This window comes from Peromyscus maniculatus, chromosome 9 (genome assembly GCF_049852395.1).
Source record: "Peromyscus maniculatus bairdii isolate BWxNUB_F1_BW_parent chromosome 9, HU_Pman_BW_mat_3.1, whole genome shotgun sequence".
Lineage (NCBI taxonomy): Eukaryota > Metazoa > Chordata > Mammalia > Rodentia > Cricetidae > Peromyscus > Peromyscus maniculatus.
Window position 1 is genome coordinate 99,232,819 of NC_134860.1, and position 576,716 is coordinate 99,809,534.

General features: G+C 40.4%; 5 protein-coding genes and 1 long non-coding RNA gene across 31 annotated transcripts in view; 2 read left to right on the forward strand and 4 right to left on the reverse strand.

The window, feature by feature from the left end:
* Positions 1–6,272, reverse strand: part of Commd6 (COMM domain containing 6) — an 11,406-nt gene extending 5,134 nt beyond the window's left edge. Inside the window, exons 1-3 of one of the 3 annotated variants that reach the window (XM_006978000.4) lie at positions 5,974–6,272; positions 5,869–5,880; positions 2,055–2,207 (exon numbers count right to left, since the gene is read on the reverse strand). In XM_006978000.4, coding sequence (XP_006978062.1) covers positions 2,055–2,207; positions 5,869–5,880; positions 5,974–6,021 — 213 coding nt within the window. In that variant the 5' untranslated portion in view covers positions 6,022–6,272. The other 2 variants (XM_015996731.3, XM_076545457.1) reach the window with 2 other exon arrangements.
* Positions 6,273–14,073: 7,801 nt separating this feature from the next.
* On the reverse strand, positions 14,074–15,297 carry LOC143267449 (uncharacterized). Its single transcript, XM_076545458.1, has one exon. It carries the CDS (start codon positions 15,280–15,282, stop codon positions 14,074–14,076), a length of 1,209 nt encoding a protein of 402 aa, XP_076401573.1. The 5' UTR covers positions 15,283–15,297.
* An 11,733-nt stretch (positions 15,298–27,030) lies between these two features.
* Positions 27,031–75,849, forward strand: Uchl3 (ubiquitin C-terminal hydrolase L3). 3 transcript variants are annotated; one of them, XM_076545461.1, is made up of 10 exons: positions 27,031–27,157; positions 27,267–27,278; positions 40,215–40,343; positions 44,270–44,426; positions 44,743–44,828; positions 46,340–46,387; positions 65,757–65,948; positions 70,504–70,579; positions 74,634–74,692; positions 75,632–75,849. In XM_076545461.1, the coding sequence occupies exons 1-10, from the start codon at positions 27,116–27,118 to the stop codon at positions 75,713–75,715; spliced, it is 885 nt and encodes a 294-aa protein (XP_076401576.1). In that variant the 5' UTR covers positions 27,031–27,115; the 3' UTR covers positions 75,716–75,849. The 3 variants fall into 3 exon arrangements, with proteins under 3 accessions (XP_076401576.1, XP_076401574.1, XP_076401575.1); XM_076545459.1 differs by lacking the exon at positions 65,757–65,948; XM_076545460.1 differs by lacking the exons at positions 27,267–27,278; positions 65,757–65,948 and having other exon boundaries at positions 27,031–27,166.
* A 25,940-nt stretch (positions 75,850–101,789) lies between these two features.
* On the forward strand, positions 101,790–311,806 carry Lmo7 (LIM domain 7). Of its 21 annotated transcripts, none has more exons than XM_015996718.3 (31): positions 101,790–102,241; positions 172,232–172,302; positions 186,703–186,772; positions 213,604–213,710; positions 251,591–251,621; positions 253,006–253,119; positions 257,399–257,597; positions 260,483–260,735; positions 261,625–261,906; positions 263,500–264,219; positions 265,140–265,169; positions 272,768–272,885; positions 274,852–274,994; positions 276,203–276,797; positions 278,956–279,261; positions 287,386–287,500; positions 288,612–288,773; positions 289,813–289,919; positions 290,841–290,901; positions 292,646–292,702; positions 294,732–294,757; positions 295,022–295,126; positions 295,698–295,790; positions 296,214–296,671; positions 297,508–297,573; positions 300,248–300,300; positions 302,777–302,990; positions 306,172–306,465; positions 308,390–308,498; positions 309,695–309,803; positions 311,052–311,806. In XM_015996718.3, the coding sequence occupies exons 1-31, from the start codon at positions 102,173–102,175 to the stop codon at positions 311,072–311,074; spliced, it is 5,160 nt and encodes a 1,719-aa protein (XP_015852204.1). In that variant the 5' UTR covers positions 101,790–102,172; the 3' UTR covers positions 311,075–311,806. The 21 variants fall into 21 exon arrangements, with proteins under 21 accessions (XP_015852204.1, XP_076401578.1, XP_076401585.1 ...); XM_076545463.1 differs by lacking the exon at positions 311,052–311,806 and adding an exon at positions 262,439–262,639 and having other exon boundaries at positions 289,732–289,919; positions 309,695–310,352; XM_042285289.1 differs by lacking the exon at positions 101,790–102,241 and adding an exon at positions 262,439–262,639 and having other exon boundaries at positions 289,732–289,919.
* A 14,431-nt stretch (positions 311,807–326,237) lies between these two features.
* LOC102921234 (large ribosomal subunit protein eL39-like) lies at positions 326,238–326,447 on the reverse strand. Its single transcript, XM_042285302.2, has one exon. The coding sequence runs from the start codon at positions 326,408–326,410 to the stop codon at positions 326,255–326,257; it is 156 nt and encodes a 51-aa protein (XP_042141236.1). The 5' UTR covers positions 326,411–326,447; the 3' UTR covers positions 326,238–326,254.
* A 10,986-nt stretch (positions 326,448–337,433) lies between these two features.
* On the reverse strand, positions 337,434–352,230 carry LOC121832401 (uncharacterized). 2 transcript variants are annotated; one of them, XR_013042578.1, is made up of 3 exons: positions 352,169–352,228; positions 350,033–350,157; positions 337,434–337,914 (listed from the first exon to the last, which is right to left on the reverse strand). It is a non-coding gene; the product is annotated as an uncharacterized LOC121832401 (long non-coding RNA). The 2 variants fall into 2 exon arrangements; XR_006076061.2 differs by lacking the exon at positions 337,434–337,914 and adding an exon at positions 342,853–344,408 and having other exon boundaries at positions 352,169–352,230.
* Positions 352,231–576,716: the final 224,486 nt, after the last annotated feature.

Genomic DNA, 576,716 nt, shown 5'->3' on the forward strand with positions numbered 1-576,716 from the left:
GTGCTCTTAACTGCTGAGCCATCTCTCTAGCCCCATATGACCTCACTTATATTAAGAATGTTGGACTCACAGATATAGGAACTCAAAGGTGGTGTCAGGTGCTGGAGGTGGGGAAAAAGTAAAGATGTTGGCTAAAGCGTACTAACTTAGCTACACAAGTTCTGAGGATCTAATGTATAGAATGCAGAGTATGTGAGAATATGAGAGTAGATTTTAAATGTTCTCAGTGCACATACATTTATATACACTGTATGGTAATGCACATGATAATTACCTTCATGGACAGTCACTGCACAACATATATTTTTACCAAATCACACTGTGCACACTGAAAACATGTAATTTTCATCTATCACTTACACCTCAACAATGCTTCAGGGGAAAGGTGATCTGTTTACTAATTTATTTATTTATTCCCAAAGGAAAAAACCTATAGAAGTGTACCGCACAGAAGGAAGGGCCTGCACCTGTGCATGACTGAAATGCCTGAGGCGAATCTGGTTTTTCACATTCAGTCAATGACTACACACTACACTTCCTTTCCCCACACCTCATTCCTTCAAACCCTCATCAACATTAATAAGAAGAAATGTGTGTAGTCTTGTCTATCAAGAGCCTCTTAAAATACACTTTTTATATAAAGAGGAACTCAAAGGTCATACAGTGGTGTATGAAAGACTTTCCAGAAGCCCAGGATGGGGAGGGACAGCCTTGGCTTAGAGGTAGAGCACCTACCTCGCATGAGCAAGGCGTACGTGTGATCCCCACCCACATCATACACAAATAAAAAAGGAAGCGCAGGGCTGAAGAGATGGCTCCACTCTGCTCTTCCAGAGAGCCTGGGTTAGACTGCCAGCATCACCTGGCCATTTACAACAGTCTGAAACTCCAGTCCCATGGGATCTGATGCCCTCTTCTGGCCTCAATGCATATTGCATGCATGTGGTAGGCACACAGATACACAAGCAGACAAAACACCCATGCACCCCAAATGAAACAAATAACAATAAAGGAAGCCCAGAACCAATGCATTTTTAATCTTTTTCAAAAGATTAACTTTTCTTTCCATTTCATCCACTATGATTGCTTTTCTAGAGTGCTCAACTTTGAGATATGCTTCAGCTACTGAAGGGGTCATAGAAAACCAAACCAAAACAGTACATGCTAGTTAAATCAGCTAATGATAGGCATCTCCCATAATATCCATTCGAAAGGAAATTGGACTTAGCGTTCATTCCCTGTGGTGGTTTGAAAGAAAATGGTCCTCAAAGGGGGTGGCACTATTAGGAGGTGTGGCCTTATTGGAGGAAGTATGTGTCACTGTAGGGCAGGCTTTTTTTAGGTCTCTTTTTGCTTAAGCTTCTCTCAATGTGACAGTAACTTCCTGTTGCCTGTAAGCCAAGATGTAGCTACCACGTCTGCCTGCTCCCCATCATGATGACAACTGACTGAATCTCAAACTGTAAGCAAGCCACCCCAATTAAATGTTTTCTTTTTAATAGTTGCCATGGTCATGGTGTCTCCTCAGAGTGATGAAAAGCCTAAATAAGACACTTCTGTTTTCTTCCTTGAACAGAAGGTAAGTAAAATAATAATATGAATGCCTAAATTTAAGCATAAACTACTGAGTTACTTAAATCTCTAGCTAGTAAGACCTATCAATACCTATTAGCTCTGAACTGCACCCTGTAAACAGTCTAAAAACCCTATGTCAATGTTATCCCCCAAAAAGATAACTTTTGCTTAAAATTATTATTAAACCTAAAGAAAAATAATAAGAGGTTGATTACAGAGTAAATATCTCATAGAGAAGATGAAATATTCCTAAATATATTCATCGAAAACTGTTATGGTAATTAAAGGGCACTCTACACAAATCTTACTGAAAAAAATTTAACAAACTCCCAGAGAAAATAACTTTATAGAAAATTTTTTAGTATGATGGAAAGACAATCAATCTGCAAGTAAATACACATTTTCCTTTGAGAAAGAGTGTAATACAGACAGCTTTTGAAACAGTAGTGATACTAACTTCGGTGAGTTCAACTACCAACCTGAAACTGTGGGATTGTCATTTCGATGGCCTTGCTCTTCACTTGGCCAGAATGATCGGCTACTTTCAGCATCACTGCCACATACGGATACTTGAGGGATCTGCAGCTGTCAGAGCTCACAGCCATGCCCAGTTTCCACTGAAAATCTATAAGCTTTAACACAACAGCACAAATATCCCGTGAGAAACCACTGCCTTGAACAAATACCCAATTTCTGTCTTCAGTCTTCTATTTGTTTCAGTATCGGTCACAGTACAAGGAAAAGGCTTCATTTCTGTTGGTAGGCAAAAACTGGCCAAATGGCAGTGAAGAAAACAAAGGGGATAAACAGAATCAGGAAACAAGCGGAGTAAAGCAAAATGTCAAACAAAGGAATCTAAACGTCCACCAGATGTACAATAGAAGATGTGGAGAGTGGCTTTTTGTAACAGGCTTAATTTCTTCTCCACTTCCAGGCACCCTAAATGCTTTGGAGCATTTTTAACCTTTCTTGCTCCATACCCAAGTCCTAAAACAGAAGATGGGTGACATGGTCCTCACCGTTGCCTGAGGCATGTGGAACCCATCCCAGTTGTTACTGTCCAGCTCAAACCTACTATTAGAATGAGTGGTGATGATGAGCCTTTGGATTTCATCAGTCCTCGTGACGGACACATGACAGGTGACATGCCAGGCCGGGTACGTACCTGTTCAGTGCCTCACTGAATCACCACAGTTTTATAAGTTATTATTTCCATTTTGCAGAAGACAAAAGCCAGTTTCAGAGAGCTTAGGTAATAGACTCAAGGTCACACATTTCAGAACCCAGAACAGAAACCGATGTCTGTCTACTGTAAAGAGGAAAAGCTTAACGACTACTGTGTTTTTAATGGTTCCTGCTGCTGCTTCTTCGGGGTTGCCAGGGCATCAAACAGAACTGGATAAACGCAGCTCTTGATATTGGCACTAAGAATTTGTCTATCTTCCTTCCAAACATGAGAGAGTGGCTGGCAATCAAAATATACTTGCTGACTGACTGATTTTCTTTTGCAGCGAAACTAATGTATGCCTAGTGATATACTTCTCTGACAGACACAAGAAGAGCTGCTGACTTTTCAGTTTCTAATTACTTAGGACCAAGTAATAACTTCTTAGGTCCCTACATGCTAGACCCCCTGTTTTTCACAATTAATTTTTTTTTTTTACTTGTATTTACTCGGGCACGTGGAGGTCGAAGGACAACTTGAAATAAGTTTGTCTTCTGCTTCACCACGTGTTCCAGGGATTTTACTCAGGTCATTAAGCTCGGCAGCAAGCTCCTTCACCCAGGGATCCACCTAGATAGTCCTGTCATTTTCCTCATAAAGGCGTGAAACAGCTCATTAGAAGTGTTTTGTGTTTGTTTGTTTTTCCTGTTGTTATTTGTTTTCTTTTTTTTTGGGGGGGGGGGACGAGTAAGAGACAAATTTTTCTGCAAAGCCCAGACTGGCTTCACAATTGTGGTGACCTTCCTGCTTCGGTCACCCAGGTGCTGAAACAGGCATACAAACCTAGCTTGGTAGGTTTATTTGCAACATACTATATAATTTTTTTTTCAAGTTTTGAAACTTGTTTAAAGCTATATTTTTCAGCTCTGTGTCTGAACATGCAAAAAAAAAAAAAATCCACAAATACCCAAAACTGAATCATATTCCCAAGTTCATTACTAATTCTAATAGTCTTGTAAATTATTTTGGTTTTTTTAATATACATAATCATATGACCAATCACTGATGAGTCACTGTGTGGAAGGGATTACACTGGTCACTCAGATACAACCATGTCCTAATCACAGGGGCTTTCTCCATGTGAGAAAGCAGACATTAAAGGTGTAACAAAATTAAGATCTTGGGCTGCATTGTCCTGGATGTGATCTCAATGTAATGATTCTTTGTAGAAGGAAGGCAAGAGGGTCTGAGTCAGAAGAAGCAGGGGTTGGGATCATGCACAGGCCCCAAACCAAGAAAGGAGGCAGCTAAGGACAGGAAAAGACCAACAGGAGACCCTCCCCTCCAGCCATACCCAAACCCTCCTTCACCTTGGGAAGACTGGGTTTATCCTTCTGACCTCCAGAAGTGGAAGGGCTAGACTTGTGTTGCTTTACGGTAGAAAATTTCCATAAAATAAATAAGTAAAAAACTATAGCCCAGTAGAGTTCAGTATCAGGGCATCTTTAACAGAACACATAATGTAAAGAGAATGAAAAAAATAATTCATGAGACTGAATAATAATAATAATAATAATACCAACTGAATTAACTCTGGTTAAAGAGATGTCTTGGTGGTTAAAAACACTTGCTGCTCTTGCATAGAACCCAGGCTCTGTTTCCAGCACCTACACAGCAGCTCACAACCATCTATAATTCCAATTCCAGAGACTCCAAGGCCTCTTCTGGCCTCTGGGGACCCATGTGTTGTATAGACAAATAAAATAAAGATAAATTTTAAACAAAAACAAAACGACTAAGCGCCAATAACTCCTATAATGTTATGCAAAGATAAGTAGGTTTCTCGGTATCACCGAGTTTATTCCTCTCCCAAGAGTCTTCAAAAGCAACAGCGAGATAAGCCATCGAGTGCCAGGCATGTAAATCTAGGTACTTGGGGGATGCTGGAGTTAGACAATCACAAGTTTGAAGCCAGTGTGGACCACAAGCTGAGTTTAAAGTCAGCCTCAACAGTTTAGGGAGAGCCTAACTCAACTTAAAAAGAAAAAAAAATCATTTGGAGACAAGTAACAGTCAATACACACTTTTCTTGGCCCCTTCATTCTTACAATGTTTTCACTGCACCACTTTCTCACATTTTATGTGAGCTTCGGAAACTCCTGGTCTAAAACTCCAGTTTTCTGACTTTCTTGGAGAAATGTTATTAACTTAGAAAGCCAACTTTTTCTTCCTAATGTAAAATATAAAAGGTTAGAAAAATTATCTTTCAACTTCAAAACAACTTCCTTAAAGAAATGGCTGGGTGGGGCTGGAAAGATGGCTTAGCGGTTAAGAGCACTGAATACTCTTCCAGAGGACCCAGGTTCAATTCCCAGCATCCACATGGCAGCTCACAACTGTCTGTAACTCCAAGATCTGACACCCTCACATGGAGATACATGCACACAAAACACCAATGCACATAAAATAAAAATAAATTTATTTTTAAAAAAATAGGCTGGAGAGATGACTCAGTGGTCAACAGCACTGGCTGCTCTTCCAGAGGACCGGGGTTCAATTCCCAGCAAACACATGGTAGCTCACAACTGTCTGTAACTCCAGTTTCAGAGGACCTGACATCCTCACACAGACACACATGCAGACAAAACACCAATATTAAAAGAAAAAAGAAAGAAAGAAATGGCTGGGCTTGGTGGCACACGCCTTTAATCCCAGCACTTCTGAGGCAGAGGCAGGTGGATCTCTGAGAGGCCAAGGCCAATCTGGTCTTCCTAGAAAAGTTCCTGGCTAGCCACGGCTACTCAGCGAGACCCTGTCTCAACAAAAAGCAAAATAATCAGAAAGTTAAAAGAAGAAGAGAAGAGGAAAGGAGCTATCTCTGCAAGCATTAGTAGTTGCTCACGTAACCCTCACGTTTTAAAACACCATATTCCTACCTTGGCATAAAGGCTGACTAATTAAGACGGAACAAGGCTTAGGTCTGCATTCTGTGGGCAGAGCAGCCTAAATCACACCGTCAGCGGCTATCCCCTCAGGCCCAAGGGGAACATGCAACCCTGGGGAAGGACCCACGAAGAGGGGCGGGGACGGCATGCCGACAGCTGCGACAGCGAGGGGCGGTCACTCACCTGGCAGGTGACCTGGAACAGAAGCAGAAACACAAGTCAGAGAAAAGCCTTCCCGGCGCCACCGTCCGCCCCAGCCCCTCCCAGGCCCTCCCAGGCCGCATTTACCTCTGATTTGGCGTCCAGCACCGGTTCCCTGATCGGAGCCTCCTCCATAGCTAGAGCGGAACCCGCAGACACTGGCCAGCACTTCCGCTTCCGGCCCACGGCCCAGCCCACTCACGGAGTGGGGTGGAGGGGGGAAGATCAATGTTCATACAATTCTGGATTTGTCTCAATTAAACATTAGTTGTATGATACATTGGGGTGAGGGAAAGCTCGGCGGAGAGGAAGGCCAAGGACGCGGAGGAAGCCTAGTGGAGGACTAATGACCTTCAGGACGTCGCCTCCCCCACTGCAGGGGGAGGAGTGGGCTCGTCTCTGCGCAAGCGCAAAGTGCCTGGGCCCCGGCGGGAGCGAGCCCAACCAAATCGGCTTGCAGAGCTGCGGCCACACCCCCGGCCTGGATTGTGTTGTGTGTGTAACCCTAACTGCAATTGTCCGGCAATTTCTCATCCCTAGGACTGAGTTCGCTGGCCCAACCTGACCTTAGGAGGGTGGAGCGGAATGTCTTTAAAAAAAAAAAAAAATCTCTGCTGTCTTTATTACTCCAAATTTCAACCCGACTTCAGCAGCTCCTTCTCATCCCTTCTTCTCTCCTGTTTACTCCAGATGCATTCTGCATAGAATGCCCACGCTGATTTTTTTTTTATTCCCCTGCCAACGTTTTATTTAGAAAAACTTGAAACTATTTTGAGGCAAGTTGTAAATAATAAAATTCGTACGGTGTCATCCACATTTACCAACGGTCATTGCTTCACTTTACACGTTTGCTTTAACGCTGACTACATACGTAATGGATGTATTTCATCTTTAAATACTTGAGCACTTACCTCCTAAGAACACTCTAACCACAAGTCAGGAAACTTAATACTGATGGAAACAATGTCTGTTTGTTGACAAGTAGACCAATGTACCCTTTCCTAGATGTTTTTGAAATATGGACTCCTTCTGTAATCCATTCATTATGCAGCCCATGCTGGCTTCTATCGCTCAGCAGTCCTGCCTCCACCAGAATTCTGGGGTGACAGATACTATACCCATCTTGCTCCAACAATATTCTAACATTGATTACCTACCCCACCCACAACCAGAATACAACCAAGCGCTCCAATTCTCTTTAGTCCCTAATCTAAAGCTCCACAGGTAAGGCTCCCTCAGGGGCCTGGGGCAGAATCTGCTTCTAAACTCATTCAAGTTGTTGGTAGAATTCAGTTTCATGCAGTTTCTACATTCTGCTGGTTTCTAGGGATTCTCTGCTTTTAAAGACTAGTCACACCCATTGTTTTGTGTCCTTACCTCCAAATAGTAGAAAATACCTCCCTAATGTTTGGTAATCTAACTAACCAGTTTCTCCTCTGCTTTCTTTTACCTACATTTTTATTTTTAAGAGCTCAAATGGTTAAATGAGACATAATCAAATAATCTAGACTAATTCCCCTAGGCTTTAAGGTATATGGCTGAAATTACATCTTCTGAGTAGTGCCTGGATTACAGCTTTGCTAAATGGAGATGAGAATCTTTGCATGATGAACATCTTTAGAGTTCTACCTATCACGAAACAGCTCTCACAGGATTGTTGAAAGGTGCTAGGTACTGTAAATACAACAAACATGTAGAGCTGTGCCCTGCATGCTGTCATCGAAATCTAAGTCTCTGGCCAGTTCTTACTGGTGAAAGACCCCCAGGGGAGATCTTCCCTCAGGGAGAGACCCCAGACCCGGGAAACACACCGAAACCACAGATCAGATGCAAACAGCAAGAGGCTTTATTAGATGCACAGGTACCTGGGGCCAAGTCTCTCGGAGGACTTGCGCGCCTACCGAGGGCAAAGGGGACTTTTTATGGGATTTCAGGGGCAGAGGCGCGGTTACAGAAGCGAGAAGCATAGTTACAGGGTCCCTATTGGCTGTTTTACAGAGGGCCAGGGTGAACTTGGGGTCGCGTTCTTTAATTATCAGAAGTTTGATGTGTGGCTGACTTGGCCTTGCCCAGGCCAGCTGCTTATTCTTCAAGGTCAGGGGCCCGCCATAAAATATCAACTGTCTTACTCCCAAGGCCGCTGACCCAATTATCCCCTATCTTAGGCCCGATGGCTGGCCATAGTTATCTTTTTCTTCCAAGGCCGGCTGGCTAGTTAGTCACAGCTGTGAACTCCTGTTTTTCTGATTCCTGCAGAATGGCGTTTCTAAGGCCAAGTTATTGGGGGGGCATAACATCGGCCCAACGCCCCATATCCTCATAATGGAGTGGGGTCCTTCATTCCCCCATTTTCTTTTCTCAGGGAATGGAATCTTCCATTCATGGGGAAGAATAGGGATGTGGCTCCATTTCCACCTGGCTGAGTTGTTGGTATTGCTGGGTCAATACCAAGGTCTGAACAATAGAGACACGTTCCCTGATAAATTGGACAAGTCTGTTTAGGATGCAGGGCCCAAGTGTCAGAAGGAGCAATAAAATCAGAAGGGGCCCCATAAGGGTGGAGACGAGGGTGGTGAGCCAGGGGGACCTTTCGAACCATCCTTCAAACCATCCCTGCTGTTCTTTAAAAAGTTTTTGTCTTTGTTCTAATCTCTTTCTTAATTTGGCCATGCTATCTCTTACCATCCCAGTATGATCCGCATAGAAGCAACATTCTTCTCTGAGGGCAGCACATAACCCCCCTTCCTGCAGGAAGAGGAGATCTAATCCCCTCCGGTTCTGCAGAACTACCTCAGACAGGGAGGTGAGTGACTTTTCCAAGGCACTCACGGATTCCTCCAGTGCCTGGATATCAGTATGCATGGCAACCTGGAGTTGTCGGAACTGGTTGGTTTCCATGAGGGCAGTGGTACCTGTGCCTATCCCGGTGGCGATTCCTCCCACAGTTAATCCACCTAGTATTAGGGCCAGGGTTAGCGAGACTGTCTCTCTTTTTATACGGGGGACCCCTGTTTCATATCGAGCATAGATATCTTCAGGTGTATGGTAGATTATCCTGGGGTACAATTCTATTAGTACACAATAATCGGCCATGTTAGCTAGTATTGAGGGAGAGAGGCATGGTGTAAGTCCAGTGCTACAGGCCCAGTAAGTTCCGCTGGGAGCCACGAGATAATGGGGTCCTGGAACAAGTACCTGGGTGCGATTACACAGGTGTTGATGAGTGTAGGGTACTGTCCCCAGACATAGTCCTTGTCCTGACACCTCGGAGATTGTGAGCTTATGCTGAGGTGTCGAGGCACATCCTGGTGGGGGTGAAGAAGAGTTGGTGAAGCTTCCGACTACGGCCACCCCCTCATAATAGGGAGGTGCGGAAACTAGGCATAACCAGCACTCCTGAGTCCGATTTGGGTTGGTAACATTGAGGGCTGAGTAAGCGCCCTCTATAAGATTCAATAGCCGGTCTCCCGTACCTGGTCTGGGTGGCTGGAGGATGGCTGGGGTTACAGCGACATTCGGAGCCGTGCTTGGGCGAATAGCGGGGAAAGAGGGACGCTTTTGGTCAGAGAGAACCTGGTTGGGACCTATAAAGGTGGAGAGCTCCGTGATTTTAAGCTTAATCGTAAACACAACTCCCTGGTCCCGTCTTATCATGTAAAGTCTAAGTCCCCATGTTTTACCTTTAATCCAGTCTTGTGTGATCTCCCTTCCCTTCTGAGTGAAAGATATATTCAGGGGGTTGCATGTGAAATTTACACAGGGACCCTCCCCCTTCCAGTAAGTGTTATCTCTTCCTGACGCGACAGTTCCCCGACAATGTCCTTGGGTAAGGGGACGCCACGAGTGGCTTTTTTCTTGGGTAGCCCTTTTTACCCTAATGAGGTCCCAAGTGGATGAAGGTTTCCAGTAGGTATTCCCAGTTGTTTCACATCCCCATGTTTTACAGAAGTAACTTTCGTAACCCCCACATTGGCTAATCATCTTTTTGTCCCTACCATCCCGGGGGCAGACGTAGAAGGGTAGTTGTGACAGGGCTGCCCTGGCTTCAGGGTGACCACATCCGTATTTCCCGTCATTACATTTGCAAGTTCCCTTACCGTCCTGACAGACGTCTGGTGCTCTGGGGTTCATAGGGTCAGTGGTAGGGATGTCCCAGTCCTCTGACCCTGCTGCTAATTGGCAGAGATCTGGATGCAAGTTAGGCCACCATGTAAAGGGGGTGTGAAGGGCGGTCGTTTGCCAGACCGTCTCCCCAGTTTGTGAGATGACCTGCCAGGTAATTTTCTTAACCAGGTGGGGGCTCTCTGGTGATGCCCCTCCTAATGTCAGGAGGAGGACTATTAGGGGGATCAAGGGGACCCCCGAGTGAGTCTTATCTTGAGTGGGTTCGAAGAGCGTTGAACTTTCCATGTTGATGTCTCGGTGTTCTCAGCTTCGTCGGGTTCCTTGGCAGCCTTCACATGTGACGCGTGGACCCAAGCCGCTATCCCGTCAACCTTGAGTGCGGTGGGAGTAGTTAACAGGACGGTGTAGGGTCCTTTCCACCTCGGCTCTAGGTTCTTGGATTGATGGCGTCGGACCCAGACAGAGTCCCCAATCTTGAATGGATGAGGCACCACCAGGCGATTCAGTTGCTCCCGGTAGGCATCCGCCAGGGGTTTCCACACCGTCTTTTGCACCAGCTGGAGGGCTTGGAGGTGTGCCTCTAGGGTAGGGCTAGTGGCAAAAGAGGAGATGTCAGGGTGAAGGAAATTTACAATTGGTGGGGGAGCTCCATACATAATCTCGAACGGGGTTAGGCCATGAGGCCCAGGAGTATTCCGGGCTCGGTAAAGGGCTAGGGGGAGTAGGAGCACCCAATCTCTAGTGCCAGTTGCAAGCGTTAATTTGGTTAAAGTCTCCTTAATGGTTCTATTTGCACGTTCTACCTGCCCTGAGCTCTGGGGGCGGTATGCACAATGAAGTTTCCAATCAATCCCCAGTAGCCTGGCCACCTTCTGACTTACCTGGGAGACAAAGGCGGGCCCATTGTCTGACCCCAATATCTGGGGCATTCCATACCTGGGAAAAATTTCTTCTAGGAGCTTCTTGGTTACCACGTTAGCGGTCTCCTTCTTGGTAGGGAAGATCTCCATCCACCCTGAAAATGTGTCTACAAAAATCAGAAGGTATTTATATCCATATAGTCCGGGTTTTACCTCGGTGAAGTCAAGTTCCCAATGGACTCCTGGGTGGTGACCTCGCAGGCGGCTCCCTCTGCTCAGATGGGCTTTTCCTGGATTAACTTGGGCACAGGCAGGGCAGCTGGAAGTCACCTGTTGGAGGACCTGTTCCTGATTCAATAATACAGTGCCCGAAGTCTCATCAGCCAGAAGGGCCCTCATCTTGTTTTTGCTCAGATGGGTTAACGCGTGGAGGAACTTGAGCATGTATTTGGTATGGGAGGTTGGCATAACTAATTTGTTATCCATTATATAAGCTTGTCGCTCGGGGCTCCATTTCGCCCCCATTTTCTTCGCTAATTCCTGGTCCTCCAGGCTGTAAGACATGGGGTCTCTACTTGGCTGTTGGTCCTGCAAGACCAACAGCTGGTCGCCCCTTGGGGATTGTAAGGCGACTGTCCAGGCTGTTAGATCAGCCAGCCGATTTCCCCGTGCTACGACAGAGTCATCTTTTTGGTGCCCCGGACAATGTATGATGCTGAGCTGATGCGGGAGGAACAATGCCTTTAAGAGTTCTAAAATTTCTTTTTTGTTTTTAATTTCCTTACCCTCCGAGGTCAAGAGGCCTCTTCTTCTGTAGATTTCTCCATGTACATGAGCAGTGGCGAAGGCATATCTGCTGTCAGTATAAACCATGAGTCTCTTACCTTCCGCCATCCGGAGGGCCTGGGTCAGGGCGATCAGCTCTGCTCTTTGGGCCGATGTTCCAGGCGGCAGCGGTGAGGCCCAAACTACCTCTGATTCGGTGGTAACAGCTGCTCCGGCCCTCCGTTCTCCTTATTGGTAGAAGCTGCTCCCATCCGTGAACCAGATAAAATCTGGTTTCGACAGCGGTTGATCTGTTAGGTCAGAGCGGGTGCCATGGACCTCCGCCAGAATCTGGAGGCAATCGTGCTCCTCGGATGGGTCTGGCAAGGGCAGCAGGGTTGCGGGGTTGAGGGAGACAACTGGTCCGAACACCACTCGGTCTGTGTCTAGCAACAGAGCCTGGTAGTGGGTCATCCTGGAATTTGAGAGCCACCTGTCTGGGGGCTGCCGGACCAGAGCTTCCACCGCATGAGAGGATAACACAGTTAATGGCTGTCCCAAAGTCAGTTTCCCTGCATCCTTGAGCAAAACAGCAATGGCGGCTACCATGCGCAGACAAGGGGGCCATCCTGCAGCTACCGAGTCTAATTTCTTGGATAAATAAGCTACAGGTCTCTTCCATGGCCCCAATCTCTGTACCAGTACCCCTTTTGCAAAGCCTGAGTTCTCGTCCACGAACAGTTCAAAAGGCTTGGTCAGATCTGGCAGGCCAAGGGCTGGTGACTCAAGTAAGATGTTCTTAATTCGTTGAAAGGCCTGTTGCTGCTCCTCTCCCCAGTGGAACATGGTCCCAGGCTTGGTGAGAGGATACAGGGGGGCAGCCATCTCAGCAAAACCCGGGATCCAGAGGCGGCAGTAGCCGGCTGTACCTAGGAACTCCCGCACCTGGCGGGGGTTCCTTGGAGGGGGTATGGAGAGTATGGCCTCTTTCCGTGCTCTCGTGAGCCATCTCTGTCCTCCCTCTAGGGCATAACCCAAGTAAATGACTTTGCTTTGGCAAATCTGAGCCTTCTTAGCCGAAGCCCGATAGCCCTTCTGTCCCAGTTTAGCCAAAAGGGCCCGAGTGCCCCTCTGACATTCAGCCTGGGTTCTGGCTGCTAGGAGGAGGTCGTCCACATATTGGAGCAAGATTAAGGCCGGGTGTTCAACCCGGAATTCGGCTAAGTCTGAGTGTAAGGCTTCATCAAAGAGAGTCGGGCTGTTTTTAAACCCCTGGGGGAGCCGAGTCCAGGTCAACTGTCCTGAAAGTCCCATCTCTGGGTCTCTCCATTCAAAAGCGAATAGCAGTTGGCTCTGGGGGTGCAATCTCAAACAGAAGAAGGCATCCTTCAAGTCCAGTATCGTATACCAAACGTGGGTTGGCGGAAGAGTGCTGAGGAGGTTGTAAGGGTTTGGCACCGTGGGGTGTATATCTTCAATCCGTTTATTAACCTCCCTCAGGTCTTGAACCGGTCTATAATCCCCTGTCCCAGGTTTCTTTACAGGCAGGAGGGGGGTATTCCAAGGTGATCGACAGGGCACAAGTACTCCCTGGTCCAAAAGCCTCCGGATGTGCGGTTTAATGCCCTCGTGGGCTTCCCGGGACATAGGATACTGTTTGATTGAAACCGGAGTGGCGGAAGCTTTCAACTGAATAACAAGTGGGGGTTGGTCGCGAGCCAGCCCCAAGCCGCCAGTCTCTGCCCATGCTGAGGGAAATTCCCTCAACCAGTCCTGCATTTCTTGTGGTGGCCCCTTAGAGGGCTCAGATTCAAACAGGCGGTATTCCTCTTCCAGTTTTAGGGTTAGGACTTGTAGGGGGGTCCCTTTGGGTCCTGTAACAGTCGACCCCTTATCATCAAAATAGATCTGAGCCTTGAGCTTAGTCAACAGGTCTCGGCCCAATAATGGGTGAGGGCAGTCAGGTATATGCAAAAAAAGAGTGGGTTACCTGTCCAGATGCCAGCTGAACCTTTCTCTCGGTGGTCCATCGATATCTCCTGCTACCTGTGGCCCCCTGGACCAAAGCTGTGCGGTCACTGAGAGAGCCTCCGGTGTGGGTCAGGACTGAATGTTGAGCCCCGGTGTCCACCAGGAAGGTCACTGGCTGCCCCCCAATCTTGAGAGTTATCCTAGGCTCAGGGGGGGGCTCCTGGCCTTGACCTCCCTAATCCTCCAGATTGAGGAGGTCCGTGGCCCTTGACTTAGGCCTCCGAGACTCTTGAGGCTTCTTTGGGCAGTCACGAGCCCAATGTCCTCTCTCTCTACAGTAAGCACACTGGTCTTTGTCAAGTGGTGGCCTTCTCCGATCTCTCGTCCTAACTCCCTCGCTGACCTGTCCCTGAGATACTACAGTGGCCAGGACTTTAGTTATTTCCCTATGACGCTTTTTATCTCTCTATTCCTGCCTCTGCCATAATCTCTCTTCCCGCTCTTCAGGAGTTTCTCTCTTATTAAACACTTTTTCTGCCTCTCTCAATAAATCTGACAAACTGAGTGAATGCAATCCTTCTAGTCTCTGTAACTTGGCCCTTATATCTGGACTTGACTGATAGATGAAAGACAGTATGACACCCGGCGCCTGTCCTGGATCTTCTGGATCGTACGGGGTATACATTCTGTATGCCTCTCTAAGTCTTTCTAAGAACGCTGCCGGCGTTTCCTCCTTTCCCTGGGTTACATTTCTAACCTGGGCCAGATTGGTAGGGCGTCTAGCCGCCCCTCGGAGACCCGCCAAGAGCAACTGGCGATAGAGACGTAGGTGCTCCCTACCTTCCGGGGTCTCGAAGTCCCAGTTCGGGCGGGTGAGGGGAAAGGCTGCGTCAATGATATTAGACAATTGGGTGGGTCTTCCATCGTCTCCTGGAACCCGCTTCCGAGCCTCCAGGAAGACCCGCTGCTTTTCCTCTACCGTCAGGAGGGTCTGCAGTAACTGCTGACAATCTTCCCAAGTGGGCTTGTGGGTCACTAAAATGGACTCAGTCAGGTTAGTCAAGGCAACAGGGTCCTTAGAGAAAGGGGGGTTATGTTGTTTCCAGTTGTAGAGATCAGAGGCTGAGAACGGCCAGTATTGGAGCTGGTGGTTAGGACCTTCCCTAAGGGGAAAGGCTCTGGACTCCTTGGCTGGCTTGTCGCACTTTCCTCGTAGGCGACCGGCAATTGGGGAGGGAGCCGGAATCTCATCTTCCCTCTCTCTCCTTGGAGGCTGTTCAGGCGCCTCCGGGGGGGCCGTCGGTCCCTCCGGTGCCATTGCAGGGGCCACCGGTCCCTCCGGTGCCCGATTCCCTGGGTATGGTGGTGGGTCCTCTGTGAGGAGGTCAATAAGAGGTGAATTGGGGTCCGGGGGGAGGACGGGAGCCTTAGGGGAATCCTTTCGTGGGAGAACAGGGTAAAGGGAGGAGGAAGGAGAGGCGGGAGGGAGCAGTGGTTTGGCGCTCATGAGTGGCGCCGTCCCTCCTGAGCCCCCTTCCCCAAATCGGGGCTCCCCAGTCGTCCCAGAGCCGGTCGGGGAGCAGTCTCCCGCCGATCCCATCCCCGGCCCCGCCTGAGCGCCGGCACCATAACCTGCGGCCGCCTGCGCTCCCGCCTGCACGTTCCCACATCCCATAGTCGCCTGCGCACCCGCCTGCGCGTTCCCATCTCCCGCACCTGCCTGCGCACCTGCCCGCGCGCTCACCGGAGCAGCGGCCTACGGGGAGAGGAAAAGACTTGTTGGTGTGGGGTTAGGGAGGAACAGGGAGTGGGAGGGATCCGCCGATCTGGCTTCCTCGGCCCCGGGATTCGGCGAGCGCTGCTGCTGCTGGGGGGCCGAGGGGAAGAGAAATGGCTTAACCCACGGGGGAGGTTCTGTTGTCAGGAGTCTCCACATGGCAATGTATGGGACCTGGTCCGGGTGGCCATGGGGACTGGAAGCAAAAACTTTTCCCTCCACCTGTGAAATAAGACTGAGGTTAAAGGTTCCCTGACGAGGCCATCCTACATTCATTTTAACCCAATCGGCCTCGCAAAGAGTGATCCATTTTTTCTTCTTGATTACGACTCCTTCGTTGTTGGCTCGTATCTTTACGTCTGACCAGTGTTTAAGCGTGAGGCTCAAGGGGGTGGTGACAGTCTGTCCCATGGTTGTTTCTAGGAGGAGAACGGTTAAACAGAAAACAAGGAACAACAAACCAATACAAATAACACTAACACGCGCTGCGCGGCTTCGGTTCCAAACCGAAAGCAAAACCTCAGAAGGAGACTGCGAGGGTCCAACCCCCTCTTCTCCAACCAGCACAATGTATCCCTCAGATACGTGAGTGGCCCCAAAAAACCGTGCCCCAGAGGGCACTACAGATTCCCGTGGAACGTCTTCCAGGGTTCCAGATTCCCCTGGGACGTCTCCCAGGGTTCAGTGGCGAAGTCCAGGCCCGTCGGCCCCCTCTTTCAGATCCACTGACACAGACAGATTATCAGGCGCAGGCGCAGAGACAAACAAACAACATTCAACACTCAGGCAAACAGACAACACTCAGACTGGACAGGGATGACATAAACCAAGGCCGGCCGGCTTACCTCCTGATGGTGGGTCGGTGGTCCCAGGGAGGGGTCTCAATCCCCGTACGGGCCACCAAATGAAAGACCCCCAGGGGAGATCTTCCCTCAGGGAGAGACCCCAGACCCGGGAAACACACCGAAACCACAGATCAGATGCAAACAGCAAGAGGCTTTATTAGATGCACAGGTACCTGGGGCCAAGTCTCTCGGAGGACTTGCGCGCCTACCGAGGGCAAAGGGGACTTTTTATGGGATTTCAGGGGCAGAGGCGCGGTTACAGAAGCGAGAAGCATAGTTACAGGGTCCCTATTGGCTGTTTTACAGAGGGCCAGGGTGAACTTGGGGTCGCGTTCTTTAATTATCAGAAGTTTGATGTGTGGCTGACTTGGCCTTGCCCAGGCCAGCTGCTTATTCTTCAAGGTCAGGGGCCCGCCATAAAATATCAACTGTCTTACTCCCAAGGCCGCTGACCCAATTATCCCCTATCTTAGGCCCGATGGCTGGCCATAGTTATCTTTTTCTTCCAAGGCCAGCTGGCTAGTTAGTCACAGCTGTGAACTCCTGTTTTTCTGATTCCTGCAGAATGGCGTTTCTAAGGCCAAGTTATTGGGGGGGCATAACATCGGCCCAACGCCCCATATCCTCATAATGGAGTGGGGTCCTTCACTGGGTCTACTTAAATGTTCTAATTGGCTTGGGAAGAGAGTCCCTGGGTGAACGAAAGCACCGCCCACCCCACAAGGAAGTAGGAGAAAAAGATAGAACACTATTGTACATCCAGTTGACCAATACATTTGTTCTAATTATCTCACTACAGAACCCTGGCTTGCCTGGGACTATGTAGCCCAAGCTGGTCTTTAACTCACAGAGATCTGCCTGCCTCTGCCTCTGCCTCTGCCTCTGCCTCTGCCTCTGCCTCTGCCTCTGCCTCTGCCTCTGCCTCTGCCTCTGCCTCTGCCTCTGCCTCTGCCTCTGCCTCTGCCTCTGCCTCTCTGCCTCTCTGCCTCTCTGCCTCTCTGCCTCTCTGCCTCTCTGCCTCTGCCTCTGCCTCTGCCTCTTGGGTGCTGGAGCTGAAGGTGTGTACACACTCTGATAATTTTCTTTTTCTCTTCAGCTCCTGACTGCTGGGAATGGAGAGAAAATAGATACACATATACCCCAACCTGAATTTTACAAAAATATTCCCAAAAGGAGAAAAGACAAACATATTAAAGTTAACTTTTGTTAGTTTGCTATATTTTGCATGAATTCCTTTAATTTGATCTTAATTTTTTGAGGCAAGGTCTCACTTTATGAGCCTGACTGTCCTATAACTCACTTTGTAGACCAGGTTGCCTCATACACCACCACACATGGCCTATGAATTTCTGATGATTGTTATTCTGTGAATGAAACTCTTTTTTTTAATCTCCATGTATTTTTTAAAGATTTATTTATTTATTATGTATACAATGTTCTGCCTGCATGTATGCCCACGGGTCAGAAGAGGGCACCAGACCTCATTAAGGATGGTTGTGAGCCACCATGGGGTTGCTGAGAATTGAACTCAGGACCTCTGGAGGAGCAGCCAGTGCTCCTAACCACTGAGCCATCTCTTCAGCCCAAATGAAACTTTTGAAAAGCAGTCGTGTCTTCAGAAAGTGGTTGGCTGATTAGAATTTCAGTACTGTGGAGAAATTGGATGCTGCTGGTCCAGAGGCTAATAAACTTATCGTGGACTAGTTCTAGCCTCACCAAACAGCCGTTTCTTGCCCACTTCTGAGTCAGAACTAAAAACTTGTGACTTAATAGATAGAAACCTTTTGGAATCTATTAACTTAGCAGACTACTAGATTCCACTAACCCAAAAGCTAAGAATGTTCTCAGATAGTATCTTAGGCCTTCAGAAAAGCTTCTCCCATCTCTATGTACCTGCCTCTCTGATGTACCCGTGAATGTATTTACTTTATTATTTTTATTTATTTATTTACTTATTTACTTATTTTGGTTTTTCAGGACAGGGTTTCTCCCTGGCTGTCCTGGAACTCGCTTTGGAGACCAGGCTGGCCTTGAACTCACGGAGATCTTCTGCCTCTGCCTCTCGAGTGCTGAGAATAATGGAATGAACCACCATTGCCCGGTCTATCAGTGTATTTTAAACTTGCTTTGATTTATGTCTTTGTTTTGTAACACTATAAAAACTTCATGAAACTGCTTTCTTGTTGGAACATGGAATTTGGGTTAAGCTAAGTCTGTGTTCCTGAATATGGTGGCTCAAAATGGCTCCAGAATAAACTATCTCTTATTCCCTTTAAAATGAGAGCTGTGTTTTTTTGTGTCGACATTAAGAAATACTCTGTCGATCCAGAAATACTGTTACATCACAGACCCTCCTCTACCTTGCTCTCTCACTGTTTTTGGGAAATCAGGCCACATGTCCCTACAGGCTCTCTGCTGGCACATAGACCTGATAAAAAAAAAATTATCCTGTTTGGCCTTGAGGTTCTCTTCCTCCCCTTGCAGCTGTGTGCAAGCTTAAGACAACCTTGAATTACAAGTTTACTTTATCTGTTGCCCTTCTGCCTTGTGACTCCTGGTACAAAGGCTGGGCCAGGCTTGGTCACATGGTTTGCAGTTTATACTCCCTCTGCCCCTTCCCTCCCACACCCTGTTCCTGAAAACCTGTAGGACTGAGACATGCTCTTTGTCCTACTGGAAATGAAGGCTCTTCCTTCAAGCCCCTGTGATGCCTATGGTATGATGACATGCATGTGAATGCTTTCCTACTTCAGGACCTCATCGCGCCTGGCTGTGATGAACCTGTAACTCTCCTGACACAGTCCTTCTGAAGGTCTCCTTTCTACAGATCCACTTTCTTTTGTAAGTTATAATAAACGCATGGCAAATTGCTATTTTCCAGGCCTACCTCTTGAAGAGAATAGAATTTACATAAGACTCCCACTTATAAAACACAGATTTGGGCCCGTGACATGACTCAGTTGGTAAAAGAGCTTGCCACTGAGCCTGTCAACTTGACTTGGATCTTCGGCACCCACGTAGAGGAAGAAGAGGACCAACTGTCACAAGTTGTCCTCTGACCTCCACAAGCACTCATGGCACTAGTTCACGTACACACAAACACACACACACAATCATAAATTTAAAATGTACAAATAAGAGATTTTTATGAAGTTATGAGAATTGCCAAAATTATATACATTTTGTTATAACTTTTTTTTGGTTTTTCGAGACAGGGTTTCTTTCTGTGTAGCTTTGCACCTTTCCTGGATCTCGCTCTGTAGATCCGTCTGCCTCTGCCTCACGAGTGCTGGGATTAAAGGCGTGCACCACCACTGCCCGGCTTGTTATAACTTTTAAAAACGTATTTTAACCCAGCAACATCTGAGTAGGATATATAAGTCAGAAATTACTTTGGGAGCATTTTCAACAAACCTCGTCAGTCTCAAATAAAAGGAAGTCTACAGTGCTATATATCATGAACTTTTGGTGTCATGAAGGTTACATTGGAATGGAGAAAAAAGATATTTCTTTCTATTTAAGCATTTATTTTTAGTTTTTTAAATGCCCAGCAATACAAATCTGAATTAAATTAGCCTAAGCAAAATAGCAGCAACTATTATCTCCCAGCTGTGGCCTCTGAAGCACAGGGTGGAAAACACGCCAAGAGAACTGTGAGACTTGCATAGCAAAAGAGCCCAGTCTCTTGGTTCTCCATGTTAGGAATTGAATGTGGCGGGACCCTCAGATGCAGGGGCGGGCTGGAGGGTGTCCAGTCCGTGTGGGCATGGTGGCAGGGCGGCAGGTGGAGATACCCAACCCAGACGCTGCATCTGAGTGGAAATGGTTTATTATAGAGAGATGAAGAGCCAGAGAGACAGAAAGAGGGAGACAGAGAGAGAGGGTTGGGGGGAGAGAGGGGGGGTGAGGGGTTCAAGAGGTGCTCACCTCATGGGAGGAAAGCTGAAGGGGAAAACAGGGGCAGGGGTGGAGTTTTCCCTTAAAAATAGGCTTCTATGTCAGGGTATAGGGTGGTGCCAAGGGGTCCGATCAGAATATTCACGTTCGACCCTGGTTTGGCCTCCTCATTCCTTGGCTCCATTTCCTTTGTCTTTCCCACTTGTTCCTGGGGGAGGAGGATGCACATGTAGACATGGATGACACTGCCTTCAGAGTCACAGCCATATGGTTAATATTCCAAGGGGAAAGAGGAAGCTGGTCTTGAATCCCAATTCTGATGAACCTACTGGGTCACATACCCACTCCTTGGACCCATACTAGGTGAAGATGCGTTACTTTTTGTCTTCTCTGCGGGCCCGTTGTGTCTATAAAGGGTATAGTTATGTGATTGGTAAAGTCACTAGTGTACCAGAGATGAAAGATAACACCAGCAGGAGAGATAAAGACAATTCAACCCAACTCAGATTGAAAGATGCTAGGGAAACAAACAAACAAACAAGAAAACTAGAGGTCCACTAAACATATTGTATCATACTGTACTATCCTGCACTATCAGTGTATGCAGTCAAAATCCTCCAAGATGTCTATTTCCTAATCCACAGTCTGTGAACAAGTTACCTGACATCACACCTGGGAATTCAAACAGCACATCAGCTGCTGCTAACCAGATGTTACTCAGGTCAGAGCAATGTGATGATGAGTGTCTTTTGTTGGGGAACATGGAGGTGATGAGCTATAGTCACAGGCCACTTGTCAGAGTAAAACAATGTGAGACTCACCTCCTATGCTGGCTTTGTACACAGAAAAGGGGCTAAGAGGCAAAGAATGCTGGTAACTTCCAGAAGCCAGAATAGGGAAGAAAATGGGTTCTCCCACATAGAGTCCATGAAATCAGCCCTCTGGACACCTTGCAGTCCAGTAATATCTAGTTCAGAATTTTGGCCTTCAGACTGAAGAATAATAAATTCTTGCCGTTTAAACCACTGAAGTTATGGGTGTAAGGATTCGGTCCTTAATTATGTCATCAGCCTTCCACGGAGTCCCAGCCTAAAAAGCGGGTGGACCCTCTGTGCGCTCTCTGTTCTCTCTTCTTTCCACCCCTTCCTCCCGTTGGCTGTCGCCCCCCCCTCCCTCTCACCCCCCCCCCCCGTCTTTCCCTCCCCCCTCTGTCTCTCCGTCTGTCTTCCCCCCCCCAATAAAGCTCTAAAAAGGTAACCATAGCTATGATTCTTTTAATCAGCACACTCCTCCAGCCATGAGGAGCAGCGCCACAGCGTAACCAACAATGGGCTGAAATGATGGCTCAATTGGTAAAGCTGATCCGAGTTTGGATCCCCACTACCTATGTAAGATACGCAGGCACCATAGTGTTGCTGGATCCTATGAGCTCCCTCGGGGGAGGGGATGAGGGTTGGGAGGGGTGAGAAGGTGCAGTGTCAACAGCACAGACCCCAAGGGTCCCTTGAAGGCAAACAGCAAACTCCTTTATTCAATAACGGGGAAGGCCTTATACAGCCTCCTCCCAGCACCCAGGCTGTGTCCCAATCTGGTGGCATTGCGTGGTCATCCCTCATTGACTGGGCATGATCAGGAACTCTGACAGTGCCTGTTGCTAGGCCCTCAGGCAGACTCCAGGTTGGCTCATAAGGAAGTCCATATGCGCATGCCTTGGCAACTGGTTTGAGCCAATTTCCTGGGCCCTATGGGCCTGTCCTACTACACCATACGATACAGCTGTAATTCCAGCACTGGGAGGCAGAGACCAGAGGTTTGAGGAGCATACTGCCCTCTGAGCCAGTCTACTCGAATCTCTGAGGGCTGGGCTCAGTGAGAGATGCTGTCTCAAAAAATAGAGAAAGAACTGAGGCAGATAACTGATGATCACCTCCAGTTGACCTCTGACCTTTACAACACATGCACAGGGTTGTACACAAACACACATATTTTTAAAAAGCCACTCTAAAGCTACAAACATTGGTTACAACACAGTAGAAAATCAGTACAGTGTGATGCATTATTGACATGCTGGGTCTTCACAGCTGCTTAAACCCAAACTCAGGTCCCTTTTCCATCATTCTGCTGGGTGACTTGTCAGATTTTCTGAGTGTTAGCTTTTCTGTCTGTAAAGAGAGTTACCTCCCAATGTTTTTATTCAAGTGTGTAAATGAGATCCTGTATGTAAGCACATAGCAAAGTTCCTCCATGACTCAGTACTAAATAAGCACTAGAGGTTCTTACCACCAAGATACTCAAACTTCCAAAGTCTGTCAGATGTCTAAAACATACATCCTCTTCATTTTAAAACACAAGGAAACTTAAGTCTTGGTGTGTTAAACAGTTAGCTCCCAAGTAAAACTTCCAGTAGTGTGGCTTAATTTACAGTTGACACTCTAATCTCAGAGGCCTCCAGAGAGATTCCAAACTCCCAGAGAGCCTCGTAGAATCCTCCAGTGCTTCCTGTGGATTGAATGTTAGGCTTCAGGCTATGCAGGACTATAAGTACATATTGTGTAATCAGTGGGTAACATAAACAAACATGGACACCTTTGACCGAACCCAATTAGTATTCCCAGCATCATAAGGGTTTCTGTAGCTTAAAGAAAGGCTTACAATTCTTAGCTTTTGAGCCAAATCTGACCAACCCACATATTAAAACAGCAGCGAAGAACACAAAATGAACTATATTATAAACACAGAAATTTCACCTGGCAAGTTCAACTATTTACCTGAAGATGGTAACGTCCAATCGCCATCATTTCACCTCTGCTGCTGTGGTAAATATGCACACAAAAGCACTGTAGGGTTTACTTTAGTTCACAGTTCCAAGTCGCACTGGAGTAGGGTAGTGTCCAGAGACCAAAACAGCTGCTCACATTGCACCCACAGCCAAGCAGCAGAGAGTGAATTCATGCATGCATGCTAGTCCAGAAACCCCTGCCTAGCAAAAGATGGCCCCCATAGTGGATGGGTCTTCCTGCCTTAATTAAGGTAATTAAGATAATCTCCCCCAGACTTAGCAAGAGGTCTGTCTCCCAGGTGAGGCTAAATTTTTGTCAAGTTGACAATTAAAACTAATCATCACAATTGTTAACCTTTGGGTAAGGGAACTTACAGTTCGTTTCTTTGTTTTGGGTTTGTTATGTGCTTGGTATGAGTGTGTGTGTGTGTGTGTGTGTGTGTGTGTGTGTGTGTGTGTGTGTGTGTAGGCTAGAGGTCATTGTTGAGTATCTTTCTCCATTGCTCTCCACTGGATTTTTTTTGAGACAGGGTCTCTCACTGAACATGAACCTCACTGATTGGAGAGACGAGCTGGCCAGCAAGCTCGAAGGACTGTCCGATGTCTGCCTCCCCAGCACACCACCACAACCTGTTTTGTTTTTTGTTTTCTTTTGTTTTGAGACAAGGTCTCACTACATAGCCCAGGCTAACCTGGAACTGGATATGCAGACCAGGCTGGCCTGTTCATCTTAGGTGCTAGAATTAAAGGTGTGACCCACCACATCAGACCCACACCATTTTTTTTTTTTAATAAACTTGAGTGCTGGGCATTTGAATTCTGGTCCTCAGGCTTGCACAGCAGCACTGTACCCACTTAGCTATTTTCCTAGTTTCCTAGCTAGAGTTTCTTTGAAAAGTGTGATATACAGAGGTGAATTGCCTGGCTTATGGAAACACAGCTATATTATTGTGGTCATGATCTCTGATGAGTGCTGAGAATTATTACTTCATATTGAGCACAGGTGTTCTCAGATTGTGTAACACTGGCATGCTTTTACTTGCAAGGCTGTGTTTAAATTGACAGTTTGGCAGGGCACCCCAGGATTAAGTCAGATGACAGGGTACTACTACACGTGCATCAGAATGACAACTGAGACTCTTTCTTATTAAGAAAAATAATATAAGATAATAAATAATCAAAGTGGCATGCCATGAATGGGCTGTAGTTCAATGTAGTTAAATGGAGATGCTGATCCCCTTGGGACAATTGAGTAAGACTTGAATCTGGGCTGATTACAACTGTTATGCTGAACTTACATGAGGTGTTGAAAAAGTGCTGACTTTCATTCATTCTTTTTTTGTCTTCCAAGGCAGAATGAATCTTGCATGTTGTTCAGCTGGGTTATAGGTGCATGCCACTGTGCCCAGATATATTAAATCAATTATTAAAAGTTTTTAATTCCACATTTAAAATCTCAAAAACATTGTTCCTGCTCACCACAAATTCTGCTGACAGTTACCTACGTGGCCCCGTGACTCAGGTGTTTTTGCAGAAGCAAGCATGAACTTGCTCATAGTTCTTCAACATTATTTGAGTGACGAGAATCACAGACTCTGTAGGTATTATATTTAATTGCCACTTAAAGTGTCTTTTAAAAGATTATATTGTGACTTGGCATAACACAGAATTGTTGGTGGTGGAAAAAAGTATGTAGAGTGGGTTTTGGGGTAATATAGATTACTAGGAAAATGAACCCCTCTCCTTACTCCCTGTCTTTTCTTCCCTTCTCACCTCTCTCTCTCTTCGACCTTTCTTTTTTTCCCTGTTTCTCACTTCTCTCTCTCTCTCTCTCTTTGACTGTGTCTCATACACAGCCAAGACTAACTTGGAACTCACGAAGGCGCCCAAGTTCACAGCCTTTACCACGGTTCTCCTATTTTGACTCCTCAAGTGCTAAGGTTGCCGGCATGCACCACCATGTACACGTGGGAACTCGTTTCAGGGGGAGGGGGGGTCTGTGCATGTCGATGAGTGACTGCAAAAATCCTGCAAATGTCAATGTTGTGTTTGCAAATAAGTCTTAGGGAGAAGAAAAAAAAAATCAAAACCTGGAATCAATAAATACGACATGTGAACAGAACTTTGTCCTCTAGGAGAAAATATTCCAAAGCCATATGGCAAAGGATGTAAATAACGAGAAGTTCAAATATTGGGGGCAATGGTACTAAATCTTGGGGCCCATTTTTATACTTAGTGAATCAAAATCTGTGCTTCAAATTCAGATATCCATATGTTTGGTCAAGTCTGAGGACTAAGGCTCTTCAAACCTGGAGGTACATCCATGCCAATGCTGGAAGTTAGCCTGATGAACTCGACGTTAAGAAATTAGAAGCCCGATATGTTTGGAAGACTTTTTGGGGTCTGCAGTTCTATGGGGTGCCAGGACAACTTCTCTAAGGTGAAAGACATTGTTGCCACCATCCATACTTGGTGAAGACTTTCCAGTGTGGGTGCTTTGGGGTCACTATGCTCCTGCCTATAATTCCTCCTCTCTGCTCTGTGGCTAAGCCCAGCCATCTCATTGGTTTCCAAGGTAAACTTTGGTGGGATTGTATTTGGTTTGCTGTTGGGATCTCATCAGGAGGCCAACATGGTTCATGTTTACCCAGGAAGAAATTCTCACGGCAGGTGGATAAGGGTGTTGCGTGGAGCATTAGCCAAGCAGTAAAAGGAGCGACACAGTGTAGAATTTCAGGAGTCTGGGGCAAGGCAAGTTGTCAGGAAATTGCCCTGGCATGCCAACCATCCCCAGCAGAGACTGAGAATGTAGCAAGCACCACAAGAGATCATACAACTGTAACTGCCGATCATGAGCCAGGCATTGCCAGATTTACCAAGTCACGATGTTGGGCAGATACTCCAGCAAGTCATTGGAAAGAGAGGAAGGAGTCAAGGGATTGGAAAAGCCGTCGAGGTATAAAAATAATAGCCGGAACATGTGTGGGAGAGTTGGAAATTCCCCAAGAAAGGCAATCTTAGCGTAATAACATTGCCCCCACTTCTTAACTAATCTCTCCCTGAATTCCCTCTCTTGAATACAAAGTAGCAATATGTCAGGTCAAAATTCTGGAGTCATGATTTTCGACTCCTACATATCAAAAAGAATTGCTCCTTGTAATAATATCTTTGTAATCTGCATCTGCTTCTCTGTCGCCATGAATACTACCTTAATACTTTCTTCTGCATTTCCCACATAAGTGATAAATGATATTTCCGCGTACACGATCATGCTATTCCCCTACCTTTTGTGATACTGAGATGGAACCCAGGGCTTCGTGCACGATAGAGAAGTGCTCTACCATTCAGCTACCTCTCCAACATCATTCCTCAAATAGTCTTTGCAAATCTACTATGCACTGGCCATTGAGTTAAACCCTAAAAATGTGAAGAAAGTGAAATTCTTATTACATCTTGCATCCTGACATTTAGTGTAATGGAGAAGGGACATTCAAAATCCTGCTTAAGTCCTTCCGTTTGTACCAACACTTAGTACATTGTCTGACTCATCTTTCATACTGGCTCTGTATTGTTTCTCAAGCAGAACTGAGTACCTATCTACCTATCACCTATATCGATCACCTGCCTATTACCTGTATCTCCGTCAGTGCGATAGCAGATAAGGCCAACAGATCATCTCAGTATCCTCACAAAGAAGCAAGAGGACCATGATTCCAAGGAGTCAACCTCTGGCTTGGCTGCCTTCTTCAGGCTAGCAAACCCCGTCCCACTCTCACAGTGGGAATCCGTGGCGCGCCCCCTAGAGTTTCTGGTTAGCATTGCACGAAGGCGAGCGCCTGCAAGCACGCGGCCCAGGCCGGCCTGGGGCGCATGCGTAAAACTCGGGGGCTCGCTCGGGTAGGGAGAGTCCAAGTGTGAGGGGAGCGCTCCCTGTTGATTCCGGCTTTGTTTCTCTCGTGAAATAGGAAACAGACCATATTGCTCCCGTTCAATCGATCTGTTCAATTGAAGCAGTCGTCACCGAATTGCGCCTCCGTTGGGCGAGGCTAAGATCCCCGGGGGTCGTGGAACTCTTTTCGCTGAGCTCCCCCCGCGGGGCGGCGCGTGGGTGGTGCCGGCCGGAGCGCGCGGGGGCGGAAGCGGCGGCGGCGGCGGCGGCGGCGGCAGCAGCGGCTGTCAGAGCTGGAGAGCGGCCGGCGGCGGAGCAGCCATGGAGGGTCAGCGCTGGCTGCCACTGGAGGCCAACCCCGAGGTGAGCGCGGCCTGGGGGGAGCCGCAGCCCGGGGCCGAGCGAGTCGGGAGGCCGGCCGGCGCCGGGTCGCGCGCGCGCGTCTCTAAAACCCTCTTCTGTCTCGTTTCAGGTCACCAACCAGGTGAGTGCGGTGTCTGTCACCCCGGACGGACCCCGGAGTCCTTTTCTGCCTTCCCCGCCAGCCTCCTCGCTGCTGGCCTTCACCTCTGCACCCCCGAGGATTCGGGGATCTCATCCCGGGAGGGTCCCCTCCCTCCATCCCCGCCGGCCTGTGGCCGTGGGCGGCTCCGCCCCTTTCAGGCCACCACCTGGCTCCTGGAGATGGCCGTGAACCTCTGTCCCCCACCGCGCGGGACCCCAGGTCACCAACGCCGCCTGGGGCCTTGGGGTCTGAGGTTTGGTGAACTCTCCCATGGTATACCCCGGCTCCTCTTCCCTCTTCGTTTGTCTCCTTGATGTCGCGTTCCTGCATGTTCCCTGCCCCTGTCCATTCTAGGTGACTAATTTGCCAACACTTCCCGACTCCCGGCCTCGTAAACTTGCCCACCCAGTTTTCTGGCTAATTCCATCTAACAACCTGTACAATGAAATCACCCTCCAGTCATCTCTTGCACCATCAAGTTGCTTCTCTTCCCCGCCACGCCCCCTTTCTCTTCCAGTCTTTAAAAACCATGTCGTTGCCTTTTGTACCATACAGAGCCCGGTTTAATCGTTGTCATGCAGTTCTTGGCCACCTGCTACTCTTAAAAGAAACTTGGTTTTGGATACTGAAGATTGGGGCAGGGAATGGCAAGTGGGGATGCCTATCAGCTCCCAAATTAGAAAAAAAAAGCTATTAGTTTAATTTTTTTATTTGCACAGGTATGTATTGTCTTAGGTATAATATACTTTTTTTTCTGCTTTCAACATTTAGTTCACCTTTGACCATGCTCTTAGTTTGTTACGTAATTTTCCTCCCCCCCCATCTTTCTCATCACCAAAGGATAAAGATTTATCATCTACTTAAAAAAATTTTTTTTGAGGCCAAACATCGTGGCCCATGCCTGTAGTATCAACATGTGGGAGGCTGAGGTAGGAGAATTTTGAGTTCCAGCCTGGACTGAGACTGGGTCTCCAGCCTGCTCCTCGCCTCCAGTTGTTGGTTTGGTTGTATTTTTAAATGGATTTTGGTTTTCAAAGCTTTTAAGCACATTCCTTATATAAAGCATGCAGGCTTTATGTTCGAGGTGACATCCTTTGTCTTTTTTCAAAACATTTTTATTACATTTATGTATTTTGTGTGTGGATGGGTGATGTGCATGTGGAGGTTCAGAGGCCAATAGTTCACCCCTTCCCTCAGGTGGGGCCTTGGGATGAAACACAGGTCCTCATGCTCGATGCTGGTAAGGGCCTTTACTCATTGGCCCAATTCCCTTTATCTTGTTTGAGCTTATTGTATGTTCTTGTTACTGTCTAGTTCTTACCTCCTTAGTAAGGTGATTGAAACGCAGCACTTACCATTCGTATTACTGCTTAAAGTACCTTTTCCTGAGAATGTCAACATTCTTTGCTTCTCACCCTTTTGAGATTTGCTCATCTCTTTTCCCAACACGTTTTATTTTCTTTGTCAAGAGAAAAATCGTTAAGTCTGAAGAAATCAGAATTTGCAACTTCTGTGCCTAGAAAGAGATGTTTATTTCAGTCGTAATCCAGACTCATTTTTACACTTTACTGATAGGTAAATATCTTTGTTCCATTGGCCCGTCTTTTTACCACTACCATCCTAATTATTGTAGCTTTCTAAGTCCTCAAACAGTGTGAATCCAACATTGTCCCTTTTCAGAATTGTTTAGGCTTTTCTATTTACTTTACCTCTCAGATAAATTTTAGAAGCCTTGTCAGTTTCTACAGAAGTTGATGGTGAGTGTGTCAAGTGGATAGATACGTTTCAAGGAATGTATCTTTATTGCCTTGGATCTTGTAGTCTCTGAAGGAAGTGTGTCTATCTCATTACTTAGGCTTTTGATTTCTTATGTCAGTGTTTGATTGTTTGAACATGTGGAAAAATTTTGTTATATGCCTACAGATTTGATGGTCTTGGGGTGTTCTTGTAAATAGTATTACCTTAAAGTTTTATTTTTGAGTTCTTTGCTATGTATAGAAATCTAATTTAAAAATGTGCCCATATCCTCTACCTTGCTAAATCCATGTATTAGTTGCGATGTGTCTCTCTCTTTTTTGTAGGTTCTTTGAGGATTTCCAGACATTTGTGTTCTCTGAAGTCAGCTGCTTATTCCCATTCTAAACAGCTTTATTCCTTTTCTTGTCTTGTTGCACTTGGAAATGCCTTACACATGGATCTGAGGCAGCTTGTTTCTCATCTTAGCTGGTGAAGCATTTACTCTTTCACTCTAATCGTGGCAGCTCTAGGTATTTTGTAGTGGCTCTTCCTCAGGCCAAAGAAGTTCCCACTCTTTCCTCATTTGGAAAGCTTTTTATTATGAATTAATGTTTAATTTCCCCAAGTGATTTTTGCATTTCTTCAGCTGATCATGGAAAGAAGTAAGACTAATTTTATATAAAAAGATAAAGGGGCAGCGATATGGCCAGTATTACTCTGGTGCCCAAACCATGAGAATAGAAACTGTGAACTTATATGTCTTGTGAATATGGCTCTAAAAGCCTTCAACAATAGCTATAGAAAAGCATAAGCATATAACCAAGAGCAGCTTTTTCTTATATTGAAGAGTGATTTACCATTCAAAATCAATCAGTGTGATTAGCCTTATCAATTGATTAAAAAACCTTTAAAATGATACTATTTATTGTTTTAAGCAACCAATAAACAAGTTTATATAACTGGACACTTAAAGCCTATGATTCAGCTGGTATAGAACCGCCTTCCTAGATGACTTTGATAAATTATAAAATGCATTTACTCATATTAATTAAACAATATTTTGAGATTACCTTTCGCATGACCGGTTAGTTGTCTGAACAGGTGCTAGTTATGCTTTGGTGATTAAAATATTCTTGTTTTTCTATCCAATGGCAGGACAGAAAGTAAAACAAAATAAATCTTTAGCAGTTGTTATAAGTGCAATGAAAAAAATTAATAGCCTTTAATCCTAGCACTTGGAAAGCAGAGGCAGGCGGATCTCTGTGAGTTCGAGGCCAGCCTAGTCCACAGAGCTAGTTCCAGGACAGGCACCAAAACTACACAGAGAAACCCGTCTCAAAAAACCTAAAAAAGAAAAAAAAAATTAACAAGGTGTTGGGGTTGGAGCTTAGGTTGGCTAGTGACCGGAGGCCCTTTTGAACTGACTTAACCAGAGATATAACTGCATGCCGTATTTGCTGTGCTTTGGTTTAAATTTTTTTAAGCCACATATGGTGGCTTGCAGGTATAATGCTAGCACCAGGGAGACTGAGGCAGGAGAATCAAATGTTTGAGACAACCTGGTTTACAGAGTGAGACTGTCTCAATTTTTTTTTTTTTCATTATTGGATAATGTGTTTGTATCTTAGTTAGCTTTAACCAGAATTTTTGTGTTTCATTAGTGTCCATGTTTTGCACAGGACTGAGGATGGAAAATGAGTAGAAATTTGGTTAACTGACTAGTGATTTGGAGATTTATCCCAGCAGGCCTTGAATTCATGGTCCCGCCTTTGCCCGCCTCGTGTAGGTTACAAGCACCACACCTTGCTCAGCCCTCCCTGGTTTTTCTTATTTCTTTAGCCTAATGGGATCACAAGAGGAGCCTAATCTTGATTTCACTGTGTTAACCATCTGGCAGTTACAGGCCTTATTAACTCTTAGTTTGAGCAAGTACTGTTTTATTCTGTGATGATGCCTGGTGCTACATTAGGATACTCATTGTATGTCTACAGCATGAAGGTTAGTGTTAACTGCTAGGTGTCATCTGGTGTCCCTCTGTCTAGCAGGTCTGGCAGACAGTGATTCTTTCTTTCTTTTTTTTTAGTATCCTGTCAATTCCTTTAAAGTTATTTTGCCATGCTACAGATTGGACTTAAAATAAAATCATTTAAAAAAAGAATTTAAGCTCTACCTTATTTACATATATAAATTTAAATAGGTAAAAGTAGCTGGTGGAAAGTTGCAGATAACTGAGCATTAAGAATTACAACTTTTTAAAGAATAAAATAAAGATCCAAAGGCAACAGGAAGTATAGTTGATATCCTGGGTAACCATTATACTAGACTTGACATGTATTTTTTTTTTTTTTGTGATTCGAGTATGGTCTGTCTGTCTGTCTGTCTATCATCTATGTAGCTATCCATCCATCCATGTCTGCCTATCTGTCTGTCTATCCATCTAAGTTGTAATTTAGAAAAATTGCGATTTTTTTTTTAAAAATAGGGAACCTCCCTAGAATTATTCTTCGTTGTGATGTTATTGAGGAAGTAACATTTTCTTGTTTCATATCTAAAGGAAACTTAAGCATACTTTGACATAGTTTTGCTATTTAATGTAAATGCTCAAAGGTAGAAACAGAGTTGGAGGTCATCTCCTAGATGATTACCAAGCAGTAATAGAGTAGTTCTCTTGTAAGTAGATCCCACTTTTGGGAAACAGGCTTTGATACCCTGTCTCCCGCGGCTTCTGCCTCCCTTCTGTTTCCTGCTTTGTCACTTCCCCAAGGCATCACCTGTCCCTGCTGGAGCCACCACCTCACCTCTGTCCTGTCTTCACTCTTGTCTAACTCGCTTCCATCCCCATCATTTCCTAGTGCCTCAGTTAGGGTTTCTGTGGAGACACCATGACCACAACAACTTTTAGGAGGAAATCATTTAATTGAGGTGGCTCACTCTCAGTTCGGAGGTTCAGTCCATTTTCGTCATGGTGGAAAGCAAGGAAGCATGCAGGCAGACATGGAGCTGGAGCTGAGAGGCCTTACATCTAGATCCAAAGGCAACAGGAAATAAACTGTGTCAACAGGCATGATATGAGCATATATGAGACCTCAGAACCTGTCTCCACAGTGACACGGTTCTTCCAACAAGTGACATGTCCTAATAGTGCCACTCCCTTTGGGGCCATTTTCTTTCAAACCACCACACATAGTAACTTCTTTTGTCAGTTTACTAGTGATCACACTTCTGACGTACCCATGGGCTGCTTTTCTGTTATTGTGTCTCATGGCCTTTTAGTGGCATTGGAAGAATAACCTGTTCTATCCTTCTTGAAACATCATGCTTCCATTTTGACTTTTCTGATAATTGTGGTTTTTCTAAATCTCTAGTTATGTCTTGGTCATCTCCCTTCATCTCCCTTCTACCTTCTATGGAGTTCCTCAGGAATTGCTCCGTGAGGTTAACCTTGATTGTCAACTTGATGTGTCTATCTGTAATGAGGACTTTTTAGGTTTACTTGAGAGGTGGGAAGACCCACCCAAAATGTGGGTATCATTTCATGGTCTAGAGTCTAGGACTGAATGAGACCGAAAAAGAGGTGGGTGAGGTGGCTGGGCAGGTAGAGGCGCTTGCTCCCAAGCATGATGACCTGAGACCGATCTGTGCCACCCACATGACAGAAAGAGCACCAACTCTGGGAAGTTATCCTCCAGAGGTGCTGTGGCATGTTTTCAAGTACAAGAGGAGGAGCTGACAGCAGCAGTCTTCCCTCTGCTCCCTGACGAGTCACAGTGACAGCTGCTTCATGTCCCTGCTGCCATGCGTCCCCACCACGATGGACCGTAACCTCTAACTGTGAGCCAGCCAGCCCGTCCTTCTGTAAGTCGTTGTCAGGTGTGTGGTCACAGCATCAAGAGAAGGAACTAATACGGTTCCTCTAGGTGAGCAGTCTTGGCCATGCGCAGTCTTCCCCTAGTGATGCTTCCTGTTACGTTGTTTTTATACTCCTTGTCACCATATAGACGGCCCAGCGTCCCTCTCAGCTCTTGTGTATTTAATTACTTCTTTGATATTCCCATCTCATGCTTATAACACCTCAAACTTAATAGAACTGAAAAATGTGAATTTCCATCCTCATACTTCTCTAAACTGGTTTCCTCCTCTGTCTTCCAAAGGCATCGCCAGCTATCCTTTGCTCAGGCCAATGTTAGTGACTCTTCTGCCTGACCATGCCGTTTGGAATATGCCATACTGTGTGGCTTTGATTCTTTAGTTAACGTCTCTTCTACATGTGTGTGAGACCATGGCTGTCTAAGCCTTTTGTAGTCTTCTGATCTTGAAGATGGTCTTCACAGTGCAAGCCGCCATCCTTGACTTTGTCGACTGCTGTGGCTGTCTTAAGTACTTGGGCTTATATTTCTTCCCTAAGATCTGTTCTTCGTGTGCTATCATCTCCACTTTGGGTTGGTCTTAGAAGAATGCACACTCCCCCTTGTGATCTGCTTCAGACGCTAGTGGCCCTCACTGCTTGTTGTTAGAATACCATGCAAGCGCCTCCCTGAGGCCACATAAGGAGGTGCTGCCCATCTCTGCCCAGGCTGCACTTCAGTGTTTAAATGCCGAGGCTCCTCCCACTTGGAATCTTCCTTTGTTTATCCTATCCTTGAGTTGTTTGACTTGAGATATTTTATGGCAGCTTTTTTTTTTTTTTTTGTTTTTTTTTTTTGTTTGTTTTGGTCATTTATGGCTCCATTTCAAGATGAACCAGTTTTTCTTTGGTGACATACTTGTTTTCCTTTCCTCCTTCTCCACCCCTTCTTTTCTCATTGCTGTTTTTCTTTTTATATAGGGTTTTGTGATGTAGCTGAGGCTGGCTTTGACCTCTTAGTCTTCTTGCTTCAGCTAAGATTGTAAGCATGAGCTGCCATATCCAATTAATTTCTTTAAAATTTTTACTATGTGAAATTATCTTACTCGTTTATTTTCTTTCCTCTTTGTTTTTTGGGTTTTTTTGTTTTGTTTTTTTTTGAGACAGAGTCTCTCTGTGTAATTCTAGCTGTCCTGGAGCTCGTTTTGTAGACCAGGCTGGCCTCGAACTCGGAGATCTTCCTGCTTATGCCCCCTGAGTGCTGGGATTAAAGGCGTGTGCCACCATGTCCAGCTATGTGTTTATTTTCTTTGCCACTAAAATGTAAGTTCCTTGAGAGGAGAGAGATGGCTGAAATGCTGTGAGTGTCTCATGGCCTCAAGGAGCTGTCAGCACATAGTTATCAGAGAGTGGGTAGCCCTTAGAAAGCTGCTTTCCTGCTCAGGAAAACTGTTCTCGGAATTTAGTGTGCTGATGGATCCTTTCCTGATATTTCAGTGAGCAGAATTCTCTCTTCTAAGGTGCTTTATTTTATTTTTTATGATAGCAGTGAGAATAACATTTCATTAGTAAAGTGATATTTATTTTTACTAGAACAAATTTGCTTTCTTACAACTTTTAATTGTTCATCAGTCCTTTCATTCAGAACATCTAGAACAAATGTACTTGTTCTTTCTTGATGTCACTAAAACTGAGGCCAAGGTTCAGTAATTTAAGTCTTAGCTGAACATGCTCATATGTATTACTTTTCTGTTGCTGTGATAAAACGGCTTGACCAAGACAACTTGAAGAGTTACAGTCCCAGAGGGAGAAGAGTCCATGGCTGTGGGGAGCATTAGCTGCAGATGCCAGGCATGAGGGCAGAACAGCAAGCTGAGAGCTCACATCTTGAACCTCCAGCACAAAGCAGAGCAGACAGTAGGGTAAGACTGTAAACGGTCAAAGCCCACTTCCAGTGGTTTATTTCCTAGAGCAAGACCGCACCTCCTACATCTCCCCAACCACCACCACCAACTGTGGCCAGGTGTTCAGATGCGTGAGCCCGTGGGGACATTCTCGGTGAAACCATCACACCATATTTTCTACTTGCACATTTCTCCAAATCCTCGGGTCTCTGTTCGTAGTCTTTGGGGTCCTCCTCTTATCATTAGCCTTTATGAAAGAGAATGCTCTTCAGGGCTCTTCCATAATCCATGCTGCATCATCTTGGCTTGGTACAGAGGACTGTTGCTTTATTGTCCTGAATAAACCAACATTGAGGAAACCAGCATTGTGTCTCCCTTTGATAATTTTCACTTAGGCCATATTGAGCATGCAGTGAAAAAAATCTCTTTTTTCTTTTAACTTTCACATAAAATATTTCCAGTGATTCCCTATTCTTGGGTTGAGGAAATTTGATCTTGTTTTATTTTTAGTCAGTCTGTTAAAATTCATTTTGGGAGTTCCTGAGCTGCGATTTCTTATTTAACTTATTTCCCTAGCTCCATGCATAACAATCACTGCTAGTCTTTGGTTACTGGTGGTGATATGAAGCAGTTGCTAGACAAGTGTAATTATGTCATAATTCCACTCATTAATCAACTAGTAACAAGCAGGGGCAAAGGCTGTCCCAAGTAGATCTCTGCAGCAGAGACAGCGTGGTTGTCGCTGCACACTTCAAAAGCTGAGGCCCTCCCTGTGCTGTCTTCAGCTCCACTGTCCCTAGGTCAGGGGCGGGGGTTGAAGGGGGTGGGGGTTGTGGGGTGGGCGAGGACTCGTGGGGATGGGACTTGAGAAAGCAGTTTTAGGACAAAGTTGAAAGGAAACCGATTCTTCTCCGTGGATTTTTACTTTGTTTTTGTTTTTTAAGGGAAAACTTATTTATTTATTTATTTGAGACTGCGTCAGTCTGTATAGGTCAGCTGGCCCTGCATTGTTGATCTCCTGTCTCAGCCTCCTGAGTGCTGGGACTATAGTTGTGTGCTCAGTGCCTGGATAACTATTCCTTATCTGGTGACAAATTTGTGATAGAGCATAAAGAATGTTAACTAAAAGTTATTTTTAGGACTACTAATTTATTGTCATATCATAACAATAGTAGTATACTTAAATAGTATCAACACTGCCTAGATTTCTTATATAGCATCTCCTTTTACCAGCAGGTAGTCTTTTAAAACTAAAAATTGTTTTATTCCAGCATATTGTAATTTATAAATTATGTTTCTCAATTTGATCAAAATTTTAGAGTTGTGAAATTTCAGTGAGCTGATCAGTTAGAATTTTGTTGTTGTTGTTGTTGTTACTTTATTGTCCAGTATTTAAACTAGAAAAGACAGAAGACTGTTTGATATTAGAAGTTATAAACATCCGATTCCTGCTCGATTCAAACAGTAACAGTTCTACAAATGCACATACAGGCAATTTCTTATGTCGTTACTTTGTGAAAACGTTTCATGGGCACAGTTAATTTTTGTCTTACTCCTTTTCCTTTTTTTAACCTGGAGCTCACTAATTTGGTTACACTGGCCAGCAAGGCCCAGGCATTCACCTGTCTTAGCCTGTCCTGTTGTTGGTGTGGAGGCGTTCAAGAGTGTTCACCATGCCCAGCTTTTCGTGGATTCTGAAGGCTGGAACTCAAGTCCTCAAATGACAGGGAAGCAACCACTTTTCCTCCTGAGCTCCCCCTAGTCCTGAGTTTCTTTCTTAAGACTATTATTTTGAGTTTCCTCTTAGTTTTGGAGATTTAAGTTAAAATATGTTCTAGTCCTATAGATTTTGTAACTTACTGATTACATTTGACTATTGTAAATTAACACATTAAAAAAAAGAGACAATAAAAGCAAAAGTCTGTGTACACTGTTCAACTAATTGTACTTGACCTTTTAGAAAATTTATCTTTTTGAAATTTTCATATGTTATTTTAAATACAACTTTGGTGTTCGTTTTGTATAGAAACAGGACATTTTCATAATTGCTTTGTTGCTGTTTTTTAAGACAGGGTCGCATTGTGTATCCATGGCTTCTTGAAACTCACTGTGTAGAATAGCTTGGCCTTGAACTCAGAGATCTGCCTGCCTCTGCCTCCCAAGCGCTGGCATGACAGCTGTCTGCCACCATGCCCAGCTGTAGTGCTTTTAAACTGTTTATTCCTTGTGTTGTGTGATGGTTTCCAGTGAGTGACTCCTGGCATCCTGGAGCCAGAGGATGGATATATATATATATATATATATATATATATATATATATATATATATAATCTACTTAATAGGTAGTAATTGAAGTGAGTTTCTTTATGTTATATTATTTAGTGACAGGAGTAAAGAGAAGGTAAATTGTCACTCTTGTTAAGATTTAATAATTTTTATGATTTAGGCTAGTGTGCTATTTAATCTTCGTTGTGTTCGTAGCTTGTTCCTGATCAGTCTGATTACTACAGTTGCTGCCTTTGGATGTTGAGTCTTGCTTGGCGCTGTTTTTGTTGGCTTTGGCTGACATAAAGATTATATTGAAGTCTCTTTACAGTAACTGAGCAGTTTTGTCCAGGTTGCTTTCTTGTTACAATGTTTTTTTATTTTGTACTACACACATGGAATTACTGGGTCATGTGTGTCATGTTGTGTAACTTTATATTAGTATGGTTTTATGAGCATCAAAATTAACAAATTTAAGCCTCTTTAGGTCTTACAATTAGATGTTACAAGTTGGGGGACAGCCTGGTTTTTCCAGATTCTTGGCATCTTCTTCAAAGCACTGAAATAAGTGCACAAGGACTTACAAAGACAGCAGGAATACTTTTATTTAAAATAAAACGATGGGATAGGTGAGGTACACTGTTGAGGTAACAGCAGGCCATATGAGTAAGTCCTTCCAGAGTCCCAATTGTTTGTGAATTCCTTTTATAAGCTCAGGAGAAGGGGAAGTTTAATTACTAGGGATGTAGTTTGGGTGGTTCTCTATTTTAATTGACAGATTTTAAGTTATGATCATTTCTGCACTATATACATCCTTTCCCTAATGCATCTGATTTTAATAATATGCATGCCCAGTTACGCATGGACATAAAAGAGTAAATAGAGGAATCTCCCTAAAAGTTCACTTTAAGTACACAGTTTGCTTTACTGCACATGTACCCAAAAGCAGTTCAGACTGGATTGTCCTTTCCTTTCTTTGGAGTGAGCTGTGCATGCTAACAGGCTGCTAGGTACATTGTTCAGAGAAAGTGGTATTTGGTTGTTTTTTTTTTTTATGATTTATTTATTTTTATGTGCATTGGTGTTTTGCCTGCATGTATGGCTGTGTGAGGGTGTCAGATCCCCTGGAATTGTAGTTATAGGCAGTTGTGAGCTGCCATGTGGGTGCTGGGAATTGAACCCAGGTCCTCTAGAAGAGCAGCCAGTTCTCTTAACCGCTGAGCCATCTCTCCAGCCTGAAAGGGGTATTTGTATAGTACACAAATGGCTGTCAAGTTTGTTATCAGAAGAGAGGTGGATGGATAGCCCACACCAAGTAGAGTCCCAGGTTTGCTGAACTCCCCATGCCTGCCTGCTTCACAGATGTGAGTCCTGTCAGGGTAATATGCAAAGTTGATTTAATGAACATCACATTGTAGATAAGGAGCTAAATGTCCCAGTCTTCTTTAACTGGCAGAAAAAGGAGTATACATTGAATGTTCTGTATAGATGAATTTCTAAACGGTCTTATTAAATAAGAAACACAGAGCCAAATATAGGAGTGAAAGCTGTAGAGATCAGGGAAATAATGAGAGACACCAGCCAACCTTAACTCACTACGCCTCTGTAGCTTCCCAAGAGAGCTACTTCCTGTCTACCCAGGCTTTTATTGACTTGCTGTTCTGCCCTCTCATTGGCTCTTAGCCCAGCTACCTCACTTCCTTGTCACTGCCTGTCTGTACAGGCCTCTAGTTCTCTACAGTTGGTACTGGGATTAAAGGCGTGTGTCACCATGCTTGGTTGTTCCCTAGTGTGTCCTTGAACACACAGAGACTCTGCTTGCCATGTGATCGGATTAAGGGCATGTGCTACCACTACCTGACTTTTGTTTATGGCTGGCTGTATCCTCTGATCTCCAGGCAAAGTTTATTTATTTATTTATTTATTTATTTATTTATTTATTTATTTATTTATTTATTTTGATTTTTCGAGACAGGGTTTCTCTGCGTAGCTTTGCGCCTTTCCTGGAGCTCACTTGGTAGCCCAGGCTGGCCTCGAACTCACAGAGATCCGCCTGGCTCTGCCTCCCGAGTGCTGGGATTAAAGGCGTGCGCCACCACCGCCCGGCTGCAAAGTTTATTTATTAACATACAAATAAAATATCACCACAGTTCAGCATGAACAAGCTTAAGTAGCATGCAATCATACAGATGGCAAAGTTATCTATTAAAGTGTATTCATTTCAGTTCAAGCAATACCTGGTTTGGCCAGGTATGCGTCCTTAGCAATGAGAAAAGATAACACTGAGGCTTTTTTTAAATCTTTTGTTTGTTTGTTTCTAGGTAGGGTTGAATATTAAGAATGGCCTAGAACAGAGGAAATGAAGAAGGGAAAGGGAAATATTTTCAAGTATGCCTGTGAACGTTACTAACCCTGAAATTACTAGTAATGTGGTGAATAATGGACATAGTAGAGAGACCCTTGCTTTCTCTGTAGTTCTAGACCTTGCAGCTTGATGGAGAGGTGATGTAATAAATGCCATGTACTTTTTTCCTAGAGAGATTCTTATCTGTATTTCTATTTATTTATTTATATATTTATCTATCTATTTATTTATTTATTTTGCCTGCATGTGTGTCTGTGTGCCATGTTACTTTTTGCTTGTTGATAAAATACTTAGCTCTTTGTCATTAAACTCCAGGAGTTATTTTTGGATATCAGGGTAAACTGTTGATGCACTAAAATAATTCATTATTTAATTGATGCAAAATAAAGGCTGGAAATAAGTTCTTAAGGTGACTTGTATGTACTTTGTGAAGTCCTGGCTAACATACTCAATACCAAAGTAATAGATTTTGAGAACAGATTTGTTTAATATGTTATGAGTTTTAACTATTATGTGATATAAATTGCTCTTGTCCTACCCTATTCATTGTAGACTTGCTTTCCTGTGTTTTTTTCACCTCTCAGACTGTGGTGTACCTGACAATAAGGATTATGTGTCTTTATGGTGTGCATGCTGTGTTTTGACAGTGCCATCTTCATTCTTATTGAACATCAGTAATATTTGATCACAGTCCTTTCTATATGCTTTCTATAGATGCTGCACGTACTTGTCATCATTTCCTGTTAACATTCTGCAGGGTTTCCTTTACCACTTAACTTCTGCTGCCTTCCTTTTCCTAGTTCCTCAAACAGTTAGGCCTGCATCCTAACTGGCAGTTTGTTGATGTGTACGGGATGGAGCCTGAACTTCTCAGCATGGTACCAAGACCAGTGTGTGCAGTGTTACTCCTCTTCCCTATCACAGAAAAGGTAATTGTAAAGCAGATACACAGTTTCTGATAAATGCAGATTGTTGATACTGAGTTAAAAAATAGTCTTTAAAAACAAATAATGCCTTTTTTTGTATATAATCAGCAAACTAAGAAGTAAGGAAATCTTAAGGTCTTATTAAAATAGAAAGATTTAGATAAATGAAGATTTAAATAAAATAAAAGATTTAAATTAAAGATTGACAATAAAGCTCTGTGTTGGTATTTTACCTTCAGCTTTTTTTGCCTTGGCTTTGGTTTAATGTAGCATTTAATAACATTCTCATGAATATTCTTTGTTTGTTTTTGTTTTTGTTTTGTTTTGTTGCTTTTTTGAGACAGGGTTTCTCTGTGTAACAGTTCTAGCTGTCCTGAAACTCCCTTTGTCAACCAGGCTGGCCTGGAACTAACGAAGATCCTCTCACCTCTGCCTCCCAAGTGCTGGGGTTAAAGGCATGCCCCACCACTGCCTGGCCTATTCTTTGAAATTTTAAGTTGTTATTTATTATAAAACATGAATAAAGAATATTCAGGTTTTCAACTTATAAAGCATATAAGCTATTTTGATTATGTTTATAAAAAACAGACCTCCTTTGTTTATTTTAAGGAAGTAGGGGGAACTGATGATGTGGATCCTGTTATTTTCAATACACACTTAATTTGAGGAACATTGCTAAGCTTAGATACAGTTTAATTGACAGAATATACTGAGCATGAAAAATAGCTGCCTTAGGTCTGTTTTGAAATACTAGTCTCTACATTTCAGTGTGCATGGAGTAGAGTTGGAACGTTAAGTGCAGTTTAGAACATCCTTGTAGTCTGACTTTAACCTTGGAACACTAAGATGAACTTGGGCCTTGTGAAAATGGAGACGTGCTTGTGGCAGTGTGGGAAAACTGAGATGTGGATGAATTGACAGGTGCACGCTCAAGTCATGCTGCTCTGAGGACAGATCTGCCTAGGTCACCGAAATGCAGTGAGTTGCTGCTTGGTGACACAAATCCATAGTTGCCCTGAGGATAAATAACACTGAAAGTCTTCTGCCTCCTCTGTGAGGGCTCTACAAAACAAATTACTCAATAAACTGTTTTCTCCATACTTGTAACAGTCATAGAAATTTAGTCAGGATTTTTCTTTCTTTTTCTTTTTTCTTCTGCTTTTTGAAACAGGGTCTCACTATGTAGTCCTAGCTGACTTAGAATTCACTTAGAACAGACTGACCTTGAGCTCACAGATTCCCTGCTTCTGCCTCCAGAGTGGTGGGATTAAGGTGTGCACCGCATACATGGTCTCTGTAGGAGTTTCTTAAATTACTAGTTTTAGATCAAACAAATTTAGTGATGGGTTTTGCTTGATCTGAAACTGGTGGGAGAGTTAAGACAAAACCTCACTGCATTAGCCCAGTGTTGTCATCTTTTTTGATTACTAAATAAGCAGTAGAGATCGATCCTCAGACTCCAGGAGTAATGAGCCATTAAAAAAAAAAAAAGTCACTTGTTTATAGCTGCGGCTTCTTATATTTTTAGGGTTTTTGTTGTTGTTATTTTCAAACGGGATCCCAGTATGTAGTCCCGGGTTAGCCTCTATTTTGTAATCCTGCCTTGGCTTCTTGATGCTAGAATTCTATCTGGGGTCTTTTAATGCCCTGATATAGTGCTGTGGTGCATGACACAAAAGGCTGACATTATAGGCGTGTGTCAGCATGCTTGAAATAGTTGGGCTTTCTTAGGCGATGCTATGTGAGGTCAGAATGCACTGACCTCGTGTGGGGGCAGAATGAGCTGTTGTTTGAATCGGAATTTCTGAAACTAGTGATTTTTATGATCTACTTTTTTGGCAAAAATGAGTTAGCTCCTGTCTTCTTCCTTTAGTGAGTCATCTGCATTTAAAAAGCATGCAGTCCTAATCAACACCAGTGACTTATTACTAGCAAGAACACAGTTTTCATTGCCAGCACCACCAAAATGAAAACGGGAAAAGGAAGAAAAAACAGGCAGCAAATAAAAACCCCTTCCACACACAGTTTTAAAGTGTTTGTACTTATAAAAGTAGGTAATTTATATCAATATGGATGTGTACTTATATAAGAGGCATTTACCACTTTTTGGTGTCTCTCCTAATTTGGTAGATCACGTTTCTTATCAAAAGTGACAAATTACAAACACTGAGAGGTTGTCTAGTACAGAGTCATGTTTGGGAAATACAAAGTATTTCAGTCTGTGACTCTGAATTTGGAAATTTAATATGGAGTTGAAAATACTTATTCAAACACCAGTGGAACTGTCCTGGGTACTTTAGTACATTTCTATAAAGTCAGGAATGGTGTTTCAAGTGTGTTCTTATTCTCACTCACCAGCCAGGGGATTATAGGTAAAGAGGTTATATGTTTAATATATATGATATTTGTGTCTTTGTACTTGGTTGTTAGTGTTTTTCCCCTTTCCTTGGTGATTTTTGTTGCTCTTCTACCTTATGTCATTTTAGGCTTTCCCCCTTAATATTAAATCTTTAGAAGTTACCAGTCCTTATTTTGCTTTGTCAGCATTAGCATTAAATAGCAAACTAAATGGTAGAACTACATAAACACTTCAACATTGAGACCCTGATATACTCAGCTTTTTTAAAAAACCAGTTTAAATGAGTGAATTAATCTTGGCACCCGAAGATATTGCTTAAAACTTTGATTTAGAAATACATTCATAAATTATTTTTAAGCATAGATACATTTGTTCTCAGAAGTACTTACTATTTTTTAGATTATTTTTATTTTATGTGTGTTAAGTATTTTGCCTGTATGCATGCATGTGCAGTGCCCAAGGAAGCCAGAAGAGGGCATTCGAACTTCTGGAACTGGAGTTACAGCCACTTAGGAGCCCCCTTATGGGCTCTCTGAATTAAACCCAGAACTCTGGAAGAACAGGAAGTGCTCTTAACTTCAGAGCCATCTCTCCAGATGGCCCCAGAATCACTTTTAAACTCTGGGTTTCTGTAGATATCATTTGTATCCTTTATTATGCAGATCAGAAAAAGACTCTGTGAAAGACTTCTGTAAAAGACCGAATGATAACAATTTTGGCTTTACTGTAGGCATCGAAGTCTCTAACTTCTCAACTATAGACAGATAGCCATATCAGTACATTAATAAAATTTTACTTCAGGAAAACGGGAGTGGGCAGGTTTAGCTGTGTGCTCTGCACTTTGCTAACCTCTGCTCTCTTGGCCTCTCAAAATTGTAGACCCTCAGTTAACAGAAGCAGTCATCTTTCTGCTTTCCTTTCTCCTTCTCACTCAGTTTTTAAAATAAAATATGTAGATATACTTGTTTGTTTTATTCAGTGTGTGTGTCTGTGTGTCTCTGTCCGTGTTGCTGGGGATTGAACCTGTGGCTTCATGCATGCTAGGCCAGCACTACCGTGGACTTACACTCCCATTGCTGGTTGTACATTTGAAGATTATTTTTTAAACCAAGCTATTGCAAAGGTAATTGTTTGTTAGATGGTGTGCACATTGAAAGTGTTAATGCAGATTCCTATGTGCCTTCTACTATGGTTGTACCAATGACTACTTTTAACAATGGCATATGATGCTAAGTGTCATCGAACATGCCTGCAGCCCATGCTTGAAAGGCTGAGGCAGGAGAATCATTTGAGCTCAGAAGTTCCAGACCAACCTGGACAACACAGGGAAACCCTTGTCTGGAAGTAAGCAACGAGCAAAGTAAATAATTCAAGACTGTCCTTTTTCTCATGTCTTTATTGACACAGTTTCCATTGTCTTTTGTCAATCTGGTAGGTGATAATGTTATGATCTTACCTTAAAGCTTTTCTTATTTAATCTAAATCTCATCATTTCATATCCTTTACAAACTCGAGTGTTCTTTTTAGTGTGTGGTTTTTGCATGTGGACTATTGACTTTTCCCCCAATAGTATGAAGTGTTCAGGACAGAAGAGGAAGAAAAAATAAAATCTCGAGGACAAGATGTTACATCATCAGTGTATTTCATGAAGCAAACCATCAGCAATGCCTGTGGGACGATTGGACTAATCCACGCCATTGCAAACAACAAAGACAAGATGCACTTTGGTAAGTCATTCTCCGTCCGCTTTTCCCTTCAGATGTGTTAACTTGATTGAACAGTAGGGGGTGCTCTAACTCTCTCAAACTATAAAGCAATGCATCTCTTCTTTTGTTATGGGAATATACATGAAGCCAGGAGAAGAGGATATTAATCCTTCCCATTTTCTCATATTGTTGATGAACAGGCTCAGCCAAAGAACATTTGACTTTATTATTTATCCCAAGAGTCTTAGATTTTTACCTAAGAAAATACTGTACTACTTCTTATTGTTAGTTTTTTCTGTAATTAAACTTAAAATTTTAATCATTTTGACATTCTCAGAATCTGGATCAACATTGAAAAAATTCCTAGAGGAGTCTGTGTCAATGAGTCCTGAAGAAAGAGCCAAATACCTGGAGAACTATGATGTCAGTACCTTCTTTCTGTCTTGACCTCATCCCTGGGCAGCGTTACAGGATTGTAGGTTCTCTTAGTGGTTTGTCTTAAAACTATAGTTGGGGGAAAAATCATATCCATTACAAGGGCTTTTGTTTTTTTCAGGTAACTATACATGAAATATATATGTATATGTTGTTCAGTTGACAGTTCTGTGTCCAGGGCAGAATGAGCAAATATATATAGTTTGCAAATTAATAACTGTACTCTTACTCTCTAATCCAGTTTGAAATGATTGTTCTAAGCATTTATTAGTTTTGAAATTATTTTTTTCCGAAGGATTTTTGTCTTTTAGTACTATCAATAGATGATGTTCTTTGAAATTAGAAAAGCAATATGATATACATTTATTATAGTGTTTAGTGTTCCAAAATACTTTAGTTGCTTTAAGTTTTAAAAACCTGGAAATTTCATAAGAAATCCTTATTTTGCATAAAAGTAAAATAACATGACAGTTGCCAATAATTCCACCAGTGAAAGGTAGCTATCATTGATATTTTTATAGGGAACATGTATGTATATACACAATATTTTTTAAAAATTTGATCACACTGTAATACTGTTTTATAACTTGCTTTTTTCACTTATCACAAACGTATTAACACCAGTAAGTATATATTTAACATTATTATTCTAATGGCTGAGTAGCTTTCCATTGTATAGTATATTTAACCAGTAAAATGATGTTTGGAATCTAAGAGTTTTCTCTCTCTTTTTCACCACTTAAAATTATTGAAAATGTATATTACTGTGTCTGAGGTTTTAGAACCATCCTTAATTTCATATAATCACATACATTAAATGTATCAACATAGTTATCCTAGAAGAGAAATTGCTGATCAGTTTGCATGTCTTTATGGCTTTAATACTTATCACCAAATTGCTATATATAACAGTTATACTTTCACCCCAGGTTTTCTAGTGTGTCCATTTCTCTGCATCTTTAATAATAGTGGGTATGATTAGAGCATTAAGTTCAGATAACTGAATTCCCTAGCTTCTCATAAACGCATGCCTTTTGCACCACATTTTTAAATTGCCGACTGAAATGCATGAGTAAGCATAAATTCAGCCAGAGCTGCAGGAGCATGCACCTTGGAGAGACAGATGAGATAAGCTTCTTCAGTTTCTGTCTGTGAGCTGCTCACTTTATTCCAGGTCTCAAGGGAATAAAGTGTTAAGTGTGGCCTCTAACAGTTAAGGAAGCTATTTGACCCTTTCCTTGCACTTTGCAAATTAGAAACTGTGAGCTAGTCAGTTTCCTAACGCTTAAGAGATTTGTGGGTAGAAAGGACAGTGGCTCATTTGCCTATCCAGATATAATTCTGAAAGGTTTAGTGCTAAACTGCTCCTAAAGTTCTTCCAGTTTCCCGCCTCATTACAGGATTTTAGGTGGTAAAAATTGAGCTTTGTTACTATTTTCATTTAAAAGGTAGATATAGCTGTTTTATTTTTTTGTAAATAGTTTATATTCTTATTACAGGCTATTCGAGTTACTCATGAGACCAGTGCACATGAAGGTCAGACTGAGGTATTTCACATTTCTTTTAAAAAAATGTTGCTGTGTGTAAATTTGACCTTATACTGTGGCTTTGGAAAAGTATTTGACTACTTTGGTTTTCTTTTTCTTTTTCCTTGGAATTTGCTTATGAAACAGCAGCAGTCAGAGTGATAGCAGAAGAAATGTTTGTCCAGGCTGCTAACACGCTACATGAATGACTGATTTACTTTGCCGGATCCTTTCACAGGTTGCAGAGTGTGTATTCTTTGCTTTGTTTAACAGGTGGTCTGTTTCTTCCCTCTCAGATTCCTGTGACTTCCACATACATCCAGTTGTTAGCCTGTATGGTCTTTGGGCACCAGTATCATGCCTAGTTTCCAGGGGGAAAAAAAAAAAGGTGTTGCTCAGGGACTGTTCTGGGGTGACTTCCACATACATCCAGTTTTTAGCCTGTATGGTCTTTGGGCACCAGTATCATGCCTAGTTTCCAGGGGGAAAAAAAAAAAGGTGTTGCTCAGGGACTGTTCTGGGCGACTATGATGATCTCCAAGTTTATGCTGCAGTGAGTTCTGCTGGGTCACTTCTGATCCTTCTCTTGCCTCTCTGTTTACTTTATTCATTTCTCTCATCCATCCCTTCTCTCTACTCTTCTCAAGCCCTTACTCTCGAAGGAACTTTGTCAGAAAATATCAGTCAGAATGAATAGACTTTGATTAATTCAGCTGGTATATTTACAGCACCAGGAAACTGGACATTTCTTCCCATGTGACTTAAAATCACAACTGTCAGAGGCCGATTATTTTGGGAGAAGAAGGGAACCGGTGGAAGGGGGAAGGTGTCGGGCAAAAGAGGGCAATGAGGGAGAATGTGATAGAGTATGCTATATGAAGTGCTGTTAGGAAAGTGTCGTAACGAAACTCATGTTCTGTACAGCTAATGTATATTAATAAAAACGGGGAAAGTCACACTTTCACATATAGGATGATATTGCTTATTGGCTTTTAAAATACTTGGAAAAATGACATAATTAAGAAATTGATTTTAGCCGGGCGGTGGTGGCACACGCCGTTAATCCCAGCACTTGGGAGGCAGAGCCAGGTGGATGGATTTCTGTGAGTTCGAGGCCAGCCTGGGCTACAGAGTGAGTTCCAGGAGAGGCTCCAAAGTTACACAGAGAAACCCTGTCTCGAAAACCCAAAAAAAAAAAAAAGAAAGAAATTGATTTTAGATTATTATTAAACCCTTTTTTAAGTGAAAATACTTTGATACTATGATATAGCTGTAATTATTCTTCTTTCAAACTGTATGACTGTGGGTGTTTGACTAATTGAAACACTAAGTGTCCTTGTAATTGTCTCTTCAAAGCTGCTCATTCTCTTTCCAAGTTGTAGACTTGATTTTTACTCCGTTTACAGTAGATGCACATAGTAGGCAGCTGTGAAATTCGTTCAGTGCTCTTGCTGTATGCATGCTTGTTGTGGTCTAAGGAACTTTGGGTTGCAGTGTTGTTATTTCACTAAAACTGGTGATGAGGGCTGGAGAGATGGCTCAGAGGTTAAGAGCATTGGCTGCTCTTCCAGAGGTCTTGAGTTCAATTCCCAGCAACCACATGGTGGCTCACAACCATCTGTAATGAGATCTAGTGCCCCCTTCTGGCCTGCAGGCATACATGCAGGCAGAACTCTGTATTCATATTAAATAAGTCTTTAAAAAAAAAAAAACTAGTGATGAGGCAGATCAATATGTTTATTTCAACTTCAGAAAATTGCCTTTGTGGTACGTTCTTTCATGTCCATTCTGGATCTCCATCCACGTTATGGCTTTACTACCTGAATGATAGTCACATCTCTTTTTGTTCAGACTGCAACTTCGTCATCCTTGGTGATTGTGGATGCCAGTTGGCTGTCACGGGAATGACCTACTGACATTTTAGAATGCACTGTCCTTGCTTGAGGTTATTATCTGTGCCTTCTCTTCTGCCCTTCATCTTCCTATAGTTTTAACTCCATTACGTTTCTTGATTTGTAATTCAGTCAGTGACTCAGACTTTTGTTTTCCCACTGCAGTGATTCTCAAAGGTGGAGTGGAAGGAATGTACCATTTTTTAGAAGGCTTTTTCAGGTCCTACTCCCAGTAGAGTTAATCTCTTTTACCACGATCTCACAGTTGAGAATCATTGTTAGAGCCATATCATTTATGTCCATTATGACTCTTAAGACACATTGAGTTGAAATAAATAGTTTGGGGGCCATTCCTCAAGTTTCTGTGTCAATTTCAGCCTCTTTACAGCTTCTCTTAATCCTGACTACTCTGGCTATTTTTCTGAAAATATTTCTCTCTACCAATATCTTATTTTATTGCTATTTTTTCTTATAATTTCTCTTTATGAAAATATTCCTTCTCTCGGCATCTGCATTTCTGATTTCTACTTAGCTTTCAAATTAGCTTCAATGTGACACTCTATAAAGTACTTCTTATAACCTGTATATATTTGATCTATTCTATGCACTCTTTCATGTGACTTCAATGTTCTGCATTTATTTATTTTCATATTCTTTCTTAGCTATTTAACATGTATTTTTTTTTTCAAGCAAAATGTGGTGATATAAGCTTACATTTTAGCACTGAGACGGCTGAGGCAGGAGAATCAGCAATTTGAGATAACCTGTTGTGCACATTCAGTTCCAGGCTCACCTAGGCTGCATAGTGAGACCCTGTCTAAACAAACAAACTGGTATACATTTCCCTACATTTTAATAATTCTAGAATTAAGACCTGTTTGAACTGTTGTCACAATTTACTTGCTATTATTTCTCCCTTAGTGGTATATAAAATGCCTCCTATAAATAGATACCTTAGCTTATGAGGTAGGGAATTTTATCTTTTGTTGTGGTTCTTAGCTCTAGGACTGATGTTTGGTTTATTTGTACATTTTAAATTATCCAGAAGTGTTCTTTGCACATTTGCTCACTGCATATTTACTATTTCCAGTATTAGATTAGAAATGTCTTTAGTGGTATAAAAACTTAAAAAAAAAAGTCTCATGGGCTAGGGTATGGCTCAGTAGTTAAGAGCACTTACTGTTCTTCCACAACAGTTCTTCCCGCTGCTTGTTACTATAGTTACAGGTTATCCAATGCCCTCTGTTGGTACCTACATGCTTATGGTGCCGTACATACAATCAGACGCACACCTTTAATCTCAGCACGTAGGGGAGGCAGAATCTGGAGAATCTCTGAGAGTTCTAACACAGCCAGATCTGTATAGCAAGCTCCAGATTAACTAGGGATACACAATGAAACAAAACCCAAAAGACAAAAATCTTAGTTTTTTGGAGTTCTATAGTAAATATTTTCACTAGAGCACAGTTAACATTTTATATGAATTTAGTTCCTTGTTTTGTGAGGTTGATTTGTATATTACAAGATGATCTTACTAGTAGCACCTAGTAATTATATGTTAATGACCTCTTGCCACTGAAGAAAACAATCTGACACTGTATATTCTTAAATCCATTTCACAACAAGTTTCGACCTCTGCCAGGAGCAGTTTGCTTTCTTTGTCTTATTTCAGAATTACTTGCCCCTTGCTGCCTGTGGGCTTCAGAGTCTTAAAACATTCTCTCTATTCCAACTGTTCTGTCAGTTCCTACACAAGACCTAGGTCTTTCCCACCCAAGTCAGTTTGCCTGGGTTGCCCCCAAAATATAATTGGCTTAAACAACAGAAACGTTTTCCCTCACAGTTTTGGATGCTAGAAGTCTAAGATAAAGGTGCTGTCAGGCATTTCTCCCTGGCTTCCTGAAAACTTCTGTGTGCATTTTGGGAGTGGGAGATTTGAAGGATGTGGGGAGGAGAGAGCAAGAAAGATTGAGAATGAAGACGAATGTATTTGGTGTCTCTTTTCTTCTAAGGATTCTAGTTAGATCATCCTATGACCTGTTTGTTTTAATTTACTTTCCATTGCTATGATAAAGACACTGAACAAAAACAACTTGTGATGAAAGGGTTTATTTTACCCTTACAGCTTGCAGTTGATCATGAAGATAAGTCAGAGTAGGAAATGGGAATCCGGAGGTGGGGACTAACACAGAGATTGTAATACTGCTTACTAGTTTGCTTCCCATGGCTTGCTCAGTCTGCTTTCTTATACAACCCAGGACCACCTTCCCAGTGATAGCACCACCCACAGTGGACTGGGCCCTCACACGTTAATCATTAGTGAAGAACATGATGTACAGACTTGATTAACTACAAACCCAGCAGTTAGAGGCATTTTCTCAATTGAAGTTCCTCTTCCCAATTCGTAATTCTAGCTGTGGCAACTTGACAAAAACAAAACAAAACAAAACAAACAAACAACCCCAGAAAAAATAAACCAACCAAAACCTAATCAGGGCACTATCAAATAATAGAGATTTGGTAATAGAACTTTGGTTTTAGTATGATGATCAGCCTAATGCCATTTGGACTTTTCATAACCTAGTAAACACAAGAGTTATCTGGGCTACCTCTTCTTGTTACAGAGATGGTGTGGCCCCTTTCTCATCTTGCAGATTTCAGTCATTTTTTCTCAGGGAGGCCTTCTTTCACCGTCTACCTGTCTTTCTATTATAATATGCTATTTTCTTCCTGGTCTTTTAAAATAGTCTATAATGAGTTGCTTCTCCCTTTCATTTATCTCTTCATTCTGCTCATTGACTAAAATGTGGGTCCCATGACAGCGCACACCTTGTTTGCCATGGATGCTGGAAAATAGAATTCAGTAAAAAATAATGTAGTATCAAGGTTAAAACATAGGATGTAGGTTTTTATACTGACTCCTCTGCTTATTTGTGTGGGCAAGATATTTTCCTTGTGTAAACTACTGATAATATTGCCCACCTTATGAGGTTGCTATGAAGATTAGTGAGTTGATCTCAAAAGCTGTTTTAAAATAGTGCCTTGCATTTAATGGGCAGTCAGTAAATATAGATGGTGATGCTCTTTTATTAGGCATTGAGAAAAACTAATTTGAATGGTCACGAGAATGAAGCCAGGTAAAAGGAAACTTGGACTTCTTGGGCATTTTAGAGCTACCATAGATGCTATGTGTAGTGTTTATCAAATTGTGTTTATGAATTGGGTTCATATCATGAAATTTATTTACTTCATAGTGTAATGTAGTGTTTTTGACCTGTGAAAGGCATTGAGCTTATGCCTAGAAGTCTAAAGGTCATGGCAGATATCTTTAGTCTTTTATGTTTGGGCAGAAGCTTATGAGCTCTCGGGGGAGAATAACCATGGGGCAAAAAGAAATTCCAGGGTTACTTAGGTATTAAAAGGAGTGGACAGAGGAAGAGGAGCCAGTAGTTAATAGTGTACCCTGCAGTTGATCACAGATGGCGATGGCATCATTTCTACACTCTGAACATTTTGATGGGAATGGAGGGGCAGGAAGATTATTGCATTCTGAGATTTACAAACTAAATGAGAAGTCTGTTAAGTTGAACCACTAGTGTTCAGTGGTCTTTTCAGAAGATTGGCTGTGGCCACAGTGGAGTTGTTACTTGGATGTTTTTCACTACCTCACCATTACTGTCTGTCAGATATTGGCTAATCCAGAAGTTTGGACAGTGGGCCCACTTCACTTAGTTTTGTTTACTTACTGAAAGATAGTTTTTGTTTTGTTTTGTTGTTTTTAATTAAACTTAAAAAATAAACAGGAGAGTGGCTATGAGTAGTTTTCAATGGAGGAGTCGCTTTATCCTGTGATTTCTTTTAATTTGCTACTTCACCATTTTGTATTGGATTCTAGATAGTAAGAATAAAAGTGTTGTTAGGTTAGTTTCCCCTTAACAGTGCAATGGAAGCGGTTCAGAGTATGTGCTGTTTCCTTCAGAGGAGCTTTAGGATTACAGGTATTATCTCCCTTACAGATGAAGCAGCTGCGGCACAGTGAGGTTCAGCTACTGTCCCCAAGGCTTAGCCAGAACTCGAACTCGGGCAGTCTCGCTTCGTGGTCCTCTTCTAGTCCTGCCAGCCAAGTGCTGGGATTGCAGGTGTGTGCCCCCCTGCCAGGCCACACAGCACAATAAAACATCAGTAGGCGGATTGTGCAGCCACTTTATGATTTGATTAAAGTGATGATCATTCTACCTTGGATGGAATGGACTGAGTGAGAAACAATAAGTTGATTGTCTTTAGTTGTACTTGAATTTCATTTCTCCAGTGATTTTGTGATTTTTTTTCTTTAAAGTGCCATGTTAAAAAAAAATTAGTGAGATTGTATTAAGCTAAGTTTCCATTGACAAAAATGTTATTCTACATGTATACTGCAGTAATATGTAGCCCAATGCTAAATGCAGTTAAATATTTTAATGGTTACTGATTTGAAATGACTATAATTAGGCATAAGCATATTTACTTAATTTAAAGAGGACTCTAAATATCCAATCTAAGTCCTTTTAGAATGTTTAGAACCTGCAGGTGGTTCCAAGTTGATATGGTCTGGGTATCTACTACGTAGATTAAAAGGTTCTGTTCAGACATGATGATTTGGGTAGCGTGAGTATTTTTAATTGTTAATGAACAGTCCACAGTGCAATAATGGAAAAAGTCTGCAAATCATCCATGAAGGCAAGAAAGAAAAACCCCGGTATACTTCGCCTTCAAACTCTACTTTCACGTCGTTAGCATAATCTAAACAGCTGAGGAAAAGGAGATTTTCTTAATATTTTAATATGAATATTTTATTTTTCAAAACTTTCTCAAAACTAGTTCTTTGCATACTTTCAGGTAAGTAAATCAGAATTTACTTTCCATTTCCTTAATTTGATACTTATATTTTTAGTTTTTCAACTTAAAAATAGACTTTATTAAATATCATTCTTTACCCAAGTGTTCATTGCAGATTCTTCCAAAGAGGTTTCTTCTAGGTGTGACTAAAAGGATAGACATTCTTAAGGTTTTCAGTAGGTAGCGTAAATTGTTTTTCCTTCACTTGGCAAACTAAGCCGGTGACTCTGTGTCAGAGGCTGTGCATGATGAATATGAATAAGAAATAGTTTTTGTCTTCAGAAGTCTTTTTTGCTTTGACAGAGGGAAATAAGGTTTCATTTCTAATGACCCTTCAAGGATCTTTAGTAAATTTGTGAAATGACTTTAAGTCACAAAATGAAATTTAATACTTAATGAAATTACAATGTAATTGGGCCAGGTTAGTGTTGCTGACTTTTAAAATCAGGTCTGTTTAATCATTGGGTAAGGTTTTGATTCCAAGTATGTAGTGACAGATAGGTATATATAATAAAGGATATACCACACACAGTTGTGTCTCTCCGTATTTCTAGTGGACAGATTGGCTCCAGGAACACTCATAGATAACAGATTCCTTGTGTAAAATGTTTATTTAACTTTTATTCATTATTCATTTTATATGTCCTTTGAGTGGAATGGTTTAGTATTTGCATATAATCTATGCATATCCTCTTGTGTTCTTAAAATCATCTGTAGGTTACTTATTAATAGATATTAGATGTTAGAGACTACTAAGAAAAGAATATATAATAGAATTTTCAATTGTTGATTGGTTAAATCAACAGATGGCAGCCAGGCGGTGGTTGCGCACGCCTTTAATCCCAGAACTTGGGAGGTAGAGGCAGACAGATCTCTGTGAGTTCGAGGCCAGCCTGGGCTACAGAGTGAGTTCCAGGAAAGGCACAGAGAAACCCTGTCTCGAAAAACCAAAAAAATTAAAAAAACAGATGGCGAGTTTATAGCAATATAGCTCTGTGTGTGTGTGTGTGTGTGTGTGTGTGTGTGTGTGTGTGTGTGTGTGAGAGAGAGAGAGAGAGAGAGAGAGAGAGAGAGAGAGAGAGAGAGAGAGAGAGAGAAACAGACAGACAGACAGACAGATCCAACCAATTAGAATCTAGGTGACTTTTGACTTAGCCAGTGCATATTGTCAATGTAGGAGACAAGTTTAAAGTTGTATCTTTATTGTGTAGATATAGTATATGGCTTCATTGCAAACTGAAGTGAAGATGTTTATGGTTTTAAAATATCTCATTACCTTTATTTTGTGTACTCCTGCATGCATGTGAGTAAATACCATGTCGTGTATGGAGGTCAGAGGCCAGCTTTCTGCAGTCGATTTTCCTTCCACCCTGGAGGACCCAGGAGTCAGACTTGGGTCATTAGGCTTGGTGGCAGGAGCCTTTGCCTCTTGAGCCATCTCACCTGCCCTGAAGCATAGCAGAAGTCCTTCCATTCAGCCACAACCACGTCTGCATGCCTAAGGTTAAGTGCTCACTCTCATTTGAGGATGTTTTTGTCTTTTTCCTTCGCTATGAAAGAAAAGGCTGTTAGGAAGAGCTTAGTTTCTATATAGAGTTTAAATTCCTGATCCTCTTGGAAGAGACAAATGGAAACAGCGAAATGTAGCTAAAGTATGTAAGTCCAATTTTATCAACAAGATTGAGGTTATAAAGACTAGGGACATGGTTCAGCATCTGAGCTTGGTTCCTAGCACCCATGTCAGGTGGCTTATGATCCCAGGCAACTCCAGCTGCAGCATACCTAAAACCCTCTGCTGGCCTGTGTACACATCCCTACACGGACATACACATGCTAAAAACAAAATAAGTTCTTTTTAAAGTTTGACACTAATTTCCTGCTCATTTTTAGTTTTTTCTTTACTTTCCACAACCTGTTTTCCTTATTTTGACATGACTTGGAGTCAGGTTTTGGGAGGCAGTCCAATTTCATTGGTTCTCCACACTGGGAAGCCCAGCCTCCCAGCCTGAGTCCTCATGCTACCCTCCTGCGTCCTCATGCTATCCTCCTGTGTGCTCATGCTATCCTCCTGTGTGCTCATGCTGTCCTCCTGTGTCCTCATGCTATCCTCCTGCGTCCTCATGCTATCCTCCTGTGTCCTCATGCTATCCTCCTGTGTCCTCATGCTATCCTCCTGTGTGCTCATGCTATCCTCCTGTGTGCTCATGCTATCCTCCTGCTCTCTCTTCTCCACTGCTGCTTCTCTGCTGCGGTACTGAGTGCAGGCCTTACGCTCCTCCTACCTCCTCCCTCTCTCTCCTTCTGTTCTCGTCTGAGAAATGGGAGCACTAAGCTGTTCTTTGAGGGAAACATCTAGACAGACCTCAGCAGTTCCTCCTTTCATATCTAACTAGGTGTGCTGCTTCCATCTGAAACTGCCTTAGGTATAAAAACAGACTGGCATGCATGGAGATGAGAAGGTTTTTCTCCTTGTATTCTGACTCTACAGTGCACAGGGCACTGTTAGGATGGAAGAATTTGCATTTAATGAGAAGTGTATTTGAGGCTACTCTCAAATTATATGAATGGAATTCCTGAACCTTAGCTTAGGTAGCTTGACAACAGTAAGTTCAAATTTCATTGAACATTAAAACTTACAGTGTGGTAGTATTGTGTTCCCCAAAATATTGTGCACTCTAATAAACTTATCTGGGGTCAGAGAACAGAACAGCCACAATATTAAACATAGAGGTTAGGCAGTGGTAGCACACGCCTTTAATCCTAGCATTCCAGAGACAGAGATCTGCCTGGATCTCTGTGAGTTCAAGGCCACACTGGAGACAGCCAAGCATGGTGACTCACACCTTTAATCCCAGGAAATAATGGCAGGAGGCAGAAAGGTATTTAAGGTGTGAGGACGAGGAACTATGGCCCGGTTAAGCTTTCAGGCTTTCAAGAAGCAGTTCAGCTGAGATCCATTTGGATGAGGACTCAGAGGCTTCCAGTCTGAGGAAACAGGATCAGTCGAGGAATTGGCAAGATGAGGTAGCTGTGGCTTGTTCTGCTTCTCTGGTCATTCAATGTTCACCCTAATACCTGGCTCAGGTTTGATTTTATTAATAAGACCTTCTAACAATTTGTGTTACATCTGGGCTCTAGGTTTATTTTTATTAATAAGAACTTTTAAGATTCGTGCTACATTACAGACTGAAGTGCAAGCACAGTTGTTAGATTTGCAGTGGGGTGTGTGTCAGGAAAGAGTATCTGGAGGCTGTGGGCATCTGCTGCATATGGTGAAGAAAGGTGCTCTGGTGCACATTGCCTGTGGAGTCTGTCGTGCTAGTTTATGTATTTTGATTCTAGTTTGTGCTTGATTTTGACAGCTTTGCCAGTTGAACAGGGATAAGTTTTTTATCTTTTGCATGGATCTGACCTTTTTACTTTTCTATTTTAAATTCAACTTTAAATTTCCTCTAAACCTTAAAATCAAAATTATAATTTAATTCTAAATGAATTTCTGCAGATTTTAGGCTAGATTTCAGCATATGTGTACTTGGTACCTGTAGAGGTCAGAAAAGGGCATTGGATCCCCTGGAACTGGAGTTATGGATGGTTACATGCTGCCATGTGAGTATTGGGAATCACACCCAAGTCCTTTGCAGGAGCAAATGCTCAGCACACAGGAGACTGAGACAGGAAGAGTTTGAGGCCAGCCTAAGAATGTAGTGAGGCCCGATCTCAAACTTTGCTCCACCTTCCCCCCAATTTCCCATGAAATCTTAACCATAGTCCTCTGGTAGTCATGTTATATATGTTTTGGAAAATAGTGTTTAAGTATCTTTCATGTTCAGGAAATTACATGTTATAATGTAATTATAGACATAATGACAAATTTAAATGAAAATGCTTTGGCTGTAAGCCAAAATATACTTATTTTTGTAGCATAGATGTCACCTACCAGACATTTGGTTTTTAACAGGGAAGTACTTTTAGGAAGGTCCTCTGGCCCCCTTTTTAAAGTTCTGGGTAATTTCATTTTGGCTTTTATAGCAATTCTAATTGCTTGGTGTTAAACTATTGGAAGAATACATTTTTAAAAAAATGTATAGAGTATGTGCATATGATCTGTGAAAGGAAATTTTCCCTTTAAGGACCTGGGATTTATGCTTTTATTTACCTCCTTTCTGCAAATAGTTATAAATTTGACAGTCAGAAAGGAAATTAGAATTACATGTGGGAAATGCAGGTAGAAATGATAGGTGCATCTATGAGTCAGTTAAATTATTGACATTGATGGAGTGAGGTAGCTCTCCATATTATGGAAAACACTGATATTGAAGCCAGGTGTTAACAAATCCCATTTTGGGATTAAAGAGCCCTAGTTATATGGTTTCTGCCTCCAGATAAATCATTGATCTTAGATTACCCAGAATTAGAGTAATTATAGTCACTATTACCCTCCTCCTCTTCTTTTTCCCCCTCTAATTTTGAGTTTAAATAAGAATCAGAATGTTTAGTTTTTTTATTTAAAACATTTTAAAATCCGTGTCTTTAATGCCATTCTGTTGGAAAAGTAGAACATTTTATTTTTATAATGTCTTTGGATTCCTAGAAAGTATCTGTGTGAAGAACTAGAATTAAGATACAGGTTTACAGATTATACCTTGTTTTGTTTCTCTCCCATTACTGTTTTTTTTTTTTTTTTAACTAATTGAAGGTTTCAGCATCATTTCTCAACAGTTCAGATCATAGTTAGCATTTTCACCATAAAATGTTTTAATTAGGATCTGTATATGATACTTTTAGACATAATGCTTTTGTATACTTAATAGACTGTAGCTAGTAAAAACATGACTTTACATGTACTGAACAATAAAAAATTGTGTGACTTTCTATTTTCATTTTATTACAGTAATCTGGAATCATACTATAATCTTGAATTATACACTATCCTTGCATAGTCTATGTAGAGTGGTGTAGGTAAAGTCTCATTACACCATCAAGATACCAATGTAGTCTGCCAGTGGGACATAGAGTTCTGTTAATGTCTTGGCAAACATTGGTACTGTTAGTACTTTTAATTTGATAATTGTTAATGACTTTGGATTCCATTATGAGAGAGTGATTATCATTATGAGCTATAAGCAACTATAAATAGGGTGAAAATTTAAGAGTTACTGCTTCAGTATTAAAATTTCAAATATTTACTTATTAGCCAAGCATGATAATGCATACTTTTAATCCCAGCACTTTGGAGGCAGAGACAGGGTTCCTGAGTTCAAGGCCTGCCTGGTCTACATAGCAAGTTCCAGGACAGTTGAGACTACACAGAGAAACTCTATCTCAAAAAAGAAAAAAAAAAAAAGAAAACAGAAAATTTACTTATTAAACCCTTAAGGCTGGCATAGAAGCAATAATACCCGGAATAATAGCTTCACTGTGTAGGAGTCATTTAAATACACATTGAATATCCCTAATCCAAGTTCAGAATCTGAAATGGGGTGCTAACCAGGTACAGTTTCAATTCCAAAAGCTCTGAAATTGGAAACACTTTTGGATAAGGGCCATTTAACCTGTTGTTACATTATGGGAAACAAGGCAGTATAATAATATATTATACAAATTTTAATACTGTAGAACATTGGTTACACATACAAACAAAATTCTTGATGTTTGAAACATACTGAGCTGGCATTATGACCCCGCCCCCAATCTTTCCTCTGCCACATATGCTTACACTGAAAAATATGATATACAGAAATAGAGCTAAAATCACACATAAATATTATGACAATGTTTGGGCAAAAACCTCTATCTTCATGTTTAGAAATGATCGTAATTTCTATCTTGAGAGATTGTTGTGGGACTCCATAGCCTTAGTATCTTAGGATACCTGGTATGTGGTATTGTTATCAGTGTATAGGGAGATTTGTGTGAGTATGTTCATTAGGACATTGTTTATAGTTGTAGAAAACTAAGGACATTCTAAAAGTGCAATGTCTTCCAGGTGCATCATCTCTGTGATAAGCTCTTTCAAGATTAATATTTTGCATTGAAGAATGTTGTGGAGATACTGAGGTAGATAGGTAGGCATCTAAAATATGACTGATGAAAAAGGAAACAGAGCTTTATCTACCTTTTGTAAAAACAAAAGAGCTATACATTTTAGCAAATTGTGACAGGCAAACTTTTGCAGGCTGTCAGGAGACTATAGAGTCCCTGGGAGCAGCCCCAAAGGGAGGATTCACACCCACTTTCCACAGATCTCACTGAGTACAAAGGAGTTTGACTGCAGGCCAACAAGGCAGGAAAGAGCCTCAGGTGAAGGTGTGGAGGAGGGGAACAATGGCCACTGTGGAAGGCACTTACCTGGGCTCTTCTTTTCTGGAGAACAAAGTTTAAAAACCCCCAAACACAAAAAAATCTCCTTTTGGGATCTCTATGAGAGATCCTCTACTACTCAGGGAATCCTTGGTAAAGCCCTGTGCTTGGTGTACAGAAACTAAGGAACTACCAGTGACAGATATTGAACAAGAACAAAGAAAGACTTTATTTACGTCACCACTGTTAGTCAAGAAAGCACCCTATGTACTGAGGTGAGGGTGAGTGTGTAACATGAAGAAAGACCTCAGGCACAGGCTCTGGGCAAAGGCCTAAAGCTTTTCAAGGAGCAAGAACTGAAAACGAAAGACTTCAGTCACCCAGTACTCAGTCTCAGCACGGTGGGAATGCTGAATTTTCACCCACTGTTGTACTGAGGGTAACTCTAGCAAAAACAAAACAAGACAGCTCGACCTCTGGATGGATTAGAAGAGTCATTCCTCTGCACTGACTGACATCTTGATGGGGCATGCCCATTCCTAAATGTAGATGCTATTTATCTCTGTCTCTGTCATGCTATATAAGGTGTCTGACTTTTAATCAAAAATAGCAAGAAGGAGACAAAGCAGTCAACAGAATGAAGCTTAGATAAAATGTCGATGTTGGAACGAACTATCAAAGAATGTGTAATAATGGCACTGAAGGTTCAAGTGGACAAGATGGGCAACATGTATCAACGGGGGAGATAGCTAGCAGAGTTGAAAATTCTAAGAAAGAATTAAATGGACACACGAGGCTCAAAAATCAGGACCAGAGGTGAAGAATGCCTTTAATAGCTTTCCAGTAGAGTCAGAAAAACTGAGAAAAAAAACAAAAAACAAAAAAAAACACCTCATTGTATTTGGGCTGGGGAGATAGTTCAGTGTTTGCTCTGCAAGCCTGAGCTCTGCATCATGAGTGTCTATAAACCCCGGACTCCTATGGTGAGATGGGAGGCAGACACAGGAGAACCTCCGGAAGCTCCTAGCCTGGTGTATGGAACAGAAAAATAATAAAAGAGACTGCCTCAAGCAAGGTGAGAGATGTGGACCAGTGACCAAGGTTGTCTTCCATCCTCCATGTGCGCATGTGTGTAAATTCACACACATTTAAAAAAGGTTTAGTGAATTTTACAACAAAGCAAGTAAAGGTAATTAAAAAGAAATAAAAAGTCTATTGGACAAGAAAAGACAGAGGAATATCTCGGCGCTGTGGGCAGTCTCAAATGGTTAGTATACAGAAGTGGAATCCTGGAAAAAGAGGCAGAGAGGGTAAGAGGGGGAATAGGGAGATGGGGGCCTTTGGATATAAAACATCAGAAGAATCAATGGTTAACTGTTTTTTCAAAAATAATTGGCCACATCTTCAAGAACCTCAGAAACACTGTAGAATAAATATTCCTGTCATCAGACACCCTCCCAGATAATCAAGTACTTAGAAAAACAAAAGATAAGTAAAAAATGTTCAAGCTACTCAGAAGACCCAGAAAAAACAGGTATATTAGATACTGATAATAAAGAATTATGGCAAGATTTCTGATCAGAAGTTATGCAAAGTAGAGCACAATAAGATACTATTTTTAAAGTACTGAAAGAATTCAGTAGAAAAAGTTTTTTGAAATGGAGAGCTAGAACCTGTATCACAAAAATGAAGAAAACTCATTCCCACTTTGTTTCCACTATAAGAAATATAAAAGAATTTCTCCATGCAGAAACATTGTGATAACAGGAAGAAATTTGGACCCATGCAGAAATTGGGGTCCTGGAGATGGGACAAGTAAAGGTAACTAAAAACACATTTTAAAAGATTTATTTGTATTTTCAACTCTGGGTATGTGTGCGCACATGTGAGTACCTACAGAAGCCAGGGCATCGGGTCCCACTAGAGCTAGAATTGCCGGTGGTTGTGAGCTGTCTGATGTGGGTGCTGGGAATCGAACAAGAGCAAGTAGGTATTAACACCTGAGCCATCTTGCCAGCCACATTTTTTCTTACTTTTAATTGCACTAAAAGATAATTGTGTAGCTGGGCACAGTGGCACTCATCTGTATCCCAGTACTATGGATGCTGAGTGAGACAGGAGGATGTCAAGTGGGAAGCCAACTTGGGCTTCATAGACCTTATCTCCAAAACCAAAAATGGAGCCTGAATTGTCTAAGTAAACAGTTACCACATATTGGAAGTTTATACCATATGTAAAAATATTTGATGATAGTATAAAGAATGGGAGGAAATATTTTGATAATTCTGCTGTGAGGTTCTAATACCATGTATCAAGTTGTGTGCTATTATTTGAAGAGCACAGCAGCTGGGTGGTGGTGGCACACGCCTTTAATCCCAGTACTCAGGAGGCAGAGGCAGGTGAATCTCTGAGGTAGAGGCCAGCCTGGTCTACAGAGCAAGTTTTAGGATAGCCAGGACTACACAGAGAAACCCTATCTTGAAAAACCAAACAACAACAACAACAGCAAAAAGAATACCAGGACTAAAGAAACTTAACTATAAATCCTAAGACAGTTGTTAAAATAGATTTTTTTTAAAGTATAAACATACCTATAGTAAAGATAAGTAGAATCACAAAAATACCTTTTTAAAGACACAATGGAACAAAGAATGGAGAAAACAAAATTAACAATATAGATTATAATCCAACCATAGGAAAAAAATGACATGCAATTAATACAATGTAAGACATTTAAATGTAGATATGTAAGTTGGAAGAAAAATTATCAACTTAGTTGTAAAACATGCCTCCACTATGATATCTACAAGAGAGCATTTTAAATAAAATTCACAGAAAGATGACAATTAAAATATAGGAAAGGGGGGCTGGAGAAATGATGGCCCCGTGGTCAAGCACTTATTGTTCTTTTAAAATACTCAAGTCTGATTCTTAGTACCCACCTCTGACTCCTGCTCCAGGTATTCAACATCTGGTAGCTCTGGGAAATTGCACACATGCCATGTACACTCACATACAGATACACATAATTTAAAATTACAACATATTTTTAGACAATGTTAACATGTAAAGACAAAGACTACTGGAAATGTTCCAGATTAAATGATTTTTAAAGAACCAGGCTAAATGATGAAGTCTATGTTAGTCCCTGATATGTTCCTTTCCTTACTCTCCTTAGAGAAGCTGGCGGCACTCTACTGTAGGGAAGTCACCATAGTGATCCCAAATTTAGTGTGAATATCCTATCAGCGTAGCAGACTAACTCCCAGAGCTTCTGAACTCAAGTGATCCTCCTGCATCAGCCTCCTTTACTGTAACTACAGGTGTGTGCCACTGTGTGCAGCCTCCTACAGACCTTGGAAGACAATTGTGCATAGACCATGACTGGATGAACCGACTAAATTAACATATAGGTTGGAGATTAGACAATCTAGATATTGTGCTAGTATAAAAACATAGGTGATAATTGCACTACTGTTACTATGAGAGATTTCCTTGATTTATACTTAGTTGACCTTCTATATTCATCATATTTGCATCTGTAGAGTCAACCAACCGTGGGTCAAAAATATTCTTTAAAAATGTGTCTCAGGGCTGAAGAGATGGTTCAGGGGTTAAGAGCGTGTACTGCTCCTCCAGAGGACCCAGGTTTGGTCTCCAGAACCCATTTCAGGTATTTTACAACCAAGTATAACTCCAGTTCCAGGGGATCTGATGCCTCCTTCTGGCCTCCAAAGGTACCTGCACTCTTGTGCATGAGCTTGTGCACACACACAATTAATACATACATATATATATATATATATATATATATATATATATATATATATATATATATATATATATATATAGTGTGCCTGTTGCCAGGTGATGGTGGTACATGCCTTTAATCCCAGCACTTGGGAGGCAGAGGCAGGTGGATCTCTGAGTTTAAGACCAGCCTGGTCTACAGAGTGAGCTCCAGGACAGCCAAGGCTATACAGTGAAACCCTGTCTTGAAAAACCAAAAAAAAAAAAAAAAAAGAAAAAAATTGCCTGTACTAAAAATCTACAGACATTTTTGTCATTATTTTCTAAATGATATAGTACATTAACTTTTCATGGGTTGATACTGTATTGGATGTTGTAAGAATTAATTGAGGTGACTGAGTATATGGGAAGATGCATGTATGGAAATACTATTACAAGATTTTATATAAGAGATTTGAGTATACCCGCATTTTTGGAGCTTTCTCTCATGGATATAAAGGGACATTTGTGCTTTTGGGTGAAAATATTGGATACCTTACCAATAGTGGGTTTTGTTTACCCTCAGATAGTCTCAGGAAGAAAAGTTATGAGGGAAGACAGTGTAAGTACAAATGATCAAACATAGGGGGCATCAAGGACATATCTGGATATTTCCTGTACCATTTGTGGTTTCTGTAACTTCGTAAATTTGAAGTTACTAAAACAAAAGTTTTAAAACTTGCTTTACAAAACCCAAGAATGAGACCATAAATACTTAGATGTGTGCATTTAGTAAGCAACTTAAAGGAATGAGCGTGTCGGCCTCCAGGACAGTGCCTGTTTGCCTACTGCCTGCTGTAAACCACTGGCCTCCTCCAACTTAACAGCCTCTCCTGACACGCAGTCTCCTGCATGTGCAGCAACATCCTTGTGTGCCTGCACATAGACCGTCAATCCTCCTTGTGCTATGAATAGTAAAATTATATCTAACCTAATCTCACGGCTTTGCCAGCACCCATGGAAAAGAACACGTGTTTCTCCACTACTCTTTAGTCTCTACCCCTATCTCACTCTGCTCCATTTTCCCTCTTTCATTCATTCATCTTTTCTCTTCTTCCCTTTGCCTCTCATTTGAGTGAACTCTGATTGAATGCACCAGTCTGTGAGAGCAAACACTGTTATATTCACCTTTATTCCCAAATGGAGTCAAGGGTAGGATTTCTTTGTATGTTTCTGGTGGATGATTAATATTATGAATGCTGGCTAACACGCTGAACTTAAACCTCCAAGGGGGAAAATGACAGTTCTGTTTTAGGCTAGTGTTTAACTTACACAGATCAAGAGTGCCAATAAGGATCATAGACTTTTAAAGGTCTGAAGAATTTTGGAGATCATTTCAAGCTAAAGTCACTTTCCTAATATTATAGCTAGTGAAATGTACTATCACCAAGGAACTGACGACTAGTCTTTTTATTTCTTCTCACTGTAGTTATACTGGTAGTGGCCTTGTTGGGCTAGAAATAAATCTCATATACTGTTGCTGTCTGTTGAAAGTGACAGTCATAAGATGACTGGATTACCACTGATAAGTTAGTTTTACATCCTGTATATTTTGTGGAACCACAGCATTTGGGAAGTCATCCCCCAGTATCTATCCTTAAGACAATTACACTTGGCTCTCTCTGTCTTATAATAGAAGACAAGTATAACCTAGTATAATAAAAGCTGTCACCAGAACCTTTCTCTTGGCCACACAGGCTCTGTGCTGGTGACTAGGACCATTTAGCTCCAGAACCTCATCTCTTGGGTTTATCTGCAGTCCTCTGATGTGCTGCCAACATGACCTAGGTTCTGTCACTTCACCCATTTGTGCTCTGCTTCCTCTGATTTGTAAAATGTGAATATAGTTGTAACGATCCCACCAGTTACTGGGAGATTAATGAACTGATAGATATGTAGCACTTCAGAGAGTACCTGATGTAAGTGGTACACATTTTGTATAATGTTACTATTTACTCAAAAGATGGACAAGAGGCTATAATACTTTCCTTGTAACTTGTCAGCCAATAACAAGGATCATTAGTTGATTCAGGTCATCACCTTCAGAGGGGTTAGTTTTGCTCTTATTTGTAATTTTAAGGGTATACTCCCTTTCAGAGTTTATACTATCTAATTGTTTTTACCAATGCCTATTATGATTCGGTTTTCTTTCCACTTTTGTTCTTTATGTGACTTGTCTGTGTTATGTGGATTTTGTGTGTTACATTTTTAAAGCCAGATATATATATATATAGAGAGAGAGATACTATTTTAGTGGCTTTTAAATCTTTAGTTTCATGAGTCTGTGCAATGGAAATGAGGATATGTAAATTTTGAGATGTGCACTTAAAAAGTTATGTAACATAACCTTGTGCTTGATTATAAATTCCCACTTTACCCATTTTAAGCAACATTCATATGTGATCTTTTACTAGAATACAATTATTAAAAGTACTTGACCATATGAATGCAAGTATGACCATACGTTGCTTTAAGGATAAATGATCACCCAGTAACGTGGTCTAAGTAAAATATTCTCTCTTTTAATTATGTAGTCCTCCTCGCCATCCTCATCACAGCCTCATTCTAGCCACTGCAGAACGAAGGCCTCATCATTGTGTCACCATGCATCCCTGCCCTGGGTCAAACGTAACCATGTAGGCCCTGCAAAGGCTACCAGTCCATCTCTCCGTCTTCGTCGCTGGCGACCCTTCTTACGCCTGCCATCTTTGGGTCTCCATTCTGTTGTAAGTGTAGTCAACCTTCCATCTCTTCTCCCAGTGACAAGGGCAGTCTTTTTGTTTGTGTGTTTGTTTTCCTTAAATGCCTCCAGTCTTTAAAGTGCTTTTCTCTTGGTTCACTCAACCATTAGCTTTTTCTACCCCAATAAGATTGCAAGCATACATCCATGCTCTGCAGTCTAGCTTGACTTTTGCCCGTGCCTTGGTGAACATCCATCTTTCCACTCCATATCCTGTGAATGTAAGGAGATGTGCCTGTTGATGAATACTGATTGGCATTTGTGATAACACTAACTTCCTATGAATTGTTAAAGTGAGTGTGTGTTTCCTTACCCTTCAGCTTTCTGATTTCACTTAGATAACTTAGGTCAACAAATGCTATGTACCCTGAGTTCTTTGCCATCTATTCCTTTATTATTATTTTTTTCATATTTCTGAGCATGACTAGTCTCTTGCCATGCTCTGGGTCATTTTACTTACTCTGTCCTCAATCTAAATCCTTCATGGTGTAGTGTATTGCATCTAAGCTATTTTATTCCTTGATGTGGCTCAGGGACTTGGTTTAATCTTGATCCAATCTTTACTGCCAATTCAGTTTCTAACGATCTTTTCCAAGTAGGAGGCGGAGAGTTGCTCCTTGTGTATTAATATAGGCGTCCTACAAATTTTATTTCTCTTGTAAGCTAAAAGTATCAGCCAACTATTATAATATGCATATACATATGGCCTGAAATAGCCAAGTTGATAGAATTCCAGTAGTTCTCATACATTAAAATAAACTGCAGAATTAAGCAACCATGCTCTTGTCTTTGTGATGTTCTAAGCCACTGAAGGCAATGACTGTGGTTTGACAGAGCCCATCTAGAAAAGCAGTAACTGAAAGCTTTGGTGTGTGCCATACATCCATAGGAACCTGTTATTTCTATAAATCATTACAGAGCTTGAAGCGAGAAGTCTAAATATGCGTACATTTTAACATTTAAAAGCAGTTAAATGTCAAATATCCTCTCTTCCCCCTCATTTACCCTTTTAAAGCTGTCTTCAAACTATCAAGTCCACAGTTGCCTTTAAGCATTTGCTTCCACCAAGTATCAGTATGGTTATCACACAGTTTCCATTTGTGCTGAATATCAACAGACTGCTTATTAGTCTCTCTCTCTCCTTTCTCTCCTTCTCTCTCTCCTCTCACCAGATTACAGCATTTATTTGTCATTTTTAATCATCCATCCATTTGATATTTGTGCTTCTCTGCTGTGCTATGTACTATTTGACACAGTGAGAAATAAAGGTGAATTAGAAGAACAGAGTGCAATCTAATACATTCTGATCAAGGGACAATTCATTTAATTCTAAGCATGAATAATTTCTTCTGTATTTTAAAATTCTAAACATAAATAAGCATGTTATTTGGCATTTCCAGTTTTATGTTTTTGTGTATTGTTGTTTGTTGCTGCATATTAGTTCCATTGCCTTATCACTTTGTAAACATTTCCATAGCCTAGTGCTTAAGAACATGGACTGGAGCTGCACTGCATGAGTTGTAGTCCCCAGGCCATCACTTGTTAGTCATCACATGTGTTACTTGACACCTTCCTACTCTGTATTCTTAAGTGTAAGATGCAAATGAGCATATAAAGCTACCTGACTGGGTTTATGTGATCAACTGGCCAATACAAATACAGCATTCCATCCGTGCCTGGTATAGATTAAGTGCCTTATAATTACACCTTAAACCTTTTTCTAATGTGAAATTTATATGTAGTAATAATGAATGCATTGATAATTTATTTATATCACTTTTTAGTTCTTTGGGATTAATGAGAAGCCTTCTAAATTGAGGATTCAAAAGATAGAAAACTGTAGGCAGAACTTACCGGTCTCTAGCTTCTGTTTTTCATATGTGTGGTAGCTGTTTGCTGACTCTTTTTGGACAGGAAGACATGCTGGAACTTGTTGCTTGCTTACTCTTGGATTTCCTGGAATACTTGTTGGGCAGTTGAATGATTGCAGACGTTAGACTCTCAGACTAATGGAGTTAGTTGGTCAAAGGATAAAGCTGACCAGAAATAATGAAGTTTTGAAGAAAGTTGAAACATTTACCTTTTATGACAAGTCAGAAGGCTTTTCATACTGCTTTTTGTTTTGAGACAGTCTCTCTGTGCAGCTCAGGCTAGCCTCAAAGTCTTTATCACCCAGCCTTAGCTTGTCAAGTGCTGCGATTACAGTCAAATACACCTGGCTTGAGATTTGTATTTTAATGTTCACTTTTACTTAAAAGGGACATTGGTGCATAATTTTGATACATTAGATTTGATACTTGCTTTTGTTTGTGATGATGTATTAATATTATAACAATATATAAGGTTTATGTAGTGCTTAACAGTTGACAGATATTTTCACAATCTCATTTAAACTTCAAGGGGGTGGGGCTGGAGAAATGGCTCACTGGTTAAAAACACAGGTTGCTCTTTCAAAGGACCAGGGTTCAATTCCCAGTACCCACATGGTGGTTTACAACCTTCTGTAAATCCAGCTGGGGGATCAGACACTCCCTTCTGGCCTCTGCAGGCACTGTGTGCACGTGGTACACAGACATGCATGCAGGAAAAACATGCAGACATGTGAAAGAAAAATAAAGTCAAAAAATGAAAATAAATAAATAAAACTCCTGATGCAGTTGACTACAGTTATAAGCTTAATATTCATTTAAACCTCAAAACAGATAGGAAACTCAAAGCTCCCAGGGATTGGGTTCCACATTCAAGTCCCCAACTCCAGTTGAAGTTTTTTTAACCTCTAGCGACCTTGCACTTTACTGGCAAATATGAAAAATGGAAGCTATATGATGTTTAGTTCTTAAGGGAAATTGTTCAGGTAAATCATTTATGAAAACAATAACTCAAAGGCTTCAGATACTTGATATTCTTTAAAAATTGTCTTACTGTCAGTATAATAAGATTCTCAGTTAAGGAATTCCTTGCAGCATTTCTGTTTTGTAATGAATTTATAATGATTTGCCTTGGCTCAGCCTTGATAAGACCAGATTCTCTTCTAGTCACTGATAAAATGATACAAGATTGAATAATCACCAGTATTTTTTTGACAGGGAAGTAAAGAAATCCATTATCATTGCCTTTAAATATGTGAAGAACTATTAGATTTAAGAAAGACTAGGCTTTTGTTCAGCATAATGGAAAACATGAGGCATATTTTAGCCTCAATAAGAGACATGACTCTACAAAACTGTCAAATTAGTGGAATAGATTGTCTCAAAGCTTCCTGGAAGTTCCTTGTCATTAGAGGGGCCTGTAGTAAAGAGGGGTACAGTAACAGAGTGATGAAAACTATGTAACTTTGATTCGTACCAACTGTGGAATTCTTTAGTTCTAGGCTAAAATGAATGAGAGTTAGTTTGCGTATCAGTTTGTGAAGACTTTCTTTCACTCATAATTCAACGGAAATAATTCCAGAAGAATAAGATTAAATAAATCATTATGTCAGTAAACATTTAGAGACATTCTGTATGCCTTACAAAATACAGTAGTAGTGAATAAAAAGTAATGGTTATTCTGTAACTTTAATTTTTGTATCAAAACGTTCACATTTAACTATTTAAAAATATATAATTATTTGAAGGTGAAACCTTTTGAGTTCTAAGATAACTGTGTTACTTAAAATATATTAGGTAATAAAAAGCATAATTTGATTTCAGCTACTTGGAAATTTTTGCTTCATACAATTGAAGTTCCGTATGTATTTAGCTGTGATTGCACTTCATTTCAGTTTATTTAGAATTGGTAACTAGCTAACACATTTAATATATATCATAAAATGCCAATTTGTGTATTAACTTTACCTAAGTGATTCAGATGTCTAAGAAATGTGAATATTGCTTCTCTAAATTGAGTTTGATAAGCTTAGGAAAATGGAGGCATAGTTTAAATAGTAAATTGTTCTTTAAAAGTGAAAGAAAAGAAAGAAATACAGGTCACAGCTTATTGTATTTATTTTTTTCTTTTCTCTAGTTGTAATCATTAGGACTATTTCCTTGTATCTATTCATTTATGAGCTGTTTGAATCTAGAATGATTGTTTATACTGCATTGTTCAAAACATGAGATTTTTAAGTTCAAGCAATAGCCCACTCTGGTGTCCTAAAATTTAACTTCAAAAGAGTTCCTAATGTCAAGAATTAAAATGTCTTAACATTCATATTTTGAAGTTTTAAATCAGTTCAGTCATTCATTTCACTAAACGGTGTACATTGTGCATATGCTGTGCACACGTACAGCATCTTATGCTGGACAGTGAGGTTTCCAAGTTAAGCGAAATGTTCAGTTTCCAGATTAGGCGAGACTGAAAGATGTGTTTTCCTTGTTGATGGTGAACATGGTGTCACAAACATACACATGGTCACTGTGCATCATATCAGTAATTGGCTTTGAACAATATTGGATAAATGTTGTCTTCTGTCAGTTGATATTATTTATGTACACTTATTTGTACTTGATTGATTTGTTTAGCTACTAATGTACATAATATATTTTTTCCTCCTATTCTAGGCACCAAGTATAGATGAAAAAGTAGATCTTCATTTTATTGCGTTAGTTCATGTAGATGGGCATCTCTATGAATTAGGTAAGAACTATTTTAATTTATCCTGGGGAGAAAAATGACCAGGCTTTATTTGTTGTAGATGGGACTGTTCCCACTTTGTTTACTGAAACTGATAGAGAAACAGTAAATGTACTGTATAATCAGAGATTTTAAAAGTGATGTTGTCATTGAAAGTGAGAGAATTGATAGAGAAGACAGTAAGTAACATCTAAGATGTTTGGAAAACAACAGTGAGAAAGAAAGAGTTGTAGTAAAAACTCAATGGGGATGGGGAGTGCTGGAGAGAAGCTTCAGCAGTCAAGAGCGCTGGCTGCTTTCTAGAGCTCCCAGGTCCAATTTCCATCACTACATGGTGGCTCAAAGGGGTCTGTAGCTCCAATTCCAAGGGATCAGACACGACACCCTCTTCTGGCTTCTGCAGGCACCAGGCATGCATATGGTGCACAGACATATATGTAGGCAAAAGACTCACATATAAAACAAAGTAATAATCAAAACAAAATCCCTCACTGAGCAGTGGTGGTGCACGCCTTTAATCCCAGCACTCAGGAGGCAGAGGCAGGTGGGCAGATCTCTGTGAGTTCAAGGCCAGCCTGGGCTACAGAGTGAGTTCCAGGACAGGCTCCAAAGGTACACAGAGAAACCTTGTCTCAAAAAACCAAAATTAAAAAACAAAAACAAAACCCCTCAATTTGGTTGGTCAGATTAATCTCTGAGCCTAAAGGCTAATGGGGAAGGTAGAAGGAAAGATATACATCAAAGGTAAGCTTAGACTGGAGGTGGATCAGAGGTTAAGAGGACATACTGTTCTGGCTTAAAACCTAAGTTCAGGTCCCCGGCACCTATATCAGGCAACTCACAACCTCCTATGACTCCAGCTCCAAGGGATATTGTACCCTCCATCAGTCTCTATATGCTCATGTTCATGCACAGGTGTGTACGCATACACACACACACACACACACACACACACACACACACACACACACATTTTAAAAATATATAGAACTATATGTATTAGAGACTGTTGAGATTAGAGTTTTTCAAGTGAGTTTAAAGAAATCAAGAAATGTAAAGAAAGCCATAGTCTTAGAAGCATTGTAGAGAATTGAGGTGGGTGCAAAACAAATAAATATGCACAGTTGATGATTCCTTCAGCAGAAATTGACATTACCCCAATATGAATGACATTAATGGTCCCAATAAGTTCAAAAAGAATGTTGAGCAAGCTGAATAATTCATACTGAATTTGTGAATAAGAATACAAGTTTTAAGAAAACAGTTATTTAAAATCACTATTGGTTCTTGGGATTGTACCTAGGACCTCATATATGCGAGGCAAGCAGTCTGCCACTGTGCTCTCCATCCTGTGTAATCTTGTTTTTAAGACCATCTGATGCAGGTGATTCCTGCAGGACAGTTGCTTGGCAATGTTACTTACTTACTCTTCACTAAGTTGTGAGGTTAACTGATGAAAAGGACCAAGTTCTTTCTGTTTTTTAATAATCATTTTTTTTTTCCTTGAGGCCTCAGTAAGTTCCTAGCATATTTAAAAACGAATCACTCCTTCTGGATAAATTAGCAGATTGGAGTTCAGTGGTGAATTCCAAGTAGACAAAATAAGCAGACTTAAAATATTTTAACTGATGTATTACTGCCTTTTAAAAGTAACTTGAAAAATTGTATTTTGGAATAATTTTGGATATTTATGGAAATTAGAAGTATAGTATATAGAGCTTCCATTTACCTTTCTCCTAGGTTTGTCAGATCCTGTTAGTGTTTCTGAAACATTGGAAAATGTGTTATAGACATGATTGATGCTGTAGTATCCTTTAATAGCTCTTTATGTATTTCCTTAAAGAGGTGGATACTTTTCTGTATGACTGCCATATGAAATCAACATTGATGCATTCGTGCCTAAAGATCTGGTTATGTGTTAATCACAGTAATGCCGTTTAGAGGTTCTGAAGTCAACCCAGGACTATGGCCCTGTTCTGTGTCTTTGTCTCCCTGAATCCCAAAAGTTCTTCAACCTTTTATTGTCTTTCGTGTCACTGACATTTATTTAAGACGATAGGACAGGTCCTTTTAGGTTTTCCTTCAGTCTGGGTTGTCTGCTCTGCCCTCATGATTTATGCGTTTTGGGGCATGAGTATAACAAGAGTGACGCTGCACTCTGCCTAGTGTATTGGGTCAGAAGGCCATTTGCCCGTTTCTGTCATTTTTGATGATGTTAACTTTTGTCACTTGGTTTAGTTAATATCTAGCTGGTTTTTCTACTACAATGCTAATTAGTAATTATTCTATGTTTTGTTATCCCTCTCTTCTTTTTAGATAGGGTGTAACTATATAGCCCTGGCTATCTTTAAAATCACAGAGATGTGCCTGCCTCTACCTCCCAAGTTTTGAGTTTAAAGGTGTGTGTCACTGTGCCTGGCCAGTGGTTACCATTCTTAACAAATATATAAAAATAGTCCAGGCCTGGTGGTGCATGCCTGAGATCCTAGTGCTAGGGAGGCTGAGGCAGGACAATCGTAAGTTCAAGTCTTACCTGGGTTACAGAGTGAACTCAAGGCCAGCCTGGTCAATGTAGTGAGTTTCTACCTCGAATTAACAAGGATCAAGGATAGAGCTCAGAGAGTGTTTTCTAACATATTTGGTGCACTTGGGTCAGTCCCCTACCTCACAACATCAGTAGCAAAATTCAACTGAAGGTTGGCTGTCCATCCCTGCATTATCTTTGCTCTAAACTGATGTTAGAATGAAATAGTATATAGTTTTGTTGTGCTCATTTTCTTTGACATCTCAAGATCAATTATTTGATATTTACTCTTAATAGGTTGATTGAAATTCTACATTATTTTAAACTTCTGCCTGTGAATAAAAATTATTCAGGAAAGTTTATTGCTTCACTCGAGTCTAATAAGATATCAGAATATAAATGATACAACCCTGGGAAATATACACATTATTTATTACTGTTATGGAGGGGAAACCTGCATTGTTTTGCTTTTACATAAAAATTAAAAGGTGAACAATACAGTTGTGGGGTAGACTATAATGCATATAATCTGTTCTTCCAGCAGTAGGACAGAGGGGCTATTGAGGAATGAGCAGCTGTCATAAGACTATTTCATTATTGTGTTTATTTGTTTTTGAAACAGGATCTCTCCATATTGGAAGTTATAGATTTGGATATAGATCAGTTCACTTAATTAGCATTGGCTTTTGTCATTGTGGACTTTTTTATAATGTTGAAAAGTACTAGCTTATTGAAGATGATTGTGAATTTGCATAAATAGTCCTAGGTTGATGGAATTGTTGCTTTGTGTTATTTTCATTGATAGTATTCAATTAAGCCCCAGTTGTATGTCTTTTTCATTGATAAAATTATGCCATTCTTACATAAAATCTTCTGATTTAGCTTTTTAAAGGTAAAAAAGTGCTTGTATTTTTAGGAGTAAAAATGATTGCTGGGCAGTGGAGGCACATGCCTTTAATCCCAGCACTCAGGAGGCAGAGGCAGACATATCACTGAGTTTAAGGATGGCCAATGCTACATAGAAAAAATGTCTTGAAAAATCAAAAAAAAAAAAATTTTTTTTTTTTTTTAAATTGTGGGCCAATTGGGCATTCTCTTCTGTAGGGACCAATACATAAAGCCGGAATTGTTATTTGAAGATAGACATGCCTAGTTAAAATGTGCACTGTAAATACGGGGACCATCCAGCAGTAATCCAGAGAAGCCTACCCCCTCCCCCAGTGCGTTAAGGAAAGAAAGTGCAGCAGTGTAAAGTGCTTATTTGAAATGAAGAAATCAGAAACAGAAGCTTCTGCTTGGGGTTGGTGTTAATCCAAACTCATATTTTTAAGTGTAAATAGTATAAGTATACTAATTGTGATATTTGGGGGAAGCTTAAAGCCATAGGTTACATATTTGAAAGTCCTTGTTTTAAGATATATTGCTTAAACTACTTAACTCTCCTTGACTCACTGTAAGAGAGGAAATGGAAGGTAAGATACACTTTCTGGTTAAAAACAAGGAACAATTTACCTATTTGTCTGTTTTCCACAGATGGACGGAAACCATTTCCAATTAACCATGGGAAAACTAGTGATGAGACATTGTTAGAGGTAACAGTAAAAGAACTGGCCCATTTTAACCTTCATGACCTTCTTATTCTCTTTAAACTTCTTGAAAGATGACTGGGTACTTTTTCTTTTGTGGATGCTTCTGGGTCCTTGATCTTTTTAGAAAATCCCCAACCAAAATTTTGAATTAGTCTTAAAACTATGCAAGCAAGAGACTTACAGAACTCTGTGTGAACAAGCTTAAGTTTGAAAAAGATAAAAATGAGTTGCTCATTTTCAGGTCATATTCCATTCAGTCCAAGATACCATTAGTTGTGACTTGATCCTAATTTTAGAGATCTTTTAATGGGAACAAGTGTGGTTTATTATCAAGGGATTATGTAATTTTCAGGTTAAAAGTTGTTTTATAAATTTTGTTAGTTCTCAGACAAAGTCTTGTTATGTAAACAGCACTAGCTGGCCTGGAAACTGGCTGTGTGGACGAGGCTGGCCTCGAATTTGAAGAATTCTACCTACTGAGGGTTGAAATTAAAGGCTGTATTGCCACGCCTCATGGGTTAAAAGGTTTTGAAAACCCCCTCAAGGAAGAGTATTCATCAGCTGGGTTTCATAGCAGAGATTAATAACCACAGCTACTTGGAAAAATTAGAAAAGAGAATGGGAGTTGACCTGCCTGACTACAGAGTGAGTTTAAGATCAGCCTGAACAACTTGGTGAGACTCTGAAGATGGAACAGGCACAGGCTTGAGTAAAGTGCTTGCCAAGACTCTAGATTTGATCCCCGGTCCTAGAAGCAGGCAGGCGAAGGTGGTGGCAGTCTTTGCTGTACTTGATGCTAAGCAAATTAGTTTGCCACCTGTTTATTCTTTGACATTTTTCATTTTCATTTCATGTTGAAAAAGAAGTCTTCAGTATAAAATTAGTATGAGTTAGAAGAACACAGACTTTATCAACTGAAAACATATACTTTCCCTCCCATAGGATGCCATAGAAGTTTGCAAGAAGTTCATGGAGCGTGACCCCGATGAGTTAAGATTTAATGCCATTGCTCTCTCGGCAGCATAGCTTCTCCACAGAAATACCAACTACTGTATTATCTGCAACAAAAGTTACATTTATGCTGCCATAACTAACTCAAAATTTTTGATATTTTCATTAACTTGACGGATTAAACTTTATGTGAATAAACTTTGACATTACCCGTGTTTCTTGTTGTTTTTGCTGCAAATTAAAGGTCAATTCTTTGTTTCCTTTTCCCCTGTAATAGATTTATCTTGTTGCAGTACTGGCAATAGCCTTCTTACTCCTTTGATATTTCAAGAAGATCGTGTATTAGGCAGCAGGCACACTTCCCACCCCTAGTGTGAACGTACATTATATTTTATATGTATCCTTATTTGTGTAGAAAAACCATTGTTGAGCATTTACTTGTAACAAGATGGTAACTGTTTTAGGCACAGGACTTAGCAGCTGTGTATGCTGTTGACTGATGCCATGTCACGAAGATAATGTTCTTGTGGTCAGAGGTGGGTAGCAAGCACACAAAGGACAGGCCAAGCAGTTAGAGTAGGGTTTGTGCTGGAGAATAACTGAATGCTCTTTAGGTCCTCTTGATCAGGGGCCTCTATGAAAAGTTGACCAAAGCTGAGACCTGAGTGACAGAAAATTATAAAGTGTGGGTGGGCAGGAACAGGAAGTAATCATCGCAGCATCTTAAAATTGTGATAGGACCTGCTAGAAGGGTTTGATGACCTTCACATAGGAAGTGAGGAAAGTAGCAAACAATGGGGTCAGAGAAGGCAGGACTTGGTGCTGCAGGAAAGGGCATTTGGATTTATCGCCATTGTGATGTCAAGTCATGGGGGGTTTTGAGTGGAAGAGGGTGAGCTGATTTGATTTATAACTTTGGAAGATCATTCTGATAACTATAGATGAATATTTGGGACAGAGCGGCTTCAAAATAGAGACAGAAGGACTTGTAAGAAACTCACAGTGGTAGTTCAGTGAGAGGTGTACGAGTGTATTTGGGGTGTGCTTAAGGAAGGAATAGCTCCAGGAAGTTTTCAAAGACAAGTATAAGGCTCTGAAAAGGTGGAAGAGTGTTTACAGAGTTGGATTAAGGCCTCGGGTTACTGAGATGAAATAGTTTAGATGTTTGCAGGGGAGGGGCCACTTGGATGTGTGCATTTACCAAAGCTCATTGAATTCCACACTTCAAATTTATATTTCACAGTATGTACATTTCATCTCAGATACGAGACAACCAAAACAGATTTGGACTGGAATATAATTGGAGAAGGGCCAGCCTGTCCTGAAATTCTGGATCAGTGACCAAATTTGTAGAGGATTCACTGAATTAGTATGGATTCCTGAGGCAGTTATGTGGCAGAAGTGTCTTTTAGCAAATGTAGTGTGGTGGTGGCTTGCAGAATGAATTGGATCTTTGTAGTTTAATGTCTTAGTTGCATCAGTACCTGGGAACTTATAAATGATGAGTTTCAGAATCTGCCCCACAACCTGCATTTTAAACTAGGTCCCCAAGTGACTCATGAATATTTGGGGAATCTCTAGAATAGGAAACAATACGGTCTAATTGGGAAGGCCACTTTGCAGGATTTAAGTTTCCTAGGTTTTCATCATTGCAAAGAGGGTCTAGATAAGTGCATGACAATTGGGATGGACTAATCTGAAATCCATTTTATACTGTGGCTCCCTACGTGCATGATGTCTTTGCTGTACCAGTAAGGAGCCGAGTGCTCTGTTCTTGTGACATCATGTGTGTGTTCACACACATGTCATGCCTCACTGCATTTCCCCCACTATGCGTAACTGAGTTCTAAAGTAATGGCACAGTATTACTCTTCAGGATTACTCTTCCTCCAAGTTTACTATGAAGAACACTAGGGAAAAAACGAATTGGTTGGCATGTTTCTTTCCTTTTTAATGTGTAAGGGCCAAAAATAGAGGGTATGTGCTTACTGTGTTTCACTGGAACCTTTAGTTTTCAGGGGAAACACATCTGTCTGAGGGTCTATTTGCTCTGTTTGATCTATTTGTCCCTGTTTGATTATGTGACATTTGGTGTAAGTGACTTCATTTTTAGCATGGTCTTTTCGGGCTTAGGGCAGGAGGAGCTCAGTCTAAAAGGCCTCCTATGTTCAACAATCCCTTATGAGCCAACTTGAAATTGTTCCCTTGCTTCCTTTTTCTAAGTACTGGCCACATCTTGTGCTCTGTGCCTTTCAGTACTGTGCTCAGTCACGTTCTTAAGACTTGGCACCTGTAGGACAGATGAATAGTTTTCTGTAGAAATCTGTAGAGACAAAGGCCAAGAAACGTGTGGCCCTTTTCTGTATAATGTGAATCACCATGATAAATCTAGAGGGCATGTTCCTAACATAGGGAATAAATATTTTCATTAAGGGCTTTCAGAGTTGACTAATAATCTTATTAGGAGTATTTGTTTGCTTTGAACTCCTAACACTGCTAGGTCTTCCTGGTGATCTGGAGATTTCTTGAAGAGTGTATATAGATATGAACCTGCTGTGTTACTTTTGGTTGTGGATGTCGTGGAGTTTGGTGTCAGGTGGTGTTGGAATGGAGGCCAGGACCAGTCCACAGAGAAGGATGCTTGCATGCCCTCACCTTCATACATGTTCACACTTGGAAAAGTCCAGTAACTTATGTCTAGATTCTCTGTATTAAATAAATCCTTGACTGATGCTAAGGAAAAGCACTTGAAAAGTGTTTAATCATTGTAAGATGTTTTGAGAGCTAGTGTGGTAGTTTGAATGTAATTGGCCCCCATAAGCTCATAGGGAGTGGCATTTTTAAGAGATCTGGTTTTGTTGGAATAGGTATGGCCTTGGAGGAAGTGTTTCACTGTGGGGGTGGTCTTTGAGGTCTCATAATAGGCTCAAGTCAGGCCCAGTGTCTCAGTTCACTTCCTGTTGCCTTTGGATCAAGATACTGAATTCTCAGCTCCTTCTCCAGCACCATGTGGCACCATGATAATGATAATGGACTAAACCTCTGAAACTGTAAGCCATTCCATTAAATGTTATCTTTTATAAGAGTTGTCATGGTATCTCTTCACAGCAGTAGAAACCCTAAGACAGTTTAGAGGGCCTTTTCTACACATAAAGTTTGATGTTTTTATCTTTTAAGATTTTCTGGTAAGATTGTATTCCTGGTACTTCCATAAAATTATTACCAGAACCCAAGTATGGAATATGCTGTGTTCAAATAGCAGAAAACGGATCACTGTTTCCTTTATTTTGATACAAAAATTTAACCTTCAATTAAATACTGTGATATCAAAAATTGAATACTGTTAAGGCATGGGGGAGGGCTGTGCCAGTGGGTCATAACTATTTTGACTTCATTTCTTATATATTCTTACTTGCTTTTTCTTTTAAATAAAAGTTACTTTAAATCTGTGTCTTTTGGTAATTCTAAACCTGTTATTTATGTTAGATGAAGGTCCTCAGTGTGACATTTCCACAGTTCACAACTACATGCTCTAAAGGAGCCCACCAAGAGAGTGAAGGCAGGCCATTGTCCATTGTTCCGGATACTGTAGTTGGGAACCCCTCACTGCATACAACCTATATTGGAAACTTATAAAATGAATTAAAATTACCTAGAAAATTATAATAAAGATTTTTAGATACACAAAATACATGTGGTTTGAATGTGAAATTTCCCTCATGAACTTAGGTCCCCAGGTGATGCCATCATTTTGGAAGGTTGTGGAACCTTTAGAATTGGAGGCTTGCTGGGATGAGTCAATGGGGCTGGGCCTTGAGGTTTGATAACCTAGACCCACATCCTGTCCTTCCTGTCATTAGTGGCTTCTTCACTAGGGATACGTTGTGACCAGCTGCCTTAAGACACCAGTGACCATGCCTTCCCAACCATAGTGAGCTCTATCCCTTTCAACTAACTGTAAGCCAAATTAAGCCCTTCACTGATTACAGTGGCTTCTAGTCAGGTGACAGTATGAGAAAAGTCCTCCAGTAGGGATGATGTATAAATTATTTTAAGTTGTCAAAAACAAGTCCCCAGTGTTACAATTCACCTAAGAGGTGAAAAGAAATTTTTTGAAGATACTTGTATCTTGAATATGAAGGATTTGAAGTACACAGGAATGTTGTAAAAATCAGCCCTTTTTGGCGGTTTTATTTCTGTTTTGTTTTTAATGTAGTAAGACTGATGAAATTTTGCTTACTGAGGATTTGTGTGGTGACATACAATGGCATGTCAATTTTGCTTTAGGACAAAGCTGTAGGAAGTAGTTTTCTAGGAGGGATCCTTCTCGGTGTCCTTGAACACTTGAGTGTTTAGGGAGGAAGCTTCTACCTGGTCTCCCACCACTGCGCTCTTCTTGTACACACTGGTCACAGTGTGCACAGTGAACATGAATGCTGTGCTCTCCGGTTTTGCTTTAGTGTGTTTTTTTGTTTGTTTATTAACCGTCAAGAGCAAACGTGGTATTTTGTGATTTTGGGTATAATTTAAAAGACGCCTTTTGAGAAATTGGCTTATCTTCCCAACTAAGAAGCAAACCACCTTCAGTTCGCCTTCATTGAGGATGAAGAGAATGTTTCCTGCCAGCTGTTGTCAGTATGGCTTGATAACGGAGCACAGTCTGAAGGTTTCAAGGTAAGTGTTGATTTAGTTTTAAGAACTTTTGAAGACATGGCTTGTGAGCAAAACGAATGTGAAACGCCTAGTCAGCTATTCACCTCACTGAGTGTGACCTGTACCCCAACGCTGCTTTCAGAATGGAGCGCGTGTTCCGGGTACCACAAAAATCCCAGGGAAGGCTTTCTCTTTCACCGGACTAATGGCCGCCCCCGTGGTCTTAGCCTGGAATGCCTGGGAAATGCGACTAGAGCTAAAGTAATGGGACACAGTGCTCCGGACAACTATGATATCTGTTTGCTTTTCTTCTCCCTCTCTCTCCTTTCCACTCTCCCTCTCCCTAGCCCTCTCTCCTCCCCCTCTGTTTCCTGCCCCCTCCCTCCTTTTCTCCCTCTCTCCTGCTCAACCCTTTCTCCCTCTACTTCTCTCTCCCTCTTTCCCTTTTTCTACTCTCCTTGCCTCTCTCCTTTCCACCTTCTCTCCTATCACTTTCTCCTCTCTCCCTCACCTTTCTCCCATCTGCCTCTCCTCTCCCTCCCTCTCTCTCTCTCTCTCTCTCTCTCTCTCTCTCTCTCTCTCTCCCTCCCTCCCCCTCCCTCCCTCCCTCCCTCCCTCCCTCTCTCCCTCCCCCCTCCTCCCCTCTCTCCCTCCCTCTGTAGCTAGAGTTTTCCTGCCTTGCCCACAGTCAGGACAAATCTTTGTCACCCACCAGTCCCACAGCCACTCAGACCCAACCAAGTAAACACAGAGACTTATATTGCTTACAAACTGTATGGCCGTGGCAGGCTTCTTGCTAACTGTGCTTATAGCTTAAATTAATCCATTTCCATAAATCTATACCTTGCCACGTGGCTGGTGGCTTACCGGCATCTTCACATGCTGCTGGTCATGGCGGCGGCTGCAGTGTCTCTCCGCCTCAGCCTTCCGCTTCCCAGAATTCTCCTCTCTCCTTGTCCCACCTACTTCCTGCCTGGCCACTGGCCAACCAGTGTTTTATTTATTGACCAATCAGAGCAATTTGACATACAGACCGTCCCACAGCACTTCCCCTTTCTTTTTTTTAAAAGGAAGGTTTTAACTTTTACGCATCTCCAAAGTCAGCTTGGTATATTTGGGAATTTGGGTGTAGCTTCTCTTACTACTTCCTGCTGGAGGGGGGCGCTGTATCTTATGGGGACACAAAGAAAATTTTAGGATCATGGAGTAGTCCATGAGACCGTATTGTCTGAGCCAGTTGCCTTGAAACGATTCTGGATGTTGGATCATCTGGGCCATGGTGTCATCAGAGACCTTTCAGGTGGTCTTGGCTGGTCAAACCTGATGTATCTTAATCTGGAACAAATCCATAGCCTCTGGCTTTCTGTAGAAACAAAAACAGAGCCTCCTTTCCAAAGCAACATATCCTTATATCCAAATTTTGAAGTCAAGGTACCTTTAAAATACACATTTTTGCATAACTCAACAGCTTTTGCAATCAAATGTTTTTCTTCAGTTACAAATATCAAAGAGAACATAATCCAGATTCTCTGTGTGGTAGCCATCTTTACATGGCTTATTTTTTATATTACCTTGAGCCTATTGCTTAAACTGCAGCCTTTTAAGCCTGAAACGGCGCTGTGGCTGCTGGCTCCGCCCACTTCAGCTTCCCAACATGGCAGTGGTACGTTTTCCGCCAGCTCTGGGAGCCATCAACTCTCGGAAATAGTGGGTCTATGCTTCTTATCAAAGCAGCGTGTAGCCCAGAAACCTCTTTTTGTTTTGTACTAGCAAAAGCTAAATCCACCATGCAGCTTAATGTGCCACTTGCAAAGGCCTCATTCCCGCCATACTGCAGATCGAGCTCACACGCCAGGAACCCGCCAGGAACTCAAACCGGCAGCTGCTGCTCATTTGAGAGAGACAATTAGGAAGCTGTTTTTAGCTCCATTTTAGAATCTTTTCTCAGGTTTTAGGTAGAAACTCTTGCCAACACGTTGGGCGCCATTTGTAGCTAGAGTTTTCCGCCTTGCCCACAGTCAGGACAAATCTCTGTCACTGGCCAGTCCCACAGCCGCTCAGACCCAACCAAGTAAACACAGAGACTTATATAGCTTACAAACTGTATGGCCGTGGCAGGCTTCTTGCTAACTGTGCTTATAGCTTAAATTAATCCATTTCCATAAATCTATACCTTGCCACGTGGCTGGTGGCTTACCGGCATCTTCACATGGTGCTGGTCATGGCGGCGGCTGCAGTGTCTCTCTGCCTCAGCCTTCCGCTTCCCAGAATTCTCCTCTCTCCTTGTCCCACCTACTTCCTGCCTGGCCACTGGCCAACCAGTGTTTTATTTATTGACCAATCAGAGCAATTTGACATACAGACCGTCCCACAGCATCCCTCCTTCTCTCTCTCCCTCCCTTTCTCCTCCCCTCCCTCCCCCCTCTCCCTCCCTCTCTCTCCCTCCCTCCCCCTCCCCCTCCCCCCTCTCTCCCCCCCCTACCCCCCTCTCTTCCCGCTCCCTCCCCCTCTCTGTCCAGGCTAGTTTCACCTCACTTGACAAAAGCTAAAGGAGAGGGAGGGCCTCGACTGAGAAAACACCTCCGGAAGAGTCTGCAGGAAAGCTTGTTGAGCATTTTCTTCATTAGTGATTGGTGGGGAGGTGGGGTGTGGGCCACCCCTGGATTTTGTATGAAAGCAGCTGAGTAAGCCACGGGGAGCAAGCCAAAAACCAGCACCCCTCCGTGGCCTGTCTGTCATCTCCTGCCTCCAGGTTCCAGCCCTGCTTGAGTTCCTGTCCTGATTTCCTTTAATGATGAACAGTGATGTGGAAGTTTAATACAAACAAATCCTGTTGCCCCCAAGTTGCTTTGGTCATGCTGTTTTATCACAGCAATAGTAACCCTATACACAGTGCTCTCGCTCTCCTCTCCTCTCCTCCCAGCTCCCTCCCTCCTCTCTCCTCCCCTCCCTCCCCATCTTTCCCTGAGATTAAAGGCTCACTCCCTGAGATTAAAGGCGTGAGTCACCATGCCTGGCTGTTTCCAGTGTGGCCTTGAACTCACAGAGATCCCAGATGGATTTCTGCCTCTGGAATGCTAGGATTAAAGGCGTGTGCTACCACTGCCTATCCTAAGTATCTAGTGGCTGTTCTGTTCTCTGAAGCCAGATAAGTTTATTATGGTGCACAATATTTTGGGGAACACAATACCACCACAGCAAATATGTGTGGTGTGGGTGTGGGTTGTTTCAGTAGTCCCTGATGCTGTTAAAAATTATCAAGGGGGGCCAAATAGCTGTTGATCTGTATATATCAGAGTTGAAAAAGATTTTAAAAATATTAACTTATTAAAAATTATTCAAAGGTTATCACTGTAAGACACTGCTGCTGGCGAGGCTGTGGGCAGAGGCTGGAGGCCTGGGCACAGTGAGCAGCTAGGCAGGACTACACAGCTAGAGGGGGGCAAGTGCTGCTTCTGCCAGGGCAAGGAGCAGGACCCCCGGGCCCGGGCTGCACACAGCCACTAGGCTGTCCCAGTCAGGGCCAGGTCAGCTGGCAGCAGCCACCAGAGCAGGCAGAGCCCCGCCATCCCAAGCATGGTGGCCATCAGCAACTCAGCACAGCTACCTCGGGCTTACTGCACATGCCCGCCCGGGAGGGACAGGAACTATTTATGATCAAAAGTTTCTGTCGGGTCATAGCAATTCTCCCATGGCACAGACCCCACTTTGCCATCTGCCCAATATCCCTGGAGTCACCAGCCCTGGCACCTTAATTGAAGACGCCAGAGTAGAAGAAGCCCAAAGAGGAAAACAGTCTCTGTGAAGTCCATAGAGGAAACCACTTGGTTTCTGTTTTCTGCAATGTATTGTGAGTATCTCAGAGTGCAACCCTCTGTGACGGTCCCTGTCTCAGGAGTAAACTGGGTCTCCAGTGTTTGGGGATTCTTGGAACCTCCAAGTTGATAATCAGAAGAGTGTTACTTCTCTGTTAAATGTGTCTATTATGTTTTTAATTAAATGCCAAATTTCATTTCATGGGGTTTTGGAAAAACTTGAGTTGTGCTGCCATTGCCATAAGGAGCTTGCTCAGGGCCTTTGTACCCTGGAGCTTCATTCTTTGGGAGCAAGACTCAGGGTTCTTCACACACTGGTGGTGGCACCCTGTGGACTCTGAGTCCAGCGAGCGAGGAGGCATGAGTGTGCAGAACATCCACTTCCTCATTGAACTGCTGTCTGAAGCAGAGTGCCTTCCTTCTGGACCCACAACTGGGAAAGGATTTGAGACATGGGAGTTGAGTAGGATCAAGAAACTTGTTTCCCTTTTCTTGTCAGTCTGCAGGTGCCCCCCCCCAATCTAAGGTCATGTTTTAAGTATTCCCTGGAGTGTCACCTGTATGGTGCAGGAGCTTTCTGTCCTGGTGTCCTCTTTGAAGGCCACCATTACCCATTCTCTGACCTATATAACTGAGCCCGTTTCTAGTAAGGAGAATCCAGTGGGAGTTCACCTCTGGGTGTTCAGAAAGTCTCACAGCCAGAGCCTTAAATGGAGAATGTGTGATGTCCTCATCTGCCAGTCTCCCACCTGAGTGAGACAGTTGTTAAAGTCTTAGTGACCGTCTATGTTGTTCTTATGAAGGACCATGTTTCTGCTCTTGTGGGGACAATCAACTTTGATGAGGAAGAGCTTGTCGGCAGCCTCCTCGGCAGGACACCCAGGCAGCCATGCTTTCCTTCCTCAGCTCCCAGCCCTCCTGCTCTGCTGAAATGGGTGTGATCTTCTCCATGGCACAGGCGTGAGGGAGCTGGCTTCTAGGCAACAGTTCTCTCCATCTGGGACAATTGAATAAAGACCTTGAAAACTGTAAGATACAGTCTCAGTTTGTAGTCCTAGCTGGCCTAGACACTCCCAGTGTAGCCCAGGATGACCTCAGACTCCCAGAGATCCATCTGTCTCTGCCTCCCAAGTGCTGGGATTAAAGGTATCTGCCACCACACATGGCTTTATCAATACCATTCAATACTTCAACAAGGCCATACTTCCCAATCCTTCTAAAACAGTGCCATACCCTGGTAACTAAGCATTCAAATCTATGAGCCCATGGAGCCCATTCTTATTCAACCTCCCACTCCTTTTTATATAAAAATGTTTTTCTTTTGCAAGAGTGACATTATTTTCTATTTATGCAACATCTTTATTACCTCACTTAAAGATGGCAACTATATTCATCTATTTGATAATGAAATATATTGGACTTGGGAATTAGGAATATCATCATCAGTCTCCGAGAGACCAGTTTCAGTAGTCATCATCTGAGGACAGGAACCACACAACTTCATCTTCAGAGTTTGGTGTTGTGCTTAACCTGTGGTCACAGCCAGATCCTCCTCTCTGCAAGAGGTGGAGAGGTGAACAGAAGAAGACTAGCTTCAGGGAGTACGGAGACATTTCAAGCATAACAGTTGAGGAAGGAAGAAAATGAAGTCATAGCTGGGGTGATCACCAGAAGGACTGGACGGTGCTTTGGGAAAGAGAGATAACAGAGGCCCAGGGTATGCAGGGACATTATCCACCTGAGCATTTTAAGCATCAGTGAGCATATGAAATCCTAGATCTTGTTAAAAATGCAAATTCTAACTCAGCTGGTAGGGGCTGGAGACTATGCTATTTTAGTCAGAACTCTGATGATTACAAGGCTGTAGGTCTCAGGACCACACTTGGAGTAGAGGTTTTTCTGGAGCCCAGTTGAAGACTTGAACCTTAACCAGCAAGAAGGGCTTTTTCTTCCATAGACTTTGGAGATCCTAGTTGATGGACTTTTAAAGAGAGAAAACAAGTTTTTCTAATACCCAATAAGGACTATTTCTCACTGTAATAATCTGCCTTATATTGTCAATAACATATTACCATGGTCTGCTTAAACTTTGAGGAAAGAGATTTTTCTTTCAGTTCATGGCTCTGGAGTGCAAGGTTAAGTAATTGGTGATGGCCTTCTTGCTGGCAGAGTCTTTAGGCAGTGTAGAGAATGACATGGTGTCAGGGTTCTCTAGAGTGGTAGACCTTATAGAATGAATCTCTCTCTCTCTCTCTCTCTCTCTATATATATATATATATATATATATATATATATATATATGTATATAGATGTAAACTACTGTATATATTCTATTTCTATAAGATATAATAGATTCTACTCTATATAATACATATATACATATATATATAGTATTCTAAAAAATCTCATATATAGAGAATCACTTACAGGTGATAGTCCATGTAATCCAACAGTGGTGGGCTATGAACAGAAAGCTCAAGAATCCTGAAGTTAGACCAGTCCACAAGGCTGGATGTCTTCAATGGGTGCTGGAATTCCAAAAAAGTAGGCTCTAATGCCAGTGAAGGAATGGACTTGCTAGAATGCTAAGATCAAGCAAGAAAAGAGTAAAAGTTTCCTTCTTCCATGTCCTTCCGTGTTACTGCAGCAGATGTGGCCCAGATTAAAAGTGTGTTTTCTAGTTTCAAGATCCAGATCAAAGGTATGTGTCTTTCTACTTCAAAGGTCAGAACTAGAAGTGGATTCACCTAAGCAAAAATAATCCCTTACAGGTGTGCCCTCTGTTTCTGGATTATAGTTCATTCCAGATGTAGTCAAGTTGGCAACCAAGAATAGCCATCACACATGGCAAGCAACACTGAGTGAGAGTGTCTAGTGTCTCCTCTTCTCTTTCTTGCTTATACAGATACCAGGATCCAGTCATGGGGACAGCACACTAAGGATTTTAATTCTAGTCACCTCCTAAAGGCTGCACATCTGGACAGGATATTCAGATTTACATTTCACAATGGAGTTAAATTTCAACACATGAAGCTTCAGGGGCAGGCCACAGCACTGAAACGCTATCCAAACCACAGTGCCCCCTAAGCATTTTGGGAACTTCTTCACTCTAAAACTCTGCCCTTCGTCAACAGAATTTTAGTGTTCTCAGTGCTAAACTGAAGTTATAGTGCAAAGTGTGAGTCTATGAAAAGAGTTTTAGCATCTTCAACAATGATCTAAAACCTCCCTATCATAAACAGAACTCACGCTTTCTCTCCTTTTCCTTTCTCTCCCCCAGGTGCGGTGAGGGGCACACGTGTACCAAAGGTCGGAAGACAATGTGTGGAAATCTGTTGTCTCTTTTAACCATGTGTGTAACACGAATTGCTAAATGATCTTATTAATAACAAAACAAAACCTGGAGCCAGATATTGGGGTGAAAGCTGAAAGATCAGAGAAACAGAACAAGCCAGCCACGTTCTTACCTGTGTGAAATCCTCAGCCTCAAGAGAGAGACTTCCTGTTTACTCACGCCTTATATACCTTTCTGTGTCCTGCCATCTTCCTTCCTTCCTTCCTTCCTTCCTTCCTTCCTTCCTTCCTTCCTTCCTTCCTTCCTTCCTCCCTTCCTTCCTTCCTTCCTTCCTTCCTTCCTAGTGCTGGGATTAAAGGCGTGTGCCACCATGCCTGGCTCTGTTCCTGGTGTGGCCTTGAACTCACAGAGATCCGGATGGGTCTCTGCCTCCCGAATGCTAGGATTAAAGGCATGTGCTACCACTGCCTGACCTCTACGTTTAATATAGTTTAATATAGTGGCTGGCTTTGTTCTCTGATCCCCAGGCAACCTTTATTGGGGTACACCACACATGTGGGCCACAGGGACTAAAGGCTTGGGAACTTTTACCCACTGAACCATCTCACCAGCCCAGAGCTCAGATTTTCAGTGAAAGACCTTGTCTCATTTTTGGCACTAACTGAGTACTCTAGGTATAATTCAATATCTTAAGCAAAAGTACTTTCATGCAGGTTATGTAAGAGAAATATAAATGAAGTACATAAAGGCTGGCATTTATCTGGCATTTATTATTATTCCTCTCACACATGCTACAATAGACTACATTGAAAGGAGTTTCAAAGTTTATCTCCTGAATCATCAGATTTACCTTTTAAAAGAGAATTTAATAAGGAGATGGAATGAATAGATCACCTTTCATTCCCATGCACAAAGGAGGCCTGCACATTTCTTTTGGTTTTTAGAAATGGTTTAACTAAAAAAAAAAAAAAAACCCAAACAGCTGAAGGCAGCAGACATGCAATTTAGCAAGGATGATTGGAATTTTGATCTTTCCTGTAATAATACTATACCTAAGCATACTGCTCATTAGGAAAGAATTTTTATCTCAATCTTTTACTTTTATAGGCCAAGAATGTTTTTTCTTCCTTTTTGGTAGCTACATTTATAGCATTGGAATCACCCTGAACCAGTTTTTTAAACTTCTTTTTATTTATTCTTTATGTCTTTCACATCAGGCATCTTCATTCCATTAATTTCCCTATCCCTTTGTATCTGCCCTCTGCCCTTGCAATGCCCCCAAAATAAAATAAAATAAAATTTAAGAGAAGAAAAAAAAATGAAAAGGAAAAAAATCAACCTCTCCATGAAAACTGTAGTGTAATTTAGTGAGCCACACAGTAAACCCTTTTATTCATGTATCTTTACTTGCAAGTGTTCATTGCGGAGTCATTGGTCTGGTTCCAGGCCTCTGGTTTCTGCTACACTATCATCAATCCTGTCCCCTCACTGGGACTCCTCTTGGATATCCTGTTGTTGCCCTGTGTTGTGGAGATCCTGCAGCTTTGGATCTACAGGACTGGTCCCTTCATGTGATCTGGCAGATCACAGATGGAGTGGATATTGGAGTGGGCCAACTCATAACCCTGGTTCTGGACCTGGGTAGTTGCAGGGTCGGTCAGACCACCAGCTCTCCTGTGTCCTCACCACCAGGGGGAGCTCTCCTGCATTGCCCTGGCTAGTTTACCCCTTGCAGCAATGAGCAAGGGGCGGGGCCAGTTCTCCTACTTTCTCAATCCTCAGGGTCTGTTCTCCCACACCTACACCTTCAAGGTCAGCTCTACTGTGTTGCCCAGGCATGGTGTAGGGTACACTCTCCTGAGTGCTGCAGCTGATGAGGGGCAGGGACAGCTCTCCCACTTTTATGACCCCAGGACCAGCTCTCTCACCTGCCACAGGCATTGATGGCCACGGGGTGTTGCGGGTGGCAGATGAGTAATACAGACAGCTCTCCCATGTTCACAACTTTGGGGTTGACTCAACCACACCTCCACCAACAAGACTGGCTCTATTGTGCTGCCCAGGTGAGGTGCAGGGCCTGCTCTCCTGAGGGTTGCAGCTGGTGGGGGACAGGGGCAGCTGAGCCATTATTTTAACATTTCAACTTATTGTTACTATTTATACTTCCTTTATGGATATTTAAATTTGGGTGGATTTCATACAGTGTTAGAGGAGCAGGACAAGATCAAGTTAGTCAATATATGGGCGTGGGGTAAACCTATTTTAACTTTTATTATGAGTGCTTCGAAGACAAATACAATATGTGATAGTCCTGCTTTTTTCAGTTGCACTTCTTATACTGTGAGCCCTGGAAAGTTGGAAGCCACTGACCAAGGTCTGTGTCTCTGTAGATTGCCTATATCTCCATAACAGAGAAACTAAGACTAGTTCTTTGCATACACTGTTGTTTTGAAAGAATGAAGGGAGTGTAACTCTATTTATTTGGCTTTTCTTTAGGAGCTCATGTAGATAGAAAAGAAGTTACCAGGACAGCAGGAACTAAATTCGGCAACCCAAATAAAACAAGCCAACTTTGCAGACATCCTCAACCTGAATTTTGATTGTCAGTAAGTAACCACAAGACCAAAGTTTGAGTCTTCTGTTACCAGTTTGTAATCACTCTTTGTCCCTGGCACTGGTAGATGAAAGCACAAGGCAAGCTGCAGTTCCTTGGGTGCTTTCCAGCTCCTGGTAGGAGGACCTGCACAAATGCCCTTGGGTGACCAAGCCACTAGAAGCCATGGGAGCCTAGGTTTGTGTACCATTTAGTGTGCGGATCCTGCTGGATTTTCCTTTGAAAACTTTTTCTCTCATTCTTTCTCTAAATCTTATAATTGTCTGTAAACATACTTTCAAATTAAAATGCTCCTAACTCTAATCATGCTTTTTTAAGAGCCCCTAAGAAGTATAAGCCTCAAGCTCCTTTCAAGGGATCAAACAAGAAATGACACTTAGGGCAAGATCACACTGATTTACAACCACTGTCCTAACCTGGTATTAAGTCTTTTTAATAGATACAGCAGTAACTAGAATCCCGATATCTGACTGAGTGATTTGTCTATGCATTTGAAGAGTCTTTTCCTTCCATCCCATTCCCTGAATATGCTTTTAAAACTTAGCACCTCCCAAGTGTCCTTCTGGGTACTAGTGCTTTATGGTTAAACTGTTTCTTTGCTATATAATTTTGGTGGCACGAGCTATTACTATAAATTATTTTTCTGAAAGCTGGGTGTGCTAGCTCATGCTCTCAGGCACCCTTACTTAAAAGGTTGACATAGAAGGACCAAATAATGAGTTCCTAGCCAGCCCGGATGCACAAACTTGATCAAAGAAAAACAGAAAGGCACAATGATGATACTGTTTGAAGAAATTTATATCACTTAAAAAAGAAAAACTGTAATATGAAGGATTGGGAAATGACTTCCCATGTATGCATGAGGACTTGATTTGACGCCCCCCCCTTCCCATATAAAAATCTGGGCATGGTGGTGCATGCCTGGTGGAGACAGAAGGTTCCCTAGGTTTTGCTGGTCAGTCAGGTTAACTAAATCATTTGGCTCCAGGTTCAGTGGTTCAGTGAGAGACCCTGTCTCAACAATGAGGTAGAGAATGATAGAGGAGGATGCCTGATGTTGACCTTTGACCCTCCACAAATACCTGCACACAGGAACACAGGCACACCCCAGTGCTAACATACATACAAAACCCAAAAGAAAAAACAAAACTTCTACTATGAAATTAGTATTTCACTATGATGTTTACAACAGGTTAATTATTCTTCCTCATTCTCCTTCCTTCCTTCCCTGCCTCTCTCATTTCCCCTTAGATATCTTACATGTAGTTTAGGTTTGACTCAAACTCAGCCCTTCCCTGACCTCCCAAGTGCTGTGCTGGGATATAAAATGTACTACCACCTGCCCTTTTCTAATTGACCACCCCAGTCTTCCCACAGCATCTCTAAGCATTCTCAAGAGCATATGTCTCCATTTAGTTTCTCAGTTTGGGCTTACGTCTCCCCCCCACCCTGTCTGTGACAGGCAGCGACCCTTTCTAGTGGGACTTGGTCTCATGCTGGGTGTTAGTCACTCCTCAATGTACCACTACCAAAGAGCTAATATATATTCCTTACAGAAAGTTTCCACAACCGAGAAGGAATTAGAATATATCAGTGCCTTCTCCTATATCAGTCCGACATGTTGAACATAGCCATTGTCAAAATATAAAGCCAAAAAGCTAGATGGTGCAGTTATGTGGCTTCCCAGTCCCACCTTCTACCCTGAGATTTACCTTGTTGGATTTTACTTTGTTTTTTCACATAAAAAATTTCATAAATGTTTCAGAGGACCTAGTTCTTTAATTGGAAAATATTCTACTTGCTACCTACAGGAGTTGTTTTTGCTCTGGGACTCATTAGCTGCACTTAGAAGACTTTATATAGGAGTACAGACTTCAGAGTTTGAGCTTGGTGGAAGTGGTGGAGATGGTGGTGAGTATCCACAGCTGCAGAATGAAATGGTTGTTGACATTCCAAGTGCAATCTATGTTGAAGTTTCTGGACCAGTGTGAAGTAAATAGGACCTTTTCTATCCTTCCTGACTTCTTTTGTCTTTTTTTTTTTTGAGTATCTTTTTTTAATAAAACACACCACACAAGATCTCCCATGATTATTGCTAAGGATTGTCATTCCATGTTAGAGAGAGGAAACATTTCTCTAAAACCAACATATCTAGCAAAGAATTTTTTCTGTTCATGATAAAAGCAACATAGTTTCAAGCTTTGCCTCTTGCATTCTTCTGATTGTATAGAACATGCTCAGAACAACTCATGTTGTAAAGCTCTAGCATAAGATCATGTATACGTGTGTGTGTGTGTGTGTGTGTGTGTGTGTGTGTGTGTGTGTGTGTGTGTGTGTGTGTTCACGAGCGCACTCGAAACTGTGATCCATATCAAAGTCTTAGACAGGGATTCCTCCCCAGTTAATTGTTTCACTAACAGAAATAAAGCAGTAGATGTCTTCTTTATTCACAGGAAGCCCAAGTTTCATGGATTTTTTTCTTTTAAACTTCAGTTACAATGGACTGACTAGTTTGGTCTGACTGGTGTTTTTTGTCAATAGGAACTAAGGAGGTCCATAGTTGAGCTATAAGGCAAGCTTGTTCTACCTTTGGAGAGGGAGGACCAGATCTGTTTCCCTAGAGACAAGTCTCCAGGTCACAATGGAACACCGAACCAAGAGCCAGGAAGTCCCACTCAAGATGTGTGCAAAGGTTCTTCTCACTGTGCAGAGGTGATGGCTTACTTGATATCACTGTGATCGGGTGGTAAACACAGGGTACAATCTGAGCCCCTTGTTTTGAGGACCAGTCAGTTTAATTTAATAAATTAATAAAATTTAATGTTTTAATTATATCTTTTTCATTTTTTTCTTAGTTTTGATCTTTTGAGCCAGGGTTTTACCACATAGCCCAGGCTGTCCTCAAGCCTGTAATCCTCCTGCCTCAGTCTCCTGAACAACTGAAATTACAGGTGTCTACCCAAATGTTTGTCAGCTATATAATACTTAATCTTTTCCTAGTCTTTTTGGAAAAACAAACTGAAGCAATTTCTCCTATTGAATGCAGTTAGGGGGAGAATACGTAGAAATTCTCTGCCCAAACAAAAAGACACAAAGAAAAAAAATATGTTGTAGGAAAAGTGAGACTTGGTTATTTTCAGCTTTGATTATCCTTACTAAAAATATCTTTCTAGGGAAATGGAGACTTTATTTCATTCATTTCACTGAGCTTCAGGAAGAGTTTAGTAAACACATGCTCATTCCTTCTTTCCCAGGAGTCCCAATAGTTTATTTTAAAGCTAATTCTAGGGTAAGTCCTTTTGATCTCACTGCTCTCACGTAAAGAATTATAATATGGATGTCTAATTCTGGCTGTAACAAGAGACCCTGAGAGAAAAAAAAAAGGCCTTAAATTTATGTTAATAATTTGAGTTTGATGGTGGAAAACTGTTCTTTATATTAAAAAAGAAAAAGAAAGAGAGAGAGAGACTCAGAAACATCTTAAGATCTTTACTGTTGGCAGAAAAGAACCGAGTGCTCTCTAAATTACTGGTTTGGCCCCCTGTTTTGAAAGTTACCATCTCAGTTGATCTCTTAATGACATGTCTGCACATCCAGGGGGGAGCTCGATAAGAAACAAGAGCTTCTCATCTTGTCTCTCCCTTCTTGTCTGGTTAACCATTCAACAGAATCAGAAGATAAATTGCGGAACCCCGCCCTAGTCCTCCTCGGGCTGTCCGGAGAACTCTCTGTTGGTGAGTGATGATGCATGGAATGTCTCTTGTGAAGTTCTTCATGTGTTTCCTGGCACACCAACACTTCCGCCATTATGTTCATTTCGTAATCATCATCTATAACATTCTGGCTTCTTTCCCCACCATCTCTAGTTTTCATGTGCAAATACAGAATTGAGCCTTCCTGTCTGAATCCCATTATGTGAGTACTGTCAACATCACAATCCCCTCATCACTAACCCTGAAGGATGCATTTTTATGGGTTGACATGGAATAATTAGAGTTGGGATAATTATAATTATTGTTATGTATATTATAATCTTTACCTACCTTCTAGAAATGATTCTTCTTGTTAATTATGCTGCTAGAAAGCACAAGAAGTGTTTATGTAATCCAGATGTTAGTTACAAAGACAGATTTTCATGAGCAATGAGCAAGTTCGGTGAAATTTTGAATGATTTTATTAGAATAATTCCCACTGTATCTGCCTCTTTCAACTCTGCCCAGTACCAGGTCCCTCTTTCCTTTGCCCCACACCCCACACACCTTCACAAGTTTTTCTATCCAATTCACTTGAAGTCCATTCAACCATACTCAATTCATTTGCTGCAAGAAACATGGATCTAAGATTCACTTTTGATGTATCAGAGCATTTCCTAACAAAGCCAATCTGCCTCTGAAGACCCAAAATAACAGTCTTTGAATATGGGTGATTTTCCCTGAGGGAAATTAAGCAACAAATGTCTGAAGACTTTCGATTGGTGCATCTACAGGGAGAGTACTGGGATCAATTAGGTATAGGAAAGGGAGACTACTAAATAACCTGCAGCACATGATACTGTCACTCCTAAGAAAGAATTATCCAGTTCAAATTGTTAGTACTTCTACTGAGAACTTCCACTGTAAAGTAGTTCTTGTATTGGTTGCAATAATAATAATCAGTAGTTTTATTTCTTTCCTTTCCTTTCTTTTCTTTTTTTTAAAGCAGGGTCTATGGTAGCCCAGGCTCATCTTGAATTTACTACATACCCAAGGATAAGTTTGAAATTCTGACCTTCTTGCCTCTACCTCCTAAATGCTAGGATCACAGGTATGCACCTGGATAATCAGTGATGTTTTTTATTCTTACACTAGCAACACTTTATTCTATATATTGAGTTATAAGTAGGGAACCGATCCAGATGCCTGGTTTAATGAGGAAATCAATAACATGAAGTTTTTGGAAAGGAGTTGTGCTAATATAATGAAGATAGATCCAACTTAGCCAGGATTTGTCAAGATGTTTTGAAGGTTTCTGCAAGGGAATAAAGAAAGAACATGCTGGAAAAAGGTGGCCAGGTAAGGAGGCACATTTCAAGAAAAGGGAGAAGCATGATGTGCTGGTTTGAATGACAACATCCCCCATGGGCTCATATGTTTGAATACTTGGTCTCCAGTTGGTGGAACTGTATGGGAAGGGTTAGGAGGTGTGGCCTTGTTGAAATAGGTGTGTCACTCAGGGCCAGCTTTGAGATTTCAAAGGCCGGAGCTATTCCTATTGTGCTCTCTGCCTTCTGCTTACCATTTGACATGTGAGCTCTCAGCTGTTCCTCCTGCCATACCTTTGCTCTGCCTTCATGAACTTAGCCCTCTGAAACTATAAGCCCAATTAAATGCTTTCTTGTATAAGTTGTACTGTACTGGTCATGGTGCTTTATTGCACCAGTAGAAAAGTAACTAATATAGAAGTTGGAATCAGGAGTGGGTATTTCTGTGACAGACATTGACCAGGAGTGGTTTTTTTGTTTTTAAGTGGAAGACTTGGAATTTTAGACTAGAAAAGCAGTTGAATGCTAGAAACAGGGCTTGATGGACCATCCTAGTAAGAGCCTAGAGGACAGTGCTGAGAGTTATGTAGACTGTGGAGGTCCAGCTCAAGAGGCTTTAGTGGGAAGCAAAGGTTTTAACAGCCCAATTAGGCTAGTGGCTAACCATGTGATATTTGCAAAAAATGTGTCTGCTTTTTGCCCTCATCCTAAGAATGTGTCCAAGGCTAAATTAAAACGTAATGGACTAATTTCTTTGGCCAAGGAGATTTCAAGACAGCCTAATATTGACTGTTGTGTGATTATTAGTAATCACTCTTACACAGGTCTACAATGAAAAAGAGAAAGTGGAGCAAAAAGAAACACAGAAAGTACAGTTTAAAGAGAAAAACATTTTTTTGAAGATTTAATCAATGGTGATGGTAGGCAAGGTTGGAACCGTATAAAACCTACATTTTAGCAAAGTCATGCTATTTCTGAAATCTAGCAGAATGTGGAGCACCTGCACTGAAGAAGTAGCAATGGTGAAAAGAACGAAGTCCATTGGAAAAATAAGGAAAAGAGAATGAATGGAGCTTGGAATGGGATAGACTTGGAGGTAAGAGATGAAGTCCAGCATGATCCCCAAATTTACCAAATGATACCATTTACCATCATAGGGAAGGAAAGAGGAAAGTAAAGCTTGTGGCATGAGATGCAAGTCAAGTCTGGACATACCTTTGTGTCATGCAAGTTTTTCATTTATAAAAGAAATACAAGGGGGAGGAAAAAAAGCTGGGTATGGTGGTACATGCCTTTAATCCTAGAACTTGGGAGGCAGAGGCAGAAGCAGTCAGATCTCTGAGTTTGAGGCTATCCTGGTATACAAAGTAAGTTCCAGGACAGCTAGGGCTACACAGAGAAACCCCATCTAGAACCCCTCCACACGCTAAAAAAAATAGATAAATAAAATTAACTTTAAAAAGAAATATACATCTTTTGCAACAAAACAAAATGAAACATTTTGAAAAGAAAGATGTTTAAATTCTAGGCATGGTGGCACATGGTAGCTTTAATCCCAGAGCTCAGCCAGCAAAAGCAGATACAAAGTGAGTTCTAGGATAGCCAGGGCTACACAGAGAAACACTGTCTCAAAAACAAACCCAAACCAAAACCCAAACCAAAAAAGGATGTTAACATTTTTTTTTTCATTTAGTAACAGCCATTGTTAAAATTTCTCAATTTGTACTACAGGGCAAATTCATATATTTTAAAAATATTAGCTGAGTTAGCTGGGCATTGTGGTACATGATGATTGTAACCCTGCAACTTGAGAAACTAAGACAAAATCAGGAGTTCAAGTCCAGCCTTGGCTACACAGCAAGTTTAAGGCTAGCCTGGGGTATATGAGACCCTGTCTCAAAAAAATGTATCTCTGATTTAAGGTGCTGTATACAATATTTTTTCCACTTGGAAATATATTTAATCAATTTATGTATTTGTAATAGGGTCTTACTACTTTGTCCAGACTGGCCTGGAATTTCTGGGCTTCAGTAATCCTCCTGCTCTACTCCGTCAAGTAGGTGAATCTCCGGGGCATGCCACCATATCTGACTTTTTTTTTTTTTCAGTCTATTTTAAGTCCCTTTCTGCATCATTGACTATCCTTTTACATTTTTTAATGATGGCTGGGTATCTCACTCCAGGGAGGAACTTCTACTCATTCTATCTTCTCTGTTGTGAGAGCCTTTGGTTTCTTTGGGATTCTGATTTTGTCACCAATCACACTGAGGCTCTCAGAAGCTTGAGTCATCCAGAGGGCAGAGCAACTGGTGGTTTTTATGGTGCAAGACAGGAATAGGGATGAGACCTGTGAAGGGAAGAGTGAGGGTGTGTGGAACGGGCGGAGAGGGGAAGCTAAATAGACGTGTCAACCAACACCAGCATCGGCCGGAGAACGCCAGCTAGCCTCGCTTCTCACGAGATAGAAACGAACAGCTGAGGCTTTCCATCTCAAGTCATTTAGTTGTGATAGAAGGCAGATGCTCTGAGAGGGTTTGGCCTTAGATGAGGCTGCCTTCTGCCTCGGAGGCCAACCTGGGAGGTGTGACAGCTGTGAGTGTCTGCTGACCTCACTCCAGTGCTTGGCTGACTGTGTTCCTAAAAAGGAAGGCTTGGGTGGGGTGTCTGCATCCGCTGCAGATGTTCGTTCAGTCTCTATTTCTATCTTTGCTCCTATCTTTAGGAGAAATTCCCAGGAATAGAATTGCTGGAACAGACCACGAGCATTTTAGCAACATTTGATATTTATCATCAAATGAGTTTCCAGAAAGATTGTGGCCTGTAGTTGGATTTTTCTTTTGGCCACCAGCCCCCAAATAACAATATGAAGGCTTATTAATTATGAAAGCTTGGTCTTAGCTTAGGCTTGTCCCACTAGCTCTTATAACTGTAATTAATCCATATATATATATATATATTTATTAATCTATGTTCTACCACATAGCTCTTACCTCTCACTCATTCTGTGTGTACAACTCTTCTGCATCTCCATGGCATCCTTCAAGAGTCTAGATTCATCTCTTACCTCCTCTCTCTCTGCCTGGAAGTCCTGCCTATACCTCCTGCCCAGCTACTGCCCATTCAACTCTTTTTTTTTTAAACCAATCACAACAATATGTCTTCACACAGCGTACAAATATCCCACAACAATGGCCCCTTCCCCACCAATGAAATGAACACTGTTTCATTGCCAATGCATAGAAAACATGATAACTTTATTGCTTGTTTTCTTATTTAATTTTTCTTTCCCCAAGACAGGAACTTACTCTGTAGCCCAGGTTGGCTGTGACCTGCCTATCCCCCTACAACAGCCTCCTGAGTGCCAGGACTACAGGCATGGGATACATGACCTTTTCTATGTTTTCTAAATATTGAAAAGTATCCTAACTTCTCTTAGACAATAAATGATTTTGATGCCTAATTTTAAAAAAATATTTAAACATTTATTTTGGATATACATATATATGTGTGTGTGTGTGTGTGTGTGTGTGTGCCTAAGTTTATGTATGTGTGCTATATGCATGCAGCATGCTTAAATTTTTTATTATGTCTATTTGTGTATGTGTGTATACATGTGTACTTGTTGGACAGCACAGATGTGAAGGTCAGAGGACCACTAATGGGAATCTGTTTTCTCCTTGTACCTTGTGGCCTCCAGGATCGAACTCAGGCAGTCAGGCTTGGAGACAAGCATCTTTATCTGCTGAGCCACCACACTGGCTGCAGATATTTAATTGTTGTGAATTTCATCTTAAACTCCTAAGGTTAGTATTTTTCTCTATAAATCTGTATGCATCTTCCATAAAGACAATATAGCTTAATATCTGAAAAAATGAAGCAAAGAATTATGCTTATGTGTTCTGAGTTGCGAACCTGCAACCTTAAGGAGGCTGAGCCATGGCTGGAGGCTGAGCCATGGCTGGAGGCTGAGTTGACTTTAATCGGAGTTTCCAACATTTTACAGCCCTGCCATATGCACATTTGAAGAAATAAGTGGCCATCTCCTTTCAGTAGGATAATTCTATATGTGAAAGACACACACACACACACACACACACACACACACACACACACACACACACGGAGGGAGAGCGAGCAACCATAATTCACAGAGTGCCTCCTCTGTGGTAAGTATACTCTTGAGCTTTTACATTCACCATCATATTTAATTATTATAAAACAGTTCTTTTGAGACGTTACTGTCCTGCACTTTTTGGATGGGGAAACCAAAACTTTGGTAACTGGTAACATATGTTGCTCAGGTTCCCAGGCTTGTCATGTCACATCCTCGGCAGCTGTCTCTGAGGAACAGTGTCAGGCTACACAGCATGTGTTAGCCAATTTTTCTTCTTTTTGCTGTGAGAAAACACCATGACTAAAACAATGATGGAAATTTATTTTGCCTTACAGGTCCAGGACATTGGAGTCCATAATGGCTGGGGAGGAATGGCAGTGAGTATCTGGAGCAGGTAGCTGAGAGAGCACATCTTCAACCACACCCAGAACAGCTCGTGAGTGAGCTGGAGTGAGGTGAAGCTCTAAACACTCAGAGCCAGCTCCTAGGGACACACTTCTCCAGCAAGGCTGTGCCTCCTAAAGGTTCTGCAATTGCCCCAGACAGCTGGGGACCGAGTGTTCAAATACCTGACTCGATGGCGTGCATTGCTCATTCAAACCAACACCATGGCAGAGGCTTCTGATAGGATGTGCTTATATAGTAACTGTAAGAGCCCTCTGTCCACTGCACTGCTAATATAGATGCTCTGGTGTCGCTAAGTGTTTAAGTATTATAGTTAGTGTTTTTCTCAGTGTGTTAGCACACACCTGTAATTTCAGCACTGAAGTGGCCAAGGCAGGAGGATTGCCATGAATTTGAGACTGTTCTAGGCTACCTAGTGAGGGCTTGTCTCAAAACAACAATCTCGGCCTGGCGGCGGCGGCGGCGGCGGCGGCGGCGGCGGCGGCGCACGCCTTTAATCCCAGCACTCGGGAGGCAGAGGCAGGTTGATCTCTGTGAGTTCGAGGCCAGCCTGGGCTACCAAGTGAGTCCCAGGAAAGGTGCAAAGCTACACAGAGAAACCCTGTCTCGAAAAATCAAAACAAACAAACAAAAAAACCAACAATCCCAGATAGCATCCCATTAAGCATCACATGAAGTATTTGCTTCATGTTTACTAAATACAGAGCACTTCTGGGATAGAGAGAAGCAGAGAAATATCTTCCTTTTTTCTTGAATCGTTCCATCCTCTTCTTGGGTTTGGCCTAATAAGAGTGTAGGCGGCACACAGAGATGGTCTAGTCAGTGGTCTCCCACCACAGCAGGAACAATTGTATCCCTGAAGCTTGTCAGCTCTTCTGAACAGACCCACTGATTACAGCGGGTGCCAATAAAAAAAAAAAAAAGGATTGAACCAAAATAAACCTGCGGAATAAACAGAAACCGTCAGTCACCCCAATCCAGATGGTCTTCATTCATAAGAGCAAATGGGTTCCCATCCAGCCTTTAGATCTAACTTCCAGGAGGCAGGAAATACTGAGAAAGAAATATGTTGAGGACACCACAAAAAAGCCATAAGACAAATCCAGAAGGCAGCCTGCTTTTTTCAACACACAATGCCATTCCAAAAAAGGAAGAAGGGGGGAGAAGGAGGCCCTTCTAGGGTAAAAATTCTGCAATCAAATGGAATGCAATTTCCCTGATTGCCTCTTGGTCTAGGTAAGTCAGCTGCAGAAGATGTTTTGGGATCAGATAGGGAAACCCGAGCCTGGGCTGGTTATGAAATAGCAGTTTTATTGGCTTTATTTAGTTATATGTGAAGTGATATTTTGACAATGCAGGGGAATGTTCTTTAAAGACGAGATGTATAGTGGAATATTTAGGGGTGAAATGTATCTGACTTTTAAGACTCTCTGTAGCAGAGAAAATGAAGCGAGATAAGGCCAGGTGCTAACCATCCTTAGGCTCAGAAGCTAGGCTGTTTCCTGAGACTAGTTTCTCTGCCATATGTTTAGCTTTTTTAAATTGCCCTAAAATCAACAGCCCCTCGGGAAAATAAGAATGAAAGGGCCAATCTCATCTTTTCTCAAAGGTGAAGTCCTAGGTGGCCTGGTTGGGGCTCCTGGAGCCGGGAGGGAAGCCCCAGGGCCCACAGGCTTTGGACCACCTGTGCATCTCGCCGGTCTGGCCTAGCTCACCTACTCAGGCCCTCTGCTCAAACGGAATAAGCTGTCACCGTGACACTCCAGGGAGGGTCAGAGTTTGGACTAAACTCCGGGTAAAGGCGGTCCAAGGTCCAGAACTGAGCCAAGCGGGGCAGGGGTGGTGTCAAGGCGGGTGAAAAGCCAAGTTCTTTCTGTTCACTGAACCTCTTGTGGCGGGAGGGGAAAATGAAGCGGCAGGTCTCTTCCTCCGGACCCACCTGTCACCCGCTCCACCCAGGCTAGGGGACCGGCCGGCCGCAAGTGCCCAAGCCGTTACCCTCACCTGCGGCCGGAAGCCCGGGAGGTCGCCGGCACTGCGAAGCATCTGGGACCGGTCAGCGGGCTCCGTGGAGCCGGAGGACAGTGGCAGCGAGGCCAGGCGTCCCCACGTCCCCGCGGGGGAAGTTTCTTGGCCCGGAAAGGTGCAATTGTGTGCAGCTATTCCTGGTATGTCAGGCCGCAGGCTGTAGGGGCACCGCCTCCTGAGGGCCTGGGACAGGGAAGGCTGGCGGAGGCGGGAAGGATGCGGGCTGGGGCGCATCTCTTCCCGCCCCACCGACTGTGGCATCTCCCCGCCCAGATAGTCTGACCAGAGAGCTGGCAGCAAGGACCCCCGCGAGGAGCACGGACGGAAGTTGGTACCGGCCCGTAGGGGGTGGGCTGGGGCGGGGCCATGGCTGAGGGCGGCGACAGAGCTTGCGACTTTTGAAGTTCCCAGGAGTCCCGGCTCCCGCTGCGCACCGCTTCCAGTCAGCTTCTTCACCTCCCTCCTCTGCTCCAGTCCCGCTGGATCTGAGCCCATTTCAGGAGTTTCGAGAAAGCAACGCCTGCAAGTTCTGCTAGGTTCCTGAACTTAAAACTGCACGTCGCAGTTTCTCCCTCTCTTGCCCTAGTCATGGAAGGGATGGAGGACGCCGAGGCCGATTGCTCCGTTGCATTCGCAGAGGCTCAGAGATGGGTGGAGGTGAGTGTCTTTTACAGCTCTTTGCAGACGAATTAGCGCTCTCCGGGATGGGCTGGGGTTTTAGTAGACCGGGTTCCCAGGCCATCTGAGTTTAAGTCCGGTGACCTAGCCTGAGTAAAGAGGAGGCAGTTTGGGGGGCCGTGCAAATTTTCCCTTTCCAATTCCCTGATGCCCAGCCTTTCTTGGACTTTCTTGCAGATCTCCTAGCGCCTGCCCACTAGGTTTTGGTACCGCGCATCCCATAGGACCAGTCCAGGTCCAGCTTCCTCAGATGTCTCTGTGAGGGCACTTCCCAGAAAGCTGGACACAGAGCTAGGCTGGGGTCCTGGAGTGCATTTCTTTGGGATGCTGATGCCTGAAGGGCACCTGGATAGCCAGTGTAGTCTGTGTGAGTTTAGGGAGGTGGGAGATGCCACCCTTTCCTCTACCCTTCATCCTCTCTGGAGTGGAAAAACTAAAATACCCTAGGCTCATTTACAGATGGCTTGTTATTCCAGCCGTGCCTCACAGTCAAGGTCTTCTGTTTCTTTTATTCCTGTGAAGGAGAGATAGTCCCTACATGTTGCCTTCGGACAAGGCTATTCTGGGGTTGACAAGTTGGGGGTTGGTGGTGGTGTGCATTCCTATGTTAGTGATTGAACTCCTTACCTGTGCTCTAGCGCTGAGTTACAACCCCCCACTCTGAGATGTCTTCTAGGATGGGTCAAAAGAGTCCTTCCAAACGTGGGCACCACAATAACTTGTTATGAAATTGTTTCTTACAACAGCATTGAAATCATTTTGGAGTTATTGGTGTCACATGCTGGTGTATCCAATAGCTAGGAATTTAATTCAGAATTTAATTTAATTAATCCTTGACAAGAGCTCTACTCCTTAATCACACCCCAGCCCCTCAATATATTTAAGAATTCAAATTCTGCTTAAAGATTTTCTGAGAAAAGCAGTACTACCAAGAATGTCAGAGAAATAGTACATATATGTAATTTTATTTTCTTTAAAGAAACCCATGTAGGGCTGGGGATATTGCTCACTAGGTCTCACTAGCTTGAGAATCCGAGTTTGGATAACTAGCGTGCGTGCACGCGCGCACACACACACACACACACACACACACACACACACATACTCATACACACACACACACACACAGAGAGAGAGAGGGAGAGAGAGAGAGAGAGAGAGAGAGAGAGAGAGAGAGAGAGAGAGAGAGAGAGAGAGAGAGGCAATAAAAACAGCATGTATTTATCAGGAAAAAGTAAAAATAATAAATGTTAAATGTTACATTTCTACTTTTCAGCAAAAGGACATGAGATGTGAGTAACATTGCTTTCTAGATGGCAAGGATGTCTCAGAAATTAGCTTTTGGTGCCTTTATGGGCTGAAACTTTGAGCTGTCTCAAGGTGACTTGGAAAGATGTGAAGGGGGGGCATGGGAGGCTGAGAGAAGTTATAAACACCGTTCAGAATTGAAATGAGAGTGGAAAAATCCCAGCAATGTAGTTAAGAGAAATAACTTTGCTCATTCACAAACCTGGAGAAGTCAAGGCTTCACCTGTAACTTTCCATTAGTGGTATTTGCTCTGCATGATTTCAGAAAGCAGGGTAAACTCACCATTCTCTTTTTTCATTTGAGTGTGGAGGATGGAGGGAGGGGGATGGGAGGGATGCTGGGGTGTTCTAACTCATACATGGCTCCTGGGTGGCACATCGGCACTTTTGGGTCATTCACAACTCCCAGGTGGTGTCTGTCTTTGCATGCCTTATACTTGTTTCTAGAACTGTGGATCATTTCACACCGATGGTTAGTTTCTAGATCTTAGGAAAGTCAGTATTACTTGGTTGTCCTGGCATGCTTACAATTGTGTAAGAGTTCTGTGGAAAATTTGCATACTGTGAACTCCTGGCAAGTGTTATTGTACAATAGGTAATCATTGTGTGTGCTTGCTCATCTTCCCCTCCATCCCAGTCTACGGAAAGGCTTAGCAGCAGGAATTTGGCAGCTTGGTACATTCTTGAAGAGTGCAATATTCCTAAAGCTACTGTCAGATCCTTTTAGTATAGTTAGGGAAATTAAAATTGAATGCTTTTTCCTTGCACACCAGTTGAGCTACTGTTAAATGTTTGTTGAGAATATTTAAATATTTTATATATGTATATGAGACCAGGTTTCATGATGTAGCTGTAGATGGCCTGGAACTCACTATGTAGACCAGGGGCTGGCTTTGAGCTCATGCAGATCATCTATTCTGGCTCCAAAGTGCTGGGACTAAAGGCATGCACCATTATGCCTGTCCTCATATTCCTACATTAAAATTTTTTTTTTTTTTTTTGTTTTCTGAGACAGGGTTTCTCTGTGTAACCCTGGCTGTCCTGGAATTTGCTTTGTAGACCAGGCTGGCCTCAAACTCACAGAGATCCTTTCCTCTGCCTCCCGAGTGCTAGGATCAAAGGTGTGCACCATCACCACCCCAACGCTACTTACAATGTCTATTCTTTAGGAGTGTGCTGGGCATTTGAAGTGATGCTGGTTGTTCTCTTGTTAGTGTTTTCTTTACAATTAAAGCATGTGTTTAAAATAGTCTTTTGCCCAAAGACACACAAGGTCTGACTCTCATTGCTATAACCTGTTGCTTTCAAGAAACCTTAGTCTGAAGATAAAGTATTTCTAAATCATTTTGGAACATGAGTGGGATACTGGAGTAAAGTTCCTGTTTGTTAATATTCTTGCTCTGTTTTGTTCTTTCTGTTGGTTTTCTCTGCATAAACTTCTGATTCATACATGTCGTGTATGCATGTATGTGCATGTGCTATAACGTGTAATATTGTCTGGAGTCTAGCCTGCCGTCTTTATCTTCCCCTAAAGTTTTATACGTACCTGTACTTTCTGCCATGCTGGTGCTGGGGAGTGAGCCTAGCTGCCTCACCTTTTCACTGAACTACCCACCCTGTCAGCTGCAGTTTTGACTGTCTCAGGGCCAAGAGAGTCCAATCACCTTGTAAAACTTTAAATGACGACTGGACTCCATGTCAGCATTGACTTTCTGTTTCCATTTTCTATCTGGGAGTACAAATACATACTGTGTTATTCTTACAACCAAGATGGAAATGATTAAAATTCATTTTGGGACCAGTTATGGAGCAAGTGAGATGTGAGGGCTGTTGTGATGTTATTGATTTCTCTTTTGCTTCATTTTAAATTATATTTAGATTCTTAAGAAAAAATATGAGTATACTTAAACAAACAGGTCTGTCCACTCGGGGATTAATTTTGCAGCAAAAACAAATGTAGGACTGGTGCCCTTTAAGATAATGTGACAGAATGATATCAGATGGATTATCTAAGTGGAAATGTTGTTTGGAATATTAATAATGTAGCAGGGCTAGTTTATGATTAAACATTGGTTAAAAACTGAGTTAGGCAATGGTTTGCAGTCAGTGCTCTCCTAGCAAGGTCATAGAGTGGGTGATGAAGTGGTGGAAAACACAGCCCAGACTCGCTAATTTTAGTTTGCTTCTGCTGTACCTTTTAATTTCCTATAACTAATAGTTGCCTCTGTCTGCTTAGGGACAAACCCTTAACTTAAGCAGCTAGAACCCTGATGAGGTTAAAACCCAGGGGTGCTGTTCACTGCCTTGCTTGATCACTGGTTTCCAGTCTGAGAGTTCTCGTCGCTATCGAGGTGTAAGGAGGAAACACTGCTGTGTCTGTGGCTGGCACAGGACAGGTTCACTTGAGTCACTCCCCTCCTGCTCGCCTGCCCTTCTTCTTATCTCTGGGTTGGAGTCCCTCAGTATCACTGTCATCCTGTAAAAGGACCAAAGGGTGCCAGCTTGAGCACCTTTTGCCAAGTCTGGCACTAGAACAAGAGTCCTGGATCGTGGTTCACTTCCCACTGGTCTCTGCCACCTGCCCCATGGTTTACCCCTCAAAGACATTCTGTCACTCTACTCCCGTTGTTCTGTTTGTCTCTTGCTAAAGAATTTTAAGAGCTTAAAGACTTCCTTGGCTTAAAAAAAATTGTACTGTCTGGGTCCACCATTGGTATAAGCAAAATTCTACCGCTCTTTCTCTCTAAACTGTGTCTTTTCTAACCATGGCTGTCCACCTCAGGTCTGTAAGAAACTGCATGCTCACCACACACCAGTGCTGTCTATAGGCCAAGTGAAAGTCTCACAAATGTGTACTATTGCTTTTCAAATGCAGATAGTATGACAAATATTCCTTTGAAACTCTTTCTAGATTTGGAGAAGCATATTTGGTAATACATACAATTTCCTTCCTTCCTTCCTTCCTTCCTTCCTTCCTTCCTTCCTTCCTTCCTTCCTTCCTTCCTTCCTTCCTTCCTTCCTTCCTCCCTCCCTCCCTCCCTCCCTCCCTCCCTCCCTCCCTCCTTCCCTCCCTTCCTCCCTCCTTCCCTCCCTCCCTCCCTTCCTTCTTTTCCTTTTCTTTTCTTATTTTGAGACAAGGTTTCTCTGTGTTCTGGAACTCACTCTGTAGACCAGACTGGCCTTGAACTTAGAGATCTGCCTGCTCCTGCCTCCTGAGTGCTGGGATTAAAGGTGTATATTACCACCTCCCATGGCAATATATGTAATTTCAATTGCTGAGCTGAATTGTAAAGTTTCTTGGTATAGTGAAATTGAGGTGATATACAAACAGTATAACATATACTTGTAACAAATAGCAATGTGCCAGTCTGTCACAAGCAACCTGCTGTTCAAGTCATGCTCAAATAAGACCAATAACAGGTGTAACCAAAGGGCTCTAACTGTACCTCACTTCATTTTTTTATGGTATTTCCTTTTCTGCCCGTGGTGGGGTGGAGCAGTCTCCACTTCTTTTGGTCTATATGGCTACTATAAAAACCACTTAGTCACAGTCCTTCATTTGTCATTGCCCTTGCAGAGGACGTGAGTTTAGGTCCCAGCTTACAACCACCTATGGCTCTAGCTAGCTCTAGGGGATCCGACACCCTCTTCTGGCCTCTGTGGGCATCTGTGTGACAACGGGCATCTCTCTCCTCTCTCTCTCACACATGCACACACACACACACACACACACACACACACACACACACACACACACATGTTAAAAGAATAGAAAGTCATATAGGCGGTTCTTATACCAACTATTGTATAGAAACTTTCTCCAAGTATAAGCCTGATCTTGTTGGTTCCTTATGTTTTGAGAAGTCATATGAAAATTATTTATTTTCGTTTTTGTAAATGTCTTTAATGAAAAACTTTGAAGTCCATAATCCCTAACATGTCATTCATTGCCCTTTGTAATCTGGTCCCACCCTATTTATTTATCTTATGTTTTTGGTCTCTTTCTTCATAACTGCCTGTGTAGTTTTCTCCTGTCAAGCCCACATTATTTGTGCAGTTTCAGGAGATGTTGACTGAAGAGTGTTTGTGCTCCCTAAGAACTGCTTATTTTTCTCTGTGCATACAGTACAGTTTTCTCCCCTCCATGTTGGTAGGTATGGAGGACCACCCCGTTAATCCGGAATTCTTTGCTTTTTCATACTTAGGCTAAATCACCCTTATGTGAAGTCTACCCTGGACTCTTAGACCTCCACTTCTGCCATGTCTTCCTTTCTTTCATAAAGATCACCTATTTCCTTACTGTCCAGCACAAACTTATCTCTCCATCAGAGACAAGGAGTCGCGTTCCTCCCTTGAGTATTCGGCACGGTATCTGACAGTGTTTGCTCAGCACAGGTGTGATCTTAAGGCTACAACTCTAACAGACTTAAAACGTAGCACTCTGAGGATCAGAACACATTTCTTCTTCCAGCTGAGAGTTGTACAGAATCTGTTGCCATCATTTGGCGAGGACTCCAACATCACCATTTGGTGAACTGGCAGCACCTTCAGATCACTGCTGTAAAGGCGACTCTGTGTAGTATGTGATGGCACCGAGGGACAGCCCAAGTAGGCTTGCCTACGGAGTCGGACAGGGCAGCCTTTGAGACACTAACATACTTGTCTATTGGGCTGGGACGTGGCAGCTTTCAAGCACACGAGCTTTGCCTACAACATTACTTCAAGGAGTGTCCGATAGCAGTGAGGTCTTACTGAGAGAATGCCTTATATGCAGAGAAACACAGAGATTTTTGAGGGCACACCTGTTGGAACTCTGTGTACTCAATCTGCAGTATATCCAGTCAAGGGATAGACTGTTTCTCACTCAAGAAAGTTCCCATCCAGAAGTGCCGGGGGGGGGGGGGGGGTTTCCACCTCTTCTGTAAATAAGTTGTTATTCTGACTTTTAGCTGCATAGATCTCTCACGTGTTTGGATAGCCAAGAAATGTCCTAATTGTATTCCCCCCCCCACCTCCTTTGTTATATGATGTTTCACTCTTTCTTCAACAAAGTGCCTGCTTGGCAAATAAAAAAGGCTCCTAGGAAAGGGAGGGGTGGTGAGAGGCCAGGGAATTCCTAAAATCCTTTGGGAAGGAACAGATTCTCACAAATAGGAACCAGTGCAGCGGTGCTACCAGAATAGCCTGGTTCCAGGAAGCCTAAACAGCCGACTTAGAGAGTTTCCTGAGGAACTGGGAGGATCCAGTACATTTGTCATGGATTCTCCTACTGGTGACTAAAATCTAGAAATGGATGTGTTCATAAAGTAATGGAAAGGACTACTTACACCTTCAATGCAACAATATCCTTGGGTCAGCTGGAGAGTGGACCCTCTAGGTCAAAGGTGACAGCTTGAAGTGAATTTGCTATGCAGAGCAAGGATTCTGATATTTTGGCTAAGGTTAGAAATCAGTGTTGGCCTCTTCCCCTTCAATGGGTGATGAGTGATGGCTCTTGTACTTTTTCTCAGAGTATTGATTGTCTTGACCGTTTATGTCATAGATGACTCCTTGGGTTTTCACCAGTGAGAACGGTGAATTTAAGATGAAGAGGGTTGCCTTATTTCAGTGAAGTCACCGAAGGCTAACCTGAGTCACAGCTGGTGGTGTTTCTTCAGTAACTGGCAAGCACAGATGTCCTTGAGTCTGCTCCTAAGCCAAGTCAGGCATTGTTCTTTCCAGTGTGTGTGAGACAGGGAGGGTGTGGATTGACTCTGTGAGCTTTGATACTTCTTGTGTTCCCTCTTCCCTGGATAGGTACCAAGTGCATGTTTAGACCTGAGATGTCAGTGTTGTTGTCCTGCCCTACAAGTTCTGGACAGACAGATCTCAAATGTTTGATGAATGAATGTGTGTGTCCAGTCAGAAGGCTGGCTTATTTAATTGTTGTTTTTAGATCTTAAGCCTGTTACCTATCAAGAGTGTGTCAGAGCCCAAAGAAATGATAAATTATACATAGCTGTGCTTACTCTTCAGTTTCCAAAGGTAATTATTGGGTGTGTTTCTTTAAAAACATGTTTGATGTCCTGAAAGCTTAATAAGGATAATAGCTGTCATATCTGCACAACACTGGACCGGAATTACTTAGCCAATCAGCTCCTTTGCTAAAGAGATGAGGCTAATAGGAAGCCTAGATATGAATCACAGCAGCCCAGACCAACAGCCTTTTCAAAGATTATACAACACCATAGACAGCACTCTAGAAGACTGCTTCTCATCCCTGGAGCACAGTGTGTTCAGCCCAGGGCTTAGGTGTCTCTTGATGATGGTACATAGTGCCAGGACATTATCTCCATCTTCAAGCTTCATAGGGAAGAAGGGCATGCAGAAGAGAGTTTAGAAAAGCTCTGTCTAGGATTAATGGTAAGAATTTATGAGTTTGTTGGTCACAGTGAGGGCCATCATAACATGCAGTGCTAATGGGTACTGGCAGGAATCCCTCCACATACATTAGAGACTAGTATGTGTTATGAACTGAAGTGTTCTTACTATACAGAGGAAGTTTTCTGCTCTGACGGAAACATAACAGTTACAGAAAAGAAAAGATTTTTAATAGCTTCCTACCATCATTTCTTAGCATGTTAAGTACCAAATTAACATAGCTTTGAATTTTATTGTAATGGGATGTTTGATTTCAATAATTGCAGTTTGCATCACTGACTTGAATTTCATAAAACAACAATAACAAAAATCATTAAATGAACTTTGGCTTGTGATTAGAACATAATTTCTAAGAATTCCTGGGTCAGCCCAATACATGCTTCTGCTTTTTTGTGCTCCATAGTTATGTGAAACAGTATTCAATGCATTGACAATCCTAAAATCAAAATATCAACTAGTCAGCTCACATTTAATTCTTTATATAAAAAAGCACACCTACTTATTTAGTGTGTAAATTAGTTTTCTGTAATAAATGATAGATTCTATGTATATCGAAGAAGTATTTTAACATAAATTTATGTATGCTTTATTACCAGTAATTGTTTGACTTTTATACCTATTTTATGTGTGTATATACATAGAGGAGCATAAAAACCTCTAGGATGGGAAGGGGTCGTGAGTGTGAATTACACCAGAATGAGCTGACTTAAATGATTAGTGATGGTTTTGCCAAGAAGTGTGAATAACGATATTAAACCAGCTAGTAATTTTGAGTTTCTATGTCATGTAAGACACCTGGTAAGTGCACTGCCCCACCTCTCCTTATACTGAGGGACTGTTATTGCCCAAGCATGTTTTTCTCAGACAAGGAAGGAAAGGAGTGAGAGGTAAAATACTCATTTAAGAAAGCCCTGGAACTAATATGTGGTGGCTGGAACTGGAGAGAAGGCAGTTGGACTTCCTTGACTTGTCCTCTTTGGCTCCGGAGAGTGGCACTGGCCAGTTATGACGGTGAAGAGTAGAAGGAGTGGGCTCTAACTCATCATGGCAGTGGACACTGCTAGCTCATTTATTGTTTATTGCAAACCCCGTTCCCAGCATGTGTTCTGTCTGGTGATGTTAGTGCCTGGAAAGCATGTGACCATCAAGTATCACATCTTACAGAATTGCCCATAGACACTCAAGTAATTGCTGCCTTTACTTTTACATAGTCAAATATATTTAAGTGAACTATTTAATGATCAATAAACCATAGAAAGTATTATAAATGGGAACCTTTAATGGCTGATTTTACTTTTAATAATGTGTGTGTGTGTGTGTGTGTGTGTGTGTGTGAGCTGTGCACATAAATGTGGATGATAGTGGAGGCCAGAAGAGGGTACAAGGTCTGGAGTCTCAGGGAGCTGTGAGCAGACCACATGGATGAACTGGATCCTTTGGAAGAGTGGTACTCACTTTTAACCTCAGAACCATCTCTCCAGCCCAAAAGAGGAGCATTGAACAAATCATTTATTTATTATTCTTGACAGTTTCATACATGGGTGTAATGACTTTTGGTCATTTGTACCCCTCCTTACCCTTTCATCCTTTTCCTGCCGCTGACGTGCTCCTTCCCAGCAAGTACCCATCTATTTTAATATTTTAATGTCTTCTATAAAAACAAACAAACAAGCAAACATTGATTGATTGATTGATTGATTGATTGATTGTGTATATGTGTGTGTGCAGGGGCCATGGTCTTCATGTGGAGGCCAGACAACAGCTTTCAGGAGTCAGTTCTCTTCTTTGACAGGGTGAGTCCTAGGGACTGAGCTCAGGTTGTCAGGCTTAGTGGCAGGCAGCTCTACCTGTTGAGAATCTTTTTTGTCTTTATGTGTGTGCATTTGTGTGTGTGTGTGTGTGTGTGTGTGTGTGTGCATTTGTGTGTGTGTGTGAGAGAGAGAGAGTGTGTGTGTATGTATGTATGTATGTGTGTGTGAGTGTGTGTGTGTGTGTGTGTGTGTGTGTGTGTGTGTGTGTGAGAGAGAGAGAGAGAGAGAGAGAGAGAGAGAGAGAGAGAGAGAGAGAGAGAGAGAGAGAGAGGACAGAGAGAGACAGAGACAGAAAGACAGAGAGATCCACTGAATTTAATTATGGTTTCTTGAACAAGCACGGTGGGAGATTATTTACTGGTGCACAGGCAATTTAGCAGTGGCCACAACACTGAAGAAAGCAACGTTTCCTTTCCTATCAACCACTAACTGCCAATAGTCCTTCATGGGGCCTCATGAGCCTTTATGAGGAACATTTAAACATTGTGTATGCATGTGTGTCTGTGTGTGGGTTTGTGCATCTGCATGTGTGGTACCCGAGGAGGTCAGAAGAGGTTGGCAGATCTTTTAGACTGTAGTTACAGGTGTTTTTGACCTTCGTAATGTGGGTGCTGGGAACTGAACTTGGGTCCTCTGGAGAGCAGGAAATAGTCTTAATGGCTAAGTTATCTCTTTAGTCCTGGGAATACTTTTCTATGGTCACATTGAGTTCTCCTTTGAGCTAAGGTATAATATAAGTCATAATTTTGATAAGACATCTCAGGAAAGTGTTGATATGTAGCCTACATTTATGTATCCTATGTCAGTAGTTGATCATGCTTCAAATTATACAGTTGTTACCAACCTCATAATAAACTTTGGCTTTGTAATTCTTTCTCATGAGAGCTTAAACTTTTATCCCATAAAAACAAAAGAGTTAAGTCTGCTGTCTTTACCTTTTGACTAGTATTTGGTCAATTTCTTTTTCTTTCTTTTTTTTTTGTATTTTTTTTCCCTTTTATTTTATTTTACTATACCATTCAGTTCTATATATCAGCCACGGGTTCCCCTGTTCTCTTCCCTCCCACTCCATCCCCTTACCCCCAGCCCACCCCCCATTCCCACCTCCTCCAGGGCAAAGCCTTCCCCGGGGACTGCGATCAACCTGGTTCAATTTCTTAATGGGGAGAAACTTGTCAATCCATGAAAAGCATCAGGCTTCATTCCTGCCGGGCAAGCATCCTACCTACTGTGCTTGCTACAGTCTACCTCTGAATCCCAGATTTGAAACCACAGGCTAGAGGGCCCACATGATCTATTCTCCTCTTCCTGTCTCATTTCTTACAACCTCCTCCATAGTCACTTCCTACTCTTATTTACATGCGCAAAGAAGGTCTTTATTTTAGGGTCTGTTTCTTCTGGAGAATACCCCCTCTCTTGTTGAATGTGATGTCCTCATACCTCTCCTTCGCTCTAAGTTCGGGACACTCACCATCACTTGTTTTTGTACTTTATTTGTGTTTGTCTGTTAATCTCACTAGAACCTTAGTATCTGGAGTAAGGACTCATTTCATTTTCAAGCTCTGACTCGTGCTGATTATTTAAGATGTACTCAATAAGTATTTTTTCTGGGCAAGCAAATAGATTAAAGAGTGCATGTCTTTTAATGTTTAATGCTTGCAATCTTTTGAGCCTATGATGTAACTAACTGACTTTTCCTGGCTCAGCTTCACTCAACACGAGAAGTTAATTTTGTCATGTTCGGATTTAGTTTTTTTTCTTTTCAGCTCAAGATTGAGCAAGTTGTAGGCACGGTTGTTAAAAAGCAAGTCCCAACCATGAGAAATGGACTCTGCTCAATCAATTCTAAACATGCCCCCAAAGAAACAAGCACAGTAAGGAAACCATCCAAGGAAACTTGAAGGTGAGGGTGAGCCTTCTTAGCTGATGAGCTCTACAGTGGACAGGACGTCATCATGAGACTGTGGGAGTCTAGTTACACAAAAGCTCTCACTGATTGCAGATTGTGTGACTGCAGTCTCTCTTCATTACTTTTCTGTTGCTGTGATGAGACACTGTGCCCAACAGGAAGAGTTTATAGGGGCTTATAGTTTAGAGGGTGAGTCCATGGTGAGAAGCGTGGCTGCAGTCAGGCAAGCATGGTGCTGGAGCAGTAGCTGAGAGCTCACATCCTTATCCACCAGTAGGAGGCAGAGCAGAGAAAGCTAACTGGGAATGGCATGGACGTTTGAAATGTCAAAGCTCATCCCCAGTGACACACCTCCTCCAAGGCCACACCTTTTAATCCTTACCAAACAGTTTCCCTCACTGTGGACCAAGTATTCAAATATGTTGGCCTATGGTGACCATTCTCCTTCAAACCACTGTGTAGAGGAGCAGAAAATACCTTTGCTCTGTCCAGAGATAAAAGAAAACAATAGCTGATTTGCTGATGCATACCTGCCATCCCAGTAACTGGGAAGTAGAGACAGAAAGATTGCAAGTTCCATGCTCTCCTGCACCATATCTCAAGACACTGCTTAAAGAAGGAAGGAATAAAACAATGGAACATTTGAGAACAGGAAACTTTCTCCTTCCTTCTCCAACACAGACACTAGCCCCCTGCCCCCCCCCCCTGTATTTTTGTAGTGCTACACTTTCCATGCCCTTTTAGAGGAATTGTTATGAAAGACTACATACAATTAAGCATGGAAGCTTTCAAAGGAGCTTTGTTCAAGAATGAGGGGACAGGGAAGTCTGAATAAAGATCCTCGTCCAAGTCTGTCCCGGTACATGCTGACTTTCTCTCATCTTACCCTTTAGTATTCTTCCCAACTGTCCCATAATTTAAAGGATGCTTGCTATCATTATAACTTCTTTTCAAAATAATGAGGAGAGAGAGAGGCTCAGAGATGTTGAGTTTCTTTCCAAAACCACATGGCTTGCGCTGACAGAACTGGGGTCTCAGCTGGTAGAACCAGCAGTTGACCTGAGCTTTGCCTCCTAGAAAAATTCAAGGCTGTCATTGTTTGTCTTTTGTTTTTCCTCTCTTCTAGTCCACCTGCTGTGTGGCTTCTCTGGTAGCTGTAGCTGCTGTGTTGACATGCACACCCCCTGGCAAGTTATTAGCTGTTCCTGTATGTGAAACTATCTTGCCTACTCTTCTTATTTCACAACTGCAACTAAATTTAAAAGTGGAACAATGCTTCGGTGGTGGGAAGGAAGATGGAGCTCAGTTGGTAAAATGCTTGCCTAGCTCACAGGGACCCCTAGGTTGGTTCTCTGGAGCTACATAAGCTGGGCTTAGTGAGGGCTGCTGTACCTGTAATTTCAGCCGTTGGGAGGTGGAAGCAGGGGGATCAGAAATTCAAGGTTGTCTTTGGGTCTGTTACTTTTGGGTCTGTGGTGAATTGGAATTTCATGGCATGGAGCATGGAGCAGAACAAAACAGCTCATGTGGTAGACAGGATGGGGGAGCCTCTAAGATATACACCTCAAGGGACTGCCCCCCCATGCATCTCCTCCAGTCAAGACCCTAAAGTTTCCGGACCTCCCCAAATAGTGCTACCATCTGGGCTCTGAGCCTTCAGCAATGAACCAAAGGGACATTTCTCCTCCTCCTCCCCCTCCTCCTCCTCGTCCTCCTTCTTCTCCTCCTCTTCTTCCTCCTTCTCCAGATAGGGTTTCTGGCTGTTCTGGAACTCTCCCTGTAGACCAGGCTGGCCTCAAACTCAGAAATCTGCCTGCCTCTGCCTCCTGAGTGCTGGAATTAATGAAAGGCATGTGTCACCACTGCTGGGCCCACAGGGACGACAGTTCTTAATTCAGATTGTAACTGCCCATAGTGCATAAGGACTGAGTTCTGAGCTCTGTGAAGTCCTCTCTCTTAAGACAACAAGAGAAGGCAGGGGACCCGTAGGCCACAAACCCAGAGAGCTGCCAATGGGAGCTCTAGCTTCATGAAAGAGTTGTAGGAAAGGGACTTGCAGAAGTGTTCAGGGCTGTGACCATTCAAACTTGCAGGAGAGTCATCTCCTGTTTGTTCAAAATACAACCTCGGAGTGTCAGTGGGGACCAAACCAAGGCCACAGTCCAGGCTAAGGCCCTTCTCAGAGAAGAGATCAAAGGAGCTAAGATACCGATCTTCTCTCAGAAAGAACATTTATTTGTGTTAAGAAAATCATTCTTACTTCAGCCTACCTTACTGGATATTTTAGAGGCACAGGGGATTGTAATAAAAAACAGCAAATCTGAAAGACTTGCTGCAGCCTTCTGTGGGGAATGTTCAAGTTGAACACGATTGTTGTTCAGAAAGTCCTCTTCCTACACCGAAGGCCACCTGAAAGCCGTCTCATCTCTCTTACTTTTTCTCTCTACACAAGGAAAACCAGCTTCTCCTCCCAGCGATTTGAGCTCAAAATAATTTTGGGAAGAGACTTTCACTCAAATTTTAGAATCCTTGTATGTGAATGGTTTTGGTTTAGTGACTCTAAAACCTTAAAACCATATTAATCTAGTTTAGTTCATGACTAGATCGAACTTTTCTAACCCACATATTTCCACAGAGTTGGCTTGGGACTGAAGGTGTGTTGTTTTCTACTTTTTCTTTTTTTTATAGCATCATGGAGGGGTGAGAAGAGCAGGTTCTGGGCAGTACTACACAGGTGTGGCTCAGACATGACAGACTGCAGATAAAAGGTGTAAAGAGCGAGATATGAAATGTTCCTGAGCATAAGTTTCCACACATACTAAATGAGAATCACAAACGGGACAAGGTTAAGAGAAAAAAAATGAATATGGAATAGCACAGATATTCAACACTTACCGATGACCTGGATCATCATTGCCATTCTACTTGACTCCTTATATAAGGAAGATGAGATAACTAAATGATGTTATTTCCTTTTCTAGGCTGGCTGTTTATCTAGTGTGTATGGATGGATCTCTATGTGTTTGTTCCATGGTGCATTTAGATATCTTTATATTTATTTTGATCTTTGAGTTATAAAGATAAGGGTTTTATTCTTGTTAATTGTTGTTTTTGTTTTTCTTTCTTTGAGATGGAGTCTTGATGTGTAATTCTGGTCGGCCTGGAACTTGCTACGTAACCAGGGTAGCCTCTAACTTGCAAAGATCTTCTTGCCTCTGCCTCCAGAGGATTAAAGGCATGTCATACATACCACACCTGTCTATACAAATATGAGTTATGATTAAGAACCATATACATTCTTATGTGTGTGTGTATATGTCTGTTTGCATGTGCATATATGCACATGTTCATAAATATGTGCAGAGGCGCTAAGTTGATGTTGAGTGTTTTCCTCTATCTCGTTCCACTTTATGAGGCTGAATCCAGAGCCCACCCATTCAGGCTGGTCAATTAGCCAGCTTGCCCTGTGATCTGCCTTCCAAATGCTGGAATTACAATTTGCTGCCATGCCTGCCTGACTTTGATGTGGGTTCTGGGGATATAAATTCCAGTTCTCATAGCAAAGATTTTATCTACTGACATCTCCTCAGCCCAACTAATTAACTTTCTTTCCTTCTTTCCTTCTCTCTTTCTCTCTCTCTCTCTCTCTCTCTCTCTCTCTCTCTCTCTCTCTCTCTCTCTCTCTTTCTTTCAAGACAGGGTTGTTCTGTGTAGCTCTGGCTTTCCTAGAACTTGCTCTGTAGCCCAGGCTGACCTCAAACTCACAGAGATCTGCACGCCTCTGCCTCTTGAGTACTGGGATTAAAGGCGTGCCATCACTGCCCGACTGTCCTGCAGCTGCAATAAAATATCCATTTACTCTTAAGGGCTTGAAGTCAGAAAGGACAAACTCCTCAGGAGCAGTCATCTTGCTCATGGATGTTGCTTTTGACATCTTCCTCTTCCTGCCTACCCTGCCTTCATTTTGCTTTGGCATGGTACTAGTTCATTCTTGTGTTAGTTACTTTTTTTCTTTTCTTTTTTTTTTGGGGGGGGGGCGGTTTCGAGACAGGGTTTCTCTGTGTAGCTTTGCTCCTTTCCTGGGACTCACTTGGTAGCCCAGGCTGGCCTCGAACTCACAGAGATCCGCCTGGCTCTGCCTCCCGAGTGCTGGGATTAAAGGCGTGCGCCACCACCGCCCGGCCACGTTAGTTACTCTTCTTGCTACTGTTACCATACACCTGACAAAAGTCACTAAAGGAATTGCTCATTTCTGGGTAGAGTCTGTCACCATGGGAAAACAGGGCCATATGAATGTGAGGTGGCTGGTTGCATTTCTTCAACAAGGAAGCGGAGAAAGATGAACGCTGGTGCTCAGCTCACTTTCTCCTTCTATAGAATTTGGGACCCCATGGAATAGGACTGCCTACATTCAGGGGTGGGTCTTCCTTCTTTATTTAAACCTTTCTGGACACACCTAGGCATGTGTTTTCAAGGTGATTGACATCTAGTCAAGTTGAGAATTAAGATGATCCATAGCAGTGTTGGAGAGATGGATGGCGCATCAGTTAAGAGCACTGGTTGCTCTCCCAGAAGACTAGGGTTTGATCCCCCACTCAAAATGGTGGCTCATAACCATAGGTAACTCCAGTCCTAAGAGATCTCCTGCCCTTTTCTAGCCTCTTTTGGCACTATATGCACATGGTGCACAGACATACATGCAGCCAAACATCCATAAACATAAAATAAAACTAAATAAATCTGAATTAAAAAAATATGATCCATAACACCCATTAACAAGTAATGTAAGGCTAGTTGACTTATGGGAGACATTTACACTGAAGGAAATCAATTCCACACTTATCTCTCTGGAAATGCTTTTACATTTTCTTACTCAGTGTTCCTTTCCTTTTTAACTGGCATCAACTACGATGAACTGGGAATATAGAGTCATGTGTTTTTTTCCAAATAAATTATTTTTAGTGTCTTTGTACAGACATTTACATGTCTGCCTCAGCTATTCTTTTTTTTTTTTTAAATAAGCATTTTCTTCCTTTAAATTACCGTGTGTGTGTGTGTGTGTGTGTGTGTGTGTGTGTGTGTGTATGTGTGTATGTGTGTGTGTTTGTGTGTATGTGTGTTTGAGGCAGTCATCTGGTTAATTTACCTCTGCTGTATTGCTGTATTCAGTCTGGAAAAGACAATTGCCAGTTCTTTTCCAAGGAGGACACTTTACGATGCCCTTCTAAAAATGAGCTGTTTTAGAAAAGAGATACTTTTATAGTTCATGAAAAAAGGGAAGAGCATTTTTAGGTACTTTATTCAAAGGATAAAGTTTATACAACTGCCTGTTTTTTAAGCCAATTTGCAAACATTTTTAGACTTGGAAAATGCTTGTCAGACCTGATAGGTATGACTTGCCAAGTAGCTGATGCTTTTGAAATTTGGACTTAGGTCTGGTAGAAGAATGTGGTTGACAGCCACACTGCAATTTACAGTAATCCTTTTTATGTAAGGAAATGACTCCTCTTGGCTTAATAATTTCCAGATGACTTTCTGGCTCCTTGATGATTGCCAAGTCACTTAAAATTCAGGTTTCCATATCCAGTTTACTAATGGCAAGGCAACCCTTGCTGCTTGGGATGTTCAATGTGATATTAAAAGACTTTGTAAAACTAAGCACTTTGGGGGAAACTGCAACTTAGGTGGGCTGTTGGGAGCACAGACAAGATGTGGCCAGTGTCTCAGCATTTGGCATGGCTTGTAACTAACTAAAGGCCATCAAGGATCTCTCGCTTGGGCTATGTCCAGGCTTGAAAAGTCATCAAGATGAGGAACTATGAGGAAATCTTGCCAGCACCATAAAGAACTTTCCCAGAAGCCCATTTGATTCACGAGGGAATCAGGAATGCTTCTGGTTGGATGTGTTACTGCTTTTCATAAGGAGCTTCCATTGTTAGGAGGTTGGCGATATGAGGTAGACAATGAGTGTCTACCATGCTTCTTTTCCAGTGTTTCATTTTTTATAGACTTTTCCTTTTTTATGATTGCCATTCCTGTATTAGTTTCCAGAGATTTTTATAACATACCCCGCCCCCAGCCCCGCCATTCCAGTATTATCTGTTTCACTTAGTTTTTTTTTTTTCTTTCCCTTTCAACTTTGGTCTTCTTTAAGTTGCAAGCTTCTTTGAAGCTTCTGGTGATTCTGTCAGCTGTCTTTTCGTCTAGTCTCCATGTGGCCAGCCATGTTCTTCATATAACCCCACTCTAGAACAAACCACTCTGTCTCTGTATTTTAGTCTTTCCTGGGAGAAACTGCATCCCCAGCCTCTGCAGGATCCTCATGCATGCCCTGCAGTGCAAACCCCATTCTGCTGCTCTAGGCCTTTTGCCCCAACCACTTTCTCTGCTTTAGAAGCTTTGGTACGGTTTTCTCTCTTCTGAGTCTCTTTGTCTTTGTGTGTCGATGTCTTAGATTCCTGTGTCTTATTTTGTATGATTTGAGGACCAATGAAGACAAATGTGATTGTAGTTGATAGAAATAGTTTGAAAGAAGAAGGTGTGTGTGTGTGTGTGTGTGTGTGTGTGTGTACACTTTGAAGTATATTATAAAAAGTAGAATAGAAAAACATGGACTGAATAAGGGTTCCAGTTGTTGCTGAGGTAAGGTTGAAATGTCACTCTATTAACGATGTTAGAAATCTTACATTGAAAAAGCAACTATGAATCCAAGTCCCTATAATGAGGTGAAGTGAACAGGATAGTGAAAATAAGACAAGCAGGAAGTCAAGCTAAGAGAAATAAATGTTAAAGCTCCTGCTAGATGCTCTACTGCTTTTAATGGGCCATAGTGTAGTCTTTGTATTGGTCACTTCAGAGACTGAATCTCACCCATCTACACCTTTAGCAGCCCAGTTTTAACCTGTACTAGTTCAGTCACCTGGAGGGCAGAGTGCAGAAAGAGAAGGGACCCATGCCTAGAACCTAACAGATAATCTGCGAGGAAGGAGGTAACTGTGCATGTGTTCGTGCATGTGTGTCTGCGTGTGTGCGTGCACATGAATGCATGTGTTGATGATTGAACTTAGCACATGCTGTCCTGATGAGCCATACCCTTAGCCAAGGCACTGGTTTGTAAAACCATTGGGGAAAAAAGTGCTCCCTCAAGAAAAAGAAGGCAATTAACATTCATTACATATATTGAACATTAAGTCAGGCTGCTTCAAACAACTGTATTCCGTAGCTAAGAAAACTGGCAATCGCATGGCCGAAGTGCTGTGGGATAATCCTTCTGAACACCGTGAAGATGTGTTTCTCTCATTGTTAATAAAAAGCTGATAGGCCAGATTTTTAGGGCAGAGAGAATGCTGGGAAGAAGGAGGGCAGAGTCAGAGGAGCCTCGAGCCAGACCCAAGCTGTCTCAGGAAGAGCAAGCCTTGGTTGGTGTCAGAGCTGGGTTCAGGCCTGGTACACTTCCTGCGGCATCTGAATTGCTTTTGTTGGTAATGATGGTAACTCTCCCTCAACAAGAACAATGTGGTCCTCCACTTACTATGACCAATTATTCCTCTTTGCCTCAAGCTTCACAAAAGGAGGTACCAAATCAGTTAGCGCCAAGCACAGAGCCTTTGAGACTCATTCCCAACAGGAAAGCAGATACTGGAGGAGCTCACGGCTTTGTAATGGCTTTATGCTTAAGTTTTCACTGAGTGAGACTGGAGACTCAAAGACTTAAAGATGTTGCTTCTGGAAGGAAAAGATGCTAAGTGAAGGAAAACCATCTGTACAAGCGATGCAGTCTGTAATGGATTTCACATTTTCTGGCTAAGCAGAATAAACTCCAGGTCCATGATAACAGTCCAAGAATTAGTTTTCTGATATTCTAGTTAGACCTCAATTCTGGTACCACAGTCCATGGATCAGGAATTCACTCGCCATTATGAAGATCAGAAGTGCTTGCATCAGTCAATATCAATTTAGTTAAGATTCCTAATCTCTTAATGCATAAGTTATCTTAGTGTTAGAAAAGAAATCGTACCAGGTATGGTGCACACGCCTTTAGTCCCTGACTTGGGAGGCAGAGGCAGGTGGATCTCTGAATTCTAAGCCAGCCTTGTCTACAGAGAAAATTCCAAGACAGCCAAGGAGCCAAGATCACACAGAGAAACCATGTCTCAAAATAACAACAACAACAACAAAAAAAAACCCAAACAAACAAAAAACAAAACAAAAAAAAAGAAAAGAAAGAAAGAAAAGAAAAGCAGAAAATAAATCACTGTTTTATTAGTGGGTAGTGTTCTTGGATAGAGAACAAAGTTAAATTATAAAGCAGCAACAAAATGGTTTATTTTTTCATATTAAAAATGTATTTTTTCACTCTAATCATTATAAGACTGTCTCTAGTCCTTCACCAAGTAAGAAATTTGGGAAATTGTTGTGGAACATTGTTTTAACTATGTAAAGATGTGTTACATTTGTTTATGCTATGGAATGTTACTTTAACTGTGTAAAGGTTTGTTACATTTGTTTATGCTACATTTGTTTAATGATGTAAAGATGTTGCATTTGTTTCACCTTCCCTGCCTAAGGCACCTGACTGGGCTCATAAAAAGCTGAATAGCCAATAGCTAGGCAGGGGCGGGATCCATGGGGCTGGTGGGCAGAGAGAATAAGTAGGAGAAATCTAAGAAAGAGAGAAGAAGAGAGGAGAGAATGAAGGAGAAAAAGGGAGAGATGCCAGAGGACATGGAGAGGGATCGGGAGGTACAAGATGGACGAGAGGTAAAAAGCCATGAACTAAACATATATTAATATAAATGGATTAATTTTAGTTATAAGAGCTAGTGGGACAAGCTTAAGCTATAGGCTGGGCTTTCATAATTAATAATAAGTCTCCATGTTTTTTTTTTTTTTGTGAGCTGTCTGCCCCCTAAAAAAATATGTCTGCAGGAAATATACCAGGAGTCTAGAGAGAACTATCACAATTCCTGAGGTCACGTGGCATGACTTTAGAGGCTGTGTGTGTAGTGCAGTGGTAGAGAGATTGCCTAGTGTGCCTGAAGTCCTGTGTGGGATCTCTAGCACCAAATAACAAACAAGTGAGAAATAAATAAAAATTTGCAGAGGAAGGAAAGAAAGAATGGAGGCGGCAGCAGCGGCGGCGGCAGCGGCGGGGGGGGGGGGGATCTTTAAAGAACGGCAGCTCTAATATGTGCATAGGGAGGAGCAGGGGACCAACAAGGGACCGAAGGGGGCCATGGGAAGGCATCTGATTGAATGGCTGAGTCTGGGAAAGGGGTGCTGTTACTGGAAAAACAGATCTTGGCTCTGTTAGGTTGGGGTGTTGACTCTTGGTTCCTGATTTCTACATGCTGATGGGAAATAGTCCTGCATCTCACTTCCCTGATCCCCAAATACTGTGCCTGGAACTATGGGCACAGGCAGGTGCTTGTTGGATTTGATGTTGAGAGAGAGGAAGCCTTCATGTATGGATGTATGTATCCGTGTGTGTGTGTGTGTGTGTGTGTGTGTGTGTGTGTGTGTGTGTGTGTGTGAATTGCATTGCTGGGGATAGAACCAAGGGCCTGGTGCAGGCTGAGCAAATGCTTTAACCACTGAGGTACATCCCAGCCTGGAAGTTTGAACACACTACATCTCATTGTGCTGAAAAATGCTGTAGACCTTTTGTGGGTGGGCTGTATTGACTGAGGACCAGCAGGTAAAGACACTTGCTGCTAAGCTTGATGACCTGAGTTCAATCTCCAGGACCCTCATGATGCCCTCCCACGAGCTTTCCTCTGACCTTCACACATGCATCATGGTACATGTGCACATTTGCGTGCGTGTGTACATATGCACACACACAAATGAGTAAACGAAATATAGGAATATATTCTCTTATTTTTGACCACTTTTTATCCAACTGTTTAGACTGGCTATTCACCTTGAAATATTTTTTAAAATTAGCATTTTTCAATATATACAGAGTTTTTTTTTTTTTTTTAATTTCACAATGTTGGACTGTACCGTTTTCTCTTGAATGATGGCTTTGGAATGAATGCACGCCTGTCTTGTGTTGCTGAAGGGTTGTCATGGCTGTGGTTTCTGAGATGACGTGTTTAGCCTGTGGTCAGTAGACTATAGAAGGTTTATAGTTAGAGCCAGTGGGGAGAAATCGCAGCCAGGTTCCTTTTTCCTATAAAATATATGTCTCTTGAAAAGGTTACGTCAATCCTGTTGGGTGTGAAAAGGTTCGTCTCAGGACAGGCACAGCAGCAGCCTCTTTGCGGGCCTGACCCGGTGCCAGTGCCAGACTCCAGGATCCTCCTTTTCCTCTCCCTTTCAGAGGGGGTCCACGAGCCACTGATGAACCGCTGTCACTCTCTAACACTGTCACGGCGCCATGTCCTCTGAAACGGTGTGGGGAACTTTCTATCTCCAGTGCTTCAGAATGCGACTGGTTTGGAAACAGTCTTTTTTAGCAGTAATCAAGTGAACGTGAGGCCGCTCATGTGGACACTTGATTTCCTAATGCAGAGACTAACTTTGGATGTGAAGATGGCCCCGCAGAGTGAAGTTGGGCATGTAGAGGTAAGGAAGTGGGTCAAGGCATCTACTAGCAATAATTGCCAAGAGTGCTGGTAAATTAGTGAAAGGTGGGGAAAGGCAGAGAGAGAGAGAGAGAGAGAGAGAGAGAGAGAGAGAGAGAGAGAGAGAGAGAGAGAGAGAGAGAGAGAGAACATGGCCCTGCAGGCCTATAGAATTTAGACTTCTAGGCTTGAGAACTGTGCAAAAAATTTCAGTGCAAAAAGCTCCAAGTCACTCACTTGTTCTGCTATATCAGCCCTAGACCACCAGTGTACTCACTGTCAGCCATATTGTCTGATACGATACTTTTTCTTGCTAATCCTGTGGATCTGGAATAGTTCGTGCATGTGTGTCCAATGTGTATTCTTGTGTGTTTGGGTGACATCAGCACTTGATTTAGCGATCTGGCAAAGGAACATAAAACGTTGGTTGCTCTGAAATTCCTACAGGGTTTGAAACACACACACACACACACACACACACACACACACACACACACACACACACACACACACACTCACTTACTCACACACACACTCACTCACTCAGATTTTATGGTCCATATCCCTGCCAGGCAGAGAAGAGAATACCAACCCGCACAGTGAGTCCCATCTCTCCCAGGAGTGACACAGCACCTCTCCAGGTCTTCTTATGCTGTTTCAACGTGCGTTTCTCTAATTAAAGATAGCTGAGTATCTCTTCATGTATCTCTTTGCTGTTTCCCTTTCTCATAGCCTTTCCCACAGGCTACTAGATTTCTTATGGAGCATATGTTTTTTAAAAACATTTATTTAATGTATATGAGTATTTTGCCTGGATGTGTGTATGTGCAACATATATGTGCCTGTTGCCAGAGGAAACCAAAAGATGGGGTCAGAGTCACTGAGGCTGGAGTTACAGATGGTGTGGATACCATATAGATGCTGGAAACGAACCCTGGGAACCCTGTCGGAGGAGCCAGTCCTCTCAATTGCTGACCCATCTCTGCAGTCCCTTTTGTATCCCGCAGCACCCCCCCCCCCATCCCCTCCTCTAAACGGGTAAGGTCTCCCATGGGTGGCCAGCAAAGCCTGGTATGTTCCGTTGAGGCAGGACCAAGCCCCTCCCCGCTGCATTAAAGCTGAGCAAGGTGTCCGACCATAGGTAATGGGATCCAGAAAGCCAGCTCATGCACCAGCGATGGATCCTGATCTCACTGCCAGCGGCCCTCAAACAGACCCAGCTGCACAACTGTCTCCCATATGCAGAGCCTAGTCCAGTCCCATGCAGGCCCCCCAGCTGTCATGTACCGTACTTTTTGATATAATCATCTGTTATACTTAGATGTTTTAAATATCTTCTGAAGGCCTTCATTTGTATTATTCTATTTGGTTTCTTTTTTGATCAGTGATTCCTTACTCTGATGTCATATTCCTTTGATCTTTTATGGTTACCAATGTCATGGTTCTTTAAACTAGAAAGACATTTTCCTTTTGATACCTGTATATTTCATATTCATATTAAGGCGAGGAAACTCCATTTTATGTTTGCATGTAATATGAAAGTCAGGTTGTTTGTTGGTTTTTCCAGTTTTCCTGTCACTGTGCACCAAATCTACCCTTTCTTTCTTTGCTGCTCCAAGGAGTATATCCTGGTCCATATGATCACAGTCCTGTTTCTGTCCCTCTGTTGCTCACTTGGAAGCATGTCAAATATCAGATGCTATGAATATCTTCAGCTTTTCAAAGTTGATTTCACTATTTTGTATTTTTTAATCACTTCTTTTTCAACCTATATGCTTTTTATTTCCTACCATACTTCATTCTGTAACATAGGAGATTAAGTACATCTATTTATTTTATGTGTATGAACATCTTGGCTGCATGTATGCACACCACATATGTGTGTGGTGTACACAGATAAAGAGGTGGTCAGATCCCCTGGAACCCGTGGTATGATCAGTTGTGAGCTTCCGTGTAGGTGCTGGGAACTGAATCCTGGTCCTCTGAAAGAGCATCAAGTGCTCTTAACTACTGAGCCATCTCTAGCCCCATCTAGTAGGAATTTTTAAATGAAGTCTTACTCTTTTAGGTTGGCATACAGAGTATTGGATTTCACTGTGGCATTTTCATACATGTGTGCTGTAATGTAACTTGCCTCTAATTCATCTTTTTTTGTTTTGTCTTGTTTTAGTTACCCCTCTTCTTTTAAGACAAGGCATTACTATGTAGATCATATGGGCCTCAAACTCCTGATCTTCCTGCCTCTATGTCCTGAAATTATAGGTGTGCGCCTGGCTTTAAATTTGTGATTTTTCATCATCTGATTTATGATTCATTTATAAAGCTTTTCAGATAATCTTGTTGGTATCTGTTTGAAATTACTTGACTTTCTAGACCAATTTAGAGAGAATTGACATCCATTCGTACAATGTTTTATCACATCTGTGAACAAGGTATGTTTCCTTATTTTTCAAGTCTTTAAAAACACTTCTTTAGACATTAAAAAAAATGGCAAAAGTTGTAATTCACCAGGTAAAATCTAGAGACTTCATAGGATTTGCTTTCCTCTGAGTGGCATATCTTTCATTTCAGTGTAGAAAAATGCCATTGACAATGTATCTTCCATTCAGGAACTCAAGCCTCTAATTAGTTAATCAGTCTAATTAAGAATAATTGCTTTTTTCTCTGTATAACCAATATTGCTCCAGATAGTTATTTTGTTGCTTTTCTCTTAGCTTATCATTTTTTCTTGTCTTAATACACTTGCCGGGATCTCCAGACTATGCAATGTCTCTTACTTGGTTCTGTCTCAATGCAGACCAATCAAATGTTTCTCTTTCTAACCCTGCTACGCTGTGTTATAGTTTTGCTATATAGTATTTAAAAATGAATGTGTGGGCACTTTCTTATATTCTTGGTTTTGAGACTATTTACCACAATCAGATATTGAACTATATACCACACTAATATTTGGTTTATTAAATTGCTTGAATTATTTTTCTCTAACCAGTTAACATAGTAACATATACAGACAGGGGCCTTTATGTTAAACTGACCTTTGACATTATGGATACCCTTTGTCATTATGAATTTTAGACATATGCTCTTAGCCTTTATTGGTATTTTTCTAATGTTTTTGTCATTCATATTTTCTAAATTTTCCCTGTACTTTTGGGGAGAGTACTATTGTTGATTTAGAGTTAAGATGTCTCAAATCTCATAAGATGAGTTATATTGTTCCTTCTTGTCCTATCATATGCATAAAGCCTTACATTTGTGTCTTTTTGCTTATTTGTGTGCATTTATGAGGGTTCTGGAAACATCTATTTTATCTAGATTCTCAAATGTTAGTTTATAATGTTCCTTTTAAATGACTGTAAATTAATTTTAAAGTGGTTATTAAATGCTTGCCATATTACTGTTTGGATCTTGGGGGCATAGCAGCACAAACACATAGCCCCAAATCCATAGTCCTGTCAGCTGTAGTGGTGTGGGAGTTTCAAAGTGAAGCATGCCAGAGGTAGAGGCAGGTGGAGCTCTGTGAGTTCCAGGCCAACCTACTTCACATAGCAAATTCCACACAACCAGGACTACATAGTGAGGCTTTGTCTAAAAAACAAACAAACAAAAACCAAAACAACCAAAAAATCCAAACAAACAAAAAATAAAAATAGCTGATATTGTATATATAAGATCATAGTTTATTGCCTATTTTTACTGTTTTGCTAAGTGCAGTTTAGTGTGTGTATGTGTGTGTTTAAATACCATGGGATTGTTATTCAGAGGTATGTTTTTAAGATTTTTATTTTTAATTATGTTTCTGTGTGTGTATGTATGTATTTGTGTAAATGCCCACAAGGGCCAGAGGCATCGGATTCCCTTGGGACTGGAGTTACACGCAGTTGTGAGCTGCCCAGTGTAGGTTTTAGGGACCATGCTCCCTCGCTAGAGCAGTGTGGGCTCCTGACTGCTGAGCTGTCTCCCCAGCTCCATAGAGTTATGTTTATCTTAGCAACCATTTCAAAGGATACATGTGGGTTTTGTCAGTTTTATCTAATAGGGGATTCCTAGATGTTTAACAGCTAGCACAATGATTGTTTAATGATCGAGCATATTTTCTCATATGTTATTCTAATTGTTAATTAAATTACTAAATTTTAGTTGTTAAGATGAAATAATACATTTTAAAAATCCAGTTTACATATTTGTTGATCATTTTCCATTATGTGTCTAGGAGAAAGGGGGAAAATGCACCCCAATGAAGAAACCAAGTGGCTTTGGGGACTAAAGCCAAGCCGTGACCTGTTTACAAAGGAAGAGAACCCTTTAGCAGTCCCCTTTAATTAGCCCACTGCTGTTCTTTTCCACATGGAGGTTTTCTGAGTTTGACTGATGTTGAGAGTTTAAAGGAGAGCTGTCGCATCCTCGGCGACATCGCATCTTGAAAGTGGCTGACATACCACAGTTTTCGTTTGTGTTTGATGCAGATGGCGACCCAGATGACTGAAATACTGAGGGGGATAACAAAGTGAGCTTCAGTTGTGCTCTGTGATGCACACATCTATCAGGTTACTTGATCATGGCGAGTGTATCATGTCTGTGCAGGCTTTTGGGTGTGGGGCAGGTATCAAAAGTTTTCTCCGAGCTTTATGTTAAGTTAAAAATAGATTTGTGAAATATTTGCTTACTATATTAAAAAACAGGCATGATTCTTATTTCTGTTATAGTACCCATTTTATTGTTCAAATAGAATTTGGTTTGACATTGAAATTTTAGATTTTCAGTGTATTTTAAATTATCAACTTAAATGTTGATTTTAGTCACTAGGGCAAATAAAGAGGTGTTGGAGAGGTGGGAAAGATGGAGGAGCAAGGTGGTTTTTTTATTTAAATTAATATTTGGAGGGTTTTTTTTTTTGGGAGGATGCAGCAGGGTGAAGGGTGGATATGGAGGACCTTGGAGGTGAGTGGGATTACGGTGCATGATGGGAAATTCCCATAGAATCAATAAAGAATTATGTTATAAAAAATGTTGAATTTAGTGGCTCTGCAGTTAAGAGCACTTGCTGCTCTTCCAAAGGATCAGGGTTTGATCCCCAACAACCACATGGCAGCTCATCACCATCTGTACCTCCAGTTCCAGGGGATTCAATGTCTTCTTCTGGCCTCTGTGGGCACACAAGTAGTACACAGATGTATATGTCAGGAAAAACATCCAAACACATAAAATAATAACAATAAAAATGTGAATTTTAAATAGTGTTCATATTGGAGACTACCACTTCTGCTTCCATTGAGGTTATTAAAATAAGGGTCAGGATCAGTTGGTAAACACACTTGCCACCAAGTCTTAAGATCTGAGTTCAATCCCCAGAACTGACAGTGAGAAAACTGACTTCTGAAAGTTGTCCTTTGACCCCCATATGTGCTCTGTGGCACACACACACACACACACACACACACACACACACACACACACACATACACACTGTAATAAAATTAAAGAAAAATAATGCTTGAGACTAGGGAGATGGCCTCATGGTGAAGGCACTTGCCTTGAGGCATGAGGACCAGAGATAGTTAGGATCCCCATAACCTCAGGGAACACCAGGTGGACACAGCTGCCTGCTTGTAAGTCCAGCTTCAGAAGGCAGAGACAGGGGATCCATGGAGCAAGCTAGCTAGCCAGACTAGCCATATCTCCAGCTCTGGGTTTGATTGAGAGACCTGGCCTCAAAAGAATAAGATGGGGGCCAAAGAAATGGCTCAGCAGGCACAGGAGCTTGCTGCCAAACCTAGTGACTTGAATTCAATTCCCAGAAACCTATGTAAAGATGGAAGAGAGGACCAACTCCAAAAATTTGCCTTCTGACCTCCACATCTCCACCCTATCACACATGCATGCACTGATAACACAAGTAAACACTTGAGGAAGGTTCCCTTTCGCCTCCACATACATGTGCACACAGATGTACCCATGGACATTCTAACATGCATACATCTATGCACATATACCACACTCACATATGTAAAAAATACTAGAGAATTTTCAAGTAGCCTGACATCAAAAGACAGAATTATGACTAATTTAGTAAAATAGCAATTAATGAGGCAAAACCACATAGTTTATCTGATAGTTAAAAGAGGTTTATTTCGGGGTAACTTACAACCAGTAAAGGGATTGGTTACAGGATCTGGGAGAGATGAGGTGCAGTCCAGTGTGGTTCTCTGGAGAACTAACTTGGTCTGCAATCCAGCATCCAGGATCATGAGGTGCCAAGAGAGCTCACACATACATGTCTTGGGTCTTAAGGGGTCCTGTCTCGGCCATGCCCCAGGGTCAGGTCATAGGCAGGCATAGCAGTTACCTGCTGCCTCACTAGGGGCAGTGCTTCAAGGTCAATGCTGGAATAGCTACCCACCACAATTTATTTTTAAGATCTTAATTGGCTTTAGTATTTTCAATTCTAGAATAAGGGTATTCCAGTATCATCATTATTATTATTATTATCATCATCATTATTATTCCATTATTGTTATCATCATCATTCTTATTATTTCCTTATTCCTCCTTCCACAAACAGGTTAAGGGTTTAGGTTGAGCTCCATGTTGGAACATAGCTTTAAAGACAGAAAAGAGCTGTGTGGTAGACCACAAAGTAGATTGTTTCCATTATTTCCCTTGTAAAGTCTAAAACTGAGGATTCTCATGCTGACAAAAACTAGCTTGTTTGAGCACTTGGCTGTTATCTCTCTGCAGATTACTCATGTCAGATGAACAACTTAATTTTGAGCTGGTGATGTATAACTTTAGCCTCAGCAACTTCATTTTTGTTTGGTCTTTTGGCCTTAAGAGTAGGAATTCAGTTGAAACCAATAGCCTCTATAAATTTTGTTTTATAGATACACAAATTTTATTTAACAATAATAGCTACATGTTTCACTTTAGAAATTAATGTTAACTGGGCTGGAGAGATGGCTGCTCTTCCAGAGGTCTGGAGCATGGTTCCCAACAACCACATCTAGCAATTCACAACTTCTTGAAACTCCAGTTCCTGGCAATCTGACACCCTGTTTTGTCCTCTCTGTGCACCCACATGTACCTGCATGTACTCACACATAGATACACACACATACACACAAATAAAAATAGTTTATAAAATAAACATTTATCATGTGAAAAAAAAATTCCCTCTAACTCTCCACAATGTGTTTGAAGCCGAGAACAAGGTATTTATAACATAGACAGTTTCTGATTCTTGAAGGGATATTTCTTTTTTTAAATTAACTAATTTTCTCATTTATTTTATATCCTGACTACAGTTTTCCCTCCCCCTCCCATTCCTTCCTCCCCTCCGCTCCCCCTCTTCAATCTACCCTACCTCCACCTCTGTTCAGAAAGGTGCAGGCCTTCCATGGGTGCCAACAAAGCATGGCATATAAAGTTGATGTAGGACTAAGCTTCTCTCCTTGTATTAAGGTCAGTCAAGGCAATCCAGCACTAGGATCAGGTTCCCAAAAGCCAGCCAAGGCCTTAGGGACAGGTCCTACTCCCACTGCCAGGAGTCCCACAAATAGACCAAGCCACACAACCATCACCGTATGCAGACAGCTTAGGCCAGTCCCATGCAGGCTCCCTAGCTATGGGTCTATAGTCCGTGAGCTCCCATGAGCAGGCCAGTTGCTTCTGTGGGTTCCCTTGTGATGACCCTGAACCCCTTGATTCATACAGCCATCCTTCCTCCCTCTCCTCAACAGGATTTCCCAGGCTTGGCCCAGGGCTTGGCTGTGGATCTCTGCATCTGTTTCCATCAGTAACTGGACGAAGGCTCTCCAATGACAATTGGGGTAGTTACCAATCTGATTACAGGAGATAGCCAGTTCAGACTACCTATCCACTATTGCTAGGAGTCTTATCTGGGGTCATCCTTGTAGTTTTGTGGGAGTTTCCCTTACATCAGGTTTCTACCTAACTCCAAAATACGCCCCCATCAAATCATCTCTTTCATTACTCTCCCCCTTCATCCACTCCTTAACCTGATTCCTCATCTTCCCATCCCCACCCTCCCCCCAGTTTAACCCGGAGATCTAGTCTATTTTCTCTTCCCAGGGAGATCCATGTGTCCCCTTTTGGGCCCTCCTTGTTACCTAGTCCCTCTAGGGTTGTGGATTATAGCATGGTTATCCTTTACTTTACAGTTAATATCCACTTATGAGTGAGACCATATCATATTTGTCTTTCTGGATCTGGGTTACCTCACTCAGTATCTTTTTTTCTAATTCCATCCTTTTGCCTTCAAATTTCCTGATGTCATTGTTTTTCACATCTATGTAATACTCAATTTTGTAAATGTACCGCATTTTCTTTATCCATTCCTCAGTTGAGGAACATCTAGGTTGTTTCCATGTCCTGGCTATTATGGATAAAGCTGCTATGAACATAGTTGAGCAAGTGTCCTTGCAGTATGATTGTGTTTCCTTTTGGTATATGCTCAAGAGTGATATAGAAGGATCTTGAGGTAGATTGATTCCCAGTTTTCTGAGAAACCACCATATTGATTTCCAAAGTGGCTGTACAAGTTTGTACTCCCACCAACAGTGGAGGAGTGTTCCCCTTGCTCTGCATTTTCTCCAACACAGGCTGTCATCAGTGTTTTTGATCTTAGCCATTCTGATAGATGTAAGATGGACTCTCAGAGTTGTTTTGACTTGCATTTCCCTGATGGCTAAGGATGTTGTATATGTCATATATGTCTCAGCCATTTGAGATTCTTCTGTTGAGAATTCTCTGTTCATATCTGTACTGAAGGGATATTTCTACTCACTCTTATAAGGCAATAATAGTCATGTGTATATGTAGCTAGAGTTGTCCTGCCTGGCCCACAGTCAGGACAAATCTCTCTCACCCGCCATTCCCACAGCCGCTCAGACCCAACCAAGTAAACACAGAGACTTATATTGCTTACAAATTGTATGGCCATGGCAGGCTTCTTACTAACTCTTCTTATAGCTTAAATTAATCCACTTCCACAATCTATACCCTGCCACGCGGCTCGTGGCTTACCGGCATATTTTCATGCTGCTTGTCAGGGTGGCGGCTGGCAATGACTCCTTCTGCCTTCCTGTTCTTTTATTTCTCCTCTCTGTTTGTCCCACCTATACTTCCTGCCTAGCCACGGGCCAATCAGTGTTTTATTTATTGACCAATCAGAGCAACTTGACATACAGACCATCCCACAGCACAGCCAAGTGCAGACCATCTCAGACACCTGCATTCAGGCTCGTGGTCCTAATCATCCTCTATGCGGACCTGCTGGGTAAAGCCACAAGGAACCCGAGAACAGGCTCCCACAGGACATACGGAACATCCCACAGCATGTATACTCACATTCATATTTCTGCTTATAGTCCATCTGAAAAGTTTATGCTTTCTAATTGAGGCTGACAGTGACAAAAATATTATCTTGAAATAGAAAAAGAATTTATATCTTTGTCTTTAGTTATATGGTTGCCATTAGATTAGTTTGCAAATCTGAAGGTAATTTAATTCTCCAATTAGATACCACTGAGCAGAAATCTATCTGTTTCTACTTTGAAGATAACATATCTCTTGTGTACTCTTGACATTACTTATGGCTAGCTTTCCTAGGAATTCTCTTGTTTGTATTTCTTCCCTTTGTCAATATTCTTTTTTCTTTTCTTCCTTGGTTTTATGAGACAGGGATTTACAATATGACCCAGGTTGGCTTAGAACTTGCTGTGTAGCCCTGGTGGGCCTTGGACTCACCAACCTCCTCCCTCTGTCTTATTAGTCCTGGGATTATAGGTGGATCCAAGATTGCTTTTTTTTTTTTTTTTTTTTTTGGTTTTTTCGAGACAGGGTTTCTCTGTGTAGCTGTGCGCCTTTCCTGGAGCTCACTTGGTAGCCCAGGCTGGCCTCGAACTCACAAAGATCCGCCTGCCTCTGCCTCCCGAGTGCTGGGATTAAAGGCGTGCGCCACCACGCCCGGCCCAAGATTGCTTTTTCAATGGTGTTTTTTGTGATGTTTTCTTTGTGCTTTTCAGTGGTATTTCAAATTTTTCTTTAAAAAAGTTTTAAATCTGTAAATGGAATTTTAGGATAAAGCCAAATTAAGACGTTGGTTAAGAAATTCTCAGGTAGCTTTTTAAATCTAAAAAGATGCCAGCCATCATTTTAATTTTCTTATTCAAATTGGCTTAGAGAAGCTTGTTATGTGGCTCTTTCTAAAGTTACTAATTATTTTGCACTGCTATCACAAAGTGCTTGAGGCTCTGTAGTATTAAAAAAATGAGATTTATTTATGTCACACCATGGGAGCCCAAAAGGTCTATGTATGGTACTGGCTCAGGCAAGGATCCCCATATCTGCATTTTACTATAGTAATGCTGTCCTGGCTAAAGTCATCAGAGAGGAGGGAGCCTCAATTGAGAAAATGCCTTTGTAAGATCAGCTGTAGGCAGGCCTGTGGGGTATTTTCTTAATTGATGATTGATGTGGAGGGGCCCAGCACATTGTGGGTGGGGCCATTCCTGGGCTGGTGGTCCTGGATTCTGTAAGAAATCATGAAGAGCAAGCAGCACTCATCCATGGCCTCTACATCAGCTCCTGCCTCCAGGTTCCTACCCTGTTTGAGTTCCCATCCTGACTTTCTTTGAGGATGAACAGTGCTATGGAAACGAAAGCCAGATAAGCCCCTCTCCCCAAGTTGCTTTAGTCATGATGCTTTGTTGCAGCAATAGAAACCCAAACTAAGACAAAAGGCATCATGACATAAGTATGATATGTGGTGAGGAGAGATTATGTGGTGATACAGGAAGTCAGGGAGCAGGGAGGGACCAATCTTTCTTGTTCATAAGAAAACCTCTGTGGAGAGCTAAACAGGTTCCTATGAGAACTATCTTTCTTCCCTTTAAGAACAGCAGCCCAATGATCCAGTCATTTTCTATGATGCCGTACTTCCTAAAGACCCATGCTACCTCCATGCCACAGCTGTAGGGGGAATCAAATTTCCCAACACATACACCTTTGGGAGTACACTTAAATTATAGCCAAATTATTTTATTTAGGCTATTTACTCACTCTAGGACTGTTTTATATTTTAATACATTTTGCAGTCTGTCTAAAAAGACTATAAATCTTCGAATATTTTAGACAGATGGAGATTATATATATTTTGACCTCCTCCAACCTTCTACCGATTCTACATATTCTCTTAAAAGGAAGTTGTTACTATGATCAGGTGAGTGGGCAGCTGTCCTTTAGCCTGGGATCTGCTGACGAGATTGGTCCATGATGAAGTTTTGTGAGGTTTCTGGCCCCTGCGCAGAGAGAAGGGATGGGGTGGGGGCTTTTCAGAAGAAGGGCTCATAACATTCATCAGATATCTAAAATGATTTGTGGTCTGCAAATGGTTAAACATAGAAATAGTATCAAAAGGAGGTAGAAAGGGAACTGAACAAAGTCCTGAATCTGCAGATTAGGATTTCAGCAGTAGCTAGTCAGTGCTCTTGGGTGGAGGTGCAAGATGGATTGGAATTCGCTGAGAAGTAAATCGGAGATGCGGAGGTGAGGATCTGCAGTATAGAGTTCTCTTTCTGGAAGTCTGGCTGATAAGGAGAAAGGAGATTGCTTGATAGAGAGGAGTAAGATTAAGAGGAGCGAGGCAAAGCCCCGCCCGGCCTCATCTGTCGCAGCCACTGCCATCCTATCCCCTTTGTGCTTCTGTCCTTAGCTTTGCGGCCCATGAAAGCTGCTCTGTTGGAGGAGAATACCCTAGAGGCTTCCTGTGTGGGCTGGCATACTTTCATCCAGGGGTTTTGATTGCAAAGAGGGTATGAGCCCCCTAAGAATGGGGCTTACTTCTGACTGCATAGTTGGTATTCTCTCTTTATGGCACTTTTCATGTTGTAAAGGCTCACTGTGGCTCACTGCCCCGGGCTGTAGGACAAAGGATAGGACAGGATCTGGTGGAAACAGTGGTCTTGCTGCCAAGGATGAGAACACATCTCTGGGCTCCAGGTTTCTCCTGCAGCTCAGCCTGAACAGTTGAATGTCCTCGAGGGTAGTGCTGGGGATCGCAGTTTGTGCTCACTGACGGTTTGGCTTCTTGAGGCTTCCCCATTCTTGGCCTTAAAGCCTTTGTTCAAGAGTAAGTAGTATGAAGTTCTTGCAGCAACAGAATCTCTTTCCTTCTTCCCTTTTGGAACTGTTTTCTTGCTAGGAAAGTGGTTTTATTAGATCACTTGCCAGTCCATTTTCTGTTGCTGTAACTGAATACCATTGACTGAGAAACTAATAAAAAATGAAGGTTAAGTCATTTTACAGTTCTAAGGACTGGAAGGCCCAAAGCGGAGAGGCCATATCTAGGGAAGCTCACGGATTTGGCTAGGATGGGCTAGTCAGCTCTGCTTCCCCAGGGCTGCGATTATTCTACCAACTGGATTGTCTTCCCAGTTCTTCTCCTCATGCTTTTCAGCTTAGAGTGAGAGCATGTAAAAATACCAAGCCCAAACCAAAGCAAGCAAATAAATAAAATCCTGAATGTACAGTTAGCAGAATTGGTGATAAAGATACTTTGGATGTTTTCCCTTCTCAAACTTTTTGCTAAGAATTTTGAGTTAAGTAGTAAGTTCCTTTAAGTAGTAAGTTCCCTTGCAGCCTGCCATAAAGGCATGGGTCACCATGCCTGGCTTTGGAGTCAGTCAGAGATATGCTTGATATTAACTGAAGTAGAAGGCATGTTCTAACTTTATTTCCCTCTCATGGCTACCTACCCTACCTTTTCACATGATTTACCTATGGTAAACATCATGCACTATTCTCCCAAAGCCCATTCTCTCTTCTGAACTGTCTGGATCCTGATACTTAGGAGACTGCTAGTCAATCCAGATATTAAAATCATTGTCACAGACACCCTTGGTGCTACGTGTCACAAAGACTAATGGATCTGACCTCTAGCAGCGCCACTGCTTTGCTAGAAAGAGGGATAGAGTATCGGCATCCCCTTTGGTCTCCCTTTTTTCATACTCGAATGAGAGCATAAGGAGGCAGATGGCCAGAGGCCACCTTGTGATTCTGAGGTACATAGTCTGATGCTCACACTCTCAAAGGCTGGCACGCTAAGAACAGAGAATATCTGAGGTCCTCAGGGCATCTGGGGTTGCTTATGGCTGTGATTTCCAGCTCCTTGGAACAAAATCGATCACAGTCTTTTAAGCTCCATCTAACGATTTTTCTTTTTTTGTTTCTCTCTCTCTCTCTCTCTCTCTCTCTCTCTCTCTCTCTCTCTCTCTCTCTCTCTCTCTCTCTCTCTGTCCACACACACATATATGTGTATATAATATATAATGTTATATATTTTAGTATGATGTTATATACATAAGTTCTGGTATGAGCTGGAATTTAAGAGCTAATATTTTATAATTATAAAGGGAACACATGTCCATAGAACAAAACACAAAAAGTGCTGAACACGGAAACAGAAAGTCATAGTTCCTCATACTTTTGTGACTTATAACCCATGTTGTATTATATGTTTATTTTTAAAATTTGAGACAGAGTTTCATGTGTTCCAAGCTGGCCTCAAGCTCAGTGTGTATCTGAGAGTGACCTTTTATATCTGACCCATCTGCCTCTAGCTCCCAAGTGCTAGGACAAGCTTTAGTCTGAGTAGTGCTGGGATTGAACTCAGAGCTTCCTACATGCTGGGCAAGCATTCTATCAACTGAGCTACAGCCATACTTGTATATGTCTTAGTTTAAAAGTTGTTTATTATTATTATTATTATTATTATTATTATTATTATGTGTGTGTGAATGATGTAAGTGTGTGTGTAGGTGCACATACCAGGGTACATAAGTGGAGCTTAGAAGTTCTCAAGATGAAGTCATCCGGTGTGCATTGTCAGGCAGCAGGCTCCTTTACCCATGGAGTCATCTCGACAACCCATATGTGTCATTTAATACTTAACTATACGACATTCTAGTTAACCTATTTCTTAAATTCAGCGGTAAGTCAAAAGGAGCTTGGGAATCGGTGGTTTCCTCTTTGATTCTTAATTGATTTTAAACTTTTAACTTGAATTTTTTTTTCAGAGATAAAAAGTTCCCTATAAAATGGGCCATTCAATATCAAATTAGCTTCCTAAATCTGAGATCTGAGTGCATGGCTTCCTTGTGTTTCTGCTTCATTGAAATATTATTTTGAAAACTTGAATAAGCAACAATTGAGGGAAGTGGCCATAACAAACCTCACATTGTTTAATTCTTAAACACTTGAATCTGCATTAAGAGTTAAGAATGCTCAGGGGCAGGGTGTGTGTGTGTGTGTGTGTGTGTGTGTGTGTGTGTGTGTGTGTGTATTTCTGACTTCAAGAGCATAATGACGAACTTCAGTTTAAGAACTGCTCATTCTGTAAAATACCTACCCATCAACAGCATTAAAGACTTGGTTTACTTTGATAATTTGCAAAAACTTTAGAAAGATTATCATCAAAACAACATGTGGCATTGATATCAAATCTGTGATTGTGAGTTCAGGAGGAAACTATGGATTACAGGGTCATAGTTACTACTGGGTATTGTGCATTTTACTGAAAAGTGTAATTGAAGTCAAAACATGAGAAAAGTTCCAATTCCTGGCAGCAGAGGTCAGAGTACTTCTGTATATATGTTGGCTGGCAAAGTCCACGCAGAAGGTAAGGTACACTACAAGGATGTAACTGAAGGGAAGGGCTGAATTCTTAGTTTTTGCTTTTAGTGTGTTTTTTCCAGTTTTTCTAAATTTCCTCAAGGGTCGGGGTAGCCACAAAATGATCTTGAAATGTGATGGCACCTTAAGCCGAATGTTTTGGTCTTCTCATTTGATATTAGTCTGGTTTTTGAAGGGGAGGGCAAACCTCTAGGGAATTAGAAAATACTCATTTGAACAATATCCTGATGAAAGTTATGGAAGAGTAGCATCCCATCTTTCAATAATGAGATTTTGTTGTATAGAAAGTACACTTATTGAAGTGATTGGATTAAATCTACCAGCCAAAGCAAATAGTTTGCAAGAAACATTTTGTTCCAGAATTCACTCAACTCCCTGTCCTGGTTTATATTTTTATCTTCATGTTAAATTATTATAGAAACATATTCAAACAGTTGTATCCTTTATTTCCTTGCAGCTATAAAATATATTGTCATGCAAATTATTATTATAAAACAAGTGTTTTCATGAATAATGTCCAAATAAACTTGCTTGGGAAATTGATCTTTTTCTCAATAGAAAGGCCCCTTCTTCATCTTTTCGATGTGTTTTCACTTTCAAGAGGAAATCAGACACATTGTTGGGGGAGGTATTTTCTCTCTGAAACTGGCAAAAGTACTGGTAAAAGTGCTGAACCAAGAAGGGAAACCTTCAGTCATCTTTGTCACTATAGACAAGCTCTGAGGTGGTGGACAAACCTTCTGAGCGTCCTCTATTTAAATGTCAACTAAATTTTAAAGAATGACGGTTACTTACTAAGTTACTTGAAGAAGTCAGTCAATGAGACATAATATTTGTAGACATGGAGAATAGCTCATAAAATTAACATACTACTTATAAGTTTACCTACCCCAGATGAACGTAGAAGAAGCCAAACAATAATTACGATGCATGAGGAAAATTTGCAAATGTTTCCACAAACCACACACAATTGAAAAAGACTTTCTATAAGACCAAGTCACAAATAGAACTGTATGTGTACATGTATTACCTATACATATGCAAGTGTGTATATGTAAGTGACGTCACCATATTTCTCCTGAAGATGCCCTCAGCATCTTACCTGGACCACAATAGACACTGAGTAAATTCTCTCTGTTGGCTTCTTTGCATGAGTATGAATACTGTCTGTCTTTGAGTGCAGGGGAAAGGCACCTCTCTAACGGAGTGGCGGGTAATGTAACACGGCGGCAGGAGCAAGGGTTTCTTACAGGTTGGTTCCCTTGAATTCTGTGAATGTCTTTCTCTTTGTGTCAGTCCACACCTGAAGATTAGGGTTGTTCAGCTCTGGATAAAACATTCCTTATTTAATGCATTCCACAGCAGCTACCCCTGAATGTGAGTGTGAAATCCAAGGCTCCTTTCAGTAGCTAACAAAGATGAGAATGCATTGCATTATTAAAAGAGCTTTTAGCCACTAAGAGGGGTGCTAGGTAAATAAGTTGAGAATAGCCTCCACATTCCTTTTTAAACCACCCCCTGCCTTAAAAAAAAAAAAAAAAAAGAAAAGAAAACCTTTTATAATAAGAGGGTGATTCTTTGATGATTGTGAGCTTTCTTATGGGGCTTTTAACCTATCAAATGCTTGGAATCGTAGCTCAGGATTACTACTTTACGCCTGTAATTGAAGCTTTTAATGTGAGAGTTGCGAAGCTTTACTTTAGGATCACATAGTGGTGGTGCAGTGCCTGAGATAACAACAACTTACCTTTCTCTTTTTAGAAAAGGCTTTGGGACCTTACAGACGATATGACATGAGCCCATCTCATCATTCATTCCCTGCAATCTTGTTTAATTTAGAAAAGACATAGTAGCTCACTGTACTGACATGAAGCACTAATAAAGACCCACAGATATGGAGTGATGTAATAGTTGTGGGCTGGAGATGTGGACTGTGGAAAGTCTACTATGAAAATCTAACACTCTTGATGAGTTATTTTCATTTACTAAATATTCTTTTAAAATTGTAATTATTTTCTGGCAAAGTTGGCCTTTGCCATTAAGTCACAATTTAATAAATGATCATAAGCTGCATTATATTGAGAATATTCACTCATTCAATAAATACTTGAGTATACATTATTTTTCAGTGTATTTGGATATATGAGTGAAAAAAATCATACAGACATGCAGAATGACTGCTGTGGGATGTCTTTCTGTATGCTGTGGATATGTGTGACTCCCATTGGATAATAATAAAGCTGCACTGGCCTATGGCAGGGCAGGATGGAGCCAGGTGGGAAAATCTAAGAGCGATATAGAGAGAAGAAGGGCAGGGTCGAGGAGACGCAGCCCACCACTGAAGGAACAATAAGATGCCAGCAGACCAGTAATGACACAGCCACATGGCAATGTATAGATTAATAGGAATGGGTTAATTTAAGATGAAAGAGCTAGCTAGCAAGAAGCTGAAGCCATAGGCCATACAGCTTGTAATTAATATAAGCCTTTGAGTAATTATTTTATAAGTAGCCATAGGATCACTGGTGGGAGAGATTTGACTGCTAGGCAAGGTAGGACCAGAGAAATTTCCAGTTACAACTGTTAAGATTATTTTGAAGTGATAAGAGATTACTGGAGTGTCTTTGAAAACAACTGAGAATTTCATGGAGAACTAGGGTCCTGGAAACTTGATAGCCACCAAAGCCATCCCACACTAATGACTTTTGGGCTTAATACAACAACAAAACAATGAAAATGTATTTATTTGATGTGTCTATGTGTGTGCCTGGGTATATGTATATGCTGATGCCTACAGAGGCCAGATGAGGGAGCTGGACTCACAGGCATTTGTGAGCTGTCTGATGTGGATACTGGGAACTAAAACCTGGGTTGTTTGTTAGAGTAACAGCACTCTTCTTAACTGCTTAATCTTTCTTGACTTGCTTTTGGGGTTTGTCTAAAAAGTTCAAAGGATGAAATTAATGGACTATAGAGAGTGAGTTTTAGAGGAAAGTTTATTATAGATGATTCAGAGGTGTCAGAGAGAGAAGGAGAGAGAGAGAGAGAGAGAGAGAGAGAGAGAGAGAGAGAGAGAGAGAGAGAGAGAGAGAGAGAGAAAGAGAGAGAGAGAGAGAGAGAACCAAAACTCCTATATAGAAGATATAGATTTTAGGAAAAAGGTTACTATGAAGCTATGAAGTCTGGAGACTTATTAAAGGTTTTATGGTAGAAACCAGGGTGAGTTATGGGGAGGGGATGAACTGTTGAGTCCAATTGGCCCAACCAAGAAGTTCAGATACCTCTCAGTTCACTCCTGTAGTCATGTCTCCTCTAGGCTGAGATGAACATTTAGGTGATAACAAAGGTGGACAGGAACTTCCTCTGGCGTTTCTGGCCTCCAGCAAGCACATTCTTGGAATTGCTGCTTTGGGTTCCTACTCTATTTGATCAGTTTCTATACTGTGTTCTCATCAATAATCTATCCAAATTCATTCAGGAGCTGAAAATCTGTAGTAGAATTGAGTGACATCTAGTCTTGAAAGCTGCATGTGTGATCGCAAGGTTTCTCCAATCCCACCCGGCCCTGTGGTCCCCACAGCCCCTTATAAAATAATCACACTCAGAGGCTTAATATTATTTACAGGCTGTATGGTCTATGGCAGGCCCCTTGCTAGCTAGCTCTTATATCTTAAATTAACCCATTTCTATTAATCTGTGTTTTGCCACGTGTTCAGTGGCTTACCGGTGGTCTGCTGGCATGTTGCTCCTCTTTCCTGCCTCTCTCCTTGGATTTCCTGCCTGCCTCTAAACCGCCTTGCCACAGGCCAAAGCAGCCTATTTATTAACCAATGGGAACAGCATATATTCACACCGTACAGAAAAATATCCCCCAGCACGCACGTCTATCCTTGTGATGTTACTATTCCCCCCCTCATTTTAAAAATAATTATTTTCATTATTTTTAGCTCTATGTCTATGTGCACATAAGTGCAGGTGCCCACAGCAGCTAGGCGTATCAGATGCCCCCGAGCTGGAGCCGCAGGTGGTTGTGAGCTGCCTCCTGCGGGTGCAGAGCATGCGCTTCCCTGCTGAGCCATTGCTCCAGCCCTGTCATGTTTTCAAATGGAGCTGTACAGATCAGAGCTCTCCCTTGGGGAGTTTGGGGAGACAGGGTGGGACTGGGCTTTCCCATGATGCTAAGAACCTCCTGCCTGCTTGTCTCCACCCCCCCACCCTGCCCCCTCATCTGCAGCTCAGTCACCTCTGCTTTCATTTTGCACATGTGAATTTGCCTGATCTTTTTTCTTTCTTTCTCTATCTGTCTGTCTCTCTCTCTCTCTTTTTATTTGAGACATGGTCTTACAATGAGGTACTGATGTTATGAGTCTGATGATGAATACATTTTAATAAGGAGAGGCTTTATTAAATATTAAATACTGGCCAGGCCATGGACATTGGCCAGGGCCATACCCGGGATTCCCACAGTGTGGCCACGAAGTACATTAGTCAGCGGCTTATAAAGAGGAAACGCACGAGGCTGCTTACTTTTGACCTAGGTATGATCAAGCACACATCTTGTGTAGTTGATGGCACCCGTTTCCAGAAGTGAAACACTGGGCTTGTCATCTTACACGAACAGCCCCCAGCATTCCAGCAGGCTGTCTGTCCTTGGGCACGTGGGGCCTAGAGGGTAGAGGCATTTTTGTTGTATAGGTTTCTTAAGCACAGGCATTTACACTGAAGACGTAACGTTAGCCATGGCACCGGCTGGCCTGGAACTCAGATCTGCACGCCTCTGCTTCCTACTGTCGAGATTAAAGGTATGTGCTGCAATGCCTGGCTTGCTATAGTCTTTCTTTAAAATTAAACGTGCTATGGGGGCCTGGTGCAGTGCATCAGCTGGTAAAGGCTTTTCCCACCCAGCCTGATGACCTGAGTTCAACTCTTGGGACCCACGTGATAAAAGGAAAGAACTGACTTCCACATTGGAGCGTTTGCACTTGTAAGAACACACTCTCTCTTCTGAAAAAAAAAAAAACAATAAAAAGTTAAGCCCGTTAAAGTAGGTTCCAAATGGAATGCTGATCACTATGATTGTTAGAACCTTGGAAATTATTTTTTTTTCTGTTGGAAATCTGTTTTAAATTGTTTCAGTGTTCCATAGTTCACCATTTGTTTTCAGGCTGATTTGTGTCCATCTATTAATTTATTTCTTGTCTTCCTATCCTGGTAAAATTGTTCACAGCATGAAACATGATTATCTGAAATCTATACCTTTTAGAATTGGCAGTATGGAAGGACTTTAGACACCACCTGACGTTTTATCATATTTCTTGTGAGCAACCCCTTAACTGAGAGAGCCCATTGCCCTCAGGCCCAGGGCTGTCTGTCTCAGCAGCATGCTATGTTCTATCTTTTAGAGACCATTATCTATTTGGTTTGATTTTTTTCCTCCTCTGTCCTTTTGGTAACAAACCACACATGCAATTGCATTCAGAAAATATACACTTAACTTCTTTTATATGAAGCATTGTTATGACAAAGAGATGGAGGGGGCCGTCTGTGACCCAGCAAGCATCTTGTGCTATAGCGACAAAGCAGGTGGATCTGTGTTGTCCAACGTTACAAATACGTTCATCTGCAAGTTCCCCGACTAGTGCGTTGTAGGTGCTTTGCTAACATGATGATCCCCAAGCGGACCTGTTTCATGTGTCTCACTCATCCAGAGACAGCAGGGTGGGAACTGGAGTTCCGAAAGATACACATGCTGCAACCCATATGGCTGGAGCTTCTCTAGACATCGGGAAGGACTGACACAGGTGGGCACACAGTGAAAGGCTGTTTTCATCAGCTTATGCCATAGCGGAGCTCCTAATGACTCCAAAGTACAGTCAGCAGAGAGAACAGATTCCCGACAACCTGGATCCACAGAAAGAGTCAGAGATGGGAAATCTTAAGTGTTTAAAGATGGCTCAGGGGTTGGGATGTGGCTCAGTAGTATATTGGGAGGCTCTGAGTTCAGTCCGAAGCACCCAAACCTCAAAGACTGCCACCAGCAGCACAAGCCCCAAAGACAGACGCTTTGGTGCTTGCTGGTGCTCAGTGATGCTAGAGATGAAATTGTGCCGAGCTTCTGAAAATGGGAAAGAACTTGGGCCTCTGAGTATGACTGAGGCGTTTTCACCTTAGGTGAGCATAACTTTGAGGCTCGGGCCCTGGACAGTCAATAGTCAGCCACTCAGAGAACCCCAGCTAGAGGATTCCAACCCCCTTTTCTTGAAGAATGAATTTTACAGACAATGCAATGTGTGGAAATTACTTTAACTATGTAAAGATGTGTTACATTTGTTTATGCTGCGGAATATTGCTTTAAGTGTGTAAAGGTGTTACGTTTGTTTATGATGCACTTGTTAATGATGTAAGGATGTGTTACATTTGTTTATGCTGCAGAATATTGCTTTAAGTGTGTAAAGGTGTTACATTTGTTTATGCTGCATTTGTTTAATGATGTAAGGATGTGTTACATTTGTGTATGCTGCACTTGTTTAATTATGAAAAGATGTGTTTCTGTTTCACCTTGCCTGATTGGTCTGAAAAGAGCTGAGTGGTCAATAGGTAGGCAGAGAAAGAATAGGCGTGGTTGGCAGGCAGAGAGAATAAATAGGAGGAGAACTCTAGGCTCCAGAGAAGAGATGAGAGAATTGCCTGGAGCCAGCCAGGTAGCTGCCAGCCAGCTAGATGGAGTAGGACATACATAAATAAAAGGTAAACAGTTCCGGGGCAAAACGTAGATAAAGAGAAACAGGTTGATTTAAGTTAAAGAAAAAAAGCTGGCCAGAAATGAGCATAAGCTAAGGCCAAGCTTTCCTAACTAATAAGAAGTCTCCGTGTCATGATTTGGGAGCTGGTTGGTGGCCCAAAAGAAAAAGCCTGGTACAATGCAAGAGTGAGTTTTAGGAAGGAGTTTTATTTTAAAAGAGTGCCTAAAAGCAAGCAAGCAAGCAAGCAAGGAGGACTCCCGTATGGCAGAAGTGACCCCCAAGAAATTCTTCCCACCTCGAGCCTTTATCTAGAATTTGTAAGACTTTTCTAAGTTGAGGCATGCTGGGTGGGCTGGTCTGGCCATTTGGCTTGACCACGAGGTGTTCATGTGCCCCCCATCCTGGTTATTGGACTGGGGTTCTTGCACACTCCTTCAAGTGCCAAGGAAGTATCTAGTTGCACACAGATTCCTGTGCTCAAGAGGGTTGCTGCTATGGCACAGCAGAGCGAGATAACAAGAAGCCAGACATGAACCAGTGCACCTAAACATTTTTGGTATTTCTTTCCTTTGGCCCAGACAACTGACCATTAAACCAAGATCGTTAACAGCTTCTAGCTAAGGCAGCACTGGCTGTCAAGGGCAGGAGGTCTTCCTTCTTTAGGAGGTCCTGGCCACCATCTCCTGTTCTCATCAATTCTTCAAAGCGTGTGGTAGTAACAGTGGGAGGCATTAACCTGCATTTTCTTAATGATTATTTGCTTTGAGCATCTTGCATTCTCTGCTGGACTCTAGATAATAGCCCTCTGCTGTAGTAATGTTTGGAAGTCTGGACAAACAGCTGATAGATACCAATGGCTATGAAATAACGTTTACTACATAGCAAATAGCAAAGAATTCATCTGGAGGGTTCAGAGTTTGTCTGGAGTAAGGATGTGAGGCACATAGGATTGTTCAGGGTTTATTATCACAGGTGATTCTGACCACCTGAATTTGGTCCCTGGGCCTCACGTGGTGGAAGGAGAGAACCAACTCCTGCAAGTTGTCCTTTGACCTCCACACAGGCCTTGTGCTCACACCCTTCCTCCACCCAAAAGGCTTGGAGACAGTCACTTTTACCTCCTGAGCCACGTGGCTGGTCTTATGTGCCTATCTTTTAAATTGGATTACTTTTGAGAGTTCCATGTTCTGGATTGGTTCTTCACCAGATATGTTCTGCAAATATTTCTCCCAGTGGTTCAATTTTCATTTTTTTTCTTGATATCTTTCAAAGAGTAGAGTATCTTTCACCTGGAAGAAATATGTATTTTTCTCTTTTCTACATTGTGGCTTTAGTTCATATCTAATATATTTTTTCTATAGCTAAAACCACAAAGATCTTTAATACTGAAAAAAATCTTTTGGTTATTTGAAACAGTGTCACATGTACCCCAGGCTCACCTCAGGTTTGCTTTGTAGTTGAGGATGACCTTGAACTATTCATCTTTCTGCTCCTGCCTTCCAAATCCTAGGATGAAAATGTACACCACCATGCTGGGCTTCCCTAATGTTCCTCTTTGGAAATTTCATAGATTTTACAATGAAGTTAAAGATTCCTTTGACCTTGTATTCCTGTAAGATGAAAAGTAGGGCTTGATGTTTATGTTTGTCTGTTTTGGATATAGATGCCCTCTTGTATCCTAGTACCAATTATTGCTACTCTTTGTTATTTATTTTTTGAGACATGGTCCTGCTGTATGTGATGATATATTGTGTCCCCCAATATATTATGCACCCTAATAAACTTATCTGGGATCAGAGGACAGAACAGCCACTAGATAGACATAGAGGCCAGGAAATGGTGGCACACAGGCCTTTAATCCTATCACTTGGGAGGCAGAGAGCCATCAAAGCCGCACTGGAAACAGCCAGGCATGGTGACTCACACCTTTGATCCCAGGAAGTGATGGCAGAAAGCAGAAAGGTATATAAGGTGTGAAACCAGGAACTAGAGCTGGTTAAGCTTTTAGGCTTTAGAGCACCAGTTCAGCTGAGATCCATTTGGATGAGGACTCAGAGGCTTCCAGTCTGAGGAAACAGGATCAGCTAAGGAATTGTGAAGCTGTGACTTGTTCTGCTTCTCTGGTCTTCCAGCATTCACTCCAATACCTGGCTCCGGGTTTGTTTTTATTGATAAAACCTTCTAACAATTTGTGCTACAGCTATACAGCCCTGGCTGGCTTGGTACTTACTACATAGCAAAGACTAGCCTTAATCTCCAAGTGCTAGGATTATAGGCATGGGTCACCATACTCTGTATTACTATTCTTAATTTAATAAAAGCTAATCTCCTCCTTCTCTTTTCCCCCTCTTTTCCTCTTTTTTCTCCTCTCTTCTTTCCACTCTACACAATTTTAACTATGCAAGGCAGAAAGTCTTACTATAGAGAAGCGGGAGTTGTTCAGCCTTCTTGTGCGAAGGATAAAATAGTGAGCTGCTTAGCAGTTCTCTCCCTACCTGGCAAGAGGCTGGGCTAGAGCTCTAGAAATCAGGAGGAAGTCTTGAGCTTGTTATCTTAGACCATCCAATGCTGTCCATGGGCTTGTGCCTCTTTAAATGACAGGACTTCGTGGTCTTCCTTGTACAGTGATTTATCCTTTGCAAGGAGCTTTGAATATCAGCTACTAGATAATTACAGAGTTCCCTTCAAGGTTTGCTCTGGGTTGACATTGAGAATTGTTGGGTCACCACAGTAAGTTCCACCTACTTTCAGTTATTTGTAAATTATTATGTAGAAGTAGTGATATTGGAAATTTAAAATGTTTTCCTTAACTTACTAGTCATCTAGCATGCCAGGAATTTCCCCAGAATTTGTTAGGTAACAGTAACTCCCTAGCATCCTCTGATTTATATTTTTTTGGAATTTGCCTTTATTTAATTTTGTATTGCCGTGATTCAGTAAACATCCTGTCTAGGACAGATGTGAACTTGCAGTAACCCGGGTTGCAGTTTCTGTGAACCCTGCTGGCCTCTGGGAAGGAGGCTGCTATGCCACATGATTGAGCATTTCCCCCAGCTAGAGTTGACTCACGTTTGTGTATAGTGAAAGGAAAATGAACCCTTGTCCTCCGCTATTTTCTTCTAAATGAATACAGCAGTACGAGACTAATTCAAAGATGAAAGCCTGGAAGAGGCATTTTGATCTTCTCATCTGCCTGTCGTAGTAGCCTCCAGACATTGTCAACACGAGGGGCAGTGGAGCCCGTGGCATATTTACACGGATTTCCTCATAGACACCTGCTCCATACTCTGCTGTTGCTTGTTTGTATCAAAATTACTCCTGAAGAACATACTGACATGAAACTTTGTTTTCAGAATTAATCTTGAATGCTCATCTTATAGAAGTCAGCTATAGGTGTGGGTCTCAGTAGAGAGGGACGTCTACTGAGACTTCCACATACTTGTGTCCTGGAAGAAGGAATTGGAGCAAGAACATAAGGATAATGATAAAAATAGAGGCAACTTATTAAGAAATAGAAAGGCAGTACTGAGAATTGAAAGTGGGCTCCAAAGCCCTGACACCCCAGCAGCGAGCGTGACTGTAGGTGACTTACAGAGCACCCATCTTCTTGGTCATGTGGAGAACTTGGGCATGCTGTGTGTTAAGTAGTCCTGGGTGGGTGGGGTTTCCAGTCTTGATGACAATTGTCTTCTCTCATGTGTTGGTCTTTTAATTTATTAAAAATTAATTTATTTGTATTTTTGTGTGTGTGTGTGTGTGTGTGTGTGTGTGTGTGTGTGTGTGTGTGTGTAAGTAAGAGAAACTAGAGGGCAGGAGATAGAAGTGCTTCTGAGACCTTGTTTTTAGTTTGAGATCCTCAGTCTATCTTGGCATGTCCTTTCTGAGCTCCAGCATTGACACCCACCATCAGTTATAATTACGTATGTAAAACAAAGGAAGAATAAAACACAGGGAGAAAAATCATTACTCCTATACCAACTCAACTGGAAATAAAGATTGGCCCGTTTAAAGTTTCTCATTCTCTCTTTTATATCCCCGAAGAGGCATAAGGTACATTGAAATTGCCATTGGGGAATGTATTTGATGGACTGCACATGATAGACTAAGGACATGTGCAGAGGGGTCTAGACAGTGTTTGGAGAAATGTCGGAAAGCCAGTCCTTGCAGCGAAAGGCCTGGAGGAATCTGGGGCAAAGGCATGTAACCATGAAGTTCTTGTTTGAGTCCATTTGGGCTGTTGTAACAGAGTGCCAGAGGTTTGGGTGTTTTTAACTATTTCTTATAATTCTGAAGGCTGGGAAGTCCAAGATTAAGACACTGGAAGATTTATTGTTTGAAAAGAGTCAGACACCTGATTCATACATGGTACCTTTTGGCTCTGTCCTGACATGGCAGAAAGAGGACAGGAGAGACTAGAGTGGATGAGTGGGTTTTGTTTTGTTTTGAATTAAAAATAGTTAAAATTATCACCCAATGTCATCCACAGTATTTGGTTTCATTATGATAGCTTAAAATAAAATTTATTTTAATTGATTTCTCTCTTTCCTCTTTGTTCCCCATCCCTTGACACCATCCTATCTCCTGACCCGGAGGAAAAAAATGGAGAGAAAAACCACACACACACACAGACACACACACAGACACAGACACACATAGAGAGAGGGAGAGAGAGGAGAGAGAGGGGGGGGGAGAAAGAGGAGAAAGAGGAGAAAGAGAGAGAGAGAGAGAGAGAGAGAGAGAGAGAGAGAGAGAGAGAGAGAGAGAGAGAGAGAGAGAGAGAGAGAGAGAGAGAGAGAGAGAGAGAGAGATGAGAGATTGTCTTTTGAAGGAAAAGAATTTAGAAAAGTTATGGAACATAGACAAAGACTTTGGGTGATTTGGGAGAAGACCCTAGTGGGCGCAGAGCTTCTCCACCACCAGAGGGCAGTATTCATCCAGCCTCTATTCATTGTATTCTTGTGGAGAATACCACTGAGATCTGTGGGAAAGAAGGGCCACCTCCAGAGTCCAGAGGTTGTGGCAAGGGATTTATAATCTTCCTGTTTCTCTTTTCTTCACTTGGTTAACTTCAGCAAAATGTGGTGTATATGTATATTTGGAAACGTGTGTGTGTTGTCTGTATGTAGTATGTGGAATGTATATGTATGTGGTGTATGTGTTATGTGTATGTATGTGGTGGTGTTTTGCTCATTTTTTCCTCTTGCCAAGCAGAGTTGCAGGATTGAGTACATATTTCCTTACAACACTTGATATATTTTATTTTTTGATCAAAACATTTTATTTGAAGGTGTATAAAAAGTAATCAGTGGCCTTTACACTGTGTCGGCAAAATATCAACGCCACTGCTTCCCAGTAAAGATTTAATAATTGATTTTGTAACATTTGTTGCAGTTGTTTGTAAAGACAGTGTCCCATCGCAAACAAACAGGACTCCTAAGAGACCAGATAAATACCATTCAGCTAAGTGAAAACATGAAATACGCTGCCAATGGTGAAAACATGAATTTTATACTTAGGACTCTATCCCTTAAAAATACCGTCTTACATGAACAGCAAAAGTGCCATCTTATTCTCTTCACTAGGATAAGCATAAGACTGAAAAGACTGATGAGGCCCCAAGTTCTACATCTTGATGTATTTAACACAAGCAGATTTTTTTCTTTCGATAAAGCAAGCTTTTGGAACCCACAAGTGGTGTTGAGGAACGCTGGCCGAGATGGACGTGTTGTATTGTTCTTGCATTTCATCAGTCCTTTGCCTCAGCCCCTGCGGAAGTTGCTTTGTGTGCTGAAGACCCATTGCATTTTGGGAATTCTTTCTGTGCAGGGGAGAATGGCATGGGGCTGTTCCAGCTCAACCTCTCGTTTTTCCCTCCCCATAGCCCAGCCTGTAGTCTTTACTTCAGTGTCTGATGTACCGTTCTTGTCTCTGTTTTCCTCAGCCTGTCACTGTCTTCAAGACTTTGGATAAAGCTCCTTGTTTTGGTCTTTGCTTATAGGATCTACCACTTGATTCTGCAGTTTATCTTTTCTAGCCATTTCATCCTTTCCCCCCAAGCTTGGGGTTGGGATTTTATTTTGAAGTCGTTTTTGCTTCTTCTTCATTTTTTTGTTTTTAATTTTTGAGATGTACTCCATACTTAAGGAAATTCCCAAAGGGTCCTTGGGTTAGTCACTTTTCATTGCTGTGGGAAAATGCCTGGGTTAAACAACCCAAGGGAAGAAAACTTGACTCACGGTTTCGGAGGTTCTACTCTGCTTTTCTGGCTTCATCCCTTTTGTGCTAGTGGGAAGGCAGAGAAACCAGAGTGGAGATAATAGCCTTCATCTGCTGGGTGGGGCCAGTGAGACCTGCAGGTCAGGGTTCCATTCCTTGTTGGGTGACTCATTAGCACCTGTAACTCCAGAGCTGCCCTACAGCTGTACGTGTGAAGATGACCTCAGGGCGCAGGACTAAGCACTCAGGCCTGGGTAAGGATCCTAACTCACTGACATTTCTAGGAGTCGCGGGCTGTAGCATCCTCTGGCAGGGGTCCTGGGCTGTCTAAGCAAGCCAGTTGAAGTTGAACCAGCGAACAAGCTGTCAGGCAGCGCTTTTACCTTGAGGGGACCCTGGTTCCTCAATGTTGCCTCAGTGATGGAGTCTAGGAGCTGAAATAAACCCTTTCCTCCTCACGTTGCCTTTGGTCATGGTTTTTATCACAGCAGCAGGAAAGTGAACTAGAACAGAAAGAAACTATTTATGTATTTCTAAGTTATTTTAAACTGCAAGTAAAGCCTGAGGTTTCGTCTTAGATTTCATGTATCATAAGTTTTGATAATTCTATTTTGAATGGACTCCAAGCAAAACTGGAAGTTTTTTTTTTAATTTAATTTTTTATTTTCAATACCAACCAGTTTCCCTTCCCTCCTCCCCCCACTTCCCTTCTACCTGCCCCCCCCCCTCTTTACTCCTCCTCCTCCATTCAGAAAGGGTAAGGCCTTCCAGGGAGTCAACAAAGCAACAAAGCAAAGCTCCTCCCCCTGCATCCTGACTGAGCTAGGCCTCCCACCATAGGGAATAGGTTCCCAAAAGCCAGCTCATGGGCTGGGGACAGATCCTGGTCCCATTGCTAGGGGCCCCACAAACAGACCAAGCTACACCACTGTCACTCACATGCAGAGGGCCTAGGTTGGTCCCCTGCAGGCTCTGTAGCTGGAGTCCATTAGCTCCTAGGAACTCTGGTCAGTTGTCACTGTGGGCTTCTCCCATCATGCTCTTGAATCCCTCCTCCTCCTCTTCAACTGGACTCCTGGAGCTCAGCCCAGGGCTTGGCTGTGGATCTCTGCCTCTGCTTCCATCAGCCACTGGATGAAGTTTCTATGATGACAGTTAGGGAGTCACCAATCTGATTACCAGTGAAGGCCAATTCAGGCACCCTCACCACTATTGCTAGGAGTCTTAGCTGGGGTCATCCTTGTGGATACCTGGGAGTTTCCTTGGCACCAGGTTTTTCTCTAACCCCATAATGGCCTCTTCTGTCAAGACATCTCTTTTATTGTTCTCCTTCTCCATCCCTCCCCCAACTTGGCCATCCTGATTCCTCATGTTCCTATCCCCTCTTGCCTCCCCTTCCACACCTCCCAGTTTGCCTGAGAGATCTCATCTATTTCCCCTTTCCAGAGTGATCTATGCATCCCTCTTAGGGCCCTCCTTGTTACCTAGCTTCTCTGGAGCTGTGGGGTGTAGTCTGGTTATCTTTTGCTTTATGTTTAATATCCTCTTACGAGTGTGTACATATGGTGTTTATCTTTCTGGGTCTGGGTTACCTCACTCAGGGTGATTTTTTTCTACTTCCATCTATTTGCCTGCAATTTTCATGATGTCATTGTTTTTAACTGCTGAGTAATACTCCACTGTGTAAATGTACCACATTTTCTTTATCCATTCTTTGGTTGAGAGGCTACTAGGTTGTTTCCAAAACTAGAAGATGTTTAAAAAGTCAGTTACTGAGAAGAAGGATTTTAACAAAGCTTTAAAATATCCATTTTGGACAGAGGAGGTAGCTTAGTGGTAGAATATGCACACAACATTGTAGAGGTTCTTAGTTCAAACCCCAGAAGAGCAAGAAGAGCAATTGGTTTGGGTTTAGATAATGTGGCTATAGCTGAAATAATTCAATACACATGGGCTGTATGTTTGAAGTATTGTTCTCCCACTAACCCTTTCAGTGTATTGTGTGGAAAAAAATGTTCAGTTTAGCTTAACAATGTACTGTTATATACACAGAATTTGTGTGGTCTTGGCTTGACTTAGTGTCCCAACTTATTTACTGTCACATGTATTTAATCTTGTGTGGTGCTGTCCTTGCAGCAAGCTAGCTTGTATGAGCCTTAGTGACTACCCAGGAGAGTTTTAGTTGGATTGTTTGACATGTTTGATACTTAAGCTTCTGAACCAACCACTTCCCCTGCTTCCCCCACAGCCCTGGCCACCCTGGATTCTAGAATAATTGTTCCAGCAAGCCTTCCATTTATCTCATTCTTTATTTTTTCCTTTCCTTTTTCTTTTTTAAAGACAGGGTCTCACTATGTAGCTCTGGCTGTCCTGAAGCTCACTCTGTAGCCCAGGCTGGCCTCAAACTCATAGAGCTCCACCAGCCTCTGCCTCCCAAGTGCCGGGGTCTAAGGCGTGCACCACCACGCCCAGCTAAAATACTCTTAAGAGAATCCCGGTCCTTTGTTTCTCTTATAGTCTTCCCAGCTGACTTTGCTATTGCCCACACCCTGGAGTCTCAGTACTCAGGAAGGGGTACTTCAGTTAGTCTGACGTTCACACAGAAATAGCTGGACGTGACCCCATGGTCCACCACACCACTCCTCTTTCATGATGACCTCTCCTTACTCTTCGGGGAAGTCTTGAGCACCCGACTGCTCTCCTCCAGGTAAAGACAGTGTAGATCTGGAAGGCCGATCACGTTCGGGGAGCTTCTACTTCCATGACCTTGCTTCTACTCTAGCTACTTCCTTCTGTTTTCCTGTTGTCTGTGGTTCTATCCTGGAGAGGCTTTTGTATCATTAAATATTTGTGTAGTTCTGCCATCTTAACTCACAACCTCATCTTTACCTGCACTTAACACATCTTTAGTTTCTTTCTCCATCAGCATTTTGTCTACTTTCTTCCCTTCCATGTTGTGGTCTGCACAAGCTAGGATTAAGATTATTTCATGTGAGTATCCTCTAATGGATTTATTGTCCTCTTAAATCATCTTGGGAAAACTCCAAGTATTTCTGATATCATTTGAAAAAAATCAATTCAAACAATTTTGCATTCATTTGATTATTTTTGACCATTTATTGCATGCACATACTGATGTGTTTTTTTTTTTAAAACCCCTGAACCCTCAGTGAGGGCTCAGGCCTCATGAACTTCTTCAGGTGTGCTGAAATGGTGATGGCCCAGTTTTGTTCAGGTCTTATGCAGATAACCACAGCTGCAATGACTTTGTGAGTGCAATGGCCATGTCATGTCCAAAAATGTCTGTGCCATGCTGTAGCACTCTTCTCTAGCCTTAGACTCTAATACATATCTTCACTTTGGGTTTTGGAAACAGGATCTTGCTAATTAGCCCAGGCTAGCTTTGAACTCATAGTCCTTCCTACCTCAGCCTCGCACGTGCTTGGATTACAGGTGCTTGGATAACTGTGCTGGCTTTGACTGGCTCTTGAATGACCTCCGAGGCCTGTGTGTTAAAGGTGTGGTCATCAGAGTTCTAGTGTTTGGATTTGGAAACTATTCAGAGGTTATTGGAGACACATTTTGTAGGGTGATTTTAGGACTCTAATCTCTTTCTTTATGTCCTTTGCTTCATGGCCCTGAGGGGGCTAATGTTACTGCATTACAGGCTCCTGCCATGATGCGATGTGTTGCCTTGCCATACACCAAAGAACTGGGGTCCATTGGGCTATACCCTTCACAAATGAAAGACAAAATGAACCCTTCCTCATTGTTAATTAATTGATCTTGAGTGTTTCATTATAGTGATGGGACAATGATGAACACAGTCTTGTTTGGCTTTTGCAAGCTACACTCCACATACATCCCTGTGTATATTCTTGTGTAAATCAGTCTGCTCATTTTGAAGATTGCTAGTACACTGTGATAGCAGCTTGGCCTAATTCTTCTCATTGAGATGCCAAGCAGTGGCGTGTATGGGTGTCATTTGATGACTGGAGTTATGGATCAGGTGCATGGATGGCTTTACCATCTGATTTTATTTTTTGTAATGGAACACAATGTCCCAGGACATCACCTTAAGGTCCAACAATATCATATTCATACTTATTATATGTACCATTATGATTCTCATGTCCTACAAACTCTTCCTCAACAGTACTTCAGACCGGCTGTTTTGGCTATATTGGACAAATACAGATGAGTAAATAATGAAGGGCACTCTTAAGCCTTTGTGCAGCCCTGACATTTGTTCTATTTTTAGGCTATTTCTGGACTGTAGGCTTTCATCATGCAGCTATTAGGGAATTCATCAAAATTTCATATTGCCTGTACGGGGCTCCATTGTCTGTGGCTGCCATCTGCTCCGCCTGGGGCTGGAGTGATGATTATTTCATGTGGCTCTCACAGTCCTCCTGTCTTCACTGAATCTGCTCTGCAGTCTCTCCAGCCTTTTCATTTTGTTTTGCCTCTGTTCTCTGTTCCGGGATATAGGATAATTGTCAATATTTTCTGAGGTGGAAAAAACCTTAGTGAACGTTGCTGGAGACCTTTGTTTCTTCTCAGGCCTTTGCCAGGTTTTGGGCTTTCTACCAGGAGCTCTCAGGGTGTTTCTGTCCAAACTGGGACCATTATTTCAGAAGTATGTCCAGGCAGATGGGTGGTTCTCCTTTTCAGCCTGCTTTTCCTTCTGTGGCTTCTTTCCGTGGCTGGCAGGCAGCTTCATCCTCTGCCTCTGGTGCATTGAAACACCCCCATCCCATTCCCACTCATTCCTATCCCCCAAGCACCTGCTTAAGGCAAAAAAAAAAAAAAATCTTTTTTTTTTCTTGAATTGAAGCCTGGATCCCTTGAGTACTGACTGATCTCTCTCGCTTTCTCAAGCTCTCATGTGTTCTCGTTCTCTCTCTCTCTCTCTCTCTCTCTCTCTCTCTCTCTCTCTCTCTCTCTCTCTCTCTCTCTCTCTCTTTCTCTCTCTCTCTCTGTTTGCCTGTCCCCAATTTTAATAACTTAAGGTTTAAAAGCGAATCACAACCACTTGTTGCACATGTTCTACTGTACTTGCAGATCACGTGACACCTGTATGGTGACTCTTGAACTCAGTGAACTTTTGGTCCAGGACAGAAAAGAAGGGCCTTAAGTAATGGTGACTTAAAGCTAAACGGTATAATTCCTGCCTTGGGGGCTGGGAAACTCTGTCCCAGAAAGCGTTGCGGAAGGAGGACCGACTCTGGAATGCCAGTGTTTGGGGACGGCATTGGAGAGATGCCGCGGTAACTGTGGAAACGGAGGAGTGAGAGCATGGAGGACATTTAGTTCTGTTTGGCTGGAGTCAGGTACCGTGAATGGGAGCTGAAGGGTGAAGAGCTTGAAGGAAGGGCAAAGTCGCGGGCTGGAGACGTTTGGAAGGCTCTAAAGAAAGATGGCGATTTTTAAGGAACACAAGGGAGATAATAAAATGTATCCCAGAGACAAGGGAGACGAAAGCAGAACCATCCATTTGTGGATGGAGACTGAGTTCATATCTGCCCGAGGTGCAGCCTAGAACCCAAGTGGGGATGGTTATGTGGATCTAGAGGAACAAGGAAGGCTTCCTCTGAGGCTTGAGTTTGGGCGGTGCAGAAAACGTCAGTCCCGGGATTTCACCAGGAAAGCGAGATGTGGTTGGCTTCTAGAGGCTGTTTACCCTGCCGGGTCGGAGGTGAGGGGTGAGGCAGGATTGCTCCAGATGACATACTCAGCTGGGAGAGTAAAGCTGAGGCAGAGGGATGGCGTCCAAGGAAGCACCCGAGCTAAGAGTCTGACACGGCCCGCTTACAATTTTCCACTGTGAGCAAAGTTTGTAAGGTCAGAGGAAGGGCCCCAGCGGACAGGCTCCAGAGTTTGAAGGAGGGAGTGGTTTGCAGCCCAGGTGAAGCAAATGTCCTGTTGGAACCTGCAGGATTAACCCATGCCCTCCTGCTGCCCACCCAGCTGCTGCCCACCCAGCTGCTGCCCACCCAGCCGCTGCCCGCCACAGGCCCTCTCTAATTTGCATATTTTGTCAATTGAGGTTCTGTACTCCCCTCTCCAGAGCAGCTTCAGGCACAGGGAAGCAGATCCCTTGCTCAGGAAAGCCTCCTGCTAGAAGAGAGAAATCATTACGAGGACCGAGAAGACTCTCAAAGATCTTAAGATGGAGTACCTGTTTGGCATGTGAACACTATGTCAGGGTTTTTTTCCCCCTGTAAAAATGCATATACACATTTGTAGTGTTGAGAGTTGAACCCAGGTCTTTACCCATGCTAGGCTAGTGCTGTACCACTGAGCTATGTGCCCAGCTCAGGCTTGAAGTTGTTTCAACCATAGAAAGTTATTCCCTGGAAGATTCCAAATCTACAATTAAACCGATCGTATACTTTAACATGCGAACCCTTGTACAGAAAGTGTCGAAATCTGAGCGGTCCAACAATGATTTGGTGGGAACACATTAGAAACCCTTGTAGATTTAATAAAGTCGGGAGATTTTAAAGATATTTTCCCCTCCCTTCACTTAAATAGAACTTTTTGTTGTGTTTTAAACCTCAAAATGAGCTGTTTTGTTGAAAGACTTTAATGTGCCTGGATCTAGTCTGTAACATTTTAGACTCCTGAAGTACTGAGAATATGTCAGAAGGTGGCAGCAGAGAACAGAAACTGATTTCAGACATTGTCTCTTTGGACCTCCAAGGAAGAACTAAACAAAGCATTTAGAGTTGTAGGATGAGGTGACAGTTTGGTGCAAATTTGTTTTCTCATAAGGAAGCCCCAGGTACCTGTTCAAAAATCAAAAGCACACTGGCAGAATCCAGCCATCATGGCATATCATAAGTTCTTCCCATCCAAGCTGTACTAACCAGTGGCAGATCTCAGTGAGACACTTCAGTCAGAGGAGGACTTCTAGATCAGCCCAAGTCTTTTGAATCAGGATCTTCCAGAGAAAGACCTAGAAACTGGGTTACAGTTTACTAGCTCCACAGGTGGCTGTTCTCTACACTCAGAGTTGACCAGTGAGTCCTCTCTATGGAATCGGCATCATGAGGCTATGAGGTAGTGTTCCCAAGCCAGGCAAGCGAGCATCAGGCAAAGGGACAGAGGGACAGCTTCTCCAGTGAGATCGTCCCTCCACGCAGCTGCTCATTTCTCAGGGTCAGTCATTCTTGGCGCTGAGGCAATGCTGTCCGGCTACTGTTTGTTTTCTTTCTTTCTTTCTTTCTTTCTTCCTTCCTTCCTTCCTTCCTTCCTTCCTTCCTTCCTTCCTTCCTTCCTTCCTTCCTTCCTTCCTTCCTTTCTTTCTTTCTTTCTTTCTTTCTTTCTTTCTTTCTTTCTTTCTTTCTTTCTTTCTTCTCTCTCTCTCTCTTTCCTTCCTTCCTTCCTTCCTTCTTCCTCTCTTCCTTCCTTTCTTTTTCTTTCTCTATCTCCCTCCCTCCCTCTCTTCCTCCCTTTCTTCCTTTCTCTCTTTCTCCCTTCCTTTTTTTTTTTTTTTAAAGAGAAGTTCTATTTCTCAATGTACTACCAAACAAAATATGTCTACAGGTTGGAGTCTGCTGCGTGGGCTGTGCTATCTCCCTCAGGGGCTTATGTCCGTTGGGGAGGAGGACATGTCTTCCACCTGGTGAGAGACTAAGTCATGGGCAGACTTGAGACGGTGTAAGAGAACAGAGGGACTTGAGCACTGCTGAAGGAGGACTCTCAAGGTCATCAGTATTTTTTTTTTTTGAAAACCCAATTCATTCATTTCTGTGGGTGGTGTCTTTGTGGGTTTATGCCTATGGTACACAATGTGCCTTAAGCTCCAAAATGGTGTTTAAAAAAATTATTCTTTAACTTTTGGGCAAATGAAATTAGTCCTTGGTCACAGATATTTTAAACTAGTAAGTTAAACTTTTGTGGTTAAGGGGAGACAGTAAGATATGTTAAGGCTACAGAAAGCAACTAAAGAGAACTGCTTATCACATAAGTTGCTTGAGAAAGATGGATTTCTTTATAGTTATCGGAAGTGTGGCTAACTCATAATACCTAATGGGAGTTTGCATACCCACGTGCTGTGGCCTCATTTGTTATACTTGGATTTTTTTTCACTTGGAAAACATATGAAGTAAATTATGAGGAAAAAAAACAATAAATGGACTGAAGAGATCTTAATTCTGTAGAATTGTTATACTTAATGCAAAGGAGACACACAGTGACCTTTTTTGTCTGGCTTCTTTCCCTCTGCCTGTTTCCAAGGTTCATCCATGTTGTATCATGTATCAGTACTTCATTTAAAAAAAATCACTGAATATTATTTCACTATCTGGTTTTAATTATAGGCAATTTATCCATTAATTAGTACTCCAATAAAAAACACTAAATGACATTTCACTATGTGGTTTTAATTGTCAATTTATTCATATGCCAGTTGATAAACTTTTGGGTTATACCGACTTCTTTTGGTTAATGTAATGTTACAAACATTTGTGTCTGAGATTTCATGTGGAGAAATGGTTCTCTTGGTGTACATAGGTAAGAATGGAACTGTAACTACCTCTTTGCTTCCTAGGAATTCCTTGTTGAGTTGATTGATGGAAGGTTGACAAATGGATTCCTGAAGAACTAAATCATTGTTGACTAGTGCTACAGAAAAACTTAAGAGTAGAAATCCATGAAGAATCATCAGGGGGTATGGGTGGAATTTCTATGTAACAGGCATGTAAACTCTCTCTCAGTGCTATGCTTACACTAGACAGTGAACTATGTCAGAGACACCAAAGGATGGAGCTTTCAATTTGAAGTTCATGTGAACATAAGCAGTGATTCTCACCTGTCACTGTAACGTAGACACGTGACCTCTCAAAATGAATGTTTCCCACAGTGATGACTCTCACAGTAATTCACGGGGAGGTAATCAAGTCATTGTTGAGACTTGCTCATGTGTATGAGACATTTCTGCACAAAACAACACCATCTTTTCACTCCTGAAAACCCGTGATTATATTAAGCATTCTAACTATACTTAAAATATCTTGATAATGGATGTTCACGTCCACTTACAATTTGTATACCAGCTATTTAAAAACTCTTTGATCTGGAAAAAGCAATTCATACACTTGTCATGGCTTTGTGGAGACTTTTTCTTTGAATATTTTCTGCACTACTTGTAACAATTTAAATTGGAGTGTGGGTCTGTATTTAGAGACAAAATTTACTCTTTAGAAGTAGTAGGTGCTAGCAAGTTGGAACTGTAAAAAGCATATTTGGGGTTTGACCTTGACTGGTGGCTAACAGGGCTGGTGTGATCTTGGATTTCATGACACAAGCAAGTCTGTGCCTCCATCGTCGTCTGCACTGGAGCAAATCTCCTTTCTTAATTTTACTTCGTTCTTCCCATTCCACTCCCTCTTTTGGCTCCATCACTGTGGTCACTTGGGGAGATAACTTTGGACTCTAAGATTAAAGTTGGTTGTAGCTCTTGCCTGTAACTTGTCCTGTGTTAGAAACAATTGTCCATTTTTCCTTTGTCCACAGAATGCGAGCATAGTTGACATTTGGCTTCATAATGACTGAAAGAGAACCTCAAGTGTGTGGGCTCTTTTCCCATCTTGCTGTTTCTTCCCACTTGGCTGTGTGAAGACCCGTGGGCCTGAAGAGGCTGCACCAGGAGCTGTAATTATCCCACCCACTCTTAGACGAAGGTCTTAAGGAGGGCAGTGGCCTAGGAAAAAATTTCAGACTTTTGACCACCATGAAACTTTGGATTCTGTTTAGAATTTGGTGATCTGTGCAATTCTGATGACCACAAACTTGGAAGATGTGTGAGTTGGCTTTGGTCTTGCTATCAAATGATATTAGTATTGGCAAAAATAGTTCTGGTGTATTCCAGAATGTTATGTAGTACGATGCCAAAGCTTACTAGAGGCTAGCGACTGGAGAATTATGCCCCTCAAAGCCATGTTATTTGTTGAATATACAATATCAGTTCACCAAGAACACACTGCAATTCAGAGTTAACCACAGTTCATGGAGATGCCTAGCCTTAAAATGCCATTTTGACCACATATTTCCAAACAAGGTTAAACTCTTAAAGGGGAAATAAAGACAGATAATTATTTTTTTAACTTTTCAGTAAATAGACAAAATAAGTTGTTTATTTAGAAGGCAGTTTAACTGGAAAGTTAAATTCTAGTCTGAACCCAGGAACACTTTCCATTAGCAGGTCTACCATGGTGATATGCTCTTGTTTAAAGGCTTGTTCCCATGTACAAGGGTATATTACTAGAGTGTATTCCTTAGGGTTACTATTGCTCTGATGACACACCATGACTAAAAGGAAGTTATGGGGGAGTGGGTCTATTTTGCTTACACCTCAAGGAAAGTCCATCACTGAAGGGAGTCAGGAGAGGTACTGAAACAGGGGAGGATCTGGAGGCCAGTGCTGACACAGATGCCATGGAGGAGTTCTGCATACTGGCTTGCTCAGCTTGCTTCCTTAAAGAACCCAGGACAGGACCACTAGCCCAGGGATGTTCTCACGCACAATGGGCAGGATGTTCTCACGCACAATGGGCTGGGCCCTCCCTCATCAATCACTAATTAAAAAATTGGTTCCTGCCGGGCGGTGGTGGCGCACGCCTTTAATCCCAGCACTCGGGAGGCAGAGGCAGGCGGATCTCTGTGAGTTCGAGGCCAGCCTGGTCTCCAAAGCGAGTTCCAGGAAAGGCGCAAAGCTACACAGAGAAACCCTGTCTCGAAAAACCAAAAAAAAAAAAAAAAAAAAAAAAATTGGTTCCTAGGCTTGCCTACCTGTAGCCTGATCTTCTGGAGGTATTTTTTCAGTTGAGGTCCACTTTCTCAGATGACTTTAGCTTATGTCAAGTTGACATACAACTAGCCAGGATATCAGAGTAACATGATTTTACTGACTTTTGTTTTTATTCTCGAGTAGCTGGCAGAGCTAGGCTTTGTTCACACCTGTGTAGTAGATGGCCATGTCAATAAGTTGACTAGAGGAATCAAGGCTGCCTTCTTGCCCCTGGAGACCCACTTGTCATGGTACCAGAAGTTTTATCTTCTTATACTTATTCCTAGGAGGAGTCATTGGATTTCATAAGAGCAATGAGCATGCAGGGGTCAGCTACATTTTAGCCAGTGAGAAGAGTTAAGTGACACAGAGCATGTGGTACAGACTGGGATGCCTGAGCCATAAGAGGTAGGCTTCTCACTGGACTTGAGAGTTCACCAAGTGCTTACACAGACATTCTTATTTGATATTCAATACTCGCTGACCTGAGAGTCTCAGCTTTTCTTATAGATAAAGAAAAGTCACTCACATTTCTTTATATATAAACTGGGGCGTGTTAGTTACTTTTCTGCTTGTTACAGCCCAATACCTGACAAGGAAGAACTTATAGGACAAGGATTTATTCTGACTCATGGTTTGAGGAGGGTCTCATCCATCATAGCAGGAAAGGTCGGTGGGAGCTGCTCTAGGCTGTGGAAGCAGGAGCTTGAGCCTGCTGATTGGTTCCTACGTGGACCTGGAAGCAGAGTCTTGATACGAAGCAGGGCAAGCTATAAACTACAAAGCTGATACCCATCAGCCCACTTTTCCTGGCAAGGCTGCACTTCCTAAATATTACCAATTTTTAGGATCTCCCCAAACAACACCATCATCTAGGGAGCACATGTTCAAACATATGAGCCTATGGGACACATTTCACATTCAAATCATAAAATCAGGAAGGGTGACGGATCCCAAAGCACACAGAGAGAATAGACAGGCATCATATTTGGCTTGGTTTTTAGCTGAGGGAACCAAGACCAGGAGAAATCAGGAGGTTTATTTTCATTGTTTAAGGAGTTTTAGATTCCCATCTAAGTTTCTGACTCCTAATCCTTCTTTGGAAGGGAGGAGTGCTCTCTGTGAGCATAATTTACAAGGTAAGACCTCTCTTTGGGGGAAAAATTAGCTAGCACCGAAAATAACCTTTTCAGTAATTTTGCTTTGAAAAAGGAAAAGAGGTATGAGGTAGACACTTGTTCTCTTTGAGTTATGTCTTTGTCTAATGTATGCTGTGAGTCATAATCCTTGTATTTGTGAGTTTTGGGTGTGTGTAGCTAAAGAGAGCTGTCAAAAATCACCACATTATAGAAAATGATAGACAGAATTCGTGGATTGTCACCGGAGAGTGTGTTGCTTTGTGGAGTCATGGGACTCATGCAGTGGTTGATTCCAAAATGAACCAAAGAGAGGGGGGTGGGTGTCTGAACTCATTGCCAGTTTTAGAGACGGAAAAGCTTGCCAGCTCCCTTTGTGTTGGGAAGCCTGCAACTTCTACTTGAGGGAGGGACTCATCTCATTAGGAAGTCATTCGTTATGTGAACATCTAGTTATCACCCAACTGGAAAATGAAGGCAGATCTGTCTGCTGTGAATCTTTTCGAAATGTGGTTCTTATGCCTTCTAATGTTAAATGCTCCTTGGAATTTGAAGTGATTGACAGGATGAACATATATATTTTAAAAATTTATTTTTATTTCATGTTCAAAGTTTTACCTGCCATGTATCACCTGTATGAGGGTGTCAGAAGCCCTTGAACTGGAGTTACTGTCAGGTGTGAACTGCCATGTGGGTGCTGGGAATTGAGCTGGAGTCCTCTGGAAGAGCAGCCAATGCTCTTAGCTGCTGAGCCACCTCTCTAGCTTCAAGCTTATGTATTTTAAGTACCATGATCTAGTAGCTGCTAATTCAATTGTGAGGTGAGAGTTTGGAATCAGCTGTTGGCACAACTGAAGCTCATAGCCTAGAGTTGGTCAGCAACTGAAGCTCATAGCCTAGAGTTGGTCAGCAAATGCCACCCCCCCAGTTCCTTCTAAAACAAATGCACACAGGCCCTATATTTCTGTAATCTTGACTTGCACAAATATATGACAGATTCAGTCTTCAGGATTGTAGACACCTTTCAGTGGCTACATTAGACCACGTAGATCTTAAGACAAGAGCTTACTGATTGCCATTTAGTAGGTATTTTGCTAATAACCAGATGGACATGAAATGGTCTTTGAGAAGTTTCTAGAATGTTTGGATTTAAGTTATGCTGATCATATGGCCAGAGTTAGAACTTAGCTACAGAGTTTTGGGGGAGTTGTTGCTAGTATTTGTGGAATTCTTATCCAGTGAAAGGATTAGAGTAAAGCATCAACCAGACAAAGGGTTCCAAAGGTAATTCCCATTTATTTATTTCATAGCAAAATAAGTGAAGCCGGGCGGTGGTGGCGCACGCCTTTAATCCCAGCACTCGGGAGGCAGAGCCAGGCGGATCTCTGTGAGTTCGAGGCCAGCCTGGGCTACCAAGTGAGTTCCAGGAAAGGCGCAAAGCTACACAGAGAAACCCTGTCTCGGAAAAACCAAAAAAAAAAAAAAAAAAAAGTGGTGTTTTTGAATACTTGTGAACTTGACAGTTGTTGCCAGTGTCCTTAGCTATTAAGGTCTTCCACAGGCTCTGCCCTTTAGAAACTCCCTATTAATGTTTGGAGGCAGGCGGCTAGACAGGTTTGGCGACAGAGCTCCGTAGAATGTGTCCTGGCGCCAGCTCTGTCCCTCCTCTACTCCATTAGCTTAATTATGACTTCCAGCAGGCCTCTCAGCCAGGAGCCCCAGCTTGGTCCTGTCACTCCATGGCTTCCTTTCCACAGGCTGACCACTCAGCACCTGGGGACACATGCCTGCAAGAAGGAGCCTGGGCCACAGGGTATCCTTTTGTTCTAGAGCAGGCTAAGGGCTTTCAAGTATCTTTTGTGCACTGTGAAGGAGAGAGGGCAAATAGTTCTCTCCTTTTGACATGAGGGGTCTCAGCTGTGACTTAACCAGGACCACAAGGTGTGATGTGAAACAGATCTGAGTTTAAACCCTGTCCTTATATGAGTGTGTTCTTAAATTATTGAAAGCGAGGATGATTTTATTTAACTAGACCATGTGGAAAGGGGAGAGGAAGAAGGAGGGGGAGGAGGAGGAGGGAGGAGGAAAGGGAGGGAGGATGGGGAGGGGGGGATGGTGTAGAAGGGTAGGTGTGGCTGACTATAAGGTGATCACACCTGTTTGTTTGATAACTTAAGTGGAAAGCCTGTGGTCTCTATTTACTTAATCCTATGAATCACAGCCTCATTACGTAAAATGTATCACACCTTAAATAGCTTACTAATGAGTAAGGCTCACAATCACTGAGGACCCAAACGACTAAAACTGCCAAATACATTCCTTCAAAACTGGAACTTCTTTCAGATCACTGATTTCTCTCAAATATTCATTCTCCCTAATGTAAGGATTGGATCTCATTCGAAAGTATAATTTAATTTTTAAAAACAAACTGCCCTCACCATGTTATGAGGTATTTTACAGATTGTTATAATTTTCACAATGTTTTTAGATACAGGATTGATTTAGTAGCTTTTTATAATCTGGAGTAACTTTAAGTAAAGAATATTATGTTAATACCTTGTAAATTAGACACCCATTTTCGAGGACACAGATTTTTCTCTCCTGCAGAATGATGGTAACAGTTGATCTCTGGCTGGATAGTAACTGCTGGAATAGCTAGAGTTTGTGACTGCTTCTGAACCAGGCAAGCACCGAGGAGCTCGTGTGTATCATCTCCTTCAATTCTGAGCCTAACTCCACAAGACAGATACCTTTGGTCTCCATTTCACGGATGAGCATGCAAACAGGTGAAGCAGCGTGCACAGTTACTGGTGGGTAGTGGCAGAGCAGGAGTTAAATGCAGACCCACAGGTACCAGAATCCTGACCTGGCCTTACCTGGGCAGCTGGAGATGCTGGGGACTGACCTACAGGAATATAGCTCAGGTGGGCTCTTGGATTGAAAGCAATTCTTGCTGCAGTTTATGCTGTCCTTTGTTGAAACATCTTAGAGTTTTGTATCATTTCCCTTTAGTTCTTCAGGCAGGGTTATAGCTGGCTTTACTTTTATATGGATGTAGAAATTGCTGCTCAAAAATTAATCAGTTTTCTTTGAGTTACTGAGATGGGATAGCCAGTATATATAGTACACATGTCTTTCCCTCCCTTCCTCCCTTCCTCCCTCCCTCCCTCCCTTCCTAGTTTTTTTTTTTTTTTTTTTTTTTGAGACAGGGTTTCCCTGTGTATCTCTTGCTGTCCTGGAACTCACTCTGTAGACCAGGAGGGCCTAGAACTCAGAGATCTGCCTGCCTCTGTCCCCTGAGTGCTGGGATTAGAGGCATGCACCACCACCATTCACAGTACACACGTTTTTCTAATAGTCATAAACTGTCTAGAGAAGCTTAAAGCATTCAAAAAGAATTTTCATTGTATGAAATTTTAGAGTATCAAAGTTTTATTTTCATTCTCCTACATACACACATGAACACATATGTGCGCGCACACATACTCAGTTTGTGTTAAGACAATGCACTTCGTAAGCCGGGCGGTGGTGGCGCACGCCTTTAATCCCAGCACTCGGGAGGCAGAGCCAGGCGGATCTCTGTGAGTTCGAGGCCAGCCTGGGCTACCAAGTGAGCTCCAGGAAAGGCGCAAAGCTACACAGAGAAACCCTGTCTCGAAAAACCAAAAAAAAAAAAAAAAAAAAAAGACAATGCACTTCGTTTAAGTCCGACTATTAAAAACAATGAACCTTTAAAAATCTGAGTTGCCATTTAAACTCTCAGACTTGAGAATTCATTTTGAAGATGTGATGTGAAGTACATTAACTTGGATGTCTCAAATCTAAGTAGCTTGAACACAGTGAATTACTCACTTACTTGTGTATTTCCTACCCCGTCATCTGATGCAGTTACCACACTCTCACCGGGCGCCGTGAAATGCTGGCAGGTTTTAGAGTCTCTTGTGTGGGATGGTTTTCTGGAAAGTTAAGCTTCTGACCTTTATATTTCTTACTGGTAAATGAGAATAATAATAAGAACTGAATTTACTGCTGTGTGAGTTGGATAGATAATGAGAAATTATCTACTATAAAAACTGGTGCCTGCCAGGCGGTGGTGGTGCACGCCTTTAATCCCAGCACTCTGGAGGCAGAGGCAGGCAGATCTCTGAGTTTGAGGCCAGCCTGGTCTACAAAGTGAGTTCCAGGACAGCCAGGACTACACAAAGAAACCCTGTCTTGAAAAACAAAAAAAACCTGGTGTCTGTCTGTCTGTCTGTCTGTCTGTCTGTCTGTCTGTCTGTGTCTGTCTGTCTGTCTGTCTGTCTCTCTCTCTCTCATATGTAGGAAATACAGGAATTTGCCTATGCCCAATGGAGTCTGAGTTCTTTTGACTATTGCTCTTTCAAAATCAATCTATATATTGCACCAACACCTGTGATTGTTAAAGAATATAAAGAATATAACCTAAAATAGCTCTTATTCCACCACCTATGGATAATTTTTATTAGTCTGCTTATGCCTGTATTTGTATGACACTTTCTTATAGAATTATAGAAATTGGGACCAAAATTATATGTTTCGTAAGTTGCTTTTTAGTTAATATTTTAAGGATTGTTTACAACAGATAAATCTACTTTCATGATATGAGTTGAAATTTTGTCTACTTTTCTGGGTGTATCATATTCTAAGCAGTTTCCTTTTGCTGGGCAATTTAAGATGTTTGTAACTGTTAACTCTTCTGTGATGTTGTGCAGCTAATTGTGTATGTCCCTTGTGTAGTTGTCTTGTGTTAGTGCAAATTCCTAGACCTGGTCATTCTAGCCTAGCCTATATAGACTTAAGACTGTGTGTGTGTGTGTGTGTGTGTGTGTTGCATACATACTATACCACAGCCTACATGGAAAGGACAGAGGACACCTTGCAGGAGTAGGTTCCCTCTTTTTGCCATAGTGGCATCACACAATAGCCATCATGCTTGGCCACAATCACCTTTACTCACTGAGATAAATGTTTTGCCCCAGACTTAAGAGTTCTGATACACAGCACAAATTGGTTTTGAGATGCTGGCTTTCTTTAGTTACTATAGTTACCAAGCCTGACAGATTTTCATGTCCTCGACACACAGATTGTTATTAAGAATCTTTGTCTAGGGGATGGGGAGATGGCTCAACAGTTGAGAGCACTTGATACTATTCCCAACACCCACACCAGTCAGCTCATCACTACCTGAAATTCTAACTGTAGAGGAATCTGACATCCTCTTCTGTCCTGTGTGGACACCTGCACATACATATATATGTACATAAACATGAACATTTGCATACAAATAAATAAAAATCTTAGTTAAGTTTGTATACTCAGTCTATTTTTTTCTAAGTACAGTATAAAGTCTGGTCTTACCATTATTTAAATTTATGGAAGATTGAGTATGTTAGTATTTTGACATAGGAAAAATGTCTAGAATCATATTAGGATTTTATCTTTCTGTAATTTTTATTTTCATTAAAAAAAAATTAAGTGTTCACGTACATACATCATGTGTGTGCCTGAGGAGGCCAGAAGAGGGCGCTAGACCCCCTGGGACTGGAGTTACAGATGGTTGTGAGCCACCACGTGGGTGGCGGGAATTGAATCTGGGTCCTCCCTCTAGAAGAGCAGCTCTTAACCACTGAGCTAATTCTTCAGCCCCCTTCTTGTAATCTTTTAAAATGAAGTCTTCTGGGTAGTTGGGGTTGCTGAAAAGCTCTGTTTCAGCATCTGGACTTTAATAAATAGGATTCTAGGCATATTTCAGCCTTGCTATGTGTTAAACTTTTGTACAAGTGATAACTTCAGGATTGACTCATGTCATGGATTAGGTGGATACTCTTTGGTAGCCTTTCCATATGAATGATCATGTGATTCTTTTCCCTGTTTTAGATTGCTAGACTTGGTTGAAGTGGTTTAATGTGTTTAAGATCTCATAGCTCTTAGGTGGTGAAAGTGGGGTTGAGTTTAGCTTTGTGTGACTCAAGTCCCTCCCCTCCCGTCACTTGCTACACTCTGCTCTCTGGACTGGCCATGCACTGTGGTGACTGCCATTTTTCATTGCTCTCCTTGTGTCTTCAGATCACAGCCTTTCTTCTAGATCACCATTTTTTTTCATCTAGATGGCTTGAGGATGTCATAGCTATCTTTTATGAGTGCTCCCGAGGGCTTTGCTTAGATTAGTGATATTGACTCTGACTGTGTTGGGTATTTCTGGGTCTCGCTCTTTGACTATGGATAGGAGATTCCTGAAGAATTAGCTGTCTCTGTGTTTTCCATACTCGGGTCCACCCTCACTTTGAGTTTGTTCATGGGGAAATTCTGGAGTTGGTCGCACAGGTTATTTGAGCTTATCCTTGGGTGGGCAACTCAAGATAATTCTCCAAGGAGTACATTATTCTGTCTAGACAGTTTTTTTTTTTAAACTATGCTTTTAAATACTGTCTTTACTTCTGTGACTGAGCTTCTAGACAGAAGAGCTACTTGCTTCTTTATTATTAATCTTCAGCTCTGTGTTTCCAGCAGGAACAGAGGCAGCAGGCTCATGTTCAACTTATACAGCTGTGTGGTTTACACAGGTGATTGCTGTAGATGGGGAAGGACCCTCTATTTCTTCCTGGGTTTGAGGATATCACAGCTTGGCCAGACTCTTATAAAACCAATTTCTGAGAAACTAAGTCAATCTCTCTCTTTCCTACCCACCCCGTGTGTGTGTGTGTGTGTGTGTGTGTGTGTGTGTGTGTGTGTGTGTGTGTGTTATGGAATATAGACACATATCACCATGCTCTAACTTTGAGTAGAAAAGTGTCTGTGAATTTATCACCTAACTTATCAGGCCTATTATCTGGCTGTAACCATCTTGGGCATTATGGAACATTCTAGAATTAAGTGTTCTAGGAAAATTTCAAAGACAGCAGCAGTGGCAGTGGTTTAGGTGGAATATGATGAATATTATTGCATCATGTGCCTGATCCCTTTAGCCGACCTGAGGTGCAAGATTCACGGCTTTCAAATTCCTGATTCCAGCAATGTATTTATCTCCAGAGTGGCAGGTAGGACAAGGTTTCCTGCTGCCAGATGCTAAACCCTTATCTGGGGAGGCGGTAGCTGCTGTCACAAGCCTGGGGCTGAGAACATGAGCACAGGAGCTGCGTTTGAGATCGCTTTCCTCCATTGTTATCTCCCTTTTCTGCCTTTCACATCTCCCCCGTGGAGCTCCCCACCCATTCCAACATGTCCTTCCTCTAGAGACTGAATCTAGTTATTATTTTTTCCTAGACGCTTCCCTAAGACCATTGCTAGGGGTAACAGTGCATAGCCTGACAGCTGGGAATTGTCCATTCCAAGCGTTTGCCATTTTGCCTCAGCTTGTCTTTCTGTGAAGGGTGTAGAAATCTCCTTAGGGCCCTTCAGTAGACAGCTCTGGGACTGAGGAAATGGCTCAGCAGGTAACCGTGCTTGCTTCTCAGCAGGAAGATGGGAGGTCAGATCCTAGCACCCAAGTAAAAAGCTAGATGTGGCTGCATGTGGGACTGTGACCTTAGCACTGTGGTGGCAGAGGCAGGAGGATCGTGGGGCTTGCTGGCTATGAGCCCGGCTCCACTCCCAGTGAGAGACCTTGTCTCAAAGGAAGAAGGCAGAGCATGGTGAAGTAGGAAACTCCTGGCCTGCAGGTGTATGTACAGGCATCCCCCCACCCCCCAATCGTGTACATGCACCATGCTCACATCACACAACATGCACACTCTCACACACATACCCAATGAAAATAACTAGTGCTTACAACAACAAATTGGGTGTCTTCATGAATAAGTTTGAGAATCATCCCTCTGCTATTTAGCTACGGAATGAAATGAGGAATTTAAGGATGGAATTGAAATAAATGATGTACAGATGTAAATGCTATTTCAAGTTTATATCTTAAATTGTGTATATTTACTCTTACTGAATCATCCATAGTTTCTCTTTGGAAACTTATTGGAAATTTAGTTTTTAAAAAACATTTTTTTCCTTTGAGATTATAGTGTAATTACATCATTCCCCCCTCCCTTTCCTTCTTTTAAGCCATCCCATTTACCCTTGCTCTTTTTCAAATTCATGGCCTCTGTAACTTTTGTCATCCAATAAAACAATTACACTACAGGAAACGCTTATTTAGTTGTTTCTGTGTGTTTATTCACACTAACATGGTTGTAACACAGAATAGTACACACTTTCCTATAAGGAATGACTTTTGGTGATACATGCAAATCATTCAGATAAAACATTAAATGCTTATTAGTCAATACAATTGTGAATTTACCTTGTTCCTTGTCCCTATTTACTTAATACCCAAATCTGTCTTTCAGGCTGTAACTGAGAAGACTTTTGAAACAAAGGATTTTCGAGCCTCTCTAGAAAATGGTGTTCTGTTGTGTGAGTAAGTATTTAAGGCATGCTCTCCATAGTCACAGGTTTGTGTCCTTGGTCCAAAGTGAGATTTGATCCCTGCAAGCTGACACCTCCACAGTATGAGACAGTAGAGAGGGGGGTTATCGGTCTTGGTATCTAAAGATAGTGTTGGTAAAATATATATTATTTTTAATTAGTAAATAAGCAAGGGTCTGTTATTGCTTTATGGGCAGATAGTTGAGGAGGAAGGTGATTATATCTGATTATAGCCCACACTGTATATAATTGGCTTACTTTAAAATGAATATAAAAGATCCTTTTCATTAGTAAGACATGTGGCAAGTTTTTCTTTAGGTTTAAGTGGAGTGATTTCACTACCGAAATCGATTTGAGTCATTGACTGTTTATTTAGCTACATTCCAGGCTGTGGTAACCAGAAGTTACCAGGGTGGTGCCCTGATTGATGGTGTAGGGTCTACCTGGGTGGCTTTGTGAAGTGTTTGACTCTCTAGTGGCTGCATAGTACAGTTAACCAGATGTGGGACCTTTGTGGATAACAGAAGGCTTGTGAGGGAAAGGGTAAAATTCTGGAGGAAAGTATGGGTTGCAGAAGTAGGCAAATAAATTAAAAGAATGTACTTGAGTACCCACCCACATTTTTTGAAAGCACTCGATAATTCCAATCTAGACTCTTATCACGTAGATATTTATGGAATCTGCCCACATGTGAACTCTGGGAGTGGACTACTAGAACCTACATGTTTTCTTTCTTTTTGGTGACGGTAGCCCAGTGTGTACCATCATGCTGGTCTACAAGCTGCCCTTAGATGCTTTTGATTCTCTCTTTGAAGGATGCTATTTGCAATAAAGATTCCAAATGAAAGAGTTGGATTCCTTTGCCCATTACTTTGGGATGTTCACACAAGTGCCTTTTTTTTTTTTCATTTTTATTTACATTTACAAGTGGTTTAATGCTTGAGTCTTATTTTCCTCGCCTGCACAGCAGAGATCAGGGCATTTAATCTGCCTGATTCATGGAGCTGCTGTGCTCAACACCAGGTTAGGTTAGGTTGGCATAAACTATGGCACTTGGTATTCTACAAATTGTTAGAAAGATGGCCATGGAAACCAGCCTTGTTAGCTGCTATCCAAACTCCTTTGTTTGAGAATACCATAATTCATTAATTCACTCCATACAAAGGTACTGGCATTAAACCAGTTGTGATTTACAGAAATGTCAACTTTATGCAGTTTTACCCAATGTATACCAGGAAAAGCATCTCCAGGGCCATACATGAAGTTGAAAGGATATTTTGACTCCTCAGCTGTGTGCTCATAGTCCTTGTCGAGTAACATTTAAACTCATGTAATTGGGCTGCATGTTCTGTTCAAGGATGGTAGAGGGGAAATTATCTCGATTTGAAAACTGTATGATTTAAGTGTTTACTCATGTATTCAGAAGACAGAGGAGAGAAAATGCCTTTATTTGAGAAGCATCTGAGCTGAAAACTACCTTAGCTCTGAGTCTGACTACATAAGAGTTTGAAGAAAAGTAACTATCCATGATGCTAAGCTCCACAATCTTGAGGAATTAGATGGCATTTTACAAAAATTTGTCTATGAAATGTAAAGTTTTGTTTAGTGTATGAGAGTATGTAGCCTAAGTAGATGATCTATTTAAAGAGGTCTCTTTGTGGGTTACATATTTCTAACAATTAGCTATTGCTCTGAGTATGTGACTAAACATGTCTGATGGTGGCACCACTTCCTTTTTTTGTGTTTGAGTTCCATGGATACGTTTATGTTTTGAGGAAGTCTACCCCCCATTTCCTCATCTCCAAGTCCTCTTCCCTCACCCCCATTATACCCTCCCAATTTCATGTATATATATAGTACTGAATACAGTTTATTCACTTAGTGCTGCCAGCATGTGATGTGAAAGGATTAGTGGAGCATGGGTAACCTCTCAGGTGCTGCATCCCTGAAGAAAACTGACTCTCCCTTTCCCAGTAGCACCAATTGCTACTAGTTCCTCAGGAGGGGTGGGACTTCCTGGTCATCTCCCTACTGCATGCTGGGATTTTGTGTGGCTTCCTCCTGCACAGGTCCTGTGCATGCTGTCACAACGGTTGTGAGTCCATGTGAGAAGCTGCTCTGTTGCATTTCCACTTGTGCTTTGTCCAAACTTTCTGGCCCTTTGATGCCCCCAGAGCCCTGGGAGGAAGAGGTATGACTTAGATGTTTCATCTAGGGGCGAGACTCCGAAGTCTCTTAGTCTCTGAACTTCAACTGGATGCAGATCTCTGTTTATTGTGACACCCCTTCTGGATTTAACTGTAGCTTACGCACAGCTCTGGCTCTGAGTGATTTGAAATGATTCCTAAAAACAATACCCAGGTCAAGTGATGAGCATATCATTACTGTAGATGTAACCGTCTTGTTAAATAAGAAACACAGAGCCAAATACAGAGTTAAAAGCCAAGAGGTCAGAGCAATAGCTAAGAGCTGAGATTAAAAACCTTACCCTTCACTGCCACTGCTGTCCTACCTCTCTGCAAGAGACCTACTTCCTGTGTGTTTGTCCTTTTTATTGACTTTCTATTCTGCCTTCTCATTGGTTGTAAACCCAACCACATGACCTCCTCTTCACTGCCCATCTGTACAGACCTCCAGGTCTTTCTATGGTTGGTATTGAGATTAAAGGCATGTGTCTCCATGCTGGTGGTATCCTTGAACACACAGAGATCTGCCTGTCATGTGATTGGGATTAAGGGTGTGTGCTACCACTGCCAGACTTTTGCTATGGCTTGCTATTAGCTCTGACCCCCAGGCAACTTTATTAACATACAAATAAAAATCACATTTTAGTACAAATAAAATATCACCATACATTACAAGTTAGAATATCCAGAGTTGATTGAAAATATTGTGTTGACCCAAACTAGGACAAATTAGAATAGGAATAAATTCTGAATTGCTCCAAACTAATACAAATTAAAATAAATGTAACTTCTACTCTAATAGTGACAACAAGCACTTAACTACATGCATATATGTGATAGGTTATGCTGTTAATAAAGCACATATCTATGCAAGTCTATATATAAAATTTCCATTTTTAGCATCCTCATTAATTTTTACCGTTCATGAGATTCTTACTGTCTTATCTACAAATTTCAGCAGCTTTTATCCTTCAATACCACTTTTCTTTTTTTAAACTGGCATTCTGAACTATCCACGTCAGGAGTTGGAGGACCGTCTTCCAGCTGTCACTCAGCTGACAGTAGACTGTCATGTCAGACTCCAAACTGCAGACAACCTCTGCGCTGACGTTTCAGACAGGGTGCACATCTGAGTAACAAGCACTTCCCTGAGCATTTCTGTGTCAGGTTGGTGGATGATTGGAATGAGCGTGTTCGTGGTAATAATCTTTGTTCTAGCACGTTTGACTTTGGTATCTAGTGAGCTGAAAGCTGAAGATTACTGCTCTGTATGTGTGTGTTATGTACATTTGAGTGTGTGTTATGTGCATTTATGTGTTGTGTGCATTTGTATGTGTGTTGTGTATATTTGTGTGCTGTATACATTTGTGTGTGCTTATGTATGTATGTGTTGTGTACATTTGTGTGTATGTGTTTGTATATATTTCTCTCTGTGTGTATGCATGCATGTGTGTGTGTTTGTGTACATTTGTCTATACACATGTAGAAGATATCAACATTGGGTGCCCTCCAGGATCACTCTCCACCTTATTTGGTTGAAATGGGATGTGTCACTTAATCTGGAGTTGATTACCTTGGTGACTGGTTGCACAATGAGATCCATGGATCCCCTTACCTCTGCCTCCCAAATGCTGGGATTACGAGGCTCCTATGCCCAGCTTTTATTTGGGGGTAAGGATCTGCTCTCGGGTCCTCATGCTTGCATGTAGGTAGGCATTTATCAGCTGAACCACCTCCTTGTCTGTTCGTACACTTTTATTTTAGATACACATTCTCTTCTTGGCTTTATTAGTAGTGAGATGGGAAGTACCCTACCCTTTAAATTTTTTTTCTAAATTAATGAATATATTGACCAGTTCTTAGGTGATTTAAGCTCTTTGAGTTTTATGAATCATATCCATGATCTGTCTCATTTCTTTAGTGTTGGTTAGTATTCATACGGACTGTTATAATATATATTAAAAATATAAAATAGTCGTCACTGCATGAATATCCATAGCCCTGCTATGCTCTGACCACATCATTTGGCTACTGATATCAGTTAGCAGTCTCCCAGTTACTCATCCTGTGGTTGCACCCTTGGAAGTCTTCCGATGAAAACATTCTTTCTTCCTCTGTGAAGGTTTGCTCAAAGATAGTCTCACTGGGTGTGTCCCTGCTTAGTCAGTCCGTATTTCCCCTCTTTGGAATGGTCCCAAGTTTCTGCTCTGTTCCCATTGGCCATGCACGTAAACTGACTTTACGCCTTGGTGAACATGTTTCGATTCACTCAGAAGCTTCTCGTGGTGTCGCCAGGTCATTCCCCCACCCCTGTTTGCTGCTTGCAAAGACCTGGAGCAAGATGTTCACCTGGTGCTCTGAGAGCTCCTATTTGTGTTTATATTTTCTCTGTGATTTTCATATTGCTTAAAATGCTCAGTCTTGAGATATTTATTCAATAGAATAAGAAAACAGGATAGTTATATAAATACTATATTTTCCCAGTGAGAGAGTCAAGTAACTTTTAATAGAGTGGACAACATAGAGGACTATGCCACTTGTCATTGATGTTTTGAGAAGACCCTTACTTTGTTAGAGTTGAGAAGGACCACAGGCTTTGGTGGAAGGAAACGGCAGTTTTCTTGCAGTTATTTCTGGTCTTGAATTTCTGAAGGAGGAAAAATGGCTCACAAATGACCCCACAAGCCAACACTACCTACTGACATGGAGCCATTGTTTATAGCTTTTAGAAATTCAAATAGTGAAGAACATCAGCTTTATAGTCTTCAACATTACCACACAGCCCAGCCAGCAATATGTAAATAGCAGTACCAGGGTTAAAGTTCATAACGAAAATTAAAAAGTTTTCAACTGCTTTCTCCTTTTGGGTGTGTTTTTTTGCTTGGCCTCTGTATGTCCTCTTTCTAAACATCCCCGTCCATTTTATCAATCTGATATCTATGTACAGGGAAATGGCATTTAAAAAATATGTCAGACTGAAGATCTACTTGGCACATGTTACAGCTTACATTTCCTATAGCAACCATTCTCTACAGACTCATTCCAAGCTTTTGCATTTTTTCTTTTAATATTTTGGCCTCAGATTTGAGGGTAGAAGGCATAGTACTATTTGCTTCACTATTTTGAGTGTAAGACTGGTAGTGTTTTCTTACTCTAAATGGAAATCACTAAGAATAGACTTTAGTCATAGGACTTCTGATACGTAGATGACAATGTTTGTATATTAAAGGAACAAGGGAGTAATGTATGTGTTAAATGTCTGTGTCTACACACTTTATATTAAAGTTGGTCAGCAAGAAGTTGTGGAAGTAGGTTTTAATATAATGGGCAATCTCAAATGAATAGAAAACCGTGTTGGCTTAAATTGTAAAAGTGTAGGAATTCTAGTGTGAGTGTGTGGATTAGGTGAGATTTCATGGGTGAAATTGTGAGGTCTAAAACTTAAAATAATGCTGTGATGAGCAACTTTCTGTAGAGGCTGACACAGTTCAATTCATTTATAGTTTAGCCTTTTCATTGTTGTGACAAGTCCCTGAGAAAAGCAACAGAACAGAAACAATTACCTATCGTGGCTCAATGCTTCGGGGTTTCCATCCACAGTTAGTAGATTGTTGGCCGGTGACGATAGTGTCAGAGCAGTAAGAGGAAAGGGCTGCTCAGTTCATGGTGGTGGCCGAGTGCTACAGGGTAGAAGGAGCAGGAGACACGTAGGGCATCTCTTCCTGCACTTAGGCCACGCCTCCTACTCTGCATCACTTGCTGATAATGCCATTGGATTACGAATCCACTGGGGGATTAATCCACTGACCAGATCAAAGCCCTCAGGATTGCAATGACTGCCCGTTGTAGCCCATTAGCAGGCCAGCAAGCCCAAAGTATAAACCTGTAGGAAAATAATTTCCCATTCAAATTATAATACTTTTACAAAATCTTACCAGACTTTTTCAATACTTGTAGCTTTTCAACACTCACATGGAATAATATCCACAGGCAAGAATGGGAAAAATTCTATCAATGAAATTTATTGAAACTGCCTGTCCTAATATTAGAACACGTGACAAAACTGACAAAAAGTATGGCTTGCTTTTAAAAAGATGCATAGCAAATGAATAAAATAAAAAACGTCCAGCAAGCCGGGCGGTGGTGGCGCACGCCTTTAATCCCAGCACTTGGGAGGGAGGCAGAGCCAGGTGGATCTTTGTGAGTTTGAGGCCAGCCTGGTCTACAAAGTGAGTTCCAGTAAAGGCGCAAAGCTACACAGAGAAATCCTGTCTCAAAAAAACCAAACCAAACCAAAACCAAAACCAAAATCAAACCAAACCAAACCAAACCAAAACAAAAAACCCAAAAAACAAAAAATGTTCAGCAATATAGTCTCATGTATAAGAATTTATGTTAAAAGAGCTGAGAGAAAATGGGGAAGTCAGTTTGTGGTATTTGGGTAAACAGTTGGCTATGAATCACTTAAAAAGCTTATTTATCTATTAGGACATATGCTATGGCGAACTGATTTTAAAAAAGTCTAAAAAGCATTTGAAATCTTTTGAGGTACTTTAAAATTTTAAGCTTTGAGAAGAAAGAAAAGTACAGAAAGCATGTCAAAGATTATCTGCGGCTATTACTCTAGGATAAACCACACAGTTTAAAATTTTCAGTAAACAGATGAGCCAAGAATCTGACCAAATTCTTGACAAACAAGAAAATGGTATTGATAAACAGTAAAGCCTTTACCTTCATTAGTAAGAATTAATTAGACTGCCATGTGATATTTCGTTGTGGAAAGTAGTAAACAATGGGAAATCTTTTTAAAATGATGGATCTTGGAGGCAGTGGTCAGGGGTGAAGCATGCTCTTGAACTTGAGTTAACAAGCCCTAGCTCCCCAAAGGGCAAGAAGATTCTGTATTATGTCATCATGCGCTATAATCTGAAAATGAACACTTGAATATAAACTGATACACGTCTCAGAAACACAATTTTGCAACACTTATCAAGTAGCTATGGGTTATTTTATGATCATAATACATATATTTATGACTTAGATAATATTTCCCAGCAATCCTTCTCTTGGGAGTCTGACTACAGGTAGAGGAAGAGAAACATATTAAAGCCTTCTCATCATGGAAAATATTAAGAACAAATACCTGAAACACTGCTGAAAAATGTTGTTCTTGTTTTTCTTCTCAAACCAGGCCAGTCTTGAACTTGCTATGTAGCTGAGAATGAGTTTTAATTTCTGATTCTCCTGCCTTCGTCTCTAGGGTGCTAAGCTTATAGGCATGCACCGCCTTGCCTGGAAAATCCAGTGCTTAGGAAGGAACCCAGGGCGTCATGCATGCTGGGCAAGCATGTTATCAGGTAGTCACATCCCCAGTCTGATGAGTATTTTTAATCTCCTAGAAGCTTGAGGCACCCTGGAAGATTACAGAACAGATAGTGACAGGCAGAGGCAGGACGTGTCTGGTGTTGAAAGTGTGAGGGAATCAAGAGGTAGGTACAGGGGTGAGGTGAGGATGTGAACTGATTGATATCACTGAATTCCTTTCCTGACATATATTGGTGTTTAACACCAATGCTTTCATTTTCAGAAATAGAAGAAGGTAAAAGGAGGCTAAACAAATATGTATACCGCCACTTTTATGGTGGTAAAAATTGGGGAGCACCTAATCACATGTGTAAGAGGACAGTATCATAGTATCATCTAGGGTACTTTCACTGCCTCAAAAATCCTGTGCTCTGCCTCATCAGCCTTCTCTCCCATATCTGACAACCATAGTTATTTTTTTTTTATAGTTTTACCTTCTCCTGAATGTTATATAATGTGTTATATGTCTATAATATTAATACTATAACAATATTTCTATAATATATAACATTATTATGTAGGATCATAGTAATACAATATGGACCCTTTTTAGACTGACTTCTTTCAGTTAATAATATTAATTTAAATTGGCTCCATATCTTTTCATGGCTTGATAGCTCATTTCATTTTTGGGTCAAATGATACCTCATTTTTATGGGTGAGCCAAGTAAATTTATCCCAATTTACTTAATGTGCGAGGACATAGTAATGTTTCTAAGTTGTTGCAATTATGAATAAGACTTCTATAAACATCCATGTGCAGGTGCTTGTGTGGCCATACATTTTCAACTTATGTGGTAAACCCTGAGGAGTATTACTGCTGGTTCCTACAGTAAGAATATATTTAGTTCCCTAAGAATCTGGCACACTGTCTTCCAAAGTATTGCCATGCTTCCCGCTCCCACCCGCGGTGAACGGGCATTCCTGTTGCTCCATGTCCCTGCCAACATTTGGTGTTGTCAGAGTTACTGATGTGGCCTTTCTTAGAGGTTAATAGGTGTGTGGTGGTAATGCTTTGTTCCATTTTGCATTTCCCTGATGACATTGTCATATGGAGTTTTTTTTCTTGTAGCTTATTTTCTCATCTGCGTATCTTAGTTGGTGGGGTAACTGTTAAAGTCTTTGTTTCCTTTTTAAATCAGGGTTTTGTTTTGAAGTCTGATGAGTTTTGAGAATTCTTTATATTGGATAGCAGTCCATCAGGTATGCCCTGTGAATATTTTTTTTTCTCTCATTCTATAGCTTGTCTTTTCACTCTCTCTTGTCAGCATCTCTTGGATAACAAACATTTTGAATTTTAATGAAGTCTAGCACATCAATTGTCTTTTACATGGATTGTGCCTTGGATGTCATATCAAAAATGTTATCACTTTTGTGTTGTCTCTTAGGAGTAAAAGGTCTGTGATCTATGAGTTTTCTCTGTGAGCTCTGTGTCTAAATGCTGTTCATTCCGATACAGTAAAGGAAATTTCCTGGTTTTCAGTCCATTAGTCTGTAATTACTGGGATTGCTCCAAATCAAAAGACTGCTGTCAGCCCCCCAGGCTTTGCTTCACGCATGTCAAAAACCTTGAAATTATTACGTCATCTCTTCCTGCTCCTTTCCTCCCTCCACCCACTCCCAGGAACTTCCTGATCTTTCTCAAATTCACGTCCTCTTCTTCTTTAATTGTTGTCATATAGTTTCTTAACTATTCCTAAACAGATAAATATAACCTACCAGAGGAACAGGAAGTGTGCCTTGAGATTACATCTCCTAGAAAAGCCGGGAAGGCTACACCCATGACGTCTCAACAACGTGCCTGCCTAAACAAACTGTAGACGAGGATGCCACTAAAAGACATGCTAACATACAGAGGGAAATCTCATAGGGCCTCAGCCGTAGACAAGGGACGACAAGCAATTAAGGGATGCTGAGAGCATGAGAAATAGTTTCCCTGGGAAGACCTCCCCACATTGGTTATCTAGTACGAAATGGCGAACCCTGAAAACATGTACATACAAGTCACATTTTATAACTGTGTTCTGCACTTTAATGTGTTTTAAGCCTACTGATGGGGCTCAGTCAAGTGCCATTGTAGGAAAATGACAGCAGTTGCCCTGGTTTGGACTTAATTATTCTTCCACACGGTTACCCATCTCAGCATTTATTGTCAAGTTTTTTATTTATGTTAAAGTTTTATCTACGTAAAGCATATTAGTTTTTTTATGACTTATACTAATATACTAATTTTTACATACTAATGCAGTAATAAATTTTTGTACCAAAAGCTTTTACACTTATACATTTTAAATGACTAATACTGGTTATCTTACTCATGAAAATGTGGTCACTGTCTATTAAATTTGCTTTCTATTTTAAAATATGAACTTAGAAGCCATTGACTTATAATCTTGACATCTCCTGAAGATAACCAGTCCAGATGACTTCATCTGACAGTTCACTCTCTGAATCAACTTTAGCAATTAGGAGAGAACAATCAAATTTCATGCACCTGGAACAGAAAATATAGAGAAGTGGTATTGTTGGTTAAAAAAAATCATGACATTTCATTGCAGCAAAGCATTTTTTCCCTAAATTTATTTCTTTAAAGAAGATAGAAATTTTGAAAATTTTTACACAAACCAAAAAATCAAGGTGGATTTCAGGGCCTTGCTCCAAGCAGTTGTACTTATCTGTGGGTGAGCCTTGCCCAGAGCTTTCTTTAGTAAGCAAGCAAATGTCCAAAGAGCAGAATTCCTATTTAGAATAAAAGTCAACAAGTAAATTGATATCCTGTAGATAGTAATCAATAAAATAATAATCATAATCAATAAAAAGATATTGCTAGCTTCAATTTGTTAGGAAGATGGGACAGCCTTCCTGTGTCCTTTTGAAACACTGTGGAATGGAGGTGTGGTTCAATGGACAGGGTGCTGTCTTGTGTGCATGAGCTTCTGAGTCCCAGTCCCTTGCACTGCAGAATCCAGGTGGGCTGACAGATCAGGGGATCGGAAGTGCAAGGTCACCTTTGGGTGTGCATAAGCAAGTCTGAGGCCAGTCTGAGTTACATGGGACCTTGTCTCAAAATAAACACAACAATTAAAGAATTAAACTTAATCGTAAACATTTGATAATGTGAAAGGCACACATTTGTAAAATGTAGTAAGAGGTAACAGATATGTGCCTGAGTGGATGACTAATAAGATCATCCACAGGTTACAAAGTGTTTGAGTCTATCAATATAGTCTTCTGTGTACGTCTTTCCATTTATTTTGAAAATCTTTGGAGACAGCAAAAAGGTAGCCCTGAATTTTGTACTTTTGCTGACGAGCTTTCTCATAACAGGGGGAAGTGAATTGTCACTTATAGCTTTTTTTTTTTTTATTCTCCCACAGGAGAATGTCAAACTTAAGTTCTCTTTAAAAACGTTCACATCTGAGCCACGTTGAGCTTTATAGCTGGCTTTGTGAGTGTCACACCTGAGTTGGGAAGTCAGGCCATACCCACTGATAGAAAGGTCTGTGAATGGAGCCAATGTTCTAGCCCAGGTCCACGCAGCCCTTTTGTAGAGAATAGACAATGAACTTGCTGGTGAGAGAGGAAGAAGGAAAAGTGGACACCTTAAGAATAGAGCATAGTCCCTTTTGGCTACAATAACAGCTACAAGAAAATGTGGGTAGCCTGTATATAGCAGGAAGTTATTTCTCACCATGCTGGGCCTAGGAAGTTCGAGATGAAGGTGGATACAGATTGGGTGTCTGGTAATGGCCCATTTTTTTATACGTACACATCTTCTCAGTGTAACTTTCTCACCACAACTTCCCATAGTGGAAGGCCTGTTGACTCAATCCCGTTCAGGAGGTGCAGAGTCATGAGGATGCCACCTCCCAAAGGGCCCTGCCCTCTAATACCATAACGTGAGAAGTTAACATTTGATCATGGCAGTTTTAGGAGGTTCTCAAACATTCAGAAGAAGCCAGGAGAAGGTCATTGAGGTCACTGTGACAGTACCCCAAGTTATCTTGTGTTCTACTTTTGATCTTACCAAAAGAACAGACCTCTGCTGTGACAAGCAAGCTGTTCTCAGGTTTGTTCCCTCACACAGGGAAAGCTTGAGAGAGGGATAAAGATATAATTCTACTCAGGGCTGGAGGGATGGAACACAGGGTTGCAGGCCAAGAACACAGGGCATGGGAGCATCTGGAAGTTTATCCTGTAATCTGAGTCTTGCTTCAGAGCCAGTGACCTGAAGTCAGTGTCCCCTCAGAAAGTCTACATGTGAAATTCAAGAAGACTTACTATGCAAAGCATTTCTATTTGTAAAAGAGAGTGTTTCCATACACAGTACTGGAATTTCCTTTAACTTGAGACCCTGCCTGTATTCCATTAAGTGTGTTTAAATTTCATCTAATTATTTTTAGATCCCATGAAACATTTTTTATCCTTGTAAGAAATACCCTAAAAGTTCTTCCTTAAGAGTCACAATTTATAATTCATCAAGTGATTTGCATGCTCAGTATTTGTCAAAACTGTGTGTACATTTCCTCCTTAGTCTACTGTTTAGAACTCTGAGTGTTGTGATGGATGAAATAAAACAGTATTTCCCTGGAGTGAGTCAGATTTTTCGAGGGTGAGTGTGCGCTCTCCAGAGTGCTGTTTTTTTCCTTGTAGTTATTTCCGTGTTTGTGCATGTACAGGAAGTTTGAGGTGTGAAAAGGAAAGCTGATCCATTGTGTAGAAGTTGCTTCTAAGTAATGTCTCTGGCCAAATTTGCCAATGTGGGAGGATTGGTTAACCCACCTGAAGGTATCTGTCTACGTTGTTTCCTTACTCAGCCCTTACTTCACTGAGAGTAATCTGTTTTATTATTCATTCCAGAAATGGAATAGAAAATGCTCTTGACATTACTGACACTATATTACAGAAGGGATAAGTCATGTCACCTGATAAACAGAGTGACCTCGTCAGAGTCACCAGTGACTCAGTGGGTGAGCCAGGAGTTTATGACCCTTTCCTCTGAAAGGACAACTGTGCTCAGGCATCCTGAGATAATTATGTGTTACTCCTGCTCATATTAGCCTCTAATTTATATCACTGAAGGTTGTATTCTATGAAAATACTACTGGCAAGATGCTGGTGAATAACTGGAAATGACTGATAGACTGTGTCAGAATTATGTTGTTGTTAAACAATGGCCCACTTATTAGTTCTATGCATTGCCAAAGAGCCAGCCATAATAAATATGCAGAAATACCAGAATTTTGGAAGCATCAGTCCAGAGGGGAAAACTAGAGAGGTTAATCTGAAGCTACCATTTCTTATGAATCTACTTAATTATTTTCTAGGTCCTCAGCTGGTGATTGAGGGGAAGCAATGTGGACAGAGAAGGGAAAAGGCTTTTTAAATGACTTGCAATGTACAGTTCAGAACTTAGGACTCATGGGAGCCACAACCGAGGGGCTGGGGCTAGAGTCCAACTTGATAGCAAAGGACTTGCTTCACACACATGAGGCCCTGGGTTCATTCTCAGCCATGCATCCTCAAAGCCAAGGGGATGGTTGTATTATCTGTTTACCTGTGATTAAGCTGTCCAAAGATCTTTGTGTGAACAAACTACAAAAACAGAAAAGCAACTTTTGTTCGCCAGGCTAAAGCTTCATAAGCCAGTGTTTTGTAATTTTGAATCCTGCTGAGCAGCATTCTGAAGGCTATTAAATGAAGACTTTTTTTGTCTTTTTTTTTTTTATTCCTAGCATACTCAAATGTATATAGAAATCTCTGGAATGAGGAAGGAGTGCCATTCCATAGGACTCCCTCCCACATACCCCACAAATGCCCACTGCGAAGGAGAGACCAGTGAATCAGAGGATTTTATTTCCTCCTCCTCCTTCCCTCCTCCTCTTCCTCCTCCTTTTTTTTGTGCTTTCCTGTTGGACCTTATTACAGAATGAAGTATTGTTTGTTTGGGGGATGAATTGTTGAACAGAAAAAAAAATTCACCATTTTAAGATACTGTTTTGTGACAGTGATTAATGATTAATTCCCCAAGTTCACATTAATGGGAAAACATTGTAGCATTAAGTTAGTACATGGTCTGACATTGTATTAGTGAAGAAAAAGAATGAATCCATACTGATCAAGATTTAGAAGCAGAACTGTACGTTAGTGCGGGTGTCAAAGATGCGCTTCTTTCCTCGTGCTTTGGTGTATGGAGACACAGACATATCTTTGCAATATGTGTCATATTAACTGAAATGCGCTCACTTTCAGATTGCAGGGTAATTTAGAGGAGTTCTGGTACATTTGATTTTCACCCAGTCATTCTGCTCTGGTAACAATGCAATCAGTCATGGGTGTGAATGAGTTAGCAGTAAGAAATAGTCAATTATTTGGATGAGTTCCTCTGCACTCTTTACATGTGAAACAATGTGGGTAGAAGGCGATCTTTAAAAACAAGGACCCAGATGAGAAAACAAAGCAAAAATAAAATCCCTTTGAGGATCATTATAGGGAGAAGCATTCTTAGGGCCAAGTGAAGGGAATTATGATGATAGTTTCTTACTGTGTGTCAAGACAAAAACAGATTGTCTTTCTTTAATGGATGTGAAACCATTTTTAAAGACATGGGTTTAGGATATAGAAGTCTGACTCGGAGACCCTTTCCACCCTTTTGTGCAGGGAGGTTCTTTGTTTTGTGTTTAAAAACACATTTAATTGTTTGTCTTATGGGCCGCTGACTCAGATCAACAAATCTGGAACCCGAACTATGCTACTGCAAATTTTTGAGACCATTTCAAAGAGCACTAGAATCACATTGACATTTGTGTAACTGTATGTGTTATTTGTTTATTTACTTTCAGTTTGATTAATAAGCTCAAACCTGGCATCATAAAGAAGATTAATAGACTGTCTACACCAATAGCAGGTTTGGTAAGTAATAAATTACCTTCAAAACTAGTTTTCTTCTGTTTCATTTTTTTAACCAACATATAACGATTGTGCATATTTTTGTGTGCCCTGTTCTGTCACTCTGGTATTGTCATATGGTATAATGTGTTACATATTTCAAAACACTTAGGAGAGAGGACTTTGAATGTTCTCACTTGAGAACTATGTCTCTGTCTTTGAAATATAAGGAAGTGGTCATGGCAGGTTCCCTCATCTGCAATTACTGTCATTTTAGAAACAGTGACAGCCGCCTTTCGAAGAGCTTTTCACTACTTCCTTTCTGTCCGGAGGCCTTTGTTTTAACTTGTTTGATTTTGTTTTTATTATGGTGCTTCAAAGTCTGGGTCTCCCTTTTCTGGCCTTTCTTTTACAAGTTGCACGTGAGTTGTTTCCGTTCCTCCTGCAGCTCTGCCGCGCCCGCGCTGTTTTCTCGGCGGCCACAGCACTCAGGTATCAGGTGTTTTCTGGTTGGTGCATTTCTGCTGCTTCAGACTCATGTATTATGCTCACTTAGCACACAGATCATACGTATATCTGCAGAATAATCAAGGCCAGCTAGCCCTCTAAGGGTGCGTTGCATTTCCTGTTGACCGACTGTGTCTTTTTCTGTGTCAGGGTCACATGGTTTGTAAGGATACGCCAGTGATTCTCAGATGCCTCCTACCTTTGTTACAACTGCTACTATTATATTTTTGTGGTGCTGGAAATAGAACCAAGGGCCTTATGTCTTCTATCCAAACACTGTATCACTGAGCTACATTCACAGCCCTCCTGTCTTCAAATTGAAGATTAAGTATTAAGAAATACTACACAGTCTCATCCATCATGTTGTTATTTAGATTTTTAAGACACTGTGGACACTAATGATAACATGAATCAATGCCTTTGGAAATAATTTATAATTAAATAAATTTGATGAAGAATTTTCCAGTAGACCTCATAAGCCCTATCAATCAATTCTGGTGGGATGGAGAGATGGTCCAGCAGTTAAGGGCACAGGGTCTCTTAAGAGTTAAGGGACCTCAGTTCAGCTTCCAATGCCCTTATCAGGTGGCTCACACTCACCTGTAACTCCAAGGGATCTGACACCCTCATCTGGACTCAGAGGGTGCCTGTACTCATGTACACATATGCCCACCACATAATTAAATTACAAATTATAAAAATAAATCTTTAAATAAAAAAACTATACTGGTGACAGAAATCAGTTTAAAAGATATTGGAAAGCACTGCATAACTAGTAATAGGAATGTAAAGTCAAACTGATTATCTATGGGTTATTCAATGTTCTTATAATAATGTATTTAAAAGACTTCTTCTGGCCTTTCATGAGTTTACAGCTGTGGCGAATGGCCTGGGTAGCCATAGATAGCCACGCTGCAGCTCCTGGGTTTGTAGGCGGCATCAAAAGCTCATCAAAACCTGACAGGGCTGAGTTTGGCCAAGGATTTATTATTGGAAAATATCTGTCTGGGAGAGAAGGAATGAAGTGTTGAGGTTTCTTTGAAATTTAGAATGCATACAAAGTTCTCAGAGCCATTGGTTCCAGTACTGACTCCTTTCAATCAAGTTGCCTCCATTCTAGACCTGTCATGAATAGGTAGCTGACCTGTAATTTGTATTGGTCATAAATTTGAGTTGGTAAAAAGCCTATTGCACGCACACGCACATATACACACACACATGCGCGCGCGCACACACTCACTCTCTCTCTATTTTATATTCTTCTAGTTATTCAAAGAATAACATTAAATGAATATGTCCCTGAAGTCTTTCTAGGAGGAAACATTCAGTTTAATAAAATAAATAAGCTTTATATGAAAATGACTTATAAAACAACCTCTACAAAAATAAATGTTTGAATTGTATTAAGTTACACTATCTTTTTCCAGTGGCCTGAGTTATTCTTAGATAGTTTAATTTTTTGATTTTGAACTTTCATTTCTTGGATCAATTACCTGCATTTTAAATGAAATTAGCCTTTGATCTCAAATATACCCCAAGAATCTGGAATGCTTGAATTGTGGTGTTTGTTGCTGTTGGCTACTGTTGGGTTTATTCAACTTTATGATTGTATGATTAGATGCAAGCACAAATGTATTTTATTTTTAAGCCCCAAACCCTCTCCAAGTATTTCTATTTCAAGCATCAGAAATTCTCTCCAGTTTGGATTTTTATCTTTAGAAGCTAAAATGAAATGCATTTCCGGTACATTAAATAGAATGCTTTTCTAAGCGCAGTGCAGTGAGCATTTTTGTAGGGGATGGGTGTGTAAGAGTGACTCTAGCTGCAGAATGGGCTAAGCTCAATTGGTTTGAAGTGAGCATCAGGCCTCATCTGACTGCTGATACTTGTCACAGTGGCTATAACAAAATGTGTGACTTAGAGCTCCAGCATGCATCTGGAAAGGGGTTGACATGGGGATTAAGGGATAATGAAGAGTTTGATGTACAAGTCTTCAATGCGTGTGTGTTCTTTCTTTAGACAAATCATTGAGGGTCTGTTGGGTTGAGGAGTTTTCTAGCATATGGAGTGTTGTAAGAGGGGACAAAAGGAGTGTGGACTTTGACTTCAACATCAGGGAGGGAGAACCACACAAATCAATTAGCAAATGGGCAAGAAGGTACCCCAGAGGGAATGTGTTAAAGAGTACATTAGATTGACATCCCAAAAAATTGAGTTCTAATAGTTTCCTGAAGAGTAGGAAAGAAACCTGGGTTTTCGACGTTTGTGCAAGAATACTGAATAATCTAGGCCAGACTTTTCCGTAGTCCTAGCATTTATGTCCACACCACCCAACACAGTGCCTGATGCATACAGGAGATAAGAGTTTGTTAAGCAAGGAATGAGCCATGTTTCCAATGTAGAATGCAATAGGTTCTAGAATTTAGTCCTTGGTAGACTAGACCTATAGTTTGAAGGGACAATCCCTATTCCCCAAAGACATAAGGAAGTTCTAAGCCCCAGTACCTCAGAATGTAACCTTATTTAGGTGTATGATTTTTACAGATGTGCTTGGTTCAGATGAGATCATCCTGGGGTAGAGTGGATCCCTAATCTAGTATGAGTAGAGTCCCTAAAAAATGATGACTGTGAGAAGACATGCTTAGAGGTAGAACATCATATGGGGATGAGGCTGAGGTGATGTAGCCACAATCCACAGAACAAAGATTGTTAATGAACGTCCCAAGTCTAACAAGAGTCCAGGAAAATTCCCATAGATATCACAGGAAGCACAACTTTACCAACACACTGATCTTGGACTCCTGCCTCAGAACTGTGAGATAATAAATAAATACATCTCTACTAGTTTAAGCTATGAGGTGTTCTCATTTTGTTGTGGTAGCCCTGGGGAACTCATGCACATAGGTAAATGTTTTTAGTTAATAACTGCTTCTGACCACCATTATACTTTGAAAGAAATACAGAAGATACAAAGAGGCCCTCTGTATCATCCTAACTCCCCTCAGTGAGCCTCCTCACATACAATGTCTGGGCCAGGACACTGATGTTGACACAGTTCAAAAACCTTCTTAATCAAAGTGTGTGTGTGTGTGTGTGTGTGTGTGTGTGTGTGTGTGTGTGTGTGTGTGTGTGAGAGAGAGAGAGAGAGAGAGAGAGAGGGGGGGGACGACAAAGACACACACACATCATCATCATCATCATCATCATCATCATCAGGTGTCTCCCTCAGTATTTACTTGCATTTCACCAGCTATCCACACAATGCCTTTCTGAGTAGTGAAACCTAGAGATGCTTTCAAGCCAAGTCAGGTGAAGATCGTTTATTTTGATGCTATATCAGATGCCTCTTGTGGTAAGCCAGTGTACAATCATAAACATGCCAGCTCAGCTCGCTCCTTCATTCCTGTGCCGTTCCCAACAGCAATCTTTCTTTGGCATCTCTTATCTGAGGTTCAAAAGAGGATTTGGAATGCACCAGGCCTTTTTTCTCTTTCTGCTTATCAGCAAGCCTGGGAATGAGTTTCTTGGAATAGGTAGTTGTTGGGTAAATGGGCTTGTCATGAGCATTGGTTTCCTTTGGATCATTCAGCAGAGGTTTGAAGGTTGAAGTGGGTTCTGTGGAGGGTGCTTGTGTGGGGGTAGATGCACTAAATGTGTCAAATACTGAAAGAACTTCTGTGTGGAACTGTGAGTTGAATAGTTAGGGTATTTCATGTGCTTTCTTCCATGACTCCTTCCTAAATATTTTTTAGCTATAGTTTTTCAGCTGATGGGAGCTGCGTATTACATGTTTTAAAACCAAAAGCAATGGATTGTGAAAATCATGGAGTATGTTCTGAGGTGTGGTAAGTGGCAAGAGAGGTTTATATTACATGATTTTCTTGAAACATTCTGTAATTGTTTTCTCTAGAAAGTCTTGTAATTTTTAGTGATAAGGTTTCTCTCTCCCTCCCCCCTCTCCCTCCGTGTGTGTGTGTGTGTGTGTGTGTGTGTGTGTGTGTGTGTGTGTGTGTGTATTCCATGGTTTGAGTGTGAACTCCAGAGGACAAATTGTACCAGTTGGCTCTCTCCTACCATGTAGGTCTCAGGGGTCAAACTCAGGTTACCAGGCTTGAGGACAAATGCCATTACTTGCCAGGCCATTTCAGTGGCCCTTACTTGATCATCTTATTTCATAAATAATTACATCTTTCCTATTTCTTTGCTTTCTATTTATCATAAAACTGTGTTTAAAAATTAAAAAACAAAACACTAACCCAGGAGATAGTTTATATCTTCCAAAGTTATCTGGTGCTAAACATGGGTATGTTCAACATACTGAAACTCAAAACTAACAATGTGGGAATAAAAAAATGTCCAACAACAAAGTAAAACCTCAAGGAACAGGCAAGCTATCCTGCTGGTGAACAGAGCCGTTGAAGCAGAATAATGTTTATCATCGGATACGATAGCCTTCGTGAAATACAATATGAGTAAAAACAGCAAGGAGGTTAGCAACCATAAACCCTTCGGCCATCTTGGACACCTCACAGTGTACTTGTATTTAAGTAAATCAAGGCTTCTTACCCTCAGTACTGTTGTTCACACCCTCAGCACTGTTGACATCAGACGCAGATAATTCTTTGAGAGGTCTGCCCTGAGCACTGTAGACTATAGTGGAATCATTAGCCTCTGAGACTCACTAAAGGACAAAAGTGCTTCTTTTTTCCATCATTTGTGACCATTAAACATGTCTTCTGGCATTGCCAGTGTCCCCTGTGAGATAAAACCATCCCCGATTGAGAATTTCTGAGCTGAAGAATCAAGGCAGTATGCACCAGGCTTTTCTCCAGTGATCTCCTGTAGGCTTTGTCTTCTCACATTTTCATTTCAATTGTGATTTCCCTGTGAAAAGCAGTGGTGGCTTAGAAAATGTGGTTGGACTCATTGACTTGAATATCAGTGAGCTCCATGGAAGAATTCTTGGTGTGTTCAAATTTGTATGGAAATAAGGGGTTAATTGAACATGTTTGATATAAAGAATTACTTTTGTTCTCTTGCCTGGCATGGGGTTCATACATGTAATCCCAGCACTCATGAGGTTGAGTCTGGAGGATCATGAGTTCAGTCAGGGCCTGCTTAGGCTCCACAGTGAGTGGGAAGCTAGCCTTAGCTATCTAGCCCAATAGTGTCTCAAGAAAAATTGAAGTTAACTCTTAGGGGTAGAAGGTGCACAGTGGGACACAGAAGCTGATTCCTCATTGGAATGCAGGTTAGCCTCAACTGTCTAGCAGATTCCTCGTTGGAATGCAGGAAAGTCAGGGAGTGGGGCGAACATCCCAACATCCCAGCTAGCTTACACTGCTGGGTATGTTAATGTCCCTCGCCTTTGTGATGGCTATTCCAGAAATGAGTCAGACCCGAGTCATTTCTGACTGCTGCTTTCCAGGTGGGGAGCAGTTAATGTGTGCTTGTGTGACATTGTCCACTCTCTAACCTCCACTCTCCTGTGCACCGGGTGTCAGCAGGAGGATGTGACTGGTGGAGTCTTGTTCTGCATCAGCGTGCTCCTTCCCAGAAGCTGTGGAAACTTGACCTGGGAACCTGCTGTCAGGTTGACATAACACTACTTTGTTATTGTGATGTGCTTTAAACCATTTGTGGACTGACTCTATGTACTGCTACCCCACCCTGTTTTTTTCCCCTTTCAGGAAAGTGAAAATTTGTAGGCAATGGTGCTTTTGTTCTGTTTCTACAAGTAAATCCAAAGTGGGAGACAGACCTCAAGAGAATATTCTTTAGGGAAAAAAATATCACTCGATTTTGTTTATTCTTTTCTCTCTTCTAGAATGGAATAATTTAAGACATACAAATATAATGAGCCAAAGGAAACTAATGCTCCTGACCACAGCCCACTTATCCAAACAACTATCTTCTTAAGGAACTCATTCTCTGGCTAACCACTGACATGCGTGGGCCTCTGAGGAATTATCTCTTTAATAATAATTAGCAGATGTATTTATGGACATATTTGGGTGTTTAAGAATAGAAAACATTGGAACTGGAGGTGTAACTTACTGTTTCCCAAGGATATCTAAGGCCCTTGGTTCCATATGTTCCTGAACAAACCCAAAAAACAGACAAAACCAGCCAACCAATTTCAGAATACTGAAAATGAGTAGGAGCCTAAGAAGCCTATATAGCCAGATAAAATAGCTTTGTAGACTGTGTAGCTTGGTCTTCTTGTGAGACTCTTAACAGAGCAGGGGCTGTCTCTGACTCTGTTGCCTGCTTTGGGGGCCTGTTCCTCCTGATGGATTGCCTCATTCAGCCTTAATAGAAGAGGAGGTGCCTAGTCTCACTGCAACTTGATACACCATGGCTGGCTGATATCCATGGGAGACCCATCTGCCCATATTTGAAGAGAAACAGAAGAGTGGATGAGTGGGGGAGGTAGGGGAAAGAACTGGGAAGAGAGGAGGGAGGGGGAACTTTAACTGAGATGTAAAAACAAAAAAAAAAAAAAAAAAAGAAGAAGAAAATAATTAGCTATGTAGGTTAGAGGGACCTGTCCTCTCTTCTGGAGAATTTTTGGTGATTTTGTAGGTGACTCTGAGGTGTTCTTCTACCTCAGAACACCTGGGAAGGCTTCCACCTAGTGAGTTCTCTTTGAGTTATTCATCCTTGTCTGTAGTTGGAAATTTTCCTGTGTCCTGCCTGGTCCTGTAGCTACTCAGACCCAAATAAACACACAGAGGCTTATATTATTTTCAAACTATGGCCATGGCAGGCTTCTTGCTAGCTAGCTCTTACATCTTAAATTAGCCCACTTCTGTAAATCTATACCTTGCATTGTGGCTTGTGGCTTGCCGGTACTTTTCATCTTGCTTCTCCTGGCAGCATCTGCTTCACTCTCCTTTCTCCTCCCATTATCTCTCTTGGATTTTCCCACCTGGTTCCATCCTGCCCTGCCATAGGCCAATGCAGCCTTATTTATCAACCAATCAGAGCAACACATATTCACAGCATACAGAAAGACATCCCACAACACTTGTCTGTTTGGTTGCTCATCCAATAAGCCTAGCTGGTTCTGATAGCTGTGTTCCCCATTTTCAGAGGGGTGGAAATCAGTAAGCTTAGGAAGGTATGGAGACAGCAAGCCCTTCCTATGATGGGCTGTCTACTCATGTTTAACTCTCCTTTCATTGTTGGGATTTTCATTTCACCACATTTGATAGTTAGTGATAGTCCTATGCTTCCATGAATTTTCATGCTCTTAAATTTTATTTCTCTCAAATCACCTCCTTGGATCAATTTTATAGCTACCATCTCAGCTTCATGTTTCATTGAGTTAGAAAATGAATCTATCTCTCCCCATTTTCAAATACAGACAGTGAATATTAGAAGATATTAATAAACTTGATTTAAATAGTTAAAATTACTATAATTATTATTATTTTGGCTTTTTGAGACACCATTTCTCTATATGGCTCTGGCTGTCCTGGAACTTACTCTGTAGACCAGACTGACCTCGAACTTAGAGATCTACTTGCCTCTGCCTCTGAGTGAGCACTGGGCTTAAAGGCTTGCATCACCACTCCCTGGCAAACTACAAACCACATTTATAAGTTGTATAACTTTGACTCAAATGCTAAAATGGCTCTATGGTCAGTCTCATTCAAAAAATATTATTTTCTTTTGAAACAGTCTCATGATGTAGCCCAGGCTAGCCTCAAATGTCCAGTCTTCTAATATTAGTCTCTTATGTACTGAGACTCATTTTTTCTTCATTAAACCAAGTACCACTAAGAGAAGCACTGAGTACTATTTCTTCTATGTAAAGAATAAACAATATCGTAGCATTAATATTAGTGTATTGCTTACTTATGTAAGAAATTACCAAGTAAAAGTTAAGCATCTACTGAAAATAAGATCACATTAAGAATCAAAAACGCTTTCCATGGTTTTATGATAATTTATTTACTTATTAATTTATGTTTCCTTGGGGTTTCTGTGGCTCACCATCTGTGTTTTGAAATGGCCCCAGGATTATCCAGCATCAGATCTGTTGACTGGACAAGGTTATGTTTGTTGGCCATTTTGTTGGTAAGAAAACCTTAGCTATAAAGGCTAAGTGCCTGAGCACTTCCATAGAGGAGGCAGATGAAGAAGGCAGCAGTGGCCTTGCTGTTTACAAAGCATGCTCAAGAGACTTCAAGCCTTCTTATCTCCTCATGTCTCTCCTTTCATTAAAAAATAAGTGTCATAAAGACTGGGAATTTAGAACTCCTCATCAACTTTGAGTTGTTTCATTTTGTGTGTGTGCTGGAGGAGGACGCATGCGATGGCGCGTGCGTGGAGGTCGGAAGACAGCTGTGGAGTCGACAGTCTCCTCCTACCTTCACGTGGGCTCTGGGGCTTGAACTCAGGTTGCCAGGCTTACAGGACCAGCACCTTTACCCTCTGAGTGATCTCACTGGTCCCTCGGGTTGTTGCGGATGTGCCCAGGTGTTGATGTAGTGCAGTAAAGCAGGAAACTCCTGTTTTATTTCGAGCCCCAATCTCTTAATCATGGTGCTGGCACAAGTTCAGGAGTGCTTTCCTGTAGCTCCCCAACCTGCTTGTTTTTCAGTCTGAGATCAACGTTTATGTGCCAAGTTTCTGCCTTGAGGGCAACTTCTTTTTTCTTTTATAACATTAACAATTTAAAATTGCTGAAGGCAATACTATAACTTGCAGAGTTAAAAATAATTAATCTGGAAAATTGATTCAGTATTTGAGTAGGATTATCTCACAGTTTCATTCCAATAAACTCAGAAGAGCCCCTTTTAAGGTCATTTTTGTTATGTAGAAATTGCCAATTGAGGAGCAAATGAGGTTGATAAGAACTAGAATGGAAGGTTTGGAACTGGTGTGAGCCACTAGTCCCTTGATAAGTCTCAGGAAGGCCCTCCCTTCCTGGAAACATTGAATGTCTACCATGAGGTCATGCTGCTTTCTCACACTTGGGACAAGGCTAAAAAGAAGGTAGAGAAAGTTAATCTCTCTGCAAGCTGACATTCCCTGCAGTCAAGTGAGAGCATGACTGGGGTCCTGTAAGTGAGTGATGTTTTGATAGGTGCCAATAACTCCAGTGGAGAAAATCTAGTCCTGCCTTCGTTGCCAACAATTGTATGGGGAAACGTAATAGAAGTGGACCAGCAAGGATTCTAATGAGGGACCTGAATGAAGTGGCTATAAGGAGTGAGCTTCGGAAGGCTGGAGCCCGTGGGAGTTTTCCAGACCTAAGGAAGAGAGTAGGGGCTGACTCAGGTGAGGAGTGGTGGGTAAGCCAGATTTGAGGAAGCCTCATGGGTTCTGGTGTGTGAAGCATAGTTAGGAGACTTAGGGGATATTCGGAGAGATTGTAACTTGTTGTTCTAAGGTTAGAGGTCGCTGTGGTTGTGGGTAGACATTATCTGTGAGTACGTAAGAAGCAGTGTGGTGTGTGTTTTTAAATGGGTGGATTGTATGGTGTGTGTTACATCTGAATAAACTGCTAAAGCATGTTCGGTGTTGCTTCTAGAAGAGCAGACTATTTCAGTAATAGTGACAGTTTGTTTTCTGTATCAGCTTGGTTGTAATATGGGATGCCCAGATATTTGATCAACTGTGATGCCACTGGGCATTGTTTGTGAATGTGTGTTCAGATGACATTAACATTTGAATCAGTAGATGAAGGAAAGCAGAAAGAGGTGGGCCTTACCCATCAGTCAGTGGAAGGCCCACCCTGTAGAAGTAGGCTGAGCTTCCTAGTGAGAGGGAGCTCTTCAGCCTGCCAGAGCAGTCATATGGTGTCTCATGTCTGTCCTGTTCTCCCCCCTCCCCGCCCCGTCCCTCCTCCCTCCTCCCCCCTCCTTGAACTGAAGGACCAGTTGTTCTTGACTGCTGGCTCAAAGACTACTGTTCACATCCTTCTATCAACTTTCCTGTTCTTCAGGTCTTCAGGCTTTGGAATGGCATTATGCCATCAACTCTCCTGCATCTCCAGCTTGGGGCATTTCAGGCTCCATAGTTTCTTATGATAAGCCCCTACTTTACATTCAACTTTTTTTTTTCTTTTCTTTCTTTTTACTCTGTGTGTGTGTGTGTGTGTGTGTGTGTGTGTGTGTGTGTGTGCGCGTGCGTGTGCGTGTGCGTGCGCACCAAGGCATATTTGTGAAGACTATTGGACAACTTTCAGGAGATGATTCTTTTTTTCCAGGTGGGTTGTGGGGATTGCCCTTAAACTGTCAGGATTGGCAGCAAGTACTTTTACTTGCTGGGCCATGTGGCTGACCTAAGAAGGCCCTTTTTATAGCCAGCCTGTTGATTCTCTTTCTCTGGAGAGTCTGGCTGATGCAGTCTTTCAGGTAAGAAGAGATGATGTCCTTCAGGGCAAACGAGAAGTGGGAACCTTTCCATATGTTTTGGGTGGAGAGGGCTTAGGGGCTCCTTGTATTATATGAGTATTGCAGGCTTTTTGTCTTTGTTGTTCATTGAGATGGTAAATATGAAGCAGAAACAGGGGTTGTTGGCACACCCCTGTAATATCAGAACTCAAGAGGTAGAGGCAGGAGGACAAGGACATCTTTAGTTGTGTAGCAAGTTTGAGGCTAGCCTGGACTTCATGAGATCCTGTCTCAAACAAGCAGACAATTAACGTGGGCCATAGACGTGTTGGTGGAAGGCAGACACAAAGATCGTGGGCCAGCTAGTATCAGTAAGTAAAGAAAAATGAATAAAAATGAAAAAGTAAGCAATATCAACTCTAGCTATTGTTCCCTGGCACCATTGCAGAAAGAAATAATTAAGTAAATAATATTTTTTTCTTTTAAAAAAATGAAGGAATTGCCACCACATGGTCCCCTAGGGAGAGCAGCAGACCACTAGAGATCTTGGAGTCTGACATCTTTTGAGAGACAGCAACATTGGGCCCACTTCCCCACTGGCAACCCTTACATGGAGTCCTGCAGGCAGGATGGGGTCTCTGGCTTCTGGGATTGCTTGCCATTGTTCAGGCAATGTGCCGTTTTATTTATGAGGTGTTTTTTTTTTTTTTTTTTTTAAAGACAGGGTTTCTCTGTGTAGTTTTGGTGCCTTTCCCAGATCTCGTAGACCAGGCTGGCCTCGAAATCACAGAGATCTGCCTCCCGAGTGCTGGGATTAAAGGCATATGCCACCACTGCCTGGCATTATTTATAAATACTTTATGTATTTATACTCCTAATCTTTCCCTTTGGTTCATCTGCCTTGATTTAATTCTTGCAAGATACATAGTCCTAAGGCCTCAGAATAGCCAAATTGGACAAAAACAGGCTCTGTGGTAGTGTCTATAGTTGAATCTTAAATGGTAAGGTGCTGGTAAAGAAGTGAGAATGTTTGGATGTATGGAAATTTTAAGCAAAATTACTGGTAATTTACTTTAGAGTTTTATACTTGTCCTGCTCATATTTTAAAAAGAAAGAAGAGATAAAAACATAGGAAACCAAATTTATAGATGTCAGGACTCTAAGGTGTAGCAAGTGTGCTGGACATCAGGATCAGGAATTAATGGTCTGGTCTGGACTTGGGCTGACAAGACAACTCAGTGGGTAAAGACACTTGTCCCTAAGGCTGGTGACCTGAGTTTGATTTCTGGGGCCCAGAAAGTTATTCTCTGACATGCATACTGCAGTGTACACACACACACACACACACACACACACACACACACACACACACACACACACACAGAGAGAGAGAGAGAGAGAGAGAGAGAGAGAGAGAGAGAGAGAGAGAGAGAGAGAGAGAGAGAGAAAAAATAAAAAAATTAATGCAATTTAAAAAGTTGGTATCGGCTGGATTGTCCTTGTTGCTTACTGTGGCTAGGAAGACGTGCAATATATTCTAGCTTCTTGCTATCTTTATACTCCAAATTCTCTCTTTTTTTTACTCTTTGATTTTCTCCCCTCTTCCTTCTGAATAAGAAGTGTGGCTCTAGCTTGTTACAGAAGTTTGCCCTGCTAGGGAACCACTGCTAGGCACTCCTCACAAGCCCTGTGATTTGTGGGTCTGAGGAAATCTATCTGTCCTACAAATGCCATGTGCTACAGTGTCTCACCCACAGACTGCCTCTCCTCCTCCAGGGATCTGCTTGCTGAAGAATCCTCATCTTAGTAATGCACTTCCATGGCCAAGAGTACAACAGAGAAGGGTGATAATAAGCTCCAGGGCATGGAACAGAAGACCCAAACCATGTTTTCTCTGACCCAGTTGTGATAGGTTTCACAGACTGTCTTAGTCACTGTTCTCTGGCTGTGAAGAGACACCATGACCAAGACAACTATAAAAGAAAGCATTTAATTGGGGGAATTGTTTACAGTTTCAGAGGGTTATTTTACAATTGTCATGGCAGGAAGCAGACATATATCCACTGGACAGACAGAAAGAACTCAGACCCTAGCATATGCAAACACCTACAGTTCTCTCAATATGGCAGTAGCTCTAAGACAGAGGCCATCTTGGATAGTACTTGGGAAGATTATTAGTATTTTAGTGCTCTATCTTAGTTAGAGTTACTATTGCTGTGATGAAACACCATGACAAAAGCAACTTGGGGAAGAAAGGTTTTGGCTTACACTTCCATATCACTGTTCATCATTGAAGGAAGTCAGGACAGGAACTCAAACAGGGCAGGAACCTAGAGGTTGGAGCTGATGCTGAGGCCTTAGAGGGATGCTTCTTATTGGCTTGTTCCTCATGGCTTCCTCACAGCCGGCTTTCTTATAGAACCCATGACTACCAACCCAAGGATGGCACCACCCACAATGGGTTTGGCCCTCCCACATCAGTCACTAAGAAAATGCCCTACACACTTGCCTACAGCCCGATTTTTATGAAGGCTTTTTCTCAATTGAGGTTTCCTCCTCTCAGATGACTACAGCTTGTGTCAAGTGGACATGAAACTAGCTAGCACACGCCCCTCAAATCCACAACCATGAAGCCTGAAGATGTGGTCAGGGGGCCCATTAGGATTTCAGTGTGAGCTTCAACTGACTTCCTTTCTTCTTCCCCCTCTCTCTTCGTTCTATCCTGTTTTACTGTTTTGTGTAGTGATATTTCTTTGCCTAATTTTCTGATTCTCAATGGGTTTCAGCAACCTCCTTTTCTACAGACAGGATGTCTCTGGCTATCTAGACATAAGTGTGTGGATACCTTTAGGCTATAGAATTTATCTAGCTTTAAGAATTGGAAGTAAAACAGTGCAAAGATATCTGATGAAGTTCATTTTTGCTTTTGCAATTTGGAGACTCTACTTATTAAAAGTCAACTGTTATGTTGTAATGTGCTTTGCCAGTGATGATTCCCACCCCCTTCGCCCTGTCCAGCACTATGACCATTAAGTGTTCATCAGTATTTGTAAGAAAATGTTTTGTATTTGGCTGAATCATGATAATTCAGTTTATTTAGTTTAAGTACAGCTTATATACAAATTAATTAAATGCGCATTTATAAAAATGATCTAGATGGGCCCAGCTCCAAAAGGATGTTAAACAGGAATAAATGTTAACTATATTTTAGTTGGAAAAAAAAGGTCATGGGAACCAAGGATGATTTTATTTGGTTTATGAGCTTAGTTTATATTTTAAGACTTTATGACACTGTCAGATTTATAATTTAGATTTTCCTATATCCACTTTATTTTTCTTCTAAATTTGACCAGCCATATTTTATACATTTTCCGATGAAATGTGAATGAAGGTCCCCGGGTATTGCTAAAGTATATGATGCCAATTAACAGTATTTCCAATGCCAACAGAAGAAAAATGCTAAGCCTGTAACAGGTGAGGTTCAGGACTTCCTTCACTGCCCACTTATTATATGCTGAGGTGCTGCACATTATATAATCACATTATAACCCCTTTCTCCTTATGCTCTAAGTAGTAGCCCTCCAACCTTTTATGAGTAAGCGTTATTAACTAGTCTTTGTCAAATCTTGAATACTGTGAAGTCCAGGCGTGTGTTATGGAGGCTTTTATCCTAGTAAGGGAGGACCTAGCACATAGGACTTGCCTTAAAGGAGGCTTAGACATTGCTGTAGTTTGTAGACTCAATAATGGTTTGCATTATAAGCCATGGAAACTGGCCAAGGAGCATTTGGAGGGGACTGAGGTTGCTAATCTACTGATTTTAAGATAGGGGGTCGAGGTGGGCCCAATGCATTCACAAGCCTGTGTGTAGAGGAAGAGGGCTGAGGAGACACTGATAACTCATCTGAAGCAACTTTTTTTTTTTTTTTTTGAGACAGGCTTTCTCTGTGTAGCTTGCGCCTTTCCTGAATCTTGCTCTGTAGACCAGGCTGGCCTTGAACTCACAAAGATCCACCTGGCTCTGCCTCCCAAGTGCTGGGATTAAAGGCGTGTGCCACCACTGCCTGGCGAGGCAACTTATTTTGAAAATGGAAGGACAGGAGAGTGAGTCAAGGTGTCGGCAGCCATTAGAAGAAGGGAATGTAAAGTTTCTCTTAATGCAGAAACTTAACTGGTGGACACCTGGATTTCAGCCCAGTGAGAACTTAGATCAGTGATTCTCAACCTGTGAGTTGTGACCTGCTAGGGGCTGAATGAACCTTTCACAGGGGTCACATATCAGATATCTTGCCTATCCAATATGTACATTATAATTCATAACAGTAGCAAAATTACAGTTAAGAAGAAGCCGAGAAAATAATTTTATGGTTGGGGGTCACCACACAATGAGGAATTGTATTAAAGGGTTCCAGCATTAGGAAGGTTGAGAACCACTGACCTGGATGGATGGCTTGTGGACCTGAGGTAACAGAGCTGTGTGGCAGTAATCTTATTGCAGCATTAGGAAGCTATTACAGGGGTGAAGTGTATCTCTCTGAATTACACTACCATACTTGACCAGCCACACAGGGTAATTTAGGACCTTGGATGGGACTGGTGACCTTGGATGCCTACTTTTCCTCTATACATACAGACAATGAGACTTTGTAGTTTTTTTTTTTTATGAGTATTTGAGTAGGATAATATTTGTAAAATGCTTCAGTATGCTACCTGACAAAAAGTAAAAACTCAGTATGAGGAAGAAAGTTGCCAGTTGAAGGGCCAGTTAGGATAATATAAAAACTGAAAAGCCACTCAGGGGACAAGGGACATTTAAAGCGATAATGTGATCTTGGGGAGAGCTTATGGGGTCTTGGAGGATGGACTGCTGTTCAGTTAGCTAAGACTTACGTTAGGAATGGAGAAAGAAGATTCACTGTGCACTAAGTAGGTGGATTTTGGAGCAGTGTTTTACCATTAGGAGCACCAAGACTTTGGAATGACTAAAGGGAGTGATCCTGGAGAAGCAGTAAGTCCCAGAACTGGAAAAGTTTGAGTCAGGGCTGATGATCTGGGCTCTGTGAGTGTATGGGGTGGAGGTGGGCAGTGTCCCAGCCCAAGGAAGTGCTCCCGCCCAGCTGGTTCTCAAGTGTTGCTAGGCAATTTCCCTTCCTTTAATTAGCTTCATAAAATGCTCTTTTTTTTTTCCCATTGTTATGATGCACTTTTGAAAGCAGCTACATGCTGTACTGTGGAGCACAGAATCCTTTAGCATTTCAGCCTTTTTTTTTTTTTTTAACGAAGCAGGTGAGTTTTAGAATGACATCACTTTTGATGTAAAGTGTGATTTGAATAATGTGCAAAACTCTCCCCTTTCTCGTTCTGTGATTGGACAAAGCTTGTTACTGCTTTTGGGTAGCCCAGTGTCTCCCAGGTTAATTAAACAGGTGGGCAAACAGCCTTCACCAGAGCACTCAGTCCTTTCCCCCTGGCTTTCTGCAGCCCTGAATTGCCAGCTCTTAGCTCCGCCGCTCTTACTGTGGTGGTTTTTTGCTCCTGCTCTGCCAAGCAGTGCTGGCATAAACTCAGTTGCCACACTGCTGGCACTGCAGCCGTGGATAATCTCCTGGTCCCTCCGTGTCTCTTGGCAGTTCCTCTTCCCTCTGGTTGGTCTCTGTTCCTGTTCTCTTGTGGCACAAAACTTAACTGCTGCCCTTGCCCTCAGCTCCTTGGCTCTGAGCAATGACCAAGCTCTTTTCTTTGAGAACCAAGGGAACTTAAAAGACAAAACGAAGCAGGGTATAGTGATGTACACTGGTAACCCCAGGCCTCAGGAAGTTGAGGCAGGAGGATCTTAAATTTGAGTCCTATCTGGGCGATATAGTGAGATCCTGTCTCAAACACATTAACAGAAAAGGGTTAAGACAAACTGCTTTCTTTCCTCATAAGTAAAATGTAAAGCTGGACTGATGAATATCTACATATACATGATGTTCCTAAAATGTGAATGTATTTGTTGATAACTGCATTTACTATATTTGTTATCATCTAAGCAAAATAAGCTATAAGGTTGAGGATGCTTTTACCTCATAATAAATTAAAAAGCTAAGAATAGCTGAACATGATGCACTTAGAAAGCTGAGGCAGGAGAACTGACATGAGTTCAAGACCAGCCTGGGCTGACTAGTGAGTTTAAGGTAAGTGAGATCCTCTTTCAAAATTTCCTCAAAAGCAGCCAGGACCAGATGATCAAATTGTTACCCAACTTCTTTCTTAATGGGATCTGTATAGTTAAAGTACAAATTTGAATACATTTTAGTCACCCCCTACTTAGTGGTTGCTTAAAAAGAAATTCGATCACTGTTTATATGCCATCAAAGTAGAATTCCAACACTTTTGGGAATAGTATAATATGGACTCTAGCATCTCTCTCTTGGGATTTCAGTGCACAGTGAAGAACACTGAGCTCTATTTGATATTGCTTTTCTCTCTTTGCCTCTCAAGACTGAAGACTTCTGGGGAATATTCCTCTAACATGGGCTGTGCTTGAGAAAGTCTGGAATGAACCCTAAGTTTCTGTGTGTCTACCAGGCTCCTGGGCATAGGCAGTGACACTGTTTTGTGACCTTGCTTTATGGCAAGCAGCTAGGCTGCTGTTTCTCTGCTTCACTGTGTATCAACTTTATCTGCATGGCTCCTCTGTGTTTGCATGGGACCGGCTGGTGAGTGGTGTCTGCAAACAGTCAACTGGTGTCTGGTCAACAGATGAATTCAGTCGGATGCCTCTGCTTCAAAGGATGCCTACCTCTACATCACTGTGAACATTTTGAGACTTCAAGGCTGCATCAAAATAAGAAAGAAATTGGGATTTCTAAATCACTGGGCCTAAGTGAGATACTCTAAGTAATACATGTCATGTACTCTCCTGCATTTTAAAAGTTTTGTTTGCAGTTAGGCTTGCCCCCTTCTGCTACTTCTAAAGCCACAAGAAGAGTCTTGATTGATTGGGAAGTAGGACTTCTGGGTCGTATCTTCTAGGAGCTTTGGAGCTGCTAGGAGCTGCTCTTAAGGCAGATCCCTAAGCATAGCTTCAGTCACTTTCGTAATTGCTTGGGACTTTGAGCTTAGTCATCTGTGATGAATCCCTTTATTAGCCTTGTCTCTATAAAAACTCTTATTTCAGACAGACATGTCTTGACCTTATCTACTCAGGAAATATTGACAGAAAGGGGTCCAAGTGGCGGACTGCAATGACCAGACATTTGTTTGCATGTCTAGTTTTATACTCAGGAGGAACTGGGATGTGGAGAATTCTGTGATGTGTGTATTCTCTCTGCCCTTTGGAAGTCAACACAGTTAATATTTATCACTGAAGATTTGTTATTTTTGATCCTTCAAGTAATAATGAAAATGATTTAGGAGCCAATACAAGCCTAGGTGGTGTGGTTTTAATGAGGATATAGACTTTTGATAATGAATGATTTGATGTGTAATGGAAAATAAATCTGGAACATAGTATCATTCATGTAAGTTAGACTATATGCAACATTTTAAATTGTATAAATATTTGTATGTGTACATGTGCATGTACAGGTCAGAGGTCAACCTTGAGTGTTCCCCTGGGAGCCACTCACCTTTAAAATTTATTATTAGTTGTATGTGTGCCTATATGATGTATGTGTGTGGGTATGCACATGCCGTGGCATGCATGAGGATACCAGAGGACAGCTTTGTGAAGTCAGTTCTCTCCTACCTCTTTTAGTGGGTTTGAAGGATCAAACTCAGGTCACCAGTCTTGCATGGTGAGTGCCCGTAGCCAGGGAACCATCTCACAGGCTCTGTCCATCTTGATTTTTGAGACAGGCTTTCTCATTGGCTTCTGTTCCCTGAGCAGATGGACTGCTCAGTCATCAAGGTCCAGGCTTTCCAGTGGCTGAACTACCAGTGTGCACCACCAAGTCCAGCATGGTTAAGTGGGTCCTTGGGATCAGACTCTGGTCTTCCTACTTACATGGCGAGCACTTTATCAACATTGCTTTCCCCCAGACACACAGCATTTTAAAAAGAACATTACAGTTTTAAACACATTGGAGAGGGCACCTCTTAGAAATAATTTGTTGAGAAGAGATTCATGTAGCATAAATTTCCAAGTTAATCATTTAGTAGTATTTATAGTAACTCGTCATCACCGAGCATTTCAGGACTTCAAAGTAAAACCTCTTGGTCATTAAGTAGTCTCTCTTTGTCTCCTTCTTCAGCCCCTGACAACTACCAGCCTGCATTCTGTCTCTAGGGGTATAGCCATTTTGGATGCTTCATTTAAATGGCACGTGTGTATGACCTTTGAGTACTGGCCTATCTCACTTAGCTTTATGGTTTGGAAGTTCACCTAACCTGTAGAGCATGTTTGTATTTTGTGGCTTTTTTTTATGGGTGAGCAACCATCTTGAATGCTGACATTGCATCTTCTGCACCCACGGGTCAGTTAGTGGACATGTGAACTGTGTCTGCATCTGTGTGTTGTTCAGAGTTTGGCTATTAGTGTGCATGCTTGTAGACTTGGCTGAGCATCTCCTTGGTTCTCAGGGATATGCTCCAGAGGGGAAGGCATGGAGGTGGGTGTGGTATTGGGCAGAGGAAGAAAACAGTGAAGTCACAAAAGGAGAGAGTCCTTGTGTAGATGAATGAGAGCTTACTAAAACCGGTGTGGCTAATTTAGGGCCCTGACATTCATCCCAATTGATGTCTGTCTCCAGTAAAAGGACAAGAAAATGTGCTAAAGTCATATAAGAATGTTACTCCTTAAATGTTTCTAGAAGGCAACTGGTTTGACAGGCTCAAAAGTGGAGACCTTAGCAAAGACTTGCCTCACCTCTGGCCTGGGGTTTGAATGTTTGTCAGCGTTATGCTGCTCTCATGCTCTGTGCTCAGAATTTATAATGATGACAGAGCCCAGATGATTAAGACATATGCTTGTGGGCTGGAGGGATAGCTCAGCCGTTAAAGGCTAGGCTCACAACCAAAAATATAAGACATATGCTTGTTTAAAACTGGACATTAATGGGATGCGGTGGGACACAATTTGTATTTGGATATAGCTGGATGTGAGAGCTGTTTCCTGCCCACCCTCCCCCCACCTCCAGAGAGTGAGCATCCTAAGGGGTGGGGTACAGCGGTAGCTTTAGAAGAAGGGGCAGGTGACTTGACCAGAAGGCCGTCAGGTGAGTGACAGATCTTCCGGATTTGGGGAATCTTTGTCAAGTGCAGTCTCTCTGTCCTTCATTTACTTCTTGGTCCCCAGACTTTATGGTCACTAAAGGTATTTCATTGTCAAATTCTTGGAGTACCCTGCATTCCTGATTGTTGCTCACTATAGCTCCCTGCTCTCCCTTCTGGAAACTTCTTCTCTTTCCTCATGTTTCATAATACTTTCTTTTCGTCTTGTTTCTCTGGGTGCTAGATTTTCTTTCTTGACTTTCTTTAACTGCCCTTTAAAGATACTGTAGTTGATTGGGAATCTATATTTTCTTTCCCCTCCCTCTCTCCCTCCCTCCCTCCCTCCCTCCCTCCCTGCCTCTCTCCCTCTCTCCCTCCCTTCCCTCCCTCCTCTCTCCCTCTCCCCCTCCCTCCCTCCCTCCCTTTTTTATTTCCTGTTCTGGAACTCCAATGCAGGGCCTTGTAGTGTGGTCCAAATGCTCTACTACTGAGATACACCCTAGTGTTCTTTCATTTTCCATTTTCCCTTTGGAGACGGGAGATCACTGTGTAGCCCAGGTTAATCTCCAGCTTGTGGTCTTCCTTTACCAAGAAGGCTCATCTACAACATTGAGTTGAACTATGGCCAGTACGTGCCTGACTTCTTAAACCATATTTTTTGAGCAGCTCTTATTTCTCAGATTTATTTGTTTTTTATGTGTAAAGGCATTTTGCTAGCATGTGTGTTTATGCATGCTCTATGTGCAATGCCCTCAGAAAGTCAGAGGTAGGCATCAGATCACTGAAACTAGAGTTACAGATGGTTGTGAGCTGCCATGTTGGTTCTGAGAACCATACTCAGGTCCTCTGAAAGAGCAGCTAGGGCTCTTAACCTCTGCGCCATCTCTCCAGCTCTCCTTAAATTATGCTTTGAGATCAACTATTTCTCATGGGCTCTGAAATTGATTTATTACTAGCTAGATATCCTGACTAGGTCATCTGAAGTTCAGTATCTCTATATATCTTTGAGTTCCAAATTAGTGATATTCTATGTCCCTTATTGTGAAACTATCATGATAGCCAACTTCCAGGGTGATTCTCCCCTTCTGATAAGTCACTCCAGTGTACCGAGGAATTATACAGTCAGCTAAGTGGTCAAGTACAGAGTTTTCACTTTTGTAGTGAGAATTCCAGAGTGCTGAAGTCCAGTCTAGAATCTGCTTTCTGATTAGAGCAAAACCTCAGGAGAGAGAAGGGGAAGAATGGAGTTAGAAACACCATGCACACAGGCATCACTGGTGTTGACAACAGTCCAGAATCTTGAGTCAGTCAATGTTGCTAGAATTGAGAAATAGTTTGCAGGCCTAGGTTAAATTCAGATCATTGGCAGGAAAACAGGGCTAATGATGAAGTTGAGGGTGTGGCTATAAAATCCTTTGAGTTCCTAGAAAGGTGTAAGACAGTGCCTAGAACTGTCCAGGCCAGCAGCCGGGTGTCTAAGGTGCGGCAGGGTATCATCCCTCGGTCCTCTGAGGAGACTGAAGTAGAGAAGGCTTTTCTTGATGTCCATGGGAGTGGCTGTCTGCAAAGGCAGTGAAGCCTAGTCAGCTTCGAAGCAGCGCTGCCTTACCTGAGAGAGAAGGGTGTTTATGGAAGCATGGCCAGCCTTCACGAAAAGCCCCAGACTCTTTAATTACCCCCAAATGTCTACAGGCAAAATGGGAAACCGACTGAGACCCACACAGCTGCTCCCAATAGGCTGCTTTGCAAGGAAAAAGGAAGAGGATGTTTAAGGTGACGGGAAGACTCCAGAGGGCAGGAGCCAGAAACTGTGAGGACGGTTCCTGACTTTGGGTCCTAACAGAGAAACATCCCGCATTTCTGGGGACAGGTGGCTCTTCTGTGCCTTTACTTTCTCCACACTTTGACCTGGAGAGTGCTTGTGGTTCCTGCGTTTCCCCATCAACTCAAGCCTCCTACTCTTCTGTTGTGTTTGCCTTTATTTATCCCCATAGCAACACTGTAAACAAAAAGGAGCCATCTAGATACCATAAGGGGTTATCATTTTTTTTTTTGTTTGTTTTTGAGATGTCACCTTTGGCCCTGAAAGTGTAGGTATTACATGTATTTAAAGCAGGCTTTCAGGACAAGAAGAGTGGTAACTTCCTTTTCATTCAGAGGCAGTTGGGTTGAGAGGAGCCGTGTGGAACAGCTCCACTTCAGGATGGAACTTGCCCAACCTCATGCACACCTGGAGCTGACTTGGATGATATTCCACATTTTGATCTCACTTTGATAAGCGATAAGAATTTGGGGGTTACGGTCCAGTGAGATGGCTCAGTGTGTGTGCTGGATAGTTTTATGTTAACTAGACACAAGCTAAAGTCATCTGAGAGGAGGGAACCTCGATTAAGAAGATGCCTCCATAAAATTGGGTTATAGGAAAGCCTGTGGAAATTTTCTTAGTGATTGACGGTGTTGATAGTGGTGGGGTAACCCACTGTGGGTGGTGTCAACCCTGGGTCTAATAAAGAAAGCAGACTGAGCAAGCCATGAGGAGCAAGCCAATAAGCAGAGCCCCCCCCCCCCCCCGCTCCCCCCCAAGGCCTCTGCTTCAGTCGCTGCCTCCAGGTTCCCACCTTGTTTGAGTTCTTGTCCTGACTTCCTTCATCGATGGACTACAACATGGGAATGTAAGCCAAACAAATTCCTCCCTCCCCGACTTTCTGTGGTCTTAGAGTTTCATCACAGCAATAGCAACTCTAACTTAAGACAGTGGGTAAAGGCATCTGCCACACAAACCTGGCAACCTGAGTTCGGTTCTTAGAACCCATGGTAGAATGAGAATTTCGCCCCCTGAAAGTTGTTCTCTGGCCTCTACATGTGTGCTGTGGCATGCGTGCATCCATACTAGCATATAAACATCACACACATACACACACACACACACACACACACACACACACACACACACGCACGCACGCATGCACGCACGCGCGTGCGCATACACACACACACACACACACACACACACACACACACACACACGCGCGCACACACACACAACACACACAAATACATATACTAAACAAATACGTTAATAAACAGAATTTCTGAGGCCTTGGGAGAGAGTGTGAATTTTTTCACATGAGTGTAGTGTAACTCACTAGTGTCCAGACAATGAAGTATTGGAGCCAATGTTCTAGCGTGGCCTGATGATCCTCATATGTTGTTGATGTCCTTGTGTAGTCTTGACTGAACAGGGCTGGTCTCTGTAACTGTTGAATCTTATAGAAATGATGGGACAAGACTTTAAAAGCCAGGAAGTGCAGCTTCCGCTTGCTCCTCTCACATCACTGCTCTATCGGGCAGTCCTGTGGAATCATCTATTTGCCCACCACATGAGTGAGTCATCTTGTGAACAACCGAAAACCAGGAAAGCCTTTAGATGACTGCAGACTGGGCTGACTTCTCAGTTATAGCTGGAGGAGGGGTCCTCCATGTCAGAACCACCTAGTCCAGGCTATCCCACATTCCAGGCTCTACAAAATTACCAGAAGCCACTGTCTTAGGATCTTTTATTTCGCAGCATTGTATAACTATTAAAAGTCCTGCAATCAACTGATACAAACTGGAGAACTTTTGTAGCTCTTTCTGGCATTTTTATCCTAGCGTCTTAGTACCACTTTTCCTGATGATTAATCAGAGGTGGAGAGGGGGCTGGAGAGAGTATGAAAATCTCAAGATGACTTTTTCTGTAGTGTTTTCCTTCCTTCGTCCTCATACAAACACTGTAAATGAGAAGGAGCTACTTAGATATATTAGAGCTTATCATTATTTATTATTATTATTATTATTATTTTGGTTTGTTTTGAGAAGTTACCGCTGGCACTGAAGATGTATGGATCATCATCGGTGTGTGTTTAAAGCAGGCTCATTTTGACAGGAAGTCTTTTCTAACGATTGGACTATGGAATATTTGAGAGATTGGGGGTTTGGGCACCGCTCTTCTTGTGGAGAGAATTGCCCGCCCTTTGTAATGGGTTGCAGATCTGTATGCCACTCACTGCATGGATAAGAAACATGGGGCCAGAAAGCATAACTAATCTTTCTAAAGCCAGTCCTGGCTCCCAGGCCAATTAGACGATGTTGATTTCCATTTGTGCTTTGTTGTTATTATTGTTTTATTCCCCCCCCCCACTCCTTTTTTGGTAGTTTCAAGTGAAAATAATTCCATCCAGTGAAGGCTAAATGCTTTCTTTTTATTATGCTGAGCTGGGTGTGGCTGCTTGATGTTGGAACAGACATGAAAATTTTATTTTATAATTTTGTATATCCCCTGAGGCAATGCTCTGCCTGGATCCTTTGAAACTGCAGGAAATAAATTACCAGTGGGCTCCGGTCCAAGATGCGATGATGTAGGTTACAATTCTGATTGGAGTAGGACCCATTCCCAGTGCATAGGCCATGTGTGAATTTATATAGACGCTTTTCCTGCTTTAAAACCGAGTACCACTAAGCTTTTTAAAACAGCATTCTGCTTTGTGGCTGGTAAAAAGGCTTTTACTCAAGAGTAGGATGTAATCGCAACACTTGGGTTTTTCCTTGAACTTTGTTCCTGATGGAGTATGGCCACTTTCGTTTTGAAGTGGTTTCTCTCTAAATACTTAGATGGGTTTTGAGGAATCTGTGGCCTCTCCTTTACCTGCTTGTGCATTTTGTTCACCAGGTGAGTACCATTATGTTTTTTGTAAAATATGCTGGATGTTTTTATTCAGTTCCGTAAGATTATTCTATGTTTGATTTCGTTTCGGTACTTTATTATTTATCTATCTGTGGTTCCAGGCACCCTGCTGGGGCCTTGTGTCTGCTAGGCAAGCATTTCTTCTACAGTCCTATATTCTCAGCTGATAGTTCATGTGACTTTAAGCATTCAGAGCCAAGTTAGGCAGAAATCAAGATGCTTAACAGTTTATTTTTCCCCTTTTATGTGAGATTTGCTTCCTGTTGGGTGTGGGATCTTCGCCTAATGATTCACTTTTGTTGTCTGCTCTTCTGAGAGTAGACATTATTAAAATGGTCAGCTTGTGTTTTCAAATAATTACAGATAGTATAGCATTTAGAAACTGTAAGCTTAACAGTGAAATTATCATTGTGTTCCTATAGAATTTTGGTAGTAAGTTATACCTGTGTGTGTGTGTGTGTGTGTGTGTGTGTGTGTACATGGTTGTACATGTTCATGTATGCATGTATGTGTATATATGTGAACACATGTATATGGAGGTCAGGGGTCAATTTTGGGTGTCTTCCTCAGTTTCTCTCCATTCTATTACCCCCTTTCCTACATAAAGTGAATTTAAAATTAAGTGATCTGGTTAGGTGGCTCATTTTTTTTTTTTTACTTAGAAATTTCTGAAATCTTTAGGGCCAACTTATTTCAAATGATACAACACATTTCAGTTCCTAATCGTCCTAGTCACACTGCCTTTTGCTGAGACATCCTGGAACAACCTCCCACATGCACAAATAGTTTGTTGTTGTTGTTGATTGTTGGTGTCCCTCCCTTCCTTGGCAGGCAGCGCTGCCTTTCTCTGGTCACACTTTCTCTTGCACTTTTCTGAAGTCCCCTTACCCTCCGAGGAACCTAAGTGGCTGAGGTGGCCTGCTCTCCTCTTTTTATTTTTCCCTGATCTTCTCAATTATCCCGGCTTTGCTGCCTGTGCCTAGTAGGAAGTTCTGCCTTCTCCAAGCGGCAGATTGTCTTCTGGTCTGTGGAGGGAAGGAGGTGGGTGTGGCTGCAGGGAGGCCCACACCACAGAGGCGGTGTTACCAGTCAACCTAAGTGGACAAGCGTGTGCTAGCATGCAAGCAAGACATTCCCCTGCCCACAACCCCAGCAAAGCAAAAGTAAAGAGTCCACATGGAGTCACCAGGAACTCAGCCACACAAAGTACTTTTCTCTTTTAAGAGCAGTAAAGGGTGATGCCAAAGCTAATCCTAGTAACCAGTATGTGTGGTTGCGATGCGGAGCTCTGAAAATAGAATATATCGCGGTCTCGCAGCAGCTTAGCATAATGGCAAGCATTGGTTTGTGAACCAGGGATTGGGGTTTTGAAATTAGATAGGAGAGCAGGCTTGGAGGTGGGGGATAGGTTTTCAGTTTTTTTTTTGGAGGCAGCTCTTCAGACAGGTGCAGGGAATGAGTAATATGCCACTCCCCAATGGTACGGTTCAGCCAATAAGCACCAGGCTTCTCCTGGGCCCTATAGCATGGTCTCTGTGCCTGTCACGAGCTGGCTCAGCAACCAAACCCAGATTCCAGGTGTGGTATTCCACAGCCGTTCTGTAATTTGTAATCATAGAAACAGAACGTTCCTCCTCTTAGTTCTTCCCTGCCAACAGTTTCTGGGTGGGTGAATGTCAGTAGCTGGAGTTATTTTTAAAGAGGTGAAGCTTGCCGTGCGAAGCTGGGAAGAGGGCGTTTGTTTGCAGAGCCGAGCTGACATCAAAGTGTAGATTACTGCTCACTGGCTAGGCGCTTGTCCTATAACAGGTAATGTTTAACGTGCCAGTCACAAAGATCACAGAAACAGTGTATGCTCGGCCATGAGACACACCACTTTTTATGCTCTGGAAGACTGAAAGGCTATACGTGTCCACGGACTTTTTTTTTTCCTCTCAAATACACTTATGCGCTGTTCTTGCCACCGCCTCTTTGGCTGACTATAATTGGACTTTGAAGCTGGGAAGTTGTATCATAAAAATTGGTAACCTTTGTCTGAGAGCAAGCTCAGCTAAACAATCACTTTCCAATTCTTTTCACAGGATAACATAAACGTTTTTTTGAAAGCTTGTGAACAGATTGGATTGAAAGAAGCCCAGCTTTTTCATCCCGGGGATCTACAGGATTTATCAAATCGAGTCACTGTCAAGTAAGTTTCACTAGTGTGTTTTACGTGTATAATGTGTCACAGATAAATGTAATAAATAGGTATATATTTTAAAACTGGAGGCTTGCAGCTTAATTGAAAATAATTGCGGAGAGATTTTTGCGATTACAGAACGATCTCTCCTCTCTCTGTCTCATTCCAAAATAGACTCTTTAAAAAATGGCTTGGGGACCGAGAGGGTGAAGCCAGCTGTAACTGATACTGTGTCGTGATCTTGTTGTAAATCTCTGTACTGACCAGAGTGGCGGTTTGTAGTGTAGTATTTTCCAGCATGATCGTGTTTGGTTGCTAATGGTGAGGATTTTCATTATAATTATGGGGTGAATTTAGAAGCTATTACTATAATTTAAGGTAAAAAAATAATTAGTTTGAAGTAGTTTTTAGGTAGTTGGAAACAGGACGTGATTGTTAACAGAAAAATGACAAGAAACAACTGGGAAAAGCCACTTGTCAATATTTGGAAGGACTACCTGCCTAGGACCAAAGACCTCATTGATTGTGGTTGCTTTTAAAATAATGAACCTTTTCCCACTGTTTTAATACTTTGGATGAGAAGGTAAAAGTGGATGTGAACACACATCTGCGGCTACTCTGTTGGAGTTTATGTGGGCAGTAGTGCTCATGTGTGAGTGAATGGTTTCAGGAACGTGGTTTTAAGCTGTGACAAGATATATTTTTTTCCTACACGTCTAATCTGCATCCAGGAAATCACTAATACAATTGTGCCACCAGGAGAATGTGACATGGAAGTTATATAATTTTGAAATAATGCTTACCTCCTTATCCGGCTCTTGAACTTAATTAACATTTTTCCAAGTGAGGAAATGCTTTTGTTCTATCTGTAGAAATAGTGAAAATGGAAAACTGCGTCTATGCTTTAGATAAAGGTTATGCACTTAATGCTCAGTATTGAAGCTTTAGTCATTAGTAAAATCAACTATCGAATCTTAAACAGGGCCATTGTTTCATGAAGAAACCACAATGCCACAGGTATTTCCAATAGTCCGCATTGTCTCCTAGCAGTCTAACCTAAAATCCCAAGCAGCAGGGGATGCTTTAAAATCGGACAGCAAATATTTCAGAGGAACAAACTGTCCCGCACCGACTCACCTCTCTCTAGCATGTTTTCCCAACTCCACAGCAGTGATATGTACCTGGAAGGGGAGTCTGTCCATTTCTGTTGAGTTGAAACAAAGCTCAAATCCCAAGTTTTGCTACTGAAAATGCTTATTTCTGCCATATACAAGGTCCTTTTAACTTCCATTCAAAAGTGCATTTGTTTAATTTCCTTTCCTAAGACCTATCTGGGCAAAGAAACTTTAGCCTTCAAACTGTTCTTTCCCTTAAGCTGGTGATGCGTATTAAGGCCAAGCGAATTCCCCTCTACAATCATATGGCTTTGAACCTCGGCAGCCTATGCGTGAGAACTAGGCGAAACATGTTTGTTGGCCCCTAATTTCAAGGGTGTTGCATGTAGGGCTTGCCCAGAGCCGCTTTCAGGAGTGGTTGGGTCTAAAAGGTTGACAAGAAATTAGTTTCTGGGCTCAGCCTTCAGTGAAATTTACTTACTGACAAAGTGAAACTGGGCTTGTGCGAGGCTGGCAGAAAACCTGTTGGAGTGGAAACCACAAGCCTGTCTGTCATTGCAAGGTGTGCCTCGGTCAGGGTGAGAGCTCTAGCCGCAGCTCTGAATCTGCTGGAGAACTTTCCATGCTTGTGTCTTGCCGGGCCATCAAGGGTGAGCTCTGGGTCTACTGTAGTGGGAGGCTCAGGCCCTCCCGGAAAAGATTGAAGATCACTGGCAAATGACTTCCCTTGTGCTTTGAGAAGGAACTTTTCGTTAAAGGAAGCAGGTTTAAAGAAAGGCAAATAAAGAGAAGTGTGGCTGTTAGTTTTGGTTGTTATGTAACGTGCAGATTCCTGTAGGTCAACTCTTGTCCTATCATTATTGTAAATTAAAGGACTTGGCATCGATTAGATCAGTGGTTCTCTTGTGGAGGCAGTTATCCCCCCCTGGGGACATTTGGCAATGTGTGGAGCCATTTTTGATTGTCATAGTTGGTGTGGGGTGCTACAGGCACCTATTGAGTAGGTCACGGTGGTACTCAGTGCCCTGTAGCCCATAGGACAGACTCCGTGAGGGAGGGTTTTCCTATTCCAGCAGGAATACTGCTGGGGTTCAGAAATTCCGATGTAGACATAGAAGTCCCTCTTTGCCAGTAAAATAGCCACAGGGAAATGAAAGACTCTGACCGGACAGACTTGTGACACTACTATGATGTCACTTCATGTTTACTGTCATTGAATAACTGCATTTCTGTGATAGTATGTTTATTTCAATGGCAAGGCTCATTGTGATTTGTCTGAGAGTGTGAATGTGTGTAGTATTCTTGAGATTGTTGTGCTCATCTGTAGACATTCAATTTAGCAAAACTGTAGTAAGCCATTTGATTATTTTAAGTGTGCTGCCATTATTGAACCATTCAGGCCACATCTAATTGCTTACAGACCTCTGCTGGCCTTGGCTTCTCATGCAAGGTAGCCATGGTATACCAAGAGAAAAGAGGAGCAGTTAATATACTCTGTGTTGTGGAGCAGGAGGCGTTTTTTGTTGGTGGGTGGAGGAAACATGTACACTGGGCACATTGAGTGTGGGAGAATTGAGTGTTTGAAAGTGAGCAGAGAGAACAGAAGCAGTTAAAGAGCTGGTGGCAGTGACTGACTGCAGGTATCCACATCCTGGTCCATTGTTTCTAGTAATTTGTGACTTCAAATTCAATTCGCCATAAATGTCCACCAATGAAACAGAACTAGAATACTCTTTCTGCCTCCGTAATTGTACACCGTCACATATGATCTAGTTTCTTCGGGTATTTTGCTTTGTAGGGAGAACTAGTTTGGAGTTTTTCAAGTACATTTGCATGATTCTATTCATTTTGGTATTGGGTCTTATTAATAAATCAGTAGGATCCATTTATAGTTTTTCTTCGAAAGGGTTAATAAATAAACTTAGGATTCAGTTTCCATGAATGACAGGTGGAGAACGAACCCAATATGTGACCATGAAACTTAGCTCATATCATTTTAACATTTTAACCAGTTTACTGAGTATCCACACTGAACTGAACATACATAATCCATGGGGAATGAGTGATGAGGCACCCCCTACCCAGTGACCACAGAGGCATACTACAGCACACTGGGAACTCCCCACAGCAAGGGCCAAGGTCTTTGTCATGATATCTGGTCAGAAAGAGAGGCACAGAGTGACTGATTCTATTAGAAATTAACTCACCAGAGAAGTCCTAGATTTGTCTTATAGGACTTGGAGTTGGTGGCAAGGTCAGGCTGAACATTTAAAAGTTTTAACAGTATATGTTTAACAATTTCTGATTTATAAGCTAAAGCATATTTAAAACATTGCTTAGAACAACTTTTTCTTCGTGTGAGTGCATGTGTGTATGTGTGCAGTGTGTGTGTGTGTGTGTGTGTGTGTGTAGTGTATGCCTGTGTGTACGCAGGTACACTCACCCATGTGTGCACATGTGGAGCCCAGAGGTTGATATTGGTGTATCCTATCAGTTCTCACTTGCGTTTTTGAGACAGGGTCTTCTACTGCCCTGAAACTTGCCAAGTAGGTTAGACTGGGTGGCCATCGAGGCCCCAGCCTCTGCCCATCTCCACACCGAGTGCTTCAGTTACAGGCATGTGGCCCTGCGCTGGGCTCCTGAGGGCATGCTCGGGATCCTAACTCGGGTCCTACACTGGGCTTCTGAGGGCATGCTCGGGATCCTAACTCGGGTCCTACACTGGGCTTCTGAGGGCATGCTTGGGATTCTAACTCGGGCCCTGCGCCTGTCTCCTGAGGGCATGCTCAGTATCCTAACTCGGGTCCTACACTGGGCTTCTGAGGGCATGCTCGGGATCCCAACTCAGGTCCTCACGATTTGCCTACTGAGCCGTCTCCCCAGCCCATTCCAAACAATTTCTCTCAAACATTTGAAGCTGCAGATTTGAACAGACTGTAAACATGTTTGTTCCCTCCACCCCCTCCACATTCCAATCGAGATTTTAACACTTCTTCAGATGCATTCTGTTCATAACATAATTACAGAATGACAGTGCTTTTGAACACAATATTTCTGTCACGAAAAGAAATTATTTTCTACTATGGGCTTAGTGCCGCATTTCTTAGGTTAATAACACTTTAAGTATAAAATATAACTTTAAATAATGCTGTTCTCTGGGTTTTTCTTATGTATTACTTTAAGGGTACAGAAATCAAGATTTTTTTCCCCCATTTTTAAGCACTTGCTAGCTGCCAAAGGAAGAATGATTAGAAGTAAAATTAGTGTTAATATTGTTCCATTGTGAAAATAATGGAAAGCTCAAAATGACATTTCAGGTGTGCCAGTCTCTGGCTTCAGAAGCCAGGTTCCCGCCTGGGACTGTGTTTGGAAGTCTGTCAAATGGAGCCTGAGTGTGTTTGTACGTGTATGTGTTTATCTGTAGTTTTTTCATGTAGGTAAAAAGAATTCATTTTGAGTACTTTCTATATTAAGATTATTATTATGCTTGTTTTTTTTTAAGTGTTTATGTCTCTGAGTATATGTCAACTGTGGGTGCTCTCAGAACCCAGATGAGGGTGTTGGACACATACCCTAGAGCTGGAGTTACAGGCAGCTGGTTGTGAGCCTTCTCACATGAGTGCTGGGAACCAAGCTTGAGTCCTCTGGGGGAGCAGTGAGTGCTTTTAATCATTGAGCCATTTATCCAGCCCTTATTATTATTATTTTTTTAAATGTAAGCCTGGTTTCAGATCTTTTATTGAGAGTTTGTCTTTTAAATGAGCATCTCACCATCTTCATCTTTATTTATTTATTTAAAGTAAGTTTAGCACTACCCAAACTTGGATCTGTCACTTGAGCGTGGTGACTTCCACCTGTCACTGTGTTACTATTTTAAATGTCCTCTTCCTATTGATTCTCCGAAGAGAGGGCAGAAAGGAAGTTAGTTGTGCTGTGTTCATCTGCGTCTCCTTGCACCGTTCTTTGGGGACAGGAACTTCCTGGGAGGGGGACATTAGTTCCTCTGGGGGTTCTGAGGACCCAGTGGAGGCCAGTAGGTGAAGCTGGTGCATGGTCTTCCCTTGCAAAGTCTGAGCATCTAAGAGTCCTTGCCTCTGCCAATGGTTGGGGAACATAAGGCAGGTCTGAGGTTAAGTCCGAGCAGAATGCAGCTTTTATTTATCTCTGTTTTCCACCATATCTAGTTCTTAATCTACTTCCCAGAATCAAAGGCTTCTGGGTGTCAGCTCTTCCTTAGCTTTCTCTACTTCAAATCTGAAAATGATTCTGCCTGATTCTGCTTTGGCCTACTGGCTGCGATTTCACACTCCAGTCTGGCCAGGGTCTTAATCTTCACAAGCAGCCTCACCTGTGTTCATGCTTCAAAGCGTTTCCCTCTGTGGCTGAGCTGATTAGTGGCTGACATGAGTCAGCCCCTGGGAGTCCGGCAGTTCATTGCTTCCCCCATCAGATAGCAGGCGTTTCAAAAGAGGGCCCAAGGACACGGGTATCTCTCTGAAAGACATTCATCTGTATCTCAAATCATTATCTGTATGGCCGCCTCTGCTCAATGAGTCCCTCTTTAAAAATTACATGCCCAAGCACATCTGTAGTCTCCCAGCTGTTTGTTTAGATATCCATTTCTTTTAGATGTACTTTGTGTGAATGAATGTTTTGCTTGCATGTATGTCTCTGAACCGCATGTGCCTGGTGCCCATGGAGTTCAGAAGGAGGTCCTGGAACCCCTGAAATTGGAATTATAGATGGCTGTGAACTTCCCTTGTGAGTGTTAGCAACCAAATCCAGGTTGTCTGCAAGAGCAACAAGTGTTGAGCCCACGCTCCAGTCCCTCTGCTGATTTTGACAGTGTGAGCTACCAGCATTAAGTCTTGTTTTTCTCTGAGTTGCTTGTTATGTTCTGGCCTGTTTTAACCAATCATCTGTGTGAGGGCAACAGTATGTTTTGTTTTAGAAGAGTAATTTACTTGTTTATTATAGCAAAAGATTGATACAGAATTTACTGACAGGTACCTACAATCCACAAATTCGGTGGGATTGGCTTGACCATTTGACAGATAGTCCCATGAATTTATAGTTGGAATACATTGTGTCAAGATAAACCCATGGGAGGCTGGGATGTAAATCAGTGGATGGAGAGTGCTTGTTCAACAATCACAAAATTCTAAGTTCGAATCTCCATAAACTGAGTGTGATTGTGTATGCCTATAATTCCAGGCAGGTGAAGACAGGGGATGCACTGGGTATGCCTGTAACCCCAGTATGTGGAAGGTAGAGGTAGAAGGATCAGAAATTTAAGATCATCTTCAGCTACACAGTGAGAACAGGGCTAGCCTGAGCTATCTGAGACCCTGCCCTCCTGACACCTGGCAAAGAGAGAAAAGATAAGAACGCACAATCACTTGAGCTTTTTAATCAAGGAACTCTTCTAACTGGAGGGGACACAGATTTTTCCATTTGGGTTTTCAAAGTTCTTATTCATCTACATATAAACTTTGGCCAAATCACAAAACTATTTAAAACAAGGAGCATATATTATTCCTTTTATCTTCTGGAACCTAGTGTAAACATTGATTTGGAAATTGGATTTTAATTACAGTCACTTCCTGGGTACTTCAAAGTCATGCTCCGCAGGTGGGGAGAAGCTCGTTTCTCCATTGTCCTGTCTTCCTCTCTTTGTTCTCACCACACACTCAAGGCTGATCTGGCAAAGCAGTCATTGAACTTCTGGTCTCAATTGCCTGTGACCTATCACCGCAGGATAAGGATATGCTATATTCAACACTTTTTGAAACCTGTACAGCATCAAAAAGGGGTGCGTTTATCACTCACTCACAAAGAGGAAACAAAGCAAAGTGGGAACTTTGGACCATGAGTCTTTCAAAGTAGTTGGTGGAAGTTTCAGTAAATTCTTCGATAGTTGTATAAATAATACATATTTACAACTACATATACAATTACATATTTGTATACAATTACATATTTGCATTTGTGTATTTGCATGGAACATTAGATGTTTATATTATCATCATGCACCGTTCTCTATCTTGCGAAATCTAAATTATACACTAAAGAGTTTTGGGGTGGAAGATTGGGGTCACATCCCAGACTGTGGGATGTGAACTTCCCTGTAAAACTTAAAGGCAAGGAGATAGAGTTTGAAAAGCAGACACTCGTGGTGACGGTAATTTCTTATGACGAGTCACTAGTGTTACTTTAGGAAAACGCTTTACCAACAATTACAGGAAGCCTCATTTCAAAGCTGCTAGCAGACTGGTAAGGAAGACCTCTCTGGGTCCATCTGCCAGTCTGCCGCATTGAAGACCAGGTGTCCCCCCTCCCCATCGTGCTGACTGTGACAGAATTTTGGAGACTGTGAACACTAAGAAAACTGACCATTCCCTAGATGTTTATTTGAACTGTTTCCACCAAACCTCTGGTTGAGTTTCGGTCCAAGCATCTTGGATGATTTTGGTGTCTTCTGAATTGGGCTAATTCCTGCTCTCTGTATTTTGGTGGCAAATGACCTCAGCCAGGTCGCGTTTCTTCCTTGTGATGGATTGGAGTCCCTGTAAGCTTTTAATGCCATGGCAAATGGTAATTCTTGGCTTGCTCTGCATCATGTTGTGTGCTAAACTCTGGAACTGGACCACGATGACCCAGGTAACTGTTGTTCGCCTGAAATCTAGAAAGTGCTACAGCAGGGGAGGCACCCTGCCTCCTGAGAGTGTTGGGCTGGTTAGAGGAAATCAGCAGGGATGCGTGCAGGGACTGGGATTTAGTACATGCTCAATAAACGCTAATATGTGATTGTGAGCATTCAAATGATTTAGCCACCTTTTTTTTTTGTCCTGCATGTGCCTTAGGGGGAGAAAGTCACTTCTGGCTACTTAGATTGTGCTTATCAGCTGCAAGTCTTTATTTTTCTGAATGTAGGGCATTTGGGACTCGGCCCTTCTTTTTACTGGGAATAGATCTTGACTAGATGCATGTTTTTTTTTTTAAATATTTTTATTTTTAATTCTGTGTACAGGTGTAGGTATGTGCATGTTAGTGTGGATGCCCACAGAAGCCAAGGTGTGGAGCTGCACTTCAGGGGGTCATGAGCCACGTGTGGGTGCTAAGAACTGGATTTTGATGCTTTATAAGAACAGCACATATTCTCTCCCACCCCTTAAATAAATAATCAACAAATAATTTCTGTTCAATTGGCTTGATAGACTTAATTTTGTTAAAATGCCAAAGCTAGAATGAGAGGATTCTGTTTGTTTCCACCATGTTACATGGGAGGTTTTTTTTTTAAGTCAACTTTGAAGAAATTCATTTTTTTACTGTATTTCCTGAAAATGTCAAGATTTTAATTTTAATTGATTTCTCTAAACAGCTTAACTTCCCCCATTTTAAGGCAGAAATATTTCACAAATTCAGATGACGCCATTAGCAGCACATTCAAACCCAAGCCTTTGCATTACTTAGTGGCTTATTTTTAGCATTGCCCCCTTCCCTCCCAGTTTTGTGAAGTGTCATTTCAGTCACAGAGAGATGGCAGATGAGGTCAGAAGCTGGTATGGGAAAGGATTTGGGAGGACTTATGTTCTCTTTCCTCATGGAATGAGTTCATGATCTTGACTGAGCTCAAGTGTGAATTGCAAGCCATGTTGTCCACTGAGAACCGGCTGAATTCTCCTCTGGGCCACGCCACTTTGTCTCATCAAAGTAGAAAAAGCTTGATTATATTAACTGAAGTATGATGCCTACTCTTTCCAATTTTACCTGCATACGATGAGAAAATAAAAAAAAAAAGCAAAATTGAACGTAGGAAATGTAGTTTTCTATCAATGTGTTTCTGTTGAGAGTTTTTTTTTTCTTGCTTTTTTTTTTCTTTTTTAAAAGTAGAACCTGGCTATCAAGTATTTAAAAGAACAAACATTGAAAATGTTTATTGGTTATTGTTTGTTTGCTTCTGGAAAGTTTAGGCTAATGAAACAGTCAAAGTTCCGGGGAAATTGCCTGGTATAATTTCTGGCATTCTGAGCCCCAGTTCTGGGTGAGAATAGTGATTGAAGACTTCAGCCTTCATTTCTCAGGCACATCTGCCTTTTTCGAGTCTCTCCTAAACCTGGTGGAAGATTTAAAGTCATCACTCGGTCTTCTAACAAGCTTAGTGTTGTTGCCTCAGAAACCAGCGAGCAAACGGGCATAGTAACCCAGGCAAACAGCGCCAGTGCCACTGGAGAGACGCGGACGGAGAACGTCAACCTATCCTTATAAATCCAAGTGTACACTAATATTCTTAAACGTGATCCGTATGATTTTTATAATGTTACCATCTAAAAAGCAGACTAAAGCCATACTTTGAACCAGCACAGTTCAGATAGCCCACGCTTCTCAAGCTTTACAGAAAAGAAGGGAGGGCTTAGTGAGCCTGAGAGAAGCGCCTGCTTTGAATTAAGTGCTGTTTGCATTAACACAGTTTAAATGGTTGGTTTACCAAGAGTTTGCTCTGTGGACTCAGAACAGTTTGGGGGAGACGTCCCCAAACAAAATATCAAGTATCAGAGTTCCTGCTGTTTCATTTCATCGCAACAATATCGCCAGCTGCCAGCCCCGAATGCTTCTGCTTCGTGTTTTTTCTCTTCAGTTTGCTGAGATGGGGAATGTGCCTTCCAAGGATTCCTTCAGTGTTCCGTGTGTGGGGTTAAGCCACTTGGCTGACCTGTTTGTTACTAGGCCTCCTTTGCTTCATTCTTGGAGGGAAAAATTGCTAAAAAAGTGTCTACCTGTAACATGCTACCAAATAGCTCACACCACAGATTTCTGTGTCTTTGAAGAGTGGAGCTACAGATAATAATTGTAGGTAAATTTCCTTTTCCAAAGGGGCGTGGTCTGTGTCTGGGAGGGACAGTTTTTCTTAGTGTTTTATTGCTGTGAGGAGAAACCATGAATATGGCCACTCTTATAAAAGAGAGTATTTAGTTGCGACTTGCTTAAAAGTTCCGAGATTTAGTCCATTATCAACATGGAGGGAAGCATGGCAGACATGGTATTGGAGAAGAAGCTGAGAGTTCTACATCCAGATCCCCAGGTAGCATGAAGAGAGCCACTGGGCTTGGTCTGGACGTTTGAAAACCTTAAAGCCTACCTCCAGTGATTCACTTCCCTCCAATAAGGCCACACCTCCTTTCAAATAGTGCCATTCCCTGATGGGTGACCTGTCAAGCATTCAAATGGGGGCCATTTGAATGTTTATGGGTGCCAATCTCACTCAAAGCACCACAGACAGTATGAGTGACATTATTTCCTGTAGGTAGTGACAGTATGTGGGATGGTAGCCTAGATTATTGAGAAATAAAGTTCGATGCCCCTCTTTGATTTTGTGTGACTAATCAGAAATGGTGGGGAGGGTTACCTACTTTAAAAGACTGACACCATTGGCTTGAGCTGTAGGCCAGCCAGGTTTGGACATAACTATTTCCAGGGTAGATAAAAGTAGCAGTTTTAATGGGCTGCTGGGCCAGGGTGGGTTTGTGGCGAGGCCCAGGTAGGGGTACTGACTGAGATTTCCTCACTTGTGGACCTTTTCTCCGGCACCTTTGAAGCAGTGTCCAGTGAATCTTTAACATTCGTCACATATAGACGCCAAACCTGTGAATAGATAAAGGAACCGAGACTTGCCTACCTTCCACCTTGGGCAAAGAAGAGGAAAAGCCTAATTAATTTTTGGTTTTGGGTGTTCAGGAGCATTGTAATGATTCATAGTTGTCGACTCTAAGGCAACACCAGATTGGAGTGAGGTGTAGCAAGGAGATTAGGAAATCACTGTGTTAGAGGACCCAGAGCACCTCGGAAATATTCCTATCGCTTACTCAGGTTTAGACATATTGGCTAAAGGTTATCAGACTCAGTCAAGTGTCTTACTGAACTTACTTCTAAATTAGAAACAGCCCAGCCAGGCATTTTCCCTTTGCTTCAGATGCCTGGAGTGAAATGAAGCAGAGAGAAGGCAAACTTCCTTGGCTGGGTGACCTTGGGCAAATAATCAAAGTTTAGGTTTTCAGCCAAGGGATGTCTCCTTTTGCCATGTTGCCTAAACAGACATAATAGCATTGGAAAACGAACTTCTCTCTCTTTTTCTTGTGCTGTGTGCCTGACATTGTCAAAAGTCTATTTATACTAGGCCAGTGTTACCCTAAAGTGAATTTGCCTTCACAATTGACACTGCTACATTGCATGCCTAGCACATTCCTGTGTGTTCTGATCTTTAGAGTCACTTCCATCTTTATTTTTAACTTTCTTGAGTTGGTATATTGAAATATTCCATCAATCCAAGATCATTGATCAGTCATATTTGTCGTGATAATGGAGCAGACCTGTTAAAAGGGGAGGATTATAAAAACTCGGCTAATCTAAATTGCTAGGGATCACGCTACCACACTTTGACCTTTGTAGACTGGCATGGAACTTCTAAAAATAGATATTAATAAATGCCTTTTATTTAGATAGCTCCTTGTTTACCAGTTCCTCACGCTCTGTTTTGCTTAGTCTTTGAAAAACAACAAGTTGCAATCACTTTCATCCTTAGCTTCAAGTTAAGTAAGGAAATATAACATAAGATATTATTTTTATCACCACATATGTCTATGAAAATTTCTACAAAGCTTTAATGATTACTAAATTAAAACTATTCTAAAACCCAAATTCTGAGGAAAAGATAAGTTAGTTATATTGTCTATTTTACTGGATTAAAGAAGAAAATAATGACTATAATATGCTGCCCTAAGTCCTGTTATCCCTGTAGCCACTGAAGTTTGAAACAGGTGGTCTGCACAGCGCATCAAGTGTAACAATAAATAGCACTGTGTAATTCCAGTAAGATGAAACTCTTCTGTGGTTGGGGGGAGGGGGGAGGTGAGGAGGGTGGGGGCGGGGTCAGACAGTGACTCAGAAGAGCAAAGTCCAGGGAATGAGTCAAGCTCTGAATTCCTTACAGGGAGCTCCTCTTTACTCGCCAAGCCCTTAGAAACTATTTCTAAGTTCTGTGTGAATGACTCTCACTAACAGGAAGAAATCTTTAAGGAACTTTCCCTTTGTCAATGTAGTAGTCACCTAAGGTGAGAATATAGCAGAAAAATAAAAATATAAAGATTTCTTCAAATAACTGTTGGATGGTTGAGATTTGATAATAAAATTGTCTGAGCTTTATAGTTTCTACTAATACATGTACAAAGGAAGGGGAAAAGTACTGTAGGTGAGTAGATTTGAAACAGTGACATTTTGCTTTATGCTATGTAGAATCTCAGAGCCGGATAGGTTGGTTTCTCTAGTTGATAGATAGGAGATTGTGCTGAGGGCCAGTGTCAGGTGCTGAAAGTCATATTCTTAGTAAATGGTACAACTGGAAGCCTTCATGATGACTCCAAACACAGGTGCACTTTGCATTATCAAATTCTGGTTCTATCTGTGTTCAGGTGAGAGATAGGAGGAATAAATGAAGGGATTTTCTAGTCTGTTAATGTGTCAGGCATGAGCTCCCAGAATTCGGTTGGGCAGAATAGATGTTCTGGAGATAAAGGAGGCATTTGTATGTTTTGGTAGCTACAGGTAAGAAATTGTGGGTCCAACTTTACCTAGAAGTGAGTGCTTTGCGCAAGCATTTCTCAGGCTTCAATGTGCATATATTACATGGGAGTTTGTTATGGAGCTGCCCTTGGCGGGGAGGGGTAGGGGCTGAAACTCTGTACTTTTGGCAGGGCTTGGCAAACCACACTTTCAGTAGGAAGGGTGTATCACACACTAAAGTGAGGTTTAAGGAAGGTGTTGGGAAGGAAATATTCCTTCACTCCTTTTGTTAAACAAAGACTTCCTCATAGTAGTCTCTTTTTCACACCTATACTTTCCTGCTTGTTCAAATGGTGACATTAACTTCAAATCCAAGCTGAAGCTCTGTGCTGTTTTCTTCTCTAGAAGGCTCTTCATCATCATATGGCTGAATTTCACAGCCTTATTGTGGTATGATTTACTTATAATCAAATTCATCCCATTTGTGTAAACAATTTAATTTTGGTAATTGAATACAATTGTGTTATAATTATCATGGTCCGGATGGAAGACCCTAAAAAATTGCCACATTGTCAGTATCCAGCTCTGACCTATCAAAGGGTTTTCGTCAGGAGGAGAGAGAAATGAAGTATTAGATAGAAATGTAGGTAGAGAAAAAAGATAGAGACACAGGATAGCTTTGGGAGAGTCCGGGGTCAATACCTAGCTGTCCAGAGTTTTATTCTAATGGGATTTTTATACACTACCAAGGGGAGAGGCAAAAGACCTCCCCCTTTCAAGATCAAAGCACAACATACAATCAAGTGTAGATTCTTCAAAACATCTGGTGACCATGCCTCTGGCCAAATTATTCCATTATGTAGCCCTGTTATGTAAAGCAAGCTCAGATTCTCTGACCTTGAGTAAGACCTTACTAGGGAGCCTCTGTGGGCCCCCATACCCCATGCCTCTTGGTGGTCAGATTCCCTCCCTAGATGTATGATTACATGCTTTTGACTACAGTGGATGACTTCAATACCTTACTCTCATTAGTACATAGGCCATAAATAACTACCTCCCAATTTTTGTTAACCCATTTTTTATTTATTCTTTGTGTCTTTCACATCATGCATCTCGATCCTGTTCATTTCCCTGTCCCTTTGTATGCTCTCTCTGCTCTTGCTACCCCTCCCCCCCAATAGAACAGAATTTAAGAGAAAAGAAAAAAAAGGAAAGGGGAAAAAAATCTTGTCATGGAAGTTATAGTATGACACAGTGAGTCACACAGTAAATCCTTTTGTCTCTATATGTTTACTTCCAAGTGTTCATTGCAAAGAGTCATTGATCTGGTGCAAATTCTCTGGTTTCTGCTACACTATGGATGCTGGGCCCTCACTGGGACTCCTTTTAGATATTTTGTTGTTGCCCTGTGTTGTGGAAATCCTGCAGCTTTGGGTCTGCTGGATCAGCCCCTTCATGTGCTCCAGAAGATCAGGGATAGGATGGATGTTGGGGTGGGTCAACTCATAACTCTGGTTCTGGGCCTGGGTCGTTGCAGGGTAGGTCAGCCCACCAGCTCTCCGTTGTCCTCACCACTAGGCTGAGCTCTCCAGCATTGCCCCCTGCTAGTTTACCCCTTGCAGCAATGAGCAAGGGGTGAGGCCAGTTCTTATGCCCTCAGTGTCGGCTCTCCCACACCTGGACCATCAGGCCCAGCTCTACTGTGCTGCCCAGGTGAAGTGCAGGGTCCACTCTCCTGAGTGCTGCACGTGGTGAAGGTGGTATTGTGTTCCCCGAAATATTGTGCATGCTAATAAACTTACCTGGGGTCAGAGACAGAACAGCCACAATATTAAATATAGAGGATAGGCAGTGGTAGCACACACCTTTAATCTTAGCATTCCAGAGGCAAAATCCATGTGTTCAAGGATACAGCCAAGCATGGTGACTCACACCTTTAATCCCAGAAAGTGAGCCTTTAATTCCAGGGAGTGGTGGCAGATAGCAGAAAAGCATATAAGGCGTGAAGACCAGAAATTAGCAGCATTTGGCTGGTTAAGCTTTTAGGATTCTAGCAGCAGTTCATCTGAGATTCATTCTGGATGAGGACTCAGAGGCTTCCAGTCTGAGGAAACGGGACCAGCTGAGGATCCAGCGAGGTGAGGTAGCTGTGACTTGTTCTGTCTCTCTGATCTTGCAGCATTCACCCCAATAACTGGCCTCAGGCTTGATTTTATTAATAAGACCTTCTAAGATTCCTGCTACAGGCAGGGACAGCTCTCCTGCTCTTAAGAACTCAGGGCCATCTCTCCCACCCCAGGCAACAAGGGGCAGGGAGGGGAAAAGGCATCTCTCCCCCGCCCACACCACCACATGGGAGGTGAGGGGCAGGGCCAGATCTCCCATGCTGACGTTCTTGGGGCAGTTCACTTGTACCCCCATCAACAGGGTCAGCTCTGCTGTGCTGTCCAGGTGAGGTGCAGGGCCCTCTTTCCTGAGTGCTACAGCTGGTGAGGGAGCAGGGTCAGCTCACTCACCCACCACAGGTGACAGAGGCAAGTGGAGGGAGGGCATCTTTCCCTCACCCTCTGTAGGTAGACTTTTCTGTCCAGCCAGCCAACTCCCAAATAACCACACAGAGACTTATTATTAATTTTAAAAGATCAGCCAATAGCTTAGGCTTGTTACTAACTAGCTCTTACAACTTAAATTACCCATTTTTTTAATCAATCTACATGTTGCCATATGACTTGTGACATTTACCTGTCCTCTTGAATGTTTTGCTCCCTCTGTCTTGTTGATGACTCCACCCTTCTTCCCAGAGTTCTCGCTCCCTGTCCACAAGTCCTACCTAACCTTTTCCTGCCCAACTATTGGCCATTTAGCTCTTTAGTAAACCAATGAGAGCAACACATCTTGTTCTACAACAGCCCTCACCACCACATGGCACACAAGGGTGGTGTAGTCAGGTATCCCACTCTCACACCCTCAGGGCCAGCTCACCTGTGCTTCTGCCAACAGGTTTATTGTCACTGTGCTGCCCAGGTGAGGTGTAGGGTCCACTTTCCTGAGTTCTGTAGCTGATGAGGGAGTATCTCTCACTTTTTAAAGATAGGATCTCACTATGTATCCCTGGTTGGCATAGAATTCACTATGTAGACCAGGCTGACATTGAACTTAGAGATCTTTCTGCCTGTCTCTACATCCTAGTATTAAAAGTGTGCCAATATGCACAGAAAAAAGTGTACTTATATTGCCATTCTTTGGTGTACTGTTGAAATGTGAGTGTAAGTTGGCCTCCCCCCCTCCTCCCTTCAAAACATAGACAAGGATTCATACCTCAGTATGTTTTCTGGATGTGTTCTGATATTGTATCTTAGGAACTCTTTTAGTCTGGAGTGATTGGCAGTAGGAACATTACTCTTTCAAGGACAATGCTACGTCTGTAAGAGAGTGGGCTTTCTTCTAAATCTGGTTGAATACCAAAACTCAGGTAAGAGAGTACAAACACCTATATATGCTGTAGCCTTGGGGAGTTTACATTATAACTACAACTGTTTGTGTGGCATCCAACTTTTCCTCATGCCGCAGGAAAATCTACAAAGTAAATGGGTGGGGTAGACAACTATTTTGGGGATTAGGCTCCATCTGGTCTCATTCACAAAGCTATCTAGGAAAGGAAGCCATAGACTAATTAATAGTTATAGCTCAGCCACCATCATTGGACTTACAATTTCTTTCCATCTATGATGACCGTTCTTGATTGTCAACTTGACTCCATCTGGAATTAACTAAAAACCGAAAATGGAGGACACAGCTGTGAGGGACTTTTGCTTAATTTGAAGTAGGAAGATCCACTTCTAATGCAGATCTTTGAGGTAGGAAGACACACCTTTAATCCAGATCTTTAGACCTGGAAAACCCACCTCTAACCCGGGCTATGCCTTCTGCTACAAGCCTATATAAGGAAGCCTATATATGGAAGAAGGAACTTTTGCTCTTGCCTTGCTGACAAGCACATTCCTTTGTTAGCATTAAGGCCTACTTCTGGATTCTAGTATATATTGAAGACTAGCCTCATGGACTGGAAAACTACTAGATTATTGGACTTTCTGTTCATAGCCAGCCATTGTCAGATTAGCTGGACCATAGCCTGTAGTGATTCTAATAAATCCTTATATATGGAAAAAGAAAGATTCATTCTACAAGTTCTATTACTATATATATAGTATATAGCATATAGGATATATAGACTATATCCTATACAGTAGTATATAGTCTATATATCCTATATAGTAGTATATGTTATCCTATATAGTAGTATATATACTATATAGTATATATATCCATATATATAAAGAGAGATTCATTCTATAAGTTCTGTTACTCTGGAGAATCCCAATATACTACTTCTCTATCATCATTCTTATAAAACATAAAAGAGGCAACACTGGACCCTACTGCAGAAGGACCACTGAGCATTAAATGAGTTTCTATAGGCAAAGAGCCTCAATGTTGGACAAGACACAAATATTCAGAAAATGCCATGAGTTTTACTAATATGTCTTATAAAAATTTATTCTCTTCTATTTCCAGAACTCCAGTATTATGTACAGTGTACATGACAGTTTTCTCAGTTTTCTATGAAGAGGAACTCATGGCTTTGTGGTTGGAAGTGTAGTGGTCTTAAGAGGATTGTAAGAGTGCACATCACTTTAGATGGTGATATGATTTTATTCCTAGAAAGGAATAGGTAGAGGAAAATGAAGGATAAATGTTTCAGGGGGCAGGGAGGTGTGGAGGAAGGAGGCAGGTAGCCACTGGACTCAAACCAGCTACTCTCTTTGTCAGGGAAGGTGGCAAAACCAGATGACCAGTCTGTGGACTTCACTTGTCAGCATAGAGAAGGCCGCAGGGACCTCTGAATACTCTTAGGAGAGTTCTCCTTACCCTTATCTGCTACTGAGAGTAAACTAGAGTTTTGTGTCAATATATGTAAATCACAAGGCATGGAAACCACAGATTTAGAGAAAACTCACGTTTTCCCTTTAATCTTTGGCCATTTTGATATTATGAGAAATCATAAACATTTGGATTTATTTTATGGATAACAGTATTTAACAGTGTTCTTAGGATGAAATATCAAAGTGAAATGATTTTATTTCCTTATGTTAAATCTAAACAAAATTAAAATTAGGACTTGAATATCATAAAGTGGTAGAACACTTGTCTAGAATGCATGAGGTCCTGGGTTCAATCCCTAGCACCACAAAATATAATTTAAAAAAAGGACATAAAATTATAGACTAGAACTCAATGATTCTCATTTAGCTCATTATTTTGGGACTATTGCTTTTACTATTTCCTCAAAGACTAGTTTACATATGGGTGATGTATCCTCTAATTTTAGATAATAAACATAGAAAGGGTATCATTAAGAAGTTAGAAGTGAGTAATTATCTCTAAAGGCTAATTCCTTTAGAAATTACTTCAGATGAGGGTGAAACTGATGGAAGCAGGAAGGCCTTTCTTGGAGAAGAGTCCTCACTGGTCTTTCCTTTGGTGTAGGGGAGGGGGGTGTGTTCGGGGTTTGGGGGATGCTAGATAAGAGCTCTTACATCGAGCTATAGCTCTTGCCCTGACAAACTTGTAAGTTATATTTTTTGATTAAATTTATTTTTAAAAATTTCACACACACACACACACACACACACACACACACACACACACACACACACACTGTAATGACATTATTTCTCTCTCCTTTCCCTCCCTCCAAACCTTCCCATGCCCTCCTACATTTATGATCTTTTTTCTTTAATTAGTAATTTCTCTCTTTCTCCCTTCCTCCTTCCACCCCCACAAATAGAGATATAAATATATAAATACAATCTTCTGAGTCAGTTTAGTGTTAGTGTTGCTCATATGTATATGTTTTTAGGGCTGACTACTTGATATTGAATAGCCAAATATGGGACTCGTTCCCAGGGAAGAGTAGTTATCCCTGTCTTAGCAGTCTTTAATCACCTATAGTTCTTCATCTAGGGGTGAGGCCCCACAAAATTTCCCCTATTCATGTTGGCGTGGTATTGTCATTTTTCAGGTCCTGTTTATGAAGCCATACGTTGAGATTTCATGGATGCATCTTTTTTTCTTAATATTTATATAAGACAAAACATTATGTTAAACTTCCTGGTCCTCTGGCTCCTAGAATCTTTCTACCCCCTCTTCTGTGATGTTCTTTGGGAATTAGGCATAGGGATGTGTTGTAGATGTATGCACTGGAGCTGGGCACCTCATGGTCTGTTGTTCTCTGCATTTTCACTAGTTGTGGCTTTCTATAATGGTTTCTGTCTGCTGGGAAAAGAAGCTTCTTTGAGTAAGAGCTATACTTATTTGTAGGCATAAGGATACATATTTAGGTACTGGGCATGGTGACAAATGCCTTTAATTCCAGCACTTGAGAGGCAGAAGCAGGTGGATTGCTGTGAGTTTGAGGCCAACTTGATCTATAGAGTGAATTCCAGGATAGTCGAGGCCATGTAGAGAGATTTTGTTAAAAAAAGAAAAAAGAAAAAGACACATATTTAGGAACTATTCTGGTTTAGACAAGTATGAGTGTTAGGTTTTCCTCTAAGGTCCATGACCTTACTAGCCCTGCGTAGTTGCCTAGGTTAACCCTTGTCTTTGTCACTGTTCTATTGCAGTGAAGAGGTACCATGACTGTGGCAATTTTTCTAAAAGAAAGCATTTAATCGAGACTTGCTTCCAGTTTCAGAGGCTTACGTCATTATTGTCATGGTGGGGAGCATGGTGGCATGCAGGCAGGTGCTGGAACAGTAGCTGAGAGCTACATCCTGATCTGGAGGGAGGGAGGGAGAGAGGGCGGGAGAGAGAGAGAGAGGTTGAGAGAGAGGGAGATTGAGAGAGAGAGAGAGAGAGAGAGGAGAGAGAGAGAGAGAGAGGGAGAGGGAGAGATTGAGAGAGAGAGAGAGAGAGAGAGAGAGAGAGGGGGAGAGATTGAGAGAGAGAGAGAGAGAGAGAGAGAGAGAGAGAGAGAGAGAGAGAGAGAGAGAGAGAGAGAGAGAGAGAGAGAGAACCTGGGCTTGGTTTGGTGTGGGCTTTTGAAATCTCAAAGCTCACCCCCAGTGACACATTTCCTCCAACAAGGCCACACCTCCTCTAATAAGGCCACACCTCCTAATCCTTTTAATCCTTTCAGACAGTTCCACTCCATGGTGATTGAGTATTCAAATATATGAGCCTCTGGAGACCATTTTTATTCAAATCAGCACAACAGTATTAGGCATGATTTTCCTTCTGCCAAGGGATATTTAGACAGCTGTTGATTACCATCAAATGGTAAGTGCTACTATTGTACCTTTAGGAATATCTTGCCATACTGGTGTATTATTTGTGATACTTCCTAACCACTCTGAAGTAAATCTCTTAGTCTGAAGTTTGATACCTTTCTTAAGATCTGCTGGAACATTAAGGAGAAATTTGGGGTTACATTAATTAAGAGTTTCTTAAATTACTTATTTTTATGTGTATGATTGCTTTTATCTGCGTGGATGTTTTTACCATTGTGTGTGCCTGCCTGGTGACTGTGGAGGCAAGAAGAGGGTATTGGATCCTCTAGAACTGAAATTAACTGTGAGCCATCATGTGGGTGCCGGGAACTGAACTCTGGTCCTTTGGAAGAGCAGCAAGTACTCTTAACCTTTGAGCCACCATTCTAGCTACCCTGAAAACTTACTTTAGGAAAAAATTACATATTAGAATTACTGTTATGGAATGACTTTAATAATAATTATTTTTCTGCTGTCAATGACCATAGCATGGATTATAATTAGTAAACAATTTGAAAATAATTTTATTTTTAATTACATGTACATTTGTGTGTCTTGTGTAGGTTTCTGCGTGTGTTTTCAGTGGACTCCAGAATGGTTATCAGATCCCCTAGAGTTGTACGTTTAGGTGGTTGTTAGCCACCTGGTGTGAGTCCTAGGAACTAAAATTGGGTCCTTTAGGAAAAGCTGTATGAGCTCCTAACCTCTGAGCCATCTCTCTAGTCCCTAAACAATTGTTAATTTATGGCTTGTTAAAGTTGACTCTCCTGTGTCTCTCTCTTCTTTGGAGGTGTGTTGGAATTTGAACCCAGAGCCTTGAGCCTCGTACGTCTTGCTTACATTTGAGGGAAGATACATGTTTTTAATATAAAGGACACATATCTGCCCTTCCACGGTGGCAATTTAATTCTTTGTGCAGCTAGTGTCCGAGTTTCTTCATCCCTGCTTTGTATTTATTTTTAAAAAGGTGGTTTCTTTTCCTTTATGTCTGATGCCTTATGACTCCATTTATAAGTAATTCTGTTTATTCAAACCACACAGATATTGTAATTCTGTCGAATTTCCAGTAAAGTGTCCATGTCTTTGTGCTTATTTTTCATTACATTATATGTATTATTCTGATATTTTTTAGTTCAGAGTCTCATAAATGAAGAAAGTGAATTAGGGTTTAGATAATATAAAGGCTATGTCTGGATGCTTCTCACTGGTCTTCAGGCACATAATATAGGAATGCGAGGTATTAGGAAGTTAGGACATATGATACATACAGTGCCTGATGCCTATGAGCAGCATTGTGAAGGCTGGCGGGGACTGGCCTTTCAGAAATTATATGACGGAAATTTCCTCAGCCCTGCTTGAAACATTTTGTACTTGAAACATTTTGTGGTTCAAGATACACTTTTCTTTTCTTTTCCTTTTTGGGCTGAGGTGTTCTCCCCTGGAAACCGTAGGGTGTAGGTGCTTATGGAGTGTTAAGTAATCAACTCAGTGACCTTCTCTGACCTTCAGCTCCCTGGTCCAGAGCACCGTGAGAGCCAGCTTTGTGTGGTGCTTTCTGAAGCATGCCTAAGCACAGTGAATGGTATTGAGTGTTCTTTTATTTCTTAGTCAACACTTGAAAATCCTTGGCCGTGGCTCCAGGCTTTGCACTAGCGTTGAGGTTCCTTGTGCTTTTTATTGTTTATTTTTAAACTCAGGTTGGGGAAGGCTAGGTGAATTATGTTTCAGTTTAATTTCCTTTTTCAGAAAAGTAGCCACACTTGGTGAAGCTGTCATTTGAATTCAGGTGCAACTTCAGTTTGCTGTGTTTCCAGGGCACTGGCTTTTAGTATTGTACAATTCTCATTACCATGTGTGTGTATGATGTGTGTGTGTGGGTCCGCCATGGCACGTGTCGGGAGGTCAGAAGATGGACAGTTTTGTGGAGGCAATTCTCTCCTTCTACTTTTACATGGACTCTGAGACTCAAACTCAGTAGAGCGTCAGGCTTTTGTAGCAAGCGCCTTTAGCCACTGGGCTATCTCACCAGCCCAGCTTTCAATCTTTTGATCTTTTTAGCTTGTATCCAAATCATCCAGATGATTCATCAAGTTATTTTACTAGACCTCTAATCCCAGAGAGGATTGCCTTGCAAAGGTCCTTGGGGGAAGAGGAGGCAGTGTAGACAGACATCATATTGCGTCTGTGAAAGAACATAGGTGGTCATGTGAAATTTAGATGCAAGAATTCACGAGCTTCAGGGATGGGAAAATTGGAATGGAAAGAAATGAAGTCATCTTGGGGCCCCTCACCAGGGCTGCACAAGTGAAAAGATGAAGGTTCTTGGGGATTAGGTGGTCCAGCCACTTAAGAACCTAAGTTGTCAATTATGGCCAGGGATAATGACGGTGAGACTATAAAGTATAACACTAAGAAATGTTTCCTGGGAAGCATCAGTAGAAATGGGTCAGGATCGGATGTAGCAAATGGGAGCAAGAGGGCTGGGGAAATCATTTCATTTGTGAACCTGGGGAGGTTTTGAAAATGAGAATTGGTGGCTCATCCTTATAATCCCAGCACCCAGAGTTGTTAGCACATAAGATCTGGCTCAAAAACAAAACAACTACTCCTGAAACCAAACCACAGAAATAAATAAACAAAATGAGAAAATTAAAATTGACTGCAGCAAATATAAGTCAATTTGAAAGGCATCTAACTCAATGTATGTTGAATTTGAAAGTTGATGGACTTGCAGGGCTATATTAATGTGCATGTGAAAGCCAGTTATAGTATTAAAGTAAGGCACATTTACTCATTTCAGTGGTGTATATGGGAGACTTGATAATGCTCTCAGCCTGTCCTGAAATCCCTAGTGTCAGAGGGAAGCTCAGGTAGGGAATGGAGGTTCACATTTGTACATGTACACACAAAATTAAAGATGACACGTATGTAACATAGATATTGTAGACATTTAAAGAAAACTGCTTTATAGGAATTACCAGAAACAAAGTATTAAGTTAAAATAAAATACTAAAGCATTTTTTCTTTGACAGGTAGTCAATTACTTCACTTCTTTCTATTTCTGAGATAGGTTAAATTTGGGAAACTTAAAAACATCTTTATGAAAGACACATTTCTTATTCTGTCTTCAGTGCATGCACACGCTGTGTGTGTGTGTGTGTGTGTGTGTGTGTGCACGCGTGCGCGTGGGCACGCAATTTGCTATGGGAAATATTGTCTTCAATTAAAAATGTTTTTTTCCTAATCTAGGTGGAATAGTTTTTCGTGAAAATGTAACTATATAGTCTTGAGTTGAGTTTCACTGAAATAAATATATCCGCTGCTGCTGGTAGAGGTTGGCTGTGGATGAGGGAAAAATGGAGACTAGGACTAGGTCTTGGTTTTCTACTGTCTGGTGTTCATACACTGTGAATAAGTGTTTAGGTCAGATACATTTGGGTTTACACTTTGACCATGTAAGACAGTGCTGTAGAAGGCTACCCCCTGAGCACAACAGCTGTCGTCTTGACTAGGATCGCCGTGAGATCCGCCATGTTGATTTTTGATGTTCCCGCAGAAGGAGGCTTGGGGAGGACATTGGACCTTCACCTTTCCTGCCCTCTCCTTCCCAGACATCTGCATACAATTCTGTCTTAATTGCACATAGCCTCATGGTCTCAGGAGCTGCTTGAGTACACAGACTGTTAACTGTTGGGAAGTCTCCATCAGCGTTTGGGAGAGATGTCTTAATGGTGCAGCATTTGGTGCTACCCACACTCCTGAAAGAAACTCCACCTGTGCTCTGTAAGCCTCATAAACTCATCAGTTCTTTAAGTTGTATGAGGGATCGTATTTCAGTTTGTTGTTGGAATGGGTAGAGGTTTGTTTATGTCCCCACTGGGAAAGGTTCGTATGACACTTGGAAGGATGCAACAAAACCAAGGAGTTTGGGAAGATCGATGACATGGTTCATGTTTTGATGGCAAGACAAAGAGCTGAAGCCGAGCTGTCCAAGGGCGGAGTTTCTGCACAGGGCCTCCTGACGCGGCTGTCTTTCGCTCTGCTAGAAATGGTATGCCTCCTTGCTGTAGACGCATACACGATGTCCCTGCTTTGTGTAATGAAAAGGAGATGAAGATGAGCTGGATTCTCCGTGGGAACTTGTGTTGAGGAAGGATTATAAGAGGAAAGGGAATGTAGTTATCCTCTGATTAGGAAAGGAAATTGTGTGTGTGGGAGTGGGGGTGCGGCCGGAGTGTGTTGAGACAGAGATAGATACTGCTTCTTAGAGTCAGAGGGCAGGGTGAGGGGCGGGGCAAATGGAAAACAGATCAATCTGGAAGAGCCCTATCCCAGGAGTCTAAGAGCTTGGAATCCATTGGAAGCACTGGGTAATAAAATGGGAGAGGTTCCATTACTTACTCAAATACCTTACTCTATGAGTTATCAAGGTTTGAAATTGTGAATGAGGAACAGATAGTTATAATGGAGTCTCTTCTCTAAGAAGGAAGTATTTGTGGTGGGAGTATGGACTATTCAGATGTAGTCTATACTTTCTGTTTAGGTGTATTTGACAGTAAGTATACAACCATTGGGCAGCACACGCTAAATAGGACCTAGAATGTGGGCACCAGGCACTAGGCTTAATTGGTTTTGTATGTAGGTTAGTTAGACTTTCTAGGAATGTATCACAATATCAGTATAGTTGAGAAATGGAAGATCAGACACATCATTTCCTACCACTTTCAATGTGAGACAGGTAAGCGTTAATGAGATTTTTCTCTCTTTTTTTTTTTAGTGCTGAGTGTCTAGCTCTGTGGACTTGTAATTCAGCTTTACTGTGTAATGTATTTAGGAGGTATCTGTTGAGATCTAGGCACTCAACTGGATCTTATATCTCCCTCCCTCCTAAAATTTTATTTTCATTTATATGTGTGTATGTGAGCCTAGGTGAATTTACGTGTGCACATGCATGCAGGTGCCTGCAGAGGCCAGAAATCATTGGACACCCATAACTGCAGTTACAAATGGTAGTGAGCTGCCCAGTGTGGGTCCTGGGAACTGAACTCTGGTCCCTCTGCAAGAATAGTAACCACTCTTAACTACTGACCAATCCTTCCAGGCCCTGGGGCTTGTCCTTCCATCTGACAACATGTTTTCATTGAGTTTTCCGTTGTGTATTCCTACTTGACTATTTGCCTTGCTCATGCATTTAATGTAATTTCCAAGTTTCAGTCATTAAATGACCCTTCAGTTAATTTCAGTCCCTAGAAAGCCCTGTCTCTACCCCCAGTATGTTGCTTTTGACTAGAGGAATAAGTTGAATTCAATTATGTAAACCAAAAGTCCATGGATAACTTTGGCCCCAGGGAACATTTGGTACTACTATCTGGACACGTTTCTGATGATCCAGAAGTGAGGAACTCTTACCCAAGGTATGGAGGCAGGAATGATGCTTCATATCCTACAGTGGACAGAATATTTTCTGTGTTACAGACAACTGTTATGAAGAGATTCATAATGTTAGCATTGCTGAGGCCAAGAAACCAGTGTTGGTCTAAAATTGTTATGCTGATTAACCCTTGGCACAAATAAAATTATGGAAAGTATAGTTTTTGCTTATTTTGCTTTCTACCCAGGACTTATTCCTGTAAACATTAAAGAGAAGCTTACGAAGAATAGGCACACAAGACAGAAAGACTTAATACATAAAACTTGGAGACTAGGGAATCTTTTAGGGGAGACTGGAGATTTTCATTTATCTATTTGTAGGGGTCAGAGATCAGTTCTCGCCCTCAATTGTGTTATGGCTGGGTCTCTATCCTGCAGCTCTGCTGTGCACTCTAGGCTGGATGCTGGTAAGCTGCTGGGCAAGCCTTCTGTTACACAGTAGGAGCGAAGAGATTATTGATGTGTGCCACTGTATCTTGCTCTTTATGTGGAGTCTGGGGCCGAGACTCAGGTCATCAGTCTTGCATGGCAAGCACATTTATCCACTGAGCCATCTCCTTGGCCTAGATGCCAAATTTTCAAGCAAGTCTTGCTTGTAGTCAAGGAAGAATAATTTATTGGGTGATACAGAGAGTTCAGAATATGTTACAGGAGTGGTTTGGTATGTGTTATTTTGATTATATGAGGTTTGTGTTGCATAGAACATATTTAACACACTTAAATTACAGCTAAGGAATTAGTTTAATGTTATAATAGCATACGGAAAACAATTTACATCATCTTATGCTTTGTAGCAGTGGTTCTCAGCCTGTGGGTTGTGAGCCCTTTGGGGGTCGCATATCAGGTACCTTGCATATTAGATATTTACATCATGATTCATAACAGTAGCAAAGTTACAGTTATGGAGTAGCAACAGAATAATTTTATGGTTGGGGGGTCACCGCAATGTGAGGAACTGCATTAAAGGGTCACAGCATTAGGAAGGTTGAGAACCACTGCTTTATAGAGAGCTTCTGTGTACATCAGCAAGGAAATACTCATTTACGTGGCAAGCACTTCAAGTAATTGTTTAATATTCTCAACCTAAAGGAATTAGCTCCTCTCCTTCCCTTCCTTCCCTCCTCTGTCTCTCTCCTTTCTTCCTCCTTCCCCTTCTCCCTCCCTTCTTCATTTTTTTTCTTTATCCACCTAAGAACTTCCATATGATAGGCAACTTTTCCCCTACAGAGCCACACCCTCAGTCTCTCACCATTTAAGACTAAAAAAAGAAGTATCTTTTTTTTTGTTATATATACATACATAAATACACACACACATATTTGTGTCTGGGTGTTTCATCTACTCTATGTCTGTGTATCATCTGTATGAATTGTCCTCAGAAACCGGAACCCCTTGGAACTGGAGTTCCAAATGGTTGTTAGCTGCCACAAGGGTTCATAGACTTGAACTCAGGCCCTCTGGAAGAGCAACCCATGCTCTAAGCCACTGAACCAGTTCCCCAGTCTGAAAAAAAAGTTATCTTTAGAAGCTAAGTGGTGCTGCCATACCCTTGTATCCTTTTATAATCTTAGTTTGCTTCTTTGAGATACTGAGGATGAATTGCTTCATACGTGTTCACCAAGCACCACAGCATAGAGCTACGGCCCGACTTCTCTTTCTTTTTTTACAGTTGTCCACTCTCTCTTACTCAGAGTCTACACTTAGGGCCTGGCAGCAGTAGGGGGCAGGAAATGGTTTGCTGATGCATTTTCTCTTGGATAATTATTACCATGCCATTTCATTTACTCTGAGTCTTTTGAGAAGACCTTCGGGAACTTTCCATCAGTGGAAACCTTGGATGAGCTCCATATCCAGAGTGGAGGAACACATCTCTTAGGGAGCCACTGTCTTTTGTGGCAGATTTTGAACCCAATGTTTTGAGAAAGTATAGACAGCCATATTTTGGGAGAGTCCTTTCAGGATTAAGAAGTAAGAGTTTTTTTTAAAAAAAATAATTTTTTAAAAACGATAGTAGAAAGCATTTGTGACTACGAGGCAGGGTCTTGAGACCACTTTAGAATAACATCACAACTTTTTTTTATTTTATAATATAATACAATTTTACATATCAGCCATGGATTCCCTTGTTCTCCCCCCTCCTACCCCCTCCCCGCCTTCCCCCCAGCCCACTCCCATTCTCATTACATCACAACTTAATAGTTGTTCAAACTTGGAATTTTTTGGAGTATATCTCCTAATTTCTAAATCATTAGCTCATTTAATAGCGGATTAAATGAGATAGCAACACAGAACAATTTGAAAGTGGTTAATAGAGGCATCGTTCTGATTTCATGCATTGAACAGTTGAGTATAAAGTGGTATTTCAAGAGAGCACAGCTGGAAAATGATTCATTAAAAGTAATAGCCTTAAAGATGCCAAAAAGTTGTGAAAAATTCAAAGTATGAGGGAAATAGAAATTTTGAGAGTTTCTCAAAATTTTAATTTTGTACACATATATGAAGACAGCCAAGCACATAGTACTTTTCTAATTTCTTTCTTTTCCCTCTGAAGTCTTGTTATGGTGATGCTTGTTCCATGACACATAACTATTGCGTGAAAGTGTGTCAGTTGGCAACTGATTGCTGTTAAACCACCATAAGCCTTCTAGGTAGAAGTCTTGAATTTATAATCTTAGGGTTGAATTCCAACTGTGTTATCAGTTTGACTTGGAGCCTGGGCTCAAGTCTAGAGAGGCACAGACAGAGCTATGGTTGAATGTTCTAATTAGCTGCATCTTACAACCATGAGTGTCTCTGATGTGGTTTCCATTGGTGTCAGTATTTGGCCCTGCACATTTCCCTTTGCTGAGAGATGCTATTAGCGATTTAGTAACTGTGTTTGCAATGTGTGGGTAAGAGATGAAGGGTAAGAATGGATCAGGGAGTCCTCAGAGTTCCTCATCTAACTCTCGCAGGACCATTAAGGACAGGCTCTGCCCCTCCCCGTTTGCCCTTGCTGCAGGGGGCACTACTGTCACTCTGGGTGGTCCTCCCTAGGTCCCTTGGCCTGTTTCTCTTGCTTCTAAACCCTTCTGTGTTGTTTTTTTAGGGCTCAGTCCTGGGGCCTCTCCTCTGTGAATACTTATTTTTCAGGTGGTGCCATTTAGTCGTAGAACTTACATTTCCCTCTGGATGCTGGCTCCTCTCCAAAGGATGCCCCTGCTGTAGATTTCTGCCTTGAGCATCTTACTTAACTGTGATACCTGTGACCTACAGTGTTTTGGCTTTACCTGATAAATAACTTGACCATCACATCTAGCCTCAAACCCATCATCTCTCCTGCTGTAGCTACCATGTGTTGTTGGGTACAAGAGAAAAGATGTGGCTAGGAGGTTTTCTGTTCTCTCTGTACAGTTTATACAGTTGAGTGTCCTAACTCTGTTTAATAACCAGGTCATACACAATCGCGCTCAGTCTGTGTTCAGTAGTTATATTGTGTCCTTTTTCTATATCTCATTTGATGGCATTTAGTCTCAATTGTAAAGCTGGCTTTATGTCATAACAAGCTGATAACATAAAGTAGAAGAGAAGAGGTACTTCATGTTTGGTTCAGAGAAATTGGAACTAAAACCCACCTCATAGTTCCGGCAATGGCACTCTTCATTTGTGTTAAATGACATTGTGTGCTAGGGTCTTTGATTGCTTGCTCCCCCCCCTTCCCCTTTAAATAAAACTGTTTTATGCTATGTGGGAGGGATGTGAAATTTAATAAGTTATTTTTAAAAGAAGGTACTTAGTCATACATGATTGAAATAAGCATTATGTTGCTAGGGCAAAACTATTGAATTTCCATTTTTCCCCCACATAGGTAAGTATTGATATTAGACTTATATGTGTTTGTGTTCACTATCTCCAGGGGTGGTGGTATTTTCCTGGTGTTGATCTTGTGATTCCCACTAGGCAGATAGAGCTGTGCTCTGTAGAGATGGCAGGTCTAAACCCGTGAGTCACAGATCTCCAACTTCACTGGGAAGTTGTCAAGGGGAAGGCAGCTCCATTTATAGTTTGAAGGTGGGAGGGAAGGAAGGAGAATTTGAGCTGCTTTCCTTCAGTGCAGTTTGCTTTTTTGAGAGAAGGAAAGGACGAGTGAAATGTTCTAAGAATTCACCTCCAACTTCTTTTGTTCTCACTTCCATTTGACGCAGTGGAAGGTGCTAGTGTTTGTTCTATTTTAAATGATGGGATGGATGGGCTTCCATTAATAGAGCTTCCATTAATAGAAAAGGAGCTGCAACCTGAGAGATTCCTAGGTCCCTAATTGGATTCTGGCATTTTGAATGGGAATGACCCTTTCTTTTGAGGTAGTAGTGTTGGGAATTTTCTTGCTTGTGTCTCTTAAAGAGTTCTTTAGTGTCCCAGAGTTGATCAGAGCACCCAGATTTTCCTCCCTTTGAAGACAGACTGACTTGTGGTGTGTGCAACGTTAATGTTTTGGCTGGGGAGATAACTCAGTTGGTGAGAGCATTGGTGCTCTAAGCATCAGGACTTGAGTTAGAAGCCTTAGCGCCCAGGTAAAAATCCGGGCATGGCTGCACATGCCTTTAGCCCCAGTACTGATTGATGGGCAGGGGCAAGCAGGTTCTGAGAGCCCTCTGGCCGGCCAGCCTAAATGAAAAGGGGAGCTTTGGGCTCAGTGAGAGACTGGTAGTTTGAATGTAATTGGCCCCCAGCAGCTCATTGGGAATGGTCCTATTAGGAGGTGTGGCTTTGTTGGAGGAAGTGTGTCACTGTGGGGCTGGGCTTTGAGGTTCAAGCCACCATGGCCAGTATCTCAGTTCACTACCTGTTGCCCATGGATCAAGATGTAGGATTCTCAGCTTCTCAGCACCATGTCTGCCTGCATGCTGTCTTGTCTCACCATGAGGATAATGGACTAAACCTCTGAAACGATAAACCACCTCATTAAATGTTGCCTTGGTCATGGTGTCTCTTCACAGCAATAGAAACCAAAACTAAAACAGAGCTCTTATCCCAAGGCAATGAGGCAGAGCTATTGAAGACACCTGGAGTCTTGCTCTAGGCTCCATATGCTCCTGAATTTATAAGCATGTACCACCTACACATATCATACACATAGTATACATATAACATACACATGTACATACACATTTTAATACACATATATAACATACATGTAGTACATATAACCCATATAGATAACATACAACACATATACACATTCAAACACATATGACACATACATATAGCACACATATATAAACAAACACAATATATGCATAATACATACACACAAATATACATGTACACATATATTTACATGCATATGCATATCATACAAATCCACATGTAAATACCCACACCAACACACATACCACACCCACCCACCCACCCACAGCACAGACATACACACATATGTATATGCACACATATACACGCACAGACATACAAGCAAAAGTGATGTTACTTACTGTGGCTTGAATGTGTCTCCCAAAGTGTTGGGAACTTGAGTGCACTCATGTTGGTGGTAGGATTCTCAGGTGACATGGCTCTGCTCTCCTAAGTGGGTGGGTTAATGCAGCTACTGGGGGTGGGTTAGTTCCTGATGAAAGGATTTGTTTGGTCCCCTTTCTCTTCTTTTTCTCCACCATTCCTTCTCACTTTCCATCTCACTAGATCTGGCTCTCTTTACCTTAGAATTCCAGACCTCCAAGGCAGTAAGAAATATACTTACAATTGAGCCAGTCTGCGTTCTGTCCTAGCAACACCAAACAGGCGGAGGCACAACCATCCCATGTGCTCTGAGGTGTCCCTGCTGCCCCCGCCCCCACCACACACCTGCCTCCACCTCACCCCGCACGTATCTAGTGTATGTAAGCCAGACACTGTCTGCACTCTCTTCCTTTCCAGACACTGTCGGCACTCTCTTCCTTCTTTTGGATGCCTGTGGAAATCAGCATTCAGGTCCTCCTTTCTTTTTTCCCTTTTTAGTAATTTCTCTTTTAAAAGTTGTGAACAGGTGTCCAGTGTTGGAAGCAACAGTTGGAAAGTAGAGATTACTCGGTGGTTTGGAGAGGGACCAAGTATCTAGGGAGGTCAGCTTCTCTGATGTCAACATAGTTTCCCAAAAGGCAACACCCAGGTCAGCTGGTGCCACCCAGGGCAGGGCAGGGCCAGGCTGGGCTGGGTCTCCAGGAAGCTTCCTGGCTTTGCTCTGGGAAGTACCCTGGGGATATAATCATTTGATCTGCTGCAGTGATTCTTCTAGCAGAGGGAGCCAAGGGAACTTATCCTGGTCGCGGGGAGGAGACTGAACCCGTTGCGTGACTGCGTAGAGTTCCTGGGAGAACGTCAAGAATTCAGATTTACTTTTTGTTTTGACAGAAGAGGCCTGGATTGGAGGCTTTGAGTGGTGGTAGGTGGGACCAGAATTAAAAAAAAAAATTATTTATTTCTTTATTTATGTAGGTGGGGAAAGGCTTTTATGTACCATGTTGAGTTTAGGGAGGTTGGAGGAAAACTAGTGGGAATTGGTTCTCTTCCACCATGTGCGTTCCAGGGATGGAATTCAGTTCATCAGTCTGGGCAGTGAGAGCTGTTACCTGCTGAGCTCTCTCCCTGGTCCTAAGCCAGACTTCTCATTGTGTCAAGTTTCTGCTTCAGGGTACCTGGGATGAATTTTTTCCTACTTTACCTGAGGAATTCCAGCATGAGTCTTTGGTTGCATGTTTCCCTGTGGAATGGTACAGTCAGAGCTACATTTGAGATTACATTATAACTGAGATTGGACTTGAAAATGAAGGTTGAGAATTGGGGAAAAGAAATGGTTCTGGAGGAGGAATCATCTCTTAGGGAATTATGATGTTGGGTCAAAGTGGGGGATTGGGCCTCTCTGGAGCGTGTGAGAATGGGTAGTATCCTGAGGGAAAAATGAGTTCTGAGTCATGGAGGAAATCAGAAAAAAAGTGGGATTCTGTGTCAAATGCTGTGAAGCCTGACTTCTTGTGAGGTAATTTCCTCCTGTCTCTTGGCCCTTGATCAGCCAGGCTGGCTCTGTGAGTGGAGGTGACACAAACACTCAGATGCTGTCTTTGCCAGCCCCATGAGTAGTTCTCTGATAAGCCACGTGTTGGGATGGCTCCAGTTTTCCAGTCCCTGAAGCGAGCAGGCAAGGCTGTGGTGGGTGCAGTGTGTGGGCCCAGAGTTAGCTCTTTGAACGTCTTTCAGAGCTACTTTGGGTAGAGCAGTAGAATGCCATTGGCTCGCACACACTGGCAAATTATGATCCTTCCATTAACATTTTGTTCTCCGACTGCTATCAGATATGATGGAAGTGGATTTTTCAGCTGTATAGACATTTCTCCCCTCCAGTGATGAGGTTTTGGAAAACTTAAAGGACATTTAGTCACAGCAGGCTCTGGTAACCCAAGGATGGGTGGAGAGGGTGGCTTGGTGCCAGCGAAGACACGTGGATGATGATTGTACCAGGATGCCTCACCTTTTGTTTTCACATTCTTCTATAAGTATTTTCTGATTCTCATTTAAAGCTATCCATATTAAGAGGTCATATTAAGTATACAATGAAAGAGTATTGAAAATTATGTCTCATCAAATGTGTCTCTTTGGGGGAAAAAGTTTCTGTGTAAGGGAAATGGTGACTGGCTCCAGCTACTACCCCCAGTCCAACAGGCCAGTTGTAGTAGATAATGACAGTTAGGGACAGCCTTGAAAAGGCTCATTTCTTTGCTTGGCCTGGGTTAAGAAGTTTGAATCTCATTGATTGCCATTGAGTCTAGGCTCCCGTTTTACAGGCAAGGATTTGGAGCAGTGAGGTCACAAGACCAATTTCTCCTAGGCGATTAAAGGGGAGCAAGGATACACACAGAGGGGACCCCAAGAAGTACCTTCTGAGCCAAGTTGGCTCCTCCTAGGAGGACTTCACATCACAGCTCTTCAGCAGAGTCAGAGGTCGGCGTGGACTTTTATTTTCCTGGTTCTCTGATTAAAATTTACTTCTTTATTGATTCGGACCAATGTTTAAAAATCTTTGAGTAGTAAAGAAAGGACCAATGCTATGGCTTCCAAGTTCTACATAAACTCTGTAGCTGTTAGGGCCAGGTGATGACAGCTATGTGAGCTCACAGTTGGCACAGTTAGGTGGTCCATGATGGACACAGGTAGGTTTGCCACTCCTTGGTCAGGTAGCAAAGGAATTTCCAGTGCCGTTCAATTAACACCATGGAATAGTTAGCTGTGCTTGCTATTTTGTGAATACGAGATGTTGTATTTCAAGTTAGGGCATGGTCTGAGGATTAAATAAGGGCGATCTGTATATTCAAGATAGCCAGTTTTGAATGTTATCTGAACACTACCATTTTATCCTTTTTAAAAGTCTTTGACTCTTTTTCATTTTCAGATATTGCCATGCAAGATTTGGCCTGCTCTTATGTTTTTGTGTGTCTCTGGTTGTGGTTATTGATACTTGGTTTTGCAGAGTTGCATCTTGCTGCAGTGTCAGGGGAAACCTGGAGGCTGGGGAGGTGGTTCAGTGTAGCTCTGTGAGCATGGGGACCTGAGTTTGAATTCCCAGCACCCAGCTGGAAACCTGAGCATGGCTGCTTGTACCTGTGACCCTGGCATTGGAGTCGGGAGGTATGGGTCTCAAGAGTTTACTGGCAAGCTACTCACCTAAATAGTGAGATTTTGGTTCAGTGAGAGACCCTGTCTTAAGACAATGAGGTGGAGAGTTATAGCAGAAGATGCCCAGTGTCCTCTGGCCTCCAAATGGGTGTACATGGGTGTATGCCCCCCCTCCCCCACCCTAATTGTGAGTAGCAGTGGAATCTGAGTCAAATTGGATGGATGTTAAAAGTAAGCTAATGCAGTTTAATTTTGTTTTCAGCATCATATGAATGTTAAAAATCTCCTAGTTTAGTGGTTCTCAACTTGTAGGTCACAACCCCTTTGGTGGCTGACTGACCCTTTCACAGGGGTCACCTAAGACCATTGGAGAACACAAATATTTACATTGCAATTCATAACAGTAGCAAAATTACAGCTATGAAGTAGCAACAAAAATAATTTTATGGTTGAAGGGTCACCACAACATGAGAAACTATTATTAAAGGGTTGAAGCACTAGGAAGGTTAAGAACCACTGTCCTGGGTGGTGCTTGTCAATTTGCCTTTCCAAAGTCAGAAAAATGCATTCAATGAATGGGAACATTTGTGTATCTTGCATTATGCTGATCATATGAAATATTTTTATGCAATTCCCAAGCAGGTAGACCCTTTATTCCTGTACTAGAGGTAGCAGTGAGCAAAACCACACAAAAGTCTTCATTCTCTCATATTGGGCAAAAATATTTTTGAAAATGCAGGACTAACAAGTATACTCAATGGTAGAGTGCTTACCTAGCATGAAACCCCAGGCTCGATTCTCAGCACCACAAAAACAGACATAGACACACACATGCAGGCTGAAGATGGTTGTAAATATAAGACAAGGAAGGGGTAAGATGACGTCTGGGGGTATTGTGTTAGGCCAATTACAAGTTAAATGTCAGAGGCCAGCACAGGACTTCCCTAGGAGGCTTTTGTGGAAAGAGTAGAGAGAAGAGGGCCACAGTGTAAGGACTAGTCTTGAGGAGGTTAATGTTCCTACTTTGTATATTTCCCCTTATCTGTTGAAACAGGGCGTATTATCTCCAGTTTATCAACTGGAAATGGAGACTTTGAAAGTAAATGGTCCAAATTTAAATAGAGCTAGCCCATGGGACCCACATCTGTCACTAAAATGCTCCTTCCTCCAACATGGTGTCGTGCCATGCCCACTGTGGACTCCCTCGCTCTGGTGGAGTCACTCATCTAAGGCGGACTTTACTTTCAGTTCTGGCTTGTGTAGTTCCTTGGCTTGCTACCTTGAGCTTCCTCTCTCTACTCGTTAATTTAAAAGGTCTTAGGGGTGTGCCTGGTGGCCACCCACTAGGGTGTGTGTGTCAGTGTGAACTCTACTCCAGCAATCTAGGGCCATGTGAATTCCTGGCATTACGTGTTTCAGAGATAGGAAGCTAATTTGGCTGGCCTGTGGGTCTTTGTGTTCTGGGGCACGTTGTAAATGTGCATACTTAGAAAGGAATGTAAAGTGAAGGGCAGAAATGCAAGGTCACTGCAATTGGATCCGACACAGAATAGCCTTGCCTTGCATTTCCACAGATTGCTTATCATTATAAAAAGTCACAGTCAGATGGACTGGAAACATTTATTGCAAACTATTGAAAGGAGGTAGGTCTTCAAGAGGGCTCTGTGGTACCTGATGCTCAAGTGTGCTTATGATAAAAGTGAGATCACTTTGAACCCACACATCTTTAAGAGTACATGGTACTTTTGTACTTTGGATAATTTACTATTTGAAGTAATATGCCGGTTATCATTAGAACGAAAGGCTATGAATTCACAATAGCTTCTAGTGATATTCCCACTTTGATTTCCAAAACAGAAGGCCTTTACAAGATGATTTTCTCTTAATTGAAGACATAAATTATAATTTGAGCACTTCAGCTATGGAATTTCTCCAGATTACTTTTTTTGAAGTATAGTACACAAACAGGAAAATACATGTATTGTATAACTCCCAAGAGCTCAGGAGATGGCCCAGTTGTTAAACTGCTTGCCCTACATGCAGGAAGATTTGAATTCGAATCCAAAATGCATGTTAAAAGAAAACAACAACAACAACAAAACCCAAAATTCATAAACTGATAAATTTACAGGTCAAAGATTCCTTGGGGAAAAAAAAAAAACCAAAAACACAAGTAACCAGTGTCCAGACCAAAATTTAAATTCCCGGCATCTCAGAAGCCTTACTCTCTGCCACCGCCTCTCCCATTCTCTATCCCAAGGGTACCAATCACTGTCTTGAGTCTAGTCCAGATTTTTCTTTTGCTTGTTTTCGTACTTTTATATTCATCTACCCATGCTATCTGTGCTCTTCTTCTCCCATTGCTTGTGATACTGAACCATACGGTAGAATGAAGTTGCAGCTGCTCAATCCCATTGCCATCTAGTGCTTCACTGTGTACACACTCCATAATATAAGGCCGCAGAAAGTCTCCTGTGTATGACTTTGGCTAAACAAATGAACACACTGTTCTTGAGTGTTAACCTGGAAATTGAGTTACTGGGTTTTGGGCTATAGGCATATTTAGTTTAGATAGATGCTACCAAGTAGGATCAGAGTATTAATGCACCAAACGTTTCTACCAGCAATATCAGGGCTTATGGGCATTCCTGTTGATTTTTTTTTAGGGGTTGGAGATGCATAAGTTCATTTTGTTTCATGTTTGTTCTGTGAAAGTGAATTGTTGTAGATATTGGGAAAGCTGAATTCAGCCTGTGTCTGTATTCACTCTCACCTCATTATTTTTCTCTGTATGAGTGAATGGGTGCTAGACATGTTACCGGCTTGATGTATGGAATATATTCCATATATATGCTGACAGTGTATGCATGTGCATATTTTTTCTTTCACTACTTACAGTTATGCTGAAAAGCTATCATGGATGCCATCTAGCTCAGGCTTCTGCAGTGTGATTCTTAATGATGCCCTATGTTGATAATGATGGAAAATACATCAGTACTTGAGGGAGGCCCATCTGTCTGTTACATATTATTAAGTCTCTTCAAAACTGAGGTGGTATCTGTTTCCTTTTGACTTTCTCATAAACGTCATGCTTTTTTACAGGCCAACAAAAATGTCTGACATGCCTGTAATAGAATTCAGACATTTCAGGTCAAAGTTCACAGCTGCCTTTTTTTTTTTTTTTTTTTTTTTTTTTTTTGAGAAAGGGTATCATTAGCCAGCCCTGGTGGAATTCACTAGATCTAGTGGCTTTGAACTCCCAGAGATCTGCTTACCTCTGCCTCCCCAGTAATGGGGTTAAAGCCATTATATCCCACCCATGCTTCATGACCCATTTATAAAACTGTAATTTTCAACTTCTGCAGGGCCAGGTTTTCTAAGCAGTTTGCAGAGGATTTTCTTGGGTGAGAAACCTGTGGACAGTGGTGGGGAAAACTCAGTGCAAAACTGTTTGTTTCCTTTTCTCATTTGACTTGTGTGTATTTTCCAATTTTTCTGTCATATGCACACTATGATTTTTGCTTAAAAACCTTCAGATTGGATTTAAGCACTACTTATAGAAAATTGAAGAACTCATCAAACTATCATGGATAAAATAAGAAACAGAGCAAATGATTTATTATTATTATTTTCGATAACTCACTGTAATATTTAAATCAATGGCTATGGGAAAATTCGTGCGCTATGTGCTCTAAGATTTCTGAATGTCCAAGGTATTTTTAACACTGATGGAACTTTATAATGAAAATGAATTTTAGTTACAGTTAATAATTTAAGGCCCATGGATATTATTTAATCAATACGTTCTTTTTCTTTACAGGCAAGAAGAGACTGACAGGAGACTGAAAAATGTAAGCTGTATTTAATGGAGTGTTATAAATAGTTTTTCCCTTTATGTTCTGTAAAATCATAATGGGTCTAAGAATATGCTCTGTGTCATCTTTTCTAATTAAAATTTACCTAGAAACCAACCGGTTAGAGTCTTAAGTGTTGTTACAGGACAAGTGTACATATGACAATCCATCATTAGACTTTGTGTAGACCTACATGCTTTGTGTAGACCTGACTTGGGCATAAGAGAGATTAGGTTTCAGGGACTGGTTGTTCTGTTTCTAGTTTGTAGACATCAAGCTCAATTTAAAAGTGTTAGGGGAGCAAGAGGGAGACTATCACATTAGACATTAAGGAAAGATATGATTGCTTAAGAACTCTAGGTAATTATTCAGTTTAGGCTAATAGCATGTCCTTAATGTTGGACGATTACAGAAGAATATCTGAAAGTAACAGCTTTATTTAAAAATATGCTCATCAAGCAAGCTGAGAATTACTGACTTTAGGGGTTTATTATGTAGTTTTACTGGAAAAATTCTGATGTAAAAAGTGTCACTTGTGGACCAGCAAGGTGCCTCAGTGGGTAGAAGAGCTCGATGCGTAAGCCTGGGGTTCTAAGTTTACATCCCTGGAATTTGTGTAAGAACCTGGATACAGTAGTGCGCATGTATTTGCAGCACTCTTAGGGTGAGATGGGGGTCAGAGATGGGAGAATTACCCAGAAACTCATGGCCAGGCATACATAGTGGAACATCAAGCAACTAGAGAAGGCTGTGCCTCAAAACAAATGTAGAAAGTGAGACTCAACTTCTGGAAGGTGTCTATACTTGTGAACCTGCATGCATTCTCTGTTTCTTTCTCTCTCTCTCTCTCTCTCTCTCTCTCTCTCTCTCTCTCTCTCTCTCTCACATGCACACACACACACACACACACACACACGTTTCTCCTGTACTTTATACTTCCCTGTTTTTTGAGACAACTTCTCATGTAGTCCAGTCTGTTCTCATAGTTTCCTTGTACACACATGACCTTTGAACTTCTGATCCTTTTGCCTTTATCTTCCATGTGATGGGGGTACGGGCTCAGTTTCATCCAGGACTTCTTGCATGCCAAGAAAGCAATCTACCGACTGCGCTATATCACCAACCCTCATGTTTTTCTCTCTTTTTTTTTTCTACTTCTCAAGGGTAGAGTGCATGACTATCTATAAGTTCTGTATCTTTTGATCTGAGAACCTGTTTTGAAACAATAAAATATATCAAGAATAATTATGACTTTTAATGACTGCATTCCTTACCATACATTGAAGAGTCTGCTTTTCAACTGTACAGTATTACGATTCCTCTAATGCATTTGAACTGGGCTCTTGGTTACCAATCCACTGATCTTGTTATTTTCATTTAGGTTTTGATAACTTTGTACTGGCTGGGAAGAAAAGCACAAAACAGCCCCTACTATAATGGTCCCCATCTCAATCTGAAAGCTTTTGAGACTCTGTTAGGACAAGCGTTGACTAAGGTAAGGACTCCACCTGTGTGAAATGACTCCTGTGACAAGTGCTCCCACTTGAGCGTGCCCTTCCCTTCTGCTTCCCATGCTCCTCCACAGCAGACCTGGAGGTTGGCTGTGCTCCTTTCTAGACATGGAGAAGTAGGCAGGTTGCTTACTTGTTTTCTGGTTTCCTGTGCTTCTTTTACGGAGTGAGTTATCTAATGCAGAGTAGGTTCCAAGGTGTAGAATTTTATGCCCTTAATTTTAGGTAATTTGATGACACACACATTTGCTTTCTATACACTATATAACTTAACTGTTTCTATACTCATTATATGAACTCAATCTGCAGTAAAAAGACATTTTTAGGGCTATTAACATTTATAGGAGTTACTCAGTTTCTTTATATTAATCTGTTCTTGTCAAGGGTAATTATCTAGTGACCATATTCCAGTATTACCATGCTGCTAGTGTTCATTGAGGAGTAATAAATATTAAGTGAAACTTGATAAAGTTGTGCTCATTTTAAGACAGTTTCAACTAACCTAGGCTATCCCAGACTTGCTATGTAGTCAGGGTGACTTTGAACTCCTGATCTTCCTCTACTTCTCAACTGCTGGGATGGAAGGCATGAGTTATGATTGACTGCTGAAGAGATTTTGAAGTTAGAATCATTATTGCTTTTTTTTTTCATTTTTAGTTTTTTATTTGTAATTACACACACACACACACACACACACACACACACACACACACACACACACGGGAATATATATGAGAGTTCTGGTGACCTCGGTGGCCAGAAGACAGCATCAGGTGCCCTGGGGGTAGAGTCACAGCAGTTGTGAGCTGCCTGGTGTGGGTGCTGAGAACTGAACTAGAGCAGCAAGTGCTCTTCACCGCCGAGCCCAGAGCCCCTGTTCTTACCTACGTTTTGCTCTTTCGTATCCTGGGATCATTGCAACATATTTGAGAAGGACCAAGTGCTGAGTCCAAACCATAGTGATTTTGTTTTGAAAAAAAAAAAAATTCATTGACAGGGCCCTAGTGGAAAACCAGTTTCTCTGTGTAACTCTTCATCCAGGGCATTTATAAGGATTGGAAGAAAATAGACGATCAAAATGATAAAACAGCATCTATATGTTAGAGTAGTACTTGCTTTGTGAGGTTTTTCTGATTAAATGAGAAAAATATTTAATGTTTCCGACACATTGTGGGATGCAATGAATGTTAGTTATGATTAGAACAGAGGAATATTTAGACATGATAAAAATAATTGCTTTTGCCTATATCTATCCATGTCTTTAAAAATACTTGGCCTGCATCTAGCCATGGATGGGATTACACATTTTTTCTTTAATTGGAAGGAACCGATAGCTCTTTAGGGCTGGGAAACAGCTCAGTCGGTAAAAGCTCGATGTGCAAACACAAGGACACAGCTCTGACCCCGAGTCCACACAGTAAAGCGGAGTATGGTGACACACACAGAATCCCAGCACTGAGGAGGCAAGGACAGGATTCCTGGGGCTCCCTGGCAAGGCAGTATAGTCTGCTGGGCAAACTTTAAACGAATAAGATACCCTGTCTCAGCTTCAAGAAACAAAACAACAGAAGCAACGCAAGGTGGATGTCTCTTGAAAAACAACCCTGGAGATGGACCTTTGACCTCTATACACATGCCTGCATGTGCATGAACACACATATATATGCATGCGTGCATGTGCAGTGTATGTGTACATGAAGGCTCAGAAAAGAGTTGGTAGTTCCATATGCACACTTTGTGGATGAATTAATTGAGACTGTAGTTGAGATACTGCCACACATCCATCGTGTGCTAGAGGGTGGAGAATGACTGATGCATCCACCAGCAAGCACCGTTGCCTGAGAATGTAAAGCAGAGCCGTCCCTGCCTTTGGTGGGAGAATTGCAGCGAGTTGTAGGTACAAGGGAAACCCGGCTCTCAGCTGTTTGAACTAAGGAGCCGTGCAGTGAGAAGCTACAGGGGACCCGGGCTTGTGGAATAGTGCTCTTTATAGCCTTTCCTGCTTTTTATGGCAATGACTCAGGATGACTCATCTCAGTGCAGAGTTTGTGCTAGGCATGCCTCTTTAAAGGCTGTTCACAGTCATCGATGTCACCGTCAGCATGGTCAAAAGACTTCTTTGTGTATATAAGACTGTGGTTGTGGTCCTGTTCTTCCATTACCTGGTGGGGGCATAAGGGGCATGTGAACATACTATTTCTTTTGTATCAGTTCTTTTAAAATGAAAGGCTTTGTATCAAGTGTACTTTCCCAGTTCACTTGCAATGATAATGCCAATTGGAAGTAGCAGTGGACCAATACTCAGTGGAAGCTGCTGTATTTGAGTCAGATTATAAATCGGGGATGACTCACTTTGGGGGATTTGTCAGGGTGAAGTCTTCAAAAACCAGGCTGCAGGGCCAGACTTGGGTTATTTATAACAGGTCACATGGCTCATTGTCAGTCATGTTAACATTGATAATATCAGAAGTCATATTGTGTGAACTCTGAGGTTTCAACAAGTATGTGTTCAAGAAACCTGGCAGAGCAAAAGATTTACTTTAAGACGTTAATCTTGTATTTTGAGATATAGCCTGTTGGCATTAAGCTTGGCTTCCCCATCTGCTTGGAAGTGGCATGTGAAAGGTAGACCCTGGTGTTTTCATGCCAGGATGTCAAGTTTAATGCTAGTATGAAATCTCTGTACTAGCCGTTCTTGGCATTTCAAACACTTGTCAGACAATTGACTCACGAGTTGAATTAAGTCTGCTTGAAACAGCTGCTAACTACTTGTCACGAGCACTTGCCAGCCTTTCTTCATATGTTTAAAGTATTTATGATAAAATGGTAAGACAATAACCCTTGCAAATGTCACATCATTATTACAGGATGTAGTGTTTCCATTTTGGCTTTATTTAATAGTGTCTGCCCATCTGTCAATATTTTACTTAACCATTTGAATTCAGATACCGTACCTCTCTTCTGAATTCTCAGAATCCATCTCTTAAGAGTAAGAATATTTTTCTGTGTACCTATAATATACACTTAAGAAATCTCATCAACTTTCATCATCATTTATTATTGAATCTATTTCCTGTGGTCTCCCAACTATTTTTCATAGTTTTTTTCCCCCCTTTGGGTTTTTCGAGAAAGGGTTTCTCTGTAGCTTTGGAGTATTTTTCATAGTTTTTAAAAGTTAAATCATGATTTAATCAAAGTTTGTATGTTATATTTTGTTTTTAATTCTTATGTTCTTTAACTTGTCATCTAAGATTAACTTTGTTGGTTTTCATTTATGTCTTAATTTTTAAAAGGTCAGTTAGGTTTTGCCATTAAATTTCAGAGGTGTGTTAACGAAAATGGCTTGTTTTGGGAAAGTTCTATGTAAGTTATAAACCTAGATGTAATATCTTTTGCACTATTTCTATGTATCTCTTATTCATATAAGAGCCAAAGACCTATTTTATTTCCCTCTAAGGAAGGTAAGTTTTATATGCCAGCAAGCATGCATGCTGCCCTTGACTCACTAAGAAAGGCAGCCTGCTGTCAGCATCTCCATCTCGGTTGCATAATCAGTGAAAGTAGACAAATTCCGTGATGTACATACTCACTGCTTTTTAAAATAATAGATTTTTTTTTATGAAGTCAGATAGTGTTACAGAAAGTCACTCTGGTCTTATGTTTAGCATAGACCACTTCAGATATTTTCTGGAGAGAGAATGAGACATTTTAAAGATGTGCCTCCCTTTTGAGTGTCTACATTAGGATTTTTTTCTCTTTGATTTCTTTCATTTTTTTCTACCAGACAAAAAATATAAACCATTGACCAGCATTTCAAGGCTGTTTTTATTAGTGTTTTCATCTTATATATTGATTATATAACTTGATTAAATAATTTCAGGTACCTTCCTAGTATGTGGAATACCCCCTATTATATAGTTTATGGGGAAAAAACGTGCTTTTAACTTTTCCCCCCTTTTTTATTTATTTATTTTTTATTTTTTATTTTTTTTGGTTTTTTCGAGACAGGGTTTCTCTGTGTAGCTTTGCGCCTTTCCTGGGACTCACTTGGTAGCCCAGGCTGGCCTCGAACTCACAGAGATCCGCCTGCCTCTGCCTCCCAAGTGCTGGGATTAAAGGCGTGCGCCACCACCGCCCGGCTCTTTTCCCCCCTTTTGTTGAACAGGGAAATCCTGTCAACTTGCCTCTCTAATGAATCAGAGCTTTCGCAGTTCTGAAAGTTCATGTTCACTCACTGATCTTTGTACAATGTTTCTTCTTCAGGCACTTGAAGATTCCAGCTGTCTGAAAAGAAGTGGCCGAGACAGTGGCTACGGTGATATCTGGTGTCCTGACAGAGGAGAATTTCTTGCCCCTCCAGGTAGCCATAGGAGGGAGGATTCCTTTGAAAGCTTGGACTCCTTGGGGTCTAGATCACTGACCAGCTGCTCTTCAGATCTCACACTTAGAGGCGGGAAGGAAGGTGAGCCGTGTCTTGGGATGTAGGTTTATGTTACTTGTTTGTATGGGAAGAGGAAATGCAGGGGAGAAAGCAGAGGATGAAAACTGTTCAAAGATTTCGTTAAGATGTAGATTTTATTAAATCCATGGGATTAGGTGGTTTTTAATTTTTGTTTTGTTTTCGACTTTTCCCTTCCTCATACCTCATAGAAATGCCGGTTTCCTTTTTTTTTTTTTAAACTTCTGTATTTGAACAGTACTTGTGAGGAGATGGCTCACTGGTTCACCGTGACTGGATTTTTGTCAGTGAGAAACTCTTCAGGTAGAGGCTTAGCAATAGGTATTTAATAAGGTCTGTTAACTCATATATCTAAAGACAAAACACATAAGAATCTGTAAAACATCTATTCTACTTCCCAAGTCTTTTTTTTTCTTGTCTTAATTTTATCAGAAAAACTTAAGTATAAAAGAGGAAAAGTTTTTTAACGGCCTGTCATGGCAAGACTGAGCATACACACATTCTCACAAAACCAGTAATAATAAGTAAATAAAAAAAAAAGAAATGCATGTCTTATTCCTATGGCTCCTAGATGGTATTAATAGTTTCTGACTAAACAGGTAGTCTGAATTTTGTCTAAGTAGAAACCACAGAGAACATTTCAAATTACTGAGGCTATAGTTCAGTGATAGAGCATGTGGCCCAAATCTATAAGACTCTCAAGTTTAAAACCCCAGCACTTCCAAGACCAGTTTTTTTTCTTTTAAAGTATTTCTGCACTTTAAACATCATCAGGAAAGAAATGCGAGCTCTGACTGTGAACTTGTGCTCCACCTTTGAGGATTTTCAGTTTCTTTATTCAGGACATAAATATTTTACCCAAGACTTTTATTATGCAAAATCTCAAACACCCACAAATAATAAGTTTGTTTCCTAAAAGTCAATGAAGCATGCTAACACAACTAAATTCTTTAACTTTTAGAGCAGTCATTGTAGAAATATGTGAATGGCTTTACTATTAACCTTTGTAACTGCCACTGTTTTTGTTGGCTGTTTCGTACCGCGGTATGAGTTTTTCAGAGCACAGAGGAAAACGATCATATCTGCTGTAAGGAAATAAATCTAAGTTTGTGACTCATCCAAGTAATTAAAGTTGTAAACTGAGACTAAAAATCTCAACACACTAGGTTCCTTTTTCCTGACTGAGGAACCTATGGCATGCTATGTTTGAACTTCTATCTGCCTGTCAAAGACTAACAGTGGGATGGTTGCGGGTTTGTGTCATGCGTGGATCTATCACCAAAACACAGAGACGCAACGGTGCAAGATCTGAGTGTCCTTTGACATATGGGCCCATGCCTGGTGTGTGTGATGCAAAGCGGAGGGCCCCAGGGTCACATTTAAGACCTTGTTTAAGAACTGTAGAGGTCTGGGCAATTGTAAATAGGGCAGAAGGAGGGAGATGGGTCCCAGAAGAATGACGCGCTTCTGTGATTATTAAACTTCTGCGGCCCACACAATTATAGTGGGTGGTAACCACAATTATGATAATATTTTTAGGATTAGAAGATGGTGCATCTCATGAGTTTTGTATGAAAACATATCAGGAGTGATATTTGTACAAATAAAAATTGTATTAGCTAAAAAAAAATAAGAATTTTAAGTTTGAAATTTCAAAAGCCAACTAGTCTGTGATTTTCAAATTTCATAAGTAGGTTTTGGTAAGGAAAGGATCTCTCTCTCTTTTTCTTTCTCCCTCTTTTTTAGGAAGTGTTAAAAACAAAAAGCAAAAGAAAGCAGAAGTAGCTTAACGACTTCGGTTCTTCCGGACCATGGCTACCAAGCTGTTCTCCCTTTCTGCCCAGACTGTCCTTCTACCCATTCTTGTGACCCAGCTGTGCCAGATCACTTCCTTTGAACCATATTGGCATTGTTTACTGTACATTCCTGCCTGGCAGGTGATGGAGGCAAGCTGCCTTTAGGTCAGGTTAACCTGGAAGGTGTGCGGAAAGCCGGAAGCTGTGAGTGGAGTTGCCTTCTGCAGCTGGGAGGAAGCAAGCGACACTTGCCGGCTACCTGTGTTTCATAAATGCCCTTGAGGCAGGGCAGGAGAGACATCTCCATTTGGATTTAGACGGTTACTCTCTCCATGACTCTGTTTTAAAACATCTGGGCTTGTTAGTTTTTCAGCTAGAGAATATATTGTTATTTGAATATCTGACATTGGGATTTATCAAAAAAGGCTCTTTTGTGGTGGTTAAGTTTGCTTTTAAGTACATTTTTAATCACAATTCCTGATTCCCATTATAGTTCCTTCACTTATCAGAAGGAACATTTTTAGTTCTGTGCTCTCGTGTGGGCATACACTTTAATTTGTTAGGACTTCAGATGTCATCTAGTCTGTCTTCTGTGGTGTGAGGTCCTCGTCCGAATGAGTGACCTTACAGGGGTCTATGTGTCACTGTTGAATCCTGTGCAGTCTTCCTTTGCTTTCTATGATTGCCTGCCACTTCCTGTAAATCCGAGGGCCTCCTGCCTTTTCTTACATTGCTGAGCTTCCATAGAATCATGCTATCTCACTCAATTGCTGGATTTTATCCCATGTGTTATACTTCAGTGAATTTATGAGGCATCCTGGAGGCAAAGAGGGTTGGGAAGGGACTGAGCCGGGGACTGGGGACTTATCTGTTTATCATGTATGACAGCGGAAGAATGAACTGTGTGTGCCTCCAGTATGGAAAGCAAGTACCTCCTCATGGGCCTTATCACAACTTCTGGACGAAGTTCTAAAAATATTCCTGCCTTTTAGCAGCAGCACTAGGTTTCCAAGGGAGAAGAGGACATGCTGGGGGAGGGGAGCCCAGCAGGAATTCGCCAGAGAGTAAAGCAACTTCCTTGTGCCTTTATAGGTTTCGAAAGTGACACAGATTGGGAATTTACCTTCAAAATGCAGGATTATAACAAAGATGATATGTCCTATCGAAGGATTTCAGCGATTGAACCAAAGTCTGCTCTACCATTCAACCGCTTCTTGCCTAACAAAAGTAAACAGCCATCCTATGTGCCAGCACCTCTGAGGAAGAAAAGACCAGACAAAAATGAGGATAACAGAAGAAGCTGGGCCAGCCCCGTCTACACAGAAACAGATGGAACATTTTCAAGGTAATGTCGTGTGATATGGTTATGGAGTTCAGAATGCTTTCTGAATTTGTGCGACTATTTTAACATGGTTAAGAGAATGGCTCCTAACACGTAGCCAACACATATCACTAATGGGGCTTCCTTTTCCTGCCTCTCTTTTCAGTCATGTGTATGCTGAAGACAGTTGTTCTGTTTCAGGACACCAGCATCTGATGACTAGGCCGCCTTTTAGACGCATGCCTTCAGCTTACTGGATGGCTGATGTGGTCCATCGTGAGCCCTGCTGGGTTTCCTTCCATTAGTTTTCTCTTTTCTTGAGAGTAGTGGACATGAAAAGAAACCCTTAATTTCCCATCAAATTAGCAGAGCAAAGGACGGTTTTTCAAATCCATCTTTCCGTATGCAGTGTGGTTCTGTAAGCAGTTCTGACCCTGTTGATGAGGGAAGGTTTGCCTGCTGTGATTTTTGGCTGACTTAGCCGACTGTAGATTCCATGTGAAAAGGAGACCTGGGGGTTTCATCTCTCAAACCACGGCTTTCAGCTCTTGTCTTCAAGCATTTTCTCCTGATATGTTAACCTCTGGGCTGCACACCCTGATGAGGTCAGAAATATATTTGTCCCAGGTCTGGTACCAATCATGCTGCTGATTGGATTGAGAAATCAACACCCAATCCGTTTGGAATTTGTCTTTCTCTTAACATAGCCTTGCATATCTAGCTTTTCTCTAACTAAAAGTGAGGTGCTGCTGTAACATCTTAATTTGGTCCTAGGAGCTGTGGTGTCGAGACCAGAAGTTAATTTGCTTTATTCACAGGGGTACAGCTATTGTAAGGTGAAATGCATGCCCTTTGGGTTCTGTGCCACAAACTGCTCACATAGTACCTTAACGTGGTTGGATATTTTGAACAGTAACCAGAGGAGGACTTGGGGTCCCAAGATGGAGCGCTGGCACACAATCCAAGAAACTTCAACCTCCTCTTGTTATCTGGAAGAGGAGGAAGCAAAGATAACGCGCATCCCCAACCTTGTGAAGGATGATCTCTATGTGAGAAAGCTCAGCCCTGTCATGCCAAGCCCAGGGGGCTCTTTTGATCAGTTTCTTCCCAAATGCTGGACCCCAGAAGATATGAACTGGAAAAAAATAAAGAGAGAGACTTATAAGCCATGGTATAAGGAATTCCAGGGATTCAGGTTTGTCTTTGTGCATGCTCCTGGTCCGGTGTTTGTTCTCTGCCCCAGTCTGGTACATCCTATGTCCTGTTTTCTCAATTAGGGACAGAGAAAGGTTTATTTTCCCTCTAACATCTGTAGAACTTTCAAAGTAAAACAAAAAGTTTAAATTTAATCCCGAGGGTGGACATGGGGTACATGCCTTGAACCTTAGCACTCTGGATGCTGAGGCAGGAGGATTAAAAGTTTGAAAAAAGCCTAGGCTTCAAAATAGGACCCTATCTCTGAAAGCAAAAAAAAAAAAAAAAAGACTTTTTGACTTCCACCCCTGGGGTTACTTTTTATGTTTACTTAATAAACTGCCTGTGGCTTGTGTTTTTATTAGTAAAACACAACATTGACAACAGTATGAAAAAAACTTTAGCCTCTAGACTCTAAAAAGTCCCCTTTCATATCAAGCTTGACATAGATTTCAGAACTTACGCTCTTCTCCATTTCTTTGTCTGCTTCTCTTCCCCTCCCCCCTTTTTTTTTCCATGTCACTTCCTGGCAGAAGGAATTCTGACTCTGAGGACGAGGACTCAGGCTCTCTCAGAAGCACCACGATTTTTAGTAGGCTAGAAAAGGCAGAGCGTAGGTTAGCCAGCAACTACCAAAGACCTTCACTCTTGCTGGAGCTAGCTACCAAACATGCCATGAGGTCACGGGACACCCCTGCAGCCAGGCGGACCAGTGGTCCTTTGGAGGAGTCCAGGTGCACCTCTCTGTATGAGTTACCTGCTTGTGGCTGACCTCAGACACCTTGTCTGACTGCTTCTGCTGCTACATTAACCTAGGCCCTGGCTACTGACTCATGGAAGCTTCACGACACGGGATAAAGGCACAGTGTGTAACGCACTGCCTTCTGCATGAGAGTGTTGTCACCAACTCTAGGAATCAACATGCTATTAACACAATAATGTGCAAGGTGGTTCATATCTGCATGCACGAATTCTTTTGAAAATCCACTCCAAAAAAGGTTTTTAAAAATATCTAAATTTACTGTTGTGAGTGGAGAAAGGAAATCCTTTTAGATGGACACTGGAAAGGGCAAGTCTAGAGAATCCAAACCAAAAAACAAAACAAAAACAAACAAACAAACAAAAAACACCTCAGGGTCTTTTTTACAACTCTAGACCACTTTGTTACTTCTACTTACCATGACGTACACTATGGTGTACAGGATATGATGGCTGACTCAGCGCTTTCTAAGATCATGCCTCCTTCTCTGGAGGGAGGATGAGGGCACCATGGAGAACAGAGTTAGGAAGTTGGTACAAGGAGTGGTACCCGTGACCATGCTAGGGAGGTACACTTGACCGGAGTTATAGATCCATCCCTTGTCCCTGGCAGTCTTCACATTTCCTTGGAAGCATAACCTGTTGTTGTTTCTTTATATGAAACCCAGGAAAGTCCCAGAGAATGGCATGGAGTATTTGTCTCGTTTGTTATACCCCTTCCCATGGCGCCTAATCATTCACCCCTGATGAGTCCCGCTTTGTAAACTGCTGCCTAATTACCACTCTCTTCTTACTTAATCCGATTCTCCCTTCCTTTTTTCTTTCTGTGCTTCAGTCAGTTTTTATTGCTTCAGGCTCTTCAAACATACTCTGATGACATCTTGTCTTCAGAAACAAGCGTCAAAATCGATCCCACCTCTGGCCCAAGGCTCATAACTCGCAGAAAAAATCCCTCTCACACACCAGGCTATCGAGCGGATGACCTTGAGCTGCCAGCTCTGGATCCTGACTTAGAAAATGATGATTTCTTTGTCAGAAAAACTGGGGCTTTCCATGCAAATCCATGTGTTCTTCGAGCCTTCCAAGACCTTCGAAGGTTCTCTGAGCCAGACGATGCTGTTGAGCGAGATATAATTTTGCAGTGTCGGGAAGGCGAACTTGTACTTCCAGATTTAGAAAAAGATGATATGATTGTTCGCCGGATCCCAGCGCAGAAGAAAGAAGTGCCCCTGTCTGGGGCCCCTGATAGATATCAGCCAGTCCCTTTCCCTGAACCCTGGACCCTACCTCCAGAAATCCAAGCGAAATTTCTGTGTGTGCTCGAAAGGACACGCCCACCCAAAGATAAAAGCAGCGGCTGTAGAGTCTTAGCTCCTTCCTATCGACAGAAGAGAGACGACATGTTGGCTCGCAAGATCCAGTCTTGGAAGCTGGGGACCGCTGTGCCTCCCATCAGCTTCAAGCCTGGCCCCTGCAGCGAGGCCGACCTGCAGAAGTGGGAGGCCATCCGGAAGGCCAGCAGACTTAGGCACAGGAAGCGGCTGATGGTTGAGAGGTCAGAGTGTGTTTCTGCAAGGATTTGGCTTGTGATGGATGGTCTTGTGTAAATATCCTTATGGAAAAAAAAAAAAGCCGCATTGGTTTTTACTCAGCTCTGCATGTTGTGTGCCATTCTGAAGCATCCTGTAAAAAATATTACTTGGCTTTGAGAAACTTTTAATCATTTCATGGAAGAAGTGCAATTCCATATTTACTCGTCTTAGGGTGATTTGAGAAGGTATATGCAAAGCTTGCCTCTGGCTTGGAAGTGTCCTTCGTTATATTTAAATGTAAAACTGGATGCAAATATTTTCTAATTGTGTCTGCAGGTTTTGATCCTCGTGTTTAGTATTTTTGTAGTAGTCTTACATGCGGTTTGGTTTTCTGTGCTTATCATGGTTTGCAGTGTCTTTTATTGACCTAAATATTTTCCTAAAATATATCATTGCAGATTTCATTTAACTTTATTTTTTTTGTCAATCTAGGCTTCCCGATCTATCAATTTGTAGCATTTTTATTTATAATGTTCAGTGCAAGCACCATCAAAATGCATGAGTCTGTCAGACTGTTTGTAGTTGTGGCCGTTTCGGTAACATGAGCCATGCTGCCTTCCGCCACTGTTCCGTTCACTCTAAGTTGGGGATGGGCGAATTTGACCAGGCTGAATACAGTGAGTGGCCCCAAATCTAACTCAATTCCTGGCAAGGCGAGACCTTGTCTTATGAATTTGTTGGCTCAGAATAAATCAAGAAAATGTCGATATTATTTACCCGAGTTTAGGAGACTAAAACTCGAAATATTAGAAAGTGGATAAGGACCAACTTGTTCAGATTCGCCCATTTCCAGTTAGACTCAAGTTAGAGATGTGGAATGTTTAGAAACTACCACAGCTGGAGAGAGTGACCCTTTTTAATCCTTGGTTTTTTGGTTTCTTAGACTCTTTCAAAAGATTTATGGTGAGAATGGGTAAGTCTTATGGTTCACATTAAAAATGAATGCACGTATTTGCTTGTCTCTTCTGTAACCTACTGCACTGTGTCCTGGCATGTCACTAAGCGGGGTGCTGTGTGCAGTGCATGGGATTTTTATTTACTTTTTATTAACATTGCAACCTCATAGCAATATTTCTGTATCTAAATGACCAATGCATGAACTGTTACATAAAGCACTAGTTTTTGCTGTATTAAAATTTAACTCCACCCCCCCCCCTTTTTTTCCTTTTCATTTAATGATTGAAAGTAACAAGAGCCTAAGAGGATGTTCATTTTGGTATTTGACTCCTAAAATACACTAAGCTTCTGTTTTTTAGCTGTTGAAGGTCCTTCCCCCACAAACTGCATCTTAGAAAGTCTGTGATAGGAAAGGACATCACTGCTTGCTTAATGTAAGAATTCATGTAGCTTGCATAATTCACGTACTTAGCTTAGGAGGAGCTTTGTGAGTGGGGATGGTTAATAATTTTGGGAAATATTTTCAAGGTTCTTGACTAGGGTGGAAAGTTAATGGTAACATGACGGCCTATAAAGAGCAGACCAGGCTTCCACAGTTATAAAAAATAATCTTGGTAGTTTCCGATATTGTTACAAGAACTATATTTAAGTTATTTCTCAGTTTTTGTCTATGAGTATTTAATATTCATTAGGTAAACATGACTATGTAATATAAAACTGACTTTCTCAAATTTTTTCCAGTCAGTTCTAGACTATTTTAAATTAAGTCATTCATTTTCAATGCAACATCACTAGGCTTTTAGTAACTGTGAAATTTATGGGTAATAGTTTTTGAGAAAAGTTGAAAATACCCAATATTTCAATCAGCCTCAGGAGTTGAGTATCTTCCCCTTACCATGGTTTATCTCATCTCTCAGAATCTCTAATTTTAAGAGTTTTTTTAAAATAATTTCAGTAGTTTAGAAATTTTAGAAGCTACCAAGATTATGCCAAAATTCACTATAACAACTCTAGATACCAAAGATGTGATTGAGTGATGGGCAGCCATTATAATTACTCCTTCCAGTGTGGCATGTGACGGCACATTGTCTCTTCCTCACACCACAGCCTCGTGTGCTCACAAGGGTCTCATCTGTGAGGGTGAAGATGTCAGTCTTTGGTATAACACTTCAAAGTCTGTTCATCAACTTGTCATAGGAAAGCTGTTTTAACCTTGATTTAAAATCTCCTTGAGGCTTCAAGCATTCTGAACAACTTTCATGAGGAATTTTCATTTGGAATCACATTTGACTTACTTTGTAGCATAAACACAGCTCTGGAACAGTTTTCCTAAAAGGGGTACAGGTACCAAGAGTCTTAAGTACTTGGGGCATGTAAACATATAACTACCTCCCTCTCTGATGTGACCCTACCTGTTTTTCCTTAGTGTAGGATTGTTATGTGACTTGAATTACCCCTGGCAAGAATGGGCTCAATGATTGAATTCAGGCTTAGCTTGCCTGTGGCTGTAGACTCATTCCCCAATACTCTGGACCACCCTAACCACAAACACCAATTAAAAAAAAGAAAACTTAAATATTCAACCTCAAAATGCTGAGGAATTTTCCTAATCCACAACAGTCAGCAGCAAAGGCTTCCACTCGACAATTCCAAGTAGTTGTTTGGTTATCTGGATAACACAGTGTTTGCTTTAAAAGGCTATTTAAAAAAAAATCTTCTTGCAATGTAGTGCTAAGGTAACTACAGGAATAAAGCAAGATAATCTGTTAATTGAGACTAATGAATAATACATGACTTGTCAGATAATGGGACTTAATGTGTCTTAGAAAATGCCGCTCTGTTTATGAGCAGTTGTAGATTTATTTATTTTCCCCCTTTTATTCTATGTTTTATAGTTACCTGTGATTCCTTACATTGATTTCCTACAGATTAAAATATAAATTAAAATTGAATTACTTATAGGAGTTTAATGTACGACTAATTTCACATTTATGCTGGGTGAACTTTCTCCAAAAATAATACAGTGGAAAAGCAGTACTGTTTGATATCTTGTAATTAGAAACTAACTGCCCATCATGTGACTGTTTCTTTTTGAAGAGAAATGTGTAGCATTTTGTTGCAGTTCTTTGCCTATGAAATTCTGGCTTGCATTTTATGTGGTTTTTGGTGCTTGCGCATGCTATGGAAGTGTTTTACTAGGCTTTAGTTGGCATGTAACACATAATGTCAATTAAGAAGCTTTCTGTGCGGCTGCCAGTTCTCATGTGTGTACCTTTGTGTTGCATGAACTTCCATTTGTGTGGTGCTATGAAGTCTGGGAATTGCTCATGTCTGATATAAGCTTGGTACTGACAAAGTTTGCAAGAATATAAACAATCTTGCAATGTGATAACCAGCAAACCCTCTATCCGTATCACAAGGAAATAAATGCCAGTTACATGTGGATTGGCAGTCAAAGACAACTGAAGGCAGCTATATTTTTCTCAAAGGGCTTGACCAAGTGATTGTGCAGGATTATCAGGCCATATCAAGGCAGGCAAGAAGGATGGGAGACAAGTTGACCTGAGCTAATTTTTGCAGATTTTCTTTTTCACTCCAGGTGGCATCTAGTTATATCCAAAAGACTTCTCATTATTACAGCCAAGTGTGTGTGCTATTTACATTTAGTGCTTTGTGTGTGTCCTATAACACCCAGAATAGCTCTCTATAGCAAATGATTTTCTGGCAGAAATGCTAATAGTCTTGGTGTTGAGAAACCCAAATAAGTAGGTAAATCTATAAATGAAAATTGTTTCCTATGTTCTGTTATTTTACTTGATGGGAATTTCAAAGTGTTTCAACACAGGTTTTAACACTGTTATTGTTCACAAAATCCTAAAGTGTCTAATGAAAAATATATACAATTAGATAAATTAGCATATTTATATTGCTTTCAAAGGCAGAGATCCTTACCTTATTGTTTTTTGAATTTCCATTTATGTTTAGGAAAAAGTATCTTATATTGGCTCTGGACTCTTTCTGCTATAGACCAGTGGTTCTCAACTGTGGGTTGTGACTCCTTTGGGGGTTGAATGACATTTTCACAGGGCTCAACCTAGGACTTTCAGCAAACATAGATATTAACATTACAGTTCATAACAGTAGCAAAATTGCAGTTATGAAGTAGCATCAAAGATAATTTTATGGTTGGGAGTCACCACAGCATGAGGACCTGTATGAAAGGGCTGCAGCACTAGGAAGGTTGAGAACCACTGCTGTAGACACTCATCTGTGAGTTTACTGAAGCTGGATTTTAGGATAGACCTTATTTCCAGCTGAAAGCATCAGATGCATCGTATGGACAAGGAAAGGAAGAGTACAAGGAAATTTTGTTTAGTGATTTATAAGCGATTCCCTCTTAAACTTCTTCCTGTCATGCTTCCCCAATACCATTAAATTAATTGAAAAGACAAGATGCTTGTTCCACCTGCATTTTCGGGATGCAAATACAAATGAAGTGATTTAGAGCCTTCAGAATAAGGAAATATAACCAATTGTAGCAGGCAGTTCTAAGAGAACGACGTGACTTACCTGTGCATTGTCCATGCTGGGCATGTCCTTCACAATTTCCTGGATGCTTTCTTCGGGGCTTATCTCAGTTCTGCGAGGCAGACAGGTGGGTGTTATCTGCATTCCGTAGACAGAGATTGTAGCTTTCCCAAGGATGGAGGCTTTCAAGTAGCAGAACCAGACCGGGGCTGTGCCTCATGAGGCAATTCTCGGAGACTGCTGCTAGTGCTGTGCTACTCAAGGAACTCCTGGGACTTTAATGTCATGTGGTTAATGCTGATAAAGAAAGACAGACTTCATCTTTGTACTCTAGAAGTTCTAGATTTTATCTGTGTGGTCTGGGGCAACCTTTCTAACTTGAAGGCAGTTGATAGAGTTAGTATTGACGAGGTTCCATTCGGTTCCATCTGCCTTAATAAGAAGGAGTCGATGGCACCAGATTTAAGAAGTGTACCAGCACAGCCTTGCTTAGTTAACATAACTTCGTGGCTGAGGAGCCAAGGGTATGAGACGGGAACTGGTGTGTGTCCAGTGGGTGAAAGCCTATGTTGCAGCTAGGTCTGGTGCCCTCACTTCTTGTCTCTTGCTGGAGTCTATGCGGACTACTATGGCATGTACTCCCTGCTTTAATGGGGGTAACTTTATACACCCCAGGAACAAACTGTGCTCACATCCTTGCCTATAAAAAGACTTTTCTACTCTAGCCCATGTTCAGCTCACTTTGTTCATGCTGTGTGCCTCTGAGCTCCTAGGCTTAGCTCAGCACTCAGGCACTAGCGTGAGAGAGGCCGTCTTACCTTTGACTGGCACCTTATGTGGGAAAGCACATAGTGATGCTTCCCAGTCCAGGAGGAAGAGTGTAAGACCAGAAGCCACAGAAGGTTCTGGATTAGTACAAGTGATTCAGCTTTCTTCCCACAAAATGATTAGTGGAGTATGAATTAGTATTTTATTTTTGCTTTACAGTTTGTGTAGCTTCGTGGGTTGCATGTCCAATCTCCCCTCATTCCTTGGATGTGTACATTTCCTTCCCATTTCTTACTGAATATGTTTTTGAACTCAAAAAGCCTCTTTCCTGGTAGGCATGACATCAGTCAGTTTATATTCTCAAGTCCATATGATCTAATTTGGTATGTAGTTATACATAGTGAGAGGTATATGATACATGTGTAGGTTCATATATTTTTCTATAGTTATAATTTTATATGTAACTAATTCCATACTAAACCTGTGCTATAAAACTTTGGAGAGCAGTTATGCTTTCCCTCAGAGTCAACTCAGAGTTTTCATGTTTGATTACGATGTTCCAGCTAACCTCATTCTTAGCACAGATACTAAGTGAGTGTATCTGCAGGCACAGTACTGTGCTAATGTTTTCTTTCCAAATAGCATATGGTTTGTGAGAGAGATGATCTAGGTATGCTTGTGCACACTATGTAAGATGGAGCCAAGGATTAGCATCATGAAGAATACTGTAGCCAACGTAGGAGAGCAGGTGAGAGAAGGGGCAGTTCACTTTTCACATGGAAGAGCCACAAAGACTGTATGCAAGTGGTTGAACGCTATGTAGATCATTGATTAGATGTATTTATGGGGTATTCACTATGTGCTGGTTTTTCTTTTAAGCCTAGCCATATATCAGCAAGCATAGGTAATTCCTGGTCATCTTACAGAACTCAGCAGGCAATAGGGAAGTAAGAATGTCTTAGATGCCAATAATTGTTCAAGGAGAGAGGGTTAGGATGGGATCAGCCTGGAGAGACATTTGCAGGCTCTTGTAGGATGCAAAGAGAAGGAGACACTGAATAACATTTAAGTAGATACTTGGAAGTGAAATCACATGGCTGTCTAGCTGGATGAGAAGTATTATGGCAGCTTGAAGAGCAAGGGCAGAAGGAAGAGGTGTAAGCATGCACAAGGCAGCCACTTGGCAGAAGGAGAGTGAGACCAGGACACGGTGCTACAAATGAGTGTGGAGAGGCAAGAAGGGACCAGATGGTGCCAGACCATGTAGGTCTTTGAAGAATCTACTTAGAATTTTGATGGGAAGAAGCTCAAGTGTGGGGTTGGGTGTGTTGTGACCAAGCTGACACTGTCTTTCCAGCTGCTCCATTGAGCATGTTGAGCGGGGAGCATGTAGAAGCAGGGAGATCTTTGGGAATTTCCAAGTGGATGATGTCATGGTATAGATCAGTACAGTGATAAGGAAGAGGTGAGAAATGGTTGGGTCCTAGAAATAGCAGAGGAATTATGGATGGAATAAGTGTTTCGAGAGAAAGGGGAACCGAGGTTACTCCAAACTTTTGGATCCCAACTGTGGAAGGATGGAATTGACCTTCCCTGAATTGAAGAAGACAGATGGTGAGCAGGTAACTGTGGAGTGAGCCTAGCCATGATTTTGAGTGGTATTTTAAAAGGCAGGGAGGCACCGGCAAAGGACTCTTGAGTTTGAGGGAGCATTTGAGGAAAGCCTTCTTTGATGATAATTTGAGCAGCTCTTTTGGAAATCCAGAGGAGGGTTGCCTATGCCTTGATCTAGACTGATGGCAATCGGGATGAAAAGAAAGCAGCATTAAACGAGAAGACATCTAATTGAAAGTGAAGTGAGGAGCAGAAACAAAAGCAAAAAGTGGTTCTTAGGTTTCAGATGAGGATGATTGAGGGCAGGTACCACCATTAACCCCCACAGAGGAAAAGCAGGCTTGAGATTGGCTACCCCAACAATAACATCATGTTTAGTGAGGTGCAGTTTAAAAAAACTCCCTTTTCAGATAGCATTTCAGCAGGTCCCCTTTCAGTTGAGGTACCTAGGGGTATATTCAAGAATAAATGCCTATTCACAGGGAATTGGAAATGAGTCAAAGAGGGGCATGTCCTAGGCTGTAGCCTCCAGAGTCATTTGCATGGTACTTACAATTGCATTCCTGAACCAACCAAGAGAGAGAGAGAGAGAGAGAGAGAGAGAGAGAGAGAGAGAGAGAGAGAGAGAGAGAGAGAGAGAGAGAGGTGATAGCAGGACTGGAGAGAATGCAAAACTTAGGTGCCCAGGGATATATTAATATAATGTAAAATATGGTTAATTACAATGCAGTGAACTCAGAAGTACAGCAGGAAAGGGCATTTCATCTAGCCCACCTCTGAAACTCTGTCTCTCTCACTGTCTTACTGCTTTCAGTGCTGACCCGAGCCCTGCCTTTCTGGGAGGTCTTTTTCATCACTGCACAGAGGTAGTAGCCATATCCCAACTCAGTCACTAACTCAAGTGAATGAATCGCTTTCCCACCGAGAAGCAACTTTAAACTCTTTGAGAGTTTGAAGCCTATTAGAAGATAATAGTTTTTACAATGGCCTTTAAAATATGTAACAGTAATGGGGAAAAAACGGTTTTGAAACCCCACTCTGGCTTTATTTCCTGATTGCACATGTTCATGTACAGGGGTGCAAATTAGGCTATGAGCACTGCCTTAAGGAAGGTGAGGGTACCTGAAGTGGTTCTGACAGGCTGTGGGAAACTACCTGTGGTTGCCTGAGAGTCGGTCCAGCCGCACAGTGGTACAGTAGATCTTAGAGAATCGTTGAGAAGACACAGCACATCTTTTCATGGTGTTGAACCTGAGGAGAAAATATCAGGTAGTCACTAAATTATTTAGCAAATGCTGAGCAAAAACAGCCAAACTTTACTAGGTTATCTTTGAGGGAACATAGACAAATTCGGATAGGTGATGTTAGTGACTGATGGTCCCCTCCTCTAAGAAAATCTTAGAGAAGACTCCTCTAAATACAAGCACTGCATTATTATTTTTAGAACCGTTCAAGGTTACTTTGACCATTTTATAGGAAAAAAAAAAAAAGCATCTCACACCTGAGTTGAATGCCGGGCTCTCGTTTCTGTGCTTTGGAAAAACACCATTTATCTGTGTCGTGCTATTTCAGGGACACTATCACTAAAGCATCTGGGTAGGGCAGTAGATATTTAGGTGGAATTTCTAAATACAAGCCCAGTCTTCATGTGAACCCTCAGGCCAGCCACCAGAACCCTTGTGATTGTAGGCGTTTTTCTGACAGGAGCAAGTCCATGAGTGATGTCAGCGCGGAGGATGCTCAGAACCTGCGTCAGCTGCAGTACGAGGAGATGCAGAAAATAAAATCCCAACTGAAAGAACAAGATCAGAAGTGGCAGGATGTGAGTATTCTAGAGCTGGGAGAGAGAGGGAGCATGGTGCCCTTCTTGCTTCTCTTAAGGAAGTCGACATACTTAAGAGACAATTTTCCTTGGTGTTTCAGCATTCAGTACAATAGAAAATGTACCCAAAGTACTGTTATATGTTTTACAGAGCATTGTAAAAATATAGAAGCATGCTTATCTCCTAAGAGACCGTGAGTTCTCAAAGAGTGGGAAGTTCCTGTCTGGCAGGATAGTACACTTGCTTACGTGGGAGAGTGGGGTCTGACTACTAATTATGCCTCTGCTAGAAAAACAGCATTGATCAAGATTGAGATCTCACGGGAACAGGATCACTCAGATCTTGGCATGAGTGGGGAGAGGTAAACAGTTCTCAAGCTTGCTATCTGGAGATTGGGATGAAATACAACTCAGAGTAATATTTTGGCTGAAGTCAGTATCTAATGTGATTCAAAATTAACTGTTTCAGGGGAGCTGGCATATCCAAGTGTTTATAGACTTAACCTTTATCCCGAATCTTAAAGAAGGAAGTATAAGCCTTTTAGTTGACTATAGCGATTATTATAAGCTGTAGGAGTGTAAGGAACTGTAATAGACAAACCACAGTCCTAAGTCCATAGAAGTTGGAGCACAGCTTCATGGTGAGAGAGCTGAGTGACAGCGTGAACAAAAGCACTGGAGAAAGCCAATCTTAATGACCAAAGCTATTACATTGCTAAACTTCAGTGCCCTCTTGTATGAAACTTGATTGAATGATCAAGAAACAACACTTAGGGCTCAGCATGTGGCTCGGTGTCAGAACACGTGTGTGATGCTCTAACTTCAACCCCAATCCCTGCAAAAACCAGTAAAGAATTAGGTATTACTTTGCCGAAACACATAATGAGTTTTTTTGATAAGAAAATGATTATCAAGGTGGGCTACCCATTAGGTGAGAGCAAATGAGTATTTTGGACACTATTTCTTTTGGGGAAAAATAGTTCCCATTGGTTTTAGGTAGTTTGAAAAGCAGAATTAGCCCTATCTGTCCCCAAAGTTTAGTAGGCAAACTTGCTTTCTAAGCCCTGGGTATGAGGTATGGTTTGTTCTGAGACCTTTGGTATACTTCCCTTTGGACTGAGATTTCTCTTGGATCCTTGGAATCCAAATATTTCTCTGATTTGGAAATGAAGAAATATTTGTAGTATTCAAGATGCTTCAAACTTCCAATGTCACAACTGGCTTATGTAACTAGGTAATACCTGCATTAGATAGATTGTCCAGGCTGATTTAGAACACGTTTCTGGAGATGTGGGAAACAAGTATGGGCTTGTGCTTATAGGGTGTTCCCTGTTCTCTCCCAGGTAGACTATATTCTCTGAAATCATGGGCAGTCCAATGTGATTTGTGACCTTCTCTTCTGTAGGTAGAACTGACTTTCCTTTAAGACCCTCGTTCTTCTCGGTAGACTTATCCACTAGGCATTGACCTCTGTGCATAGTCTACCTTGTTGAGGGGAAGCACATCTTAGGCCTTTGTGTGTTTCTGGGGATTAAACTACATATTAATAAGATAGACCATTTACTTGAACTGGACTGTTACAGGGACATTTCTGTCCCTGTCATCATAGCAAGCATGTGAATCGGGTTTGGAGTGCTATGAAATTGAGTTTGAGATACTTCCCGATCAATCTGATCTAGTACTTAATTGCAATCATTTAGCATTCTTTGGGAAATGGACTTTGATGTGATACTTTCGTGGATAACAAAAGTGGGATCTCTTATTAGGTCAGGGTTTTCTGGCAGGCACATGAGATAAAAGCTTGGTGCAGAAACACTGCTATAAAAAGCAAAATTAGGGCATCTTGGCACAAGTGGGAGCGAGGGTTTGCAGTGGTGTAACAGGATACTCCAGCATGCTCTCGCCGCCGTGAGGAAAGGGTGTGTAGAAATTCAGGTATGACCGGGCTGGTGTGATTTCTTGTCAGGACCTTGCAAAATGGAAAAGTCGTCGGAAGAGTTACACTTCAGATCTGCAGAAGAAAAAGGAGGAGAGGGAAGAGATTGAAAAGCAGGCACTCGAGAGGTCTGACCGAAGCTCCAAGACATTTAGGGAAATGCTGCAGGACAGGTAAGGGGCTGGACCCTCCTCGTGTTTGGAGATCCCCATGTCAGAAATGGAGGCTCTGCCTGCGGTAGGATATGTGGTCACCACTTTTAAACTGTAAACACGTATGTACCACTACAGCCAGGGTTTTGTTCTGAAGCATTAAAAAAATATTGCTGAGCTAGAGATCTGGATATCTGGATTAACAAAGAAACTATTACTTATTATTGGTGAGCAGTATTCTTTCTTTGTCTCACACTGTATGCTCTTCTGTGGGAGGAGGGGTTATTCACTGTACGTGATACCAAAACCAAACCCAAACAAACAAAAACCCACTGGTGTTTCTCCTTTTAAAGAGAGTTTAGTAGAGCAGAGCATAGAGCAGTCAAATAAAATCAACTTTGACCTTTGAATGAATTTTATGAACTATAACAGATCTTTGTTAAATTTTAGTGGTAGAGAATAAATTATACTTAAAGGAAGTCTATGTAAGCATGGATCTGTGGGTTTATTCTTTGAGTTGAAATAGCAGGATAAAAGTGAAATTTAAACTTTCATGTGAGTACTGAACTGTGGACCTGGAGGAGATGGAGAGATCAGAGAGAAAGCAAATATTGCTTTAAAAATAATGTCGCAAAGGAAATATGCTGGCAGGTGAAGTTAGACAAAGCTCCTTTGTGTCCGAAATGCCAATGCTGAAGAGTTCCATTCACTTCAATACAGCAGTTAGCTAGGGCGGGAGGGACTCCCCACGAACTGGTTCCTCAGCTCTGGAAGGATGGATAATAACCTTGAATCTATTATAATTGCCCATGGGGATTCTGTCAAGCTCCATGAGCTGACTGGCTCTCTATAAAAGCCCGAGTCTTTTGTACTATTATTTTTACCAATACTTTATACATTTTATATAATGAACTTGGCAGATTCAGATTGGTGGCCAGCCATTTAAAGCATTTTGATCTTGGAAGACATAAGTTTGTGGCTAAAAACCCGAGAATAATCTCATGTTTTTGTTATTTTGTTATTAAAGTCTTTTATGATTAAAAATTTCCATTTGAGAGCCTCTTTAACAAATGGTCAGGTCAGTCTCTTAGCTGATACTTAAAAATGATGCATAATCACCTGTAACTGATTTTTGTGTTCAGTGAATAACCACTTACATGTTATTGTCTTATCCCTTCTGGGATCAAGTGCATAACTCTGTCGTAATGACGCATTTTTCTTTGCTTAAGGGAATCTCGAAATCAGAATTCTACAAGGAGGATGTATTCCTCTGATGACGCCCTGGATGAAGTGCTCGCTCCTACAGTGACTCTCTCAGAAACCAGCTACCAGACTGAGAGACTGGAAGTCAAGGCAACAACTTATCCTGCTGAGACACCCAAAGAAGATTCCACAACTTTTGCAAATAGACAGGACAGTATAGCCGCTGAGATTCAACTTCCTTCTCATATTCCTGAAGAGCAGCTGCCGGCCACTTTATCTGCGGCCGAACCACACCAGGCCCCCTTGCCTTCTGCAGAACCACACCAGGCGTCCTTGCCTTCTGCAGATCCACACCAGGCGTCCTTGCCTTCTGCAGAACAGCACCAGGCATCCTTGCCTTCTGCAGAACAGCACCAGGCATCCTTATCTTCGGTAGCACAGCGTCCAGTCTCGCTCTCTTTACAGCAGTCGCTGAGTACAAGAGCAGAGTCGACTCGGATTTCAGCTTCTCTCCCTAGAAGTTACCAGAAAGCCGATACAGCCAGGTTAACATCTGTGGTCACAGCGAGACCTTTTGGCACACAGTCAAGGGGAATCTCATCACTGCCCAGATCCTACACGGTAAAAAGGCCTCAGGTTCATTTAGTCTGTTCTCAAGAGCAATGAGTGGGGGAGCTTGAGCAGAAGCTGAGTTGGACATAGATACAGGATGTGTATGTGTAAAATGGTGTGTGTGTGTGTGTGTGTGTGTACAACTTCCATGACAATTTAGATCTAATAAAAACAGGGGTGATTAAACTTTAAAGAACAAATAAGATACATTTTAAGACAGAACATTTATTTTTTTTTCTTGTATATCTTTGCCTGTAGCTCTTCTAAAGTTTTAGGTTGAACAGTATGAAATTGCCAGCAGTTAGCTCTTTTTGTTAAACCTACGATATAGCAGTTTTTTTAAGGCTTACCTTAAATGTTTTCAGGGTTGTATATGTAAGGTTTTGTCCTATCCTTCCTTCCTACCTCAGAACTTGATGCTTGAGTAAACTTTTGTTGAAATATGTCTATTTGTATCTTTAATGGGATTCAGCACATGTGGGACATATTAGACTGACTTATGTAAATGAAGCAATGTGGTCTGAATATTTAATATTCATGTTCCTGTTAGTTCTGCCCACCTAGATAAACCTTAAGAGCTTAAAATCTTGACAAAAATGAGAATTATGGCTTAAGAAATTGTATTTGAGGTGAAAGAAGCCTACCTAAATCAGCCAGGAAATCCCTGACCACACTGTTAAGGAAAATGTAGACCTATTTGATAACAAAAAAGTTAAACTTGCATGGCAGGCACTATTGACATAGGGTGAGTTGAGTCACAATTATTATTAAACTGCACTGCAGATAAAGGGTTGACAATTCTAAGATGTGAAGTACTTTTATTAATTATTTATTTAGTTTTTTCGAGACAGGGTTTCTCTGTGTAGCTTTGGCGCCTTTCCTGGAACTCACTAGGTAGCCCAGGCTGGCCTTGAACTCACAGAGATCCGCCTGCCTCTGCTTCCCGAGTGCTGGGATTAAGGGTGTGCCCCACCACCGCCCGGCTGAAGTACTTTTATAATTTGATAAGAGAATGATAAACACTAGAAAAGGACTTAACACATGAGCCGGCCAATTTAGTGTGGAGGAATGCAATGAAAAAACAGAGAGGCAATGTTTAGCCTCGTTAGCCTGAGAATTAAGTAAACAACTTTCCACCCCTCTGACCGACAAATATTTTAAATGCTGAAATGTAAGCCTTGAGGAGGCTGTTACTGGTGTCCTTCTACCCACGAGTACAGGGCTGCTGTTTTCTCTGTAGAAATGACAGATACTTCATATATAAAACCTTTGAGCCAGTGAGTTTCCGCAACATCTGGGCTCTAAAATAAAAGCTCCATTTATAAAGGGATGCTGGAATTGATTGTAGTGTTTTTGGGGAATGATGGATAGCTTATAACAATTTAATTATCTATCAAATGAATAAATGATTGATAGCCACACTGTGAGGATTCCAGCCATTGAAAGACCTAGTCTGGAGTTGTATCCGTTGACCTGGAGTGATACAAACAAAACAGGTTTTAGAAAACTATACATAATAATGCTTATATTAGAACAAGTTTCTATGCTGGTGCATGTTTGTTAGTGTGAAGGAATGCCCTCCAGGCTTTGGCAATAGCTGCTTTTCTGTGGCGGGTGTATCTTGCTTTAGTGGCTTTCAAATACCAATAGTTATGCTTTGAAAAGATCATGATGGAGAACCTACAGAGACAACTGAACCAAGCTAGTGGGGCCTCATGCACTTTAGACCAACAGCTGTGGAGCCTCCACCAGACTGGACTAGGCCCTCTGCATAATCAAGACAGTTGTGTAGCTTGGTCTGCTTAAAGGGCTGGCTGACAGTAGGATCAGGACTCATCCTTGGTGCATGAGCTGACTCTTTGAAGGCAAATTACCTATGGTGGGACACCTCCACAGCCTTGATGCAGGGGGAGGGGCGTGGACCTGCCTCAACTGAATGTGCCAGGCTCTGCTGACTCCCCATGGGAGGCCTTGCCTTCTCAGAGGAGGGAATGGGGGCTGGGTGTGGATGGGTGGGTGGGGCAGACTTGGGCGGGCAGGAAGAGGGAAGAGAGGGGGAGTCTGTGGTTGGTATGTAAAATGAATAAAAAAATTTTCTTAATAAAGGAAAAAAAAGTGAACCCAAGGCTGGCGGGGTATCGTGTTTAACATGATGTTTCCTATCTAGATGGATGCTGGCTGGAAGTACAATGGAGATGCTGAAGTTGTCAGGGGACCTCAACAGAATTCGGTCAAAGCCAGTGCCCCGAAGCTTGACTCCACCCAGTTTGTTTGGGGCTCATCCAGTGAAAGGGAGGCAGCCACAGGAGAAGATGTGGCAAGCATGTCCTCCCCCATACCCACTTCTTCATCTCCATCCCAAGACCAGGTAGCTACTTCAAAAGCCACACTCTCTTCAACGTCTGGCCTGGATTCAGTGTCTGACTCTGGAGAAGGGAGAAGCTCACCACTGAGGGAGCTTTCAAGGTCCCAGGTAAGTTTAGGAGGGTTCGTAGTCATCTGGCTCAGACACTTAAAGATCTGAATCTGGAAACTGCTCTAGCCTCTAGCTTTACAGTACAAGCTGCTATTTATACTATGCAAAAACACATTGGTCTATTTTTAACAGATTGTGGAGGAAGCAGATCTTTCCAACTCTTAGTTTGTAGATCTCAGACATCTTTCATGAGCTGTCTCTGGAGACTTGGTTCTCCTGGAAAGTTTGCCTGTAGTTTTTATTACTCCACAGTTCTCCAGTTTCTGCTGCAGATCTAATGTATGTGCGAGTAAGCAAAAGCCCAAAAGCCTGTCTCTGTGGAAATTAACCAGCTGCAGAAAGAAACGGTCCCATTTAGTGGACGCTTGTCTCTAGGGACACAGCATTTTGTTATCTCTTAATCTTCCTGTGGCTTTCCATACTAATTTGACTTTAGAATGGTCACATTTGCCATTATTCCTTGTCTCTTAGTGCGAATGATGAGGCTTAGTTACAGTTTGACAACTGTGCTTCTGAACAGTTGGACTCCAAATAAAATCCGCCAGCAGATTAAAAATGAATGAGAGTGTTTGTCATTTTTCCTGTTTAAAACCCTAACAGATGGCTTTCAAGAGAATTATTAGGTGATATACTTTCTTTCAGTCTACATGTTAAATCCACTAAAAGTCTTTGTCAAGCTAACAAAGCTTCTTTAAAAAAAAAAAAATAACAACAACAACAAAAAAAAACACAAGCCAACAACAGTGTGGTTAGGCAGCTTGCTAGTGTATAAGCCCCTTTGCATGAAGGCATTTTGTCCTTTGGCTCGGTCCGTAATTCCATGTTGTCTTCTTGGAGCATAGTTGTTTTCCAAGGCAAAAGATAAAATATATGAATATATGATATTCTCTTGAATTATATGAATAAAATAGATTTATGTGAAATAGTTTGGCATTGCATATTTATTTACTTTTATTTTTAATTGTATAAGAAAATTAAAAAAAAATTTCAACCCTTCCTTCCAGGCTGTAAGACACTTACTTTGTACCTGAGAAATATAAGAAAAAAATCCTTGAGAAATATAAATATATAATTTAGAAATAACCATTGTTAGCACCTAGGTAACTTTAAGTTTTATTTTTATTTGATGGTGGTGTTTCCTAGTTCTTATTGTTTTTCTGTTTTAGAAAAGTTTTTTTCCTACACATATTTACAAATGAATCTCTAAGACAACTTTTTCAGCTTGCAAAAATCATCAGTTATAAATTATTGATACTTTTTTTAAAAGAATTAGGTCTGTATGGTCAGCATTATAGGTCTCAGTGGACGAGACAGTACTTCTGTACTATACTTGGGGAATGTAAGGTTTCCATCGGTGAATAACAATAGCAGAGGCAAGTTGTCTTCTGTTCTGTGGATTTTTATGTTGCCTACACCCTTCCAGAGAGCAGACTTCACAAAACAGCTTGATGAATGTGCTGCCTGCTAGATGATGGGTCGGACCCTCCTTCAGGGTGGCAGCTGCCAAACAGGATTAAGAAAAAGAGGCCATGTGTGGAGTGTGGGTGTGTCCTACACTCTGGCAATTTCGAGAAGCCCAAATTAACCTGGCCTTGTTTCAGATTTCATCATAGTAGATTTATGCTGTTTTCTTCGAGTTTGAAGCCTTATTCTACCAGGGAAGATTTGGCTTCATTTAACCATTGAAGCTAGTGGAATTCTTGGGCACTGTTGTATTTCATATGGTGACTTGTCTGTTTCTATTTGGACTATCCATGTCCATGCTACCAGATGAGTAGTTTATGGAGCAGAGAGGCTGTGAATACGCAACAGTTGATGCATGAGACATACAGGGTCCTTGTATGTCTTCACATTCTTGCTCAAGCTCTGTAATTCTAGGTAGTCATAGAACACAAACAAACAGTGAGTGGCTGAACATCTAGATGCTTCGGTAGCTTTGTAAAATGATTCTCTTCTGGTCTTCCTCGTTACCACCCTGGGCTTTTGCTGCTAATAGCCTTGCATTTCTGCCTTCAGGATCTCCCACACTGTTACCCTTTTTAATCTCTGTTGCCAGTATTGTAACCCAGGTCATTTTTCGGAGTAGCCTTGGGTGTTTGTTCTACATGAGACTCAGTCATTTCTGTGTTTTCTAGAGTCTCCTAAAGCATTTTGTTCTTTGATTGAAGTTCAGGACACTCTGTGGAGTGCTGATGTTCTTCATGAATGAGTTCAGACTCCCTTTATTTTACCTCAGTACAAACTGCTGTTCAGGGAGTGCATACCGTGAGCTAGACAAACTTCACAGGGTTATTGTGTGAGTAAACACTTACCGCAGCCCTGTGAGATCCTCACCATCATCATCATCATTCTTTCACACAGATAACTGAATGCATAGATGCTCACACTACTTTTTCAAGACCACCCAGGGCACTAAGTGATGGAGTTAGGATCTAAACTCGGGAAGTTTTACGCAATACTGCCTACCTCTAACTACACCAAGGGAAAGAAAGGCGCCTGAGCTTTTAAAGAAAGCTAGTTTGCACATATAACATATGTTTGTTATTATTTCTTCCATTTGGAGTTGTTTGTTTATCTCTCTGTTTAATGCCTTTCAAGTCCTTCAAAGCCAGGTAAAACCACTTCTTTCATGATCCACATATTTCATCCTCCTGGTTGGAGTTGAATTGATTCTTGCAAGTTTCACTCACCAACTTCTTTCCTGCTGCAAATATCCATCCATGTCTTCCTCCTTCATAGATTAATTGTACCTTTTAGTCCACATACAGTTGTCAGGTAATACTGACTGGACCTACAGCAATGTTGACTCAAGCTACATTCAAGGCCTTGGTTACCAGCTTAAAAGATGAACTTGATCTAGGAGGCAATTTCAAATTGTTTGTTTCTTGAGTGTGGGAACTTTAGAGTTGAGGGGTGTTTTTGAAATGCAAGCTCTGTGATGTTACAGAGCAGTATTTTAAGGAAGCACGTATGCAAGACCGAGGATAGGCAGGAGCCCATCACAGAACTGCGCTGACAGGGTGGTTTCTGTTATAAAGCTGGGAAGGCACGGTGAAGGAAAGACCTTGACATGACTGCATCCATCTCTGCCCATGCAATTTCCTGTTCCTTCTGTTGCTGAGCTGGTGGTCTCCCACCACCTGTCTTCCCCTCCCCTCTTCTCTTGGGGATGTTGCCATTTTCCCTGCCTCCCTGCTCAATCCGGGTTGCCAAGAGACCCAAGGGGAGGGAAAGAGATTTCACTGAGGGTCCTTCCTCACCCCTCCCTAGCCTTACCTTGTAGATATGGCTTTCAAGATTCCCTCTCCATGCTTGTTTTGCTTACAAGTTTCTGTTTTCTGCCTATTTAGAGCTGCCTGCTTGAAAATGCCACACAAATCTCTGTCCCAGCCTTTTAAAGCAATTCACAGAAGCTGAATAATAGTACATTTTAAAGGAGGAGGCTTCTTACATGATTTTCATTCCATTTATGAACTGGATATGGCTCAGTCATGGAGCATTTGTCCACTGTGAGGATCTAAGTTCAATCCCTCCAGTGCTGACAAAGAACCCCGTTAAACAGCAGGGGTGTTCCTTATTCTAGTTTAATACCATGCCTTTTATGTTATACCTCTGACTAGAGCCAGCTTACTGTGAAGGTGGGAAGCAACATCGTCTTTCTCCTGTTACCACAGGACCTTAATGTGACTGTGTCTTCTTGGCTTGCAAACTAAGTTTATACGAGTTAAATAGGATTTTATTTAATTCATCTGGAAACTGCTTAATTAGCATGTATATTATGTTTAATGTTATTTCTATGGAAAACAAAGAAAAGTCTGGAGCATCAGCCTCAGGTATTGGCACCTTTTAAATGTTTCCTTTAATCTTCTTAGTACCTTGAAAGCAGGTGCTATTGTCTCTAGAGTTACTGGTGATATACTTGAAAGCTCAGTCATGTGACTTGCCCCAGGCTGGTGAAATACATAGTCCTCACTCCAGGTTCTCATACGCTAACCATTAATCATGATCAATCCCTCCTCCTCCATTATGGCATGCTCAAAGTTGAGGATTGCCTTATATAATTAAGACATTGGTATTGACTTATTTTTTTTTAAATTATTTGTATGTGTGTATCTGTCTGTGTGTGTATGCATGTCACGTGTGTGCAGGTGTCCACAGAAGCCAGAAGAGGAGAGGGTGTTGGATCCACCAGAGTTGAGTTACAGGTGATTCCTCCAGAAGAACAGCAAGCACTCTTTCCCATCAAACCATCTCAGCCGCTGCTGACTTATTTTTATCATTGCAATGTTTTTAGAATTTTATAACCAATAGAGATCAAAGTATCTTCTGACCTGCAGAGATAAAGTTATCACAAACTGGCCTCAAACTCAGCTCTCTTACCTCACCCCCATACTTGACAATGAAATTATCCTTAAAATCATTTTGAGGAAAGGTGGCATATATTTATAGAAAGTCACCTGAACTGAACTTATTTCAGAAATGTAGAATTTGAATTCTACCAAACAGGTACTAGGGAGCTATTGGCAATGTAAAAGTGGGTTGTGGTGTAATCTGCATGTTCCATAAGTAGAGTTCTGGCAGCTGTGGGAAAGGAAGGCTGGAGAGACAAAAGACAAAGAGGTGAGAAGGGGAGAGAGGGCAAATGTGCCTCTGAACCATGATGGGGACTTGTAGAAGGATGGAGAGATGAGGTCATTCATTGTCATCGTCTGTGAACATGAGAGTACATTATCAAAAGTGTGAGTAGGGCAACAGGGGGAAAGTGGAGAGAGGCGTTTCTAGGTCGCACAGCCAGCAGGGTAGTGAGGCATGCAACCTAGATGTGAAAAGCAGGAGGAAGCAGAGCACGTCTGGGAGCAGATGTTTTAATTGTGGAACAGTTGGACCTAGTAGTTGAAGACTCGTTGATGAGTGCATGTGACTTAGGAAAACACACGGCCAGAAAGGTTAGGAATGACTGAGGAACTACAAGGTGAAAAAGAAAAGGACACATTGACAAGATGAAGATGTGACTACAGAGACTGAGGGCAGCCAGGAAGGTAGAGTGGGATAATAGGTGACTTAGAAGAATGTTCCCCAATTTGGGGCAATCATTGGAGGTGCCTGGTAGGATACACACACTTTAGTTGGATCTTGTAGATAGAAGAGAAGCTTGGGAGGCTTGTGTAAGCCGGTAGAGGTGGGTAGGAAGGCCACCTGATTCTCTGTAGTGGTAAATCTACGAGGGTGGAGAAAGATGTAGGTACATCTTTGGGGAGTGAAGATGGCTCCAGTACCAGAGCAGGGCTTTGATTTAAAGGCCACTTCCTCCTGGTTCTCATCCCAAGGAGACCCTGGAATGCACTAAGAAACCATATGGACAGAAATTTAAAGATTATTTTCTCTATTATTCTGGCTTGTGTCACCCAAACCTGCTTTTAGTGTCATTTTTTTTTTTAATCAAATGAGGAGGTTTTCCTTAAGTCAACACATTTGTCTAGTTGGAAACATTGGGAGGGAACACTTTTGTTAGTGCGTAGGATTGACTCTGGTTTTCATTAATTCCCATCTGGGGTGACATGGAAATCTTAATTCATCAACTCTAGGAGAAATAATTCGTACTCTTGTGATACCAGGTCACCCTTGTTTTTAGACAGTTAGAATCGCCTTGTAGCTCATCAGTTTGGCAGTGAGCAGGGCAGTCTACTTTTAGTGGGTGCCTCTGTTCAAATTGTAGCCAGTCTGAGGGAAATTGCTTTTAGCTTAAATGCTGAACTGTTGATGGATGACTATAATTTTCTCTTTTCTGGCATGGACAACTGAAACTACTTGGATAGTTCATTTCTTAGTCACTGAAATTCTAGGTTTCCCTTGATAATTTATATTTTTGTTCCATCTAGTTCAAAAAGGTAACTCCCCAATTATCTTCTGTAGCTCAGATCCTTTGTACAACACTCATTTGGCTGAAATTTCATAGAGACAGTTAAAACTTAGATATCCTGTCTGAAATCATCATTGAATAGTTCATGGATGAATACAGTCATAGCTATGTTTGCATGTAAGAAGTCTTGGCTATAATCTAGTAATCCATGAAGCCAACACTTCACAGGATTGCCCTAAAGTATTCCACAAGGCAGAGATAATACACCTGGGAGTCTGTGACCAACAACCCTCATCCTCAACACACTATCACACACTTTAATATTGTGTGCATGCATTCATGAGTGCATGTTTGTGCATCATGTACACATATGAATCTATATGTTTTGGGTAGGATGCTGTGTACATAATATTGTCATGTGAAAATAAGGTTCTTCATAAAAAGCTTGAAAGTCAGTGTCAGAGAGAGAAAGGTCTATTCCATTCAATGCCATGCATGAGATAACTTGGATATCGACAGTGATTCACCATAATTGTCCATATGTTCCTCTTTTCTGCCTGTGTGTTGTCCCAAGGATGGACAGTACAGCCAGCCAGCATGTAGCCATAGCAAAGCCCTCTTCCCTGTTAGCAGGTTCAGAGAGGTGGGTACCTGCTCTTTTATTTAGTGTGTTCAGAGATTTCTTAATTTTCAAGCTCAGAATAGCCTTTTGGGGACAGTTCCACTGATTTACTGTAGTTGTGAAGCTCTTCCCTCTATGTTGAAGCCCATTCTCCTTCATCTTTTATTAAGAAGAAAAGGATAATGCTCACTTGCAGTCTCCCACAGAACATTTTTAAAATGTAGTTTGAGACTATTTATTAAAATGCCATCTCATCTTTTATTCTCCAACTATTAAAACCCCAATTAGTGGTTGGTTTACCTAACTTCTCATTTGTCTTTCTGTCTTCATATAACAATAGATTCTATCCTTGCATGGGCTTTAACTCAGGTCTTTGTATGTGCAAGCCTGGTAAAGATGACCACTTCCTTCACTGAGTCCTGAGTCCCCTCTAATTTAAGTGTGTAGTGGTTTTGGCTAAGGAGTAGAACCAACTGGTAACTTTCTCTAGTCTATTCTCAGCCAAGTTTTATTACCTTTGGATTGACATTCAGCAGTCTCATTAATAACACACATCATGAGGACATCTGGATGCCTCTATTTACATGCTCTTTCAAAAGGGTTCCCAGTGGAAACTTTGTGTTATTAGCTATACTCTCTTCTTGCTTTAGAAGGCCCTCAGAACTACCCTGGAATACAATTATTCTTAGGAACAAGGATCAAGCCTCCTTCATCTTTCTTTTCTAAAGTGCTAAATGCCATGTTTTACTGAGTCCAAGCACAGTAAGTGGATGTTGCTCAGTGAATAATTGAAGCATATATTGTTCTTCCATGTGTTCATAAAACTTAGCACCTGCTTGTATCGTCAAAGGAGCCATTGTTTGTCCCTCTGGATGGCTTTGTTTACAGTTTCTCTCAGATGAGAGAACAGAATTCTGTATTTTATAGCATGAGCATCAGCAAGGCTTTTGTCTCTGCATTCCCATGAACCAGTTGAACCAACAGATATGTACAGGGAGACAGAACTGGTCAATTTCAGATGAATTACTCCTACGGATAGCTGATTATACATCTGCAGGCCGTTTGCCCAATTCAGCTACAAATGCTTAATGTTGGAGGTAGATTGCTTTAATCTACTGCTGTAAAATCTGTCATTGAAAACAGATAATTTAAATTATTCTGTTTTTGTTCTTAGGCAGTGAATAAGTGGTTTGTAAATTAGACTTGCTTGTATGGTGAACAAAAGCCTAGACTTTATTCAGTTATTTACTTATTTAAATAATCTAAGCATTTAATTCTGTTCCCTTACATATGGTGAGGAAGAAGATGGAGAGAAATGAACAGACCATGGCTATAGGAAAAGCAATAGAAAAACCTTGACTTCATTAATGACCAACTTGTTTGTAGGATTATATTGAAATGAAGGAAAACATTGGTTGACAATAGACTTGTCCTTACCTTATTTTAGCAGAAAGTTGTACTCTATCATATACATACAAAGGAAAGTTATATCAAAACCAAGGAAGAAAATGGGAAGCTGCTGTTTTGTCTTGAGCTGACTCAGGTGTATCTTGGTGTGGCTTCCCGTCTTTCATGGATAGGTTTTCCTCCATGTGGGTGCCAGGGACACCTGATACCAGCGTTTCATGTTTACTTTCAGGATCAGTTCAGCGACATGAGAATCAGCATAAACCAGACGCCTGGGAACAAACCTGACTTTGGCTTTACAATAAAATGGGATTTTCCTGGGATCTTCGTAGCATCAGTTGAAAAAGGTAAATCACATGCCTAACTATATTGAACTACCTTGGCTGCGGTGTGTGTGGGAATTAGAAGCAATTTGGTATGGGTATGGTGGGGGGCACATGGAAAAGATACATTTCAGTCGAGGAAAGTGGTATAGTCTTGCCTACAAGACTAGTAGTTGGAATTACACATTACATATTGTTTATTCTCCCTTCCTAATTCATTTTCATTTTGAAGAGTCTCTATTTTGTGACCTTAGAGAATTTTTTTTTAAAACTCAGTTTCTAGAAATGTTAACAAGTAGTACTTATCTGAAGACTTAGTGTAAAATTTCCAAGGATAATTGTGTTTTGTGGCAGATATATACAGGCCTATAATAGGTCAACATGGGGGGGTATTGTTTGTAGTAACTTAAACCCAAGTGTGTCATACATGCTGGGTCCTCTGTCCCTGGTCACTCCTTAACAGGAATGATGTTTTCTAAGTATTGTTAGTGTCTTATCTGTTATTTATTATATGTTCAGGGTGCTTTGGCATGTCTGTGGGATGTTTACTCCTCCCAGAGCCAGGGTTATACCAAGGCAAACCCAGCAACTGCTCAGTTTGCCCTCAAGGTTGAAAACTACTATGAGATCTATCCTAATTGAGAGGAGGTCCCTGTTTACATATTTTTATCATACAGAATTGTGTGTTGACATTGGCTCTTTCTTTTAAACTTCAAGATTGGTATAACCAGTGGTAATTTTATGCAGTTTGAAGGGACTCTTTCCTCCTATATCCCCCACCCCAGAGTGTTAATTGATGATTAATTAAAGTATAATATATTTCACATTTTTAGTTTAAAAAAATTATATTTTTCTTTGTCCTTAGAAGAGTTAATTTTTGTTCATTGGCTGAACTTACCATTTCTCCTTGTAAATGAAGATGCAGACTCTGAAATGAATAATGCCCCTGGTACTTCTTGTGGTGTAGGGACTCGGCTATTAGATAACGTAAAAAGACCAGTGCTGCTTCTCTACTGGAAAAAAAAAGAGCTAGTTGAGATGAAAGAGTCATTTTCCTTAACGTAAAGAAACAACAGGGAGCAGATCGTGTGGGTTCCTTTTCATTTGATTTTTAACTTTACTTTACATTGTTTAGGTAGCCCAGCAGAATTTTCTCAGCTGCAGGTAGATGATGAAATTCTTGCCATCAACAACACCAAGTTTTCATATAAGGATACGAAAAAGTGGGAGGAAACCATGGCAAATGCCCAAGAAACTGGAAACTTGGTGATGGATGTCAGGCGCTATGGAAAGTCTGGTGAGTTAGGTTCCCTCTGTGTCTGGCTTGCTAAATAGGAAACCTGACTTTGGCGGGTGGTTGTAACAGTTGGCTTTATTAATCCTCCCCCTTACCCCATTTTACTTAGCTTTGTGCTTGCAATTGTTTTGTCATTGTATTGGGACAAATCATGAACACTACCTCTGAATATTCCTCCTGAAAATGCTTCACTAGCAAATCTACTGAATTCGACACCGTTTGACCAGACACGTAACTGAACTGGCTGAAAGCAAATGCCAATTAAAAGCAAATATATCTGTTCCCAGGAGTCACAAAGCTGAGCATTAAGAATGGCACTTTGAGGTAGGCAGTGGTGGCACACACCTTTAATCCCAGTACTTGGGATGCAAAGGCAGGTGGATCTCTGAGTTCTGAGCCCAGCCTGGTCTACAGAGTGAGTTCCAGGATTTTTGGGGCTACACAGAGAAACCCTGTCTCAAAAACCAAACACCACCTCCCTTCCCAAAAGAAAAAGGAAAACAGAATGGCCCTGTGATGTGACTTTGTCTGTCGTATTTAACTGTACTGCTGTCACCAGGCGCACAGTAGGACATATTCCTCTCATAGCATTTTAATCTGCTTTTTACATCTTTGTGTTTCTGTGTCATAAGTGATAGCTAGATGGGAAGGGGCATTAAGGCTTCAGACCCACAAATTTTTGATGTTGGCACATAACATGAGTTCCAGTCTAGGGAAAGAATCAGCACATTTGCTAGTTCTCTTGTGACTACCATGACTTTTAACCTTTGGGTTTTGGGAAGGTGGTCTGCTGGTAAAAGCCCTAAGTCTCCATGTCATTGACACACTACCTGATTCATCTGTCTGACTGTACGTCTGTCTGTCATCTGTACATTTTGTGTCTGTGCATTCAGTAACTTTATTCTTTCCACTTCAACATCGATGTGCATTCATTACTTGATCTTCATGTGCCAATCAGACTGGGGCAGAGACCAACCTCCCCTGCCATCTATACGGCATAAAACCCTCAATCTTACCAGTGTGGCTACCAAAATTATAGGTTCACCTGAAACCAAGTGGACTGATACGACTTCAGGGATTTACAACACGGACAAGTCTTCAAGTCTGTCGGTAACAACTGATTTCTCTGAAAGCCTTCAGAGTCCTGTAAGTAGAACAAAGTAACAGCAGAAGCTGTATGTGGGGAAAGCAACCAGTTTTGAAATTATATAAAATATAGTTAGGTTATACTTAATAAATAGACTAAAGTATAGTCTTGAAAATACTGGACATTTTTTATTAGCGGCCTTTTACTATTGAGTTATGTAATGGTAATGTCATTCCATAGTGTTGCTCTGCAGGTATTTCTCATCAGTCTTTTGTCATTGCAACCATCCCTCTAATCAGTGTGAATGAGAACTAGCAATTGTGAAAAATTGTATGCTGTAAATTGTGTTCTGTAGTCTATTGGTAAAATATAGTCACTCTGTACACCATGAAACCTCATGAAGCATTTTAATTGGATTATATGTGTGATTAAGACATAATCAGTTTCATGAATTGATTTAAAAAGTAAAATGCAGGAAATTTCAAAAATTTAAAGCAGTATTTTTTCATATAGTTTTAAAAAACTGGTTTCTATTTCTAATCAGAATTCATTTTAATTGATAATTTAAACTTTGAACTGAATAAGCTTATCTAAAAGGAAATATTACATTTTTGAAGGATGGATTTAAATGTTAAAGAATCATAAATGGCTGTTTTATTACACATAAATATAAGCCAAATACTCATAAATTCATAAATATAAGCCAATGTATGAATATTTTATCTATCATGCCTCTTAGAATATTAATGACTGATTAAACTTATGGTCATTCTTGCCTATAGCTAGTCATTAATCCTTTCACAAGTATTGGAGAGTAATGAAAAAAATTGCTTTTAGTACACACAAGAAGCTGTGAGTAATGAATCAATATCCTGAAAACCCCATCTTGTTTAAAGATATTTTCCCCTAATGAGAGATGTATTATTTAAGGCCAAAGTCCAATTGGAGAGAATGTTAATTAACATTTTTACCCTTTCCAGTATACTGAATCCAAAGAAATCAATGGAATTCATGAGGAAAGCAACACCTTTGATTCAAAAGGTAAAGATTATCCCTAAATTACTTCCGTCTGTTCCACAGGGTGAGTTCTAGCTCTCCAGTTCTGCTATAAAAATTAATATATGTGAGTGAAAGAAAGCTGGATGCAGAGCAAGCTGAAACCAAGATTAGCACATAGATCCGGTTGCCACCAGGTGGGAGGGAGTCGGTTCCAGCGTGGAACAGTTCAGGAGCTACAAATGCAAATTTGGCAGCAGGCTCTGGAGCTCTGGGTCCCTGTGAGCCTAAGCCAAATAAGAAGAACAGGTTTTCCTAGAGCCAGCAGCTTCCTGGCTCTGGAGTGTTCGCAGAAGGATCTTTATTAAACACAAAATGATGAGGTTTCCTTTCTGTCTTCTTTATTCTGAAAAGGACAAATGTGCAGGGAGCTGATCCTGGCAGAGAATCACCAACGACAGGACAGTGACAGTAGAGAGGGTCACCTTTGTTTGTCTTGAAAAAGAAAGCAGTGGAAGTATCCAGGGCGTGGTTAGAGTTCTCACTCTCTTCTCTGCTTTGACCATTCAGAAATAATTTAGCTACTGAATGCTGTGTGTTATTCCGTAGATATATCAGAAAGATCTTTCAGGTCCATATAGGCAGGAAAGAGGTCAGAAGAGGCTGCAGGTTTTACACCATGAGGCCAGGCCTCCTGTAGTGGGGCTGTGCTTGCTTTGGTGACTTTAGACACAGTTGGGTAGTTTATAAATATGCTGAACAAAGCTGACTAAACTTTATGAATTTGCCTCTTCTCTATGATTATTATCTTTGATGACTTTTAAAATAAACGTTGCTTATTTTTCTTCATGATACTAAAATCTAAGGAATACCAGTTCTGTTCTTCTAATGGCCAATTGATAAGACACCTTACCTACATGGTGACCGTGCGACTCTATGCAGGGCTAGCTAGCTACTTCAGGATTGTTTAGATAGTAAGCATCAACCACTATCAGGTGATATCTACAGTTTGCATCATGGTTTGGAGACTTGTCTGTGGGAGAAGTCAGATTGTGTTTTCTTTTTCTTTCTAACCTCCAGTAAGCTAGCATCTGTACATTCTTTTTTTTTTTTTTTTTTTTTTTTTGGTTTTTCGAGACAGGGTTTCTCTGTGTAGCTTTGCGCCTTTCCTGGAGCTCACTTGGTAGCCCAGGCTGGCCTCGAACTCACAAAGATCCGCCTGGCTCTGCCTCCCGAGTGCTGGGATTAAAGGCGTGCGCCACCACCGCCCGGCTGCATCTGTACATTCTTAAATACTACCCCGAGATATTCTAATCAAAGGTATATTAGTTTTAGCATTTGTTTTCACTTGCTCATTCTTTAGGTTGTATTGCTTTTGATGTCTTCTTCTCCAGATACTTTTAAATTTCCCTTCATCATGTTGTAAAAATGCTTTGGTAGAGATCATTTTAGGTTGATTGACCTAAGCAAAATGTGTTTTCATTTCTCAGATGCCCTGTGCTCTAACATGATTAGTATGGCTCTCCTCGCTGTGGAAGTCCAATGCTATTTACTAAACACAATTAATAAAAGTATTTGTTTCTTTTACTAATTTTAATGTAGTGCAGTCTACTAAAATATGTGTGTCTGCCCTGAAATAATCTCTATCTTCAGTGGCTACCAATTTTGTTATTTAAAAAATAACATTGCTACAGGTTGGAAAGGTATATCAATATCAAGTGTCATCGAATTTACCAGTGGTAAGAAATTAAATTGAATGATGGTATTTATTTTCTTGTTTTTCAACTAGCATCAGAATCCATTTCTTTGAGAAATTTAAAAAGGCGATCACAGTTTTTTGAACAAGGTAAACTGTAAAGCGACCTCTTGGTGGGCTCTCGTGATCTCGTCTCTCCACCCCTCCTCGTAGTTTGTGGCTCTGGGCACCGAGTTCCTTCCATCTTGCTGCTGTTGTGACCAAGCAACGTAACCCATTTCCGTTCTTTCCCCAGGGTCACCAGGCTTTTCTTACAGCTCATGGGTCTACCTTTGTGGTAATGGGTCTTTGCGTGTCCTTTGTCTAGCTCTCCAGGTGTTTCTCTCTTTTAACCTCGTGAAAAAACAAAATATTCAAAGCAGTTAGATGCTATTAAACACACGTGTTTTTCCACTGGGTCACCGTAAGAAATGAGGAATTTCATTTATGCCTTACTGCTTCCTATCATTTGCACAGTGTTAAATTACACCAACATATGTTTGGTCAATTTACCGAAAAACAAACCCCTGTTTTTGGTCACGGGGGGATACTGTTGATGAAGGACAGAGTTACCTGTTGCTGTTGGATTGACGGTGGAGGGGCTGATAACGATGGCTCTGTTGATGTCAAAGGAAATTCAACATAAAGAAAATTCGGTTGCATCTGAGCACAGGAGCGTTGTGAGACCGTCTATGTTGGTGTAGCTGTGCATGGCTGCCTTGTGAGGTGTGATGCATGTGGCTTTTCTTCATCCTCACATTTGTCTAACGCTCTGTCTCCTGAATGTGGTTCCAACTCTGTTTTGCTATGAAGAACTTAAAAGTAATAGCTAACATTTTAGATGCAGCATCACAGAAGATTTACTGTTGCTATCTAAAAATGTTACTGTTCCTTTAAAGATTAATGAAACATTTCAAAATTCACTTTGTGATACCTACTGGGTTTGTGTCTGTTGTGTTTATTGCCTAATATTCTTCCTAAGGAAGATTACGTTTCCTCTCAGACCATAAATAGAGTTTATCAGCTGTCTTGGGTGCTTTTGATTCATAGGTTTTCACTAAATTCACTATTTTCTCTGGCTAGTCAATTGAAGTGATAACACACTTGTAATTCATCTGGCTAAAACAAAATAATTTCTTTTAGTTTTCTCTTTTCTTCAATGAGTTATTTTAGAGAAGAACTCTTAAAGCAATTTTCTTTAAATAGTTATGTAAGTGAACAGTTTATGTGACAGCTGAGAATTCAGGAAACTTTCTAAATACTGCATAATAGCATATTTTCTGAAAATTCACTTTTCTATAATTGTATAATGTGTTGACACACATTACTATAAGTTCCTTGATGATGTTAGCCCAGTGTAGTCATACACAGCTCTAATACAAAGAGTAGGCAGGAAGATTAAATGTTCAAGGCCAGCCTGAACTAAGTAATGTCTCAAAATAGTAATAAAAAAAATTAGCCAGGCAGGGTGGTCCACACCTGTAATCCGAGCACATGGATGATGGAGGCAGGAAGGCTAAACGTTCAGAGTCAGTGTTGGCTTGAGGTCAGACCTGGTTTCAGAAAACAGCAGCAAGATATAATGATGATGATAATAATAATAATTAATAATAATAATGCCTGATAGTTTACACATCGTCCTTGAATACCTGTATTTCAAATAGTAGAAGATGAAAGGTGTCTTGAACTTGTTTTTTGCCATCATATCAATTAGAAAGCAGCTCATTAGCAAGGAGACCTAGAAAATGAGAATGGCTGCTGTCATATTTTTGATGAATATTTGCAATAATTGGGCTTGGGAGATGTAGTAATGTTTGTGTTCTTTCCCCCTATTACGCCAAACTATGAGACATTTTAGTATCAGCAAAGCCTCTAAGGAAAGGCTCACCGAGTTAGTGCTGTTCCCTAGAGTTTGGGGCCCCAGTGGTTTCCGCTCTTATTGAATTTGAGTTTGGGAGAGGAGTACAGGTGGAGCTGAATGGAAAGGCTGCATGGGTGACTGAGTTACAAAGAAAACTGATGTCACTTGGCATACCGGCAGAGACAGCGAGCGATCGAACGCCCTGGAAAGAATTACTTTGTAGAAATGGCAACTCACATTGTGCTTTTCTTCTTTCCTTGCCCACGTGCTGCAATGCAGGGAGCGCCGATTCTGTGGCTCCCGATGTGAGTATTAGACTTTTGTAGTTGGGAATATGGGAGGGACGTTTGGCGGGACGGGATTATATATGCATTGTTTTAAGATACATAAATGTCGATCGGGTTGTACTATTCTACGCTAAAAAGATTGACGTTGAAATGCGAGACCATGTCTTCCCTGGTATGGTTTAAGCCAGCACAGATGAATAATTGACGAGTGTGGAAAAGTTTCAGTCGATGACTCACAGATGTCGCTCTGTGTTTACATCTCTTGTGCCGCAAACTGACTAGCTTCCGGTTCCAACCCTCAATGCCCCGAGTCGCTGGGCATGGGATCAAGAGGAGGAGAGGAAACGGCAGGAGAGGTGGCAGAAAGAACAGGACCGCCTACTTCAGGTACCACACACACCTGGGGGGACGGGGGCCTTAGCTCTCTGGCCAGTGCCCAACAGGGTTGAGGAGCCAGCTGGGAAAAAGCAGACGCAAGCCAGCATCCTCAGCACTGGCAAACCCTTTGTATATTGTGTGCGTATTTTGCATTACACCCTTACTTTCCCATTTTGATGATTGTATAAACTATCATGAACCCCTGTGGACACTTTGGAGACATGAGGGGCTCAGTCTGTGAGAGGCTCAGCCTGTGAGGACTTGTCCCTGCCAGCGGAGGAGGTCTGTTTTGCCATCAGTCTCCCTTATCCTAGCTTGCAGGCCTTGATGAATTACATCAACAGTAAAGCTTGAGCAGAGGTCTCTTTCCATGTGCCTACTTTTCCCCCGACATCTGGACATCTGCATTTTAGCTTAATGCAAGACCTTTTTTTTTTTTTTTCCTTCAGGGACTGAACTCTGATTGGTCACATGACAGTTTTATTTGGAGGTTTGGAGATAGCAAAATTGTTAATGGAAACTATTCTGCCTCCCATGAGAAGGCAACCGTGATTAATTATTATGCCATATTTCCCCATAGGAAAAATACCAGCGTGAGCAAGAGAAGCTGAGGGAAGAGTGGCGGAGGGCCCAGCAGGAGGCGGAGAGAGAGAATTCCAAGTACTTGGATGAGGTAGCATGAAGCATGCCTTGTTTCCTTCCTTCTCTGTCCCCTGCTGCAGGACCTAGGCAAGGAGCACCACACCCCAGTTCCCTGGACACACTCGCCCCTCTGCAGCAATTTGGAATATATATTGAAGTCTCGTGTGTTAGAAACTTGCTTTGGTATTTTAACTTCTCTAGTAGTTTTTCTAATGTATCATCAAGTAGTTATTACCTAGAACTTGAGTGGTCTTTCTGCTCTTAGACTTCAGTTATTCACATAGCCTTTTTTTTTTTTTTTTGAGCTGTAACTATCTTCTTGAAATTCTGGGATGCTTGCCATTGTTCTCATCCAGAGCTGAATCTGTGTGAAATGACAGAGACACAGATGGTGACGTGTTTCTTTCTTTCTTTCTTTCTTTCTTTCTTTTTTTTCTTTTTACTGGCTACCTAGGAGCTGATGGTTCTAAACTCCAACAGCATTTCTCTGAGCACACGGGAGCCTGTGGCTTCCACCTGGGAACCCACTTGGAGTGAAGGGTCCAAGTCTTCGGACAGGGAAGGAACCCGAGCAGGAGAGGAGGAGAGGGGACAGCTGGAAGAGGATGCTGTTTATGAGGACCAACGTCGGAGGCTGCAGGAACAGCTCACACTTGAGCAGGAGAAGAAACGGAAGGAACAAGAAGCTCAGGAAGAAGAACTTCGGAAGCAGCGGGAGGTTGAGGCTCAGGCCCAGGCAGAGGCAGAAGCTAAGGCCCGCGCAGAGGCCCAGGCCCAGGCTGAGGCAGAAGCTAAGGCCCGTGCAGTGGCCCAGGCCCAGGCCGAGGCTCAAGCAGAAAGACGAGCTGAAACACAGAAGCACCAGGCAGAGAGGGAGAGAGAAACTTCGGTGAAGATCTACCAGTACCGGAGGTCAGTCCCCATAGCTGAGGGCACAGAGGAGTTTCAATAGTAGTGGCCTTGTTTGGTGCACCCTGTTTTGTCTTCCCCCCTCTGCCATTCTTGCTTCACACAAGGGAAGCAACCAGTTCCCAGGAGCCTTTAAACCACAAACAGCAGTGTGCCCCTTTAATTCCCACAGCTCTTGCATGGGTTCCTGACATGTTACAACGCCATCAAAACTCCTTGCCAAAGCTAGAAAGCTCATGTGAGCTTTGTCTTGGCCTAAGAGCGTGGCTAAGAGCTCTTAGCCCTTAGCATTTAGACTCTTCCCTGGTTACTGTCTCCCTTCCTTCTGTGAGAATGCCAGCAGGCGCTGCCTTGGACTTCAGGGTTTTCTGTTACCTCTGAAAATGATTTCCCTCACATATGTATGGCCCACTCATTTGATTTCAATGTCTACCCTGACATTACCACCTTAGCCTTTCCAGAATACCCAGTTCTGCCTTCCCACCATTTCTTTCTATACCGCACTAGCTTGCATTATTTTCTTCTTGGCCTGCCTACCCTAAGAAGATGTGTTATAAAGCAACAACTTGAAAAAATAATTTCTGTAGCCCTAAATCATTGCCGGAACACAGAGCTCCCAGCCACCCCAGTGTATACTTATACAGTAAATGGGTGACTGGACATGTGATTCGCAAATGCCTGTAGGTCTGTTTTCTGTAGCAACTGATTGAAAGGCTTGTCTAGCTCTTAAGCTATAGACAATTTGCATAAAGAGACCAGAATACTATTTTGATATCCCTAAAGTCAGGAAATGTCTTAAAATTTGGTATTGTAATAAAAAAATTTTCCTTACTTTATAGGCCTATTGATTCCTATGATATACCCAAGAGAGAAGAGGACTCTTCAGGGCTGCTTCCTAGTGACAGGTGTGTGGACTATTGCCTTTTACTTGGTTGATACTAGTTGGCTTCAGATGACTATTCCTCAGTTCACCTAGGTAATCTGTAGAGCTACTGTAGCCTTTTGTCTTGTGGAATACAAAAACAAACAAACAAAAACAACTTGAAGATTGTTTTTTGTATCAGTTAGTTTTTGCTGTGTAACAATTACCTTTAAACTTAGCTTATGATTTTATGGCTCAGCATTTTGTGCTGAGTTCATTTGGAAATTTTGGTTGTTTGGGCTTAGTCACACATCTGCTGTTAGTTATCCAGAAAGCTCTGCTTTGGGGAGTTGGTGGAAGTGTTTGGGGAAATGAGAATGACTATAAGCCAGTGGAATCATATATGCATGGTGGATGGGCAGAGAAGAAATAGAAATGATGAAAGATAGTCTCCAAGACAACTGAGATCTAAGTTATTGTTTAAACTAAAGTCTAAGGCTGCTTCAAGCTAGAGTCATCTGTAGGTGATGTATGTTTGTGATCTAAGCACTCAGGTGGCTGAGACAGACGGATTGATGTGAGTTCAAAGCTAGCCTAAACAACATAATGAGCTCAAGGCCAGCCTAGGCTACAAAGCAAAACCTTGTCTCAAAAAACAAACAATGACAACAACAAACAAATCAGAGAAACAAAAGCTGTGCAGCTCTCCTGCCTGTGGGAGGAGTCACTTTAGGAGACGAGTAGACAAAAATGTCCCTTTTTGGTCACGCAGAACAATGTTTAAATTAAATTTTGGGACAGGGTCTCAATAGGCACTCCAGGTTGCCCGTTGCTCACTGTGTAGCCCTGGCTGGCATCCTTCCCACCTGTTGGGACTACAGATGCGTGTCTCCTTATCCAGGAGATCGTTTGCTTTCACAAGGCAGGAAGAGTGGCAGTGGCTCAAGATTGCCGAAAAATGATCATTTCCAGGGAATCTGATGGGAATCGTGACCTTTCTCTTAGACATTATGATTGGAACCACTCATCAGGTTTAGAAAGGAAAATAGGATTTCAGCTATCAGAAAAGATACAAGGTACACGTGTTTAAAGTTTCCGAAAGCATTAAGCTTTAATATTTTCAAGTAATTAAAAAAAAACCACTTTGCTGTTTTGAAAACACTAAGGACTTTGAATAGCCTGTCTATAAGTATCCCGTCTGTAGGCTCATTAGCCTTTGCTTACAGAGCTGGCATGCATCCTGTAGGATACTCACCTTCTTCATTAGATACAGGGAAAGAGGCACATTTACTGGCAACCAGGGCTGAGGAGAAAGGAGGCAGAGCAGGAATAACTAGGTAGGAGTGACATAAAGTAGCTAGAGAAAAGCCTCCTGATCAATGACCTCCTGATTATGGTGAACCCTCCAAGAAACTAGAGATCATTAAAATGTCCCCTCCCCTCACTCATCATTTTATTAACTCTACATACTTTATTTCTCAGCACAACTCCACGAGAAGGTATATTTAGTCCTCTTTTTTTTTAAAATATATAATGAAATAGAAACTTACATAGGTTGACGGTTGGCCAAGAGCCCTGAGATGAGAAAAGCTAGGAATCACCAGCTTATCAACTTTCAGAGTTTAAACCTTCATGCATTGCTCATCTGCCTAGATGCAGGTAGTTAAAAAGATAACTAAGAAAGAAACCAAGCAAAAGGTCAGAATTTTGATTCCAGCACTTGGGAGGCAGAGGCAAGGTATCTCTGTAAGTTCAAGACCAGCTTACTCCACATCTATCTTTTAGACCTATGACAGGATTTATATAATCAGGGAGTATACACTATATACTATATATTATACTATACTATATAATATAGAATACTATAAATATATATATACTTTATAGGCAGTGGTGAGTACAGCCTAACATCTGGTGACAAGTGTTTTCTTTGTAAACACAGGGATGATCTGACAGATGTAGCTGTCTACCAGTTCTAGCACATTATCATGCATTATAGGTTATTACACAGGACGCGGATATACACTATATATGCACATCTGTATATGGTATTGTTACTACTTCTGAAGTTCAGCTAATTTAGTAGAAGGAGGAAATGAGTTTTACCTTCCATAGACCTGAAAATAGCATTTTCATAGTAACTTGCAGTTGACATGCCACACTACCTGTTTGGAATGCCAGGGTAGCATTTGGCAAATGGATGAATGACATGTGGCCTTCTGATGCCTTAGGTGCCCATACCTTGATACCAGGCAGTGTGGAGGAGGTAGCACAGACTGACTCTGAATGAGCTGGTGGCTGGTGCAGGAGCCAGCATGGGAAGAGCAGTCTCCGATCATCTTAGAAAGGAAAGAGGGTCTCACATTTTGTGTATTTCCAGCATTTCTTCTGTTTTCTGCTAGGATGCATAATATGAAAAATTCCAGGGTTTAAAAATAAACACAGTTCCCAAAATACATAGAAAATCAATATCTATTTAAAAAAAAACTTTGCCAAGTGTAGTGGCACAAGCCTTTAATCCCAGCACTTGGGTGGCAGAGGCAGGTGGATTCTGTGTTTGAGGCTAGTCTGGTCTACAGAGTGAGTTCCAGGACAGAAAGGGCTACACAGAAAAACCCTGTCTTGAAAAAACAAGCAAACAAAAAACCAAACCAAACCATCTTTTCTGGAATAAAATAAAAATGTTAATCTGGCATATTTAATATATTCTATTTTAGGAGTAAATCAAGATCCACTACGGAACTGAACAATGCCCCCACAGAGAAGAATGGTATGTGTGATTTTTTTGTATTCAAAGCTTTTTTTTAAAAAAGCACAGTTACATATTTGAGTGATTATATACTATGATTAGTATATATTTTTAAGTGCAGGAAACTTTAGATTCATTAATATTAGATGGTTAACATGCTATTTTGAGTATCTTTAACAAAACAACTGTCTTGTGTTTAGCTTTTTTTTTATAATGGAAAGTGTACTGCACTGGGGTATTTGAATAACCAAGAAATATGTGGAAAATTTGCAAAGATAATGTTGACCCGGTTTTGCATAGTAGATTTTATCTTGCAACTAAGGAATGAAAACAGGAAATAATGCAGAGGACTTAAAAATATGTATAAATTTGAAGTCATTCATGTAAATGGCAAAAGGTCTGAAAATTTAGTGATAGGGATTTTTCACTTCATGAAAATCATTTGGAACTTGAAGCTTGATATAAAATATAGTTCTGGTTAACCCCACATAACTGAAATTATATAAGTAAAGAAAAAGCCCTAAGCAATAAGCATCATATGTACAGGTTTGCATAAACAAATTATTGGTCTGTTATGCCCATGTAGAAAGGTTCAGGTGGGGATTGAGCAGACAGACAAACATTGGCTCTGTCAGTGACCTCTAAGGAAATTCATATCTGTGATGCCAGCTATTTCTGTTTTTAAACTACTGAGAAGAAACTTTTAAACATTTAAAACTCATTATAAGAAAATCATTTTCCCCCATTGGCCTGGGGTCTGGTGGCAGCTGATATGCTGGTCAAAGCTCATAGAATTAAGTTTTCATTAGGATAGGTGGCAGCGTCATCAGGTAAATAGGATCTTCGCTTATCTCTGCCCTATTTGACATCCTAGCATTTTGGATCCACCTTTCCCTTTAGGAAACACAGCTCTAAACAATCATCCTCTCTTATGTCTTCACTCAGCAGATACTTTTTTTTTTTTTTTGGTTTTTCGAGACAGGGTTTCTCTGTGTAGCTTTGCGCCTTTCCCAGAACTCACTTGGTAGCCCAGGCTGGCCTCGAACTCACAGAGATCCGCCTGGCTCTGCCTCCCGAGTGCTGGGATTAAAGGCGTGCGCCACCACCGCCCGGCTAAGCAGATACTTCTAATGTGGTCCTTCTAATCTCTGGATCATTCCTATTTGGACTTTGCAGCCCTTCTCCCTTGAACTTGCCCCTGGCTGTTGTTAACGTCATAGATTAAGTGCACTTGCCTTGCGTGACATGCTTTTAGCCTGTGGTGTTTGTACTCTGCCCCGAGTGAAACCTGGCTGTCAGGGCGCGCCTGTGCCATCTGAAACAGCTGCTCGTTCGTCTGTTTTATGTCTCACTTGGAGAGTTGGTCCTGTGTGCCTTCTCCCCTGGGCCAGCCGCATGTCCTTGAATTAGCAGACACTAGGAAATTACTACATATTTGATGGGATGACTTGGCCATGCCATCAACCGAGTTTTAAAATGAAGAATGTTTTATTTAAAGCTAGCACATTGATGTTGTTATTAATATACTAAGTGTAGCTGTGTACTAAAAAATAATGACAAACTTCTGGGGCCTGGCTCATTGCTTCCTTGAAGGGGTACCTAGACAAGCTAAATATTCTGAAAGTGGGTGATAACAATGAATTTAGGGAAGAAAAAAATCCTTAGTTAAAATTTTGTAATCCAAACAAAAGCAAGGATGATGTCTCTAGGTTGTATGTGTTTTACATAAATAGGAAATTAGTCAGCAAACCCTGGGGATGCAAGCTGACTCAATTGCCACTAATAAACCTAATAATTATATTACAGTTTATAAATTTCTTAGAGCACAAACAGATTTGATAATATTATGGACAATCATCTTCTCTTGTTCACCAGGGCTATGTCAGTGACTGAACAGTCCTACAGTATGGTCATGACTTAGTCTGTGACTTATACTATGGACACTTAGCCCCTGTCCATTAGAGATGTATTCATTTGTGTGGTCTTTTCCCACCCTGGGGTGGGACAGAGAATATATGTAAAGGAAAATTCCCTGATTCCCCACAGAGTCTTTGTAGCAAGCCTTCAATGAGTGCACTTGATGGAAAGAGGGAGAAATTAGATGAACATTTTGTAACTGAACATTTCTGGGATTGAGAGAGAGAGAGAGAGAGAGAGAGAGAGAGAGAGAGAGAGAGAGAGAAGAGGAGAGGAGAGGAGAGGAGAGGAGATGGAGGAGGGAGAGAGAGGGGAGAGAGAGGGGAGAGAGAGGGGAGAGAGATTGAGATTGTATGTTTGCACGCACACTTCATGGGTGCTTCTGCGCATGGAACTGGAATTTCCAGGAAGAGGAGGCAGCCAGCTGCTGTCTGTTCTCCCACAGAGGTCTCCCTGCCAGAGATGGATGGTGTCAGCACAGATGTGTAGTGTTGGGTTGGAAGTTGCGCTGTCTTGGAGGCCCATCCACTAACATTTCTTGTGTACTTACATTGAAGCTTTTGGTTTGTTTTAAATTTAGGAAGCAGCAAGTATTCGGACCGAATTGGGACTACTAGCTTTTCACAAAGGAGCTCCAAGAAGGATCAGGCCCCCTCAGAAGCAGAGTTGGAGAGACAGCAAATCCTTCAGGAAATGAGGAAGAGAACATCTCTCCATAATGACAACAGCTGGATCCGACAGCGCAGTGCCAGTGTAAACAAAGAGCCCATCTGCCTGCCTGGGATCATGAGAAGGTACGAGACAGTTCATGGTCACTTCCTCTTTGCTGGGAGGCACATGTCTCAGTCTAGGCTTTTTTTTTTTTCCCTCAGTGAGCTATCATCATAACTTCTGCGTACTCAGGATTTGATGAGAGGGGGAAGGAAGGAAAGTTACTGAGTGTCCGAGGCCATCAGTTGTGTCTGAACCATCTTATTTAAACCAGGGGACAGTGTTTTGAAGTAGGCCCAGTTACTCTGTTTTTTTTTTTTTTTTTTTTTTTTTTTTATATGAAGAAACGAGTTGAGGCAGGGAAGCCAACTGGACAAGATCACATCAGGAATAGTTTCTAAATCTGGATATGGACTTCTGAAATGGGATTCAGATAATTAAATATGAATTTCACCCTTTCTTCTGTGTTAAGCTTGAAGAGAAAGAAACCTGCTTATGTTCATAATCAGATAAATGGCTAGGTTGGAATCATGATAATTGGGATCACAAAAACTGAAAACCTAATTTTGCAACTTGTAAGATGGTAAATATGTACATACAAGTAGCAGTGAGTGGGTGGACATTTTAAGAGACCTATCTTGGCAAATAATACTGCAGCTACTCTGTCAGTGTTCTGTCGACAGCTGAGCTAGGGAAATTTATTTGTAACATGTTTCAGATAAAGAACTGATTATTTCAATATACAAATAGCTGTTTTAAAACCCAAAAGTAAATCCTAAGAACTTTATCTGCATGTGTATTTATGTCTGTCTGTATCTGTATCATCTAAACTAGACAAGTGGCGTGAGTAGGTATTTCATAGGAAACAATCAGTAAATATATAAAAATCAATACCACTCCTCAAAGGACAATGATAGATCCTTTGCTTATGGCATTTTCACAGCATTATGAGATTGATTAAACTGGTACTGGCAGTGCATAAGAAAGTAAGAATTTTTTTTTCCAATGGATTCAATAATTTTTTCACAGTAAATCAAGAAAAGGTATACATTTCCTTACTAGGGTTCTATCTTCTGGGTATTGATGAATAAACACACAAAGATAAAGATAAGGATACACAATATTAGATATCTTAAAAAAATAAACCTATCCACTCCCACAAAATTGTTCTCCTTCCTTCCTTCCTTCCTTCCTTCCTTCCTTCCTTCCTTCCTTCCTTCCTTCCTTCCTTCCTTCCTTCCTTCCTCCACCACCATCCGGCACAATATTACTCTCAACAGGGTGCCTAGTTAAGTTAATATTGCTAGAGCAGTAAGAAAACTGTGCAAGCATTATGAAGTGCAAGATGTACTGTGTGCAATCACCACCTTAGAAGTTAGAAAGTTAAGGGCTCTAGTACTCTTGGGATTTAGGCATGGAGTAAATTTTGTGTGTTCTTTCTTTATTTAAACATACTTAATTTAAAATAATAATTCTTCCAGGTGTGAGGGTTGCCTGGTTTGTTCTTTGCCTGGCATTGGCTTTGGCACTTGAGCAGCGATAGCTCTGGAGTTGGAAAGATTTTTTTCTTTTAAATGAAGGAGATAGTAGTAACGGTTTGGCAGCCCCCATAGGTCTCAGTCATGTATTCATTTTCTTTAATGACCCTGAGCATGTCAAATGCCCATGAGCTCTGCATATCTTGGCAATGGATTGCATATTGCTGAACTTTCTTGAGATCCCTCATGGGGCTCAGTCAGGGGTCTTGTTTTGTAATCTTCTTCCCATGGAGCTGCTGGAGCTGCCTCGTGGTATGGTACTCACATTCAGAGGGTCCTTTCTCACAGTGACAGTTCCTGACATGGAAATGCTTATCACTCTCCATGAGTATCATGTTTGCTGATGTCCCACCCTTGAAAGTAGCCACATGGCCAATCCCAGAGTCAGTGAAAGGGGCTAGAAAGGAGAGCAGATACAAAAGGCATGTTTCTCGGGGGACCATTGATGTATAGTCTATCACATGAAGAAGCATTAACATGATTCAAGATCATATATATTAAATGGCAAACAAGTTATTTTAAACTGTTGTAAAAGAATAAAAACCATATTGTTCCCATTTGCTGAAGAATGCTATATACTGAGTGCATCTCTATATATGCATGTATTAACTTACATATACAAATTTGTATGTGTAAATATTTCCTTGTATCTCTGAGAAAAATCTGTAAGAACTCACAAAGGTGGTTACTTTTGGGGATTAGGGAAGGTATAGAAAGTGAGGGAATGAGGAACCCCTTGCCCACCCTCAGAAGCCCCTTTCATGTTGCTTGACTCATTCTCTGTAATATATTGTGATAACATGTGATGTTAAGCTAAAAATAGCTGTATTGTTTAAGCTTCTGATAGGAAGAAAGTTTTAAAAGCACTAACAAAATCACCTAGAATGTTGCTCGCAATTCAGAGGGAGCTTTTGTAGAATAGGTAAATCCTGTTTTCAGCATGTCTTCAGTCTGAGGCTATTGACTGTTTCCAGTCGTGTGGACATTGAACAGTTGTTGACGCACAGGACTTGGGGTGGTGAGAACGTCTGGGAGGCAGGCTTGGGTTGCAGTGGAGTCAAGGGGGACTTTGATTTGAAGTCAGAGCCTTACTCCCGCACTCCTGGTTTGGTTAAAGACACTTCTATGAGATTAGAGACAACCTTGCAGAGTGCTATAAAGAGTAAGTTACATATGTCTGGAAACGTCTAGTTCAATGATATTATATGCTTAAAATTTATTTTCTGGTTGAATTTGGAAGGACTGAGGCTTGTATGTCTAAACTGTTTAAGATTTAAGGGATGGGTGACTGCCTTTCTAGTATTTGCTTTTATTTAAAAAATAGTTTTCAGGCACATACCTTTAATCCCAGCCCTTGGGAGGCAGAGCCAGGTGGATCTCTGTGAGTTCGAGGCCAGCCTGGGCTACAGAGTGAGTTCCAGGAAAGGCGCAAAGCTACACAGAGAAACCCTGTCTAGAAAAAAAATAGTTTTCTTCCCATTTTGACAGTTAGTCTTTGGTCTAAGCACCACACTAAAGAAGGCTATTGAAGTATGACATGTCACAATATCTCTGGTACAGAACAATTTCATTATTAAAAGTAATTGCGTAACTGGATTCAGATTTATTACAGCCTAGGATATACATAAAATGGGTCTTATATTGACCCCAATGATACATTGCATCCAAAGGATCATCTCCAGTTGAGTGGCTCATCTTACTCCTGTGACTTCTTCCCGTGTTTCAGAGGGGAGTCTCTGGACAATCTGGACTCCCAACGGCCCAGTTCTTGGAGGCAGTCCCCATGGCACAACCAGCCTGCAGGGGTCTATGCCTCCTCCTCTGTCCAAGACTTCAGCCGCCCACCTCCACAGCTGTTGTCCACATCAAACCGTGCCTACATGCGGAACCCATCCTCTGCTGTACCGCCTCCAGCGGGCCCAGTGAAGGCCGTCATCCCAGGCCCTGCCCCCCCAGGGTCTCCCACCCCACGAAGCCATTCCCCTTCAATGTCACAGTCAGGCTCTCAGCTCCGTAACAGGTGAGGCCCCTTTTGTCATCCCCTTGTCTTAATTTCAGGTGTGTTTCTTCATTAAAATGATGCCCAAGTTACCCAGTAAAGAAGAAAAACAAGTCCTTTTGAGTGCATGAAATTTGGTGTTCTTGTATCAGAGCAATTGAGAAGGCTTTCTTCTGCCTCTGTCTGCTGCCTGCCTAGTGTCTACAGATGTTTGGGAAAGGCACTCGAGACTCAACATGTCTGCATGTTGCCAGGCTCTCTGTTGCCTGTGCTTTTGATCAGTGTCTCAGCTGGAAGTTTTCTCTGAGTAGATCACCATGTGGCATCAACCAAGGACAGAGTGGCTCACAAATGCATTCATATTGATAAATAAGAGCAGTATTATGAGTGTCTGACTTTTAATGGCACTCTACTAGAAACTCATTGGAATGGAGTGTGGAGAAAAGCATGATAAATATGCTTCAGAGCCTGGGCAGTTTTAACAAGCTGGATTAAAAAAGAAAATCATCTTGTCGGTTTGATCTTGCTTTCGGAGTCTTGGGTTGCTTCATCTGTTACCCAGTCTGCCACCAGTTTGCTCAGTCTTTATCACCTGACTTCTGCAGTCCATATGTTCCAGGGAGGGTGTAAAAATTAGGTAGAGTCAGCCAGGCAGTGGTGGTCCACACCTTCAATCCCAGCACTTAGGAGGCAGAGCCAGGCAGATCTCTGTGAGTTCGAGGCCAGCCTGGTCTACAGAGCACAATCCAGGACAGGCACCAAAGCTACATAGAAAAGTTTTCGAGAAACCCTGTCTCAAAAATTCAAAAGAAAAAAAAAAGTTAGGTAGAGTCTGGAATGGCCCCTTGCCCCAGGCCATGGAGTGATGCCCTGATGTCAATGTGGGCTGTATTTTCAGGTCTCCACAGCCTCCCCAGGAGTTAGCCCTCTGTTTTCATCCCAAAGGAATTATAGTTTCCATCACAAATGTGATTATTAAAGGTAGAAATCCATTGATATTTGGATATTTTAAGTTATTAATTAATAGACTTAGATAAGAATATATATGCATATGAAGATATATTCAAAATAATGTTACAATAAGCAAGATCTACAAAATACATTAGAGTTGAATTAAAGGAAAAGGGGTCAGGAGGCCTTATGGTCAGGATTTAGGGGAAGATGGAATTTGCAGAGGAGAGGAACCACCATTCACTTCTCCTCCCACTGTGGCCCCATATGTGAGAGGAGGGCGGTGAGAGAGCCCAGGGAAGGTCTTCGTCTGGCAGACTGCTCTCTTCACACTTGACTCTCAATAGCCACACACTCCCTGCACTCCCAGTGGTGCCATGTTCCTTCTGTAGGGATGAGAAAGTAACAAGGTAGGTGATGTCTCTTTAGCACTAGGAGAGACCAGCCCGAGATCTGAAAGTGAAGTGGGAATCCCCATCCCTGACTCATTGGCAGCTCTTGGGCTGTGATGACATCATTCCCAACAGAAGTGCAGTCAAGAAAGCATTCCTATTTCTAACCAGAAAATTGAAAAAGAAGGGGTAACAAGTAAAGGTGAGAAGGCAAATCACAGAGAATCCGGTGGACCTGAGAATGGGATGCTGTGAGTGGAGTTTTGTAGATAAGTCAACTGAACTAGCAAGAAGATGTAACAGATCAGGGATACTGATGAGTCCATATGTGATCTCAGGGGAATGGAATCAAAGTCCCAAATGGACCAATCACATTGAAATCGTTCTTTTAGGTGAACAGGCATCAAGGTTCCCTAGAGCCTCTGTCGAGAAAGTTCAAGGTATAATGATCTGATTTAGTTGGCTGCTGAGAGTTTTTCTCCCACAGATACAAAGAGCCTTTCTTCAGTTATGATCATTTCTGCCAATGACAGTGTGACTTTGAATGCCAACCTTGCACAGCATAGGTGAAAGCCTCCATTCCATTCTTGTTCCACATCTAGGTCAGTGAGTGGGAAGCGTGTGTGCTCCTACTGTAATAACATTCTGGGCAAAGGAGCTGCTATGATCATCGAGTCCCTGGGTCTTTGTTATCATTTACATTGTTTTAAGGTGAGCCTGAGACAAAGAGCTTGCCGGCCGCTATGCTTTGCTTGGAGAGCGCATGGCTTCTGTGAGCCGCTGGGTTGTGGATGTGCCACTAACAAGCTTGGCGCTGTTATTTGTCAGTCTGTGCTGTGCTGGAGTCACAAATTGCTTGCTGCTACTTGGTTCTCAAATCTGGAGTCGCCTTCTGAAAGTCAGTCTGGAAGCTCTATGCTTTTTGTAGCTCTAATCTGCTAGGATCCTATAAATAAAATTTATGGTGCATAGTGTGTTCCCTAGCATGCTGCCACGGGTAGACTTAAAATTTAATTCACCAGCGTTATTAGCAGCACAGAGACATGCAGTTATCAGTGTCTAATGGATAGTTTTTAATAGTGTCTGGAAGGAAAACCACTGTAAATATTTTTACAGTTGCACAGCCTGCTTATCCCTGATAGTGTTTTTGTATACAGGGAAGGGTCCAGGCTGTAACTCTTTGCTTTCCAGTATCTGTCTATGAACACATCAGTTTAATTCTTGAAATTTCACTGTTCCAGTAGAAAGTCTCCCCGTTTTTGATTCCGGAGTTCCAAAGTTAGCAGCTTGCTAATCATATAATCATATAAATTTGTATGTATAAATCCATGTAGAGCAGAATGAGTCAAAACAGTGTTTGAACACACACACACACACACACACACACACACACATGAGGAAGAGACAGAGACAGAGAATGCCAAAGTCCCCAGCCTTGACATAAGGCACCCCATGAACGCTAGCTCATCTAATTCTCCGGGGACACTGGGAGAGGCCCACTCTAGACTAGAATGCCAGAAACCCAAATTCTGTTTTCCTCCTGTTCTTACATGTGATGTCAGCTGTTATTTCCTTGGAGCAATGAAGACTAAATTTCTTTAAGCCAATTAGCAAATTGTTTTTTGTATTTCTCTAGCCCAAGTATATTTAGAATGGTCCTCTTCGTTTTTGAATTTTGCTTTATGAATTCTTAGTGTCGAATCTGGCAGGCTTGGTTTCAATCCACTAATTGTCTTTTGGTCTTCTCTACCCTTTGCTCTGCTGTAATATACCCAAGAGTTTAGGAGCTGCACTCTAAAATCCTTCCAGCCCACTCCTGCAAATCCCTTCACCCCATGCATCTGCCTCCTGAGAGTGCTCCGGACTTTCTGGAATCACCTAACTGTATGCTTTCTTTGGTCTGTCAGTGTGTCTCCTGTGAATGTGACCTCGGAGGCTCCTCCTCCTCCTCAGGAGCCGAAGTCAGAATCCGAAACCACCAACTGTACTGCAATGACTGCTATCTCCGATTCAAATGTAAGAGAGCAAATCAGAGAGAAAATTTCTTGTCTTTTGAGGAGACCACGGGTTCCTATGCCTCTCCCTGAGCCTGTAGCCACCTCCTCCTCAGGTTCACTACCATAGGATCCTGGGTTTTGGGGGTCATAGTCTTTCTCCTTCAAAGAGGCTGTCTACCGAATCCTAGCCACCTAGAGGAGGTTATGGGGTGGAGGAACTGAAGCGGGTTATACCCAGAAATCAGGACATTGACTGGTTTGTAAAGATCCAGGAGAAACTTCTAATGACTCCTGGGCACAGAATAGAGGTTAAGACAAGTCTGCTTTCTGATTAAGGCTCCATCTCTCATCAGCTCATTTCTATTATCTAATGATGAGTTCTTATTATGTGACTTAGAATGTAATCAACTCTGCAAATGACTGACCCTGAGAGTGTGACTTTCTGCTTTATGTTAATACGTAGCCATGTGTCCATACATGTATTTTTGAAAAAGAGAGCCTTGATTTTGTTTATATGGTGTTTCAGTGTCATTGAATTAAAAAAAAATTAAATGCTACTTCTTACTAAGCATGTGTTTGAGTGTTGTGAAGGATAGGGTAGCATTACTCCGTTGTGTGTTGTTTATAGCCTCAGCAAGACAACAGTTAATTGCTGTATATCATTTTGAACCTTGACGCTGGTAACATGTTTCTTCCTTGTTGTGAAAGGGTGTTACAAGTGGTATCTACAAACCTATTGCTTTTGAACTCAGAGGTATTTATATGGCCCCTTATATGAAGCGTGTTTGGAAATGATTTGAACTGGTCAACTCTCTTTTATCTGTCAATGGCTTCTGAGCCTTCTCTCCGGGCTCTCCAGGCCTCCCTTGGATATTGACCCTGAAGTTGGGAGAATGTCAAGGCTGGGCATGGGGTCCGGTTGGGGGGAGTGTGTATGTGTGTGCACTTTTCTCTTTTAAATCCAAAGCCAAATATAATTGATTTTTGGAATCATTGCCCATGCCTTTTCTCTCCCTCAGTACAAATAATAGAGAGTTGAAGATATTTTTTTTTTGATTCAGCAGTTAAGTTTTACTGTTTTACAAATAAAGAATTCTAGACCCCAGAGGCTTCGATTTGCCTGCCTTTATCCTAAGACTGTGTGACAGGCAACTCTTTCTACCTCACTGGGCCACTCTGAGTGATGACTGTTATATATCTCCACGTGATGATGTCCACATGCTTTTGAATCTGAGCACTTTTCTCTCTTCTCTCCTTGCCTGATCAGCTGGACGGCCAACCGCCATGTGATGTAAGCCTCCATTCGAAAGCACTGTTGCAGATAGAAGAGGAGGAGGCGGTGGCTGCTGATGCAGAACTATAAATATGTCTTGTATGTCCCCCCCTTTTTTAAAAAAAAGAACAACCTTTGCCTCATTAGATGACATAGGAACACTGTAGTGCTGGTAGGACCTGTATTTTTGTTGTTTATTTATAAGGTAATTATGTGTGTGGGGAAGTGCCGTACTTGCCTTTTGAATTCGGCATCCTAAAAGCACAAGCAGAAAAGCCCCAAGAACTTAAAAAAATACTTTGGAGACTGATGATGATCTAGTTTGACCCTTTAGTGGTGTTTTGAAGAGGGTATTTTATTTTATTTTTTTTAAGTTCTTAAACATTATTTGAAATAGTTAATATAAATATGTAATTGTGTTTACTGTTTACTGTAATGTATTCTAAGTTAATGTGGAACCATATGAAAAATTTCATTTAAATCCACCCATAAATTTGCTTTTTTGTGGTTTTCTTTACACAGAAATAATCCAACTGAAAAATAATTTTGCTTATGTAATATTTTATTTGCTTGAGGAGGGCATTCTATTTTCTTTACAAGGACTGTTGTTGCTAAGCAAATATCAGTAGAAAGCTGCTTATTTTCAATAATAAAAAATAACCATGGTTTGTACACCAGGAATTTTCTCCAGAAACTAGTGAGATTTTCTGTTCAGTTGCCTTTGTAAATAAAATTGGTGATGCATTTAAGGAGTGGTTCTTTTTTTAAAAAATTATTTGTTGTATTAATTTACTCATTTAATGAGTTTGTGTCTCTTGCAGTCCTTTTTTAAAAGTAAAAAGTATGTGGTGTGTGTGTGTGTGTGTGTGTGTGTGTGTGTGTGTGTGTATGTGTGTGTATGTGTGTTTATCACAGGCGTGTGGGTGTCTGTGGAGGCCAGAGGAGGGTGTGCAGAGGAGGGTGTGAGATATCTAGCATGGATCCTGGGGCCTGAATTCAGGTCCTTAAAGAGAAACAAGTGCCTTACCTCCTGTACTGACTCTCTAGTATTTCAGTATGTGTACCTTCTTGAGACTATATTTTATGTGTCTTTACTAAGGTATAGTAGATATATCATAAACTGCAGTATTTATATTTAGTGTGTATAGCTTGACAAATTTTGGTATGTGAATTTATGTTCAACTACTGCCACAACCATAATGGTTCTGCAGAAAAAACTTATTTTAATAATAAATTTTAATTCAGATAATGTTATGATTTTGAATACTTTTTATGATGATGTATGTTGTGAACTGTTGGATTAGTTTTTAAAATCTGTTATTTTGTCCTCTAGGGAGTCTGGAAAATATCTAGAGCAAAAGTAGTAGTTTTTAAAAGAAATCTGGATCAAAAATAAGTGATATAAAACTTTAGTGTGCTTTGAATAAAAATATAAGGACACAATAGAGTGAGTGAGAGGCTTAAAATATGTAGTTAAGTGTTAATGTGTGAGAAAAATAAAAATTAGTTCCAGAGTTTTTTGTTGCTGAGCAACTATTTTTATTTCCAGTTATTAAAGTAATATGTACTTATTCAGGAAAATTTGCCAAATGCCCCGAACCATTTAGAATGTAGCTTGCTGGCCCAAACCCCAATGAAAAGCAGTAGTCCTTTGCTGTGGGATGTTCTGTATGTCAAATGTGTTGCTCTGAATGGTTAATAAATAAAACACTGGTTGGCCAGTAGCCAGGCAAGAGGAAATATAGATGGGACAAGGAGGAGAAGAATTCTGGGAAGTGGAAGGCTGAGGCAGAGAGACACAGCCAGCCACTGCCATGACAACGAAGATGCAAGGTACCAGTAAGCCATGAGCCACGTGGCAAAGTATAGATTAATAGAAATGGGTTAATTTAAGATATAAGAACAATTAACAAGAAGCCTGAGCCATTAGGCCAAACAGTTTAAATAGTATAAGTGTCCGTGCGTTTATTTTATAAGTGGGCTATTAGACTGCTGAACCTTGGCAGAACCCGGAGAAAAAAACTCTAGCTACAGTCCTTGAACTCATTCTGCAAGCAGACATTTACCCTGCATTCTTAGCTAATACTACGTGTTTCCCATGTTCTTAAAGTCATTTCTTCTCTCCTCTCCTTTTCTTCATACCATAAACCACACCCCCTCGGGCTGTGTTTCATTTTCTTTTCTTTTTTATTGGTGTTTATATGGTGTTTGAAACCCATATAGCCATGGGTTTCATGACAATACTTTTATCTGGGTGCATCACATACTTTGATTGTAATAACCCTCCAATATCATCTTCTCCTTTCCCCAGAGAGGAGAACCTCTACTTTCATGTCATATATAAAAATGATTTTGTTTGTATATAAAATGTAGTGTCTACAAATGAGATAAAACGTGTTTGTCTTGAGTTATTTTACTTTGGCTCCCATTTATAGCTATCTTTCTTTTTTTTACATTGTGTGTGTGTGTGTGGAGAGAGAGAGAGAGAGAGAGAGAGAGAGAGAGAGAGAGAGAGAGAGAGAGAGAGAGAGAGAGAGAGAGAGAGAGCCAGAGAGAGAGAGCCAGAGAGAGAGAGCCAGCCAGCCACAGTGTGGTCAGAGGACAACTTGCAGGAGTTGATTCTTCCCTTTCGCCATGTAGGCTCTCAGAATCAAACTCAGATCATCAGGTTTGGTAGCAAGCATTTTTGCTATTTAAGTTTTCATTTTCTGAAAATGATGTTAGTTTATTTTTCTTTATAGCCAAATAAAACCACATTGTATATGTTTGCCACATTTGAGTGCATTCATTGGTTGGTGGACACCGAGGCCGATTCTGTAACTTGGCTGTTCGAACACAGTTACAATAAGAACTGAAGTGCAAGTATCTTCTTAGAGTGTCCTTTGGGTGTAAACTCAAGAGTGGTGTAGTTGAGTCCTATGGTAGTTCAATTTTCAGTTATCTGAGGGACCTCTATGCCGATTGTCATAGTGACCGACTCACTTACATTCCTACTTACAGTACAGAAGTGCATGATGACTCCCTTTTACCCGCATTCTCAATAACATCTTCCTTCCTTCCTTCCTTCCTTCCTTCCTTCCTTCCTTCCTTCCTTCCTTCCTTCCTTCCTTCCTTCCTTCCTTCCTTCCTCCCTCCCTCCCTCCCTCCCTCCCTCCCTCCCTCCCTCCCTCCCTCCCTCCCTCCCTCCCTCCCTCCTTTCCTTCCATGTTTGGATAATTTCTGAGCTACTTGACTGACTTGCAGAGGTAGCATTTCTTTGTCCTCTGTGTGGGCTAAGCTGAGAAGACTGCATGTAGACTGTGGACAAGAGACTCCCAAAGATTAGGCTGCAGAATCGTCAAGAATCATACAGAGCATGTGTGAGGGGCATTTCCTAACATCCAGTCTGTTCTAAAGAAACTAGCACTTTCTATGCCTCCATCTAAGAGCAGAAGTGGGCAAGAATAGTTGATTTCTTGGTCCCACATTACTAAGAAGGTGTTTTCATTTGGGAGTCTGCATGAACATAGTGAGTGGTAAAAGAAGCTTTTACTTGATATACATGTTAAAGCATGAGCCTTCTTTGGTACTAAATTAAGGAAGGAAAGTAGCATGAAAACGAGTGTTTTTTTTTTTCTGTTTAAGAATTTAATCTTAGTATTTTCCTTGAAATATTCCTCAGTATCAGAGTGAATTCCCAACGCCAAAGGTGGAACTGTCTGAATTTCAGTGGGTGACAGCGTAATAACTACCTCTTGATGGTTAGTTACAGTTGAGAGACATGTCTAATAGGGTGTATTATTGTTGGGATTTTATTTCACTTTGTTAATAGCACTTTTACATCCTTCCTTGCAATCTGGAAGAGGGATTAAAAGACATGCTCACATAAGCCCAAGTTCCTGCCAGTGAGTACAAAATTAAAAACTAATTTGTGCACAAATGTATGTGTGGAGACAAGAAAGCAATTTTCAGATTATTTAAAAAAAAACAAAAAACAACAACTGAGTTTTGAAGCGCATATCTACTCATTTCAGTCCATGGTAAAGGAGACCTGGGCTGCAAGAGGAGTATAATGTGTGAGATGTTGATTGCTGTGGTCACTAAAGAGTAGAGACGTCCTTGTGTCAGAGGTGTTATTTGACATTGTTCAGAGGACATACGATTTTAACAGATCAGGTGTCTGAAAAACAATGAAGGCATTTCTGAGTCCGCCTCCCGTGGATCTCTCTCTTTTGTATCTTCACCAAAAGCTTACATGCATAGCTTGGCCTGTGCTGCAGAGGGATGGACGGCTCAGTAGCTCTGCTCTGTGTGATAATGTATCAGGAAGTGTTGACTATTTGACATGGTGCCAAAAGAGAGAGAAGGAGCAATTTCCAGTATTCTCCAGGACAGTAGGATACTGTAGTATAAAACAATTTTATTCCATCTTTCATAGAGAACAAAAAAAGAGGAGTCTGAAGAGTCCTAACCCAAAGAAGTGATGTTTCAAGGAGATAAAAATTATCACAGTTCACTATGCATTGTGTGTGTGTGTTTAGTTATAACTGTATCCAATATATCTGTATAATTACCATATGTTCACTAAAAATACTTTGAGAAATATTGTCTTATGGTTCTATAGATTAAAGATGTCATGGGACAGCATGATTTCCAGAAGTACTTTCCAGGGAAGGGAACAACTCAACTGCCTTATCCTCACTTTTATTAGGTTTTTTTTTTTTTTTTTTTTTTTTTTGGTCAAATGGCATCTCCGAGGATTTTTGGTGACCAGCAGTGGTCATTCTCTGAGGCAGCTTTAAGACTTTAGGGTACTTTTCAGCCTGTAATTACTCTGTATTTTTGGTCTCATTTACTAATTCTTTTTGGACTTTAGAACAATGCAAGTTTTATGGGGGCATGGGATTGTCTGGTTTTGATTGTATCACTAGTGTTTAGAATAATGGTACAGGTGACAGGGTGGTGTACACCTTTAATTCCAGCACTTGGGAGGCAGAGGCAGATGGATCTGTGAGTTCAAGACTAGCCTGGTCTACGGAGTGGACAGCCAGAGCTACAAAGAGAAATCCTGTGTCAAAAAACAAAACACAAAACGAAAGAAAGAATACTACCATAGTAGGTAGACAATAAACAAGGAATACAAGAAAAATGGTGGGGGAACAGGTAGGGAGATGACGAGAGGACACAGCCCACCTGGGACCCACAGACCCAGAGATAAGGTAGTTTAGAGAGCAGTTCTTATTGAGAGAGGAGACGAGTTCTGTTTGGGACAGAATGTACTATAGCAAGACAAATATGTAGACATAGTTAGAGTTAGCTGGAATAAATAATTGGGCTTAAGCAACAGGCAGAAGTGATATTCATTATGCGTGTTATATTTATATTTTCAAGTCTACATGAATATAAAGAAGTTAATTTCCTGACCCAACAGGTAATCAAGAAGTTTGATTTATCTAACAGTTCAATAATGTTAGGAGAACTTCTCATTCATTTCAGGCTCTTTGGCTATTCACAATGTTGGCTGATCCTGACTAATTGATACTGTGAATGCTGATAAGCTTTGGACTTCCTTGCCTATTGAAAAAGAGACTGATTTTTTAAAATTCTCTCCATTGTGTAGGAGGACTTCCCAGAAGTCTTCATCAAAATACCCTAGTTATGGTTAGAGCTTGAGTCATTGGCTTATTTTGAGCCAAGTGTGATCTTATATTCACGTCCATCAGGATTCCTTCCCTCGCAGCCTGTCAGAACAGTCTGCAACCATGCTATTAATCAGGAGGTTTTGACGGAATGAATGTTGGGGAGTCAACCACACTGGTTATTATAGTCAGCACTCATGAATTCTCAAGATACCTTATCTTGGTTTCAGGGGCCTTCTTAAGAACCAATCTAGAGAGAAAAGGAGACCAGACAAAGATCATGTGTGGAGGTGCTGTTAGTCAAAAATGATGTATTCTAGCAGTTAGAAAGGCTGGCCCGTGGTGATGGTGAGATGAAAACTAGTATGCTGGGTACTTTGCAAATACTTGGTCTAAAACACATGAAAGACCATTTCCTCTTCAGGTTTTTTACACAAACTTGAGGACAGCAGAATATGGATTGAATACTCATCTTTTAAAATTCAATTCTAAACTCATAAGGCTTGGTGATCTGGTAAGTCTTATTCTGTTCTGCAACTCGATGGAGCTCTGCGATACTTACATTAAGAAGATCCTTAGAGTACTTTGTGGATAGTTGTTTATTTCTCACAACTTACTTCTGTAGAGGATTATCCCAATTCCTTTCTATTAGATTAGACTAGAAATAGAATTTACTAAAAATTCCACAGTAGAGACCTATTGAGATCACACAATGATGTATTTTTGTGTGATCTTTTTTTAAAAAAAGGTGAAGTTCTTTATTAGCTCTAAAAGATTTCTGTGTTAGCAGTTTGCCCGTGGGACACTGATTAATCTGCCTGTCTCCATTTCAAACAGAGTTACCCTTACATTTTTTAAAAGCTCATTTGCTTCTTCAACTTGCTGCACAGCAGCTGGGAAAAATCCATCAGAGTTGGTTTGAGGTATTTCCAGTTCAAGCCCCTGAATCATGTAAAGCTCTTCTTACTTCCAACCCAACTTAGGATGTCTTAGCTGAGGCCGTCTGAAATTCAGATTAGCAGTAGTGTTTAGAATGCCCACAATGCCCGAGTCCTTGTCTCAGGAATGTAGAGGAAAGTGGGCTCACATCAGGGAGTGTTGAGGACTCTATAAATGCCACGGCTGTTCAAAATATAACTCTGCATGGCATTTTTTACATTATTAGGTACAACTGTGAACATTTAACTTCCCTCTGTGGTTGAGCTTGGTATCTATTGGACTCTCCATTTTCTCTGAAGGAGAGGTTTTCAAATATAATTTTGTCTATTGTTTGCAAGTTCTTCAGATTAAAATCATGCACAAAAGGATCTCAGCTCTTCTTAACTATGGGGAGCCCCTGAGCACTGGATATGTTCACATGGTCCTGCAGTGACTTCTGGGATGGGGTCCCAGCAGCTCCAAGTGTCCTACTGGTCTCTTTACCTGATGCACTCTTCACGATGCCCTCCATAGGGGCTGCATGTCCCATTAGAAGCATGGATGGCAGGGCTGTGGATATAGTCTAGCCACTGTCCGCTTCAGCTTCCACCCCTTGGTCCTATCCTATAACTCTTATGTCAATAGTCCTACTCTGTAAGCTGGAACACGTCCCTCTGCCTAGCTCCTTAGTCGTACCTGCAGAATCCCTTGACTATATGGAGTATCGTATTTATCGACTCCACAGCTTAGGAGGATGACATCTTTGGGAGGTATTATTCAGCATACTGTAACTACTTTGGTGTTTGCCAGCTAAAATAATGAATTAATATATTTCCCTCATGGCTGTTTCTTTAAGGGGAATAGATTAGTGTGAATCCAACTATAAATACTAGTGTTTATGGAGTCATATTTATAAATATTTGCTCATCTCCAAAAGATAATAAAACAGCACTTGTAATCTCAGCAGACTTAATTTTCAGTTGACAGTGGTTCTTTCCCTGACCCCTGATGCCTGTTTTGCTGGAACATAACTCACCTGCTCTGCTATTGGAATACAAAATGAGGTGTGAGATGTTCTGTTTTCAGGAAGATAGAACACTTGTTTGAATATTAAAACACTGATTTACATGTATTTTAATGTTTGAAATGAAAGTGAAAGATTTTCCTGCCTGGCAGTGGTGTCGCATGCCTTTAATTCCAGCACTCAGGAGGCAGAGGTAGGCAGGATCTCTATGAGTTCGAGGCCAGCCTGGTCTACAGAGCGAGATCCAGGACAGCCAGAGCTACATAGAAAATCCCTGTCTTGGAAAAAAAATGAAAATAAGAAAAGATTTCCCCAATAGCTTAGAGAGGGCTGACTAACACAACACCCTTTTTTAGCCTCGCTTTTCACCTGTGCAGAGACACCATGAGGCATGTCAATGACTGAGTGGGAATGACCCAGTGTGCAGGGCTAGTGGTGTCTTCATTTGGTCTTTAGTTTCGAGTGCATTGCTATGTCCTGCATTCTGCTCATAGCATCACCTTGCAGGGAAAACAGTGAAGCACACGAAGAAAACCAAGACAAATTTCTGTTTTTACAGTGCATTCAAAGTCAACAACGCAATCCTCTCAGGAGGGGCTATAATATAGTACGTAGAAGGGCAGTTTTGTGGTAGTCTCTCCTAAGGTTTCATTATGTAGTAGCAAATGATAGGCAAGGGTCTTTGATATTCCTGTGGAGATGTAAATAGCTGCAGTCATATGCTGCAAAGAACATGGCCAGTCCTTTGTCAGCAAATATGACTGGAAGAGGCACAGAAAATCTTGCCGAGGAAACAAACGTGAAAACTAATAATTCAGGGTGGGATGTTTGCTTTACAGTATGGATGTCTCCAACACTTCTGAGTTTGTAGAATTTGCCAAATTATGTTCCAGTGATGGACAGAAAAATGACTTTCTGATGAGCCAATCAAAAGGAAAACATTTGAGAAGGCCAGATAAACAGCAGTGGATTATTCCCCTATTAAAAACAATTTACAATAAAACCATGTATGCCTGTCTTCTGATGGAATCATTATTTTGGGATAAGATTTTCCCACAATAAAGTTACCATTGGACTAACTTTATTTCACTTACTGCAGGTTTTATCATCAATGAAGTTAAGCCAGAAATCCCCAAAGCTGGTTGGTCTTAGGAAAGCCCGATCCTCTTCGAGTAGAATAACACCTTGTAGGGAGATGTGAAATGGCCAGGCTGCCCCCTAACACGTGTTTGATGGCTGTTTTCATGCTGCGCAGTCTTCTCTGTTACAAACAGCATTTTAAATCTATCGATCCAGCTCCCCGAGGAGTGGGCTGGTCTATGTTTTTTAGCATAAACTGAAAGGTAAGTAAACATTTCTTTTTCTTTTTTTTTTGGTTTTTCGAGACAGGGTTTCTCTGTGTAGCTTTGGAGCCTATCCTGGAACTCACTTTGTAGACCAGGCTGGCCTCCAACTCACAGAGATCCTCCTACCTCTGCCTCCTAAGTGCTGGGATTAAAGGCGTGTGCCACCCCACCGCCTGGCAACTTATTTCTTTGTAAGGTATAGACCAACTTAAAAATGAGTGAAAAATAATTCCTCTTTGAGAAAAAGTGTAGGCCCTTTTAAACTTTGTGGTTAAAAAGTTTCCAATGTTAAGATTTTCTTTTTTTTTTTGAGAGGAAACTAAATGTTTCACAGGTAACAATTCTAATCTGCAACTAATACCTTTGAAAATATTTTTCGCCGGGCGGTTGGTGGCGCATGCTTTTAATCCCAGCACTGCCGAGGCAGAGACAGGAGGATCTCTGTGAATTTGAGGCCAGCCTGGTCTACAGAGCGAGTTCCAGGACAGGCTCCAAAGCTACAGAGAGAAACCCTGTCTCGAAAAACAAAACAAAACAACAACAAAAAACAAACAAAATATATTTTCAACGTCTATAGCTCTAGCAGGGCTGAAAACACCGATTTTTACTGGTTGTGCAGGCAATGAAGGGCCTGAGTTTGGATCCCAGAGCCCATGTAAGAGCGGCATGTGGTGGTGCCTCTCTGCCTGTTCTCTTAGCCCTTCTATGGTGGGAAGACAGGCGGGGACCGGAGAATCCCAGGAAGCTTGTGAGCCATGTAACTCGGTGTATGTTTGCCAACGGCAAAAGAGACCCTGCACGGTGACGACCCACACGCGTGTGAGCTTCCCGAGTGCACAGTGTCACACACATTTCCCTACCACACTCTCACACATACACAGATTTAGAAAATGTTCATTGCGATTAATACATTAAATGTGCATATCGGAAGCTATATGCTTTCCTTTCCTCCCCAAACAACCGGAATGCGTTATTAAAAATGGGAACTTAGAAGCGCTTCTAGCAAAACACAGACAGCAAAGTGAACTGGCGAAGTCATCTCAGGTGCCTTACATCTCTTCTTCCCATTTTGTGGACTTGCCCTCTTACAATTTTCTCCCCCACCCCTTTAAGAGAGGATCCCCATTGTCATTCAGGTTGCCTGGAATTCAGCTTCTCTTGCCTAAGCCACAATAGTGGTGGAGTTACAGGCACGGGCTAAATGCCTGGGGTCTTTTTAATGTGAGGCACTTTGATGGCTCCACTTAGGGAACTGCACTGTGGCACGTTCGCATGTGTTGGTGAACTGGACTGTTAGACGGTGTGGACTCGGTGCTTAGTTATTTATGCTAAGCCCTGGTGCTGAGTCTTGAGCTCAGACACACTAGCCTCCCTGTGAAAAGCTCCTGGCAACTAGACAAAGTAGACTTGCCACAATTTTATTATTTTCCCCCACGAGGGACACTCTCTGTCCCACAAATCCTTGAGTGTCCCATGCACCTTTTCAAGGAAATTCACATGCAGAATGACGTCAAGCTGGGAACTAGGTCTGGGGTCTTGAGTTGCCCTGTGTGAGACTTAGAGGCTCTCTCTGACTTAGTTTCCCTCTATGCGCCTCACTTTTCTTACTTGTAAAACTAAATTAAATGAGTAGCAGTACCTCTCCACCTGAACCGCTTGTTGCTGGAGGGTGGTGAATTCATTGTTGAAAGTCTACGGATGGTGATCGCAGTTTTGAAAGAAGAAATCCAGTTTGTAAAACATTCAGCTGTTGAGAGAGGACTGATAGAATTTAGGTCCTTTCTTTGAGAATGCTTCCATTTTCCCTTTCTGCGTTTTGAACACTAGATGGCAGTGTGAACACAGGAAGGAGATCCAGGGCTCTCCCTCCTTCGCTGTCTCTTTCAAGGGCCTGTAACTTTTAAGTCAGGTTTTGCGGTCAATTCATCCATGTTAGAAGCCCAGGCACCCCAGCGCTAATTCCTACAGGACGCTGGCCAAAGGATTAACAGTGATACTTAAATGATCAGTATCTGGGACGCAGCAACAGCTTCCTCTAGCTGCGAGCCCTGAGCTTCAGGGGTTCTGCTTTAGAAAGCAGGGCTGACTATGGTCAGGAGAGCTGCCTGCTTGGATGGAGGCTGCTGTCTCAGGAATCACAATGCCCTCCAAGCTAATGAGCACAGTACTTTGCGGGTGGGATGTGGCTGCAGTCATTTTTTTTTTTTCTTTTTCTGATTTTCTTTGTGGGAGAGGCAATATTTGTAAGGACCGTGGCTCTAAAACATTGCCCAAGTTTAAAACAAACAAACACCTTATTAGAATTCCCCTCCCCTCAAATCTGGACAATCCCTCTACAGTGCATTTGGGCACAAATGACAAGCTAGATATATAAACATCTCCATATGAGTGTGTATTTACATGTGTAGGGCACATGATAGTCTTTCTCTGGATATCTAAGTGGAAGACTGAAATGATAAAGAGCCCTTAGCCCTGTCTATGGGCTGGACACTATGCTACTCAGACAGCCGGCCGCATTACTAAGATGGCTTACTCCATATAGTATGGATGAGCACATATGTGTTCTGTGTATCAAAGGGATGATTCAGAGATTGGATAGATGGAACAGGGCCTTGGGAGATTTCATCATGCCTCTGGGAACAATTTACAACCCGGGCATTGTTCATTTCTTGAAATTTCCATTTAATGCTATAGGATCATTGTTGACCATGGGTAGTGAAACCAGACAAAGTGGAACGTCCATTACAGGGGAGTTTCTTTCTCATTTAACCTATGAGTATTGAAGACCCACTATGTGCCAGACCTTGCTCTCAATAATGCAGACAAACAGAAGTGTCCTAATGGAGCATAGACTATGGTGAGGGAGACCCACACAAATGGCAGCTTAGTGCTGTGGAGTATGAGATTTTGGTCTATACAGCAATTTTCTTGGGAGGATTCCTGAGTTGCAGTGATGTTTAAGCGGATACCTTCATGAGATTTAGTGAGGACTGTACATTTCTGTGGGAATATGGTGCCGAGGGAGAGCAGGGAAGAGTGTACAAAGTGGAGTGAAGCATCTACTTGCTTTGAAGACCTCCAGTAAGGAGCTCTAGTAAGAAAACAGACAGGCAGAGGCAGACTGACAGAGCCTGATGCTTGCAGAGATTCGCTGGCTTCTTAAAAAGAGAATATAAACTTAGGAAGATAGTATTTCTTTTTTTTATTTTATAATTTTTTTATTTAAAAAATTCTTTCATTTTACATACCAAACCCTGTCCCCTATCCCTCATCTTCTCTTGCTCCCCTCATCCCACCCCCATCCCCTCCTCATAGAGGGTAAGGCCTCAAACCTCAAGAAATTACACATTTAAAAACTGCTGTGGAACTGTGCCAGCGTTAAAGCCAGCGAGAACACTCTGACACATCTGTAGGGCAGTTGTCCCCATACTTTGGCTTCAAACCCTCTGATCATTCCTTTCTACAGCTCTGGTGATGCAGTACATTACAAGAGACAACAGGTAATTTAGCTTTTCCTTTTAGCATGGCTGAACAAAATATTGATACTTGATATGTTTCTTTCAGTTTCACACACTTGGGTTATGCCCTGCAAATGTCTAAGTGCTGCAATATCGGGAAAGTATCTCTGCACTTGCTTTTGCTTCACTGGGAGGCTGTGAGAATTTCCCCACTGTCTTGCTTATGGTTCTGTTCATGTTGAGTCTTTGTTTTCTCCTATAGTTAAACTCTTCTAAAGCTGGGTACCACATTCCTTTTTCATTTGCGTCTGCCTTCATCTTTTTACCAGATAATATTGTGGGTAGAGCAGCTTGGAGGAGAGGCATTTCCTGGAAGTCATTTCTGTACAAAGAAAGCTAACAGTATGCTGAATTCACTACAAAGCTGCCTGACATTTCAAAAAGAGCAAATCTTCATTAGCCAGGTCCCCCAAGTGCCCATAGTCACTCTGTTATCTTTAGATAAAAAATAGATGGAAAATGGATAGAAATAAATGTCTGACTATTGTTAAGATATTTTAAATAATCACAGAATCTTTTAAAAAATGTTATATGTCTGGCTGTTTTGCCTGCATATATGTTTGTGCGTCATGCCCATGCAATGCCTGAGGAGGCCAGAAGAGGGCATGAGAGTCCCTGAAACTGGAGTTACAGATGGTTGTGAGTCTATGCTGGGAATCAAACCTTGGTCCTCTGCAAGAGTAGCAAGTGCTCTTAACTGCTGAGCCATCTCTCTAGCCTGGAGGAAGTTACAAAATCTTATGGCCACATCATCATTGCTGCTTTAGAAAGGGCCATGAACCTAAAGCTTCATGGAAATCACAGTAATTCACCTAGGAAGAAAAGGCAGTGGTGATGTCCCTAAAGTAGCCTAATGCACCAAGAGCTCCCTCAGTCAGAAATTTAGCTAACACATAGAAGGGTCCATCCTATAACAGCTTTTGACCCATTTGCTACCAGTGTGCTACCCCCAGGAGCATTAGAGCTGATTGGTTTCCTTTACCTGGAGTTATTTACGTGATCTGTTTATATCATGAGAAGCAGCCTAACAAAGCATTTCTCTCCCTTTAAAAAAGTCATTAGAATACAGCTCAGGCAGTGATTTTGAACAGTGACTGAAGTTTTGGATCAACAGCCCATGGCAAATGATATTGAATGTGTGCTCGCTGCTTTAGTTTTTCCAAACTATTTTTAACCATTATATGTGTATTGTTATTTTTATTTTTTTTTGAGATTACACTTGTATATATCCACATAGTGCAATGCAATGTTTTTCTGCCCATGTCCAATGCAGCATGGTTAAATCAGGTTCATTAATAAATTCATCTCCAAGACCTACTGTTTTCTGATTAAAACATTAAAATTTTCTAAACAAATGAGTAGTATTTGCTGTAATCACCACACTGTGGTAAGTCATGACGGCTTTGACCAGCATTTCTCTTCCTTCTTTACTCCCCTCCCCTTGCTGCTTCTGCTCATGGCCTGCTGTCTCCTTCAAAGACATGTCCCCACTGATGTAAACCCTCCCACTAGGCTCTGCCTCTTGGCTTCATACTCCCAACAGCACTACCCTGGGTACCAGGTCTTCAACACATGAGCCTTTGTGCTAACATTCAACACCCACAGTATAGTAGCAGTATGCAAAACTCTCCTGTTCCTTAAAATTTTGCCATTAGTTACTTAAGTCCAGTTTTATTATCATAATTATCTTACAAATAACACATTTTCTAATCAGGTTTTTACCGATAAACTCTAATCTCTGGAGATTAAAGACCTCTGAGAAAGTAAGGAACCTAGTGTGTTCAAATTAGCTCACCTTTCTGTAGCCCATCCCCAGTGCCGTGTGTGTGTGTGTGTGTGTGTGTGTGTGTGTGTGTGTGTGTGTGCATTTGACACTTGAATCAGGACTTCCTTCTGTCTCTCCTTCCTTCCTTCCTTCCTTCCTTCCTTCCTTCCTTCCTTCCTTCCTCCCTCCCTCCCTCCCTCCCTCCCTTCCTCCCTCCCTTCCTCCCTTCCTTCTTTCCCTCCCTTCCTTCCTTCCTTCCTTCTTTCCCTCCTTCCTTCCTTTCTCTCTAAAAATATTTATTTATTTCTATGCATGTTTGTGTATCTGTGTTGACTGTATAAGTACATGTGTGCCCCTGAAGGCTGGAGACTGAGCTATATTCCAGGCAGTTGCGAGCCACCTGATGTGGGTGCTGGGATTCAGACTCGGGTCTTATGGAAGAGCAGGAAGTGTCCTTAACCATGGAGCCTCGTCTCGAGGCCCCATCAGTAAGTGTCAACTTGGCTTTCTGCTGGTAGAGTTCAGCGCCCTCTGATCACAGGCTTACCTTTGCATCTCAGCATCAGTATTGTCCTGGCTCTGCCAAGTGCTGGGAAGCTCTGACCGTTTACAGCTCTCCATGGCAAAGAGATAATGGCCTCACTGCTGAAAAGAGGTGAAATGCAAGAAGCACGATTTTCTATCCAGTAAAGGTTATGTTTCAATTTTCTTCTCCATATATCCTTGTGCTGGTTGTGGGGGGGGGGCATGAAGAAGGGAAGAATTCTGAGACTGGGGCTCCAGCCCTGCCCTTTAGATGCTATGGCCTTCACTTTAGCTCCCCAGGCTTTCCATTTCTTTCTTTTTTTGCAGGGGGGGGGGCTGTTTCTACATTTTATTACTGGACAAACTACTCCCCCAACTTAAAACACGACCAAGCCTTCAGGTTAAAATGTTGAACTCCATGTGGTAGGATTGCTTGGTGACCCACAATTCAGTATAAACTCTGTCTTGCCATTGTGTGAATCCTTACAGACCCAGCTTTGTTCTCCTCCAGTGTCTTCTCTTGGAGTTGTACCTTATTTTGTTACCGGTTTTCATATGAATCCACTGAGGAATAGGACGATTTTGCTTTTGTTTCTTGGTCAGGAATCGCTTGATTCTGAAAGTCTTGTGAGAAGACATGGTGAGAAGCCAGGCTTTCCATTTCTAGTCATTAAATGAGCCATTTAGATTCGCCCACCCTATGCTGAATAGGGCACATCCCACCACTAGGGGGCAGGCAAATACAATCCCTGAAGTATTTATGCTTCATACACCAGAAACAATGAAAAATTATATTACAAAATCTAAAAGTTGTATTAATGTTTCTGATAGAATCTGTGATTGGGTTTCATTGATTATATTACATACTACTAAAATGCTTAGCATTTATTGAGTGCTTACTGTGTACAAAGGCATGGTGCTACACATTACCTTTGATACCTACATTGAACTCTGCACACTGGGTATTGTCCAAGCTTACCTAGAGAGATCCTGAGGCTGAGGTTAAGTCAAGGTTACCTAGTTAGCAATCGACAGAGCTGGGGCTGGAGCATAGATCTGATTGCCTTTACTCAGGGCCCTGCAGTCCTTCCTTGCTAGTTTCCATAGCCACTGTGGAACCCTCTCACCGCTGGGACTGCACACATGGTCTTTCCATCACTGTAGTCACGGAAGGAAGGTGATGTCATGGAAATGTTTCACTCTGTGCACGAGTGATTCCAATTTCATAAAATGTTGGAAATCTTGATTATATTAAATATTAAAATTAAACCATGAAATTATTTGGGGCATAATATTGGATTCACTTGTTCTAACCATAGCCTACCACCCCAGCTAAGACGCACATGTAATTTATCCCGTAGTCATGCACTGCCCTTCTGAGTACCTCCTGCCCTTGCCTGTTCCCTGTGTTGCTGCAGATGCTGTGAAACTCACATGGGCCCTCCCACTTGCCTTCCATCTCCCATCATATGTCCTTTTCCAATCTCATCATAGCGAAGGCTTGGCATGAATCTCCTTAAACCAGTTGTATCAACATATTTCCTAAAGTCATCCTTTATTTGAAAGACCTTTCTTTCTTAACCATTTAACAGCTACTACTGTTTTCAATTTTTGATAATTTCACACATGCATAGAAAGCATTTTGATCAAATCCACCTTTCTCTCCTTTTCATTTCCTCCTAATTCATATCACCACCTTCCCCTCCCTATTTCATGTGCTCATTACTTTTAAAGCCATTGAGTTAACTTAGTGTTGTTTATATGTGCATAGTTCTAGGACCATACATTGGAGAATGGACAGCATCTCAGAGGCTATAGCCATTAGAAAATTGATTATCCCTCCTCCAGTAGACACCAACAACCAATAGCTCCCCAGATAGGGAAGGAACTTCCTGGACTCCTTTCCCATTCATGATGGGGTTTTTGCTAGCTTGGTCCTGTGCATGTCTTAGTGGTACAGTCACAATCACTATGAACTCAATATACATCTGCCTGGTGTCTGGAAAACAGCTTTATTGTCTTTATCAACTACCCCTGGTTCTTAACATCTTTCCATGGTCCCTGTGCCTTGGAAGCAGGGATGTGATACAGCTGTCCCATTCTGATCTGAGTACTTTATCATCTCTTATTCTCTGCACATTGGACAGTTGTGTGAGTCTATATTAGCTGCCTTTGGCTATAAAAAGTATCTTTGATGAACTTTGAGAGATGCAGTTCATTACTATGTCCATTTAGCAGAATAATGGTATTGGGTTCTCCCTTAAGACCAGTGAACTAGTCAGTCACAATTTTTTTTTTGCCCACTTAACAGTACCAGACATGAACTCTGTCTTGTGGAGCAGGCAGGTTACAAACTAAGTCAGGAAATGGTGGGTTATTCCCATAACATCCATACCACTGTTGTACCAGTGGGCTTATCTTGCCAAGTCAGTTAATGGGGTCCACAGTTTGATAAGACAGTTGATCATTTTTCTTTATTGGTAGTGTGCACAGCAACTTCCAGCCTTATGTAAGCTGCCTGGCAGGGATGAAGTTTCTAGCTTGATACCGATGTGTTTTCTCCATGTCCTATGACTCGAGTTTGTGGTACCTTCAGGAATAGGGTCTTATTTTCGAGTCATGGAGGGTAATCAAGAGCATTGGCAATAGTCTATAATGTTTGAACATCTTTGGGAATATCATTGGCCAACAACTCAAAAAAAAGTAATCCATACTTAGCACTGAGCTTTTTATTTGATAGCCTGTGGTGTCTGGGGAGGCATTATCCCTCTGTTATGGAATAATTCTATGTTAAACCCCATATATATGTACATGTATATATAATTCATAGGAATTCATAGGGAATTTTCAGAGGTCTTCAGTGTTACCCCTCATACTCACTTATCTCTGCTTATCTCCCACTCCACTCCATTTAACTCTTTCTGTTTCTTTAGTCCCTTGTCCATTGAGATCATCCCCCATGACCATTAATAGTTTTCTACCATCTATGGGTACACCAATTTAACCATGCGCCTCTGAAGATTCAAATCCAGCATTCAAATATGTTAGAGAACATGTGGCATTTTTCTTCCTGGATCTGAGTTAATTGCACTCAGAAATGATTATTTCCAGCTCCACCCACTCCATCCATTTAACTGTGAGTTTAGTAATATGATTTTTCATTACAGGTAGACAGTAGTCTGTTGTGTATAGGTACCACATTTTCATTATCCATTCATCAGTGATGGACATCTAAGCTGTTTCTATTTCCCTGCTATTGTGAATAGAGCAGCAATGAACATGATAAATTATTATCTTTGTGACAAGATACCAAATCCTTTGAGAATGTGCACAGGAGCAGTATGGCAAGATCATATGGTAGGTCTATTCTAGCTTTCAGAGAAGCCACTTCACTAATTTACACAGTGGCTGCACAAGTTTGTAATCCCATCAACAGTGAATAAGTATTTCCCTTTCTCCATATCCACACCAGCATTTGTTGTCATTGGCTTCTTTAGTCTTAGCCATTCTGACCAGAGTAAGATAACATATCAGTAGTTTTAGTTTATGTGTCCTTAATGGCTTAAGGATGTTGACCATTAACATTTTTTTCTCAGAGATTTTTATTCTTTCTTTTGAGAAATCTGTTTAATTCCATGCCCAAATGTTTAATTGGGGTGTTTTTGTTTGTGTTTAGTGGTTTGAGTTCCTTGTGTATTCTAGACACCAATCCCCTGTCTAGCTGGTAAAGATATTTTTTCATCTTGTAGGCTGCTTCTTTACTTGAATGATGGAGTCTTTTGTTGTACAGAAACCTGTTGGTTTCATGAGTGCCTGTTTAATTATTTCTCATTATTTTTTAAGATTGAAAAATAAAATTTCAGTTCTGTGTGTGTGTGTGTGTGTGTGTGTGTGTCTGTCTGTCTGTCTGTGCACATATATGCAAGTATTTATGAAGTCCAGAAGATAGCATCATATCCCCTGGAACTAGAGTAATAGGAGGTTATGAGCCTTCCTCTATGGGTATTAGGAACTGAGCTTGGGTCCTTTGCAATTTCAGTATGTACTCTTTTTTTTTTCTTTTGAAAAACTGGTGTTTATTTATTTATTTTTAAATAGTTTTTTTTCATTTTACATACCAGTCCCAGTTCTCCCTCCCTCCCCTTCTCCCACCCCACCAATGTTCCCCCACCCCATCCTCCATCCACTCCTCAGAGAGGGTAAGGCCTCCCTTGGGGAGTCAACAAAGTCTGGCATACTAAGTTGAGTAAGGACTCTCGCCTGGGTCAGCAAGGTATCCCACACTAGGGAATGTGTTCCAAAAAGGGGGAGGGACAGAGAGGGAGAGCAATAAAACAGATATCTTGGTAGAGGGAACCATCAGGGGGTTAAGGAGAAACCTGGCGCTAGAGAAATCCCCAGGAATCCACAAAAATGACACCAACTAAGACTCCTAGCAATAATGGAGAGGGTGCCTGAACTTAACTTCCCCTATAATCAGATTAGTGACTACCCTAATTGTCATCATAGAATCTATATCCAGTAACTGATGGAAGCAGATGCAGTGATCCATAACTAAGCACTGGGCTGAGCTCCTAGATTTCAGTTGAAGAGATGGAAGAGGGATCACAGGAGCAAGTGAGGTCAAGATCATGATGGAGAAAACCACAGAGACAGCTGACCCAAGCTTGTGGGAGCTCATGGACTCTGGGCTGTCAGCTGGGAAACATGCATGGGACCAAACTAGGCTCTCTGGATGTGGGTGACAATTATGTGGATAGATCTGTTTGGGGGGACCCCTGGCAGTGGGACCAGGACTTATCTCGGGTGCATGAAATGGCTTTTTGGATCAGTATGTACTTTTAACTGCTGAGCCATCTCTCTAGTCCTGACTTCTCATTTTTCTAACTTCAAATTCAAAATGTCTTTCCAATCTTTTCTTGAAAACAATGAGCCAACCTAGACATGACTTTACTTAATTTATATTTTCTATTTTATTGGTTCAATTACCTCATACATTGCACCCCAGATTCTTTGTTTTACATGATCATGATGGGTTGATTACTAAATAGACTATTATATACAACCCCTAAAGTCATTGGAATTTGATTTTTTCTTGGTTGTTGCATGTTCATATACCCATGGGGCTAGATTCCAATTTAGAGCCTTAAAAACAGGAAGATCTGATGCATCATTTTATATCTTGATAGAGTCAAACATGAAGTGATCCTTGGGTGACATCTGTGTCAGCTCTAATGCTTCAAATTCTGTGCTTTGCTATTTTCCTGTGTAGTTTTGTACCGTTCTTCTAAAACATGCTGGAGAGGGGAGAACATATTCGTTGTCATTCCCAAGTAGCAAATGAAGAACCTAATGACATGGATTTGAGTCTAGGGAGGGCAACCCCAGAGTTCTTGCCTTTACCCATCACCATATTTCCAGCCTTAGGTCCTGTTTGACCTTGAGAATTCAGAGGGCAGGTGTGGAAAAGGGAACATGACAGGCAGGGGGAATCAGGAAGCGGGTGGACATTGGTTTTGTTTTTGCAGTAAGACTAAGCACCTCCCCTTGTATTATTAAGGCTGGACCATGCAATCCCGTATGAGAAATAGGATCCCAAAAGCAGTAAAAGAGTCACAGCCCCTGTTTTCACTGTTAGGAGTCCCGTAAGGGGACAAAGCTACACAACTGTAACACATATGCAGAATGTATAGGTCAGTCTTATGCAGACTCCCTGGTTGTTGGTTCAGACTCTTTGAGCTCCCATGAGCCCAGGTTAGTTGATTCTGTAGGTTTTCTTGTGATGTCCTTGACTCCTCTGGCTCCTACAATCCTTCTTCCCTCTCTTCAGCAGGATTCCCGGAGCTCAGCCTAATGTTTGGCTGTGGGTCTCTGCATCTGTTTGCATCAGTTGCTGGATGAAGCCTCTCTGATGACACCTGGGCTAGGCACCAGTCTATGAGGATAGTAGAATATTGTTAGGTATTACATTAACATTTTTTTTTCTCCAGTTGTGTTTGTTTCTATCCTAGGTCTCTGGACCACCCAGACTCTGGGTCCTGGCACTCCAGGCAGTGTCAGCAGTGGGCTTATTCTCAAGGCATGGGTCTCAGGCTGGGAGCAGTCATTGGTTGGTCACTCTTTCAAACTTTTTGCCACCCTTACTCCAGCCCATCCCATAGGCAGGACAGACTGTAGGTCGAAGGTTATGTGGCTGGGTTGGTGTTCCAGTCCCTCCACTGAAAGTCTTGCCAGGTCACAGGAGATGGCCACTTCGGGTTATGTATTCACTGCTGCTTGGATTCTTAGCTGGGGTCATCCTTGTAGATTTCCTTGCACCAGGTTTCTACCTGACCCTGAGCTGCCCCACCCCTTTCCAGTCATCCTTTTCAGTCCTCTTCCCTCCATCTCCCCAGTCGAATCCCTCATGTTCCTATCACCACCCACCCTCAGTCCACTCATGAAATCTCTTCTATTTCCCCTTGCCAAAATGGTCAGAGCATCCCCTCTTGAGCTCTCCTAGCTTCTAGCCTCCTAGCCTCTCCGGGTCTGTGGATTGTCGCATAATTATCCTTTACCTTACAGCTAATATCCACATATAAGTGAGTGTATACCATGTTTGCCTTTCTGGGTCTGGGTTACTTTACTCAGGATGATTATTTCTAGTTCCATCCATTTGCCTGCAAAATTTATGTCATTGTTTTTAACAGTTGATTCCATTGTGTAAATGTACCACTTTTTCTTTATCCATTCTTCGGTTGAGGAACATCTAGGTTGTTTTCAGGTTTTGGTTATTATAAATAAAGCTGCTATGAGCATAATTGAGCAAGTATCTTTGTGATAAGATTGAGCATCCTTTGGATATATACCCAAGTAGCTGGTTCTTGAGGTAGATCGATTCCCAATTTTCTGAGAACTGCCATATTGATTTCCAAAGTGGCTATACAAGTTTGCACTCCCACCAGCAATGGAGGAGTGCTCCCTTTGCTCCACATCCTCTCTAGCAGGAGCTGTCACTTGTGTTTTTGATCTTAGCTATTCTGCCAGGTGTAAGATGGAATCTTAGAGTCATTTTGATTTGCCTTTCCCTGATGGCTAAGGATGTTGAACATTTCTTTCAGTGTTTCTCAGCCATCTGAGAGTCTTCTGTTGAGAATTATCTGTTTAGATCTGTACCCCATTTTTAAATTGGGTTATTCAGTTTTTTGATGTCATATATATATATGGAAATTAGCCCTTTGTCAGATGTGGGGTTAGGGAAGATATTTTCCCATTCTGCAGGCTGCTGGTTTGTCCTTTTGATGGTGTTCTTTTCCTTACAGAAGCCTTTCAGTTTCATGAGGTCCCATTTATTAGTCATTAATCTTAGTGTCTGAGCAATTGGTTGTCTATTCAGGAAGTTGTCTCTAGTGCCCACGCATTCAAGGCTATTTCCCATTTTCCCTTCTATTGGATTCAGTGTATCTGGATTTTTGTTGATGCCTTTGATCCACTTGGACCTGAGTTTTGTGTAGGATGATATGTATGGATCCATTTGCATTTTTCTACATGGAAACATTCAGTTATACCAGTATCATTTGTTGACGATTCTAAGCATAATAAAAGCAATATACAGCAAGCTGATAGCCAACATCAAATTAAATGGAAAGAAACTCACAGCAATTACACTAAAATCAGGAACAAGACACGGTTGTCCACCCTCTCCATATCTATTCAATATAGTACTTGAATTTCTAGCTGTAGCAGTAAGACAACTAAAGGAGACCAAGGAGATACAAATTTGAAAGGAAGAAGTCAGGTATCACTATTTGTAGATGATAGTATACATAAGTGACCCCAAAAATTCTACCAGTGAACTCCTACAGCTGATAAATACCTTTAGTGAAGTGGTAGGATACAAGATTTTTTTTCATTTTTTTTTATTAAGAAATTTTCTACTCACTCTACATACCACCCACAGATCCCCCCTCCTCCCTATTCCCATCCTTCAGCCCTCCCTCCCTAGCTACCCCACATCCCCACATCCCCCAAGTTAAGGTATCCCATGGGGAGTCAGCAGAGCCTGGCATACTGTCTTTGAATTAAAATGTACACTTCCTAGGCTGCTGAAGACCAAAGGAATCTTTAGTCCCAGGGGGATGCGAAGTTGCATTACATAACTGTGCATGTGGTCTGGATAATTATTTAGAGGCTTCAACCACTTGTGGGAACATTTCATAATTGTTCCTCTTGTGGGATGTCTCTCTTCCATTTTCTGTTTGGAATCTAGTATTGTTTCCTTGGTTAAAAAGGCCAATTATCTAAATATTTGTGTGTGCGTGCATATTTATGTGCACACACATGTGCGTGCCTGTTCATGTTCATGAGTGCAGGTACCTGTGTGTGCCATGGCACTTCTGCAGAAGTCAGAGGGCTGCCTCAGGTGTTAGTCCTTGCTTTCCACCTTGAGACAAGGTCTGGTGTTCACCACTGCATATGCCAGCCTTTTATACACGTGATCTCCAGGAGTCTTGTGTCTGGGCAGGTGTTAGAGTATATTGGCCAGGGAAGGTTGGCTGATGGGTTGGAGAGGACTCCATCCATCTAGCTGTGGGGAAGCCATCAGCCACCCTGGGTAAAGACTTTTCAGTCACCCATGTTCCTGCTAGTAACACTTCTCCCATGTAAGTAAGGCCAAAGAACTCATTTGTTCCCTAGAGTGAATTTCGGTGGAGTCCTGTCTTATTTTATTGTTGTGTGTTATAGGAGGGGTGGAGAGTAGAGTTGAAACTGGAATTACAGATACATCATACTACTATTAGTTTTTTTAAATTGCGTATTTATTTATTTATTTATTAAGAGGTTATCTATTCATTTTACACATCAACCACAGATTCCCCTGTCCTCCCTCCTCCCACCCCCCAGCCTTTCCCCACAACCTACCCCCCATTCCCATCTCCTCCAAGGCAAGGTCTCCCATGGGGAGTCAGCAGAGCCTGGTAGATTCAGATTAGACCCCCTGCTATTAGTTTTTATAGATTCTGATAATCCAAACTCAGGTCCTCAAACTTGCGTAGCCAGCATTTTACTCACAGAGCCTTCTCCTCAGCCTGAGTCTCAGAGTTAAAGATACTAATAGGAGGCATACTTTACCTATTTTAAAGGCCAAATAAGAATGTACTTAATTTGTGTTGCTTTGAAAAGGAAAAAAAAAACTCTCAAAAAATGGACACATGAAAGTATGAAGGGAAATAATGACACAGTAAGTGAATCAGAGGATTGCAAAATTTCCTGGAAAGATATTTATAATTCAGAAAGAAGCTGGGTTCCATGAAGCCAACTGTGCTTTGCAACATGGACTTGATTGTATCTTTTATGATAGTTGTTCTGGACTTACTATTTTTAATTAATTAATCAACTACTTGATTAATTTCTTGTATGTATGCATGTCTACAGGCATATGTGTCATGGTGTGAGTGCAGCAGTCAGAAGACAACCTGGGGGGATCCTATGATTCTGAGGGTTCTATGAATCAGATTTGGAGGCAAGTTCCTTTATCCACAGATTCAACTCACTTGCCCTAATTTCTTGACTTTTTAAATGCACAAAACTTTAGTTATTTTCCAGTAACTCCTACATAATGATATTTAATCTTTTATCACATAATTATAGCATAGTGTATAATTACAAAATCATAATGGGTTTAATAGCACTTCATATTGGTATTTCATAAATCAGAGCAGTTATGTAAGTTGTATAAAATTAAAAGAAGGAATAGCTATGTGTGTGTGACATTATACTGTTGATAGTGTTTGAGGTGGTATGATTTAAAACATGGATTCTTCTATCCCTCTTTATAATATTCTCTCCTAATGTCCAGTGGGCTCATGGCCTTCACATTGACTATCACCACTTTATAGAATGCAAACAAGAATAGTGGATGATTTATTAACCTCTCCTAATAATGTGCCATCAATATTCTCTTATGTCTGTACCAAACACCAGCTACATATGACAGAGCCCATCTTATTAACCTGGGTTCATGGACTTGTTTAGCTCAACAGAATGATGTAGACTATGGGAAGAGGACAAGGGAACCGGCAGTTTTCACAACCAAGGATTAGGATTTGGGGATAGTTACTTTGTTTCCATTTGTTTGTGGCATAAAGACAACACATGATTTTTTTCTTTCTTTCTTTTTTTTTTTTTTAACTTAGCTTACAGGAAGAGAGAGCATGAGGCTAATATGAAGGGAGAATCTGAATGCCATGGCTGAAAGGTATTATTTTAACCTCTTGAGAAAACTGTCCAGTTGTGACAAGCAAGTATAACTGATGCTGACTTGTGTTTCTCTCATTTATATAAATTAATAACAATAAATCTAAACCAGGAAATTTTCTTATGTATACTTGATTATTTTGCTAGTGGATAGAAGTAAGGGCACCCAGCCTGTGAGGGAATGTGTAGAACAGTGAGAGGGAAATAGCTCTTGTTTTCTCTCTCCCATGGCTAGCCTGACCTGTAATTCATGATTTGGATTCTGGCGGAGCACCCCAGGGCCATGCAATATCCAATATTCAGTGGTGTGTAAAGAATTCTTTGGAAGGTTCTTAGATGAATATATAATGACTTTTCATACATTCAAAATACTGTTTATTCCTTGAAATCACAAGAGAGGAACTCGAATCATGGCAGTATTAAGTATCATAATGAAGCACAGGGTAGCAGATGGGCCCTAGGGCAAACAGTTCTGTACTATTGATTTACTTATTTGATTTCCTTGTAAAATGTCTGTGACCTGAGCCGTTGCTATGGAATACAAATGCGGATTCTCAATTCAGGTCATGCACGAAGAGGCTTCCTTAAAAGAATCTGAGTGTTCTCCGGAAAGTGAAGGGGAGAGCATCTACTGTTTCGAGCTCTGGGGATCAGTGTTTTGCAGTTTACTCAAAATGAGAGGTACTCTATGGAAAGTGCCACACCATTAGTTTGGTTTCATATCTAGCAACTTCTATGAGAGTTCAATACCTGCATGACATGCTGCCATATACTACCAGGATCTAAGGGTGTTAAGATAGGATTCTTTTCATTAAAGAAATTCACACTATTTAGAATATCTATATGATCCTTACATTCAAACATGAATGATAAAAGCTTAATGCCTCTGGGTTCAGGCACATAGTGCTACCGGGTGGAACTGCTTGTCAAAAGGCAGGAGGAATTGTGGGACTGTTGCTGACTGGTACATGCATTATCTTCTGAAGCTGAATTCCCATCTTAAAAATCTGCTCAGCTGATAAGGGGAAGGGCTATATTTTCCATGTTGGCTTCTCTCCAGGTACATACTTCCTTGTCTGAGCTTCCAACCAAGTGACTTAAGTTACATAAATTAACTTATTGTCACTTGTACAAATGAAGAGATCTATAGGGTGGGAATGATGACCAAGGTGATTTTGCTAGTACATTGGAGGGTAAATACATGAAGTTCAAGTTCTAAAACCTTAGTTTTAATTATTTTTTATTTTAAAAATTGGTGAAGCAAGGAGAAGCAGAAATGTACATGATTGTGGTAGTTCTCACTCTCCTAACATCTACCCAGTTCACCATCCATGGGGTTCTCCACTCATTTTCCTCCTGGGTTCATGCAAAATTAAAGAGCACTGTAAATGTCAACCCTCAGAGTCAACAGGTATCTGACACAGCAGAGGTTTCCAGATTGACTTTAATACATTGATTTTTCTAAAGACAGAGGTTTTTGAGCTATAGTTGATGTAGAAGAGTGTGTCACTCATTGCCTTGAGGCTGGCTAGCTAATCAGGCAGAAGGCACCAGATCGGTTTGAACTCATTTCTATGTGGGATGTTGCAGAGGATAGGAGCCAGACAGAGACTTAAGCTTCTATCCACAGGCCAAACTCACATGGCAAAAGTATAAATTTCAGAGTCAGGAATGAGTAAATGTACTTCTGGTCTTGGGTGACTTTGAGCAATGTAGTCAAAACCTTGACTATCAATTGTATCTCTTGAAGCTAAAGAAAACTTAAAACATAAGTGAATATATCTCAAGCAGGTTTTGAGTGTGGCCATTAGTGAAGTGTTGATTGTCAACTGGTTCTCTGTAGCCTTCTATCTTCAGACTTGTGAACAGTTGGAGCCCATGCTGAGGACACAGGAAGCTGGAGGAACCTGAATTGGAGGAGTACAAGACCACAGGCACCACCAATAGTGTTGACAGGGACAGGCTCTGCCTTGGAAGCTTCTAATATTTTGTCACTATTGAAGGACACTGATCAGGAACTAAGTTTTGAGGAACAAAGTAGAGTTTCTAGAAACTGCTAGCATAAAAGCTTTGATAGGGTCACACACGGATTAACATAATTTCTATTACATGTTCTATTTTTGTCCTGTGGTACTCTTATTTGGATTCCATTGTGCCCATTGAGCAGCTTTTGTTCTTCGGCTGTGAGTTTAATTATTTAGTTATTTATGAGTGCATCTGGGCATAAGTGCCAGAGTTTTATTTCTGTGACAAATTTATGGTCAGTGAATTTTAGTAATTAATGAATAAATTATTCTCCTCCATAAATGCCTCTGCAATTTGTGATTTCCATATCAATTCATAATTCCAAAGAAGGGTTCTTTATTAGCTGGAAAGCCAGTGCTAATGAAATCAGGAAAGGGAGATTTTAAATTGCTTTAATTAACTTTATTAATTAATATCCAACACATGTAAGATACAGAATTGGCTTTGGTTGGCTCTGTTAAAATTTAGTTGTTTAAAATCTGTTTAATATATACATGTGCTTCATATGAAAGAAATTCTAATTCTTTTGTCAAGTAGATGGCAGGAATGGAAGGATTTCCTTTTTGTTGTCTTTAATTCCTGGGATAGTATTGAATCTTTGAAATTTTCAAGAACAAAAACTCTGCACATGTAAGCAAATCCACACACTTTCTAAAAAAGGGAAACAACTTTCATGCTACTTTGTGGTGAAATTGAAAGGAATTAGGGAAGCCTAGGGCTGTTTGCATATGTCCAATTCTTGATTTTTTGTTTCCTGAAATAAAGCAGCAGGGATAAAATGCTCCCTAGCAGTCACTCTTGCAAGAGGACTGGAGCAAAGAAAGCCCAATGGGATTGAGCCCTCCTGGTGCCTTGCTCAGGCTTGAGCAAAGATGCCAAGGCTGCTCAAATGAGCTAGGGGAGCGTGGAAGAGCGTGAGCACATGTGTATGGGCAGCCTGGTGGTCTAAAGCAGAACCTTACTCTTCTGGGTGTTAGAGCCTGTTCCAAGTTGTATCCTAAAGCTGTAATCAATGGTTTGTTCCCCTGAAGATGGAGATTCCCATAATCTGATTCTTTTGTGCTTTTTCTTTACATCCACATCCATTCCATCTGTAATTCCTGTCAGCTTCACTTGAAAACACACGTTTACTATGGGCAGTTCTTAACTCTACTACATGTCCAGAGTACACACCAAGGCTTCCTGTTTCCCTTTCTCCTCTTGCCAGTCAATTCTCTTCCCATTGATCCGAATGTTTCCTTCCCCAGCCTGTTCATATCTACTTTTCTGTCTCTAGTGCTTGCTTTTGTTCCCTACCCTGGCCTTTGGAGTTGCTTTGTCAGAGTAATTTCCCTCCAGATCTTCTCATGCTTGCCTTTCTGCTTCATTCAACGATCTGTCCAAACACTGTCTCTCATTGAGAGGCTTACCAGACTACTCTAAGGGACTTAATTTGACCCCTGCTGACACTTTTCATGATTCTTATATTGCTTAGGTTTAAGCAGAAGTTACATCATATATCTGCCTATCTATCTATCTATCTATCTATCTATCTATCTATCTATCTATCTATCTATCTATCTATCATCTATCTAACATATATCATCATCATCAGTCTACCATCTGTTTGTATTCTAGCATTCCTCCACCCCACAAAGGCTGATACTATACAGCATCTGTCAGGAGAGTAAAGTCTGAACTGAGACTCTTGTAGAAGAGGATCTTTGATCCAAAACACCTGCCTAGGAAAGTGATTTAGCATATTTAGCCACTAAAGCATACAGAAGCAACAACAGCTGTGGTCTTAGGATGCCAGGCTCCATCCCAAGATGTTAGAAGACCCCCTCATTTACAGAACACTTGTTTTGCAGAGTATTTTTTTAATCACAGCAAAAGACAACTAACTAATATAGCACTCTATAGATATTTGCTGAATGTGTGTTGTAATTACAAGTGTTTGAATTTATAGGTGAATACCTGGCTACTGTATTGATTGATCTGAGCATAGGAGAAATGGCCAGATGAAGAGAGCAGGCTAGACCCAGTGTAATGCTGGATCATCTTTCTTCCAGTGCTCTATAAATGCATTCTCTGGGCTTAGGATTTTCTATCTTGTATTGAAGGTTCTATAACATTTCTTACATGCATTTATCATAACACCAGGCTTTCTTCAGTGATGCTAACTGTAGCTGGAGATTTCTCCAGTCCCGCTGGGGCCTGCAGCCACTCAGACCCAAGTAAACATACAGAGACTTATATTACTTATAAACTGTATGGCCATGACAGGCTTCTTGCTATCTAGTTTTCATATCTTAAATTAACCCATTTCTATTAATCTATAAGTTTCCACGTGGCTTGTGGCTTACTGGTACTTTACATCTTACTTCTCATGGTGGCAGTGACTGGCAGCATCTCCTGACTCAGCCTTCCACTTCCCAGCATTCTCCTCTCTGTTTATCCTGCCTATACTATACTTCCTGCCTGGCTACTGGCCAATCAGCATTTTATTTATCAATCAATCAGTCAGAGCAACACATTCACAGCATGCAGAAAGACATCCCCAGCACTGCTCACATTAAAATTTAACCAGGGTGAAACCATCTTTACAAGTCAGTCCTGTTTCTGGTTAGGAAGCCTGTAGTTGGAGAGGAAAGCATTGTCAATCCTTCTCTCCTCTACCCTTCCTGTTCTAGCCACTACACTCTAGAGCCTGGCTCTGTCCCTTCAGATTGGACCACATAAGAAATTTGTAGCTGGAAGGTTTCTCCAGTCTCACCTGTCGCCAAAGTCCCACAGATGCTTATAAAATAATCATTCAGAGGCTTAATATTAATGACCAATTGCATGGCCTGTGGCAGAATCTTTGCTAGCTAGCTCTTATAACTTAAATTAACCCATTTCTATTAATATATGCATTGCCATGTGACTTTGTGACTTACCAGTACTTTTACATCTTGCTTCTCCTGGCGGTGGCTCCCAGCTTTTCCTCTACCTCCCTTTTCCTCTTCCTCTCTCTCCAGTTGAAATGTACCACCTAACCTTATTCTGCTTCATCATTGGCCAAACAGCTTTATTTATGAACCAATCAGAGTAACACATATTCACAGCATACAGAAAGACATCTCACAACAGAAAATGACCATGGGAAAGTCTTCAGATGCTTAGGTATAAAGCACCATCTGTTACCTCTGGGTGCATAGATTGAAATGTTCCTATTCTATAGATGAATTTCTAAATGGTCTTATTAAATAAAAAACATGGAGCCAGAAATTTGTGTTAAAGCCTTAAAGAGATCAGGGAAATACAGAAAGCCACCAGCTAACCTCACCTCACCAACTCCGCAGCTTCCAAGGAGAGTGATTTCCTGTTTACCCAGGCTTATATGCCTTGCTTTTCTGCCCTCTCATTGGCTCTTAGCCCAGCTACCTCACTTCCTCTTCCTACACAGCTCTGTCACTGTCTGTCTATCTGTACAGACCTCCAGGTCTCTGTGGTTGGTACTGGGATTAAAGTGGTGTGTCACCACGCTTGACTCTTTTTGCTATTGTGTTCTTGAACACACAGAGTTCCTGCCTGCTAAGGAATTAAGGGCGTGTACTACCTGACTTCATTGTTTACTTAATATGGCTGGCCTTTTCCTACTGATCTCCAGGCAAGCTTTAATTATTAAAGCACAAATAAAATATAAACACATTTCAGCAAAAATAAAATATCACCACAGCATTTATTTGCTGTGGGATGCTGCCCTGATTGGTCAATAAATAAAACACTGATTGGCCAGTGGCTAGGCAGGAAGTATAGGCGGGACTAACAGAGAGGAGAAAAGAAAGAACAGGAAGGCAGAAGGAGTCACTGCCAGCCGCCACCATGACAAGCAGCATGTGAAGATGCCGGTAAGCCACGAGCCACATGGCAAGGTATAGATTTATGGAAATGGATTAATATAAGCTGTAAGAACAGTTAGCAAGAAGCTTGCCACGGCCATACAGTTTGTAAGCAATATAAGTCTCTGTGTTTACTTGGTTGGGTCTTTTCTGGCTGTGGGACTGGCGGGTGACAAAGATTTGTCCAGACTGTGGGCAAGGCAGGAAAACTCCAGCTACATTTATTTTACTCTGTGAAGCTGTGTTATGCTGTGGGATGGTCTGTATGTCAAATTGCTCTGATTGGTCAATAAATAAAACACTGATTGGCCAGAGGCCAGGCAGGAAGTAGGTGGGACAAGGAGAGAGGAGAATTCTGGGAAGCAGAAGGCTGAGGCGGAGAGTCACTGCCAGCTGCTGCCATGACCAGCAGCATGTGAAGACACCGGTAAGCCACCAGCCACGTGGCAAGGTATAGATTTATGGAAATGGATTAATTTAAGCTATAAGAACCGTTAGCAAGAAGCCTGCCATGGCCATACAGTTTGTAAGCAATATAAGTCTCTGTGTTTACTGGTTGGGTCTGAGTGGCTGTGGGACTGGCGGGTGACAAAGATTTGTCTTGACTGTGGGCAAGGCAGGAAAACTCTAGCTACAGTGTTACTATGTCTAAAATACCTGATTGCTCTAATAAAGAACTGATCAGCCAATAACAAGGCAGGAGAAAGATTAGGAAGAGCTGGTAGGCAGAGAGAATTAATTGAAGGAGAAAATGAGGGGTTGGGAAATCAGAGAGATCTAGGAGAGAGAGAGAGAAGGAAGATGATCCAGGATCCAGCTACCCAGCTACATAGCAAGACATGGAGTAAGAAGTAAAGAAAGGTATATAGGATAAGATAACAGCCCAGAGGCAAAAGTTAGATGGGATAATTTAAGAAAAGCTTGTAAGAAACAAGCCAAGTTAAGGCCAGGCATTCATAAGAAAGAATAAGCCTCTGTGTGTTTATTTGGGAGATGGGTGGCTGGCCCCCAAAGAGCCCAAAGATTAAAGAGTAAGGAAAAAAAAACCCAACAACACAGATGGAGTGTTTTATGTCTTCCAGTTGGGGCAAGCAATTCCTCTTCTATCAGGATCAAAAGCTTGGAAACACATAACCCTCCCAAAATGACTTTCCCTCAAATTGTCTTTCTGATTTCTTTTCTCTACCATCAGTGAATAATTCTTCTTCCTCCTCTTTTTTTTTCTTTGTAGTCACTGGTAACTTGGGGCTGGTATATAAGTGGTTCTAAATTCTCTTCACAATAGTCTAACTCCCTGCATCAGGATGTGTGGTAATAATTGCCACTTTATCATTTTTTTGGGTTCATCTAAAACAAAGCTAGAAAATCTCATTTTAATGCCCTGTTATAAAGGGGAAGGTATTAAATACTGCCAAGGTATGCAGGACATAGCAGTGTCATCCTGGATTATTATCTAATTTCTACACACATCTTCTTCATCATCCTAAAATAATGTTATAACACAATTCCTTTCTTCCTTTGTGTCCCTAGTTTAATAGTGCTCAAATGACCTCCTCATTCAACTGATTATTATTTTTATGGTTAACGAAGGTTTTACTTCTTACATCAACTCTGAAAGTAGATACTGTTACCACTACTTAGAGACCAAAGGATGAAGTTGAGGGAGGTTGACCCTAAGTTAAAGGCACACAGCTCATAGTGGGGTCTTATAGGATGTGAAGTCAGATTCCAGAGATCATTCTGGTAATGTCTGTATATGGTGTGTAGATACAGTATAGTGTGGATATTAGACTAGTGAAAATAAGCTACAGTAGTCTTTTGAAATGAAGAAATCAGCCATTGGAGGTCTGCATTCTATTGTGTGTGGTTGGGAGAGAAGGGGTAGAACCCACTGGCCAATAGTGCTGAGAAATGCCAATAAGCTAAGCCAGTTAAAACCAAACAGAGGAAAAAATCCACAAGACAGAATATTGTAACATGACAAATTAGAACAAATAATTTAAGAGATTGGCTCCTTGACAGTAATTAGTGATTTCAAATTAAGAATTAATACCCATAAAATTGAGAATGATCTCAGAATATGTTCTAGAGAACTAGAGGAATAAAGATTTAGATAATGGGCAGGAATGTATGTCCTCAAAAATATCTTTGCTCTTCCTCTCTTTCCAAGGCACATAGCTGAATTACATTCCCTACATCTGTTGGGTTTAGTTGGGGCCATTGACTGAGTTCTGTGCATCGACTATGAATATAAACTATATAACCCACATTCAGCCTGACCCAGTATGGAATTCCTGTGCTTGACTCTCTTTTCTTCTCTCTGTTTTCAGCCGATTCTGAAGTCTATGTAGAAGTAGGGACATTTGATGTTTTCAGGCTGCAGATGTAGTTCAAGTGATACAGCACATGTTCAGCATGTGGGAGACCCTGGATTCCCTCTCGGCACTGAATTTAAAAAAAGGTGCCACAACTCCACATTTTGGTTGGTTGTGATTTTCTGTAGAGGTCGTCATCTGTTAAAAGAAAAGTTTTTTTTTTGTTGTTAGTTTTTTAATGAGGGGTGAAGACTGTACTTATCTGTTGGTCCAAGGACAAATGTTTCTAGATTGTTGTTAGGGATTGTGCTGGTTTAGTAAATGAGTAGACTCTCATCCAATAACTACGATTTCACTAGCACTGAGCAGTTAGCTAGGTTTGCAGTATCAGGCATGTTTTCCCTCTTGTGGAGCATGACTTAAACCCAATTAGAGAGCCCTTGGTTACCGTCAATGGTAGGGTTATTGTACCATGCGGGTCATTTGATCTGGCTCATAGGTGTCAGCTCCTAGAAACACCAGAAACTATACTTGTAAAGTCACATCAACATGACCATCCAAACATGAGATGAACAAGGAGGACACTAATGAACATGACAGACTGGATGAGGAAAAGTCCACAAGGTCTCAACTTGTTGAAAGCAGGGAGGTTCTTGTGCTCACACATCACCAGAGAAACCAGGAATGTTAGGCACACAGGATTGTCCTTTTGAAGGGGAGGATGTATAACCTGTTTTTCCATCCAGAAAGCTAGAAATTGGAGATGATTAACAGTTCAATGATCTGTGTTATTTTTGGGCCAGGCCATATCATGCTCTCACAACTTGGAATGGAGGTCACTAATGGACCAAATGACCTCTATCCTATCTGTATTACTAAGACCAGGCCAGATCCTTCCTTAGGCCCTTAAGGGTTAGCTTATCTCTAGAACTTATCTTCTTGAAATAATTGATATGCACTTTGAGCTGAGTTTCCTCCAAATTGTGCTGTGTTTAAACATGCTGGCAATAAACTGCCTGGCATCAGACTCCCAAAATTTGACCCAGGTTGACAAAGTCAATCTGAACTGAGCTTGCAGACTCACCTCTTCGTTGTTAGTTTCCCTGCCTGCTGTGACACCTGCAGGGACCCCCCTCCACAAACCCTACACAAAGAACTACAGGGTAATTGAGTAAATCTGGGAACAGGAGAGATGGTCCTCCCCAGGGAAGAGAAGACCATTTGGCCATCTAGTGCCTTTTAAATGGTCAGCTCTGAAAAACAAAGATACAAGTAACATTGTATGTTCTCAGCATGTTATATTTAGGAATATATACAAATACATACATGCATGTAATAACAAATAATGAAAAAAGAGGTCCTGAATTTCAAGGAGAATGGGGAGTGGTATATCGGGGGAGGGTTGAAGGGAGGAAAAGGAAGGGAGAAATTTTGTAATTAGATTACAATCTCAAAAATAAACAAAACAAGACAAAAGGTAGCACTTCAAGATCCAAGGGGTTTCAGGACCTCAGTGTTACAGCATACATGCTTACTACTCCCTACTCATTCCTTCACACCAGGATTCGTGCAGGGCTATGTCATGAGAGAGAAATAAATCTTTGTTAAGATTATGAGAATCTAGGTTTGTGTTCTATAAGTAAAAGATACTTAACCTGTAAGAAAAATCATGGTCCAATCTCAGTTCTGTTCTATACTGTTCAGTACTATGCTGTTTCTCTCCTTTTAATTTTGGTCCCAGAATTCAAGGTGTTCAAACGCAAATGCAAATCAGAACTCAGACACCTGCACTGACAGCTGAGTCAGAAGTGCCGGGCCTGGATCCAAGCATCTCATATTCAGTGTTTATGTAAGACCGGGTATTGGATGATAGAGTTATGCTTTTAAAAGAGGAGGGAATGGAGAATTTTGGGAGCCTGGCATCCATTAGCGAAAAGATGGGTTATTGAAGGCAGATATCGCATAGTTCGCTATCATGGTGGGCAAAGAGTTGACAGAAAATTGTGAACTTTGAGTTTGGAAAAGGACTACAACAATAAAAATATGGCTGGCAATATGAACTGGTCTTGAGCAGTAACTTTTGAGGGCACTGGAGTTAAACTGTAAGATGAAAGATTAAAAGATGCAGTAGACACAAAGAGAGGAATAGGATTTCAATGACTGGTGGAGAGAGAACCCAAGTCGGCGACAATAAACAGTAAGGATGAGAAGAAGATGAGGTGAGGACAACTCCACAGCTTCTAGGCTTGAAGAACTGAGAAAATGAATGTCAGTGTCATGGGCAATGACAGCCTATTTTTTTGGGGGGGAGGAGAAGGATTATTTTTGATAAAAACATGATGAATTTTGCATGGACTGAGTTTGCTGTAATGTTGAGACCTCCAGCAATGCCCAGTAGGCTGTTGGTAAAGTTCTTTCTAATGAGATTGACTTTCATTTCTCTTTCAAGTACAGTCAGAATTCAGCTTTGGATCGTTGATTCATTGTTTTGCTTTTTATTTGCTTAGAAATTAACCCAACCTCTCCAAGCACTTGATTTATATGTCATAATGGTAGAGACATTTAATATCTTCATTCTTCTGCTGTTACTTCCTATTATCTTTCCCTTTTTACTACAACAATGATGTAGTCTACACTGTTCTCTCTTTGCTAATGCATTTATAAAGCCTGGCCCTGCTGCTCTTCCTTGCCCTTGCTGGTTGCAATTTATTTTCTGCTTTGGCCTTTCTGACTTGGCCTCAGAATGTGTCAAATTGTCTTACACACGCCCTTGATCTTTTGCCCTATAACATTTTGCATACGATTACATTTCAGAGTTTGCAATCTTCAATCATGCAGTGAAGAGTGATGCTGCATTAATTTTAAATTCAGAAGATTGAAAATGGGGTCAGCTTTCAGATAGAGATTGGCTGAATTTCTCTAGGAGGCAGACAACCTTAAAAACTTGCATTCTAGCCATATAATTTTCTGGTTTAAAATGCCCTTGATTTTTCTCACCTAAGGTCTCCCGGGGTGGTGAGAAACTGACCAGTAGTGACATACCAACTTGTTAGGCGTGTTAGGGCCCTGTGGCTGATATGCAAAGAGAGAAATAATGATGTGCTGACCACCAAGTTAGCCAAAAACTCTTTGGGCCAGGAAACCCTGGGAGTTTGGTGTACCATTGATTCCCTAGGTTGTATGAGATGAACGTCTGCTATAAGGAACCAGTTAGTACCTCTGCATGTCTCTAAAGATAGCCTGGATATGTGAGAGCATCTCCCTGCTCTCCCAGAGCCTGTCCGAGACTAACCTCACTGGCCTTGGTACTCTGTATTTCTTCTCATCTGTGCTTTTCACAGATGCAGTGCAGTTTGCTGTGGTCCATCTGCCACTGGGGACCATAATGGTCAGGGATGTGGGAGAAATGTTCCTTAGATGATGCCTTTGATGTGCTTATTCCATCATGTCCTCTGTCCACCAAGGCTTGTGGAGTAACCTGCTAGTATTTCAAAGGCTGGCCTCTCTGTTACAGGGTTGTGTGTGTGTGGCACAACTGTGTTTTCTTCTTTCCACATGTCTTCACGTCCAGTTTCATCAGTGAAGACATGGAGATAAAAGGTATTCTTTCACCTCCCCCCCTTTTTTTCAATCACAGCTACAATAGCAAACTGATGATATTATTGACTTGGATTATAACAAAGAAAAGTAATGCTTAGATGCCTGCAATGTGAGCTGCTCTGTGCAAAACCAGATTCACAATAAGGCTATTTAGATGATCTCCATGGACAGGGGACACTTCAGTATCAGCAGGTGACTCATACAATACAGACTCCACTTCCTAAGCCTCCAAAAAGCCATGCAGATGATAAAGTAACACAATGAGCAGATGATGAGTGTGGAAGAGAAAATGAGGAGCAAGGCCCATGTGACCAGTTTGAGGAAAATAAAACCACAGTCTAGGTTGAAGGTTTTACTGATAGGAATGAAAACAGACCAAACACACTAGTAGAACATTACATTTCCAAGTTACATGGACTTAAAATTATATTAGGCTGCTCTCTGCTTAAAATTTACTAAGATTAGGAGAACATGTTGTAATTGTTCATGTTTGGGTAAGAAGGACTAATAATAATTAGTATGTGATTTGAAATCTTAATTTATAAAGAAAAACTCTGAAGCTGCTAGAAATGGTGCTTGCCCATGATGACCATGGTTGGTATGATGAAAAAAAGGCAGATTTTACAGACAAAAGAGTATGAGCTTGGTCAGGTAGTTTATGCCTAGGAATTCAGAATTTTTTTTGATAAGGCGAATGCTCCCACATAATTCTGGGTATATAGCAGACAATGAGTGAATTGCCACTTTTATTACAGGAACTAAAAGAAGGGTTGGGAATGGAATCTATATTGATACTCACAATTCATCCTTTGTTCTGTATCATGTGATTCCCAAGCCAATTTCATGTGAACAAAACTGACATTTATAGAGTTTACAAACCCTTTTATATTTGCTCTTCATGAGAAGAAAGGATTTGCACTCAGGTTAAAATCTAGCTGTATTGGTAGTGGACAAGGGTACTGAAAGATTAAATGACTTGTACAATAATGCGGATAAGGAACAGAGTCATCCTGAATCCAAACCCAAGAGTGATGGTTTGAGTAAGATATGTTCCTGTGGGCTCAGGTATTTGAATAGCTGGTCCCCAGTTGGTGGCACTGTTTGGGGAGGTTTAGGAGGTGTGGCCTTGGTGAAGGAGGTATGTCAGTGGAGGTAGATTTGAGATTTTATAACATTTCCCTATTTCCAGTTTGCTGCCTCTGCCTCATGCTTGCAGCCAAAGATGTGATCTCTCAGCTTTCTGCCCCTGCCTCTATGCTTGATATCATGGACTCTCATCCCTCTGGAATTGTTAGCTTAGATAAGCATTACCTTCTGAATTCAGGTGCTTCACGCCATGGTATTTTATCATAGCTGCAGAAAAGTAGCTAATACACCAAGGCTTCCCCATACCAACTCATTATAACTTCATTCCTTTACAATCTGGGTTTTTGCCAGTTAACATTTGCACTCTTTCTAAGGGGTCTCACAAACGTTCTTTCTTGAGCCACAACTGTGACAATTTTTCTAAAATAGTGATATATCTGGCCTGTTGAATAGATTAAATATAACTATGCAAGTAGGAAACAATGGTGGATAGTAGAGTTCTGTGCCTGAAGTCTCAGCCAGCTTCTGACATGGTGTGTCTCACATACTCTTAGGTAAAGAAATATCCACTGGCCTCACAATCGTCACAGGGATGTTTGGCTAATTCTGCCAGCAAAAGCAATTGCAAAGCAAGACAAATATCCACAGTGCAAACCTTTCTAGATGATTGTCACAAAGTCTGGAGTCTTATTATAGTTCTCTTGTCTTGATCCTCAGCCTCTGGATGTCAGGCAAAACATCTCATGTTAATCACATCCTGCTCTCTCCCCCCCTTTCTCTCCCTCTCTATCTCCATTTCCCTCCCTCCCTCCCTCCCCTCCCTCCCTCTTTCTCTCTCTATGTGTGCATATGTATGGTTAGGGCGCACATCCTTGTGGAGGCCAGAGGTTAACGTAGGGTGTCTTCCTCAGTTGTTCTCTACCTGACTTTTTGAGACAGAGTCTCTCACTGAACCTGGAGCTCACCAACTTGGCTAGATGACTTAGCAAGCACTACTTCCCCCATGCTGGGATCACAAGAGCTTGCCACCAGGCCCAGTTTTTACCTGGGTGCTGGGGATGCAAACTTAGGTCTTCATGTTCACACAGCAAGCATTTTATTGACTTATCCATCTTCCCCATACCCCTGATTCTCACCTTCGAGTTTCTATGAAGCACTCAGGAGGATCTCTTATGCAAACCCCTCTTATCAACACAGATCCCAGCTGGCTTTCTTCTCTATGAAAGCCTTTCATGAATGGAGACAATGATGGATCCTTGTCCTGTGAAGATGAGTGCACTGTTAATAAAGATTTTTAAAATGGATGTTTGTTGTTGTTTGGTTTTGCCACAAGCTTCAGCTTCTTGCCTAACACTATTCTAGATACAGTTCTGATGCCCTTCTTGGATCTACATATGTTCTGTGGTCAAGGTTAAGCTTTCTTAGCAGTTTACTCAAAGCTTCTTTGTTTACTCTCTTCCCTTCTCTGTTGGGGTGTATCTTAGTTACCCTTCCCTTGCTGTAACGAGACACCATGACCAAGGCAATTGATAGAAAAAAAGAGCCTATTGGGGCCTACAGTTTCAGAGGGCGAGTCCATGAACATTTTGTGGGGAGCTCGACAGCAGGCAGGCAGGCATGGGAAGCAGACTTGGCACCGCAACATTAGCTGAGAGCTTATATTCTTACTACCAAGTAGGAGGCAGAGAGGAGAGAGAGAGAGAGAGAGAGAGAGAGAGAGAGAGAGAGAGAGAGAGAGAGAGAGAGAGAGAGAGAGAGAGAGAAATTGTATGGGCTTTTGAAATCTCAAAGCGCTTCCCCAGGGACATATCTTCTCTAACAAGGTTGTATCTCCTAATCCTTCATAAACAGTTCCACCTAGCACTCAGGTAAGAAGTTGGGATCCTCAGCACCCAGGGACCAAACCCTCAAATATGAGCCTGTGGTGGCCATTCTCATTCAAACCACCACAGGGAGAGGAATATTAAAGCACTCTATAGCTCTGCAGCCATGCTACTCTTCCAGACCTCTAACTCTAACCCTTCACACCCTCAGAATGGCTAATGAACAGACACTGGGAAGGATGAATTCTTATCACTTGCTTTGCAAGTTCTGCAGAAGATGTCTTGTCCTTCATATTGCAGAATGCACTTAGTTCCATCATTTGATTTTTCAGTATCTTCCGATTTTTACATCCTGTTACACAAAGGGGGCATTTTAAGGCCCTAGCAGAAGACCTTTAGCTGACATTCTTGATTTTTCAAAGCAGAGCACTTTTACTAAATTATTGGCTGCAGAGAATCTGTCAGGAGCTTCAGTTTGTCCACAATTAACTTTAATGTCAAATGTGACAGCAGATTTTGTGATGTTTTCAACAGTGAAGATTCTCTTTTCTTACTAGTCTTTCTGCTGCCTATAAACAACAACAAAAAAAAAATGGCCAACTTTCACGCAAGTTTGTTCTTTTCCTTTATTGAACAGTTCTGCATTCTCACATTATAACTTCATTTAAAAATAAAAAAATTAATGATAGGGCAGAGCAAGTCATTGTCTCACTGTTATTACAAGGCCACTTAAAATTATGCTCATTGCTATTGATTTATAGCACTTGTTGCAAAAATAATTTTATGGGATTGAAATGAATCCTGAATTGGAGTAGAGCTACTCCATACCAAGTTGTGTCAGCTAAGAGAGTAGGCTTGAATTTCTTGATGGAAATGGCAATGATTGTGAAAATCAAAGCAGATCCCAAGAAAGTATAGAGGACTGAGTTTCTTTGTAAGAACAGATTTAGTGTTGGGAAACTGAATATCTTTCTTTTTTGCCCCCTCCTTTTTAATTTCTCTCCAAATGCAATTTCAGTTGCAAAATTATTTTTCTGTAGAGGATCCTGTTCCATCTTGAAGATGGTAAATAGATGTGACATATTCTACTGTTCCTTTTGACTCACTCCTCAGCAACAACAACAACAACAAAAATAAGGAATGACAGTGTAATGTTTGTCTTCAAAGGGTTGAGATATTGTGAAGTATGAGCAATAACACAGGTAAAACACTATAACTATGGTAACGTTCAAACCTAGAGTGACAAATTAGAAAAAATACATTCATGTAAATACACATTCCAGAAAACAGTGGGATGTTTTTCTTCTCTTAAGGAATGCTTTAAGGGTGGGGCCTTGTGAGATCTACCCCATTTACATTTGCATGTCAACTGATGTCATTATGGAGGTCTCATTAAGGCAACCATGGTTTTGAGATTTTATGAATGTAGTTTATCATAGAAGATACTACCTTACAGCAGGCATCCTATTCTCCGGCTTTCAGAGTCTTTCCATCCCCTCCTCTGTGATGTCACAGAGCCTCAAGTGCCAGGGTTGTATTGGATAAGCCCCCTGATAGGTTATCCAGTCCCAATATGTCACTCTTAAAGACATACACCTAAGAGTAACACTAAATGAACTCAGCAGGCAATAATTTGAGATGGAGTAGGAGAAGGGCACAGTAAAAGTAAAGACATGAATACAATATGCATATAAGAAAGCCTCAAAAATTAAATTAGGGGGTACTGCCTAGAGGAGCAAAACCCAGGCCCTTGCTTGCAAACTGGCTTGCCATGGACCTTTTCTCTGGTTTTTACTCTCATGATTTGGAGGAAGGCTTTATTGGCAATGCAATTTGCACAAACCACTATCTATGTTGAGGTGGCAGTGGAGCTTCAGGATTCTCTGTTAATAAATACATCCCTAAAATCGACTAACATGCCTGGGGAAAGGAAATCCTCAGGAAGCTCAGAGGTACAGTTAGGAGCACCCAGAAAATTCCCTACATTCAGGTTTCTGGCTGGGCTTCATTGGTGCATGGCTCTCATACCTATCATTCAATGAAAATGACCTCATTCATGGATGAAAATTTCAGGTGAAATTTAAAACAAGGACAAACACAACACAACACCACACACACACACACACACACACACACACACACACACACACACAAAGTCATTTCTAGAAATAATAAAAGTAAAAGGATATATAGAAAAAAATACCAGTTATATGATGCAGGTAAAAATGGTAAAGAGCTATTTCTTTCTTTTTTTAAAAAAATGAATGAGTCAACCACTTTAATATGCTAAGATCACACAGTGGACCCCTAAGAGCATATGCAGAGTTATTGAATAAAAAGAGGTAAACTGTGGCTTGGCAGAGTTCAGAAAAGGAGAAATAAATAATAAATAAAACCTACAGAACTGAAGGATAAACTCTTTGTGCAAACAGAAACTTGACATTAATAGGGAGCCTAGAAACAATACAAATTGGGGTAATAGAAGCAGAAAGCAAAATATTTAAAAAGTCAGAGAAAAAAATAATAGGCAGAAAAGGTGAGGTATGTAATGTATAGCCTAAAGAAGAATACATAGATAATGACTCAGAGGGATGTTTAGAATGCTTTATGAGTAAAAGTATAATGGAATGCATAGGCTTGAAGGGCTTTTTCCTAGATAAGTTTGACCAAGAATGATACAAACACATTTTAAGAAAGATTCTAGTAAAGAATATTGTCTAAGCTCGGACTTTTCTATAGGAAACAGAAGGCTGGCAGTTAAAAATTTCATATGTAGACAAAATGTTGTTTCCTTATTTAAAAGCCAACATTTTTGTACCTGTCAGAAAGTAGGGAATTTTGATACAATCTAGTCTTAAAATACTTCTAAAGAAAAGTCAAAATGGAAATATCAGATATGTAGGTTGGATGAGTCTAAAGATCTAATGGATCTAATTAAATATATGTAATGAATATTTTTAAAAAGAAAACATTAGAAAAGACACAACTAGCAAATCAGGAAACCAGAGTTAAAATATAGAAAAATTATTTCTGATAGACTTGACATATTTATCCAAAAGCAAATGAAATGAAGATGGCTGTCGAATACAAAGGAATAAGCTTAGAGAAGCACGTGGAAGAGGGAAGAGGAAGAGGGAAATGATTCATCAGTGCCTCAATCCTTACTTTGTGCATTGGCATGTTCAGAAATGGAATGAACATGAATACTATGATAGGAGACAGTGGGAAGTATATCACTGCTGGTTCCCAAGCACATGCTCATGGCCAGACTGACTGAAAGTGGCCTTTACTGCCGTGAAGTGGCAATGCCCTTCTTATCATTGGTGTGGGGCAGAGGCATTTCCCACAGCTTCACCAGTGATGATACTGTGAGAAAGGGTACAGCATCTGAGACAAGAGCAAACATTAAAGATAAGCTCATGAGACAGATGGGCTAGCAGAGTGAAGGAGCAAAGAAGAAATTGACAATGCATTAATTTTCCCTTTGGTCATTGTACAGAGTTCAGTGATACTTTAAAAAAAGTTATTTTAAGTTGGGCATAGTGGCACCCACCTGTAATCCTAGCACTGGGCAAATGGAGGCATTAGGGTGAAAATTTGAGGCAATTTGAAGTTAACCTATCTATGTTGAGAGTTCCAGGGTGAGCTTAAATCTCCTAGAGAGACCTTGCCTCTGGAAACAAAATACAAAAAACTTAAACAAAACATAAAATACTTAAAACAAAAGAATAAGTTAAAGATATTCCTGTGGTGATATATTGTGTACCCTAACAAAATTTGCCTGAAGATCAGAGAACAGAACAAGCCACTAGATTAGACCTAGATGCCAAGGAGTGGTGGCACACACCTTTAATCCCAGCAATTGGGAGGCAGAGATCTGTTTGGATCTCTGTGAGTTCAAAGCCACCCTGGACTACATGAGATTGACTCAGTCTAAGAGAGAAACAGTCAGGCAGTGGTGGCATACACCTTTAATCCCAGCACTTGAGATTTCACACCTTTAATCCCAGTATTTGGGAAGCACACATGCCTTTAATCCCCACACTAAGAAGAAAGTGATGGCTGGGCAGAAAAAAGGTATAAAAGGCATGAAGAGACAGGAAGTAGAGCTTTTTTAGCCTGATGAGTCCTAGAGGTAAGACGTGGGAGTGGCTTGTCCCTTTGTCTCTCTGATCTTTCAGTGTTTACCTCAATATCTGGCACCAGGTTTTTATTATAAGATCTCTTAGATTTCGTGTTACATATTCCAGTGTAACTTTGAATATGGCAAAGATTTATTATACAATAAAGGCCTTCAGCACAAAGCATAAAGGAATGATTTATAGTCTGGGTTAATTAAAAATAATCTGTTTCTTGGGAAAAAGGATCAGAGTATTATGTAAAGTTACAGATATGCATGTCAGTACCAGAAAAACACTCTAAATTTTCAGAAAATTTTAGACAGAAAACAAAACAGAGAAAAAAATTGTGGTGATAACAAACAGACAAATGAAAACTAACACACATGATACTTCTTTTGGGGGAAACCAGCAGTTTCCACTTCCGTAAAGTGTCAATCTCGTCTTTTCTTGGCTTGTGTTTCTTCATATTCTCCCCCTTCCTCCCATGTCTTACACACAGAAGCAAAACACTCATTTCTCTTTTGGAGGGATGTAAGGTCCTGCAGTGCGCTCAGCTTGAATTATGCCCATGAGTTGATCAAGGCTCAAAACAAATGCATGCTTGTGTCGCTGAACTGAGAGTCAGCATATGTCATAGCAAGAATGTAGCCTACGGAGAATGACATTTCAGAGTTTAAAGTATAGCATTGTCATTTACTTTTCATGTGCCTTCATATCCAGGCTCTGCTTCTTCATTTTAAAGACTGGAACAATGCACATGTTTTAAAGCCTGCATTATCAACAATGAAGGGTAGCAATATGGAGCACTTCCATGTACCTGGCTATATGATTGTACATTCTGTCATATTAACTCATCAAATTTCCACAAGTGCCTCGAGAATCCACCCCACTAATGTCCATGTACTTGTATTATTGCCAGTTTGTAAATAAGGTATTCTAAGCCATACAAGTAGAGAAAGGGAAAACTAGCATCATGAACTCCTAGGTCCTATTTACTTAGCTTTCCTTCCTTCCTTCCTTCCTTCCTTCCTTCCTTCCTTCCTTCCTTCCTTCCTTCCTTCCTTCCTTCCTTCCTTCCTTCCTTCCTTCCTTCCTCCCTCCCTCCCTCCCTCCCTCCCTCCCTCCCTGCCTTCTTTCCTTCCTTCTTTTCCTTCTTTTTTCTTCCTTTCTTTCTTTTAACATTTAGCTTGAAAATATTTATCCATTTACTGAAAATAATTTTTCATATGCTATATTCTGACCAGTTTCTCCTTCCTCATCTCCTGCAGGATCCTTGCTACCTCCCCACCCATTGAACTTCATACCTTCTTTCTCTTTAGAAACAAACAGGCCAATAAAACAAATAAACAAAACTCCAGAATTAAAGCAAACAGATAAACAGAGGGAAAAACAAAGCAAGAAAAGCTATGAGAAACACACACACACACACACACACACACACACACACACACACACACACACACGCCATAAAAACAAAACTGGAAACCATAGTGTATAAGCAAAAGACCTATAAGGTAAAACATGCCCAAACAAAGCATTGTGAGACAAAACTTCTCCCCAAGTACCATTGAATCTGTTTTGGGTTGGCCATCTACTCCTGGGTGTAGGGTCTCCCTTAAGTATAGTTTGTATACCCAGTGAGACTCTATTGGATAAAACTAATTTTTCCTTTTCAAGAAGTTGTCCATTGGAGATAGGTTTTGGGTTAGAGATGGGAACTTGTGTCCAATTCCCATCTCAGAGCTGGGAACCTATCTGGCTTGAATCTGTGCTGGCTCTGTGCATGCTGCCACAGTCTCTGGGAGTCATATACCCACCAGTCCCTATGTCTGGAAGACACTGTTTCCTTAGTGTTTTCCATCCTTACTGGATCTGATGACCTTTCCACCTCCTCTTCCACATAGTTCCCTCAGCCCCAAGGGGAGCAGTTTGATGAAGAAATCCCATTTAGGACTGAGTGTTCAAAGATCTCTCCCTCTTTGACATTGTTTGTTTGTAGGTCTCTGTATTTCTTCATCCCACTCACAGCAGGAGGAAGCTTCTATGATGGTGGATGAGTAAGACTGATCTATGAGTATAGTAGGATGTCCATCCTCAGGAGTCATTTTATTGCTACATTCCTTTTAGCAGCACAATAGTATCTGGTCTGGTTGTTTTCCTTGGTCCATGGCTTATCTAGTCTCAGGTTTTTGGCCACCCAAGAAATGTTAGTTCTATCTCACAAAATGGACCAAAAATTCAATTAGGTAGTAGTTGATTACTCTCATAACTTTTGTGGCATGGTTACACTAGCACATCTTTTTATTGCAAGCAGGTCATCATTGTAGATATCAGGGTTTGGAGGTGGGCTGGTGTTTACCGTTCTCTGGTAACATGGAAAGTACCTTCCAGTACCACGGACACTCTAGTCAGTAGGAGTGAAGGCTCTAGGTAGGCTCCACCTCAGCTTCTCCATATTCAGTGAAATATTTAGGTGTTATATTCAGCCATAGGGCCTAAATATCGGTTTTTAGTGAGCCACCAATAGCCTTGGCAATAACCTGGGTTGTTTGGGGATGTCTATGGGGTTTGTTTAGCCAACAACTCAATTAGATATAATCTATTCCTGGCATTGGCAGTTTCAACTGGTGGCAAGAAAGGTCTAGTTGGGGCTTTGTCTACCCCATTATTTGTTGATTCTGTTTAGATTCCTTTCCTTTATGTATATATTTTAAGAAGCTCATACTATAGTAGGTTTTCATATGGCCCTCTGTAGATGTAAGCAACAGTCTTATTAAATAAGAAACACAGAGCCAATACAGAGATGAAAGCCAAGAGGTCAGAGCTAAGAGCCTTACCCTTCACTCTGTAGCTACCCTCTTCCGACAAGAGAGCTACTTCCTGTGTGTTTGTCTTTATAAAGACTTTCTGTTCTACCCTCTCATTGGTTGTAAACCCAACCACATGACCTCCTCTTCATTGCCTGTCTGTACAGACCTCCAGGTCTTCCATGGTTGGTATTGAGATTAAAGGCGTGTGTCTCCATGCTGGCTATATCCTTGAACACACAGAGATCCACCTAGCTCTGCCTCCCAAGAGCTGGGATTAAAGGCGTGCACCACCACCACCCAGGTTCTGCAATGGCTTGCGATTAGCTCTGACCCCCAGGCAACTTTATTTATTAACATACAAATAAAATCACATTTCAGTACAATTAAAATATCACCATAGCCCTCAGTGTTAGCTGTCCATCCCTCTGCATTTCCTCCCTTACCCCTATCTTTCCCCCACCTCTTGTTCCAGTCCCTCTCCCTGTCTCTGAATAACTAGGGATTCTGTTTCCTATACTGTAGGAGTTCATTCCCTTCTACTTAGTTCCTTACTCTATCCTCTGTAGTTACATGGATTGTAGCATGGCTATTGAAGGCTTAAAAGCTAATATCCACCCAAGATGATTTTTTTACTTGTTGCATCCATTTACCTGCAAATTTCATGATTTTGTTTTTTGTTAAGCAGCTGACTAATATTCCACCTGACTTTCACTATCTATTTACTATTTGATGGACATCTAGGCTGTTTTCAGTTTCCGGCTCTTAGGAATAGAGCAGCAATGAGCATGGCTGAGCAAGTGTCTCTGCAGAAGGATATAGAGTCCTTTGGGTATATGTCCAGGAGAGATATACATAGATCTTAGGGTAGATCTATTTACAGTTTGCTAACGTCTGCCACACTGATTTTCACAGTGGTTATGCAAGTGTTGCATTCCTACCAGCAATGGATAAGTGTTCCCCTTACTCTACATCCTCATCATCATGAGCTGTCACTTGTATTATTGATCTTAGCCACTCTGACAGGTGTAGTCTTACATGAAATCTCAAAGTAGTTTTGATTTTCATTTCCCTGATGATTAAGAATGTTGAACCTACTTTCTTAATCTCTGTAATATTTTGTCTGTCTGAGTTTGGGGATTTGATATCACATATGCTATCAAGTAATACTATCAAGTACTACTTGTGGGAGAATAAAACTGTTCCTGATAAGAACTGGTCTTGCCTTTCAAAACCTAGCAGTAGAGATGTAAACTATTGACTTTCAAGTCACTATGAGAAGGAGGTGAAGAGATGCATGGGTCATGAACATTCTAAGTTCATGTTTTGGAATTAGTAATAACAAGTGAAGAGTTTGGAGCAGATGTCCCCAGCATCAGCAGAATTATTCCAAACAAAGAAATAGTTCAAAAGAGGAGTTTTTAGAGAAGTCATTAGAAGATGCTGACGATGGCATTGAGGCAGTATGAGGGGCAGTGAACATACTGACAGGTTCTAGGACTTCTTATTCAGAAACCCAAAGGACTTCAAAAATAGTTTCATCTATGATCAAGGGAGTTAATTGTTTCCATGTTGCATGCAAAAATTTTTATCAGTTCATTGCTTTAATAAAAGGAAGAAGCCTATAAACTCACACACACACACACACATACACACACACACACACACACACACACACACACACACACACACACACATCTTTCCACTGTAGGTCTCAACCTCCAGCAGTTTATTGACTTGGATTCTGCTCATCAATACCCCTCCTTGGAGTTCCCTTTACTCCATGTATAAATTTTACCTTTCAAAGCATTCTGCTGAGATCACAGGCACTGACATGAACTGGAAAGCAAATGTTCAGAAAAAAATGCAGTTGTTCAATGCCTTGTACCTTACATGCAAAAGGTTATTTTTGGATTTAGAGCTGAAGGCCTTTAATTCCTTCCCTGGCCTCAGTCGGGGCCCAGGTGCCTGCTGGCACACATCCCACCTGGCTCTGGGCAGAGAGCAAAGCCCTCGGCCTTTCTGTGTTCCAAGTCTTCAAAGCTCCTCAGGAAATAAAGCTCTTTCCTTGTACTATAAGAGATGCGCTGTTCAGAGCACCTCATTTGCTGCCAACATCTCCTGTCAAACTACCAGGCTCTTTACAGTTAGGATTCTAGAATTTTGTCCCCCAAGCCACTTATCAATGTTGCTGAAGCACCATGGAGTCCCTGCCTGGTAAACACAGTTGTTATATCTTTGGCCAGACATGGTTATCTCCAGTCATGCTATAGTGATGAGCTGAACTGGATAATTCACTATGATTGTTTTTTTGTAGGACAGCCTCTCTGCCTCTCTGTGGCTCCAGAGCTGACTGCCTTCACTAGCTACTGCTCATTCTCCCTAGGCCCATGGATGTCCCTGAAGAGGTGACTGGAGTAGTTGCTTCCAGAGTCCCAGGCTGAACTGCTAATTCACTGTAGGTACCCTTCACACCACTGTGCCATGTAGCAGGGCCAGTTGGCTGCTTGAATAAAATTAGATCCTGCATTTAAAGCCACATAGGCATGAAATTACATTCTGAGTGGGTCATGGGACTGTAGATAGACTGGCCTCCTCCATACTTCAGCCAATCCCCCAAGCAGATGTGGTTGATCTTTCACTGTTATTCCTGAACTTGGAGACAGAATAAGCCCCAAGCAACAGTTGAAAAAAAAGTCTTGAGAAGAGGAGTTAATAGGCACCCACAGGGGTTAGAAGCCATCAACGTTTCTTTGTATTTGACAGTATTTCTTTGGCGAATGCAGTGACTGTGCCGTAAGATCAGCGACACAGATGTGTCCTGAATTTTGCCAATGACTTTTTAAAAATTACAAATAAAAGAAGAAATGAATTAAAATTAGCAAACGACAACAACTCAGAAAAGTGCTGGGATATTCAGAGAGAATATAAGAGATCAAGCATGACTTCTCCCTAGGAATGTTCATTCAGTTACTTCTTGGTGAACAGACCAGAGGTCAGCTCTATGGGTAGGCTGGATTTGCCACCATTCCTGTTCCTAGGAGGATAGGAATAATGCTTCCCATTCAACAAAGGGATCTAAGGAGATCCATGGCTTTTCTAAGAGGCATGGATGAATCGTTACTGAAGAATAGATTGGTGGATTGCTCTTTATAGTTAGGGTATTATCTGCATGTAAAGATCCACTTGTCCATGAAGATTCATTAATCCCCAGGGACCAAAACTACTTTTGTGTCAGGAAGAGGAAATAGCCATAGACTTTTGGTTTCCTGTTCCTTATTTAAAAATGGAGCAATTTCTAGACTTCTCAGAATTGTTACTCTATTCTTGGGGATACAAGAACCCCAGTAAATTCCATTTTCCCTGATAAAGAGAAGTTTGAGTGTCATATCCTGGCATGTATGGAGAGACAAACTTGACGCAGGCAATGAAGGAAAGAAGAAATAATAGATACACAGACGAATGGCTAGATAATCTGGTGTTAGATGGTCTGGGCTCTTAGATGGAGAAGCCTTAGCGCCTCACAAGCTCAGTGTGTTTACTACACAGAGTTGAACAGGAAGAGAGAATTATTATGCATAGATAAACAAGGAGGCAGGTTTTATAGTATGAGGTTGGATCAAGAAAACAGGTATAGCTAATCTCTGTAGGAGTAGTCTCTCCAGGGGATCACTTTTTCAGTCTGTAAACATTCAGGAGGAGAAAACTATGGTGGACATTTTTTTGTACACACTATTGGCATCTATATATTGGCCAAAGGAAGGCTTTGCCATCTCTCTGAACTTCACTGGGGGTTAGGGGTAGGAGTGGGAAAAAGGCTTTGCCATTCTTATATGTGGTTAAACCTAGGGTCACTGACATGGCTATACCCAGGTCAATAGCATATATACAATCAGGACTTCATTCACACAGGGCTTCTTCACCTCCCCACATTTGAACATGTATTAGTTTGAGCTAGTAAACAGAGCTGAGTCAATATCTCTACTTAGCTTGCTGTCACAATTAGTTATATCCACATGTAAAAATCAAAAGGAAACTTAGTGTTTATCTTATACAACAATTCTGATTCAGCAACAAAAGCTTGGGAGAATTCAGCCAGCATTAGGCTAAACAATTGTCTTCTGAGAGTTATCTTCAGTTTCATAGAAAGGAGAAACAATTAGCTAAGATCTAAATTTTCATGTTCTGTGCAGTTTGTTCTTTATAAGTATGAACAGAAAAATGTGCATATCAGAGATATGGACTCAGGAATTGTCAATCCAACATTTAGAATGCTTGAGTTAACACAAATTATCTTAGTTTTGTCACATATGGTTACCTAGGTCTCATGGACTCCCACGGGGTAGTGAGTGGTCTAAACTAGGCAAGCTGGGCATTTTACAGAAATTTATCTGGAAATAGTATCTCTTTCTGCATCTTGTGTTACCCATTAGTTTCAAACTGGATGGTAGGTGTTAACACAGCACAATTTTTCTCACTGGTTCTTTGCAGTCTTTACCATTGACAGAGGGGTAGGAGCTAGGGTTTGGAGGGTGGCTCTGATTTTCTTATGGTACTGTGGATTTGGGAAGGTTTGTGGAACAGATTCTTCCATGGCCTCATTCAGGCTATAATTTGGTCTGGGATGAATCATTTTTCATAAACCATAGCAATAACAATTACTTTAGTTAGGGTTTTATTGCTGTGAAGAGACACGATGACCAGGGCAACTTTTATAAAGGAAAACATTTAATTGGGGCTGGCTTAAAATTCAGCGATTTAATCCATTATCATCACAGCAGGAAGCATGGCAGCATGCAGGCAGACATGGTGCTGGCAAGGTGGCTGAGAGTTCTACATCTGGATCCACAGGCAGCAAGGAAGAGAGTGAGCCATTGGTCCTGGCTTGTGCTTCTGAAACCTAAAAGCCCATCCCCAGTGACAAACTTCCTCCAATAAGGCCACACCTGCTCCAACAAGATCACACATCCTAATTCTTTCAAATAATGCCACTTCCGATGAGCCTATGGTTGCCATTTTCATTCAAACTACCACAGCAATATTACAAATTTACCAGGTAACCACCTTTTAGAGGAAGGTTTCATACATTATTTTTACATATATTCTCTACTTTTTAATACAACTCTATGGATGTAGTAGCACTGTGTATATTTCATGAGTGAGAAAATTGGTGGGGGCTAGAATTTAAAAACTTGCTCATGGCTGGACCTATGGCTTGGAAGAGCACAGGAACACCATCAGAGCAATGAAGGAAGGCAAGGTAAATTCTGCAGACCCAATTGGCTGTGGGCTTGTAATAGATACATATCATACACTAGTTTCTCCCTGTCTGTCTTGTTTTCTCTGTCTCTCTGAACATACATATGCATGAATGAGTATGTGTGTGTGTGTGTGTGTGCGCGCGCGCACGTGTGCGTGTGCGTGTGCGTGTGCGTGTGTGTGTTCCTTGGGCTAATTGAGGATGCATTGTAGAGGCTAAATGAAATGATGCAATGTGTAAGGGGAAATAAAGGACTTATGGATAATTCATCAACTGCTTTGATAACTACAAAATAAAAGTAATTCATGCTGCCTAGCAGAATACTTGAATGACAATTTGATAATAATACCAGCTCTTATTTTAGAGAGTAGTTCTTCCAAAAATGATTCTATGGAACCAACACTACAGCAATCTTCTTGTAAGATCACAACTGGAAAGCATGTCCTTAAAATAAGACTCTTGGAAAGTCACGGGCAGAAGTTTGGAGTAGCTCCTAGCTTCTCTTGCTCTTTAGCTAAGCCTTCTGGGTTTTATTCCACAGTGGCTGCTTTCCCTATCCTACTAGGAAATATCATTGATTGGGAAGTAGAATGAGAGAGAACGGAGAGCAGAAACAGAAGCTGTTGCAGAAACTACAGTGCAGTGTTTCAGTTTCTCTTTAGCCTAGATACAACCTAGGAACCTATGCCAACTTGTAAAAGAAAGTCAAAAGCCAGGAATGGCTTATTTCTATATCTCTGGGGGGAGGGGGATGAGTAAGTAGCTTGGGATGGAGCCTGAGACCCAGTGGATATTTTTTCTGGTAGAAAGAGTCTCTTAGCAGCAAATATATGGCAAGAAGGGACATTTTGGTTTTCAAGATGGATGGAGATGATGGGCAGCAATATAGATGGAGAGGATTTGGGGAGCAGAGATGAGCTCGATGTGTTTCTAAATTTGTTGCTGCCTGTGCTCTGCCGACTCTGTCTCCAGGTTCTACCCTTGGTCTTCCCCGTAGAACAATCACTGGTGAAAGTCACAGCTCTCAAATTCTTTTTGAGGGCAACAAGGTGGATACATCTGAGAAAATCAGAAACGATAGCTTTTTGCATTTGGGTGCTTGTTGGGTAAAGCAGAAGTAACAAAGAAGGATACGGGAGAGGGCTACTAACACCTTCTTTAGATTGATGGACAGGACAGAAAGCTACCTTAGACAGCAACGTAATTTGGTGGTGGTGATGGTGGTGGTGTGTTGGGGGGGGAGGTAATTTAAAATACTGAATTTTGTATTCAAACTTTGTAACTTAGTTTTGCCTGGCTGATCATTTTATCATTTTATCTTTTCTTGTTTATGTGACCTCTCTGATAGTTTCCTCTAGGAGATAAAGGTAGTCTTGACTACAGCTTGGCAGAAAATGCCATTCATGGGTAATCTCTCCCTCTCTAATGAATTGTCTGTTTTATGCATTCCTTTTCTAAGCACCATTCAGGGCTTGGCAGGCTGTCAGCACACTTCCCTATAGTGCAGAGTGCAGAGACAGCATCCCCTCCTCTGGCCCTAGAAAGGATTAGTTCTGAGTTGCAAAATAAATAAAATAAGATTACGAGGGGGAATGAATTGTTCATGGTGGGAGAAAATAAATACAAAGCAGATGGGAACAGAGAGCTGTTTGCCCTGACCGTACAAAAGCACTGTAGAGGCTTTTGACGACAACACCCTTAACATTCATACAACTCTTCATATTTTCTAAGTGCTTCCTGGTGATTAAGGGTCCTTAACCAGGTGCTAGCTGCAGGTCATTCAATGAATTAGGTGTTGACTTACAGTGAGAGCACTGCCTAATTCTGAAGACTGGGAGCAAGCATGACTCATTTTATATTTCTCAGAATTTCTTAGTTTCTGCTTCCCCTTGCAATAGCCAGAGATCATCACAGAGAACCACAGTTGGTCAAAATGAAGAGAAATACTGATCACAGGATCCTGGGCCCAGTTGATGAATCTGCAACACAATCCCTGCACCCAGGACTCAGGGATCTTCTCAGAAGGAGGGGAGGAAAGACAATGAGAACTGGAGGACCAGGAAACCTGTGAGATGGCAGGGAAGGAACTATAGGGAAGCTTGACTAATGTGGACTGTAGGAAGCCAGCTACCAGATCTGCTCCAGGGCAAAATAAATAAAAAAAGAATGCCTCAGAATATTGAGGGCTTAGGAAACATTTTATCTGAGGGTATTTAGAAATATATATCTATCTGGTAAAATAAGGAAACACACATGCTTTCTGATGGTAATTTTCCTTTTTACTTCATCTTAAAAATGGTCTCTGACTCTTTCTGTCTCCACATCGCTACATATCTTCACACTGCTACATTCTATACATACAGCTACATATATTTCTTTACATAATACAGCCATACATCTCTCTACACAGTTACATCTATTTTCACATGGCTATACAGCTTTCTTTTACATACATTTCTCTTCTGCATCTCTTTTCTATACAGCTTCATCTTCCTTGCCTCCACAGAGTTACAAATCTCCACCCAGCCACAGTTGAACATCTCATTTGCACAGCTCTCTCACCATACACCACTTTACACAGTGCCTAGACAGCTCTTCTAGGTAGCAGCAGCTCTTTCACACAGCTCTCTCACACACATACTTCTTCTACATTATTCACTCACTTTTTACTCACTCATTCTTACACCCACTCACTCCCTCACACTTCTCTTATGCTTCTTCTTCATCTCTCACTCAACACACACACACACACACACACACACACACACACACACACACACTACACTCACATTCTATAGCAGCTCTCACATTGCTCTACACAGCTGTCACTCTCCACATCACCACTGAGCTCTCACAGCCAAACTCTGGACAATTATAAGTTACATTTTCAGGGCCCTACCCATTCTCATAACACAAGATAAGTCACATAGTTTCTCTTAGGGTAGTAATGTCACATTGACCCATGCACGTAGATCTAAGTTGGTGAGGAATCCCAGACAGTAAACAATTGGCTGACCCTTGAGCCTGAGACTGAGACTATGTACAAAAAGTCAATTACTGAGAAAGTTATGTCTAATAAAGTTGCTTCTATCCTGACCTTGAATCAGCAACAAACAACACCTGGGAAATTGACCTCATATATTTGTCTCTAGGGGCAACCAGATGTTTGTCTCCGGGGACAACTAGCCCATTTTGAATCTGCTCTGAAGCCTAAAGTTAGCTGTCTGTATAAAAGGGTGTCTTTGTGGCTGAGAATCCTGTCAGTCCAAGTAATGTAAAGTATAGTCAGAAATCATCTTCGTTACCATCCACAGCAATATGTGTGCCCAACAAAAGTAGAAAATTTCTTAATAAAAAAAAAGTGAAAAGAAAAAAAAAACATGCCACCAAAGGGCTGTGGAAAGAACCTTGCAGCAGTTTGTATTAGTGAAGCATAACAGTGGCACCTGAGAAAGTTACAGACAGACAGAAAAAAAAACAAAAAAACAAAAAAAAAAAAAAACCAAAAAAAACAGTCATTCACAGTCAATAACTCCCCGGCTTTGCCAAATGGGGGCCCCCAACAGGGAATCATGAATTGGTGGGTTGATGTGTTAAACACTAGTTCTCACTGTTGTACACTCCCATGGCCTCCTGCACTTGACCAATGATACCTCAACAGTATGGTTGCCTAAACAAGAACTGAATAGACATACTAGCATGGGAAGGGGAAATCGTACTGGTCCTCACTCATAGATAGTGAACTATAGACAGCTAAGGATCACTGAGAGCAGGAGAAGTAGCCTTTTCTAGGGATGAAACCCTCTCATTAGTTATCTAATACCACGTGGTTAGCTCTGAAGTCATATAAATAAAAGTAACACTAAATAGACTGGGAAAGTTGTATTTATATGTCTATGTGTGTATATTTATGTATGTGTAACAATACAAAAGGAGGTTATACATTTTAAAGGGAGCAAGGAAAAATGATGCAATTATATTTAATCAATTTTATGTTTTGGCATTCATTGTGAGCTGTTCTGTATATGAGTTCCCATTATGAATAACAATGTATACTTTTATGAAATACTAATTTATCGGCCTGATACTTACAATCATATTTGTTTGTTTTGAAAAAGCGTCTTTCTATGCAGATAAAGCTGGCATGAAATTAAAGATCTTCTTTTCTCTGCTTCCTGGGGGCTGGAATTATAGGTGTGGGTCACTATTCTTGGCTACAATCATATTTTGGGAGACATGCCTATAAGAGAAACTTCAAGTTCCTAGAATTTTCACAGACAAAGCAAATCATGGCTGCTCCCCCTTCACAATGAGACTTGCTGGGCTTAAAGTCAGTAAAAGCAGGGTCAAGGTTCCCACCTTTGGTGCACCACATAGTAAGGGGGCTGGATTAAATATTGTCTTGCTGTAAGTGCCACTTCTTTGTGGCTATTTTTTAAGGTTGATAGCTTAGCTCTTCTTTAACAAGAAAAGAAATCATATACAGAAGACTGAAATTTATTTAGCGTGTTTATGTCTACATGTCAAGAAGTTCATGCTTTCCATTTGTATTTCTGCCTACTGTCCTTTGACAAATAATCACAAGTAATTGAGGTCCAAGAGAAGGCATAGACATTTGGAGTTCTTCTTTAAAAATTATTTATTTATTTATTTTCATTTATATACCACCCCAGTTCCACCTCCCTCTCTTTCTCCCTGCATCAATGCTGAGCAAGGTATCCCACCATAGTGGAGAGAGATTCAAAGTAATCCTACTAAAATCAGGAAAAGACAAGGCTGTCCACCCTCTCCATATCTACTCAATATAGTACTGGAAATTTTAGCTAGAGCAATAAGACAACAAAAGGAGAGCAAGGGGATACAAATTGGAAAGGAAGTCAAATTTTTCACTATTTGCATATGATATGATAGTATACATAAGCAACCCCAAAAATTCTACCAGGGAACTCATACAACTGATAAACTCCTTCAGTAATATGACAGGATACAAGATTAACTAAAAAAACATCAGTAGCCCTCCTATATACAAATGATAAATGGGCTGAGAAAGAAATCAGATAAACATCACCCTTTACAATAGCCACAAATAACATAAAATATCTTGGGGTAACTCTAACCAAATAAGTGAAAGACCTGTATGAAGAAAGAAATTGAAGAAGATATCAGAAAATGGAAAGATCTCCCATGCTCTTGGATAGGTAATCTCAACATAGTAAAAATGGTAATTCTATCAAGAGCAATCTACAGATTCAATGCAATCCCCACAAAAATTCCAACACATTTCTTCACAGACCTGGAAAAAACAATACTCAACTTCATAGGTAAAAAACAAAAAAAACCAGGATAGCCAAAATAATCCTGTACAATAAAGGAACTTCAGGAAGCATCACCATCTCTGACTTCAAGTTCTATTATAGAGCAACAATAATAAAAACAGGTTAGTATTGGCATAAAACCAGACACGTCAATCAATGGAATCGAATTGACGACCTTGACATTAATCTACACATCTACGAACACCTGATATTTGACAAAGAAGCCAAAACTGTACAATGGAAAAAAGAAAGCATCTCCAACAAATGGTGCTGGCATAACTGGATGTTAACATGTAGAAGAATGCAAATAGATCCATACCTATTGCCATGCAAAAAACTTAAGTCCAAACAGATCAAAGATCTCAACGGAAGTCCAGTTACACTGAACCTGATAGAACAGAAAGTGGGAAGTAGCCTCGAACACATTGGCATAGGAAACCACTTCCTAAATATAACACCAGTAGCACAGACACTGAGAGCAACAATTAATAAATGGGACCCTTGAAACTGAGAAGCTGCTGTAAGGCAAAGGACATGGTAAATAAGACAAAATGGCAGCCTACAGAATGGGAAAAGATATTCACCAAGCCCACATCTGATAGATGGTTGGTCTCCAAAATATATAAAGAACTCAAGAAACTCAAAATACCAAATAATGGGGTACAGACATTTGGAGTTCTTAAAAGACTGATGGTGCTTCCTTAGCTTTGATGCTTTAGCTTTGAAGAACACCATGGGTTTCATTGAGTAACATCCTAAAGCCTTGACACCATTTCTCTCCATAGATCCTTCACATTTCCTCCTTCAGACAATCACATGCATCTCTCAGATTTCTCCCTCAAGAAACAGTCGATTTTGCTAAGAAGAGAGGGTGACAATGTCTAATGTCCTCCCAGCTTGAGCTTCAGTGAGTGAGGTCAGTGAAAGCAGAGGTTTCTTAAGAAGAGATGACTATTTCAGGTCCCCTACTACGCCCTGAACTTTGTTTTAGTGCTATGCGAGACCTATAGAGAAGAACTTTGTGAATGGATGCTAATTTTCCCGATTGTGAGGTAGCTAGGGACTCTAAACTGGTTCCTGCTCACCCCTAGAAAGTCGTTCAGACCTTGTTACCTTCTGGGTTGATTTGCTCACCTGATTTTTTGGTTGCTGACTCTTCCTCCCATCATCTGCTTGTTTTAGGGTTCTCTACCGTGTGTGTGTGTGTGTGTGTGTGTGTGTGTGTGTGTGTGTGTGTGTGTGTAAATATATATATGTATAGTGTGTGTGTGCTATAAAAAGAAACTAATTGCATTAGTTTACACAGTTGGGTGCTGAGTAGTTCAACAGTGTCCATTTGCATGCTGGAGGGGCAGAGAACTTGGTAACCCTAAGTCCAAGAGGCTGGAGATCTTTGTAGAAAGAGCTCATGGTGCAGTGCTGTTTGGGGCTGAAGATTCAGGAATTCTCTCGAAAGCTGCTGGTGTGCGCTGGCGATGGCAGCAGCAATACTTGCTCAGGAAGAAAGGAGCTTACAGAGAGTGGCTTTCTCTTGTACATTTATTCCATTCAGACTCCAGTTCTTATGGGGAGGCGGTACCCACTTTTAGGGCAGGTGCTAACCCCTCAGCTGCTCTCTGACATATCAATCCTTTCAGGTATTTTCCTCACAGATACTCCCAGAGATGTGCTTTACTATTTCACTAGGCAACTCTCAACCCAGTCACCCTGACAATGCAGACTAACCACTGCACTACCAAAGGCGAAACAGTCCTGCTTCTTGCTTCTGCTTGGTGCCTAACACACTTAATTCTCTAATGGACTCATGACAGTGTGTTAGCTGACATTTTTTCTTGTTAGAATGATAACAGTGCTATCTTTTCACTGCATGCATTTTAAGCATATAAAAGGCTTGCTTTTTCAGGTCTCACACCACAATCACCTCCTTATGGGGACCTAGTAGGAAATAGTCAAAAGCCAAGGGTTCCAAAAGTTCAGGGAAACAAACCGTGCTTGACCCAAATGATCAAGCATAGTCTTATTCGTCTTTTTAATGATGCACTGAACTATTGACTCAGTATGTCATACAGTTTGCCATATGTTTCAAACTTCACTATTAGCTAGCACTCTTGTGGGGAGTTAGTCACAAACTGAAGTCAAAGCCACTTTCATTTTATTCCAAATATGTTTCTTATGTATCTCTCACTATGTTCTGGGATACCTTGAACTTTAGCCACTAGAGCTGATAGTTTCAGAGTAGTGGGAATGAGACTTCCTGCAACAGAATTCAAGACCACATACTAGCTCTGTGAACCAGGGTTATGACCTTTTACGTCGCAGTGTCCTTATGTGTAGGGAAAGTAAGGCAACGGGTTTCTCTATCAGGCTCCAGTGTCATTATCTGTATACTTCTAAGAAGGCCATCTGCAAAAGCATTCTGTGTAAAACTAATACTTGGTCCAAGGTTGGTAGTCACGGTTTCTTTTGTGTATTTGCTTACTTGTTTGTCATTTTTGTACTAGGAATTGAGCTGTATATCAGATCAACAAGCACTCCACAACTGCACTAGACCCCTAGTTTCCCCTTGCTCTTAAACTTGTCTTTGTGAGCATGCAAGAAAGCAGTTCTGTTTTTTGTAGTGGGAGGTGTATGTAATTGCCTCTGGGTAGAGGATAAAGTTTCTCATTTGGACAAGTGCTAACATGCATTGCATTTCTCTCAAGCCTTCTCTTTTATTATTCTCCTTGGTTTAGAGTCTTGTTATTTCCACTAAATCTGTTAAGAATAAAAAAGAATTGAGTTGAAGATCTAGGTAGTTATGGAGTTTTGAAAAACATTGGTTAATTCTCTAAGCACTAGATGTTCTGAAATCCATTATTCATCAAAACATGTATTGAGAACCTGCTGTGTTTTGGGAATTGTTCTGGACAGATGTTAGTGTGGTTTTCATAAGGCTTTTTGCTTTATGAACTTCTCAAAAATGAGAAGATACAATAGACTACTGTATTCACAAACAAACTGAGAACGATCAGCAAAGAGTCAGGTTGTTATATCATTTGATGATACTGCTAGTCACAGTAGGAATCATTACATTGAAAGTTTTGATACTTTTCACATTGGTGTTAGAATTGAGTGAACATTTTAAAGAAGCCTTATGAAATGATTAATAAGACTCAAATTGCTTGTTCTTACTTTGTGTCAGTTATAATAATTTTCCTTCAATGTTCAATCATATTTTAAAAAAATTGCAAACTACAAAATTTCAGCTAATCCTGTATGTCTTCATTCAGTTAGTTAAGTGTTCTGGATAACTGAGTTTGCTCAAGCATAATCTTTAAACTGAAAACATGTGTTTTAACCTTTTGTTTGAAAATTACTCAGCCTGATTTTACTCACTTAGAAAAGAAGGTGATTTGGATTTTGAGGAGATATTTTATTTTATGTTATTAGGGTTTCTTTCTTTCTTTCTTTCTTTTTTTTTTTTTGGTTTTGTTTCTCTGTGTAGCTTTGCGCCTTTTCCTGGAACTCACTTGGTAGCCCAGGCTGGCCTCGAACTCACAGAGATCCGCCGGGCTCTGCTTCCCGAGTGCTGGGATTAAAGGTGTGCGCCACCACCGCCCGGCTTTTATTAGGGTTTCTTATTTTTGTGTATGTATATATGTAGGTTATGTTTGTGTTTGTATGTTTGTGTTTGTGCAAGCTCATGTGTTTGTGCATGTATGTGGAGGCCAGAGACAGTTTCTGGGGTAATTCTTCCTCAGATGCTTTAAGTTGTCTTTGCTATCCTAGTGCCCATTGATTAGACTAGCCTTGCTGGCCAGTGAGCCCCAGTGGGCACCAACATTCCTAGTTATTTTATGGGAATTCTGGAGACTGCACTCATGTCCTTGTTTGAGCAGCCCTACTTACTAGTATGTGTGGTGGTTTGAATGAGAACAGCTCTAATAGGTTCTTATATTTGAATACTTGTTTCCCAGTTGATAGAATCATTTGGGAAGGATTAGGAGGAGTGACCTTATAGAGGAGGTATGTCACAGTGTGTGTGTGTGTGTGTGTGTGTGTGTGTGTGTGTGTGTGTGTGTGTAAGCTTTGAGGTCCCAATATCTCATACCAGGCCCAGTTAGCTCTGTTTGCCTTTTGCTTGTGGATCAAGATGTGAGTGTTCATCTACTTCTTCAGTTTCATGCCTGCTTGTCTGCTTATTGCCATGGTCCCCGCCAGGATGATCATGGCCTTACTATCTAAAAATATAAACCTCAAATAAATGCTTGTTATTGTTTTTATCTCTCTCTCTTTTCATTTTTTTTGAGACAGGGTCTCTCTGTGTTGCCTTGGCTGACCTGCAACACTCTATGTATATGAGGCTGACTTCAAACTCACAGTGTCTCTGACTCCTAAGTGCAGATTAAAGGCATGTGCCACCATGCTGGGTATTAGTTGATCTTATAAAAGTTATGGATAATTGTGGCTTAAGAAGGTAGATTGATCATGTGTATCTCTTTTTACATCTTTCACTTATATGATAGGAAGAGAAAAAATACAAACTCACAAGAATAAAAAGAAATAGAACAGGAGAAAAGGCATTATGCAGACATATTTATTTGTTGATTTATTTATCTCGTTTGTTTACTGAGACAGGTTCTCACTATGTAGCCCTACTGGCCCAGAATTCACTATGTGTATCAAGGTGGCTTCAAACTCTATTTAAGGACATCAAATTGTTTTGCTCATTTTATGGGTAAGAATCTTGGGGCTTAGAAGCTGTGAAGAGCATGGATGAAAACAGGACCTTGCTGAAAACCAGAAAGTAAAACCCTGATCTGTCTTTACTCCCCCTCCTTCCCTGAGCAATTAGAAGAGCAGCTCAGGTTTCTCCTCTCTAATTAGGAGAGCAAAATTACTGTCCTAGGAAATCTGGATTGCCAATGTGCAGGACGTGGAGATTTTTCAGAGGAATCACTGGGTGTGAGAACAGCAAGGCAGCCATATGTGTTGATCCAGTGTACACTGTTGGGTACAAGAAACATAGTGCCGCATACTTGCCACAACTTTCCGTAAATTGCTGTAAAATGCTTTATTTTACCAAATCAGGTCATTATGATAATTTTCCAACAGATGGATGTAAAGTAAGTATCTCTGAGGGAGATAGTAGGCCTTTTTCTAAATCACAAACATGTACTTTTTAGACTGGAAATCATTATCAGCACCTGATACCACTTCCTCCCACACCAGGTCATACACGTAGAAGACTAGAGAGTTCCTTTCCATAAATGCAAAGCTTTCAAGAGAAAAAAAAATCTTTGTAGAATCCCATGAGGAGAGATGCATTATGAAAATAGCCAGCACTCCACCCTATCTTATTCTCCTAAAATGAAGCCCTGCTCAACTGCACAGAGTTTCAATCCACAGACAACCTATGATCCTGATATATGTGGAAAATACTCAGAGTACAACGTAGAGCTAAGTAAATGGAGAAAAACAAGCATGAACCAGAGATCCAGGAGAATCAAAAGAAAACAGGAGCAATGACAACCAACACAAACTCCCGAAGACAGGAGACTACAACTGTTATAAATAAGACAATGAACGACTCACTTCAAAGTAAGGAAATTTGAAAATTAAAATAGAAAATCCAGAGGGGTTAGAATGTAGGTCAAACCAACCTAACAGACAGCAGAACATCAAGAAAAAAAGAAAGATAAAACACCCATGAGAATGAATTTAAGAAGTGTAACGTGCTAAGCCGAGAGCCCCAGGAAAAGGGAGTAGAGGAAGTAAAGGGAATGGTCATAGCAGAAGGCCAATTCTGAGCTCCAGGAAGGCCCAAAAGGGCCCACACAGGTGTTTATAATAATCACTTAAAAGGAAGATCTGCCAAGGAGCTCAACTGGGATTCTCAGCACCAATGATGGGGATAAAATAATAATACTTCCTTGGCAGTAAAAGAGACTGAATGTAAAAGACTGAGAATTAAAATGCATCAGATTCTGGCAGTTATAAAATCTTATGCTGCAGGATACATCAAATCATTCAGAAATACAAAGGAGACATCCCACTTAAATCCTTCAAAAAGCCCAGCAGTTAATATGGTATGAGAGAGATTTTCAGGGTGACAAATGCTGAACTTCAAGTACTAATGATTCCTTTTTTCTTTCTTTTTGACTCTTATTTTGCTTTTACTTCATTAAAAACTTTCGTGGCTCAGTTAGGAGCAGAGAGTTATAAACCCCTTCCTACACAGTTCAGCTGGAACTCCAGCCTCGACACTGCACTATCCAGAGAGCCTCACTCCTGTTTCTCTCTCAAAACCCCACACCCACTGAGAGAGTCTTCCAACAAATGTAAGGTGCCAAAAAGCCCAGTTCCCCATTCTTGGAGGCTACTGTAGCTTCCTCCCCTAAAGCTGCTAGCTGCTAGTTTTAATTTGTACAGGTACCACAATAATAGGCATAAATTCTAATAAGTGTGTAATTACAGAATCAGCCTTTTCAGAACTTAAAGCAGCTGCTGCCCATTGAAATCCAGAATATGAATGTATGGTATAGTGCACATACTTTAATTTTCCAAAGATGAATGCTTAACATTTCCTAAGTAAAATTTATTTTAAGACCTCTTTCAAATAGCATGAATACATTGAATTCATATTTTTTCAAACCCTTAAGAAACAATAACATAAATTTGGTTGTACAAAATAACTGATCAGTTTGGATGAGACTAGCCATAGAATGACACAGTTAACCCTGTTATCTACAGCATAATGGAAGTCTGCTGAGTTCTGAAGTGGGACAAAGAAGGATGTTCATAGTAGCAATTTGAGAAAATTACTTCCCTTTCCTAATGTTTTTCTGCCAAAGATCATAAAAGTCAGAAAAAACAAGTGTATATGCACACATATTTAAAAAAACACATACATATTTAAATGTCCTCAACTAAATGATACTGTTTCATACAGTGATGGCACCCTACTACATGAAGATTAAACAAATGATGTATGAAAATGTGGTGTACAATGGGATTTTATTCAGCAGTAAGGAAAAATTAAAAATTTCAGGAAAATGGATAGAACTGAAGATATGTATGAAGTAACCCAAACACATAAGGACAAATTCTACCCTTCAAAAAGCAGAACTTTAAAAACAGTCATTTATTGTGACCATTGAGAAAAAACTAAAAATATGTAGAAACTTTAATAAAAGATACCTCACATAAAACAAGTTTCATTTTAGGATTTCCCACGTATTTCATCTTTGTTAATTCTCCCCTATCTTCCCACATTATCCTGTCCTCTCCATTTCCATTGTTACATCCCAGTGCCCTCCCTTCCACTTGGTTTTGTTATCCTCCACACTCCTCTGTTCAAGTCTCCTTGTGTATCAAAGATGATAGACACCTTTCTAGTTTCCAAGCCTTTAATCATATTCCCACCCCCAACCCCCATGCAAATATTCACTAGAAGCTGAGATCCACACATGGACAAGGACATGTGCGTACCACAAGATTGAGAAAGATTATATTTGAACAAGAGATACCTCCTGAAATAGGAGAGGTACTAGTTCATTGGATAGCTTGCTCATTCAATCCAAACTTATAAAAACTAACAAATGCCTTTCATTTGATCAGGCATGAAATAATGAAAGTAAAAAATAATATTTTCAAATGATAACTTGCGGGGTGTTTACCCACCAACCCCACAGCTCCCCAGAGTTTTCTTGAGTGGGAGCAGCAGGAAATATTAGATAGAAGGATTTAGATTGTGGAGATAAACAGATAGAAAATAAAGGATAGCCTCGAGAGGGCCTAAAACCTATTCCAATGAGCCCTGACTGTCTCTGCCCCAGGGTATTTATAGAGACATCAAGGGGTGGAGCAAAAGACCTTTCCCCAGCACAGCCAAGTGCAGACCACCTCAGACACCTGCACGCAGGCCCCTGGTCCTAATCATCCTCTCTCTAAGCACCGGCTGGGTAAAGCCTGCAAACGGGCTCCCACAATAACTTACCAAAGGTACACTTGCCTTAGTGGCATGAAGTGAAAAATGGGTTTTCTTAAATCACATGTTTTTATTCCATGATAGAATGTTAGACTACAGGTTGCCACAGGGCCCACACCATCTCAGACATCAGCTTTTGGGTTTTCTTCTTAAATAAAAAGGATATTTTTGTTGCTTGGTATTAAAAGCACAGTTAAGAGATTGAAAATGTTTTAAGTAAATTCAAAGGGTTACTACAGTTCATTTTTTTTCTTAATCTCTAATTTTGGAGAAATTTGGAGCTAAGATAAAATTCTTGAGCAGAGTTGTGGTAGCCCACGCCTTTAATATCAAAAGAGACAGGTGGACTGAGCTCTGAGCTTTTATCTTTCTCTGTTTCTGTATATCTTTTCTTTCTGTGTTATTCTTTGGCCGGCTGTGTGGCTGGCCCCTGCTTTTCTTGCTCCTTAATTTCTTCCCAGATTTCTGCTCCTATTTATTTTCTCTGCCTGCTAGCTTGGTGTTGTTGGTTGTTTTTGCTCTTTTTTTTGGGGGGGGGGGCGGTCTGCCACCAAGCTCCCAAGTAAATCACACACGAAGATTTAGTCTTAATTACAAATGCCTGGCCTTAGCTTGGCTTCTTTCTTGCCAGCTTTTTTTTTTTTTACTTTAAATTATCCCATCTACCTTTTGCCTCTTGGCATTTTCCTTTTCTTCTGTATTCTTGCTTTCACTCTCACTCTGTGTCTTGTAGTGGGGTGGCTGGGTCGCTGGCCCCTGATGTTCTCCTTCTGTTCTCTTGCTCTTTCTTTGTAGATTTCTTCTTTTTTTTATTCTCTCTGCCTGTCAGCAGGCTTATCCTTTGTCCTGCCTTGCTCTTGGCCATTCAACTCTTTATTAGACCATCAAGTGTTTTAGAAAGGCAAAGTAACACAGCCTCACAGAGTTAAATAAATGCAACATAAAAGAATGCAACACATCTTTGTATCATTCAACAAATATTCTACAGCATACACAAATGTAACACACCTTTAATTAATATTCTACAACACTACACCATCAGTACTGTGTCCTCACCAAAACTTTTCTCAACTATCCTGCTATTGTCCTGAGTCATAGAGATCTCCTGGCTATGGATCCATAGGACTGTCCCTTCACACACTCTAGCAGGTCATAGATGGGGAAGATGTTGGGGCGGGACAACTCAAAGCCCTGGGTATGGGCTTGGATGGTAGCTGAGTTGGTAAGCCCAGGTCTCCACTGGGACTCCCCACTATGAGCGGTGGTGCCAGCTCTCCCGTACCCACCCACACCACTGGGTCCAGCTCTGCCACTTTGGCAGCAGCGAGGGGTGGGGCCAGCTCTCCCAGGGCCAAAGAGGGACAGGGCTAGCTCAGCATAGCTCTCAGACATCAACATGGCCTTGGGTGGCAGTCCAGACCACAGGTATCCACATGGTCTTTGGTGGTAACATAGGCCCCATTGGCTGCAGTAGGACAATAGACACAGACATGCCTCTTGGCTACAACACAGCCCAGATGTCACCAGGGCCTTAGGTGGCAGCGCAGGCCACTCAAATCAGTATGGCCCCAGAGGTATCATGGCCCTCTGACATCAGCATAGTCTCAGGTGGCAGCCCAAACCACAGGCATTTGCTTGGCTTTTGGTGGTGACAGGCATGAACACAGTGCAGGCCGCTCACATCAACCTGTTCCTCACTGTCGTCGAGTCTCCAGTTGCATTCTCTTCACAGTGCCCAAACCATTTCACTTCTCTCCCATCTCTCCACCACACACTTGCTCATTGCCGTGGCTCCTGGTGGCAGGCCAGCCCTGTTGTCTCTGGCCAGCTGTCTCTTGGTTTTGATTTTGTTGTGAGAGTCTCTCACTTGACCTGGAATTAGCTGATTAGTCAAGCCTGGCTAGCTGGCAAGTGACCCACACAGGGCTTCTTCTTTCTTTCCTTTTTTTTTTTTTTTTTTTTTTTTTGCTTCTTCAGTACTGGGATTAAAAGTGTGTGCTATTATACTCAGTGTTAAAAAACAAAACAAAACACATAGGTTCTGGGGATCAAAACCAGGATCTGTGTTATACAGCAAGCACTAAACTGGCTGAGCTATCTCTCTGGCTGACCTTTACTTTTTTCACACTAACACTTCGATATTCTTTTAGTTCCTAGACTACAGCATTTAAATCATCTGTGGTCTGATTAAGCATTCACAGAATTTACTTGACTTCTTAGAACGTGAGCTCTTAAGCTGCCTTCCTATCTTGACATTTGCTTTTGAAACCTGATGGGACGTGAAGATTAAAGTCCTTGAGTGATGATGTCTCTGTGCTGCCTGACAGACAATCCCACTGGGACAGCAGGAATCAGACCCTTGGGACATTAAAAACCATCTTCAAGTCACAATGAGATGTAATGAAGAAGTTTGAAAGAAAACCAGATGGCTAGTTTACATTCTTTATTGTTATATGTATGGGCCATAGTTTTTCACAATTAGCTTTTATAGAGGAATGTTTTTTCCTTTTTAGGGGGGTGAGACTGGGTTAGGGCCATTATCTGAAGGTTTTTTTTTTATTTTTTATTAAGTTCTTTGGGGATCATCTTTATAAAAAACTATTAGACACCTATAATTTAAAAGATATTCTTGTACCAGAAAATCTTTTCACACTGCCTTAGCCTCTTTCCCCGTTGCTGTGATAAAACACTGGCAAAAGCAAATTAAGGGAGAATGGGTTGAATTTTGTTCAGTTTAAGGTACATCATGAAAGAAAAGAAGCAGGAGCTTGAAGCAGTTGGTCACCTTGAACCCACAGTCACGAAACAGAGGGGAATAAATGTGTGGTTTCTGGTACTCAACGTGAGGGTTCTGTATTTTATATAGTCAGGATCCCCTGCCCACGGAATTGTCCAGCTGTCATTAAGATGGGTCCATGTAGATGTAACCAACCGTCTTATTAAATAAGAAACACAGAACCAATGCAAAGAAGAAAGCCAAGAGATCAGAGCTAAGAGCCTTACCCGCCTGCTGCAGCTAGCCAAGAGACCTCTCTGAAAAAAGAGATCTACTTTCTGTGTGTTTGTCTTTATATAGTCTTTCTGTTCTGCCTTCTCATTGGCTGTAAACCAACCACATGACTGCCTCGTCACTGCCTGTTTGTACAGCCCTCCAGGTCTTCTATGGTATTGAGATTAAAGGTGTGTGTCTCCAATGCTGGCTGTATCCTTGACCACACAGAGATCTACCTAGCTCTTCTACCAAGTGCTGGGATTAAAGGCATGCACCATGAACACCCAGCTCTGCTATGGCTTGATATTAGTTCTGACCCCCAAGCAACTTTATTTATTAACATACAAATAAAATCACATTTCATTACAAATAAAATACCACCATAGGTCCATGTGGTGATATTTTATTTGTGCTTTAATAAATAAAGCTTGCCTGGAGATCAGAAGGAAAAGGCCAGCCTAAACAAAGAAGTCAGGCAGCGGTAGCACATGCCCTTAATCCTATCACTCACTTAACAGGCAGGGTCTCTGTGTGTTCAAGGCCACACTGGAAACAGAGCCAGGTGTGGTGGCACACACCTTAATTCCAACACTAGTTAACCATAGAGGTCTGTAGGTCTGTAGAGACAGACAGAAAGTGACAGAGCTGTGCAAGGAGAGGAAGTGATGTAGCTGGGCTAAGAGAGCCAATGAGAGAACAGAACAGAAAAGGCCTATAAACGTGAGTATACAGGAAGAAGGTCTCTCTTTGGAAGCTGTGGAGTTGGTAAGGTGAGGTTAGCTTGTGGTTTGTCCTATTCCTCTGATCTTTCTCTTGGGCTTTAACCCAAATTTCTGGCTTCATGTTTTTTTATTTATTAAGACCATTTAGAAATTTGTCTACAGGTCTTTTCACCTTGGTTGAAGTAGTCAGGGGAATCCTCCATAGGCATGTCGCCCTCTTCCCAGGTGATTCCAGGTTCTTTCAAATTGACAGGTAACACTAATTGTAACACACACCTTTGATTACTTGACATTTCTGTATCATTTTGAGATGGGAAGATGTTGGAAGACTTGCTGAAAATCATTCACTGAATGGCTACAAAATCAACTTAAATCCTCTAATGTAGTGAGGGGCTTTGTTTGGATCAAGAAAAGACAGCCACTCACTGAGAATTATTTGTGCTCAAGCTTTAATGTGTCTGAATTGTGTTTACCTTCACTTGTATCATAGAATGAAATATTCAGAACAACTTTGAATAATTTATTCAATTATAGGAACAAATAAGTCCTAAACTACTGCCTAGGATATTACCAAAATCCTTTTTTTTTCTTGCCAGTTTCAACATATATTAAGACCTCTATAAATTCAATATTGAATAAGCGATTAGGCTAATTTGTACTACATAAAACAATGTAGTTATGAAGACTAATGTTGAGGAGATACATGCAATTTTTTAAACCTTCATAATAAAATGCATGCTTTTAGGATATTTGATGTTTTATATGAGTTGTCTTAGCAACCTGATTCCTACACAAGCTGGATTGATTGAATACTTATCTAATCCATTGTTCCTGGGAGTGACTTCAGTATAATCAGATGCTGTGCTACAGCAGCTCTTAGCACTAAGGAATTTATCAGCTGTCACTGCACAGAAGGGCTTATTCATGTCTGTGTTTTGACTTGGGCTACTTGAAGATGGAGGGTCAATTTACATGAACAGGCACCCCCCCCCCCCGTGATAATCTACAGTTGAAAAAAGTAAAAATAATTTAAAATGCTGCCATTAGTTCATGATATCAGGACAGAAGCCATATCCTGATATTTCCTTGAGGCTTCCTCTGAAGCATATTTTTTTCTAGTTGTTTTTTCATCTTCATAAATTTATTTCAGTTTTTCTTCTGTAAAACAATTTTAGATCACATTTTGCATTTGGCTTCTATATCTAATATGAAAGTCTCTGGTTTTCCAGCATTATTTTGGATACAGTTTATATGAGGATCTTAGAATTCTCTAGCAAGGATTAGGATAAAAATAAGTTGCTACTTTAGTCAAGGCACTGAATTTGTAGAATTTCAGAGTATTTGCAGTACAGGGCTTTGTCTTAAGTTTTACGAGTACTTACAATAATCTGAATTGGTGCCTGGTATGTGTGTGTGTCTGGTCATGTAACTGAGGGGATCCTCAGATGTCAGAGGCATCTGATTCCCTGGAGCAGGAGTTACCAGCAATTGACATGGGTACTGGAAACAGAAATCTGTCCTGGGCAAAAATAGTTCGTGCTTTCAACCATGGAGCCAGATCTCCAGCCTTAGGTAAACAGTCTTGATCAGTGACTCCAGATTCACCTTAATTATGGTGCTGATCTGAGCTTGTGTGCTAGGTATGTGCACTTGGGCAGGTAGCCTTTCAAGATTCAGCCTTCTCATTTATAAGATGGGGATAATTATAATAATAAAAATACTAGTTATCTCTAAAGTGGCAGAAAGGGAGAATAGACTGTTGTTATAAAATTAAATTGAGGACCTGCTGCTTCATGGACTGAGTTAGGTGTTTGAATCTCTGTCTGTCTGTCTATCTATCAAACATGTATCTATCTGTCTGTCTGTCTGTCTGTCTATCTATCTATCTATCATCTATCTAATAATGATTTTCTTATGTGCTTACATTTTTATACTTTTCACAATAAATATTTGTTATATCTTCAATACTAAAGATATTCTTTTAAAAATATGCTGTACAGTGGGTTGGATAAATGGCCCAGGGAGTTCGGTGTAGCTGCACAAGCATGAGCATGTGAGTTTAGATCTTTCACCCACATAAAAAGCTGGGCATGGTGGTACCCATCTGTACCTCCAGCTAAAGTTGATTGAATGGAGATAGGTGGATTCTGTCAGCTTTCTGGTCAGCTAGCTTAGTTTTTCAACTTTGAGGTCCTGGTTTAGTGAGATGCTATGCCTAAAAAAACATAGAGCCAAGGAATGATTGAAGGCATTCTGATGTCAACTTGTGGCTTTCTCCCATGCCTGCACATACAAGTTTACCTGCACACACATGCACATATGTGTAGACCACAAACACACACGCATATACACACACAAAAACAAACAAACAAACAAAAACAAAAACTAAAAGACATGTGGCCTTTTGTGATTTTGCTTCTTGATAATGAAGCCCCTCTGATCTGTCCATTGAGTCAGTCACACAGGTTTTTACAGGATAACAGTTATTTTTAATACTGCAAAAGGGTCTGTGATATGAGTTACTCAGGACACTGGGAAAATAGCTTAAAGTCAGAAAAGTGTTTGACCAACAAATTGGGCAGTCTTGGGGATGTTACTTCATTTCTTCACATCTGTATTTCCTGATCTGTGAAATGAGAGTGATACTGCTTTCTCTGTCACCATTAACCTGGGGGAGATCTTACATCACACATTGAACACAAAGTTGGCCCAGACAAGTGTTCATATAATGGTGGCTATTGTTAAGGACTGGAAGACGGTAAAGATCAATTTCTCCTTTAAATGGCAAGGGCACCGAAGGGCATGGAAGTTACATGACATTTCTGAGATCTTCCTAGTAGAATTTCTGAGATAGAGACACTTCTAAAATTTGAGTCATTGACAAATTATTTTCACTTTACCCACATCTGTATAGCAGCCTAAATTTATTTGCATAATATTTACATATATATGCATATAAATGACATAGTTTTGTTATATAGTAGTCCATTGTAGCTTCCAATTCATAATTCTTCTCCCTCAGCTTCCTGAGTGTTGGCTTTATAGGTGTGCCTCAATGTACCTAGCTTAATCTCTTTTTTCTTTGAATAAATTAATTAAAAATTGGATATGTGCATTTATATATGTATATATCCAGCATCATTCATTAAAATAACATAAATATTTCAATCATTCAAGAACTTACTTATTTTATTGTAACTAGATATTATTATAAGCAAGCTGAATCCCAAAAAAGCTAAAGCTTAGGAGAAGAGAATTTTTTCTTTTTCTTTTTTTTTCCCTTTTTGAGATTATAATATAATTACAAAATTTCCCACTTCTCTTTCCTCCCTCACATATACCTCTCTTATCTCTTTTTAAAATTCATGGCCTTTTTTTATATTAATTGCTGTTACACACATGTACATATTTGCATAATACTCTTAAACACAACAACAGCTCAGGCTGTATAATGTTATTTGTATGTTTTCAAAGCTGACTATTTGGTGTTGGAGAACCCATCGCTGTGCTCCTCCCTGGAGAAGACCATTTCTCCTGCTCTCAGCATTCTTTAGTGGCCTATACCTTCATTGAGGAATTCTCTCTGCCTTAGTTAGGGTTTCTGTTGCTGTGAAGAGGCACCATGACCATGCAACTCTTTTGTGTGTGTGTGTGTGTGTGTTTGTTTATTTATTATTTTGTTTTCACATCCCGACCACACACCACACTCTTTTTGCAACAGTTGTGCACCATTACATGTAGCATGAATCTTAAAAGTTCTTATTAATAAAATCAAACCCGAGGCCAGTTATTGGGGTCAATGCTGGTAGAGCAGAGAGACAGAACAAGCCACAGCTATCTCACCTTGCCAGTTCCTCAGCTGGTCCTGTTTCCTCAGACTGGAAGCCTCTGAGTCCTCATCCAGAATGAATTTCAGCTGAACTGTGTTGCTCCAAAGCCTGAAAGCTTAACCAGCCAAATGCTTCTAGTCTTGTCCTCACACCTTATATATCTTTCTGCTTTCTACCATCACTCCCTAGGATTAAAGGCTTGCTTCCTGGGATTAAAGGCGTGAGTCACCATGCCTGGCTGTTTCCAATGTGGCCTTGAACTCAGAGATCCCAGATGGATTTTTGACTCTGGAATGCTAGGATTAAAGGCATGTGCTATCACTGCCTAACTAGTGGCTTTTCTGTTCTCTGACCCCAGATAAGTTTATTAAGGTACACAATATTTTGGGGAACACAATACCACCACAATTACAGAAAACCATAACCAATCATAATGTAGAGGTATAGAGCCTAGTCCTAGTATATAGGCCTACAGAACATTCCCACCCCCAAGGCTCAGGAGACAGGGTGGAACAGGAGTAAAAGACAACAGTCAGAGGATCAAGACGTTTGCTGTGAGATTGGGTTTCTCAGGCATGTCAGAAGCTACACCCACAAAGTCTCACCAATATGACTACTCAAACATGAGCTGAACAAGGATGGCACCAATAGACTTGCTAACATGGGTAAGAAAAAGCCCACAAGACCTCAACCCTACACAAATAGTTTTTCAGAGACTACCACCTTTTAGGATGTTAAAGAATCAGCACCCTGGTATTCAGAAGGAGAAAGACGATTGCTGTTAAGGATGGTCAGTAACTGGCTCTCTTCATGTTGGGTGTCAGGACGTGGGGCACAATAGGTGGTGGTTATGCACGTGATTTGAAATGAGAATGAGTATAGTGTCAGACTGTTTCAGAAGGCTCTGAAACCATCTCTTATCAGGCTTTCCAGAACCATGTGCCTTGTGACAGGTGTCTTCCTTGCAGGTCATTCCTCAGCCAGCCATCCCCTGTCATGTTTTCTCACACTTCCCTGATGGTTCTATAGCACTGCTGATGTTACTCCGGGGCTGATGCCTTGGACATGAATTTCACAGCAGCGAGGCAATCCATTTCCAGTGACAGGCTGTAATGAACTGAGAGGGTTACTTTATCAAATGCACTTCTGGCAGGAGTACTCAGAGTCCAAATATACATTAGTCAAATAGCCAAAAATGCCCTTTTGTGTGCTGGCAAGGGATGTCAATAACAGGACCACATTCAGAAAAGTTGGTGCAAGGCATGTTGGAAAGGAACCTTCCCCGAGAGAAGTTAAGCCTTCAGGGCTTCTGAGCAATGTGTGAGTAATTTCACTCGTTTGCCATCAATATTGAAGGAGGGTAATTAGGAAACTGCACACATGAGAACAGCACTTTTTTTCCCTAGGAAGAAATAAAAAGCATCCACATGACTAAGAAACTAGCAGGGAAATATTTTTCTTTCATTTAAAACTTGTTTTCCCTAATCCTTTCAGTCCCACCCTTTCTTCCTGTTACACTTTTCCCCCTTTCTGGTGGGTTGTCCTTGAACTGTCTGAGCACCTTGGTGCTGGCTCTTCCCTGTGGCATAGTGCTATCACCTCAGAAAAGACCTAGGATCAAGCATGTGTTAGGTAGCTTTTTGTTGACTGTGACAAAATACCTGAGGAGATTAACCTAAGGGAGTTAGCAATGCAAAATACAATTCTTATCTCAAAGGGAGTAAGAGAAAGTCCATTACTAGCCAAGTATCAGTGGCCATGGCCTAGAAACATGGGTTCAGATTACACCCAATAAAGTGTTCCAATGTGTATGCAGCTGCACAAACTTTTTGTAACATGACAAAGAAAGTAATAAATCAGGGAATTACCAAATGAGGAGTATAGACAGGTGGGTTATAGCAAAGAGGGGGAAACAGTTCTCAGGTGATAATATCGGGTTTTAGATTTGTTAAAGCTAGAGTTACCCTAAGAAGATTAGATTCTTCATGCTTTGTCTGACAGTCAAAAGGATTTTTAATCATATACAGGACAATGAATAGCTAACCAGCAAAACTAAGAACAGCTGTGGCTCTCTAGCTACAACATTCTAACTCCCCACAGTCAAGAAGTTCTACTTTGTCAGCTGTCCTTGAATCTGTAGCATGGTTGTAACTTTCTTCTTTCTTTTTGGGAATGTTAGCTTACAGGAAGACATTTGTTTTGACTCATGGATTCAGAAGTTTTAATCCATAGCAGTCTAGCTCTGTTGCTTTGGGCTTGATGAAGGGAAGATCATCCTGGTAGCAGGGATGTGGCAAAGAGAGATTATTGACCCCATGACAGCATGTTTACTTCATGAAACACAGCAAGAAAAATGAGGCAGGTCAGGGACAAAATATACCCTTCAAAGTCATGTCCGCAGTGAACCCACTTCCTGTTGGGGTTTCAATGAGGAATGTCCTCCACTGCTTCACGCATTTGAACTTTGGTCCACAGTTGGTGGTGCTGTTTGGGGTGGTTATGAAACTTTCCAGACATGGGGCTTTGATGGAGGAAGTAAGTCACTGGGGACACTTTTGAGGGGTAATTGCTTCACCCCAATTTGTGTTCCTTCTTTTTGCTTCTTGTATTGGGTGAAATGTGATCAGCCAACTGTCTCTTCTTGTGATCATGCTTTTTCAAGGACTAGAGATTTGTATTACATTGTTAAATGAGATGTGTAGGTACAATAACTTGAACAAGATTAAAGAGGTATGTACAGTATGTTCTAACAAAAATAATCTCGACTTTATATCAATATACAAAGATCCATATTAATTGTAAAAATATTTTAAACAAGTAGTTGCTTCTTAAACGGTAGATTCAATAATCTACCCTTTTATCCCATCATATCTATATCCCCCTTTTTTCTTTTAAGAGTAGAGTCAATAATCTACCCCTTTAATCCTATCATTTCTATATTCCTCCCTTTTTTTTCAAAACAAGAACTCTGAATCTAATCTCCTTTGTTTAGCTTTTTTTCCTGACCATTAGCAATAACAACTTGTAACTAACCACCCTAACAATGACAAATATCCTTAACTCATATTTTGGGAATGTAGGCACAGTTTTCTAGGCTACTTCCTGTTGATTGGGGTTGCTATTAATCTTATGGGGACCCTGAGAAAATTTAAGATTAGGGTTAAGTCCTGAATGGAGTAGTCAGTGAGGCTGGATCATCTCAGCCAGCGGCCTTGAAGCCTTTCTGGATGCAGAACTCAGAGAAAACTTCAACAGAGGCACTCTGAAATGTTGGATCATCTCGGCCATCTGTTCCCATTGGAGAATTTTCAGCGGGTCTTCCCAAATCAAATCTGATTTTTCTTAACACAGAATGAATCCATAGCCTCTCATTTTCTGTGGAAATAAAAGCATAACCTCTTTTCCAAAGCAAAACCATTTGACTTAAATTTTGAAGTCCAGGCATTTTCAAAATATATAGGTTGGATTAATCCATCAGCATTTATAATCAAATGTCTCCTAGCAGCTGTTGCTCCTTCCTCAGCTGTCAGACAATTCACAGACAACACAATAACATACATGTAGACTCTATGTATTTTCTTTCTTTACGTGGCTTTTTTTTAAACAATATTACTTTACTGCCTTTTTAAGGACTTTATTATTTTAAAACTATGTTTCATTTTTATGACTATCTGTACCTTCTCTCTACTCTCCCAAGCTTATGTATATTTTTAAACACACTGAAACCCGATTAGAGCTTTTTTTGTTTTGTTTTGTTTTTTGAATCTTTTTTTTTTTTTTTTTTTTTTTTTTTTTTAACCAAATATCTTTATCTTTTTCTGGCCACATGAACATTGAAGCTGCTAAGCAGATGTGTCTAGGACTAAAGCTGAGGCTGGCTCCGCCCCCTTCCTTGATTCCTTGAGAAGCTAGACTTTGGGCAGAGGCATGTTTACTGCCAGCTCTGAAAGCTATGTCTCTGCTCCAACTCTGAGAAGTTTTCTGGGTCCACGCTGCCACTGAATAGTGTGCCACCCGCTGCTCATGAACTCCTTGGTAGCAGGGCCTCTTAAAAGAGCCACGTGGTTTTTGCTGCTAATGCTGAGCCAGGAAGCCATCTCTTAAAGCAGCCAGACCTCTGCTCACTGCCAGCCAAAAGAGCCTATCTGCAGAAAAGACGGTTACCAACAAGCTGCGTTTGATTCCGTTTTTGTGTGTGTTTACAATCATTTTTTTAAGCTCTCTCAGGTTTTATGTGGAAATTCTTGCGGAATGTTTGGGCTCCACATGTAGCAGGATCCTAATTGGTCTTAATAATAAAAACCTGGAGTCACATAAAGGGGTAAATGCTGAAAGATTGGAGAGACAAAGGAGCAAGCCACAAATGTAGTGATATTTTGTTTGTTCTCTAATAAATAAAGCTTGCCTGATGATCAGAGGGTGGAGCTACCCATTAGCTAACCATAGAGGTCTGTAGGTCTGTATAGACAACAGACAGGAAGGGATATAGCTGGGCGGAGAGAGGAAGTGATAAGGTAGGGTGGAGAAAGGATCTCAGCCCTTTTGTTCTGAGGATTCCTAGAAGTAAGAAATTGTAGTGGGTAGTCATTCCAGCTTTGATCTGGAAGTTCCAACCCCCATTGAGGCTTCGGTAACTATTATGCCTACAAGGCAGGGCCAAGAGAGGACCCTGAAGACCCAAGATCCCAATGCACCGCCTTCTCTTGTTTCCTGGACTCTGGACACTGGAGGTGGACGGAGCAGAGTTCTCCAGAAAACACCACCAGACTGCGCTGCATCTTTCCCAGACCCTGTGACCTACCTATCCCTTCATTTATAAGTTATGCCACTAAATAAATCTCCCTTTTAACTACGTGGAGTGGCCTTAATAATTTCACCAATAAGAAATCTTTCTAATGGCTGGCTGTTCTGCTTCTCTCATCTCTCAGCTTTCACCATGATATCTGTCTCTAGGTTTTTATTATGAAGACTAATATAATCCCTCTGGAACCATAAGCCAAAATAAACCCTTTCTTCATAAAGTTGCTTTTGTCAGCATGTTTTATCACAGGAATAATTAATTAATACATTTAATTAACCAACGTATTACATTAATTAATTACACCTGCCAAGTAACTGATTAATACACCTACCAACAGCTCATTCAACTATTCATTGATGAGATAGAGTCATGTTTTAATCATCTCCAAATAGTGCCAGCATTTAGGGACCAAACCTTCAACACACATTTGAGGACTTTTAAAATCCAAACCACCACAGATTTAAGTCTAGAGAAGAAAAGGCTTAGTGAGATTGTAATCTCATTATATATGAAACACATATATAGTATATTAATAAATACTAAAATGGATAAGACAAGTTAGTATCAAATACTAAGATACCAAGAATAATATTCCATGAGACTCAACAATGATAGTTATAATATGAAGGAAAATGATGTAAATTGACAATTAATGGATCCATTCTGAGATTTTTTTTCAAGAATCTTTCAAGTTTTAAATCTCAATGAAGTATGACAGTTCTCAAATAAAATACTAGGGAAGCTATTAAACTACATAAACATTTATGCTATGTTCTCAGTGAGTCCGTACTGAAACCAACTCTAGGAAACTTACAAGTTGATAACCTGATGGATGGTGTTAGCATTATGGTAGGTACAAAAATTAAGGGAGAGGAACTGAAAACACTTGTGATGGTTATTTTCTGTCAGCTTGGCACAAACAAGAGTTACTTAGAAAAAGAGAACCTTAATTGAAGAATTGCCTTCACCATATTGTTCTGAGAGCATGTATTTGGTGCAGTATTGGATTAATGATTTGTGTGGGAGTGCCCACTGTGTGTGGTACCATCCTTGGGCAGGTAATCCTGGGCTCTATAAGAAAGCTAGCTTAGAAAGTCATGAGAAGCAAGCCAGTAAGTATCTTTCCTACACAGCTCCTTTCTCTGTTACTATGGAATTCCTACCTTGTTTTCACTCAGTGGTCAACAGGACACATTTACCAAATAAATTCTTTCTCCAGGTTTCTTTTGGTCTTGGTGTTTATCATGCAATTGAAAGAAAACCAGATTAGGCTAGTTTGGGAATCCTGTGGAGGAGAAGAAGAAAGCAGTTGTAGGAGGCAGAGGGGTAAAGGACACCACAGGAAGGCTCACAGGATCGATTAACCTGGGATCACAGGGGCTCCTAGAGACTGAATGGGTAACCAGGAAGCCTGCATGAGACTGATCTAGGCACTCTGTATATATGTTACAGTTGTGTAGCTTGGTCCTCTTGTGGGACTCTGTAGAGGCTCAAATTACTCAGGGTCAGAGAATCTGAGCTTGCTTTACCCAGCAGGGCTGCATAAGGGGGTAATTTGACCATGGGCTTGGTTACCAGGTATTTGGAAGGGCTACACTTGTCTGTGTGGTGTGCTTTCATCTGGCAAGAGGGAGGTCTTTTGCCCTGTCCCTTGGTATTGTTATAAAAAGCCCTTTTGAATAAACAGAAAGGGCCATTGGGTATTGAGCCAGGTCCTCCTGAAGCTTTCCTGTGTTTCTGTCTTTCTCCTCTTCGCTATCTTTCAATCTAATATTTTCTTATCCTTCTCTACTCCTCATAGGAACCCTTTAAAAGGTGGGAGCTGGCCTCCCACAGATGGTGCCCTGTATAGAGACTTAGGTTCAGAGACACCCCACAGGACTCCTAACAGTGCAAACAGGGGCTATCTCTGACTCGTTTATAGGCTTTTGGACCCCTGCTCCTCATACTGGGTCACCTTGCCCAGTACTAATACATGGAGAAGTGCTTAGTCTTACTGCAACTTGATATGCCATGTTTTATTAATACTCATGGGAAATCTGCCCTTTCCTGGACAGAGATAAAAGAGTAGGAGCTTGGCGGGTAGGAATGGGGGGATGAAAGGGAGTGGGATGGAGAAAGGACTGGGAGGAGAGAATGGCGGGGGAGGCTGTGGCCAGGATGTAAAATAAATAAATGAATTAAAAAAAAAGAACAAACAAAGAAAGAAAAACTAGGACATCACTATAGAAACATTTTGTGGGGCTGTCAATAGTACCTGCATTGATGAGTAACATTCCCTAGAGTTTACCTCTTTATCATTAAATATTTCTCTGTTCAAAGCATGGCCAAGAAAACACATAAATATCTAATTGAGCATAGGGAAGTTGAGCTGGTGCCCTCCTAAAGCCTTCACACTGATTAACGTTCATGGTACTGGAAGGTACTCTGCAGACTATCAGAGGAGAAAGGTAAACACCAACCCACTTACAAACCCTGCAAATCTACAACGGTGACCTGCCTTCATGATGTACTGGTGTAGTAGAGGCACAAATGTTATAGGAATCACCAACCACTGTCTGATTGGACTTAAGGCCCACTCCAAGAGATGGAACCCATGCCTTAAACTGCTTGGAGGACCAAGAACCTGAGACTAGATAGGCCATGGACCTGGGGGAAAATCAAATGCTATTGTTTTGCTAAGGAAATATTGCAGTAAAATGACTCCTAAGGACATTTTGCTTTGCCCATAGATCAGTGTCTTGCTCAGCCATGACCAGAGAAGCTTCCTCCTGCAGTTGATGGGAAAGAATACAGAGTCCAACAACTGGACAATGTCAGAGAGTGAGAGATATTGGGACACTCAGCCTTTAATGTGATATCTCCCTCAAATCCCTCCTTTTAGAACTCAGGGAACTACAGAGAAGAGGAGGCAGAAGATTGTGAGAGCCAGAGGGGCTGGATGATATCAGGAAAACAGTGTCTTCCATACACAACAGGACCGACTCACATCTGAACTTACAGAGCCTGTGGTAGCATGCATAGAGCCTACATTGATCCAAACCAAATGGGGTCCCTGCATTGAGACGGGGAAGTAGATATGAGTTCCTGTCCCCAACCAAAAAGCTATTGTCAATTAATGAACACTCTTAAAGGGAAAATTAGTTCCCCTGAGGCACTGTCACTGGTTATGCAAACCATACTTAAGTGCAGGCTCCATGACCAGCAGTAGATGGCCAACACAAAATAAACTCAAATCTATTTTTGGGTATATATATTTCTCTCATATTACTTTGCTTGGGTGCTTCCATTCCTTCTTCCTTCCTTCCTTCCTTCCTTCCTTCATTCCTTCCTTCCTTCCTTCCTTCCTTCTTCCTTCCTTCCTTCCTTCCTTCCTTCCTTCCTTTTATATTTTATTGGCCTTTTATTTGTATAATATGGTTTCCAATTCTGAGTTTTTATGTGTTTTGTGTCTCTGTGTGTATGCATCTCTCATGCTCTTTCTTATTTTTTGTTTGTTTGTTCATTTTATTTTATCCTTGTTTTCCTTTTGTTTTTCTATTTGTTTTCTTAAGAGAAAGAGCAAGAATGTGTGGAGTTGAAAGGGTAGGGAGGTAAAGAGGATCTGGGAGGAAATGAGGCAAGAACAACAGTAATCACAATATGTTGTATGAAAACAACCTTATTTCCAATAAATGAAATAAAATAACAAAACATGGTCATGAATTTCTTTCTGTTTCTCTACCCAGTACATCATTAGGACATGCTCATATCAATTCTGGGACCATTGCTAACTCAATAATCTTTTTTTTTTTTTAAAAGAGAATTTTGTGTTCACCTAAGAACCAATTTTAAAATTTCTCTTATCCAGAAACTACTTGTTAGAAAGTGTAATAAAAATGCTAATCCATAATAAAAAATTCATGCTGACAGTGCTAACTTCAAACACTCAGTACCTTGGATGTTGGAGACCCAGAGTGTATGAACTGGGTAGCATGCAAGATCATGGAAAATCACACGTCAGCAGCTGAGGAGGTTTTAGAAATTCTGTGAAACTGAAAAAAAAAAAGACCCCTAGGAGACTTAAAACTTGGTAAATCAGCAGTCCCTCATTAAAGCACAGAAGTCCACTGATAAACAGGACATCTCAGCAGTGTTAATTTTACTTCAGTAACTCAAAATTTCCTTTCATGACATCTATGAAGCAGAGAATGAACCCCCACCAGAGTGATCCTGCTGGATCTCTGAGCTTCTGACATCTGCAAGTCTGAGGAATCCGTTTTTACTGTTCTTGAGCTACTCAGCCTATGGTAAATTGTTCTGGAAGACCAAACAGATCAGGACACTCAATATCTGAGCTATTGCTCAATTGTGCTAGTTAAAGACATGTGGATGAAAATAACATTGAAATACCATTTTCTACCTCCAAGTTTAAGAACATGGAGAAGTGTGCAGAACACACTAGTGAATGGAACAGAGATGTGCATTAGGTATTGGCATGAAATTGGACAAAATTTATAAATTTTTAAAAATTATAAATATTTAAAATGTGGCTTATTTGTTGCCCAGCATTGCAGTCCACACAAATATATGTCTGTATGTAACTGGTTAATTTCAGGCTTACTTATGAGTCATTCAAGTGGAAACAATATAAATGTTTATTGAGGGAATTATTTCAGTTATATAACAGATACACAGTGAAATCTATGTATATATACTTACATATGTGTAGGTGGCAAAATACAATAGTAATAAGTACATGGTACCTGTATATTTTTGTATGGGGAATCACGTGCATACATTGGGTGAATAAAGGGCATTACTTATAACTGAAAGTATTATGTTTTACAAATATACCTAAGAATTTGTGAACAATGTCTACCTCAAAAACCTCATGTCTTTTCACAACATCCTGCACAAGCTGTGTGCCATTAACACGTGTTGGAATTACCAAATCAGAGAATGCCTTACAAGACTTAAAGTTGCCTGAAACTTCAGGCATTAGAAGATGAAAAGATTGATGGAGGCTGCAGGACTTCAGTGTGGAGATGGTGGGTGTGTCTGAATGGCAGTATGGGGGGGGGGGGAGTTCCATCCTTTTCCGCTTCAGTCAGGAAAAACAAACGCTGATGCAATGCTCTTTGGTTTCTTAAGTAGGTGTAAACTTGTGACAGGAGCAGAACATTCTGGAGAGAGAGAAACTGCTCTGTGACAGCTGATAAGGCACACAGCCAGGAAAGGGACCTGAGAGTACAGGCCCTCCTCTGAAAATCTTGACTAAGGTGTCAAAAGATCTAACTCAGCATCTTTCTATTTCTTGCAACAGATGATGAGATTTGTACATCTGGCAAAGGTCAGACTCTCCTCGGCTGGTTCTCCATCCTGGTGTGACTGGGAGAAAACACATGGACTCTCCAGGAACAAATCACTCAGGCAGATGATTCACTCTGTGCCCATCTGACCCCTCCTGCTCTTTGGAAAAGATCTTTACCTTGACTCTACAACTGACTTTCAGGCTGTTTTACTTACTCCTGTGGCTCAGTAATAAGAACGTTACTTATTCTAGGGCCTGGCTGCTCTAGATACTCACGGTCATTCTATTTCTTTTCCCAACTTGTTTTTCTCAATATCTGGAAAGAATTAAAATATTATTTTAAGTGCAGTCACCATTAGAGCCCAAAGAATAATGGTTGGAGTGTTTATTGTTGCTTTGAGTAACTTATATTTTCAGAGTATACTCCTGTGGAGAAATACTTAAATTCATTTGAATATTTCATGTCTATTTTTGCATGATTTAATGGAGTTCAGAATTATTATCATATTTCTTCAGTAACAATGACTTTAAAATCCCATTATTGTAATGGTTTGTTTAATTTATACTCACAGTCCAACTGCTGTACAAAGATTCCATAGCCGCATTCATCCGTTTCCCTCTGCTCTTCCCTTAGTGTGCTTCTCCTCTTGCCTTCTCTCCCATTACTGCTAATGATATTAAATACCCTCCTATCAATCAACAAGAATCTGAATATTAAAAGCCTCTTCAGTTCTCCCGCCACATTTTAAAACCTCAAAACAGAGCCACGAGTCTGCATTTACCACCTCCAAATCCATTTTCTTCTGTTTCCTAAGATTCATGGTCGTGCAGATGATGACATTTCTCTGCATTACCGCACAGCTAGATGTTTTTATCTTTCTTCCCACCAACAACTGGGAAGCTTCCTAGAAATCATTCCGGGTGCCACTTACCATTTGCTTTTTTTTTAAATTTTTTTTTATTTTTTATTTTTTTTGTCTCTTCCACTACTAGTTCCTGGCTAGAGCACAAACACAGGACACACAGTAAAGCTGGTGGACCAGAAAGACAGGAGAATGCTTGCCAACCAACATGAGGCTGATGCTCGAGCCAGAACTGCCAAGAACTGCATTTCTTTCTCATGAGATAAAACCAACTTGCATTAATTTTTAAAAAATCATCAGCTTGTGTTCTCTACTATGTGAGTCAAATGTGAACACAACTAACGCTCTTCCTTGTGCCTTTGCACTAGTCCTGCCTTTTTCACCGTTGCTGTTGATGTCCCAGGACACCGAGCGTCTGCACACTGTAGGTGAGATGGTAGAATGCTTAGCCGCACAGGCTTCGGGTAGCATTTGCCTTATTCTCTATTCTCTGCTCTCTGTCTCATGTAACCCATCAGTGCCTTGTTCATTCATTGATAAATGGTGACCTCCTAAGTTTCAAGCATCCGTAAAAGAATGTATCTGAGAAAGCCCTATGCATGATGTCCAGCAGTGAGTACTTGTAAAGGATCGCTTCCTTGTATTATTATCTTGTTTAGCTTCACCTAACAAAGAGATCTCATGGGAAATGCCTTTGGAGATGATATACTTTAGCTTGGTCACTTTTATATTTATATAGAAATTTAATGTTTGGCATATTTATATTTACACTTAAACTCAAGGTGCCCCCATTTATAGCCATGTTAAATCATTGACTTAAAGTGTCCCTGGTGTAGGCGTTATTGATATGGTGCTTTCCCCCAGGCTTCCTAGCATAATCTTTTATGCCATCTTCTGGACAGTGGAGCTTATGTTCATCTCCTCCTGTCTTCTTTAAGACCTATCACACCTGCAGACTTACCTTGACCTTTGTTCTAGTTTTTCTCTATGCAAATTAATGAAGTTCTTGAGTCAATTTCAGTAGACTTATTCAAAGGTGAAATTCATCAGCCACATGCTTATGCCAAATCTCACATTTTGTCTTTTCTCTAAAAAAGGTTCCTTCTAAAAAAAACCCTTAAGACATTTGTCCTAACAGTTAATGTGATCTAGTTAAAGTCTGTAACATTATTGGATTGTTTTATTCATGACAACAACAACAATTTTTCCTTTTCTGTTGTGAAGCTAACTATTATCCTCTACTGTAGTCATCCATGCTTCCCTATAGCAGGGACCCAGCAACTGGAGTAGATGTCATCAATGATCCAAGTGCTCTGCTTTGATGCTTTTCTCATGGTCATTCAAAAGTTCTCATGTGTGTCACTGTTAGAAACTGAAGTCATCTTCTACTTAAAACATCAATTCACTTTTCTCCTCTACTCTTTCAGACAAATGCCATCAGCTAACTCCATGAAACTAAATACTCTCAGCCAATAGCCATATTTTAGTTTTCTATCTTCTCTGGGCAAAAACAAAGTCACACCAGTCTTATTTTGCAGATTACTGTGTTTTATTTCTAAAAAGACAAGCGGTTGTTTTTTATTTGTTTTGTTTTTATATTTTAAATATAGAGTTCCTCATAGAGACCCACTAAAAATAGTAGCTTTCTTATTCACAATTGCTAAACTAAATAGGACTAGGATTTGTTCTCTTGGGCCTCTGCTACATTGAACATTATTTTACTAATAATGTAATAATGTAAGGGGAGGGGTCAGCAGGAGGTCAGGAAAATAAGGCACAGTGATCAAGACAGGCAAAAGCTGTTAAAACGGGAGGAGAAAGAGAAAGAAACTGAAGTTCCAGGTGACTCAAAGTTTAAGTCCTGTTGGAAGTAGGTGTTGTGTCTTGGGAAACTGCCTTTTATTTCTAGACTAAGTAAATGACTTTCTGTTATGGAGTTCGAGTTCATGGCTTTCTAGTATGTATTGTCAGAAACCAAGGAACAGTCAATAATGGCATCATCTGGACAAGAAGCATATAAATATAACAACATAGGATGTCTTTCAACAGTCTTATGATATTTTTCCAGTTTTTAAAAAAGCAGGAGGGTAGTATGGCATTATTAGAAGGAGAGGCAGATGGTGGCACTAATTTTGGATGACTTCCCAAATAGTTCCTTTTGGCTCTGCATCTTGTCTCTGGATCACATTCTGTGTATTGTGAGTGGCCAGCAGCTTCTGTAGGGTTTGACAAGTTGGACTGGGGCTCATCAGTGAGCTTGAAATAGAAGCTCTTGTTTCTATGGAATTGTGAAAATATGCATAAAGTATAGAAATATGCCTTCAGAAAGTATCATTTGAGCCAGGCTAATTATTAGCATTTCTATGAACTTCAAGTTCTGAATGTCTCTGCAGAGCAGTATTATGTATTAAATTGGAGGATTGTATTGATCTAGTGGAAGTTTTTACTGAAGGCAGGACTGAAAGCCTGGTGGTGGATGTTGAGGGAACTTCAATTCCTCCTGGTTAACGCTTTGTTCTGGAGTCCTGCTGTCATCTCCTAGTGCTTATGTATCACAAGGCAGAGTTGTATGCTTTTATATTATATTTTAAAAAGAACTCGAAACAAATTAGACCCTCTTGCTGAGGGTTTTTCCCATGTTGTACTGAGAATCTTGCAATTTTCTCCTAATTGGTGTATTTCTAGCTGCAGTCCCACACCCCTGCAATATGCTTTCTGAAAAACGTATTTCATTAAGAATATTCCGCAGAATCACCCGCTACTGATAAATCCTCTTAGGCTTTATTTGTCTGAAGACATTTTTTATAATTCAATTTCCATTACTTTGTGTCTTTTCTTTTAGAGCTATTTTGTTGTTTTGCTTGGAAGTCAACTCTCAGGTCTGAACTGTTGCTCCTTTTAATGAACTATGTCAACTTTTTCTTCTTGTGGACTGCTCTTACGATTTTCTCATTGGGAGAACTGCCACATTACTAAACCAGCGTAATTTCTAACTGCACTCTAAATTTGTCCTTACATCCATAAATAAGTGTAGCTACCACCCTTCATCAAAGAAAGTTCTTTTTGCAACAGACAAGACCATTACAGAAAACCACAACTGGCAGAAGTGCAGAGAATAAGTAAGTGACCCTGGGGGTTCCAGCCTCAAGACTGCTCCTGCACCTAAGGCTCAGGGAATAGCTTAGAAGAGGGCTGTGGTGGTTTGAAAGAAAATGGCCCCCAAATGGAGTGTCAATATTAGGAGGTGTGGCCTTGTTGGAGGAAGTGTGTCACTCTGGGTGTGGGCTTTGAGGTCTTTTTCTCAAGCTTCACTCAGTGTGACAGCCAGTCAACTTCCTGCCGCCTTCGTATCAAGATGTAGCCAGCACCACATCTGCCTGCATGCTGCCATGCTTCCCACAATGATGATAATGAACTGCACTTCTGAAACTGTAAGTGGGCCACCACCTCAATTAAGTGTTTTCTTTATAAGAGTTGCCATGGTCATGGTGTCTCCTCACAGTGATAAAAACCTAACTAAGACAAGGAGGACAAAAGAAGAGCTGGAGGACTAGGACATCTGAAATTTTGCTTTTAGAAATAACAGGGAAGCTTCACACATTATACCTCAACAACTTGACTGACTAAAGAAGACCAACAGACATGCTAACACCAAAGTTTGGAAATCTCACAGGGCCACACTCATAGACAAGGCATTATGGGCACCTAAGAAGTACTGAGAATGGCATTAACAGTTTCCCTTAGGGGTGAGACACCCTAATTGGTCATCTAATATCAAATGGTCAACCATGAAATCATATGTATACTAGTAACACTAAGCAGATTAAGAAAGTTGTATTTATATACCCAGCTCTCTCTCTCTCTCTCCATCTCTCTCTCTCTCTCTCTCTCTCTCTCTCTCTCTCTGTGTGTGTGTGTGTGTGTGTGTATGTGTGTGTATATCAATGACAATTGAACAAAAACAATAACAAAGAGGCCATGTTTTTTTCTTTTATTTTTGTGGGATTAAAATATAATTATATCATTTCCTCCTTTCCTTTCCTGCTCTTTCTCTCTCTCTCAACCCTCCAATATACCCCTCCTTGCTCTTCAAATTCATAGGCTAGAATTTTGAGAGGGAGAAAGAGGTGTATATAGAAGGAATTGGAATTCTTTGCCTGGAAATGGTGACACACACCTTTAATCCCAGCATTTGAGAGGCAGAGACAGGCATTCCAGGCCAGCCTGGTCTACAGAGCAAATTCCAGGACAGACTCCAAAGCTATAGAGAAACCCTGTCTCGAAAAACCAAAAGAAAAGAAAAGAAAAAATTTTTCCTCTTTGACTAACTATAGTTTCACAACTGTTTCCAAATGGGCTTTTCTTTGTATTGATAAAGTTTGTGACTCAGGCTTACTGTTTTAGTTGTTGGACATTGCACAGTGACTGAGATAAGAAGAATTATGGCTGGACAATGGAGCAGAAAATACAGTGTGAGTCTCAGCCAGCAAAGAGGAATGATAGGGTTGATGTCATTGTCTTATATTCTATGTGAGGCACCACTTTTTAACCTTCTAAGGACTCTCAGAAGGAGGTCATGAAAATTCTGATAATTTTTTTTTGTTTTTTGTTTTTTTTTGCATGCAATCTTAGTGATGAAGTGCTGGGCCAATATTTTATTGATTATAAAGAATTATGAATAATACTGGTTGTGTTTTTGGAAAATATCTAAGGAAAGAATAGTAGAAACAGATTTTTTTTTGTCATGGCCATGAAATAACTGCCATGTTAGTGTATAAGGGATATTTCTTTTCTTTCTTTCTTTCTTTCTTTCCTTCTTTCTTTCTTTCTTTCTTTCTTTCTTTCTTTCTTTCTTTCTTTCTTTCTTTCTTTCTTTCTTTCTTTCTTTCTTTCTTCCTTCCTTCCTTCCTTCCTTCCTTCCTTCCTTCCTTCCTTCCTTTCTTTCTTCCTTTTTGCTTTATTATGTTCTGTTTTATTTTATTTATTTGTTTAGGGAAGAGGTCTTAAATACAGTCTTACAGCACAATGGGAGAACCCAGCAAAAGTTTGCTACCGATGTTTTACAATCTTGCATATAAGCTGTTAATGTCCATTTTGCAGGATACACAGACAAGAAACTTCCTTTAAGCATTCAGGAGGGAGGAACCTGGTAGGGAATTAGCATAGGGAGGATATCAAGGTCAAGGTCAGCAAGCAAGGCAACAGTTACCCAAAACAGGGGCCAGGACCCTACAGGTCCCCCTTTTACTAAAAAATGAGCTTCTGACTTAGGTTGCGTGGGACGTCAGCAGTGACCATACCCCTCATGGAGATGCCTGCCCAGGCCACACAGGCGCTCTGTCTTAGGTTGGCAAGCCACACCCCCCCCACCCCCCCACCCCCCCCACTCCCCCCCACCCCCCCACCCCCCCGCCAGGCATTATCCGTCTCTGAATACTCATTATCATATAGGCTCAATTGTGTGTGAGCTGCAGAGTTAACTGTTGCCAAAGATCTCAAAGTGGCACTGGGCTTGCAATCTGGTGGTTTCTCAGAAAATTAGGAATCAAACTACCCCAAGACCCAGCCATACCACTCTTGGGCATATACCCAAGGAATGCTGATTCATACCACAAAGATACATGCTCAGCTATGTTTATAGCAGCACTATTTGTAATAGCCAGAACCTGGAAACAACCTAGATGTCCGTCAACTGAAGAATGGATTAAGAAAATGTGGTACATATACACAATGGAGTACTACTCAGCAGAGAAAAACAATGAAAGCATGAAATTTGCAGGCAAATGGATAGAACTAGAAAAATTATCCTGAGTGAGGTAACCCAAACCCAGAAGGACAAACATGTACTCACTCATAAGTGGATTCTAGATATAAAATAAAGAACAATCAGACTACAACCCACAGAACCATGGATATATACATATACATACATACATACACACATATATATGTATATATATCATGTACAATATATATATATCATGGGGGAGCCTAGGACGATGTGGCTCATAATAAATCCTGGTTACTTGAAGGATGAAGTTTCCTAGATTAGCTTTCAATGTTATTTATTTGGGATCTTTGTGGAGAGCTTTGATCAGACAGAACTTAGAGATCATCCATGTTATGTACATAAGCACTATTGAGGACATTTGATGATGGAGGTGTATAATCTGTGCAAAACCTGTGTGTCTTGGTAAGCCAAATAAGTGGTGATTCATAACACTGGCAAATACTGACCTGAGAAACCCGAACTCTCTGTAGCATAGGGGAATATTGAAAACAGAGGGCCCTATCTTGAAAAAATACTTCAGCCATTATATTGTTTTTTACTTCCAGCAAGTACATTGAATGTGACAATTCACTATGAATTTGATAGGCCTTCCAATACTAACTTCTTCATTTTCTATGAACTATTGTTTAGTGGAGGAAATGATGCCATTGTTTTTTCAAGAATAAATATTTTTTTCAGGATTCAGATGCTATTTGTTCTTAGTAGAGCGTATATTTGGAAAACAAACTTTATGAGTTTGTGGAGTCCTGTGGATGAGAAATAGTACACGTGCTTATATATTCATTCTCTTTCCCCTGGTAGGTGTGAAATTACAAGTGATCAGAAGCCACTACAATGGCTCATCTGCAATGTCTGGGGATTGACAATCATCTAGAAAATATTCTCTTTGGTATGTGGTATGGGGAAATAAACAGTTGGTTTTCTGTGTCCCATATTTGACCTCAAATCCTATTTGTGTAATCAGTGAAGTAAAGAAATACTCATAAATACTATTATATAAACACAGTCAACTCATAGATAAATCTGGAAATTTCTTACACATCAAGCTGTGCATAAATTCTGATAAATCAGAATAGTAAAAAAAAAATGTACCTGAAACTTACAGTATCTCAGGCAATGGTATAATAAGACCTAGGAGGCTGAGCTGAGGATAGAAACTAGAAGTAATGATGACTAGCTCCCTGGGATATGATACCCAGGGTGCTGGGAGCAACAAGCTGAGGGAGTAATAGAAAGAAGGATAGTGGGTATCCCACAGGACTCTGGAGTTAGGTGTCTTAGAGCTGGGCAATGCTGCATACTTGGTACTGGCTGTATTCTTTTGTGAATCATTTCAATTCTGTAAGTCTTATGTCCATAGTTCTCTGATTTGAAAAATTCAAATGAGATTAGCATGTTTACTTAACTCTTAAGTAATATATCCAAAGTGCATGGCTTATTCTACTGACATATTAATCAATATAATAATAATAATAATAATACAATAATAGCAGATAATTACTATAATGAACATTGAAACTTCCTTAAATTTTATCTTCTAAGCAATAAAGAAGAATGTCCACAGTGTTATGAAGATACATTTGGATGATAAAGTGTGAAGTTTATTAGATATCTATCAGGGATAGAATATCAGAACATTTTGGTGGATTTTTAAAACCAAGAAATCTGCATACATTCACTTCTTGCAGATAATTAGTGTCTAGGGAGGAAGATCATAGTAACGAAGACAAAAAACCTCCAGACCCTGACCAAGAGGCACCTGGAGTGGGAAAATTTCTCAAAAGTTGGCAGAGGTCAGAAATGACCCCCAGTGAAGGGAACTGGTCTCAAAATGCATGATGGGGGGATGAGATTTCCCTCCAGCAGATAAGGTGTAATGTTGAAGGCATTGTACATTATCCACCCTTGAGGTAACTATACTTTTAAGTACAGTAGTTTTTTTATTTTCAAAAAGCTTATCAAAAAACATGTTCACAAACAAGTATTTGTACAAATGAGTGAGGGCTCCCAGCACAGAACAGGACACCACATCTCCACTGAAGCAGCATGTGGAATATAAGTCATTTTGCAGCCAACTTCAATGCACTGCTGTGGGGCTGGATTTTTCTGATGAAACCAAAACCATCATCAGGCTGGGAATGCCATCTTCATGCTTGGAAACACAATTTAACTACATACCATTTTGAAATTTGTAGGTTGTCTGTTCTTTGATTTGGAAGTTGGTCCAAAACCAATTCAATCCTGATCTGACCATATATTAGAAGCATGAGAGCACCCATCTGGGACACTTTTTATGACTCTCATCCTGTAACATGGAATAGAATGCCTGATAACAGAAGATACCATATAGATATGTGGTCATTTTGCTGTAAAAGGCCATCTGCCTACCACTGTACAACACGGTTGCAGAAGCATAAAATGAAGACCCAAATCCCTTTATACCCCTGAAGACCAGATGCCTTATGACATGACTGATGGTTGGGGTGAAACACTCCCCAGTTCCCGGCCAGGAGGTTGATATTAGGCAATAGACAATAGACCTAGATGTCAGGAATCTAAAACACTATTGCAATTGAGCATTTCACCATGAAAATCCAGCATGGAGCTGGTTTTTTTTTTTTTTAATTTAGTGCTTTTCATGAAGGAACTAAGGAAAACATGATTCTTTGGGACATGCAAAATATATCTGATATCTTACTCTAGCTAAGGCTAGCTCTTTAAAAATGATATATATTTGAAATAAGCTTGGTGTTTCTTTTCTTAGGAAATAGTGAACTTAGTTTAAACGATGCAGTGAATTAGAAACTCAAGAGGGAACTATTTTACTCCTGCTTTTGTGTATGGTGTGTTCAGTAACTGTGGGCAATGCATTTAACTTGCATAGGGAACTGGAAAATGTACTGAAGTGTTTCCTCCCAGGGCAGAAGAGTTCTGCAATGCTTGATGGAGCCTTGAGTGCATTGGAATTAATATCAATGATTATATTCTTCTAAGATGAGCTTGTAGAATTATTTTAATATGCTGTTCAATTAGAAAAGATATGAGAAATGAACCTCTCTGATTCTTGACTTTGGCTGGGAGTCTTGGCTGGCCATCGAGACAATCTGTTTTTGCTGGCTACTGTTCCCGGGTTAGTTAATGGCAGCCATTCAGATGCTCACTGAATAGCTATTTTTATGGAGTGGTGGTTTTCTGTTTCCAGTGATGGTCTTGGCACTCTTTGCAGCCCAAGCTAAAAGGACCCCTCTCCCGCCCTTCACTCCTGCTGCAGTTTGGGGCCCATAGCTCACATTCTCTGAGCTTCCTCGGGCTCATTAGTCAGTTTGCAGCCATCTGTCTTTGTACCATTAACTCACTCACTGGACATCATGCAGTTGTTGTTTTCCGTGTCTGTTCTGGTAAATTGTGTGCCATGGACACTGTGCAGTGTTCTGATGACACATACAAGAAAATCAAATGGAGGTTGAAGCAATTTTCTGGTCTTGGAAGGTAAACAATAGCACAAACAGAGTGGCGGTATGAGAACAGTTAGCAATGGGTTTGTGTACTTCTTTTCTTTCTCTTTAATGAGTCCCATCCTAGGGGCAGCACAAGTGGTTTCCTGTATGCCCCTCCTGCTGCTGGGCAAGAAAGAATGAAAGCCCTTTCTTTGTCTCTGGAGGTCGGACACAACCAGGGAAGCAGAGAACGCAGAGTCAAGGAGGGAAGACCCAGTACCAAGGACAGGGGCTGAGCCACACTGGGTTTTTCTGTTTGCTCTCTAGAATTCTGTGAAGGAATGCTAGGAGATGCTAGGTGTGGGGTGTACTAATAGTGGCACAGAGAGCAGTGTAAGCTGTGGAATGCTGTCTCAAGAAAGAAGGAGACTGGATGTGAACTGGGAACGAGTCCTCCCATTTATGTTTTTACTGTGTTTTATATTAGCACAGACTGATGAGTATTTATTTTATTCTATGGTTTTTAAATTTTCAGTTATTGTTATATTTGGTATAGAAGCCAGATCGAGTTTATTACAGAGTCAAGTGGAGCACTCTCAAGGAGGAAGAGTAGACAGTGACGGAAGAGATGGTACTGGAGGGCTTTACTACGGGTTTTAGTTCAATGTTATTGTTTATTTTGTTGTTCTGGTTTTCTTGTTCTGGCCATTAAGAGGTCATTGTGTTTGCTTCCTGTGTTTAGGCTCATATTATAGCATCCCTGTCCCAGCCTAGGAATTAATCACTTATTTAAGGTATCTTAAGTGGAAAACGGTGTTTAGAAGCCAAAATGATCATGGCTGCTAAGGCACCATTGTTTCTAAGCCCTTTCAGTAAACGAAACTAGAAAATGTTTATGTATTTTCAGGAACAAGTATGTGTTTATATGACATGCATCTGTATCAATTTATATATATATATTTAAGTCTTGACATCCATAACTTTATTTTGATACCTCTTACTCCAACTCAGTCCTTGCACATCTTTGGAATTTCCTCCCCTGACAGTAAAGAGTGTGGCTCCCTGCTTGGCACTGTGTTAACTTATTTGATCAATGCTAGTTTATATATAAGGTGATTTAGTAATGCTAACCCTCGCCTCTGTGAGAAACACATTTACTAACTAGGTTGGAGAAACTGTGCACAGGTTTTCTTTATCTTTTTTTGTTTGTTTTGTCTTTGGATGTGGGTTTGTTTTGATAATATATTTATTTCTCCTCAAATTTAGTTTTCAAGGTGCCCTTCGTCTGAATCAGCTGGAGTGAGGTCATTTTCACTTGAATGGATTTTTGGAGGTATAGGTTATCACTGGTATGCAGCAATGTGCAAACTGTCTGTAGATAATAAAGATACTTGTATTCTGAGAGGAAAAAGTTCACCAAAGTTTACTTACTCTATAATTGAAAGCATCCATTTTGGCATAACTTCTTGATCCCCCTGCTCCCCAGTATCACCTCAAAAACAAATATTTCTGTGAAGTTTTAGAGCACCATACTAAATGTGAACAGGAAGCTCATCCCATCCACAGACATTTTAGTTTCTGATTACAGAATTTATAAATCAAGATGACTTTAATTTTTCTTCAATAACCCCTTTGGATAGAATTCATCTCTTTGTAGGGTTTCGAAGTAGTGGATAATAATCTATATCTATGGAAATCTTTATTATATCTCTATATCTGTTTTTTTTGTGGTATCTTCCTAAAATTTGTTTGAATAACTTATAACAACTGAGACCAATTCTTCCTCCCACTGGGGTCTTATATAAGATGATCTTAACTCCATGATGGGCCTCCTGTTGAGACTAAAAGTACATACTATTGCACCTGTTTTTTTCAAAATGGCAGTTTTTGCAAAGCCAATGAAAATGCAGAAAGTTATTAAAAATGAGTCACAAATTAAAGTAAGATAATAGCATCTCTACCTGTTAAGAGGCCAGGGCTTAAATAGAGACAATGAATAATGGGGATTCATTCACAGTATATAATGATTATGTTAGCACTATGAGATAGGTTCTGGGGAAACAGCTGTCATTGAAGCAGACAATTCTCACTTTGTGGAATTTATATTACAATGGGAGGAAGAGGATGAGTAAGTAAAATGAGTATATTGTATGATCAGAAGACAGTACGTGATATGGAAGAAAGAAAGAAAAAGGGAAGTTGGGGACCTCAGTGCATCATACATTTAACTGGGATTGCCAGTAAAGATATTATTGAAACTGTGCCAGCTGAGCAAAAACTTTGAGGCTGGTGAGGGAAGGAAGCTGGTGAGGAATCTGGGTGAACAAATAGCATCTAGACCTAAGGTAGGTCTTCACCTCACAAGGGAGCCTACCACAGGATCGGAGCATCTGGAATGGGATGAGGTTGAAAAGGTAGTAAGATAAGATGCAGAGCAAACAGAGTCATGGTGAGCACAGGTCCTGAAAGCTCCAACTTTGGATTGCTTTGCAAAGGCAAACCACTTGACCAATTGCTAAATGTGATCAAGGCCTCTTTAAAAGTAAACAGTTTTATTTTTCTTTATTTGTATGCCTGTGCCTGTGTTTGTGCCACATATATCTGAGTGTCTGTGGAGGTCAGAAGAGGGGGATAGAATCCCTGGAGCTGGAGTTACAGGCAGTGGTGAGCCATCTACCTGGGTTCTGGAAACCAAACTCAGGGCTTCTGGAAGAAGAGCAAGCACTCCTAACTGCTGGGCCATCTTGCAAGCCTCCACATCCCGTTATTGACAAACAACTACAGCTCTTTCACAGACACAGCTTCATGTGCCCTGCTCTCTACTTCATGCATGTTATGTCTGCAGTTTATTTCATCAAGAACCTCAACTTCAATGATTCTGTGCTCTACCCAGGATTTGCTAGTCATTGATCTTGCTTCTTTCCTCTTATTAGTCCTTTGCATTCTTTGGAAGGCAGGTGAATACTTTTCTCTTTATTAAATTTTTTATGCTATATAGTTTGATCGTATTCTTTCCCCTCCCCAAACTTCTCCCAAATCCTCCCTACCTCACTACCCACCCGACTTCTCTCTCTCTCTCTCACAAAAAATGAAAACCGACACCCTCTAAACAAACAAAAAGGAAAAACAAATAAACCCCAAATACCCCAATGATACAAAACTACCAAACCAAAGCAAGTAAACAACAACAATAACAACAACAACAAACAGCATGGAGTCCATTTCGTGTTGACCAATGACTCCTAGGCATACATCCTTCACTGGACTGTGACTGACAGTCCATTGAGAAAAACTGGTTTCCCTTTGCCAGTAGCTCTCAGTTGCAAATAGCTCCTTGGTTAGGAGTAGGGTTTTGTGTATCCTTCTCCTTCTCCTTGCTAGGTCCATAGCTGGCTTGGATCTGTACAGGTCTGCCACAGTCTGTGAGTTCATATGTGTATCAGCCCTGTTGTGTCTTGAAGACATCCACCACCTCTGTCCCTTACAATCTTTCTGCCTCCTCTTCTGCATAGACTCTTGAGCCTTACGGGGAGCAATTTGAAGCAGACCTCCCTGTTGCATGATATTTTGTGTTCTGACAAAGCTTGCCTGGAGATCAGAGGGAAGAACTAGCCACTAGTTAACCACAGAAGCCAGGCAGTGGTGGCACACCTTTAAATCCGGCTCTTGAGAGGAGGAAGCAAGAAGACCAAGAGTTCAAGGCCACCCTGGGCAACACAAGACTGAACCAGTCTAAAAGAGAGCCAGATGGTGGTCGTGGCTCACACCTTTAATTCCAGCATTAGGAGAGTGGAGACAGGAGTATAAGCTGAGTGGAGACAGGATCTCGGGCCCATTCAGTCTGAGGATTTGTAGAGACAGGAACCCCACAGGTTAGGTCAGAGGATCTATACAGGTAAGAAGTGACAGCAGCCGCTGTTCTGCTTTCTGACCTTTCTTTCAGCTTTCACTCTAGTATCTGACTCTGGGTTTTTATTGTAAAGATTAATTAGGGTCACACTTCACATCCCTTTTAGGATTGAGTGCTCCAAAGTTGCTTACTCTGTTTACATTGTCCAGCTGTAGGTCTCCGTATTAGTTTCCATCTGCTATAAGAAGTTTCTCTGAGTAGGGTTGATTGATGCTCTGATCTGAGTCTCAGCCTAGTCTAGGCAGTGAAATCTTAATGAACATTATGGTCACTGTTGTTTTGGTGGATGGGTGGGATGGGAGTGGGGAGTTCAGACAGGGTCTCATTGTGCAGCTCTGGATGTCCCGGAACTCACTAGGTATACCAGGCTGGCCTCAAACTCAAGAGACTTGCCCACCTCTGCCTCTGGAGTACTAGCATTAAAGGTCATGGCCACCACTGCCAGCTATAGTCTCTCTCTTGACTAAAAGTCTCTTGTCATTCTTTTTTCTTTGTAGCTGTTAGTAACTTTCATTCAGTCTGACTTCCATATTCCACATCTGCTGACATGCAACTAATGTTCATGGGGGAAAATGTACACACTCATGCAATTGTTTTCTGCAATAAAAATGAAACTTTTAATGTACTTTTAATATCACCAGACCATGATATGCCTATAAGTAAATATTTACCTTCCTATTCTGTGTGATTTATTACATTTTTTCCTTTATACCTGCAGCATATTTTCTCCTTTCTGTTAAAGCCTTGCTTTTATTCTAATTAAAATAATTAGAGAATTAGAAGTGACCCTCCACAGACTTTTACAGATATAAATTAGTATTTAACAAAGCATTCTGAGCTTTCTTGCCTGTAGCCAGAGATAAATTTTAATGTTCCAGTTAAAGCCCATCCCTCCAAACTGTATGCTGGATCCATTCTTTCTTTATCTCTATCTATCTATCTATCTATCTATCTATCTATCTATCTATCTATCTATCTATCTATCTTCTAGATACTTAATTGAAAATATTTTACACAATATAGCCTGATCACCTTTTCTACTCACAGATCCTCCCCACATCCCCACCTGTGCTGGTTAATTTTATGTCAACTTGACACAAGCTAGAGTTATCTGAAAGGATGGAAACTCAACTGAGAAAATGCCTCCATCAGACCTGGTTGTAGGGATTTTCTTAATTAATGATTGATGGGGGAGGGCCCAGCCCATTGTGAATGGTGACATGCCTGAGTTAAATAAGAAAGCAGGCTGAATAAACCAATAATGAGCAAGCCAGTCATCAGCACCCTTCTGCACCCGATCTCCACGTTCCTGCCCTCACTGCTTTTGAGGATGAATGGTTATATGGAAATGTGAGGGAAATAAACCCTTTCCTCCCTAAGTTGCTTTTGGTCATGGTGTTTCCTCACAGCAATTGTAACCATAACTAAGAAGCTACCCATCTAACTCCATATCTTTCTCTCTTTCTTGTATGTAACAGCAATTAATGATAAAAAAAAAAGGACCATGAGCTTTATTTAAAGAGAGCCAGGAGGGTACAGGGAAGGACTTGGAGGGAAAGAGAAGCAGGAAATGATAATTGTATTATAATCCCTAAAATGAAAGAAATAATTAAAAATCCAAAGTCTCTCTCTCTCTCTCTCTCTCTCTCTCTCTCTCTCTCTCTCTCTCTCTCACACACACACACACACACACACACAAAACAAAAAATACCAATGTCTTCCCTTTCCAATCCATTTCTTTACACTACTTTGTAATATGATTATGTAAAAATATTTTCTCTATTCATTGGTTACACATTCTGCTTTACAATCTCTCTTGCAATGATTTTAGTTAGGGCTGTTTCTGTTGGCTACGGCACTTAAAATCGCTCTTGTCAAGGTCTCAAGTTCATGTTATTAAAACCACTGTTCAGATCTCAGCTTCATGGCAACAACATGTGTACTCATTCCCCTCTTTGCCTGGTTTCCAGGTTACCACACTCACTGGGTTTCTTTTATTCATGGTAGCCGCCTCTCAGGATTATTTGCCAATTTCCGCACTCTTCCCCTTGGCTAATAATAGGGGTTCCTGAAGTTTACATCACAAGTCTCTTCTTTATTGATACTCACTTGCTTAGACTTCATCTAATCTCATAATTTTCGTACTCTCTCTATGTTACCAACTCCAAAGTCCCTATCCTTAGCACAGCCTTTTTATTTCCACCTTACTTCTGTACTCTTGACTAGAAATCTAATTCCTCATTATCACCTTAAGCTGTGGCCACCATCATCACTCATCTTGTCATTGCTACAGCCAAGAAAAAAATCGGTTATTGGTAATTCTCAAAAATGTACTTGAAATTTTTTCAGTTTTTAATTATTTGTTAACTTCCATTTCAATCATGTCCAACTGTAGATTTCAGTATACTAAATGCATTGAGAGCACTTTTCGTTCATCAGCACTCATTCCCCAAATATAAACTTGATACTCATCAAATGAGTCTCATTCTGCTAGCCTCTGGTTTGCCACCCCATTGACTTGCATTCTACTGTGTTTCTCACACATTTGATCATGCTGGGTCCCATGCACAGTAGAGTCATGCCAGAATTGTACTTTAATGTCTGTATTATTTCATTTGGCATAATGATTTAAAGGTGAACATCATATATTCTTATAGTATAAAACACTGTATTCAAGTCTCAGAGAAACCCCCAGTTAGCATGTACAAAACAAGCACTTTTGGCTGGAGGCATCGCTTCACTAAGTTCTTGAAAAGTTTAGTGAGATAGGGAGATGGGCTTTGTAGATGACAGAGAGAATGATTCACAGAAGGCAAATGACTTCAACACAAACACAGAACTCACACTCATTGATGTATCTCATCATGGATAACAGGCAAGATAATATATTTGAGAGCTGCAAGAATTTAAGTAGGGGTACCCGAAGAGTATCGAGTAGGAGTTCAATTCAGGATACATCTTAAAGAGAGACACAACAGAATCTGCTGATGAGACAAAGAGAGGGGTCAAGAACGCTAGAAATGGTGGCCTGAGGAGCTAAAATCATGAGCATCTGCTGGTAGAAGTGAGATCTCATGTTATTACTGAGCTTGTAAATATTATAACCTTTCCTGAGAAGCAAAATTGTATCATAAGTTTAAATAATTTTTTTTTTGCCATCTTTGTCTTATATTTTTTTAAATAAAAGGAAAAGGCTGTATACAAGCATGGTCATTATAATGTTTTTCAGAATAGTATCATGGAAACTGTGCTTAATATAATATTAAGTGAAACATGCAATAATACATTCACTAAAATTAAAAAATCTAAACTATTTATGGAAGTGGGCAAGTCAAAACTAAAATTTGCAAAAATTAAACCCATTGTGCTAAGCCAGCATGAAGAGAGGTACTTAACTTTTTAAATTAAAATGTTATACAATGTTTTGACATATTTTTATATTCATAAGAGGAGACTATGTTAGAAATCTAATTAGGTGTCATCTCTGTTCTAGAAAACAGATGTATCCCTTTATGTAGCTCTTCTTCCAAGGCATCTGCTTATGTCCAACAGTAACACAGTTAATAATTTCTTATCTAGATTTACAAAGATTTTTTTATGCTTTTGTTTTTAAATAAGTGAAGTCTCATAGATTGATATATCAAGAAATTTGTTTTACCCCACTATTATTTGTTTGAGTCTAGAATGTACAGTGAAAGCTCATGTTTGGGAGACTTGGTCCCCGCTGGTGGCATCACTGAAGGATAGAAGAGATTTTCGGAGGTGGCACCTAGTTGGAGGAAGCAACACGCTGGAAGTTTGCCTTCTAAGGGCACAGGGTGCTGGCCCCTTCTCCTCTCTCTCCCCTAGCTACGTGACATGAACAGTTTGCTTCTCCACAGTTTGCCAAGACATCTGTATCACTACTACTAGACACAGCAAAGCCGGCTGAACACAGACAGAATCCTCTGAAAACCACATGCTAAAATGAATCTTCCCCCAGGGCTGTTTCTATAAAATTTGTCAGAGCCAGGAAAATACTGAGAAGCGCACTCAGAGACCTAGTATCCGACTGAAGAATGACCAGGTAATTTGGTAGGGAAGCCTCATTTTTGTGACTGCAGCTGATCTCAGTAACTCAAGGTTCAGTTTTGCATTGGCAGTCCCCTGTCTCTTCTACCCATGTAATAGGGTAGCTGTGAAGAACAGTGATTGTGACATACTGGAACCATCTTGAAATAATGACAGAAACATGGGGGCTCATGGTAACTTAGGTTCACAATATTTCTGCTCCTCCCTGAAGATTGCATCTTATGTTTTGAGCATCATCTGATTCTTCTTTTTGAATGCCACAAGTTATTGTTAAAAAAGAAAACAAGCAATAATACGAAAATGTCTTTTTCCCAGTTGGAAAAAAGTTATGGGATGCTAATAAATCATATGTTTATCTTATAAAGATTAGTAAGAGATTAAAAATAAGAGACTAATTCACTGTATAATCTTCTTATATGCATTCTTAGCATGCTCATGTTGGAAAAAGACAAACAGTAAAAGTTAAACAGAAGTTTTAATCTTAAAAAAAAAGAAGCAGCAGCCTGTTTAGAACTACATTGCATGCTTTTTGAATAGGTCTTTTGGTGGGGAGCGGAATACAGGATTAGGTTATTAACAAAAGATAATACACTCAGCTGGAAGTATATAGATGGTATCCTGTGCACAGAAAAGAGCTGGCAGAGTCTTAAACATCAGTACTTTCTTGAAGGGGAAGATTTACAAAGGCTGTAGTCACATAGAACTCAAGAATGAAGAAAACATCAGATTTAAAATTAAAATACTTAAATTATGGCTCTCCTGAAGAAGCATATTTCAGCAGTACATATTTAAGAATCCCAAACAAAAGGCAAATGAAAGGGTCTATTGGTCTGCAACAAATCCTTCCATTCTCTCTAAATCTGCCTGCATGTTATGGGGATAATATTCACCAGGACGAAAATAGAATGCATTGTAAACTGAGAGAAGCCAATTATTATTTTTGAAAGGACAACGGAAATTTGCACAAAGTTTACAGCTCTGGCTGCAAATCTTCACAATAAAAGCAATGTGATGATACAGTAGACCAGCTAAAAACAGACCATCCCATGTCAGATCAGAGACAGAAATACTCGGACAATAGGAACGGGTTTGGGCCCAGAGCCAAACTGAAGCAACGGAGAAAGGCAGGGAAGAGGTGTTGTAAGCACTCTGTCCTCTGGTGTTGTGTGTCTTGTCTCCATCCCAGGCTCCTTTCCTGTCAGTCACTCCCCACTCCCTGCCTGCAGACTGCAGACTCACCCCTTCCTTGTTATGCTGACCCAGCCCTTTCCATAGTGGCTTCTGAGGAGAAGCAAACCTAGTTGATCAGCCAAGGAAGAAAGTGAATCTCAGCTCTCATTCCTGCAATGTGAAAATCCAAGTTTTCTAGAGTCCTCTCCAGCTCTGATTTCCAGCACTTATGCACCAGATTTAGAGGGACCAGTGTAATGATCTTTTACAGGTTGGCTGTTTTCCAGCACCATTCATTCATTATCTTATCTTTTGATACAGGAGCTTCTACTTTCTCTTATGTTTATGTCATTATTTTCCTTCTTTTTCTTGTTTCTGGTTTCTAGTTTTGCTAGGATATAATCTCTGAGCTGTCCATCTAATAAAAAAGCAAGCCAACCAACCACATGGAGACAGAGATTAACCTACTGCACAGCTGTGTGATGCAGCATATCATACTATGCCATCATTCCTAAGTGACTGATTAATTCATATGTAGGTTAGAATGCATTCATTTGTCCTGTGAATTTTTAAGTATTTCTCTTTGGTCTTATGGTACCTGAGTTATTGTACTAATTCTTTCATCTCTGTGTAAGATTTTTTCCTCTCTGAAGTTTTAAGACAAAGATGTCTTAAAGAGAGTTGGAGATACAATAAAGAACGTATTTTTGAAGTTTATTTGCTTAGTGTTTTTGTATCTGTTCTTTTTAGCCCATAGAAGCCTTCATTATGGTTCTCACAACTTTCTCCCCATTTTTCTCTTTATTCTTTTTTCCTGGAATAGGTTCCAGTCAGGGGCCTGACCTACTGGAACAATTCTGTGAATTTTCTGTCTTTGTCTCCTGTTTCAAACCTCGGTTCTTTAGTTTCTCTCTCTCTCTCTCTCTCTCTCTCTCTCTCTCTCTCTCTCTCTCTCTCTCTCTCTCTCTCTCTCTCTCTCCCCCCTCTCTCTCAAATTTATTTTCTAACTTTGCCATTGTATTCTTGATTTCTGTCATTATGTTGTTCACGCCCAAGAGCTCAATTTAGTTTCTTGAAAAAAACCTCTTCCAGACGACCCCATATTTTGTTCCCCTGAACACTATGTATTTTTTAAAAAATCTTCTGTCACTGTTTGAATAAGGAATGTTCTCTATAGGTTAAGGTTTTGAACACTGGTCCTTGGTTTGTGACTTCTTGGAAGGTTGTGGGGCTTTTAGGAGGTGGGGACCTATTGGCAGAAGTGGGTGACTACTTTGGGTATTTGAAGGTTATATCCACTTGCCTCAACTATGTGAGGAGTCTCCAGTATACGTTCTCATTGGAAGAACTTCACCAAGTCTTCCCCCAGCACTTCGGCATTGAACAACGCCCTGAAACCATGAGCCAAAACAAATGTCTCCTTTGAGTGGTTTTTCTCAGATATCTTGTCACACCTACATGAGAAGTAACTAATAGATCTTGATTTCTTTGTTTATTTGATTTTCTTTTTCCTTTGGTGTTCTCTTTTCTTTTCAGTTTCTTGTAGCCATTTGTCTGCCATAATCTTTCTTATTCATCTTGGATACCAATCACAATTAGCCAGAGAATTTACTCATGTTTCAGATACAGTCTCTAAAGACAGATTTCAACTCTTTGTATACTAGTAGGATTTATCAAGGTTGGTTTGTGTCTGCTTGGAACCTTGGCATTTACTCAGAGCTGTGTAACTACTTAGTGTAAATGGACACAATTCCTTTGCTAGCTCCTGGTTCCTTAGGGAAGCATCTCTCTAATTGTTGACTAGTTTGGGGGTCAGAGAACATGTAGGCAAGCTTGGCTGTCCTGTGTCTTCAACCACAGGAAGGAGGCTGGAGTGGCAGGAGAGGGTATTACTGTTCAATTTTATTTTTAAGAATGAGTTTCAACTCTCAGTCTCTGTTGTGCCTAAAGTTGACCCTTGTCTCTGCTGAAATGAGACAACTGGCTAAATTGTGTTACTGCTAGTGATCCAATTGTTCTTTCTATACATTTCAAAAAGGTCCCCTGTCTCTGATCTCTTCCATGTGTATCTTCAGACACCGAAGAGTCCCTTATTCCTAAATATATCTAATGCTGCTTCTGTATAATATGTCTATGCATGTTTGTGTTTGAGCGTACATGCACACATGTGTGCTTGTGTGTGCCAATGTCAGAGGTCAACCTCAGGGATTGTTACTCAGAAGCCATCCACCCTATTTGGGACAGGGCATTTCACTCATACCAAGGGCTTTCTTATTAGGATAGGCTTGCAGTCTAGTAAGCCCTGACAGTTTGTCTGATTCCACCTCCAACACTGGAAACCAAACTCACATTCTCATGATTACATGACCACTACTTTACTGACCTAACCATGACCTCAGCCCCCTAATGTTTTTAATAGCATGACATTTTTGCTAATTCACAGACTTTCCTAAGTCAGATATTTTATAATTTTCCAAATATTACTACTTTGTTTCCGTTGTGTTTGATGATCTTTGGTATTTATGTTTATTTTCCTCCTTTATATAATTTTAGCAGTGATTTTTTTCTAGGCAACAGAGTAAATTTATGTCTTTGTTTACATGGTAAAACATAGATTATAATTACTAAATTATAGATGATAGAACAACTCCCTCTTCCTTCAGATAATGAGCACAATGGAAGCTGATTTTTCTTCAGTGTATTTACCCAAGTGGGGTTTTCTGGTTATTGTATATCTTTGATTTATGTGATAATCCAGAGGCACAGTGGTGTCATATACACTTGAAGAATCTCTGTCTTTGCTTAAGGATGGCTGAAGCAAAGCAATATATTAAGAGTGGGTTTCTGATCATTCAGAATCTTGTCAGAAGTAGGAAATATTATTTCTTTTTCCATCCCATTCATAAGGACTGAAGGGAGCTGGTGGCAGATGGCAAGACACAGTATTTTGCTCTCCAGTTAACTGTCTCTGTCAGGATTCTCCTAGCTCTCAAACATCCATTTGTATCCTTCTTAGTTTTAGTCCCAGTTACTATTACTAAAACTACTTAGTTTTAGTCCCAGTGATAAAATACCCTGACAAAAGTAACTTAGGTGAGACAGGTTTAGTTCAGCTCATAATTCTAGGTTACACTCCATCATTGTAGGGAATTCAAGGCAGCAGGAACTTGGAGCAATTAGTTCCATCTATAGTCAAAAGCAAAAAACGAATGCTTACCTGACTATACACAACCTTAATTTTCCACTTTTATACAGGTCAGGATCCCCTTTCTAGGGAATGGTGCCACCCACAGTGGATGAGTCCTCCCACCAATCGATGTAATTAAGACAATTCTCCACAGACTTGCTCAAAGGCTAACTTGATCTAGGTGACAGTGAAACTCTCAGTGAAACTCTCTTCCCAGGTAATTCCACATTGTGTCAAGCTAATAATTAAAACTATCCACCACATCTTATTTCTGTGTATAGAGGGGACTCACTTTCTACTTTTGGGGAGTAACTTACACTTATGACTTTATTCTTTTGTCCACCTCTAAATACAGTATTGCTGGGTAGTGTCATTCACCATTAACAGATCTAGATGTAGGCTAGGTCTAGATATGGGTGTTAGAAAACAAGGTACCTTGTCTCTCAACACCACTCTGTGAACTCACATAGACAAAATACAATGGTTGAGTAATTTGGAAAAGAATAAACTGATAAATACAGTAATTATCTGGAACAGTGATGGAATCTTGGTGAGTGAGACTCATATAAAAGAGGAACTTATTTAGGCACTACATCTTAACTCTGGGAGGGGCTTTCTCATTCTTTTTCTGTTTGGCTGTCAGAACCAATTTCTTGTCCACCATCTTTCATGGGCATACCTGAAGTGGGTATTGTTGAACAACCATACTTTGCTTTGTCCAGCTTTCCTGGCCACTTTCATTTTGCCCAAAAGAAGTCCTCTTGAAATACTTGAGGGATCCATGTCAAAGGCTTTTTTAGGAGACTACACTTGTTTGTGGCTTCTTTGATGAATCCTTTGTTTTATTTCCAATGTATTTCATTGTCATCAATTCTCCTTCTTTCCTACCTTCCAGATACTTCACCGTAGATCTTCAGTCTGAATTGTTTCTTTGATTTCTAGACCTTACAGTTTTTCTCACTGTAGCTGTGGCTATCCTGAAGCTGTCTGAAATTATAATTTTGACTGAGAAGGCAATGTTCTTGAATATTTCTTTTCCATAGGGCTAAATTCTGTTTAGTTGAAATGACTTAATAGGCTTTTGTTGCCCAAAGACTTTTCAGAGTTTATCTTTTGCCTGTTTAAAACTGGAGGCGAATATATAATATTTGCTTCTGCCTCTCAGACCAGTCAGTTCTTGTTTTAAGTCATCCTCTCTTGTAATATTTTAACAAACTCAACAATTATTTTTCAGTGAAGAATCTAAGTATTGCAAGCTCCCCTTGAATCTTCTAAGTTTGTTAATGCTATTTGCTGTAATAAGTGAGCCTCCACCTTTACCAGTTTAATGCAAGTTGAAGTTTGTTTTTGTAATTATTGCTGGGTGATAAATGTTTTTTTTTTATCCCTGAGGAGTTTCTGGATCATGATTTTTTCTATTGATGGTGCTCATCCCTACAGTTGTCCAGAAGAAGGGAGGAGCTCATGAAAATAGTTCATCAGCTTATCAAAAGTCTGTGAAGACAGTAACATGCATTTCTAAGAGCTGGATGACCCATCCACTGTGGGTGACACCATTCTCTAGGCAGGGGATCCTGAATTGTTTAAAAGTGGGGGATTCAAGTTGAGAAAGGCAAACATGCATTCCTTCTCTTGTTTTTGATCATAGATGTAATTACTTCAAATCCCTTTTGCCTTGACTTTCCCATGATGATGGAAGGTAGCCTGAAACTGTGAGCTAAGGATTGAAAGTGCTTCTGGAAAATATAGTCTTTAGTTTCACAGGTACTCTCTTACAAACAACTCCACAAAGTAGAAAGGGCGAGGGATTTTTTGATAGCTATCCATCTATACACAGTTGTATGGAAATGAAGACTAATGAATCAACCACATTGAGACTTTTTTCCCTGTTGGATATAAAATGCTCTGTGTTAAAAAATGTTTATTTCCAAGTTTTAGTGCTTTCACACTTTATTAGGACCAAGAAAGATATTTCTCCTTTCTCTTTGTGGTGTAGTTCTTCTTCTATCCTATAAGATGTTTAAAAATGTAATCAGTAAATGTTGTAAACCTTAGTTACAGGAAATATTCTGTATCTCATAGCTCCTTCTCCTTTATGTGGGCATGATTTCATGTGACTTGACTTTTGGCCACACTTAATCACCTTGGTACAAACTGGGCCATATAATCTCTTAAAAGACTGAAATGTAATATTGAGGGTGTAGCTCATCAAGAGTATGTATCTCACATGTGTAACATCTTAGGTTCAATCTCTAATACTGCTTCAAAGAAAATTTAAATATGAAAATGATGAAACTAGTAACTATAATTCTTCAGAGCTGGGTCATGTTAGTGAGCCATAAACATGCCTCTGAAATCCTGCCCTGAGATTCTCAGAGACTCTTTAATTATTTTCTTTCTTGAATCCTCTTTTGTTCAGTTCTTTCTGCAACATCTTGAGAAGCAAAATCATGCATCATATGCCCAGAACTGGTGTGCTTTCTGTTAACAATAACCAAAGATGCTTTGTTAGTACGCTAGGAAAAGCAGACAGATGATGGGATGACCAGTGCCTCTCCAATGCACTTTGGTATTTTGAAGATTTATTCTCATTAATTCTTAAATTAAGGACTTATATCAAATGTCTTATCCTGTGACCTGTGTGTCTTTTCAAGTCAAAGGAGCAATTTCTTAGAACTAGGTAATGTCATTGGCCACTGTAACCATTCAATTGGTTCTATGCCAGATTCCCCAGGAGCACAAGCTGCTGCGAAGAGTCATTGGTACTTGAGGATGATGAAGTGGCCATTTCAGGCAAATGTGCCTCTCTTTCACAGGAGCCTGTTTCCATCTGACAAACACAGTGATGTCCTCTGACACAGAGGAACTGGTGGTCTCCAGCTTGCCTGCTTGATTAGTGGCTATGTTTCTTTGTACACCACAAGACTCTGATTTAACTTGTCATGTGGAGAAGAATAGGCACAGCTTCACGCTCTGCAGAGTCAGGGAAGGTGTGGGTGTCTGTCTTGGGAGTTCATAGTGGTGTGCTAACTGTTTGCTTGGGGCTGATTTCTGTTGCATATATTGAAACTCACTCACATTCTGCTGTTGGCTATGTTGTTGTTATACCATGGTTATAGAAAAATGTGTCTCAATAGGTATCTGGGATAGGGCATTATAGAGAGTAAATGTCTTGTTCAAGGTCATGTAGGTCACATAACAATTAATAACGGTGATGGAATTTTGATCTTTATTTGTAAGGCTCCAGAGCTAATGATCAAGACCTCTACAGATAACTTTGGAAACCATTCCTCAGGCACTGCACATTTAAAAAAAAATCTTTATTTCAGATTATAATACAATTACAGTATTTCCCTCTTCCCTTTCTTCCCTCCAAACCCTTCTATACACTCTTGCCCACTCTCATTCAAGTTCATATTCTCTTTTTTCACTATATTATTGAATGTATGTCTTATATACATATATATTCCTAAGTATAAGCTGTTATGTCTGCATAATCTTACTTATTTTCAGGGCTGTTTTACACTGGCAACCAATTAATTATATTGGTCAATTTGGAGAAAGTTCCATGAGCTTCTGAGAAGGAAGCATATTCTTTAGTGTTTTGCATGGATTTAGATGTCTGTTAGGTCTATTTGATTTGTAAGGTGCTTTTAACTCCAGAATGTCTCTGTTTAGCTTTTGTCTGTATGATCTGTTTATTAGTGAGAGTGGGGTATTGAAATCACTGATCCTTTGCTTTACATCTTATTTTTGCTTATGAGTGAGTACATATCATGTCTGTCCTTCTGAGTCTGGGTTACCTCACTCAGGATATTTTCTACTTCCATGCACTTGCCTGCAAAATTCATGATATCATTGTTTTTTACTGTTGAGTAGTACTCCATTGTGTATATGTACCACATTTTTTTAATTCATTCTTTGGTCAAGGGGCATCTAGGTTGTTTCCAGGTTCTAGTCCAGTCGAAGAGAGAGAAGAGATATTCTATGAGCAAGGGGCATCAAGGTCATGATGGGGAAACCTACAGAGACAACCAAACCAAACTAATGAAAACTTATGAAATTTAGACCAACACCTGTGGAGCCTCCATGGGACTGGACTAGACCCTTTACATAAATGAGACAGTTGTGTAGCTTGATCTGCTTAAGGGGCCCCCAGGCAGTAGGATCGGGATCCATCCCTGGTGCATGTGCAGGATTTTTGGAGTCCATTACCTATGGTGGGACACCTCACACAGCCTTCAGGTGCGGAGGTGGTGGGTGGGCTTGGACCTGCTCTCTACTGAATGAACTAGGCTCTGCTGACTTCCCGTGGGAGGCCTTACCTTCTTGTAGGAGGGATTGGGGGCATGGGTTGGGGAGGGGAGGCTAAAGGTCAGGGAGAAGGAAGAAAGGGATCTGTAATTGGTATGTAAAATGAATAAAAAGTTTCTTAATAAAAAATTAATTTTTGTTTTTTACTTATATGTCTGTGTAGATGTCTCTGTAAATATATGCTGTGTGAGTACAGGTTCCCAAAGAGTCAAGAAGAGGGTGCTAGATTTTGTGCAGCTTGAGTTGCAATAGTGAGCTGCCCAACGTGGGTATGTTAACCACTGAACAAGGTTTCCAGTTCCCATAACTCACTCTCAAGGTAGCTAAGCCAGTCACGTGAAATCAAGAAATCCAAGAAAAGTATTAATTAATGCACTAGCTATTTCTTTCGCTTTTAATCTTTTATTTTTATTGTATACATAAGTATTTTACTGAAATAAAGTGTAAACCTGCAGTTATATGTCTTCTGATTCCTTTCACTGTAGAGATCTGAGTTTTTGCACAAATATAATCAGCATCCAGTAATTTCTGTTTTGATCACCATCTCTCTTGATTCTCCAACATTTTGCATGCAGTCTTTTTTTTTTTTTTTTTTTTTAAAGATTTATTTATTAAGTATACAGTTTTCTGCTTGCATGTATCCCTTCAGGCCAGAAGAGGGAGCCAGATCTCATTACAGATGGTTGTGAGCCACCATGTGGTTGCTGGGAATTGAACTCAGGACCTCTGGAAGAACAGCCAGTGCTCTTAACCGCTGAGCCATCTCTCCAGCCCGGATGCAGTCTTACATGTATCATTTAAACACTATATAAGTTTACCATAGCAATAGCAGTGCATCAATATTTATCCATTTCTTAGTTCACATATGGTTTTTTTAAACATATAAGTGAAATGTGAAAGCCTCTTTGTAGCAGCAGCTTTATTTATTTATATTTATTTATTCATGCCAAGTATTTTCTTGGACACATGCTACTCAAAGTGTGTCATGTAAAATATCAGTCATAGAAGTCTGGTTGGTTAGTTCTTTAAAAACTATTGATGTGAAGATTCATATAAATTCTACATCTCTTACCAACACCACAATAGCAATAAAATTCCAATATGTCTTTCAGAGGGAGAAAACTACAACACTAAGTAAAGTTCGCTCATGTTTACTTAGTAATTCCATTTTATTTCCAGTTAGACTATACTGCTTAATGATCAATCCACACATTATAGGTGAATTATTTTTGTTGTATGTTAATGACAGGGTCTCAAGTAGCCTACTTTGGCCCCATTCTTACTATGTGGCTAAGGATTATTTTCAATTTCTGATATTCCTGCTCCACAAACCAAGGTGATATTATGTGCTACCATGTCTAGTTTTATGTAGTCTTGAGGATGAAACCCAGGGTACTGGGCATGTGAGACAAATACTTTAGGAACTGAATTACAGCTCTAGCACCTACTAATCTTCATTATTGAAAGAGTTCCATGTTAAGGGATTAGACTCCTACTTAAATAACCACACTATATTTGTTTCTTCATGGTGTGTGTGTGTGTGTGTGTGTGTGTGTGTGTGTGTGTGTAATATTCTATTACTGTTTAAGACTTTCAAAGGATTATTTGCAATATAAAATAAGAATACCAAGAATGTTTGTATTTGTAATAACCAAACAATTCTGAACAAAGAAAGGAAAAATCTCTGTAGGACTTACCAAGGTCAACATTAAATGCTTAGTGTAAGTCAGACAAGATGACACCCACCTGTAGTTAAGAGAAGCAGTGTTTTTTGGGAAAAGATGGAGGCTTTCTTGGGTGCACCCATAAGCACCATGCATTTCGTCTCATTTCTAACAGAGAACACAGAAGAAACACTCTTAGATTTCATATATTTGAATCCTTACAAGAGCTAGGAATTGCAGACAATACTGTGAATCAGTTTGGAGGGTTATCTAGGGTTTGTGCCAACCTAAGCAAAAAATTATTTTAGGATCAGTTTTGTTTTGGAGAATATCCAAGTTTGACTAAAAATCCCAAAATAATCAACTAAATTAGTACTGAAATTGGGCAGTTTGTATGTCAATTACCACGGAAATAATGGCTCAGCCTTTTCCCTTTTTAATTTCCCCAGTTATGGCCTAACACTTCACACTGTGGTTGTCTTGCAGCTCGTGGGCTGGGCATGGCTTGCAGACACTGGGTGGCTTTGAACCTCATATTATGCTAGGCAAGGAGGGGCGTTCTTGGAACTTAGCGCCATTCTGTTCCTTGCATCAGCACTGTAACACATTTCTTTCAGAAATATTTACTCTTTCTACATGCTACTTTAGTTTTTGGAAAAAGTCAAATTAAAATAAATAAAAAAGCAGAGTAAGAAACAACAAGAACAAAACCCAGGAAGAACAGTAAGTTAGTTTAGCTTCACGATCTGCCATTTTGTTGCTGTTTTCTCAGTTCGACACTCAGTTGACTAAGTCAGTGTATAGTTTTGACGCACAGCTACCTAGGCTGCACTGTGCAGGCAAGTGAGCCTGGAGAGGGGCTTGAACACATGAGGAAGACAAGAAGACTGAGGGGAAACATGATATGACTCCTCCTGCCCCACTGCCCCACCCCACTTCTTATCCCTTGGGGAATAGGAGGGAGAAAAGAGAAAAATATTTTTAATTTATATGATCAGATTGAAAATTCTGCAAATGCTACCAACACTGAAAATAAAAATCATGATTTACTTCATCTGTTTTTTTAAGTATAGGAATTCTCTTGCTTGAGTTTTTATACTAATAGTTTGGACAATGCTTTTCTTTTCTTTTTTTAAAAAAATTCTTCTCACATATTCTACATCCTGACCACATTTTTCCTTCCTTCCTCTCCCCCTAGTTCCACCTCCCACCTTCCCTCTCTCCCAGATCCACCTACCTCTGCCTCCCCTCAGAAAAGAGAAGGTCTCCCAGAGACATCCACCAAACACTGCATAACATGCTACAATAGGGCCAGGCATATACCATCACACCAAGGCTGGATGAGGCAATGCAGTAGGAAGAGAAAGAACATACAGGTAGGCAAAAGAGTCAGAGACAGCCCTCACTCTCACCCTTAGGAATCCCATAAAAACACCAACCTACTCAACCATAACATATATGCAGAGGACCTAGGTCAGACTCCCACAGGTTCCCTGATCTCTGCAAGTCCCCATGGGTCCCAGTCAATTGATCCTGTGGGCCCTGCTCTTGTGGTGTCGCTGTCCTGTCTGGTTCCTCTGGTCCTTCCTTCCCCTCCTTCGCAGGACATTGTTCTTGGATGCTCTGAAACCCATGATGGTTACAAAAGAATAGATGCACACTAACTTCTCATTTTGTCCTCCACAGAGAATTTCATCACAAACCCATAGAGAATGTTGTAGTAGGTCCCTAGGTGTGCATGCTAGTCATATAGGAGGGGCCCAACTCTTTTCTGTCATTTATACTCACTTTTCAGATCCATTTAGTCCACTTGAAATTTGACAAGCTTAATTTTGATCAATAATAAAACTCCAAGAGTAGTACATTTATGTGTAAATGTATTTGTTTGTTCATGTTTGTGATAGAGATAAAGTTTGCAAATGGAGAATGCTTTTATGTTTATTTTTAATTTAGATGCTAACTAGATTAAAATCTAAATGAATTGGGGAAAAACTAGTGTAATTAACAGTCCTGAGAAATGTTTTGTAGAATCTCCCCTCATAACCCTGTTCTCAGTAGGTTAAATTTAACCCAACAAATTTATGTAAGGGCATACCATGTGCAGTGTGCTGCAGCAGAAGCCAAGGCAAAGATCTATCTCTTTATATGGGGCCTCTCAAATTAGAATTACTGTCATATCTGAATAAAATTAACTTTACATTTCATTCATTGCTTCTGAAATGACTAAATACCATAGTATCATGTTCTACTTGGATCTTCGGCCCCAGTTATAGTTCAAATGTAATGCATAATAAATTTAATTTGATTTAATGATTTCTGTTGACTTCTTGGGTAGTTTGGACTTTTTGTGCAGAAGTGAAACATTATTACCTACTGTCTCCCAGTGAGCCTCAAAATAGTCTGCATCAGTCTTTTGGATCAATAGTTTGACTAAATGCCAAGATAGATCTTGACTATTCATTTCAGCCCTTGAGTGGCAACATTTTCGTATTAAGCAAGCATTTGGAGGCATCTATTTAGTTAATGTTAGAGCTACAGACTGAGGATAAAGTCCAAGATGATATTAAAGGAATGATAGGGAAGGATTTAGACAGTGATATTTCCTACACTTCATATGGAATTTTTCAGGTGTTGTTAAGATTCTATTAATAGACACCATCATTCCATCCTATCAATGTAGTTCTACATTAGCTCAAATGTCTAGTTTAGAATAACCATTGTCCAAGTTTTTATATCCTCTCTCCTTCTATCTCTGTTTCTCTAACTCATGTGTGTGTGTGTAAATTCATAAATGAAATTCAGTGCTCATAAAAATACTTTTCTGTATTCTAATATAACTTATGAGCTTACATTATCCAATTAAAATGAAAACAGAAAAGGGTTTTATTTTTAAATAAGCAACAATCAAATACCTTGATAAAATATTAATATAATAAAACAATTTTTAATACCAAGACTACAAAATTTCATTTGTAAAATGGGCTTGTAGAGACAAATTACTCACATGCATTGGATGGAATTTGAATTCATAGTTGACTTATGATAGTAAGGTCTGTTATGTTGCCATTAGCTTCTCTAGGCATTGTTAAGTAGCTTCCAGTTCATCTTGAAGTCCAAGTACCATTTATTAAGAAAATGGAATATTCATTTTCTGACAGCACAGCTGAATAAGTAGAGATTCTGACTCTACTTTCTTATAAAAATGCATAAGTTTATCTAAATAGTCTCAAAATAGCTGAAGTATTAATGTATAAGAATGCTCTGGAATAATGCTTTTGTACACTGGTTTAATAAAATGTTGATTGGCCAGTAGCCAGACAGGAAGAATAGGTGGGATAAGGAGACAAGAAGAATTCTGGGAAGAGGAAGGCTGACTCAGGAAACACCAGCCTGCCATCCAGGGAGCAGCATGTAATGGCACACAGGTAAAGCCACAGAACATGTGAAAACATATAGATTAACAGAAATGGGCTGAGTTTAAATGTAAGAGCTAGTCAGTGGTAGGCCTGAGATAATGGCCAAGTAGTTTTAATTAATATAAGCCTCTGTGTGTTTACTTGGGTCTGAGCAGCTGCAGACTGGGTGGGACACAGGAAAACTCCAGCTATGTAAGAATGTCTAATTTCTCATTTAGCCAGAAAGCTCCATAGATAAACTGGCAATTATTATACATGTTAATTTTTCTAAGACTTATTTAGGAGACAGGAACACATATTAGCAGAGATTCTATGATGGAGACTTTCACTTTAAAAGTCATTTTCTAAAATATGTTCTAAAATTACAAAAGCTTTTGCCCTTTTCTGGTCACTTGTCCCATCTCTAACCATTGTACTTTTGTAAAATTTGCCCCATAGAGCAGTGAGCTCACATCCCTGTAAAGTCTGATGCAATGGATATTCTCTTTCTGTGGCTCTGTAGCCCTGTCTCATTTCATCTCCTTTTTCATGCTTTCTCCTGTGTGCAAGGGTTGACACATTACTTAATCGCTGGAGGTGCTAGCTCAGATCAATTAGGCTCAGTTCAATTTGGCTGCATTGTTCTTGATCAGTCCCAACTAGTCTAGAGTGAGATGTGTTCTGCCTCAGGTTTCCGACCATTTCCTTTTGTCTTTTTTAACCACAGTGCAAAAGCTGACTAAATAGCAAGAAGAATTGTAAGTCAGTTATCCCCATGTATATGCTTAATTTAAGCAAACATAGAGCTGTTTTTCTTTAGACATGTTCAGTTTTAGGGAATTTTCTTTATTTGTATTTTTATGGATCATGTATGGTTTGCACTTTATTCTTCTTTTTTCCAAATCTTTTTATTCTTTTTTTTCTTTTGGTTTTCTTGCCTGCTTGTTCTATAAAGAGAGAAAATAAGAAAGGGCATGGAGTTGGGTGCATGGGGAGGATATGGGAGGAGTTAAGGGAGGGGAAACCGTGACTGGAATCTATTGTATAAAAAAAAGTTATTTCCCATGAAAAATACATTAAAAAAAAACAGTGTTGTAAGGATTCTTTTTAGATGTTTTTCTCTTAAAATTATATATACATGTAAACATTTTCAACTATAAACACATGCATGTATTAATATATCAATATATGATTTTTCTTGTATTAATAAATTAATGTTACTACATGATGCTAAGAAATCTGTTCATACATGAATTTGCTTATATTTGATTGCATGTATGCATCTGTATTGTAGGTACCTAAGCAGAGCACTCCAGACCAGAGTCAGCATTATTCAAAATCTCTGCAACTTCCCAGCCCTGGACTTCCTTCTGTGCCTCTTCTTGCTGTTAACAGTTTCTGTGTTGCTGTCCTGTGAGTACCAGTGTACTGATAACTCCTTGTGAAGCCAATGCTGTTACTTGGGTTTTCATTTAAAATTGCATTCAATACATGTAATTCAGTTCTCCTTAGCACATACTCTGTTGTCCCTTTAGAAGCAAAGTGACACAATTTATGGGATTCTAAATGTCTTCATCTGGAGGAAATGTGAGAAAGGGCATCCTGGGGATATCCAGGAAATACCTCTCAGCTTACCTTCTCTTGTTTATCCATGAATTTTACATTCTCCACCTTCAACTTTTTGACAGGTTGAAAACATTAGGATTGGGAGACTCCCAAGAGGAATAAGGCACCATTTGAAGGCATCACCAGAATATCTGAATCATGCATCCTACTCTTCTCTGTTTTTTGACAACTTGGAATGAGAAATAAAGATTCCAGCCTTGTCAGCAGAATGAAGAGTGGAGGAGGTTGCTGAATTGGAGTAAGGGTTATGTGCCTGGGTACAGGTCCAGATTTCACAGCTGTCTAAGAGTAGGTTAGAGTTTTGACATCTGTCTTCTTCATTTTCCAGTTACCCAAATTTTTATAAATAGCAATGTCTGTTTTCTCAAAAAAATGAAATAAGGAAAGAAAGAAAAAAAGAAAGAAAAAAGAGAGGGAGGGTGGGAGGAAGGAAGGAAGGGAGGAAGGAAGGAAGGAAGGAAGGAAGGAAGGAAGGAAGGAAGGAAGGAAGGAAGGAAGGAAGAAAAGGAGGAAGAATGAAGGATCCATATAAACCTGTTGGCTGAAATCTTTCTTAGTGGATTCAGCAAAAACATAACCTCTATACCTCTATTTTTTTTGCCTAATACTTTCACATTCTAATCTAGAGATGAGTCATTGACAGGTGGCTACAGTGACAGTTTTTAATCTTCTGTCAGTCTTAGGCTGCTATTTCAAGATTATTTTATTCACCTGCCATTCACCCTCTCATCTAAATTTCAATTTCCTTCCATGTTTTCAATGCATATTTTCCCAGAAAAGTGTCTGTAAGGGATCTTTCCAAACACTCACCATATGGCACTTTAATAGAAAACTCTTTAGTTGTTTTGTGTACTCATCACCCTTAGCAGACCACTCATTAGTGGCAAGGCAAGGAAAGAGAGGACAAGTGAGTAATCTGAGAAAAGTTCTGGTCCAGGGTCCAATTCAAGATCAGTTACTGCCTTTTGTAATCTTGTTCCTTCAGTCTCCATCATTTGCAACAGTTCCTTAATCTTTTGGAAAAATGATCTTGAAATTTTAAGCCATTACAGATAAGTTATTTTGCAGCATGCACCTCAAATCAGGTCTGTCCAATATGTCTTTGGGATTAGATTTCAGTTATACATTTTTTTCTGGGGGTTGGGAAGGGACAGTACAGCAGCAGGATGATGTCTTGCTAAGCATGTCAGCAGGTGCATGTTGTTAATTGGTTTCACTACAGATGATGTTGTTCATCTTCTTGTTAAAGTGTTACTTGCTAGATTGTTCTATCGTAAAATTGCTATTTTTCTTTGTGTATTTTGGAGAGAATACACTGAGTCTATGTAAATATCCTATTTGACATCAAACTCTCACTTGCTGATTTTAGTACTGAGACTGGTAAATTAGAATGACAGTTATTAACTAGATAATATTGTAATGCTCATTCTTGATTTGATAAACGTATCAAGTAAAACTTAGACAGTGTCTTTTGTTTTCTGACATAAACAATGAAACATTTAGAACGAACCGACAAGTACATACTTACTAATTAAATGAGTCAAGCAGGTCAAAATGATGAAAGGCAATGAGAAATTCCACTTGGATAGGGTTGTCTGGAGAGGGCTCTGTACTTCAGTGATAGACATGCCATGTGTGATAGTGGCATTGAATGATTTAGTACGATGGTGATATTTCAAGCAGCTTGAGTACAGGTCTTGGTAAGTTCAAGAAAACAGAATTGCTGAGTGAGGGAAAGTGGGGATCGGGGAGGCACTGAGGTGTTCCCTTTCCTGGTAGGTTCAAAGGGATTTGAGACTGCATCAAGCAGGGTGATGTTACATATGCCATTCCCTGAACTTCAGAACTTTAGTCTTGGATTATGTGGTTAATTTCTTCTATTTGTACCAAACCCCACAGAGCTTGGTTAGTAGCACAATAATCACTGTGAGATACAAAATATTACTTTCTTATCTGCCTCTCTCCATCTCACCAAGAAGACTTAGGACCCAATACATAGCATTTATTTTGGAATGGGGAACATAGTATTGCAATTCTTTTTATCAGTTCACTTCCTCTTGGTGCAGACACCTCTCATCCTTCATTTAATCACCGTGGGATGCTTTGGGTTTAGAATATAGTCCTTTTCATATATATGAAGCAGAGTTATTTTTCAAAAATAATGTAATTTATGTATTAAAGTTTTAGCCATTTTTGATTAAATATTGAGAACTGCTTCAAATTGGATGAGACCTTCTGTGATCTGAGCCTGTATTCCTCTTCATGAGACTCCTGTCCCTTGCCCAGATGTACTTTAGATATATTTCTTTTCTGTAGTTCCAGAATGTGTACTCCCAACCCCCCAAAATATAAGTTTACTGATAACCTGCAAATATGACTTCTATGTAAAAAATGTTTTGACAAAAGTAGTTATCAATATCAATATGAAACCATCCTCATGTGGTCCATAAACTCAAGGAGAACTGTTCTCAAGAAGAGGGTGGAGAAGCCACAGAAAGGAGGGCATGCTATGAAGATGTAGGCAGACTGGATCAAATAGAAGCATTTATAAGAGAAGGAGGGCCAGGGTAGCTGGCACCCATAGGGAGCTTGGAGAGAGGTATGAAGGACACTCCTTCAGGGTTTACAGAAGGAGTCTACTCTGCTGAAAACTTGATTTAACAGTTTTCACACTCAGAACCATGCTGCATTTCTATGATTTGTAAACCAGCAAGTCTGTGGGCGCTTTCTTACTTAAGGTTTTCATTGCTGTGAAAACACACCATGACCACGGCAATTTGTATAAAGAAAGCATTTAGTTGGCATGGCAGCTTACAGTTTCAGAGGTTTATTCCATTACCATCATGATGGGGAGCATGCAGAGAGACATGGAGCTGGAGCTGAGAGTGCTACATCTTACAGACAATAGGCAGTCAACTGATAGCCACACTGAGGGAAGCTTGAGCAAAAGAGACCTTAAAGCCCACCCCTACAATGACACACTTCCTCCAACAAGGCTACACCTCCTAACAGTGCCACTCCCTTTAGGGGTCATTTTCTCTCAAGCCACCACAGCATTTGTTACCAGAGTTCAGAGAAATGGACAGAGGTCAGATTCATTGTTTTGCCTCAGGGAGAAAAGCATACTGAGTTCCATCTTATAACATGCTCTCCTCTTTCACTGTGTTGTTACCTTTTGGGGGAAGTCTACCTGACTCCTGAGGCTGTCACCTCTTTCTGTCTTGTGCTTCCATGGTATGGTATAGATTCTCCTTTACAGAACTCATACATTCATTTCTATGTAATTGGCACAATATATTATAATTATTCTTTGAAACATATATTTTTCCAGTGACAAGAATCAAACACAAGTACTTGTACATACTCGGCATGATGTCTACTACTGAGCTGTTCCCTAGACCTGCAATTATTCTTTTCTGCTATATTTCTTAGAATAGAAGTCGTGACGGTGTGCATCCCCTACTTACTGATGTCCTAGAGAATCTAGTGAGGTGCTTGCCACATGGGAATTGTACATTTGTTACTTCACAGAGAAGAGAACACAGCATTTGAAAAATTAGCAGCATTTCAGTGGCAGGGGAAGGGTCAAGCATATTTTAACCAGAGGAAGGAGACATCGCAAAGCCTGGATGGAATGGATGTTGATGGCCCCACAGGAAAGTGAGCTTAGTGTAAAATAAATTGCTTGGAGATTCTTGGGGGAAATAAGAAAGAAAATGTTCATTTGGTTCAGATGATGAAATGCCATGTTGAAGGTGAAGTAGTTTACCTCTCAGACCAAGACTTAAAACTGGAATGGGTAACATTAAAAAGTGAAGGGCACACGGTGAAGGATTTCATTCTCTTCTTAATTCGACTCTGAGGAACAAATGCTCCAGCAGTATTCTAAATACCATCAGCTTGGGAGGAGAAAAGAGTGTGTTGGGAAGCACAGCAAACATAGAGCGTGTGCTCTCTTTATAGTCAGTGCCTTGGAAATATGGGAGTGTGGTATATTTTACTCTTTTCCAACAGAATTCATAGTTCTAAATTTCTATGTCCAAATAAAATTGGCTTGGTTTATAAATTTTGACAATTGCTTCGAGTTTTACTGAGTGTAAATATTGGTACTTTAAAGACATAACAAAATATATATAGTTGTGTGAAACTTAAGGGACACAAAATTGTGACCTGTTTCAAACAATTGCAAAATTAAATGTCCGAGAAAAAATTGTCAAGATTCATTATCTTGATCTGCCTATATGTGGTGGTTTGAATAAGAATAGGCCCCCATGTGCTCAAAATTTGAATGCTTAGTCACCAGGGAGCAGTACTATTTGAAAGGTTTAAGAGATGTAGCTTTGTTGGAAGAAGTGTGTCACTGGGGGAGCAGGATTTGAAGTTTCAAATGCCCATGCCTTGACCAACGTCTTTCTCTTTCTGGGGCCTGTAGATCTGGATGTGGAACTCTTCACTACCATGTGCTTCCAGGCATGATAACATTAGACGAAATCTTTGAAACCTGTAAGCCAGATCTGATGGTTTCAATGTAACTGGCTCCCCTAAGCTCACAGGGAGTGGCACTATTAGGAGGTGTGTCTTTGTTGGAGTAGGTATGGCCTTGGAGGAAGTGTGTCACTGTGAGGGTGAGCTCTGAAGTTTCCTATTCTCAAGATACTGCCTAGTGTCATTTCCTGTTGCCTGCAAGATGGTGGACTCTCAATTGTTTCTCCAACACCATGTCTGCCTGCAAACTGCTATGTCCCACATGATGTTGATGGACTGAAACTCTGAACTGTAAGTGAACTACCCCAATTAAATGTTTTCCTTTATAAGAGTTGCCATGGTCACAGTGTCTCTTCACAACAATAGAATGGCAACCAAAACATTGTTTAGCTGCTGATAAAAGCATTGAAAAACTGTACTTGGCATGCACCGATGACATATAATGGGAAGGACAGTTTGCTCTCCATGAGTAAACACTTTAGAGCTGTATCCCGGTCTAGACAAATAAGGCTGTCATCAGTTTTGATGGTTTTCTAGAATATAAATACTCTAGTTATTTGTATGAATTCTCTATTAATAAAATATGATAATATTAGATTTTTATTCACAAATTAAGAAACTTATACATTGAGCACATACTAATGCCAGCAGCTGTTCAAAGTACATGGGGGAACACATAGGGACACATGGTAAGTACCTCTGCTTTCAGAAAGCTTTCATTTAGTACTACCATTTCAAATGGATGAAGTAGTCATCTCTGTGTCCTGTGCCACAGAGTCATATGCTTCAAAGTTGCATTGGTCCTCTTGATTGCTCTTGTTTTGAAGGATAATTACATTCTGTTGGCCTTTCATTAGCTTTCTCTAATGGTGTCCTTGACTCTTGTGCTCAGTTTGTTAGCTAGTGTTAATTAGAATTCTAGGAATATACTTGAAATGCTATAACTTTAACTTTGCAAATAAAATTATTGTATTCATGTTAACACATTAGGCAATATACATACTTTATGAATGTATTCTATGAAGTGGCATATAAGTATATATGACTGTTGGAAATTTTGGCTTTAATTTTTTTGTAAACCACTAATGTCAAATTAACTTTACTTATAACATTTTAAAATTAAAAACCTAATTAATTGATATTTCTTTATTAGGTATAAAGTGGATCAGAAACCAAAGGAAGGAGATGATATGAAGTAATTACTGCTGAGAGCATAGAGAGACACAGGAGTGAGCATGGGACATGACAGAAACACCAACTGCTACTTTGACCACACTCATAACTCCTAACCCCTACACAGTACTTATGTATCGTGGGAGGGGAGAAGTGGAGAAGGCAGATAAAAAAAAAAAAACCCAATTCCTCACCTACCACAGTACAACATATTGGCTATCATATAAATGTAATAACTCAAGTGGCAACAGTGAGTATATCATTAAATATGGCGGTACCACCAGCAGGAATAGCTAGGAGTTGAGAATGTTGCTTCTGAGGGGGAGGAATGGGAAGCAGTACAGCCAGTGCCTGGAGTAACGCTTTCCTCCTTATGTTTTTACAGCTAGTTCATTCAGAATAAATCATCTGCTTTCAAATGAGGTGAAGTAAGAAACTCTATGTTCTTACAAAGTTCTTTGCAGTGAAAAGAAGTGAATCCAGACGTAAAGCTCATGGAACTCCAAGATACACACACAATCAAGGCATACTGCAGAGGGGAAGTGTGAGTAAGTAACAGACAGTTCGGGCCAGAAGTGTAATGAGAGTGAAAATCTCCATCAGGTTTCCTGTAGCATCACTTCTGGCATTGGGACTGGGAAAGACACAGGGCTCAAAGGAAGTTACCTAGACCTAAGTGTGTTGGCAACAGAAAGAGGAGGCAAAGCAGGAAGATTGGACTTAATAAGGAAAGGTGAGAGATGAACACATGTCCAGTGTCCCAGGGTGATTTGAAACTTCCTCCTACTCCTAGCCCTACTTCTAGAAGCAATCATTCTTAGGAAGTCTTGGCTGTATCTATCAATATTACTGCCTATGGAGGTGTGTGTGTGTGTGTGTGTGTGTGTGTGTGTGTGTGTGTGTATTACTAGTTTGTGTTTATAGGATAGTAGGGCCAATTTGTTTATTTATTTGTTTATCTATTTATTTATTTATTTATTTATTCTCTTTTAATGCTTGTGTATGTATGCATTCATGCATATCTGTGTGTGAGGATGCATGTGTGTGCATGTGCACATGTGCATGTGGAAACCAGAGGGCAACTTCAGGTGTCCGCCTCAAAAATGCTGTCCACCTCCTCTGAGACAATGCCTCTTATTTGTCTAGAGCTCGCCATTTGGGCTAAATTGATTGATGAGTGAGAATAAGGGCTTTTCCCATCTCTGTTGCCCAGCACTGCGATTACAAGTCCATGGCCCCATGCTCACCATTTCTGCATGGGTTCTGGGGGTCAAACAGGTCCTCCTGCTTGTGAAGCAAGCACCTTACCACTTTGCTATGTCCACAGCCATGGACCAATTTATTACTGAGCCAGTTGAACACCACCACTGTCCTAGTTTCTTTCGGATACTGTGACAAAACACTGACTCAAAAACAGCTAGGGAGGGGAGGGTTTATAATGTGGTTGCTTAGGGTGTCAAATTGGCTTCCAATCTTAAAAATAAAATTTCTGATTTTGACTCTAGCTACAGAGAAAGTCATGCTTGCTCTGAGTCTTAATTCATCATACTTTTATCAAAAATATTCATGGAGTTTGCATGCTTGAATTTTAATATAGAAGTATGAATTTGGGGGAGGGAGGCGTTTCGAGACAGGGTTTCTTTGTATAGCTTTGGTTGTCCCAGAACTCACTCTGCAGACAAGGTTGGCCTCAAACTCAGAGATTGGCCTGCCTCTGCCTCCCAAGTGCTGTGATTAAAGGTGTGCATCACCACCACTGGGCAGATATTTTTAAAAATTGATAATTAATGTGTATACTGTAATATGCAAATATTAAAAGTATATTGTGCTCATCTGGGCTGTACACAATCCCTTGTCTAAGGTAATTCCAGTTAAACTCTTTCATGGGAAAATACATGTATATTTAATTGAATGTTAAGAAGACTGTCCATTAGGACACACACACACACACACGCAGAAAGTTTATAAACTATTAGGTTTCCATATGGATTTTCAAACATCATTTGTGTTAGTTATCCCCCACTGCAACAGTTCCTACCCTCCCATCACTCTCGCCACTTAAACTTCCCTCCTAACCATTCCCTTACACTGTCACATCACCTGTGTTCTACAATCCCTTCTCCTCCCTGAAGAACTTTCTTTCCCCTCCCCACCAATGGTCCCTATCTAGTGTCTTGGATTCTATGAGTATTCCAAATTAAACACAAATCTAAAGATTCATTGCTAAGATCTACCTATGAGTGAGAACATGTGATATTTGCCTCTCTGGGTCTGGGTTACCTCACTCGGCATAATGTTTTCTAGGTCCATCCATTTACTTCCAAATTTCATTTTTCTTTACAGCTGGATGAAATTTCATTGTATACAGGTACCACACTTTAATTATCCATTCATCACTTGATGAGCATCTCATCTGTTTCCATGATCTGCTATTGTAACTAGAGCAGCTGTGAACATGGATGAATATGTGTCTCTGTAGTAGGAAATATATTTCTTTGGATATATGCCCTAAGGTGGTATGGCTGAGTCATATGGTAAATCTATTTCTAGTTTTCTGTGGAACCCTTGCACTGATTTCTACAGTGGCTGTACCAGTTTGCACTCCCACCAACAGTGCTTGAACATTCTACCAGTACTTTTTATTTTTATTTTTTATTTTTCACCTTAGTGATTCTTACTAAGGTAAGAAGAAATCTCAAAATAGTTTTAATTTGCATTTCAATGAGAGCTAAGGGTAGTGAACACTTTAAAAAACACATCTTAGCCATTTTTTATTTATTTTTCTGAGAACTTTTTCTCCAGTTCCAGAGTCTCCTTTCAAATAGAGTAATTGGTTTGATTGGTGCTTGGATTTTTAGTTCCTTCTTCATCCTAGACCCTAGTCTTGTGTCAGAGGTATAGCTGAGCTTGTCATTTTTTTTTTTTGCTTCTTTCTTTGTGTTTTAAGATCATCCTTTCCTTGCACACTGTCAGATGATGGTATAAATGCAGATTTTTGCAGTGACCTGTCTCTCTTTGCATAGGTAGCATACTATTTTAATTATTGCTACTTTTTTTTACAAGCCTCATTAGTTTGTAATGTCAGTTGAATTTGCTTCCAATTCTCCTTTCCTCCCTTATATTTTCTCTTCTCATTTTTCCTTTCTGTCCTTCTTATTCTCCCTTCTGTACAATAGTCTTGGCTCTTACTGGCTCATTGCATTTCTACAGAAATTTTAGAACTTGTTTACCAATTTCCACCAACAGTTTTAAAAATTTATTGGTATTGAATAGTATCAGTAGAACAATTTGGAAAAATTGACCTCATTATGAAATTAGGTCTTTAGAGCAATGCATATTTTTTAATTTTTCTAGTGTGTATTTGATTGTTAGCTATAATTTTCATTTATTTGTGTGTCTATATGATGTGTGTATGTGTGTGCATTTGTGTGGATGAGAACATATACGCACCATGGTATGCTAGTGAAGGTCAGGGGACAACCTCCACCAATGTTGCTCCTTGACTTCCACCTCATTTGAGAAAGTGTCGCTGGCCTATGAGCTTCAGGGATTTTCCTGTCTCTGCCTCCCATTTTGCCATAGGTACCGACTCACTAGCTACCACATCTGGTTTCCAATGGCTCTGAGAATCAGAACTCAGGACCTCTTGCATATGTTTCAACTGCTTTACCACTGAGCCATATCCCTAGCCTTTTGATTTTGGAAACAAGGTCTCACTCTGTAGCCCGGGCTGACCTTGATCTCACTATACAGCACAGATCAGCCTCAACCTCAAGACAATTCTCCTGTCTTGGCATCCTGAGTGCTGAAATTACAGGTGTGAGCCTCCATACATGTCTTACAATTTTCTTGATAAAAATTTTGGCCAGATGTGGTGACATATGCCTTCAATCACAGCGTTCAGGAGGCAGAGGCAGGCAGATCTCTGTGAGTTATAGGCCAGTCCAGTCCACACGTGAGTTCTAGGACAACCAGGGCTATTTAGGGAGACATTGCCTCAAGAAAACAAAAAACAAAAAAAAGAAAAGAAAAATTTTGTTTTATTAATTCCTAATGATTTTTGATGTTATTGTAAGTAATTTTAAGCATTCACTAAAGCATGATGTTAAACTAAATCTACTTTTAACATTTTTTCTTTTAAAATGCTATTTCATTATATGTTCATCACTTACAGATATTATCTATTGTCTCTTTCTACTGGATAGAAGTTATATTCCTTAAATTATAAATATATTACTAAAAGAGAGTAGGAATATTTCTTTAGTTCTTTCAAGTATTCCAGCATCTAAAATAGTGGCCCATGCTTGGCAGTAGTTAAGTATTAGTTAAATTTAAAAAATGAATAGATATTCATTTTTTATTTGGTAGTTAGTTGTATCTACTCTGGCATAAGTTACTGGGTTGAAATACTGCCAGTATCATTACTAAATTAATTGATTATGTATGCATATATTATAATGCACATGAAATGAAAACATGATGTAAAGTTGTGCCTGCCATATCTCAACCACCCTGCAACAGTCTTAGGAGATAACAACTATGGTCATTAACCTGTTGTAAATAAGGAACTTGACTCATGCTCACCCAAGAGTGTGCTCACACCAAGTAGCAGAGCCAAGGTAAAATTTTGCTCCCATTTTAGCATCAAACTTAATGTTCATACTTTTTGTTCTATGATACATCTAGAGGTGGAAAATTATTTTCTATTTCTCATAAGTATATATATAATGATGGTAGGCATTACCAATCAATAAGTGAAAATTCAGGCATCCTGTAAAAACTCAAATATACATTCTTGGTTGCTAGGTTGATTTAAATGATCCATTCTTAATCATGTTTATGCATATCCTTTTTGTCTGGAATGTCTAGTAATTCAACAATGCTGAATATTTCCAACTATCTGCACATATTGCTTAAATGTTCTCAGTAGATTAAATATGATCATTGAGTTGAATACTATTCAATCCACAGAAGAGAACTGGCATAGACTGCAGGAACCATAACATGCATTGCTGCTCTGACACGTGCTTGCTAGAGTCTCAGGAATATTTGGTTGTGAACTCTGTCTCAAACTACATATCTGCATTTTCTATTTTGTTGATAGCATATTGAAACCCATAAGTCATCAGATCTACTGAACTTACTAAATCCAATTTTTTTGAAAAAAATTTAGATCTGTTGAATTTTTTATTTACATCATTTGTAAAAGTGATAGTTTTCATTTTCTCTTACTAAATTTTTAAAAAATTTCTATTCCATTTTTGCCTTACTATATTGGTGAGGACTTCTATTTCAATGCTGAATAAAAGTGGTGATGGTATATTTATTCGATTCATTTTGAATCTCCTGGAGGATACCTTCCATCACACATGACTTTTGCATAGCATTTTATTATCAATAATCATTTTATTTTGTGAAGTATTATTTATTAAGAACTAGAATTTAATTTTAGGCCTTTTTTGTGTTTTATTAATGTGTTAAATCATACTTATTAATTTAAAATAGTAAATGAAATCATACTGGTTTGTGATGTTTTGCAATTCTGGATATCACTATTTGGAACCAGTAAATTTTGGTAAAAAATTTTGTCTTCATGAGGGACATTGACCTTTCAAAATGTTTTATTTTGTATGAATGTGTATGTGTGTGTGTACAAATATGTGTGTGCATGTCTCTCTGTCTGCGTCTCTGTCTTTGTGTGTGTGTCTGTGTGTCTGTGTATGTATATGTGAGTATGGGCACAAGTGGAGGTGAGAAGATAACATCCAGGAGTTAGGATGGGATTTGGGAGAAATCCAGAGACTGAACTGGGTCCACCAGACTTTCGCTGCAAGTACCTTTACACGTTGAGCCATCTTGACAACCCAACACTGATCTTTAAATTTATTTTCCTTTTAAGGAGTAATGTTGGGAAAGTGCACACTAGGGAAGTAATGCTAAGAAGCATAAAGAGAAATACAGAAAGTGCAGCTAAGGTTTACTTTATAAGATAGTGGAGGTTTTGCCACATAAGTTTTAGTACTTCATTTTTTAAGAAAAAAGTAAGGAGCTACCTAGGGACATAGTTCTCCCCACCCTCCTGGTAAGGAAAAGTCTATTCCATATTCTTGTTACACATAAACCATCAGTGGTCCCCCTGTGCCTTCTGGACAGAAAGAGATTTGAGGCTTGGTAGAAAGGAGAAAATGCTCTCCTCCCTTTGTAAACTTTCCCATTTCTGTCCACACTTTCTAGCAGTATTGGAACAGCAACAATCACATCTCAATCATTCTGCTGGCTTCTCCTGTCATCCTTACACAGCTAGATTGGTTAAAAGAAACTTAGGTTGCTACATATTTAAATTTAATGTATACATACTCAAAAGAAAGTTGTGCTATATGTATGATTTCCTTAGTATTTAAATCTCTGAGCCATTTACTAGGATTAAAAAAAAGTTATTCTTAGAAGCAATCTTATTTTACCCAACGTTTGAATGTATTTCAAAAGCTTTCAGTATATTTTATTACTTTTTAACTACTAGAAGTGAATGTGCCATCCACATGGTAAACTTTTGCATGGCCCATGCCTCGTTCTTACACAAAACTGTAGTGATATTGTCAACCAAGCTGACGGGTGGACTTCTTGTGGCATGTACGCTGTGTCCACTTCCTCTGAGAGATGCAGTCATGCAGAATCACTACTTCCCACCTGCTGCAAGAGGAGATGCCAAGCAAAGCTGGGGACCAGCAGGCTTGGCATCACTGGCCACCCAAGCCCCTGGCAGCCACACTTGTACTTTGTGTCCCCGTTCATGTGTACTTCACAGGAGTGGATTTGTAGGTCGTTTCCACTTCTGTAACTGGTTTGTCATACACCTTTCCAAGCTTTAGCCAAACATATTTAAGCTAAATATAAAAAAATCAATAATTGTATTTTCTATTACCGGTTATGTAGTTGAAATTTAAATATGGCACTCTTCTTAAGTCATATAGATTCTTTCATGCCCCAGCCTCCTCTAAAATGGATAAACTACAACTAGTACATTTTTACAAAGGTGTGTCGAAATGACTTTATTTGATCTGGAGTTGACTTTCATATATTATATATGGTTTTGTGCAGTTTTTTTTTCTTTTCAAACAAGGGCCAGTTCTCCTACCCATCAAATAGTCTCTTTTACTACATGTCGTTCCTCTTCTATATGCTCTCTTTATGCCTAGTTTACATTTTATTCCAGTGGTTTATTCATGTGTTTCTGCACCAAAACTGTATTGTCTTAAAATAAGTAGTCATTCAATTACTTTTCTGAATAAAATGTGAAGTGCATTTAATAGGCTTTTTAAAAATTCCACTTACAATTTGTTTATGGTTGTTGCTTTCTGCTTTTTGACTCTAGACACAATATGACCAACTTCATCAAACTCCCACTGCTGTTATGGCTTCTTCACAAAGAGGGAATATAGCCTCAAACTGTGGCTAAAAGTAAACCATTCCTTCTTAAGTTTATTTGGTGTGTGTGTGTGGGATTATCACTGTGATAGGGAGAGAAATTAAGACAGTATGATGCAAGCATTCAGATTACAACAGATATTAGATAGGTTCCTTTTGCATGAGTTTTGCTTTTTCTTTTTACTCTGTTTTCTGCACTGGCCCAGAACTTGGTTTGTGTCTCAGATTGTCCTTGTATTCTTGGCAGTCCTCCTGACTCAGCCTCCTGTGGGCTGGGATAGTTATGAGCCATCATTCTTGCTTAATGGATTTTTGTTAAAATTCCTAGATTGGTTATAGATTTTACTATAACAGTGAATATCCAGTTTTAAATTTCATTTTATACTTAATTACTGTGATGTTCAGAAAACTGATATCCATTCTGTTTTCTAACCTTTCTGCATGACATCTTTGAATATACTATAACTGGCTGTGTTTTTGAGGTCTTAGTGATCAATGGACTAAATGAAAGAATTGAATTGGTCTAAATGACTCAAAGCCTAGTTTGTGTTGGATTTTTTTTCTCATTGACCACATGCTTTCAACCTTACCTTTGGTTCCAACCAATAGCTCTATGTAAGCTAGGTCACCTTCATCTTAATACTGCCCTTTGATGGTCTTTTTTTTCTTTCCACAGAGTATTTCTATAGACCAATGGAATGGGAGGATCTGTGAACTCACCAGACACAATAGATAACTCAGAACTGAGTTACCTACACTGGCAAATAAATTAACAAATCTCATGATCTACAGATTGAGTCAACCCAGCTGGAGATCCAAGAAAACCAATGACATAGCTCTATCCTGAAGACTAGAGAGCAAAAACCCTAGAAGAATTGATGCTTTAGTTATCACTCAATGACAGGAAAAAGGCAGTATTCTAATTTGAGAACAGCCAGGCAGGAGAGATTCTCCCTTACTTGGGGGAAGGTTTACCTAACCGGGTGAGACCTACCTATAATGGGGAGGGCATCCTCGCCTATTTAATCTTCCAATTTAAACATTAATCTCCTCTATAATAACCTCACAAAAATATAAAGAATACCTTCATACCATTATCTGGGTATCCTTTGGTCCATGTGAGTCGACACATTAAAACCATCTGTACTTTGCCTTATCTGTTGCATCTACTTCATGGGACCAACTATATAGTAAATTCCCCACACTCCATCCTTGTCTAAGAATCTGGTTTTCATGTAGGAATTCAGCTAGGACAGTCAAGTAGTGTTTGGTATGCAAAGAAAATTTGACTATGAAGATGGTGATGCTGCTACACTGTAAGAGGTATTTATGGTTGTTGTAATTACTCTCTGAGACACTGAGCAGTGATAAAGTGATGTTGCACATAAATACTCATTTTCTATAGTTTTCTGAAGTTCCTTTAAAATGCAAAATTGTTTTATATAAGATCTTGTCATTTTTCTAGGCGTGGAAGTGGATGCCCATTTGAACCCATGAACACTTTTACAAAAATAGAATAGCTCTCCAAATAATTTACAATTTCTGTAATCACTGCATTGCAAAACAAAGATCAGCAGAGAAGTTGTTGAGCTGTGAGAATAGGAGAGCTACATATCAGATTCATTGCTCTAATTTGACAGGCTGAGCTTAGCTAAATTTATTCTCAGGATAGCTATACATTGCTAGGTGCTAACAAGACCCATAATTACTATTAATGGCCTAGACAGCCAAATTTGCTTTTATTTATTGAATAAAAGAAAACTATTAAAATATTTGAATAACTCAGCTTTGTTAAAAGGTATTTTTAAATGTGATGTTTAACATACTTGTACTGGAAAAGAAATTATTTTCCCTTAAAAACAGTGACTGCACAGATATTTTCTTTTATTATTATTTTTATTTATTATTATTTTTATTATTATTATTTATATTTTAATGACATTAGTCATTAAAAATAAATATACATAATCTTTTGAGCCTGAATAGCCCTATTACATTTAGACTATAACAAGGGATATTCATTATATAGTCGAAATCTACAGTGTGTGTGAAAGGATTACATTTCACTCTTGCTTATACTTGACCTTTTGAGGGTCCTATCAATTGGGAAGAATTTTAGCTCCTTGTGATGTTGACAGTTCTTTGTGTAGCTGACTCTTATGAGATGCAACAAAATCATTGACTCTAGTTAACCTCTGATATTTCCTTTAAATCAAGCAGTGTTACTTTCTGATGGTTAAAGGCAATTCATTTCTAACTCTTGATTTTTGGTGTGCCCAATCAGGCTTGTAGAATGGTACATTAAATGAAAAGAAGCAAGCTGTGATTTTGGCTAAAACTTACCATGGAAACCTCTGAACATAGTCTGTACACATTGTCATTTGCTATGCTGCTGAGTAGGAGTTACTGAGAGATGAGTTTACCCATGTGGAGAGAGACAATGGTAGGCTCTTCTGCTTTTGTCTCTCTGATTTGAATATATTTTTTTCCTAAAGGAAATTTATGGGAAGTGCTATCTGGTGCCTGAAACTTAAACTTTATTCCATGGATTCTTAGACGTTGTGATTAGTTTTATTGTCAACTTGACACAACCTAGATTCAGCCAGGAAGAACGAACCTCAATGGCAGTATTGCCTCTATTACAGTGGCCTGGAGGCATGTAGGTGGACGTTTTCTTAATTGCTAACTGATGTAGGAAGGTCCACCCCACTATGGATGGCCGCAAGTGGTCCTGAGCTGGGTAGGAAAGCAAGCTAAGCACAAGCCAGATTGAGCCAGTAAGAATTCCTCTATGGTTTCTGCTTTACTTCCTTTTGAGTTTCTGCTTTGACTTTCCTCAGTGATGGACTGTGACCTGTCAGTTTAAGGCAAGTAAACCCTTTCTCTGCTTGAATTGCATTTGGTCAGAGCATTTGTCACAGCAACAGAAAGGAAGCTAGGACAGATGTTGATTGAAATGACACTAGATGCAAATTGAGTCCTATGGAGAATAGAAAAGGAAATAAATTGACAACATGGTAAATAAACATCTAGGTGAATTTCATCGAAGCCAGTAAATTTTAAATCTAATTTAGATTTGACAAAAAGTAAAAGCAAAGGTCATTTTCTGGGACTTCCTCAGCAGTGGGTTGCATCAACATGAAGCTGAATATATTCTTCTCAGCCACTGGCCACCAGAAAGTCATTGAAGTAGATAATTATATGAGCTTCATGCTCTCTATGAGAAGTGCATGGCCGTGGAAGTTGTTGCAGATGCTCTGGGTGAAGAGTGGAAAGGTGTTGTGGTCCAGATAAGTAGAATGAGTGACAAACCATGTTTTCCATGAAGGAAAATGTCTTGACCCAAGGCAGAATGCATCTGCTATTTAGTAAGGGGCATCCTAGTTCCAGACTAAGGAGAAGTGGAGAGAGGAAATACAAGTTTATTGAGATGCACTGTGGATGCCAATCTGAGTGTTCTCACCTTGATTAATTTTTTAAAAAGAAGAGGAGAAGATTCCTTGATTGACAGATACTCTGGTGCTTGGTAGCTGGGCCTAATAGAGCTGGTAGAATTCACAAGCTCTTCAATCTCTCTAAAGAAGCCAGTATCCACCAATGTGTTGTCAGAAAGCCCTTCAACAAAGAAGGTATGTCACCCAGGACCAAAGCATCTGATTCAGCATCTTATTATGCCACAGGTCCTGCAACACAAATGCTGATATATTGCTCTGAATAAGCAAAGCACTAAAGAAAAGGATGAGGCTTCAGAATATGACAAACTTTTGGCTAAGAGAATGAAGGAAGCCAAAAAAGAAAATGGAAGGAGCAGATTGCTGACAGATGTAGGCTGCCTTTCTTTCTTTCTTTCTTTCTTTCTTTCTTTCTTTCTTTCTTTCTTTCTTTCTTTCTTTCTTTCTTTCTTTCTTTCTTTATTTATTTTTTCAGTTCTTAATTTTTTAAATTTTAGATTATATATTTTATTGAAAATAAGTTGTCATATTTTTGAAAAAAATATTGATATAAAAATAAATATTAGTTTTGCTTTCTCCCATTATGCTAAAGGATTACCTCCTTTTGTTAATGACTATTTTTATTTAAGAGCAAGCATTGTACTGATCCTTGGTGGTGGTTATTTGGTACTTGATAACAATACAAAGTTACAAAGCTGAATTACTGGAAATCTGACAGTGTATATGTATCTTTTTTTATTAAGAATTTTTTTTATTCATTTTACATACCAATCACAGATCCTCCTCTTCCCTCCAGCCTCCCCCTGCCAAAATCCAGTCCCTCCTCCAAGAAGGTAAGCCTTCCCATGGGGAGTAAGCAGAGCCTGGTACATTCAGTAGAGGCAGGTCTGAGCCCCTCCCTCTGGTAGGCTGCCTTAATAAGTGCTTCTACTTCTGAGTCTTTAAGAGGAACAAATAAATGATCAGACTTTGAAAATATAATAAAACAAAACAGTAAAGCAAGAAGTGGTACTCCCAAGATACGTGGCATTGGTGTGAAGTTGCTCTGTTGTTTTTAACAAAATCTCAGTCCTTTGATTTTACCAATAAAGACTCAGGATCCAGATACTGGGGTGAAAGCTTGGTAGCTCAGAGAGGCAGAGATAGCACCCAGATGATTTTTTCCTCCACTGATGTCCCAGAAGCCTCCTCTCTCCTACTGTCTCAAACAAGTCCCTTCAGTCTCACAGTCCTTCCCTTCTTCCTGTGTGTCTCTCTGTCCATCTTCCTGACTCTCTTACTCTCTATGGTTTGTTTTTTCTTGTTCACTTCCTGCCAACTGGTTGCTTGCTCTGCCTTTTGACCTGCAATTGACTGTATTTAATTCTATTTACAATGAGCAGAAAGCTCTTAGACTAAATATGTGAGCTAGGGCTGATCTATACATCTACAAACAGGTTTTTCAAGTAAATAATGCAGTCTCAGGGTTCATAGTGTGATCAAATATCCTGCAACATCTCCCCCTTTTTGTCTAAATACAAAGGAAAGATTTTAGAGAGTCAAATAAAAACTAAAAGATTATGAGATTAGTGGCAATAGTCCTTTTTCCACCCCCTCTATTCCATAGCAGGTAACTCTTCAGATTTGAGACAGAGATTTTGGATTTTCCTTTAACAAGCATGTGTAGATTTAGAGAGGGAGATAGTCACGCTCCAACCTCAAAGCCAGCTTTAATTTTTAATTGAAATGGGCCCAGATAAAGGCTTGTTGCTACTTTTGTCTGAAGAGGGCAGCAGAGACAAGCATCTGGGAGTCCTCATGGGTGGGCCAGCTGCAGGGCAGAAAGAAAGAAGGGGGCAGCTACTTTGGCTGCCACACCATCACCCCCCAATTAGGTGGTTGTCTTGTGGGAAGGGGTAGCCACTAGGGCAGGATGCTGGCATGTTTGTTGGCACTAGTCTGGGGCTCTGAGCTGGGATTTCAGGCCAGTGAGCTAGAGGTGGGCAATACCACTTGGCCAATTTACTCTTGGGGACATTTTCTCTTCATGACTCATCCTTTTTCTTCAAATGTTTCCCTTGTCCAGTGGTCTCTGGATTCCTTAGTTGATTGTTTTTATTCTCCTGGAACTATCAAAGCAAAACCCTGTCCCAACCCTAACTCTGGGGCGGGAGGGGGTTCCTTTTATGTCAGGTTATATCTTTCCTAGGGGAAATTTTTTTTTTTTTTTTTTTGCAACAGAAAAAGTATTATCTTTCAATTAAAATAATTCTTTTGAAATTTTGAAACTAAATCTACCTTAGTATGTCTATATACATATATCTATTTTGCCCTTTCTCTTTATATATAAATTCAAGGTTTAAGTGTTTTTATTTTTAGATCACAAAGGACACTCACTTTGAATCTCAGCCTGCCTTTTGAAAGTGACTTTTAAATTTAAATCATTGTAATTTATGTGTCTGCCTCTGCCTCCTAAATGTTGGGATTAAAGGTATGTGCCTCCCAAGTGCTGGGATTAAAGGTGTAACCCACTGCTTGGCTATGGATTCCTTATAATAGTTATTCTCATAGAGTTGTCCTGGTTTATTGTTGTTGCTTGGTCTTTGGTCTTTTTGGGGGCCTGCCACCCAGCTCCCAAATAAATCACACACAGAGGCTTATTCTCAAGTATGAATTCCTGGCCTTTGCTTGGCTTAGTTTCTAGGTAGCTTTTCTTAATTTATTCCATCTACCTTTTGTGTCTGGACATTCCTTGTTCTTTTACTTCTGTAAATCTTACTCTGTGGCTTGCTGGTTATGTAGCTGGGTAGCTGGCACCTGGTACCCTCTCCTTCTCTGGTTCCTTCTCTATCTCCAATCTCTCTTCCCCGATTTCTCCTTCTATTTACACTCTCGGCCTGCCAACCCTGCCTATCCTTTCTCCTGCCTTGCTATTGGCCAGTTCTTTATTAGACTATAAGGTGTTTTACATAGGCACAGTAACACAGCTTCACAGAGTTAAATGAATGCAACATTAACAAAAGTAACACATCTTAAACTCTTCTACTGCACTGGTTTAATTTGGTTCTCCATTTCTGCTTACTTTTTAGTGTTGGGGTAAACTTTCAAGTTTTTTGAATGTGTAATCTATTATTCTTACTAATTTATTCTGAATTTGTTCCCTAGCAAACTTTAATATTATAGTCTTAATTAAACATGGTGCCAATTTGTCCATTATTTCATTATTTTCAGATGTTTTGTCTGTCTTGGCTCTATGAGCTACATAAAATTTGATGTCTTTGCTAAGTTTTGCAGGGTTATTCCATTTCCATTCATGCCTCCCATGACCAGATATCTTTGCCATTTACCTGCCAGTTAGTGGTTTTCCATTTTTATGACCCTATAGAGATGCCATTGCACATGCACCATGAATTGGAGAAGATAGAGATTTTCCTTTTGCTTTCCTAGCTGTTTGTCTTATAGCCAATAGTGCTGCACTGATTTTGTGGTTCTTTCTTCAGTATTAGCCATTCCATCATCTCCTTGTCTATAGGCTGTAACTTTTCATTTAGGTTTGCTTCTATCATTGATCGATGAGCCATCAGCAAACCATGTGCTGTAGCTTGAGTTTTCCTGCCTTGCCCACAGTCAGGACAAATCTTTGTCACCCACCAGTCCCACAGCTGCTCAGACCCAACCAAGTAAACACAGAGACTTATATTGCTTACAAACTATATGGCTGTGGCAGGCTTCTTGCTAACTGTTCTTATAGCTTAAAGTAATCCATTCCCATAAATCTATATCTTGCCACGTGGCTTGCGGCTTCCCTGTGTCTTCACACGCTGTTTGTCATGGTGGCGGCTGGCAGTGACCCCTCCTGCCTTCCTGTTCTTTCTTTTCTCCTCTCTGTTAGTCCCACCTATACTTCCTGCCTAGCCACTGGCCAATCAGTGTTTTATTTATTGACCAATCAGAGCAAATGTTGTGACCGTTCCATTGGTCTCCACGGTCCAATAGGTGCCTCTTTGGGGGAGGGGTGAGCAGTTTTGAGATAGAGGATTATAGTCAACTGAGCTATTTCCTCAGTGCAGGAAGGCACAAAAACTTTGCTACCACATCCCGGTCACAAAGGAATTCAGATAACTACTGGTTCCACTGTAAGACCTTTCCTTCCATGGCTAGGCCTGTGAAGGACTTTGCTTTGAATAAATCAATTCCATCATTGTAAGGGGCACCCTAATCACCAGAATGTGGTTGTCAAAGACTGGGTAAGGTTCTTCATGCCTTGTAAAATGGCCAGATATTTTTCTCAAAGAGAGAATATTTATTCTACTTATATGGAAAGCATTTGCAATAGAAGCCACCAGGCAAATGTTGGTAGACTTCTTGCTTTATGAAGAGTGCCCAGCTGCCAATTCACCAAGAAATATGATTTCCATAATTAAGGTATTGTCTGGCTCAATCCCGGGCAGAGCTGCATACAGAGAGAAGAGCTTGTTGACAGTTGCAAAAGCTGCTCTTTGATCCTGTCCCCATTGGAAATTAGCTGCCTTTCTGGTAACCCTGGAGAGGGTTTTCATAATAATATGTAAATATGTGATTGCCCTAGTGTGCAAGCGCACTGATTAGGAGCTGTATCTGCATTTTGTCCCTTGGTGGTGGGATTAAAGGCATGCACCACTGCCTTGCTCACTGTAACTCTACAATTTAGGAAACAACTAACTTACAGAGATCTGCCTGACTCTACTGGGTTTAAAGGCATGGGCTACCACCACCCTGCTTAAATATTTTATCTTAGCCCCAAATCAATGAAGCCCTTAGAGATTTAGAAAATAAGTTTGAACTATAGTAAACCTTTGAATTAATTTAAAATATTTTAAATCTCTTAACTGTGTTTTTAACATCAAACAACAAAAATATCTATTTTATTTAAGAAGAAATCTCAAAAAGCTGATGTCCAAATGGCATGGGCCACATGGCAATTTACAGTCTAACCTTCTAACATGGAATTAAGACACATGGTTTAAGAAAACCCATTTTTTATTTCATGCCGCTAAAGTGAGTGTGCCTTTGATAAACTATCATTCAAAAATATTATTTTTTATTTTTATTTTTTTATGCCTAATAAAATAAAAGACATTTGTTAGTCTTTATAAGCAAGTTTGGATTGAATGAACAAGCTATCTTATATCTGATGAACTATTACCTCTCCTGTTTCAGGTGATCTCTTTTATTTGAATTGTAGCATGAATCTTAAAAGTTCTTATTAATAAAATCAAACCTGAGGCCAGTTATTGGAGTGAACACCAGAAGATCAGAGAGACAGAACAAGCCACAGATAATGTCACCTGGCCAACTTCTCAGTTGATCTTGTTTCCACAGACTGGAAACCTCTGTGTCCTCATATCTGAATGGCTCTCAGGTGAACTGTGCTGCTCAAAACCTAAAAGCTTAACCAGCCAAATAATTAACCAGCCAAATGCTTCTAGTTTCTTGTCTTCACGCCTTAAATATCTTTCCTTTCTACCATCAATCCCTGGGATTAAAGACTCGCTTTCTGGGATTAAAGGCATGAGTCACCATGCTTGGCTGTATCCTTGAACAGATGGATTTCTGCCTCTGGAATGCTAGGATTAAAGGCATGTGCTACCACTGCCTATCCTCTATGTTTAATATTGTGGCTGTTCTGTCTCTGACCTCAGAGAAGTTTATTAGGGTGCACAATATTTTGGGGAACACAATACCACCTCATCAAATCTAATCTTTATCCATCTTGATGGTATCCACAACTTTTCTTCTCTTGTAGAAACAAAGGCAGAACCTCTTCCTGAACATAATACATATCCAAGTCTCCATTCTGAGGTCAACACATCTTTAAAATATACAGACTGATTTAATTCAGTAGTTTTTTTTTTTAACTATCCAATGTCTTTCCACAGCTCTTATTCCTTTCTCATTAGCATTTAAAAAGTTAAAAGTTAAGAAATTACTGTGAAATCTATCGCTGGGGGTATATATTACCACCTTGTGTTTATTAAACATCTTTTTTAAAGTGTGACTAAATCTTTCTATATCTGTGTGTCCTGTAGGATTGTGTGGTATAACTGTAATATGCTTTATGTGGTAATATGCAAAAAGTTTCATTTTATTAGAGATATATGTTGGAACATTGTCAGTTTTAATCTGGACAGGTATCCCCTTAATGGCCATACCTCCTAATAAATGTGTAATTGCAGAACCAGCCTTTTCAGAACTCAAAGCAGTTCCCCATTGAAACCCCATTGTACCTATGGTATGGAGCACATACTTTAATTTTCTAAATTCTGCAAAATGAAACACATCCATTTGCCTAATTGTTGGAGTCAGCTGATGAATTGACCAGAGCAGCTGAGTAGGGTGTGAGGCTGAGGAAAAAACAGAGGTAGAAGAATAGATGGAGACAGGAAATCAGTGCTGGAAGGGCTTCTGGGCAATACCAAGTAAGCCCTGAGTTTATTTCACAGTCATCTTATACACAAATTGAAAGGCTAAAGTAGAACAAATCACAGCACAAGCAGTCTAGCCTGTCCTTGAATCAAGGAACAGGCAGTTTCATTATCTCAAATATGTGCCACCTGTTGACATGAGTAGCCTGCCTAGAATTAGGCATTTGCTAAATAATTAGTTCTTTCCCACAAGCTAATCAGGACTTTCTCACAGCCCTCTACACTTTTCCCAGGAGCCTGATCAGAACTTTCTCACAGCGTATGAACAGATTAGGGCAAGTAAGCTTTGAACTCTTTTGTGTCAGAATGGACTTCAGATTCAAACTGAGTCTCTGTGTGAAACTGGGTCACTGTGGCTCCCATACCAAATTTCATTTTTTGGATGCCTTTTTGGATACTTCCTGCAGGTAATGAAGTTTGGTTATACAAAGAACAAGTAGGACATTACTTTGACTTGTTGCCAAGTGATAGAAAAACATCTTTCCCCAAACCTTTGCTATTAACATGGTATTTTTTTTGTGAAATTCTGAGGCTTCCAGCATATTTCCTATTAATAACTGATCAATTTCATCATTTCCTTGTGCTAGAGAGTCTGACAGACAGGTGTGGGATCTGATCTATGTTATATACAATGGACAATTTTTATTTCTGATTACTTGTTGTAGTTGAATAAATAGCAAAGTTAATTCTAAATCATCTGGAATAAGTTTAGTGGTTTCAATATGTAAAAAAAAACCTCTTTCTGCATATTGAGCATCATTAACTGTATGCAGGAAAATCTAATAATACCGTAAGAATGGCATATACTTCTGATTTTTTTAAACTAAATCATAAGGGCTTTGTGCCACTTTTCTTATTTTTCCTGACTTACAGCCTTCCTTTCCTGATTTATTTGCACCAGCATAGAATGTAGGAGCTCCAGAAATTGGTGTCCCTTTTACTATATGAAGGAAAATTCAATTATTTTTTTTATAAGCTGAAATCTCTTGCTTTGGAGATATTTGTTGTTAATTTGGCCCCAAAAATTATTGCATGCTCTTTGCCAATGTTTATTTTCTGCCCATAATGAGGTAATTTCAGCATTAGTAAAAGGTAAGTCACTTTCTGCTAGATCTATTCCAGCTAATGGATAAAGTCTTATTTTTCTTTCAGAATCAATTCAGAAACTTTTTCTACATAGGTATTTAATTTTTACTCTGTTAGTGTGCTAAAAATATACATTCTAAGACATTATCTCTTCTCTGTGCAAGAATTCCCATGGGAGAATGTGTAGAAGGGAAAATAACTAAAATACAATAAAGCTCTGGATCCAAGAGATCCACATGTGCATCCTGTAGTTTCTTTTCTATCAACATCAATTATCTCTCAGCCTCAGCTGATAATTATCTTTGATAATTTAAGTCTTTATCACTTTGTAAGGTTTGAAATAAATTACTTAGCTCTCAAGTAGTTAACCCAATTGTGGGCCATAGCCAGTTAATATAACCCAGCAATTTTTGAAAATCTTTAAGAGTTTGTAATTGATCTTTCCATATTTGTGGTTTCTGTGGTTGAATTTTCTCTAAACCTATTTTTTATCTTAGGTAATTGATAAATTCACCTCTTTGTATTTTTTCAGGAGCAATTTATAATCCCCTGCAAGGCAAAATTTGTTTTCATTTTATTTCATTAAGCACTTTTTTTCTAAATTATCTGCATCTGAATCATCCAGGAACATATCACCAATATGATGATAAATTTTAGACTGATGAAACTGTTTATGAATTACTTATAGTGGCTGTTGTACAAAATATGGACTCCAGGTGGTGTTATTTAATATTCCTTGTGGGAGAACTTTCCACTGATACCTTTTACCAGGTTGAAAATTATTATAAGTAGGCACTGTGAAGGCAAATTTTTCTCTTTTTGGTTCTTTTAAAGATATAGTGAAAAACAGCCATTTCAATCAATCACTATAATAGATCATCCTTTAGAAAATAAAGAAGGCAAGGGAAGCCCAGGCTATAAAGAGCCCATGAGATGAATCACCTTCTTTATGGCTTTTCAATCTGTTAACATTCTCTGTTTTCTAGAATTTTTTTTTAAATAACAAATACATGAGAATTCCAAGGACTGGTAAATTCTTCAGTATGATGAATATTTAGCTGCTTCTGTACCAGCTGTTCTAGTGCCTGCAATGATTCTAATATCAAAGCCCATTTTCCCACCCACACAGACCTATTGGGTAACCATTTTGAAGTTAGAATAGTTGGTATCTTTGAAAGATCAACAACTGTTTTATCCTGCTTATGTACAACCTGAATTGTTGGTGACTGTTCTTGATAATGCCATTTAATATTTTTCTCAGAAGCACTATTTATTTTATAATTTGTTTCTGAGATTGGAGGAATGTAAATTTGTAGCTAGAGTTTTTTAGTTTTGTCTGGACCACAGTCAGAACAAATCTCTGTTACCTGCCAGTCCCACAGCCGCTCCGACCCAATCAAGTAAATATAGAGACTCATATTGTTTATAAACTGTATGGCCATGGCAGGCTTTTTGTTAACTGTTCTTATATCTTAAATTAACCCATTTTTCTTAATCTATATCTTGTTACAAGGCTCATGGCTTATCGGCATCTTTACATGTTGTTAAGCAAAGTTCAGTGGTCACCTTCTTATGAGTCACATGTCTATTTGATCAAGCAGTCCATGCAAGAACAGTTTCTTGCCCAAATGGCTATTTTTGCCAAGGAGAAGATAAACTCCATAGAGTGTCTTTGATGCCCATCTTCCTCTCTGAAGTAAATCTGGTGCTGCCAGGAGCAGACATGTCTCACTATCTAGAAAGTCTAAATTTTTAAAACATTTTAAATGTCACATTTTGTAGGTCTTTGAAGTATTTGATGATTTTCTATCTATTTGAAATGTATTTATGTAAATCTAGAAGATTTAACTAACATGGCCACAAGTATGATTATCTTAGATGACTAATTATTAATCTATTTTTAATTATCTATTACAATTTTAAATGAGCTGTACAAACATAATTCCTTAAATAACAGTAGAAATAAACACACAGTATAACAAAATTAACTTTAAATTTGTATTAATAAACTAAAATCCATAGCAATGTAAAACATTTTTAAACAAGTTGTTCTTTAAAAGTAGGTCTATTAATATACCTTTTATCTTGCAACCTATTGGGCACCATTTGTAGCTAGACTTTTTTAGTTTTGTCTGGCCTACAGTCAGAACAAATCTCTGTTACCCACCAGTCCCAAAGCTGCTCAGGCCCAACCAAGTAAACACAGAGACTCATATTGTTTGTAAACTGTATGGCCGTGGAAGGCTTTTTGTTAACTGTTTTTATATCTTAAATTAACCCATTTTTATTAATCTATATCTTGTCACATGGCTCGTGGCTTACTGGCATCTTTACATGTTGTTTGTCATGTTGGTGGCTGGCAGTGTCTCTCTGACTCAGCCTTTTATTTTTACAATTTTTCTCCTCGTTGTCCTGCCTATACTTCCTTCTGTCTGGCTACTGGCCAATCAGTGTTTTATTTATTAACCAATCAAAACAACACATCTGACATACAAAACATCCCACAACATAATCTGTGTTTTCCATAGCTGCAATAAATCACATCCCCCAAATTTCAAGGCTATATTAGCCTCACATGACTTTATTTTTCTTATTTGTCCTTTTGGCCCCCAATCCATCTTGCACTTTGTTTTACCTGAGGTATAGTTCCAATCCCTAAAAGCTGAATATTTACCTCCTGAAGAGACCAGTCTTCAGATTGTCAAGATTTTGGTAAAATTATTATTTCATCTGCTTCTTTGTCTATTAAACCCTCAATTTCAAGGCCATTTATTTGTATTTTTAGCTTTGGTCTCTCATCATTTGCCAAAATGTTTGTTTTCTGGTCTCCCCTAAATTTTTTGTTTTATATTTTGAGTCTTTTCTTGATCATATCTAGAGCAGTATAGTTTTTAATAACAGGTATTAAGTCTTTTAATTGCTCTGTGGACAAGTTTCTCCAATGCTGACAGAGAATGATCAAATCAAGTTGGATTTCTTGGCCTGAAGGAGGCACCTTAGGGTATTTCTCAGTTGCAAAGGGTTGCCTTGCCTGTCCCATTTTGATCTGCGTTCATTAGTCCAATACTGGCCTTTGCTACACCTTCTGAATTCTCTAGAAGACTGAGACCTATTTGGATTATCTCTAGAAAAAAAATTGTATTGTTTCTAACAATGCCTTGCCTACAGTCCCTTTTAAAATGACCTTGCTTACCACAATTAAAACATCTGACATGTTGATTTTTTCTTAAAACTTTTAGAAATTACTTCTCCTATCAGAGTAGCACATGACTGTGAAATCCAATATCAGCTGTATTTCTAATCCATTCATCTATTGGTTCTGATCTTGCCCTTAAAGGCCTGATCACCATTTTGCATTCTGAATTAGCATTTTCAAAAGACAAAGAGTTGATTAATAATTGTCTGACTTCTGCATCTGATACTATTCTATTTACAGCTAAAGGCAATCTTTGCAAAAAAGTCAGTGAATGTTTCTTTTGGGCCTTGAATAATTTTGGCAAATGACTCAGACCTCTTTCCTGATTCTTCAACTTTGTTCCAAGCATTTGAAGCTTCTAAATGACATGGTGCCAAGGTGTGATCATGAAATTCCAGTTGTAACTCAGCATATTGACCTTCACCTAGAAGCTGATCTTGGGACATATTAATACCTCTAGCCCTATTTTGTTGTTCTCTGGACCTAGCTTCCTCTTTCCACCATGTTCACTATCGTAACTAAGGATCATCTTCCAATATTGCTGTAGCCAAATCTTTTCTCTCTTGGGGAATAATTCTGTTCTGTGTTGCCCATGAACTTAATATCTGTTTCACATAAGGCTAATGTATACCATATGAAATGACTGCTTCCTTAAAATATCCTCAAATTTAGTATTTCTATGGAATTCCATTTAACTTCTTGATAACCTTGGGGGTGCCTATCATCTGTTGGTAGTTCTTGTATAGTAACTGGTTAAACTAAAATTGGTTTTCTCACAACCTTGGGCTGCCCTTCTTCATTTTCATCATATGGTGGTGTGGTATGTTCTTGTCTAAATTCCACTGTCTATGTCTTAGTATTTTTCTTATTTTCACTTATAAGTCTTTCTAAGGCTTATATCTTATCAATCTACTTTTCATATTTGGTAAAATTATCAAACCATTTTTCGTATTTGGTACAAAAGCCACTATGGTTATTAAGGATAAAATATGAATTATCAGACTGCTAATTATAATTGATATTATATAATTATAACTTTATATACATTATATAATTATAATTGGTATTATGCCAATCTCAGTTAAATCATTTACATTTTCATTTTCTTCTATTTTCAAGCCATCTGAAGTATAAATATATAGGGTCATAATGACCTTTATTATGGTATTTATCATCCTTAAAAGAGTAAAATTTTTTCCTTTAATAATACCTAACTCTCTCCTTGAGGACTTCCCAGGTGTCTTACCAAATCTGGCGGCATCTCAATTTGTCTGCAGCTGGCATAATTTCTCTGTCTCTGTGATTGTGCCACATGTTGGGGTGCCAAATGTTTTTAACAAAATCTCAATAGTTCAATTTTACCAGTAAAGACCCAGGAGCCAGATGCTGGGTGAAAGCCTGCTAGCTCAGAGAGGCAGAGAAAGCACCTAGCAGACCTTCCTTTTCTGCCAACATCCCAGAAGCCTCCTCTCTCCTGCCATCTCAAAAAAGTCTCTTCAATCTCAATGTTCCTCCCTTCTCCTTACTGTGCATCTCTCTGTCTGTCTTCCTGACTCCCTCTTACTCTCTGTTTTTTGTTTTTCCTCTTCACTTCCTGTTAATTGGTTCCTAGCTCTGCCTCTCAACCAATGATTGACTTTATTTAATCATTTTTGCAATAATCAGAAAACTCTTGGATTAAAGGTGTGTGCTAGGGCTGAGCCACACTACAACTAGAAACAGGTTTTTCCAGTACATAATGCAATCTCTGAGTTCTCAATGTGATCAAATATCCTGCAACACTGCTATCTTTTTTGTTTATTGCTGGTGATGTGTTTTATATGTTAGTTAGTGTTGTTCAGAGCTTTCATGTTTACTATGAGAACTATGTGTACAAATGAATGATAGGTTAGTAGGAAGCACACAGGATTTGATGTTCAATCTGTGTTAAATTTTTACTCTAAAATTTATCATCTATATGACCGTCTATGTATTATTTAATGTTTATAAGTTTTAGTTTCTTTCTCTACATATATTACATAATTATATATAATATATTTTATACATGTATATATAATAAACACTTCATAGCATCACCATCAAAATTCAAAGTGATACATGTAAAACAGTTGTCAAACACAACACACACACACAAAGTTAGAATACATCATTGCAATAGTTGATATAACCCATTAGCAATTTCGCAAAATTTATCAAAAGACTTTCAGGTAATTAACCAAACTTTCACATGCTAGTATAAACTTATTTGTTTCATAATATGGTATCCTAACATGTATTTTCATATTGCTTTGCTCCCATTATATCTAAAATTTTTATTTCAATGTTAATGTCATAGATTGATGTCTAATTTTTGTTTTGTTTTGTTTTTACAGAATGCTTGTTCATCCTCCAGTGCAAATTTTTATTAGCTTGTCTGCAGGAGACAGGGTACTCTCTTTTATCTTTCTTCTAGAATGCTCTGTATTTATTGGGAACACAAAACTGTTTTATTCATGGCAAATGAAATCCACAGGATAGAATTTCATTAGAAACGATTGTTCTGACTCTTATTTTCTGCAAACAGTACAATATGAGGAATGACACTTTAGATTTGGTATGAAAATGTTTCTCAGTGATTTACTTACAGACACTGAATACAGTGAACAGGATGTGCAGATTGCTTTGTCCTTTATTATATCTGAGCACTTTGCGTGTTTCCTTTCCTTTCTTTCTTCCTTCCTTCTTTCCTTCCTTCCTTCCTTCCTTCCTGAATGAATGAATGAATGAATGAAAAAAGATGTAAAAAAAAAAAAGGACAAGACTGCTCCTGGGAGTAGAGGAAAACATTTATTGTAGATATGAGTAAGAAAAGAGCTAGAGGCAGAGACATTTGGAAGGATCCAGAGAACATGGCCAGATTGAACCGGGCTGTGTGAGGAAAGGGGTGAGAACTGTGAGAGAGGGGAGACTGGAGGGGTGTAGCCAAAATGGCTGGGTTATATAGGGAAAAACAGCTGGGGGAAGGGCAACTCAGCCCAGTCTCTGTGCTGGAGTTCAGTGTAGGAGGTGGAGTATGCCAGCCAGGAGGACCCTGTAACAGGTAGGGCCTGAGGGATTCTGGGAGAACTTGGTGGGTAGCATCTGCTTTGATATGTTAATAGGCATCTTACTAAGCCATTTGTCCCAGGTTTGAGATCTAACACTTCTTCTTTCCTTCTTCTCTTCCCCCCTCCCTGCCTCCTTCCCCCTCTCACTCTCTCCCTCCTTCCTATCTTTGACTTTCTTTTCTTCCTTCCCTCTTCTCTCTGATATTTGCTTGACCCTCCCGCTTCCCTCCGGGTCCTAGGGATTGAACACTGGGCCTTGTGCATGCGAAGCAAGGCCTCTATGGCTGTGCTAAAGCCCTAATCTCCCTTATGTTGTCTTAAAATGAACGTGTTCAAGTCTGTGTCTGTAGCTGAAGAATTACTCTTGCTAACTGCAGAGGCGTGTCCCTGAAATCACTGCTCCCATCATCTGTGCCCAGGAGTTTGATATCAGGCTGGACAGAAAACACAGATTTGCTCTCAGATAGTCTCTGAGTAGGTGAGCAATGTTTTACTTATTTTACCCATTCAGGTGGCTTTGCCTTGATCACAATGCTTACTATACTGGAGTTATATAATGTTTCTTTAATAAACAAAAAAAGCAAAGAAAAATCTATTTATACTTTCTGGGAAAATACAACTAATGATTAAAAATGAGGGAACTTATTTGTATTAAGACAGATTTTTTTTCCCCCTAAACTGCCAAGGTGTCTGTCCTTAAAATTCTCTGTCTTCGGTCCCTGTAGCTCTGATTATGAATATAAACTGTGAATCTCAAACTGAATCGAGTAAATAGAAATGTTCTCCGAGAGACTGAAAACCATTTCCAGTTCAAATAGGGCTAGATGGGGAAATAGCTCAATAGACAAAAATAGTAAAAGAACGGTGGGAAAACCTTGATATCTGTTCTTAGCATCAATTTCAGTGACCTTATTAAAAACCTTTGGCTTGGAGAGAGATGATCGAGAGTTGAATGAAGTTTTAGTTGTGGTGGCTCAGAAATCAAAACTTGTTTTTCGTAATTATGACGGACACTTGAAGCAGTTTTTAAACTCCTGGGGTCTTCACAATCTCATTATTTTCTGGTTCCTATGTCAGTGCAAAAGCCTTTGAGATTTTCCACTGTGACGAAAATTGATCCCATTTCTGTCAATCTTCTGACTTTCTGTTTCATGTCTTCTGATACAGATACTTGGGTGCATATTCTGCTAAAAGAAAAATCCCTGTCCACTGTCCTCCTGTGTGTGTTCTTAGGACCTTAGGATTTCCTAGATTCTTGATAGCCCAGGGTTGTCCTGCCCCAAGCTGGGATAATGGTTGAAGGTGGTTCTGCTTTTAAAGAGACATGTGGGTTTTAGGCATGTAGCCACTGCTGTAACATCATTCTAACAACAGGGTAGGCTGACCATCCCTGTTTGCTGAAGGATTTTAAAGAAGTTGCATTTACTGTATTTATTTTTATTTTTTGGTTTTTCTGAGATAGCGTTTCTGGGTACCACTGGCTGTCCTGGAACTCACTCTATATACCAGGCTGGCCTCAAACTCAGAGATCCACCTGCCTCTGCCTCTGGAGTGCTAGGATTCAAGGAACGTGCCACTGACACCACTTGACCTAAAGTTGCATTTTTGATGTGTTGTTTCAACGTTAGTTAGAATTCTGTCTTCTATAATGTTCATGCTGAGTCTGGACAAAAGCTGTGAAGTTCCAGAAGAATCTATTTGCAAAGACTGTATCTGACCAATTTCACTCCCCAAGTATCAAATGCTGTGCTTAAATAAACAATCTTGGCCAACAGCTTTTGTACCTCTTTTAATTATTTGTCAATTTTCCTTCAATTCAAGGGATTTTAGAGATGGAGGGAGCATAGATCATGCAATCCAGACTCCCATAAAGTATAGAGTTGCTCAAATTCTTCTTTAATAGCTTAATATCATTGGGCAATCAAAATTATATTATTTAGTCTTTAGGAAGTTTATACATGTAAACAGTGTGGTTTTCATTTTTAGTTTTAATACTTTTGTTCTTGCATGTTGCTTTCCCACTGACTTAACTTTCATAAAATAGTGTAAACTAAAGTTTGTATTTCCTAGAAAGTGGTTTGTGAATGTAAGTCACTTTATGTCACTATTAATGTAAAATCAGGGTATAAGGTTTATCATTTTTACGAGTTCCTCATGCCTCTACCTTTTAGTTATTAGAGACAGATTAACACTAATTTTACAGTTTGTGCATGAGATTAAAGGATTCCCAGTTCTTATTTGTAACCTGACTAAGTTAATGAAGTTTTAGTTTAGTCTCAGAACATAGTGATTATGTGCATAATTTTAAGTAATATTAGCATAATGTGGGCATTTTCCTTCTTTCTTATAATTAAAAATTATAATTTGATAGTAAATTACAGAAAGCACAGTTAGGGTAAATAATACTATAGTTCTCAAAAAACCTTTGATAGGTATTTTTATTTCCACAGTGCTTTCTTTATCACTTCACTTTGATGTGCCCCCAAAAGGACAGAAACACAAAGAACACACCAATCTCAGGTGCCACAAAGCTCTGTGAACTCCACTACCCATGCTGAGATTGGGGGAAAGATTCCACCCTGTGAGGCTTATCTTATTTCTAAGCATCGTCCAGCTTCTTCTTCAGATAGAGGTTAAAACATTCATTGAGGTGATATATCCTATGTTCAGTTTGAGTTCAATTTTTATCTGGCCAATAACATCTATCTGGTAGAAAAACAAATGGAAGCAAAGTTAAAAAGAAATCATTATTCCTGGGCTTTGTGTGGAAAGGATTCAAACAAACAAACAAACAAAAATCTTACAAAAATAAAAACAAAAGATAACCCCTGTGTACTGGGTTTCATTTTTAATACCTGTAAGAGAAAGATTAGGAAAAAGATGAAGGAAAATGGTTCTTGGAGATATTTGTACTACTTAAGGTTCTCTAAGGGAGCAGACTGATAGAATATATATATATATTCCCATGTACTGAATTCCATATGCATGCTACCACATTTGGCTCTCAGTGGACTTGGAGCATCCAGACTCAGGTCTTCACTGTTGCCTGGCAAGACTTTTACACACCAATCCCTCTCCCAAGCATCTAGAAGCCATTTGAAATTACTATTTAAAGTATTTAAGGAGTCTGATAGACTAATCTTATTCTTTATGATAAAAGGTTATTATACCATAGCATGAAGAACCTGTTGACTAAGAAAAAAGATGAACTCAGGAGGATTAGATCCCAAGCTTACTTAACTCAACAAACCAATTAATTCAAATATGGATTTCTAATTTCATCTACAAAGTAAGTGGTTTGAGTAAGATCAGTTGGGGATAAACCATCAGCAGCAAGGTGTATTATATATGTGAATGTATTTATGTGAGCACTCAAGGAATCTCTGTGTGGCTTGGTGGCTCCTGGATAACAGAGTTAGTGCCTGTGTAGGGCTCTGATGTGATTCCTGCCATTCACACCTACTGTAAACAGCTGTTATTGCTGATTTATTTACTGAAGGATGAAACAATAGAACAGTTTTTATTCAAGGAAATGAAATTTTAATATCTAGGAAAGCTGAGATGATTTCTTTCAAGTAACACTTGGAAAATTCAGACACTTTATTCATAAGAAAAACAACATGCATTCCAGTTATTTATAAAATGGACTTAAAGCAGACAGAGCCATGTCCCTGAAACAATGCTAACTGGATACTCGTAAACCAAGACTCCTACCCACAATATTGGGTTATAACCAATGACCAGCTGTCTGTTATTTTGTTTTGTGAATTCCACTTAAACCAAACCACATTCAGCCTTCACATGAATTGTAGGAGGAACTCAGAAGTATTTTTAACTTGTGTTTTCTGGATAAAACTTGAGCTCAAACTCATCATGTGACATATCACCTTAATGTGTAGTTTAACCTCTGTCTGAAGAAGCTGGAAGATGCTCAGAAGTAAGATAAGCCTCACAGGGTGGAGCATTTTCCCAAATCTTAGCGTGGGTAGTGGAGTTCACAAAACTTTGTGGTACTTGAGTTTGGTGTGTTCCTTGTGTTTCTGTCCTTTCTGGGGTACATCAAAGTAAAGTTATAAGGGAAACACTGTGGCAGTTGTAATGACCTACTGGACCATTTCATGAGAAATTCTGGTTGCTAAAGCTTGCCTGGACCAGAAAAGGTAATTTGGATAAAGGAAGCATTGGAAGAATGCCATTGGAATGACAACTTTTAGGTACCCCAGGCTCTGCTAGCTAATACCACTGTAGTCCTCAGCCTCAGACTAGGTCAATACATGTGGGGACAGAAGCAACCATTACATCTGTTGGTTGAGAAAATATGATTTCATAGATTTGAAGAGTTTTTCAGGGATGTAGAATAACATAAAATAGAAGCAAAGTTAAAAATTAATCATTGCCCTTCTTGGTTTTGTGCAGAGAGGATTAAAATAAACAAAACAACCCACAAAAAATGAAAATAAAGATAGTCGTTATGTACTGAGTTTCATTTTCAATAGTTGTAAGGAAAAAAAAAACCTTTTACTTTTTTGAGAAGCGAGACTTTCTGGAAGCAGTTTGAAGCATTCTCTTACAGGTGAAATGCAAACTGTATCTGAAAATGAGCTGTCCATGCTTATTTCGCACCCTCTCTGCTCCACCTGTGTGCAGTCTTATGCAATTAGGACCTCAGGAGGGAACATCTGCTTGTCACTCTGGTGCAAGGCAAGCTGGGAAGTCCTTGTGCAAAATTGTAAAGCAGAGGAAGTCAGAATTTGAGAAAATACCTCGTCATACTTTAGTGTGACTATTTTGAAATGCAGCACTCTCCCCATAAGGGAAGTGTCCTCATCTCTTTCCAGATGCGCAGAGGCATCCTCAAACCCCACCCCCACCCCATCCATCATTTTCAAGCTAGTATGAATAAGTGTGTTGATATAGTTTTCTTTTTGTAGCATTTCTTAATTTGCAATTTTTACTTGGTGATTTTCTTTTTTTGTTATTTGTAACTAATAGCTTTTGGTTTCCAGAAACTGTTGCTTTTGTGCAATTTTGAGAGGAGGAACCTTTTGATTCTGTTGTAGGCAGGTTACCAAAACTATAGAAATGGCTCAGGGGTGTGGATTCTCTCTCCTGCCCTTTACCCTATATCCTGTGAGGACAAAGCAATAAGCCATATCAGATAATAGAGTCTTGATTTCAGACCTTCTGGCCTCCAGAGCTATATGGAAATAACTTTATATGCTTAATAAATTGCTAGCTCCATGATACTCTGCCAAAGAATTGCTAAGTGTCCTAAGATAATGACAGAAGACAAGTTTTTGTTTGCTTGTTTTTGTTATTTGAGTGATGTTGGTTTCCTATATTATTTCAGGTGCTAAAAAGACTGTAGGTTTTAATTTACTGTTAACTTTTTAAGAGAAAATATGAGTGTATAGCTCAGTTGGAGAAGACTTGTTTAACATGTACAAGGCCCTAGGTTTGATCTTTAACAGGGAAAACAAATTAGGTAGAACCTTTGACTGTCTATAAACTGTTTATTGATTTATGCCACAGTAATTCAGAATATTATTGTCTAATGTATTTGTGTTCTGAACTGTTTTCTAGTTAGCCCTAGAAGATTATTTTGTTATGTTTTGGTAATATTCATTTTTCAAATTCACTGTTTGGTAGGCTGGTTGAAAGTAATTACACTCTCCATGTATAAGTGTCACAGCTCCTAGATAAAATAACCATCTTTAGCCAAACCTTATTTTGTTATGAAAATACAGTCAATCTTAGCAATGATCCTGGTAATCTAAATAAAATGATTTAACACACACAAAAAAAAAAGGACTTGGGATGAAAAGCAGGAACATCTAGGTGTATTATTTAAAACAAAATTCCATGTATATAAAGTGAAATTGGTTCCCCAAATTAGAAGTTAAAGCTCCCTGGTGGAGCCCTTGGTTTCTTGTTTTGAGATAGGACAGAAGAGCTGTGGGTGCCACCATTGTGGTAAGTGTGCTTCTGGTCTTGGAGCCGGCCTGTCATATCATGAGGGTCCATGACACAGTTGTTATAGGACAGAGTATGTGGACATGCTGTGTCTAAGCTGTGTTGTGGACACTATCATTCTGATTCATCTCTGCAATCCAAGACTCCTTATATGAGAAAGTCCTCTTCAGGAGTTGTTTAAAACCCCTTTCCAAATATCCCCCTATTTTTCAGTCTTCTTACATCCTCGCTGTCACATGGGTTCATACTTCCTTCCTAATGTCTCTTTTTCATTTCATTGGTTTAAAAGACTCTCAGTACTAGAAACAAGAATATGATTTAGTTGCCACATATGCATTGTATGTTCTGAATCTCAATCCCAACATAGACTTCAAACCTTTCTACACTCACTCATGCATATGGTGATATTATCCTGTGGGTTTCATCTTTATACCACAAACACACAAGATGAACATTTTTATTAAAAGGTGAGGTAATCTGAATAAAGAGAAGTTGCTAGCTCCACCTTAAAGCCTTTAGATGGTGATATAGTATTGACAGTTATTTTTACCCAGAGGAACATGCTCCTCCTCTAAACTAAATAGAAGAACCATTGTTGAGAGTATATTTTTAGTGTGTGAGAAAATTAATTTCATTTTTTTACAAAGAGTTCCATTCTTCATATCAAAGGAATGAAATTAATTGATTTCCAGTCTGACACACATAAATTGTGTTAGATATGTTCAGCATGTACACAAGAGGCATAAGCCTTCCTCTTTAGAAATTTGTAATTAATTATAAAGAAATGTGCTTGATTAATGAGTAAAATGTTGTATAACTAGACAGGAGGAATAGGTTCTGGTGCTCTCGACACAGAAGAGAGCAGATGTAATTAATGATAGAATAGAAGAGAGGAATTTGACTGTATCCGCTATAAAGAGATGATGAACATGCAGGGTGATGGATGAGGTAATTACTCTGATTTGATCGTTACCCAGTGTATGCTTGAATCAAAACATCAGCCTGTACTTCATACATGTGCAAAACTACTCTTGGAGTGTCTTAGTTTCACATGTCCATTCCTTTTCCTTCATTGCTGTTCTGTGACAGTTCATGTGATTATAGCGTCACTCTTCCAGTGAGAAGACAGAGGTGTGGTGTGCACATCACACTCCTCCACTCTCATCTTATTTTCCTCCTGCTCATTCATTTCCTGTTATGTGTCTACCTCCCCACCCTAAGACATGCTCTGTTCCTGCAAACCAGAAGTTTCACACTGGAGGCTAGAAGGTCCATGTGGTCTACAAATGAGTTGTATATGACCCACATATAACTTTATTTTAAAAATGGATCCAACATTTAAGTATAATGAGAGTTTCAAAAAAAGTCCTTATTTCTAGATTAAGAAAAACAAAACAAAACTGGACATATGAGTAATAGGGGCTGGCAGTATCTACTGGCCTGATAAAGCCAGGCACATTCTTTCTAACTGACCGTAGTGTTCCTATAACACTTTGCAGTTCTGACCCTGTAGCTAAGTGGCTGCCATCTATGCAGCGATGACATTGGAATGTTAGAATTCCTATCCTTAATCCACGCCAATGCACCTATTAATTCATGGACAAACAAGTATACAAACCATGATAGGATGATGCTTTTTTCTGCAGATCAGTCGTTGAGGGGTGCTGTGACTGTCGTTTTCTCCCTGTCCTAGTTAAGGTTTCTATTTCTGTGAAGAGACACCATGATCACAGCAACTCTTACAAGGAAAACATTTAATTTTGGTGTCATTTACAGTTTCAAAGGTTCAGTCCATGACAGCATGCATGGCACTGGAGGACTAGCTGAGAGCCCTACATCTTGCAGGCAACAGGAAGTCAACTGAGACACTGGGAGGAATCCTGAGCATAGGAAACTTCAAATCCTACGACCACAGTGACACATTTCCTCCAAGGCCATACCCACTCCAGCAAAGCTACACCTCCTAACAGTGTGACTCCTTATGAAATTATGGAGGCCAATTATATTCAAACTACCACACTCACCCAAATGTTATTTCTGCAATACTGTTTTACCCTCAGATATCAGTGTAATTTGGTGACCCTATTAATAGAAAAAATCATTATTTTTCAAAAATAAGATTTGAATTCATTTTGAATATTCATTGTTGTAAGATCAGATCCAGGGAGCAGGATTTTCTTAGAGATGTGTATTCCATTTTCATCTCAAAAATCCTAGATAATCTGAGAAATCTTAGTAGTCTTACATAGTGTCTATGTTCCTCACAATTCAGAATCTTGCTCATGATCACATAGACCAATATTCAACCTTAAGTCCTGATACTATGAGTCACAGTGATGGCAGCTGCATGGATATTTGTACAATGCACCAATGATTCAGTGAGATGTTTTCTATTGCATGTGCTGCAAATATGAACCTCAAGATCCAGTGTAAGCTTGACTGTCTCTCCCCTTTACCATTCCTGCCATCTGCATGGTCTTCACAAAATCTTTCCCTTGAGCCTGTCTAATATCTTAATTTATTTTCTTTCTTTCTCTCCCTCTTTCTTTCTCTTTCTTTCTTTCTTTCTTTCTTTCTTTCTTTCTTTCTTTCTTTCTTTCTTTCTTTCTTTCTTTCTTTCTTTCTTTCTTTCTTTCTTTCTCTCTCTCTCTCTCTCTCTCTCTCTCTCTCTCTCTCTCTCTCTCTCTCTCTCTCTCTCTCTCTCAACAAGGTCTCGCTACATAGCCCTGGGTGGCTTGAAACTCATTATGCAGATCCAATTGTCTTTAAACTCACAAAAGTCTATGTGGATCTGCCTCCCTCACAGTGTGTGCCACCATGCCAGGCTCCATAGCATCTTAACTGGCTTCCTGGTTTGTACTCTTGTTCCCTCCACTGTTCATTCTCCATGTTGCACCCATAGTGAACAAGGTCTATAATAGAGCAGTTAAGATGTTGCAATGCCTTTATTTGATTCTCTTGGTCCTTTCTTAGGCCATCAAAAAAAAGTTAATGTGATCAGCAGAGTGACCTGTTCTACTTCTGGCTCAAGTCCATCCACATTGAACAGTATGGTCTCAAAATTCTTAGCTCCAGCTACATTGCTCTCTCACTTTTCCCATGGTATTATCTGGAATACCACCCCCTTTTATCAGTTAAGTGGATCTCTTTCAAACTTCCTTAGAGACTTTTCATCAACTGTAATTCAGCTATTTGATTATCTGTATAACAATTTTTCTGTATCTGTAGCTTGCACTGCTGTGGATTCAACTAACCAGGGAATGAAAAAAATTATATCTGTGTGGAATTGTTTTTGCCATTGTTTCCTAAGCAACAGAGTATAAGATATAATCACGGAGTTCACATTCTATATTCTATATTATGAGTAATATAAAAGTGACATAAGGAGTACATGGGAGAATATATATGTGTATATACACTATATATATGTGCATGCTATTTAAGCATCTGAAAATTCTATACCATTTAGTAAAAGTCACTTGAACTTCCTTATAGTCTCAAATACACACTGAGGAGGCGCTACACACACACACACACACACACACACACACACACGCACGCACGCACGCGCACACACACACACACACACACACGTATGTGCATGCACACATGTATTCCAACTATACTTTGGCTTTCCTTCATATGACTTTTCACTTTGTAGCTATATAAGTTGACTATGCTTTTAACTCAATATGATTACAAGTATTTTATTGTCAAACTACTGAGCTGGAATATGTCTGTGTTTCTAACTAGGATACCTGAGCACTAAGTGCACACTAAACATTTGTTCTCTTTAGTTGTATAGGATAAGTGTAATGAAATGAAGAACAGCATGCCCTGAGCAGTCTTATATTGTCCTTCAGTTGAGCATGTGGTTTTGCTGATTCTGAGTTCGGGTCAAGAGTGCCCATAATGATAGGAGCCTTCAAAAAGCAGCCACAACAAACCTGAGAAATTTCTTGAACCATGCAGATATTATTGCAGAAGTGCAGAAGTACTTTGGAGGAAATGTAGCTGAGTTAGTGTTGACTACATGTAGGGCCCTGAATGTGAAGTCGCTTGTTTCTCAGTTTCTCATCATTATATCATGATTCTTTTTGACATAGACATTTCTACTCTCCCTTTACCATTTGGGGTATATGTCCAGTTTTTATTAGAGCCTTACTCTTCATTGATGAAACAATATGGAATGTCTTCTGGAGCTGGGCTCCCATGTTTTACATGCTCATCTCCCATGTGAGTTTGTGATCTTTTGGATGAATGTAGAACTTAACCTACAGGATGTCGTAGGAGCTGAGTAGGTAGAAGAGCTAACATCTTTCAGCTACTCCATAATCCATATAAACAACGGGACACAAAAATATTCTAAAAACAATAACAATAAGATATATTAAAAGACTAAATGGTAACTATAAGTAATGGGTTGTACCATTCCTAAAAGAATAATCTTCTCCTCTTAGAAAGGAGAAGTATTTTCTAAAATATAAGTCATAAAATTCTTTTTCTTTGTTCTAGTGCATAGAACTGTCAGGTGATAGATTGCTTTGAATTTTGACGTTTCCCTTATGTTCTTGTAGAACATTATAATTTAATATATCTACATATCTCAAATTATTGCCAACCACTCTCAGTTGTATATCTACAAGATTTAATTAATGGCCTGAGTGGTGGGCTGATAGACTGCACGCAGTAGATTAAAATATTAAATTTAAATTTAAAATATTAAATTAACATTAAATAAGATTAAAATATTAAAATATCAGTAGATTCAGGTACAGCCACTAAGCTGATAAAAAATAACAATTATGGGACAATTATGGACGCCATGACTTCTCCATGCTATCTTTCAAGTTTCTTGACTTGTTTAAAAGTCTATAAGAGTGCACGAGTATCCTTGGTTAAAATAACAGTGTACAACATCAAGAACATTAGAAGATGGCTGTTATTGGTTGTCAACTTGACTGCATCTATAATTAGCTGAAACCCAGATGGCTGGACACACCTGTGAGGGAACTTTTTCTTAATTAAATAATGTAAAATGGGAAGACACATTTCTAATCCAGACATTTTGAGGTGGGAAAATCTGCCTTTCATCTAGGCCACACTTTCTGCTAGCAGGCTATATGAAGGGCATGGAAGAAGGAAGACAGCTTGCTGTTCAAATCTTAGATAGTCTTTTAATAAAAAATCCACAGCCAGATATCAGGGTGAAAGCTGAAAAATCAGGGAAGCAGAACAGCCAGCCACTAGTTCTTACCTTTATGAAATCCTCAGCCTAAAGAGAGTGAGTTCCTCTTTCCTCACACCTTATATTCCCTGCCATATTACTTCCCGGGATTAAAGGCACATGTGCTTCCCAAGCAAAGGCATGAGATCTCAAGTGCTTGGATTAAAGGTGTGTGCCAGCACTGCCAGGCTCTGTTTCTGTCCTAGACTGGATCAATCTCATGTAGCCCAGATGGATCTCTGCCTCCAGGTGTCTATGTCTAACCTAGTGTCTGGCTCTGTCCACTGAACCTCAGGCAAGTTTATTAGGATACACAGTATATCACTACAATAGCTCTCTCTTCATCTGCTTGCTCTTGCTCTCCCTGTCTAGTCCATTCCTTCATTGGCATTAGAGCCTACTTCTTTGGGATTCTGGTGTATATTGAAGACCAGCTGAGACATCTTGCCTCATGGACTGAACAGCTACTAGATTCCTGGAACTTCCACTGGTAGACTGCCATTACTGGACTGGCTGGATGACAGCCTGTAAGCCATTCCCATCAATCCCGTACTGTAAGTTCTGAGAATCCTGACTAAAACATTGCCTTTTGTTTACTCATGAGAAATGCTCAACAACTATTGAAAGAACAGTTTTATAAACATTTGCCTGTGTCCACAAGGAGTAAACCCAACTATTTGAATTAGAACTTGATTAAACTTATAAAAATTAAGTTATTTTTTGTTTGTTTGTTTATTTTATTATTTGTTTGTCCTTCGAGACAGAGTTTCTCTGTGTAGCTTTGAGCCTTTCCTGAAACTCACTCTTATAACCCAGGCAGGCCTTGAACTCACAGAGATCTGCCTGCCTCTGCCTCCCAAGTGCTGGGATTAAAGGCATATGCCACCACTGCCCAGCTAAAAGTTAAGTTCTTAAGAAAGCAAGCTAACCTTCCTTCATAGCTGTCTAAAAGAAAAATAGAAAATTTCTAATCATGCTAGTTTTCTGTGTACATGAAATATTTGAAAAGGTTATCTCTGCATGCTGTGACTACTTAGACCACTGCTTTTGGATTGGACTTAAGGGCCACTCTGCAAGAGGAAACACATGGCTGGTACTATAAACCTGGTCAAGAACACATGGTTGATTAACTCCATTACTTTTATTTTGCGAACTGACAGAGCAACGAGCTGCCCTACAAATTCATGTCTATACCCTACATTAGAGCAGCTGCCAGACCTCATGAGAGTTTATTTTGTGCAACAAGCTATCTTTAATGCAGACACTCCCAACTTTGCAAAGTGCAAAGAATATTATTTCTATGGTGTGCTCAGCCACAAATGGGACTTTACATCACACCCACTCCCCAAGGCTCAAGGACCATTGTAGAAATGGTGGTTGAAAGATCTTAAGAGCCAGAGGTTAGGAAGGACAGGAGCAAACCCATGTCTTCTGGGTATGACAGGACTGCTGTAATCATGAATTTACAGCAGCTTTGATGCTTGCCCAAGACTTACACAAGATCAATGCAGTCAACATTCTAAAATAGAGTGGAGAAGGGTTCGTGAACCTCTACCCCTAACTGAGGAGCTATGGCCAGTTAGTTTCAGGGATAGGGAACATCTGTCTTCTTTAAAAGTATGATCCCTTGTAGGCCAACCACAATCCTCCAGTGGGTGGCCCTACATTCATGAGTATATTGAGCAATATATATTGAACTAAGTGTGTCATTTAAAAAAAAGAAAGAAAAAGAGGATATGACGTTGAGAGGGTGAGAGAGGGGATATATATATATATACATATATATATATATATATATATATATATATATATATATATATATGAAGAGTTATTGGTGAAAATGATCAAAATACAGTGTATTCATGAATTAATAAAAATACATTTTTGAAAGTTCCTTTGTTCCCTGGACTTACTCAAAAGGAGTTTACAGAAAGACAGGTGAAGTGTTGAATGACAAAATAATAAGACTTCTGTTCGGCCAATAGATGAAAACATTAGTTAGAAGCAAATACCTTAATCAATTGTTTTTTTTTTTCATTTTTCTTCTCACACAGTTATTTTCAACTCTTTAGTCCATCCTATCAACTTTTTGTGGGAATCTCAAAAAATGGTTATAGAGTTCCATCATTTGAAACACATACTGAGAGAAGTATTCATTCAGGAAAAATATATAAGAATTGATTCAATTTTACCACTTTTCAAGTGAATTCTTTTCAAAAAGAAAACATCTGTGATTTCTATTTCATCTTTCCACAATGCACTTCCTTAATAATAATCACAAAGAAGTCTGCACACTGAATAGTCTTAGCATCTCAAGATGACTTAGATGAATAGATGAAGAGCACTCTGATAATCTATTCTCTTAACCCTTTGCATTCAGTTCAGTGAATAAGGATAGCAAGATTGGTAAAGTTCATAGACAGTTTGCATGCAGATGGCATCACCATTAATGTAGTTGTCTTTGCAGACTATCAATTATGCTCTCTCTGTGGTGTGTGTGTGTGTGTGTGTGTGTGTGTGTGTGTGTGTGTGTGTATACTTAGAAAGCTTATAAGGTATTAGGTTTCCATATGGCTTAAGAAGTAAGCATTTATGTAATGTCTAGTATCATGTAAATCATTCTGAGAGCCGTAGAGCTATACAATGAGTTTTAACCCTCTTCCCCCTGGCGTGCAGCATGTCCATGCTGTGCCGTCTGCAGCATGTCTATACCATGTCACAGGTATCATGTCCAGTGTGTGTTATCTGCAGCCTGTCCAGGCCTCATCATCTGTAGTATGTCCAGGTTCCTGTCATATGTAGCCTGTACAGGCCATTTTATATGTGGCATGCCCAGGCAGGGTCATTTGTACCACGTCCAAGTATTGTCATCTGCAGCATGTTCAGACCATGTCATCAGTAGCAATTCAAGCTGCAGCATCTGTAGCATGCCTAGGTGTTGTCATATGTCCCATGTGCAGGATGGGTCATCTGTGACATGTCCAGCCTGGTATTATCTGCAGCATGCCCAGGCCATGTCATCTGGGAGTTGGAACTGACTGGGATTATATGAAAATACAGTTATGCTGTATCTGCCATGGAAGGCAGAAAAGGAATGGGAGATGTGGTCTTTGTTCTCAGAAAATAGAAGATCTGATATTGATGAAACTTGTCTCATCCCTGTGCACATCTGTTCTTGGGCTGTCCTTGAAACAGGATTTAATAATCAAGTTAAGGTTTGCTGGAGATGAAGGAACTTGAATATTTCTTTATTTAAAAAATCTTATAAATCACAGAACACCAGAGCAGGAAAGGACATTAACACTCATTTAAGCTTAATCTTCAATATGCCATTGGGGGCAATAGCTCTATTTAGACATCATGAAGGAAAAGTTTAGTATCTTTTATCAAAGAGAAGATAACAAGATTTTAGGATTTTAACTAATTTCATATAACAGTTTTGAGGAAGACTAAAATGTCTAGGTCAGTCTGAATACCAACTATAAGCAGATAATTTTTTTCTCTTATTTTCTTATGAGAAAGGAAACAGGAGAGTTAAGCTTAGAATAACATGGAAAGCAGTTAATCTGTACATTTTCCTGAAATTCTTAGTCTGTGAAATTTGACTGAAATGCTGGCATAACTGATAGACTAAATTAGGAAGTTCTAAAAGAAGTCACATTCTACTTTATATGAAAACTCAGGAACATTGACTATTCCTGGGAAGCAACTTCTGTCAGTGCAGGGGTGTGGTAGGCAGATCCACATTGCACCATTGTCTTCTCACAGTGTTAATGAAGAAGGCATCTCAGGAAACTAAACAATTGTCCTGGAAACTCAGGGTAGCAGAGCCAGCATTTGAAATGTAATTTGTCTGATTCTCAGAGTCAGGGCTCAACCTGTGGATTCATTCCCTGCCATCAACTGGGCAACAACTGAAAATGGCTTTGGGCATTCTGATCTATAAAGCCCAGGAATAAAAACCTGAAGTGATACAATATCCTCTGAAGAGATACAAATTACCTCTAAAGAACACTGTACAAACAATAACAAAAGGTCTGACAAAGGAGAGGAAGAGAATGAAGAACAGGAGGAGAGAGGGCGTGAGGGGAAGAGGAGGAAGAGGATGAAAACGGTGAGGAAGATAGAGCAATTGTTCTTTTACCTTATTCATCCAATTCAGGAAATCTTTTGAGACCAAAGGAGAAAAGGAAAATTAGACAAGCTTACCAAGGGGTTGGCAGTGTTTTAAATCCCTCTTTAAAATTATTATAAAATAACAGATTTAATTGTGATGTTCTCACACGTTTCTGTCTTTGTGCTTTGCTTGTTGTCACTTGCTCCATCCTTGTCTTTTCCTCTTACGTTCTTTCCAGATCCACCTTTTCTGGTTTTGTTTTGTTCCTAAATATCTGTTCTAGTTGTGAATAGCTTCATTCAATGGGGAAGAGTAGAGAAGAACTCTTCACCCATCTGACTCAGATGTAGATCTTTATGTGAATTAAAAACCATGTGTTTATAAGTCATAGGAGAAAGACCTTGGAGAATAATGTGGTCCAATCTTCTGCTGTTATGGAGCAGAAGCAAGTGCTTTCTGGGTCAGAGTTCTTCTTAGAACTCTCCAGAGAAGGAGTTTTCATATGATCATTTCCCAGCTCCCTTTCTGTAGAATCACCCTGATATTCAGAAACTTCCACAGGTAGGCATAGCAACTCCCACTTTGAGGGCCTGGCTCAGTTAAGATACTGATATTTTGAACAACTGAGAACATTCTGGTAGTCAGTCTACTTGCCACTTCCTCAGGGTGGTACCACATTTTCCTCAATGACCATCTTCATTTGGCTTCTCTGAATTTCTTTGCAGTTCTGCTCATGACCTGGTCTTCCCAGGAAAGTTTCTTCATGCTATCTTCAGTACTATTCAAGACCAAAGACCTCAGTGTTAGAGGAAATGTCTTAAGGAAAACTCCTTAAGAAACTGAAACTTAATTTAAAGGAAATCAGGAAATATTAAGATTCAAAGAGGGATCATAAGGAGTTTTCTTGTGTTCTCCCATTCCACTCTGGACAGTTTGCCTGTCTGCTCGGAGTTTCTACACAAACTTGTTTGCATGCTTAGATCTGTGATTTTACCTTTCCCTGTGTATGTATTCACTGGACATCACATTCCTATTCCTGGCAGAAGTCCATTGACAAGCTAAGTTCTTTTAATTTTCAGCTATACACACAGCTCTGCTTATCTGCAGATTCTTTCCTTCTCGCCACCTAGTTCAATAATGCTCAGACATTCCAGGGTTAATAATGTCAGTCAGGGCTGATTTGTCAACTCAGAGGGAGTGACAAGGAGATGAATAGAGATGTGATTTGGTGTGACCGTATGTGGAAATAACTTTAGGTCCAATTGGTGTACCGGTTACAATTTAATCTAATCTCCTACCCTCATTCTGTTCTTCGTCCCTGCTCCTTTTTGTATCTTTCATCTCCATCCTCAAGGAGAAAAAGACCTGCTCTGCTATCTGCCTAGATGAATGAGGGTCCTTTTGCATACGTTTATGATGTTTTTTATGACTAAAGTAAAAGCATGAGTGGTATTCTTCAATTGTTCATCTCAATATAACTGGAGAAAATAACAATGCATGTCACGGAGAGGTGGTCCCCACTTTGCTGCTGCTCGTGGAGCCTTTCCAAGAGCAATGCATGAAGGCTGGAAATTGCCTGTCAGTTATTTGTTCTGCTTGGACAGTGCACAGAGTGATTAATATTTAAAGTCTACTTCCCTTCACGTCCGTGTAATCTGGAGACATTGGACCTGTGGAAAATGAGGTGCAAAGTGAAACTGTGCCTTGGATCCCCAAGGCAAGGAAGCATCTTTAAAGGTTGACAAGAAAAGCCAGCCATGATAGGTGAAAATCTATTTCTTATGATCATAAGCCATTTCTTACATTTCTACATGGAAGCATCTTTTCTTTCCTGTACAGGAGAGAGAGAGAGAGAGAGAGAGAGAGAGAGAGAGAGAGAGAGAGAGAGAGAGAGAGAGAGAGAGAGAGAGAGAGAGACAGAGACACAGAGACAGAGAGAGACAGAGACAGAGACAGTCAGAGAGACAGACAGAGAATATGCTTCAACCTGCTAAATGATGTGTAGTCACTTGGCTTGTTTCCTTCCAATCTGAGCAGGGTGGGGGAAGGGAAAACCCACAGAACTCATTTCGAGGTAGTAGGAGCCTTTTGAAGCACTGTTGTGATCACAATACTCACTGTTGTGATCACAACACTCACATAAGAAACATTTCCTTAAGTATGTACTGAAGTATCAGGCCTTAGTTTAAATGCTTGGGCTAGAAGTGAGAATAGTAATTGTTACAAGGTAGCTTTCTACTTTGCTTGGGGTGGGGCCTGTGTATGCAGTGCTTAGCTCGGCCTTTGGACAGAAGATTAGAGAAATCGGTATAGTGTGAAGGAAGGTGACAAAGGAGTGTCTGGCACCTCACACGTGTTATCAATGCCAAATTATTTAGTTCTGCAATGAGACAATGGGTATTTAGCACTGAAGAATTTTTCGATTCTCTAAATTTCTCATGTGAAGGTGTAAATCCTAATGTGATGTGCATTTGAGTGGGAACTACCATTGATATGTGTGAGATTATTGACCTTACGAGAAGAGGAAACTCCAAGGGTTTCTCTCTCCATCAAAAAAGAATATGTCCACAAGCCAGGAAGAGAGTTCTCCTGAACCTGAACCAACTCTACTTGTATGCCGATCTTATAATTCAACCGCCAGAAATACAAGAAAGTCTTGTGCAAGCCACTCAGTCTGTGTTTCTACCATGGTTGCCCAGGCTGACTAGTACAAATGGCAGGGCACATTTGTGATAAGAATATTTGAAATCACTGTACTTTTGCTACTCCTCGGCTTGGCTAGAGTATGAGATATAAAGAAAGAAGCATCTGAAGCTTTTTAAATGAAACTTTAACAATTCCAAGGAAAGTAATTGGTAATAGTTAAATTATCCATCATTATTTTCAACTCTTAAGCTTTTGGCTTTAAAATAAAATCTCAAATGGCCTAAACATTCAAAGTAATGCAGTATAAATTAATTTCCAAATTTAATTTTTTTCTTTATGGTTTTATATTAGGTATTATAGCACTTAGTAATTTTCCAGTTTACTTCTATACAGACTGTTAAAAAGACTTAAGACTATTTCTGCATAATAGTGAAAGCAAAAAAGCTTGCATTCTAGAAATAACCTGTTATTTATGCAAAACTCTAGCAGTTTCATTTGCATAAGTATAATCCATTCAAGGAATGGAGGGAGGAATAGGAGAAATTGGAAAAATGAAAAATACATTTCAAGTCAAATTACTATAGGACTTTATATAGCATTTGAATGTGAAAAATTAAGAATTTTCAAGATAAAAATTAAACTCTTTTTTTTCAAGTTGACCCTATCTAGGATTTAAGTGCTCAGTGACACTTCCATTTTCACTAATTGGAATATCTGCTCTAGTTCCAGATACCAGATATCGCATCAAATTTTAATTCATTGCAGGTAACTCTGACTAGGGAAGCATGAGCGGTGTGTGACTTTTTTTTGTATACATGCTTTTTCTGGAGCGATCAATTTGAAGGACTCTATTTTTGACAGGTGATTCCCCAAGGATCTCTGTAAGTTTGGGGAATGTGAGCCAGGCACTGGCTTTAGGTTTGTAATTTCCAAATCTGTGGAAAGCCTTATTTATATGCACATAAGATTCAGCTAGGCAACCATAAAAAGAAAAGTTGACCCCAGCATCAATAAGGTAAATAGCACATTATATAAAGCAGGAATGTGACTCCAAAGCACACGTGCTAGACTTTTATGCTTCTGGTTCAAACCACATGATCCTCAGATACATTCAATTTTATTGTTTCTTTGCTTATTTGAATACTACATTTTTTATAATTTTAATTTTTATTGAAACCAGATTTTAATATAATATATTCTGATTATAGTTATGCTCCCCTGCTATTCTTCCCAGATCTTTCCCTTCCCATCAAATCCATACCCTTTCTTTCACTCAACAGAAAACAGACAAAAACAAGAAATTAGACATCAAAATGCCCAACAGTCCAATTAAGAAATGGGCTTTAGAACTAAACAGAGAATTCTCAACAGAGGAAACTCAAATGGCTGAAAGACATTTAAGGAATTGCTCAACATCCCTAATCATCAGGGAAATGCAAATCAAAGCAACTCTGAGATACCACCTTATACTTGTCAGAATGGCTACGATCAAAAACACTGAAGACACCTTATGCTGGAGAGGATGTGGAGCTAGGGGAACTCTCCTCCACTGCTGGTGGGAATGCAAGCTTGTACAACCACTTTGGAAATCAATATGGTGCTTTCTTAGAATATTGGGAATGAATCTCCCCCAAGACCCAGCTATACCACTCTTGGGCATATACCCAAGGAATGTTCAATCATACCACAAGAGCTCAGCTATGTTCATATCAGCATTGTTTGTAATAGCCAAAACCTGGAAACAACCTAGATGCCCTTTAACTGAAAAATGGATAAATAAAATGTGGTACATATACGCAATGGAATACTACTCAGCAGAGAAAAACAATGACATCATGAGGTTTGCAGGCAAATGGATGAATCTAGAAAAAAATCATCCTGAGTGAGGTAACCCAGACCCAGAAAGACAAACATGGTATGGACTCACTCATAGGACGATACTAGATGTGGAACTAGGATGACTGGACTGGTACTCACATCACCAGGGAGGCTACCTGGAAAACAGGACCCCAAGAAAGACACGGGGATCGTCCAATGACAGAGAAATGGATGAGATCTACATGAACAGCCTCGACATGAGTGGGGGTAATGAAGGGCAAGGGTTGAGGGAAAGAGAGCTTGGGGGAGCAGGAGATCCCAGCTGGATCAAGAACAGAGAGGGAGAACAAGGAATAGGAGACCATGGTAAATGAAGACCACATGAGAAAAGGAAGAAACAAAGTGCTAAAGAGGCCCACAGAAATCCACAAAGATACCCCCACAATAGACTGCGGGCAATGGTCAAGAGACAGCCGGGACTGACCTACTCTGGAGATAGGATGGCCAAACACCCTAATTGTCGTGCTAGAAACCCCATCCAATGACTGAGGGATCTGGATGCAGAGATCCATGGCCAGGCCCCAGGTGGAGCTCTGGGAGTCTAATTAGCGAGAAAGAGGAGGGTTTGTATGAGCGAGAATTGTTGAAACCAAGGTTGGATAAAGCATAGGGACAAATAGCCAAACGAATGGAAACACATGAACTATGAACCAAAGGCTGAGGGGCCCCCAACTGGATCAGGCCCTCTGAATAGGTGAGACAGTCGATTGGCTTGGTCTGTTTGGGAGGCATCCAGGCAGTGGGACTGGGTCCTGTGCTCATTGCATGAGTTGGCTGTTTGAAACCTGGGGCTTATGCAGGGTCATTTGGCTCAACCTGGGAGCAGGGGACTGGACCTGCCTGGACTGAGTCTACCAGGTTGATCTCAGTCCTTGGGGGAGGCTTTTCCCTGGAAGAGGTGGGAATGGGGGGTAGGCTGGGGGGAAGGGGAAAGGGGCAGGAGTGGGGAGAACAAGGGAATCCGTGGCTGATATGTAGAACTGAATTGTATTGTAAAATAAAATAAAATAAAAAAGAGAAAAAAAGAAAACAGACAAAAAAAAATTCCAACCAGATAAACCAGAATAAGATAACAAACAAACAAAAATAAAAAAAAAAAATAAAAACAGAAAAAAAGGTGCCAAAGAAAAAACCTAAGAAACACATACAGACACAGACACACATACCTACACACACAGAAATCCCATAAAAACACAAAATTACCACTATTGACTAGTCTCTATATGAAATTGAGAGCCTGAAAATTGTCCTTTCTAGTTATGTGAAGAATTGTGTTGGAATTTTAATGAGAATTGCATTGAATTTGTAGTTTGCTTTTCATAGGATGGTCATTTTTACTATGTTAATCCGACCCATTTATGAGCATGGGAAATCTTTCCATATTCTTCTTAAATTTCTTTCTTCAATGTCTTTTAATTATACAAGTTTTTCACTTGGTTAGAGTTTCCCAAGATATATATTATATTTTGTTAAATGTTTTATTTCCTTGATTTGTTTCTCAGTCTATTATTTGTGTATAGGAGGGCTACTGATTTTTGTGAGTTAATTTTGTATCCAGCTCCTTTGCTGAAAGTGTTTATCAGCTATGGACGTTTCCTGGTGCAATTTTTAGGGTCACTTATATATACTATCATATCATCTGCAAATAAGGGTACATTGACATCTCTTCCTATTTGTGTTCCATTGGTCTCCTTCTATTGTTCTAAGACTTCAAGTACTATATTTAGGAATGGAGATAGTGGACAACCTTGTCTTGTTCCTGTTTTACTGAACATGTTTTGAGTTTACCTCCATTTTAGGTTGATGTTGCCTATGGGCTTGCTGTAATTGGCCCTTATTATGTTGAGATACATCACTTTATCCAAAATTTCCCCATGAAGTGGTGTTATTTTTTTCATTTTTTTTTTTTTTTTTTTTTTTGGTTTTTTCGAGACAGGGTTTCTCTGTGTAGCTTTGCGCCTTTCCTGGAGCTCACTTGGTAGCCCAGGCTGGCCTCGAACTCACAGAGATCCACCTGGCTCTGCCTCCCGAGTGCTGGGATTAAAGGCGTGCGCCACCAACGCCCGGCTGTGTTATTTTTTTCAAAGGCCTTCTCTGCATCTAATCAGATGATCATGTAGCTTTTATCTTTCAACCTGTTTATGTGGTAGATTATGTTTATTAATTTACATATGTTGAACCATCCCTGCACCTCTGAGATGAAGCCTGTTTGATCACTTAGTGAATAATCTTTTTGATGTATTTGCAAGTATTTTATGACAATTTTTACATCTATGTTCCTAAATCAGGTGTTATTTTAATGGTCCTGCCTTTGTATGTTACTTGATCTTTTTCCTTACAGCTTTTAATATTCTTTCTTTGTTATGTGACGTTAGTGTTTTATTGCTGAGGGGAATTTCTTTTTCTGGTCTAGTTTATTTGGTGTGATATTTGCTTCTTGTACTTTGATAGGAACCTCCTCTTTAGGTTAGGGAAATTTTCTTCTACAATTTTGTTGAAAATATTTCCTGTGTCTTTGGCCTGAGTTTCTTCTCTTTCCTCTATTCCTATTATTTGTGGATTTGATATTTTCATCATGTCCTAGATTTACTGGATGCTATTTTGAAGTTCCTGTCTTGTGTTTCATCTATATTGCATTTTCAGGACCCACTGTGGAAGGCTTGTTGAATTCTAATGGAGAAATATTGTCTTGTAGGTTAATGATTATGTTTTTGCCCAGGTGTCTGAGCATCTGGTTTGGGGATAATTGTAATTCTAGGTGCTAATATCTAGTCTTGTCTTTGTTGGGTGGGTGTTCCGTTTCCTGGATTCTGTTGCCCTCCCTGTATTTTAGGAAAGTGTGGTAGCTGAAGGGTTGCCTGGGAGGGCCAGCTGTGGCCACTGGGGGTCCAGGATAGAAGTGTTTCTAAGTTTTGGAGGTTGACAAGAAGGAATGGGGATGTGTTAGTAGGAAGACTGAGAGGGTTCTTAGGAAGGAAGACCCTGGGTCTGTCTTAAGGTTTGGTTGAGTTCCCAGGGATTGTAGGTAGTGTGGGGAAACAGACCCCTGTAAGCAGTCTTCTACAGGACTGGTGAATGAGACTAGAGAGATTGTACTGGAGGACAAGAAAGAGAATAGGAATCACCTTCCAGAGTCCAGCTTAGTGTGGCTACTGGGGATTCCAGTTAGAGATTGTTTCTAGGCATCAGAGATTCACACAAGCGCACACACACACACACAAGCACACACACACACACACACACACACACACACACACACACACACACACAAATGGGAGTGGGCTAGAAGTGGGGACTGAGGTCTGCACTGGGTGGTTTTGTGTGTCAACTTGACACAAGCTTAGAGTCATCAGAGTAAGGTGCCTCAGCTGAGACAATGCCTTCTTCACATCCAGCTGTAAGGCATTTTCACATTTAGTGATCAGTGGGGGACAGCCCCACCCATGATGGGTGGTGCCTTCCCTGGGCTGCTGGTCCTGGGTATTATAAGAAGGTGGGCTGACCAAACCAGGGGAAATAAGTCAGTAAGCAGCTCCCCTCCATGGCCTCTGCATTAGCCACTGTCTCCAGGATTCCGCCCTCTTTGAGTTCCTATCCTGACTTCCTTCAGTGATGAACAGCAATACTGTAATGGAAGCCAAATAAACACTTTCCTCCCCAACTTGGGTTTTGGTCATGGTGGTTTGCCATAGCAATAGAAACCCTACGACAGGGTCCTCAGGGAGGAGGAAAGTTAGGTCCACTGCAAGATTTGGTGGAGTCCGCAGGGATTGGAGGGAGAGTTGGAGAATAGGTCTTTGTAAGTGGTATGCTATGGGGATGGGAATGAGACAGAAATTTGCAGTGGAGGATAAGAAGGAGAGCAGATCACCTGTTTGATTTCCAGGTTGTAGTGGCCAGCTGGTTCCCAGGTAGACAGTATCTCTAGGTATTGGTGGCTGACACAAAGGAATATGAATGGACAAGAAGCAGGGGTGGGGGCTGAGAGGTCCTCAAGAAGGAGGAAATTTGGGTCTCCTATTCATAGAGTCTGCTGGGAATGGAACCAGAGTGATAGACAAGCCCCCTGCAGGCGGTCTGCTACAGGGCTGTGGAGGAAACTGGGGATTAGCAAGGGAGGAAAGGAAGCAGAGTGAAGACCACCTTTGTGGTTCCCAGGCCAGCCTGGCCACTGAATTCCCGGATAGAGAGTCTCATATACTATAGTTTTTATTCATCTGTCTTGCACCAATTTCTTCCTCACTAATGACATATTCTATATGTTTTAAAATGCTGTTTCCCATCATCAAAAAACGATGTCTCCTCCTCTTCCTTTTTATCCAATGCTTCATTTTTATGTTTTCCTTTATGGAAAAAATCCTCAAAAGATTTATGTAGCTTCTGAAGAAACAGCCTGCCTCCACCGTAGGCTTAAAAGCCATCATATATATAGTAAAGACAAACTAGGTACCTTCCTGTTTATGATTAAACCTGTTTCTCAAGAATTGGCTATGCCCCACCTGTAACCTTAACTGCAAATAGTTCTGTACTGCCTGTTCCAGGAATGGCCATCATGTCTTTGTTTCAGAAAGTTATTTATAACCATCTTGTAGCCATACCTTTGCTTCAAAAGGTTAGATGACCACCTTGTTATGACTGTCTTGCTGTGCCCACTTTGCAACTATGTCTTTGTTTCAGGAGGTCATTAGGACTAACTTGTTATGTTTATGTTCTGCTTCTATAACCCCACATATTTTACCAGCCAAATTCCCATTTCAAGACTCTCTACCCCTGAACTATAAAAGCCTTGTCTTCCTCACATCCAATGCTGACCTCTCAAAACCAAGTCTTAGGGGGAGGCAGCCCATGTACATGAATGAAAAAGCTTGCTTTAATTAATTGTTTGCTTTAATTAATTTGGCCATGATGATTTGGGTTGGTGGTCTTTCTCCTCCCATCTTTGGGATTAACACTTCAACACCTCAAACTCACCCATTTCCTGTCTTTATTCCATTCTGCTCAGAATCACATTTCTATCACTCTACCTACATTTCTGTATTAACCACCCAAATTCTGGTTAGTTCTAAGGCTTACTCTGTTGTCATATAAGATGTGATCATTTACTCTAATGTGATGGATCTAGTCACCTAATATCCCTAATAAAGGAGAAATATTTTATTCCCCGCTGACACACCAAAATATACTTACTACTATTTTAACTTTATTTGACTAATAGCTTAGTGAATGGATAAAGACGCTTTCAGGCATACGCTTTTCACTGGAAATATCTCTCAATACAGCCATTTATAAAACAATATTGGAAATTTGTGATAAGAATTCTTGTGATTAGGTTAGAACAGAATTCTTTACTTGTATATAAGACAGAGAAATAGGCATTAAAAATTCCTTACTTCAGTGTATACATGAATATATATATCACAATCCACTGGAATAAACAGAGTTGCTTTTGAGCACATAAGTTTATGAGTTATTTTTCCCATGATGTGTGTGAGCTCCTAGAAGGCATAGCCTACGTCTTATTTGTCATTTTTTCCCCACTGACATCTTTCTCCCTTGTAGAAACTCAGAACATGATTCTAGGATGCTTTATTTATTGAATGCATGCTTGGTGGTGTTAAAGAATGGAACAGACGGAAGGGGAGCTGGGTACATTGATGTCTGCTTTCACCTACAATCCACTGTAAGATAACTGACATGTTAGGACAGAACGTGACAGTCTGTTTTGAGCCATTTACTATATAACTGGCTTTTTGGTCCTCAGGGGACTTCAAATAAATGACAACTTCCCACTTTGTATCTAGCTCCCTGGCAATTTCCCTTAATACAAATTTGAAAAGATTTTCCAAAGCCTATTTTGTTTCTAATTTATGTATTTACCCATTGCTATGATGAGTAGATTGTCAGCTAGAGCTTTTGAAGTTCACTTCCTGGACATAGACAATTATGTTAGCAGTGCTTGCTGTAACATGAACCTTTGTGCTATGGAGCAAGTCATCTTTTAACCTGTTGGATGAATGCATGTAATAACGAGCTGTGTAACTTTCTACCTAATGATGAGTGGTTAATTGTATTTGCACATATCATTTAGAGCTTACAATAACCTGGAAACACATTTGCTACCTTTTAAGGTCTCCAGCTAGGAAAACGCCATGGCTTGTTTACTCTCATTTATTGTAGCAACCATGCCAAACCCTCTCCTGGGTAGAGAGGATTCAGTGATAACATAGCCATTGCCTTTAAAGAACTTCAATTTTGGAGGCAGGAAGAAAAGATAAAAAATATGATTATTACATTAATTTAAAACTATGCTCCCTGCATGAACAAGGGGCCTGGGAAATATCTCCGTTATGTTTTCTATAAACAATTAGAAATCTGAACCAAGGCTGAGACTTCAAGTCCAAGGTTTTTTTCTTCTACAGAGTGAGCCTTCATTTCCTTTATCTGTGATTTTTTTCCTTACACCTGATTGAAGCCAGCTAAACCAAAATAATAAAATATGATTAATGAAATTTCACATGAAGAAAAGAGCTAAGTTATAACATTTTCTGAAGGAGGTCACAGAATGGAACAGGGGTGTGGATAAGCAGTGATAGGAGGGCAGGATCCCCTTGCCGAAATGCTGGCCAACAACTGACTTTTGCTTTTAACGATTTTAAACATGATTATAGATGAAACGTGCAAGTGAAGCATCGTGAACCTAAATTAACCAGACCTGAAGTCTACAGAGCTCAGTGAACTTTTACATAGTAAGAATAGCCGTTCTGAAGCTATAGAGCTTTACATTGGATTTTACACTTTCACTATAAAAATGTGCTTTTATGTCCTTATCCACCGTTATAAACTCACAAACTACCATAAATTATATATAGTAGTGGTTATGTGTGTGGCAATTAATTAACAGTCCCTGTTATCCCAAATAGCTATTATTAGCTGTTATTTTACCCTCTTATCAATCTTTCAATATACACACACAAAGAGGGAGAGAGAGAGAGAGAGAGAGAGAGAGAGAGAGAGAGAGAGAGAGAGAGAGAGAGAGAGAAAGAGAGAGAGAGAACGCATGAAGACTCACACTAAAGAAAGAATGACATGTACTTAGTAGCTCTTTGAAAGTGGATAGCTGATTCTGGAGAACTTTTGTCTACTTCTAAATTCACATCAGGCTCCAAAGGAACTAGACAGGACTTTGCTTTCTAGGTTCTAGTGAAGAATAAAATAATGTTTCTGAACAACAGTCTGACTGCACTAGAGAGCTCTTTTATAATTAGATTTGAAACAGGATTTACCCGGAGACTACTATTAGAATATCCATATGAAATAGCTGACCTTTGCAGCAGAGAGCCCAGTGCTTCCTTCCCTGGCATATTTTGAGTTCTAATGCTCTTAATCCTGTTCCCATTATTAATCCTGTCCATATATTCTTTTAGATGTGTGCTCTTTTATCGTTATGCAGGAAACCAGAATCAAAACCAATGTGAGGGTAATTTAAATTCTAATGACCAATATTCTCCTTGCCTGGCCACTAGATCAATAATCTTCTGGATCATTAATGCTTTTTTGGTGTATAATCCTCTCCACCCCAATCTTTTTGTTTGGTACTTAATTCCTGACATGTGGATGTTGGGAAGACTGTCAACCCTTTCCACAATCTCCCCTTAAATGATGCTTGAATTTTGTGTTGTGAATATGGATTTTTTAACATAATTGACAAATATTATGCAACTTCTAATGTAATTACATTTTTTAAAGTTTTATGATAGAACTCCTACATAATGTAAAAAAATTAACTGATATTCTTGTTAAAATATAATTCATTATTGTTTTGCCAAAAGAAGTATACATAATAAGGTATTTGGGGTTTACAGTTGAGTTTTGTTTTTTAAATTATAGCTAGTGTATGTTTTGGAACCTTATTGACATTTAACTTGAAAGCTGTCAAACACATCTGTTTGAATTAAAAAGTCATTGAGTTTTGGTAAATATTTAAACCATTAAACTACTACTGCATTAATATTTTATAACATATGAGCCACTTGTCAAAACTAGTCCCATATTTCTTATGGCCAAGATGACACCCCTCACAAGTTGTGGAGCATTCTGGGTCACTTAATTTTTACTCTAACTTTACCTTTTCTTGAACATCATATAATTAGAATCATGTTATTTTTGCATTTTCTTTCTTTTGGTTAGTATAGTGCTGTTGACATTCAATATTATGTGTAGTAGTAAATTTTCTTTCATTGTTTAAGAGCATTTTACACTTTATCTGTTTATCAGATGGGCTGTTTACATTTTTCTTAATTAGCAATATTGTTGCTATAAACATCTGTGTAAAAGCCTTTGTATAAAATATTTTATTTTTTTCTTGTGTGGATATCTATGAGTGGAATTGCCAGGGCATATGGTAGATCTGTGTTTAACATTTGAAGGAACTGTTAAATATTTCTAAATGAATATGCAATTTGCATTTCTAGCATCAGTTAATAAGAATTTCTGTTAGCATACTTTTTATTAACAACTGATATTGCCAGTTTTTGTCATGTTAGCCATTATAATTGATGCTTAGTGATAGTTTATTGTGGATTTAAATTGCATTTCTTTAATGATCAGTGATATTGATATCTCTTCATATGCATTTTAGCCATCTCTCTCTCTCTCTCTCTCTCTCTCTCTCTCTCTCTCTCTCTCTCTGTGTGTGTGTGTGTGTGTGTGTGTGTGTGTGCATGTATTGAATGTTCAAATCATTTGCTGGTTTTTATTGAGTGTCTGTTTTTATATTCTGGACACAAGTCCTTCTATCATGTGTCTGTTTTGTAAGTAGTTTCTACTGAGCTGTGTCTTCTCTAATAGTCTCTGTGGTGAATGAACAAGACATTGTATTGTATGCCTGTAACCCCAGCACGTAGGAGGTAAAGGCAGAGGGAATCAGTAATTCAAGGTCACCTTCAGTGAAATAGGGACTTTGAAGTCAGTCTAGACTACATGAAATCCTATCTCAAAAATAATAAACAAAATAAAAAAAGAAAAATAGCAAAGCAAAAAAAAATTCCCCCTAATAAAATGCTTAGTTTAGCAAAATTTTGATGAAATACATTATTGAAGTTGCCATACTGCTCTTAACTTTATTCTTTAATAAATTATATTGAGTGAATTGATTTTCATATATGAAATTCAACTTGCATTATCAGCAAAACCTGCATTTGACCAAAATGCATCATACTTTCATATATGTATTGACTAGTTTTTAAAAATAATTTGTTAAATATTGTATATATGTCATTTTCTGATGAATTCTGGTCTTTTGTTTTGTTTTTCCTCAGTATTTGTGTTTTTACATCAAGTTATTAATGACTCTATAAAAGGAGTTGGCCTGTATTGCTCCATTTTGACACATCTTTATAAAGAATTGGTGCCGTTTATTCTTCAACATAAAAATATAATTATAAAGGGCAGTCACCTTTTCTTCAAACTATTTTGGTTTCCTTAATTCCTGAATCTCTTCCTCTCTCTCTTTCTCATTTCTATGGCAAGTTGTGGCTTCTAAAGAAGTTAAGTAGGCATTTTGTGATAAAGTGTTTTCATAATTGCTTTCTCGTTATTCTTTTGATGTCCATAAGGTCTGTTATGATGACTTTTCTCATTCTTAATATTGATAACTTGTGTCATCTACCTATTTGTAGGAGTAATCTATATGTGCCCTATTGGTGAAATTATGATGGCCATTCCACGTAGTTAAAAGGAAGATTTATTTAGTGGGTAACTTACAAAAAAGGGAAAGGCGAGGCCAGCCTGGGCTACCAAGTGAGTTCCAGGAAAGGCGCAAAGCTACACAGAGAAACCCTGTCTTGAAAAACCAAAAAAAAAAAAAAAAAAAAAAAAAAAAGGGAAAGGTATGTTGTGGGGTCTGGGAAAGGTGTATCAAAGTCCAGTGGTGTTCTCTGGAGCTCTGCTCGGTACACCTCCACTGTCCAGGGTCCCGGCACAGAGAGCGCTGGCCCATCCAGGTCTTCGGTCTCCAGGCGCCTCCCCTGGCCCTGCCTCATAGGCGTGACAGTTGCCAGATTCTCAATGGGGGTTGGAACTTCCAGATCCAAGCTGGAATGGCTACCCACTACAGTGCCCATTATGTCAAATTAGTTGACAGTACTGTTAAAGCTTGTTATATTTTTACTGAAATGTGTCTGAGTGTGTATGTGTGTGTGTGTGTGGGGGGGGGGGGTCTGTGTGTACCTTGACATATATGTGGTGGTCAGAGGAAAATTTGTGTTAGCATGCTATTTCCTCCCACTGTATGAATCCCAGGGATGGACTGGGCCATTAGGCTTGACAAAAAATGATTTTTGTTAAATCAGCCATGCTTAGCAGCTTATTTTTTTTGTTGTTTTTTTCTTTTAAAAGATTATATCTGAGGCAGGCAGTGGTGGTGGTGGTGGCGGTGGCGGCGGCGGCGGCGGCGCACGCCTTTAATCCCAGCACTCAGGAGGCAGAGGCAGGCGGATCTTTGTGAGTTCAAGGCCAGCCTAGTCTACAGACCAAGATCCAGGAAAGGCGCAAAGCTACACAGAGAAACCCTGTCTTGAAAAACCAAAAAAAAAAAAAAAAAAAAAAAGATTATATCTGATTACATTTTCCAGGCTGGCTATGAACTCCTGGGTTCAAGCAACCCTCCTATTTCTCCTCTGTGAATATGAGTAGGTATCAGTGTGCCTGGATTTGCTATTGTTTTATTCCTGAGCTTCATTGAAGTACATTTAACAAATAGAAATTTCATGCACTCAATATATACAATGTGACTATTTGTTTCAGAAATACATTAATACATTTTGATATAATTTCCACCATAAAATTAATCAGCACATCTAGGACCACACAATGTTGTCTTTCTTTTTGGTATTTGTATACTGAAAATGTCTTTTCAGTAATTATATAAACACAACACATATACTCAATGTAAACTGAGACAATATTGACTCATACGTGCATTTGATTTATCCTCAGAATGATCTTGTCATCTCATTTCAGCAAATGTTGGTGACATAAAACATTGCTCTAGTCTTGCATATAATAAAAATAATAACAAAAGAGCATTTGGGCTGGAACATATCTCAGAGGTAAGTAGGGTATTTTACTATTATGTGCAAGGATCTGGGTTTGATCCCCATCACTACCAAAACAAACAAACAAACAAACAAACAAACAAACAAACAAAAAACACCAAAAAATAGTAGTACCTGAGAAAGGAGTACAAAAAATGTACTCCATGCGCATAAGACAAGGTAAGATTTTGTTTCGATACCAGCAGCAGTGGTATTATCCTTGGTGGTTTTGCAATAGATGGGCCATGATGGATGAAGTTCTGTGAGTGAAGTTGAAAGCTATGGCCTTACCATTTGACTTACAGACAGAGAAAAATACATGAGAAAATCCAAGGAAGAAACAAAGAACCAGAAAACTCAATGTAAACAAATGTGGCTGTTGGAACATGGTCCAAGAATGGAGTCATGTGAGGAGATTTCTGAGTTCCTATGAGAAAACTCCAAGAAACTAAGACAAGAGTCTTCTGATCTCAGTTTCTTCAAAAAATATGGAATGGTTCTTGGATTATGCTTCTGTGCTGTTCCCAGATGTAGCAGATAGGAGTGTGTTTACTTCAGATTACCCATTAAACTGGCTACTGTTATCCATTTAGTTTGCCTCCATAGAAAAACAAGTTTTTGCCAAATGTGGCTTGCCCATCATGTGCTGCTCCTCTGTCATGTGCAGCTTGTTCTTGTGATTGCACACTTGCTCATTTGATTCTTCTTAACCCTTAGAGTATAAATTGTCTGATGCTCTGAATAAAGTTGGCTATTGCATGAGTCTGTCTCATTTATTGTCTCCATTCTCCCAGGTCCCACCACCTCTAGAGCAGTAAACAAGTGGTCCTATAAATCAGGGGCCTGAACTTGGCTATGAGATCAGAGAGTGGAACCCTCAGAGGAGGTGAGTGAGCATAATGGGGCAGAAGCAAGAGAAGACTTCACCTTATGGGCTTGTGCATTTAGTTTTAAAGAGAGGAGGAACACAAGTTTCAGAATCACCACTATTAGATGGCTTACAAGTTGTTTGTGATTATAATCCCTGCTTTCCAGAAGATGAAACTTTAGGTGAAGAAGTATGGGAGAGAGTCTGAAAGAATATTGAAAAGGGCTTTGCTCAGCCTCCTTACCGGAGCCTCCTTTTAATGCATAGCCTCCATTGCCTGAAGATGACCCTGAAGCATGTGGCGAGGAATTTAATAATCAATCTAATGATACATTCCCTACATTTTCTGGTGAAGATTTAGAAAAGCTTATGAAAATGCTAAGTTTACATCCTAAGCAAGCTGGGACACAGCAGGGAAATGAGATCCATTTCCCAACTCCTCCCTGGCCTCATGAGCTGTGCTTAGTATTTCCAGTGCAATTGCAGCAAAATCAAAATGTTTGTCAGGTGGAAGGGGTATGTGTCTGTCATTGCAAATGAATCCACTGAAACATTGTGGTGGATTCCTCTTTAGTCCTTCTGGTCCCAGGCCATCCAGGATAATGGCAAAGGGATAGGAGACAGTGAAAGTCATCAGAAAGGTAACAAACTCCAGCTAAAGGACCAAAGGAGATATTGTCCATATCACCAGAGTCAAGTCTACCCATGTGGGGCCGTTTTAAGGCCCTGTGCACCAAAGGAGAAATTGGTCTATGAAACACACAGAGCCCTATGTCACCTGAGAATCTTCTGCTGGAGATGCTAGCTGCTTTGACTTGTGCATCTGCAGTGAGCTCAGTGTATATCTGAACACATATATTGGTCCTATTTCCTTAGTCTCTTTTGCTTCAACTTGTAGATTAGATGGATCCAGCTTCTTTTATCGTTACTAATGACTCTTTATTATTGGGCCTTGGGACTGTAATAGACTCATTCATTCAGCTGAAGAAGGGATTGCATTTAACTTTTCCTTGGGATTTGAATAATTTCTGTTTGCATAGGATATTATAACAGTTGTGTTCCTATAAAAGGGCAAATATGAGCTTATGTTCTACAAGAGACCAGAACTACCAGTCATGTGCATTTCTTTTCAAGCTATTCTCTAGATTTATCTTATCAATATAATAATGTAACCAATAGTGCTAGCTGTGGTGATATTGTGTTCCCCAAAATATTGTGTATCCTAATAAACTTATCTGGGGTCAGAGAACAGAAAAGCCATTAGATAATTAGGCTAGAAAATGTTGGCACTCAAGCCTTTAATCCTAGCATTCCAGAGGCAGAAATCCATCTGTTCAAGGATACAGCCAAGCATGGTGACTCACGCCTTTAATCCCAGGGAGTGATGGTAGAAAGAAAAGATATACAAGGCATAAAGACCAGAAACTAGAAGCATTTGGCTGGTTAAGCATTTAGGCTTTCGAGTAGCAGTTCAGCTGAGACCCATTCTGGATGAGGACTCAGGGGCCTCCAGTCTGAGGAAACAAGACCAGCTGAGGATCCAAAGAGGTAAGGTAGCTGTGGCTTGTTCTGGTTCTCTGATCTTCCAGTTCACCCCAATACCTGGCTCAGGTTTGATTTTATTAATAAGAACTTTTAAGATTCCTGCTACAGATCACAGTTCTTGGTGGCAGAGTATTAAATACAATGTTTTCACTGATTTAACCTTTTTTGGTATGTTTATAATTTGCTTGCTTATAGGAAACTTTTGCATCAAATGACAATTAGATTTATCTAACATTTCAAATGAAAACCTCTCTGGATATTCTGCATTTAAAAAATAAAAAAGGGGGACATGTCAGAACACAGTCCAAAAATGGAGTCATGTGAGGAGACTTCTGAGTACTTTTGAGAAAACTCCAAGAAACCAAGACAACAGTCATGTGACCCCAGTTTCTTAAAATACATAGAATTTTCTTGAATTATGCTTTCATGTCCCTCCTGGGTATAGACTATATAAGTAAGTTTACTTCAGATAATTCATTACATTTGGCTATTGTTATTTGTTTATGGAAAATCATGCTTTTGCCACATTTTGCTTGTCCTTGTGATTGTACACCTTACTCAGGTGATTATTCTAATGCTCAGGGTATAAACAGTCTAATGCTCCGAATAGAGTTGGCTATTGATGAGACTTTAGTCTGCTTCATTTATCAGCTCTATTCTCCTAGGTTCCACTGCTTCTAAAGTGGCAAACAGTGGCTATATAGACATTGTTGAGTGAATAATTGTTTTTATAAATCAAATGCTAATTTTAAATAGGCTGATAGAAATAACCCATGTTGCAGTGTGTGGAAATATAATGATAATAAGTCTCATGTCTGTGCTTACACAGGCAACTCCTTGCCCAAGTCTAAAAGGCTCTTTGATCCACACTTCCTAACATGACAGACACCTGTTCTTTTTCAGGGCTGAGTTTTCTTTGCCTTCTTATGAAGCTTTTCTTGACGTTACACCCTAGATATAATCAGATGCCACTTCATTTTGTCAGCCATTATCATAGCATTTACATTGAGAACACAGAGTCACATGCTGGATGGTATTGCTACATTTTGAGACACTCAAGAGAAAATTTTCTAATTAACTGGTTGTTGCTGGAGGTCTTCTCTCCAGGTCCCACCAAGCCCCACAGTCCCACAATCCACGTATAAAATAATCACTCAGACAATTATATTACTTATAAACTGTATGGCCGTGGCAGGCTTCTTGCTAACTGTTCTTGTATCTTAAATTAACCCATTTCTATAAATTTATACCTTGCCACATGGCTGGTGGCTTACCCGTGTCTTTACATGTTGCTTGTCCTGGCAGTGGCTGCAGTGTTTCCCTCTCCTTCTTCCTGTTTCCCCAATTCTCCTCTCTCCTTGTCCCGCCTATACTTCCTGTCTGGTCACTGGCCATCAGTGTTTTATTTATATAGAGTGATATCCACAGCAACTGGTCTTTACATAACTAGTTATTAGAGCTTATGGGTATTTAAAACACACAGTTGAAGAAAAGAACTGTATTAAATCAACTCTCATGTTGATACATCTCTGTCATGCTTTTTTTTGCTATTCTTTCTTGCGGTTTTGGTGGCAAATTCCCTGTCTGCAGCAGGAGACTGAAATAATACCACACATGCTTCACTGCTCTGTACTTACACATTTGCCCATTCCTTCAGCCCACAATGAAGTCAGTCCTGTTTCTCCACAAAACTAAATGTAAGCTAAGAGATTCTTAACCAGAAATAATTCTCAGAAACTCCCAACAAACAGTACTCTTCATGTTCTGAATTTCAGTGATGTGTCTGTGTATGTATGTGCATGTTTGTATGTGTGGGGTACATGCCTATGCATGTGTCAGTGTTTGTGGCGATCAGAGGACAACCTTGGCTATCATTCTCAGAATGCCATCTCCTCTTTCTGAGATTGGTCTTTCATTGGCCTGGAGTGCAACAATTAGGTAAGACGGGCTGGCAAGTGAATCTCAGGAATTCCTCTGTCTCTGCTCTTGCAGTTCTGCTCAGCTCAATGCCATCACTATGCCAGACACTTCAAGTAGGTTCTAGAAATCTATCTTATGTCGTCATGCTTGTGAGACAAGTACTTTCCTGATGACTAAGCCCTCTTCCCAGTCTCCACCAAGACTTTTAAATACAAGGTCTCTACTGTTTCCTTGATGCTATTTATAGGCAGATTTTTGTATTACACATACTTTGTGTGCAATACCCTAAGGGGTATTAGGTGCCCTCACTGTAGACACATACTTAATGTAAATTTGATGGCTTATTATCGAGCACAGATTATTTGCCAGACATTATGTTGACCACAAGCTATATTTAGTAGTTACTGAACAAGTGGTCCCCATATCATTTGCATTGGGAGAACTCAGGTGGCATAATGTGGATGCAAAAGTAATTTAGAGGCAGAAAAATAAAACAGAACTGGCCAGAAATACACCCTCTGGCAAATACCAAACTTCACAAACCTATTTGAAACCCAGTTTTGCTTGTGAAAAGTCTTCACCAATCTCTAAAAAGCCTTAAAGCAGTTTGAAAAAAAAAATGATAACCTAAGAAGAAGTCAACTTTCTTTTTCAATATGGAAGGAGTGCTAAGGAACTTTGTAGTTTCAGTTACAATTATCAGCATGTCTTTTTGGGAATTTCACACTAACTAATTTTATATTAAGCTTAGCCATTTAAACCTAAATGTATTTGGTCCTGCAGAGCAAGAGTAGACTCTGAATAAAAAGCTAAGCATGAGTTACAACGAAAAGAAGAAAAAAAAAAAAAGAAATCTATTGAAGCTTTTCCCCTTTTCTGAGCAAATAATCAGGCTGCATAATTTTCACTGACATGCGGCATCTTTCTTTGACTGTAGAGCTTTCCCTGAGATGTTGCCTTCTCCTTCCTTTCTTCATGGATTGTTTTGGAGATTCATGCTAACCCAGCTCTTTCAAAAACTCCTTCTAGTTCTTTCTCTTGGCAAAGCAGTATGTCTTTGACAACCCTAACACAGCATATCTGAATGGCTTTTGATTTCACAGCTATAGGATTTGCATTAGTGTTTTAAAAATAAAATATGCATATTTTCTTTAGAAGTGTTTCAATGTTAATATTCTGTTTGAGAAACAATACTTTCGGGTCTGCACCTACATTTCAGAAAGAATGCCTATCCTGAAGTGTGTACTTCTTACCCTACCAGGTAACTGAGGCCATCCTGCTCCAAAGTTGAATAAGCAAGACAATGGAGAATGGAGACTTGGGAGTCAATTCACTGCGCAGGCCACTGGTGACACCTTCCTAACAGTTATCTGAGGAATAGTGATGTCTTGGCAGGCAGAAGTCTTCACGCACTTAGTTCATTTCTCTCTCTGTGTTTGGAGACTTTGTGGAGTACTCTGTGATTCGGAGTAAGGTGAGTTGACACCTTCTTATTTACAGCTGACTGGGTTAATATTTTCATCTCCTTTTCACACTTTTGATGCTTTATACAGTGACCGTTCTTTTTTTTTATATCACGCCTCTCAAAACTAGATTTCCTAGGTCAAATATCGGCTGTGCTTCTTTTATTTTGGTCACCTGTGCTTGCTCTGCTCCTAAGCTAATTTTAAAGTAATATTTTCTTTGCATTGTTCACTGTCAATAAAATAGAAATGCCTGCAGTTTGTCAATCTTGTATACATTTGACAACTTCCATTTTCAGATAAGTTAACTACAAAGCAAAACAACTTCTTGCCTGAAAGAGGAGCCTACCAGGAAAAAAAATCTTGTGGAGTCTTGGCTTGTATACAGAGATGCCTTTTTACAGAATATAAGTTCCAAATCAGGGAACTTGTTTAAAGTAGGTGCTCAATGAATGTTTGTTGAATGAATAAATAATGAGAGAACAAGAGCAAACTCTGATGAACACACATGATAGCCATTCATATTTTATAATAGCATCTAGGATTGTAAACACCACTGGTGCCTGACAGGGTGTATCCTGCTTATGCTAATTTAGATGTAGTAACAGTGGTTTGAAATAAGAACTTGCTCTATACATATGGCCAACTGAGAATACTATTCCCACTGCAAAGCTACTCTGTGATGTTAGATCTCTTGCATATTGAAAAAAAACTATTTTGTGTTTTATTAGTCAGTATCGTTTCTTTTACAAGTAGATGAGAAATATATTCTGAATAATAAAACAAAGTCACAGGCAGAATATGTGAAGGAACATGCCCCTGAGGTTAGCACCAAAGAATCTCATGGAAGGATGTGTATTTTATAAATATGAATAAGTACTTGATCCACTATTTGCTGGTGCCTTCTAGCTACTAGGTAGGGCAAAGCTTGCTCTTTAACTCCCCAACTTAAAGTTATAGAAAGGACCTTTTTACTTTTTTTTTCTATAGCTTACCTGAAACATTGTTGGATCTTTTTCTATAATGATTATCAAAAACAGGAAACCAAATGTATCCTACAACACATAGCTTCAGTGAGGTAAATCACGAATCCCAGTTTGCCTCTGCCATCACTCCGAGTCGAAATCTCATATCCTAACAATGTACACGTGGATCTGTGTATGCTTTTGACATTGTCTTTTGGATCTGCACATCTAATACCATCTCTGATATCAATGAGTTTGAGATTCTCTTGTATCTCACTGACATGACTCAATACAACTTTTTCCAGCACCTCCTCACTCTCTGACATTACTAGGTGTTCATGTCTTGTTTTTCGTAATGTCCCACTCTTGGAAACAGGTGGTTCTCCATGGAATATTGGTTTCTTTTATCAGAGAACCGTTACACCTCACAAGATCTGAACTCAATATGTCACAAATAGCACCTCTAAACTGTGAGTCTGAGAAGGAGGACCCCTTTTTTAAGCTCTCCAGTTTGACATTGCCTTCTAACACCTTTGTTCAGAGCTGAGGTTGGCCATGGGATGTATCCCTGTAATATGTATGCTTTAAAGATTTCCCCAAGATGTTTCATCAAGGATAAAAATTTTGCTATTGAAATTTTTTTCATAGATGTTTATAAATGAGACCAGTAGAAGGGCAGTAACTTTGGAATCATTGCTATCTGCTTCTGCTGCTGACCTTGAAGCTTTGCATGTTCACAAGTACTATAATACATGATGTGTGCCGCTTTGTGAGGTAATATTGGCATGGGAGGTCTTTAAACAGAAGTGCTAATTGAACCCACTAGGCTTTGGGTTCCATATATCCACTGTGTGTTTCTTGTAGCTATAAAGTATACTCAGGGCTTGTAGTTGGATTCAATATCTTGATTTGAGTTTTGACAAGGTAGTTAAGTTGGGATACTGAAATGAAAGAAATAATGCAAATAATAATGCTATGAAAAAGACTTGGTGATTTGTTGCACACAGGATGGATGAGAAAGGGAAAATGAAAATCAGAAGAGTTTCTTGGCTAAAATTGGTTGCCAATATTGTAATTAAAAACAAGAATGTTGATATTAAAGCAGATGTCTACTAGAAGGTTAAAAATGTGCACTTTAAAATTTGAAGTGAAGAGCTGGGTGAATGGATTCAGGAGTCTTTTCACAGGCATCATAGTGAATCATTTTTTTCCATGGGTCTGATATGAATCTTGAAATGCTATAAATACTAATATTTTGAGTCCACCTCAAAAGGGATACGTGAGTAGAAAATGAAGATTTTTCTTCCAAAAGAATCAACCTCAATTTATTTCCTCATCTTCTTTTAGTATTTTTAAATGCTAAAATCAAGATTGAAACAGCAACAGCAAGAAAATGTTGGTTTAATGAGCTGTCAGACTACAAAGTGAGGAGAATGCGCCCTATGCTAATGTGAGAATTGCTGTGATTATAGGAGCTGTAGGTAAATTACATGTTTTAATAAATATGAATTACTTTAGCTTGAGAAATGTGAAAGTTATTTCAAGGTTATATTTGTATTACATTCATTTTTCTTGAGAGATATAACTGTTATTCTGGGGTTATATTTTCATTTCATTGAACACTTTCTTACTGCAACCATTAACATTTCTGCTTAGGAAAATGGATCAAGGGATGTAATTATATTTGTGATGATTTCTCATGTCATCTAGGCTCAACATGAACTGTGGAGGTTAGTGAGTCATGTGTTTTAAGGCAGTTTTGACATTAATCTGCAAAGGGAAAAATGAAATTTGATAGAAATTTTACTTCTTTTAAAAGATATTTAACATTAAATCCCATATTCATGTGAAGGAATTCTCATTGGCTTATTTTTCCTTAAGTTTTCTTGAATAGGTCAAGGACAAGGCTTATAGATAATTAAGCCCATTGGACCACAAAGTAGGGAAACTATTCAGCCTTTAGATTTTTTTATGCCCATAAGCACCATTTCATTCATGCCCCTTTTAATAGAGATGGTATAGAGATGCTACATATATTTGGTAATTGATTTTTTCCTCTGCACCTATAAAAGACACAGTCAAGTGATCATTCTCAGCCTAGAATTCTTCTGCACACATTCATCCAAATGACTGGACTTGCAATACATAGTAGAAATGACTATGTTCAAACACCAGGTGGATTCCTAGTGCAAACACTTGCTCATTCCTCTGTGATACAATTATAACTTTGTCTTTATGCTATTAAGTGCTCTTCTTTAAATGCCAGCATGTGAGAATTGAAAATTCACTGGGACTTTACTCAAATCTTGTTAATCAACTTTGTAATACTCCTTGTTTTGGCAGAGTCCTGTTCAAATTAGTTTTGCCATGCTGCCTTCTGGTCTAGTGAGTTGGCCTTGAATAAGGGCCAATCTTAAGGTCAGAACAGAATTGACTAGAATCTCCCAGCACATTAATTACAGCTTGCACACCAATGAAGGGAGGGATAAAAAATCAACCTGATACTGTCTCCAACTTGAACATTTGCAGCATTCCTTGCTCCCTACCACAAATCTACCAGGTACTCCTCTGGGATGAGCTAAAGGCACAGTATCAAAAACATCTAGAAATTCTGTCTTTCCAGATACGAATCAATGTTACCTCTAACAGTAATTGTTTTAGTATTAACTACCTTCATTTCTTCATCTATAAAAGAAAACTGTGCATTCCTAATTCTAGGCTCTTCCTGGCTCTGGCTTCTTCTTACTCTTCCTTTCTTTTTCTTTAAAAAAAAAGTTAGCAAATTGTTACTTGTATGCATTGTATTGTGGTCATATTCCCATTCCCATTATCTTCTCTTAACCCCTTTCCACTCCTGCTGGCCTCCTTTGCTTCCAAATTGTTTCTTCTTATCCTTAGGTGTCGTGTGTGTGTGTGTGTGTGTGTGTGTGTGTGTGTGTGTGTGTGTGTTGGTTGTGCAGTGCCCACACAGCTTTGTGTTCCTTGTTCCTGATGGCAATGATGATGTTATATCCAGAGGACAGCATGATATAGTGTTACAGCATTCATCCTCACTTTTTGGCTCGTACAGTCATCCTAAGCCCTCTTCTGAGATTTGGTCTCTCTATGGAGTTGAGATATATAGATATCCCAGTCAGGACTGAGCATCCAGCATTCTGTTGTTCTCAGCTCTTTTAGGAGTTGTGAGCCTCTGCTCTGGCTCTCCATGGATGCTAAAAGGTAGTTCCCTGATTAAGACACAGAGATGCTACAGTCCAGGCTAACTAAAGGCATCCAGAGGCCTGCCTAGTGCCACTCAGTGCAAGTAGGTGAAAGACATTCATGGACCAGCCTGGGTTCTTTCAGTCTGGGCTGGCTGAAGGCATCCATAGGTCCTCCTGGTGGTGCATGGTTCAAACACATGAAACACACCCACTACCAAGCATTGGTCCAGACTTGCTGAAGACATCTCCAGGCCCACCTGGTGACACTAAGTCTCAGCTCAAGTGTGTGAAAGACACCCATGGACCTGCCTGGTTCCTCACAGTCTATGATGCCTGAAAGCATCCATAGGCCTGCCTGGCCCCACTTAGCTCAAGCTGGTGAAAAATAGACACTGGCCAGCCTGGATCTTCACTCTGGGCTGGCTGAACTCGTCCCCATGTTAAAGACACTCTCTGCCAGCCTGAGGACTCTCTCTCCCAATTGGTTGAAGACATCCACAGGCCTGCCTGGTGACACTTAGTCTTAGATCAGATGGGTGAAAAGTACCCATGGACCAACCTGGGTCCCAGAAGTCTGGGGTGGCTGAAGGCATCCACAGGGCCAGCTGGTTCCACTCAGCTCAAATATGTGAAAGACACCCATGGTCCAGCCTGGGTCCTCATACTCTGGGTGAGATGAAAGCATCCTCAGGCCTGCCTGGTACCACTTGGCACAAGCAGTTGAAAGACACTGATGGTCCAGCCTGGGTCCTCACAGCCTGGGCTAGCTAAAAGCATCTACAGGCCAGCCTGGTGCCACTTGGCTCAGGTGGGTAAAATACACCCATGTGCAGGCTTGGGTCCTCAAAGCCTTAGCTGGATGAAAAAATCCAGTCTTGCATGGTGCCACTCATCTCAGCAGGATGAAAAATACCCACATGGCCACCCTAGGTCCTCACAGCCTGGGCTGGCTGAAAGCATCCATAGGCCTGCCAGATGCCACTCAGCTCAAACAAGTTGAAATGTCCTCACAGACCAGCATGGATTCTCTAAGTCTAGGCTTGCTAAAGACACAGGCTCCCATGGTGCTACTCAGCTAAAGCTAGTCAAATACAGACACTGGCCAGCCTGGGTCCTCACTGAAGGCATCTAAGTGCATCTAAGTGCCTGCCTGGTGACACTCAGCTCAAGCAGGTCAAAGAAAGACCCTGGCCAGCCTGGGTCCTCACAGTACAGGCTGGCTAAAGTCATTCTCAGGCCCACTTGATGGCATGTGGCTCAAACACATCAAATGTGCCCACTGGCCAGCACAGGCCCTCAAATAATGGGCTTGCGGGAAATATCCACAGGCCCACCTGGTACCACTCAGCTCAAGCTGATCAAAGACAGACATTGGCCAGCCTGAGTCCTCACAGTCTGGGCTAGCTGAAGCCACCCACACAGTCACCCAGTGGGTAGATGCCATTCTGATAAGCAAATATATCGAGAAGTAAGGGGAGAGAAAAAGGAGAATGAGTCATGTGCTGTGGAAAGACGCAGAACTGAAGAAGTGAAGATGGCGAGGAAGAGGTGGATGTGTTGTTGGGGGTTTTTACTCTTTGCTCTTCTGAGAACCCGCCATCCAGCTCCCAGATAAATCACACACGGAGGCTTATTCTTAATTACCAATGTCCAGTCTTAGCTTGGCTTCTTTCTTGCCAGCTTTCCTTATCTTAAATTATCCCGTCTATCTTTGGCCTCTGGGCTTTTCCCATTCTCTTACTTCCACAAATCTTACTCTTACTCTGTAGCTTGCTGGTTGTGTAGCTGGGTGGCTGGTCCCTGGAGTCCTTCTCCTTCTCTGGCTACTACATCTTTCTCTTTCTTCCCACACTTCTCCTTCTATCTATTCTCTCTGCCTGCCACCCCCACCTATCCTTTCTCCTGCTTTGCCATTGGCTGTTCGGTTCTTTACTAGACCATCAGGTGTTTTGGACAGGCACAGTAACACAGCCTCACAGATTTAAACAAACGCAACACAAACAAAGTAACACACCATAAGACAATATTCTACAACATGGATGTGGGTGTCCTGCTTACCACCCACAGCCTGGATGATGTCTGGGTTTGGGCTGCTGCCAAGGGTCATGTTTGCATTCGTGGCCCTAATATAGCTGAAGTCTATGTTGACACCCATGACCCATGATGCCACCAAAGGCCACAAGGATGCCTTGGTTCTGGGTCATCACCTGTGGCTATGTTGGTGTCAGAGGCCTGTGCTTCCTCTGGGGCCATGCTGATCTGAGCAGCCTGTATTGCCACCTGGGGCCTTGATGACCTCTGAACCTGATCTGTCTGGGTCTATTGCCCTACAGTAGCCATGATCTGTGTTTTTGTCTAAATGTCTGAATGTGTTTATGTCGATGTTTATGTTCAGTAAACACTGAAGGCTATGTGGATGCCCTGGGTCTGGTCAGCCACCTGTGTCCATGTTAGTCTCTCCAAGATCCATGTTGCTGCTGGGGCCATGCTGAAATAAGTGGCCTGGGCTGCCACTCTGGGGCGAGGCTGTGGCATAGGGGCATGTTGGGGTCCACAGCCCTACCACAGCCAGGGTTTTTGTTGATGTCCATGGCTCCTGTTAGTGCTGAAGTCCATTCAAATATCCACAGTCTGGACCATTGCCCGAGGCCAGGTAGATGTCTGAGGGTCATGAAGCAGCCCAGGACATATAGATCAAAGTAGTCTGCACTGCCACAAGGTGCCATGGTGACATCCAGGCCCGAGCTGCTGTCTAGGGCCATGTCTGGGTCTGTGGCCCTCCAGTAGCCAGGGTCTGAGTTGATCTCCATGGATCCTGTTACCACTGAGGGTTGTGTAGATATCTCGGGTCTAGTCATCTGCCTGAGACCATGATGGTGTCTGAGGGCCATGTTGGTTCCAGGGCCACACTGATCTGGGTGACCTGTGCTGCTACCTGGGCCATGGTGATGTCCAGGCCTTTGCTACTGCTGAGGGCCACATCTGGGTCCATGGTCCTGTTGCAGCTGGGGTCTGTTCTGACATCTATGGCCTGGGTTATCACAGGGGGCCTTAGAAACCATGTGTGATGAAATTTGAGGGCCCTGCTGAGCTGTCCTCCCCCTTCACTGGCCCTGGGATAGCTGGCCCTACTCACAGCTGGACAGGGCAGCAGGAAAGCTGGCTGTGTACCTCATATGAGGGGGATGGTCCCTGTGGCCAGACTGACCAGCTCATCTACCACCCAGACCCACATCCTGGGTCTTGGGTTCGATCACTCTAACATCTATCCCATCCACGACCTGTTGTGTGAGTGAAGGGACTGGTTCTATGAATTGATAGACACAGGGTCCCCATGACTTGGGACAAAAGCAGGATATCCAAGGGGAGTTTTGGTGAGGGACCCTTGATGATGGTGTACCAGAAGCTAGAGGCCTTGAACCAGACCAATGACTCATTGCAATGAACGTTTGCAGGTGGGGCTGATAGGACAAAAGTATATACCATGTGACATACCACAGCTCTCAGTGCCACTAGGATGAATGAAGAGATGTTGGAGAGACTGGAAAGATTGAGGAGTGAGGTGGGTTTTTTTGTTTGCTTTGTTTTGTATTTAATCGCTTTGGGGGATTCCTTTTGCAGGGACACTGCAGGGGTGAGGGCAGATATGGAAGAACTTGGAGGAGAGCAGGATTGGGGTGCATGATGTGAAACTCCCAAAGAATCAATAAAGAATTATGATATAGACTCAGGGATATGCCAGTCTATAGGAATAAACCTATGTATCAAATGAGGGTTTTTATTTATGTACTTTTTACTTCAAAAAGCTGAGGAATGAATTTCTGAAATTCATTGTTTACTACTGCTTCAAAGTTTAGGAAATGTTTGTGTATTACATGGTCTAATGACTGTACTACTACCAAAGGCGTGAAATATCATATGTAACGTAATGTATTTCAGCATTGAATCCACAGAAAATGAACATAAATTTATGTATTAGGCAGGTGAATAACTGTACTTAAATTGTACTGAGATGAAAGCTCACATTCCAGTGATAAAATTAGGACACTATGCCCTATACTGTTTTGTGACTTTCTCATTTTTTTTTTCTGATGCTTCCGATGCCACTTTTGTTTCTCTTCCTCTGCACCCAACACATCTGATTTGAAATCTTATCACGGGAATCCTGTAGTGTGAGCACACAGAATGCTTTGCGCTGTGAACAGAAGGTAATATGAAGCATTTCTCTGCTCTTCCTTCACGTTTAATACATCACAGACACCATACTTGCTCTCCCCACATTTAAGCAGTACTGAAAGAGCTGCAGATAGTCACAGAGAGGAAAGACACATGTGAAAAATCCAGCTTTTCAGAACCTGAGAAATGGGTACGTCAAAAAAATTACAGAAGAAATATATATGAACATTCTTGGGGGAATGGACTGGAACTGCCTGGCAGTCAGTGCATTAGCAATTAATTATCAGCAGCATTTTTCACTAACATGTCAGATGCTGTTTCAGATGGCTGTGATATCGCTGACAGGGCTGGGATAGGATTTACAGAGCCAGTCAAAGTATAAACAGAATTCTTGTACAAGCAGCTGGAGAGATGGCTCAGTGCTTAAGAGCACTTGCCCTGTTAGATTCTCAGTGCTCATGTCAGGAGAGTCACAACCACTTGTAACTCCAGCTCCCCAGGATCTTACATCCTCTTTTGGTCTTCATGGGTACTCCCACACATGTAGCATACACCCAAGCACACACACATGTAGCTAGAGTTTTCCTGCTTTACCCACAGTCAGGACAAATCTTTGTCACCTGCCAGTCCCACAGCCGCTCAGACCCAACCAAGTAAACACAGAGACTTATATTGCTTACAAACTGTATGGCCATGGCAGGCTTCTTGCTAACTGTTCTTATAGCTTAAATTAATCCATTTCTATAAATCTATACCTTGCCACGTGGCTTGTGGCTTACCGGCATCTTCGTCTTGTCTTCACATGCTGCTTGTCATGGCGGCTGCTGGCAGTGACTCCCTCTGCCTTCCTGCTCTTTCTTTTCTCCTCTCTGTTAGTCCCGCCTATACTTCCTGCCTAGCCACTGGCCAATCAGTGTTTTTATTTATTGACCAATCAGAGCAACAGATTTGACATACAGACCATCCCTCAGCACACACATGTATGTGTATGTATATCACATGTAAACCTACTGAGCCCAGTTGCTTTTATGTGTACATGTTTAAGGCTGACTGCTTGGGATAACCTATCATGGGTCTCCTCCTCAGGGAGAAGAGTCTTCAATATTTTGTCAGGTGCTTTTCCAATTTCACAGTGAGCTGACACAAACTGAAATTTATCACTATGAATTACCACAGTTAAGGAAAGGTAGCATGAGAAATAAATTCAAAATGTAAATAAAAATTGATATGTCTACTCAGAAAAGAAATGGAAAAATCATTTTAAAAAATCTTTGGTACTTTTAAGGGGAGGTCTAGGTTGTTTCTCTTGGCAACTTGGGAGTTGCAGAGGGTTCAAGTTTCCCTTGTCCATGAGGAATCTAGAGCAGCAGAATTCCCTCTAATAGCTATCAAAGGTAGAAGAGAAATGAAGCATCTACCTTAGCAATCAAGGCCACCCTTTCTGGCCACATTGTGAGAACTAACCTCATTAGCAGCATTAATTCTCCAAGCCATTTTGGGAGGTTCTTTAATCACAAAAGCAGCAAAAGATGTTTGGCACACTTGCTAGGGAAGTTCAATGTTCTCTCATGTGGTTCCTTTGTAAGAACAAAAAAAAAAATTACTTTGAGCCTGTCAATGTTTTATTTTATTTCTTAAAAAATTAAGTATTTAATCTTTTTAATCAAAACTACCAAGTTCCCTTTATTTTTTTTATTGTTTGACAGTTTCTTATATTTATATAATGGATTTTAGCCATTAAAAGTAAAACTTTTGTCATTTGTGGTGATTGCTAATTAAACTTGCATTTGAAATACAGCATTCTTTATGGAGCTGGAGAAAAAATGGAAACCTCAGTAAGCTCTCTGCCACTGAACTACATACGCTGCCCAGAAATTTCTGTAGTGACTTCATACCTTTTGAATCACATAGAGTTACTAATTCTTGTTTTACTGTATATATATATATTTAGTCCATGGTATATATATATATATATATATATATATATATATATATATATATATATATATACCATGGACTAAATAAAACAAAGACCATTGTAGATTTGAACTACACTAATATAATCTTGAAACTATTAAACATTCATGAACCAGATGGCAAACCCTCCAGCATGTATATATCTGACATAGATATCAGGTTAGAAAATTTCCATCACAAGCAGACTGTTTAATAACAAGCATCAGCTAGATCTCCATAAAAAATTGCATTTTATGTGAAATTGCCTTGAGGCCAATTACTAACAGGCCTGACCCAAACTATAAGAAATAAAAAATGGATTAACCAATCTGTAACAAGCAGAAATTCTCATTAAAGTAATATTAATACAAAAGCAACACATAACACCAACCATGGAATATGTATCAGCTTCTATCATTTGAACCTATTGGGAGGCTTTTTAATACTGAGGCTTTAACACAGTAGATGCAGCTAAGATGTCAGCTCTGGGGCCTGATAAATTGTTAAGGAACTGAGTAGTTCCCACTCAGGAGAATCCATAAAGTAGCTAGACCGTGTTTCATAAGTTTTAATTCTTTTAGCTCTGGGCCAAGTCCCAGTTACAGGCTGTGTCTTTCCCACAGTTCACAGGGAATGGGAAAGGAACATGAGATTGCTCTCAGATTAAATTATTCTTCCAACACAAGTCACTTGAACCACAACTCAAGTTCATGGTTGGGAATGAGTGAGCCTTGGGTTCTATCTGAGGATTATCTCTTATGTCTTATATCTTTGATGCCTTTTGTGACCTTTTTATCCACCAGGATTTTCTTCATTATTATTTCTTTCTTTCCCTTTCTTTTTTCTTTATTACTTCTTTCCTCTTCTGTTTTTCTTACTATAATATAAAAGACTGCAACTGAAGCTACCCAAACACAATGGAACATACAACTTTTTTTGCTTTCTTTACAAAAACACTTTTAAAAAATCAATTTGCAAACCTTTGGGCACATAAAGTTTATCTGCACATCACAGCAAACAGAACTTGCTCAAATTTCCCCTATTTTTAAAATGGCTATGAAGTGCATCTTTTCTGTTAGTAATTGATACTTTTAAAAAATATTTTATGGCATAAGTACTTGTAATGGGAAAAAATTCAGAATCACACAATTTTTAAGTTTTTGGTAAATTTAATTTCATCCTTAAAGCCTTAATAGCTACATATTTGATGTATCCATTAAAATATTAAAGACATATAGTGAACATGGACAAGGTTCTACATATTTGGGGAGTTAAAGATGTGTGTGTACACATATGCACATGTGTTTACTGCTGATATGAGGCTCTGTGTGAAATACTCATGCATCGTGTACATGCATATGTAAGCTATCTGAAATTATTTCACAATATATATTAGCATTTCTCCTCATATTAACATATTTGAGACTAATGTGTAATGATCAGATGATTTGTACCCAGAAGTTTTCCTGGTCCCACCCAGCTTGCTGCCACTGAGACCCAAATAAACACACAGACGCTTATATTAATTAAAACTGTTTGGTCTAATGGTGCAGGCTTCTTGATAGCTAGATCTTACACTTAAGTTAACCCATAATTCTTATTTATATTTAGCCATGTGACTCGGTACCTTTTCCCAGTTCTGCTTTCACATCTTGCTTCTCATGGTGGCAGCAGCTGACCATGTCTCCTCACTCAGCCTTCCACTTGCCAGAATTCTCTTCTCTGCTTATCCTGCCCATACTATACTTCCTGCCTAGCCACTGGCCAATCAGTGTTTTATTTATCAATCAATCAGAGCAACACATTCACAGCATACAGAAAGACATCTCCAGCAATGTTTCATAGTACATATGTTCTATTTTTAGACATTTCCCTAATAATAAACAGTTTGTTTGCTTTATATTTGATTTTTAAAATTCTCTTAAAATATTTTTAATTTATATTTTATATGTATGGATAACTTGTGTGCATATATGACTATTCGTTACATGTTTATGTGTTTCTGGTGGATACCAGAAAAAGGCATTGGATCACCTAGAACTGGAGTCACAAACAATTCAGTTGTCAGGTAGGCACTGGCAACTGAAAGTTGACCCTCTAGAAGAGCAGTCAGTGCTTTAAACTGCTGAACCATCTCTCCAGCCCCAAAAATTCTTATGTAAAATTTTGGTATTGCATTATCCATTGTTTTTCTACTTTAGAATGACCCCAAAAGAAGAAGTCTATAGACCCAGAGCTCTGAAATTTCAAGATTTAGTGCAACTGATATATTTCTTTCAGAAAAGGCCCAGGAAACACCCCTCCCTCCATCTCTGTGAATTAATTTGTCTGTATACTCTTGGGCAAGCATTTTACTTACAAATCTCTGCTCATATTTTAAAAACAGCTGATGTCTGTGTGTGTGTGTGTGTGTGTGTGTGTGTGTGTGTGTGTGTGTGTGTGTGTGTGTGTGTGTGTGTGTGTGTTTTGAGACAGGGTTTTTCTGTGTAGCTTTGCACCCTTTCTGGAACTCACTCTGTAGCCCAGGCTGGCCTCAAAGTCACAGAGATCCACCTGCCTCTGTCTTCTGAGTGCTGGGATTAAAGGCATGAGCCACCAATTCCTGGCTTGTGTCTGTTACATAATATATTTTAGAATCTAATCTTTGATTTGCAAGAGTTTAAAATGCAGAGATCAATTTTAATAGCATATATTTGGTTCCCTTGGTCTGCTGAGGAATCTTTTTTCTCATACAGAGGCCACAGATGAAGGCTAAGTTTTTCAATGAATACAATGATTAAAGTTGGAATTGTTTGGGGGCCTCCAACCAGCTCCCAAATAGACACAGACACCTATTATTAATTATGAATGCTTGGTCTTAGTTTAGGCTTGTTCCACTAGCTCTTTTAATTTAATCAAACCTGTTTCTATTCATCTATGTTTTGCCTCAGGGCTTTTTTAACTTTTCTTTCATCCTGTATGCATTACTTTCCTAATTCCTCTATGTCCAGTTGCATTTGGCAAATTCAGAGAAAACTCTCCATTATCTATCCTATCTTGGTGAATCCAAAATTTTGTACCTAATTTATTTCTATTATAACTTTTATTACCAATCCCAAGCTATCTTTTTAAACCTTAAACTTTTTTTATATAAACAACTTATGCTTTTATGTCTCTGTACTTTATACCTCTTTTGGGAGTTTCTTTTTTGAATTTAGTAACAAGGAAAACTCTAACTACAACTATCTTGTCTTCAACTCTATCAGAGCCCTGAAAAGGATATAATATTACCTGAGTATATAGGAAGTGCTGTCCAAGCAACTTCCAATATTCCAGAAATGACAGATATATTTGGCTGCGTAGACAGTCACATAAAGTTCCTCGGCAACATTGGAACATCCATCTTTGGCCTACAGGCCTGGAATATCTGACAGCCTTTTCTGTGAAGCAATAATTTTGAAGGACTGTCCCACCTTGTCTTGGCAGTTTGGCAATCTTTTTCCTTTGTGTCTTGCTTGTCCAGTTTATACAGCACATTGTCAGCAGTTGAGGCAAGGGCAATTTCTTGCCGAAAAAGCTAGCTTTGCCACATGGCTTTTTTTTTTTTATTTTGCTCTTTCTTTAACTATCTTAATTATTTTTAAACTATTTAGTTTTCCCCATGACTGTCTATACCCATTTTCTTTTGCACATCTTTAAACAGAGTATAACCTGTTTAGAGGGTTTTTTTTTTCAGTCTGAACCTGCTTTACTGTGCACCTGTGGCATTCTCTGACTGTGTGAGCCAAACCTTAAGATGCTAAGTGGCAGCAAGTACCTCTGCTCTGGCAGTTGGCTTCACACCCTCCTTGGGTCGGTAAGCACAGGGGCCTGACCAAGAGCTGCTCCAGCTCTAGGAAGTTGGTGCCCTCACTGTGGCAGGTGGTTTTACTTAGCTACTGTTTCTTCACACCCTCCTTGGGTCGGTAAGCACAGGGGCCTGACCAAGAGCTGCTCCAGCTCTAGGAAGTTGGTGCCCTCACTGTGGCAGGTGGTTTTACTTAGCTACTGTTTCTACTTAGCATATAGGCTGCTCAAGCACTCTGTTGAGCAACAGCACATCTTAAAGGAGCCATGTCTGTTTTTTTGTTTTTCTGTTTTGTTTTTTGCTTTCTCAGGCCCTATATGGAAATTTGGGCCCCATGCTGGGCACCAACTGTACTTGAAATTATTTTTGGGCTGCCAACCATTTCCCAAATAAAGACACAGAGACTTATTATGAATGCATGGCCTTAGCGTAGAGTTGTTCCACTAGCTCTTTTAACTTAATTAAACCTGTTGTTATTAATATACATTTTTCCTCGGGGCCTTTTACATTTCCTTCATTCTGTATGTCCTATTTTCCTATTTCCTTCCTGTCTGTCTGGTGTCTCTTTTCTTTCTTTCCTGAACCTAAATTCCTCCTTATACATACTCTCCGTGCCCAGAAGTTCTACCTATACTTCCCCCCTTGCTATTGGCCAATTTAGCTTTTCATTAGACCAATCAGGTGCTATAGGTAAGCAAGATAAAACAGCAACATATCTTTACATAGTTAAATATTGTGGGAATTTGATCTGTTCAGCCAATGTCATTGGGGTGAGAAGCCCTAGGGAATGAGGTAATGTCTTTGAAGTTGAGATGTGTTTCTTATATGCAGCAGATGGATGAATCCTGTTTTCATATCCATTCTGTTAGCCTGTTTTTTTTTTTATAGGTGAATTGAAACCATTGATATTAAGGAGTGTTTCTGTTATCTTTTGGTGGTAGTGTGTGTGTGTGTGTATTTCCCTTCTTTGGAATTTGCTGCTGTGGGCTTATATATTGCCTGTGTTTTCATGGGTGCATCTAACTTTCTTAGGTTGGAGTTTTCCTTCTATTGCTTTCTGTAAGGCTGGATTTGTGGATAGGTCAGAATCTCACCTGCCATGTGGACACACAGCTGGCTTCTCTCTGTTCCATAAATCAGGTTTTGTCTTGGAATGTCTTGTGAACTCTGTCTGTGGTGACTGAACGTTTTTCTGGGTATAGTAGTCTGGGCTGGCATCCATGGTCTGTTAGTGTCTGCATAATGTCTGTCCAGAACCTCCTGGCTTTCAGATTTCCATTGAGAAGTCAGGTGTTACTCTGATGGGTCTGCCTTTATAAGTCACTTGGCCTTTTTCCTTTGCTGCTCTTAATATTCTTTCTTTCTTCTGTATGTTTAGTTGTTTAATTATTATGTGGCAAGGGGACTTTTTTTTTAGGGGGTCTACTCTATTTGGTGTTCTATAAGCATCTTATATCTTCATAGATATTTCCTTCTTGAGGTTGGGAAAGTTTTCTTCTATGATTTTGTTGAGTATATTTTCTGTGCCTTTGAGTTGATATTCTTCTTCTTCTTCTACCCCTATTATTTTTAGGTTTGGCCTTTTCATGATGTCCCAGATTTCCCGGACATTTTGTTTTAAGACTCATTTGTCTTTACTGGTTTTTTTTTTTTGACTGATGAATCTATTTCCTCTATTGTATCATCCATGACAGAGATTATCTCTTCTATCTCTTGTATTCTGTAAGTTATGTGTAAGATGAATTGCTAAATGGTCTTATTAATCAAAAAAAAAAACCCGGGTTCCAGATACTGGGATGAAAACTGAAAGATCAGAGGAATAGGACAGACCACAGCCAACCTCACCTTACCAACTCCTCAGCCTCCAGAGAAAGCTACTTCCTGCATACCCACACCTATATGCCTTTCTGTCCCTGCCCTCTTACTTCCTCTTTTTGCCCAGCTATATCACTTCCTCTTTCCACTCAGCTCTATCACTTCCTGTCTGTCTGTACAGACCTCCAGACCTCTATGATTAACTAGTGCTGGGAACTAAAGGCATGTGCACCATTCCTGGCTCTGTTCCCAGTGTGGCCTTAAACTCACAGAGATCTGGATGAATCTCTGCCTTCCAAATGCTAGGATTAAGGTCATGTGCTACCATTGCCTGACATCGATGCTTATTATAGTGGCTGGCTTTTTCCTATTTATCAGAGCACAAATAAAATATCACCACAGTTATGCTTGCATCTGTGTTTCCTGTTCATTTACTGAGATTTTCTATGTCCAGCATTCCTCAGTTTGTGTCTTCTTCATTGTTTCTATTTTAATTTTTCAGGCCTTGAACTGTTTCCTTCACCTGTTTAATTGCTTTTTCTTGGTTTTCTTGGCATTCTTTAAGAAATTTTATTGATTTCTTCCAATTTTTTGTTTGTCTTTTCCTCAATTTCTTTAAGAGATTTTTTTTGTTTCCTCTTTAAAGACTTCTATTATCTTCACAAAGTTATTTTTAAGGTCACTTTCTTCTGCTTCTTCTACATTGTGTTGTTCAGGTCTTACTGTTGTAAAACCACTAGGTTCTGGTGGTGCCATATCATTCTTTATGTTGTTATATGTACTTTTGCACTGACATCTACCCATCTCTTCCTCCAATAGGTTCAAGAGGTGTCTATGCTTGAGGGAGCTGCTCTTGGTCCAATCAGAGCCAGCAGGTTCTGTGTCTCAGGAAGCTGCTGAGGCTGCAGGGGGATGGGTGGGTTTGGGGTAGGGAGTGGGTCTTATAGATTGCAGGGTCAGATGAGAGGTATTGGTAGAGAAGCCTGTCTGGAGGAATCTTCCCTGCTGGCCAGCAACTAGGGCAGCCCATTTTAAAAAAATTTATCTATATTTTATGTATGAGTATTCTGCATGCCAGAAGAGGGCATCATATCATATTATAGATGGTTGTGAGCTATCATGTGGTTCCTGGGAATTGAACTGGTGCTCTTAACCACTGAGCCATCTCTCCAGCCCCTCACTTTTTTAATGACAGTAACTTAATAATTTTATACTTAAAATTGCTTGATTTAAAATAATATTTTGATACAATAACACTATGATGGAAAAACTCTAAGCTTTTAAGAAATCACTTTCCTATGATTTTAATATTTGCCATTATTTTTTAATAATGTAGCTTTAGAGTGTTCTGTTATCCAAAGAAGCTGAATCAGTTTATGATGCATAAATTGCTCTTCTATTTTCCCTTTGTCATTTATTGTATTTACCTGCAAACCTATTTTGTAGTAATTTAAAAAAAATTAAGATCCTTAAGCATATTTACCTTTTAAAAAATCCATGGTACTCCTAATATAAATAATTTCTGTTCACTTTCTCTTTTCTCCACACACAAAGCAGCTCAGGTGTGTAGTCTCAGCCTTCACCTTTTTTGTGTCAGTAAGTTACATGTTTTATCAATGCCATTTATAATAGCCTTCACTTCATGTGTATCCAGTTATTCCAACCAGCCATCTGAAGAATTGCTATAGAGATGATTTTATGGATTGGAAATAATTCTGCGTTTCATCTTATTCTGTGACTAGATGGTTATTATACATAGTACTTTCAGTAAAACACATCTTCCAAAAAAAAACTTCACCACAAGAATCAGTGGTATCTTAAAATATCACAAAACATACACTTATTTATTTTATGCTTTTGTTTTTCAATAAGCAATTTCAATAAGAAGTTCATGTCTATGTACATTCTGTTTCTTTTAGAACTCAGATGGTAATGGGGATTGGAAGAACACTTAGCTAAGAAGTGACAGTTAGTTTTGCATAGAAACTCAAAAGGAAAAAGTCAAATTCTGTGGGAAGATAGTCTAAGGGAGCCCAGGTCAGAATCTCACCTGTCATGTGGACACACAGCTGGCTTCTCTCTGTTCCATACAATGTGTCTCAGTGACTTGAAAGGAGACACACAAGTAACACTGTGAAAACACACCTTTAAAACTTGTTTCAGAATATGGAGTTTGAAGGTATTAAAGGCAGTTTTGTAGAAACTGCATGGCAATTTCTATCCTGTGAATTTTCCATTTCAGATTATGCTGGTTTTGGAAATCCATGTCACCTGGTGAATGGATGTAGCTAAGGAATCTGTTCAACTTGGCTATTTCAGACTGTAATTGAGAAATCCATGGATTGACAATTTTTTCTCTAGTTAAGAGAGGATACCAGGCAAATCCAGCTAATATTTTACAGTGGATATATTGATAAATGGGAGAAACTTATGAAATTGGTTCCTTTAGATCTTTATGAAAATAATGACAATACAACACCCATTGTGTGCTTCTTACGACAGGTATCACTTGAAACTCCAGATATGCCAACTGAGTGAATCTACATAATGGCCCTGTGAGGTAGATACTGTCAACATGTCCATTTTACATGTGAGAAACTGAGGACCAGAGACTAAGCACCTTGTCCAGAACAACACTGAGAGGCAGAATTCAGTTTAGTTAGATAAAAACCTGAAGCCTTCTGTTAAAATGAATGCAAACAAAAAGAAATAAATATAATTTTAAATCCAGTGTTTGAAGAATCTTGTCTGTCAACTTTTAACTCCAACTTAAGCCTTTTAACCACTAAATAACTACATTAGTGGGGATAAAGGATTGAATGATGGAAATGAGAGAACTCCAAAGTCTGGATATTTTTAGTTGAAAGTCTAGTATCAAGTCTGGGAGAATATCTTTTAATACATTAGGAGATATTTAAAATAAGTCTAAAATATTTCTCTCTCTCTCTCTCTCTATATATATATATATATATATGTATGTATTAAGAACAATATCTCATGTTATGATTAGTTTATTATGACTTAATACAACCAAACTATCTTTTGAAATAATGTTTGTAATAATGCCATTGGGACACAATTTTCTTGCTATTGGATGATTGAGTGTTGCCAGTGTTCTTATCCTGTGTTTTAGAAAACATATATTCCCTGTCTTCTTTTGTTATTTCAGGAAAATGGCATTTTCCTATGTCAGAGAGAGAGACACACACACACACAGAGAATATATTTATTATTACATGTCATGTTTGGAGGAGTGGGAAGTAATTTTATTTGTTAGAGTTAATATAAGAAATAAATAAGAATAAAATGAGCATACAAACGTTCTTCATTAGCTAATATTGCATTGACTATTTCTATAAAATTCTTGATAGTGTATTAATAATGTTTCTAAGTAGTTTTCTAATATAAAATGTACATTTTAAAAATAATCTAGCATTCTATTTAATAGAGCCTCATTCTCCTGGGAATTTCTTCCCTCCTTCCCTCCCTTCCTTCTTCACTATCTCACTTCCTTCCTTCTAGTGAAAATTTCTCTTGTTCTTCAAAAACTGAACCAGGAGAATAGATTTCATATAAAATTAGCTAAGTCCATGTCATCAAGTTACAGAAATGCATCCTTGATATTCAATATAAATTAGACGCTTTCAGTATGTTGTCAATCTTTTGGTAGCAAATACAATGATACAACAATTATTACTTATTTCTTTTGAATCTTGAAGATGATGACAGATGATTAGTAAAGTCAAACCTGAATTAATATTTGATGCTTCATAAGACACACATCAGTCAAAATAGTGTAACTTTTTATTCTGTCCAATTCTATATTTAAATACAAACATACTGAATAAAGTATGCATACAAACTAAAAATTTAGTCTGATTATTCTTTGTCTGCTGTCTTCTCTGACATAGTCACTAGTAATGTGTAACATGTGTCTTCACCACTTTGGGCTGCTATAACAAAGCACCATAAATTAGGAAGTTTAAACAACAACCATTTCTTTCTCCAGTTCTGAAGGCTCATGTACTGAGCCTTCCACAGGGATAATGGGATGCTTACATGTTTGAACCTTCCAGGATTCAGAACACCGTTTTCTTATTCTAGTCTCCCATAGAAGACAGGGAATGAGAGAGCTCTTTGAAGTCTCTAAGTGGTTGACTCTATTCATGGGGGCTTCATCCTCAGGTCACAATTGCCTCTTCTTTCTTTTTAGGACTGAGCAGAGTAACACGAAGATAACACAACACTATAAGAGGATATCCTTCTAGAAGGTCTTCTTGTCATAAGTATACATACATGCACACTTACCACTGTATTACAGGTTTTTTTTTAAAGCATGAGATTATATTGTAGTTTTTCTGAAAATTGTATTACTTAAAACATACACTGATGATAGTTGCTAGTGCACATTTACCTGATAGTTTTCATCTTTAGAGATTACTGCTGTCATTTAAGCCTTCTCTTTCTGAAATAGAACCTTTCATGGTCCTTCTGAGGATTTGTGATGTGTGAACACATAAATCAAAATGGAATCACAAATGGAATTGATGCCCTGGACAGCTGAAGAAGTGGAGAAGCCGTCTCTATGGAGATGTATTTCTGCTTCTGTGCTTGGCAACTGTTATCCCTTTCTTCTCACATCCTCCCAAACCGTTACCTGTCTTCCTCACTTGTTTCTCCAAGCACTGTCTGTAACATATTTGGCCAATCATCCCAGCTACAGTGAGTTTTATGATGCTCCTCATTTGTCAGAGGATGGCCACAGATCCCAGATCATTTGTTGGTATTTACTTTCCAAGGTTCTTATCATTTCCCAGAAGGAAATGATAAATCTTGCCTCCTAACATACAGCATAATGCATTTTCTGTTTCTCTTTGAAATAGATCCAACATTACCACTTGAATACTTTTGATGTCTAATAGTGTCAGCATTGTTCTCCAGACACAAAGTAAATGGCAGAAAAAGAAGCCACAGCTGAGTAAACAACCCTGTTGCATGATGACCTCGTGTGGAGGTCATGGAGGAGACAGCAGTCTAATATGAGGCGTTTATAATTTGACTGGGATTCTAGTCAGTTTTCATTGGCTGAGAACTCAAGGTCTGGTGGAACCAAATTTATGTTCATTGACACAGATTTTTTTTTTTGCTTTTACTGTAAAGGATTGGAACACATACATGTACACACATTTACATGTTATCTATAAGTAACATTACTTCTGTGGCAAATAATATCAGAAAAATTAGTATTGTAGGGCTACAGCAGGGGATTAGATACCACATGTGTCTTCATTCAGATATTTTCATAATGTACATTTCTAAGACTGGAGATAGAACAAAGTGTGGAAGGGTTTGCTAGTTTGAAAACAAAAACGAATATTTCCAGTGGCTATTTCCCTCCTTCTGTATTTTGAGGCAGCAATATTAGTGTGGTGGCATTTAACATTTCAGGCAACATATGAGATGGGTAAGAAGCTTGTGATTTTGATTCTTACTTTCAAATTTATTATCATAAATATAGAGAAGATAAACAACTTATATTTAAAAGCAGACAAAAAGCTTATTTAGGTGATACACACAAACACATATACATATATGTTTATACATTTACATACATATATATTTACATTTATTTGTTTCATGTGTGGATGTATTTGCTTGAGCACGTGTGATCTGGTGCTGATGCATGCGTGGAGGACAGAGGACAAGTTGCAATACTTTCTTCTATTGTGCTGGTTCAAGTCATCAAGGTGGGTGTCAAGGGTCCCTACCCACTAAGCCATCATGGTGACCTGAATTTTAGGTGTTAAGGTTTGTGAAGTTACAAATAAAAATAGAGGGCTGTAAAAATCTGAGTGACACAAGATCAAAGAGGTTTATTTCAGGATATTCAAATTACAGAAAAGGACTAGTATTTTTTTTTAATAGACCAATTCTCTGCAAGAAACTGCCTAGAAAAAATCTACATACAGTGAAGAAAGAACCCAACCCCTACTAGGCCCCACCCAAATAAAAGATTAGAAAGCCATGAAGGCTTGAGAATCAGGGGCTCCATTGAGGAGAAAAGGTCAAATGAAACTGACTTTTTGTGCCACTTTCCTCACAGTACCTGCCTGTCTCAAAGGTGTTACTGCAATGGTCAGAAACTGAGCTCTGCCAGAAACTAGAGTCCAGGAACCATCAAGAAGAAAGGACCTGTACCTGGTGTTCTTAGAGGCTTCTATCTTTGTAGTACAAGTGGCACAATCTATTCAGGCCATTTTATATATTACCACAACCTGGGAAACTAATTAATAACAGAATTTACTTCTCGTGGTCTCAGAGGTTGGGAAATCCCAGAACAAGACACCTACACATTCTGTTTCTACTCAAGGTCTACATCCAAGTCCATAGATAGCTCCGTTTCCATTTGTCATGGTAGAAGAGGTAGGGATCTTTCTGAGTCCTCTTTTATAAAGGCAAGAATCCCATTCATGACAGCTCATGACTGAATCACCTGCCTCAAACCCCATCTGTTAATACTATTGTTATGGGAGCTGGGTTTCAATGTATGAATTTAGTGAGGACATGAAGATCCAGATAATAGACCTGTGTAGATGTAACTGTCTTATTAAATAATAAACACAGAGCTAATACAGAGATGAAAGCCAAGAGGTCAGAGCAACAGCTAAGAGCTAAAAACCTTACCCTTCACTGTTGCTGTACCTCTCTGAAAGAGACCCACTTCCTGTGTCTGTCTTTTTTATAGAGTTTCTGTTCTGCCTTCTCATTGGTTGTAAACCCAACCACATGACCTCCTAGTCACTGCCTGTCTGTACACACCTCCAGGTCTTCTATGGTTGGTATTGAGATTAAAGGTGTGTGTCTCCAATGCTGGCTGTATCCTTGAACACACAGAGATCTACCTAGCTCTGCCTACCAAGTGCTGGGATTAAAGGCGTGCAACACCACCGCCCAGCTTTCACTATGGCTTGCTAATAGCTCTGACCTCCGGGCAACTTTATTTATTAACATACAAATCATATTTCAATACAAATAAAATATCACTATAGACCCAAGCTTTGACAAAGAGTGGTTCACAAAGCTGAAAGTCTTGTTTGGGAGTAGCCCAGTACCAATGCAGTACTGACTAATTTGGTAACTGCCTATCAGAGAGCTTATCCAGAGACTCAAATTAGCTGAATGGTCTCTTGTAGCTGGAGTTTTCTCTACGGTTCCCGCCAAGCCCCGGCATTCCCGCAGCCCACTTATAAAATAAACACACAGACATATTGTTTAAACTATTTGGCCTAATGGCTTAGGCTTCTTGCTATCTAGTTCTTACATCTTAAATTAACTCATTTCTATAAATCTATACCTTGCCACATGGCTCATGGCTTACCAGTATCTTACATGTTGGTACTCATGGTGGCAGCTGGTAGCATCTCCTGATTCAGCCTTCTTGTTCCCAGAATTCTCTTGTCTGCTTGTCCTGCCTATACTTCCTGCCTGGCTACTGGCCAATCAGCATTTTATTTGTACAGAGCGATATCCATAGCACTTCCCCTTTTCTTTTTTTTTTTCAAAAAGGGAGGTTTTAACTTTTACATAGTAAAATTAAATATAACAAAAACAATTATCAAGCAAGAATTACAGTTAAAATATCTAGTCTATTTATAATATTTAGTCTATTTGTATTTGGCAAAATTAAAGAAGATATCTATCTTATATTTGTGAGTCTAAGGTTTTATATCTAACTTATCTTTTATCATAACTAAGGAAAATTATAAGTATCTAGTCTTCAACTACATCAAAGACCTCAGAAGGATATAATATTACCTGAGAAATAGGAGACAGATGCAAGCAACTTTCGGGAGCCTTGCAAGAGTAGACAGAGACAGCTGGCAGCCTGGACAGTAATCCAAAGTTCCTTTGTAAAGTTGGAGCATCTGTCTTCAGCCCACAGGTCTGGAGTCTCTAAGTCACTTTTCTGCATCCTGTAGAATGTCTGGCAGTTTCCTCTGCAAAGCAGGAACCTGAAGGACCATTTTGCCAAGCAAAGTTCAGTGGTCACCTTCCTATGGGTCCTGCATGTCCAGTCAATCAAGCAGTCTAGGCAAGAACAGTTTCTTGCCCAAATGATTATTTTTGCCAAGAAGAAGATAAACTCTATACAGAGTGTCTTCAATGCCCATCCTCCTCTCTGAAGTAAATTGGTGCTGCCAGGAGCAGATATGTCTTACTGTCCAGAAAGTCTAAATTTTTAAAACATTTTAAATGCCATATTTTGTAGGTCTTTGAAGATTACCTATCTAATTGAATTATATCTATGTATACCTAGAAAACAATATGACTGTAAGTTTGACTATCATAGAAGACTAATTATTAATCTGTATTTTTTAATTATCCACTACAATCTGAATGAGTTACATAAACCTAATACCTCAAACAGAATATATATATATATATATATATATATATATACAGTATAACAAAATTAAGTTTAAACTTGTATCAATGAACTAAAACCCATAGCAATGTAAAACATTTTAAACAAGTTGCTCTTTAAAAGTAGATTTAATAATCTACCCTCTCATCCTATCATATCTATATCAGTCCCTCAATCAAAATTCTGGCTTTTAATAAACTTACCATGTATGGAAGAAAATGATCTGATACACAACTCTGGAAAAGTAATGGAGGAAACTGAGTCAGCCCGTTTGGTCATATGACCTCTGACTCTAGATCTGACTCTAAGTCATGTCAGTTTGTAAGTTCATCTTTCATTTTAGTTCTTTGAAATTTTCACACTTGTATACGATATATCTCAAGCAACACCCTACTCCCTGTCTCCAACTCATTTCCCATCCCCCAAAACATTTCCTTCCCAATTTCATGTGCTTTTATTTTTTGTTTTGATAACTCACTGATTCTAAGTGCTACCCATATGTGCATGACTATGGGGTTATCCCAGGGAGCACAGGAAGCCTACCAGTAGCCACCCCCACAGGAAAAGTGATTTTCATTCCCCAGCAGCCATCACCCATCAATAGCTCCTCAGATAGGGCCCTATCCTCTCAATGTTGGAGTTTATAACTGGCTTGATCTTGGTCAGATACTGAGTAGGTAACCACAGCTATTGCAAGTTCACATGTACAACAGCCACATTCTATCCAGAGGAAGGCATTTCACAACACTTCTTCCTATCTTCTGCCCCTTAAAGTTTTTTTTTCCTGCTTCCTCTTCCTCATGTTCCCTGAGAGTTGAGGTTGGGAAGAGTTGGTATGAGTATCCCATCTACAGCTGAGCATTCATCATTATTTATTCTTAGAACATTGAACAATTATGATTCTCTGTATTAATTACCCACTACAATAAGATTCCCAGAACAAGGGTGAGAGCAACACAAATCTACGACTATAAAACCTATACATCTGAGAAGCAGTTTAATGACATGGACATTTAGCAAAACAACATCAATAGGTTCTCTCCTTGGGCCTATAAAATTCCCCAGCCTTGGGTTTTGACCATCTTTATAGCGCTAGGCATCAATTACCTCCTGTGAAAATCAGGCCTCAAATCCAATCAAGAGAGTTTTGGTTACTCCACCAACAATTTTGCCACTGTTACACCAGTAGGGCACATCTTGCTTGCTAGGCTGATAATGTAGCATATGGGATCATTGATATTAATGTCTTTTCTCATTCAGTAATATCTTTATAGCACATTCCAGCACTTTGAAAGCTAGCCAACAAGAAGATGATTTCTTTGTTAGTTCAAGTTTGATTTATGTATTACTTGGTTTGCAAGACTATAGGTTCCCATGTAGCTTTTTTATGCATAGTTCACTTTGCTTAACAATTCACCTGCTCCTTCATTTTCCCAGACTATCATTCCTCTGCCTGTTTGAACTTTTCTGACCCCTCTATTCATCATCTCCATTTTCATTTACCCAATATTCTACTATTATCCTTCATTAGTTCATGCCTCCCTACAGTCTATTCCTAGATTTCTGGCTTATACATGCACCCAAAATTAAACATACAAAACAAAAAAATTGGATCCAGGTTCCATATATAAGAGGAAACATGCAAAATTTGTCTTTTGGGGCTTGCATGACCTCACTCTGTATAATATTTTCCATTTCCATACATCTACCTGCAAATCCAATGGTGTCATTTTTCTTTGCAGTGGAGTAAGACTCCACTGTGGATATGTACCACATTTTCTTTATCATCACTTGATGGGTGTCTATATTAATTTCATTTCCTGCCTCTGGTGAATAGATCATTAGTGAACATGAACATACAAGATTCTTGATAGTAGGATATAAATTGATTTGTGTATATGTCCAGGAGTTGTGTAGCTGGATCATAGCATAGATGGGCTTCCAGGTTTTTTTTTTTTTTTTTTGAGAAACTACCAGACTGATTTCCAAAGTGGCTGCACTAGTTATTCACATCAGCAGTATAGAAGCAGTCTCTCTTCCTCGCATCCATGGCACTTGCCATTTGTTGCAGATCATGATCATTCTGACCAGCATGAAATGGAATCTTCAAGTAGTTTTAACTCACATTTTCCTGATAGCTAAGGATAGCGAACAACTTGAGTGTTTAGCCATTTGTAGCACTGCTTTTGAGAACAGTAGTATCAGGTTTGAGCTATCTTTCTGTCATATATGCTCAGTCCTGAGTAACTCAGATGTAAAAACAAACAGAAGTTCTAAAAATGAAGAGCTAGGCTAAAGGAAAGTCATCTTAAATGGATGCAGCATGACAAACCTTGTCCGTCTAAAGCTCTAACACAGCCATGTGTAGCCTTGGTGTTTCCATGCTGCTGCTCACAGTACATGATGCTTAGGGAATGATAGATAATCATTGTAAATACAGCCTTAGAGTTATTTTTCTTGTCTCTTTTATGGAGGGATAATTCAGAATGAAAACAGAGCTCAAGAAATATCCTTTCAGCCTGCCCTAAGGTTCTCTATCAAGCCATGAATTTATGTTAAAAGGATTTTATGCTTTTAAAATTATATACAACAGGGATTATTTTACATGTGTTCTTGAAGCACCAACATAGCTTATTTTAACCCCACTCTACACCAGTTCTTATATAATGCTTGAAAGAAATAAAGTTGGACCTGGTGATATGGCTCAGTGTGAAAAATCATTTGCCACCATGCCTGATGACCTCAGTCTAATCTTTTCCTCTGACTTCCACAAGTATACTGTGTCTTGTAGTCTTGCACATACATGTACACCCCCCACACGGACACTGCAACTAAGTAAATAAATGTATAAAATAAAGCTGCATGTCTTAAGAAATATTGGGCTGTTGAAATTTTCACAATGATGCTGGAGTTTTCCTCAGTGTTAGAAACAGAAAAATATTACTGTAATATATTTCAATAATCTTTATCTTTTCTTAGCTTTTGAGGTTGAATCTTTTAACACAGCAAAATTGTTTCTTGGTGCAAAGCAGTGGAAATGCAATAGCCTTGAATAAGTTACTTTGGAATGTGAACTATGACACTTACTCATTTATTAGACTAGGAATCCAGGGCTGGTATGTTGATTTGGGACTCAGTGGGAACATCCTTATGCACACTAAATACTTGTGAGGTGGTGAAAAATCTTACCATGTTTTATGTGCTTCCAAAGCTAAATATTAACCCTGTTATATTGGGTAGTCTGTACTCAAAGACATTATTGTATACATAATGTATGAAATATGTGTAAGAGGCTGATGCTCTGTGTCTTGTATTATCTACATTTGATTTTTTGCCTTTAATAATCTTAGACTAGTGTGATTTTGAAGCATTTACTTCATTAGTTTTCTATCATCTCCTTGATTACAGCTGTCAATTCTTGGCCTTAGTGGTCTCTGCTCTTCTCTCTCTCCCTCATCATCATTACTGTTCTGCAGATCTCTCAGGAACTTGGTAGCATCTATGATTGCTACTCAGTAGTTCCCCCTGTCTGGCTACCTGATCCTAGATATTCAGGTACACAGGGGATAATTCCTGGATGAATGGTCACTGATTTTTTTCATTTTAATGATAGAAAAATTCTAATGCCCTTTTCTAGGTGGCACCAGAAACCTCCAACAATATTGATATATTGAATGTCTATACAAGTCAGTAGCAAAGGAATATATTTCAAAATGTCATAGAAGCTAAAGACTTTCCTATTTCCTGAGTAAAATAAGATTTCTACAAAAAGTCCTTTAATCCTTTTTAGTTTTGGTTTGACAGTTTCTAAATGTAAGACATGTTTATTATATTTTAAAAGCCAAAGAACACACGATCATTTCCCTAAATGGAATCATCAATAATTCAAATACAAAGAAAAGGTTATAGAATTTGTAAAGCCACAAATTCAAAGGGCTGCATGATATAGAACTTTCTCAGGAGAACACTAAAACAGCAAATTTTGGTTTATCACTATCTTAGGGTTTCTATTGCTGTGAAGAGGCACCATGACCACAGCAACACATAAGGACAACATTTTATTGGGGTGGCTCACTTACAGTTTCAGAGGTTCAGTCCATTATCATCATGGCGGGGAGCATGTGGCATGCAGGCAGACATGGTGCTGGCTACATCTTAATCAGAAGGCAACAGGAAGTGGACTGAAGCACTGGGCATGGCGTAGGCATATATGAGGCCTCCAAGTCCACCCCCACAGTGACACACTTCCTCTAACAAGGCCATACCTACTCCAACAAAGTCATACTTCCTAATAATGCTACTCCCTATGAGCTTATGGGGGGTAATTACATTCAACCTACCGCAGTCACCACTGTGCAAGTATACAGTTTTAGCCATACTTGCCTTCATTTTTCTAAAATACAAGTAGCATGTTAGTTAACTGGAGGAATTGACATATGGAAGGTTTTTGAGAACTGATGCCAGTTGAACAATCATCCAATAAATCAATGAACAAGCTATTATTGGACATTGGATGTATGTGTTATGCATCCCAGGTGGTGTGGAGGAAGTAGTGATCGTCACATCATGCTGTTGTTGTGCTCAAGGGACAATCTGCGATCAGATTACAACTGTCAAAACTGGAGAGGTCTCTGCCTAAAGAGGCTGCCATGCATGCTCTTCTAGTCACTGAGTGAGAGACAAGAGGTAGGAATGAGAAACACACAGTGATAAAGCGAAGTAGCAGGAAACAAAACAAAATGAATGCCTCAAGACCTGGCTATAGAGGAGAGGTCCCAGTAGAATAAGAGGCTGGGCTCCAGCTGGTCATACAGAACCCAGGGGCCTTTGGGTTTTCTAAGGGAATGTAAGCTGGCAACACATTTTCTTGTAACACTGGAGAGATGGTGTGGGCAGAATTACAAAGCAAGTATTTTTTAATCTGCTCTCATTTGTGATTCTCACTGTATTCGATTGCTTTGCCTAAGAAGGTGTTGGTGGAATTCTCTAAAAGAACATCCTGTTCTAATCCCAACATAGTAAAAAAAAAAGCATATATTCTCAACAGATTCTTTTAGACACAGACATCTCACAATGAAGAATAAAGGAAACAATAGTGGTAGTGGTTCAAGCAGGGCCAGATAGATTAATATTTCTAAACAGTCCTGAGAATTCACAGAAACATTAGACAAAATGCTTCAATAATAGAAAAATGTGTCATTTTAATGAATAACTGAGTTCAGAAAATATAGAGGCCATTAGTAGGGACTGATGGTGGAGAACTCAAAATCTCACTAGAGAGAAACTCTGAACCTAGGTTCTTCTGTGGTATTTGAGAAGGCATTGTAGAGTTTAGCAAGAAACAGAATTGAATAATAAGGGCTACTTGGGTGGGTCTTGGAGGGGGAATAAGATGAAGATCCTGTCAAAGGAGGAGTTCAGGGAAAGTCCATAAAAGTATGTTCTGCACAATGCTCATAATCTGAGTCCAATCTACAGAGCCAATGTAAAGGTAGAAGGAGAAGACTGACTCCACAGAGTTGTCCTCTGACCCCCATATGTGTACCATGGCACATGAACCCCCACATCCACATATCACACACACACACACACACACACACACACACACACACACACACACACTAACACACTAACAATCTAGGAGTGCCAGGTTTAACCTGAGACTCTGTCTGCAGCCTCCATGTGAACCCACATACACATGCATAAAAGTATACACACAAATGCACTGCCCATGTAAGTAATTGTTAATGACTGTATCAAAAAACATACTTCTGAAGTTTTCTTTGTTTCTTTGTTTCAAGAAACAAGCATCTTATTTTTAGCCAATCATTGTTTGGGGAACTTGGGTTTATAAAAATGAGATTAGTTCATTGTTTGGAGGAGATCTTCCAAATATCTCAAAAGATGATGGTAACAATTGAAGTTGAAGGAGGGGGAAATCTGTCCTGGAATCTCAGGAAGACGAGTCACAAGTCAGAGATAGGTCGTACAGTAGGTTAAATGTAGAGTTACCATGTGGCCCCAAAATTACACTTCCAGGCACAGGCCATGCAAAACTGAAGGCAGCTTTTCAAACAAAAACTTGACCTCCTGCTTTCACAGTACTAAGACTGAAATGAATGAGAACCTCCAAAAACCAGGGATGTAAAATTTCCTTCTCCATTGTTAGTTGTCAAATTCCTCTTCACATCCTTTTCTCTCTAATCTCCATGAAAGTCAATTGCATGCCAGTTCCTCTAAGTATTGCTTGCCTTTATTTTTTAAAAAATATTTATTTTGTGTTTGCAAGTGTTTTACCTCCACGGGGGTATACTGCATGAATGATTAATGCCTGCAGAGGTCTGAAGACAATGTTGGATCCCCTTTAACAGGAGTTATGGGATGAATGTAAGCTGGCACATGGGTTTGGGAAATGGAGTCTTGTTCCAAGGACATCAGGTGCTCTTGGTCACTAAGCCATCTCCCCAGTACTTTCTTCTTATTATGGAAAAGAAGGAAATTGGGTTACTGTGGGTTTAGGTGTCTAAATAAGTAAGAATTGTAGGAGGGAGGTAAGACCAAAATGAATAATTCACCAGAAAGAGAGACTTGAATTGGAAATGTAGGGTGATCAAGCCATTCAAATAGCTATAAACATTAAACATCAAATTTATTTCAATTTTATTTAATTTTAATGGGTAGGACAGCATGAATTGTAGATACACAAATCAAGTTTGGGTTATCACCATTACAAGCTGCAGGATTATTATTGTGTAGAGTTTGAGAACTTCAATAATGATAAGGGGTGGATTCCAGCTGTAGTTAAACATGGCATAGTTGTTGATGCAACCAACAATGAGCAATCATAAGTGATATATAATTAGTAAGAGAGGAAAACTGCCAGTAAAGCCAAGCAACACCTCCAAATACTTCTCTAGCACATTTATACATAGAATGTTTGACATTTAGTTAATACCTTTCTCAGCCAGGAAATGCCAAGTGGATGTCTCTGCTAACTCATATTACCCAGTGTAAACATTGAATATGAATTTTTGCTGAATGATCCAAGTGTTTTTTTCATTATAAACTAGCAGCAAGTGAGAGGTGCCTGGCTACATGAAGAGACAACTGCATTATTTCCCTGACTAGAGATTCAGTGGGCCTTACATTGTGAGAATTTATTTACATTTGTGGCCAAGGAGGAAAGAGATCTCTGTAAACTCCGAGTTTAGAAGCCAGTGACTGGTTCAATGATGCTCACACCTTCACTGACATTTATCCTAAATTTTAAATTTATTTTAATGGATATCAGAATATTAAGAAGGAAAGACAGCAGAGCTCTGATCAATCACATGTTCATTTAATTCCAGTGAAAGCCCAGATGTTAGAGAAAGTGTAAAGAAAAACTATCATAATCCAAGGCTTTAATGTATTTACTAAACTAGTGGCAGAATTATACATATAAGCAAATCTTTAGAGAAATATGGATAAATTAAATAATATACCACACACGGGTAGAAATGTGATGATAACTATATACTGAGATAATTATAATAATTATTACTTGCCAACTAGAATTTTGTTGCATCATAAATACAAGTTTTATATACATGTTTTCCACCAGTAAGGATAATTTGGTGAAAATTTTAGTAGTACACTTTTCTTCTGTCCCAAAAATTATACTTATAAGTAGCCCATAATATTATTACTATATAAACTCATTACATGTAAATGTATAATTAATTACTTTGTAAAAATATTTGGAAACAAAAAATCTTTTTGATATGTTTTTGACAGCTAAAAATTGTTATTGAAAATTCTAGAAGTTGAAAGAACTTTTTGTGTACTTTAACATTTAGCCTTCCTCTATGATAGCTTATTTTAAATGTCGCAATTTAGTCATGGCTACATGACCTCAGGCAGCACATCATCCAGAAAACCTTTGTATTAAGTTAGAAAGGGGTTTAGCTTTTGCGCTTCTTGCTGACGACTCCCCTCTTCATTTGTGCTGTAGTTTTAGACAGAACACAGTACTGTGCAGATGGTGGGCAGGGGAGCCTCAGACTCACTGGCCCTTGGCGATGTGATGTCTGAATTTTAATGGGTGGTTAACTCGCAACCCTTTTTATCTTTGTGGTAGTAGAGCTGTAAACACTTCCCACTTTGTTAAAACATTCATGATTCTCTTCTAGTTTTCTAATAACTTTTTCCTTATGAGATATTTAGAGATATATTAGCATAATCTAAAACAGCCACATTGAGTTCTGTTAGTGGCTTTTAAGTTTTAAGACACTAAAGGTATTTGATACCTTTTTGCTTTAAATTTCACCATTTGCTATAAAAAAATCCATAAAATTATACTGTAGCATTAAAGAAAAGAAACTTGTAACAGATGTGCTTATAGTATTCATAATTCATTTTTACTTTAGAATCTTATATTTTAATACAAAACATTATCCAAGTTGTTTGGTACATTGATATATGTATGATATATAATATATATTATATATACAATTAGGATTGTAATTGATTTAACTGATCAATTGATTTAAATGTATTAAAGGGAAGCAGAAATCATCTTGGATAGCAGTCACATATGACTTCTTACCCTAAAAGATTTTGAATATTTGATTTTCAGCCATAATTCCTCAGTCACATCTGTTGGAGTCAATAACTATCAATAATTGTTGGATTATTAAAATGTTATAAATTTTAAAATGTTTATTTTCAAATTATGTGTAAGTATGTGTCTGTGTGTGGGTATGTGCATGTGAGTATAAGTGTCCTCTGAGACCAGAGGCATCAGATCCTTAGGACCTGGAGTTACAGGAGATTGTGACCCGTCTGACATACCTGATGGAAACTGACTTGGATCCTCTTTAGAACAATGTGTAGTCTTAACCACTTGCCGTCTCTCCAGTCCTTATAAAATTCTTTAAGGAAAAAGTTCTTGGGTTATTGAGAAGTGCCCTGTAATCACATGTCTATCAATATTTCCTACTTACATTTTCAAATTCTAGATTTTTAAAAATATAATTAGGGCTGGAGACATGGCTTAGCAATTAAGATCACTTACTACTCTTGCAAATAATCAGCGTTTGATTCCCAGCTCCCACATGGCAGCTCACAACAACCTGTAACTCTAGTCCCGGGTGATCTAGTGCCACCTTCTGGCTTCTATAGTCACCAGGCACTCACATGGCACATACAAACAAAACACCCATACACATAAATAAACATAAATAAATAAAGTATATACTTACTGTATTATGATTCAAGGACCAGCATAATCATCAATACCAAGCATTTGTGAGAAATGGAGAATTTCAGGCCATACCACAGACCTACTGGATAATGACCTACACTTTAGTAAGTCTGCCAGTTAACCTGTATGTGCTTTAAAGAGGGAAAACATTGGCTTATTTGGTAGTCAGTAAGGCACCATTCTTGAAAGAGAAAATAAATGACTGTTTATTGTTTTTACATTTATACTTGTTTTTAAAGTTACTTATAATAATGGTCTTATAGCAAAATTATAATACATTAAAAAGTCTTTTTCTTACTTTTCTATTGCCACAACAAAACAATATGGCCAAGGCAACTTTTTAAAGAGAACTCTTAACTTGGAGCTTACCATTTCAGAGGATTAGAGTCCATGACCATCACGGCTGAGAGCATGGCAACAGGCATGCAGTATGGAGCAGTAGCTGAGAACTTATATGTGTTCTACAGACTCCAGAAAGACAGGATTAACTGGAAATTTTGAGTCCTCAAAGCCTTCCCTGAAAAACACAAACATTCACCAACAAGGCCACACCCCCTAATCCTCCCCAAACAGTTTCACCAACTGGGGACCAAGTATTGAATTACATGAACCTATAGGGAACATTCTCATTCCAACCACCACTTCCTCAGAATATAAAAGGCTGACCTTCGCCTTCAGATGCTTTAGAGCCCTTTGCTCATTTCTTATTTGAGTTGTTTCATGTTTCGATATTTCACTGTATAAAGTTTTTGTGTATTTTAGACATTAATCTCTGCCCTGGCTAGCTTTTTTCTCAACTTGACACAACTTAGAGTCATGTGAGAAGAGAGTTCTCAGTTGGGAAAATGTCTCCATGAGATTTTCCTATTGGCAAGTCTGCAGCACATTTTCTTTGTTGATTGATGTGGGTGGGCTCAGCTCACTGGGGTAGTGTCACTCCTCGATAGTTGCTTCCGAGCTGTATAAGAAAGCAAACTGAGCCAGGCGCTGGTGGCACATGCCTTTAATCCCAGCACTCGGGAGGCAGAGGCAGGTGGATCTCTGTGAGTTCGAGGCCAGCCTGGTCTACAGAGCGAGTTCCAGGAAAGGCACAAAGCTACACAGAAAAGCCCTATCGCAAAAAAAAAAAAGCCAAAACAAAACAACAACAACAACAACAAAAAAAAGCAAACTGAGCAAGACATGGAGAGCCAGCCATTCCTGCTCCCAAGTTCCTGCCCTGACTTTTTTCAATGATGGATTGAGCTATGGCACTGTAAGCTGAAATAAACCATTTCTTCCCTAAGTTGTTTTTGGTCATGGTGTTTTATCACAGCAATGGAAAGCCTAACTAAGATAATCCCTCATCAAGCAAATGGTTTGAAATTGTTTCCTTCATTCTGTAGGCTGCTTTTTAATCTTGTTGTTTACCTTACTATGGAAGAAACACTTAAATGTCACAGATTTCACTTGTTTTTACTCTTGTTTCTGGTTCTTTTGGTGTCATATGAGAAAACTACTTCCAAATCCAGTGTCAAGAATCATGCTCATTATTTTTTTTCTTCTACAAGGAAGTTTTTGTTTTTATATGTAGTTTCAGCTATTTTCTTAAAGCTTTTAAACCCATTTTGAGTTTGCTTTTGGTCATTGTGTAAGATAAAAAGTATGATTTCCTTCTCTTACATGTGGATGTCTAGTTTTTCCCAATACCGGTCACTGAAGATACAGTTAATTTTTTTTTTCTCTATTGTATAGTATTGGCATCTGTGGTGGTTTGAAGGACAAATGTCGTCCATTGGCTCAGACATTTGAATACTTGGTCACCAGTAGGTGGTGCTATTTGAAGATGCTACAGGGAGGCACCACCTTGCTGGAAGACATGTGTCACTGGGGGCAAGCTTTGAGAATTAAAAACCCTGCCCCACTTCCAGCTTGGTCTCCTTGTTTTGTACTTGTGGCTGAGCTGTGATCTCTCACATGAGATCCCTGCCTCTTCCATCATACCTGCGGTCTGCTGCTGTGCTCCTCACTATGATGGACTTTCATCCCTCTGGGGCTGTGAGAAAAAGAAACTCCTCCTCTGTAAGCTACCTTGGTTGTGGTATTTTATAAACATAAAGGAAATAATGCATCATTCATCATCATAGTTGAGAATAAATTGTGCATATATGGTTTTATATCTAGGCTCTATTTTCTGTTTTGTTCATCTATGGACTTTTTTTCTTCTTTTTATGTCAATACTATGGTGTTTTGAATTTGGCAATAGGAAATATGATACCTCCAGAATTGTTTGTTTAAGATTGTTTTAGTTATTTACATTTTGTATTGCCATATGCATTTCAATATTATTTTCTATTTTGATGCAACATGTCATTGAAACTTTTATAGGCACTGTATTGTATTGAATCTGTGTATCATTTTGAGTAGTGTTGAAGAGAGGGAGAGAGGGAGGAAGGGAAAGCGGGAGGGTTGGGTGTGCATGTATTATGATTTACTAGGAAAACTACTTGGTTCCTTCATAGTGCATGTCCTGTAGGTAGTAGTTTCAGCATAAATTCAGCTCTCCAAGTCTTTGCTATGCTATTAGATTCTGTCTGGCCCTGAGAGTTTCTGATGGGGCTCTTACACTGGCTTATGTTAGAGTCTTTCTCAAATTCCTTTGCAATGCCAATTTGCATCTGTTGTGCCTGGAGGTGAGCTCATCACAGAAGGAAGTGGGGGACCCTAATCAGCAGTTCAACTCTCAGTACACCAGTTAATTACATAAAGCATGTATAGGATTTGGATGGTTCTCTTTTTTCAGATGATTTCCTTTGTGCTTCGATAGATGAGTAATCAGTGGATTACTGTGATCTGTCCTGGCTTGAGCTGATCGGATCATGACTGGTATCTGTAGGACCTTTATGACACTTTCCTCCATGAGTTTCAACTCATGGCTAGATTATTTACTTAGGTTATTATAATTTATTAGACCCTATTTGCCAATATTTTCTTCTACCATCTGTGACACTCCTTATAGTTTCACTAGCTATTTATTTTCTCAACTGCTTCCCCTAAGGTGAGAAGAAAAATAATATGGCACATTGTTTTCACTCAGTGAGTTTCTGTTTCCATCTGGATTATTTAAGTGCTGACTGTCAACATCATAGCCTCCAATTCCTTCAAGCAGGTGACTTTAATGTTTTATCTCTCTCCCTATTTTCTTTCTGTAAGGGTTTATTTACTGTAAATTGGTCTGCTTCTGCTAGAAGAGTATAGCCTAGATAGAATTTTGTTCTTATATTCTCATTCTTGGGTTTTGCTCTATGAACATTAGTGTGAGAACATTTATAATGTTAGGTGTATGTCTGAGATGAGTACAGGAATCATTGATAAATTTTCTATCTTAATGTTAAAATGGGTCAGCTTCTTTTAATTGTTTTACATATACATCATTTTAGATACATTTAACAGATCATTCCCAGATGAAACATTTGTCTTTTTAGCAGTCGTTTCTTAGAATTTTTAAAAACATTTATTTGTCTACATGAGCTTGGCAAAGGGTTTTAGGACACAAGGAATAACTAATGTTCCCACATTTTCCTTGAAATAGATTACTTTGATTTTTCTCTAGTTACTATTTTAAGTATTTCTTCTTCTTCAAAAAAAACCCTACTTGTTTTATAATGTCTAATTTTTTAAAAGTTAGACATTTTCTGTTGGCTGTCCTGCAGTAAGCAGTGGCTTCTCTATATTAGTCTATATTTCTTGTGGGAACCCAGCTGGGAGACCGGTTCTCACATTTCAAAACAGGGTACTCTTGAGGAGAGAGGGATAAGAGATATTACATAGAAGGATGGAGGGGAGAGAAACAGATGGAAACACAGGATAGCCTCAGGAGGGCCTCCTTATCCACTGGCCCCCATCTCTTCTAAAGGGCTATTTATAGGGATGCCAAGGGGTGGAGCAAAAGACCTCCCCCAGCATAGCCAAGTGCAGACCCTTTTCAATCAATCACCTGGTAACCACACATGTGGTCAAGCAATCCTCTAATGCAGCCCTACTGGGTAAAGCAAGCTCAGATCTTACTAGGAAACCTTTGTGGGCCTCCACAATTTCTCTTCCAAAATAAGTTAAATTTAAAAGAAGTTCTAGAGCCGGGCGTGGTGGCGCACGCCTTTAATCCCAGCACTCGGGAGGCAGAGGCAGGCGGATCTTTGTGAGTTCGAGGCCAGCCTGGGCTACCAAGTGAGCTCCAGGAAAGGCGCAAAGCTACACAGAGAAACCCTGTCTCGAAAAAACCAAAAAAAAAAAAAAAAAAAAAAAAAAAGAAGTTCTATGCTAATTATTCTGCACCCTCTCAGATTTATCTTCTTATACTGTAGTATATCAAGAGACTTACCAAATATTTGACATTCTATTTTGTGATTATTGGTAATTCAACCAAACAAAAATATATATAAGACAAAAGATAGACATAGACTGTATCCAGGAAAATACCACATTCCTCATCACCACTGTAGTTAATTGTATATTTAATTGTATAATAATTGTTATTTCTTAAGAATAATTTAGTTATTCTTGCCTGAAAATTTGATATTAAGAAATGTGGTCAGCAATCGTCTCACCCATATTTTATAGTGAAGGAATTGTAGATAATTACGACTTGTACAACTTCATAAATATCTTCAATTTTTCTGTTTACATTGGATAAAACTAAATTGGAGAAATGAACATAATGGTGAGGTAAGCTTTGAGCAGCATGTATCATAAGCAGGAGATGTACACTCATTATTTTGAGAACATGCCAAATATACAAAGTGAGTAATCATTAAACTTACTTAAAATAAATGTCAGAGTCACCTTTTAAAATAGAAGTATCCTTTATACATATTTACCACAGTGACTGTTTTGTGACCTTATGTTTCTTACTCATGACCACGCCATTGCCAGTTGAAGTCAATACACATACTTAAGGTATATTTGTGCTTGTGATGACAGAATATCTGTCTCCAAAGTTTATGTTGTTAGGTAAATGTCACTGTCTCACTTTAGAGGATGACGCATAATGGATTTATGGGATTTATTCCTTTTGAAGGTCACCTCTGAAGAAATATATTTAGTGATATTTATTATAGTAATGACAATTTCAAAGTGATGCACACATTGATCCCCCTTGACTGCTTTGAGAATGGAAAAATCATTGAAAACAGGAAAACGGGGATATAGAAAAGAAGGGTGTTGCATGAATCCTAAATGGTCTTACAATGAAAACTCAGAGCCAGATATCTGGGTGAAAGCTGAAAGATCAGAGAAACAGAACAAACCACAGCCACCACCTCTTACCTCACCAACTCTTCAACCTGAAAGAGACCAAGTACCTATTTCCTCCTTCTCTATATTCTTTTCTCTGCCCAGCCATATTGGTTTCTGTCTCAACCTTCCTAGTGCTCAAATTAAAAGTGTGTGATATAAAGTGCTGGAATTAAAGGTGTATGGTACCACTGCCTGACTTCTATGTTTAATCTAGTGGCTTGTTCTGTCCTCTCATCTTCAGACAACTTTTATTTGTTCAAAATATCACCATATTTCCCCTTTTTTGTCTAAAATAATAAAAGAAAGTTATAACTAATATAAGAAAAACTATATACAATAAGTACAATAACTATATATAACATATACAGCCAAGAATTACATTAACAATGTCCATTTCATTAACATTTGACAAATTCAGAGAAAATACTCCATTATTTATCCTATTTTGGTGAGTTCAAAGTATTGCATCTAACTCATTTTTCTATCTCAACTTGTATTACCAACCCCAAATTATCTTTTGATGTCTTTTAAACTTATACACTTTACATTGCTTTAGTGAGTTTCTTTTCTGAATTTGTTAACAAGGAAAACTATAACTATCTAGTCTTCAACTCTCTCAGAGACCCAAGAAGGAAATAATATTACCTAAGTAAACTGGAAGTGCATGCAAGCAACTTCCAAATAATGTGAGAAATGGCAGAAACAGCTGGCTGCCTCAACAGTCACCAAGTTTCCTCTATAAAATTGGGGCATCTATCTTTGGCCTACAGGCCTAGGATATCTGACAGACTTTTCTGTGAAGTAGGATATTCTGAAGGGCCTTCCTGCTTTGTATTGGCAAAGTTCAGCAGTCCTTTCTTTGTGTCCTGCTTGTCCATTTTTATAGCATACTGTCAGAAGTTGAGGCAAGGGCATTTTCTTGGCCAGTGGCTAATTTTTGCCACAAAGAAAGTAAGCTCAATATAGAATTTTCTTCAATTTTCATCATCTTCTCTTAAGTAGATTGGTGCTTCCAGGAGCAGACATGTCTCATCGTCATAAAGAAAAAAGAATATATGTTGTCAAAACATCTTAAATGCCATATTTTACAGATCTCTGAAGTGTTTGAAGATGACCTGTCTATCTAAAATGTATCTCTGCTTGACCTTGAAAACATACCTAATATGACTATAAGTTTGATTGTAATGACTAGCTACTAACTTGCATTTCTTTATATCCTAACTAGTTTGCAATAATAACTTTCAAGGTCTAGCAATTTGCATTACATTGTTAAGTGAAATATATAGGTACAATACCTTGAGCAAGATTAGAAATGTATGTTCAGAATGTTCTAATAAAAATAATCTCAACTTTGTATCAATATACAAAGATTCATATCAATGTAAAATATTTAAAACTAGTAGTTGCTTTTTTAAAGTAGATTCAATAATCTACCTTTTTGTTGTATAATATCTATATCATCCTTATTTTCTTTTCAAAGTAGATTCAATAATTTATCTTTTATCTTATTGTGCCCCCAAAATTGGATGCCAGATGGGACATGAGTCCTAAATGGTCTTATAAAAGCCTGAAGCTAGATACCAGGATGAAAACTGAAAGGTCAGAAAAGCAGAGCAAGCTTCTTACCTTCTTACAGCTACTACCTCTTACCTCACCAATTCCTCAGCCTGAAAGAAACCAAGTCCCTGTCTCCTCCCACCTTATATTCCTTTCTCTGCCCAGCCATATTACTTCCTGTCTCAACCTTCCTAATGCTGGGATTAGAGGTATGTGATCCAAAATACTGGAATTAAAGATAAATTCTACTATTGCCCAACTTCTATATTTAATCTAGTGGCTTGATCTGTCCTCTGATCTACAAACAAATTTTATTTGTTCAAAATATCACCACAGAAGGGCATTCTGAGAGAGTAATAGGTTTTGAAGGGCAGAATTCTGTGCCAATCAGTGATGGATCCTCCAGCAAGACCTATCTATAGTTGGGTCTAGGTCCCTGGGATTGGAGGGACTATGAGTGGGCACTGGAGGGGTGGTTGTTGTATATAACCCTTGTGAAAAGTGCAAAGGGTGTTTTGTGAACCACTGTGAAAGCTAGCGTGCTCTTACTAGAAGGAAGTTTTTCTAATTTCAATACCAGCATATGCAGTGACAACATACCAAAGCAGTTTCCACCATGAGAAATCTAGATTTCACCTAACTTTCAGGGTTATACTCAGAAAATGGCAGGAACAAAAATGAGGAAAAATAGTAGGTCATTTACAGTTTCCTGGGACCACAGGCTTGGTTTCATTATCTCATTGGCTATTCTTGGTTATAACCATGTCAGCTACAAGTGCAAAACCTATGTTTAGATTAGCTCAATGAAAAGTAGGAACATTGTGGGCTCACCAGAATGAAGAATGACTAAGTGAGCCTGGACTCCAGGGAACTCTCAACAGGCCTCTACCCACACATCACCAGTTCAGTTTAACCCTCTCTCTTGTTCTTCAACTTTTTCCCTATTCATATACTTTTACTAGGAACATTGTTTCACATTTTGGAAAAAAATCTGTTAATTTACTATTTAAACATATGTACATATCATTTATCCTTAGAAATCTTGCTTTTGTTAAGCTTTCTGATAGAAATAAGCAGGGGAATAATTAATGTATATGCACATATACAGATAGAATGGACATTATAAAATGTGGATGGTTTATATCATTACTAAAAATCAAATTCTGGAACAACCCTCATGGAACCACTGATTAGTGAAAAAGCAATGCCCTGATTTGGGCAAGAAGACAACATTTTGTGCTCCATAATTATGTTAAAAATGATTTTATCCTATTTGATTGTATTGTTTAAAAAATTGTTGAGTTATGAAAATCTTGTAAATTCTGACATAATTTTTAATTGTAAAAAATAAAACTGGCAGACAATAAAATGAAATATGGTTCAAAAATAGAGTAGAACTCAGTTGTCAAGATGGCCTTGTGGCTACATATACTTGTGGCACAAGCATGACAACCTAAGGTTAATCTCTGAAGCTCACATAAAGGTAGAAGGATGGAACCTATTCCACAAAGTCATCCTCTGATCTTAATTCATCCTGTGGCATGCATGGCCACTGTCCTCTATCCACATACACACACATACATATACACACACATCATGTAGAATTCATATTTCAAAATTTTCATTTCATGAACATTCTCAGGACAGTGTTTTCACAACCAGAGACTTTGAAAAAAGTAGATGAGAATGATCTAGTTTTATTGGTTGTTATGGTAACATTATCAATCTATTCCATATCTCTCTTCCACTAATCACAAACTACAGGAGAACTGCTTCTAGCTTATTGGGAACCTTTGGGAATTAATTGACAGAAAAAGCTGTAGTGAGACAAACATAAGCTATGACTGCTGCTCTTTCAGATGTTTCTTCTGCTTATCATTGATGAAGGACCAATTTGGTCCACAAGGGACAGAGACACCCATAGTTCCCCAAGGATCAACCTAGCATGCTGTTCTAAAGCATTATGCTGAGTGGAGAGCTCAGGTTCTGGGAATTAGATGAGGTAGTTTCTAGTCCAGCTTGAGTATTCATTTTATTATTTACTAAGAGCTGCAAGATTTACAAACTTCTATGAGTAAACTGTTTATTTAACCTCACAGTAACTCCTAGATTCATGGTATTATCACCTCCATTTCACAGATAAGAGATCTCATTTAAGAAAGATTGTCTATCCAAGGATAGGGTAGTTTAAAATTGAAATTTGGAAGAGAAATGAAACAATTGCAAGTTGATAGAGTTAAGCCCAAAGCTTAATTTAACATGCCATTATCTAATAGATCATACCTTGTATAAACAGTACCCAAGGCAAAATAATACATGTTAAAAAACTGAGTCTCATCTGCATTATTCAGTCTCATTATCTTGTCTTATCATTTAGTGCATTTACAAATAAATACCAGCATTTGGGCCTAAAGTCAGCAATTTTCATTAAGCTCTCTTAAGAACCTGTGCTTGTAAGCTTTTATAATATACAGTAAAGAGGAAACACACAGAACAACAGTGAATATTTTTTCTTACTTCACTTGGGAGTGCCACTGGCTGAACACAAGATAAAAAAAAATAAAAACTGGATCATGATGCCATGGAATTATCTTTTGCTTGCACAGCCTGTATCAGTTCAAAACACCACTATAATACTTTTTTTCCACCACAACCTTCATAAGTACCTTGCATTCTAATTTTAAACATGTTAGTACACTAACACAAACTTATTACTCTTGAAACAACAAAATATATCTTGCGCTATTTTTATAATATAAAGTTCAACTGGGAGCATCAAAAATATTCCTCTATAGTAGCAATGTCATATAGTTGGAAGATTTCCTGTGTCCTGGCCTGCTGGGAGTCACACAGAAGCTTATATTAATTATAACTGCATGGCCATGGCTCAAGCTTTTTGCTAGCTAGTTCTTATATCTTAAATTAGCCCATCACTATTAATCTATGTATCGCCACATGTTCTGTGGTTTTACCTGCATCTCATTACATGTTGCTCCTTGGGTGGCTCGCAGGCATCTCTCTTCAGCCTCCCTCTTCCCAGAATTCTCCTTGTCTGCTTATCCCGCCTATACTTCCTGCCTGGCTACTGACCAATCAGCATTTTTTTTTATCAACCAATCAGAGCAACACATTCATAGCATACAGAAAAATTCTCCCATCAATGTCACTTCCTAGTGTGTGTGAACATGTGCCATGGTACACTTGTGGAAGGTGGAGGACAACTTGTAGGAGTTGGTTCTCTCCATCTACCAACTGAATTCCAGGATTTAATTCGGGTTTTCAGGCTGGGCAGCAAAAGACTTTACAAACTGAACCATTTTACCTTCCCAATAAGACCATTTAAAAAAAAACAATACCATTGTATCGTATCTTTTTGGTCACTTTGGAAAGTCAGGAATGGCTGGTTGAAAGGGTGATAGATATTATACCCTGCCATTTCCTTACTCTTCTTATTTAAATGTAAGACCATCAGTTGTCACACAAAAACCACAGAAACACAGTCTAAACTCCAGGTTCAGGTAAGGTCAATAAAAGGCCTGCATTACAGGACTATTTAACATGTCTGCAATAATGAGGAATGTGAAAGACATGGTGAAAAGAAGAGCTGAAAGATGCTGCTTATGTCATTTGTGATCACCCTGTAGGAACTGTTGAAGTGACCAAGTCTTAGTTACAGCTACTATTGCTGTAATGGAATATGACCCAAGGACAAGTTGGGGAGGAAAGGGCCTACTTGGCTTACACTTCCACATAGTAGTCCATCACTGAAGGAAGTCAGGACAGGAACTCAAACAGTTCTCGAATCTGAAAGCAGAAATTGATGCAGAGGCCATGGAATGGGTGCTGCTGACTGGCTTGCTTCCCATGGCTTGCTCAGCTTTCATTCTTTTTTTATTTTTATTTTTAATTATTATTAAGAGATTTTTCTTTACATACCAACCACAGATTTACATACCAACCACAGATTCCCCTCTCTTACCTCCTCCTACCACCCAGCCTTATCCCCTAACCCACCCCTCATTCCCACCTCCTCCAAGGCAAGGTCTCCCCTGGGGAGTCAGCAGAGCCTGACACATTCAGTTGAGGCAGGTCCAAGCCCCTCCTCCCTGCACCAAGGCTGGACAAAGTGTCCATCATAGGCACTGGGATCCAAAAAGCCGGCACATGCACCATGGATGGGTTCCAATCCCACTGCCTGGGGGCCTTCTAAACAGTTCAAGCTAAATAACTGTCTCGCCTATCCATAGGGCCTAGTCCAGTACCATGGGGGGCTCCTCAGCTATTGGTCCACCGTTCATGTGTTTCCACTAGTTTGTCAGCCTGCTTTCTTACAGTACTCATGAGGACCAGGCCAGGGATGGCATCACCCACCATGGGCTAGGCTTTCCCCCATCAATCGCTAGTTAAGAAAATGCCTTGCAGGCTGATCTTATGGGAGCATATTGTCAGTTGAAGTTCCCTCCTTTCAGATAATTCTAATTTGTGTCAAGTTGTCATGAGACCAACCAGCACAAGTCACAAGGATGGGAAACTTCCCATGGGGTTTAGTAAAGAACCTGGCCATTTCCAGGTTAAGGCTGTGAGCAAAACAGGGCTGGCAACATGAGAATCAGCTTTTTTTCTTTGCTACTTTTCAACAAGTGGTCCTCTAAAGCACAAGCACATGCTAGAATTATATAAATCTAACCTAACATATGTGCAGGAGAGAACAAATATATCTAACAGTTACCAGTCTTGATCTGAGACCTGTGTGAGGCTTATGCGACTGAATGTGTTCATCGAGCCTTAGATCAGCTCGGGGAATATGATTCTAGAACCCATTACAATCAGCATCAAACTGTAGTCACCTCTTTACTAAGCTTTTTGAAAAATTTAGATGAAGTCGTAAAATTGGTGATAAAAAGACTTCAAAAGTTTTATATGATATCAACAACGGGGAAGAAGCCACATCTCTGTGAATGAGATAAAATCTTATGATATGTTGTAAAACAAGACACAGGGTATACAGAATAATACCATTGCTAGCAGGGAATGGGCTGTATTGTTCAAATTGTGATACTTTAGTCTTTTAATACAGTGGATGCAGGCAATGAAAAGAACCAATGGGATCCATCAGAAATGCTGGAATATGGAGCTGTACAGTACAAGAGTATGATAAACACTTAACGATAGACACATTTTTACATTTTTCTTTCCTTTCCTATTTTATAGTGATATTTTACTGAAATGACAGTATATATTGAAATTAATTTTTGTTTGGCACATCAGAATTATGAAATACTTGCTTTTGTTTCACAAACCAGAAATCCTTCAACTTTATTAATTTATATACTTAGTATCACCTTTTAGCGAGGCATTAGCTTACATGCATCTTCATGGTTCTCTACATAGACATTAATTCATTTTGTGACTTCTTACTAAAATACAGCACCTGTTTTTATAGGAACTTTTATAGGAGTTTTGATTTACATGAAAATAGTTTTATTTTTACTATGTGCCAATATTTACAGACATTGATATATTTGTCTTTACGTACAATTGATTTTCATCAATCATGATGTTATATTCTGTAACATCAGCTGGAATAATGAATTAGTAAATAATGGTTACTAATTCATTATTCCAGCTGATGTTACAGAAATATAACAGAAACAGGGAAAATGTTACAGAGTTAGGTGCCCAAGATTCTTTTGTGGCAGTTTCTAATTACTAGTGGCTCCTTAACATTGTACTCACTGCCCATAGGAGTACGACTCACACCTGAAGAGAACTTACCTAGAACAATCGTGCTCTCTTCATGATTAATTAATTAGTGTGTGTGTGTATGTGTGTGTGTGTGTGTGTGTGTGTGTGTGTGTGTGTGTGTACATATGTGTGTTCATGAATGATAGTGCTCACATGGAGCTAGAGAACAACTTTCCTGAGGTGGTTCTCTCTTTCATGGCATGGATTTAGGGAGCTGCTAGGCTTGGCAGCAAGTTCCTTTACCTGCTGAGCCATAACCCTGGTTCGGGAATCTTTTAAAAGAGTGAGATCATAAAAAGCACAGAAATGTAAAAGGTATGGTGAAAAATTAGTTCAAGGCAAGGACATTTATTTCCAGTGGAAGCCTGGATAAGAGGCAGAGCCACCTTGTTTTTCCATAGCTCAGAATGTGTGTATTAGGCAATTCAAAAATTTCGTCACTCCTGCCTGGACTGAGTCTATCAGGTCGATCCCAGTCCTCGGGGGAGACCTTGATCTGGAGGAGGTGGAGATGGGAGGTGGGCTGGGGGGAAGGGGAGGAGGGCAGGAAGGGAGAGAACAAGGGAATCTGTGGCTATTATGTAGAACTGAATAGTATTGTAAAATAAATAAAAAAAAATGATAAAAAAAATTTCGTCACTCTGTGCATGTTGATGAATAACCAAGAAACATCATGAGATTTGATTTTAGGCTAACATATACATTTTAGTAACATTGTGAATGGAATTTGTGAAAGAGTATGAAACACATGCCAATCACCCAATATAAAATTGTTTTAGATTCAGGAGCATAGGGCATTCATGGCGCTGTGTAACCATCACCTTTATCTAGTTTCAAAACATTTTTTGTCATTCAAAATTAAATCTGTGAGCCTATTATGACTTCAGTCTCAGCTACTCCTGTCACCCACCCTTTGACAACTACTAATCTACCTTCTCTGCATTCTCTGTTCTTACAGTTTTGTATAAACAGAAGCATACAGTATATAGCTGTTTTGTCTTTTCTCATTTAATATATTGCATTCAAGGTTCATCTATGCTATAGTATGCATCAATATTTTATTCCTTCTTATGGCTGAGTAAAAATTCTAATGCATTCATTCTTACAAATCAGTCTAATACGATAAAATATACACCTGCCTCAACTTAGCTTATACTTATCAGAAGATCCTGAATGAATAAGCCTTCATAAAAAGATGGAAGATTTTTGAAATGATAGGAAAAAGATCCTGAGATAGCAGAAAGAAAGCGGGGCACAAAAATCCTCATAAAGTCATTAAAACTGAAAAACAATGACATAATAGCAAACTGGCATTTGTAGGGCACCATTCTTCTGCATGCTCATAGGTTTTTTATTTACTGCTAAGAGTTTTTGTTAAATATATATATATATTTTTATTTCATCCTTTAGCTGTTTATATGGTTCTGCTGGTTTGGGGGCACCTCCAGAGGGTGGGTAGGTTCATGTGTCCTCAAACAAGGAATTGAGAAAAGTCCTATGTCAAAGCATAGCAGAGGCTGTTTATAAGGGGGAAGTCCAAGGGAAAGGAGAGGGTTAGAGCAAAGAAAACCATTTAATAGCTCAAACAACACCACTACACAGGTAGTTGAGGCTTCATTTCTTGAGATAGAGTCTCCTGTATCCCAGGCTAGTCTTGAGCTGGCTGGATGTATAGCTGAGGCTGGCCTCCAACTCTTCTGAACTGCCAGGAAGACAATAGGAAAACTATAAGAGCAGCATCTACCAGGAGGCTTTCTGGTAAAGAATTAATATAGTAAGTAAGTGAGTGAGTGAGTGAGTGAGTGAGTGAGTGAGTAAGTAAGTTAGTTAGTAAGTTAGTAAGTTATTAGAACTATTGTCACCTTCCTTAAGAATTAATCCTTTTGCCGTGTTAATAATAACCCTGTCAATCACCTCAACAGTAAAATCACCCCCTCAAAAAGCTGTCCCAGAAACTGGGAAATTCCATGAAACCTCCTTCCATATAAGTCAGCAGAGTAATTCTTTCTGTCTACTCTCTCCCTGAATGGTTCCTCCATAATGCTCTCCTAACCATTATCCAGTCTTATACATGAGAACACTGTATATTGTGCTGCTATAAGGTCTCTGTGTTCTATATTATGCTTCATATCTATATTATAAATTATGCTTCATATCATATCTTATCTAAGATATGAGATTCGTAGAGATCACAATGACAGGGGAGCCAGAAGAAAGCTAGAGTGAAATTTAATAACTCTTTGAGAAATAGTCATGTAAGAAATGCCATTTATACTATTTATATTGAATATACTGTCTCTAACATCGAATTCTTCTACCAAACATTGGAGAAAGAGATCATATGCACCTACATGGATAGGAAAATGGTATTCCTTTACTTAGAGCACATGGAAGAAATCTAGAACCTTTTGTTGTCTTGGTAGGGTGAAAATGATCAGTAAGGAAGTAGAAGGAAACCATGAAATTTGTATCCAGTTTCATCTTCTAAGAATAAAACACACACTTTCCTTTACTTTTGAATCACTGGTTCACATACACATTTATCTTGATAATTACCTAAGAAAAGCACTTAAAATGTGTTGCATTTCAAAAATTTCTTCTAAATGATTGTTTTCACGCTGATTCAGCATTGCTAAACATAGTGAAGAGATTTGGTGGTAAATTCAGTGATATAAATATTGTAAAAATGCTATCTGTAACTTCTTCATGGCCAGAAAATTTGAGAGTGGTGCTTTTGTTTTGTCAAAGTCCAAAGCTGTGCACACCATGGTTATCTGATAAAGAACCCATTCCTGCAGCTGACTCTGATTGCATCTGGCTTCATGCCAGCAGCATGTAGAAAATGCATTGTATCAAAGATAATGTGTGCAAAGGCATCTTGAAAATGACAAAAGCAATTAATCAAATTTTAAAAGCTGAAAATGTGAGAAATGTTAGTGGATACTAGTGCTGACTGTTTATGTCTTTCATTCATAGTTCTTTAGTGCCTTTAGATAATTATTACTGGAATGAGAAGGGGACTTTGAAGGGTGGGAATTGACAGATTCCTGGGAGATTTTAAAGAATAATCTCTCTATGTGCCTGTTGAACTCAGGCAGCTCCTTGTAGAACTTGAAAATAGCTTTCATAAAATTCAGAACTGATTTTTGTCCCATCATTTAAAGATGAAATCCTGGCATGTTGAGTGTGAAGTAATGTAGAGCCTATACTAGGCTCATTTCCTTTTTATAATATTCATGGAAACTGTCTCTGACTCTCATTGGACGACCTACTGAAAAAGGGGGAAATCTGCATGCCAAATGAGTCCATTCCTTTGGACAGCTCTGAGTGACTGACAGTTTTTCCATCTTCAAGTGTACATCTGATTTTTGGAGTGGCAGGAACAGAGCCTCTCACTTGACAACTCTTTAGAGATTTGAAATTACTACTGAATTCCCCCCATGGGTTTCTCTTAGACTTAGTAGACCTTCAAGTCCATTTAGTTGCTCCTTTCCAGCAAAGATTCCCAGAAGCCCTATCATTCTCAAATAATTCCTCCAACTGTGTTGTGACCATTTTTGCATCTTTTTACAATGTCAGAACTCATCGAATGAGAACAAATTCACAAAGTTTGGCAGTTTCAGTGGTAGCATCTTATGAGATAGTGTCTTTTTTTTTTTATAGAGTTTGTCTATATGTCTAATCCTGGCATTTTGTTGTTCCTTGGTCATATGTCACAACAGTGGCTCTGCATGTTAACTTTTCTAAGAAAGGGAGGTCCTTACAACTCATTCTTTTATCATTTTTCCACTCCATACTTTGCTCATCAATATAAGTCTCTGTGCAGGGTAGTGGTATATGCCACATAATTGCTGAGTGTACAGTGTGAAGAAGCTTGCAATCTGATATATGGCCAACTCCTCTAGCCCACTGAATCTTGTTGACCTTTTAAAGTTTACTTTGTTTTGATTATCTTGTTCCTGAGTAAGTACAGGGACAGATGTTTCAAGAGTGTCTCATAGCCTCATAAAGAGACCTCTTACTTCTTTATGTGTGTCACAACCTCCAAGGTGTAAGGAAGACATTCAAGTAGATAAGGAGATCTCCCTAAAATCGGGAGGGGTAGTGTTTTTACGACTTTCCTGGGGAAGATTAGAAGCAATACTCCTGAGAGAAGACATAAATGGCTCATATGAAATTTTCCATCAATCCAATATCCCTAAATTGTACAAATATTAAAAGTCTCCCAAGTATGCAACAGATGGAGATGAAAACCATTGGTGGCACAGCAGCCATCATGTGGCTTAGCTTTGCAAGATCTTTGTCAAGCAGCTGTGCTGGCTTTATGACTTTTGCTGTTCTGATCAGATATGGCTATACCAAAGAAAGTCTGTTTAAGTCAGTCTGTGATGAATGGATGGTGATGGATAGATGACTACCCAGGTGCATAATAATCCTCAGTCTTTATAATGGAGTCAAAGCCACTTGTGAAATGGAGTCTCCCTGGGCAGGGCATAGCCTCAAACATCACTGTTTATAAAGCATGGGGTAACTTATAGGAGGGCACAGCCTGATCTTGATATGCATTCTACTTTATGCCATATAAATGGCAATCAGAACTGGAAAATGTTTAATATGCTATGCGTGTTATCTTTCATAATTTAAAAACTACTATTCTATTCATGCATCTAAAACTGCAGCCGCATTTTAGGAGTCATGATGCTGCTGACACTTGAGTTAAGTGTGTAGTCAACAAGTGTTAGCTGAAGTGACAGAAAGGCAAGTATTTGTCTTCTTACCTTTATGGATTCAAAAGCTAATCTTACTTTACATCCATTATAATGTTGACAGAAAATAACAAATATTGGTGAAGACACAGGGAAATAGAAACCTAAGTCACTACAAATGTAACTGTATAACGGCAATAATGTTGTCACTGCAGAAAATGGAGCGTCTTCAAAAACATAATAATAGAATTACCACATGGTACCATATTCTATATCTGGTGTATGTCTACATGAAGTTAAACCAGATCCTTAAAGAGACATTTGCACACTATGATCAGTACAGCATTATTTGTGGTCACCAACAGGTGGGGTTAAGCAAATGTGGTACAGGGTTTCAACTAACCATCAGCCTTAAGAAAGATGTTGTGTTTACATCATTGTAACCAAAAGCCCTGACACAGGAAATTTGAGGAAAGACTTATTTTGTTTCACAATTTCAGAAAGTTTCATAAATACAAGTTTGAACTTCTTGTTTTTTCTTATGAGTCTCAGCACCAACACCAAGTGGTCCAGTCAATTCCTCCTGCAGTCAGTTCATGAAACAACTAGTTATTTAGCATCCAGTGTGTGCCCAGTATTGTGTTAGATATTATGAGATGTTCCAGTGCATGATGGAGACACTTTTTGCATATTTGGAGTCCTAGGAAAAGTGTGGATAACATCACTAAACAAATAATGGCAGGTGGGGAAAATTGGAAAGCGTTGTAATGTAGTATTTGTATTTGAAATTTCTTCCGGTGTGTAGTTTCTTCCTAGGGCCAGTAAATTTGTTATTACCAAAAAACATTCTAACAGGCAAAATGTCATTATGTTTCCTGCGAGAGAGGTTCCCCTTCATTTGAAACTCACTTATTTCATCGTGTTCAGGAAATAAAAACAAATAGCTAGATATCTTTCTGAGAATGCATTTTATATGCTAATGATCATTCTTTAAATGACCTATTCTTTAATATTTCTTGACAATGAAGTCTGCTTGGCATTGCCCTTCTGTTTATTCTCTTAATTTTCCATGGATGCTTTTTGAAGAGAGACATCAGACTTGTTCATAATCTTTATGTACAAACAGAATGACATAATCAGTCATAGCAAATCTACGCTGTCTGATCCTTTCAGCTTTTAAGTCTTTCTACTTTCCAAAAACATTGTATTTAATAAATTATTTGCAGCTACTTTCAAGTAGAATAAAGTGTTATAAAGAAAAAGGGTAGTGTAGATGTAACTAACCGTCTTATTAAATAAGAAACACAGAACCAATGCAAAGAAGATCAGAACCAAGAGATCAGAGCTAAGAACCTTACCTGCCTGCTGCAGCTAGCCTCTTAAGCCAAGAGAACTCTCCAAAAGAGACCTACTTCCTGTCTGTTTGTCTTTATATAGACTTTCTGTTCTGCCTTCTCATTGGTTGTAAAACCAACCACATGAGTGCCTCATCACTGTCTGTTGTATAGCCCTTCAGGTCTTCTATGGTATTAAGATTAAAGGCATGTGTCTCCAATGCTGGCTGTATCCTTGAACACACAAAGATATACCTAGCTCTGCCTACCAAGTGCTGGGATTAAAGGCGTTCCCACTAACGCCCAGCTCTGCTATGGCTTGCTATTAGCTCTGACCCCCAGGCAACTTTATTTATTAACATACAAATAAAATCACATTTCAGTACAAATAAAATATCACCATATTGGGTAGATTAAACATCATCAATTTTTTTTTTCATTCTGAGGCTGGTCTACTTTGCTTATGTATTTTAATCTCTCCCTCCACCCCATGTGTGCCTCCATTGTATGTGTGTTTACATGTTTCCTTGTTTGAATGTGGGTATGCATAAGCCATTTAGAGTATGTAGGAGTCAGAAGACTACCTTGGGTGTTGGTACTTGCCTTCTGCCTTGTTAGCAAGCTCTCTTGTTCACTGCTGTGTACAAAGCTTCCAGGGACTCTCCAGTCTTCACCTCCTGTCTTGCTGTAAGAGTGCAGAGATGCAGATGTGCACCACTTTATCTGGTCTCTGGGGATCTTAGGTCCTCAAGCTTGCATGGCTAGTGCTTTACCCACTGAACCAATTTTCCAGCCACTACTTCTCTCTTTACAATATACAGCGACCTCACCACAACTCCAACTCAAACAAAGAACAAATTTCAGAGAGCTTACTTATTACAGCCTGAGAATAATCTAGGATGACAAAACTGAATCCAAAATAATTTTGGGTTCATAATTTAACTCTTAGAAAACTGTTTAACTTTTTTTTCCAAAATGTAAACATATCTTTCCTTTGAACATTATTGAGGGAAAAGGTAGCATACTATGAAATAATGAGTAATTTGCATAAAAGAAAAATATATAATCCTATGTAAAATTATCAAGGATTTGTTTGCTTCTTCGTGTTCTGTTTTTAATTAGTTCCTGAGTGATTTTAAGAGTACATTTAAGAGTCTGATTTAAAATTCTTTGTGATACTCACTCTCTACTTTGAATGTTTTTCACTCTTTAAACAAACCACAGAGACTTTGCTTTTTACTGTGATGTGATGACAGGGTCTATTTCTAATCATTTATATGATATTCCTTATAGCCTGGAGTTTAGATGAAAATATAACGGCTGCAGGGATAGAGCGTGTCACTGTCACATTAGGATCAGGTAAATAGATTATAATGCTTCCCTGGCAGATTGGTTGATTACGAACCGGGCCTGGCTAAAGCATTTCCCTCAGTCTGCAGGTTTTTAGATTGCTAAAATTGAAGCCCAGGGTCTTAGAATGTTTGATTTTTGCATACATTTTCCACAGTAAATTCACTTAGAAGCCATAGCTGATCATGAGAACATAATACATAGCTCCTTTCTAATTTGTAGAATCAAATCACTTGAGATGGAGAAACAGTTATGTTGACAGAATCAGAATGAGACTGCCTTGTGTTAGGGAATTGTCAAAGCAGTTGGAATTTACTGTGGCTTTTTCAAGCTTCCGGGCTTTAAGACAAGGGGAAGTGAAAAGAATTATATTGTTCCCCTTGGGGGAATATAGACTTGGCTTCTTTAGATTCTGAAAGGTTGGTCTAAGGCCAAGAAGTCCATATTTAAAGCAAAGTCTATAGTTAACATTCAAAGTCTGCAATTCATTATGAAGAATGCTGATATAAAAGCTTTAATTAAATACATGAAAGAAAAACCATCACTTCTTTATTGTTAAGCCAACAGATAAAATTGTGTCAATTTCTTTAGTACAACATGCTAGAATGTATATCTGTGGAATGTCTGGCTAAATCTATTACATGTGCATGTAATTACCACATGTATCATTTTTTTCTTTGTAGTGAGAACAGCTAACATCCACACAGAATTTGCTAGAATACAATATATTACTAATTACAGTCATCATGTGTTATAGTAGATCTATTGAACTTGTACATTTCAAGATGAATTTTAAAGAAGTCATAAAAATGTAGAAGATGTTTCCCATATATTCCATCTGCCAATCCCCCAGTTCTTGTGCAAGAGTGAAATTATTAAGCTAAGAATAGTAAACACGAAGCATTTTGTTGGTGATTTCAATACAAGGTTAGTAATTTTGAATTTTGCTGCATATTTCCTAGGAAGGCCACTTCTCTCAGTTTTTCAACATTAAAAGTGCAAACATGATGTTCAACACTTTTGCCATTTATAGTAAACTCTAGCAAATGAAAGTGGTTTGAAAGTTGCTTGCTAATTTAACCGCTGCATTAAATTATTAGGAGTCAATGAACCCATAGAAAAGCCTGGCAATAAGTAAGAGTCTTGTCCTCAATATTTAAACTTGACATACTTGGATGGACACCAATGGGACTGTGAAGTGGGCAGTTTCATCCAGAGGTCTCTGGTTTTCTCAGTCGCTCTTAGTTTTTGGTCCATAGTGGGATAACCATACCTTTTTTTAGCCCCTTACAACCTCTCTGCTGTATCAATGCTTGGTCTCATATAGTTCATAAACTTGGGTCAGCTTCTGTGTTTTTTAAATGGAAGGAAACCCGAAGTCAAACAAATGAAATTGAAAGCAGTCTGCAAAACAGGACTTGGAAGAATACGTTGTACCTTCTAAACTCATCTCCTGAGAACCGAGCACAGGGCTCTAAATTGTTTTGCAGAGTAGTGAGACACTCAGGCAACACTTTACTGAGCAGTGTTGTCCCAAAAGTGCAGACTCAGCAGGGGAGGACCGAGGTAGCAGGCAGGCCCTCAACCCAGACTGCATGAAGCTGCTCTAGCCACACCTATTCTGTTCTACTCAGTTCACACATGACCTCATTGGGACGCCCTAAGGATTGGGTAGCAATTTACTCCTGGATTTTCAAGGACATATTCCACACCTACTTGGCTCAGTGCTTTGTTGACTTGGTGTCAGATGCAGAACTGCAAGTTAATGGTGACTACTGCCCAATCCCACTCTAACAAGGAATTTATTTAGCAACATGCTTTGGTAAAGAAAAACTAACATGCCATGCTGGTCTAACAAGCTTCTTGCTACCAAGTAGAAAGAAGGTTAAATCATAATCTCATCATAATTTATGAATTTGCTTAAACATGAAAATTTGATCTGGTTTTGTAGCCTACTTAACTAGCAACGTGGCAATTAAAATTTAAGAATATCTATTTTGAACAAAAATTAAAAAGAAACTTTATTTGCACTTGAATCAGTGACAGTCAAGTCAATAACAAATCATTGTTACTTTCAATAATATGTAAGCCTTAAAAAAATCAATACAGATTATAATACTATAGTCTTTAATATATAAAATTTCATGAGAAGCTTGCTTTGGAAAACTATTCTAACTGGAATCTACATCTTTATACACATAGCACAAAAACATTAATCTTTTAAGTGGAAAATGTTTCTGAATTCTTGGGCTTATCATTAGAACTACTGATAAACTCTTCTAAGCGAAAAAGAACCCAAACAAAGAAATGATGTAGCCTCCATATCCATCTTATCAAAACAAGGGCTGAGTAAAGATGAGTCTAGGAAGGGTATAGTCATTTTAATGACAAAAAAAAAAGAGTCTGAAATTCCATGAGGTAAGGAGAGAAAGGCCCTTTTATGTGAACTGATTTACATCTCTTGTTTTAAGACACAGCTACACACTGTGGGAAATTATTAGAGGACAAAGCATGACAACGAATGACTAATGATTAATAAAATCTTGACTTATAGGAAAGAACTTGTTGGTCTATGAGAAAAAATTTCATAGTGATTTGCATTTCCCATTGTTTTGCTTAATGATCTAGGGAAGGATACATAAGATTATTGAAATCTTTATGATCCTAAGTTAAGTTAGGACAGGTTATCATAGCACACAATTATTTGGCCCTATCTATCATTAGTGACAAATAGAAAGTTCTTTTTAAAGCTTACAAAGCATCTGCAGGGTGGGCAGAGAAATGAAACAAATGAATCTGGTGCTAAATTCAGGAGTGTTAAAGAAAATCTGACTGTGCATTTGCTGGACATGGCAGTGCCATTATCCACATGAACTTACAGTGACTGGAGCCTGCACACGGTTGAGTCACCCAGACTCCCAGAATGGATGAGAAAGAAGCTCATGGAAGTCCCTCCCCTGCTAGCTCAACAAGAAGAACTATTGGCATTTGATGCCTGTTTGGGAAAGGAGAATCAGTTTTTTTCATTACTGCATCCCTTAAAAAGTTACTCATGCTCAGTAGATGGTTCCACACCTATGCACATATAAGCAGTGCTAAGGGGATTCAATACATTTTTAAAGAGAACACACGAACTTGAGAGGGAAAAGTGGTGGTTCAGGGGACCAGGGGAGAATGGGAGGGGAGGGGATGGGAGGGTGGGTTTGATGAAAAAAATATTATATGCATGTATGAAATTCTCAAATGATAAAAAGAGATTATAACGGAAACTCTGACCATGAATCATGACTGCATTTATAAAATGAACCACAAAGGGAGACAGGCATGGAAACTCAATTGCTGTCAGATATTAAACAGCTGTCGGCCACAGAAAGGCAAAGACGGTTGCGGAGATAGCCAGACATCAAGTTCAATCAAATTTGCTTTGAATATAAAATGATTACAGACTGTAAGCCGGAGAAGCACGTGGTGTGATCTTGTCAGGGAAAAGCACTGTTTTGGGTCCGTATGGAAAGGGGGGATCTGACACATAAGAACCCTTAGGCCCCTCATAGAAAAGCCCAGGCAGAGACTTGATTTTCCCTGACAGGCAATCACCTCATGAAAACATGGCCCAGAAGAGGCTTTGATGGCTCATGGCTTTACCTTCCTTGGTCTGCTTCTGATTTCAGTGGTTTTACACTGGGCTTTGTGATCATGTCCCCATCACCTGCCTCCACAGTAGCTGAGCCCGAAATGCAAACTGAAGAATGTTTTAGGAAAACCGAGAGACTAGGGAAAACCAGACCCTGGGAATCCCAAGTTTTCTTCCATGATGGTGTTTCCACTCTGTTCTTTCTTCCTTTATCCTGTTGCTGTGGGATCATCCTTCCATATGTTATGAATATATATGACTCTTTTTGATTAATAAAGAAGCTGTTTGGCCAATAGCCAGCCAGGATAAGGTTAGGCAGGAAAACCAAACAAAGGAGAGGAAGAAAAAGGGCAGAGCAAGAGAGAGACATGAGGAGCCGCCCAAGAAGGAGGAGCTGCCTAAGAAGGAAGATGACAGGATTGGTAAAACACAGGTCATGGGACAATACATAAATAATAAAAATGGGTTAATTTAAATGTAAGAGCTAGTTATTAATAAGCCTGAGTGTAATGGCCAAGCATTTTGTAATTAATATAAGCTTTTGTGTATTTATTTGGGACTGGGCAGTCAGGATAGACAACTCCACCTTCACTTACATCCTCTTCTTTAAATAGCCAACCTCAGTTTTAAAATGTAGTTTTAGGTTCACTGAAAAACTAAGAAGAAAGTACAGAGAGTTGCCATGCAATTCTGTTCCTTCCTCCAAACCCACACTATTGTCTTCCCATATTACAGTGGATGCTTCTTGACAGTTGATGAGCGTATAGTGGCAAATCATAATCCCTCTAAGTCCATCAATCCCACAAGAATTCACTCTGAAGTTGGATGTCTTATGGGGTTTGACAATTGTGTAATAGCATATAGCCATACTAGAGTGCCATAGAGATGCGTTTGGATGACCCAAACTGTAGATGTAACTGTCTTGTTAAATAAGAAAGACAGAACCAATGCAGAGATGAAAGCCCAAGAGGTCAGAGTAATAGCTAAGCACTAAAAACCTTACCTTTCACTGCTGCTGCTGTCCTCAGCAAGAGAGCTACTTCCTGTGTGTTTGTCCTTTTTATTGACTTTTTGTTCTGCCTTCTCATTGGTTGTAAACCCAACCACATGACCTCCTCATCACTGCCCATCTATACAGACCTCCAGGTCTTCTATGTTTAGTATTGAGATTAAAGGCATGTGTCTCCATGCTGGTGATATCCTTGAACACACAGAGATCTGCCTGTCATGTGATTGGAATTAAGGGCATGTGCTACCGCTGCCAGACTCTTGCTATGGCTTGCTATTAGCTTTAAACCCCAGGCAACTTTATTTATTAACATACAAATAAAATCACATTTTAGTACAAATAAAATATCACCATATTTCCCATTTTCTATTTTAATAAAAAGAAAAAAGGAAAGTTGTAACTAATATAAGAAAAACTATATACAAAAGTACAATAATTATAAGCAATACATACCTAAACAATGTCTAGTCCATTTGTACTTGACAAATTCAGAGAAAATAATTCCATTATCTATCCTATTTTGGTAAGTCCAAAATGTACCTGATTTACTTTCTATCCTAACTTATATTACTAACAGAATTGTCTTATACTGTCTTTCAAATTTATACACTTACACCTCTTAGTGAGTTTCTTTTCTGAAATTCTTAACAAGGAAAACTATAACTAACTAATCTTCAACTTCCTCAGAGACCCAAGAAGGAAATAATATTACCTAACAAAAATAAAAACAGGAAGTATATGTAAGCAGTTTCAAAAAATAAAATGTGAGTTGACAGAAGCAGCCAGCTGCCTGGACAATCACCTGAGGTTTCTCCAAAGTGTTGGGGCATCATCTTCAACCTATAGGCTTAGCGTATCTGACAGACTCATTTGTGAAGTAGGATGTACACAAGGTCAACAGTTCAACCTCACATTTGGTGAGAGCAGTCCATGTACCAAAAATACCTGAATTCCACTAGTGTCATGTCATGATTCAGGATTTTAAATTCTGGAAATTGTTGATGTTTTTTGAATTCAGCTGTCCATTCTTCTTGGCTGTGTGTGTGTGTGTGTGGCTTCATCTTGGCATCCCATACTTCTCCACATCCCTCTATTAAATGCCAGTCTACTATTGAGAGGTATGAGCTTAGTTACTCTTAAAGAATAACTGTTTCAGCTGCTGTTCCATTGCACATCAGAAGCCTTCGGCCCACTGCTTGTTCAGCTGTCTTCAAAGAAAAGGGCACTGTACCTTTTCTGGATTGCAAAGGCCACTTCAGGGATGGTGCCATATTGTCCTGGCCTCAGAAGATGCCTTTTGATAAAGCCACAACCACACTTGGCAAGAATCGGTAGTCCTTTGTTTCGTGTCCTATCTGTCCATTTTGTCCTGTTTGTCAGCAGTTCATTTGAGGATATTTTGTTACTCTGACCTCTTGGGCTTTCATCTCTGCATTGGTTCTGTGTTTCTTATTTAACAAGACAGTTACATCTACATCTGGTGCCCAACATTCATGGTACGAATTCATGAAAAAGCTGCTTGCCTGTGGCCTTGTGGGCCCCTGCTCAGACCCAAGCTACCCTAAGCTGGTTGTGGTGAAGCACACTGGTTGGATTTACTGAGGGAAGCAGAGGCAGGAGGATCCCGAGTTTGAGGCTGGTCTAGGAGGCTTCGGCTGGGGTATAGCCACAAATGGTGGCAGTTGTGGGACTATGGAGGCATTGGCTGCTGCTCCAAGTTGCTGGCTCCTTCTCATCGTGTTGGTGACTTTGGTGATGCTGCTACCTGGGACAAAGAGTTTACTGCTGCTGGTTCAGAGAAGAATTGCTAGGACCATCGTGTTACAAGAAAGCGTCGGCAAAAGTCAGTTTGGAAGAGTTTGGCAAGACAAATGGTGGGGAGAAATTGCTGTGAAGATTTTCTCTTCTAGGGAAGAAGATTCGTGGTTCCGAGAGACAGACATTTATCAGACTGTGATTACTCCAAACCACAGAGGAGGCAAAAAAAAAAAAAAAAAAAGGGCTTCAGGGAACCATGACCATGCCTAACAGCAACTTTGGAATCTTCAAAAGGATCCCACAAAGATGATTCCACATGGACTATGGTAAACCCATTAAGCTGATTAACACCACAGAAAGATCAGCTTTGGACTGCAAACTGCTCAGGGCAATTTCGAGATAGCTAGCTGAGATGATCCAGCCTGACAGACTACTCAAGCAAGGACTTGAAACAAGCCCTGAACTTTCTCTTAATGCAGTGACTGGACAAATGATACAGGACTTGACAATTAACCCCCAAATTTTCTTTTTAGGATCCCCTAAAGATGTCTTTGCCCCTAGAAAGCAGGAAGTGATTTTAAGAAAATGATGCCCACATTCCCAAAAGGTGAGATGGGAGGTTTTTGGTCATTTAATGAGTTATGGATATTGTCATTGTTTATGATAGTTGGTTATAAGTTGTTAATTGTGTAATGGTCAGGAAAAAAGCTGAACAAGATTCAGAGTTTTTGTTTTAAAAAAAAAAGAAAAAAGAGAATATAGATATGAGGTAGATATGAATCTACTCTGAGAAAAAAGATAAAGAATAATAGAATAAGTGGATAGATCACTGAATCTACTGTAAAAAGAAAAAAGGGAAGATATAAAAATGACAAAAGATAGATAACTGAATCTATTGTGAAAAGAAAAAAGAGAATATGGATATAAGAAAATAAAAAGGTCAAATACTAAATCTACTTTTAAAAAGGAACTACTTGTTTTAAATAAGGTAAGTAATGAAAAATTTTTGTCTGAGTTTATCAAATGTTACTGGACTGGACACTGTTATATGTTAATGGAGTTTTTTGTCTGAATCTGTCAAATGTTAATGGACTAGACATCATTAATGTAATCTTGACTGTGTATATTGTATATACTTATTGGATATAATTTTTCTTGTATAAGTTATAAGCTTTTTTAAATTTTAGACAAAATAAGGGGAAATGTGTTGGTATCATGTTCCCCAAAATATTGTGCACCCTAATAAACTTATCTGGGGTTACAGACAGAACAGCCACTAGATACAAAGGCTAGAAAATAGTGGCACTCACACCTTTAATCCTAGCATTCCAGAGGTAGAAATCCCTCTGGATCTCTGTGAGTTCAAGGCCACATTGGAAACAGCCAGGCTTGGTGACTCATGCCTTTAATCCCAGAGAGTGATGGTAGAAAGCAGAAAAGTATATAAAGCATGAAGACCAGGAACTAGAAGCATTTGGCTGGTTAAGTGTTTGGGTTTTGAGAAGCACAGTTCAGCTGAAAGCCATTCAGATATGAAGACACAGAGGCTGAGGAAACAAGACCAGCTGAGAAGTTGGCCTGGTGAGGTTAGCTGTGGCTTGTTCTGCTTCTCTGATCTTCTAGCATTCAGCCCAATAACTGGCCTCAGGTTTGATTTTATTAATAAGTACCTTTAAGATTCATGCTGCACCAAATGGTCTCCATGCTTTGTGTCTGTGCTTAGTCTCTGGCATCCACTTGCTGGTGCCCTTACCATATCCATGTTTCTGCATCATGCCGTATGGTGAGCTCCACAGAGCAACTTTTCCAGACGGACCTCTTTCACTTAGTGTAGTGCATCAACTGTCCCCCACTTCTTTGCATGACTTGGTGTCTAAGTCATTATTTTTAGCACTAAATAGATTATGACTATGGTCACCCTACTCTACAGCAGCACACTGGAACTTTACAGTCACTCACTATGACAGTAACTATACCTTGGTACAGAGTGATACACCTTTTCTTTTTTTTTAAACATAATTCTTCATTGAGACATTGGAAATGTACCAGCATGCACCGCAATCCTACTCACCTCCTTGTCCTTCCATATCCTCCCCTTACCCCTGCAGCATCCTCCCAAAATATTCTCCCAAAATCAATTGAAAACAAAACAAGCAAATGAAAAAACCACCTCCTTACTCTGTCTTTCCAGCACCTCTTCATTCATCCTAGTGGCACTGGGTGCTGTGGTATGTTAGGCAGTATACTCTTTTGTCCAATCAGCCCCACCCACAAAATGATCATTGCAATGAGTCTTTGTTCTGGTTCAAGGGCTCTGGCTCATCATCATCACTGGACCCTCACCAAAACTCCTCTCAGATAGCCTGCTATTGCCCCAAGTCACAGAGATCCTGCAGCTATCATTCCACAGGACTAGTCCCTTCATGCACTCTAGCAGCTCATAGATGGCATAGATGTTAGCTCAGGCCAACCGAAGACCAAGGATGTGGTTCGGGGTGGTAGCTGAGCTTGTGTATCTGGGCCAATGGGACGGCCTCCCTCAGGCAAGTGGCAGAGACAGCTCTCCTAGGCCCATTGTGGGGGGTGGGGCCATGTTTCTCAGCTGTGGGGGCCAGCTGTGGGGGCCAGCTCTCCCATGCGTGGCAGGGCCAGCTTTTCTTTTGCAGTGTCCAGCAAGGGGCCTGGCCAGCTATTCCAGGGCCACTAAAGGGTGAGACAGACTCAGCATGGGGATTTTAACATGCATAGTTCTTATGATCCCCTGGGGCAACACAGGCCATGAATATTATCACAGACTCTAGTGACAGCAGGAACATGGACCAAGATGTGACCCTTGACAGCAGTGCAGGCCCAGGTGGCACCGTGGCTGGGGTGGTAGCACAGGCCACCTAAATTAATATGGCTGTGGTGGCAGCAAGGCCCTCAGACACCAACAGGGTCTCAGGTGGCTGTTCAGACCCTGGACATCTGCACAGCCCTCAGTGGTGATAGGAGCCAAGGACGTCAACTCAGAACCTGGTTGCTGCTGTGCCACAGATGCAGACATGGGTCAGATGACACCGTGGCCCCGTGTGGCAGCATAGGCCACTCAGATTGGCATGGTCCAAGAGACATGGTCCTTGGACACCAAAATGGCCACAGGATGGAACCTAGAGCCCAGGCATCTGTGTGGCCTTTGGTGGCACCATGGGCCATGGAGATCATCACAGACACCGACTGTGGTAGGACCACAGACCCAGATGTGGTCTTCATCAGCAGCCTGGGCTCAGATGTCACCATGGTCCCAGTGTGAGCCACATTTTCTTGTCCTTCCCTTCCCCTATCCCACTTTCTCTCCCTACCCTTTCCACCTCACTGTCTCTATTTCTCTGGCTCTGATAACCACAATTCTAACCTCAACTTGTATAAGATCAACCTTGTCAGTTTCCACATGGGAGTGATATATAATATTTGATGTTCTTGTGTGGTAGTATTGTGTTCCCCAAAATATTGTGTACTCTAATAAATTTATCTGGGGTCAGACGTGTTCCCCAAAATATTGTGTACTCTAATAAATTTATCTGGGGTCAGAGAACAGAAAGCCACTAGATACAAAGGCTAGAAAATGGTGGCACTCACACCTTAAATCCTAGCATTCCAGAGATAGAAATCCTTCTGGATCTCTGTGAGTTCAAGGCCACATTGGAAATAGCCAAGCATGGTGACACACGCCTTTAATCTCAGAAAGCCAGCCTTTAATCCCAGGGAGTGGTGGTAGAAAGCAGAAAGATATATAAGGCGTGAGGACCAGAAACTAGAAGCATTTTGGCTGGTTAAGCATTTGGCCTGGTTAAGCTTCAGGCTTTTGAGCAGTAATTCAGCTGAGACCCATTCCGGATGAGGACTCAGAGGCCTCCAGTCTGAGGAGACAAGACCAGCTGAGGATCCGGCGAGGTGAGATAGCTATGGCTTGTTCTGTCTCTCTGATCTACCAGCATGGACCCCAATAACTCGTCTCAGGTTTGATTTTATTAATAAGAACTTTTAAGATTCCTGCTACATTCTTGTGCATTTTTTATTTCATGTAATGATTCCCAACTCTATCTATAGTGTTTTAAGTGACAAGATTTGATTCTTTCTTAAGGTTGAATGGTAATGATTTCTTTATCCATTTAACAGATGGTGAACTCTTAGGTTGTTGCCATATATATGATACATAGATGTTCACATTTTTTCTTTGTGTTTTCTTAAATAGCTTTTTAAAGATTCTGCCAATTCTTTCCTCTATTTGATCTATCCTATTTTTGATGGCATCACCACATTTCTATTTTTTTGTAGTGTATTCTTCAGCTTAATGATTTATGTTTGAATTTTAAAAATTGCTCCCATCTCTCTGTTGTTTCTCATCAGTTAAATATTTTATCCATGTCTTCAAAAGTATGGTATTCTCTTTACCAGTTACACAACTTTTAGAGGATTAGTGCATTGCTCATCCCTCATCAGAGAAGCTTCTTCTTGCAGTATATGGGAACTAACACAGAGACTCTCAACTAGACAATGTGCAGAGAGAGAATTTGGAGCCCTCCATTCTAAATGGGATGCCCCTATTAAACCTCTTCTCTCGAGGCTCAGGCACCTATGCAGAACAAGCAGAAATATTATAAGAGCAGGAAGTGTGGGAAGATGCATCAGTGAAACAGCATCTTCCAGACACAACATGGCTGACACACATATGAATCCTCAGAGGCTGTGAAAGCAGACACAAGGCCTGCACAGGTTAAAGCTAGACAAAATCCCAGCACTAAGAAGGGCAAGTGGATATTCTTAACCAAGAAGCTATTTGCAATTGATACCTACTAGGGAAGGGAAAATCGATTTTCTCTAGTGGAATGTCACTAGATAGGTCAACCATATGCAGAGCAGGCAGGCGCCATGTCCAGAAGTAGTTGGCCAACACAACACAGACTCCACAGTTGTTTGTGTGTGTGTGTGTGTGTGTGTGTGTGTGTGTGTGTGTGTGTGTGTGTGTTTGGGGGATTTTCTTTTGTTTTGTCTTCTTTGCCTTATTGTTTTTGCTGTTGTTGCTTCTTTGTTTTGATTTTGATTTTGATTTTCCTAGTTTTTTTTTTTTTTTTTTTTTGTATTAGAGACAGGGGAGAATGGAGGGAGAGAGTGAACATTAAAATAAAATTGCATTGGTACGGAGACAGCAAGGGCCTTGGAGGAGAGGAGAAAGAATATGATTGAAATTAAATGTACAAACAAAAATATTTTAATTTAAAGAAAACAAAAAGGAAAAAGGAAAACAACCTGATATTCTCTGAAGCAGCTCTTATACACTCTCTATCTGTGAGTTTACCCATATTGGTTACTATAACATAAGCTCCTGGTATGTTACTTTGAAAGCTAGATGACACTGTGTTGAGTCTTGATTCTTATTAGTGTACTGTCTGGTCATATCAGGTCCTCTTTCACTTTTCTGGTTTTCTTTGTTAGTCTTTTCAGAGGTTGGAAGCAGTCTCAGATATTTTTCTGATTTCTCTGAATCTACAGACTCTTTTGCCATTTGAACACTAGATGGTACTCTAAACCCAGGCTCTCTTTTCAGGACCTATTAGTGTGCTATTGCTATTTCAACACTAGTTGCTATCCAAGCTCAAGTTTGTCCCAAGTTCACACTTGATTCGTTGTTCAGCATAAAACAGGTGTATACTGAAAGGGATAGCCAATCTCTGCAAGACTTTCATTTGTCAAGTGGTCCCAAAGCCCCCTCCACGACTGGCCACTGGGCAATTCTGCATAAGGCCAGGGATAGAAGCAAAGCCCCAGACTTCCATCATATGACTTAATGCCCACCTCTATTCCCTTCTGTCAAGAAAGACTCTCACTATTTCCATGTTGTACTACTTGACAGTAGGGAAGGAATGAGGTGGCCAGTCCTGGGACCACAAGTGATGCAATGCCAGGTCACATTCCTAGTCCATGGCCTGATGAGATTAGCATAGCACTGGAGTAAGTCCAAGGCCCACAGCACTATGGACTGCTTACTGCTCCATCTACTCAAGGCTTAAGACACTAAAAGTCAGCCACAAGTGATGCCTGCTGAGATTCAATAGACTGGAACCTCATATCTCCTAATGCCACTAGAGCTGTTCCCCATAGGCTCTATCTACTGGCATTGGCCCGGGGATGGGGTCACAGGGACAGTATACCATCCTATTCCCTGCAAATGCAGCCTGTTTCCAAGCTGTGCTGTGTTGTTAAATCTTAGGCTCTAGTACATCTGAGAGGGATGCAGGCCTAGCTAGGAGCCCATCCCACCATGGTCTAGCTTCTACCCAGTACTGGGAGAGATCTGGAAGTTTTGTCTGTGAGAACTGGCCTTGGGATAACTGAATTGCTCTGAGCTGCAAGAGAGGAGGTGAGGACAGCTCTTATAGAACAAGGCAGATGGACACTAGGCTGGTTTTTACCTGGGTCACATAACCTCAGGGATTTGTATGTTCTAGAGTGGGAGATGCCTTCTACCCACTCCAAGCCTGGCATTAATGCAGGAGAGCACCATTCCATCCAACCAGGGTACGTATCTCTGCCTGACTCGAGGGCATGTCTAGAGGCTTCATTTATGACTTCTTATCTCGAGAAGGAACTCTTATTTCTGCCCAATCTTGTGTCTCAGCGTGGCAGGCCCAGCACTGGTCCCCAAGGCAAAATCCTGTGCTGGATGCCATGCATAGGCTTCCACAGTGGAAGGATAGGGGAATGATGGACTGTCCCTTGCCACCAGGATAACACAGTCTCTGAGGCACAGACCGTAGGTACTGACATGGTAATAGGGATTCTGAGGTGCTTCCTGACTCAGCTACATACACTATGTTACATGGAGTATTGCATTTCAAGTCTGACGTATTCAAAGTCTTTTTCTTTCATCAAGTGCAATGCCTCACTTTCCAAGTGGCACTTGTTTAGTGTTGAACAGGTGGCACAGGCAATGCCATCCCTCTGCATTGTCCCTTTTCTTACTAGTTTTCTAGTATCACATACCATGTCCCTTCATTTGGCACCATTTTAAGTCTTGTCTTGGGGTTTTTTATTGCTGTGAAGAGACACCATAACAACTCGTACAAGGAAAACATTTAATTGGGGTGGCTTTCTTACAGTTTCAGAGGTTCAGTCAGTTATCATCATATGGGGGCATGCAAGCAGACATGGTGCTGGAGCTGAGAGTCCTTCATCTTGTGGGCAACAGAAAGTCAACTGACTGTCACACTAAGGGCAGCTTGAGCAAAAGAGACCTCAAAGCCTGCTCCCACAGTGACGCACTTCCTCTAACAAGGCCACACCTCCTAATAGTATACCATTCCCTTTGGGGGCCATTTTCTTTCAAACCACCACAGCTCTTGAGATGGTAATTTGTGAATAGCTGTTGGAACTGTTATGTCTGTGGGGAGATTATTAATATACTTAACTACTATGTTCCCATTATTAATGTTCCAAGATTTGGGATGTTATATATATTTCCTATTAGTAATTCTTTTGTTGTTGTTTTCACCCTGTTAGTGGATCCTGAAATATATACCTTTAAAATTATATTTATTTACTTTGTGTGTGCGTGGGGGGGGGGTGTCACAGCACACATATGGTGATCAAAGGACAGCTTAGGGTGAGGTCAACTCTCTCTTCCCACCACATGTATCCCCAGGATTGAACTCTGGGCATCAGGTTGGGTAACACACGACTTTACCCACTGAACCATCTCACTGTTTATATATACCTTTATGAAGTTGAGTATTCTATGTGTAGGCAGAGGCAAAAGGGTATGAGTAAATGTTTTCATGTTCACCATATGTTCACAGTGATAACTGGATCATGAAGACAGAATATTTCCTTGTCTAGCATATATCTATCTACTAGGGGAAAATGAGAACACACACACACACACACACACACACACACACACACACACACACATTTCATATTAAATACTGACCTGGACTCATTCACCTTAGTCAAGTTTGTAGTTTGATGTGACCACCTCCTTAGTAAATAGAAATGGTATCAAAACCACTCTCTGTTTTCTTTCTATTGATGTGGGAGGCACAGAGGTCCTTGTGCTCCCAGATAAGCACCAGGGGAGAGATATATAGTCTGTTTTCTTCCCAGAAGGCTGGGGAGGAGGTTGTAGTGGTTCATAGCCTGGTGACCTTTGCACTATCCATGTGGCAGATAACAAGTCACATTCTCCCTAAGACCCTCATCATGAACTTGTTTTTCTTAGTCAATCTATAGAATCTATCCTTATGGAAGATTTTACATGTACTTTACAAATAATTTCAATGTAGTCATGTCTTAAGCTCTTTTGTGTACACAGGATTGCGGTGAGTATTGTGTTCCCCAAAATGTTGTGCACTCTAATAAACTTATCTGGGGTCAGAGGACAGAACAGCCACTAGATAGACATAGAGACCAGAAAATGGTGGCACACATGCCTTTAATCCTATCACTTGGGATGCAGAGATCCATCCTGATCTCTGTGAGTTCAAAGCCACACTGCGTGGTGACTTATGACTTTAATCCCAGCAAGTGATGGCAGGAAGCACAAAGGTATATAAGGCATGAAAACCAGGAACTAGATAGAGCCTGGTTAAGCTTTTAGGCTTTTGAGCAACAGTTTAGCTGAGATTCATTTGGATGAGGACTCAGAGGCTTCCAGTCTGAGGAAACAGGATCAGCTGAGAAGCTAATGAAGTGAGGTAGCTGTGGCTTGTTCCACTTCTCTGATCTTCCAGCGTTGACCCCAGTATCTGGTTCCAGATTTCTTTTTATTAATAAGACCTTTTAAGATTTGTTCTACACAAGATAGAGTTAATTATCTCCAGGAATTGTTTTTCACCAAATTGTGCTATGCTTAAATATGCCTAAAATAAACTTCTCAGGGTCAGACTCTTGACCTTTGAACCAACATCAGCTACTGAGCTGTGTTGAACTCAACTACCTTCTTATCTTCTACAGATCATTGCTCTCTTGTCCTTGGGGGTCACAGAGACACCTGTTAAATCTGGCTAGAAATCTATTTACTAAGAAAGAAAATAAGCATTTCTGAATCAATGCATCTTTCTATACAGGGAAAGAGGGAAAATAAGGGCAAAATGAAATTATATCCTGTAGTTCAAAAGAAAAATAAAGACAGCCTACAACATCCTTTCATTGAATCAGAATCAACATTACTACATTATTTAGGAGACAAGGGGGATATAAAGAGTTTGACACCTACATTGGAAAACAGGAAGGCATACTTCAATGAGATAGAAATAAAGAGTTATATAAAGATAACAAGCTGAAATGAAAATATGCTATTTAAAGGGAGAAGAATGTGATAAGGAAGAATCAAACAAGAAACCAATTTACATTTGAAACAGACCTGGAAAAATTCAACAAAAACCAGAGAAAAACTTGAAAAGCTGTTATAATACTAAAAGAATAGGAAAAATGAAACCCGAGTATAAAAAGCTGTACTTCTGGGAAGGGTAAAGGAAGATGAGGAACATGAACATTTAGAATAGAAAAAGACTGTTAAAACAATCTAAGAAATCAGATTTTTCTATTACAAGGGACAGAATAGAGACATAGCTACAAGCCTTTGAGAAAATGAGCTTCAATGGAAAACAGACTTGCTCATTCAAATCACCTTCCATTTGAGGGGACAACAGAAATAAATACACAGTTTCACAAATGCTCACTAACGTGTATACCCACCACCATTTCTTTTGTTTAATACCTAGGCCAGTTGACTGAAAAGTGAAACAAATCCAAGAATACAAGGACAGTGAAGGTCTTAGATTTATTAAAGCTCATTAATATTAATAGCAGTTAAGCTTTATTAGGTAATCATTTTCTCCCAGTCTTTGATGGGAATTATCTTAACTCACCTCTCTTCATTACACTGAATATGCTGAGACTTCAAGGTATTAAACATTCTTTCAAAGGTTTTTTAAATTTTTAATGCCATTCATCATCATAAACTAATTATATATAACGATTCACTATGACATTTTCACACATGTACATAATGTATTTCAATCATATTCTTCAAGATTTTATAGCTAATAAATGTCTTGATGGAATTTAAAGTTGTAGTTTCATAATTATACTAATTGTTTTCCTTACTAGCTTTAAAACACATTAAATTTGGATATACTAATTGTGTGTTGTCAAATCCACGTACAAGTGTTTCTCTTTTATATTGTCTATTTTGTTACAAAATAATCTCCTTTATTGCATAATTCATGTAATGTCTGTCAAGACATGCCCTGTCTTTGACCAGCAAAGAAGAGACTATTGTTTCTAGAACTTACAGGTCATAGTTGATTTACATGTGCCAGTTAACAGATGATAGACTCTTTTCCAAGCAGTTCACATACATTAGCGTCCATTTCTATTTTATTGGTGACAACACAAAGCACTGGAGATTCAAAAACTTGTGAAGATCATTTGGCTTCCAACAGCAGCACCTGAATTTGGTATTAATCTCTGTGTTTCTAGTAAAATGATTGAAACAACCAGGACCAAAGGTGGTTAGTGATCTAAATGACCCTTACAATTTTGTAGCCAGGGGCTTCCCCAAGCTCCCACAAGCCAGACCAAGGATACTTAATAGTTATATGACCCTTAAATTGAGCTCTCACAACAAGGACCAGAGTTATCTAATAGCCCAAACGATCTCTAAGTTATCTGTATGACTGAGACCAGGCCATAATCCTTCAATAGGCCATAAACTAATATAGGTAGCCTATCTCTAGAAACCATCTTCTTAGAAGAAATGACATCCACCCTGAGTTGACTTTTGATATAATTATGCTTTCTTGTGCACAAGGGATTGTATTACAAGAGGAAAAATTTCCCACAAATTATACTGGGTTTAAATATACTGTCAATAAACCAACCAGAATCAGACTCCCTGAAGTTTGATTCAGTTTGGCAAAATCTATCTGAACCAAGTTTCCATTCTCACCTTTTCATGGTTCATTTCCTTGCCCAATGACTTCAGGGGACCCCCCCCCCCCACTTTGCCTCACAAAGCATTCACCAGTTTCTAACAAAGAAAATAGTTGATCCAAACAGATATTTAATGTTTCATATCCATGTGTTTAAAGTACTTTTTAAGTATTAAAATACCTAGAATAAAGTGTTTTAAGTATATATTGTTTCTTATGAGTAATTTCTTTAGTTAAGGGTGATTATTAAGTATAACTTTGAGTTCAGTTTAATGTTATCTTACACATATTTGTTAGTGTTTTCTAGATGTCATGAACAGTGCTAAAGAGAAAGAAACATCTTATTTGGTAGAGTTTTCTTAAAAGTGCACCTTTTCATATTGATAAGAACAGGTGAATAGACATGTATATGCATAGATATCACAAAGAATTCTAAACATAGCTACACAATTATTTAATGAGGAGATTCTAGAAAAAAGCTTTAAATATTTGTGTTCAGGAAAATCTCAAGCATACCTTTAACCATAGACTAATAGGCATTTACTTTTCTTTCTTTCTTTCTTTCTTTCTTTCTTTCTTTCTTTCTTTCTTTCTTTCTTTCTTTCTTTCTTCCTTCCTTCCTTCCTTCCTTCCTTCCTTCCTTCCTTCCTTCCTTCCTTCCTTCCTTCCTTCCTTTCTTTCTTTCTTTCTTTCTTTCTTTCTTTCTTTCTTTCTTTCTTTCTTTCTTTCTTTCATGATCACCATCTAGCCACTTGAAACTAATGCCCTAGGGGTTATTCTGCTGTGGAATATTCCTTTATACTGCATGGAGATGTGTCACTGTGATTGGTTTAATAAAGAACTGAATGACCATTAGCTCGGCAGGAAGAGATTAGATGAGGCTTCTGAGGCCAGAGAGGACTCAGGGACAAGGAAAGACAGAGGTGCCAGATGCAGAGGAAGCAGGATGTGTGGTACACAGTAAAGCTAACCAAGCTATGTAAAAGAAAATAGATTCAAAAATATGGATTAGGGCTTGGGGAATTAGCTCAGTGGTAGAGCGCTGGCCTAGCAAGTACAAGGCCCTGGGTTCAGTCCTCAGCTCCGGAAAAAAATGGATTAATTTAAGTTATAAGAATTAGTTATGTATAAGCCTAAGCTAAGGCTGAACTTTCATAATTAATATTAAGTACCTGTGTCATGATCTGGGGGCATGACATAGGCCTGAGAAAGCTTTTAAAAAAAGGTTGGAACACAGAGTCAAATACGGCTTCCTGGTGACCGAGGTCTCTCTGTTAGGTGTGGTGGCATACGGAGATGTGGCTACTGACGGCTGCCTGTGGGCAGGAACCAGATGCCAGTGCCATGCACTCAGCTGAGCTGCGTGGTGGCTGACATAAGTTTAAGATTTGTTTCACCTGGTCAGAAAATGCTGCCAATGCCTATTAAATCCAGGTCCAGACACAGAAAACATCTAAAAAGTTACAGTATGCTTAAAAAATGCTGAATAAAGAAGAAAATGGGTATAGACAGTCATTAAAATAGTTTAAAAATAATAAAGTCTTTGAAAAAAGAATAAAGTAATATAAAAAATAAGCCATGTATGTGGTGGTATTGTGTTCCCCAAAATATTGAGCACCCTAATAAACTTATCTGGGCTCAGAGATAGAACAGCCACTAGATACAAAGGCTAGAAAATGGTGGCACACACACCTTTAATCCTAGCATAACAGAGATAGAAATCCCTCTGGATCTCTGTGAGTTCAAGGCCACATTGCAAAGGGCCAGGCATGGTGACACACGCCTTTAATCCCAGAAAGTGAGCCTTTAATTTCAGGGAGTGGTAGTAGAAAGAAGAAAGGTATATAAGGCGTGAGGATCAGAAACTAGAAGCATTTGGCCTGGTTAAGCATTTGGCTGGTTAAGCTTTCAGGCTTCTAGCAGCACAGTTCAGCTGAGAGCCATTCAGATATGAGGACACAGAGGCTTCCAGTCTGAGGAAACAAGACCAGCTGAGAAGTTGGCCAGGTGAGGTTAGCTGTGGCTGGTTCTGTCTCTCTGATCATCCAATGTTCACCCCAATACCTGGCCTCAGGTTTGATTTTATTAATAAGAACTTTGAAGATTCATGCTAAACATGTAAGGATGGAAAATATTTTAACACAGGGAATCTGGACCTTCTATGGTGCTTTATTAATTTTGAATTTTTTGAATGCTAGTGAACAGAGAATGACAGCGGCTGAGGGACATTGGATTGTGGAAGGGACTGCTGAATTAAACCAGCCTGGATACTTTAGAGATGTCTTAACTTTGAAATGGAAGTCAGAAAATGTATTGCTTTGGGGAACAGGTTATGCTCTGTTTCCACAGAAAACGAAAAGCAGTGAATTTGTTCAAGATTAAAGAGGATCCAGTTTAATCAGGGGAGATCCCCTGAAAATCCTGACTGCATACATAAAGACATGAGCCTAGAAAAACTACTAGACAGGTGACATATATTTTACCTGCTCAAACATAAAACAAAAAATTATCTTTGGCTAGCTTGTGTACAATGTACAGTGCATACTTGTGTTAATGCAGATATTATGCAACCTTTGAAAGTTTGTGTGTTTTCAGAGGAAGGGGACTAGGTACCAGTAATAATGGGTGACCCACGTGATCCAGCCTCTCAGAGTGCCTATGTTGCAGTTTCCTCAGAGTTCTGTATCCAGAACAGCTTCAAGGTAGTTAACTAAGATGGTCCAGCCCCATAGACTACTCCAGCCAAACTACAGATAAGCTTTGAGCTTTCCCATCCCACAGAGCCTGGACAACAAGTTTTATGGCTAGTTTTTACAGGACTTGACCATTATCTCAATTTTCTTTTTTTTTTCATTATGGACATTTTTTATTAAGAATTTTTTTTATTCATTTTACATACCAATCAAAGATCTCCATCTTCCCTCCTCCCACCCCTCCAGCCTTCCCCGCAACCCACCCACTATTCCCTTAAGAAGGTAAGGCCTCCCATGGGGAGTCAGCAGAGCCTGGTACATTTAGTAGAAGCAGGTCTTTTAGGGTCCCTCAAAGATGCCATCCCCCTCAGACTACAGGAAGTAGTTGAGTGAACATGATGCCCACATTCCCAAGAGGTGGAGTGGGTGATTTTCAGTCGTTCTATGGGTCATGTTTGTCATCATTTAGGTGGGTTGGTTACAAGTTGTTATTGGTCATGGTCATGGAAAAACCTGAATAAGGAGGTTATAGTCAGGGATTTCTTTCTGAAGGGAGAAAATGGGGTTATATTGTAGAAATGATGGGGTAAAAGGGTAGATTGTTGAGTCTATTTTGAAGAACCACTAATCTCAAATATTTTACATTGGCATGGATTTTTGTATATTGGTAAAATTTTAAGGTTATTTTAGTTATACTGTATATATGTTTCTACTCTTGCTTAAGTTATTGTACCTATGCATTTCATTTAAAAATGTCCTGTAAAGTTTTAGTCCTTGAAAGGTATTTGAGATAATAAAGAAAAACAGGCTAATAGTTAGTCATCTATAACAATCAAACTTATAGCCATGTTAGGCATATTTTTCAAGGTCACACAGAGATATATTTTAGATAGGTAGGTGACCTTCAAATACTTCAAAGTCCTACAGAAAATGGCATTTAAAATGTTTTAGTAACATAAGGCTTTTCATGACAGTGATACATGTCTGCTTTTGGAAGAACCAATTTACTTCAAAAAAAGGATAATAGGCATCACAGAACCTTTATATGGAGTTTGGTTTCTTGTGGCAAAAGCTACCCATTTGGGCAAGAAAACTGTCCCTGCCTCAACTGCTGACAGTATGCTGTCCAAACTGGACAAACAGGGCACCAAAGAAAGTGTCTGACGCCAGGCAGTGGTGGCACATGCCTTTAATCCCAGCACTCGGGAGGCAGAGCCAGGTGGATCTCTGTGAGTTTGAGGCCAGCCTGGTCTCCAAAGTGAGTCCCAGCAAAGGCGCAAAGCTACACAAAGAAACCCTGTCTCGAAAAACCAAAAGAAGTGTCTGAAACTAGAACTTCCTAATTAAAGGTAAGATAGTTCTTCAGAGGTGCCTTTAAAACTGTCAACTGTTAGAGTTCTTGTAAGCAAACTAATATATTATTTTGTTGTGTTTACTATCTAGGATGCAGCTACTTTAAAATAAAAATTATTTTAATACTTGTTACTCACTTCAAAGATTTCCAAATGCATTATATGTTTTTACAAAGAAATTCTCCCCGAAGCACAAGCAAGATGATCCCAAGGATAAAGTCATCTGGGTTACAGAGAGAGACAGAGAGAGACAGAGACAGAGGAAGGAAGGGCTGGGGGAGGGAGAAAGGAGCTAGAAAAAGAAAGGAAAGACAATATAATCTAGAAGTAGGCTTGATTTTTTTTCTAATACTTTCTCCCAGGTTTGTCTTCCAAATAAAATGTAGATCCCTGTGAGAAACAAAGCCATGGATGTGGTCCAGGAGGCCAAGGTAGGAATGTTCAGATAAGGTTAACTCTCTACAGTGTTTTCACGCATAGGAACAAGCCAGAACTTACTGTAGTGTTTCCTGAACATACGTTAAGTCAGTTATTTCTTATAATGCTGATCATGCTGTTGGACCCTTATAATATTCTAATGAGCCATCTTCATTAGCGATTATAGCACCTACCTTGTTAGCTTCTATATCAGTATATTTAATTAGCTTTTCACCTTGAATCCTTTTGCAGGTGTTTTCTTCAGTCTATTACCAACCTACCCACTGTCTTAGCAGAGCCGGGTGTGTGTGTGTGTGGATACTGTATATTTGGTAATACGGATCTATTTCATGCTTGTGTAAATTGTGAGTTCTTGACCAGTCTACTGCATTCAAGTCTAGTTGTTACCTACCTACATTGAACCAGAATGCTCTGGGACAGTCCATGTATGTACATACTATTTGCTTTTTCCTATCACACTCCATGCTTGTACACCTGCAGTTTTTGTACAGGTATTATTTTCCTCTGATATCATTTTCTGTATTTATTCATCAGTCCTTTTAGTTTAGAGCCCATCTCCTCCAGGAAATAGCCAAGCCACTAAACAGAATTAACATCCCTCTTCTTCATAGTTTCCTGTGACATGCTTTGAGAATCTTTATTCTCCTTCATATTTTTTTTTCTTCCCTCCATAAAATTCAATTTCACTTAAAAAGCCCAAATTCTTTACCAGGAGCTAATGCTGCTGTAGTGGTCCCCAGTGAGCCATGCCCTCATCCAACCCATTATCCTTTGAGTGCAGTAGAAGCTGTGACTTCCTAAGCAATAGACTCTAGCAAAGATGAAAAATGGTTACTCGATAATTACATAATATTCCAGCATAGCTGCCTGCTGGCTTTGAAGAGGCAGGTGGCATGTCATGAAGGTGTATAGAAAAATTTCATTCAGGAAAGGCCTTTGGATGACCTCCAAACGCTGAAAGTAGACCATGGCTGTTAGAGACTAGCAAGAAAATGGAGATCTCCTTCCAACAAGAGCAAGGATAATCATGTAAGTGGAGCTTCAGGAAGAATGTATTTGCTCATGTTAAGTTTGTGAGCCTAAGGTCCCTAGCTACATACCCATCTAATTTATGTCTGAATTCCTGACGCACAGAAGCAATGAGTCAGCTAAGACATGCATGTTGTTTTAAGCCACTGGGTTTGTAGTGGTTACTTATACAGAAATAGAAAAGAAACACATATCATAAACTCTGAACTGCTCATTTGGGCTCTTGCTCCTCTTCATCTCATGACTTTGAATATGCACATCTTTCTGGCTGGACAGTTGTGTCTTATCTCCATCTGTGCTGCCCAGGGTTTTGTTTTTGTCAGCTTGAAATAAGCTAGAGCTATTTTGGAAAAGTTTTTGCAACTAATAAAATGCCCCTCCCATCCCCACAACACACACCATGATTGGCTTGTAGTGCATTTTCTTGATTGATGATTGGTGTGGGAGGGCCCAGCTGACTATGGATAGTGTTAATCTCTGGCTGGTGGTCCTGCATGCTGTAAGAACGCACACTAAGAAAACCATTTGTACCAAGCCAATATACCACACTCCCCCATGGCTTCTACATCTGCTTGAGTTCAGGTTCATGCCTTGAGTTCCTGCCCTGACGTCCATCGATGATATCTACAAGAGATAAGTTGAAATAAACCTTTTCCTCCCAAAATTTTTTTGGTCATGGTATTTTATCACAGCAATAGAAACCCCTGCTAAGACACCATCCTTTCTTTAGTAAGATCCTTCGCAATTATTGAGTTCATCGTAAGTGACATATCAGTTTTTCTGTCCACATCTCTCATAATAATGTCCCCTCATCTCATTATGGCTTCAAAGGAAAGATGTTTCCTTCATGACATTCATATTTTATGAGGCATTTAGTAGTCTACTTATTTATAAATCATCAACTAGGACATACAATTGTTGGGAGCTAGATAAGAAAAATAAGATCCCAAGGAGTATTAGAGAAGTGATAATGAGTTTTTGTTTAAGCTGAAGTTACAAAGGATTCAATATATTTTCTAGGATTCTTACCCTGGTGTATATAAAGTTGATATGTATTATATGGTTAGATGTGTGAGTTTGGGGGCCGAATCAATGGAGCATGTTTACATAGATGTGAACAGGTAGATAGGAAGGGAGATGAGTAGATAGATAGAAGATGTGTGTAGTGGGTAGCCATTCCAACCCCCATCGAGACTCTGGCAACTGTCACGCCTATGAGGCGGGGCCAGGGGAGGCGCCTGGAGACCCGAGAGCTGGATGGGCCAGTGCTCTCTCTGTGTGCTCGTTCTGTGCCGGGATGCTGAACGTTGGAGGTGAACTGAGCAGAGCTCCAGAGAACACCGCTGGACTGTGATACAACTTTCCCAGACCCTGCGACCTACCTTTCACTTAATTTGTGAGTTACGCCATTAAATAAATATCCTTTTAACTATGTGGAGTGGCCAAAATAATTTCTCCAATAGATGTGAGAGAAGAACAAGGATAAATGGTAGAAAATACAGTCCAGTAGAGTTAGCAATAGGTTTTGAAGAGAAAATAGAAGAAGCAGGTAAAGAGAGTTCCCGAGTTCTGACCTGGGTCCCTGAGTATCTTAACAATATTTTATCTCCTCTGATTCAGAGTTTCTGTACTATGTAGAGATATTCGTATCTCTAACTCTTCAGCTACAATATGAATAATTAGAGTTATTATTTTTAACACCACTATTTTGCCCAGGCTGAACCCACAAATGCAAAGAAAATCCAAGGATTGCAAAGATTTTTCAAAATTGTTTTCTTTTACTTAAGGGGAACCTTAAGACACCTTCCTAAATCATGAACTGTCTCAGACAAAAGCGGAGACATTTCCTTTTTTCATTTTCTTTATAAGTTTCTCCCATAACCCATAGGCAAATATATGATACTGTTCAAACACCTATTGCATTTATTCATAAGTGACCTAGATAATTGATTGTTCTTATATTTATCCTGCTTGTATGAAGTGTTGACTGCTAGAGTATTGTTTCTAGTGTGTGTAACCTGTAGCATGTGTTCACATACTACTTCTTCTATTACACATATGTCTATGATTCCATAGCTATAGTGGACAGCTAATTATACTCAAAGAGCTTCCCTTTTCTTGATCCAAACAGCCCAATAATTCAGCGCAAAGGATCTAATAATTGAGATAAGTATTTTTTGTTTTATTCTTTTCTTTTCCTTTCTTTCTTTCTTTCTTTCTTTCTTTCTTTCTTTCTTTCTTTCTTTCTTTCTTTCTTTCTTTCTTCCTTCCTTCCTTCCTTCCTTCCTTCCTTCCTTCCTTCCTTCCGTTCTTTCTTTTCTTTTCTTTCCCAAGACAGGGTTCTCTGGGTAGTTTTGGTGTCTGTCCTGGATCTTGCTCCGTAGACCAGGCTGACCTTGAACTCACAGAGATCCACCTGGCTGGTATTAAAGGCATGTACCATCACCGCCTGGCAAGATAGGTATTTTTAAAAAATCATACTCATAATTTCTTGTAAAATCAGGTTTACTAAAATCTGAATCAGTTTAAGAATGTCATTTTCTTGGGCACTAAAACATCTAAAATTGGAAATGTAATGGTATGTTACTTTCAACTTTCTGGTTACTATTTAATACACCATGACAAAAAGGACTTAGATTAATAGTCTGATTAATTCTCTCCTTTATTCAGACAAATGTTTCAGTATTTCCTGTTGAACATTTTGCCCTAAAATAATGCTGTGTAAAATGACTTCTGATGATTTTCGGTGAAGAGCTACATTTTGTATCTTCCATTGCAAGGAGCTTATAATGAATGGAAGCTACAGATCAGGGGATGTACTTTTTCAAGGTCTCCCCCTACCCAATGGAGTGAGTGCTCACTGCCCACAGCGAGTCACTGACTCATGAAAGTGCCGCTCTAGTGTTCACTTGATGTTGTATTGATGCTTCTACCTTGTTTTTGTGCTCACTGATGAAGTGAACAGTCTTGGAACTGCATAACAATATCTACCAGAAGAAACCATTAAAATATGTGATTATGTCATTCATGAGATTTTGGGACTGAATAGACCCATGGGATCCTGTCTTGTAAATATCCACAGTGTCACTTGTTTATTGAATAAAAGAGGTAGAAGTCAGTTTTTGATAAGGACATTCAAAACAAGACAAAAGTCCCCATCCAATTTCTTTTAAATATATGGTACACTTGTCTTTGAATTCTCCGTGGTTAATAAATATTTCCATTGGCATTTTTCTGATTCTCTCATATTTCCATTTGTAGTTAATGGCATAAAACTTTCACTCTTTTTAATGCCAAATTGTCATTTCTTATCCATGCTTCTTGACAGTTGCTACTCTCTAAATATATTATTTAGAGTTACTTGTACTTTATAGATAAATTGTACTGATGCCATACTATTAAAAGTTTTATACAAAGTTACACTTCCTTAAGTCAATTTTTGTTCTTAGCATGGGATACGGCATGATAACATGCTGATAGAAGATTCTTATGAAATATTAAGCATCTACTAGAGTCAATATTGCTTTTTGTAATAATTTACATCGGCTGAATACCCACTGTGAGTATTGTGTTTCAGAACACATTATAGCAGTGTGTGGAATGTAGAGGAGACAAGCTCAGCACCTTCCCACTGGCTGACAGTGCTGTAAAAAGTACAGATGACAGTAAGTGCATAAAACAGAAGTAATGTTTAGTACAATGAAAAGCATACTATAAAGTACATGCTCATTCATACCTGAATACTAAATTTACTTATAAATTTAATCACAATTATTCCTTTTTTCTAAATAAAAATAAATCCAGATTTGCTCTCCAGTCATTAGAAATAGACAAGTTTCTATATAAATAAATCATTTATATAAATAATCTACTTTGCCAAGATTAATTCTAGTAAAGCAGAAAAGTTTAAACAGATATGTTTTGACATAAAATATAACATTGTAAATGAACTACTTCAGTAAAACAGCATCAGTGACAAAATAGCTCACAGATTAATTCTATCAAGTATTCAGAGAAAAGTTAAAGCATAAAAAGTAATGGAAATATTCAAATTAATTTATGAAGCAAGAACAACATTAATACATAACCTGATAGATACAGCAAATAGAAGAAATGAATATTTCATCTAAGTATTCATAATTTTAAAATGAAATATTGGAGAATAGATTCTAATACCACCAGTAATATACCATGTCTATGATAGATTTAATGTTTTTTTAGATTTATTTATATTATTTTGTGTGTATGAGTGTTTTTTCTGCATATTTGGATGTATACCACACATGTGCATAGTGACTGAGGAAGTCTGAATAGGGCATCTGATACCTAGGAACTGGAGTTATGGTTGGTTGTGAACCACCATGTGGATTCTGGAAACTTAAACTTGGTCCTCTGGAAGAACAAATGTTTTTAACCACTGAACCATTTATCCCACCTTGAGTCTTAAAAGTTTTCATTATGCTGAAGTTCTAACTCCTGAAGTGATGGTATTTTGAAGCCTTGGGAGTTGATTAAGATTTGGTGAGGTCCTGAGAGTAAGACCCTGTTCTGATATCTCAGTGTCCACAGAAGAGACACTGGAGAGCTTGTGCTTTGACTCTCTCCTTCAATTCAGAACAAGAGGAAATGTGGCTGTCTGTAAAAGAGGAAGAAAGTTTCACTTTAAAGTCAACTGATACCTTGGTCTTGACAGTCTAGTCGCAAGAGTGTGGGTCATGCAATGTGTAGTGTTTTGTTATTGTAGCCAAGTACACTAATCCGTGTTTCGGTACAGGGAAGTGAGGTTCTGTTAAAACAAATGACCTAAAAATGTGCAAATGACTTCAGGAATGGGTAACAGATTGAAGCTTTATGAGTTTTGAAGTAAATGCTAGAAGAAGATTGGATTGCTGGGATGATATTGTTCATGGAGACAGGAATATTAGAGGAGTTTTTGGTGAAGGGTTAGAAAGAAAGATGAGAAAGGCTTGCATCTTAGGAAACACAGATGGCCCTGAGTAGGCTGTCTGTTGGATGTAGAAATGAAAGACTATTGGATGAGGTCTCAGATAGTAAAGAGAAACAAGTGTCTGAAAACCAGAAGAAAGCCTCCATTTACTCCTGGATGATTAAAGTAAAATGTGAGAGAGGAATTGAAGAAGGATCCATAAGCACAAAGGAAACAGCTTTGTCGAGTGTAAACATCTTCATAGTGAAGAGGGAGGAAGCTTGTTCTCAATAGAACACTATGCTGGACAGTCCTATCTGTTAGGAAGATCATGGGTTCAGCTCATGGACTGCCATCTCAGCAGAAGCTAGGCAGTTAGGTTATCCCAGAAAATCCCTAGCATTTTGAACTATAGGTGATCGAAAAATCAGGAGTGAATGAAGGGAGGTGTCATACATCTTGGATTCTACAGACTGAGACCATGGAGCTAGTTGGCTACAAATGTGTGCTAGTCTTTAAGGAATGGGGAAAAATCACACATTTAGAGTGCAGGATTGCTTCCTTATAGGCCTCACAGGTCAAGGTCACCACAGAGACCCACCTTGGCAGGGATGTATAATCTTGCCAGAGGGTACTGGACAAAGCAGTGAAACTGTTATTCCAGTGAGTCTGCTGTGCAGAATATTGAACAACCAAGGATTTTTCTCAAACCTTAACCTTAATAATGTAAATTGCCCTAGCAACATGGAGACTTCCTTGGTACCCATTACCTTTCTTTCTTTTTTGTTTCTGTTCTTTCAGAATGGTAATGTCTGTCCTCTTCCCATATAACCATTTTAATTGCAAAGCACATAACATGTCTGATTTCATGGACTCAAGAGTGGGAAAGGAATTTTACCTTGAGTGTAACTCTTAACTGATTGAAGTAGTATTGGAAGGAGACTTTGGCCTTTAAATTTGAGAATGATTGCTGAAATGAGTTAAAATTTTTGAG

Excerpts from the sequence above, each read along its gene's own strand:
- LOC143267449 (XM_076545458.1), bottom strand. The coding sequence starts at position 15,282 with ATGGGATGTGGGAACGTGCAGGCGGGAGCGCAGGCGGCCGCAGGTTAT.
- Uchl3 (XM_076545461.1), top strand. The coding sequence starts at position 27,116 with ATGGAGGGTCAGCGCTGGCTGCCACTGGAGGCCAACCCCGAG. Across the intron at positions 44,829-46,339 it reads AATACCTGGAGAACTATGAT|GCTATTCGAGTTACTCATGA; the intron begins GTCAGTACCTTC and ends TTCTTATTACAG. Across the intron at positions 65,949-70,503 it reads CTTTGGGTCTCCATTCTGTT|GCACCAAGTATAGATGAAAA; the intron begins GTAAGTGTAGTC and ends CTCCTATTCTAG.
- LOC102921234 (XM_042285302.2), bottom strand. The coding sequence starts at position 326,410 with ATGTCTTCTCACAAGACTTTCAGAATCAAGCGATTCCTGACCAAGAAA.
- Lmo7 (XM_076545463.1), top strand. The coding sequence starts at position 102,173 with ATGGAAGGGATGGAGGACGCCGAGGCCGATTGCTCCGTTGCATTCGCA. Across the intron at positions 287,501-288,611 it reads CGTAGCATCAGTTGAAAAAG|GTAGCCCAGCAGAATTTTCT; the intron begins GTAAATCACATG and ends TACATTGTTTAG. Across the intron at positions 300,301-302,776 it reads TGCCCCCACAGAGAAGAATG|GAAGCAGCAAGTATTCGGAC; the intron begins GTATGTGTGATT and ends TTTTAAATTTAG.